Source organism: Anabrus simplex, chromosome 5 (genome assembly GCF_040414725.1).
Source record: "Anabrus simplex isolate iqAnaSimp1 chromosome 5, ASM4041472v1, whole genome shotgun sequence".
Classification (NCBI taxonomy): domain Eukaryota; kingdom Metazoa; phylum Arthropoda; class Insecta; order Orthoptera; family Tettigoniidae; genus Anabrus; species Anabrus simplex.
Window position 1 is genome coordinate 29,924,608 of NC_090269.1, and position 576,716 is coordinate 30,501,323.

Here is a 576,716-nt window from a genome sequence, read left to right on the forward strand (position 1 = left end):
TATGATCACGCACCCTGGAGCAAAGTGAAGGAACTTATAATTTAAAGTTTTGTATTTCTAGGTTTTTGTAACTGATTGATATTCATTTATTTTTGGTTAGCAATATTTCCTTTTTGAATCTGGCCAATGAAAAATTTCTGTAATTAATTTTCAACCTATCACAGGCTTCTTGTTCGATTCTGAGTGTAACTTTGAGATTAACCAATTAAATTGAGAGGGTGTGGCTAGTTTAGTCTTGAATGATCTCAAATCTTCCCTAAGGGTTTATAAACTGCGGCTTTTCACGTTTCTTGGCCAATTGATCGTCGTCTATCTGAGTGTGTGTGCTTAAGCGGGAGGCGGGCGGCCTCTTTAGTCGGCAGCAGAACACCTATAATGTAGTGGCCACATAAACTACGTCTTTCTTGTTGTAGCTACCTCCGCAGATTATTCCAAGGGGAAGGTCCGAATCTTTAGTTATGTAACAAACTTTTGTAAAATGTAAATCTTCTTCCGGCTAATGTAAAAACTTCATAAAGCTTTAACCTTAAATCGGGGATAGAGAGTAAATTACCCTCTCGAGCTCTCCTTCATCTTGGTTTGAGGTGACTACGTTTTGTAACCTATTTTTTCTTCTGTAAGGTGTTAAAGTAATTTCTATACAAGTCACCTCAGTAGTTTGGGAATAGCCCCAGTTTCATCGGCCTAGAGCCCTTTAGGTTTTTAAGTGTTCATTATCTTGGAGCCCAGTGTGCCTCCATTCACCTTGTGTTTGAGCCAGTTATCTAACCTGTTCTTTTTCATGAAGGCCCGGTAGGTTAGGTATTAAATACCCCTGTATTACATTATCTTTCAATTTGTAAGTTGTGCCTTGAGGGGCCAGTGATTGTAATTTTCTGATATTGCCTTGAAGAGGCTAGAAGATACTGAGAGCCTGTTCGCTCTTTTTCAAAGTTTTTATAAGATTAATGAATGCCTCTGGGAGGTTTGATATGATTTATACTCCGTACGGCTCTACTTCTAAATTGACGTTTTAGCAGATTTTGGCTCTGTCTGGTGGTTATGCGCTGAAGCATAGACATCCAACCAATCCCAAGCTGCCATTCATATCGATTTATATCGGCAGAGCACAATCTCGAAACTTAGTTGCCAACTCTAATATTTACATTCGCCACGTGGTTAACCTATCTCGCTCAGCGTGTATGGTATTCGGTACAGTTCACGATCTTTTGCATTTTCCTTCAATATTTAGTGTGTTTTTAATATTGTTGGAAGGTTCCAGTGACTCTGAGATCAGTAGTGTGTTCCCTTTGTAGGCCATAACGTCCTTTCTATGCCAGCTGTTAGTGATGTGTTATTTCCTCATTCTCTTTTATTGTTAATAATATATTCTCTTTTAGTGTCAGATATTGTTAGAAAGTGTAGTTCTTGTGAATTTGTTTTCAATCCATATTCATTCGTTTTTCCGAGTATTGTATTACAATTTAAAAGGGCTGTTTACCGCGGTCATATTGCATCAGCTGTTCTCGCAGGCGTAGCGCGCTGGCAACAGAGGGAAGGCGATGCTCATTTGTTTTGCGAAACTTCAATTTAGAAGTAAGGCCATGCGGAGTATAGGGGCAAGTACTCTTGAACTAAGGGATTTCTGCCCGTAACTAAATAATACCACTTCCATTCGTAAAATTGTAAAACTAGGGGTTTGAAGCCCAGAATCTGTAAAAAATATATCTAATCTTGAACTTTCCTAGTCTTGTGTCAAGATTACTTTTGTATCTGACATGTCGTTACTTGTTGAGTTGAACCTTCCGTTCAATTTTTAAATTAATTTTGATATTGTAGATAGACCCTGGCACCTTCTTTGACCTCTTTCTGCTCCACAGGTAACACCGTAACAAGTGGTAGCAGAGCGTGGTTGAATGGGTATCAATTAAGCCCTTTTTGACGGCTAAACGTAGAATCCGTATCAAACTCTAAGAATTTTCTCAGTGGCTGGAATTTTTTTTCTTCTAAATTTGTAAATTTTCTTTCATCATGTCTGGCCCTCGTTAAGTCCTCCATCCCGGGTACTTGCGCAAGGAGGAATTAATTTATGAATTACTTATTAGAAATGTTCGATCTGGAGGCACGGTTGCGGCAGTTACTGCCAAACTTAAGGAATCCCTAGAATTGCCAATTAGTATCCCAAATTTGGGGGAAAAAGAAATTGATGAGGCTCTATCCACTATCACTGACAATACAACTGAACTAGCATCGGTAGTAAGTTTTTTGAAGTAAGCGATCCATCTCCTAATCACCTTAAGAGAGTTCAGGCTAGACTGTTCAATTTTTATAACAGGGTTAGCGATCTATTGTCTTTAAAGTTAAAAGAATATCATGCTAAGGAGGCGAGTAATTTAGTTGACCATCTATCAAAAATGTCAAATAGAGTCAATCAATTGTTGTCTGGGGCAGCTGCTCCCAAAACCGACCAAGCCCCTGCGATAAACATTGTAAGTGAGGAGGATTCTTCCAAGGGTGTAGAAAGTAGAAAATCTGTGGCAACTCAACAAACATAAAGCCCCATTTGAAAGAGCCTGGTCATCCCAAACAAATTCCACATTTCTTCTTGAATAATGCTGTATCAGAAGCTTCTCAACCCCCTAGGCACTCACCAATTATGTCACCCTGTTTTAGTAGTTTGCCCCATCCACTGGCTATGTTACTTAGGGGCATTTCAAAATTTTCCGTAAACTCCACCAATGACGTCATTCATGTCTAAGATTTTTAGTCGAATTTCAGGATCATGCACTAGTGTTTTCCCTCTCTCACTCTCAAATTCCCCAAATGATGTACCCATATTCGGTAGGCGTCCTGTCGGACAAGATCGTCAAGGCTATAGCTGATAGATCATCCATAGAAGATTTCCACGCCTAGTGGTGGTGGTGGTGGTGATTATTGTTTTAAGAAGAAGTACAACTAGGCAACCATCCTCTATTTAACACTAATCAGAAGGAAAAAAGGAAGGGGTCCGACACTTCAAAAAATGAAGATATCGGCTAAAGGAAGACAAGGGCCACGAAGGCCGTGAAAATGAAAGACTCCCTAGCCCTCGCAAACCTAATAGCGTCGGGGTCGGAAAAGAACAAGAGTTGACCAAGGGAGGTCAGATAGGATAGATGAAAGTGTGGAGCCTGCACCGTACCCAAGACGTAAATACACACATATAACACAAAGGGAGATTCGAGGGCGTGTACTCCGATCAGGAGAGACAGATAACAGCCTCGAACTGAAGGCGTTGATCAATAATAATTCATGATAAGGAAACAAAACTAACTACCAGCAATAAAAATCGAATAAAATTAAATGAGGGTTTATTAAGATAAAAATGAAAATGCAAGAAAAGAAGCCACCAAAGAAAATAAACATTATTACATACGTGCTTTTGTCCTTCAGGTTAGTAGAAGCTAGCATCGTAACCGTTCGAGCACAACATACCATAAATATATGGATAAACAATACCTTACGACGTGCTCACTGCTTAATTGATATTTTCACAACATATTGAAACATCTTATTTTGGTCATTTCTTTCCGCGAAGTAGTTCACATTATATTTACCAAACATTACTCAAGCCTCCATCATTATTACAGCATCAACAATGACCATCACAAGGATAAAAGATCACACAGCCTCTCGGAGTAGAGCGAACAATAGTTACATGAAGGCAATGTAGGTATCGAGATGGCCAGAAGTGCAGCATCTCGGTACCAAAGAGCACACAAAAGGCAAAGAAAATAAAGCGGGTGTGCGCATCACCCGAATGAAATGAAACAAAAATGGCGGCTATAAGAACGAGCAAAATGGTCATAAAACAGACCAAGACAAAATAATAAACACTGCACTCGAAGTGAAAACCAAGTGTACGAGGAATAAATGAAAAGGAACATAAATTAACTGACCGATACGACATCCCTGTAGCCCCTCGCTCGCTCTCACACATACATACAAACATTCAGGCATTGTCGACATCGGGCAACAATAGGGTCAATAACCTCTTTTCAAAACAGATCGCAAACACATGTAGTATGACTCACCTGGCCATAAGTAAGTTCCCACACACGACGTAGAAACGTGCACACAGCAAATATTTTATAAGCAGGACGATATGGACCCATGGCCCACGTACAAGCCCACCAACACACGCACTGGGTACGACGTATCTCCGTGTCGACACTCAGAGCCTACTAACATTTGGTGGCAATAAAGAAGTATAATGTCGTGCACATAATGACAATTCTCGTAGAGACCCAGTTACCTCGTCACCACCACCACAATAATGCCCTCAAACACAAACCCATTCATATCGCGGGGCAAAGACGTATATCAGTCAGTCGCGATTACAAGGCACTTGAAACAGCCACAAAATAAACATAAAATAAGAGTGAAAACACAGCTCACATTACCTGTAGTTAAAACTGATCAATTAAAAATCTGAATATGAATACAGGCAGAGTTTAAACCTTATAAAAACCCATCGATAATTCAAAAATGCTACTCCGATTAGAGGTGACTCCATCTTTCTTTCTGTCCTTCAGGTCATAACAACCACAACAAACATCAAGTCAAGGAGATAAAAGTCAAAGACTCGCAGAAGGAAGGACCATCCGTTTACAAAGCAGGGGCGCTGCCCTCTGCGGTACAGTTTGGGAAATAGTTAATAGTCATTTTAGTTAAGTCAAACGAGAGCTAATGCAAGCTCTTAGCAATCACAGATAAACCTACATGTTATGAACATGCTAAACGAGCACAAGTAAGTAGAAGCAATGCCAGGACTCACCTAAGGGCCCCGTGGTCGCCAACCCACGCTCCAAAGTTCAGAGCCCCTGGGGCCCCTTTTAGTCACCTCTTACGACAGGCAGGAGATACCGTGGGTGTTATTCTACCACCCCCACTCACAGGGGGAATTTCATTCTGGCTAGGGCTATGTCATCTTTAACACAGAAGTACTATTTCAAAGTGCAACGTCTGGACGAAAATCTGGCAGATTACATCCAAGATATCAAATTTTATACCCGAGTGTTCGCCCTGCATTTTTCAGAAGACCAAATAGTGCAAACTATTGTTGAAGCTATCTCACCACCGTATAGATCGTATTCATGTTTTGAGTCTCGTCCCCAGACCTTAGCAGAATTAGAGGCTATGGCTGTCTCAGCCGAAGGGGTGCGCTATGCCGACACCTTAAGAGTCGCTAAGGAGCCCCCTCCGTCTTGTAATAATTTTCGGCCTTCACCTCACCGAACTTTCACCACCCGTAAGTGCTACGCTTGTGGATCTACGGAACATCTACGTAACAAGTGCCGAATGATCAAATCGAGTGGGACAAAGAACGGAGCAGGGTCTTCACAAGGATGTTTCAAATGCGGCTTCTTTACTCATCTAGCCAAGAATTGCCCTAATGCCAATAGCACCCCATCCTGCTCAACTTCTGGTGCGACCTCCGCGAACTCCAATAATGGAAAATGACTAGTGTCATCAGCTGAGTCGGCATGTTCATCTTACAAGTATTATCCTTGATATCTATGCCTAATGTTCATCTTACCAAGGCTCAGCCCCTGTCAAACCCAGCGAAAGCTCGGGTAAGGATAAGGGTTCTTCTAACCCGTCATTTGAATGCCCAAAAAATGCCTCTGAATTGCGGCGGAGATCCCCGCACCTGTACCGTTTCTTAAAGTTGAATTGAACAATGAACCGCTCACGGCTCTATTAGACTCTGGGAGCGTGTGTTCGATAATTTTGGCTGAATGGTACGGTTTGTAAGTTTTCTGATTATTGTTCTTCTTCGGTCCAATGCGTTTCAGTTAATTCCTCTCCATTAGAAATTTTAGAGTTCATCCTTGCCAAAATTCATATTTCTAAATTCACCTGGAAAGTAAAATTGTTTGTGGCCAAATACTTGTGTTGCCCCGTCATATTGGGAGCGGATTTTATGTCTTCCATTGGTCTGGTGCTTGACATTCAGAGCAAGTCATGCACCTTCAAATTTGCTAACAATTGTAAAATTCCTTTGCTTAAGTGTAATTCTGTATCATGTTCATCTGTTTCGCCTACCCAGGATGAGATATTGTTGGACCTTAGACATCTACCTGAGGAGCAGGCTGAAAGTATTCGTAAGTTGTGTCAGTCGTTTCCGGATGTATTTTCCGATTCTCTTTGAGTTACTGACCTTACTGAATACAAGATTGAGGTTACGGATTCGATCCCTGTTAGATTTCCACCCTATAGGGTGTCTCCACCTAAAATGAAGGCTCTTAAGGAAATCAATGATCAAATGCTAAATGACGGTATTATTCGACCCACTAAGTTGGTGTATTCATCGCCCATTTTTCTGGTCCCAAAACCCAAAAGCGGCTTCAGGCCTGTCGTTGATTATAGGGCTTTAAATCGGAAGGTGGTGTTACAATCAGTGCCTCTTCCCGACTTTCACTCTTGTTTTTTTATGGTTTTGCAAAGCTAAGTTCTTTACCATCCTTGATCTCAATCAGGCGTACAATCAGAACCCTCTAGCTGAGGAATCAAAGCATCTAACAGCTTTTGCCACGGATTGGAACTTTTAGGGCTCGCCACGGGGGCAGCTGTTCTCACTAGACTGCTAGATAGGGTCTTCTCCGACATCAAATTTAAATACGTGTATCATTATCTTGATGATGTCGTCGTGTTTTCTGAGACCTTTGAAGAACACCTAGATCATCTGAGGGAAGTACTCAATCGTCTTCATAAAGCTGGGTTACCTTTCAAATTATCCAAGGTGGCCTTTGCTAAGCCTTCTATGTCATTCCTAGGGCATTTTGTGTCGCCCGATGGTGTTTCTATCGATCATTCAAGAACACAGGCCATCCGTGATTTCAAACCTCCTAAGGACATCAAAGGTATTGCCAGGTTCATAGGCATGGTGAATTTCTTCATAAAATTTATTCCCAACTTCGCTAACAGAGCGGCGCCCTTGAACTTATTTCGTAGGAAAGGCGTCAAATTTGTATCGGGACCGTCTCAACAAGCCGCTTTTGAAGATCTGAAATTAGCTCTTTGCAACGCCCCTGTCCTTGCTGTGCCTGATTTTTCAAAATTCATTGTCCAAACCGACGCCTCATCATCGGCGGTGGCTGGCGTCCTTCTTCAGGAAACGGAACTTGGAAGATGACCCAATGCTTATGCGTCAAGGACATTATCGGATCAAGAGTCGAAATATTCCATCTATGAACTTGAGGGTTTGGCAATTTTATTTGCACTAGAGAAGTTTCGACTCTACCTGGAACATGTCAAGTTTGACCTGGAAACAGATAATCAAGCCTTAAGTTGGGTCTTAGCTAGGCCGCGTCATACTGGTTGTATAGCCCGTTGGGCCATCAGGATTTCTGCCTTCCAGTTTGATGTGAGACATATCAGAGGATCTGAAAATGTGGTTGCGGACGGACTAAGCCGCATGTTTTCTCATGATGTGGAGACCACCAAACAGGAAGATAGTTCTTCTCTCCCCATGCCCATACCCTTAGGTATTAATGCCATTCTGACTTGTGCCCCATGTTGTTTAGGGATATTGAAGAATATCAATATGAAAAATATGAAAGTAGTGGTTCCAGCTGTTCTTGTGCCTATGATCTTCAAGTATTATCATGAGACCCCATTAGGGGGCATTTAGGCATCTTCAAAACTTGGGAAAAGATCCGAGAGATGTTAATTTGGAAAGGTATGGACGGCGAAATTCGAGAATTAGTAAAAGCTTGTAAATCTTGTTTGCTTAGTAAACCACCTTGTCCACTATGCTAGGTCTATTATCATCTCACCAAGCACCGCGCCCCATGCAGCGCCTCTATATAGACTACGTCAGACCCTTCCCCCAATCAGAGGGGAACGCCATTAAATTTATTCTAGTGTGTGTAAATGGTTTCACGAGATTTTCCTGGTTATTTCAGACTAAGCTGGCAACCGCTCAGTCCATCATTGCTTGTTTAAATACCACATTTGCTTCTTTTGGCCTCTGTCAATATATTGTTTCCGTTAATGCTAAAGCCTTTACATCGAACCTATCCCGTAAATTCTGTTTTGATCTGTCTATATCACATGTAACTACTTCGGCGTATTATCCTCAACCATCTCTGGCTGAGCGGGTCAATCGTAATCTTAGATCAGCTCTCGTCGCATTTCATCATGAAGATCATTTCAGGTGGGATTCTTCCCTGCATTGGTTGGCCTTTGCTTTAAATTCGGGGGTTCATGAGTCCCATAAGTTTACTCCAGCTTCTCTGATGTTTAAATTTGTTCCTAACACGCCTCTCTCTAACCTTTGGTCACTTAATAAGGTCTTACCAGAGACAATAGATCCCGATAATATTAGAGATCTATGGAAGAAGTCTAAGCACAACTGGAAGGTTTCTCATGAAAAGGTTAGGGAAAGATATGATCGTGGACGGAGGCCCACCAATTTAAAAGTCGGAGATCAAATCATGGTTAGAAACTTTGTTCCCGCGGGCAAGCTTGCCCCCAGATTACATGGGCCGTTCACTATATTAGATTTTTTGATGCCTGTTACATTATTGGTAAGCAATCCAGCCACAGAGAGGATCTTCAGAGTGCACCTCTCCCAGGTGAAACCTGTATAATTGCAGTACCTTTTTGCCAATAAATTTAGCAGGAGTTTTGAAGGTTATATTTTTTTAAAATTTAGGGCCTTCTGCCGTATGGTTTTATTTATTTATGTGTATGACCTGTTATGTACGATCTTCCCCTCTGGTTTTCCTGGTGTCAAATTCCTTGGTGGCCATTACCAAGTCCCCGTCTCCTGCTCTTCACGCACTATTGGCACACAAGGACCTTCCACACCGCCTGCTCCTCTGCATCACCAATAAAGATCGTACTCTCAGGTCTCCAACAACACTTCTTTGTCGCCTAGATCTTACTGTTTCAGTGCCCCTCAACTGTCTGCCATCATACTGTAACATGTTGTGAGGGATATAAGAGAGAAGAAAGGGCCCACTTTGCGCTAGTAAGGCCTCCTTATGAACGGCCCGCCGGAGGGATTGGTAAATGTGGGGAAGATATGGAAGCTAATGGGAATGGGAAGCGTTTGCTGGACTTCTGTGCTAGTATGGGTTTAGCTGTTACGAATACATTCTTCAAGCATAAGGCTATTCACCGCTACACATGGGAGGCTAGGGGTACCAGATCCATAATAGACTATATCTTAACAGACTTTGAATTCAGGAAATCTTTTAGGAATGTACGAATTTTTCGGGGATTTTTCGATGATACAGACCACTATCTGATCTGTAGTGAACTAAGTATCTCTAGGCATAGGGTAGAGAAAGTGAAATCTGTCTGCAAACGAATAAGGGTAGAAAATCTCCAGGACGAGGAAATTAGACAGAAGTACATGGATATGATTAGTGAGAAGTTTCGAACAGTAGACAGTAAGCAGGTTCAGGACATAGAAAGTGAATGGGTGGCATACAGGGATGCTGTAGTAGAAACAGCAAGGGAATGCCTAGGAACAACTGTGTGTAAAGATGGGAAAAGGCGAACATCTTGGTGGAATGATGAAGTGAGAGCAGCCTGTAAACGTAAAAAGAAGGCTTATCAGAAATGGCTCCAAACAAAGGCCGAGGCAGACAGGGATTTGTACGTAGATGAAAGAAACAGAGCGAAACAAATAGTTGTTGAATCCAAAAAGAAATCATGGGAAGATTTTGGTAATAACCTGGAAAGGCTAGGTCAAGCAGCAGGGAAAGGAAACCCTTCTGGACAGTAATAAAGAATCTTAGGAAGGGAGGGAAAAAGGAAATGAACAGTGTTTTGAGTAATTCAGGTGAACTCATAATAGATCCCAGGGAATCACTGGAGAGGTGGAGGGAATATTTTGAACATCTTCTCAATGTAAAAGGAAATCATCATGGTAGTGTTGCAAACAGCCAAGCTCATGGCGAGGAGGAAAATGATGTTGGTGAAATTATGCTTGAGGAAGTGGAAAGGATAGTAAATAAACTCCATTGTCATAAGGCAGCAGGAATAGATGAAATTAGACCTGAAATGGTGAAGTATAGTGGGAAGGCAGGGATGAAATGGCTTCATAGAGTAGTAAAATTAGCGTGGAGTGTTGGTAAGGTACCTTCAGATTGGACAAAAGCAGTAATTGCACCTATCTATAAGCAAGGGAACAGGAAGGATTGCAATAACTATCGAGGTATCTCATTGATTAGTATACCAGGCAAAGTATTCACTGGCATCTTGGAAGGGAGGGTGCGATCAGTCGTTGAGAGGAAGTTGGATGAAAACCAGTGTGGTTTCAGACCACAAAGAGGCTGTCAGGATCAGATTTTCAGTATGCGCCAGGTAATTGAAAAATGCTACGAGAGGAATAGGCAGTTGTGTTTATGTTTCGTAGATCTAGAGAAAGCATATGACAGGGTACCGAGGGAAAAGATGTTCGCTATACTGGGGGACTATGGAATTAAAGGTAGATTATTAAAATCAATCAAAGGCATTTATGTTGACAATTGGGCTTCAGTGAGAATTGATGGTAGAATGAGTTCTTGGTTCAGGGTACTTACAGGAGTTAGACAAGGCTGTAATCTTTCACCTTTGCTGTTTGTAGTTTACATGGATCATCTGCTGAAAGGTATAAAATGGCAGGGAGGGATTCAGTTAGGTGGAAATGTAGTAAATAGTTTGGCCTATGCTGACGACTTGGTCTTAATGGCAGACTGTGCCGAAAGCCTGCAGTCTAACATCTTAGAACTTGAAAATAGGTGCAATGAGTATAGTATGAAAATTAGCCTCTCGAAGACTAAATTGATGTCAGTAGGTAAGAAATTCAACAGAATTTAATGTCAGATTGGTGATACAAAGCTAGAACAGGTCGATAATTTCAAGTATTTAGGTTGTGTTTTTTCCCAGGATGGTAATGTAGTAAGCGAGATTGAATAAAGGTGTAGTAAAGCTATTGCAGTGAGCTCGCAGTTGCGATCAGCAGTATTCTGTAAGAAGGAAGTCCGCTCCCAGACGAAACTATCTTTACATCGGTCTGTTTTCAGACCAATTTGCTTTACGGGAGCGAAAGCTGGGTGGACTCAGGATATCTTATTCATAAGTTAGAAGTAACAGACATGAAAGTAGAAAGAATGATTGCTGATACAAACAGGTGGGAACAATGGCAGGATGGTACTCGGAATGAGGAGATAAAGGCTAATTTAGGAATGAACTCGATGGATGAAGCTGTACGCATAAACCGGCTTCGGTGGTGGGGTCATGTGAGGCGAATGGAGGAGGATAGGTTACCTAGGAGAATAATGGACTCTATTATGGAGGGTAAGAGAAGTAGAGGGAGACCAAGACGACTATGGTTAGACTCGGTTTCTAACGATTTAAAGATAAGAGGTATAGAACTAAATGAGGCCACAGCACTAGTTGCAAATCGAGGATTGTGGCGACATTTAGTCAATTCTCAGAGGCTTGCAGACTGAACGCTGAAAGGCATAACAGTCTATAATGATAATGTATGTATGTTATTATTATTATTAAATGCTTATATTTAATCCCTCTTACTAGATTGACGGCTTTAATTTATTTTTAAATCCTGATTATTATAAATCACTGATTATCTATAGTTATTTATGAAGAAAATTACTAGCATTCAAATACTAAGATAGTTCTACTCCATCACTATACTCTTTAACCAACACCAAACTAGAATCAGAAAAGGAATCAATTCTAGTTCTAAATTCAGAAAAATATCTACTTAATTAGAAGAAACAGTACTTTTATCTAGGAAATAAAATAAATAAATTACAAAATGGTACTTATATTTAGATGATTGAGCTGGATTCCCTCTGCTTAGATCAGGGCCTCTCAGAATGCTTGCACGATTTTGCTTGGTTGACCAAAGTGCTGGCCCCCACTCCTCGATTTAGAGCAATAGCGCTGTCTGTCTCTTTCCCCACGCCTGTCTCGCTCACTCCACCTGTCTCCCTCTTCCTCACTTGCTCCGTAGCGCTCCAAATCCGAGTCAAGCTTAGCTGAGAGACGAAGCGTTGGTCCGAGCCGAGCCGAATGGGACCGATGCACTGTGCATAGCAACTCTGCGCCTCAATTTGCACGCGTGAGATTTTGGGCGTTTGAGAGGCCCTGGCTTAGATGATTAAGTTGGCAGATGACCTCCTCCTTGTGTTTGGAGAGATTGGTTCATTGCACGGGCTGCGCAATGTCAGATTTAACTGCACATGATGATTGTGATGTCCCTCACTGAATGTTCTTGATGATGCTCCGTTGCTGGTTGGGTTGTTTATATCCCTCATAGTTTGTTCATGATGATATTCGCCTCGATTTGTTGTTACTGAAAACTAACACACAAATTTTAGAATAATGCACTCCAGAATTGATTTCACTTACAGTTTCTGGTAAATGAACACTTAAATTTGCTTTTTCTTAGGTTATTATGTTGCACTGAATTTTTACGTAATACTACACTGTACACACAGACTTCCAGGATACTTTTAGCTATTAAATGGGGCAAAGTAGAATCTACAAAATTCTCTGTCTTGGCTGTCTTCGCTGTAGCTTGTGAATCAAGCATGGCTGGGTTCCTTTGGTGCCTTGTTGAGTTAAGTATCGCTCTTGCCTGACAATCTCCTTTCAACATGTGAAAAGACTTCCAACTCATAGATGAATTATAGAATACTTGTACCGAAGATTATGGACAATAATTACAATTGTAAATAATTACTCCTTCAAATTATACGTTGATCTGAATGTTCATAAAATCAGAGTACCTTCACTAAAATGTTCTTAGAATAAGAGAAAGAGAATAGTAGTAAGAGTTATAGTAAGAGCATAATAGAAAGAGAGTTTGGACAGCAATTTACACATCTTATAATAACTGCACTTCGTGGGTGTTTCCTTGAATTACCACTTCTTATTGGCTCATATTTCAATTTTAAAAATTTGTTGGTACACTTTCCAGCATTGTGGATAATTCTAGAATTCTTGTTCTTAATAATGAAGTGTGCACATGGGCTGTCGCCTCTCCTTGTCACGTGCTTGATATCCGCAGCTAGCACTGACTGGCAGCAAAAATAGAGGAGTAAGACCTCCCTACCTTTTGTTTACGCGTGCAGCTTGCCTCCCTGTGGCTCAAGGACTCGCTACAGCTGTTTGACTGGGTCACCTCAAACGTAGCTCAGGTTCAGTGTACTTGCAAATAAAATAATGATTGCTCCCGGTTAATTAAGACCATTTTAGATGGGTACAGTATTGACAGTTATCAATTACAGAAGAACTTTTAAAAAATAAGGTTCCTAGAAGGAAACCCTAATTTAATTTCATTGATTGAAAATGTTAAAACATTTAAGCTGTTTAAGTCTTTACCACTGCTACACTGGGGTGAAACACCGGTAATTTCACGATTGAAAAAGCCTAAAGACGCAAAGAGTTTAAATGTTTTTACAAAAAACTTTGTTAGGTCAGCCTATTAAATATAAATTTTCAAGGTACCGTAACATGAAATTCCGTACCCGAAGAGGAATATTAGGATGCTATATACACTGACTGACAGAGCAAATGCAACACCAAGAAGGAGTGGTTCGAAAGGGATGAAAGTTGGGGAAAAAACAGACGGCACGGACGAATAATTGATGTTTATTTCAAACCGATATGCAGGTTACACAATGCGCACGGCATCGACTCAGTAGGATGTAGGACCACCGCGAGCGGCGATGCACGCAGAAACACGTCGAGGTACAGAGTCAATAAGAGTGCGGATGGTGTCCTGAGGGATGGTTCTCCATTCTCTGTCAACCATTTGCCACAGTTGGTCGTCCGTACGAGGCTGGGGCAGAGTTTGCAAACGGCGTCCAATGAGATCCCACACGTGTTCGATTGGTGAGAGATCCGGAGAGTACGCTGGCCACGGAAGCATCTGTATACCTCGTAGAGCCTGTTGGGAGATGCGAGCAGTGTGTGGGCGGGCATTATCCTGCTGAAACAGAGCATTGGGCAGCCCCTGAAGGTACGGGAGTGCCACCGGGCGCAGCACATGCTGCACGTAGCGGTGGGCATTTAACGTGCCTTGAATACGCACTAGAGGTGACGTGGAATCATACGCAATATCGCCCCAAACCATGATGCCGCGTTATCTAGCGGTAGGGCGCTCCACAGTTACTGCCGGATTTGACCTTTTGCCACGCCGACGCCACACTCGTCTGCGGTGACTATCACTGACAGAACAGAAGCGTGACTCATCGGAGAACACAACGTTCTGCCATTCCCTCATCCAAGTCGCTCTAGCCCGGCACCATGCCAGGCGTGCACGTCTATGCTGTGGAGTCAATGGTAGTCTTCTGAGCGGACGCCGGGAGTGCAGGCCTCCTTCAACCAATCGATGGGAAATTGTTCTGGTCGATATTGGAACAGCCAGGGTGTCTTGCACATGCTGAAGAATGGCGGTTGACGTGGAGTGTGGGGCTGCCACCGCTTGGTGGCGGATGCGCCAATCCTCGCGTGCTGACGTCACTCGGGCTGCGCCTGGACCCCTCGCACGTGCCACATGTCCCTGCGCCAACCATCTTCGCCACAGGTGCTGCACCGTGGACACATCCCTATGGGTATCAGCTGCGATTTGACGAAGCGACCAACCTGCCCTTCTCAGCCCGATCACCATACCTCTCGTAAAGTCGTCTGTCTGCTGGAAATGCCTCCGTTGACGGCGGCCTGGCATTCTTAGCTATACACGTGTCCTGTGGCACACGACAACACGTTCTACAATGACTGTCGGCTGAGAAATCACGGTACGAAGTGGGCCATTCGCCAACGCCGTGCCCCATTTATCGTTCGCTACGTGCGCAGCACAGCAGTGCATTTCACATCATGAGCATACCTCAGTGACGTCAGTCTACCCTGCAATTGGCATAAAGTTCTGACCACTCCTTCTTTGTGTTGCATTTGCTCTGTCAGTCAGTGTAAAATAAACAACATTTTTTGCAATTTACAGTTTGGATGTATTTTCCTGGAGACAAGGCATGATCTTGTACATTCTTCTGCCTTATATTACTGGTGTCTATCTTAGTTGTGATGTTATCCTTTAATTGCTTGAGCCTGGAATTTCCACTTGGACAAAATTATACTTTGTAAAACCTTTCAAGGTAGCCTACACTTTGTGATTTTTTTCTAAAACGAGCATTGATCTTGCTAGTTTCAACATTCACCTCCTGTGGCTGGGGGCAGTAGGATAACATCCATGGTATCATCTGCCTGTCGTAAGAAGCGACTAAAATGGGGTCCAGAGGCTCTTAATTTGGAAGCTTGGGTTGATGACCACGGTTCTCCTAGCTTAGTCTGGCATTTTGTCTTCATCTTTCCTATCCGACCTTCCTTGGTCAACTCGTGTTCTTTTCCAGTTCCGACCACAGTAGGTTTTCGAGGTCTAGGGATGGTCTTTCATTTTCACGCCCTTTGTGGCCCTTTCCTCTTTTGCTGATAACTTCATGTTTCAAAGTTTTAGACATCTTCCATATTTTCTCTCTGATTAGTGTCAATAGAGGATGCGTAATTACCACCAACCACCACTTTCCAACATTCATATTTTTTATAACAATATTTATGTCATGAATGTTCAAAGCTCTCATTAGGCTTTTTTTCTTTATGGAATTCCTCTATCTCTTCAGCATTTTGTGTGTAGACCTGACTTAGATTGATGTCTTTGGGGTGCCCTTTTAACTGTAGGAACATATGATGATTTGAGTACAGGACAAAGTTGAAAATGTACTCAACCAAGCACCAAGATGCTAGGGTGGCTACATTGTTTTGATGATTGGAATCAATTTCAGAGCTACCAGAATAATATATCATTGTTCCTTCCAATCTACACTTTCAGTGACCTGTTCTGGTAGGTAAGATTATGGGATCACATGGCCTGAAGCTGAGGAATGAAAGGGCTAATAGATGGCTTCAATTCAGCCTAAACAAGGAACTAATTATCACAAATATATGGTTCCAAGTACCTCTTCTCTGAGTACACCTGGCAATTTGTACTTGAATGTTCCTAAGCGATAGTCTGATATCAGATTGACTACATCTTCATAAATAACTAGAGGACCCGCGCTGCTCCGCAGCATTCATTACAAATAGGTCAGGTAACTTGTCTTGATATGCCTGTCGTAGTCATATTGTTTTGGCTGATCTCTTCAATGGTTTTATGAACATGTATTAAGAAGCGCATTATGCTATGCTGCAGTTTGTAGTCAGAATTCATCCATTCTGACACCATCATGCCATCTGTTTGGTAAAAATCTATCCATATATTCACTTTTTTATCCTACAGTTCTTGATGTAAAGCTTGGAATTCCCCACTGTCAGCAGCCCTAAAGATGGTTTTCTGTGGTTTCTTTATTTGCTATTTGTTTAACGTCGTACTGACACAGATGGGTCTATGGTGACGATGGGACAGAAAGGCCTAGGAATGGAAAAGAAGCGGTCGTGGCCTTAATTAAGGTACAGCCCCAGCATTTGCCTGGTGTGAAAATGGGAAACCACAGCCCTTACCATTTGACGGTGACAAAGTGCACACGATTCTACTTCAATATTTTCAAATATCTTTTCACACAATTAACTCTACGTTTCTTGCTTCCTTTTGCAGATTCCACTATTATATGCCTTTTCAACTAGAATATCTACAAACTCACAATTTGCAACATTTGAACATTACTTCAAATTTTGAGAGGGTCCATAGAGATCCTATTTGAAACTGTTCTTCAACTTCTATTCTACAACTTCATATCCTCAACGTGTCCTACAACTTCACCATATGCCTCTGACTTTCGTCTTTTATCTTCAAGATCATGATTAACTTTGGATCTCTCGACTAACCTTTGACTTTTATTCTCTCTTCTTTACTTTGATTATATACGATTTTTCGCCATCGTCTAATTATAACTGCCAGACTATCAACTTTATTTTTATGCAATCTTACTACTTGTTGTATAACAATCTGTTGTTTTATCCATTGCACTTATTTTAGCAGCCTTCTAATGTTAATTTTGTTAATACTTCCAGTATTATACCTCATCACATTGTATTTTTTAAACCATCATTGTTATTTTTAATGTTATTTACTTCAAATCTCTTCAAGATTTTAAAATTCATTTCATTATTACATGTTATTTAGACGCTTATTTTTAATTTAAGGTTAAGACTATGGCTGATGATGCCTTCAGGGAAGGCGAAACATGTACCACTATTAGTTAACAAATTTATGTAAATCATCCAAGACTAGATTTTGTATTGATTAGGTGGTCTAATAAATAACTTACCGTTATTATTTTAATCAGTGTTCCCTTTGTCGGCTTTTGTTATTATTAAGTCATTGTGTTTGACTTTTTTCTTTAATTTGTGGACTTAAGCTATGTGTTCTGTGTTGGGTTTAGTGGTTTGTGGTTGATTAAGAATAGAAGCTTGCGTTTGACTTTATATGGGACCTCTTCTTGTATGCTTATGGGTAATTTATTAATGGATAATTCCGATTCAGCTATGGAGGAAATTAAATTATCACGGTTAATTTAAATTATCATAGTTTTGCTCTCCTTGATAGCTTTGTTTTCTAATCATTAGATGATATCGCAAAAGCCTCAATTCAGTTCCAAATCTCTACACAGTGGTCATATGGAGTGAGGGCATTTGCCACTGATGATGGTGATTCATCTGTCGTCTGTGGACTTTTGAGTCTTGAGTAGAACTCTTGATGTTATTCAATAGGAATAGGCTTTGTGCTGACACTGGTTTTCACCCTCTCCCTACCTCAGTATGATAATCATCAGCATCATCCCATGTACCATATCTGAAGTACTTATTTGATTATTGTTTGGTCGGAGGAGCTATACCAGATGAATGGAGAGTTGCTATAGTAGCCCCTGTGTATAAAGGAAAGGGTGATAGACATAAAGCTGAAAATTACAGGCCAGTAAGTTTGACATGCATTGTATGTAAGCTTTGGGAAGGCATTCTTTCTGATTATATTAGACATGTTTGTGAAATTAATAACTGGTTCGATAGAAGGCAATTCGGTTTTAGGAAAGGTTATTCCACTGAAGCTCAACTTGTAGGATTCCAGCAAGATATAGCAGATATCTTGGATTCTGGAGGTCATATGGACTGTATCGCGATTGACCTGTCTAAAGCATTTGATAGGGTGGATCATGGGAGACTACTGGCAAAAACGAGTGCAATTGGACTAGACAAAAGAGTGACTGAATGGGTTGCTATATTTCTAGAAAATATATCTCAGAGAATTAGGGTAGGTGAAGCTTTATCTGACCCTGTAATAATTAAGAGGGGAATTCCTCAAGGCAGTATTATCGGACCTTTATGTTTTCTTATATATATAAATGATATGAGTAAAGGAGTGGAATCGGAGGTAAGGCTTTTTGCGGATGATGTTATTCTCTATAGAGTGATAAATAAGTTACAAGATTGTGAGCAACTGCAGCGTGACATCGAAAATGTTGTGAGATGGACAGCAGGCAATGGTATGATGATAAACGGGGTTAAAACTCAGGTTGTGAGTTTCACAAATAGGAAAAGTCCTCTCAGTTTTAATTACTGCGTTGATGGGGTGAAAGTTCCTTTTGGGGATCATTGTAAGTATCTAGGTGTTAATATAAGGAAAGATCTTCATTGGGGTAATCACATAAATGGGATTGTAAATAAAGGGTACAGATCTCTGCACATGGTTATGAGAGTGTTTAGGGGTTGTAGTAAGGATGTAAAGGAGAGGGCATATAAGTCTCTGGTAAGACCCCAACTAGAGTATGGTTCCAGTGTATGGGACCATCACCAGGATTACCTGATTCAAGAACTGGAAAAAATCCAAAGAAAAGCAGCTTGATTTGTTCTGGGTGATTTCCGACAAAAGAGTAGCGTTACAAAAATGTTGCAATGTTTGGGTTGGGAAGAATTGAGAGAAAGAAGAAGAGCCACTCGACTAAGTGGTACATTCCGAGCTGTCAGCGGAGAGTTGGCGTGGAATGACATTAGTAGATGAATAAGTTTGAATGGCGTTTATAAAAGTAGGAAAGATCACAATATGAAGATAAAGTTGGAATTCAAGAGGACAAACTGGGGCAAATATTCATTTATAGGAAGAGGAGTTAGGGATTGGAATAACTTACCAAGGGAGACGTTCAATAAATTTCCAATTTCTTTGAAATCATTTAGGAAAAGGCTAGGAAAGCAACAGATAGGGAATCTGCCACCTGGGCGACTGCCCTAAATGCAGATCAGTATTGATTGATTGATTGATTGATTGATTGATTTATTTGATGATGACATTCAGGTCACCATGGGCGTTAAATAGAAAGACCTGCACCAAGGTAGCTGAACGTCACCTCAGACACTCCGAGCACTAAATGTCTTACAATAAATAAATATATACCAAAACATAAAGGTCTAACAGTACTGCCTCCTTCATGCAAACAGCAATAAAATTTCCTGGTAAGTTCCTTCAATCTCTCCTTACTTCCACAACCATTCCTAACTCTATTTCTTTTTATCCTGCACCTCATTCTTTATCTCTCTACTATAATATAGTGGGTCTTTAACATTCCTGAGCAGCTTTAAAGGTACACACTTGGTTTCACACTCCTCAACAATTGCTTTGAACCCATCCCATAGGATGTGCATTATATTTAGAGCAAAACGAAGACAGTTGGCTTGGTGATGAGTAGAAACTCTCCAACTGTTCATCTAAGAATTGGAGATGAGGAGATGGATATTGTAGACAACTTCCAGTATTTAGGTAGTGTTCTGTCATCAGACAATACCATACATCAAGAGATTAGTAACAGCATACAGAAAGCTTCCAAATTCCATCACGCTGTACGTCAAATACTTTGGGATGATACATTTCTGTTAGTTTCCGAGATCAGCTTGTACAAAATATATCTAGTACCTATATTGACGTATGGTCTGGAAGCAGCAGCACTTACTGGACCAACAAAGAGTTGTCAACTGGTTAAAGCATTGTTGGCAGTAGTGGATAGTAACTTTGTAACTGAGTATAAAATGAAAATTCAATGGACCAGACAAGGGTACTAGTGGTAAGCAGGCACCATACCAAAGCTGAAATAACTCTGCGTGGGAAACTGTGAATAATGTTGAAGTGTTTACTTACTTAGGAAGTAAGTAGATGTAAAACAGATCTGGTTAGGAGAATATATCAAGCTCATATAGCTTTCAATAAGAAATTTGAGGTCCTTATGTCTAACAATATTAACTTTAAGAAAAAGGACAAGTCAAGACTAGGGTTGCCATAAGGTTCAGGATGAAATTCAGGACACAAACATCGACAAGTTCCAAACATAGGCACTGACTCCACGGGAGCACTATGTGCAGGTAGGGTAGCATCCTTCTTCACGAATTTACCAAGCTCAGTACATTTTAAGCAAGCCTCGGACCTATGGGAGTAACGGAGTCCCACTCCCATTTGACAGGCGAGGGACTCCTTGGAAACAACTTGGCGAACGAAATGGAATTCAGTGGGGAGCTATCAATATTAATGGGGCTTATGGAAGAAGGAAGGTAGAACTGGCTGAGTCAGCAAAGAGGATGCATCAGGATGTGCTAGGAGTAAATGATATTCGGGTAAGGGGAGATAATGAGGAAGAGATAGGAGATTATAAAGTGTACTCGACGGGTGTTAGAAAGGGAAGGGCAGAGTTTGGGGTAGGGCTCTTTATCAGGAATACCATTGCACGCAACATAGATTCTATTAGGTACGTAAATGAATGAATGAGACTAGAATTGTCTCCGTGTATTCACCATGTAAGGGTGCAGATGAGGATGAAGTTGACAAGTTTTATGAAGCATTGAGCAACATCGTGGTCAGGGTCAACAGCAAGGATAGAATGGTGCTCATGGGCGATTTCAATGCGAGAGTTGGGAATAGAACTGAAGGATACGAAAGGGTGATTGGTAAATGTGGGGAAGATATGGAAGCTAATGGGAATGGGAAGCGTTTGCTGGACTTCTGTGCTAGTATGGGTTTAGCAGTTACGAATACATTCTTCAAGCATAAGGCTATTCACCGCTACACATGGGAGGCTATAGGTACCAGATCCATAATAGACTATATCTTAACCAACTTCGAATTCAGGAAATCTGTTAGGAATGTACGAGTTTTCCGGGGATTTTTCGATGATACAGACCACTATCTGATCTGTAGTGAACTGAGTATCTGAGTATCTCTAGGCCTAGGGTAGAAATCTGTCTGCTAACGAATAAGGGGGAAAATCTCCAGGACGAGGAAATTAGACAGAAGTACATGGATATGATTAGTGAGAATTTTCAAACAGTGGACAGTAAGCAGGTTCAGGATATAGAAAGTGAATGGGTGGCATACAGGGATCCTGTAGTAGAAACAGCAAGGGAATGCCTAGGAACAACTGTGTGTAAAGATGGGAAAAGGCGAACATCTTGGTGGAATGATGAAGTGAGAGCAGCTTGTAAACTTAAAAAGAAGGCTTATCAGAAATGGCTCCAATCAAGGGCCGAGGCAGACAGGGATTTGTTCGTAGATGAAAGAAACAAATAGTTGTTGAATCCAAAAAGAAGTCGTGGGAAGATTTTGGTAATAACCTGGAAAGGCTAGGTCAAGCAGCAGGGAAAGGAAACCCTTCTGGACAGTAATAAAGAATCTTAGGAAGGGAGGGAAAAAGGAAATGAACAGTGTTTTGAGTAATTCAGGTGAACTCATAATAGATCCCAGGGAATCACTGGAGAGGTGGAGGGAATATTTTGTACATCTTCTCAATGTAAAAGGAAATCATCCTGGTGGTGTTGCGAACAGCCAAGCTCATGGGGAGGAGGGAAATGATGATGGTGAAATTATGCTTGAGGAAGTGGAAAGGATAGTAAATAAACTCCATTGTCATAAAGCAGCAGGAATAGATGAAATTAGACCTGAAATGGTGAAGTATAGTGGGAAGGCGGAGATGAAATGGCTTCATAGAGTAGTAAAGTTAGCATGGAGTGTTGGTAAGGTACCTTCAGATTGGACAAAAGCAGTAATTGCACCTATCTATAAGCAAGGGAACAGGAAGGATTGCAACAACTATCGAGGTATCTCATTGATTAGTATACCAGGCAAAGAATTCACTGACATCTTGGAAGGGAGGGTGCGATCAGTCGTTGAGATGAAGTTGGATGAAAACCAGTATGGTTTTAGACCACAGAGGGCTGTCAGGATCAGATTTTCAGTATGGGCCGGGTCATTGAAAAATGCTACGAGAGGAATAGGCAGTTGTGTTTATGTTTCGTAGGTCTAGAGAAAGCATATGACAGGGTACCGAGGGAAAAGATGTTTGCTATACTGGGGGACTATGGAATTAAAGGTAGATTATTAAAATCAATCAAAGGCATTTATGTTGACAATTGGACTTCAGTGAGAATGGATGGCAGAATGAGTTCTTGGTTCAGGGAACTTACAGGGGTTAGACAAGGCTGTAATCTTTCACCTTTGCTGTTCGTAGTTTACATGGATCATCTGCTGAAAGATATAAAATGGCAGGGAGAGATTCAGTTAGGTGGAAATGTAGTAAGCAGTCTGGTCTATGCTGATGACTTGGTCTTAATGGCAGATTGTGCCGAAAGCCTGCAGTCTAATATCTTGGAACTTGAAAATAGGTGCAATGAGTATAGTATGAAAATTAGCCTCTCGAAGACTAAATTGATGTCAGAAGGTAAGAAATTCAACAGAATTGAATGTGAGATTGGTGATACAAAGCTAGAACAGGTCGATAATTTCAAGTATTTAGGTTGTGTATTCTCCCAGGATGGTTATATAGAAGTGAGATTGAATCAAGGTGTCGTAAAGCTAATGCAGTGAGCTCGCAGTTGCGATCAACAGTATTCTGTAAGAAGGAAGTCAGCTCCCAGACGAAACTATCTTTACATCGGTCTGTTTTCAGACCAACTTTGCTTTACGGGAGCGAAAGCTGGGGGGACTCAGGATATATTATTCATTAGTTAGAAGTAACAGACATGAAAGTAGGAAGAATGATTGCTGGTACAAACAGGTGGGAACAATGACCGGAGGGTACTCGGAATGAACTCAATGGATGAAGCTGTACGCATAAACCAGCTTCGGTGCTGGGGCCATGTGAGACGAATGGAGGAGGATAGGTTACCTAGGAGAATAATGGAGTCTGTTATGGAGGGTAAGAGAAGTAGAAGTAGACCAAGACGACGATGGTTAGACTCGGTTTCTAATGATTTAAACATAAAATGTATAGAACTGAATGAGGCCACAACACTAGTTGCAAATCGAGGATTGTGGCGATGTTTAGTAAATTCACAGAGGCTTGCAGACTGCTGAAAGGCATAACAGTCTATAATGATAATGTATGTATGTATGTAAGGTATTTTTAAAAATTTAGTCAGGTCGTCGGGATAAATGCTCAAATTCAGGACAATCCCGCTTTTTCAGGACGTATGGCAACCTTAGTCAAGACATGTGGAGTGTGTCTCTCAATGAAAGGGGCATGTGGACACAAATCCAGTAGGCGTGACAGAGAGAAGAAGAGTTATAGTGTTACAGAAGAATGCCGAAGGTATCCTGGACAGACAGAGTTAGCAACCAAGAAGAATCTGAGAGATGCCATGCTTGACAAATTATTTTAAGAAAAGAAGGAACTTCTGGATTGGATTAAGCTGCAAAAGGAGTAGTACTTTTATCATCTAGACCTTTGAATGTACTTGCTACAGATATTTGTTCTCAGCTACATTGAACCATCTTGGCATCCTGGGAGTCATAGAGGCTAAGTATCCAAATTCCTGACAAGCTGCTGCTGTGTGGTGTTACTCTTTCCGGCCTTCCTCGGAAAGATCGCATAGTTTTATGTGGGCTGATCTTAGGTAATAGATGATTTACGTACTGTTAGCTGCTAAGCTGCGAAGACCGCCAATTTGTTTGTGTGGCCCACATCCTCACAGAGTGCCCTGATCTTTCTGGCCTTAGATGGAACCTCGGTCTGCAGGGAACACTCGAACTCCTACTAGCCAATGACAAAAATACCGCTGATCTTACCATTTGCTTTGTGCGTGAGTGGATTATAGTATTCAACCACATACTGTATAAATTTCAAGTGTGCTATTAGGGAACTTACATTCCCGTTTGATTTTTCCTTAATAAAAGATGTTTTGTTCTTTTTTCTTTGCTGTTTCTTTTTTCAAATTCGTTTGTTCAATAAATCATTTTATTTTGTTTCCACTTTATTTGTTCAGAGAAGATGGCTGTCTAGGTATACTTTATCTTGAAACAAAAATTACTTCCACTATCTGGTTTGGATATATAATCAGGCAAGGTCACTATCTTGGTGGGTTCTGTAGAGAGTAGAAATTGTAGAAGAAGAAACTTTGTGTAATATACTGGTATACTGGATTTCGAATGTGATTAATGTTTATCTCCTGAATACGATCCTAATTGACATTCTTATAACCATCGTTGTAGGCTTTCATTTATAGCTGTTATATTGCATGTTCTGCTGCTTGGTTAACTACAGAACAAGAGAAGAACCGGGCGAGTTATCCGTGCGGTCAGGGGCACGCAGCTGTGAGCTTGCATCCGGAAGATAGTGGGTTTGAATCCCACTGTCGGCAGCCCTGAAGATGGTGGTGGTGGTGATTACTGTTTTAAGAGGAAGTACAACTGGGCAACCATCCTCTATATAACACCAATCAGAGAGAAAATATTGAAGGGGTCCGACACGTCGAAAAATGAAGGTATCGGCCAAAGGAAGACAAGGGCCACGAAGGGCGTGAAAAATGAAAGACTCCCTAGGCCCCCGTACGTAATACCGTCGGGGTTGGAAAAGAACAAGTGTTGACCAAGGGAGTTCGGATAGGATAGATGGAAGTGAGGAGCCAGGCACAAGTAAGTGGAAGGAATGTCAGGACCCAGCTCAGGGCCCCGTGGTCGCCAATCCAAGCTCCATAGTTCAGAGACCCTGGGGCCCCTTTTAGTCGCCTCTTACAATAGGCAGGGGATACTGTGGGTGTTATTCTATCGTCCCCGTCCACAGGGGGATTCTGAAGATGGTTTTCCGTGGTTTCCCATTTTCACACCAGGCAAATGCTGGGGCTGTACCTTAATTAAGGCCACGGCCGCTTCCTTCCAACTCCTAGGCCTTTCCTAACCCGTCGTCGCCATAAGACCTATCTGTGTCGGTGCGACGTAAAGACACTACAAAAAAAAATTAGAAGAAATAGGTGATTATATAAACCTATGTAGGAGAAACTAATCAATATGCATCAAAAGAGTTATAATCGACAGCAGATAGGTACAAGATAATTTTATTGTAGGTACTGCTCTTGCTCAACTGGCTTCTCTCATAGTATTTTATCCCATTATTAGTTCTAATGAGCAGGGAGGGGTGTGATTAGCTCAGTGGCTTCACGGAGGGTTCAGGTTCGGATCCTGGGTTGAGATTTTCATCTCAAAAATCACTTTACTTCGGGAAGAGAATCCGGCCTTAAAAGCCCTTGCCACAACCAAATTGAGCCTGGGTGGCTCCAATGACCCCAGAAAACTGGGTAAGCTGAAAGTAGGTTTTTATTCTTCCCGTTTTCCCGTGGGCTGATAACCTAACACACTATACAACAAATGTCAAAACAATAATCACCACCATCACCACGACATTATTTCCGTACTTTTCAGAGAATCTGACGAGAACTTTGGGTGATCGGTTTTATTTATCACTTTTACAATGCCTATTATCATCACTCTATTACCTATGATTAACTTTCATTTCACTATTCGAAAGAAATGCGTGGCATCCCTTTAAAAGTAAATCTCCTTCCCATACCGGAATCCAAGCGACTGATCTAATAAAAACATCCTTGAGAAGAAACCAGCAATAAAAATAAAGTTTCATAGTGTACGGAATTATATGTTAATATCATTAAATTTGCCATTGTTCACATCCGAAAAATGAAATACCACGCTGATTTATGACCAAAAGAACGCAGAAACTATGTTGTTTTGGCAACTTTGGCACGTAAAAAGGAAGCCGTGTCATATACCCGTGTTAGGCAGGTATTTTATTTAAAGTTAGAAAAGGGGAAGGCTAGTTAGTATGAGTAAGAATGTAATGGATGCGCATTGAAAGAAATTGTAATTAGACTATTATTGTTATACTTTATACTACTATATATAAAGCATCTCCAAATTCCTGTAAAATAAAGCTTATTGGCTATCCAGTCTCACTACTGGGATGATTGAATCTTATAAAATCTTGTTTACGTTAGTAAGGTTGGTAGTTTGTGTTTCATCGGGGGGAAAAAAAAGGTGAAAAAGAAACAAACGCTGAAGCCGGCAGTATTTATAAAAGAGCCGTATTTATTATTAATTATCGACCATCATCCAAGCATAGGTAATGCAATTTTGGAAAGTATTTCTTCATTGATTAACATTACGCCGTAAGTACCTTAAAATAAAAGTTAGAGCCTTATGATATGGAATTATTGCTGCTCATCTCGGAATAATTAATTCACGTAATGTTTTGTTAATTTGTCGTTATAATGACTGATTTAAGTTCTTAAAACGTTTTTTCATTTCTTCAGTTTAATTCTGGAAAGGTTTCGGTATTTTTAGACTCGCTACCAGAAGAGTTGTATGATGTGTTTTAGGTTAGGGATGGCATTTGGTTTGAGGCTATCCTACCGTGGGACGCCGGATCGCAAAGGATACCTGTTCGGCTTGTCAGTGCTATACTGCGGGTTTGATTTCTTCTGAAGTTTAAGGATTGTATCGTTTATTGAAGTCGCTTAAGTATGTTCTCAGAGTAATTTTTCAGGTGGAATAGAAGTTTTATCGTGAATTTGTAGGCTAAATATTGAAATGCAAATGCCTACATCATCTGTCATGTGCTATTTAAAAAGAACTCCCTACACGGTCACTGGCTCTATCGGCATAGCCTTTGAAAACGCTTTACCCCTGCTGAAGTCCAAGGAATTATTTATTTTCACTGTCTGTTAGAATCGCGTTTTGGTCCCAGGGACTGACGTTCTGTTTTAATTTTTCTCATCCATGAAAATTTTATTATTATTTAGAAAATGAAAGTAATCCTTATATGTGAGGTATATTCAGGCCTAAGTGCACACACTAGAATTATTTCTGTTCATGGTAAATGTGGTCTGTGTTGTCAATGCTGCTGTAGGATAATTTGTAAACAATAGACTAGTGTTCACTAGTAATGCCTAGTCCTTACCAAGGTTTATAAACAATGTTACAAAACAAAATAAACAATGTTAATGTAAACATTTCTCAACATAGTTGATAAACTTTTGGTAACAAACTTCAACATTCTGTCCACACCAAAAAATCTGTTTGTGAGTTTACAATGGATAAGGAGAGGTAGATGAAAATACACCTGGAACTTTCATTATTTTAGTGACTACAGGTACAATTATGCAAAAGCGCAGAAGCAAAGTGTGACAAAGGAAAATATTGGAAAGCCGTTTTAATTAAGTTTGGAGAGAACACTTACGTCAGAAGTTTAAATTCATGATTTAGCAGGCTTTCAACATTTTCTCAGAAGTCTTCATGACTTTCATTTCTTTTCTTTTTTGGACAGTAATGGGGCCTGAAATTGCAAGATATGATACAAATTATCAGAAAGCCATCTCCAGTTAATGACATGCTAGATTTAAGTTTAAAGATTCTGGTGACTCCTATACTTCACTTGTATATTTGTCTAGAGTATCAAAACAAGCAATTTCGGTTATTGTGCCAGAAGTGAAACATTTGGGTTCTCTAATTGCGTTTTTGTGCATGTGCAAACCCAAATGTTAGAGAAAACACGGAAAGTTAATGAAAAATTTCATTCACAAAAGTTAGATAGGCCTGTTTTATTTATAAACATTGCTGAATGGTTTACAAACATGTTATTTTATTTATTAACGCTGGGCTGAGTGGATCAGACGGTTGAGGCACTGGCTTTCTGACCCCAACTTGGCAGGTTCGATCCTGGCTCAGTCCAGTGGTATTTGAAGGTGCACAAATACGCTAGTCTCGTGTCTGTAGATTTACTTTCATTTACAAGAACTCCTGCGGGACAAAATTTTGGCACCTCAGCGCCTGCAAAAACAGTAAAAAGTAGTTAGCAGGACGTAAAAACCAATAAAATTAATATTTATTTATTAATAATAAAACATGTTTAAGAACACTGTTGGTTAACCGTGTTTATTAACAAAGTAGAAGGAAACATCTTAGTATGGATGCATCTTAAGACGAGTTCAAGTTAATAAATCACATTCTTCGGAGACTAATGTTTCAAATTGTTATTTTTGAGGAAGTAAATATTATATATTTAGTACCGGTACCATAAGATGTAAGCGCCATTAGAATATTATTTATTAACTACTGTTTCTGTTTAGCTTCTGTTGGTCAGTTGACCACAGTTATGGATGTTTTATTTTAAAATTATTTACAACTGGTCTGCATTTAGGGTTGTTACCCAGGCGACAGATTACTTATAAGTATTTTTAAAAGATTGATGCTTTCACGTCCTGTAATTGTAGACATGATAATAAGCTTACGGGCTTCTTTTCTGACATGACAAATTATTCTAGTCCCTAATTCCTCTTGCTACAAAAGAATACTTGACCCAATTAGTCCTCTTGAATTCCAATTTTATCTGCATACTAGCTGCAGTACCCATCGTCATTGGGACAATAATATAGCACTTGCAAAGTTATCTAACTCCCTAGCTACTTTCCGCCAATATTCAGGCAAGCTGTTTTACTCGGGACACAGCAGTAATCCCATCTATTGGAGATGAGTGGCAGCAGAAGAAACAAATCGCATCACAACAATGGTCAATGTAATGTTATTGTTGATCAATTTTTTGAGTTTTTGATATTGTAGACCTTCACATTTAGTTTTCTTCCAGCTTTGTGATATTAGAATATCTATCGTAAGGCAGTCTTTCCTTCTTTCATGACTCCCTCTTGTCTTATTCTTCAAGCGATCGTTCCTTTACCATTGTTTGTAATAATCTTAATATTTTTCCTTGTTGATACAGACCGATGACCACGCGGTTTTACTCCTTAACCCATTAACTGGGGAGCGCGCGATATAATAGCTCCGTTCTGGTGCGGACGAATTTTTGTAACTCGTAAAATAATCAAATAAATTCAAGAAACCTTCCAAATTTTGAAATACTTGATAATAAAATGCTATGTATACCTTAATTCTGATAAAGAAAGTGATATTTCGCCTATTTATTTATATTTGTGAGTGTTTTAGTTTTGGAGCAAAAACGACCTAAATCTCATACTAACTTATGTATATTTATTTATTTAATAGCCCACAAATGTGCATTAATAGAAAAATACATTAATCTTTCGCATATTCTAGTAAAGATTTTGTTCTCTTCTTGCACTTGCTGAAATGATAGCGATCGCAATGTTTATCACACAACATGCACACACAATGTAGGGACGCTTCATGAAAACCTGATCGCCGGCATAGACGATGGTGAAACCCATGTACCGCCAGCCTATTCAAAGCACTTCTCGTGTCATTATTTGGACTGGTCCAGCTGCAGTCAATCATAGCATCACTTGAGTAAAAGTCCAGGCTGATTTCTGCCTGTTTTCTCTTTCTCTCTTGTAGAACGTCGTCTTCTTGCTGCATATGTGGAAGTTGCATTCTTATTTTCAAATCTTCCAGTAAAAAAGTTTCTTTGGATAATTCATACGCAAGTCGTGATAGTGACATCTTGGAGATGCCCAGTGTTCATTTCAGAAATCTGGCCTTTACATTTTCAATAGTCTGGAGGTCAGACACCGTTAGTCTTTCCCAAATACCATATGTGAGAACTGGGAGGACCTTAGCGTAAAATAAGGCCATGGACGTGCCTAGCGATAGTCTAGTCTGGTATATAATGTCGTATATGCTTCTGATGGCTGCTAAAGGTCTTTCTCTTACGTGAATTTAAATGAGGTGACCGTAGGTTGTTAAGTGACACCCAAATATGAGAACGAATTCACTATGTCTAGGTCTACCCCCGCACACTGTATTCTGTCACTAGCTGCGATTCTCCCCCCCTTTCTGGAAAACCATCTGAACTGTTATTTTTATTTATCACAAGGGTGTTGTTGGCTGCGTATTCTTCAAGTTTTTCCATTGATCTTTGTAGCTCTTCCCTGTTACTCGAACCTATAATAATATTGTCTGCATAGAGATAAAGTACAACTGAACTATTATCAATGACCTGCATGATATCTGCTAAGGTTATGTTGAAGAGGAGGGGACTTAAAGGGTCACCCTGCAATACTCAGTTTCCCTGAGTTATGGTGTTCAATGATGATTTCCCATCTTGCACTGTGATCTGATTGAAGGTTAGGATATTGTTGTCTGCTGTGGTTAGTGGATTATCTTGTCCAATCATATTGGCCAATTTTGGAATTAGAATTTTTCTGTCAAGTAGATCAAATGCCTTTTTTAAGTCAACAAAGACTGCGAAGAATTTGCTATTTGGATGTCTGATTGTGCAATGTATGCTGTCAGTGAGGTTCGCTACTGCATGTAGAGTTCCTCTTCCTTTCATAAAGCTGAACTGCTGTACTGGAATCATTGTGTCAGTCTCTGCGGCAAGCCTGTTCTCTAAAATCCTTGAGTACACTTTGTAGATATTATTTTCTAGAGCAATTCCTCTATAGCTTTCTTACCCTTTGAGCTGAGTATTACTTCTTTAACTTCATCCTGTGTTATTGGCTCGGACACTGCTTCCGTGTTCTCGTGAAGTGGGAGAGCTATTTGAAATTTTTTTGCATTTAGAGTCTTATAGAAATGTTGTTCCCATGATGCTATTGGGAAGTCGGGGGTGAGAAAATCCTTTCTTTTCTTTAAAGCGATGAAGGGGTCTGTCTGAGCATCCCTAGCTTGCATAAGAGCCTGGTTTTCGAAGAATAGTGCTTTTTTCTTCCTGATTGTTATTTTATATTCTTTTCTTTTCGCCGCATATTCTGCCAGTTCGTAATTACTATCTGATTGTCTTGCTTTTTGGAAAGGTTCTAAAGTGTCTTTTCTAAGGTCGTAGCATTCCTTATCGAACCATATCTTTGCAGTTTTGGGACGTCTTTTGAGTAGTGGTTCCTTAATGAGATTCAGCGTCATGTCCAGCGCTAGGTCGGTGAGGCCCTCCTCAACCATATCTGGGATTTTCTCCAGACTGTTCTTCTTCTTTCTTTCAAGGGCTTTAAGATCTGTTTTCCTTGTGGTAAGCATTTGAAAACTATTCTTAAAATTTCCTCTTGTTTTTCCAAAGTCAATAGATAACTGAAATTGGAATGTGTTTTCTGAATGTGGCCACTGGGTCTTGGTACATAACTTCTCGAGCAAGTATTTTATAGCATTTGCCTTTTATAAAAGATAGGTCAATGGGACTAACGTAGGTAACTTCTTCTGTTCTATTAATCAATGTGTATCCTTCATCATATAGAAGGTCAAGGATAAGTTTGGATTTGTGATCGAGCCTATCCATTCTACAGTTGATATCACTGCCCAGGACCATGTTTTGGTCTTCTTTCGATAATGTAATAGGGATGTAGGCAGAGAAAGTTCGCGCGAGATAGCGCTTGTATAGTACTGGGTAAGCGCAAGGCAATCGTCTTATGTTTCTCCCAGTCAGCAGCGAGTGATGTAAAGAATGTGATCGAGTTTTCTGAGCTAAAGCCGATTGCATATTCTCTCATTTTACTCCAAGACTATATTAATTAATTGTATAGTTATATTCCCTAGTATATTACGGACAATTTTCAGCGTTTAAGCATTAAATAACTGCTAAATGAGCTTCGGACCAGAGACGCAAAAACTAACGGAAGGAAGGAAGAATTAGTACAGCGGTAATTAGAAAATTCTAACATGGCTTATTATCCAAATAATGAACAGGAGTCTTTTCCTAAAGATTGCAATTACTTGAGTGTTGTACATTGATACATATATAAATATACCTCCGCAAGACTTAAATCATAAATAAAGATTTAAATATGCACTTGCTCACCTTGCTTATAGACTTTGATTCATGTATTTTTTTTAAGGTTGATGGCTTACATGAAACTGCAGATACAGCCTTGTCCACCACCAAAGGCATGTGAATTTCTTGAGTTTCTCAGTGCTGGTTCCTTTGAAGATTTGACCATCAGCCATAAGGTGAAGATCACTATCACAAATTAGCTATTGATGGATTATTTCATATTTAGAAAATCGGAAATAGATGGAGCACTATCCGTTATGCTGGATACGGACTTTTCAGTGAAAAGTTTGTTTTGTTTATAAAATTTTAATTTCAATCGGGTGAAATTCTAAAATGCAGTGCTGTGAAATCCGAGTACACAAAATATAAAACCTATAATGTGAAACTTATTTTAGGAGTACCTGGTGACATTATAGGAGGGGAATGTGAATGTTTTGCTGGAGCAGGCCCCAAGGCATGTTGTAAGCATATTGCAGCTGTAAGCTGTGCATTAGAGCACTTCCCCAAGACTGGTATTATTCAGTGTTCAGAAGCATGCAGCCAGAATTTATAAACTTTTCAGCATCCCCCTACCAAACGTTTGAGGCCAGTTGGCCCTCTGAAAGTGGAATGCTTACCCTTGGAACAAGTTTTGCTATTATAATCTCAGTTGCACCAGTTATAACTATAGTCGAGGGGCATTTCTGTCTAAAAGCAAGGGGGGGTGTTTTCAAGGATATTTTCTCTATCAGGCCAAATGTTCAACTCTTTAAATTGGCAGTACCTGAAATTAATCCAAACATTAAATATTCTCCCAACCATAGTTTTATGGATTCCGAAGTTAAGGCATAGTTTCTCGGTCCGTAGCTTCACAACTGTCAAGAAGAAACACAGTCTGGGTTCAAGAGGGAATATCTGTAAATTGTATCTGTTTTCTCCCAGAACAGCAAACACCAAATTACAATGTTAGACGTCTACAAACCCTGTATAAAGCAATACGGCATCAGGATCACGCATTGTTTGCTCAACAACCAAATTACCTGTAGTATTTGTTTGAGTACTGATGTCTTTGAAAATGAGAGTCACAAATGTTACATTCACTTCTTCGGGTATATTCATGATTTCTTCCCGTACTTTAAAGGAGGTGATTTCTGCATATTCCGATATTGTAGGCGTATCGTGGTAATCTGGCAATTTTCTGGTGTATGGCCTCTTCCTTGTTTTTGTTGTGTCCGTGGTCCATGGAAAAAGCACTGGAACAGCGCCCGGTTTGAATCGTGGTCTCAGCTTTAAATACAAACGCATAAATTCGGTGGTTGTTATCGAAATGCCCGATCAGTTTATAGGTATAAAATACGAATTATTTCCCTTCGTAAATCGCACTTACCCAACAAAGTTTTCGTGAAGTCACGGGGTTGAAAATAATAGGAACTCACTTTAATATTTTCGGTCAGATTTTTCTCACCGAAATTTTTCCTTCTAATAGCATTCCTTTATTTTGTGAAAACTGGTGAAACGAAAATGGGATTCCCTAATTTTTTCAAAGAGGAACACTGCAATAGCTTGGCATAGTCACGAAAATAACAACTTAAACAACTTAAATTTGTGGATATTTAGTGGCATGAGTACACAGGAGACAAATGAAGAGCGCATTGCGCTTACCCAGTACAACAGCAGTGCGCTCTATCGGTGCTAGTTCTATACATCCCTATTGCTTTCACTATATGTTCAATTTACATCATCTACCTTTCTAGCCGGGCTTATGTAGAGACCTATAACAGTAATTTTGTTTGTTCTGATAAGTATCATGTTTTCTTCTGTGTGTACTTCCTTTACAGCACCTATACTGTTTTTGTGGAATATGCTGACTCATCCTTCCAGTCTTCCTCTTTTTTTTTTGAAGCGGCTAGGGCATGTTTGCTGTACAGATGTGGTAGGGGGAGAGGTGATACTTCCACGTGGCGCGTCCCAGGTAGCGGATAGGGGGGTCATAACTGGCTTGCCGGCGGACTTGAGGGAAATAAAATACCTCTCGCGGACCAAATACACACCCTCTGTGGGTGGGGGAGGCAGATGAAGAATTCACCCGGGGTTTCCCCTGCCTGTCGTAAGAGGCGACTAAAAGGGGCGACCAAGGGATGGTCCAATTACAACCATGAAACTACTTGTAATTAGTACCATCACGCAGGGTACACCATGGGTCGCATTTACTTGCGCGTAGTATCACTATGTTAGGTACGCAATAGGTTTGTGATTAGTAGTGTCAGTGTGTGAATCAGGAGGTGGGTCCTACAGTACCTGTGATTTGTACCCCTGTATGAGCGACACCATGGGATTAGCGACACCATGGTTCTGCCTTACCTATGCTTAGTTCCCACTCTGTGAGGCATTCCACAGGATAGTACGAGTCCCTGTGGTTAGTCCACTTATGTGAGGGACGCCATAGGTTTGCGTTGCCTGCAAACAGCGCCGCAATGTGCGAAACACCATAGGTCTGTGTTACGTGTGTGCATTACACTACCTGTGAATAGTACCATAATGTGTGGAATACCGCAAGTCTCCGCTACTTCTGATTAGTACCGCAACATTACACATAGCATGGTTCTACTTTCCTAGCGATAAATTATGAGGGGCCGATGACCTGGATTTTGGACCCGTTTCGACTATAAGCGTAATAGATTCAGCATCGTGCTATAGAAGCAGTCCCTTGGTCAGTAATACTGTTGTTTTGTGCCAGCTTCCGTGCATGTGCGGCACTGTGAGTCGGATCCACTGATTGTTTTAAATTCATATCCGTCCATCCATTCATTCTTCATCCTCATGCTTTGAATTCTGGTCAGTGGAGGATTTTGGACTTTAAAGTTGTCATTTCATTATGTCTCATTTCGTACCATTAGGGACCGATGACCTCGGATGTTGGGCCCCTTTAAACAACAAACATCAATAAATAATCAGTTGCTATGATTATATTGAACTGGCACCAAAAGCTCTCTGGAATTAACGAGATAAGTGACTTAAGTTCTTTATTATTCCAAATAAGAATGTCCAAATGAAGTTCTTCTTCCAAAGATTTTCTTGGAATTAATGTTGTTTTAAGGCCTTCAGTATCCTACGATATTATATTTTGTTGATCGATTCTTTACATTTTGTTCGTCGTCTTTTTATTCGAGGTTGACTCCACTGTATTGTTGTCTTCTCCAAAAAAATGAACTGTCGTATTATGACTCCTTTTGGCCAGAACTCTTGGCCTTTCAATTTCTTCTAATATCTGGAATTGGATTCCTAACTTAAATGCTTTGTTGCTACCAAGTGTCTTTAGTTCTTTACATTTGATTTTGCAATCGAAACCCTTTTTCTTTATATATGACTTCTGTATATATCAAATATACATTTCTTTTCGGAATATCTTTATTTTCATATTAATTTCAGGAAAATTAAAAACATATTCACTTTATCATTAACTAATCTACAATTTCTGAAATAAATACTGCAGTTGAGAAAAATACATTTTATTTCAGGTTTGCAATCGCAGTAGTAAGTTGAGAGTAAGTACTTACAATGGTAGCCTGGTTCTAATCTTCTTCTCACAATAATTACTTCTTTATCGCAATGAATTTACACATCAGGACTGATTTCACTAATTATATTATTTGCACTATTCACACAGTTTGCATCTCACTGTTTTTACACATCCTATATGTGATAAGCACGGAAACACGGAGCTGCACAGAGAGCGACATCGCAGTGGCTGCACCTGTAGATTGTTTCACGTCTCTCTCTCTTTTCGCCAGACACACCACACACATCTTCACACCATGCTGCCTTTTTCCCGATGGTGGATTCACATCAGGAAAATGCCTACCGCTGAATCTTTCTGTGGGAGCAGCGCGAAGTGGCCTAACTGGAAGGACAGGCATTGCTTCAGCAGGGGTTGAACCTGTGTACTTTCCGAGGATTTTATCGATGAGGTGAATTCTGGATTGCAGGTGATTGAATTTTCCCCCATGTTGTTGGAAAATGATGTATGAATTGAATACCACGAGGTCCAGAAGATGCCAGAAAATTTTCTGGTAATATTTCTTCACCCGCTTCCTTGCTGTGGAGTACGTAATGATGTACTGATCGGAAAGATCAACTCCTCCCATGGAATCATTGTAGTCGATGCAAACTACAGCTTTCTCTTTTGGTTTCGTCCTTTCCTCCGATAGGGACAGTTCACATTTCAGCATCGTGGATACTACTGAGCATGCAAACGTCTCTCTTGTCCTTCCATTTCAGAACCATGAGTTTCTTTTGATAAGCAGCTGTTACCTCTCCTTTCTTCAGCTTTTTACTTATAAGTTCCTTAGGGAGATTTTTCCGGTTGGTTCTTACTGTACCCACTGCGTCAGTATCAAGGTCATTTAATAGGTCGTATAATTCAGGGCTGCTATAATAGTTGTCCATTCCTATCAGGTATCCTTGTTTCAGTAGATTATCTGCCAGAGCACACACAATTTTCGTCAGCTTGGAAGACTGACAGATCAATGCCATGGACTTCATTGTTGAGTTCTGTTGATTTTTCAGTGTACTACAATATATTCCACATGTAACGTGTTTTCTCTTCGCAAATTTTGTAAGATTCCATTCCGAACCAAGACCTTTTATTTGGAATGTATACCTTCCAACCAAGGCGACCTGTCCATAGAAGGCGGCTTTCGTCTATGGATAGCTGGTCATTCGGGATGTAAGCCTGTTGAAACATTTTCACAAAGTGATCGAAGACTGGGTTTACCTTGTATAGTTTAGGAGATATCTGCCCATCGTATGCCTCATTGTCAGACAAATGGAGAAATTTCAAGAGAAAGAAAAATCTCTTTTCCGTCATGATCTCGTAAAATATGGGGGTCGCCAGTAACTTGTTACAAAAAAATAATGCCCCATCGTAGGTTTGTGGATAATCCCTTGATGAATCAAAAGTCCAAATAAAAGTTTTATTTCATCCTTATTTGTAGGAATCCAGTCTTTTTCCCTACTCCTCTGTTTCATTTTGTTCACCAGTGTTTTCCCACAAATTTTCTGTTGAGCATAAATATTAGTTTGCTCAGCAATATACTGACAGATAGTATCGTCCACAAACAGTTCATAAATATCCTATGGAGTTTTTACATCCAAGAACTGTCCTTTTACTCCAGGAATGAATTTTGCTGGAAATCTACTACTTTTCTGTCCATCTTCTACCCACGTAATAGGCCCTGACATATCACTGCAGTTTGAGCCTGTCTGCATCTCTTCATTGTCACTGTCGTCACCCGAGGTGTCACTTTAGAACCCGCGACCATTCGCTGTGATTGCACCAGAATGTTGTCGTGTACCACTTGTGCTTCTTTCTCCAGAGAACGAACTATCTGAATGGAAGTCACTGAAGTTTTCGTCCTCGTCGCTAAACTCCAGCATTTCATGTACAAGTGAACGCAAGCTGTCATCGTGTAATTCTTCAACTCAATGTCGTTTAGAAGACATAATTATGACTGAAAAGTACTCTCATGAAAGAACAGAAGTGCAACTCATCTGTCAGTTCAACTTCACTCCTTCCCGTAGTTACTCCTTTTCACACTGATATACTATACAGTTCCCAGTCTCATAAAACACTAAAGCATTCAAGCTGATTAGCCTGGTTCCCGCGCAAGGCAAACACATAGCATGCTTTTGCACGGAAGCGAATTTTGTTGAATGACATACAGCTGTGTCTGCTCTGTTTATCTCAAGCGGTAGTACTTACTAAAAATATCACTTGATGACAGGGGCATGCAGATAACGAGGACTGAATTTCATAATTCTGGCTAGGCTCAGAGTCGAGGAAAAAATAAAACAGCAGCGTATGACTGAAGTCGCTCTCCCCACCTGGCTGGTTATTTCCTCGAGCGACTTAAGTCGCGCTCCCCAGTATATGGGTTAAGATAATCGTGACGAAAACCATCCTCGGATGACACGATTAAACAGCATTTCATTACAAGATATTGAATCATTCCATATTGCCGGTTTTCACTTTACAAAGGAAATTTAATATTTTCTCCTATTCAATACATTCATTTCCTTTGTAAAGTAAACAATTTTTCAATGTGCACAAAGCTTGGTGTTGATATGGACTAAGGAACAAAAGTCTAAATTTGTTATTCTATTATTCTAGTTGGTATGGTAAAACTATATAAGATATAGGCCTAAATGATTGGAACTTTTGTTACGATATGTAATATTTTTTGATAGGACCAATAACAAAGGTACTTAACAGATTACATTTTAGGCACCTTCCCCTTAACTACCATTTCATCCAGTGTGAATAACAATTATTTATATCGTAGACTGTATCACCTTTTTCCCAGATTTTATATACCAATTTTCATTAAATTCTTCACCCCTTTTGTCGTAGTAGCAACAAAAATTGAAATTGACGAATATCTCCTTTCTCAAAGCCGGTATAGTAAATGTACAACATTTAAAGCAACGGGAAAGTACCTCGCTCCTCATTTCCCTAGCACTCCTCTTCGGTGACGCCTAGACTATATATGACAGCTGTTGGCAGAGCTGCAGAGGATCAAACCTGCCTTCGGGCTGAATACCCAATATACATACATAGTTATGTAGTATTTATTGATAGGACTTGAGAATTAAATTTTATGCCTTCCCCTAAACTAGCATTTCCCTCAGCGTGAATAAAATTATTTCTAGTTTAGATTGTAGTGTATCATTCCCCAACTTTACATATCGATTTTCATTAAATTCTCTTCAGGCATTTTCTCGTGATGCTGGTACATACAGACAGAAATTACAGAAAATTAAAAAGTGCATTTCCTTGTTTCTGTGGACACGACTCGAGTTGAAGAACTTTAAACAAATTAATGTTGAAATGCCGAGACAATGCGGAAATGATTTTGAAGAGGTTAAGACGAAGAATTTTAGGCCTACCCGGAAACATGTTGCATTTAAAGATACTGTGAATAATAGTTTAGTGACACAAAACAGTTTTCAGATATTAGAATCAAATGATGAAGAGGTAAACGTAGAATATGACTCGGCTGCAGTGTCGAAAAGACCAAAAAAAAAAAAAAAAAATCCTGTCGACGACTGGAACATAAACAAGCACGTACAGTAATAGTGGGAGACTGGATGATAAGAAATGTTGGACCCGAAGTTGAAGAGGGTATTGCATACTGCTATCCATACTTACGAGTGGGTCAACTTGCAGAACATGTGAACCGTGATAGTATTAAAGAAAATCCCAGAAATATTTTGCAACATTGAGATCTCACCAACACCATAATTTTCCAGATCAATTCCTGTTGGCCATGCAAGGGTATCAAATAAGGTTGTGCACTTATCTACGGTTCCTTGAACCAAAATTCTCCACATTAAGTATCTGTTTTGGAGGAGTGGAAAGGGCACTGGAATAACTCTCCCAACGTGCCCCTGCATAACATCTTCAGAGGGGAAAATATTGCAAATCGATCCCAACTACCACGTGCAATTTGGTCCAGACTGAACAGGATCAGGACAGGTCATGGAAGGTGCAGGGATTCTCTCTACAAGTGGAACTTTGTACCATCTGCAGAATGTGACTGTGGAGCCCCTCGCCAGACTATTCCTCACATTGTAAGCGAGTGTCAACTGCGGGCTTATCCAGGTTTTGGAAGACTTCCTATATCCAACAGCGGAAGCACTACAGTGGATTGAAAAGTTGGACATTCAGGTATAACACTAACGCCTGAAGTGAATCAGTGTTTTTGTTATTATGTATATATTGTATATTATGTATATAATTTCCTTGCCATACGCTAATAATAATAGTTCTGAATTCTTCCACCAAAGGTTCTGCTGCCGTGCAAAGAGGACCATCTGCATTATGCGTATAGCTGAGACGGGCAACGCGAACCCAGCGGCATTCAAACAGTTTGGCAAACGTTTGAACTCCCTGGCCACTCGCTTGCCTAGCAGGGGGTGATTTATGACGGCAGTGGGCTTTAAACCGGACGTTTGCATTCCCCTTCAGAAATCCTTGCAGCTCTGTTGCCAATGCACCTCTTGTTAAATAGACGTCAGTCTCTTTTTTCAGCTCAGATAATTCACACTTGCTTTGTTCGCTGTTTGAAAGTTTGGGATTATTTCTTTGCTTCGTTAATTAATATTCGTGAACTATGTTGCTTTTCACTTCGCTTCATGCAGTAATGTGGAGGCCGTGGGAATCACACCTGGAAATTATCGCATCAGAAAATCCTGAATTAAATCTGCCAGTGCGTGCAAACGATCTTCAACCGAGCACCAGTAGCAGTGATATTCGACCGAGTAGTGCTGGTTCTGTGTCCACGAGTGATACTCAGCCGGGTAGCAGTGGTTCCGCGCCCGCGAGCGATACTCAGCCAGGTAGTAGTCGTTCCGCGGAGAAAAAGGAAGGCGACTAAAACTTTAAGTAAGCAAAGTCAACGGCTGGTATGTAACGCATACGTATACGTTATGAAGAACAACGTTCACGAGGGTTATATTTCTGAGACAACTAAAATATTGAAACTTAACAGGAAAACTGTAAGTAAAATAGTAAAAAGGAGACCTACAACTCCAAAAAAGTGTGGTAATAATAGGGTTATCTATATATATATAAAATAAGAGTTTTGTCTGTACATTGCTCAGAATTTGAAAAGAATGGTATTTCTGTACTGGTCATGTCCACAGTAACAAGAAAATGAACTTCTTACTTTTCCTTGTGTGTCTGTCTGTCTGTATGTATGTATGTACACGCATCACTAGAAAACGGCTAAAGAGAACTTAATGAGAATAAGTATGCAAAGTTGGGGAATAAGTCGCTGCAATCTACGCTATAAATAATTTTATTCACGCTGATTGAAATGGTAGTTTAGGGGAAGGCCTAAAATGTAATTTTCAAATATTTATGTTATTAGTGGTCCTATCTTGATAAAAACTGGTATACAAAGTCGGGGAATAAGTCGCTACTGTCTAGGCTATAAATAATTTTATTATTTTTTTATTCACTCTGAGTGAAAATGTAGTTTAGGGGAAGGCCTAAAATTTAATTCTTAAATATTTGCATTATTAGTGGTCCTATCTCATTGAAAATTGGTATGCGAAGTCGGAGAATGAGCCACTACAATATAGGCTGTAAATCATTTAATTAACGCCGAGCGAAATGGTAGTTTAGTGGGAGGCCTAAAATTTAATTCTCAAATTTTTATATTCAGTGTGGTCGTATCGATAAATACTGCATAACCAAAGTTATATAAAATTTAATTTCCGACCATTTATGTCTTGTACATTTTTACCGTACTGGCTATGATAATTTATAAGTTAAAAACTTTCTTTTAAGACTCACCACCCTGTTGAGCTGAGACTAATTCGAAGATCAACCTTCTTCAATCGTCCAACATCAGGGTCCCGGCCTCGACAAAATCGTTTTGTTTGTATTGCTATATAACATCGGACCTGGACTTTTGTGCCTGAATTGAACATCAGAAGAGTGGACTATTTTACTACTTTGTTTTTACCACATCGTTTTATCATCATATTCAGACTTTTATGTTCAAAGCACCAGTTTAATTTTATGCACAATACTTACCCATCAAACTACTATGCTTTTATGTTACAAGATATTATGTCTGTCTGTATGTATGTATGTATGTGTCACATCACATCATCATATTTTACTTAAGTTCTTCTAGCTTTTAAGAAAAAGCAGCCTACCATTTGTATTCAGCCATGCAAGAGTTATTAATGCAATTTTTATGACATGTACTTTGCCCATTGTGATTTTTGTAGCTGATGATGACGCAATGAGCGTCGAAACCGGTTCTAACTATTTAATAAATATTATGTTGTGAACATCTTATGCAACACGTTTTGTATTGAAAAGGTTGAACCTTCCTTGATATTTTAATTGTGAATCTGGCTATGATAACACAGTCACGAATTTGTATTTTTGTTGCTAAGTCCATATCAACGCCGAGCCACGAGAAAATAGGTAAACAGAATTTAATGAAAATCGGTATATAGAGCCGTGGAATAAGAAACTATAGTCTAAACTATAAACAATTGTATTCACCCTGCATGAAATTGTAGTTTAGGGGAAGGCGCCTAAAATGTAGTTTTTAAATATCTATATTATTGGTCCTATCGAAAAGTACTACATAACAAAAGTCATAGAAAATACAATTTCCGGTCATTTATGTTTTATTCAGTTTTAACGTACCGACTATGATAAGAGTGGTATTTCAGATTCGGAAGAAAACTGAATGTGAAGGCCTACAATATCGAATGCGCATAACATTGATCAACAATAACATTACATTGACCATTGTGTGTTGTGATGTACTTTGTCTCTTATGCTGCCTCTCAACTCCGATAGATGGGATTACTGCTGCGTAATGAGTATAACAGCCTGACTGAATACTGGAGCGAAATAGCCAGGGAGTTAGAAAACTTTGTTCTTTAGCATGCCATTCCTCTGGTTCATACATTTTTTGATACAGCTGGTACGTAACACACAGTGGTACATCATAGTATTCTAGCTATTCGATCCGTACTCTGACGCGCTGTCTTGATGGAGCAGTGGGCATACTTAAGGCAAAGGCTCACTTAGTAGAGTAGTAGTAGTAATATGGCATGGTCTAGAACAACAGTTAGGGCTATTCCAAATTATAGAAACACAAGTCACTAAATAACTCAAAATTCAACCCTGAAAATAGCCTTTTCTTAAGAAAAGCTTCTTCCTCTTCAGTTTTATTAAATTCTACATTCATTTTATTCCAAATTATTGGTTTCTCCTCTGGCTTGGAGGAAAAATTTGCCTCCAAGTCAGATAGATTTTTCCGCCGCCAGTGTAGTGAAGTGATACTTTCCGTCTCATCGGTACTCCTAGGAAACAGATTAGTAAAAGGGCATAGTTTTTGCCCTGGGAGTCGCCACTATTCGACCCCCTCCCCACCGAAAAGGAACGAAGAGTGTTCACGGCCCACGGCAGTCCGTGCCTTGGTCATTCCAGCTCTAGAACTTTGGATTGTTAGATCGGCAGCGCAGTCCTGTTCGTTAACAGTGAGAAAATATGTGGTTTTCCATTTGATCGAGTATTTCATATGAAAGCATTGCTTTTAATCGCGCCATTCCTACTAACGTCATTGTAATGATCTATGTTCATTCCAGTTGGGAAAACCACTAAGACAGTCTTTCTGAGGATGTGAAAAGGCAGGTGGAGAGTGAGTGTCTACCATTATGATGAAAGCTCCCCAACCTGACTGTGACTGATGGTATGCATGCGGGTCTACCATTACAGTGAAAATTCCCTAACTCAGTCTTCATATGAGAAACGATGTTTGGTGACTTCCCCATCGCGTTTCTAGGCTGACGTTAAGAGCTATGCAATTTCGTTCAATCTTGCTCACAACGTGTACACTACCTAACCTAGAATTCTGTATACACTGTAGAATTCCGTAGCGAAGCACGGGTACATCGGCTAGTCTTTAATAAAATTGATGATTTTTGCTGTGACTTGGGGAGACACGAGGTATATACATTCTTTACTAAAGGTAAGTCATCAACTGTACAGGAACTGTTAAAACATTTGAAAAATGTGTGTGGCTTTCCTTATGAAAAAACTACTCTACAACAGCTGTTGATAAAACTTGGGTTTTGTTTCCGTATTCTGAGGAAAAAACAGATTGTAATGTAATCTGCTAGAATAGTAGCTTGGCGAGATAAATTCATAGACCGTCTCCGGAAATTGCGTTCCGAGGGGTGCAGAGTTGTCTATCTAGATGAAACTTGGTACGATACTCATGACATTGTAAAGAAAGGGTGGGATGATGGAACTTGTAATTGCATACTGAAAGCACCAACATCGCGAGGCAAGCGTATTATGGTATTGCATGCTGGAGGCAATGAGGGCTGGGTTGAGAATTGCCTTTATTTATCGGCTAAAACATTGGAGACTGTAAAGGTGATAGCCATGACGAAATGACAGTTCAAGTTTTCGAAAACTGGTTTAGGTCTCATCTTCTAGAGAACCTACCACGTGACCGAAAATGTGTAATTGTGATGGACAACGCAAGCTATCATTCGCGGCAGCTGGTTAGGTTTCCTGCCATGAACACTAATATCAAGGACATTATTAAGTTTATGGAGTACAATAACATTCCCGTGCCAAAACCTGTACCCATCAAGGCAGTTATGTTGCAGGAAATCAAATCAGCCAATATCAGTAAAAGGTACGCTATAGAGGAGATCGAAGCCTCATGTGGACACGATGTTTTGTGACTCCCTCCATATCACTGTATTTTAAACCCCATAGAAATGATCTGGTCTCGGCTGAAGGCGTATGGTAGGAAAAATAATGTTATGCCAACTTTGAGTGCTAGTGTGTGTCAACTTCTGCGTGAAGGAGCTGGAACGATCAGAGCTGAGAGGTGGTCCGCTTGTGTTCGAAGCACCAAAAAGAAGTACATGAAACACGACACGGATAGCGACCAAGATAGATTTGTAATTCACCTTGCAGACAATGACGAGGACGAGGAATAGAGGTAAGGTAAATACTGCATTGTCCGACTCATTGGCTGAATGGTCAGCATACTGGCCTTCTGTTCAGAGGGTCCCGGGTTCGATTCCCGGCCGGGTCGGGGATTTTAACCTTCATTGGTTAATTCCAACGGTCTGGGGGCTGGGTGTTTGTGCTGTCCCCAATATTCCTGCAACTCACACACCACACATAACACAATCCTCCACCACAATAACACGCAGTTACCTACCAATGGCTGATGCCGCCCACCCTCATCGGAGGGTCTGCCTTACATGGGCTGCACTCGGCTAATAATAGCCACATGAAATTAAAAAATTAAATACTGCGTTTGTTTTAAAAGTAGCTAAGTTTGCTGGCTATTTTTGTCCGAACTACATACTCCGATATTATTTATTATTATTATTATTATTATCATCATCATCTTTCTTTCTTAATCTGCTTACCTTCCAGGGTTGGTTTTTCCCTCTGACTCAGTGATGGATACCACCTCTACCGCCTCAAGGCCAGTGTCCTGGAGCGTGAGACATTGGGTCGGGGGTTACAACTGGGGAGAATGATCAGTGCCTCGCCCAGGCGGCCTCACCTGCTATGCTGAAAAGGGGCGTTGGTGGGGGATGGGAAGATTGGAAGGATAGGCAAGGAAGAGGGAAGGAAGCGGCCGTGACCTTATGTAAGGTACCATACCGGCATTTGGCTGGAGGAGAAGTGGGAAACCACGGAAAACCACTTCCAGGATGGCTGAGGTGGGAATCGAACCCACCTCTACTCAGTTCACCTCCCGAGGCTGAGTGGACCCCGTTCCAGCTCTCGTACCACTTTTCAAATTTTGTGGCAGAGCCGGGAATCGAACCCAGGCCTCCGGGGGTGGCAGCTAATTACACTAACCAGTACACCACAGAGGCGGACAATTATTATTATTATTATTATTATTATTATTATTATCCCAGTCCCTAGTTCGTGATTTTACTTTTCCTTTGCCATGCGAGTTGGCCATGCGGTTAGGGGCGCGTAGCTGTGAGCTTGCATCGGGGAGATAATGCGTTCAAGCCCCACTGTCGGCAGTTCTGAAGATGGTTCACCGTGGTTTTCCATTTTCACACCAGGCAAATGTTGGGAAAGTACCTTTATTAAGGCCACGGGCACTTCCTTCCTACTCCTAGAGCTTTCCTAGCCCATCGTCGCCATAACACCTATCTGTGTCGGTGCGACATGAAACAAATTGTAAAAAATTGTTTTACTTTTCCTTTCTTTACTGAAAGCGAGACACTGATATGAGCAGCATAAAATTAGTTTTTTAATAGGCCTACTTTGGTATCTGTTACCGAGTTTTTGTGGTAGTTATGCGTGAAAGAAGGTGCGGGGTGGTGAACAGGTCTCAAGCTACTAAAGTAAAATTAATTTAAACTTTAACAAGGTTATATTTTCTTTTTTAAAACAAAGAAATAACAAGCATGGCAGGTACAAAGTAGCAAGTCCAAAGGGTAGTTACAATATTTACAAGATTTGGGCTTCGCGCCCTGACTCCACAATGCTAGGGCAGTCAGCCCAGTTTTACCCCAAACACAAGTTTCAACAGAGGGGCAGAAAACCCCATTCATGCCTAGGAGCCCTTGCTCCAAATTACACAGAAAAGCCTCCACGAGGCGTACAACACTCAATTTTCAAAAGAGCCACTCGCTCTCAAATTTAAGCCTCTCCCAGGCCACACCAAACTCCACCTTCAAGTTGTCCTCAACGGACCTAAACACAGGGGTAGAATACCCAATCTACTGAGGTCTATAAAATGAAAAGAAGGTTAATTAAATGACCTCTAAGGTAACAATTTGAGAGGAGGCGAACTTGCACTCCTAATACACTTTGATTAAGACCTACTTGGCACTAGGCCGTTAATACAAGGGCTAATCCCATACTAAAGAGGTGACTTAAGAAGAGAACAATTTGTTTTACGTTAACGAAGAATAGGTTGAGAAAAATAAGTTCACCTCAAAACAATATGAGTGGGAGCTCGAGAGGGTTAGCACTCTCTATCCCAGTATGTAGCTTTAAAAGAGAATATATGAAAGAGTAGTTACATTTAGGAAAAGGTTACATGGTGGAAGGCTTAGAACCCGCCCCGAGAGTTAAACTGCTGAGCTAGCCAAGAAAAAAAAGTTATTAATTGGCCATTACCTTGTTGTTGACCGCTGCCGAGGAAAGAGGCGCTTCCCGCCTCCTGCTATGTACTTTATACACTGAAAGATGGAACAGAAGTGGCCCGGAGACCCTAAAATCAGCAGTTTAAATACTCTCGCGGAAGGTTCTAGGCATTAGGGGAATGAAAACACCCTCCCACGAGGATTTTATTGGTTGATCAATAAACCCCCTACACAATACTAAGAAGAAACACATAATTGGTGGAAAATTAATTTAAGAAATTCGGGATAGGCTAGATTAAAAACAAGGGGAAAGAAGGGGTTAATATTGCCAACTTAACCAATGACTGAAAAAAATTTAGCAAAGAACAAACATTTGAAATAAAAATTTCTCCAACAAAATAGTTCTTTGACTTCGCACTAGGGTGCACTATTGTTGATCTTCAGTAGTGTCCTCTAGAAGAGAAAGTTCACACTTCTTACTTCAAGCGAAACAAAAACACATCAAAAATGACACAGTTCAAAAACTCAAAATTTTCCACGTGGTGACATCTTCTGAGAAAGTAGAGAATTAATAGCGTAGATAAAGTTCAGACTTCCTCCAGCAGAGGAGTTTCAACTGGCACAAATTTTAAATTAGCGGCGTGGAGGTGTACCGCCCGGTACAGTATCAATTTAAGTTTAGTTTTTGTCGAGTTTATTTGCCAATTCCTTCTTCCTGTTTTTTCTTTCTTTCTTTCAACATCTGCGACCACCGCACGGGTTAAGCACGAAACAAATTATTCTGCGATATTGGTTTGTGCTGTGGTTCATGATCAGGTTTTTATATTTATATTTTGACTTTAGAATAAATTAAATGTTAACATGTTTAAATAATTGACGCAAAATATGACAACCTTGCATTTGACAGCGCTCACTTGCCTTTTAAACGACTCGCGCCCCTTGAGTCCAGAGGAAAGGAGCCGACTGTCAACCCTCATTATCACTAGGGTGGACAGCCTGACAACCGTCATTATTACCAGGGTGGGCCAAGTTTTGAGATCAGAAGATACCGCGTGGGTATGCATTGAGCGTCAGGACTATATCAACTATCCACTATCGATAGTTTCCTGTTCATCAATATACATCAGCAGTCCCGTGCAAAGAAAATTATCAGTATTCTCTTTGCTCTCGCGGTTCTGCTTCTTTTTTTTTTTTTTTAGAAGATCATGGCATAGTTTTATGCTTTTTCCGAGGTGTCATAGCTGCCTCTGTAGATCAGTGGTAGTATGTTGGCCTCTGGATCCCAAGATAGCAGGTTCAAACCCGGCAAAGGTAGTCGGATTTTTTAAGGGCGGAAAAAAGTCCATTCGACGCTCCATGTTGTATGATGTTGGCATGTAAAAGCTCTCTGGTTTTACATTTGGTGTTTACTCGATTAAAATTTATTAAATCTCAACCACAGACACCCAAGAGAGATTCGGTTTACTCTATCTGTCATCTAGTGGGCCTAGAGCAAATCGGAATATCAAAATTGATGAGCAGGCAGCTAGATGGCATCGAATTAGAATGTCTGCATGTGGTAGCTGACGCCATACGATTATTATTATTATTATTATTATTATTATTATTATTATTATTATTATTATTATTATTATTATTATTGGCGTCATATGTCATGGGGCTTTTGTTGCAGATTGATTTGTAAGAAAAGAAAGATAGCATAAAAAACAGAAAACTGTTTTTTTTGGGGGGGGGGGGGTGAAACTTAGGTGCCAGTAGCAAAAATGCAGTCAACACGGCGACCAGGCGCCCAGTATTTTTGCACACGTGGTTGAAGAGCAGATCCTGGGCAGAATCTTCCAAGCCAGAGAAGTATTGCTTTGGCTGCATGTTGGATAGAGAGTCTGCCTATGATTGAGTCCGTAGAATTCGGGGAAAGTACTTTCAGGCACAGCTGTGAAAAGATCAAAGTCTATCCAGGATGGTCCACTACCTAAGTCCCCTTGTGGCACAACTCTGTACAAACATAAGCAGTATGAAAAATTGGATCCAGCTTCCCTGGGTTCCTGGTTGCTATCAACTAGTAAAATCTATCCTGTTCAATAAAGAACGTGTGCAATGGTAGTTTGCAGCTTCAGATACTCACAGCTGAGGCTGATAATTTGCTCAAGTGCGATCACTGTGGTGAAATCCGTACCGTATTGGAAGAGCACAAATCTCTGAATCTAATTGTAGGCTGATAGCTGATGGAAGACTTGAAGAACCGTGGCATAACACCCGTCAAGCACAGTACGTACAAAGTCATTGGCAATGCTGCCACCATTGCTTCATTGTCTCTTTTAAGTTGTCAGTGCTACCAGAGAAAGTCTAGGTATTAACACATTATTTCAATTTGAGTCCAGAAATCCTGCCTCCCTTTCAGTGGTATAATGGCCAAAGGTTCAGACACATGGCATTTCCTTCTTCGATTCAGTCTGTGTAGTACTTGTGAAAAAGAAGCACATGGTGTAGAACAGTGCACTCCTCCAATTAGGTGCACTAACTGTCCTGGTCTTCATTCTCCTCAAAATGTGAACTGTTCTGTCTATCTCAATGAGAAGAAGATTCAGGAGTTAAAGATTCTGGATGGTGTTTAAGGAACTGTGACATTTGACAGGCATCTTACTGAGCTGTACGAGCTAATCAATCATTTCATGGCGAGTATTGTCTGCTTTCAAGAAACAAATCGCAGACCAAATCGTCGTGCGGTGTTGAGAAATTTTAGACTTTAACTCGTAAGAAGAGGATAGTGCCGACTGGGCTTGCAATAATTAGTATCTTCACTCGTTCCAGTGTTACAATGAACCTGTTCTTACCCCACTGTCGGCAGTCCTGAAGATGGTTTTCCGTGGTTTCATACCAGGCAAATGCTGGGGCTGTACCCTAATTAAGGCCACAGCCGCTTCCTTTCCACTCCTAGCCCTTTCCTATACCATCATCACTATAAGACCTATCTGGGTTTGTGCAACGTTCAGCAAAATTGTAAAAAAATTAAAGTTAAAAAGTAATAAGATTGGCTTGGAATTTTAGTAAGGTTCCGTCTGATTTGGATGAATGCAGTAATTGCAGCTATCTATAAGCAAGGGAACAGGAATGATTGCAATAACTATCGACCTTAGATTTACCAACAATTCTTAACTGGAGCTAGTACTTGTATCTTAACATGTATTCATTTTTATTAAATGCTGTTTATTTGTATGTAACAAAAAATAATGTCATCGACATATGCATTTCCTCTGATTAAAGCATAGACTAGTTAGAAATGTGATGTATTAAAGTCTGCAGTCCTGGCGGAAGAACTTTAGCAGCAGATGCTGGAGGGGCGTTGTGCGGTGGTTAACGAAGGTCATGGGAAGTGACTGTGCGACATTTTAACTACAAGATTAAGATTATGAGACGCACACCTCTTCATGGAATACAGTTGCTTTCCACAAAAACGCGTTAAAATAATGCCGGAGATGTGTGCATTTCCTGTTGTTATCGAAGTACAGGTGCATTAGAAATATAATGCATTACTCAACATTGTTGGCAGCTGGATATTGTCTGGAAATATGAGAGGGGTGCAGTGGTGTATCAAAGGTCATGGAGAGCAGCCGCGGAGCATATAAAACCAAGGTAGAAAGATTACGAGGCGCGTGTTCAGGACATAGGACGCTCTTCTGTTTTAACTGTAAGCAAGATATGAAAACTAGACACATTAAAATAATGCCAACAGCTGACATTTGTTATATTCAGTAATAAAAACTGCATTTCTACCAGTAGAAATTGTATATTGTCATTTGGCCATGGAGAACAGAAAGAGGAAAATTCACGTGCTGGACAAGAAAGTAAAATTTATACAAGATGGTTCAAGCAAAATTAAGTTCAGGGTGAAAAGTTCCAATTAACATTAGAACTAAAAGTTAGCAGTGACCATGATATTTCATTGTCAATGTATTCATTAATAATAATAAAAACCTGATATATTAAAAAAAAATCATTAGTACAAATTACGTTGTTAACTTACATCTCTGAAATAATCTCTTATTATAGAAAATAGAGAAAATTATTGTAATAATTATATGACATAATATCTAAATCTGGGGCGAGTTGGCCGTGCGCGTAGAGGCGCGCGGCTGTGAGCTTGCATCCGGGAGATAGTAGGTTCGAATCCCACTATCGGCAGCCCTGAAAATGGTTTTCCGTGGTTTCCCATTTTCCCACCAGGCAAATGCTGGGGCTGTACCTTAATTAAGGCCACGGCCGCTTCCTTCCAACTCCTAGGCCTTTCCTATCCCATCGTCGCCATAAGACCTATCTGTGTTGGTGCGACGTAAAGCCCCTAGCAAAAAAAAAAAAAAAAAAAGATTTGTAAGTAATTCTTAGTTATACCTAAAATTTGCTCCTCAGTGCGATATATGCATCTACTTTGGTATCCATATACTTATTTTTTTCTTGCCTATGTTTATTCAATTGTATTGTTACTAAAAATTCCTGTTACAGCTTTTAAATGGCAGAGACAGAAGACCTGGGACTGAGTACTGAGGATCATTTGGAAGCTTTGGATGCAATGGAAAATGGACAAGAAGTCGATGCAACTGATGGAGGGGATGGGGATGTTGGAGGTGTGGGAGGTGGTGGAGTAGACGATCCCGTGAGTTTTATTGCAGCATAAAGATTTCACGTCACTTTAATACAGATTATTTCCATTCAGTATTTTACAGTCTTTTATTTCAATTCTGAGTAGATGTGTCAAGATGAGAAATATTTGACATTCACGTGTGACATAAGGGCTGTCATTTTGGCTGTATTGTTTAACCTGAATTACATTTATAGACATGAATACATTGCCAACTTTCGTCTCTGAAATAACCTGTCTTTACTCTTATTCCTGAAAGTAGAGAACATTAAGTTACTTTAATAATTAAATAACATTATCATCAATTTACTAATGGTAAAAATTAAGGCATTTAGTGTCACAATGATTGAGCCTCTGTAGCTCATGTGGCCTCTCATCGCTGAGTTCCCTGGTTCAAATCCGGGTCACTCCATGTGAGATTTGTGCTGGACAAAGCGGAGGCGAGACAGGTTTTTCTCTGGGTACTCCGGTTTTCTGTGTCATAATTCATTCCAGCAACACTCCAATATCATTTAATTTCATGTTATCTGTCATTCATTAATCATTGCCCCAGAGGAGTGCGACAGGCTCTGGCAGCCGGCACAATTCCTATCCTCATTGCTAGATGGGGGCTTCGTTTGTTCCATTCCTGACCCGGTCAAACGACTGGAAACAAGCTGTGGATTTTCAGTCAGTCTAATGGAAACAAGAGAGGTCCACCTATTCAATACCATAAAATATTATATGAAAAATTATAACATTTTATTATACTCGGTACCGGTTTCGATGCTGTTGTGCACCATCATCAGCCAAAAATAAGAAAAATATACATAGACAAGGCTACAATAAACAATGCATAAAGTACATACAAATTTTACAAAACTTACAAGACCTAATTAAAAAACGGGATCCATAAACATTATTAACCTATGACTTAAACTTAAAAAATAGCACCAACTGTCTTGCAACTATGAATATACATCCTCTTGATAAAAGTCCTCTGAATCTAAAAACATTAAACCATGTGCGAGCAGATTAAATTTGAGGACAAAAACCAATGCTTCACTATCATAAAAGTCCAAGAGCATAATTTTAATTTTGTAAGAACATATGTATAAACGGTTTTCTTGCTAAACATTCACTGAGTATTAGAGTAACCGGTGCAAGAATTAAGAAACAATTTTTCTATTGGTTAAAAATGGCTGTCATTAAAATAACATAACCAGTCGAAAGACGTAACAACTTCATTCAGTGTCACAATGTCTTTTACATATTGTCATGATAGAATAGAAACAGAATTTTAATGCAGTGTTCTGTAGGTCTCGTACTTCGTATTTAAATACGTATTGCATTAGTTGGTTTGCTGAACGGATCCCTGTACAGGGTGCGGCAGAATTAGCTGACAAATTTCAAACGTAAATAACTCAGCAATGCAAGAAGTCGTTCACAAATTTATTGTGCAGTTTAAAAGAATAGTGTTTGCCATTTATGTCAGATACAGTAGATTAGAGCGAACTAACACCTGTATTGGTCACAGCTCATAAACGGGTTATTGCCGCGGCGCGTGCGCGGCCTTAGCCTTGGAGAACACGTGCATTGTATTGTCTGGGCTAGTCACTCGCTAACATGGAGTGGAATGGTGAGCATCGAGGTTGTGTGATTGAGACTTATTTAAAAAATTATGACTCTGTTACCACAACACAGCATTTATTTCGTAGGCATTTTGGATTAGGTCGACATGGGAAAGTTCTGAGCTGGAGTACCCTTCTGTTATGGGTGAATAGTTTGAAAAAAAGTGGTTAGAGTGTTAAAACGAAGTCGCCTGGTAGGCCTCGTAGCGTCTGAACACCAGAGACCGTCTGTGCAGTGGGACAGGCCGTTACATAATCTCCTCAACTTTCGGTCCATAGGCATGGAAGTGCTATGGGACTCTCGGATCTCACCGTAAGGAGGATTTTACACGCAGAGATGAAGTTCCAAATGGTGGGTGTGCAGAAACAACTGCAGAGCATGTTGTAAGACTATCCTGGAAGCTGTGACAGCTGACACCAGTGTCCTGGCAAGTGATGAAGCGTACTTTCATTTGTCACGCTACGTTAAAAAACAAAATTTTTGAGACTGGTCCACAACCAATCCTCCATAGATCCATGAGCGACCTCTCCGCAGCGAACGTGTTAGTGTTCGGTGCGCTGTTGCTGATTTTGGAATTGTAGGCCCTTACTTTTTTGAAGAGGACAGAACTGTGACAGTAACATCTGATCGTTACATACAGCTGTCATGCAACTTCCTGTAGCCAACACTGAATGACTTAAGGGAGTCCTGCTGCGTGGTTCCAACAAGATGGTGCCACTGCACTCACAGCCAGGGCATTGATGGGCATCCTCAAGTAAATGTTTCCAGGACGTGTGATCTCTTTACTGAGTGACATTCCCTGGCCAGGTCGTTCACCTGATCTCGCCCCTTGCCATTTCTTTCTCTTGGGATACCTGAAGGATCATGTCTTCCAACGTAAGCCGCAAACACTACACGATCTGAAAGCTGTCATCTGTGAAGAAATCGAGGCATTACCACAAGACATATTCAAGCGAGTCATGCGGAACTTCAGGGAGAGGCTTCAAGATGCATCGAAAAGGACTGTCGGCATTTGGATGGCATTTTCAAAACCTGGTATATATGTGGATGTGACATAAATGGCAAACACTACTCTTTTAATACGTTCAATGCGGATCACGCGCTGGGCGCGTGACGCTATTTTATAAGCAGGTGCAGAGCACGCAACTAGCACGTCATGGGACGGTTGCTAGGAAATGTAAATCACAGGTTTCCCGAATGGTAAGAAAGACTCTAATTATCATCCCGCACATCGTGTAAGTCCAGTCTACTAGCAGATTCATCTGTAGCCATATTTGCGCATGCGTATTCCGTTTCCTGCGTATTTCCTCTCCAGAGTTGTCGTCATACGTCATCATTCATTTATGTGATCTTTGAGCAGCAAGGCCACTTCAATGCGACCTAAGACACTGCATTTTCTGTTTATTAATTCTTCAGGAGAATTACGAGTGGTTCCGCTTTGAAATAAATAAATTCCACTACTGCAATATGTTCAGTAAAAGAACTGAACTTGTAATTGTCGTTTATTCTTGCATCATATATGTGTAACACGAAAGAACTTCTAATTGTTATTTATTCCTCATCACAAGTATAAGTAACTTGAAAGAACGTGCAGTAATCATTTTTGACTGCATCTTGATGCTTATGTTATCATTTTTTAAATATTTTTTTCTGATGGCTGACAATGTGGTTCCTTCAACATCACGAGACCCACCCAATTAGCCAAAGTATTTCATTTTTGTTTGTCAAATTCTGTAATAGAGAAGTGTAAATATGAATATATTTATGTCTGTAACATACTTTATGTATTTGTTTGCTATCCGCGGTAAATAATGCACAGTAATCTACCAACATGCGTGGCGTGTGATCCGTCTGGTGACCAGTATTACTTCTCGATTTCAACCACCATGCGGGTCACGCACCAGGCGCGTGAGTGGGATAAGTCCACGAGTTCTATCGAACTCGTCCTACCAACGTACAAAACTTCGATATTTACAACTTTTAAAGAGTCCCACACAAATATTTTGCTCAGGTTGGCGGGTATGTCATGCTCTGCTAATACGCAGTGAACGTGTTAAACTGTGCAATAAATTTGTGAATGGTTTGTTGCGTTGTCTACGTTTGCCCTCTACATGAAGTTTCAGTGCAGTCAAAAGGCAATATCTGCACTGTTCAATTTTTTTTATTAAGAAGAAAGCCATACTTTCCATTGTCGACTGAGTTAAATGTAAATATTTCACTACAACATACCTGGAAAAAAAAAAAAAAAAAAAACCCACATTATTAAACAGGGAAAAGTGCAGTGCACACTATTAAACAGAGAATGACATTTTTTGTTCGTGATAGAACATCACATTGTATCAAATCACACTCAAATGTTTAGAATATTTATGTTTTAATAGTGTGTATTTATTCCTTTTTTAATAATGTGGGTTTTTTTTTTTACAGGCATGTTATAGTGTAATCCTGTATTTACGCAAATAATCCCCGCACCCAAACTTTAGGAAGGTTGATTATTGAAAAGAAAAAAAAAAAAGAAATAATTTGCCAACATTGACACAAATAAAACCCACACCCCAATTTCGTGCCTCAATTTTTTTACAAAAATGTGCAGGTATTATTGGTGTACATACGGTATTTATATTTAACTTTTGTGTTCAACAGACTGGAAATGTTTTAAGTTACTTTTTCAATTTAAACAACGAAGTTTGAGTGAGGATTTGCAAAGTGACTTTACTTCTTTTATAAGATGCTACTTTTGTACATTACTTTCTGTTGACATACAAGTATATTGAACCCTTTTGGTCCATATTGAGGGATACCTACCTTTCTTACCTATCAGCAAAGTTCATGAGATCTGTCTCTTGGGTCGTATCGGGTTCTTCGTCACTTGCTGAGGTAAAGGTATGGTTCAGTAATTCAAATCTATCTACTGGAATGAAAGGTCTGTTTAAAAGATTCCTATTTATTCAGGAAAATTCTGAAGCAATCTGATATGTCAACGGTATCATAGAAGTCAATTGTGTCCACTGGACACCACAATCATTTTACATAAAGGTCAGAACACTGGTGTGAGACTTTAACGTAACTGCCTGATGGGCATTCTTACTATAAACCATTGTCTCAATTATTAATCATTTAAGAAAGGAAAGTCTGGAAATCCTTAAATTCGGCTTCCATGTGAGACCACATGTACCATCATAGTGATTCGTTATGGTCCAGCCCTCGTAACACGAACTCTGGACTCTTGGGTATAATTAAGGCAGTTCAATTGGTGTGTGCCACACAGTGGTTCTACGGCATGGACCCTTAATTGAATCGATGTGACCTGCGTCTATGTCATGGACCGGCATCTAATCTTCTAAGTTACTTTAAAGTCATTGTGGATGATGACCACAAGGAAATGAGGCTACAATGGCATACGGCCCTAATCTAAGTCACTGAGGTTGATGACCCCCTGACCATCCAAGTTTCTAGGCTGAAGGCTAAACACAATTAAGTTACATCGGTTGATGACCAAAGTTTCCACTTTACTATCCCAGCACATTCACTGTTCAATCAATCAAAGTTCAATAATTACAACAAGAGCAATGCTCACAAACTTTGTGGCAGTAAAATCCATTTCCTTCGGATATGTCCCCTTAATCGTTACTTTATTTTTTAATATTCCCCAGAAAACAAACTAAAATTTCCAGAATGCATCTCCAAGTTATTCGCTTGATTAAAGTTATTTCAAAATGCGGTTTCACTGAATTTAATAATTAAATAAATTTAAATGATTTAACGAAATGTTAAAGAACAGTAAATTTTATCTCCGCGGACTCTGGTTTCTTCACAAATTCCTACGCAGCTGTGATGTGAATTCAATCTTGTGATGTTTGTCTGGCTGGAAAAGAATTGTTACATAATTCATGTCCAGTTATATATCTTGTCTCATGATTTCACACTTTAAAATCTAATCTAGTCCTAACCGTTATTAACACTTGGATATCCTCTACGTATAAACCAAACAACTCGCCATATAATTACGATGTCATATCTTGTCATACCAATTATGAATTTTGCACACCCCTCACAGACAAACCGATCATCACAACCATCGCTCTATATTTTGGACAACCCTGAATTTGGTTACTCTGTTCCTTATACTCAAAGTTCGTGATTTCAGATGTTCATTACGTCCCCAATTAAACAAATTTTACAGTATTTCACAATACTCAGATCATTACCGGCTATGAATTTCAACTAAATCCAGCATTTTAACGTTTTCCCTGGCCCGAGAACTACAATCTCAATTCCACGCGTGTCCCGTTATATCCCCGCTGTTTTCTCCCTATCAGCTGAGGCCTCTCGTCCCCAAGTTCGCTTGTCAGTGATGTGAAACACCCGGTCCGTTCTACCTGACTGACTTCTCAAAATGCTCCCTTTTAAACTCCGCCGACATAATTAAACAAATACGATATTCTAACCAACAAAATGCACAGATATGCTTCAAGATGCCCACACTAATTATACGCGTCGCCAATTAATACCGCTATGGATTTCTATGTATTTCTTTCCATTCCCAACATTATAAAATATACCTCGGGCTATCGTGTCCCGGCTTCAATGACAGGACTCTAACCTGATTCGCACATCTCATCTCAACTCATATAAAACATCCCTCGGGCTTCCATGTCCCGGCTTCAATGACAGGTCCAACCTGATTCACAAATCTCATATCAACAAAACTAACCTCTGTTTCCCAGCTCCACAATTATCATCGACAAAGAACTGGAATAAAATCCTTACTAGAAATCTCAACGTCTAATATCGCACAATGCATTAATCATGAATAACTTCGCATAAAGGATATCGTATTTAATAACTTGATTTTTACGAGAAAATGACTGAAACATTCTACTAGAACTTTTATTGTCAGTCAGACACAGTTTAAAATGGGCCTAGAAAAACGTTTCTCTCCGTGACCAAATTCATCACCCTAGGTTCTCACCCGACAGCGCGCTTCCACTCGATTGAAAATGAGTAACCATGGATTTCTACATTATTAACGTCAAATTGCAGACAGAAAAATTTTACGTCGAATGAACATCTTAATTTGACATCACAAAATATAGGCAGTACACTCACACGGATGACGATCTACATTGAACGTGATATCACTTCGAAACCCTATTCAATAACTTTTTACAACATTATACGGCACTCGCAAGACTTCAAAAATTTATCCAAGTGGAAAATGAAACAAATGACTCTTTTAGTCGTATTCTCACATTTACAAAACTTAGTAGGGGTGACCACTGCGTCGTATATCCCCCTTCAAATACACTTTTAGAGATCATGAGACAAGATATAAGAGTATGGAAAGTCACCTACCTCATGTAGTCACACCATTGTTCGTCATAGGGCTCACCTGCGACCCTGGCATTTTATTTAGCCATTTTTACATTCATGGCTGTACAGCTCATTATGTTTCTTCAGGTTTCCTGGAATAAAGCATTAAAAAAAAATACCCTTCACTTGTTTGCTGAGCGCACACGATGGACTATAATTATTTCCGCACACGAATTACTTAATCACATTAGAATTTATTCAGTACTTTGACCGTCCTATCTGGTACAATTATTTCACTCAAGAAAACTATCTCCTCATGGAGACAAGACCTAGCCACATTGGCTAAAATCTGCAGTTGAACTCAGTCTACTTTCGTTGGTTTGATTTTGCAGAGCAGCTCAACAATTTTTCGTCTGCTTTGTATCACAAATGCCGGAGAAGGAGACTTCGTCATGGCGTCCCTTCATATTTATAGCTGTTACCCCCTCTCTTCGGATATCTCCCTTTGCCGCCAAGAAAATTTCTATAAATTTACTGACTTAACTAAACTGTAATTTCAAGAGTTTTGAAAGTGACTACATGCTTGCTACATTTCTGGCGGTAGTGTTCATGGACATTTAAAATTTTTACGGGTTCGATTTGTGAGATGATTGACCTCCTTTGATAGGCACTATATATTTTTTTTGACTTGGCTTGGATCATGCCATGTACACGCGCTTTGAAATAGTTCACAAAAATGACTTGAGATTCTTCCGCCGACGACACGTGTGGCTGACGTCACGTATCCCAGAGCGTGGGACCGAAGGTAATCACCCCCTCGTCACGTGTCAAATCCATGCTATCAAGAATCCAACTTTTAAATGATTGTCGATTTATGCATAATGTTCTTAGGGCACAAAGGTCATGGGTTCAATATGTACAACCAAATGCTTTTTTTGCCACATAATTGATAGTAGTATCTTGAAATTAATGGTGGATTTTTATGTACAGTATTAACTCGTTTATAATCTGCATTCAACCTTTTAAAAAAAAAAAAATATCGAAAGCAATTCGTGAGTTGCATATACTGTTTCCACCATAATTATATGTTAATTTTTTTCTCTTTTTGTTATGTAATATTCAATCTACTTTAACTATCATAAAGTTTCTTAATAGGTAAAAGATGTGTATTTTTATAATGCAGTGCTATCTATTTTCTAATGCGCACCATACTTTTTGCCATCTATCTTTTCCCCTATATAGCCAATGTGTTTTTCTTAGTCACTTATGCTCTAAATTGTGATTTCCACTTCAAAATAAAAATTGCTTTAAGGGTTGTTGATTTTGTTTGTTCCTTAGTCATGGCACAGTGTATGTGTTATTTTGATTTATGTTTTTATGACTGTTCATGCAACTGCCTCTGTATCTTGCACCTTCTTGTGTTCAATGATGCCAGTTGTACTGTTACACATTACAAATGGCAGTGTTAATGTGAACCATACTGTCCCATTTTGTTGGCAACTTTGAAGCTTTCTTGAGGTACAGTGCTTTGTCTATTGCAATTCAGAGGGTAGGTGGATGTAAATTTGTGGTATGCAGTATGATGTCGGCATGTAAAAGATCTCAAGTATTATTACAATATTATAAGTCCACCTGTTCAATACAATGAGAATAGTCACTTGTAACATGTAAAAGATCTGTCGTGACATATTTGGTGTTTATCCAACAAAATTGATATTAGTATTTTGAAACTAATGGTGGCTTTTTATGTACAGTATTTACTCGTGTATAATCTGTACCACCATTGAATAAGATGTGTACTGTAGTTGTCTTATATCCATCTGTAAAGAAGAACTGTGCTTCGTTTATGGTTTCCAGAGGGTATTTGTGATTTTATTTTGGGTGCTAAGTTTGTGTTAGTGTTATTTCGTGAGTCCACGATTGTTTAATAGTGTTTTAGGGTCATATTTATTATCAATTTTGTGCCCTAAATATCTGCCATCTTGTTAATTGCTACAATCATTCCACAGATATCACTACTTACAGGGTAACTTGTTACATTTATTTTAAAAATTTTGCTCTAACTGGCACCCATTTTGTTTTGTTTGCCATCACTGCCATGGAAACCACGAAGATGATGTTCACTCGACTCTCTTTTCACGCGGTTGCCTAGGTCACAGAGCCTGCCCATACTGTTGGCCATCTTAAGACAGGTAAAAATCTGGTATGACGTGTAGAATACCTCGTAATGGTGTACCCTGGGCAACGGATTGCTGAAGCAGGATGGCTGATAGCCTACACAACAGGCGACCTAACTAGATCCTGGATCTCTCATGGTCAACCTAAGCAACACCAGAAGATTGAACATCCAAAAATGAAATCTAACAACTGCACTTATCAGAGCCAGCTGACTGGAATGCTTGGACCCAGTGCTCACATTCTACAAATAAGTGCAGAAGGCTTGTCAAAGGACAAATGTGATTACCTCAGCAAACTAGCTACTGACCTCAAAATCAACATCATAATAGTTCAAGAATCACATCTGACTGAAGAAAATCTACAAAGCAGAGGCAAGATCGCGGGATACGAAATGATTGTGAGAATTCTTTCTCCTGTCCATGGATCAGTTATATATGCCAAAAATAGCCTCTGTAGCATTTCAGAAGTGAACTGTGAAAAAGGTAATTATATAGAAATCATCACTGCCAAACTTAACAACATAACTGTTGCATCAGTTTACAAACCACCTCACTCCAGTTGGTCAACTCCACCACTGCCTCCACTACCCACACCTTGTATATGTAGAAGACTTCAATAACCATCGTCATACATCTTGGAGCTACTCAAACAATGATCAAGACGGAGAGAAACTTGCTATGTGGCGTGAAAGTCAAGACCTGTATCTGAGCTTTGATGCTAAAGAAAACGAACATTCCACTCTGCCAGATAGCAATCTGACACCAACCCTGACCTGGTCTTAGTTTCCACAGTTAATTAACGACTCCCCCTCGACCACTCAAGGAAACTGCTTCAAAACTTCCCAAAAAGCTAATACAGACCTGCACTGATCAGTATTGGTCTTGAAATTTCACTCCTCAGATCTATTCACAAGCCTAAGTGGAACTTCGAGAAGGCAAACTGGGCTTAATTACAGCTCAGAGGTAGACAATAATCTACATTGGATACCCCCAAAAGCAGAAAACTAAGAGAGATTTATTGGTGTTATCATTGGTGCAGCTAAGCGAACCATCCCCCGGGATTTCAGAAACAATATATACCATGATGGGATAAATCTATCCAATCCGTGTATGAAAATTATAAATAAAAAAACTGGAAACCCTGAAACAAGGAAAAGGATACCAGAAGAACTGAATGAAGGCAGCAAAAAGAAATGGAAGGATCTTACGTCTCAGCTGAGCTTAACTCATTTTAGTGGGAAAGCCTGGTCACTCCTTCGAAAACTAGTTGCTGCTTCTAACACCTGCAAAGCTTAACCAGGAATAACTCCAATGGAAATGGCACTACATATCAAATCAAGAGCGGATAAAATCCCAATTGATCCTACCATAAAGAAACAGGCAGAGAGAGAGAGAGAGAGAGAAAGTGCTAAGAGATATGAACAACCACCTTCAAACTAACCCCGCACTATCCGATTCATTCAGCCACAAAGAAATTGAAAAAGCCATCAAAATGTTAAAAATGAGAAAGGCTGCAGGTTTAGATGGTATTTTTCCAGAATTCATTCAATATCTTGGAAAACATGGAAGAACATGGCTCAAGAACTTCTTCAGAGATATCCTAATAACTGGGATCATTCCCCCAGAATTCAAAATAGCCCATACCTTGGCAATCCTCAAACAAGGACAACCAGCAGATGACCCTTCGAGTTATGAGCCAATAACACTACTCGGTATCTGTTGCAAGCTCTTGGAACATCTTCTCCTTAACCAAATCCAGGGAATAATAAACAATGTAACACCAACATACCAGCCAGGTTTTAGAATCAAACAGGTCTGCTGTGAACAAGTATTAGCATTAACATTGCACATTGAGGCAGGATTCCAGATGAAGTTAAAGACATCAGTTTTTCTTGTCGACCTAACTGAAGCATATGATATAGTTTGGCTGGATAGACTTCTACTTAAACTTAAAAAACACATATCGTGTCCAAAACTTACATCACTATTGAAGAACATGTTGACAAACTGGTATTTCAAGATCACCATGGGACAAGAGACTAGTAAATCCTTCACAATAAAAAACGGACTACCTCATGGGTCAGTACTAGCTCCACTGCTTTTCAGCATGCTTGAAACCATCAGCGAAAAATTCTGCTATGCTGATGACTCGGCTATCACTGTTCAAACTACCACACTGGAAGAAGGAGAGAGCATCCTCTCCAGTGACTTTGAAAACCTTAAATGAATACTACGTGAAATGGAGACATTGCCCAAATCCAGCAAAGACACAAGTATGCACAATCCATCTGAGAAACAGAATGGCACACCAGCAGCTCAACGTGAACTTTTAAAACACAATTTCCACCCCAAGTATCTTGGCATCACCTTAGACCATTCCTTGACGTTCAAAAAACATCTTGAAAATACAAGTCAGAAACTCAGGACACGATACATCATTATCAAGAAGCTAGCTGGCACTTCATGGGGAGCTGATGCAACATCATTAAGCACAACTGCCCTCACCATAGTTTATCCCCTGGCTGAAAATTGTACTCCAGTGTGGTAGCGTAGCACTCACACAAAAAAGATCGATGTTCACCTGAATGAATGCATCTAATGATGGAGATATTAAATATCCTTTGTAAAGTGAAAACCGTCAATACGGAATGATCCTAATATCTTAATGAATGTATGAGAATCGTAACTGGCACATTAAAATACATACATTATCATACTGTTATACCTTTCAGCGTTCAGTCTGCAAGCCTCTGTGAATTTACTAAACGTTGCCACAATCCTCTATTTGCAACTAGTGCTTTGGCCTCATTTAGTTCTATACCTTCGATAGCTGCAGTTGCTTAAGTGCGGCCAGTATTCGGGAGATGGTAGGTTCGAACCCCACTGTCGGCAGCCCTGAAAATGGTTTTCCGTGCTTTCCCATTTCCACACCAGGCAAATGTTTGGGCTGTACCTTAATTAAGGCCACGGCCGCTTCCTTCCCACTCCTAGCCCTTCCGTCCCATTGTCGCCACAAGACCTATCTGTGTCGGTGCGACGTAAAGCAACTAGCAAAAAAAGGTTCTAAACCTCTTACCTTTAAATTATTAGAAACTGAGTCCTACCATCATCGCCTTGATCTCCCTCTACTTCTCTTACCCTCGTTAACAGAGTCCATTATTTTGCTTGGTAACTTATCCTCCATTCGTCTTGCATGACCCCACCACTGAAGCCGGTTTATGCGTACAGCTTCGAGTTCATTCCTAAATTAGCCTTTATCTCTTCATTCCGACTATCCTCCTGCAATTGTTCCCACCTCTTTGTACCAGCAATCATTCTCGCTAATTTCATGTCTGTTACTTCTAACTTATGAATACAATATCGTGAGTCCACCCAGCTTTCTCACCTGTAAAGCAAAGTTGGTCCGAAAACAGACCGATGTAAAGATAGTTTCGTCTGGGAGCTGACTTCCTTCTTACAGAATACTGTTGATCGCAACTGCGAGCTCACTGTATTACCTTTACGACACCTTGATTCAATCTCGCTTCTATATAACCATCCTGGGAGAACACACAACTTACATACTTGAAATTATCTACCTGTTTTAGCTTTGTATCAACAATCTGACATTCATTTCGGTTGAATTTCTTACTTACTGACATCAATTTAGTCTTCGAAAAGCTAATTTTCATACCATACTCATTGCACCTGTTTTCAAGTATCAAGATATTAGACTGCAGACTTTTGGCACAATCTGCCATTAAGACCAAGTTGTCAGCATAGCCCTGACTGCTTACTACATATCCACCTAACTGAATCCCTCCCTGCCATTTTATATCTTTCAGCAGATGATCCATGTAAACTACGAACAGCAAAGGTGAAAGATTACAGCCTTGTCTAACCTCTGTTTGTACTCTGAACCAAGAATTCATTCTGCCATCAATTCTCACTGAAGCCCAATGGTTAACAAAAATGCCTTTGATTGATTCTTATAATACCCTTAATTCCATAGTCCCCCGGTATGGTGAACATCTTTTCCCTCGGTACCCTGTCATATGCTTTCTCTAGATCTACAAAACATAAACACAACTGCCTATTCCTCTTGTAGAATTTTTCAATGACCTGGCGCATACTGAAAATCTGATCCTGACAGCCCTCTGTGGTCTGAAACCACACTGGTTTTCATCCAACTTCCTCTCAACTACTGATCGCACCCTCCCTTCCAAGATGCCAGTGAATACTTTGCCTGGTATACTAATCAATGAGATACCTCGAAAGTTGTTGCAATCCTTCCTGTTCCCTTGCTTATAGATAGGTGCAATTACTGCTTTTGTCCAATCTGAAGGTACCTTACCAACACTCCATGCTAATCTTACTACTCTATGAAGCCATATCATCCCTGCATTCCCACTATACTTCACCATTTTAGGTCTAATTTCATCTATTCCTTCTGCTTTATGACAATGGAGTTTATTTACTATCCTTTCCACTTCCTTGAGCATAATTATACCAACATCAACACAACCAGGAAGATTTCCTTTAATGTTGAGATGATGTTCAAAATATTCCCTCCACCTCTCCAGTGATTCCCTGGGATTTATTAAGAGTTCACCTGAATTACTCAAAACACTGTTCATTTCCCTTCTCCCTCCCTGCTGTTTGACCTAGCCTTTCCAGGTTATTACCAAAATCTTCCCACGACTTCTTTTTGGATTCAACAACTATTTGTTTCGCTCTGTTTCTTTCATCTACATACAATTCCCTGTCTGCCTCGACCCTCGTTTTGAGCCATTTTTGATAAGCCTTCTTTTTATGTTTACAAGCTGCTCTCACTTCATCATTCCACCAAGATGTTCGCCTTTTCCGATCATTACTCACAGTTGTTCCTAGGCATTTCCTTGTTGTTTCTGCTTTGGCATCCCTGTATGCCACCAATTCTCTTTCTATATCCTGAACCTGTTTACTGTCTACTGTTCGAAACTTCTCACTAATCATATCCATGTACTTCTGTCTAAATTCCTCATCCTGGAGATTTTCTACCCATATTCGTTTGCAGACAGATTTCACTTTCTCTATCCTAGGCCTAGAGATACCTACTTTACTACAGATCAGATAGTGGTCTGTATCATCGAAAAATTCCTGGAAAACTCGTACATTCCTAACAGATTTCTGTTGTTTTCATGGTTACAATGATTGCAAAAGTGGACAAAAATATCGGCACTAATAACATGAGTGATCCTACTACTCCATAATTTGATAGAAAATAGTTTAAACTATTAAAAGGCAACAGACTCCGCAAAATACTGAAACCTGAGCCAGTACATAAAAATGGAGACCCGTCGGCAACCGCTGGTCACTGTACTACGGAGATCTCCGAGGCTGTTATTTTTACACTTCACTCCCTTTCCACAACAAGAGTTGTTACACAACTGTTTATTTTTTCCGGATAATAAGTCATGTGTATCAATTTTGGTTGGCGGCTATGCCCAAACGTACATGCATAATCTAGCTGCTGTAGAATCCTGGAGCTGACGTTGCCATGGTTACGGCCGTTCGTTTCTTTATCCGATTCCTAGAGCAGGGTTATTGTGGTACCAAGCGTTTACCGAGTTTTGTTCTTTGCGTCTAGGGGCTTAAAATGAGCTTTGTCTCGTCCTTGTGCGACAAATTTTCTTTCGCCTGTCACTATCACTATCAGCCATATTCAATCGTTTTTACGATGTGGCCTCTTTAAGTCCGAAGCAAGGTAGGTTTTCATGAGGTCTCTCCATCTATTATTTTAATATTTTTGTATCTCCCCCCCTCGAATTGCTTTGAAAATAAAATACAGCCCATGTTACTCACTGACAATGTAGCTTTCTATAGGTGAAGTAATTTTTAAAATGGGCTCGGTAGTTTTTGAGTCTATCCGTTACAAACAAATAAACATTATATTATGAGTATAGAAGTATATATTACATCCCTACACATACGGTTGCCGTCAGGAAGGGCATCCAGTCGTAAAACAGGGTCAAATCCACATGTGTGACACAGTTCGCACCCGCAACCCCACAGGTGTGGGTAAAGCGTTTGTAGTAGAAGAAGAAGAAGTTACTCATTTTGAAAATACACCCGCTGTTTTAATTCTTTCCACCCCCGTAAGTGGATTTTCCAAAAGGAGTGTGTTCATTTTTTAAGGAGATTCCAAGTACCAGTTTTAAAGTCTGTAACATCTTCATTTTTCAGATATATGTATCCTCATATAAATAATTCAACTCCTTCCTCACTTGTTTTCACACCCCCGCCCCCTTAAGTTGATTTTCAGAGAACGAATATGTGTGTTCTTTTATTTTTAAAGGGGATTGTAAGTATCAATTTTCATGTCTGTAACATGTTAGGTTTTTGTGATTTATTGTAGATAATATCACTGCTGTAGAATCCTGGAGCTGACGTTGCCTTGGTTACGGCAGTTCATTACTTTATCCGATCCTAGAGCAGGGGTAGTGTGGTGCCAATATCGCCGTAACGGTTGGTTTTAGAACCTTAAAACATGGTTTTCGGGCCCATAGGGCTTACCGAGTTTTGTTCTTTGCGTCAAGAGGATTAAATTGAGCTTTGTCTCGTCCTTATACGACAAATTTGACATTTTGCCTATAGTAGCCTATTATTTTTATATCTCGCCCCCCGTGCCCCCCACCTCAAATTGTTTTGAAAATAAAATACAGCCCATGTTACTCACTGGCAATGTAGCTTTCTATAGGTGAAGTAATTTTTAAAATCGGTTCAGTATTTTTTGAGTCTATTCGTTACAAACAAACATACAAATTTTTCCTCTTTATAATAGGGAGGCTAGGGGTACCAGATCCATAATCTCCTACTACGTCTTAGTATTGATTATGGATCTGGTACCCCTAGCCTCCCATGTGTACCGGTGAATAGCCTTATGCTTGAAGAATGTATTTGTAACTGCTAAACCCATACTAGGACAGAAGTCCAGCAAACGCTTCCCATTCGTATTAGCTTCCATATCATCATCATCATCATCATCGTTGACCAATTCCAGTTTCCCAGGTGTGGTATAACCCCTTCCATTTTGTTCGGTCCATGAACTATTCTTCGTTCACAATCCGCTCCCAATCCTGACCTCTCTCCTCTACATCCTTCTTCACTAATTCTGTCCATTTTGTTCTAGGTCTGCCCACTGGTCTCTTTCCTCTTATTTCTATTTCATACTCCTTTCTTGCAGACTTGTTGGCACTCATTCTTTTCACATGACCAAACCACTTCAGTCTTGCCTTTTGGATCTTCTAGAGTAAGGAGTCTTCTAGTCCTATGTCTTTGACTTTTTCATTCCTGATTTTATACCTCCTGGTCTTCTGGATCATTGTGCGTTTGGAATTTCATTTCTGCTGCTTGAAGTTTCGAGCTGTCCTTTCTTGTTAATGTAGTGGTTTCCAGGCTGTATGTGAGGGTAGGGGTGTAGTATGATTTATACAGTGTCATCTTGGTGCCATTTAGCATTATTTCTGGCTGATTGTCATCCTTCTGTACCTTCAACCCCACCGTTTTAGCCTTGTTGATGTTTAATCCATATCTCTCAAACTTCTGACTCTATCCCTGCAGTCTCTCTTCCACATCTTTCTCTGAGTTATCCCAAATTACTACAAAATCTGCAAATGCAAATGCTTTTAAGTCTTGTTGCCCCTTTTCTCTTAGCGCCTTTAATATGGTATCCATTACAATGATAAATAATAGGGGCGACAAAGCACTACCTTGTTTTACTCTCGTTTTTGTCTCAAACCAGTCTGACAGTCTAGAACCGACTTGTACACAGCTTTTGGTTTTCTCGTAAAGCACCTTAACTTTTGAAGTTAGACTGTCTCGAACCTTGAGCTTTCTCAGGCACTACAAAATAAGCTTAGGCCTTTTCGATATCAAGGAACAGTAGATATAAAGGCTTCTCTTTTTCCCAATGTTTTTCCATTAGCATCCTGACAGCAAATATAAGATCTGTCGTTGATCTTCCAGGCCTAAAGCCATTCCTCTTCTAAAAGTGGTTCTACCATTTCTTGTAATCCATCCTCTATAATTTTTTCCATAATTTTTAGCCCATGAGAGAGTAGAGTGATGCCACGGTAGTTGGTACATTTCCGTCTGCTGCCTTTCTTAAATATAGGTACAATTATACCTTTCTTCCAGTCTTCTGGGATGGTATTTTGCTGCCTTACTACATTTAGGAGTCTATATAGCCATTGGATTGCTGGAATTCCTCCTACTCTTAACATGTCCACACATAACTCATCTATTCCTGCAGCTTTCCCTTTCTTCATACTTTTAAGGCTCTTCTCTATCTTCAGCCATGTGATTGGTGGCTCCATATTTTTACTGGGCTCTTCACTTTTTCCAGATTCTTCTCTGTTTTGAATTACATTTGATACCTCTCCATTCAGGAGTTTGTCAAAGAAGGTCTTGAATTCTCTCCTGATTCCATCTTCCTCTCGTACTACTGATCCATTGTCCTGCTCTATTACCTTGATATCTTCTAGGGTATTTCGCTTGTTTTTTATTACTCTGTGAAGAAGTTTCTTGTTTCCCCTGCTGTCCTCTTCCAACTTTTCCACAAACTCATTCCATTTTCATACCTGCCAGCTTTCCTGATTTAGGCAGGAAACTCCCGATTTTCGGCAGTTTTTCCCGCCTCCCGATTATTCTAATATTTCTCCCGATTGTAGCTTACTTTTTGGTGAACTTCAAACATTTGTTTTCTTATCCTGCCATTTCAACTTTTTTATGCCAGTGGCCGGAAGTCCTTTGCTCATTGGCCGCTTTCAAACGAAATATCAACATTTATTAATGCGAGAAATGCGCGTGAACGTGCAATGTTTATTGAAACCTGTATATCGTGATGTGTATATCGATTGTAAACTTTTTTTGTAATGTAGTGACAGAATTTCAATGATAATGACTAGTGACTTTTCTACAGATTTTAGGAGCCATTTGGAGACAATTCTGCCTAATTTTAATTTATCTCAATATAAATAAAATAAGAGTTTTGCCTGTACATTGCACAGAATTAAAAAAGAATGGTATTTCCGTACCGCTCATGACCACGTTAACAAGGGGAAATGAACGTTTAAGTTTTCCATAATTTCTGTCTGTCTGTATGAATGTATGCTCGTGACAAGAAAACGGCTGAAAAGAATTTAACGAAAATCGGTATAGGGAAAATTAGTCGGGGAATAAGTCGCTACAATCTAGGCCACAAATAATTTTATTCACGCTGAGTGAAATGGTAGTTCAGGAGAAGGCCTAAAATTTAATTCTCAAATATTTATGTTATTATTGGCCCTATCAATAAATACTACATAAGTTATATATTGCAACCATACCACCCACGCCATTCCCCCATAGAATCATACGACAGCACCATTGTCCCCATAATTTCGGGCTACCGCCATATAGCACCATATGCCAAGGCACTCGATGGTATAGGACCTTTTAAGTCTAGAGTCAAATGCCACCTCATCTAGAAAGCGAAGAAAATAAACTTCAAAATGATGGGTGAACAAAAGCTCTTTCGACCGTGCAAGGATCAACTGCACTCCTCCGTTCCATAGATTCAAACCAATGGCCTCCCAGGGCATTAGATATAAAACAACACTAAACTAACTGAAAGGCATAAATGAACAGAGGAAAATTTAGGATGCATTCCTTTTCCGGCAAAATGACAAGGAAAGAAAAGTTTTAAAAACCTATTTATTATTCCTTGATAAAATCACGATTAATTGAAATCAACCCTAAATAATTCTACAATAATAAAAACAAAATATATAATGTCCGATGGACTAAATACAAATTTGGAGATGTCACTCCTTTCATTGAGATATTTTTAATTATTCCTATTTGACCATTATCAGTTGAAATACTGTAGTTAATCGTTCCATTCCTTTTTGACATGACAGTGAGTACACCTATATCATTATTAGTTTGAATCCTTGTTAAGAACAGAAAAATTCTTGTAAATGCGACCGTTCTCATTACAAGCTTTCTTCGCTATTAGAAAAAACACATTATCAATGCTAAAATTGGAGACAACTTGGAGTGGTCACATAACTAATCAATTATACTACTAAAGGAATAAACAAATGTATAAGCTAACACTAGTGGGCAAAATCACAACCATCAAACTAAAATTAGGCAAATTCGGGTCCAGAAATCAAATCCACATCGCAATGAATCCGATGACAAAGAACGAGACAGAACCCGTTTTTGGTGTTCAAACAAAAACATTAAACACATCTCAAAGAGCATATTCAGAAATTATGTACACATATTTTAAAACAAAGTATTAGCAATTTACACATGCAACTGGCTGTACAACACACACAAAAAAAAAACTTGTTTGTAACGAAAAATCCATGGTCTGCCTTGGATTTCAAACCAGTGGTCTTCAGGATGCCACCGACAAACGAGTCTCTAAAAATTCCCTATCTCAATTGTTCATCAGGTCAACATATCAATACTGGCGTTCCAGTTATTTAATTTATTTACAGAAATAAACATGAACGAGTTAAAAAGAAATCTTTTAAATGTAATCGGGTTTATGCGAACTCCAAGCATTCAGTCTTGGTGGACAGGCTTGAACAATACTATTGGCAGTGACCCTTCTAACAAGGGAGTGCTAACACACCCTTTCTAAAAATCATAAATCACACAACTCAGAACCACACCTAATAATGGGTGGCCGGAGCTCATTCCTCGTCAACAAACTCAAGGCGAGACGAACCGTCTCCCTGGAAAACCATCATGGTAAATAATATAATTTCGACTGATATACTCTTAGCATATTCCATAGCTCCACTAGCTTATTAATTCTCTGCCTGCTTACAATTCTTTAATTCAATATCAAGCCACTATTCATCTTTTCAATTTCACATACATAGACTCGGAATATCCAGGTTCACATCCATCTGACTACATAAAAAATTTCAGCCTATGTTTTCCTACTGTTTGAACACAGACAAAAATCAAATATGGATTTAAAAGTATCCATAATTTTATTCTAATATTAAAGAAAAGCGTATGCTTGTTGACATAAAAGAAAAACATTATCTAAAATTGGGAGGGTGTTCGTTCGTGTCCAGGCTTGTCAAAATATGCACAAATAATGAATACAGCCATCTACCTATTCCCTTCATGCACAATTACAGTAAAACAAGAGTGCCTTTCTATCTCCATGATTAGTATGCCAATTCTGGCATTTTGAAGACACTATCGCCATGCATTACCAAAAATAAGTTGAATATTCCATAAATCAAAAATATACATATTACGGTGAAATCATCAATAATACAAATCTGTATTTTGCCCTCCTAATCTAAAGCACTCTCGACCTTTCTGATATTTCATCGTTAAATCACGCACATGGATTACATTACATTGTGTTTTATAGGCCCGAAATTTTAGCACATATAAAATAGAATTTCCATTCCCATTGTGCCCGTTCGCATCTCGTAGACCATTTACAAAATGGCGGCGTAGGAAGGTATGGCCCATGCGATCTATTAAGGCAATGAACTTCTCATTAATACGGCATATAGGAGACCATGCACGTCACGGAACGGACTCATTTGGAAGACACTGCAGGACAGTAGAGGATCAGTTGAATTGTTTTATAAAAAAATATAGCAGCGGACTAATTGTTAAAAATATACTCTCTAAAAAAATTTCAACGGCAGAAGAAAGACGCAAGCACAAGCTAAGCTTTACATCTGAAGATTATCCTAAACTTCTGAAGAAGATATTGACTATTTTATGATCGACGATCACATCTGACAAAATAATTCACCGGCGTACATTATAAAAGAGACGAGATATTATAAAAATAAGTAAATCGCGGTGAGATACATCTGACTTGGATCCGGTGAGCAACCACTCTGCGATGGAAGAAGAAGGACTCACTATATCGGAGGACCGATAATTTTGTATGGGAAGAAAGTTACCCCTGTTGTTATAAACTTAATACATATATATACATATATACGGAGAACTTATCCCAACCGAAGAAAATTTCGTCGTTAAGAATAAGCAGTAGAACTATGGAATATATCGTGACTGATTGCTCCGCAAAAGGAATTTTCTACGCTGTCTGCAGATTTGGAATGATGACTGCTTGCTAAATCTACATGATGGACTGAACTGGGGATAGGCACCGGCCAGCCAGAGGACCAGCCGATGAGGATGGGCACCGGCCAGCCAGAGGACCAGCCGACAAGGATTGGATCAGCCAGCCATATGACCAGCCGATGATCGGGAAGACGTTGTCCAACCGGAGATCCAGATCCTAACAGAGGGTCTAACCACAACCAAGGAATGGAGCGACAACCAGACCAAACGTAGCATCTGACGAGCTAAGTCCATACATTTTTTAGTAGAGTAGTTTCTTGCAATCTACACCCTCACTCTAACTTCGGCATGTGCTGATTAATTGGTGATATTTATGAATTAATTAAGAACGTGTGTGAATCATAAAGTGAAGTGTGAGATATTTAAGGCTATAAGATAAGATGGCAGTGTAGAATTAGAATTCTATTATATCATATACATGCTACCGCACTTGCATACATACAGTAGAAACTAGCATGAGTAAATGAAAGAAGTGTTACTTGTGAAGATCTAATAGCAATGAGTGTATACAACTAGTGAAACTTCGATTCATCTCGTTTTACTTGTACAATGATTACGTCACGAATTTACCTGCACGACACAGATGAATATGGTTTAGTTACGTATTCCTTTCTTTATAGAAAGAGGGCATTGAACTCCAACTGCTGTTTAAAGATAAGAGGTTATTAAAATGCGTTTATTATAAGGCAATTCTAAAATGTTTTGGCATATAGCTTTGGGTGTAATCGGCTATATGCGTACGGCAATATGTATGCCAGTGGTATGATAATGTATATTGGAATGGTGTTAAAATATGGTTATTTTTTGGAGTATGTTAAGGAATATTTGAAATGCAGATGTTTGTTTATGTTCTGCGGTATGAGAAAGAATTGCTATTCGCCGAGGAAACGTTGCGTTAGATTAACATGAGGTGAGTTTGTGTCATATGGAAGGAATATGTCAAATGAGTGAATATCGCGCAGATGACCCATTTTAAGGTAAGATTGACATGTATTATGATAGAATTGTGAATCGTGACAGTTTTTATCTGACATTGGTAAATGGTATGTAGCGAATACAAGAGAGAGAGTTCTTTAACGTACGGTTTAACTAGGCTCATGACTAAGTACACATGTGATATTCTTTGGTGCGGTGACATTTCATTATAATACGTATTAATTTCATTCTGTACTGACCAACGAGTTGAGTAGCTCGTACACATGAGAGATATTGAGTAATAGGAGATAGCTAAAGCACATTGAGCCGTTGGTTGAGGAGTGTGTCGATTGGAAACTACCTAAACAGTTAGATAGATGTTCATTTCTTTTCATGCAGATATGATTTGAGATGAAGTGTTTAAAATATAAAGAATAGGATAATGGTTAGTTAGGAGCCATATATCGTAGGCTCTAGGGAGGTATTGTCTTAGCCCGTAAGTTGTTATTTATGCGTATTCAAGATGAAGGACCAAATAATCAGAGTTCAGATTTATGAATGGAAAATTTGGAGAGCAGTTTTACGATTTCATACTCACGCAAGAGTTTGTTTGGGAGATGCATATGCAAAGATATGATCAGATTTACATTCGCAATCTGACTTTATCCCATTTAATTTTTATTACGTTTCAATTTAGCAAACCATCCATTTTTATCACAGTGAACTGACTTAAATGGGGTGAGAATAATTAATATAATTATCGTGACAGTATTCACATCGAGTATTTATATGGAGACCGTGATTGCTCAGTGATCTTTTAATATAATTAAAGTAAATCAAATACACTTCGGAACATGGCTACGAATATAGAAGTAAATAACTAATATGAACTTGAACATTGAATGAGAATGAGTGTAAATAATTTAAAATCTTAATTATTTTACTTTTATTTAAGCCAGCGCTGACTCTAATCCTTTATACATAAATGTTATTAAGATAATACTACCCAGAATTCACATTAACTTTACATTGAACATGATTTATTCAATAAATTTTCTTATACTTTTCTTTTAGAAAGTGCCTGTGTTATGAATTCCTTTTGGGTAACGGCTAGTTTGTAAGTTACCTAATAAGTTTAGTAGATGTAAGTAACTGATGAGTTTGACAAAAGAGAGAGATTGTTTTTGAGGTTTTCGGCCGCAGGTCTTTACTTGAGCGAATAGGTTTCCCCATGATGTGTGTCTCAGCAGACCGAGTCTCTTCCGAAACCACGTAAAAAACAAACACATATAAAATCTCAGATTTTATGAGCGATAGATAGAATACCCTGAGAAGAAATCGAGTTACCGGGAGAACTTTGCACTGACCGCTCGACTGGTGGGTGCACCATCTAGATGAATATATTTTAAACAATATGAAGACCACTTACAAGTCCCTCCCTAATTCAAAAATACATGCAATTTACATTACTAACCTAATTTATGTGGTCCACATATTACATAACCGTGCATTTTACTCAGATTTAATTTTATGTACTTATCATCATGTCAAGAAATCCATGGTTCGGGCCTCGGGAAGGCCCTTATCGTCGTTTAGCTTCTCATGTCACTGACGTGGATCACAGGTTCGAATCCTCTTCTAGTCCTCCTGAGCACGTTCATAATCCCAGGGTCCTCTTCACTGTAACAAGTCTAATGGCGTTGAAATAAGTTACGTCATTCACAAACACAATTTTTCAAAACTGTAACACAGTTCGTGCGCTCACGTTATTTAAATAGTTTCAATACTATCACTTGGACAAAGTTTTTCACACCGCATATTTGCAAAATGTATATACAGGTAAGGCCAGAATACTAGCGGACCGTGTGTCTGCCTTCAATCTTTCACGTAAAGTGAATGTTTTCTCAACATGGCTGCCCCTTATATCATTTTTTCCCTCCATGAACAATAGACAGCAATCAGTCCCCACCACATTTTGCATATTAGTGATTCTACGGGTTGTATGACATCAGCAATGTGCTCAAATGTGTGACTCAGACTTTTAAGTAATCTAGTTATGTGCAGAAAACGCATCAATCGACGGTTTATTTAAAATTTATTATCAAAATGATGCCTTTACGGGGATTCCCATCCGGAGTCTGCATACTTAGTTGGCGTGGGTACGCGACCGGTGCTTATATAATCTTATGATGGCATAATTGTCCACGCATTTAAATTTTATAAACAACTCGAATTTTGGCAGAGGTCTATTATGAAAACATATGACATGCCAAGGTTTTCCTTACTGATTATTATGCATATCTCGAAATCTTACAATACAATACAAATGTTGCCATGTTTTCGTGGAGCAGAAAGAGCTGAAAGAAGGTGCTGGGTGGAATGGGTCTATCTACTATATCAAAGATTAACTTAAAACTTTAAAAATGAAGGTTATATTTCTTTTCAAATTTCAAATTTAACAACCTTCTTCACTAGGTGAAGGAAAGAAAGATCAGGTACAATAACAATCTTGGTACAGAAATTGGAAAACCCAAGAATAGGGAATTTAACCGATTTGGGCTTCAAGCCCCTAATTTCCAACGTTATGATATCGCTAATTAGCGTTTATATAGACCAGGAGAAATATCCCAAAACAAGAGCACCTTACTCCAAATGTTAAAAATACACCCTTTAAAAGGCTCCCTCAATATTACAGCAATCTCAGAAAAGAGCTTACATGCTCTCCAACATTAACCAAGGAGACTGCGCTCCTAATTTCTTACAAAAATCTTACAAACTTCTGGCCTCTCTAGGCCCTGCAATTTTATAATTTAGTCCACACGGATAACTAGTACCCAAACTACTGGGCCTTCATGGAAAAGAAAAACAGGTTAAATTACTGGCCTGAACACAAAATGAATGGAGCCGTACACTTGCGCTCCTAGAAAATTACACATAAAACCCTAATTGGGCTCTCGGCCCGATGTTGCAGAGGCTAATCCCAAGCTGCTGAGGTGACTAGAATGAAGGTTACTAAAACGCTTTACAGAAAAGAGAAACAGTAACCAACTCATAGTCACCTCAAACTACTGTAAGTTGGAGGGGAACTAGAGAGGGTAACGCACTCTCTATCCCCGATTTACAGTTTAAGACTATATGAAATCTTACATTAGCCAAAAGAAAATTTACATTTTAGAAAGCAGGTGGTTACGTAGTTAGAAATTTGAACCTTCCCCGCATATAAGCCTGCGGAGTTAGCTACAGAGGGATATGACTGGTAGCCATTACCTTGGCTGATGAACTGCCTGGCGAAGAATAAGCTGTCTTAACGCACACACTCACACACTCTTAGAAATTCGGCGATCAAGAGACAAGGTAGCCTGAAAAGGTCACAGCTTATATACCCGAGGGGACAGTTCGAGAGGATTCTGGACTAAATCTGGACACACCCTCTTATTTTTATTGGGTAAACCAAAAACCTACAAGAAGCCAGTGATTGGCCAGTTTCAAAAACTGGTGGGATGGGAAAAAAGTGTTGCAAACCTTGAAATAACAGAATAAATGAAAGTTAATTTAGTTGAGAAAACATAATAACACACAACTTCTTTAAATCATTAATTCTTTTACCTTGCACCAGAGTGCATTACCTCAGTTTTTGTAACGGCATCTATGGAAAAAAGTTCAAACTTCTTGACATAAATCATAACAAAACCAATAAATACAGACAGTTTAGGCAACTTCACAATAACACAATTACTCCATAATTCAATGGTGACGTCTTCTGGTCAATGTCCCAACTTCGTGCCATAGCTGTTTCAGGATTTGTATGAGAGATAGCCTTCTTTAAAGCGCTTCTTTTAAATGTGCGGGGTTGAGGTGTACCTCCCGGTACAAAAACATAGGATGTGCCGAGTTTTCCCTTACTAATTATGCATATCTCGAAATCTTACAATACAAATCAAGCTTGCACGTTGGCATTCCGTGTTTCGGCCATTTTTATTGGGCGGAGTTATTAGTATAGATTTTCTTTCCTTGTCATTTTTCATAGCTCGTTCTCTTTCTGGGGATTCTTCCAGCTATGACGGACGTGTGTTTACACCACCAAGTCGGAGATGTTGTGCAAATTGATGCAACCTAGTGCAACTTTACTGTAATATGGACAAGGGAGCTTGACAGAAGTTTTCACTGCCTAAATTAATTATTAAATAAATATTGATATGACCGATAAGGTCACAATATTATTAAATTTCCTATCGTTTATTTCTTATATTTTTACTGTACCGGCTATGATAAGAGAGATATTAATGAATTTGCATTTTTGTTATCAAGTCTGTATCACCACCGAGGTACGAGAAAATGGGTGAACAGAATTTAGTGAAAATCGGTATGTAAAGTCGGAGAATAAGGATCTACAGTACATGCTATAAATAATTTTATTCACCCTGTTCGAAATAGTAGTTTAGGGGAAGGTGTCGAAAATTTAATTTTGAATTACCTATCTTATTGGTCATATCGAAAAGTACTGTATAACAAAAGTTATAGAGAATACAAGTTCCGATTATTTATGTCTTGTTCAGTTTTACCGTATCGACTATAATAATATTATTGGTGATGAAATTGTGAAGATTGTCATAAAAATGAGAAAGTCGTGACGGAACGATCGCTTGAATAACAACACAAGAGGGAGTCATGAAAGAAAGGATGACTCACTTTACATTAGATGCTCTAATATCACAGAGTTGGAGGAATACTAAATATGAACGCCTGCAATGTAGAAAGCTTATAAAATTGATCAACAATAACATTACATTGACCGTTGTTACTTTGTTGTGATGTGCTTTGTGTATTCTGCTGCCATTTATCTCAGATAGATGGGATTACTGCTGCGTATCAAGTATAACAACCTGCCTGGATATTGGCACGAAGTAGCGCAAGGATACTTTTCCTAAGCTCTTGAGTTGAATTTCAGTATAGTTGGGACAGACTTGGTTATGAGGAAATCATTGGATCACATGGGTTTGAGAACGGAAATGTGGAAGGTGAACAACTGCTTGATTTGTGCAGAAGAAATAGATTGATCATCAAAAATACCTTCTTCTAAAAACAAGACAGCCACAAGATAACAAGATATAGCTGGGATGGAAAACATAAGGCTATCATCACTAACAAAGGAGGGAAATATATAACGGATGTCAAAGTTATCCCCAGTGAGAGTATGGATAGTGATCATAGATTATTGATTACAGACTTAAATCATGTGGCTAACACAACCCCAAAGAAAAGAAAAAGAAAACAAGGTGAAAACTTGGAAGTTAGAAGAAGCCAAGCTAAAGAATATAAAATAAGGATACAGAGACACTTACCAAAAGGGGAAATGAATACAGTAGAAGAAGAATAGAAATTTTTTAAAGATACTTTGGTGGGTGAAGCTAAAGACCTATGTGGAGTAACAGGATCCACCATGCAAGAAAAAGAGACACCTCGGTGGAATGATAGAGTCAGATTGACTATAAAAGAGAGAAAATGGGCATAAAAGATGCTAGACAAAGAAAAGTAAAGAGAGTGACAAGATCCAGGTGGCCAAGAAATGACCGAACTACAGGAACTCTACAAGGCAAAAAAACTAACAGCTAAGAGGATAGTAAGAGAAGAAAAAGAGAAAAAATGCCACCTGCCTACTTTACAAAACAAAAAAAATCAGATTTTAATATGAAAATCAGGAGAAATCAGGAGATACAATTGGTCAAAACTGCTTATTCTTATTGTACATGTCTTGCGCAATACAGTACTATGATATATTTATAACACTTATTGTCTCAAAGCCCGACTGTTGCTATATGAGGCTACAAGGCTAAAAATTACACATCTCTATTCCCTCACAGAAGTATGTGAGTGAGATGATCGGTAAGCCTTCCGAAAATAGTATGAACTCATGCTCCACATATGTGAATCAGTCATGCACTTAGATGCCACTGGTTAGCAAATGCACAGATTAATATATTGCATCAAGTGCCCGCGCGATTATGCAAAGCGCAATGCTATTACAAATAACTAGCTGATGTACCCGTGCTTCACTATGGAATTCTCAGAAAGACTGTCCGTATAGTTTTCCCAACTGAAGTCAACATAGGTCATTACAATGATGTCAGTACAAAAGTAGCGATTAAAAGCAACGCTGTCATATGAAATGGTCAATAAAATGAAAAACAGCACATTTTCTCACTTTTAACAAAAAGTACTATGGTGCCAATCTAACAGTTCAAAGTTCCAGAGCTAGAATGACCTGGCTGCAGACAGCTGCAAACACTCCTGCGTAATTATTCAGTTTAAGCGTGCACACTGCTCATTACAATCACTGCCTCAGAATAGCGATCGAATAGCTGGAATACTATGATGATCCAGTGTGCTTCATACCAGTAGTATCAGAAAATTTATGAACCAGAGGAATAGCATGCTAAAGAAGAGAGAGATATCTAACTTTCCAGCTACTTCGCATGTGAACACTTCCCCTGTTCCCCCTTCCCGTCACCATTCTCATTCTCCGCCACAACCAGCTTAACATTAACGCCGTGCGTCTATCTGACAAGTACTTCATTCTGAAATGGTGAAGCATCAAACGAAATCACTTCCTTTCACATAGCTGTACTTCGATTTCGTACCATACCTATTTATTGCTTTATTGACAATGTAAAACCTACTGACCTTACTGACGAATACCGAGGCAAGAGAAACAAGGTTTATTTTCATTTCATAATACAATTTGTGTGAGGCACATGGAGACTTACAACATAAGTATACGATTCTGCTCTCATGCAACGACTGTGAGTGGCGGTTTATCACGGTTCAAAAAGCTGAAAAACCCACCCGTGAGTGGGATTGCAAAATACAATGTTTCCAGGAATGTTGTAAATATTGTAGTCTCATCATTCGGAGGGTAAAAACGAACTAATGATCCCCTCATGACAACATTTCTGCAGGTAGAGGGCGGTTACGAATGTAAAGTACAAATTATTATTATTATTATTATTATTATTATTATCATTATCGAATACGCCAAGGATCCTATTTCCATACCGTGTTACAGCCCTTCCTGTTTTATTTATGGCGAGTGCATAGTTTGAACTGAGCTGACACATCGAGCTTTCGCTGAAGACTTGGATTTTCCGTGGAGTTTAAATTCCAAGCGAGCGGCGTAAACACTGTACACAGAAACGCCGGTCAGCTGCGCTGTCTTTTTCCCGTCTTCCACAGTTAGCAGCAGATTCTAATCTTGTTGGCTACTGTAAACATTTAAAACAATGAGGTTTAGATTTCCTACTTAATTTTTCTTCACTTTTGTTAGCTTTAAAGTATTTCACAGGGGACTCAAGCGTCACAGCATCACATACGTCTTACTCACAGCTGGCAGCCATTATGAATACTGAACAAGTCAACATGCTGTTGCAGCCAGTACAGCCAACAGTTTTCTTGGATCCATCATCAACGTCGCACATATTATGCGAACTTATCAGCAACGGAATGAACTCGAACAAAGCTTACTAAGTTCACAGTGCAATACGATATCAATATCATATTAAATTATTATTATTTTGCTATATACATCACTGAGAACAATAAATATTCATAGGCATCTACGTATGAAATATTCGAGTTGGTAACGAACCCGAATAACATACAACTTGCGATATATTTTCCAGATTTATGCAGGGCAAAATTTTTAATTTGTCAAGTCAGTTCACTAGAATATCTAACCAAACTGAAGAAAGCTCCTGACTTCAGGAACAAGTAACAAACCTAGGGAACTATTTGGTGCTGCGGAAGCCTTTTCACCGACCAGAAGTCAGACTAACATCAAAGGGTCCGCTAAGATCTTGAGTTGACTCTCAGTATAGTGCATTTAAGTCCCCAATGATGACATTTTCTTCATCAATTATATCTTCTAGATCTTGACAGAATTGTTCCTTCTCTTGAGCACTACATCCAACCTGTGATGCATATACCTGCATTACCGTGTAATTTATGAACTCCAGCTGCATAGATAATTTAATGATCCTATCATTCTTATAGGATACTTCACTAATGGCGTCCATGTCTTTTGTTATCAGGAAAGCTACACCATTTCTGGCCTCTTCCTCGCGTCCACTCCATACTAATTTCTAGCCATCTCTGAGAATCTTGCTACCTGCCGTTCTCCATTTTGTTTCAGTCCTTCCCAATATAGATAGATTTTTCCTCTTCATCATATCGATAAGTTCTTCAGTTTTTCCAGTCAGGGTCAAAATATTCATAGTCCCAATTCTTACATTATTCTTCGGACATATCTGTCGTTCATCGGAGCCATGTTGGCCATCATACCTGCCAGATCTGCTCGAAGACTTTGTCAATTTCGGTATTGTCTTTTATCTCCATCTAAGGCTCGTTTGATTGTTGAAAGCAATTCGAAGGCGCTACCACCGGCTTGCTAGGCCTACCATGGATCTTCGCGTCGATACTTTGTTATGTACTAGATGGTCGCGGCCTGACACGCATTTCCTCATGTCAGTTAAGTCTATGGTTTACCTGCCAATATCTTCCCCATATTTACCAATCACCGTTTCGTATTCTTCAGTTCTATTTCCAACTCTCGCATTGAAATCGCCCATTGACAGTATCCTATCCTTGCTGTTGACCCTGACCACGATGTCACTCAATGCTTGTCAACTTCATCCTCATCTACACCCTCACATGGTGAATACACTGAGACAATTCTCGTCCTAATTCCTCCAACTGCCAAATCTACCCACATCATTCGCTCATTTACCTGCCTAACAGAAACTATGTTACGTGCAGTGGTATTCCTGGTAAACAGCCCTACCCCCCATACTCTTCCCTTGCCTTTCTAACACCCGTCAAGTACACTTTATAATCTCTTCTCTCTTCCTCGTTATCTCCCCTTACCCGAATATCACTTACTCCTAGCACGTCAAGATGCATCTTTGCTGACTCAGCCAGTTCTACTTTCTTTCTTCCATAAGCCCCATTAATATTGATAGCTCCCCATCGAATTCCATTTCGTTCGCCAAGTTGTTTCCAAGGAGTCCCTCGCCTGTCAAATGGGAGTGGGACTCCGTTACTCCCATAGGTCTGAGGCTTACTTAAAATGTTCTGAGCTCGGTAAATTCATGAAGCAGGATGCTACCCTACTTATACATAGTTCCAGTCAGGATCTCTCCTCTAATGGGTCATGGACCACCGGTGTATTGTATAGTCCTAGCCGCCTGAGCACAAGGAAGGCCATGACCCAGAATATGTCCAAGATGCCCCCTCCCATTCCATAGCAACTGGTATCCCGACTGCCAACCCTTAAAGCTTATCCGTAAAATTTACGGAAATTGCAGCATTTTACGATTTAACGGATAGACAGTGTCATTTTACGACTTTACGGACAAAAATTTGAAACAACACTCAATAATCTCTCCACTTCCGTACAATCGGTTGTTTGCGTGGGTCGAAGCACGTTCTCTCTTGGTCGAAGGCAAGTCCACGATAGATGACAACTCATTCTTTGATATGATCGGTATTTTTAACCGTGTGATGTTTGTGTCATTATTGGAATTGAATTTAAAGCCGGGATAACAGTTCTTCCGTGTGAATCTTAGGAGTTGACAGGCTCTGCTCTGCAAATTATTTGTTCCGCTCCATTCGCTTGTTGTGATTTAACCTATATTCTTTGACCACGCGAGTGTTGTTTTTTGTTTACGAACAGTACTTCCAGATAAATTACTGGATTAAAGCCACTATACTTATTTAATGAAGTCGAGCTTTCAGCCAAATTGCATTGGCCTTGATCAGGGCATGTTAAGTTCTGCTTCCGACAGTGAGCAAAGAAATTCCAAGAAACGTGGAAGTCATGACCGTTCTATCCATGGTCTACCCCACTAATTAGACTCAAGGATCATACATTATTCAGTACTTCCAGATATTTAAAGAATCATATTCTGTTGATTTTCCGTGCATGGCCTTTTAAGGTTATATATTTTATGAAGTGTTCGAGTTTTTGTGTTTCGCAGTTTCCAGTATTTGTTGGACTAATTACATTCGTTCCAGGTTCGGACCTGCCTTCGGGCAGAATACACCCTTACCTTACCCTCCCAAAATATACAAGATTAATCCAGTATTTGATGCCCTGTTAGCAAAATTTTCGGAAGCTTATACCCCTGATGGCAAAGGGTTAATTGATGAGAACCTGTTACATTGGAAAGGGTGGCTAGGGTGGAAGTTTACATATCAATAAAACGATCGTGTTTCGGAATGGAATCATATAAATTATGCGACGCCGAGACAGGTTATATAACATGATCGGCTTCTGTGTGTATCATAATGAACAGCTGTAAAAGACATAACACTGTGAAGACTGTAAATATTACGTGTATTGTAGTGTAATATAGTCAGTGTGTGTCACTTATGAATTGTAGGTAGGCCATATAAACTTGATCCCTCAAAAGCGCTAACAAACATAACAGAAAATTTCGTGAGTATTATAATTTATTCCATTGTAAATCTTTTAAGAACATGTGAACTATGTAAATCTGCAATTTACATATACAGAAATATTTATTTACAGGCAGAGATTGTTAGTAAACTGCCTAAAATATTCAGGTAAAAGTTACTGTATATATAATAAAACCAGAGCTTTGCTATTAGGAAGTAGTAACCTTGATATCACAGTGTGAAAGCACTTAGTACGTTCTTGCACAAAGTATTGAAAAATTAAAATAGTATAATTTTCCAACAGTTAAATACATTATATTCAAGTAAATATTTCCCTTAGGGCCCTTCAATAGTTCATTATAGTCTAAGATTGTTTTTAATCAAGTAATTAAATATTTTCTTCAATCAGGGAAATTGCTCCCCACCTGTGAGTGAGCCGGTATGTACCGAGCTCCCCACTTAAGGGGTTAATATTGCACATGGTGGACGCAATGATTTGGGTGATGGTGAGTTAGTTATTAGCATTTGGACTTCCAACATAGTGGATGATCTCCAAAATACAGATAAATCCCTTTTCATTTCATCTGTGAGAAACTATACTTTTGTACTGCCTGTGACTACATCATCAGCAAGTTTCCACTCAAGATTGATGTGTTAAAGCATGCTGAAGTTTCTAGGTTAGACAAAATTTAAGATGCACAGTTTTCTTCCATTCGTTTTATTCTTGGAAAGGTTTCCTATCATGTTATGCAAGGAAGAGAATGAAACTACAGATGAGGTGGTGAATGAGTTCAGGTTGACGACACTTTGGTTGAAAATCACGATGCTGTAAGTGATTCCAGTTGGGCACAAATATTAAGAATTCTTGAAGCCTATGGACTTCTTAAGTATAACCAAATTTCTAGAATAATGCTGTCTATTCTCACCATACCCCATAGCGATGCAGAATGTGAACCTGATTTCAGCTTGTGAAGGAAAATAGAACAGAGTTCAGATCATCTATGTCCAATGAATCTCTGGAGTCTTTCTGTTTAGAAGACCAGGAGTTTTGGTCCTTGGTATGACAAAACATTTTCTCAGGACTTTTTGCAGGAAGCTAAAAAGGCCACAACTATGGCTTTCAAGTTGAACTAGCGTTTGATTTGCAGTGTGTATTATTTCTTGCCTGTGTTACGTTAAACAAGTTTTATTGTGTAAAGCCTTTTTCAATTATCGCATATGTGCTTAATTTATCAAGGAAGTCCTGTTATGTATGCTCCAAACTAATATTCACCACGCCTGCTGCTGTTTAAACATGGATTTCTTCTTGATTGTTATGTTCATCTACAAATCATTGGCCTATGATATAAGTAGATATGTTTTCTTTGAAGTATCCTGTTTAAAGCATGAATTCTTGTATTTTGTAGCCCAGAAGTATTATTATTTTCGTCAAGCCGGGGTGTGTCGAAAATCGTTAGATTTTTTGTCGCGAATGAGTTTTACTGATAGCCCTTTTCAAAAGTTGGCAGGTATGCGACTCCGAGGACCACTTACTAGGCCACTCAGCCGTTGCCCTTGGTACACAAACTAGTTTGTACAGTAACCCACACCATGAACCATACTTCAGTATCAAAGGAAAATTGTGTGAAAGCTGGAATTCTGCACCTATAGAACATCAAATGGTCAAAGACCCTACTACTGCCCTACCAGGATTCCATCTAAAAAGACATCAGTGGGTTAAACTAAACCACTTAAGAACATACTATGCCAGAGTAAACACCATGTTACATAAGTGGGGACTTCGGAATTCTCCTGCCTGTGACTGTGGAGCTCTTTCCCAGACTGTGAAGCACATCGTGAAGGAATGTCTTGTAAGGAAGTACGATGGACCATTCCAGGATATTGACGCTGTACCTCCTTTCCTAGTTTGCCTGGATCAGTTGAACATTGCTCTGTGGAGCTGGAGACAATAGCAGTCACAGAATCAAAACCATATATAATACTTGAACCCTACAGAACGAAAGTTAATCCCACTATACCGATGAAAATATGGGAGGAGCATTTTTCAGGTATATATCTAAGGACCCAAATGGCTGACATACAGACTCGAACCAAGCATCAGGATCCAATCATGCCAATCACAGTGAAAGAAGTATGGAATGCATTGCGAAGATGTAAACAAGGAAAAGCACTAGGTCCGGACAACCTCACAAATGAGCTTCTAAAAGAATCAGTTTCTCTCAGCAATATTCTATGAATGCATCGTACAAAGGAAAATGCCTAGGAGTTGGAGGGAATCTACTATCCAGGTGCTATATAAAGGAAAAGGGCCAAAGGACTCACCAGATTCTTATCGTGGGATAGCCCTCGATTAAAGTATTTACCTTAATATTAGATCGCATCCTACCACAAGCCATGATGTACATACCAGAAGAACAATATGGATTTACTGCCGGTAGATCAATAATCCAAGCAATTGAGAGGGTACTTAGCATCATATGGGATGCTACAAGCGTAACTGGAGGCTTCGTTTATACTATCTTCGTGGATTATACTAAAGGAAACTATCTTTTATCTTAGGACCAGGGAATCCACTGTTGCAATTATTGGAAGATATACTAAGTTCTAACTGGCTTACGGTTAGTGATAAAGTAGGCCGGTCTGGACTTATAACCCAGACTAATGGCGTACTCCAAGGGGACCCTCTCAGCCCAATGATTTTTAATCTGTTGACTCACGATGTCATCAGTGAGGTAGCCTCGGAAGATATTGCAATGTTCCTGAACGCTGATGACGTGATATTGCTATCAAAAAACAGAAAATCCCTGCAACAAGGACCCAATAAGCTAAAGAATGGTCTCTGAGAAATGATCTAGAGATAATTACCAGCAAAACAAAAGTTATGAAATTTAGGCGAGGAGGAAATATCTCCACAGAAGATGTCTTTGAGTGCGGCAATAACAAACTAGAGCTGGTAAACTCGTATCATTTAGGCTTAACCTTGCAAGTAACTGGGAAGACATTTACTAAACACATAGAGGAACGATGCACTGCAGCGATCAAATCCATATTTGAAATAAAGAGCATTGAGAAACTATCAGTAAGAACCACCCTCATCCTCCTTAGTATTAAGATAGTACCAATAGCCTGCTATGCTATCAGCAAAATATGGACGCACCTCACTATGGCCAACCTGAGGAGACTGGAAGCTGTGAAAGCCACCTACTTGAAAAGAGCATTACTGCTACTCAGAACAGTTCGGACATTGTTAGTGTACAAACTGGCAGACACGGACTTCTTCATCAGAGAGATAATGATAAGTAATAATCTAGAATCCACCCCAGCATATGAGGCCCATATCGATCAAAGACAGCAAAAGCTTGCAGCAATAGATCCAGACTTCTACGAAACTCCTGCAATGAACACAGATGAATGGAAAGAGCCCAACTTTGAACTCCGACATGCCTTCATGCGGACTACAGTGCACGGCTTTCACCACAGAATTTGTTACCAATGAGGTTACCATCATGCTTCAACCCAGTGTTCCTGAACGCTCTGCGGCTTGTATTGTCCACAGTACCACTTGATTGATTGTAACGAGAGGATAAATTCCCTGAATTTCTATGCAAACGATAAAATATTTCAAGGGACCTTATAACCATTCTTTGTTAAAAGTAGACAGTGTGTTTAATAAATCTATATCATATCTCATTGTTGTACCCGAAAATTTGTTTTTCACTTAGCAAATTGTTTTGTAAAAATTTAACATCTGAAAAGAAACCAAAAGATAGCAGAGAAAGAAGTATAGCTCTAATTTTAAAGTTTTAAATTAATCTTCTGACTGTCTTATATCGACCCATTCATGCCTGCACCTCCTTTCTCCTTGTCCACCACAGTATCTCCGTAACAATTTTCAAAATCTTACTGAATAATGATCAAACTGAATAATTGTAGAGGCGCGTGTCTGTGAGCTTGCATCCGGGAGATCGTGGGTTCGAATCCCACTGCCAGCAGCCCTGAAAATGGTTTTCTGTGGTTTCCCATTTTCACACCAGGCAAATGCCGGGGCTGTACACTAATTAAGGCTACGGCCGCTTCCTTCCAACTCCTAGGCCTTTCCTATCCTATCGTCACCATAAGACCTATCTGTGTCGGTGCGACGTAAAGTCCCTAGGAAAAAAAAAAAATGTATAGATAGTGATGTAAATGCCTGGTTGCAGAATGATGGAAATGCTGGTTATGGCATGATGATCAATGACAAAATTGTCACCGCGTGTGATACAGAAGAGGGCAGTAATGGTGAATTGAAAAAGTAAAGTAACTTTTTAGGGGAAGAAGAAATGCCTCATGCGAAGGCAACAGCACAACTGGAAAAACAAATGGTTTATCTGGAGTGTCGGACGGAAACAACTGCAGCTAAACTGATGTTGGTAAAACGTCTACATGATCGTGCTGCTGTTAATCGCCACATAAATTTGAAACAAAAGAAACTTCACTATTTCATTAAATAGAAGTGAGTACAGTATGTACTGTATTGAGTTTATGTGCCAAAAAGTGCTTTTTTTTTTTTTTTTATTCATGTTAGTGTCAAAATAAAGGTTTGTATAGATTAGTAGCTTATATTCATTTATTAGTTTGTTTCCAGATCACCTGAATTACTTGTGATCCCACCTAGTCTGGATAAATGAGGTTCTTGTGTAAATGTATATGTTTTTATCTTCCAATCTACTCTTCATTACAACTTATAAATTTCATATTAGGTTGTGTATTGATATTAACATTATGAAAAAAATTAATTCTTAAAAAAGACTATTATAAATGTTCCACCTAGGTGGAACTTACTCTTCTATATGCGTTGCTTCCTTGCTGTGGTGTGTCTCTATCTGCCCTTTCCGTGCCTAGTTTTTATGTTGCTTGTATTCTACATTTGTTTGTCCATGTTAAAACTGTTCCCATTGCTACTGTAATATGCACGTAGGATTAAACAAATGAGTTTCATGTGCACTTAATTCCTGTTCCTTTTAATGTCTTATTCCTGATATGCTCCTTTTGTAAACTTTTTATGCTAACTGTCAACTGGTTGGTTTTAAAAATGTTTGGTTACTGACTTCATTAGTGTAGTTATTTTTCTTTTTGAGGAATTGGAAGCAATAAAGGCCAGAGTGAGAGAAATGGAGGAAGAAGCTGAAAAACTAAAGCAGTTACAATCAGAAGTAGACAAGCAGATGAATCTCGGTAGTCCTCCTGGGATAAGTGAGTTTTAATTATTTTTTTGCATGTATTTTTAGAGTATGTAGTGCTTAAGATAATGTCAAGTCATTACAAACAGGATGCCGTAAAATTCATTATGAAAATATATCCTTGCAAACAGTAAGCAATGGGCAAACATTACTTCCAAATAATTATTAATCTGAAAGTCATATTTAAACTTTCGTAAAGTTCGTGATATTACTGCTTATACTGTCCCATTATTGAGATGTCTTGGCCATCAATGTATGTTTTGTAACTTCAGTTTGTGTCCAATTTCATGCCAGTTTCCAATACTCTGCACACAAATGGAAATGTAACGCTTCATTGAAGTTTTCACTGCACTTATACCTAGAAAATAATTATTATAACATGAAGGTTTCACACCACACACTTTTTAAATTTCACCATAATAAAAAAAGAAGAATGAACGAAAAGACATACCTGCACTTCGAACAGTCAACCAATTTTGGCTTTTTTTTTTGCTGCAATAGGTTTTCCACTCCTGTTGGTATATGCTTCACCACTGACTCTCAATTTTTTCACTATGGAGCATTTCCAAGCACATCTATTTGCTTTTTTGCACATTTTTCTTGCTTGATTTTTCAAATTATTTTGCTCATTGTCATTTTGTTTATCTGATTCTGTAAAAAAAAAAAGCCTAGAAGCCTACATTATTTCTTGGTTATTCAAATTAAATCAAATTTATAATTATAATAATTATATAATAATTATAATTATTGAAGTCATCCTCTACAGTGGATGAATCGGAACTTGTTGAGTTTGGAACATACACGTCACTGGAACCTGAACTAAAATCTGAGATTGAAGTGTGTTCCTCTTCAGATAATTGCTGAAGTGCTAGCTCTGCTGGGGAACCAGAAAAATAGTTTCTGTTACTTCTTTAATCATTATTATCCATTATTAAATAATAGATTAATTAAATAATAAATAATAGATGTTCCTTGTGCAGATGTAGAGGCTTGGTTATTTGTAGCTAACACCATTTCAACTAGCTTCCTTACTGCGTGAATTCATTCTACCGACACACATGCACAACACCAGTAATCCAAAAATGTACAGAAAACAACACGGTTCAACCCGGAAAATAAACTTAATAATTCTACACACTGTGGAAGCTTTACCTCTAAGCTAATAAAAAATATTACTGGAAACAGACATTTAGAACTCTTTTTAACAATGACCAACAATACCACCAAAACAATGCAACATCTAATAATACAAATGTATGGATGTATGGCTCTATCACCTTAGAAGCACAGATGTTGTAAGTGCTCACTTAACACCTTTGTCTACTAGCTCTTATATGCATCCAGCCCCGCGGTGTAGAGGGCAATGTGCCCGCCTATCACCCGGCGGCCCCGGGTTCGATTCCCGGCCGGGTCAGGGGTTTTTAATTGTAATGATTAATATCCCTGGCCTGGGGACTGGGTTTGTGCCATTTTTAATCTTCCTCTCCTCATGCACAACATTCCACACTACCACCATTCCAATTACACGCAGTTTCATACAATATGGTGCCAGTAGGGGCAAAAGATCCACATGGGTCAACGCCCCGAACAAATAACATTCAAAATAAAGGCTGTTATGCACAAAAGAGGTAAGTGCGCATTTCACATATGTGCAGATGGCCAGAGTAATTACAACATTTGTCATCTCTAAAACTTAGATAACACACTGTATTTCACTCACCACATTTGTGCACAATGAACATATGCCTCCCACAATTCATATAGTGCACTTAACACATCTTACCCCAAAAGTGTACTTATCATATTTGCACTAAGCCATCGACATCCTGACATTAATTTAGTCTTCGAAAGGCTAATTTTCATACCATACTCATTGCACCTATTTTCATGTTCCAAGAATATTAGACTGCATTTCCTCCTAATTGAATCCCTCCCTGCCACTTCAGTGTTCTGCCCAGACATTTTCGTCAGCCGGGTGTCAAGAATGAGTAGACGGGAGAGAAGCACTACATAAAAATTGAATATGATAAAGTTTCAATTTAATACTCCCAGGGCATTAACAATAATATCAGACGGGTAAATATTAACTGCAAAACTGAACTATTTTAGTGTTGTTCTGCTCATTGATAATCAAATAACACCGGGGCTTACCTGTTGGTTTCTGTGGAGTACCATACAGTATGAGTTTTGATTGATTGATTGATTGATTGATTGATTGATTGATTGATTGATTGATTGATTGATTGATTGATTGATTGATTGAGAAACTTACCGATTTCTTGGCAATCATTTAAGAAAAGGCTAGGAAAACAATTGATAGGGAATCTGCCACCTGGGCGACTGCCCTAAATGCAGATCAGTAGTGATTGATTGGTCATGCAGAATCAAATTGAATTTAAATAAACAGTTTTGTAGTATTTACGATCTAATTTGAGCACCCGATGACTCAAATGTATATTAATATTATGTAACTAGCACATATATAGGTTTGTTAGTTGAGCTTTCTGTAAAAACTGCATTAGAAAGGTCCTAGGGAGAAAACTGCACACCTTTCAGCAGATGATCCATGTAAACTACAAACAAGAAAGGTGAAAGTTTACAGCCGTGTCTAACCCCTGTAAGTTTCTTGAACCAAGAACTCATTCTACCATCAATTCTCACTGTAACCCAATTGTCAACATGAATGCCTTTAATTGATTTTAATAATCTACACTAAATCCTGTAGTCCCCCAGTATGGCGAATATTTTTTCCCTCGGTACCCTGTCATATGCTTTCCTAGGTCTACGAAACATAAACACAACTGTCTATTCCCCTCGTAGCATTTTTCAATTACCTGGCGCATACTGAAAATCTGATCCTGACAAGCCCCTCTGTGGTATGAAACCACATTCTTTTCATCCAACTTCTCAACAACCACTGATCGCACCCTCCCTTTCAAGATGCCCATGAATACTTTGCCTGCTATACTAATCAATGAGAGATCTCTATAGTTGTGTCAGTCCTTAATGTCCCTTGCGTATAGATAGGTGCAGTTACTGCTTTCGTCCAATCTGAAGGTACCTCACCAACACTCCACGCCAATCTTAATACTCTAATTTCATCCCTGCCTTCCCACTATACTTTACCATTTCAGATCTAATTTCATCTATTCCTGCTGCTTTATGACAATGGAGTTTATTTACCATCTTTTCCACTTCCTCAAGTGTAATTTCACCAACATCATTTTCCTCCTTCCCATGAGCTCAGTTGTTTGCAACACCACCAGGAAGATTTCCTTTTACGTTGAAAAGATTTTTCAAGATATTCTCTCCACCTTACCAGTGATTCTGTGGGATCTATTATGAGTTCACGTGAATTACCCAAAACACTGTTTATTACCTTTTTCCCTCCCTTCCTAAGAGTCCTTATTACTGTCCAGAAGGGTTTCCCTAATGCTCGACGTAGCCTTTCCTGGTTATTGCCAAAACCTTCCCACGACTTCTTTTTGGATTCAACAACTATTTGTTTCGCTCTGTTTCTTTCATCTATGTACAATTCTCTGTTTGCATCAGCCCTTGTTTGGAGCCATTTCTGGTAAGCCTTATTTTTAGATTTACAAGCTGCTCTCACTTCATCATTCCACTAAGGTGTTCGCTTTTTCCCATCTTACACACAGTTGTTTCTAGACATTCCCTTGCTTTTTCTTCTACAGCATCCCTGTATGCCACCCATTCTCTTCATATATATCCTGAATCTGCTTACTGTCCACTGTTTGGAACTTCTCACTAATCATATCCATATACCTTTATCTAATTTCCTCCTCCTGGAGATTTTCTGCCCTTATTCGTTTGCAGACAGATTTCACTTTCTCTATCCTAGGCCTAGAGATACTTACAGACCACTGTCTGATCTGTAGTGAAGTATCATCGAAAAATCCACAAAAGAACAGAACATTCCTAACAGATTTTCTGAATTCAAAGTCAGTTAAGATATAGTCTATTATGGATCTGGTACCCCTACCCTCCCATGTGTAGTGGTGAATAGCCTTATGCTTGAAGAATATATTCGTAACTGCTAAATCCATACTAGCACAGAAATCCAGCAAACGCTTTCCATCCTATTAGCTTCCATATCTTCCCCACATTTACCAATCACCCTTTCATATCCTTCAGTTCTATTTCCAACTCTCGCATTGAAATCGCCCATTAACACTATCTTATCCGTTCTGTTGACCCTGACTATGATGTCACTCAATGCTTCCATCATCATCATCTGCATTTTCCAGCTGTTGGCCGGGTCTGCTTTCAATGCTTCATAAAACTTGTCAATTTCATCCTCATTTGCACCCACACGTGGTGAATACACTGAGCCAATTCTCGTCCTAATTCCTCCAACTGCAAAATTCTACCAACATCATTCGCTTATTTACATGCCTAACAGAAACTTAGTTGCGTGCAGTAGTATTTCTGATTAACAGCCCTACCTTACACTCTGTCCTTCCCTTTTTTAACACCCGTCAAGTACACTTTATAATCTCCTATCTCTTCCTTGTTATCTCCATGTACCCGAATATCACTTACTCCTAGCTCATCCAGATGCATCCTCTTTGCTGACTCAGCCTGTTCTACTTTCTTTCTCCCATAAGCCCCATTAATATTGAAAGCTTCCCATCAAATTCTATTTCGTTCGCCAAGTTTTTTCCAAGGAGTCCCTTGCCTGTCAAATGGGAGTGGGACTCGTTACTCCCATTGGTCCGAGGCTTACATAAAATGTTCTGAGCTCGGTAAATTCATGATAGTCCAAGTTATGATCTCCCCTGTAACGGATTAGGGACCATGGTGGATTGTATAGTCCTAGCTGCCTGAGCACAAGAAGGGCCATGGCTCAGAATATGTCCGAGATGCACACTCCCATTTTGTAGCAACTGGCATCCCGACACTCAGTACCACTTACTAGACCACTCAGTCGTTGCCCATGGTTCACGAACTAGGATGTGACTAGAGTAACCCACACCATGAATCACGGTCATGTCTTGTTTAAAAGATTCTGAGTAATAGTATATATATATATAAAGAAAACTGGTGGCGTTTACAGTGAAATTTGATACCACTTGTGACAATAATGTTCGGTGATTAGTCCTGTACTATCAACATAGATGAACAATGTACAACAGTGACCTCACTGTCCTTCGAAATAGTCCCCTCCCATAACTATGCACTGCTGAGATCGGTGATACATGTCGTGGAAACTTCTCAAGAAGGTTTCCTTTTGGGTGGTGTTCAAAAGCCTCGTCACGTTTCGTTGGATGTCAGGAATATCGTCAAATCTCTTTCCTTTCAAAGCGAGTTTGAGTTGTAATAGGAAGAAGTCGGGAGGATAGAGATCTGGCGAGTATGGGGGATGTTTAAGTTGCACCACCCGCTTTTTTTGCCATGAACTGTTTGTCGATATTGGCTGTTTGTGGGCGAGCGTTGTTATGGACAAAAAAAACCATGAACCTTGTTGTGCGTACTGGAGTCGTACCCTGCGTAGACGTTTCATGGAACGGGTCAAAATTTCAATGTACCCTGTAGCATTCAGCGTCGTTCCCTCGGGTAGAAATTCCTTATGGATAATGCCTTGACTATCGAAAATGGTGATGAGCATTGTTTTGATGCATGACTTTTTGGCTCTGACCTTTTTCCGACGAGGGGATCCCGGATAACGCCATTCCATGCTTTGCCTTTTCATTTCCTGGTCATACCTGTGACACCAGATTTTATCCTCGGTGACAATACAGTTCAGAAAATTTGGTGTCGCATCCGCCTTTTCGACAAAATCCTGTGAAGCCTCTAAACGTGCCTGCTTCTGATCGTCAGTCAAATATGTGGCACAAGCCAAGAACACGTTTTCCCCTTCCCTAACTTTTCTGGGTAACGATTTGTCGCACGGATTCATGGTTAATCTGCAGTTCATCTGCTATCTTGCGCATAGTTAATCGCCGATCGTTCGTGATTAATGTCCTCACTTTCTGAATGTTTCGTCACTGACGGCGGTCGCCGGTCTTCCGGTAGGGGAGTTGTCAGAAACAGTTTCCTGGTCTCTCCGAAGACGGGCGAACCACTCGTACACTCACTTCAAGGACAGTGCTTGATCTTCATAAACATGTACCAGCATCATATGCGTTTCTTTCGGTGTTTTGCCAAGCTTAAAACAAAACTATACATTGATCTTTTGGTCGTTCATGTTCCTGTCCACAGTTCAGAACCAACACACTAACCACGCACTGTGTCAAACAGGTCTTACACAGCACACATGATGCTCAACCGAACAACATTGGGAGCAGATGGTCAGAACCAGCTGCTATGCAGGTGCAGCGTTGTGTGTCACCAGTGTTGCCGGATCGACCATTCTGACTTCATTCACCGAACTTCATTGTCACAGGTTGTTCTTCATTGAAGAAAAGAGTATGAATGTCTTGCATTTGACTGTGCTTAATAGGTGATTGGTGGTTTGCAAGTCGATCTGTAAGTGGAAAAAGGAAAATAGGAACGTAAGTGTATAATTTAGCCCCTGATAAAAAAAATAAAGCTCTTTAGATCTTTGTAGACTTACCCTAATATTGGGAGTATTACTCTTGCCTCACATTTCTCGGGAGTAGTCTCCCAGCGGTTGCTTCGGCTCTCCGTCTGGTGTCATACAGGTGTGTGTGTAAGTTGGAACATGTTCACTAGTGCAGCGAGGTGGGGAGGTAAGGGGAAGGGGCCATGTCCTCAACCTCCATGTTGCTTAGTGTTTCCTGATGAGAGGGGGATTTCGACTGAGAATTAGGGGATCCAAGTTTATTTATGCTGATCTTTGGAATGTCATGTTTCTTTCCTAATATCTTCAGTTAAATTCAGATGTGCTCTTAAAGAGTTTTCTTATGTTGGAAGGCGTTCAGATTTTTATCCTTCTTAACGAGCTGGTCTAAATAAATATGGATGTTTTCAAGATTGTTCATTAGTTTAGCTTTGTCCAAACTACTTATGATTGTAAGGTCTTGTTCAATATTGGTAAAACAGTGGCCTATCATGCCATAGAGTTAGTAAATAATACATTAGAAGTAGCAGCAGCACCACCGCCTCCGAGAGCATCGCTCTAGTGTGCAGAGCATGTTGAAATGGCAGCTGTTTGGCATAAAGCTCCCTTCACTGTACCCATTAATTTAAATAGAGGCCTTTTAAAACTCTATGGATGTTGATGTGGTAAATGAAATGAAATGGCGTATGGCTTTTAGTGCCGGGAGTGTCCAAGGACATGTTCAGCTCGCTAGCCTCAGGTCTTTTGATTTGACTCCCGTAGGCGACGTGCACATCATGAGGAGGATGAAATGATGATGAAGACGACGCATACACCCAGCCCCCATGCCAGCAAAATTAACCAATGATGGTTAAAATTCCCGACCCTGCCGGGAATCGAACCCGGGACCCCTCTGTCCAAAGGCATGGAGACGGACATTGATGTGATTTAAAATTCTTACATGTAAACATTCTCAGAGACTGCAGTATAGTTGTTTTGCTTCTCTCCTGCAAAAAGAAAGCCCCAAAAGCATAAATACAGGCGAAATCTATACTAATATATAAGGAGGTAAAGTTTGTTTGAATGTAATGGCTAATCTCGGGAACTACTGGACCGATTCTAAAAACTATTTCACTAATAGAAAGATACATTATCCCTGAGTGCTATAGGCTATATTTTATTTTCAAAACAATTCGAGAGAGGGGACGACATGGGGAGATATAAAAATACTAGGCTGCCATAGGCGAAATACCGAAGTTATCGTACAACGACGAGACAAAGCTAATTAAGCCCTTTGACGCAAAGAACAAAACTCGGTAAGCCCTATGAGCCCGTAAACCATGTTTTAAGGCCCTAAAACCAGCTGTTATTGAGTTGTTGGCACCACATTACCCCTGCACTGTGAATCGGATAAAGAAATGAAATATGGATGTTTTCAAGATTGTTCATTAGTTTAAATGGCAACGTCAGCTCCAATATTCTTACAGCAGCAAGATTATCTACAATATATCACAATAACCTAGACATGAAAATTTTGTAACTGGAATCTCTTTTAAAAGTAAAATAACACAAATTTTTATTTTCAGAAAATTCACTTAAGGACGAGGGGGGGGGGGGGGTGAAAAGAAGTGTCCAAAGAGTTAAATTCTTTATATGAGAATAAATATATATCAGAAACTGTAGATGTTACAGACATTAAAACCGGTACTTGGAATCTCTTTCAAAAAATAAATGAACTCATTGATGAACTTAAGGGGGTGAAATAAAAAAAACCACAAACCCTCATAATTTTTACAACGCATACTTGGCAACACGGCTCTTATCTGCTAGGCTTTTCGTGCCACGTTGCTGACATACTGAGTAGCTTCCTTCAATACTGGGAGCTTCGTCAGTGTGTGTGCATTGTTAGAGTGAGTTTGTTGATTTCAAATTAAAGACTGTTGCGTTGTAAAATTTACGACGATTTGTTACTATGTATGCTAAACTTAGCAAGGTAAGTTCTGTAACAAAGTTACATTACAGCACTATTCTGAATGAAATAAGTATTTAGAACCACAGAACTTGTCATACACATAGTGGTAAGTAACGCGTGCCATTATTGTTGTTGCAGATGAGTATTATACGAGGAGATGACCCGAATTTCGGAGAAATAGTTGTGTCAATGATTTTTGAAAAAGAGGAAGAGTGTGGTTCGTGTAATGATTCTAGTTCTGATGAGGAGGTTGATAATGTACAGACTGATGACATAACGCTGACAGATACAGATGAAGAAGATATACCAGCATGGAATACGGAAATAATCCTAAGCAGTCATGATGACTCCCCTGTCACTGTGCAACGAGGCGCAGAAGACTTGAATCTGAGAAGTCCATGAGTTCAACATCTGAAAATGAAGACTACCGAAATGTTTACTCCCCACTGAGAAATGTAAATATCATGATTGCCCATAGGAAGATTCTAAAAGGAAGGAATAATCATCACTGGTCTGCAAAACCTTCCAGTCATTCACGAAGTCACACTCCAATAAGAAACATAATACACTTTGTTTAGACCCCTATTGGAAACGCTAAGGAAGCAACGACTCTTCAGGATTCATTTTCTTCGTTCTTCACAGATGGTATGATAAACACAGTAGTAGTCAATACAAATGAAGAAATAATTAGAAAGAGGTTGAAGTACAAGTCACCTACACACACACAAAACCATACTTGCGTGGAAGAAGTAAAGGCACTCCTTGGAATCTTTGTACTAACTGCAGTTTTGAAAAATAATCACCTGTCAGTCCAAGAAATGTTCAATACAGATTTGTGTGGTATTAGGTACAAAGCCACCATGAGTTCGGAAAGGTTTGAATCCCTAGTATCGTGCTTGCGGTTTGACGACAAGGAAATTCGTCAGGTAAGGAGGGAAAGTGATTATTTTGCACCAATACGTGACATTGGGGAACAGTTTGTTCACAATTGCCGAACGTGCTATAAAGCAGGTCCATTTGTAACAGTGCATGAGCAACTGTTGGTTTTTTTTTTGTGGAAGATGCCCTTTCCACATGTATATCCCGAGTAAGCCCAACAAATACGGCATCAAAATAGTAATGGCCTGTGACACAAAGACCAAGTACGTGATAGATGCTATGCCTTACCTAGGCAAATGTACAAAGACAGATGGAATGACTCTCGGGGAATTCTATGTCAAGGAACTGACCAAGACTACGAGGATCAAATAGAAATGTCACAGTAGATAACTGGTTTACTTCAGTAAAGCTTGCAGATGATCATTTAAAGGACAAACTGACGTTAATTGGTACTATTCGCACCAATAAACCTGATATACCACCGGAACTACTGTCGACAAGAAACAGAAATGTTGGCACATACATGTTTTGCTTTGAAGGTGAAAAAACTCTGGTTTCGTTCAAAGTAAAACCAAATAAGGTAGTTGTTTCATTGTCCACTGCTCATGACGAACCTACTATCAGTGACACTAGTCATAAACCGCACATTGTAGGGGATTACAATGCAACTAAGTATGGAGTGGATGCTCAGATCAAATGTGCAATTGCTATTGTTGTAGCCGGAAAACCAGGCGGTGGCCACTGTGTGTATTTTATGGAATGCTAAATACCACGTGTGGATTCATGGGTTATCTACTGTAACAATAATGAGCGTCAAGGTGGCCGTAAGTTGCAGAGAAAAGACTTTCTCATACGTCTAAGTGAAGAACTCGCCAAACCATGGATGCCGAAGACTGGAAACACCGAGCTTACAAACACATCTACCAGATATTATACAGGGTGCTCTAAGTGATAGTTCATCTACCCAATGTAAAGGATTGGTTATTACTGGCAAGAGAACTATTTGTCACATCTGTCCTCCTCAGAAAAGGCGAATGACGACAACATACTGCAGCAAATGTCACTGCGCGTATTGCAAGGAACATAGAGCAAATCTTTGCACTAACAGCTTCATTCATTCATTCATTCATTCATTTATTTATTTATTTATTTATTTATTTATTTATTTATTTATTTATTTATTTATTTATTTATTTATCTATCGTATGGCATATACATGAACAGTGCAATACAGATTTATATCTACATTATTTACATAGGTAATTGCCTGTGGCGTCGCCAGGAAAAATTCACTTGTTTCTTCATTGAAACGTCTCAGTGGGCATTCTTGTGTGATATGCTTCACAGTTTGCCTCTCAGCACCGCAGTCTCAGCAGGATGATGACTTTTTCCACCATTTATACAGCAGATCTGCACACACACCATGGTTGGTCCGGATCCGGTTTATCTTGGACCATACTTTCTGAGGTTGTTCAGAGCCAGGTACCTTCTGTGTAATGCATGACATTTCTAAGGTTGCTGCTGGAGCAAATTGTCTCCATTCATTAGACCATCTCTCAGTCAGGTGGAAATTATTGGCTTTAAGGTTCTCCGCCGTGCAGATGGGTGGACGTCTTGACTTAAATATGTCTATGTGTAGGTGGAGGATATCCTCATGAATGGGCAATCTTTGATTATTCTGGATCTTGTTGTATTCATTCATCAGAGCAATGCATCTACGGAGGTGGAGTGGAGGAATATGGCTTAGTACCGGCAACCATTTAATTGGAGTTGATCTGATCGTGCCCGTGATCATTCTCATTGTATCATTTAACTTAACATCTATTCTCTTCACATGAGGACTGTTCATCCAGACGGGGGCACAATACTCTGCAGTTGAGTAAACCAGACTTAGAGCTGAGCAGCGCAGAGTAGTTGCACTTGCACCCCAAGAAGAACCGCACAGTTTTCGAATTATGTTGTTACGTGTCTGAATCTTGGCGGTGCTCTTTCTCAGATGTTCTTGGAATGACGGTGTTTTATCTAGTGTAATACCTAGATATCTCGGGTGTCTATTATGGCAGAGGAGAGTGTTATCAAAGTATATTTTGAGGTCCCTTGAAGCCATTCGGTTGTTGAGATGAAAACAAGAAACTTCTGTTTTACTCATACTTGGTTGGAGTCTCCATTTTCGAAAGTATTTTCCTAAAGCAGCTGCAAATGAGACACCAGGGACTTGAAAAACTAGGGCCCGGTTTTTTCAACTGTATGTTAAATTTTACGTAACGAATGTTAACTAACAATTGTTATTAATTTAACATTTTGTTTAAAAGAACCCTGTTTCACGAACGCATTTTCAACATTTGTTACGAAACAATTGTTAAAGACAAATTAACACATTTCAGTGAGATTTCTGAACGCGTTGGCCAGTGAGCGTCTTTTGTTTCTTTACATAAAACGCTCCTAGTGGTGTGTTGAAATAGTATTTTGTCACACAGACACATGGTTGACATTATTATAGGTTATGGTTAGTAGAGACCGGTAAGACGTAAACATGTTAAGTAAGAGGAACAAAAGTGTTATGATGAATGAGAGTTTTTATTTCATTTAATTCTTCTTCTTCTCCTTCTTAATCTGTTTACCCTCCAGGTTCGGTTTTCCCCTCCGACTCAGCGAGAGATCCCACCTCTACCGCCTCAAGGGCAGTGTCCTGGAGCTTCAGACTTTGGGTCGGGGGATACAACTGGGGAGAATGACCAGTATCTCACCCAGGCGGCCTCACCTGCTATGCAGAACAGGGGCCTTGTGGGGGGGATGGGAAGATTGGATGGGACAGGCAAGGAAGAGGGAAGGAAGCGGCCATGGTCTTAAGTTAGGTACCATCCCGGCATTTGCATGGAGGAGAAGTGGGAAACCACGGAAAACCACTTCCAGGATGGCTGAGGTGGGAATCGAACCCACCTCTACTCAGTTGACTTCCCAAGGGTGAGTGAACCCCTTTCCAGCCCTCGTACCACTTTTCAAATTTCGTGGCAAAGCCGGGAATCGAACCCGGACCTCTGGGGGTAGCAGCTAATCACACTAACCACTACACCACAGAGGCGGTATTTCATTTAATTATAGTTAAAAATTATGCGAATGTGCTTAAAAATGAAAGAACGGATTGTTATATCACAACATTCGATACAGTCTATTCTTATATTCTTATCAACTGGAAAATGTGTTAATTGATGGGTTTTGCATGGTTTTCTGGCATTATTTTATTGCGGGGAAAATAATGTAATGGCTTGTTAATGCTGCAGTGGCAGCAGGAATTCTTTGCAGGATTCTACACACTTTTTCTTGCACTTGTGAACATAGTCGTCTACAATTACACGAAAAGTGTCTCAAGCATAATATCTAACAAGTAGAGGTCAGACCCTGCGGTCAACCGATTTCACCGAGCTTCAGTGTACCTATGGGGAGACACTAAACGGTAACTCGTGTATAAGGGTTTAAGTGAACACGCTTTCGTTTTCGATGTCATTACACAGAATCCGCTTCGGGGTCGATTCCCGGCTCTGCTACGAAATTTGAAAAGAGGTGCGAGGGCTGGAACGGGGTCCATTCAGCCTCGGGAGGTCAACTGATAAGAGGTGGGTTCGATTCCCACCTCAGCCATCCTGGAAGTGGTTTTCCGTGGTTTCCCACTTCTCCTCCTAACTTAAGCCTCGGCCGCTTCCTTCGCTCATCCTTGTCTATCCCTTCCAATCTTCCGATCCCCCAGCAAGGTCCCTGTTCAGCATAGCAGGTGAGGCCGCCTGGACGAGGTACTGGTCATCCTCCCCAGTTGTATCCCCGACCCAGAGTCTGAAGCTCCAGGACACTGCCCTTAAGGCAGTATCCCTCACTGAGTCCGAAGGAAAACCGACCCTGGAGGGTAAACATATGAAGAAGAGGAAGAAGATTAAATTAATATTTGAGGGACGTCAAGATCAAAATTGGATCAAATGTATCACCGTACGCAAATTGCAGTACAGTTTATTTTCTGCCTGAAATTAATATAGGCCTAAACGTTCTCAAAGTTACTGCTGGATCTCTTTCTATATATATATATATATTAATTTGAGGTAGAAAATAAAGTTCCACTTCAATTTGATTATTCATTTTATTCGCATTTTACCTTCACATTCCCTGAAACAATGATTTAATGTGTATGAAAATGTATGTCTATGGCGGGAGTTGAACCCAAGTTGTCGCGGTTCGGAGACCAGCACGATGACCACTCGGCCACTGCTCCACTTGTCGAGGTTTCAACTCTTCAAGTATATAGGTGTTGCATTAGAATCGGGGAATTCATAAATTTTTCAGTAATTATTAGGTGGCAGACCTGACAAGTCTGAGTAAAATGTGTTCGCATTTTAGTGTTCTATCACCTCCATGTGGTTCGAAGCGGATCCTGCCTCATGATATTAGTCCTCAATGTTGGAAACTCTAACCAATTTTCAATATCGTCAAGTATTTGTTCATTATAGCTTTGGTAATTAGAAATATATCTTCTGACAACTCTAGAAAGTAATTATTTCTTAGTATGGGTCGTCCTTTGCCTTCTTCAGTTTATAAATAGTCTTCATACAGCAATAAAGCTTCAAACTTGCGTCTTCTACATGCATCCATTTTGAAATTTTAGCAGTTGTTAAGAGGTTTAACACAGGGCTGTTGCCTGATTAATTTAACACAAGTATTAACAATTTGTTAAGAGTTAACAATCCTTGATGAGACGACCATTTTGTTACATTGTGTGTTAAGTCTCCTTAACAGCAGACTTAACACTTAACATTCGTTAAAGAAACCGGGCCTAGGAGTTAACACTCTGTAATATAAGAAGCGTGTTAATACATGCTTCTTATATTACATTTTGTGTGCAATTACATTTTATCATCATGGATATAAATAGTCGTAAATTTTACTAGGGTTTGTGTTTATGTACTACCAAACTAGGGTTTGTGTTCTAGGATTAAAATGAGTATCTTCTTTTTCTACCACTTTTCCCACACCTGTTGGGTCGCCGGTGCGAACTGTATCGCACATGTGGATTTGACCCGGTTTTATGGCTGGATGCCCTTCCTGACGCCAACCCCGTGATTATGGATGTAATTACTATTGCGTGTTCCTGATGTTGTTGGTAATATGGTGTGTTGAGTGAATATGAAGTGGTGAGTGTTGGGACAAACACAAACAACCTGTCCCTGAGCCCGTTGAATTAATCACATGTGATTAAAATCTCCGACCCAGCCTGGAATCGAACCCGGGACCCTGTGAACCAAAGGCCTCAATGCTGACCACTCAGCCAAGGAGTGGAGCAGTTTTTAAAATGAGTATATCTGCAGTATATCTCATAAACTTAACATGTTACAGACTGTAATCCCCTTTAAAAATAAAGTAACATGTACCTTTTGTTTTTGGAAAATCAACTTAAACTGGAGATCAAAAATAAGTGAAGAAGGAACTGAATTCTCTCTGAGGATACTTATATCTCAAAAACTAAGTTGTGAAATTCGGTATTTGAATCTCCTTTAGGAATAAATAAACCCTTCCCCACCCGACTTAAGAGGACTGTTTTTCACATGTAGAGTTCCATGTCACATGTTCCCGATCTAGCTCTGCCAGTAGCCTGCGTCATCATAGGCCTAAAAGGCAATGCCACAAATGTGGTTTACAAAGAGGTTCTGGGCTAAATGAAATGCAAATTTTTGGTGAGATTTCATACTTAAAAAAGGATTTTCAGATAATATCTTAGTGCAGCACTAACAACTCATTTTTATCAACTTACCAAATCCTCGCGACCGAAGCCGTGGGTAACAGCTAGTGTATTATAAAAGGGGATGGTGTTCAATTGTGATTAAGTAACACAAAATCAATGTACTGTTCAGTTTACATCTTCATTATACTTCAAGATATATATAGTGTATATTACACTATTTTTTGTGTAAATGGCCAGCACTTTCTGCATAATTCTATCCAAAGACCGAAAACATTCTCTCTAGTACAAAGCAAATAGGAAAGCTTTTAGGCCTAAAAGCATTGGCGAGATTTTGGGGAGAACCATACAAAATATTATCGCTGATTTTTAAACTTCATTAGAATTGGAAATATGACACCCAGTTCTGTTTTCAGTCTATTATGAAGAATATATTTAGCTTTTCCCAAAATGTTTGATTTGTTTTAAGATTTTGATTTGTAAACTGACTTCCTTTAACCCTCGGGACGTCGCGCGAGACAGTATAACGTTGGTCGTCGCGTGGGGTGGAAAAGACCGCGCAGGAATTCCATATCGTTTTTGTATTTCAATTTGGTATTTATTTTTGTTATGTTGCTATATTTTTGTTTACTCTCTATTTTCATCATTAAAAATACAAATATTATTTATTTACATTTAAATAGTGCTTTAAAATAATACAATAACTAATGTTAGGTTCTACCTAACATACATAAAAAAACAGTGAAATGGGAAGAAGATAAGATTTACAGAATTCACAAAAATAAACCGGTAAAAGAAGTATAGTGCAATCTATGAGAAATTTACAGCTATCATTAAAAATGTGTACAAAACAAAGTTACAGCAATATAAGTAAGGTATACTGTCCAATGGTAAGAGCAAGGCTACAACAGATAGAAGGGTAACAGCAATTACAGGTTTACTGTTCACTGCAGACAATTTATTTGTCATTCTTCATTATATTTGTGAGCTGATTGTGTCCTTAGATAATAAAACGGTCATCTTCATTTTCTTCATCTTCACCTGCTGTCCCCATACTGCAGGCTTGACAGGTGAAGACAGTGTGTTCCCGGCATATGCACAGAGAGCAGGTAGCACACAAAGTCTTCGTCTTTCTGTTTTTTTTTTGTTTTTTTTTTTCCACACCATCAATCAATTTGTTTATCCTATCAACTTCTTTGGAACCCATTTTCACTCACAACACAAGTAAACAGTCAAACAATTCATGTATACGAACAGTTGCACGTCCGTTCAACAAACGCAGTAGTCGCCCGCGTTCGAAAGCACCGCACACTTACATAAATATCCACAGCGACAAAAGAAGAGCAATTAGGGAGCACTACCTGGCTATAAACACTAGAGGAAGGTTGCGGGGTAGATATGGTGGAGGGAGAAATCTGTGCTGTAACAATCGTAGACAGAGTAACAAAAGAAGGATGCGTGCGGTCGAAAAGACTGCAGCGCGACGTCCCGAGGGCTAATGGAAATGGAATGGAAAAAGCAAATGATCAGTTATATGATTAAAAAAACTGAAAATGATTTATAATAACTTGTGTTTAAATGTAGTCCTGAATGACATTTAAAGGTATAATAATAATAATAATAATGAAAATAAGGGACCCAGATTTTCATATGGTGTTGCACATGTAGTCTCGGAATTATACTGTATCTGGTAATGTATGAATGAGGGCTTCTACACATATTGTATGAAGGGGACTGCATATACATAAAATATACTCAATAGCTGTTACTACTATAAATACACTTGAGAATGTAAAACGTAACACTATGTACAATTCCAGACTATAATTACAACCACCATCTCATGGCCTCAGTTGTCTGGTACAAACATAAACGCCGGCTGCTTGCTCATCAGTGTCGATGGCAGGGTAAACCGAATATCTCTTGGATGTCTATGGCTGAGTTTTAAAATAATGTCATGTAAACCTGAAATGTGTCGCCAGAGATCTTTTACATGCTGACATCGTACAACGTGGAGTATCAAATGGACTTTTTTCTGCTCTTCAAAAATCCGACTACCTCTGCTGGAGTGGAACCCGCTATCTTCGGATCCAGAATTCTGGATACTCCACTACTGACCCACAGTCTTACCATGCACATCAATGGAATTACAAAGAAAACTAATATTTGTAATTTAATCCTAAAAAACGGAATATTCATGGCCGTCGGCAACCAGTTTCATTATTATTATTATTATTATTATTATTATTATTATTATTATTATTATTATTATTGTTATTATTTAATCAGTTTACCCTCCAGGGTTGGTTTTTCCCCTCGGACTCGGTGGGGGATCTCGCCTATACCGCCTCAAGGGCAGTGTCCTGGAACGTGACACATTTGGTCGGGGATACATCTGGGCAGTAGGACTCATCTGCTGTGCTCAACAGGGGCCTTGAGGGAGATGGAAAGATTGGAAGGGAAAGTAAGAGGGAAGGAAGCGGCGCTGGCCTTAATTTTGTTAGCTACCATCACAGCATTTGCCTGGTGAAGAAATTGTAAACCACGGAAATCACTATGAGGATAGCCGAAGTGGGAATCGAACCCCTGCCCTCTACTCAGTTGACCTCCCAAGGCTGAATGAACCTGTTCCAGTTGCATTATTTTTCAAATTTTGTATCAGAGTTGGGAGTCGTACCCGGGCCTCTGGAGATGGCAGCTAATCGCACTAATCACTACACCACGGAGGCGGGCCAATTACATTATACCCGTCAATATCAGTAATGAAAGAATATGTTGAGAAATCAACACAACCTTCTGCTTATAATGAAGAATAACAGTGTACCGGTATCAACCTATTGGTTACGAAACAAAATGGTCTCTGTTAGCCTACTTCTAACATTGGGATCTTGCATATATGACCTGTCGATACTTGTATATGCTTTCACAGTCAGCTTGACCATTAAGTGAAAGAGAAATGCCATCCGTTAAATTTTGTAAAACGTTGGTTTTAGTCCTTGAGGTAAGGTCAAAAAGTCACACTCATGCCGATAGGGGAAAAAACCTGAAATCTGCGTGAGTAGGCCAATTCACATGACAAGTGTCAGGCAAAATATTATTTTATACGCATGAAAATGAACTTCGACGATACGTACAGTTCATTGATAATGCCAGTCCCCTTTATGAACATACCTTTGCAGCCATAGATACTGGCATTTTCTATCAGAGAAGTACCTACTTCAATTTATCAGGAAGCTCCAATAATGAAAGCGCTAAACAGGCTAGCTTTTGTCAGACAGCGAGCTTGGTCAAATTCGCATTCGACTGCAGCACTAGTGCTGCCTCTAGGGCATGACATCTGACCCACGGGGAGTGGCTGGAGTAGTATCGTGGGTTGGGCGGAATGCTTCCTTACCAGGGCGATACTAGACCGGCCAGTTTTTCTGTTAAGTAGTTGTAGGTAGTAAAATAGTTAGCATGTTAGAAGCACCTCAGTAGATTTAGCGAAGTAGTAAGTAGTTTTTCTTTTTTTCTTTTTCTTCCTTTTGCTGAGAGAGAGAATAATTTTGTTTGTTTATATAGTGGGTGCCCGAACGTGGTCAGGATATCCGCCTTTGTTAGGGGCAGCTCAGTAGGCTTAATGATGTAGTTAGGTAGTTTTTAAGAGAGTTATAGTAGATATTGTAAGTTTGCCTTTGTGTTTTTGTGTTTCTTCCTTTTGATTCACTCTGTCTTTATTGCCTGTAAGCCGAAGGTGTAAACTAGGGTGGGCAATAAAGAAATGTTCTATTCTATTCTATTCTATTCTATTCTAGTGCTGCCTCTAGTGTATATTTTACTAGCTCAATGTTTCATACCCATATGGCCCCCCATGGCCTATATAGGACAATACGGATGAACTTTTAATATCAGATACCAGGAGCATGTCAACACCGAAAGACCCAAAAGATTCTCAGCCTTGGGAGCCCACATGGGCACGACAGGCTAAGGTTTTACCAATATCGAATAAGACCTTTACAATCATACATAGATTGAACAAATCTAAACTAATGGACAATCTTGAAAACATCCATATTTATTTAGACCTGCTTATTAAGAAGGATAAAAACCTGAAAGATGCCTTCGAACATAAGAGTCCTCTTTAGGAGCAGATCTTAATTTATCTGAACATATTAGGAAGGAAACGGAACATTCTAAAGATGAGTGTAAATGAATTTGGATCACTGATTCCCAGTTGAAATCTCCCTTACCTCCCTTCCTCACTACACTAGTGAACATGTTCCAACTTGCACACATCAGTACAACAGCAGACAGAGAATCAAAGCAACGGCTGGGAGACTACGCCCAAGAAATGTGAGGCAGGAGTGACACTTCCAGTATTAGGCGTAGTCTACAAAGATCTAAAGAGCTTTAAAAAAATTTATGGCGGCCTAAATTATACACTTACGTTCCTGTTCTCCTTTTTCTGGTTACAGATCGAGTTGCAAACTACCAATTGCCTAATAAGCAAAGTCAAATGCAAGATATCCATACTCTTTTCTCCAATGAAATGTTAAATTTCACTCCAAACATCACCAGGTTTCTATCATATGTAAATTGCTCAGAATCTTTTAAACAAGGCACGACTCTACAAGAAGATGGGAATATTTTCTTCTTTTTCTCAGTAAATGTGAGATCGCATGTTAATACGAAGACTATATTTTAAAAAAATATTTGGTTCTGTTATTACAAGTGTTCTAAACAATAAGTTTTTAATCTAAGACTAGGTAACCCCATCCTTCCCTCGTACCCTTCAAGGCTTGACAAAGTCAAAGTTTTTATGATGTTGTGAATGTTTTATGACTAATATGAGAAGAATATGTTTCTATACCCTTTAATTAATGATGTTTAGTTACTAAATGAAACGTGTACTGTTGAAATGTAAATTTGCCTAATGCATGCAATATATTGTACCGATTAGGTGAATTCATTAGTTTACTTCATTCTGTTGTATCACCACTTCTACTCGGCCTCTCCTGTTCCCTCTCCTCTCCTACTTTCCTTGTGGAGCCAGTGTGTTATTTCAATTCTAAACTACAAGCCGCAGAAATGAAATTCCTACGAACTATGGTACAGAAGACAAAAAGGGACAGGGTAAGGAATGAAAGAATAAGGGAGCAAGCTGGTGTGTACCCATCCCTGAATGAAAAAGTGACAAGGACCCGTTTGAAATGGTTTGGTCATGTCAAACGAATGGACGATGGAAGGACAGCAAAACAATGGCTACACACAGTCGTGGCCGGAAAACGACCGGTAGGAAGACCTAGGAAGAGGTGGCTGGACCAAGTGAAAGAGGACATAGAAACAAGAGGAATCAGCTGGGATGTCGTCTTGAGAGAAGAGTGGTTCATGGACAGACAGAAGTGGAGAGTGCTCGTAAACCACACCCGGGCAACTGGAGTGGAAAACTGATGATGATGATGATGATGAAATTATACCAGTACCTATTTTTTTGGGTGTCTAATTGGATTTCATGATCCATAACCTTCCAAATGTACTGTAATTGCCCTAATTTTAAAGCACATGTAGTCTTAAAGTTCAAGCCACATTAAAATTAAATACTCCTAAAAAGAATATCCAGCTGCACAAGGAACAGTGAATTATACCACAGTTTCCACAGACAAACCAAACCTAAATCAGTGACAAAGAAACTGTTCCACAGTCACAAAGGGTATTCTTTAATGGCTAGCTCATGCGCAAGTTGGGGTATAGATTGATGGCTTTTTAGGGCTGTTGAAATTATTGGGGTCAACTATTTTGTAGTGTGTGATATGTTTAACTGTTTTGTTTATGCTGTTAATATTTTTTTAAGAACTGGTACCATCAGATAGAAAAATAACTATAAAATTCATTTTTGAATATGAAAGGGCTTAATGAAGTAAACCACTGGCAGTTCTCTTGGCTAAATATTGAGATAAGGAATATGACAGTTGCTAAGTAATGCCAAAACACAGTCACCAGATGAACAGGTTATCAGAGATTTTTTGTACCCTAAATAGTAGGGTTGTTGGCAGTGATGCGCCAACAGTAAAGTACTGATGTTTTTTTAATGTAATTACTACATCAAAATGAATGCTTGTTATGATGTTTTGTAATGTTAGCTTATTTTTTATGCGATGCCTTGTATGCATTGAAGGAACTCATGCCTTCATCATTCTTACCATTTCAATTCTCAACTTGTTTTTCTCCTTCCTTTTCAGCTAGTCCTTTAAATATGTCCTTAGAAGAGAAAATGGAGGTGGATAATCGCTCAATATACGTTGGAAATGTAAGAATTTATCAATTATATCTTATTTGTAAATTAGCAAGTCGGATATTTTAATGAATATTGAATAAACAAAATGTACAGTAAAATTCAGGATTATGTGCATGTTTTTTTGTTATTTACAATACATAGTCTAGTCATATTATGATTCAATGAGGAAGAGAGAAGAGTTATCTACAACACCTTACAAGTTCAAAATTGTATTTAAAAATTACGTATGTTTCACCTCTTATAGTGAAGTTCATATTAATGGTAGATATCAGTATATTTTCTTGAATTCTGTTAATAATTGAATGTCAAACACATCAGTATAAATTATTTTGTTAATTACTCATTTTATGTGAACAGTGGGGTTTTATTAAATGTCTCAGGCAAACATTAAATTGAAAATGAATGTGGGTGCCAGAAAGACAGCCTTTCATATAAATTGAATGAAGATTCAGAATTTAAATTAGATACTGTGATGTGAAAATGCAAGTCCAATAGTTCGAGTGTCCAATTGCAGTGGTGGGCTGTACCTTAGCCACCCATATAAATAGGAAAGCACGACTGAAATATTTTATCTTATTATACAAATGCATTCCAGAAATCCACTGTAAGTTATTTTTTCAGAGTACAAAATGTTGCCCCTCTCTGCCTCTTCCTCTGAAGTTATTTCTTGACTCTCATCCTTCTTTGTCATTGTCCAAGTTTCTGCTCCGTAAGTTGTTATGAGTACATAACACATCTTGTACATAGTTTCCTTTGCTTCCATTGGCACATCTTTGTCCCATAACATGTTTCTTACACTATGATAGAAACAGCTTCCAGCTTGAATCCTCTTACTGATTTCAGCATCCAGTCTAGCATTCTCCATTAATTCACTCTCCAGGTATTTGAACATCTCCACTACTTCCAGGAGCTTGTCTGCAAGTCTAATCTTACCTTTCCCTTCTTTCTCCCCTCTAGTCATAACAAGAGTTTTACTTTTTCTACACTTATTTTCAATCCACATACTTCGATCTTCCCATTCACCACATCCAACTGTTCTTGAACATTCATGTCGTCTTCTCCCCAAATCATAGTATTATCTCAAATAACATTTTCATTTCTCTTCCTCCATATGCTTTTCTCATGATGTCATCCTTTACTATTGTAAACAGGATTGATGATAGAACACTTCCCTGTCTCAGCCCACTAGTGATTTTGAATCAACTTGTCCTGCCAACTTGTGTTTGCACGCAACAACATTCCTTGTACATTGCCATGATCATTTTCCTTACTTTCTGTCCAATTCCTTTTTGCAACAGACTGTCCCAAACTTTAGTCCTGGGGACACTGTCATATGCCTTTTCAGTGTCAATGAATGTCATAACCATATCATTCCCATACTCCCATTGCTTTTCCATTGGTTGTCTTGTAATGAAAATGGGCTCTATTGTTGATCTTCCACTTTTGAAACCAAACTGATTTTCTTGTATCTGATTTTCAACCCTCAACCTTATCCTGCTTTCCAGTATCCTCTCCATTATCTTAGCAACATGAGAGATCAGAGTAATTCCCCTGTAGTTCTTGATTCCTTTTTGCCAATCCTCAGGGACCTCCGTATTCTCCCATACAATCCTGAGAACCCGATATGTCCACTGCCGGCCTACAGGTCCAGCTGCCTTTATCATCTCCACTGAAATTTCATCTATTCCAGCAGTTTTTTCATTCTTCATCAACTAATTGCCTTCTCTGGTGGTCCATTGAATGACTGTCATTATTTCTCATGTTCAGCAACTTCTGAAAATACTCTCTCCATCTGTTTCTTATTTCTTCTGGCTTTGTTAATATTGTGCCGCCTTCATCCTTCATGAAATAATCTGGTGTTCACTTGATCTCTCTTTTTGTTTCTTAAGATACCATACAGTAATTTCTTGCTGCTCTGCATATCATTTCTCAGTTTCTGTGTGAATGAAGTCCAGCTTTTCTTCCTCCACAACTTTCTTGGCCAAATTCTTTGCCTCCACATATTTTCTTCTGCAGTCTTAGATGTCTTCTATGCTTTCCATGCCATTTTCTTTTCCTTCACTTTACTCTTTACCCAATCATTCCACCAGTGTGTCTCTTTGTCTTTCACATTTCCTGATGTTCTACCACATAACTTTTCTGCATATCCAACCAGTGCTTCCTTAAATCTTTTCCATTCATCTTCAACATTCCCTATCTCCGTCCTGGGTACCAAGGGTATTTTCTCCCTTTGAAATTCTTCTTGTGTGTTTTTCTCCTTCAACTTCCATACTTTAATAATTCTTCTCTCTCTTTTTAATGAGGGTTTTTCAATTTTTCCCACTTTCAGTTTTCCTATCACAACTCTATGATCTCCACCAAAGGCTTCTTCAGGCATGGCTGTAACATCTATACTCCGCACGGCTCTACTTCTAAATTGACGTTTTTTGCAGATTTTGGCGCTGTCTGGTGGTTATGCGCTGAAGCATAGACATCCTACCAATCCCAATCTGCCATTCATATCGATTTATATCGGCAGAGCACGATCTCGAAACCCAGTTGCCAACTCTAATATTTACATTTGCCACGTGGTTAACCTATCTCGCTCAGCGTGTATGGTATTCGGTACACTTCGTGATCTTTTGCATTTTCCTTTGGTAATTAGTGTATTTTTCATATTGTTAGAGGGTTCTAGTGACTGACATCAGTGGAGTGTTCCCTTTGTAGGCCATAACCTCCTTCCTGTGCCAGCCAGTAGCGGTGAGTGATGTTTTATTTCCTTATTCTCTTTTATTCTTAATAATATATTCTTTTATTAGTATCAGATGTTGTTAGTAAGTGTAGTTTTTGAGAATTTGTTTTCAGTCCCGATTCATTAGTTTTTCTGAGTACGGTATAACATTTTACAAGGGCTGTTTACCGCAGTTGTATTGCATCAGCTGTTCTCGCGGGCGTAGCGCGCTGGCAACAGAGGAAAGGCGATGCTCATTTGTTTTGCGAAACTTCAATTTAGAAGTAAGGCCGTGCGGAGTATAAAAGGTTCTTTTGGTATTCTTTCTCGATGATTATGTAATCAGTCATGGTCGTTGTTCGTCTGTCTTCCCAACCATACCTTGTAATCTTCTGACTGTTCTTCTTCCTAAACCAGGTGTTTCCAACAATCATTTGGTTCCTCATGCAAAAATGCACCAACAACTCTCCTTCTGGATTTACATTTCCATATCCAAAGGTCCCTACAACATCTTCCTTTCCTTGTCTTTCCATTCCAACTCGTGCATTTAGATCTCCCATCAATAGCACTTCCAGCCCGAAGTTTACACCATTTTCATAACACTACTCTTTTGTCGGAAATCTCCCAGAACAAATCGTGCTGCTTTCTTTTGGATCTTTACCAGTTGTTGTATCAAGTATTCTTAGTTTGATTCCTATACACTGGAACCATACTCTAATTGGAATCTTACCAGAGATTTATACGCCCTCTCCTTTACATCCTTACTAGAACCCGTGCGGAGAGATCTGTAACCTTTCTTTACAACCTCGTTAATGTGATTACCCCAATGAATATCATCCCTTATATTAACACATAGATGACGGGCCCCGAGAAATCTCGATTTTATTCACGACATCGTTTTCGGTCTCCTTATGACGCTTATGAATTGACGCTGAAGATGGTTTTATAAGACAGATCCACCAAGATACTTAGAGTTCTCATACCAACTTTAAAGATAAAATCTTGACATAATTTAATTTTTATGTACATTTTTTATAATCATGTGTACTGATACTCTAGTATGCTTAGAAAAATGTCCAGTCCACAGGGTATGTGACAAGCTCAAGCATCCAGTCAGCAATGTGTTAACATCTAGGTACTTAAGAGTGATCCCCTTGAGGTACTATCACCCAGGACCTGGGCTGAGGTTAATGGCGCTCTGGACAAGACTGAACTCAGGTGCCCCCACCCACCACCACCCTCTCTAGAATTTGAGGTGGTGATGTATGTATGTATGTATGTATGTATGTATATAGATAGATAGAAATGTCTTTATTGGCGTAGTTAAGGCCATTGGGCCTTCTCTTACACTAAACCAATTAGTATACATTAGTCATAAGTAATACTACCGTAATTAATACTAGAAGACACAATTAAAACACAATCAAAATGCAACTGAAATAAAATTCCACCACAGTAGGACATACATACAACAGCAATAATAATAATAATAATAATAATAATAATAATAATAATAATAATAGCTAGTAATTATATTGTAGTAGCACGATCACTGAAAGGCCAGAAATTCACAGGTCACTCGCATCCTGTTGCACCTCTTAACGCTCTTTTAAATGACACTGTAGTTGGTATTCCTCTGACGTCGTCCAGTAAACGATTCCATTCTCGTGCGGCAAACACCGAGAATGAGCTGTTATATGTGGCAGTTCGATGGTGAGGGATGATGAGCAGGTTGGATGTTTAGTCTTTGTATGTCTGTCATAAACATTTGAGAAGTAATAGAAATGCGAAGAAAGGTAAGATGGGGAAGATGTATTAAGAACTCGATGGAGGAGAGAGAAGGTATGATGGTTACGACTAACATGGAGTCGCGACCACTCTAATTTTAGGAAAGATGGTGACTTGTGGTCATATTTTCTTAAATTGCATATATGTGGTCATATTTTCTTAAATTGCATGTATATCTCACACATGCATTTTGAGCGCGCTGTAGCCTTAGGGAAAATTGCGGCCTGACGTCATTGAAAACAACATCACAATAGTCCAAATGTGTCATTACAAGGGTTGCAATTAATTTCTTTTTAAGCTTTATTGGAAATACATGTTCATATTTATATAAAGAATGTAAAGCTGAGTAAACATTTCGACAGATATGTAAGACGTGCAGAAAGTCATGCGTTCGTCCATGATAACACCGAGATTCTTCACTTGTGATACAAAAGGAATTAGAACATTCTGCAGGATTATTCTTGGCAACGGACGTTTAGTTATACTTGTTATTTGACTTTGATGGCCAAGAAGGATTACTTGTGACCTTGTAGGGTTCAATTTCAGGCTGTGTGCAGCAGACCAATCACTAACAGACTGTAAGTCGATATTTTCCTGGAGGTCTCGTGCTGTAGAGTCTGTGTAGAGTTGAAGATCGTCAGCGTACATATGGTATTTGCAGTGTCCTAAATTGGATGATATATCATTCACAAAGAGTGCAAAAAGAAGAGGACCAACTACAGAGTCTTGAGGGACTCCTCTCTTCATGTGGCGCCATGAGTAAACGATTCCATTATTACCTTTCACACATTGTTGACGTCCGTGAAGATAAGAGTGTATCCAAGCAATTGTACTCTGAGAAAAATGTAGAGCCTTCAGTTTTACAAGTAAAATGTCAATGTCTACGCTGTTGAAAGCTTTACTGTAATGTAGTAGTACCATAACTGTGAATTGTCCTCTGTCTATTGCTTGTCTAACATTCTCAGTCACTTTAGGTAAGGCTTTAGTTGTACTATGTCCTTGTCGGAAACCGGACTGGAGAGGATTAAGGAGATAGTGCGTTTGAAGGTACTCAGACATTTGTGTATGGACTACATATTCTAAGATATTAGATAAAGCTGATAAAATACAGATTGGACGATAGTCTCCCTCGTTCGAAGGCGTTTGACTTTTCGGATGAGGTAGCACAATAGCCTTCTTTCAGAGAGTTGGATATGTGGAGTATAGAAGAGAGAAATTGATTATATGAGTTGAGGTTGGTAATATACAATCAAGAATTAGTTTGACCATGTCAGTCCCAATGTCATGTATTCCTTTTGCTTTCATGCTTATTCTGAGGACTGCTTTTCTGGCTTGGTGGGGCGTCACATGACTGAAATTGAATTTCTCTCTGTCAGGAGTAGGGTATCTACCATAATAATTCATAAGTCTCTGTTTGTCGTCATGTCGTACTGCGGAGCATTTAGCTGTAAAGTACTCGTTAAGAGTCTCGAGAGGTACTGTAATTTCTTCTCTGGTCTTGTTCTTCGTAAGTCCAAGCTTATTAATAGATTTCCAAAATGTCGTCGCTATTCTACCGTCAGGCGTAATTAAGCTGTAAGCGTGTCACAATTTAGCATTTCGTATTTGTTGTGTTGTCTTATTTCGTAACTTCCTGTATTCGTCAAAGTTTTGTACGGTAGGGTCATTTTTGTACTGTCAGTGTACTGTTTCATTAGTTGTCTAATTTTGTCATTTAACCTCGGGGAGGGTCCTTTCGATATTCTCGCTCGCCGCTTTGGGGCATGCTTGTCAAGTAGTTCCGTTACTTTGCTATTAAAGAAGTCAACTTTGTCATCTAGATTGTTATAGTTCGTTATGTCGTGCCAGGGTATTTTGCCTGCGTCCTCTAAGAGTCTATCTTTATTTATATTTTTCAATGGTCGATAGGTGATAAATTTCTGGGAGGGTTTCGGTGGCCGGAGGTTATACGAGATGAATATTGCGTCATGTGCAGATATACCAGGTACGGAGGTTTGACCAACATTGAGAACTCTGTCCGAGTTGCTGGTAACTATAAGATCTAATAGTGTGTGCGAATGAGATGTATGGTGATTCGGAGAAGTAAGATTTCCATATTATAGGCTTCAAACAACATTTTGAGTCGTGTGGATTCGGAAGAAGTTGCGTCAGTTAAGTCCGTATTGAAATCTCGCATAATTATTGTGTGAGGGTAGTCTGGCAGCAATTTAGTTAAGTCAGCTTCAAAATCCTGTAAGTGACCTTTATTCAGTGGTTTGTAAACTACTCCTACAAGGGCTTTAATCCCGTTCATTATTTCTACGAACATGTATTCTGGTTTTCTCTCATACGTGCCTGGTGAATGACTGAACAGCTTAGGTTTGAGGCTAGTTAGGAAATAGTCACATACCCCTCCACCCCGTTTGTGAGTGCGGTCATTTCTCAGAAGCGAGTAGCCTTCAAGATGACACAAATAAGACTGGCTATTATCTGTTAACCATGACTCAGACACTAGCAGGACATGGAAAACAGATGGAGTGAATATTTCTACAATCTCGTCCATTCGGTTGGCTGCTAATGTACTTTGCGCGTTTATATGACAGACGTGTAAGGCTCTGGGATGTTGCGAGACGAAATTCTTGAGGATAGTAGCGCTAGAGGGTGAGGGGAGTGGGGACAGCGGAAGGACGGGAGAGGGTAGCTGGTCTGAGGCGACATACGGTAGCTGTTGAAATCGACTAGTGACGTTGGAGGAATTTGTTTTGTCACTTGTAACTCTTGCCAACTTGGAACGATGAAAGTTAACAAAATGTATAGATAAACACAAAGAGCTAAGAGGAATTTAACGTTAACTGAAGTAGTGAGGTGCAGGAATATAATCAACTGTGCCTAGAATTACCTATTACTTTAAAGCGTGACTAAATTAAGGGTGTTGTGTCTAAATTAATAAAACAAAAATTAAAAGTATTAAAAGTTATTAAATTAATCGTAAGGAAATAACAAAGTAAATGCAATTATTTAGTAAAATATATAGAAAAATAGTTGCAAAAAGAAATTTTAACTAAGCTAAACGAAAATAAATGATAATTCACTAAACTATTCTAGGATAAAATTTAACGATCTTGAGAGAAATAAATGTGGACTAATCTAGGAATATAAACACTCAGTTCGGTGTACTCAGTTCAGTGAATTGTTACATTCAACTGCTGTCACTGTCCTTAGGAATGTCACTCAGCCGGTTAATTCTAATTTTACTGCCATCTGGTTTCTTAATAATGATGTCTCCACTTGAGGTCCAACAATTGCTCTGATTAAAGCGGAGAATAGCTGCCTTAAGAATTGACAACCTGGTGGAGGTTAGATCCTCGCGAATAGTTACTGGGGTGCCTTTCAATTTTCGCTTGTTGCGAAACACTTCCTGCCTTGTTTGATATGATGTGAGTTTGACAATGATTAGCTGAGGTTTCCCTGGAGATTTAGGTACGACTCGGTGACTCCTATCAATGTCTTGCAAATTCACATTCGCATCTATCTCCCTAAAAACATTTATTGCAAGTTCGTCCATATTTTCACTTACACTTTCCTGTACCCCAAAAATTCTAACGTTAGCTCTTCTACTGTATTGTTCCAGTGAGTCACATCTTGCAGCAAAGTCTTCCCTCATCTCACGGATTTCTTTATCTCTGCTCTCGAGTTTTGCATTCAATTCTGCCACAATTTCAGAATTGAACTGGAGAGATTTTTTTCTAATTCCTTTATGACGAGTTCTGTCACACGCTCTGATATGGCGGCTACTATCTTTTCAAGGAACTTACCAGAGCTGATGGTTTCATTTAGTATCCTGGTGACTGCCTCTTCAACAGGGTTGGCACTGCTGCGGTTGGCACTACTGCTCGGATCACTGGTGTTGCACTTGCTACGGCTCATATTGCCTGAGAAATCACTACTTAATATTGGTGAACTGATTGTTACAATGACTGATACTCGCTGGTTTGGTTCAACACTGTATCACACACTCGTGTACCACTTATTATATAGCTCCCTTTAGAATAGCACCTTCTAATTCACTGAAACTGAGGAGCCGGTCTTACGCACGTCCGTCGCCCATGAGAAACTAGGTAAGAGGCCTCTAAGAAACAACTTCTAACCATTAAGAAGAAAAGAAAAACATCCTATTTTTTTACTCATTTTTCATTTAATTCCTTTAATGATATATGATATCAGTAGCCAGAGACAACAAACTGTCATATGCCTTCAAATATTAATAAAATAAAAAAAAAGAAGAAAATTAGGTTGTAGATTTTTCATAAAATTCAGCTTAGCAAATCTATTTAGTTTAATTATGTATCATTACAACAGCTGAAAGAAACAATCAACATGCTAGTATCACATCTTCCCGATATTTAAGAAATAAAAACTTTTAAAATGATCAGATTTTTTCCTCCTAGCTTTCCAGCTTAGCAAATCTATTAATGATTTGTTAAAAATTTGTTTTTAAGGTATCTCTCCCTCACAGCACATCAGTACTGAAGCGTTTAACTTTCTGTCTGAAAGGGTAGACATTTTCACATTCTTCACCCTTGTTAGTGTAGGGCAATGCAGTTCACAATTGTTAAGGTGAGATAAATTCTTAAGACTATTTCCAAGTTAAGAAATGTGATACGCACATTGTTCTGTTCATTGTATCTCTTAATCCTGGCTTGAAGTCCAGTGTAGGAGCCTAACATATTAGATGCATTGTCATAGCTTTGCCTCCTGCAGTTTTTAATTTCGAAACACAATTCTGCCAGGCACTTCAGTGCTACTACTTCTAGTTGTGATATCCGTACTAACTGTTCCAAATCACTATAAGCCTTGAAGTGACATCGTTCATTAGGGAAATACCTATTAATGTCTCCATCATAAAACCGAGTCAACTTTTTAGCCAGTTTTTGTATCCCTTCATTGGAAGAGTCTGATAACAGAAGTGTCAATACTTAAAATCGATCTACCAAAGCATCATATAATTCTCTCCTCCTACCACGTTGCTTGTAGGGAATCAGTTGTATATTAACCCTTAATTCAGTCCTTCCATCAAAGTCGCCTTCGACTAGAACTCCGCGTTAAAAATTAAATAACTGGAGGTTCAACCTATTCAATACTCAAAAGAAAGAAACGTAGCAATCACATTTCTATTTAAATGGGACCGGTTTCGACCTTAGTCTAGGTCATCATCAGCCATAAAAAACATGTAAAATGTTTAAGAATGTTGGAGGTCAGTTTTTCACTGTTAGGCACAAAGACACGACATCACATTCTGTTCTGCACAAAGTCACAACATTAACAATCAACTTGCGAAGATCAAAAAGGCTTGAATTCGCAGACGAACAGATCTGTAGATGAAAGCCGCCAGCTCCCGGTGACTACGTGGCACACTCAAGGTCACGCGCTGCGGCCAAACACCAAAGCAGAGTGGAGAACGTTTCGAAGGTCCAGAACCTGTCACGGCTGCGGGAAGCCAAGTACGTATATAAAAATGTACGATGCCAATTAGTATAACCGAATGAGCACCCGTACTCCAGCTAAGATCTTGGTAAACAGTTGATTTGAAAAAACAATTGTAGAGAGAAGAAAAAATGTAGTAAAAAGCGCGGTTTTGTTTAGCCGGTACTGTCCTTTGAGCTAGTACAATTACAAGACAAGGTTAAATAAATTAACAAAAGCGGAAACGCTAGGCACATACAACACACCAAATAAAGATATAGGCAAGATTTTTTTTTTTTTTTTTTTTTTTTTTTTTTTTTTTTTTTTTTTTTGCTAGTTGCTTTACGTCGCACCAACACACAGATAGGTCTTACGGCGAAGATGGAATAGGAAAGGCCTAGGAATGGGACGAAAGCGGCCGTGGCCTTAATTAAGGTACAGCCCCAGCATTTGCTTGGTGTGAAAATTGGGAAACCATGGAAAACCATCTTCAGGGCTGCCAATAGTGGGGTTCGAACCCACTATCTCCCGGATGCGAGCTCACAGCTGTACGCTCCTAACTGCACGGCAATAGAGCAATAAGACACCTCGAATACACTTGATGTTACCGCTGAGACGAAGCTGGTACGGTATGAAACTGATTAACGTTAGTTGAAAGATAAACAAACCAGTTTCTAGATTAAGTGAGTTTTTTGCTGAGAAATGGAGTAATGATCTTAGATTAGGTTTAATGAATCATAAAACATAATTAGAGCTCATTAACTTTCATTAAAAGCTTATTTAACACATTGAATGCCACGTCATCCATATATGAATGATACTTAACTTCCCGCTACTGCAGTGTCATCCATATATGCAGATCAGGCTTAGTCATTCGCATACGAATGACGTTACTGTAAAATCAAATGGTAGCCTTAAAGTGTGGCCCAAGGGTTACTTTTTGGTGTGCTTGGTTTGGCCATACCTGTAATGGAATTGGGTATACCATACTGAATGTAAACATAATGTGCACGAATAAATTTGTTATTTATTCCAGTTGAAAACAAAATAAATATTTGATCAAACACACTTGTTCTGAATTATTATCTGAATTATTGGCTGCCATTTCTTGATGGATACAGTACTTTTGTATCCATCTCTTGGCACAGGCCAGAGTAAAATGTAGCTTCCACCGAAGTCGCAGTCTCATCCATGGCTGTAACAATATGGAAGCTGCTGGGGTATGGGTGGTGCTGAGTAATGACATTCAGAGCACGACTAGTGCATCTGAGTGCTATGAAAGGTGTTGCTCATAGGGTCAGTCGTGCTGCGATAGCACTTGCTGACCCAGTGAGGAAAGCATAGGCGAACTACCTCACTCCTCGTCTTGCCTAGTACGCCTCATTTTGGTGCTGCCATTGGTTTTTGCGGTTTCCTTATAACCGCATAACCTTTGGTGGTGCTATTTGAGGATCCAAACAGCCTCTGGGCTGATGACCTAACAGACATACAGAAACGTATTCTAAATATCCTATAATATGTAATGATACCAGTAATGACCAGTGGCGGCACCAGACTTACAATTTTACAATTTTAAAATTATTATTCAAACTGTGGGCACATAGGCTGAGCTAGAAGTGTCTCTGGTAATGGTTTATTTTCATGTTTGTAGTATTTGAATTTGCCCTGTGCCTTACTAAAAAAAATTATAAAGAGTAGTTATCTAAAACAACCTGAATAAAAAGTTTGCAGTACAGAAATCACTGGTGCACAGAATTGAAACAGTCTAGACACAGTTGAGGCATGCCACGACATGTCTTGCAATAGGCGAAAACCATCTTTGGATGTTTTCTCGCCTCAATCCTACCTCAGATAGCCTTTCTCTCTTACTCATTTTTAACAAATTTTAATCAATTCTGAAAAGATAATAAGAAAAGAACATTAAAAAGTGTCATTCATATATGAATGCCATGGCCACCATATGTAAAAGAATGCCTCCAAATTAACACAGGGCCATGTCATTCATATGTGCATGACAGTGAAAATCATGAAAATTAGACCGTATAACTGTTGAAGATGAAAATAAAATTCAAGGTAGCAGTCCACATGCGCAAAATAATACAAATCACTTAAAAAATACATTTGGCCCCAGGGAAAGTTTTACGACCTAGACCTTGGCATTCAGTGTGTTAAATTAAGAGCTTATTAAAATTAATTTGGGTCGGCCGCCCTAAACCAATAAACAGGGATACATTAAAATTACGATTTCCTTAAGTCAATTGAGTACAGCCTGCATCTATACCTTAAGTGAACCTCGTTCATGAGCTTTGCCTTACAATATTTAGAAGGTTATTCTTCACTAAATTAAGTACACTTCCATAGGGTGAAAATTAGTGCTGTGAGTTCCCTCAAGTGTCATATCAAAACACGATTCAAAGATGCGTGAATAATAGGTTTAAGAACACCACATCAAAGAAAGGATAAAAATAAACAGAGATAATGGGAAAAAGGTTTTTAAAAAAAAAAGTAAATATGTACACATGAACTATTGCACAAAATTCCAAATCCTTACCAGGGAAATCATTTTCACCTCTTAAGGTCATTCAACAATCAACAATCCACATATTCAGTAAACATTACCATTGCAACTGATGCAGCCAAAAATTGCAAGAAGCAACCAATCCAAACAAATCTCTCAGTAATAGAAAACACGGATGAACAAAAGAGAAGCTAGAGTAACGAAAACCTCAGGTAACAAGATGAAATAAAACTTAAGGATAACCCAAGAATGAATTACAGAAAGGGTTCGAATCCTAGTAAACTAACCCTTGTGAAAACTCATGCGGGCGTTAAACAATCCAATTAACAGATTTATTTAGGGTCATTATAATACAACAACGTTACTCCCTAAAACGTTAAATATTTATATTAAATAATAATAACCAAGTCATGGGAGTAAGTAGATTCAATAATACATAAAAGAGAAACCCATTTGTTCTACAAAACACAAAGAGACCAAAGTGGTTTTTTGTTTGTTTATTTTTTTCTAGACAGTTAACTATTAAGTTCAAAGGAACTGACCAGTTTCAAACGGACCACTCCGAGCACCCAAATTAAATCGAAGTAGTAGAATTTTCACTAAGGCTCCGAACCATAGAGGCTTGAGACTTACAGTTCAGATGACGCTTCCATGTTGGGGTAACATGTTGTTACATACTCACAAGGTTGTACTTCAATGAGACGTACTCAATCCACCGGAGAGAAGGAAAAAAGTAGTACATAAAACGTAAAAATTGATTGGATCTTCTGAGGATGAAAACCATCCTCACACAAGGATATTTAGCCATTATTCATAACTAGGCCGAAAGCTAGCACAGAGCTTCGGTAAAACACACTTCCTACCGCCATCGTGGCAGACAAGCAAATCGTGGCTGCCTCTGACCAGACCAAGAAGAAAGATGCGTAATAATATGAACGAGCTCTGATTGGCCAGAGAGAGATAGGGCCAAGAAGTTACGCTAACCTCCGCAGAAGGCAGCACCAGACATGAACAGCGCTGACACGCACTGAATAGTGGAAACACAATATGCAGTCTCCTTTCAAAAATAAGCACTGGCATTTGAGGCGAAGGAGATATAATAAATTAGAGATATGGCGTCCAGTCACGTAGGAAATAGCAAGCGGAAACAAGCAGTAAATTAACACTAAGTGATACAGATTTCAACGGCATTTTGCCAGATCAAACGTTACTTCGATACAGTCTGCAAATGTTTAAATACTTTCTATCTTCTAATCCTGTTGTAAGGGAGTGTTCTGCATTCTAAAATGCCCATAGCAGTTTTTTCATACATGTGAAACTCTTCTCTTTCATCCAAATTTCCAATGTTTGTAGCTATTTGGCTAATGCTACAAGATAAAGAGTGTGCTTTTGGAAGTTCTAGTTACATTTATCAAAGCATTCCTAAATGTCTTTCCAATAAATAAAAAGTGATAAGAAAGTGGTTTGGAAATTTTGGAATTTCAATTCAATCTGGACTAGGTCTTCAGAATGTGGACTAGGTGTTCAGATGTTTCTTTAACCCTTTTAGGGCCGGGTATATTCAAGGAGGGCCCGCCTAAGAAGACCAGCTGTTTAGCATGTGGTATGGTGAAAAAGACCCAGGCATTCGAAGCATATTTTTCACATCTCCTTTCGGAAACCTATAACTTAGTCTGTAACAAAGGTTTCTTCACGATTCTTTTTTAAAAACCTTGAGAATACAACACTTTTTCTTATGACATGTAAACAGAGGCAGTTTGAATAAAATTAATATTTTAGCAATATTTTACATATACACTAAATGTGTTTTTTAAAATTTTGAAATGAATCTGTAGCTTCCAAACTAAGCAAAATTTATCCGTGGCAAATGTATTATTTACGTTTGATACTTCATTTTCTGTATTATCACAAATTTTTTTGGAGTTCGGATAAAAAAAAAAGTACAGCAGTAAGCACACATTGTTTGCCTACACTTTGTAGATACAAATACAGAACCTCTGAATAACACCAATACACACCTACAATATAACACACTGAAACTGACCCAATAATGTTTTTAAATGTTTCCAGTTGTTTTCCATGCTTACAAAAACTTATTTAGAAATATGTTTTGCAATGCACACACCATGGCATCCTTCTTGGCATTTGGTACACGCAGTTCTTGATCTTTTCCTAACTCCTTCTGTCTGACTGCACGACCAACATGTTATTTCCTTTCTTCCTGGGAGTTTAGGAAGCTCTATAGGTCCTCAAAAATCATCATTTGAAGGGCAAGCGGATGCTCATCAGTTATTGAGACAAGAAACTGGTACCTTGGCATGACTCTGAAACCATGTTTAGTATTGTTTTCTTGATATGAACTGTACGCATTCAATGTCATTCTGGAATGCCACTTTCTTCCAATATTACATCGTACACCGCTCGTCGAGATAACTGAACAGCATCATATCATTCTTGTCAATCTCTCCCATAAACCTGTTGTCACAGATCATTTTTTGTTTCATTATCACAGTGTCTTGCCCATGCTTGCTTTTTCATCTTCTTGATCGTTTATTTCTGTGTTTGTAGACAGTAAAATTACAGGGAATTTCTGGAATTTTTTTTCCCTGTAAGCCTAACCGACAATGTTGCCTTTCCTCGTGTATATCTTCTTTCTTACCTCTAGTTTGTGTCAATTCTGCTGGAATACCTTTCCTATTACACCTCAGAGTGCCAGTAAAAAAATGTACCTTCACTGTAAAGGTACCCAACAAGAGGGACACTTGAAAAAAATGTCTGTGAATATGTCGTAACCTTTGTTTAGAAGACTGCACAAATTTTAACACTTTCACTATCACAGTGTAACCTGAGCCTTTTTCTTTAACTTTTGTGTTTGTTTGTCCAACCCTTGTCCCGTTTCCCTACGGGGCCGGGTATCAGGTGAGACGAATCTGTCATGGCAGGTTTTTATGACCGGATGCCCTTCCTGATGTCAACCTCATCAGAGGAGTTAATGAGATGAAATGACGTGAAACCTGGTGCCGGCACATAGCCTACTCCTGTCGAATAGCACCAAGGGGTCTCCTCAAGGCTCAACATTGCCATGCGACGGGCGAATCACCATCAACAGCGTCATATGCCCTCACTCCATATGAGCACTGCGGAGAGGTTTGGAATTTAATCCAGGCTTTTGGCACGCAATCTAGTGTTCAGAAATTGTATACCACCACCTCCCTTACCCTGCCGGCCAACATTCTGATGGTGACAATTTTTTCGACCAACGGGACTCGAACTGGCTAATCTAGGCGTCAGACCGTTTAGACTTCAGCGCCTTAACGATCATGGCCACCAGGCGGGCTCTTTAACTTCTTGTTCATCTTCTGTAATTTTTGCTCCTTTATAACAATGGAAATTCATAAAGTAGTTTGAAACTGAATCACAGAGAACCCAAAGTTTGATAGCCCACTTGTGGTGGTGTTTGTTTGGAATATATTGCAACAGTCGAGTTTGACTTTTGCTACCTTTAAAGCTTTTGTCAACTGATACTTGCTGGTGAGGTGTGTAAACGTTTTAAAAAAGATTGTTCACTGGATTTGCTAAGGGTTGAAATTTACCGCATGGATCATAATTCGGTTCATTGTTCTTGGCGAACTTACTATTGTCAACTAAATGGAAGAAGCTGAGTATTGATTCAAATCTAGTTCCAGTTAACATTTGCTAAAACCAGGGAGAACTTTACGAAGAATTGGCACACGCATATGACTTGATTGTTGGTTTCCTTTTCAAGCCCATATTCAACAGAATGATAATAAAGGCCCTCATCTCTGTCATTGTCACAGGAATCCAGGAGTGAAGTCTACTTGATGGAGAAAGATTGTTTTTCCAGGATGCAATAAAGTTCTTTGCATACCTATTTGTCTCTGTAACAATAAATCGAAAGAGGCTAGCTGTAAAAACCAAATTAAAATCACTGGTTTTGAATCAGGTGAAGGGCATTGTTTAGGTCCTGGGGATTCCATGAAGGAAAAACTGTGAGAGAACTGTGGCTTACTATCTTCAGATATCTTCGCCCAGTTAGCATGGTCATTACTTTCATCTGAACTTGAACTGTCTGAGTCACTCAGCACCCGTCTGTCAGCGTTATTAGTCATGCAAGAATGTAACTTCAGCACTACTGTCACTGTCTTGGTACTCACTGCAAGCAGCATTCTTGTGTTGTAATCCGGAGTTTGAAGGCTGATTTGGACCAAAACATGGTTCTAAATCACTGTTAGCATCAGATAAATTTGATGAGTCATCTAACAAGTTATCGTCAGAGCTCGTGTAGAGTTCTGCCTTCAGTTCGCTACTTGTCATATGTTTACGAGAAATACTCATTATTTACAACGGCCATGTTTGTATCACTCGAAACGGAAATAAACACTCAAAATAATTATCCACATGGAAAGGAGATACTGTAAACAAGCAAACAAACAATAAACTGAGAAGAGTGCACTAGGTTACTTGCTGCCACACGTGGTTTATGTTGAAACAGCAACAGCAGACTGCACAGCTGGGCAATAATGTTAGCGCGGACTGGTGCTAAGCATTAGATGTGTTGCACTCTACTTGTTTGTGTTGATTTCGTGCTTTGACTCTTTTTTTGCTTTACGTTGCACCAACACAGATAGGTCTTAACGCGACAATGGGAGAGGAAAGGCCTAGGAATGGGAAGGAAGCGGCCATGGCCTCAATTAAGTTACAGCCCTAGCATTTGCCTGGTGTGAAAATCGGAAACCACGGAAAACCATCTACAGGTTTGCTGACAGTGGGGTTCGAACCCATTATCTCCTGGACGCGATCTCACAGCTGCGCGCTCCTAACCGCATGGCCAACTCGCCTGGTAAATTTTGATCTAACAGTTCCAAAAGATCTTCAGGACACTTAATATAGCGTCATATTAATCACGTATTAAAATATTTGGCCTACAGATATCCTTTTATTCCATTGATGAAATATCGCCAGCTGGTCTTTTTAGCCAGTGTGACCATTGACGATATATCGTCAGTTGTCTTTCTCGCAAGGATTGTCACTGACGATGTATCGTCAGCTGGTCCTATAAGGGTTAAGTCAACCTTATATTCCTTTGTAGCCTTTCACTAGTGATTTTACTGCATTCGCTCTTTCAGACCAATGAGTAACAAAGATTTGCAAAGAGGAGAAGAACTCCACCTAATCAATACTTGTTTATTATTGTTATTAAAAATACAGGATCGGTTTCGACCTTAACGGGTCATCCTCAGCTGGATATACACATACATATAACACATCGTGCAATTGCAAACATTACCATATCTAAAAAGGAATATCATGTGACGGTAACATGTCAGGTTGTACTCATGAGTAAAGCATTCATCAAATTGGAAGCTCATTAATTACGATAACAAAGATTTTCTCAAGAAGCATTTTCAAAAGCTTTCATCTGTATGTAGATACCAAGAGAAAGTTGTTGAGTTTTTGTACAAAAAAATATCACTATTTCTGTAGTGGTGGTGGTTTAAATAAATTAGGAACCCACGGTAGGAGTTTAAATACGTGTTCTTTAGGTCTACTATCAAAGATATGTATTGAAGGACTATTGCTAATTGATCCTTGACAACCGTCTGGAGTCGAATTGACAATGAGGGAGTAGTACTTGCCAAATTTTAGTTCTTTTATAATTGTCTCTGAGACACAGGTTGCCATAAAGTGAATTAATTAGTCACAAGATTGGGCTGATAAGTAAACCTCATGGCCTGAACCTGTATTAGCGTGAAAATGCTGTGAAAGTGAAGGTCATATTCACTAATTAATTCCTAACACCCCAGATACAGGCTTTTTGAGATAGATCCAATAGTTGACCGTTTCCCTGAAAAGGCAAGCCTCGTGCTGAAATGCCAGTATATTACTTCTTCATGCTGATTTCATAGAGAAGTTCTTGTTCTCATGGAATTCTCTTGTATTATCAAAACTAGAATATTAACCTGTGGTGAGGCAACTGCTCATGTTGTTTGATCAACTCTGTGCCGTGTTTTCAATTGTTAAAACTGGAAGAAAATTGTGTTTTTACATATTTTATTGAAATACGCTTCAAGGGACACAACATAGCTGCCGTGTAAACTGGGAGTACATCAGTCAGGTTTCCCTATTAATAAGTATGCCTTGTAAACTAATTAGTTGACAAATTGCGCTTCAACTCATTTTTCTAAATGCACTCAGACCCTGAAAAATATGCATTTACGTCTTGTTTGGGAGAATTTTCTAACGTGCTCGACAGCAACAGACATTCACATCGTATAGAATAATTGTTTAGGTAGTTGGCCTAGGGGATCGGAACTCCTCTCAGATGAATCCGACTACCGTTTATTCACATCAGCATTTGCTGGATACTTAGGCTCGACATTAACATCTGTGGCGTTATTCATCAAAATTGTAACTGGTTTATTTGAGCCTGCCTCATCATGGTCTTCCTCATCGTGCTTTAAATGATTGGTTAGGAATACTTGCTTTTTATTAGTGGATGTTGGTCCATTTTCATCTAAGCGAACAGTGTCTGAGCTTGTATTCGGCTGAGTTGAGATGTCCGTAGAGACGTAGCTTAATGGAGCTTTCTCCATAAAAGCAAATTTAGGGGTAAGCCCGTATTACAGTAAATGCTCAGCCTTTTCGTGTTTATTTTCAAAGCACGTTTCCTATTCTCAGCACCAGTTAGCTTTTTACTCATTTTGTGTTTTAACGACACCAAAATTCCTAATAACAAACAATATTTTATAAATATTTTTAAATATTTAAATAAAATAGTAAATGTTCAAGTTAGAAAATATTTGTAAAATAATTCTTGGTATTAGGGATACCTTATCTCCAAGTGCTAAACACGACGAAGTTTAGGTGCATGTACACTTAAGTTAATTTTTTAAAATAGTTTTTAAAGAACACTGCTAATAACATGTCAAATTATTAACGGATTTTTATTTTTACTGGCAAATAAGAGCAATGTGATTGTAGGGTACATAAGAAAACACACACAAATACTAAGCACAGTCCACTTCGTCGATCACGACCACAAAGCAAATTACTGAGCCAACAGCTTGCTCTTGACTGATGGGCATGACAGCCGACATTACAGAAATACGTCTTGTGGCATGAATACAAAGCAAAGGTTATGAGTGAAAGTGTGGCAGGGGAAGTAAGAAGACGACACAATCACATTCCAACGTAGTTCAGTTCATTCCTAGAATGTTGCAACAAATAGGCCTGAGTTACTCAAAACAAATTATTCAGCAGCTCCTATATCACTTTTGACAACAGACTTTTGTAAATAGCAGGAATTAACTATATCTGTTCTTTAAAAAACAATATCCTGATAATGATATTTTCTTACTGCATGTTGTTTTTTGGGGGGGGGCATTTTCCCAGTCTGCCCATTTAAAACCTGGTGTTTGCTATTATTACCCCATCAACGCAGTAATTAAAACTGAAAACTGAGAGGACTTTTCCTCTGGGTGAAGCCTACAACCTGACCTTTCATCCCACTTACCATTGTACCATTGCTGCCCATTTCACAACACTATATAGGTCTTCAGTTTTTTTTTTTTTTCATTCCAGTTAAATATAAGATAGTGTCTTATGTTAAATAATTGCTGGGTGTCTTTCATCAGTTGTTTGCTAATGTACGGTATGTGCCAGTACAGAATCTGGCCACAGTAAGGCATTTCCCCTATATTTTCTAAACTTAATTGGAAATGAGGTGCATCCTGTTGTGGCCTTAAAGAAAATCACATCTTTGAACGTGGTATACATTCTGGTATACTGCTCTTATTGATTGGAAGATTTTATTTATTTATTTATTTATTTATTTTTTATTTATTTATTTATTTATTTATTTATTTATTTATTTATTTATTTATTTATTTATTTATTTATTTATTTATTTATTTATTAGTGCAAGAAGTGTCCGAGGACATATTTGGCCTCCTGGTGCAGGTCTTTCTATTTGGTGCACATGGGCGACCTGCCCTTTTGGGTGTGTGATGATGTGTAGGGAGAGAGTGACCCATGGTATCGACACACAGCCTACTCTTGTCGAATAAAAACAAGGGGTCTGCTCAAGACTTAACGTATCCATCCGACGGACGAATCACTATCAACAGTATTATATGCCCTCATTTCACATGAACAGTGCGGAGAGGTTTGGAATTGAATCCAAGCGTATAGCACACAATCTAGTGAATAGAAATAGTATACCACCACCTCTCCTGGTCTGTTGGCCAACATTCTCATGGTGAAATTTAAGGACCATGGCCAACAGGCGGGCAGGAGATCATTTAAAAGAAAGAACTACAGATGGCCTACATCTTGAATAAATAGTGCTTTACTTCCTCTCCGTATTGTTGTACCTTGTAAGACCAGTGACCAAGGTTTTAGTAAGCTAGCTTTCTTTGTAGTGTGCAACATTCCTTGTATGAGAAGAGGGCAAGATGGTACAAATTTTGTTAATGTCATTTCTGGCTAATTATGAACAAACAGCAGTGTTCAAAGAAATATGCAGTGTTGCAGAAAAATGGCCTAACCCTAAAAATCTGTTATTGAAGAAATGGAGATTAATATGTAGGTCATAATAATTACAAATTCTTTGCACACTATTTGATGTAGTTAAACTCTCACTTTAGTTTAGAGGCTTTCTTTGAATGAGAGTTTTCAAAATATAATATAAAATATTTCCAAACTTTGGCTTGATAACATTAAATCTGATGCAAAGGTTCTCTCTTATTGTTCCCTCAGTTCTGAGGGTTCTGGTCTCTGAGGAGTCTATTGTACAATCTTCTCCATCTCTTGCAGTCCTTGGCCAGACGTGTTGCACTAAAGGGGTTCACTGACGTGCCAACTCTCCTGATTTAAGTGGGAGACTCCCGATTTTCCATCCTTCCTCCCTCCTGATTGTTGAGACCATATCCTGACTTTGCGAGGAGGTATAGTATTCTTGTATTGCTTTACATCCCGACCTTTCTGCGTGTCTATCTATAGGTGAAGATAATGAAGTTTTAATTACTGTGTTGGTAGGGTGATAGTACCTCACTGTAAGTACTTAGGTGTTAATATAAGGAAAGATCTTAATTGGGGTAATCGCATTAACAAGGTCATAAATAAAGGTTTCAGACCTCTTCGTATAATTATGAGGGTATTTAGGGGTTGTACCAAGGATGTAAAGGAGGGTGTGTGTAAGTCTGGTAAGATTCCAGTAGAGAGTATGGTTCCAGTGTATGGGACCCATACCAGGATTACTTGATACGTGAACTGGAAAAGATCCAAAGGAAACCAGTCCAATTTGTTTTGGGCAATTTCTGACAAAAGAGTAGTGTTAAGAAAATGTTGCAAACTTTGAACTGGGAAGACTTGGGAATAAGGAGAAGAGCTGCCTGACTAAGCGGTATGTTAAGATCTAATATTAGGTTTAATGATACACCCAGTCAATACACTTCACTTTACACTTTACAAGTGAGAACACACTTAATCTTAAAATATTTTATGCCTCCTTTGGTACATGTTCTGTCTTTTATTTGACTTCTTCAGCCATAGCGTCTCAAAAATTATTTTATCTGATTAAAATACAAAATTATTACCGTCAATAATTTAAAATTGATGAACCCATGTCCTTTCTAGAATGTTCAAAAAACACACTAAAATCAATACACTTTGTTTTTCTGTTTTTCTATAATACTGTCCACCAGTTTCTTAGAAAATTCTTTTACATGTTAAAATTTGATCCATAGCATTATCTTCCAATTGTTGCTTGAGGTTTCACATAGCTTAAGTGTACTGAATGATGTATAACTTTAAGCTTTGGCCTCGGAAATGGGAGAATAAGACCTTATCATTTCTTAATTCGTCAGCTGGAGAATACTGAAACTTTCGATCTGATAAAATTCAAGAGACAAGGTCTGGAAAGAAAAAGATATGTATGTATATATATAAAGTTCAATTGAACTTTTGGAGATAAGAAAAGTGAGTTTTTGTGACCATTGCACAACACGGAAACTTCCCCTCAAATTGATGTTCCTCCTTACGGCCGGTTCCCATCCAAGCCTAGCTCTGACCAGTTTCTCATCACACTGTTGCGCGTTATAATTATGTTTCCTTTCGCCTGGTGGAACTTGCCTGAGGGCAGGAGGAGGAGGAGCGCTGTTAGTAGAGGAAGGGGGAACTTCTCCATCCATATGTAGAACGAAAGAAGGGGGGGGTGTTATTATTATTATTATTATTATTATTATTATTATTATTATTATTATTATTATTATTATAGAAAACCTAAAATTAATCAGTTAATGGTTCAAGACCAGTTGCGTTCAGTCAGAAACCTCTCTGAAGTGTATTTCACAGACAAAGAATTAGACACTCTTAGTATAGGACCTACATTTACAGTAATTGGCCAAGTTTTAATAGAGATGATGATATCATTACATTACAACTATTTCCACAGCTGAATCTAATATCCAAAAACTCCCTATGGACTCTCTGGGTGATCTTTGGTTTTTTTTTTTTTTTTTTTTTTTTTTTTGCTATGGGCTTTACGTCGCACCGACACAGATAGGTCTTATGGCGACGATGGGATAGGAAAGGCCTAGGAGTTGGAAGGAAGCGGCCGTGGCCTTAATTAAGGTACAGCCCCAGCATTTGCCTGGTGTGAAAATGGGAAACCACGGAAAACCATCTTCAGGGCTGCCGATAGTGGGATTCGAACCTACTATCTCCCGGATGCAAGCTCACAGCCACTCGCCTCTACGCGCACGGCCAACTCGCCCGGTGATCTTTGGTTTGAAGTAAAGAAAAGACTCTCTCACTTCATTAATCAACTCAAAACCAATATTCAATTAGACAAAGTTAAATGCAACACAGGTCTTCGGGGGCTATAAAAAAAGGACACCTACCTTATCGTAACTAAGGCTGATAAGGACAATTGTACTGTCATATAGAAAAGATGATGTTGAAAAGACAGAATGGGTTTTTTCTGACGAGTCATTTTCCAGAGTTAATAAGTACCCGAAAGCTAGGATGCAGAAAGGCTTAAAATCGTTATCGAAAAATTCTAAGTTTATCATCAATGTACAGGAAATTCAGAAGATGATAAATACAAACCCTGGGTTAGAGCGGTGACTAAAACTCAAAAAGTAGGAATACCAGTCAGACCTGTCATTATTTGCAAGAACAGTCCTACATATAAAATCTCCAAATTTATACACTTTCTTTCTACCAACTATAAGTATCATAATAAATAAATAATAAAGAACTCAGTAGAATTTTGGAATAGTTTTGAAAGCTTCAAACTTGTGCCACATTATCACTTATGTTCATATGACATAAATAATATGTATGTGAATATTCTGGTCATTAAAACAATAGATATTATAAGAATGAATTTAACTAGTCAAAGTCGACTGGGGAAATTAGAAATAGAACAATTCATGAACATTTTGGAGTTCGTTACAAAAACTAATTATTTTACATTCAACAACACGATTTATAGTCCAGAGGGATTACCAATGGGATCCTGGCCAATATTTAATTGGGCCATTTAGAACGCCACAAAATAAATTTATAATGTCCAATAACTGACCATTTATATTGGTATTATAAATTTACTCATTCGGAACAAATATTTCAGATTCCCTATGGGAATCAGCATCTATATCATCTGATGGCCAAGCAAGCATCAATTTTGATAATGAGACAAAGTCTCTCATAGTGCATTGGCACTGCCGGTGGCTACAATTAGTCTACGCAGTGGTCTCCACGGTATGCACTGGCCAGCGTCTTGGTAGGTGTGCTAGGTACCAACTGATGAGGCCAGCCTAGCACACGAAGGCGAAATGCTGGCAACCAGGAATGAGTTAGCTGGAAAATTTATAATGTCCAATAACGGACCATTTATATTGGTATTGGAATTTTGGACACGATTCGTGAATGATGCCTTTGTAATAATAGGTAAACGTCAGAATAATGGTAACATTACTTTACAGTTTTTAAATTCATTAGATGGGAGAATCAAATTTACAGTTGAAGAAGGGAAGGATAGTTCTTTAAATTTCTTGGATGTGACCGTGAAGAGGGAACCTATTAAGTTCTCTTATAAAGTGTATAGAAAGGATACATTTACTCCAATAACCATTAAAAATGATTCATTACATCCAGAGAGTTATTTGGTATGGTTTATCACTTTATCTTGCACGGAAAGAAAGAAATAATTACGCTTTATACAGAAGATAGCAATTATGAATGGGTTAAGTGTTAATACTATTAATAAAATTATAAGTAAAGTAAAGAGAAGGAACAGCATCAGACTAACACCAGAGATACGTAAGAATTTTAATTGCGCTACTTTTACAAACTAAGGGATTTTCCAAATCACAAAATTATTTAAAAAACACATCTATCAGGTTTCATTTTCAACCAAGGACAATAATGGTCATTTCTTTTACAACTATAATAGTGTAAATCGCAGCAAGGAAGATTACTTAGATTCAGGAATTTACAAACTTGAGTGCGATCAATGTTTTGTCACGTACGTCGGTCAGACAGGTAGGAGCTTTCATACTAGATATCAGGAACACGTTAATGCTAATAGACACGGGAAGTACTCCACCATGAGTGTCCATATGAGAGATGTGGATCACCAGTATATCAATCTAAATCGGGACTTGACCATATTAAAAAGAAGTGAGCAAAGGGGCATATATGAAAATACAATATAGCCTTTTACCAGATTTATAATACGAACAGTAATTTGAATGACTTACAAGAGAATAAGAATCCGTTATACGAACAGATACCGTCACTTTTAACATCGCACAAAATGAATACGGTAGAACTCAGCTATAGCGAGTACAGCATATAACGTGAACCCCGTTGTAACATTTTTTGTCTGTCCCTTCAAAATTCCTATAACAAACTCTGTATAATCCTTCGGTTACAGCAAGAGCCTTATCACTGATGGATCCGTCATTATGAGCAATTGAGCGTGCGCGATTTTTCCATTACCGATATTTATGCACCCTTGCGATTATGTTGCATGCAATCAATCATCTTCGGTATTGTTTCCTCGCTATGTCCACTAGCGAGCTCTCTCGTCGGCATTCGAAGTCGATTATTAATACCCGTCGACTGCTGTTGCAGAAAGAAAATTTGAAATGAAAGAGATTATGTTTTCATAATAGGCAAATAACTTGTCCAGTGGCAGTAGTTAACTTGTTAAAAATAAAGGCTGAATAAACAATCCCTTAATTTTAATGCCAAATACTTCAATTAAGTAAGAATGGGATACATCTCCAGATTTGGCAGAGTGCATCATTGATGTCAGAGGTTAGTTTATATTTTATCGTGTCTGGTTACATTTCGAAAAGGCTATTATCATGTAAATTTATAGCGAGAAGATTATCATTTCTCTGCTGGTGCTTAGAGTGTGTTTTCATCATACATATAGTACGGCTAAGTTAGGTGACGCTGTTTGAATAAGAAAACGGAAACGTTTGCCACAAAGTACGATCAGAACATCTTCAGTATCGTTTTCTCGCTATGTACACTTGTGTGCTCGCTCGTCTACATTCGAAGACGATATCGGAGTCGATTAGTAATACCTATAGACTGCTGTTCTCTAAAGAAAATTCATAATGAAAGAGGATAACACCTTTTTGTAATAGATATGTAAATAACGTGACCGATAGCAGTTGTTAACTCGTTAGAAATAAAAGCTGAAGTAAACGATCGCCTAATTTTAATACTATACACTGAAATTAAGTAAGAATGTAATACGCCTCTGGATATGGCAGAGTAAATGAAAAATCTTCATTATTGTCAGCATAATTGCACGAGTTACATCGGAGTTCAAATGTTTAGCTTATCATGTATTGTCATGCATGAGCGGTGTATGGATTACCGTGGAATCGCATGCGAGCACTCGATTCCGAGGGACATAACAAACCCGTCTGGCACACCACAGCAACCGAGTGATTATGATCGAGCAGTAGAAAACTAGAAGTTTAAAATGCTCTGTCTTCTGTGTGACAACACTAAAGTAGTTCAATTTTGCAGTTAATGTTTACCTGTCTAATATAATTGTCAGTGCGCTGAGGGGAATAAATTGAAATTTATCATATTCATTTTTTACATTGTATTCTCTGCCCAGCTACTCATTCCTGACACCCAGTTGACGAAAATTTCTGGGGAGAACACTCCAGTACTGACTGTAAACTGCAATAAGCGGTATGTTCTGAGCTGTCGGTGTAGAGATGGATTGGAATGGCATTAGTAGACGAATAAGCATGAGTGGAGTTTTTAAAGATAGTAAAGATCATAATATGAAGATGACATTGGAATTCAAGGGGACAAGTTTGGGCAAATATTCATTGAGGAAGATGAATTAGGGATTGGGATAATTGAGGGTCGTTTTCACAAAAAATCTACAAAAAACTTGCTTTTCAGGTCAGCTGGATTTTTTAATACACCCATATAATGATGAATTTTTAAAAATAATATATGACATATATGTATGTAATGACTTATTTGAATCTTAGAATGGAATAGACGAATGTATTTTGGGATTTTTTTTTTTACATAATATCAGTGTGTTTGTGCTAAAATTAGTGCTATTAATTAATTAAATTAATACAATTTCCCCATGGTGAGGCTACCACAAGGACAAAGTATACAATTACAAAATACTGTTTGTCTTCAAAGTCATTGGTGATTCATTAGAATGTAATAGATGAAACGTAGGGTATAATTAATGGAAACTTAATGATAAATGCAGATAGAGAGTTTTGTACAGATCCTAGAAATTTATTAATATATTCTACATGAAAATTAAATTAGTATTTTTTTTAACATTTTGAACATTTTAAAAGAGAATTAATTTAATTAACATTTATTTCATTAAAGTTATTTATGAAGAATAATGATTTTGTCATAGTACTCTGGATCCGTATCTTTCAGAATCTTATTTTAAACTTATTCTGCCATTAGAAAAATATGTTCAGATTCTTGGGAAACAATCACAAATCAATACTTATTTCCACAGCATAACACAAACACAGAATTATGAAATTTCAAGAACTAGTATGGATATTCTGCTTGATATTCTGCTTCAGTGTTGTCGTTGTCGTCGTTCTGTGCATACTTGTTGAACACGCCGTGGTAAAACATCTTGGCTTCCTCTGATGCTCTGTCAAAATATTCCATCAACTTCTTAATATCAGCATTTTTCTTTTGGCTGACGTGCTTTCTCAGTTTAATCTTCAATGTGTTCTCCATATTTTTCAGTGTTCTTACTCCTTTTTTCAATGTTTCCACCTGAATCACAGATCCTGTATATGTCGTCTTCACGTGAACTTCCATCTTTGAGAAGCCAAAGCACACGTATCTCACCGAGTTAAATGGCAGCTTATTCTTGAGTTGAAGATGTGGTTTTCTAGTTAAGTTTTCCAATGAAATGGTGTATGGCTTTTAGTGCCGGGAGTGTCCGAGGACAAGTTCAGCTCGCCAGATGCAGGTCTTTTGATTTGATGCCCGTAGGCGACCTGCACGTCGTGATGAGGATGAAATGATGATAGAGACAACACACACACCCAGCCCCTGTGCCAGCGAAATTAACCAATGGACCCCTGTGACCAAAGGCCAGCACGCTAAACCATTTAGCCATAGAGCCAGGCAGTCTTCCAATCTTAGCTAGGGACTAAATTTGCCATATTTTCCAAGAATGTCGGTATACTGAGAAAGTACAGTTATTGTATCTAAGCATCTATACTCCTTTTCAGTATTCCCAAAGATCTGGTGTTAAATAACTGTGACCTCTGATGAGAAAATACTGTAGTATGTTCCTAGAAGTCTTCGACTTCTCAATTATCCTCATTAATGTGGCCACCATTGCAGAATTTTTATTTTGTGAGAAGCTGGAATCAGAGAAGAGTCAAATATATTCTTCTTTTCCATACGTAACTTTGTTTCTTAATCCATAATGTAGTGTATGAGAGCTGATGCTCTGGAGCTTCCAGAGTGTTTCCAACCACGTTTATTGGGAAACATTTTCACACTGTAGTTGTAGCACTGTAAATTATACAGCCACACCCAGTGTTGCCAACACTAACATGAATAAAGCTACAAAACACACTCACAAAAAACATTGAATTGAACATAAAACCCACTGATTTTTTTTTTCTCACTCGCTGTACCCCTTAATATCATTTATATTTATAGCGTAAGGCCCCACAGAGCTGTTACAGCAGAGAAAAAATCATTGAACACGTACCAGAACTAAACAATGAATACTTCTGCACATCCATCTTCGTTTTCTGAATGGCTATAGATGTTGAAGCTCCTGCAGATGTTCCTTTGTAGCCTTGTACTGTCCCGATTTGTTTCAACACTTGTTGGCGCAGTTTTAAATCATGACAACATTTACTAAGCCATCTTAATCCAGCTCTAACCACCAAGATTGACTGCAATAAGTCAGTCCCCATCCTATTTCTAATTTTGATTTTTACTACGTTCATTTGACTGAACAACCATTCCATCTCTGCATTTGACCAGGGCAAAGATAGCATTGATAATGCAAACTCTGCTAGTCCTTTAATTCGTCTCAATATTACGTTCATGTTCGTCTGAACCAACCTGACAAATCGGCAATGGCTGAGCACGCTCTGCCGTCGGGTCATGATGTCATGTTCCAAGATTTTCGAGCTCTTACCCACACTAGACACTACAGGTCCAGGATTATACGGGAAGCTGTGGAAATACGTATAAATCCTAACATTTTCAACACGGACACCAGCTATCAATTAAGTAATACTTGGTTGCCAGCCATTAAGAATTTACGCAGGAAGTTCCCTTCCCTGCCCCTTCACTATTGTTATTTCGTCTCAGTGGTTTTTTTTTCCAAATTCGTATGTTCCTCGTTGCCAGATGTTTCATTCCAGGCTTTTGTCTATGTCTTACACCTGTCATATGTTATGCAAACACGTTATGTGAACCGCTTAGTCTGATTGTGACCAAGCTCGATAGCTGCACTCGCTTAAGTGCGGCCAGTATCCGGTATTTGGGAGATTGTGGGTTCGAGCCCCACTATCGGCAGCCCTGAAGATGGTTTCCCATTTTCACGCCAGGCAAATGCTGGGACTGTACCTTAATTAAGGCCACGGCCGTTTCCTTCCCAGTCCAAGCCCTTTCCTGACCCATCGTTGCCATAAGACCCATCTGTGTCGGTGCGACGTAAAGCCAATAGTAAAAAGAAAAAAAATTAGTCTGATTGTGATAGTTCGGTCAGCTTCCGCTTCGAACGCTAGCGTTGTGCCACATCCTGGGGGCCATCTGGTGGTGAATGAATGTACCATTTCCACTTCTACTTCTATTATAACGTTCCAAATTCAAAAGTGTGTCATTGTTTAAGAAGCCTTTTTCGTGGACAGTCGAGAATTCTTCTGAGGACGCAGAGCATAGTTTCTGCGAAACGTTAAGAAGTTCACTTTATTTTCTTGACACGGCACAAGACGAAAAGCCTATACAATATGATGTCTAGGAGTAGGCTATGTTTCACCCTCTCTCTCCCTTGTTTTTTGTAGTAATTTCTCATCCAGACACGCAGGTTGCCCATGGGTGTCAAATGAAAAGACTTGCATTAGGCAAGCCTAACATGTCTTCAGACACTCCTGGCGCTAAAAGCCATGTGCTACATAAAAAATTAATATATAATTAATAAATAACAAGAAAATTGTAATAGAGTAGAAGGTATTAACCCATTGGACTGCAATTTTTCTTGAAATTAAAATACATTGATTGCGATTTAATCTGGCTTCAAAGAGAACACTTTTGCTACAGCAAGTCAACACGCTGAAACACAGTTCACATTCTAACAATAGTTCAACACAGTGTGGTAGATTTAAAACACTCATATACATGCATTGCCACCTTACACTTATTACATTCATAGCGGGATTCACCCCTGTTCTTTCCCTTGGGATCTTTTCCTCTGCAGTCATAGCAAACCTCGCAAGAAAAGCCACAGTGAGAAGATGAAGAGATTTTGGGAGAAGGAAAAGGCAACGACATCAACTAAATGAGTTTAATTGCGCTCATTAGTTAGGAATAATAATAATAATAATAATAATAATAAATACAAGACTGACAAACCGCATCAATACCTTCTTTCAGCAGAAGAAAAACTATTGGTACATTGTCTGTTTGTGTACACTTTCAGTCTTGTAGGTTATGCACACGCCCACCTGCATCCCCATCTTCATTTACTTCAATAATGGCATCTAATTTTTCAGAATTACTAATGCTAACGTCACTCGAAGGTAATTCAGTATCACTTTCATCGGAAAAACAGTCACTGACATCGCTTTCCTCCAAAAACGTTATATTCGAGCTTCATCCAACTCGGCCATGACGTTGACTTTACCTTCACTAAAGGTTTACGTGGCAATTTTCTCGATCATATTTAGACTCTTTGGCGGCGAAATACGTAGCTGAAGGGCAAAGATAGCTGAAATAAGATTACCAACATCTCGTAGACATGTTGGGATTGCAAAGATATATCAATGTGTATCCTTGGAAACCTCAACAAAGCAATAAAGAGAGTGGACGGAAATTTCCGTCATTGCATTTATGGGAACCCGCGGAAAATGACTGCAATTTCTATCATTGCAAGGCAGTGGGTTAAATATTGTTACCGGGCGAGTTGGCCGTGCGCGTAGAGGCGCCCGGCTGTGAGCTTGCATCCGGGAGATAGTAGGTTCGAATCCCACTATCGGCAGCCCTGAAAATGGTTTTCCGTGGTTTCCCATTTTCACACCAGGCAAGTGCTGGGGCTGTACCTTAATTAAGGCCACGGCTGCTTCCTTCCAACTCCTAGGCCTTTCCTATCCCATCGTCGCCATAAGACCTATCTGTGTCGGCGCGACGTAAAGCCCCTAGCAAAAAAAAATAAATTGTTGAACTGGTCTCTATATGTGTCTTTAGTGATGCGTAATAACTAGGGCCCAGATGTTGATGCCTTAAAAAAGTTTTTAAAATGCACTTAAAATTTTCTAAATGACTTTCATAAATGACCTAAAAATTTGAAAAATGCACTTTAAAATGGAGAAAATGATCTTATAATAATAAAGTCACCAACATTTCAAAAATGAAATCTCAAGCTCAAACTGAAAAGTCAATCAAATAGATATCTAGCACTTAACAAAAGGTTTATGTTCACTTTAGTCTGAGTTGCACTGCACTACAAATGACATTCTGATGTTGCCAAATGTAAATGATCTGCGTTTATCAGTCAACAAGTTTTTGTATCTCGAAAAGCTGCGTTCAGCATCAACCGATGTGATCAGAGCGTACTTGAAGTGAGGAAGGTTGTTTGCTGCTAAATTCTCCTCATTCCAAACCATGCAGTAGTTTTCACCAGAAGCATGTCTGAGGTTGTGTATAATATTTTATACCCGGTGTTTTTGTCCAACACTTTTTTCAGTTTTGATGCAATATCCGCAGCAATTACACCACGATTGTTGCTAAGACTAGTTTCCACCCGGTTGATTAACGAAATGGAATCAACCATTTCTTCGCCTATTTTCTCCAACAATGTGATTGTTGCTGTTGATAAGGCGAAATTCGATTTTATGAATGCCAAACTACTTTCAATGTTTGGTTCAGATAGCATGTCCTAGGAAATTTTTATTGCTGCAGCTTCTTCACTGTTAAAACTCCGCACTATTTCCTTCACAACTTGTAGTGTTCGCAATAATACATACGTTTATCCATGTGCCCCAGCATGTTATGGTAGGTTGTGGAGGTAATGCAATGTCTGGAGCTTCAGCTCTGAAATGTGCGACTCACGAGGTTGTTTTTAAGAAAACTTTCTTAACGTTCGCTATAAGCCTGTCTACACTGGGGTAAAGAGCCCTTACTTCTTCAGACTCTGTGCAATCCATGGGCAGGGCATGTAACATGGACCATTTTAGAATAGAGTGCCTTCAATGAATTAGATGCTCATATCATATACGGCGCAGCATCAGTTCAAAATAAAACTACATCGTCATGTTTGATGCCCTCCGGCCACAGGAGAAACATAGCACTATCAAACAATTTTATATGGTAGAATATTTGGTCTTTTCTAACACTTCGGTAGTCAATAAAAATATTTCACCTGGTGTACGCACGTCTAAAGTTCCGATCACAACGTTGGCTATATAACGCCCCATAGCATCTGAAGTTTCGTCGATTGACACCCATATCTTCTTCCCGCAAGTTTCCGATTTGTTTAATATGTCTTCGTAATACTGTGGCAAGTAATTCTTGCATAAAGTTGATTCGTCTGGTATTTCTTGATTCGTATGTTTTTCCAAAAATCCACGTCATTTCGGGCTGTTGGGTTTATACAGCGGAATGTTTGCAGATACAAAAACAACACACAATTCTTTACTGAACTGTGAGGACTTGCCAGAAGTCAAAGTAACCAAAGGCAGTAAGCGCTGAGTTGCAGGTTTATTTGAAACTCGCTGAAGAGAACTGAGGCAAGATTATCCACCCCTACCCCTTTCTACCCCGCCACAGCTGACCTTGGTCAACAGAGCAGGTAACATTCCATTCCGCTAATTACTGGTTTGCGACAAAAACTATGCCCTTTTACTAATCTGTTTGCTAGGAGTACCTGATGAGTCGGAAAATATTAATTCACTACACTGGCGGCGGAAAAATCTATCTGACTTGGAGGCAAATTTTTCCTCCAAACCAGAGGAGAAACCCCTCTTCACTGATAATTTGGAATAAAATGAATGTAGAATTCAATAAAAGTGAAGAGGAAGAGGCTTTTCAGCATGGACAGTAGCCATAACTAAATTTACAAATTTTGTAAATTTTAAATTCAAAACCTTATACGTTTAGACTTGTTGTACTGGACATATGCCTCTGAACTTCATTAGACTTTCATTTAGAGCAGTGTCTTGTGAAGATAAATATAATTCAGAAAATTTGAAACAGAAATGTTGTATTATAGGTCTAATCTTCCTCAGTTTGTCACTACTTTCGACTCATTTGCCGTCAACAAAATGGAAAAGGTCATGAAATGATAATGAGTCTTCCTTTGCTCGTCGTTTCATGATAAATATTAGTGTCTATACACTTGTTTATACTCCAGTATAACTGAATTCTTGATTTTCACATCTGTGACATTAGTATAACTAAACACAAGATATGGCCGAATTTCGTCAGGTGTAGTCTTAAACCCTTTGTCATCGTCTTTCACCCTTTTTTTGTCAGGATTGCTCAGCTGTCTTGCTGCATACGCATTTGTCTTGTCAGATATTTTTTCAAACAAAAGGTTCATGTATTCACAAAAAAGTGAGAGTTCAGGTGGTGGCTGTGTATCAGGCTTTTTCAATACATCGGCTGTAACTCTGAGTATATATAACTTCTTCCTGCGTAAGGTGAGCAGATCATCTGAGTTTATGAATGTGTTTGCACTGATTAAACAGCCCAATTATGGCATAAAACATACGCCCACACAAATCACACTGAATGGATGCAGGAGGACGGGGTTGTAACTGACAGAGCTTTCTTTCTTGAAGACTTTTTCAATAAGTTATCACTAATTACGCTGTATTTGCTAAACTTGTGTACAACAGGGTTATTGTCACTTATGGTCCAGTTCCAGTCAGTCAAGTTAGTCTGTGCCAAGGTACGAACTTGTGGCCCACCGTCATTATTTGTATCACTTTTCGTGTCATCAGCACTATTATACGCATCACTAAAACTTGAACTAAGACTTCAGGGTCTATTTCGTCGTTGCAAACATCCCTGCCTTCAATATCACTCTCTAAAACACTGTTAGCGTTCTTATTCCATCTTCATCAACACCAACACATCTGCTTGACGAGCTGGCCTTCTGACTTTAATTTGGCAGGTTTGATCTTGGCTCAGTCCAGTGGTATTTGAAGGTGCTCAGATATGTCAGCCTTGTGTCTGTAGATTTACTGGCATCTAAAAGAACTCCTGTGGGACAACATTCTGGCACTTCAGCATCTCCTCAAATAATAAAAAGTTAAAAAAGTTAACATCTTGGAATTTTTCAGTTGTTTACAGGCTAAAAGCTATTATTTCGCCAAATTTCAATTTTCCAGCTCATCTGACAGATTGTGCCACCATCTTGATTTGGGGGGGGGGGGGGATGAGGGGGATAAAACTTAGGACTTTCAGGAAACTTTTAAGTCCATGAAACTTATATGTTGTCATCTTGGATAAATATATCCGACTGAGTTATTATGCTGAGCCCCAAATTTGAATCCTCCCCGAGCGTGGACCTCTCAGGGAATATTGAGATTTTTTAATTTTTCTAGGCATCCAGAGGTCATCAGATTATCTGGTACCAAGTTTTAAGTTTTTAAGATGCCTGGGAATGCCTCATTAATTCACATCTATTTTCATGTTTATACCTTTATTTATTTATATTTTATATATTTTTTTTATTCTATTGAATAGGTGGCTATTTAATAAACAGTTATAATTTTAATGAGAATATGACCGTTCTTGCACCAGATCTAATGATACTTCACTTTTCCTTATGGCAGCCTCAGCACTTTGTTTCCATGTTGTCTCAGGACGTCCGGCTACATTGTTTGAACTCTTGTTAAAACAAAATTTGTGTGGTAGCACTTCACTTTCGAATTAGAAGGGACTTTCAGTTCAAGTATGCCGAAATACTGTTGCTGTTATGTGAACAGGTCAACACGGACCTGCATGTCGATGATGTTATTTATTAACAATTGTTGAACATATACAAGCAGAGCTGCAGCCAATAACTAGTAATGTATAAAAACAGCAAAAACACAAACACCATTATCTTTTCAAAATTGACAACTGTTGCATAAATCATTGTGTGTGATCCAGTGTTAACAATAACAAAACACACACAAATTTATGTCTGTAATTTATGTGCATGCATGAATGCTCTGTTTGTTATCCGTGCTTTCTGTGAAGGGAAAATATAAGGAATATTATGCCTTGGCTTATGTATTTCAAGCTGCTGAACTGCTATGAATTCATTATTCAAAATTGTTTTGCTTTTCAGGTTGATTATGGTGCAACTGCTGAAGAGCTGGAACAGCATTTTCATGGCTGTGGTTCAATAAATCGTGTAACAATTCTTTGTAACAAATACGATGGACATCCTAAAGGGTTTGCATACATTGAATTTGCTGAAAGGGAATCTGTGCAAACAGCAATGGCTATGGACGAGTCTCTCTTCAGGGGGCGACAAATAAAGGTTTGTAGAAATTTATATTCCGTTGTGGCAGTAGTTACAAGTGCAGTGCATTACCCATTTTCAAGTTCTATCTTAATACCTTTAATTTCGTTATACAGTGTATTTTTGTGTTTATAAGTAAAATTTTCTGGTTTAATGTAACTGTACATTTTATGCCTATTTTTTTAAATGTTTCAAAGTTTTAATATTTCATGCCTACATGGCACATTTGTCAGATATGCAAGCCCTTGTCCTCACTTCTTCTGCTTGAATTTGATGTTCTTTACCAGCATGTCAAACATGAAAATAAAATAACAGACAGCTGTACTGAAAATACAATATGGAAATTCCTGTCAATTAGCAATTCTAGTACTCAGCAATCAAACATCTTCTGCAGGTTTGGTGACTTGAGTTTGTATGAGGTTGCCGCATGTGGTGGTAAACTCCTTATTGCATGAGCTACATAGGGCTCTGTAAGTATTTTTTTACATGTGCATGTCAGAGAACAGAAGAAGAGTACGGTGGTTGGGTGTGTTGAGAACAGAGACAAAGATGATCGCTAATTAATTTTAATTCTGAATGCACTGTTAACTAGGACATATAGCTAAAGCAATTTATTGAAATAGTTGGTGAGAACGTTTGCATAGCGAATTTGAATATGGCTTGATATCAGTAGATGGTAAAATACTGCTTTGTAGATCGTGTGAAGAATATGTGGCAAGTGTGAACATATCCCAACTGTTTCAGTTCATACACCCAGAAAAATCATGAGAAGCATTTAACATATTCATGTACTGTAAAAAGGCTGTACGTAAGCAATTGGTGGAATTTTAAGAGACGCAAGTGGGATATATGCAGATCATTTTTATTGCTTTTCTTATATGGTGGGGCTCAGGGTATGAAGCGTACTGTTATGCCAAATCATATTATATAACACCGTTATACAATTTATAGAATAATGTAAATCATTAGTTAAACATCATCACTAAAATTAATTTACTTAGCGTCTATAATGTTGTATTCTTATTGATTATTAAGAACTAAATATTAGTTTTGTTATGCTAGTGATATCTGTACTTTCTACAGGTTTTGAGTCCCACATTAAACATTTCCCTTTAAGCATTCTCGGCTTGCTTGTGCCGCTTAATTTCAGCTGGAATTTAGTTCCAAGAACGTATGGTTGTAGGTATAAATGAGTTGTTATATGCGCTACTGTTGATGAATGGGAATGAACAAGAGGGATTGTGTGGATGACGTTGTGGGAACTCTACTTAAAGGGGAGAGTTATCTAAAGTCTATTCTGAGATAGTCTGGTTTGCTTGTTTGCAGAACACTGTGGAAGAAGGAAATAGCATAGTTTTTACATTGTTCGGTCAGTCTTAGCCATGACAGCTGAGAGAAGAAAGGGCTGATTTGGGTTTGGACTGGGATATTTAATACGAATCGAGCAAAGCACTGTACGCTCTCTGTAGTAGACATGAAAGCGTTTTGCTCATACTATTATAAACATCTCTATAGTAAAAAATATTGGAAATATTAGACCCTGAACTAATAATTTTCTTGTGTTTCCTGAAAGGAAGTCTCTCATCGTTTGTATAAAATGTAATGAAAAGAATACTCTTGGACAAATTTTTGTGACTTGTTACGACCATCTTAAATATTTATTAAATTATGTTATATCTCAAATATACAGAAATAAGCTTGCAATTTGGTTGTGTGTCTGTAAGTAGAAGTTGAAGTAGCTGATTATGAGGGTTATTTCATTGTACATATTATAGTCAATTAAGTGAGGAAGAAGGGACCAAGTATCTTAACTCACCTAAGTTACATTTAAATCTGTGTTCAGGACCTTTAAATTACTGTTGAAAGTCTGAAGAAACAGTGAGGGAGATAAGTTGATTGATTTTTGTCAGAGAAATGGAATGATTGTAACACTTGATTTAGGAAGAATGTGGATTGAAAATAAGTGTAGAAAAGAGTAAAACTCTTGTTATGACTAGAGGGGAGAAAGAAGGGAAAGGTCAGATTAGACTTGCAGACAAGCCCCTGGAAGTAGTGGAAACATTTAAATACCTGGGGAGTGAATTAATGGAGAATGCTCGACTGGATGCTGAGATTAGTAAAAGGATTCAAGCTGGAAGTTGTTTCTATCATAGTGTAAGAAACATGTTATGGGACAAAGATGTGCCAACAGAAGCAAAGGATACTATGTACAAGATGTATTACGTACCCATAACAACTTACGGAGCAGAAACTTGGACAGTGACAAAGAAGGATGAGAGTCGAATACAGGCAGCCGAAATGAAGTTCTTGAGGAGTATGATACAGAAGAGTAGTAGAGACAAAATAAGAAATGAGAAAATCCGGGAAGAAATTGGAGTGGAAAAAATGAATGATAGAATAGAGAAGAGCCGACTAAGAAGATGGTTTGGGCACATAAAGCGAATGAGCGACGAAAGAATGCCAAAAAAGGTGATGGAAATGCAAATCCAAGGAAGGAGAGGCCATGGACGACCACGATTGAGATGGAAGGATACCATCCAACGCAGCATTATAGAAAGAAACCTGGACTGGGACACAGTGTTGGAGGAGGAGTGGTGGAAAGACCAAAGAAAGTGGAGAGGAACCATATTTGCCCCTACCCGGCTACAGCTGGATAAAGGGAAATGATGATGATGATGATGATGATGAATAGTAGGAAAATCACTAGATATGGCACCGGGTTAGTTGGCCGTGCGGTTAGGGGTGCACAGCTGTGAGCTTTCATCCGGGAGATAGTGGGTTCGGATCCCTCTATCAGTAGCCCTGAAGATGGTTTTCTCTGGTTTCCCATTTTCACACCAGTCAAATGCTTGGGCTGTAACTTAATTAAGGCTACGGCCGCTTCCTTCCCATTCCTAGGCCTTTCCTATCCCATTGTTGCCATAAGACCTATCTGTGTCAGTGCGACGTAAAGCAAATAGCAAAACACTAGATATGGCTGGGGTGAAAGGAGGACAAAAACAGTTATTGATATTTTTTGGTGGAGAAAATAAATCTTAAAGAGCTCATGGATGTAACAGCACTACAAAGTGAGGGATTTAATGTATAGAAATTAAAAGATAAAAGACCTAAGGAGAAATTAAAACAGCACATCCCCATATCAGAAATAGGAAGTGCAGAAGAAGAATGGACCAAATTTAAAAACACATTTGTAAGCTGTGCAGAGAAGATTGTGGAAGAACTTCAGCGATAGTGAAGGTAAAGGAGATACCTTGGTGGAATGAAAAGGTGAAGAAGGTTGTTAAACAAAAGAAGAAAGCATGGCAAGAATGGAATAAAGATATGAAAGAAGGAAGTAAGATTAAGTATCTGGAAATTAAAAATATGTGTAACGAAGTGGTAAATGAGGAAAGAAGAAATTGTTGGGAGAGATTCACACTAGAGCTAGAAAAAGATGTAAATGGTGGAAAAAGGATGTTGTATGGATTTATAAAAGGTAAGAGAAAAGAAAAGATCTACACAAATCAAGTGAAGGAAGAAAGTGGAAATGTAACAACAGACCCTGAGGAGGTAAAAAATATGTGGGAAGATTATTTCGATAAACTCCTGAATGTGAGAAATGATGCAGAATAAAGTGTAGTGGTAAATGAGGATGATCCAGAAATGGAGAGCGGTATTGCAATGGCAGAGGTGGAAATGGCTGTTAAATGAAAACAGGAAAGGCAGCAGGGATGGATGAAATGTGTGGAAATGATAGTCAGCAGGACCTATTGGTCTACATTGGTTATATAGGCTGGAGGAAAAAGCAAGTACCTAATGATTGGTGTAAAGGTGTAATAGTACCAGTATTTAAGAAAGGTGACAACCGAAGCAGAAGGGGATAAACTTGGTCTCAAAATTAACACCGACAACCAAGGTGATGGCCGTTTGCAGAACTCATAACACACACATTCTTATATTCCTAGACCATTTCTTGGGAATCAGTTGAACAAATGCAGAAGTTTCGAGTACCTTGGCAGCTGGATTACTGAGAACTTATAGACCCAGATTGAGATCCGTGTACGAATAGAAATGGTTCACTGTGTACGAATAGAAATGGTCGTGCTAGCTTTCTGAAAGTGAGGAATCTGCTGTGTGACAGAAACCTCAGCTTGGAGACAAGTCACAACTTCATCAGGTGCTATGTATATTCAGTGCTTCTGGACGGCACTAAGACATGGACTCTGAAATGTAACACCATTATTAAGAATATAAATGCCTTAGAGATGTGAGTGTTCCGAAGGATGTTACAGATCCGTGGTCTGAGGAGGGAACGAGTGTTGATGTGTACATGAAGAAAAGAAAGTCAGCCTACCATGGGCATATTATGAGGAATGAAAAATACAACCTACTTAAATTGATCATGCAGGGTGAAATTGATGGACGTAGGGGTCGCGGTCGAAGGAAACATTCTTGGCTGAGGAACTTGCGTGATTGGACAGGACTAGATTCTTGTAGACTGATGAGGACAGCCGATCATCATACATACTTCACTGTGAGTGTGGCCAAACTTCACTATTGGAGAAGGCACTACAAGAAGGAGAAGAAGAAGACAGAAAGGACCGTGAAAATTATCAAGGAATTACACTGTCACAGGTAGCCTAAATATTGGAATAATAGAAAGGAGGATGAGAAGAAGTGGAAAGAAATTTAGAAGAGCAGTATGGATTTCGACAGGGCAGATCAACGATATACCCTATATTTATCTTGAGATTACTGATGGAAAAATAGTGGCAATATGGAGACGATCTGGTGATGATATTCCTTAATCCAGAGAAGGCATAGGATTGTGTTCATAGAGAAAAGGTGTGGGGAAACCCTGGAAAGAGGAGGATGTGGAAAGCAATCAAGGAATTTAGTGAAAGCAATGTATAAGATTTGTTCTTGTTGTGTCCAGACTTCGGTGGGGAGAACAAATTGGTTTAGAAACTAAACTGGATTAAGACAGGGAAGTGTATTGTCTCCACTTACCTTTATAGTGGTTATGGATGAAATTCTAAAGGAAACAAAAGGCAAGGTATGGAGGGGATATGAAAATATTGTTTGCAAATGACATAGTGATATGGGGAGTCAACAATACAGAAGTGCAAATCCAACTAGTGGCTTTAAATGACAATATTGATAAATGAAAATCCACTGCCTGTTACCAGTCATTCAACCGGGTCAGGAATGGAATGAAGCTCCCATCTAGCGGTGAGGATAGGAAATGTGCCGGCTGCCGAAACCTGTGTCACTCCTCTGGGGAAATGATAAATGACTGACAGATGAAATGAAATGTTGATGGAGAGTGTTGCTGGAATGAAAGATGACAGGGAAAACTGGAGTATCCAGAGAAAAACCTGTCTCGCCTCAGTTTTGTCCAGCACAAATCTCAGATGAAATTGAGAAATATGGTATGAAAATCAGTGTGGAGAAGAGCAAAACAGGGGTGATGATAAGAGGAGAAAGAGAATGATTCGTTAGTATCAGGGGACAAAACCTTGAGGTTGTTGAATATTTCAAATATTTGGGAAGTGAAATAATGCAAGATACAAGGTTTGATAAGGAGATCAGCAGAAGGGTGGGTACAAGTGGCAAATGTGTTGGACCAGAATGTAAGGAACCTGGTGTGGAACAGAGAAGTACTTATGAAATGTAGAGATATTTTATATGATATACTATACCCCTATACAGTAGAACATCGATTATACATTCCCGGAAACTACGTTTTCCTGTATTATTCGTTCAAATCTAATTAAATCACGTTGTAAAAATCCCACATTATCTGTTCCTTGAAGAAACGATTTCCCGGATCAACCGTCCAGAAATTTCAGTCCCATAAACGCTAAATCCTCAATCACGCATTTTTCATGAAACTGAATCTTACGAAAGGACGGTTACAGCATATTTACGGATCTTGATGTTGACGCCCCGGCATTGCGGTAATTTGAGGAAGTACTATACTGGAAAAGCGATCGGCTGTGAACTTGCATAAGGGATCATCTTAGCATCGTATTCGGGTGGTATTGTTCAGAGAATCCTCGGAAATCATAAAGCAGAAAGTGCCCGCAAGAATTGATAGGAGACAAAGTGCATTTCGACAGCTCTATTTGAAGACGGAACGAGTTTTGTCAAATATTCGTACTTGCAATACGTGTACATTATATCCAGGATTAGATGTTTATGTTTTACTCTTTTCAAGTGCATCGCCGAACATATTTTCGGCATTTCCCTCAGGGCACTGTATAGTCACTGGGCTTTCAGGCAGGAATGGAAACTGCTCCTTCTTAAGTAACACAAATTTAGCGTTTTAATATTATTGTATAAGATTGTTATCGAGACCAGAACTGATGTTGTACCTTACATGCGTAAAACCATGGGAGGTTTGGGGATTGTCTATTACTGTTTTCGTCCTAATATAAGACTGGGAATTTCACGTTTTTGTGTTAAAATGTTATAAAAACGGGCGCACGTTACATTTAAAAACTTTGTATCATTTCGCACACATACCGACTTTTACAGCGAGCACGCTTTCCAGCTGAGCTCAAGGTTGCAAATAATCGTAATTTCGTAAGTGTTAATGATATTTTTTCTTTTTCCAATTTGATTGAAATTAGTGACGGGCAGAATTGAATATAATGCATTCGAGAACTTGAGGATTGATATTTACATTCAAAACCATATTCTCGAGTTCAACATCACCTTTAAAAGTCAATGTATGGTAGGCCTAATTTATGCGGTACAAGATTTCAATAAACTGACTAGGAACAGTATACCGGTGACCAAATTACAATGGAAGATTAAAAAAAAAAAAAAAAGGATTATGCCAACATGTTGGGCGCTTTTTATCTAATGTACTTTATTTTATGAGATTAGAGAATTAAAAACTACTTGTTGTCGATTGTTGTTTGGCTTGGCGTTACGGGTATTAGATTTTTCGAAGAGTTTGGCTGATCACAGTTGCTGAACTGAAAGAAGTTTTCAAAGGAATTTGACGAAGTTTTCAGAGGAAACTGACGAAGTTTGCCCGGTAAAACTAAATGTAAAGTTTCGAGATTTTTAAGTTATGTACCGGTTATTAATGTTTGAAGCCAGCCCCACGGTCTAACTTGTCTGCCTCTCACCCGAAGGGCCCGGGTTCGATTACCGGCCAGACCAGGCATTTTACCTGGACATGAGGGCTGGTTCCAGGTTCACCCATTCTATGATTACCTTTAATTGAGGAGCTATTTAATAGTGAGATGGCAACCCCGGTCTAGAGAGCCGGGAATAACGGCAGAGAGGATTCGTCACACTGACCCTGCATCGCCTCTTAATCTGCAGGCATTTGGACGGAGGGCAGTCTTTTGGTAGGCAGAAGGCCCATTGGGGCTGTAGTTTGGTTTGATTTAAGGGCGTTTGTAAGATTATAAGTAGACATATTTTATTTTTGTAATGTTAGGCCAAATTGTTGATGCTTCATTCGTTCCCGGAATTTCTGTTTTCCCGTGTTGAATGTTTTTTCTCTCTTTTTTTTCCCCCCCTCTTTGGTCCCTCCAGAAACGGAAAATCTAGGTTCCACTGTACTAACTTATGCATCAGAGGCTTGGACTTTTTTGACAACAAGAAATGAGAGTAAAATTCAGGCTAGTGAGATGAAGTTCCTGAGGAGTATGGAAGTGAAGACAAGGCAAGACAGAGTAAGAAATGTTGAAGTAAGTAAGGAGTTAGGGGTAGAAAAACCAAGCGATAATATAGAGAACAATAAATTGAGATGGTTTGGACATATTATGAGGATGGAGGAAGGAAGGATACCAAAACAAGTGTTGGAGGCTAAGATAGAAGGAAAGGGGGCAAGAGGGAGGCCTAGAGCAAGATGATGGACTCTTATCAAGAACAGTATAAGAAAAAGAAGACTGTACAGCAATACAATTACTGAGGAGGAGTGGTAGAAGGAGAGGCAATGATGGAGAAGTGCCATTAACACCCCAACCTAGCAAAAGCTGGATAAGGAGAAATAAAAATGATGATGAGAAAGATTGGGAGGGGGGGACAACAGCAATAGGATTGAGGACATCTAACCTATGGACGAGGTAAGCATCCTCATGTCTATGGAATGTTCATTCAACCAGTCAGCCACATTTCGGAAGCCATGGGCTGATGTATTACTGTATCTTGCTACAGATAAAGGTTTCCTGTTGGGTGTTGGAGGTAAACGAATGGGTGGCGTATACCGGTGAGGGCCGTTGGCAGATGAACCAGAGGTCCCACATGAACAGTCCTCATAAGAGGATACTGCCACCACCGGCTGAGCTGTACATACTGGCAAGAGGGACCCATTGTCTCGTGTTGGGTGACACACTCATACCCTGCCATTGTCATGTACCAACTAGTATCTTGATTTCTCTGGCAAAGTGACATTTTTTCCATACTTTGAATATCCAAATACGTGTTCCTTTGCTCATGTCAGTCCTTATGACATCTGACATGCATTGAGCTGAGGTAACCATGCGGGATGGTGACTCCTGTACTCTATTGCATGGAGATGGTTTTGGATTGAATAGTTGCTCAAATTTCATTGTTGTCCAGCTTTGAATTTGCTAGTGATCTGCTGCTTAGGCCCGTCTATCACCTCTGACATTCCAAGGTAGCCAGCCGACTGTGACCTTTATCAACAACACATTGTACTCTTGTAGAACACACATTGGGTCATGGAAAGCCCAATCAATACTGGCACAACTTCGGATATTGAATGACCCATACACCGGACACTGATAATCTGGCCACAATCAAATGCACAGAGATCTTGTCTTTCCCATCCTGTGATCAGCTGTTACTCACATGGCAGTCACATGCAATGCTGTACTACTAAATTTACGAGACCGACCACAGTGCCATTGTGCCAGAACGGCAGTCATCTTTAATTCAGTTGCTCATCAGTTTATATATTCTTTCCAACTATCACACACCATTTCACTTTTAAAAAAGTATTATCTCTTCCTTTTTCTTTACAATATTACTTGTAGTTCTTTGCTCGTACAAAAGTGATCTTATTTTGGAATATGCTTATCTACTTTTCCAATCTTCAGATTAGTTTAATTTTCCTCACAAACTTTTTTCATCCAGTTGTCTTTTTCTATACAAAATTTTACAATTCAGTAGGTCCGTTATTTCGTTGTATTGCTAAAAAAATTTATATCTCAGTTTATTCCTTTTTTTTTCTATGAGATCTATGAGACGTCATCCACGATTTCTTTGGTTCTAATTTCCTCTTCCCTAAGATTTCTGTTGCACCTGTCACTAAACCATTTTTCACATCATCCCATGTTTTCACTACTCAACTGAACAGTTGCTACTTTAAATTTCAATGCCAATTCAATGTCCTGTCAGTTTCTTAAGCACCATTTCTTTTGAGCTGTAGTGTTACGCTTCTAAAATCTAATGTGGCATTTTGCATGTATGGGGCTCTTATGTAATGGGACAAATTTTGGAGAGAACTAAAGCGTGACAACCTCGTAAGCCAACGTTCAGTTTGACTAGTTTTAGGATCATTATTGAGGAGACCAAAAAGGGCTTGATTGTCCATTTTGACGGTAAATTATTTATGTTCTAAATATTTTGCAGTATGTCCTTGGGCCAGCGCTTCATATTTAAGGACAGAATAATTTCTTTTGGTAGGTGAAAGTAAATAACTGTAGTGAGCTATAGGTCAGGCATTCTCAACCTGAGCATCAGTGTGCTTGTTGCTTTAAAGAGGGAGATCAGTTTAACTCTGTAGAAAAGTAAGCACCAGCAGATCTTAATCAAGCATTCCATGCATTTGCACTCCATTGATATCAGTGAGGTGGGATGTTAGTTTATGGTATTATCTTCCTGAAATATGGGCATGAATTTAGCTTCCGTCCTCCAATTAGCAGCAGTCCCGGAGCTTATGGAAAGATTAAAGTAGTGTATGGAGATAGAGAGCAGCAGACAAATAGCATCACACTAGATCTGGTTGCTGCCTTCCGAGAAGTATATGTTATTAAAGGAAGGACGGAGTAATTTCCTGTTAGCAGCAGGCCACTGGTTGCTAGAAAAGGATTCATTGCCAGTCGGTATCGTCTTTTGTTTAAACAGAAAATGCATAAATTTGTGGGATGGAAACCTAGTGAGGATAGGTCGTTTCCTTCTTCGTCATTGCTAGGTTCCAGTAAAAGGCGCGAGCTGAAAAGAAGAAGAACATAATGTTTCCAAGGTGAGAGGGAAGAAAAATTTCTAGCTGTGAAACATTGTGATAATACATGAGTAACTTGTATTTTGTGTCATGTGTTTTTATCACGTATAACTCTTCACGGGCGGAAACATACATATATGGTCAACTTTTCTTATGCTCCGGGTGGAAACACATATATATGTTCCGTTCGAAAATCGCGGGTTATTAGCCGAGGAGGTACCCAAATATGTATTTCATCAATCAATCAATCAGTCACTACTGATCTGCATTTAGGGCAGTCACCCAGGTGGCAGATTCCCTGTCTGTTGTTTTCCTAACCTTTTCTTAAATAATCGCAAAGAAATTGGAAAATTATTGAACATTTCCCTTTGTAAGTTATTCCAGTCCCTAACTCCCCTTCCTATAAATGAATATTTGCCCCAATTTGTCCTCTTGAATTCCAACTTTATCTTCACATTGTGATCTTTCCTACTTTTAAAGACACCACTCAAACTTATTCGTCTACTAATGTCCTCCCACGCCACCTCTCCTCTGACAGCTCGGGACATACCATTTGTATGTGTATGTTTAGTCCTCAGCCCGAAGGCTGGTTGGATCCTCAACAGCTCCGCCATCAGCTGTCATAAATGGCCTAGGCATCACTGAAGAGGTGTACTAGGGATATGAGGGGTGAGGTAGTTTCCCGTTGCTTTCCTCACTGAGCCAAAAGTTGCTACTACATATCAGTCTGCCAAGCCCACTGAAATGCATGCACCAACTGACCCTATGAGCAACATTTTCACACCATTCATAGCAGGGACTGGCTGCATAAGGAATGGCATTACTAGCATCACTCATACCTCAGTCACTTTCATTTTGTCAAAGCCAAGGATTAAGCTGAGACAGATCAATGAAAGTAACAATATTGCTCTAGCCCGTACCAGAAGACATAGTGCACTGTAAACACTACGTCCTGCCAGCAAAGGCATACATACCATTTATGAACATTAAAACAAGAATAATAGTTAACACCACCTTTCCAATACTTATCTTTCCTATATTTAGGAAATGAACATTACAACAGGTGTTGTAAGATGGGACATGTTTCGCTTAACAGTCGTAAGCATCATCAGCCAAAAATAAATCTTAGCCTAAAGTTAGATCAGGGCCCTGAACCTAGTGTCCTTAACATATATGGCACCCTAAGAATCAACATTTATATTTATAAAATGAAAATAGGCTTAAAACTAGTGTGAAAAAGCATGGAATGTTACAACATTGACTTTTCTTAAAGAATCAAAAACTAAATCCGTCAAATCTTTCAAAACCACGGGAACACCCTCTCCTCAAATCAAAGTTGTTCCAGACACTGTAAATTTATCCAACACTAACTTTTCAAACAGTGAAATGGATCATTTGAACAAGTGTTTCAAATTCAATTGGCCCAACCCCAATAAAATTGACGATCTGGTGACCAACATTGCCGAAATCGAGTCAAATATTTCAAAACTTCCTATAGAACACCGTAATGACGTTAAATACGAAATTAAAAAGAAGCTCACGTTACTAACCAGTGAAATAAATTCCAAGCCTTCTTTAAATCTTAACAAGCAAATAATTGAAGTAAAGAACAAAATCAGGAACAATAATGTAATAGTCACAAAAGCCGACAAAGGCTCTACTACTGTATCATTGAACAAAAATGAATATATTAGTAAAACTGAAGATTTCTTTTCCGCCAATAACTACAAACTAATTGACAAGGATCCCACTTTAAAAATCCAGCGTGGTTTAAAGAACTTGCTGAAAAATTCATCTTTTCTCTTTCAAGAGCATGAACAACAAAAACTCACCATCATGAATCCCAGGTTACCTACTGCTAAAGCCTTACCAGAAATACATTAAAAAAAAAAAAAAAAAGATGTGCCAATGCGCCCTATTATAAACTGTCGAAATAGTCCCACCTACAAGGTTTCTAAAACTTTACACCATTTTTTAAATAGCCATTATAAGTTCAATAATGAAGCCTATGTCAAAAATCCAGTTGATTTTTGTAATAAACTTTCTAAATTCAAGTTACATGACAATCACGTCATGGTTTCGTATGATGTCACCAATATGTATACTAGTATACCAGTAAAAGAAACCATTAGTTTAATAGAAACTAACCTTTTGAAACATAACACTATAAGCAAATGTGAAATAGATGAACTGATCAACTTGCTAAAATTTGTAGTGAACAATAACTTCTTTACATTCAATAACAAAATTTACCAACAGGAGGGACTAGCGATGGGCGACCCAATATCTGGAATCCTTTCTAACATTTTTATGGATCACCTCGAGACTAACAAGATAATCAATAAAATCAATAGTCTACAGCTTTGGCTAAGATACATCGATGACACATTTGCCATCATTGACACACATCGCAATAATAGTGATAACATTTTAAAGACCCTTAATGACCTTGACCACAATATCAGGTTCACTAAGGAAGACGAAGTCAACAGGTCTTTAAACTTCCTGGACTTAACCTTGACCAGAGCCAGTGATAATTTTATTTTCCAAATTTACAGAAAGCCCTCCGCTGCTCCTTTGACAATAAAGAATGAGTCGTTACACCCTCAATCTCGTAAACAAGCAACTTTCTACAGTTTAGTTCATCGAGCATTAAATATTCCACTATCCCCTTCTAACCGAAAAAAAGAGTTTGAATATATAAAAGAACTTGCAAAACTTAATGGCTATAAACCTAACCTGATCGATAAGATTATTGGTAAAATAAAATCAAAAAATACTACAAATTTAATTCCAGATAAGCCCAAAAGAATAAACACTGCCATTTTCACCTTCACTAACCCCGCCATACATAGCATTACTAACCCGTTTAAGAAGCATAACATCAGAATTGCCTACCGAACTCGCAACACTAATTGGAATATATTCTTTAATTCCAACTTGGTAAATACTTCTCAAGACAAATTTTCAAACTCTGGTATTTACAGACTCAAATTCCCCCAGTGTGAATTTTCTTATATCGGACAAACTGGCTGCAGTTTTAGAACTAGATACTTGGAACATTATAATGCCTTAAAGCATAAAAAGTACTCTGCCATGAGCAACCACATGAGGGATTCCGGCCACAATTATTCTACAATTGATCAGGACCTCCACATTATAAAATATGTAAATAAAAGCAGCTTAATGACTGAATTGGAAAATACATACATTTTCTTGGATCAATATTTTAATAATAATAATAATAATAATAATAATAATAATAATAATAATAATTTGAATGATGTCCCTGAGAACAACAGCCCATTAATTGAACAAGTTCCCAATTTACTCACTAATCTTAATATAAATAATAACAATTTCACAAAAATCTTCATTTATAAACCTTTAAATACCCTTCCAGTCGTCACAACAGATTCCACCTTACCCCCTCCCCATAATACAGCTCCGCCGCCAGCTTCCAGCACTCTCATTGTTGCGCCTACCCCTCCCGTCCCAACTTACTCTCTGCCTAGGCAAGCACACAGATACAGCACACGCAGCAACGGGCATAAATTTAACAGACCCCCTTGAACGGCTAGTGTCTCCGCTCCACGCTCATCCAACATAAGAGGTAAGCGATCTTAGTCTCCCATTCTGAACACCTTATTTTCAAGGCCCCAGTACATCTTTTTCCTTTTTTCACTTTCAGATTTCAGTGCACGCACTTGGCATCTTATTTTTTCCGTTTTGGTTTTGAACTCCCAGCAAAAATGAAGCGGCTTCAGGCGTGATCAATCCTGTTTGAAGTGTTACTACTCCATGTCTGCTACAACATATGATTTCTCTCGCCCGTTCTCACGTATCTATACAAGAGTGGGATTTAATTATTTCTTCACTTAAAAGAATATAACCATCTTGTTTTGTTATATATGAACATTCTTATTAACTGACTGGCAGCCATGAGTTTGATATTACACTGCCAGCTCTGTGTTGTACCTTTATGTTTTTAACCTCTGGCAACACGATTACGTGTTTTTTCTAACTCAGCCATGATGAACACTCTTATATATTTTCACTCTTGTTTTTATGTTTGAACATTCTGATTGACTGACTGGTAACAATGATATCCTAATGATTTTAATTATTTCACTACCAGCTCTGTATTGTAGCCTACTTCCTGATCTTATCCTCTGTCTCAACTCGATTGTGTTTTTTCTCTTAGCCATGTTGTAACATTCCATGTTTTTTCACACTAGTTTTAAGCCTATTTTCATTTTATAAATATAAATGTTGATTCTTAGGGTGCCATATATGTTAAGGACACTAGGTTCAGGGCCCTGACCTAACTTTAGGCTAAGATTTATTTTTGGCTGATGATGCTTACGACTGTTAAGCGATACATGTCCCATCTTACAACGCCTGTTGTAATGTTTATTTCCTAAATATAGGAAAGATAAGTATTGGAAAGGTGGTGTTAACTATTATTCTTGTTTTAATGTTCATATCTGATGTCCAATACGGTCTACAATGAGATTTATTACTTGTAACATACCATTTAATCGAGCAGCTCGACTCCTTTCTCCCAAATCTTCCCAACCCAAACTTTGCAACATTTTTCTAACGCTACTCTTTTGTTGGAAATCACCCAGAAGAAATCCAGCTGCTTTTCTTTGGATTTTTTCCAGTTCTTGAATCAAGTAATCCTGGTGAGGGTCCCATACACTGGAACCATACTCTAGTTGGGGTCTTACCAGAGACTTGCATGCCCTCTCCTTTACATCCTTACTACAACCCCTAAATACCCTCATAACCATGTGCAGAGATCTGTACCCTTTATTAACAATCATATTTATGTGATTACCCCAATGAAGGTCTTTTCTTATATTAACACCTAGGTACTTACAATGATCCCCAAAAGGAACATGGGGGCATCAGTTAGAATGGCATTTACACCAGAGGGTATGGACTCGGTAAGTGAAGAACTGTCTTCCTGTTCAGAGGTCTCTACGTCATTAGAAAACATACGGCTTAGTCCGTCCGCCACAACATTTTCAGACCCTGTAATATGCCTGACATCAAATTGGAAGGCAGAAAGTCTGATGGCCCAGCGGGCTATACGACCCGTACGACGCGGCCTAGCTAAGACCCGGCTTAAGGCTTGGTTATCCGTTTCCAAGTCGAACTTGACATGTTCCAAATAGAGGTGGAACTTCTCTAGCGCAAATAAGACTGCCAAACCTTCAAGTTCATAGCTGGAATACTTGGCTTCTTGAGCCGATAGAGTCCTAGATGCATAGGCGATGGGCGCCTCCCGAGTTCAGTCTCTTGAAGGACTGCAGCCACCGCCGATGACGACGCGTCGGTTTGGGCGATGAATTTTTTCGAGTAATCAGGCATAGCAAGGACAGGGGCGTTACACAGAGCTAATTTGAGGTCTTCAAAAGCGGCCCCCACTCGAATTTGACGCCTTTCCTACGAAGTAAGTTCAAGTGCGCCACTCTGTTAGCAAGGTTAGGAATAAATTTCCTGAAGAAATTCACCATGCCAATGAATCTGGCAATACCTTTGTGATGTCCTTGGGAGGTTTGAAATCACGGATCGCCTGTGTTCTAGAATGATCCACTGCGACACCATCGGGCGACACAATATGCCTTAGAAATGACATGGAAGGCATAGCGAAAGCAACCGTAGACAACTTCACAGTTAACCCTGCCTTATGCAGGCGATTAAGGACCTCGTTCAGATGATCTAGATGTTCTTCAAAGGTCTCAGAAAATACGACGACATCATCAAGATAATGGTATAAGTGCTCTAAATTGATGTCGGAAAAGACCCTGTCTAGCAGTCTCGTAAGCACAGCTGCTCCCGTGGGGAGCCCAAAAGGCATGCGGTTGTACTCGTACAAGTTCCAATCCGTGGCAAAAGCTGTAGGACGTTTGGATTCTTCAGCTAGAGGGATTTGGTTATACACCTGATTAAGGTCTAAGATTGCGAAGAACTTAGCTTTTCGAAAGCATGAAAAACAAGAGTGAAGGTCAGGAAGGGACACAGATTGTAACACCACCTTCCGATTTAAAGCCCTATAGTCAGTCACAGGCCTGAATCCACCTTAGGGTTTCGGGACTAAGAAAATAGGCGATGAATATGCCGACTTAGAGGGCCGAATTATACCGTCTTTCAGCATCTGATCTATGATCTCCTTCAGAGCCTTCATTTTAGGTGGAGATAACCTATAAGGTGGAAATCGAACTGGAATTGAATCCGTAACTTCAATCTTGTATTCGATGAGGTCAGTAACGCCAAGAGTATAGGAGAAAACATCTGGAAACGACTGACACAGCTTACGAATACTCTCAGCCTGCTCCTCAGGTAGATACCTAAGGTCTAACATCATCTCATCCTGGGTAGGCGAGACAGATGGACACGACACAGAATTACATTTTAATAAGGTGATTTTACAATTATTGGCAAACTTGAAGGTGCACAACTTGCTCTGAATGTCGAGCACTAAACCGGTATGAGACATGAAGTCTGCTTCTAATATAATGGGGCAAGACAAGTGCTTAGCCACAAACAGCTTTACTTTCTAAGTGAATTTCGAAATGCAAATTTTGGCAAAGATAAAACCTAAAATTTCTAATGGAGAAAGGTTGGCCGAAATGCATTGAACCGAAGACAAACAATAATCAGAAAATTTACAGATAGACTTTAATTTGGAATACCATTCGGCGGAAATAATGGAACACACACTCCCTGAGTCTAATAGAGCAGTAATCGGTTCATTATTCAGCTCAATTTTCAGGAAGGGTACCGGAGCGGGGGACTCCGCCGCAATCTTGACATTCTTTAGGGCATTCAAATGTGGGGTTGGAAGACTTTCTACCATGTTCCGAGCCTGAGATTTCGGATGGTTTACTTGGGGCTGAGCCTTGAAAAGATAGATTTGCCGACTCAGCCAAAGGCACTAGTCACTTTTGATTATTTGCATTGGTGGAAGTTGCACCAGAAGTTGAGCAGGAGGGGGTGCTATTAGTGTTAGGGCAATTCTTGGCTATATGGGAAAACGAGCCGCATTTAAAGCAGCCTTGGGATGACCCTGCTCCATTCCTTGTTCCCCTAGATTTAATCAATGGACACTTGTTCCGAAGATGATCAGGCGACTCACAAGCATAACATTTGCGGGGTGTGAAGGTTCGGCGAGGTGGAGGCCGAAAATTACTTGACGAAGGAGGGGGCTCCTTCGCGACGCCTGAGGTGTCGGCATATCTAACTCCTTCGGCTGAGACCGCCATAGCCTCTAACTCGGCAAAAGTTTGCGGACGTGATGCGAAACACAAATATGACCTGTAGGATGGTGAAATTCCTTCCACAATGGCGTGAACAATTTGATCTTCTGGGAAATGAAGAGCAAATACCCTAGCATAGAATTTAATGTCTTGGATGAAGTCGGCAAGATTTTCATCCAGACGCTGTACTCTGTAATAATACTTCTGTATTAGAGAGGACCTTGCCCTAGCCGGAATGAAATTAGCTAACAGGTGGGCGTGGAAGTTTTCTATAGATGATTGATCAGCTATGGCTCTTACTATTTTGTCTGAGAGGATACCTATGGAGTAGGGGTAAATAATTGGAAAAATTTGACACTGGGAAAGAGAAAAGACAAGAGCGTGATCTTGGAATTCAACTAGAAACCTTAAGAATGCAATGACATCATTAGTAGAATTAACGGAAAACTTGGAAATACCCCTAAGCAACATCGCTAAAGGATGAGCCAAACTACTGAACCCGGGTAACATAGTAGGTAAAGGCCTAGGGGGCGGAGAAGCTGTTTCAGAGAGTGCATTATTCAAAACAAAAAGGGTGGAATGGATGTACGACGACCGGACTCGGTTTGTAATGGGGCAGATGTTTGTTGGACTCTTACGGATTTCCTACTTCCCCCTAGGAAAAATCCTCCTCATTAGCTATGTTTGCAACCGTGGCTGATCGGTCTTGGGAGGAACTGTCCCATTTAACAACTGACTAACTTTATTGGACATTTTAGAAAGGTGTTCTACAAGATTACTAGGCTCCTTACCCTGAAGTTCATTTAAGAGACAATAGATCGCTCACCCTATTATAAAAATGGTATAGTCTAGCCTGTACTCTTTTAAGTTGATTTGGAGATGGATCACCTACTTCAAAAAAACTAACTACGGATGCTAGCTCGGTAGTGTTGTCAGTGATCGTGGAGAGAGCCTCATCGATATCTTTCTCTCCCAAGGTTGGGTTACTAATCAGCAAGTCAAGGGAATCCTTAAGTTTGGTGGTATCGGCCGCAACTGTGCCTCCAGATTGAGCATTTCTAATGGTTAATTCGTAAATCAATTCCTCCTTGCGCAAATAGCCTGGGTGGAGGACTTCGCGAGGGCCGGACATGATGACAGAAGGTTGACAAATTTAGAAAAATAGGAAGGATTGTTAGAGTTCAAATTAAATGCAATGTTTAGCCGACGACAGGGGCTTAAATGAGACCCATTCAACCACGCTCTGCTACCACTTGTTACGGGGATACCCATGAAATGCAGAGGTGAAATAAGGTGCGGGCCGGAATGGGTCTGACTACAAGGCCGAGATACGAATTAAAATTGCATTAAAAGTTATATTTTCGAAAATAGCAAAACTTAACAATTTTCACATAAAATTTCAAGTTTTAACAAATAACAAGAAGTCAGATCAGGTACAAGGCCAGGAAAGCCAAGATTTAGAGACAATTTAACAATCTGGGCCTCAAGCCCTAATTTTTTACAATTTCTGAGCTCTCAGCTCAACTTTACCAAGGTACATTCATGTCCAAAGGGCAGAAAACCCCTTCATTCAAGGAGCCTTTGCTCCAAAAACCATATCAGGCCTCCTAGAGGCACTTTTGCCACATATAAAAGAGCTGACCCGCTCTCAATTTTCTGAGCCTATCAAAGGCCATAACAAACTTTACCATTAACTGCCCTCAAGGCACACTTACAAAGAAACAGGGCTATCTTGTACCCAACCTACTGGGCCTTAGTAGAAAAATAACAGGTTAAGTTGATGGCCCAAAATGCAAAATGAATGGAGGCGTGAACTTGCACTCCTAAACCCACATTTTAAAACCTAAAAGGCACTAGGCCAATGAAACAGGGGCTATTCCCAAGCTATGGAGGTGACTCGTATACAGAATGAATTTAACACATTAAGGAAGAGTAGAAAAACGGTTACGAAAACGTAGTCACCCCAAATCCAAAATGAAGGGGAGCTCGAGAGGGTAAAGCACTCTCTATCCCCGATTTACAGTTAAAGATATATGAGGTTTTTACAGAATTCTACATGTATAAGAGATAGGTTACATGGTAAAGGTTTCGGACCTTCCCCGCGGGTTAAACTACTGAGTTAGCAAGAAATAAAGATGTTAAGCGGCCATTACCTTACTAAAGATCTGCTGCCTGAAGAAAGAGGCGCTTCCCGCCTTCCGTTATACGTCCATACACTAACTTAAATGTTGATGATGTGGCCGAGAGACAAGAAAATCAGCAGTTTTTATACCCTCGAGGAAAATTCGAGACCTTTCATGAATAAAACAGCCACACCCACAAGCTTTTATTGGCTAGCTATAAGTTACACATCAAAATCGAAGAAGAAAGACACGATTGGTCAAAAATTAATTGCAGAAATTCTGGATTGGCTCAATTCAAAACTGGCGGAAAGAAAAGATTAATATTGCCAACCCACAAATGAATGAACGAAATTTAGTAAAGAGAAAACTTGTGAATACAAAATTTCTTCAAGAAAGTTACTTCACTTCGCACCAGGGTGCATGATCATAGTTCTTTAGTAGAGACATCTATAAGAGAATGTCCACACTTCTTGATCAATGGAAAATAAAACAAGTTGAAATCCTCACAGTATTGACAACTTCATAATCACAAAATTTTCGGTAGTAACATCTTCTGAGAAACTTATGAGTTGATCCAGTTTTTAAAGTTCAGAGTTTCTCCTGTAGAGGAGGATTTATTGGCGCAAGATTTAAAACTGAGGCGTAGGGGTGTACCGCCCGGTACAGATACAATAGAAACACAGTTAGAGGAAGAACAATATGGCTTTAGACTGAATAGATCAACAATAGACTTGATATTTACAGTATGAACGATAATGGAAAAACATCTGGAAAGGAACAAGGAAATCATCTTCACATTTTTGGAAAAAGCTTATGATATAGTTAAGAGAAAACATGTATGGAAATGCCTACTGAAAAGGAATACACCAAAATAATTAATTGACAAGATAAAAATGTTGTATCATGAGATTAAAAGCAGTGTACAAATGGGGAGTGGTGATTCTTGGAACATTTTATACAAAAAAAAAAAAGGTCCCAAGCAGGGAAGTACACTGTTGCCATTATTGTTTATTATATTGATGGATGAAATCATAAAACTTGTAAAACAGAGTATCAGTAGCGATGGAGTGAATGTTTTGGTATTTGCAGATGATGTGGTGATTTGGGGAAAGAGAGAAAAGGAAGTACAAAGGAGACTGGACATTTGGAATGAAAATCTGAAGGAGTTTGGAATGGCATTTAGTAAAAAAGAAAACTAGTCGTGTACTGTGGAAAAGAGAAAAAGAGAAGCCAAGTGAGCATAGATGGTGAATGGTTAGAGAATGTAGAACAGTTTACATATCTGGGTAGCATTATTAATGGAAGTAATGAAGTCAACCCTGAAATTAATACTGGTAACGGGCTAAGTAAAGGTACAATATTTTATCATCAAGTTAGAGAACTTTCATGGGATGACAAAGTACTCAAGAGGACAAAATTAACATTATATAAACAGTACTTCATACCAATTGTAACATACAGAATAGAAACACTGGTAACTAATAAGAGACAAGATAGTAAGATCCAAGAAGTAGAAATGAGATTTTTAAGAACGTCGGTTAAAAAGACAAAAAGATAGAATTCAAAATAGTAAAATCAGAGAAGAGCTAAATATAGAACTGTTAGTACAGCACATACAGAAAGCAAGACAGATGGTTTGGACATGTAAAAAGAATGGGAGAGGAACGGGTAGCAAGAAGGGAATTGGAAAGAGAAGTTAAGGGAAACAGCCAGTTAGAAGACCGAGAAGAAGGTGGAAGGACATTAGAGAAGCTGGATTTGATGTGGCGGAAGTAATGGAGCAGGAAAAGTGGAAGGACAGAAAGGAGTGGAAGATGCTTGTTAACCACACCCGGGCGACTGGAGTGGGACTATTGATTATGCATGGATGTCGGACGCCACTCATCATCATCATCAAGGGCAGTATGACTGGTACATAATATCAGAACAGAATCCTTGGGCCGATATTCAACAGTATTGACAACATTTTTAGAGACTGATTCATTCTGCAATATCACAAAGCGCACCTGCACGGCTCCAGTCTTGTGAATCTCTTCCTCAAGGAGGCTCTCATCCGTTGGATGGTCTGGTGTCTTCGGACATGAATCTCATTGAACATTCCTGGGATATGCTGAAACAGCAGCGCAATGATGTTTGAATCCACTTTTCACCTGGCCAAAGGGCTGCTGTCAGAGTGTGGGACAGGATTGACCAGGACAGCCTCAACCGGCTTGTGAACAGCATGCAGTGACAGGTCCAATCATGCTTCATTGCACAGGGTGGGTTAACATCATACTGAGAGGTAGAATCAGATTCCTTGTTCGAGAGATGGATGCACGTTGCCGAAGAATGGTGTTTGTGTTGTGCCTTCCATTGCCTTTTCTTTACACCAATCATGTTATGCTTGACATAAAGTATGTGTTTGGATGCCATGCATTCCCTGGGGTCATCAGCAACCTAGAAACCCAGAACACCAGGTGATGCAAAAGGTCTTTTGAGGTGTGTATTATTATAATGTAAGTTTTGTTTAATCAGAACAAAACAGTTACAAATTGAACATTAAATTTTACTATCAAAGTGAAGACCTGGAATTAGCTTATCATTACAGTGCATTGTAAGCCATACCATTCTTAATTAATGCAATACTAGATACGTCGCATGCATCGTGTACAGCTACCTTTGAGCAGTTAGTGCAAGTATGTCTATCTTTTCCATTCACTCCCCTTCACTACTACACGCGCTCGCTCTATCAGTCACTATTTTTCTCTCAAAGTACCACGTGCTGCGTATGACTTGCATAGCGCCTACAGATCAGTCTCGTCCAGTCACTTTGTTTGGGTCCAGTCCTAGATTGAAAGCTGAATTTTGATGTGTTTTCCCTGTATATTTTCTGCATTTTTAGTTCCCTGTGCTCTCCTTTTTTCCCCTATTTTTCCAGAAAATGGATACTCTGTTCTTGCTTTGTAATACCTTGCTGCAGGATGTTTAGGTCCAGGAAGCATATCAGTCGCATCTGCAAGAAATTGAACAAATGCTTCACTTTTGATATTAAAAATTTCCGCATTCGTTATATTATTGAATACTTTTTACCGTCTTTCTAAGGCTATGGTAAATTCATTGTTGTCTTCTTTGTGAGACTTCCTAGGTAGATTTTCTCTCTTGTTTTTGCTGTCTCTTCCTAATTTACTATCTTTGGATTGGTATACCAATAGCATTTTTTCTCTGTATTCTTGAGGATGATATTTACCAATATGCTGGTTTAGTCCTACAAAGGTTTTTCCACAAATGTAGCAAGTTTCTTTTTAACAGACGTACAAGGTTTTGCTTCAGTACTGTGGGTGTCGTAGGGTATACCAATATCAGTAAATACTGAGTCTCTTCATTTAAGGCGCGGCTTGCTCTCAAATCATTGCGATTTTTATGAACCAGTCTTATATGGGTTCGTAAATCTATTCTTTTAAATTCTTTGTTACATGTATGACACTTTATTACATTTGTAGATGTAGACTGAAATTGCTCAGTACATACAGAGTGATCCAACAGCCCCTTGCAATCCAGTTTTATGCATCTCTTCACATTTACTACAATTCTGAAAGACATCGGTCCCTGTCCCTAAACCGGGGTAATGTAACGAGATGTGTGTTTACGGGCTAGAAGACGGTAGGAATCATGAACACCACTATTAATTCATTATGGGTACTTATAAGATATACATTTCATTTTTGCTCCGTATTGAAGTGCAATTATAAGAATAAATTGACAAGTGGGTTCACCTTTTCAATACAATATATCAAGTAAATGTTATTACATACAGTAAGTCTTGAGACTAGTTTCAGCCACCCGGCCATCTTCAGCCAAATAAAAATTAAACAGAGTATGTGATAACTAAAACACATGTATAGCAGACAAAGACAATGTTGCAGAAAGAAGTACACCTTTGCCTGAGGTCCTAAGTGAACTTTGATATAATATCATGATAAGATCATAACCATAAATTTGTTGTTATATGTAATTTAATGTTATAATTATTTTCTTGCAACATTGCCTTTGTCTGTTATACATATGTTTTAGTTATCACATACTCTGTTTAATTTTTATTTGGCTGAAGATGGTCACTAAGTGGCTGAAACTAGTCCAAAGACTTATGAAATATCACTTACTTGATATATTGTATTGAGTATTGTATCGAATGAACCTGTAAAACGAGTACACATACGCAGAACACGTACTTCAAAACAGGAGGTGGATGCACAGACCGGGAGCACAGTACTGTACAGGTTGGGAAGTGGGCGCCTAGGATCAAGTGTCATAGTAGCTCGCATGCAATCAAGCGGGAGATATGTGATAGTAGACAGTGCTCGAAGTAGGAGGTTCAAATCCCACATAAGATTATTTTTTAACAGCCAGTTGCCTGGGATGTCTCAAGGTTGCATTCTTGATAGCTTCCAAGGACTGATTTGTTTAATTGACCCTGTAAAAGACAGTATGCATTTGGTATGGTACTGGGTTGGACGAGGATGAGGAGAGGATGGTCTGTGGCCAGTTAGCTACATTGTACATGTTCCAAACTTTGTAGACTGCAGGTAGGGCAAAGTTTGCCCCATTGAAACAATAACAACATGTGATGGCAGGTAGAAATTCATCTAAAAATTGTCGAGGTGAGGTTTGTGGCGTGTTTGAAAATTGAGCAAGAGGAGGCTCTAAAAGGTTAATAGCTTGACAAGATTCAGAAGGGGATGAATAAGATGTATGACCTTGGAGGAGTAGATTCTGATTGAAGTGTACTTGGACTGCTTCTCTTTGTTACCTATATTAATATCTTGACACGGCTAAGACACTGTAAATATCACTTGAATGCTGACGATCTACAAATCTATTATCACTCCAAAATTTCAGACATCAATCAAGCAGTAGGTTATATAAACTCTAACTTATATAATATCTGTGCATATGCTCATGAAAACTATATTTTAATCAATCCATCAATATCTAAAGCTATTGTTGGGCAGATGAAACAAATCAGTGCAGCAAAAAACAAAAACATTCCTCCACGAACTTTATCTGGTAAAATTATTCCGTATGAAGATTCTGTAAGAAATCTTTGTGTAATTATAAACAAGAATCATAACTCGGGAGAACACATTACATATAAGATGGCGGCGAGTGAGAGTAACTGTGTGTTTTTCCTCTGTGTTCTTTTAGGAGTTTTAGTGTCAAAACAAGTAGTGTGCGCAAAAGAATATAGTGATGTTCATCTAGATGATCCAGCCAGTGATTCCATGTGTTGTGAAATGCTCGGAAGTAAGTCTGTTCAATATAAACGGCTTTGTTTTTATTCCACATGCTACGGCGGCTGCTGGCGTACCCAAGCCTCCCTTGCCGGAAGTATACGACTCGCCGTCTCAAGACTGAATATACCTCAGGTTGGAAACTGGTTGACTGCCGTTCGTCAGTTTCATTTTCCTTCACTGCCGACTGCAAACCTCCCTTGCATTCTTGTAGCACCAGCTTCGATTCCAGCCTCCAGTAAATTATCTCGGTTTTCTACTCGGTCTACTTTAAGTTTGTTGTTGACATTCCTACTGTTAGCTGGTGATGTGGAGATAAACCCGGGACCCGCGGTGGATAGTGCGATCTCAGTTTGCCATCAGAATATCTGCTCTCTTAAAAACAAAATTACTGACTGTGAGCTCTACCTACAAGAACTATCTTCTTTTGATATTGTCGCCTTCTCTGAAAGTTGGTTAACTGACTTTGTTTCAGACACGGAAATCCCTCTTTCCAAAGAGTTTTCCATTTTCAGAACGGACCGTGGATCTCGGGGCGGGGGAGTTCTCCTGGCCGTTAAATCCAAATGGCATGCTAACCAACGTACTGATTTAAGTAGTGACTGCGAAGCCATTTGGGTAGAAGTGAAATTTCAACATTCCAAATATCTATTTGCTTGTTTTTACAGGCCACCTCGATCAACCCTCAATTATTCTGAAAATTTTCTCTCTTCTGTAATGAAAGCCATTAATCTGAATCCTAATGTAATTATATTAGGCGACTTTAACCTCTCTATTTCTTGGAATTCCCCTGCTCATGGTGTCCCTTCTAATAGCCTTGACAAGTGGTATCTCGACCATTATATTACGGGCCTAGGCCTCCAACAGTACGTCCTTGAGAACACCTGCGGGGATAGTCTTCTTGACTACCTGCTCTGCTCCATTGAGCCTTCCGTTATTTCTGTGGGACGAAATATTTTTAAATCGAACCACAAGTCTGTAGAGGCAACATTCTCTGTTGCCCCTCCCCGCCCCCCCGAAATGTCATCGACCCTTTACCAGGAACTGTGTACCCTTGTGGCGGAAGGTTGATTGGCAGGCTGTCAATCACACCCTCTCTCTTCTACCCTGGCACTTGCTGCAAGTGGGTGAAGTGCAAGAAGCAGTGGACCTGTTCTATGACTGGACTCGTGCTGTGATCCGTGACCTTGTTCCTACTCGTAAAACATCCGCCAGATGCCCACCTTGGAAGAAAAGTGACACCAAAATTGCAGAAATTAATAAAACAAAAGCCTGGAAAGACTGGAAAAAGGTCACCTTCTGAAGCCAGCTATAAAACTTTTTCTGACCTTCGCAAACACCATAAACAGGTTCTAAAATGGGATTACCAGGACTACATAAACTCTGCCTGCCTAGAAGTGAGAAGTAATAGTAAAAGATTCTGGTCTCTGATAAACAGCAGGAAAAATACAAAGTGTGTGCCAGACACAGTGACTTGGGGTGATAATTTAGCCAGTGGTAGTAATAGACCGGAAATTTTCAACGATTACTTTGCGTCTAATTTTGTTGCACCTGTTCAGTTCCCTGATTTTCCGTCTATTGATTCTGTTCCTTCTCATAGTCTCAGTAATCTTTCCACCTCTGAGTCAGAAGTCTATTCGTTACTTTCCTCCCTGCCAGAAAATAAACCTACTGGTCCGGATGGTCTCAGTCCTGTCTTCCTTAAGAATACCGCTACGACTCTTGCCCATCCTATTGCTGTTATATTTAACCGTTGCTTCTTAGCCGGCTACTTTCCTGACGACTGGAAAATCGCTAACATCACTCCGGTTTTTAAAAGTGGAAAGACCGAGCTCGATAGCTGCAGTCGCTTAAATGCGGCCAGTATCCAGTATTCGGGAGATAGTAGGTTCGAACCCCACTGTCGGCAGCCCTGAAAATGGTTTTCCGTGGTTTCCCATTTTCACACCAGGCAAATGCTGGGGCTGTACCTTAATTAAGGCCACGGCCGCTTCCTTCCCACTCCTATCCCTTCCCTGTCCCATCGTCGCCATAAGACCTATCTATGTCGGTGCGACGTAAAGCAACTAGCAAAAAAAAAAAAAAAAAAAAACTGGAAAGAGGTCTGATGTCAGAAACTATCGTCCGATTTCTATATTACCCACTCTGTCACTCATCTGTGAAAAGATTATCCACCAGCGTCTTCTTCCTTTCACACTTCCTTATATATCGTCCCAGCAGCATGGTTTTCTTCCTGGTAGCTCCTGCCTAACTAATTTGGCTGTTCTTCTCCATCGTGCAACATGTGCTCTTAACGCCGGTTCTCAACTGGACGTGTGCTACATTGATATTGCTAAGGCTTTTGATACCGTAGACCACGCACTTCTTTCCTATAAACTCTCAGAGCGTTTTAATATCCATGGTCGCTTGCTAACTCTCCTGCAGAGCTTCCTCAATACCAGAGCTCAGCGTGTGGTTCTTGATGGGTTCAGTTCGACTCTTGTTATGGTACATTCTGGCGTCCCACAGGGCAGTATCCTAGGTCCGCTTCTTTTTGTCTTATTTATTGATGATCTCATTAATTCTATATCCTCCGTTTCTTGTGAAATTCTACTATTTGCAGATGACTGTAAAATATTCAAACAAATCGATTCCTTATCTGACGTAAACTCCTTACAGAGTGGGCTTAATTCACTCTCTGAATGGTGCTCCACATGGCGTCTTAAGCCTAATCCTGCCAAGTGTTCCTCTATTTCGATCACGCTTCGTAAATCCCCTATTCTCAGTAAATACTCCCTCCTCAGTAACCCGTTCCCAACTCTAACAGAACAAAATGACTTAGGAGTGTTGTTTGACAGTAAATTGTTATTTGTCCCCCATATACAAAAGATAACCGCGCAAGCAATGTCACCTCTCGGTTTGTTGTATAGATTTTCTGACATCACCGATATCCACGCCCTCCGAGCCTACTATGTATCTTGCATCCTACTGATTATTGAATTCGCGTCTCCCATTTGGTCCACCTCTTCACCCACTAATCTGAATCATATTGACCGCGTGCAGTCATTCTTCTGTGCCATTGTTAGAGCCAGAGTATCTGATTGTCGAAACTTGAGCAGTAATCAGATACTAGACAAGTTAAACCTTCACCCGTTATCTAGTCGCAGGAATGTAGCCGACCTTAGATTCCTATATAACGCTGTTAACGGTTTATTTCGTTTTCCTGAACCTGCATCCTTCTTTTCCTTACATGTTCCAACTCGCAAAACCAGGATTAATCCGCCCCTTCATATTCCGTATTCCCACCTCTCTCTCATTCAAAGAAGTTTATTTATCTGCATACCAACCCTCCTTAACTCTTTATCTTCTGACAGGAACTTGGACGTTTTTTCTTCGTATGCCTCCTTTAATCGATTCTTCCTTAACTTAACCTAGTTCATTTTCTTCATATTCCTTTTTTCTCTTCTCATTGCTGTTCTCTCTTTTGTACACAATATAATATTTATTTATTTTTTACTGTACTATACCATTACTGTTATATCTGTATTTATCTTACTGTGACTAGCTATAAGTTCTTCTCTTCGTTTTACGTTCAACTATTTTTCTCGTTTCTTTAGCCTTTATTTTTTGTTTTTATATGTTGTGTCTCTAATTTTGTTAGTTCTTAATTTTTTCCTCTATTTTTATCGTTAGATGTTTTTTCGTCATTATTCTTCCACTTTTCTTTATGCTTGCCTTGTGCTACTCTATTGTAAATATGTATTTCATTGCGGAACTCTGTAATTCGGCTTCTCGCTGTTTTTGGTCTTCCAAATAAATAAATAAATAAATAAATATATGTGTACAAAAGTGTATGCCTCCCTTCAACCACTAAAATATCATCAAAACTGCCGCTAAACATGAGAATTAGGCTTATAAATACTCTTATCCTCCCTATGTTTTCCTACTTTGACGTAGTACTAATTGATGCCATGAAAGAACAACTAAACCGTTTACAACGTGCTATGAACTTGTGTATTAGATTTATCTTTTTTTTTTTTTTTTTGCTAGGGGCTTTACGTCGCACAGGCACAGATAAGTCTTATGGCGACGATGGGATAGGAAAGGCCTAGGAGTTGGAAGGAAGTGGCCGTGGCCTTAATTAAGGTACAGCCCCAGCATTTGCCTGGTGTGAAAATGGGAAACCATGGAAAACCATCTTCAGGGCTGCCGACAGTGGGGTTCGAACTCATTATCTCCCCGGATGCAAGCTCACAGCCGTGCGCCTCTACCCGCACGGCCAACTCGCCCGGTAGATAGATTTATCTTCTCCTTACGCTATGAGGTTCATGTTACCCCTTATTATTGTCAACTTTCCCTTCTAAAATTTGAACAGTATAGAATCCTTCACACGGCAATATTAATCTTTCAAGCATTAAACGAGAATATTCCGTACTACTTATCTTCACAACTCAATTTCCTATCCTCTTTCCACAGCATAACACACACTCCGGCAGTACACTTGCTATCTCTCTCAGCAGGCAGCAGCACATAGCCGTTCCTTTGTTGCAAATGGAGCTAGAATATGAAATTCTCTCCCCATAACATTAGAGTCATAAAAATCTTAAATTCCTTTAAGTCGTCTTGCTGCGAGCATCTCCTCGATGTGTGTCGCCAGGCTGAATTAATCTTGTAGGGTGCGTGCGGGTATGCGTACGTATGTTTGCTTTGCTTATTTTATATTGTGTCATTCAACTTTTAATTTTTAATGATAGTTTTAAGAAATGACTAAGAATATTTATAGTGCTTATATTATGTTATTTTGTTTCTAGTTTGTAATGGTAGTTTTAAGATAAAGAGAGGACCATGAATCCTTACTTCGCCACTATAAATAAAGGCAAATATAATTATAATATTATAATGTAGAGGTGGGTAGCAGGTAAATAAATACATTAATGTTTACTCTTAATATTTATTAACTAACTCTTATAACACACACAACTACTCAGTTCGTGCTCTCTCTCTTTTCTCATTGTTCAGTCACACTAATTATTCAATATAACATCCAAAAGTTCAGGTTCTCTCTCTCTCTCTCTCTCTAGGAGACAGAGCAAAGAATCCTGCTTTCCACTAAACTACTCCTAAGTAATAAGGTTAGTGAAGGGGGAAGCAATCAAAAGCTTATATTGTTCATTCGAGGGAAGGCTATATCAGGAGCCCCAAGTATTAGTGGAACTAATCAATTTCCAAAACCCCCCATTAGAATAGGCATTACCATGAAGAAAATTATTACAAATGCGTGGGCAGTGACAATTACATTATAAATTTGGTCATCACCAATCAAATAACCTGGTTGTCCTAATTCTGCTCGAATTAATAAGCTAAGAGTTGTACCCACCATTCCTGCTCAAAGACCAAAAATGAAGTATAGTGTTCCAATATCCTTATGATTAGTTGAAAAAAGTCATGCACAATAAAACTGAAATCTATAAAAAAGAGCATGAAATTAGACACACCTTCTCCACAATTAAAAGAAAAGAAAGAAGAAAACTATTTTTAAAGTAGGCTAATATAAATGCAGAGGGGTCCCAAAAAAGGTAGACCCACGTTGATAGTCAATATTAATTAAACAAAATGACATACCGTTACAATTCTTGCACGGGGAAAAGGTTATTTTGTGTGTACAAAGTGATCCCCCCCCCTCCTTAGCAGCCAAACAACGTCGATGCCGCTGGACTGCTGACCAAAGTACGGCTGTCAGTGTTGCCGGTGTGATAGCCACACAGGAATCCTCGATTTTTTTTTCTTATAGCTCATTCAGTGTAGCTGGCTTCATTTTTCAAGTTACCCCATAGGTAGAAGTCAAAAGCTGTAAGGTCTGGAGACCGTTGTGGGTACTCAACAGCTCTTCTTCGACCTATCCATTGTCCAGGTAGATTTTCATCCAAGTGGGGTCTGACATCTCTGTGGTAGTAAGGTAGAGTGCCATTTTGATGTAGGTAATAAAATAAAAAATGGTGTTTGTTCGTGGCGTCGACCTCTGCATATCTTTTGCCACTACTTTCACCATTTGAGAGGAACCTGCATGTAAGTGGAATTGCGGAAGTGTAGAGTGTTGAATGTGAGGAAAGGAATGTTAAGGACGACACAAACACCCATTCCCCAGACCAGGGATATTAATCATTTACAATTAAAAACCCCTGACCCGGCCGGGAATCGTACCCGGGGCCACCAGGGACAGGCAAACGCGTTGCCCCCTACACCGCGGGGCCAGACTTGTTTTGGGTAAAATCTTTCATTTCCGTACACCTCGTGGATGGCAGGTAAAATCGATGTTTGCAGCATATGAAGATATACCTCACCAGTTGCTACCTTCTAAGAAGAATGAGCCAATCAAACCGTGCAATGACAGACCACACCACACATGAACATGAGGATTTTCAGGAGCCCAGTACACACAATTGTGGCAGTTTACAGTACCGTTCATTTTAAATTGCACTTCATCAGACCAGGTAACCGTCCTTGCAAACTGTTTATCCTCGCGAAGCATGCCTTCAAACCACTCGCAGTACTCCATCCTTCGATCCACGTCATCCTCATTCATAGTGTGCAGCAATCTTGGAATGTACACTTTCCACTTTGCAGTCTTCAGAATTTGTCGTACAGTTGATCAACTTACCCCGCTTTCGCGTGCACCCTGATTGACAGATTTTTTAGGTGACCTAGTAAAATATTGTAACACTGCAGCACTGGAAGCTGGGCTTGTTGATGTTTTTGATTGGCCAGACCTTTTGTTATGCACATCCTGAATCGTACTATCGGCTCCAAATTTATCCCGAATACGATGAATTGTTGTACGTGTTGATGGCTGTGTTCCATACACATTACGCCATTGCCATTGTACTTCCATCATGTTTCTTACTTCCAGTACCACTTCAGTACAGCCTTGCGTTGCTCAAACAACGATCTTACATTCATTGCTGCATTGTCATCTGCTGGTAAACGTGCGCCATTCACGTGACCATCATCTATTGAGAAAACAATGGACTACGCTACTGCACAAAAATTGCAACGATATGTCATTTTGTCGATATAGATGTTGATTCCCATGGGGAATTATTATTATTATGTCATTTTGTTCCAAAGATATTAACTAACAAATAGTGTCTACATTTTTCTGGACCCCTCTGTAGTAGAGCATACAGAAGTTTATTATAAGTTTATTATATGCACTAGCCTTGCGTCTTGGGTGGTGTGCTAAGTCCCAACTGACGAGCCTAACTTAGCACACGAGGGCGAAACGCAGGCAACCAAGAATGAGTTAGCTGGAAAATTTATAATGTCCAATAACGGACCATAATATTGGTATTATAAATTTACTCATTCAGGACAAATATTTTAGGTTTCCTATGGGAATCAACACCTACATCATTATAACAATGTATATCTGGGACAATTTAATCCCAAGAATTACACAGATTGACGTGGGGCCTTCCGGCTTACGTCAATGTTTACTCAAGCAGCAGATAAGAAATTGTTTGGTTAGTTGGATTATGTACTCATTTTGGTTGTCATGTAGGATGCCAGGAATACATTCTCTCCGTTTCTCAGTAATAGACATTCTGTATAACGTGGAAAAAAGGCCCCAAATTCTGCAAACCAACATTCCTAAAAGGCACTATCATGCAATTTAGCATTATATATGCGCCAAAGTCACAAGAAAAGTCATATTATGCAATATTAAACGTCCAAAAATTCGCTATTAAATCCAAAATCTTCAAAATATGCATTATGCATGAATTTTGTCCTAAAAAGGCCAAAACATGCAAACATGCACGGAAAAAGAACAGCTATTTGGAATTGTTAAGCCATAACACGAATATTTGCAAAGTTTGAGAATTGTAACCAGCTTATTTTAAACATGCATTTGCATGGAAATCCGGCTCTAGAGATGACCCTTTGGATCACTGTAAAATCTTTTGTTTTAAAGTCCACAGCACTTTTAATTTGGGTGTGACTGGAGCAGGGGAAAAAAGGCCACATTAAATTTAAAAAATAATGTTAATAAAATTATTACAGTTCCTGTTGTTCTTTTTTAATATGACCAGCACATATCCATAAGAAGATTGAGAAATAAAGCAGTTGCATTATAAAATTAATTCTTATGTATGAGACACTGTACATGTCCCATTGCTGCCATGAAAGGACTCCTTTGATGAATGAAATGGTAAGTTTCCACCAGCAAACCACAATGTCCTCTCCTGGAAGCGCTGATTAACAAGACATTGTACGATAAAAATTTCATTATGATCTGTATTGACAGGAGTTACAGTTGGTAGTTGGATTAACAAGATGGTGAGTAATCGTGCAGTTGGAGGTAGATAAAACTGATGATGCAAAAATGACATAACCACTCCCGTACGCATGTTACACATCAGAGGTCACAAACCCACGCTACTTGCGTGATAGGAAACGTGATGATGGAGGTATAATATGATTTTGGCTTTTTAGCTTTCGGCAGTACTGAAGACCCTCATTGAACACAATTTTGTAGGGAGCAGATTGGAATCTCTGTCCAGCGAGGTAATAATGCTGGACATATTTCCATTTACCGTTCCACTGAATGAAATTTTCTGTCTTCTGACACTTTTGCAGCCAGAGTGAAGCATTATGGACAGCAGCAGGAATTTTCTATGATTGTTGTTTTAATGTTCGTATTTCACAATCACCCTGTATAGGTAAACTTGTTAACTAGATTAAAAAACAGTATTGATATGAAAACGGTAAATTTACTTCTGCCATAACTTGACACTTCTTGTCTGTTGTTTTATTGTGTGTGTGGTCTGTTATTAGTTGGCATTCCACACTACAGTTGTAGTAGGCTTTCTCACAACAGGAGCATGAATTGTCTTCATGATATCTAAAGGTCATGAACAATGGCGGACCAGATGAAAACACGGATTGAGAACGCTCTCAAAACGATAGTTAATATTACAAAAACAAGTAGTTACCATAAGAATGAGAAGAAAGAAGACATACTAAAAGCGGTAAGCAGAGAAACTGCTTTGATATAATAACTAATGTAGTGAAGGACAAGAACAACGAATTGATTGATTCTGAAAGCGAGGTTATACAATACCAAAGAGAAGACGTATCAGAGGGAGAAGACAATTTGATTCCAAGACAACTAGCGCCATCTGATGGCCACAGCCAAGAACCTGCAAGTAACTCCAACTGGCAGCAACTCCCATCTAGCGGCCACACCCAAGCAGGAGAAGGTAGCTCGACCTCGGAACAAATAGCTTCATCTCCTGGGCCCAGACAGCATCTGCACAGAACACCTGAAAGACTCTCTACCTGTCATGCTAGACTACTGGGTAGCACTATTCAACACATGCATGCACACTGGGGAAATTCCAGAACAGTGGAGATTGTCAACAATCAAAATGATGTTTAAGAAAGGAGAAGCTGACAATCCTGATTCATATCGAGGTATAGCCCTCGAAAATACATCATTGAAAATCTTCATGAAAATCTTAACAACCAGGCTTGCAGAAGAAATAGACTCCCAGATACCAGAAAATCAATTTGGCTTCCAAAAGGGGAAAAAGCCCACTACATGCCGTAAAATGCCTAATAGAACAATTCCAAAATACATTGAGGCATCCAGGAAAGAAATATTTTGTAGTCTTCATAGACTATCATAAGGCTTTTGACCTTGTTGATAGAGCAACACTTGACCGGAAACTCAATTACCTAATAGGGGCCACACATCTGATAGCAATCATAATCTCGAATATCCTCAAATATAACTTTGTCCAAATATCAGACAACATAACCCTATCCAAAAAAGTAACCCCAACAAACGGAGTCCTACAAGGTGACCCAATCAGCCCAATTTTATTCAACATCATGACAGCAGACATCACAGAAATAATCATAGATACCTCAGTATTGCTTATACTTTACGCAGATGATATGGCAATAGGCTCGGAAAACATAGAAGAGCTCCAAGAGGTCCTCAACAGGCTCACATCATGGGCTGAAAGAAACGGTTTGCAAATAAACCACAACAAAACTAAACAAATGACCTTTAGGAAAGGAGGAAAACGTGCACCTAAAAATACAATAACCATGCACAACAAACCTCTAGAAGTAGTGCCGAAATTCAAGTACCTTGGAGTTACCCTCCAAACTACTCTAACATCCTACAATATCCACGTCAAAGAGGGAGCAGCCGCAGCAATAAAAGTCATCTACAACATTCAACAACCTCAACAAATATCATTGGGTACAGCAAGGCTACTGTTCAAGACAGCCATATCACCAATAGCAACCTATGGAATTAGCATCACCTGGGCAGAACTCATACTTAGCGACCTGATGACAATAGAAATAGTCAAGGCCCGATATCTCAAGAGAATTCTAGGCATTGGGAAGTCAGCCCCTTAAAGGTTAACATATGTTATAACCAAACCTACTTCATTGATGATATCAAAACACAATTTTGTCTACTAAACACCAAGCCCTACGAGAATGCGCGCCGAACCTTGAACGAGAAACAAAATTCTGTTTGGTCCGACTTCTACTCCTCGGACGCCATTATGACGGAAGAGTAGAAGCAAGCAAATTACAAGCTACGGCATGTAATCACACGTAACGCCACTCATGGATTTCACCACAGATTCTGCCAAACCAAAAACTCCCGCCAGCCGAACGAAGACTGTATATGTAACCTCTGAAATGATCATTGTGAAAGATACCATGCACAAAACTGCAAAATTAGGACAACCTCAGTAATAAGAATAGCATTAGCATAATTGACCATCTGTACAAAATTGTTTTTGCACATTGTGCACTTTGTATTTAATAATAATGAAGGTAATGAAAATTATTATTTGTTGTATGTATGTATGTTGAATTTGATAACACTCTAGAATTTATTATAAATATGTTTTATCCTCTCTAGGTTATGCCCAAAAGAACTAATCGACCCGGCTTAAGCATGACGAACCGTCCGCCCAGAGGTAGGGGATATCGGGGAGGCAGAGGAGGTAGAGGAGCTTCTTATTACGGTTACAGAGGAAGAAGACCAAGGTATTGTGAAAATAGAATTTTGCATACAAATCTGTAGATTCTTTAAGGAGTAAAACTGCCAGTGCAACTTAATGAAGGCTTGCATGTTAAAAAACATTTAAAAAATTTATCATGTTGATGCGAATGCATTGGGACAGTGAAGTAGGCTTTCAGAAATAAGATCGGTACCGTAATATGATCCTCTCTCATACTGAAGTATTACATGTTTAAATTATTATTCCACTCATCCATGCTAGGTACTACTGCTTGTGTACATCCAGCTCTGTCGACAGGTACAGTAATATACTAAATCTATGACTGGTCAGTTAGTCGCTCCTTGGCAATACAGTGGTATCTTTCGCTCTAATGGTCAGCATACATTCCATGTTGAATTTACCTTTTTATCTCCCCCCCTGCATTTGTAATTCTCAACAAATACTTCTCTAAAATCCGTCTCTTATGACTACTGTTCTCATTCCAGTGACATGCCTGCTGCTTACCCCACTTTCATCTATGCACTACAATGAAGAAACACTAGTACCTGCTTAACCCTAGTGCAGTTGTATTTTGAATAAGTATTACCAAAACAAATAGACAATGTAGCTGACAAAGGTACTATATCCAGTCCATATGTGATTTCAACAGATACCAAAATACTGTGTATAAAGGAAAGAATTATAAAGAATCCTACCAAAAGACGAGCCATGACACTTTGGTCCAGGATGTTGAAATACATGTAGTAGATGGCTAGTTCGTGGGATGCCCATCTGGTGGCCATGATCATTATAGTTGAGGACAAAACATGACGACCTCAGTTCCTAGAAGCGAGCTGTAAATCCCACCCTGCACCCTGCTGAGTTAATGAGCTCTAAGTGATCCTTGTTTGTTTTGGAGAGGCTGCCGAACCACTTTCTTCCTCACTTTCTGTAGCATTTACCCTTTCTTCGTGTAGAGTGCAGTAGCCGATTTGGCATCTATGGCTGCAGCAGAGGTAGTAAATCCTATTAGTCACTAATAGACACCGAGCTGCCGCTGGAAAGTAGTGGTGTGAGGGGAGGTCGTTATGATTTGTCCCCAACTATAAGATGTGAAGTTTATAAATGATCTGATTCAGCGGTTAGCCGGTTTGAGTCTCGTTGGCAAGAAAAAATTTCACCATCAGGATGTGTGTGTGTGTGTGCGTGTGCGTGTGCGTGCATGCAATTTCTAATCACTAGATTGCATGCCAAATGCATGGATTAAATTCCAAACCTCTCCGCAGTTTCATACAAATGAGGGCATATGACGCTGTTGATGGTGATTTGTCCGTCAGATGGGGACGTAAACCCTTGAGCAATTGCTTTGGTACTATTCGACGGGAGTAGGCTATGTACGGGCACTGGGTTTCACCCTGCCCCTTCCTGTTACGATATATTATGTCATTCATTTCATCTCATTAACTCCTCTGATGAGGTTGATAACAGGAAGGGAATTCGGTCGTAAAAACTCTCTGGAAAGACTCATCTCATTTCATACCTGACCCATAGAGAAAAGTTCATGGGATATACTGTCAAATTAAAGGGATCTTCTTCTTACAAAGTTTGCTTTTCTTACAGAATATTATGTATTTAATTGTGCCTTTATAAAGTGGTAGAGTTACGACTCTTGTCTCTCTCTTACACTTAACTATATATTAGACTTTGTTGATATTTTAAAGATGTTTGATCATCTCTTGTTTGATAGCCCATGTCAAGATGAAATGATCTGGACTGGGTGGGTGCACAGACTCTTATTGCAGTGAGAAGGCTAGGTGGTGGAGGTCGTGCCACTATCAAATTGCTTCTTTCTCAGATTGGTGTTTTCAGGACTTGTGCAGTGTGACACAGTGCACCCATTCTTCCGTCATTGCGAGTTGCACTTGCCAAACTCTTTCAATGCGTACAATCTTCTTTGTTGGTTGTCATCTTTCATGATATCCACAGTTTCTCAGTAGAGATGGCATATAAGATTGCAGTTTCCTCAAATTTAATGTCGCAATTGAGGAATAAACAGCACTGCCAATATTTCACGTTGAATATAGCAACAATGACATTTGTGCTCTTTCAGTCTGGTCTTAATGCTGCGTTTGGTGATCCCAGCATAAACATTTCTACACAAATGGGGAATACATTACACGCTTGCCTTTGCAAGACAGTATCAAAGGGTAGAGAAAGGTCCACCTATTCAATACCATTAGATTAATATATCATACATAATTGGTACTAGTTTCGACTTGCTACATTAGGTCATCTTCAGCCATGATTAAATTGAAAATACATGCATACATATTACCACCAATAAAAAATATACAAATTGGTAGCCTATGTCTTAAGTAAAATCCATATCTAAAAGAGTGATGAAACGTCAGACTTCATGTTTAAGATTGAAACTAAAATGACACATTAAAACTGTTGTGACTGGTACTGGGCTGTGCCAAAGTCCTTATAATCAAGTATTCTTGAGTCTTGAATTGAACTTGGAGCTGATATTCATTGTTTGTGAAGTGGACCCATTTGATCTACAAATTATGCCTTGTTGATTAGAATGTATGAATAACAGTTTTGTATACCTGAAGGGGACATTCAAAACTTGAATAAGTGGCCTTTCCATCAGATGTAATGATCTATTGTTTTGATTCAGTGTGAAGTGAATGTCTGAAAAAAAAGAAAAACTTTGAAGTTAATTTTGAGAAAAGAAGGGAAGCTAAATGATGATTAACATACAGCTATATTACACCTTCAAAATGAATTGATTGTTATATGATCAGTAGCTAAAACAAATAGGTATAATGTACAATTTATCAATAAGATCATCAATACAACTAAAAGATGTCAAATTTCTACTTTAACCAGAGAATCAACAGACAGAAAAAAAAAACATTCTTCCTTTACATTCAATAGTGCAAATATATACCAAATCTATATATTGTAAACTAGTCCCCATTCGGATCTCCGGGTGGGGACTACACGAGAGGGGGCAATCATCAGGAAGATGAATACTGACATTCTGCGAGTCGGAGCATGGAATGTTAGAAGTTTGAATTGTTGTGGTAGGTTAGAGAATCTGAAAAGGGAGATGGATAGACTAAAGTTAGATGTAGTTTGTATAAGTGAAGTACGTTGGCAGGAAGAACAGGATTTTTGGTCAGGCGACTACCGAATTATCAACACAAAATCAAACTGGGAAATGCAGGAGTTGGTTTAATAATGAGTAAGAAAATAGGGCAACGGGTAAGGAACTATGACCAGCATACTGAAAGAATTATTATCGTCAAGATAGACACCAAACCAATGCCCACCACAATAGTGCAGGTCTATATGCCTACTAGTTCAGCGGATGATAAGGAAATCGAAAGAATATATGAAGAGATAGAAGATTTAATACAATATGTAAAAGGTGACGAGAATCTAATTGTGATGGGAGACTGTAATGCAGTTGTGGGCCAATGAAGAGAAGGTAGTACAGTAGGAGAATTTGGATTGGGAAAAAGGAACGAAAGAGGAAGTCAGTTGGTTGAATTCTGCACTGATCATAATTTAATCCTTGCCAATACTTGGTCCAAACACCACGAACGACGGCTGCATACGTGGATGAGACCTGGAGACACTGGAAGGTATCAAATAGACTTCATTATGATTAGGCAGAGATTCAGAAACCAGGTGTTGGATTGCAAAACTTTCCACGGAGCAGACGTGGACTCTGACCACAACTTGTTGGTCATGAAATGCCATCTGAAGTTGGAGAAATTGAAGAAAAGAAAGAATGCAAAAAGATGGGATCTAAGCAAGTTGAAAGAAAAGAGTGTGAGGGATTCTTTCAAGGAACATGTTGCACAAGGGCTAAATGAAAAGGCTGAAGGAAACACAATAGTGGAAGAGTGGATAATCATGAAAAATGAAGTCAGTAGAGCTGCTGAAGAAATGTTAGGAAGGAAGAAAAGATCAGCAAAGAATCAGTGGATAACTCAGGAGATACTAGACCTGATTGATGAACGACGAAAATACAAGAATGGTAGAAATGAAGAGGGCAGAAAAGAATACAGGCGTTTAAAGAATCAAATTTATAGAAAGTGCAAGGTAGCTAAGGAAGAATGGCTGAAGGAGAAGTGCAAGGATGTCAAAGGTTGTATGGTTCTGGGAAAGGTAGATGCTGCATACAGGAAAATCAAGGAAACCTTTTTGAGAAAGGAAATCTAGGTGTATGAATATTAAGAACTTGGATGGAAAGCCACTTCTAGGGAAAGGAGACAAAGCAGAAAGATGGCAGGAACATATCCAACAGTTGTATCAAGGTAAAGGTGTAGATAATTTGGTTCCGGAACAAGAAGAGGCTGTTGACGCTGATGAAATGGGAGACCCAATTTTGAGGTCAGAGTTTGATAGAGCTGTGAGTGACCTAAATAGGAACAAGGCACCTGGAATTGATGACATTCCCTCTGAATTACTGACTTCCTTAGGAGAAACCAGCATGGCAAGGTTATTTCATTTAGTGTGTAAGATGTATGAGACAGGAGAAGTCCCATCCGATTATCAGCAGAATATTGTTATACCTATTTCCAAGAAAGCCGGTGCTGACTAGTGTGAAAACTACCGTACCATTAGTTTAGTATCTCATGCCTGCAAAATTTTAACACGTATTATTTACAGAAGAATGGAAAAACAAGTTGAAGCTGAGTTGGGAGAATATCAATTTGGCTTCAGAAGAAATGTAGGAACACGTGAAGCAATCCTGACTTTACGTCTGATTTTAGAGGATCGAATCAAGAAGGACAAACCCACGTACATGGCATTTGTAGATCTAGAAAAGGCATTCGATAATGTTGATTGGACCAAGCTATTTAAGATTCTGAAGATGATTGGGATCAGATACCGAGAACGAAGAATTATCTGCAATCTGTATAAAAATCAGTCTGCAGTGATAAGAATCGAGGGCTTTGAAAAAGAAGCAGCAGTCCAGAAAGGAGTGAGGCAAGGCTGCAGTTTGTCCTCCCTCCTTTTCAGTGTTTACATAGAACAGGCAGTAAAGGAAATCAGAGAGGAATTTGGAAAGGGAATCACAATCCACAGAGAGGAAATCAAAACCTTGTGATTTGCCGATGATATTGTTATTTTATCTGAGACTGCAGAAGATGTTGAGAAGCTGCTGAATGGTATGGACGAAGTCTTGGGTAAGGAGTACAAGATGAAAATAAATAAGTCCAAAACAAAAGTAATGGAGTGCAGTCGAATGAAGTCAGGTGATGCAGGAAATATTAGATTAGGAAATGAAGTCTTAAAGGAAGTAAATGAATATTGTTACTTGGGTAGCAAAATAACTAATGATGGCAGAAGTAAGGAGGACATAAAATGCAGACTAGCACAAGCAAGGAAGAGCTTTCTTTTGTGTGTGTGTGTGTGTGTGTGCGTGTGCGCGTGCGCGTGATATTCTCACCAGGTTCACCATTAGCTGTCATAGATGGCCTAGGTGTCACTGAAGAGGCGTAATAGGGAAATGAGGAGTGAGGTAGTTTCCCGTTGCTTTCCTCACTGAGCCAGAAGTTGCTATTGCACATCAGTCTGGCAAGCCCACTGAAATGCATGCACCACCCGACCCTATGAGTGACATTTTCACACCATTCATAGCAGGGACTGGCTGCATAAGGAATGGCATTACTGGCGTCACTCATACCTCAGCCACTTTCATATTGTCAAAGCCAGGTATAAGACAGAGACAGGTCAATGAAAGTAACAATTTTATTCTAGCCCTTACCAGAAGACATAGTGCACTGTAAACACAACTTGCTAGCAAAGGCCTAGAGCTTTCTTAAGAAGAGAAATTTGCTTACTTCAAACATTGATATAGGAATTAGAAAGATGTTTTTGAAGACTTTCGTGTGGAGTGTGGCATTGTATGGAAGTGAAACATGGACGATAACTAGCTCAGAAAGAAAGAGAATGGAAGGTTTTGAAATGTGGTGTTACGGAAGAATCTTGAAGGTGAGATGGACAAACCGAATCACGAATGAAGAGATACTGAATCAAATTGGGGAGAGGAGATTGATTTGGCTAAATTTGACAAGAAGAAGAGATAAAATGATAGGACACATCTTAAGACATCCAGGACTTCTTCAGTTGGTTTTTTAAGGAAGTGTAGGTGGTAATAACGGTAGGGGTACCGGTAGACCTAGGTATGAGTATCACAAGCAGATTAGAGCAGATGTAGGATGCAATGGTTACGTACAAATGAAAAGGTTAGCACAGGATAGGGTGGCATGGAGAGCTGCATCAAACCAGTCTATGGACTGATGACTCAAACAACAACAACATAACATGATGACGTGGTTAAAATTCGGATCAGACATTCCACTCTGGAGATAACGAAATAGAAGCAATGGAATGTTCAATCGTTACGTCACTTGGCCTTGGCTGGTTCCCCACAACGAGCGATCACCTTCCTCGCTGTCACATCCGCTGCCGGAGTGCTCAGCGGTCTTTTTAAATCATAGTAGATGAGTGTTAGCGCGAGTTGCATAAGAAATACTTAGACGGAAGTCGCGGAATGAATTACTACAATCCAGGCTATAAATAATTTTATTCTCGCTGAGTGAAATGGTAGTTTAGGCGAAGGCCTAAAATTTAATTCTCACATATTTGTTATTAGTGGTCCTGTCGATAAATACTACATAACTAAAGTTGTATAGAATTAAATTTCCAATCATCTATATCTTCTACATTTTTACTGTACCGGCTATGATAACGGAGATATTAATGAACTTGTATTTTTGTTGCCAAGTCCGTATAAACGCCTAGCCAAAAGAAAATGGGTAAACAGAATTTAACGAAAATCGGTATGTAGAATCGGAGAATATGAAACCACAGTCTAGGCTATAAATAATTTTATTCACCCTGAATAAAAATGGTAGTTTTGGGAAGGCACCTAAAATTTAATTTTTAAATACCTATGTTATTGGTCCTGTTGAAAAGTACTACATAACAAAAGTTACAGAGAATACAATTTCCAATCATTTATATTTTATTTAGTTTTACTGTACCGATTATTATAAGTGTGTATTTCACAGGCTGAAGAAAACTAAATGTGAAGGCCTACAATATAGAAAGCTCATAAAATTGATCAACAATAACATAACATTGAGCATTGTTTGTTGTGGTGTTCTTCGCCTTTATGGTGCCAATCGTCTCCGATGGGTGGGATTACTGTTGCATACCGAGGCTAACAGCCTACCTAAATATTGGCAGGAAATACCTGGCAAAATTGGATAATGTTTTTCTTTAGCATGCTATTCCTCTGTCTCACACATTTTCCGATATTGCTGGTACGTAACACACCAGTTCATCATAGTATTCCAGCTGTTCGATCCCTACTCTGAGGCGCTGATTAGAATGAGCAGTGTGCCCACTTAATGAAATAATGCTAGGGAGGAATGAAAACATTTAGTAGTAGTAGTAGTAGTAGTAGTAGTAGTAGTAGTAGTAGAATGTTCACGCTGTCTGCGGTCTGTTCACTCCCGCTCTGGAACTGTACACTGTTAAATCGGCAGTGCAGTACTATTGCAAGTGACTAATCTCATGTTTTAATCCGTATTGAAATCTGTTGATATACAATAATAATGTTTTATTATGAATCCACCTGTTCAATACATTATAATGTTATTACATTTAAAATAACTTCATTAGTTAAAAAGTTATATATGGGACATGTTTCGCTCCCTTATAGAGCATCATCAGCCAAATCTGAATCTCAAATAATTGTTATTTACGTAAATAAAGACTTAAGAACTATTAGAACATTTTTGACAAACTTAAAACTTATTCTATTAGAAAATCATAAAATATAAAATCTTTGTATACATGGCTTAATTACATGTGCTTAATAGGAAGATACATTAAAATTATGGAAGAGACAGTACTAAAATATAAAATAAATAATATATATATCATGTCCAAAATCCTAGAAAGACGTGAAGATCAATCTTAGGACCTAAATTTGAGGATTTACTTAGCAATGAGATCTGGTAAAAAAGTTATTTATCCCTTGTGGATAAGAGTCTATAAAGATTCAAAATTTATTGTCAATTTGATGATTGAACTTATAACAGGATAAATGTTGGTCTTCAAGAAATTTAAATGCTTGTTGTCATGTGACCTCGGCGAATGCTGTTGAAAAGATATGTTCTTATAGATGTCAATGACCGTTCGTTGAACTAATGGATTTGATAAGGATGATTGAAAGGGACGTAAATCAACGTTTGTATTGAAAGCTGCTGCTTGGTTTATCTTGGTTTACCAACATGTATCCAAATATACCGGTTAAAGAAACCATCAATATCATCAAACACAATCTCCTTACATACAGTAAATTAAGTAGATGTGAAATAGATGAATTCGTAAACCTACTGAAATTTGTATTAAACAATAATTACTTCACATTTAATAAAAAGATTTACCATCAAACATGCCTAGCAATGGGAGACCCCACGTCGGGCATACTGGCAGACATATATATGGATCATTTGGAGCAAAACAAAATAAACACAAAAATAAATGGACTTTGCCTTTGGATCAGATATGTAGACGACACCTTTGTCATAATAGATAGCCAAAAAAAAAATGATAGTGAAAAAATCCTAAGTTTCTTAAATAATATTGACCCAAATATAAAATTCACGAAAGAAGATGAAACTAACAACTCAATAAACTTCCTGGATATTAATGTAACACGAATAAGAGATAGATTTGAATTTCAAATATTTAGAAAACCATCATACGCTCCTCTAACGATAAAAAATGATTCTCTTCACCCAAAATCACATAAACAGGTGGCTTTTTACAGTTTAGTTTATAGAGCTTTCAAAATCCCCCTTTCAGAGAGTAACTTAAAAAAGGAACTCGATTTTATAAAAGATCTGGCCTCAATTAATGGATATGAAATAAATATAGTCAATCGGATCATCAATAAAGTAAAACAAATGTTAGTAACTAATCTTACTCCCGAAAAAACTAAGCAGTCCAAATTCGCAACGTTTACATTCACCAATCCAGCCATTTTTCAAATAATTAATCCCATCAAAAAACGAGATGTGAATGTAGCATTCAAAACACAAAATACAAACAGAAACATTTTTTTCAACCACAATAGTATAAATTCCAACAAGAACCCTTATCTAAGTTCTGGCATCTATAGATTAACATGTGTAGAATGTAAATGTTCATATGTTGGCCAAACTGGCCGTAACTTTCTCACAAGATACTTAGAACATGTTAATGCTACAGAGCACAACAAACATTCTGCGATGAGTGCCCACATGAGAGAGTCAGGCCACCAATTTACAACCATAGAGAAAGACCTAAAAATTATAAAGAAGATAGAAAAAGGTAAACTAATGACAGAATTAGAAAATATTTATATCCACATTAGACCAGTATTTCAATAAGGAAAAAAAATTAAATGACGAAATTGAAATAAGAAATCCGTAACACGAACAATTACCGAAACTCTTAAAGACGCTTAATCTAGAATAAAGTAATTTTGCCAAAGTTTTCATTCCCAAAACAACTAATAATCATCCAACATTCAAGAACTCAACCCCTCCCTGCGCTCCTACTAGATATTCCCCTTCCAAAACCACACCCACAAACATTTCTCCTCCTACCCCTACTCCCTCCCCTCAACCCCCACCACCTCACTCTTACAACACAAGGAGTAGACTCAGAACAGACAGTCACTACATATCCTCGGACAACACCAAACCGACAAACAGCAATTGGAGGGGTAAGTGAAGTTTCTAGAAGCACACTCTTAACTAGCAACACAAATTCCGATTACTTACAAGATTCCTTTCTTGTTACAGACATTCAACAAGATAAACCAAGCAGCAGCTTTCAATACAAACGTTTCAATCATCCTTATCAAATCCATTAGTTCAACGAACGGTCATTGACATCTATAAGAACATATCTTTTCAACAGCATTCGCCGAGGTCACATGACAACAAGCATTTAAATTTCTTGAAGACCAACATTTATCCTGTTATAAGTTCAGTCATCAAATTGACGATAAATTTTGAATCTTTATAGACTCTTATCCACAAGGGATAAATAACTTTTTTACCAGATATCATTGCTAAGAAAATCCTCAAATTTAGGTCCTAAGATTGATCTTCACGTCTTTCTAGGATTTTGGACATGATATATATATTATTTATTTTATATTTTAGTACTCTCTCTTCCATAATTTTAATGTATCTTCCTATTAAGCACATGTAATTAAGCCATGTATACAAAGATTTTATATTTTATGATTTTCTAATAGAATAAGTTTTAAGTTTGTCAAAAATGTTCTAATAGTTTTTAAGTCTTTATTTACGTAAATAACAATTATTTGAGATTCAGATTTGGCTGATGATGCTCTATAAGGGAGCGAAACATGTCCCATATATAACTTTTTAACTAATGAAGTTATTTTAAATGTAATAACATTATAATGTATTGAACAGGTGGATTCATAATAAAACTTTATTATTGTATAGTGCAGTACTATTCGTTAAAAGTGAGAAAATGTGTGGTTTTTCATTTGATTGAGTATTTCATATGATGGCATTGTTTTTAATCGTAACTGACGTTGTTGTAATGTCCTATGTGGATTGCAGTTGAAAACCACTGAGACAGTCTGTCTGAGGATCTAAAACGCAGGTGGAGAGTGAGTGTCTGCCAGTACAATGAAAACACCCCAACTTGATTGTGACTGGTCGGCAAGAGGGCCTACCATTACAATGAAAATTCCGTAACCTAGTCTTCACATAACAAAAGATGGATGGCAACTTGCCCGTCGCGTTTCTGTGGTAAAGCTAAGAGCTATGGAATTTAATACAATCTTATTCACAACGTGTACACTACCTAACCTAGAATTCTGTATGCATTGTAGAGTTCCGTAGCAAAGCATGGATACATCAGCTAGTTACTAATATTTTCAAGATAAACAACCAACAAATAGCTTTTAAAACAAATAATAACAATTTTTCCAATTTCTATAATATGTGTACCATTAATCAAACTAATACATTTTCTCAATCAGGTGTGTACAAACTACAAGGCAATAGCTTTAAAATTACATACATAGGACAAACAGGAAGTAATTTTCCAATAAGATACATGGAACACGTTAATGCTTCAAGATACAATTGGGTCTCTGCCATGGCACAGCATGTGGCAGACTTTAAGCATAGTTTTACATCAATTGACCAATATTTATGTAGGCCTATATTGAAAGTGGATAAGAAGGGTACCATGCTCAACATATTGGAGACTGTTACATTCATTTAGAACAGAACTTTAACCCTAACTATAATATTAACGAAATCAATGAAAAAACCTAATATTCTGTTTGACATAATCATTCCTATATACACAAAGTATAAATGTCCGACTCGTTGGCTGAATGGTTAGCGTACTGGCCTTCGGTTCAGAGGGTCCCGGGTTCGATTCCCGGCCGGGTCGGGAATTTGGTTAATTCAAATGGCTCGGGGGCTGGGTGTTTGTGCTGTCCCTAACGTCCCTGCAACTCGCGCACCAAACATAACACTATCCTCCACCACAATAACACGCAGTTACCTGCATATGGCAGATGCTGCCCACCCTCACCGGAGGGTCTGCTTTACAAGGGCTGCACCAGGCTAGAAATAGCCACACGAAATAAATATACAAAGTATAAATGTAAAAAAGACACGTCAAGTCCAGCAATCTGCTCATTCCCACCTATCCACCCCTGGCTATATTGAATCAAGACCTTGGATTTGCGGCCTGTACCTTATCATATATATTATTTCAGTAGTATAGATCCCTTTTGTGGCACTCACATGTAACCGATTGTAACAAATAGGCATTCAAAAGAAAGAGAATAGACATTAAGAGTGACAAATAGCACTCTCATTTCATAAAAATCAATTTCTTTTAAAAATGAGTTAAGAAAAATTGTACAAAGTGTGCGATTTGCAAATGCTGTTGCTGTAGGAAAATATGCACTATCATTGCTGTGCACTTCACATGGCCACTGGGTCGCCTGTTTGATGCCATTATAATATGCTGTCATAGTAACGATTTAATAATCATCATCATCATCATCATCATCATTTCCCTTTATCCAGCTGTAGCCGGTTAGGGGCAAATATGGTTCCTCTCCACTTTCTTCGGTCTTTCCACCACTCCTCCTCCAACACTGTGTCCCAGTCCAGGTTTCTTTCTATGATGCTGCGTTGGATGGTATCCTTCCATCTCAATCGTGGTTGTCCACGGCCTCTCCTTCCTTGGATTTGCATTTCCATCACCTTTTTTTTTTGGCATTCTTTCGTCGCTCATTCGCTTTATGTGCCCAAACCATCTTAGCCGCCTCTTCTCTATTCTATCGTTCATTTTTTCCACTTCAATTTCTTCCCGGATTTTCTCATTCCTTATTTTGTCTCTTCTACTCTTCTGTATCATACTCCTCAAAAACTTCATTTCGGCTGCCTGTATTCGACTCTCATCCTTCTTTGTCATTGTCCAAGTTTCTGCTCCGTAAGTTGTTATGGGTACGTAATACATCTTGTACATAGTATCCTTTGCTTCCATTGGCATATCTTTGTCCCATAACATATTTCTTACACTATGATAGAAACAACTTCCAGCTTGAATCCTTTTACTAATCTCAGCATCCAGTCGAGCATTCTCCATTAATTCACTCCCCAGGTATTTAAACGTTTCCACTACTTCCAGGGGCTTGTCTGCAAGTCTAATCTGACCTTTCCCTTCTTTCTCCCCTCTAGCCATAACAAGAGTTTTACTCTTTTCTACACTTATTTTCAATCCACATTCTTCGATCTTCCCATTCACCACATTCAACTGTGCTTGAACCTTCCTGTTGTCTTCTCCCCAAATCACAATATCATCTGCAAATAACATCATGTTCATTTCTCTTCCTCCATATGCTGCTTTTGCTGTTCTCATGATGTCATCCATTACTATTGTAAACAGGATTGGTGATAGAACACTTCCCTGTATTAGCCCACTAGTTATTTTGAACCAACTTGTCCTGCCAACTTGTGTTTGCACGTAACAACAACATTCCTTATACAATGCCATGATCATTTTTATTAATCCCTGTCCAGTTCCTTTTTGCACCAGACTGTCCCAAACTTTCGTCCTGGGGACTCTGTCATATGCCTTTTCAATGTCAATGAAAGTCATCACCATATCATTCCCGTACTCTCAGTGCTTTTCCATTAGTTGTCTCAATGAAAATGGGCTCTATTGTTGACCTTCCACTTCTGAAACCAAACTGATTTTCCTGCATCTGATTCTCAACCCTCAACCTTATTCTACTTTCCAGTATCCTTTCCATTATCTTAGCAACATGGGATATTAGAGTAATTCCCCTGTAGTTCTTCAAAACTTTCTTATCACCTTTCTTGAAAATTGGGATGATTTTTCCTTTTTGCCAATCCTCAGGGACCTACTTATTCTCCCAGACATTCCTGAGAACCTGATATGTCCACTGCAGGCCTACAGCTCCAGCTGCCTTTATCATCTCCACTGAAATTTCATCTATTCCAGCAGTTTTTCCATTCTTTGTCTTTCTTACTGCCATTTCAATTTCATTCATTGTAATTTCTTTATCCATTTCTTCATCAACTAATTACCTTTCCTGGTCGTCCATTGAATGACTGTCATCCGTTCCTATGTTCAGCAGCTTCTGAAAATACTCTCTCCATCTATTTCTTATTTCTTCTGGCTGTGTTAAAATTATACCACTTTCATCCTTCACAAATCTGGTGTTTACTTGATCTCTCTTTTTGTTTCTTAAGATACCATACAGTAATTTCTTGCTGCCCTGCATATCATCTCTCAATTTCTGTGTGAATAAGGCCCAGCTTTTCCTCTTTTCTTCCTCCACTACTTTCTTGGCCAAATTCTTTGCCTCCACATATTTTCTTCTACTTTCTTCAGTCTTAGATGTTTTCCATGCTTTCCATGCCATTTTCTTTTCCTTCACTTTAATCTTTACCCTATCATTCCACCAGTGTGTTTCTTTGTCTATCACATTTCCTGATGTTCTACCACACACCTTTTCTGCACATCCAACCAGTGCTTCCTTAAATCTTTTTCATTCCTCTTCAACATTCCCCACTTCTGTCCTGGGTACTAAGGCTATTATTTCCCTTTGAAATTCTTCTTGTATGCTTTTCTCCTTCAACTTCCATACTTTAATTCTTTTCTCTCTTCTTAATTGGGGTTTTTCAATCTTTCCAACTTTCAATTTTCCTATCAGAACTCTATGATCTCCACCAAAGGCTTCTTCAGGCATGGCTGTTACATCTACAAGGTTCTTCCGGTGTTCTTTCTCTATGATTATATAATCAATCATGGTCTTTGTTCGTCTGTCTCCCCAACCATACCTGGTAATCTTCTGACTGTTCTTCTTCCTAAACCAGGTGTTTCCAACAATCATTTGATTCCTCATGCAAAAATCCACCAACAACTCGCCTTCTGGATTTACATTTCCATATCCAAAGGGCCCTACAACTTCTTCCTTTCCTCGCCTTTCCATTCCAACTTGTGCATTTAGATCTCCCATCAATAGTACTTCCTTATCTTCTAACGATTTGATAGTGAATTTAAATTCCGAGGGTAAACTCCTGCGCAAAAAGAAAATTTATATTTGAAATAGAGTTAAAGTCCAAAAAACAAGAAAGAATAGCGCTTACCCCGAGGCGGGCATCCCATCAAGGGACGGAAGCAGGAGCATTTCCGCCCTCTAGGGTGGGCAGAAGGGAAAGACAGACTCCCACGAAGGAGCGAGAAGTCTCAAATGGTGCCACTCCCGAGGTGACCAATCAGGCAATAGAATTTTACTCTGACTTTCACATTCACCAATTACATTTGTTTTTATTCCTACCAATTAGAGTTCTCTTCATATCTGGTAATTAATGTTCGAAAAAATCTTGCATGCAACACCCATTGCGCCACTGCAGACACGTGGCAGTGTCTGTTTCACAAGTAAAATATTAAAGCTTGCAGATATCAGTTACAACAAAAATTTCACATATTAATAATAATATTGTACAATCCAAAAACATTTTTAAAATATAGTTATTCTTCATTATAGTTCAAAATTTCTTTTCTTCATAGATACCAAAATAATATACAACATTATAAGCAAAATCTTCCAAACAATATGTCCTACGTTGCCATTGATTGGCAATAAGTCCTATGTTCATTTCCTCGAAGGAGATATTTTATACAGCATTATAAGCAAGATAAATTTTGAAACAACAAATAAATTTTCCGTCTTTTTCCCACAGCTGTCCCAACTCTGGCCACATCTTTCCCCCACTTAAAATTGAGCCAAGGCTCGATTTTTAAAAGACTAAATTTTGGGGAGCAAGGAGTATATGACACAACACTTAATATCTTGATGCCGTTCTCAACTGGAACATCCATTATGCATTGTAGCATTTTCCATCGTGACCTGTAGTTTCGCTGACTTACGTAGCTGATGACACCGGCCGGCTGCCAACAAACTCCCATACACTTCCAGTCCACCCATGGCAACCTGGTAACCTTCAGCCCAGCTCACCCATCTAGTGAACTGACTGAAAACAGACAGTGATGTATCGTGCAGTATGGCGTAACTGCCGCAAGCTGGAACATTCCAACAACTCGGTCCCTGTGTCAGACCGTTGCGACCAAGTAGTTTAGTGCGGCATCCAAACAGGCACAGCAATTTGTCCACCAGATGGACCGAAGTTTTTGCAGCAACTGCAACATAAACGGATACACAACAGTAAAGGGGAATAGATGAAGCAAGACCAGTGCCCAACCATTCTGAAGTGCATTGGTGAAAGTCATGCGAGAATGGTCTAAGAAATGTCAGCCAAACATCAGGATTGGCAAAAATATCAAACTCAATTGTGTAGCATTTGCAGATGACCTTGCGGTACTTGCAAGTAGTGTGGAAGAGGCCAAACTCCAAATTGAAGAATTAGAACAAATAGCAGCAAAAATTAGATTACAAATCTCCCTTGAAAAAACGAAAACGATGCCATCCTTCAAAGTGGAAACATCACCTATCACACTGACTAATAACAAACAAATTAAGGTTGTTAATAAATTTATATATCTTGGAGAGATTATAACTTGGAACTTAAAAGAGAAAATAACAGTTGAAAATAGAATTACCAAATTAAAATAAGCACACAATACCGAGCTCGATAGCTGCAGTCGCTTAAGTGCGGCCAGTATCCAGTATTCGGGAGATAGTAGATTCGAACCCCACTGTCGGCAGCCCTGAAAATGGTTTTCCGTGGTTTTCCATTTTCACACCAGGCAAATGCTGGGGCTGTACCTTAATTAAGGCCACGGCCGCTTCCTTCCCAATCCTAGCCCTTTCCTGTCCCACCGTCGCCATAAGACATATCTCTGTCGGTGCGACGTAAAGCCAATAGCAAAAAAAAAAAAAAAAATAAGCACAACACATTACTTGGCCAACCTGCAAGAAAAAAATCTCTCTCGATAAATGCAAAATTTAAACACTACAACTTCTTTATTAAGCCTGAAGCAACCTATGCTAGTGAAACCTTATTCAATTTGAATACAAAATCAGCTACAGATAAATTACAGAAAATAGATAGACGAATCATTGGAACAATTCTAAACAATAAACACGAAGTAGATGGACAATGGCAATTACTACCTAATGAAGTTGTATACCAGGAGACTGAGTCTATATTAGATACAATGCAGAAAAGAAGAGTTGCTTTTTTCTGTCACATATCACAACTACCAGAGACTAGGATACTCAAACATTTATTCAATTACTTTTGGAAAAGTAAAACTAAAAATCACTGGTTCAAAGAAGTCCAAGGAGATTTAAATGAATTAGGCTTGACAATTCAACAAATTGAAAACAGAGAAGAGAAAAGGATCGTGAGAAATAATGATTTGAGACTTAAAACTGAAGACCTATACACGCAAACAGTACAACATAACTGACAAAGAATGGGCAGCCAAGTCAGAGAGAATGAAACATTTCTGGGAACAAAAGAAGAAACATCAACCAAATTTGTAACCAATATTCATAAAACTTAACTGTATATAGATTGATTGATTGATTTGCTCCAATGTGGGTGTATTAGAAATAAAAAAATATAAAAATTAGCATCACCGAACCAGTGGCTCAAATAAAGCTCCATCAGGAGACCCCTTCTCACACTCGGGAATTGGGATACCATGAACCCAGGGCAAGCAATATTCATTAATATTAAGAAAGGAGCAAAGGTAAAAATGAAAACCTATATAGGGTGTCTCAATAGTTGCAGTGGTTGGTTCTTGATGTTAAAATATATTCTGATTTTTATCTTTATTGTAATATCTTTGAACCAACCACATATGTCATAATCCTCAATTAATTGTCATGTTTTTAGACTCAAATATTAACACAAATATTTTATATTGTAATAGTTGTTTAACGATCTCTAATCCATTTTACAAGACATAGTTTTTAACAGCATTCCTAAGTCATTTCCAGTCAGGCACCTGATCTATTCTTAAGGTAAAAAATATGGCTGATGATGCCTACTATTGATAGGCGAAACATTTACCATCCAGTGTATTAATTTTATGTTAACAATTTTAATAAGGACAAAGTCCTAATTTTTAAGATTGTATTGTATTGAACAATAAAAACATACTAGTGTTAGTTTAAATTCTGTCACTCAGAAGGGTCAAATGGATATGGCTGTTAGATTTTGGGATGGAAACTTAGTTCAAACAAAATATCTTACATCTGCATTTTTAGGTCGTATTACTGCTGAGGACCTTCTGATGACATTTTTACAAAACTTGAAAGACACTGGTTTGGATGCAAAAAAGATCCTGCAAGTATCAATATAAACCTGAATTTTTATTTTTTTTATTTATTTATTTATTTATTTATTTATTTATTTATATTTTTTTTATTTTTTTTTTATTTTTTTGCCTTTACGCTGCACTGACACAGATAGGTCTTATGGCGACGATGGAACAGGAAAGGGCTGGAAAAGAAGCGACCATGGCCTTAATTAAAGTACAGCCCCAGCATTTGCCTGGTGTTAAAATGGGAAACCACGGAAAACCATCTTCAACGCTGCCAACATTGCGGTTCGAACCCACTATCTCCCGAATACTGGATACTGGCCGCACGTAAGCAACTGCAGCTATCGAGCTCGGTCCTGAAATTTTTTAAAGATATAAAAAAGTACTTAGGTGATTCAACTTCAGATCTGGAGCTGTTGGATTTTGGTACCTGCTCCTTGCATACTATTCATGGTGCGTATAAAATGGCACAAAACAACTCTGAATGGAACATTCACAGATTTTTTGCACCTCTCTATATTACTTCTTCAAGGACTTTCCAGGTACATGCACAGATCACAAACGAATAACAGGATCACATCTCTTTCCTCTGAAGTTCTACTCTATCAGATGGGTCAAAAACTCAAAAGTTATTGAAAGAGCTGTGGAAATACTGCCACATATTAAAAAGTATGTTGATGCTTTTGAGGAAAACCTCCTGCATCAGAAAAGTTGGGAATTATAAAACGTTTTGTAGGAAATTACCTGCTCCCAGCATAGTTGGGATTCATGCGTTCTGTTTCCCTTGAACTGGAACAGTATCTCTCTCAGTATCAGAGTAATGATCTTCTTTTGCCTTTTATGTTCTATGATCGTAGTACTATGCTTGAATACTTGTTGGAAGAAGTGTAAATAACCAGATTTTAGTCAGCAAATACTGGTAAGAAACTTCTTTCAATTGATTTGAAGAAAACAGAAAGCTTCAAGCCGTTCCATGCTGTTGACATTGGATTTGCAGCCTCAGAAGCTTTAAAAGGTAAGGGAATAAAAGATGTGATAGTTCTTCAGTTCTGTGGAGACTGCAGAAAATTTCTTGTTGATACTTGTATAAAGATTTTTGTCAAAATATCTTTTGCTTTCAAGTTTAAGAGGTGCCATATTCTTCAATCCTGCAATTATGACCAATTCGTCTATTAGGATCTGCAGGGTAACTGCTGCATTAGAAGTTCTTGTTGAGACAAAACAATTGTCTCCTATGGAAGCTGATATTGGAAAACAAGACTACGTAGATTTCTCATCAAAGAAGAAGTAGTGAAGTATCTCAAGAAATTTGATCCCAAAACCGATCGATTGGACGATTTTCTTAGAACCGCCTATTTTCAACCCAGTGTTTCAAAAGAGCTGATCCACTTAACACAAAAAATGCTTGTTTTGTTTCACAGCAACATTACTGTAGAAAGAGGTTTTCCAATAAACAAAGAATGCCTAGTAGAGAATCTTCATGAAAATAGCTTGATTGCACAGCATCTGGTGTATGATGCAGTATCTGCAACTGGTGGAGTATTAGCTGTCAGTATTTTGAAAAAGATGATCCCTACAGCCAAAAATGCATCAACATTGTGAAATGAAGCTTTAGAAAAGTATAAAGAGAATACAGATAACATCGCAGCCAAAAGAAAGCAGCAGAAGAAATAAAACATATAGAATTGAAGAAACAATGTGTAATGCAGAGTGCTAAGGAAGAGACAAAATTGGAGAAAGAGGTGAAAATACTGACAAAATTACAGTTTTGTGTGTGTTTTTTGTATAATGTATAGACATTTTGAATTGATAATTAAATACATATGATAATAATTCACAAATGTTATAAAATGTATAAACTATATAGCATAGCACACAACTTTCTGTACATTACACACACACACACACACACACATATATATATAAGGGATTGATTTAATATATAATTATGTATTTCTTGTGACTTATTATGTAGAACAAGTTTTAATTTGGAATAAGCCTGGTACAGAATCTTTTCAAGAACAGCTTACTTCCGCAGTGTGTTATGTGATACTGTTTCTTTGGCTGTGTTTGTTGGATGTATTAACAAAGTGATCCAAACAGCCAAAAGTGCATTGTCACTTATAAACAGTGATGTTAGATAAGACTTTTCCAGTATATATATATATATATATATATATATATATATATAGAGAGAGAGAGAGAGAGAGAGAGAGAGAGAGAGAGATACACAGCATTCTAAATTGAAAACGAACAGTTATATAGTATGAAGCTATAAATGCAATTTTTTTTTCATTTATATAAAACTGGCAATTTGTCAACTTTTTGTCTTGTAATTAATTGTCTTAATAGTCTTACAAATAAATTTGTATTCATTGCGATAGTAATTCTTTTTCCAAAGCAAGAGTGTGTATAAATTTTCTAATTAAAGATTTAAAAGCAATAGATGGAGTGGAGGGTTGTGAGGGGAGTAGGGAGGCCCTGTAAAAAAATGTTAAAAGATTGTTTGTAGTAAAAAAATTAAGGCTAACTGAATTTACTAAAAACAAAATATGCATTTGTTGGCAAAAAATTATAAACCTGAAATCGTCAAGAGTGTAATTCTTCCTAAAGAACTTCAAAAAAATTCATAGCATTAGGTACTGAAATGTTTTTAGTTATACTGAATATACTGGAAATATACTGAAATTTTGAAAATGGAACTCAGTAGACACCCTGCTGTAGGAGTTTACCCTAGACCCGCAAGATCACAGTATAAAAACAGAATCTTACATAACACAAAATTTAAATAAATTCATTTACCAGAAAAAACATATGCTAATGAGGATATAGTACAAATGCATTACGATTCACAAAAATACCTTTATACATAATTTACTACCAAACAGTTGGAGCACAGCAGGTATGAGAGGTCGGCACAAAAGAGAAAACATCCTCCAGGTAAAGAAAATTACCCAAACTAGACCTTCATTACAAACTGAAGTGCTACACACATAAAACTTTATAATTTAGGGCAATTTAATGTATTAACCATATCCTCGTTTAATATTCAAATTCATCTTGAAGTTACCAGCCTTAGGTACATTCTTAATTTTCAGAAAAGTAAACGAATGGGGATGTTAAATTTTGAGAAATGAATGGGGATGTTAAATTTTGAATGTTGCAAATGAATCCAAACCAGGGGGACAATTAGATTTTAGTACAATAGCTTGCAACATTGCTCACATGACAAATCACAAAATTGAGGTTATTAAGTCACTATCCACTTCATCATGTATATTAATTTTAAAATGTAATACTGATAAAAGTCGCATTACGTAGCACGTTTTACCACACCAAACAAGAAAATGCAATTTAATCCAGAATGCTGAATTGAGGATCATATTAAATTAGCAGTCAAGAGCCAAATGAAAATAAAAATAGTACAAGAGTGCACATACCAAAATCTGACTGATATAGAAAATAAAAAGGCACAAATAACACCTTCATACCAGAAAATATCAGATCACAGCATGACACACAAAGGTCACCATGCCTATCTATCCTCCAGCATACAATAATACAAGGACACAGTACACACAAACACACCAGTGCGATGACCCCAAATCAAGAAGTACCAACAGAAGGAAAGGCAAAACATAACCTTCAATACTACTTGATTTCATCACACGACATGAGACTACCTTAGGACCAGTATCTTACTCCCAGGAGGGCGATAAACCCTCAGCACCTTAAGTCCTAAGTCTCAGTTCACCTACCTTCCCAAGGCACCCAAGACAAACACAAATGACATCACCATATTTACAATATTTACAAAATATTGGTGGACTGACATGACAAGGCCCGAAACCAAATTTACAAATCTTACTCAGCCCCCTGGACCCCATAATCGAACAAACTGAGTAAATTAATTTTGAAGACACATTGATTCCGAAACTGATTAAAATAAACATAGGTGAAAATTAAAATTAAAACAGAAAAATTAAGGGTTATTGAAGATATTTTACTGAACAGTAACACCTGCAATTTACCATAAAATTTTACAAGCACAGCTGTGAGCTCACATCCGGGAGATAGTGGGTTCGAACCCCACTGTTGACAGCCCTGAAGATGGTTTTCCGTGGTTTCCCATTTTCACACCAGGCAAATGCTGGGGCTGTACCTTAAGGCCACTGCTGCTTCCTCCCCATCCCTAGGCCTTTCCTGTCCCATCATCGCCATAAGACCTATCTGTGTTGGTGCGACGTAAAGCAAATAGCAAAAGAAAAATTTTACTGCGAATTTAGGATAACTGAGGAACAAATCTTAATGACCTGCAATGCAACAAAAGAGATTTAACTGAAATGAACAGCTCAGGATAAAGAAACCCAAACTTTTGAAGAAAATTCTCCTAGCACATAGTTCACAATACTTAATGGACAATATCCTACGTCTAACCATCTAATACCAAGAAAAAGATTGCAAAAGAATCTCATATCAGATGAACGCCAGACCTCAAATATGTCATAAGCACAGGTGCACATCCATAACCCGTCAAATTTGGCCATAAAGGCCTCAGCATTACGTAGTCTAGTAGTATGGTGAGCACTGTTTCACCCTGTAAGACCATCCAAGTCCTCATAGAACCCTCCCTAGCAAATATAGGGATTCACAGGATAATAGAAAAAATAAATGACAAGAAAATAGAAAATTGCATAATCAAAAAACTCAGATGATTTAGGAAATTTTTCGGACAGGTTCAGAGACCCCATAATCTCCTACCTGATTTAACAATTTAGGAACTGACTAGAGGAATGCCCAAAGTAATCCCATACTTACTCAGAATCGAACCCAGGTACAGTAGAAGCCCAAAATACAACACAACATTACAGAAAATATTAAATGAACACACACGAACAATAATGCCAAACGAAATGTACTTACACTGCAGGTAACTAGAAATGAAATTTGAAATCCGCAAAATAATTTACTGAAACACCAAATTTACGAAACAGATTAACCTTCAAAAAAATCGTTGAAAGAATTACGAAGTTTGTTACTCAAAATTTTCCAAAATATATTTTTGAAAAATCCAGTGAAACTCCATGCTGAAGACTTATTAACACGTACATGATAACCAGTACGACAATTGAATTTAAAATTACGTCATCTGGAAGAAGAACAAGAAGAATATGAAGAGTTAGTTTTGAAGATGGAATAGGGTGCTCATACTCAAAGTAGGTCAAGCAATCAGCTGTCTTCAACAAATACGTACATCAGCTGTTCGAAAGGTAAAGTGCGAAGTCACACGAGGAAGTACAGTACCTAGTACGACTTGATTACATATCCTTAAGCAACAGCTGATTACACAGACGTTACAATCGAAACACATGGATCGAGAAAACTTTAAATTAATGAACGCATATTGAAATTTATCAAAGAAGACTCTCAGAACATGGCACATGCAATGTGATGATATAGCTTTAAAATATTCATTCGGTTAGCAGAAGGATTACCGTAGGCAATACTTTTAAACGCAAAATTGACAACAGACTGACATAAAATATCATGGACCGTGACTTACTATTTCCTCCAACATGCAGGTAATTACAGGTTGAAAACAGCAAAACACGGATTCCACATCGCAGACAGAATGCCACACACATTCAGCTGCCTTATATGGAGATAATAGGCGACTGCCTTGGGATGTGAATATTGAGTGGAAGGAACCATCATGAAAAAAAAAAAAAAAAAAAACAGAGATTAGCAATGCTCACACAGTAATTACCCTTTAAAAGGAAAAATGACATCAATTAAATTACACTTTTCGCAGTTACAGCAATGTGACCGAAACGAATTGAGACCATTAAAGGTAGCGAGAATTTACAAGATTAAAAGTTAAGTTAAATTTATTAAGGTTAGCTCGGGGGTCAATTACCGTGTACCAATCCTTCATTCGCAACACACGCTCTGTTACCAAAATGTGACCTCGTTGCAGGTTACACCCAGAAAAAATTAAAACATAATAATAATAATAATAATAATAATAATGAATCTGATGAAGTTAAAAAAGTGTAAAAGACAATAAAAGCAGTTACAACACTCGCAAAGTTCACAGACTCAAATCTGTGTGAAACAAACAAACAGGTTGACAAACGTGACAACTATAAAGGACGTGAGAAGCAGTATAGAACCCTAAAAGGTAGGTGGTACGTGTTTGTTCTATGGAATAAGTGGTAAACGGTAATCGCCCTCAAGCTCTTAATTTAATGAACTAACAAAACCAAGATTAAAAGGGATGAACAAAATCAAAACAAAACAAGAATAATGGAAATAAACTCATTTACAAATGAAGGTAATTTTGGACTGCATCCACAGGTATGTGTACAGCTGATGGCAATTTCAAATTACATTTAAGAAAGGAAAATAGAAGGCACATTATAAGGTTTGTAAAAGGCCTGATCCCTTATAACAAAATGAGATAAAAGAAAGGAGCATGTAAAAATATTAACACAGTAAAAGAAAGGGGGGGAGATTTACAATCTTAACCTTGAGTCCAAATAAGTTGCTATCTATCAATCAATACTGATCTGCATTTAGGCCAGTCACCCAAGTGGCAGATTCCCTATCTGTTGTTTTCCTAGCCTTTTCTGAAATGATTTCAGAGAAATTGGAAGTTTATTGAACATCTCCCTTGGGAAGTAATTCCAATCCTAACTCCCCTTTTTATAAATTAATATTTGTCCCAATTTGTCCTCTCGAATTCTAACTTTATCTTCATATTGTGATCTTTCCTACTTTTAAAGTCTCCACTCAAACTTACTCAGCTACTAATGTCATTCCACGCCATCTCTCCGCTGACAGCTCGGAACATACCACTTATATCACTAAGTTTACACAAGGAGTCATTTATAATACCACCTATTCAATACAATTTATTCCACAATTGTGTGGTGAAATGTACATAGAAATTACCAGAATTTTAAAGGTACATGTTTTGCCCACTTTTTATTGGTCATCCTCAGCCTTCTTCAATCTTAAAACGCACTTTGGTCTGAGGAATCTTATCATATTACATAAATCGTATTGATGAACTCTTAATGTGGTTATGTAGTAATAACAGTACAAACATATTGAATAAAATATGTACGCATACTAAAATCACTTTGAAAAATGAAAACATTCATCTAAAAGTAATTGTGTCACATTGTATTTTAAAAATAATCCATGTCCGACACTGAAATGGATCTTCTTGACAAAAAGCTTGAACAATATATATCACGCCTGCGGAACAGATTATCAAACCCAAGGCTTCACTGGATAGGAATAGTATGAATAAAAGATACAGTATATGATGAAGTTCAAGTCTGTTATTTAAAATTGGGACGAAAATATGTAGTGGAATTGGAGGCAATGACGTAAGTTTAACACAACACATTTTACAAGCTTCGCGGCGGTGATTTTGAAAATATACCAGAAGTACCTAGGAATAGTTTAATACAATTAAGAAAAGTAACACATGTTTGCACATGATGCCTACATGTTAAGACATAATAATAATTGTTACCGTGTTTTCGTGGATCACAGAGAGGTGAAAGAAGGTGTGGGCTTGAATGGGTCTATCTACAATATCAAAGATTCTTTGAAAACTTTGAAATAAAGGTTATATTTCTTTTCAGAATCTCAAACTAAAACTTTTCACTTAGTGAAATAACAAAATTACAGGTACGATTATAATGTTCATTACAAGACTAGAAAACCCACAGATTGGTACTTTACAAGGTTTGAGCTTTGAGCTCTAAAATTACAAGTTTACAATGGCTCTAATATGGGTTTTAGATAGAAAAAGGAGTGAAAACCCCCAAGACACAAATTATCCACAGCACTTTGCTCCAACCGTTACAATTTAAGGCCTTCCAAAGGCACCTCTCATAGATATCATCTAGATATCTAGTACCCATACCACTGGGCCTACATGAAAAGAAGAACAAGATAATATTACTGGCCCAAACTCAAAATGTGTGGAGACGTACACTTGCGCTCCTTGAAAACCGAGTATAAAACCCTACTTGGGCTTGTGGCCCAATGATGCAGAGGCTAATCCCAAGCTACTGAGGTGACTAGAAAGAGAGGTTAATTAAGGCTTTACAGGAAGAGAAACAGTTACAAAATCGTAGTCACCTCAAAATAAATTGAAAGGGTACTCGAGAGGATAACGCACTCTCTATCCCCAATTTACAGTTTAAGACTTTATGAAATTTTACATTAGCCAAAAGAACGTTTACATTTTAGAAAACCGGTGGTTGCATAGTTAAAGAGTAGTACCTTCCCCTTGGATAAGTTTGTGGAGATAGCTACAGAGATAGAAAACTGGGGACCATTACCTGGGCTGATTTTCTGCCTGCCAAAGAATGAGGCACCCCCGCCTCCTGTCTTAACACACACTCTCTCAGAAATTCGGCGATCTATAAGACAAGGTAGCTTGAAAAAGCCGCAGCTTTTATACCTGAGGGGAAGTTTTGAGAAGGTTCTGGACTAAATCCGGACACACCCTCTCATTTTTATTGGCCGAATAAAAAGCTACAAGAAGCCTGTGATAGGCTGAAAAATAAATACAAAAATTTCTCATTGGCCAGATTCAAAAGCTGGTGGTATGAAAAGGAAGTGTTGCAAACCTTGAAATATCATAATAAATGAAAGTTGATTTAGTTATGAAAACCTATAAACACAAAACTTCTTTAAATCACTTTTCCACCTTGCACCAGAGTGCATGATCTCGGTTTTTGTAAGGACATCTATGGAGAAAAGTTCAGACTACTTGTTGTACACCAAAACAAAAGAAATAAATCCAGTCAGTTTAGGAAACTTTAAAATAACACATTACTCTGTTATTTATGAGTGACATCTTCTGAATAACGTCCCAACTTCATGCAGTAGCTGTTTCACGTTTTGTTTGATAGATAGAATTCCTTAAGGCGCTTCTTTTAAATGTGCAGGCTTGAGGTGTACCTCCCGGTACAATAATAATAATAATAATAATAATAATGGTGATGATGATGATGATGATGATGATGATGATTGTACTGGGAGGTACACCTCAACTCCGCTCATTCAAAATAAGCGCCTTAATAAACTCCTCTATCGACCAAAAGGTGAAATTGATACCATAAGAAGTTGGAACATTAATCGGAAGATGTCACCACTGAGATATTAAGTAATTGTGTTATTGTGAAGTTTCCTAAACTGATTGAATTTCTCCTTGTTTTGTTTTGCTATACATCAAGAAGTTTGGAAATTGATCGCCGTCTTTAAGTGTGTGTGTTAAGGCAGGAGGCTGGGCGCCTCTTTCTTCGGCCAGCAGAACATCTACAAGGTAATGGCCACATAAATTCTCTTTTCTGCAGCTACCTCCGCAGCTTTATCCGAGGGGAAGGTCCGAACCTTTAGTTATGTAATAAACTGTTCTAAAATGTAAATCTTCTTTCGGCTAACGTAAAAATTTCATAAAATCTTTAACTATAAATCGGGGATAGAGGGGTGAGTTACCCTCTCGAGCTCCCCTTCATCTTGGTTTGAGGTGACTCCGTTTTCGCAACCTTTCTTTCCTGTAATGAATTAAAGTTAATTCCATCCGAGCCACCTCAGTAGTTTGGGACTAGCCCCAGTGTCATCGGCCAAGAGCCCTGTAGGATTTTGTATTTCATTATCCGGAGCGCAGTGTTCGCCTCCATTCAGTTTGTGTTCGGGCCGTTTATTTATCTTCTCTTTTTTTGCAAAGGCCTTGTAGGTTGGGTACTAGATACCTCAGTGTAATACTTTTTCTGTTTGTAATTCGTGCCTTGAGAGGCCAGAGAATGTTAGATTTTGATGTAATGTTGCCTCGTGTAGTCTGGAAGAAACTGAGAGCCTGTTTGCTCTTTTGAAGGTTTTGTAATAATGAAGAGTGTCTCTGGAAGGCTAGATATTGTAATTTAGGGAGCATGTGCTTTTGAATTAGGGGATTTCTGCCCTTGACTAAAGTATTCCTCATTTTGAATTGTAAATTTGAGCTGGGAGTGCAGGAATTGTAAAACCAGGGGCTTGAAGTCCAAAATTGTTAAAGTTCTGAATCTTGGTTTATACCAAGTCTTGTTTCAAGATTGCTAATTGTACCTGTCATGTTGTTATTTGTTAATTTTTGAGAAATTCTAAAGAAATATAACCTTTGTTAAAGTTTTAATTCAATTCTTGATGTTGTAGTTAGACCCATTCATGCCCGCACCTTCTTTTACCTCTCTCTGCGTTCCACAAATACCCCGGAACAATAATAATAAAAGTAACACATGTTCACAAATGATGCCTACATATAAGGACATGATAACAATGGAAAAGTAATACATGATGAAAGAAATAAAAGGTAAAAATAATAAACATCTAAACACAGAGCCTTTCCAGGAAGCAGCCTTTCCTAAAACACGAGAAGGAGCTTGTGCCGAATGAGAATATATTAAGAGGAAACTGAGTTACGAGAAGCACACAGTGGGGAAAATAAAAATTTGTAAAATTACAACCAAAGAAAAGAGAAATGAAATCTTACGTATAAAACATTTTATGAAACCAAAAGAAAAGAAAAGTGCCTCTAATACAAAATGAATATGACTAACTACGCGGGCTAAGTAATGCGAAATTAAATTTGGCGAACGGGAGAAATTTCGGGCAAACTCCGGAGGTAAGGAAAATTAAATTAAAGCTACATTTGAAACTTCAAAATCCGAAATAAGAAGGAGATCGTGCTTACCTTGTGAGGGCTGAGGACCCATCAGGTGCGGTAGACAGCTTCACCCATTGCCGAGTGGCCAGAGCCGGAAGTGGTGAAATTGTGAAACAACCAACGAGGGCACATGCATTTCTAGCATTCGCCAATAGCAAATGGTTTGATTATGGCCAATGAGGGCCCAGAAAAGACTGCTGACAAAATACCGCGCGTAGCTTCAGGAAATTTCCATACTGATGCAACCGGAAATTCCTCGAAGCATCCTACAAACCTTACACGTGCAAGTACACCATGTCTAAAAAGTTATCAAAACCCTTGATTTATATATAAAATCGCCGAAAAACAAATAATTGAAATTTTTTCTTTAAAACATACATACCAAAAAGACAAAGCAAGTCATTTTTCATTTTAACGCACATGAAAAAAAACACCTTTTAAAATATTACACTTTGAAGTACAACAAATAAACAGATGAACATACAAAGATAACTTACGGTACTTCTTTTCTTTTCACTGTCCAATTTTTCCTAAAGTTCGACATCTTTCTTACCATAAAAATTTTTATTTACCGTTTTCCACCGATCATAGTTATTTTTTAGAAACTGCCTCACGCCTGCTTTATTAGCCATGTGGTACTGCCTAATAATCCTACTATTAAGACTTTCCTTTCTATCACATTTATTTTTAACTATGACAAAAACAGCTTCATGATCACCAATACCATCTATTACTTTGGTTTTTCTATAGAGCTCATCTGGTTTTACCGGCACCACATCCAGGATATTTTTCCCTCTAGTTGGTTCCATCACTTTTTGAATTAGCTATCCTTCCCATATTAACTTGTTTGCCATTTGTTGGTCATGCTTCCTGTCGTTCGCATTTCCTTCCCAATAGGCATCTAAAAACACTTCTGAAAAGGAGCATAGCTTTAACTGGGGTGAGTTAAGTGAATTAGCACAACGGGAGGCAAATCCAAGGGAAATTACATGTTAGTTACGATTATCTTAAACAAAAGAAAGGAGAATTGTCTCAAAAATTTTAAAATGTAATGAGCTTAGCTAAAGGCCAAGTCATTGTAACGATTTAATGGTGAATTTAAATTCTGGAGGTAAACTCCTACGCAGAAAGAAAATTTATATTTGAAATAAAGTTAAAGTCTGAAAAACAAGAAAGAATGGTGCTTACCCCGATACCGGCATCCCATCACGGGGCGGAAGCAGGAGCGCGTCCGCCCTCTTGGCTGGTCAGAAGGGAAAGACACAGATACAGGCTTCGCTCCCATGAAGGAGCCGGAAGCTGGAAATGGTGCAAGTCTCGAGATGACCAATCAGGCCATAGAATTTTACTTCCGACTTTCACATTCACCAATTAAATTTGTTTTTATTCCTACCGAGTTCTCTTCAAATCCGGTAATTAATGTTTGAAAAAATTCTCTTATGCAACACCCATTGCACCACTAACGGCACGTGGCAGTATAGTCTGTTTCACAAGTAAAATATTAAAGCTTGCAGATACCAGTTACAACAAAATTTCACACATTATTAATAGTAATAATTTTGTACAACCGAAGATAAAAATTTAAAAAAAGATTTTAATATATTCTTCAATAAAGTTCATAATTTCTTTTCTTCATAGATCCAAAAATAATATCTTATACAACATTGTAAGCAAAATCTTCCAAACAATAAGTCCTATGTTCATTTCCTTGAAGGAGATATTTCATATGGCATTATAAGCAAAATACATCTTTTGAAACAAATGAACTTTTCCGTCTTTTCCCCACAGCTGTCCCAACTCCGGCCACAATTATCAATTTGTGTTATCAGTGTGCTCATTATATGATCATAAAACATTTTAAAGCTACATTTTGTATAATCTCATGTTGCATATCTGGAAAGTCTGTGAGATGTCAGTAGAAAGTACATTCACCTGTAATATGTCTGAGTGAACTTAAGAGTGAGTTATGTGATTAAAGTAGCCGTATAACTAGTGTTAATTAATGCCTCCACAATCCTTTATTTATAATTAGTTGTACTGCTTCGTTTAGGTCCATACTTCTTAAATCATTAGCAATTGAGTCTAACCATCATTTTATTGGTCTCCCTCTACCTCTCTCACATGACCTCACTACCGAAGCCAGTTTTATCTCCTCAATCAGAGTACCGTCCTGCCATTTTTCCCACCTGTTTGTACCAGCAATCATTCTCACTACTTTCATGTCTGTTACTTCTAACTTATGAAGAAGATATCCCAACTCCACCCACCTTTCCCTTACAAAAAGCAAGGTTGTTCATAAAACAGAACAATGTAAAGATAGTTTCGTCCAGAAGCTGACTTCTTTCTTGCAAGATACTGGTGATCGCAACTGCGAGTTCATTGCATTAATGTTGATGCACCTTGATTCAATCTCGCTTATCGTATACTACCATTCGGGGAGAATACATATCATCTTTTTCTTGTAGTGCCTTCTCAATTACTGAAGGTTGGCCACAATCACAACGAAGTCTGCATGATGTTGTGATGTTGGAATGTCCTCATCACTCTACTCGAATCTTTCCTGTCCAATCCTATAAGTTCCTCAGCCAAGAGAGCTTTTTACCTGCACGATCAATTTTAGTAGGTTGTACTTATCATTCCTAATAGTATGCCCAAGGTAGTCTGCCTTTCTTTTCTTGATGGTACATACCAACATTCATACCCTCCTCTTGCGCCTGAGTACGACGGCATTGGAGACGTGGCCAGTACACGAGATCTGTAACATTCTTCTGAAAATCCACACCTCGTAGATATTTATTCTCCTAATGGTGTTAAATTCCAGGGTCCATGTCTCAGCTCCATACAGAAACACAGAATATACATAGCATCCGACGATATGATGTGTCTCCAAGCTGAAGCTGCTGTTACACAGTAAATTCCTCATTTTGAAAAAGCTAGCACGAGCCATTTCTATTCATACACGTATTTCTAAATCTGGGTCAAAGTCCTCGGTAATCCAGCTGCCAAGGTACTTAAATTTCCACGCTTGTTCAACTTCTTCTCTATAAATGTTCATAAGAATGTGCGTGTTATGAGTTCTGGTAACGGCTATCACCTTAATCTTGTCGGTGTGAATTTTTAATTAAGTTTATCCCCTTCTGCTATGATTCTATATTACCAGATGCTGAAGACCTTCAGTACTGTCAGCCAAGATGACAATGTCATCTATGTACCTCAGATTGTTGGTCAGCCTACCGTTAATTTTTACGCCATCTTCTGCTGTATCATAAATACTTGAAATGATCTACCTGTTTCAGCTTGGTATACCCAACCTGACATTTAGTCTTCTTATATTTCTTCCCTACTAACGTTACTTTAGTCTTGGAAAGCCTAATTTTCATATCATACTCTTTGTTCCTATTTTCAAGTTCCAAGATAATAGATTGCAAGCTTTCAACACAGTCTGCCTTTAATACCCAGTCATCAGCATAGGCCAAACTGCTTGTTACATTTTCACCTAACTAAATCCCTCCCTGCCACTTAATGCCTTTCAGTACATGATTCGTGTAAACTATGAACATCAAAGATAAAAGATTATGCTTTGTCTAACCCCTGTTCTGTCATGAAAGACAAATGTGCATCAAAAGATGGAATTAAAAATTGGTTGTGTGTGTCCTCTGGAAACACTGGGGTGATCTATTTTGAGATTCATGGCCAGAAATAAAATATTTCATTACAATCTCAGGCTTTCTGTCATGGTGGTTTTCTCACTTGTTATGCAGTAAAAAATTCCCATCTAAAGAACTTGAAAAGACAGTACGAATAGAACTTCAAAAATTTTAAAGCATTTAGAAAAGTTTGACCCTTTCTCTGGGAGTCCTGTGGAAGAACTGTTAGAAGTATTCATATGTCTCTCTGAATTTACACAGGAGCATCTGCCTTTAAAGAACATTAGTAATCCATTTAAAAGTTGGCAGGTATATCCGTCATGACTAAAGTTATCCTAGAGTATTAGATTTATAGTACTCTTTCATACCTATTTTAATTTTTGTGATTTCCCAGGACCAGGTATGGCATAATTGTCTAACTGCAATTCCCTCCCTGGATGGTGCGTTGGGGGTTCTTCTTCACACCCGTATATAGAGGCCATGGTTCTACCCTGAAAATTAGGAGGAGAATGTTCAGTGAAATTGCATTGAGCCTGAAGACGTCAGTATAAAAATTATGAAAAATTTTCCCCTAATATTTTATATATTGTTTGTAAAGGCAAATTTCCATTTTGATTAAATAAAGCATTTTATAGTAGTTATTATGAAGAAAAAACTCTGCTGTTTTAATCGTAGGACTGATGAAAATAGTAGGTATGTCTTGTTGTTTTTTTACATTCTTTTCTGTGAAATAATTTTATGTTAGGTGATTGGAAGAGCAAATAAAGGTTGTGTTAGTTGACTTTCCTATTTTTTATTTCAGAAATTGATTTTGTTAGAACTTAAATGACTGGAATTTTGCTAGATATTCAGTGATTTGAGTTCACTTGTAATTGAATATAGTTTATTATTATTATTATTATTATTATTATTATTATCAAATTATTTAAGTGACTATTGAGGAGATTTTTTATTGAAAATCTATCTAAATATTTCTTCCTTTGAAGACTAAATGTTGCTCGTGCTCTTCCTTCAGGGAGTTTTTTGCTTTTAAATGTTGAAATTTTATTCTTATAATTTCCCTAGGTTATATGTTCCTGGGAATAGTCTTCGTGCTGTTTAAGTTCTGCTGGAAATTCTCTTCATTTACAGTGTTATTTGAGTTCTGCTGCAACATTCTCTCCGTTTACATATTCTTTGAATTCATATTGTGTGTTCATGAGAACTGTCAATAAATTAAGATCAATCATGGAAAAAGAGGTCAGTTAACTACATTCAGTATGGTTCCCTTAAGTTAAATGTAATGTGTTTCTTACATGGCGTAACTATTTGATCTAACTTCATAAAACAGGTAATTCTGTTACTAATGTGACTTATACACAGTAACTGTAATTTAGCTGAATTAACTGAAGCATTACTGCAGTGTTCCAGGGAGGAAATATCACAGGTTGAACAAAAGAATGCAGCCCACATAGAATAGTTGGAAATAAACTTAATTTAACAAAATAAAGTGAGTGGTGGTAAGATAATACAAATAGAAAATTTGACATGGCAAGATTTCAACAAAATCTGAATAATGGAACATTTAAATTGAAGAGAAAAAAAAAAAATTGGTAGTAAAGCAATGAAATGAAAAATGTAATAAACCGGGAAACCTATTCCAGCTTGGTACAACTAGAATGAAAGGGTATGGCCATCCCATGGTATTATCATATAGTTATTTATGTTAAATAAACTTAGGTTTATAATTTACAGACTTTCAAAAATAGTTCCATAATACATTACATAGTAATATCCATATACTATTAAAGTGATGAATATTCAGTAAGTTAAAATGAACCCTGAAGTTTCTGAAAGGAATCCAGGAGGAAAAAAATAAATTACACAATATAGGAAATGTAACAATAAGGAAAAATAAATCTGAGATAAACTATTGAGTAATTAACAAGATATAACACCAAGAAAAGTTAAAATAATCAATGCAATAAAATATTTAATTAAATCAGAGGGAATTCAAAAGAAACATTTAAAATCAGTCTTTTAAAACTTAAAATTGATTACTGTGACCAATGTTTCACATAAGATAATGTCACTTCAAGACAGTATCTTTTCACCGAACTGCGGTTAAGTCACACGACACTAAGATGCTTCTATCAAACACATCCACACACTTGCGAGAACCAAAAGCAACTAACATTTAACAATAGGATGGTGTTATCTTATCTCTAATAGGCAAGGCAACAGTGAAACAAAGGACTACGTGATGTAATAATAAAACAAAGCAATGTATGTGATGCAAACCATAAAGGCAAAAGTTTAGAACGTTATTAACGTTTGTATACTATACTATACTATACTAATACTACACTATACTATACTATATATGGTTAAAAAGGTCCCAAACCTTCACCTAAAGGTTGTCTACAGGCTGAAGATGCCCAAATAATGGGTGAAACATGTACCTGACCTGATAAGTACATAAATTTATGTAGATTCAAACCATATTAAAAGTTGAAATTATTGAATAGGTGGTTTTATTATATTGTCCTTGAGATTCTGTGCCTAAAAGTTTAGAAACCGTCAAACAGCAAGGCATAAATTTAACAAGGCAAAATGTGGATTGGTTATATTAACTATTTATTTATCATAAGTCTGTACAGAGTTCTCCATTTTCACAGATACTATACATAGGTGTACAAAAATGCATGAATGAGTTTTTTTTTTTTTAATGATTCCATGACCGAATTAAATTGTCATGCATGCATGAATAAATGAATGAACACTTCTCTTACATTAACTAGAAACCTTTGGTTTCCGTTAAAATTTTTAAATGGAATGGAATGTCGTATGGCTTTTAGTGCCGGGATATCCCAGGACGGGTTCGGCTCGCCAGGTGCAGGTCTTTCTATTTGACTCCCGTAGGCGAACTGCGCGTCGTGATGAGGATGAAATGATGATGAAGACAACACATACACCCAGCCCCCGTGCCATTGGAATTAACCAATTAAGGTTAAAATCCCCAACCCGGCCGGGAATCGAACCCGGGACCCTCTGAACCGAAGGCCAGGACGCTGACCGTTCAGCCAACGAGTCGGACAAAATATTAAATGAAAAGTTACATTACATAAAATAAATTTCATCGTAAAGTCCCGTATTGTCGTACGTATACTTTTAGGTTAAGTCAATATTCCACCTTTACAATACCATAAGTTTATTGTCTATTTATTTAAACAACATTGTTAACTATGACGGGACATTTATTTTAATGTGTTGTTCTGTCCTTGTCTTTTTTGTGCTTTTTCTTAAATATCTTACGGCTGATGACGTCTACAAGTTAGACGAAACATGTCCCATCATAGTTAATAATGTTGTTTAAATAAATAGACAATAAACTTATGGTATTGTAAAGGTGGAATATTGACTTAACCTAAAAGAAAAGTTACATAGCGTTCAAACTCGCATCTAATAGAGTATGATTCTTCTTTTCACAATGCACAATATGTGTACCAATGTACAACAATGTTCACTTTAGGCCCTGTCTGTGTAATGACCATGTACTACTTCATGACAAGCGTCATAATTCAAAGTTACACCCGAAGAAAATTTTATGAACAAGAAACGATACCTTGAAACAATAAACAAATTATCCAAACAACTTATACAAGATTAGATACTAGAACAAATATCGTAACATTTAAAATCCAGTAAATTAATCATTGGCTCAAAGCCATTAACAGCCTGCTGTCCTTTTTTGATGGATACAGATGCTTTTGTGTCCATCTCTTGGCACAGGCTACAGCAAAGTATAGCTTCCACCGAAGTCCCAGCCTCATCCATGGGCTGTGACAACATGGAAGCTGGGGTTGGTGATGAGTAATGACATTCAGAGCACGACCAGTGCGCCTGAGTGTTTTGAAAGGTGTTGCTCATAGGGTTAGTCGTGCTACAGTTGCACTGTCTACCCAGTGAGGAAAGCAATGGCGAATTACCTCACTCCTCATCTTGTCTAGTACACCTCATTTTGATGCTGCCATTGATTTTTGTGGTTTCCCTATAACTGCATAGCCTCTGGGCTGATGACCTAATTGACAAACAATATGTTTGAAAACATTTTTAGAAAACACATATGGGCAAATATAACCCAACACAAAATATGAAAGGGAAAAAAAAAAAAAACCTCTACACCAAGATATGACATAGTCATTATGTGTTTTACCCAAATATATTCGCCATTACAATTTGGATTTCGATCAGGGAGGGGTACTAGGGAAGCAATTCTGGCATTACGTTTAATTCTGGAGAGAAGAATTGAGATGAATAGAAAAGTATCCGTGACCTTTGTCGACTTGGAGAAAGCTTTTGATCGAGTAGACTGGGAACAACTTTTCCTTACCGTGAAAAAAGCAGGAATTGATTGGAAGGATAGACGCCTCATACTAAATTTATACAGAATGCAGAACACTGATTTAGAAATCAGTGGGACAAAGAAAAATGCCAAAATAAGAAGAGGAGTTAGGCAAGGATGTCCACGGTCACCTTATCTCTTCAATATGTTCATCGAAGAAGCCATCGCAGTCATGAAGGAGAAAACAACGGGGATCAAAATTAATGGCAAACAAGTACACTCTATAAGATTTGCTGATGATATTGCCATACTAGCAGAAACAGGTAAAAGTATGCAGAGAATGATCAACATATTAGCAGAAACTTTAGGCAAATGGAACCTCAAAATTAATACAAGGAAAACAAAAACCATGACAATATGTAAAGACAAGAAAACACCTATAACACGTTTCAAAATTGGCCCTGATAAAGTAGAACAAGTGAAACAGTTTTGCTACCTAGGAGCCCTGATCACGAGTGATAATCGGAGCATATCAGAAGTCACAAAGAGGATAGCCATGGCAAAGAGAGCCTTCCAAGATAAAAAGGATTTGGTGGCCAACAAACATATAGATATTCAAACTCGGAAGGCCTTTGCAGAAACCTTTGTATGGAGCGTGCTTCTGTATGGTTGCGAAAACTGGACGTTAGGAATGCAAGAAAAGAAAAAACTAGAGACAATTGAAATGTGGATCTGGAGAAGAATGCAGAGGATAAGTTGGACTGAAATGAAGAGCAGTACCAAAGTCCTTAGAGAGATAGGAGAAGAAAGGAATCTGATAACTGAAACTGAGAAACGGAAAATAAAATTTATTGGTCACATTCTGCGACATGAGGAGTTCCTTTGTAATATCACTGAAGGAAGAATTGCTGGAAAAAGAGGAAGAGGGCGACCCAGAGTGTCTTACTTCAAGAATCTGCTTCTGAGGATGAAGTGCAAGACCTAAGCTGAGTTGAAAAGACTGGCTCGAGTTAGACAATTGTGGCTGCAGTGACAAGGCTTAGCCTTTAGAATATGATGATGATTACAATTTCATTATGTATTCAGTCAGGAATCTTAAAAATGTACTTCAATTACTTTAAAGCAGAAAATTTATAAAATATGAAGGTTCTTGTGGTGAATTTACAGTTGGACATCTTAAAATAACTGATCAAACGAATTCCAGTCACGACAAACACGAAGTTAATTTAGATGTGGAGGAAAAATTCCAGGATGATGTTGACTTACCGAAGCAGTGCAGTGGTACATGAATCCGTTTGTTAACTTGCGAGATGCAGTATAATCCAAATATGCCTTCTTCCATGGGGAGTTTGTAGATTACCACTTGAGGTAAGACATTGAGTCACGTTGCACAATATGAAGGATTTTAAAATGTTTTAAAATTTCACCGCCACTTATACCAAAATTGTACATTTAGTGCAGACACTAGTCCTTAGAACCCCTCTGAGGAGGTTTGAAATAACAGTTTAGCCTGAAGCGGCTATTGTAGCACAAGGAGAATCGGGTGTCATCATGCCTAAGTCACAGTCCCAGCAAGAATGTGAAGTTCCACACTCGCTGACAGAGCACATCAGGTAAAGAAAAAAAACGAAGATCGCTTCATGCAACGTCCAATTAAAACGTGGCAGCCCACAATAATTAGGTGGTGACAACCAAACCATGAATAATGAAATAATGAATTAAGCCAATCAGAAGTCCACTGCTCGTCTGACATTATGCTACGGGATATGTAATAATAATAATAATAATAATAATTTTCCAATAAATTGTAATGCCACAATTACAACTATCTTTATGTACCTGGAATAAACCAGAACTCCCATAATCTATAATATTTATGCATATCTTTATATGAGTTTTATGCCATTTAAGTTCAGAACAACTTTCTTTAATATTTCTAATTATTGAACGTAAAAAGTACTTGAAGATTATCATTTAAATAACTGAAAAGAAAAGTATAGAAATTGGTGAAGAAACAAGAGAGTTTTTTTATGCATGTGTATTCATTAAGATAAGGGATTTTTCTATTTGATGTGGATTTCTATTGCCTCTGACTTTTGATGTTTGTTCTCATAGTGTAGAACAGAGGTGCTCACGCTGGGCATTTCATCCCGTAGGCGCCTAGCAGTGTTAAGTGGGCAGGCTGGTAGGCATTAAGAGTGTGCTATTCAACCACAGTGACGTTGTGGCTACGTCGCACAGGCCGTAAAGGTTGGGCAAAGTTCTCCCAGTCACTCGATCACAGTCTCTCTGCGGCGATACCAGAAAATGAAATGGAGGCAGAAAGTAATTTAAGAAAGAGGGCAGAAATCCACGTCATTTTCAGTAACGTTGTAAGAAATAAGTTATTTATGTTCATTGTAGTTTATGGATTTTGACCGGATACAATAAAGAGTTAGAGCTACAACCTCAAATATTTTTATAATATACGTAATGAATTAAAATTTTCAGTATTGCATTTTAACTCTCCAAGAATCCAATCATGCTTACCAGGAATAAAATTAGTGAGGATATTTATTCAAAGGCATGCTGTACTTCTATCTGGTAGATATATTTACATTGTTGTTGTACTTTAATCTTGGATAGTAAATATTTGTGCGCTCACTCATGATGAAACCCCTCTTGCAATTTAGAGGCTGGCTATTATCGCCAGACACCTGTTAAATTTTAAGTACTATTTTCAGAAATTCAGTGTACAGGGAAAGTCGCACAACACTACAACACTGTGCAAAATGAATAACAGGAGTTTTACATTTTTAAAAAAAATTGAAATACTGTCATTCCCATCCAAGGAATTGTAAATTGTACCTTGTACACTTTGTAGATTGTAACACAAAAATTATAACATGTCAGTTTTCTTCGAATGAATAAATATAAGAAAATAAAACAGACTGTTTTTATCGAGTGCGTTATAAATCAAACTGGAATATCTTGAAAGGGTTAGGTTTTTTGTTGCGATTATAAAGTTTCATTTTTAACAGTCAACCTTTTGCTAACTAGTGGAGGAGAGCTTCCTAATCACAGTTGAACATCAGTGCTCCCTCACTTCCCTGCAAAGTGTGTCTGGTCTCTCGTTTCATTGTGACATGTGCTTCCTACGTAAGCTGCCCGCATTCACGTCACGCCAGCCCGGCCGTGCTGGGCTAGCCTAAACGGGCACCCAGCTGAGCACCTCTGGTCTACATCTATTATCTAGTAAATTTTCAGAGGGCTAATCCCATTATATCTCTAAGGATAGATAAGTAACTGTGATGGGGATTGTAAAAGGACATGGTAATGGCTCTTTTCAAGACCATATTAAACCTCATAAATCAGTGATCCTTTAAAAATATATACAGTGCCTCAAAAATGTATTGGTCTGCCTGCAGTGGTGGTGTGAATGGAACCGCATAGTACAAATAATGGTGCATGTAATGAAATTTCACTGTGTGGATATGTAGGATAGTCAAGTACATCAGTAGGTTGAATATGGAGCCAAGGAGATTTACACAGTTTGCAAACGGACCAGTAATACAATGGCGTGCATCATTACACGCCAAACAAGTATTGGTCTAGTAAACCATATCGTGATATTGTGCTGTCTGCCGCAACTCGGGCTCATTGTGTCTGTGCTGACACGTTGGAAGGTAATATTCAGCACTATTTCCATGTTCAGCTAACAATGGGAAGGAAAATGAAAGAAACAACCGTGGAAGAAAGGAGGATTTTAGAGCGACTGTTTCAAAAAGGTAAACCATTCAAGGTTATAAATGAAATTATTTAAGAGCTGTTACAACTATTAAAAATACTGTGTACAGGTACAAAAGAACAAAGACAATAGGAAATAGACTAATAAATGGCCGCTCCTTAAAGTCGTATAAGACAAACAGCAAATTGTGCGTTAAGTGGCCCAAAATCCTCAGCTAAGTGCGTCAAAGATAGCAGCTGTGTTACAAGATGTAGGAGTGAAAGTATCATCTGAAACCATCCAAAATGTGCTACGCGAAAGAGGATATGCAAGCAGAACAGCCCGTAGAAAGCATTACATCAGTAAGGCTAACAGGAAGAAGAGACTTGCATATACTGGAGAGCACAGAAATGACAGCTATGAGGAATGGAAGACAGGCGTTTTAACCGATGAGATTAAATTGACCCTCTTAGGTCAGACAGATGAGTGACTGTGTGGGGGATGACGAATTCTGAAGTTAAAGAGAAGAACCTGAAGCTACTGTGAAACATGGAGGTGCTTCTCTGATGATGTGGGGTTGCATGAGTGCAAATGTTGTAGGTGAATTAGCCTTTATTAAAGGGACTATGGATCACAAAGCATACAATGACATCCTCAAGACACTTCTTCCATCAAGTGTACAAAAAATGAGACTCTGAGCAAAGTATACATTTACGCTCGATAACGACCGCAAACACACAGCCCATCTGTTATATAATACACCCCGTTGGATGGAAAGTCCAACACAGTCTCCCGACATCAACCCCATAGAGAATTTGTGGCACAAAACGCAAGAAAACATGTAATATCAAACAACATTGACCAGAAAGAAGCCCTATGCATTGAATAGAATAAGATACCAAAGTAAACTATGGAAACTTTGGTATGATCGATGCCAAAAATGTTTCTGAGATTATAAAGAGGAAAGGAGGACCTACCAAGTACTGAAACCATCATGAAGGATCAAGAAACTGCGTTATATTAATTCAGACCAATAATTTTTTGGTGGCAAGTGAAAATGATTGTTTTAAGTTATGGTTTTTTTTAGTTATATGGACATGGAAGAATTAGTTTTTATTACAATGCACATCTTACACAAGATGATAAATAATCAAGGATTCTAATATATGTCAATTTTTATCATCATTCCGTTCGATTCCTCGTCCTCACGTGTAGCATATCTCGACAGACCAATACTTTTTTGAGCCACTGTATATATATATACAGTAGAACCTGCTTTATACGTAACTCTGTTCTACGTCATTCGTATTTGTACGTAATTTCCTTTATGTCCCGGCAAAATATAATATAAAAGCATGTTAATTAAACCTTATTTATACGTAATCCGTTTACACGTAATTCGCTGTTATACGTATTAAGTGTCAGTGTAATATAACTGAGTTTTGAGTAATGGCAATGAGAATGTACTTCTTAAAAAGAAACTACTGTACTTTCGAAGTTTCCTCTTTGTTGGCGTAGGCGGAAGTAGAGCGATCGGGTTTCGGTGCTGAAACAGAACACAAAGAGTTTCGCCGAGTGACATTGTTGACCCTTACTTACTGGCGGCTTAACAGAGGCAAGTCACCTTCGCTCCTCCACTATCTTCATCGTTATTGACGCGCCGCCAAAGATTCAGATACATTATAAGCAAAGTGGGCAGTTTTGTTGCGGAAACAAACGAAAATACAGTAAATTTGTTTGAATATGTGAATGTCTTTCGTGGGAACAACAGAGAAGTAAAATGTCTACGATGCCGGTATCTGGTGTTTACTGTTGAACAGTAGTTTTGTCATCAGTTGCTTTTGATTAGCCATGGAGAACAGAAAAAGGAAAAGTTATACGAGAAGTGGATGCTAATCCACACCAAAAAAACTGAAATTGCTTCAGACTTAGGGATTGGTTCTACAATGCTATGTACAGTCATCAGTAAAAGAAACACTGTTTTGGATGAGTTCTTAAAACTGGGTTCCAAATCAGCAAAGCGCAGCCGTCAGCAAGAAGGAAGGTACGTAGATTTGGAGAAAGCACTTTTCACATGGTTCCAGCAAAAGTGGGCTGCAGCTCTACCAATTAGTGGAGACATGCTGAAGGCAAAGGCGATAGATTTAGCTAAAATGATGAGAATCACTGCTGTTTTCAAGGCTTCATCAGGATGGTTGCAAGGATTTAAAGATCGTCATGGAATAACAGGGAGAACAATTTGCGGTGACTCAAAATCTGTAGAAGACGTCGCGGTGCAACACTGGAAAGAAGAAGTTCTGCCGGGTATCGTAAGCAATTATCAGCCTCCAGACATCTACAACTGTGATGAGACCGGCCTATTTTACAATCTCCTTCAAAATAAAACATTAGCTGAAAAAGGTGACTCGTGCCATGGAGGGAAGAAAAGTGAAATTCGTGTAACTGTACTTCTCGCCACCAGTGCAGATGGATCTGACAAACTTCCTCCACTTGTGATAGGAAAATCGAAGAATCCGAGGTGTTTTAAGGATGCGAAAACAAAACCTACGGAATATAAATCCAATGGAACAATGGTTGAAAAAACTGGACATCAAAATGGAAAGGAAACAGAAGATCCTTCTTCTTATGGATCGATGTGCAGCACATTCACCTCAAGTCCTTCTGGGTAATGTCCGAGTGGAATTTTTCCCATGTACAGTACCAGTATTCTACAACAGCTCGATTTGGGCATCATTGAAAATTTCAAAGTGCATTATAGAAAATTGCTGGTTCAACATTTAATAACACTGAGTGATGCAGGAAATGAACCTCTCTCCATTAATTTGCTACAAGCCATGGATTTTGTTTCGGCTGCCTAGAAGCAGGTGTCATCCTCCCCAATCAGCAACTGTTTTCGCAAACCTGCTGTCTTACTAGAAGAGGCTGCATCTAATGATGATTATCGGGACAAAGTTTTGTCTGGCAATGAGCTAGCACTACCGGACGATGTAGAATTCTATACTTTTGTGCATTTCGATGATAATCTGGATAATGTGGAGAACTACCGGATGAAGAGATTATTGCTGATCTATGCCAACAACGCGGCGGTGATGGTGGTAGACCAGCTACAAGTGATAGTGATATTGGAGATGGTGATAACGACTTGAATCTTGACACCTGAACTGAGTGAAGTGTTAAGTGCAATCGAAGTGTGTAGGCGTTACATCAGTGCGAAAAGTTGTAGTGAAAATGCTTTGAATTCATTACTAAGTTTGCTAAAGGAGATTTTGGTCTTAATACAAGAAAAGTGAAACAAGCCAAACTATCTGATTTCTTTAAGGCTGGACTAAGTTCAAAATAATATTATCTGTCTTAATGTATTTATTATTTGCAAGGATTTACACATGTAGGCCTATTACCTTGGTTTTTCGGTAAATATGTGAAGCATTGCGTGTCTGATTTTTAAGTAATTCTGAGTTACAAGTGGTTTTTTCCCTTCTCCTTGATATGCGTATAAGTAAGGTTCAACTATATATATAAATTGGTGAAGAAACAAGAGAGCTTTTTTGTACATATGTATTCATTAAGATATGGGTTTTTTCTATGGTTCATGTTTGTGGGTTACTATAGTCACGTCCTAGTTCGTGAACCATGGGCAACGGCTGAGTGGCCTAGTAAATGGTCCTGAAAGTCGGGATACCAGTTTCTATGGAATGGGAGTGGGCATCTCGGACATATTCTGAGTGCTCAGGTGGCTAGGACAATACAATTCACCAGTGGTCCATAACCCGTTAGAGGAGATATCCTCACTTGGACTATGTGCAAGTAGGGTAGCATCCTGCTTCATGAATTTACCGAGCTCAGAACATTTTAAGCAAGCCTCGGACCTATGGGAGTAACGGAGTCCCACTCCCATTTGACAGGCGAGGGACTCCTTGGAAAGAACTTGGCGAACGAAATGGAATTCGATGGGGAGCTATCAATATTAATGGGGCTTATGGAAGAAAGAAAGTAGAACTGGCTGAGTCAGCAAAGAGGATGCATCTGGATGTGCTAGGAGTAAGTGATATTTGGGTAAGGGGAGATAACGAGGAAGAGATAGGAGATTATAAAGTGTACGTGACGGGTATTAGAAAGGGAAGGGCAGAGTCTGGGGTAGGGCTCTTTATCAGGAATACCATTGCACGCAACATAGTTTCTGTTAGGCACGTAAATGAGCGAATGATGTGCATAGATTTGTCAGTTGGAGGAATTAGGACTAGAATTGTATCCGTGTATTCACCATGTGAGGGTGTAGATGAAGATGAAGTTGACAAGTTTTATGAAACATTGAGTGACATCGTGGTCAGTGTCAACAGCAAGGATAGAATAGTGCTAATGGGCGATTTCAATGCAAGAGTTGGGAATAGAACTGAAGGATACGAAAGGGTGATTGGTAAATGTGCGGATGATATGGAAGCTAATGGGAATGGGAAGCGTTTGCTGGACTTCTGTGCTAGTATGGATTTAGCAGTTACGAATATATTCTTCAAGCATAAGGCTATTCACCACTACACTTGGGAGGGTAGGGGTACCAGATCCATAATAGACTATATCTTAACCTACTTTGAATTCATAAAATCTGTTAGGAATGTACCGTTCTTTTGTGGATTTTTCGATGATACTTCACTACAGATCAGACAGTGGTCTGTAAGTATCTCTAGGCCTAGGATAGAGAAAATGAAATCTGTCTGCAAACGAATAAGGGCAGAAAATCTCCAGGAGGAGGAATTTAAAGGTATATGGATATGATTAGTGAGAAGTTCCGAACAGTGGACAGTAAGCAGATTCAGGATATATATGAAGAGAATCGGTGGCATACAAGGATGCTGTAGTAAAAACACCAAGGGAATGCCTAGGTACAACTGTTTGTAAAGATGGGAAAAGGCGAACATCTTGGTGGAATGATGAAGTGAGAGCAGCTTCTAAACGTAAAAAGAAGGCTTCTCAGAAATGGCTCCAAACAAGGGACGAGACAGACAGGGATTTGTACGTAGATGAAAGAAACAGAGCGAAACAAATAGTTGTTGAATCCAAAAAGAAGTCATGGGAAGATTTTGGTAACAACCTGGAAAGGCTATGTCAAGCAGCAGGGAAACCTTTCTGGACAGTAATAAAGAATCTTAGGAAGGGAGGGAAAAAGGAAATGAACAGTGTTATCCCAGGGAATCACTGGAGAGGAGGGAATATATTGAACATCATCTCAATGTAAAAGGAAATCCTCCTGGTGGTGTTGCAAACAGCCAAGCTCATGGGGAGGAGGAAAATGATGTTGGTGAAATTATGCTTGGGGAAGTGGAAAGGATGGTAAATAAACTCCATTGTCATAAAGCAGCAGGAATAGATGAAATTAGACCTGAAATGGTGAAGTATAGTGGGAAGGCAGGGATAAAATGGCTTCATAGAGTAGTAAAATTAGCATGGAATGTTGGTAAGGTACCTTCAGATTGGACAAAAGCAGTAATTGCACCTATCTATAAGCAAGGGAGCAGGAAAGATTGCAACAACTATCGAGGTATCTCATTGATTAGTATTCCAGGCAAAGTATTCACTGGCATCTTGGAAGGGAGGGTGCGATCAGTGGTTGAGAGGAAGTTGGATGAAAACCAGTGTGGTTTCAGACCACAGAGAGGCTGTCAGGATCAGATTTTCAGTATGCGCCAGGTAATTGAAAAATGCTACGAGAGGAATAGGCAGTTGTGTTTATGTTTCATAGATCTAGAGAAAGCATATGACAGGGTACGGAAGGAAAAGATGTTCACTATACTGGGGGACTATGGATTTAAAGGTAGATTATTAAAATCAATCAAAGGCATTTATGTTGACAATTGGGCTTCAGTGAGAATTGATGGTAGAATGAGTTCTTGGTTCGGGGTACTTTTAGGCTGCAATCTTTCACCTTTTCTGTTCGTAGTTTACATGGAAAGGTATAAAATGGCGCGAGGGACTCAGTTAGGTGGAAATGTAGTTAGCAGTCTGGCCTATGCTGATGACTTGGTCTTAATGGCAGATTGTGCTGAAACCCTGCAGTCTAATATCTTGGAAATTGAAAATAGGTGCATTAAGTATGGTATGAAAATTAGCCACGAACCTACTACGATGGTGTAGCAGGGGGAGAGGTGATACTCCCACGTGGCGTGTCCCAGGTTGCGGAAAGGGGGGGGGGTCCTAACCGGCTTGCCGGCTGACTGGAGAGAAACAAAATACCTTTCGCGGACCAAACACACAATCCCCTGTGGGTAGGGGACGCAGACGAAGAATACACCCATGGTATCCCCTGCCTGTCATAAGAGGCGACTAAAAGGGGTGACCAAGGGATGATTTGATTAGAACCACGAAACTACTTGTGATTAGTACCACCATGCGGGGAACACCATGGGTCGCTGTTACTTGCGCGTAGTACCACTATGTTGGGTACCAAATAGGTTTGTGATTAGTAGCAATCAGGAGCACCGTGCGGTCAGGCTTTTACGGTACCTGTGATTAGTAGCACTATATGAGCGACACCAGGGTTCTTTCTTGCCTATGATTAGTACCCACTATATAAGGAACACCACGGGATAGTACGAGTCCTTGTGGTTAGTACACTTAGGTGATGAAAACCATAGGTTTGCGTTGCCTGTAAATGGCGCCGCTATGTGTGAAACACCATAGGTCTCTATTACATGTGCGATTTTCACTACCTGTGAGTAGTACCATAATGTGTGGAATACTGCGAGTCTACGATACTTTTGATTAGTACCACGCCATGTCAAATACCATGGTTCTACTGTCCAAGCGATAAGTACCATTATGAGAGGCCGATGACCTATATTTTGGACCCCTTTAGCTTGCAAGCATCCTGGATTCAATATTGAGCTATAAAAGCAGTCCCTTGGTCAGTATTACTATTGTTTTCCGTCAGTTTCTGAGACCGAGACATTGCGGGTCGGCTCCACTGATTGTTTTAACTTCATATCCATCCGTTCATTTTTCGTCCTCACGCTTTGAATTCTGGTCAGTGGAGGATTTTGGATTTTTATTTTGTCATTGCATTTCGTCTCATTACGTACCATCAGGGGCCGATGACCTCGATGTTAGGCTCCTTAAAACAACAAGCATCATCATCGTCACAAAAATTAGCCTCTCGACTAAATTGATGTCAGTAAGTAAGACATTCAACAGAATTGAATGTCATATTGGTGATACAAAGCTAGAACAGGTCGATAAATTGAAGTATTTAGGTTGTGTGTTCTCCCAGGATGGTAATATAGTAAGTGAGATTGAATCAAGGTGTAGTAAAGCTAATGCAGTGAGCTCGCAGTTGCGATTAACAGTATTCCGTAAGAAGGAAGTCAGCTCCCAGACGAAACTATCTTTACATCGTTCTGTTTTCAGACCAATTTTGCTTTACGGGAGCGAAAGCTGGGTGGACTCAGGATATCTTAAGTTAGAAGTAACAGACTTGAAAGTAGCAAGAATGATTCCTGGTACAAACAGGTGGGAACAATGGCAGGAGGGTGCTCGGAATGAGGAGATAAAGGCTAATTTATGAATGAACTCGATGGATGAAGCTGTACGCATAAACCGGCTTTGGTGGTGGGGTCATGTGAGGTGAATGGAGGAGGATAGGTTACCTAGGAGAATAGTGGACTCTGCTATGGAGGGTAAGAGAAGTAGAGGTAGACCAAGACGATGATGGTCAGACTCGGTTTCTAACGATTTAAAGATAAGAGGTATAGAACTAAATGAGGCCGCAACACTAGTTGCAAATTGAGGATTGTGGCGACATTTAGTAAATTCATAGAGGATTGCAGACTGAACGCTGAAAGGCATAACAGTCTATAATGATAATGTATGTATGTATGTATGTATGTATGTATGTATGTATGTATGTATGGTCTTTTTAAAAAAAATGCGGATTTCTATTGACTCTTTGACTTTTGATGTTTGTTTTCATAGTGTAGAATTTACTGAAAAATAAAATATACAGGATAATGAATCTGTTTAAACAAGGGGGATTAAAAGTATTGATCATAACCACTAGCATGCTTCACAAACATGTGTCTAACTGCAGTTTATCAAAATAAGATCTTTATTTGCTACCAGGAGTTTGCATACTAAGCTGGCAGTAGCAGAACTCCAATGAGAACTATAATGGGCAAAATGGTAGAAACCTCTGAACAGGTATAAACAGCACAACAACAATTCAGCATTTCAACATCACATACACAATAATGAGATGAGTGAGTTGGGTTTGTGGTTTGGGTCACTCAGTTGTCAGATGCCGCAAAGTCTGTACATTAAGAGGCGGCCGGAGCTGGAACGGCCGGCCACCAGCTCAGTAGTTGTTGTAACATGGGTCAAAAGTTTGTAAGAGTTTTTATAAGGAAACGGAACAAGGTAAAATTATTTTGTTTTTATAGCGCCCGGTAGTCTGTGATACACTTTTCATTAGTGCAAAAATATTTCAAAAAGAAATGCAAATATAGTTATAAAATGGTAATTAAAATAACGAATCTCCATATGAAATTGAGCTCTGAACCGCGGTTTTCCTAAACTTGTTTTAAGTCAAGATGGTGTCCAAATTGGAAGCAAACTATACCGTAGCGAAGTTTATATTTTTCTCTAAGGGGCTACTTTAACATACTTCAAAATTAGGGATTCTTTATATATTTAATCGTGATTTTAATAAAGCTCTGCTTATTGACTTACGAGTGTCGGCCGAATTCTAGTGCTGGTAGTTCAGCCAGTTTCCGTCAGATGCCGCAGTGCCTTGTCCTTGAAGAGGGATGATGACAGATTAGCTCTTACGCATGCAGGGATGTGGTGAGCGATATCTTCAGCTGCTATCAGTCGCTTCCTCACCCTTGCTTCATAACAAGCGGCAGTGGACACGCTGACAATACTTTGTTACTCGCTAGTTGTGGTATGACTTTTCAATAGCATGTTATATTTTGTCGTGTTTTATTATGCCGTATCTTTTTACCGAGTGCAATGGAATGGCAAAATGCTTGATTTGTAATAAGACATTAAACTTTATTAAAAATGTTAACACTGGGCGAGCTGGCCGTGCGGTTAGAGGCGCGCGGCTCTGAGCTTGCATCCCGGAGATAGTGGGTTCGAATCCCACTGTCGTCAGCCCTGAAGATGGTTTTACGTTGTTTCCCATTTTCACACCAGGCAAATGCTGGGGCTGTACCTTAATTAAGGCCGCGGCCGCTTCCTTCCAACTTATAGGCCTTTCCTATCCCATCGTCACCATAAGACATATCTGTGTCGGTGCGACGTAAAACCACTAGCAAAAAAAATTAACATTCATCGACATTATTCTTTAAAACACGCCGAAGAATATGACGTGTTGGTGAAGAACACCATAAAATTGCGTATGAACTTAGAACAGCTGCCTTATCTGAGGTAGGTGTTATCCGACTTTATTGAATTGTCTTTGTTATATTAGTGACGCAATGACGTTTACTATTCAAACTAAGACAATTAACTTATTTTTATTGGTAATTGTAGGTCGGAGGTGAATCGTCAGTTCGAATAAGCTACAACATATCTCACTAAAAGAATGGCTAAATGGCGTAACGTTACAGAAAGATATGTAGTAATAGTTGAGAATCCGCATACTGAATAGTAGTTGCTACTAATGTTTCTGTATTTTCTCTGTGTGTATACATTTATAAAACTATTTTAAGGTTTAGTAGAATAAGAATAAATTGCTATAAATATATGTTGTTCCTCTTTCAGTTGTAGCCTATTACAGTATGGGCAGTGGCGGTTTTAAATACTTAAAACCCGAACTCGATAGCTGCAGTCGCTAAGGTGCGGCCAGTATTCGGGAGATAGCAGGTTCAAACCCCATTGTCGGCAGCCCTGGGTTATCCAACGTAACTGGAATAACTCACAGGTCAGATAGGTCATTCCGGTGAGCAGCGTTGCTATTGGCTAAAACGCATGACGTCACCGAGAGCGAGAATGAAGTATATTTTTGAGCTTAGTAGTTACTCTAATTACACTCCACTCAAGTCATGAAATGCAGAACTAATGGATATTTAGATGCTGTAACATTTATTATTTAAAACTTATACGAAAACATACGACCTCAAATCCGTCTTTGTAAAGACAAAGAGACTCTCACAACAGCTCGGGAACGCAGGCTTTCTGCCCCTTGGCAGGTTCGATCCTGGCTCAGGGCGGTGGTATTGGAAGGTCGACACGTTAAAGAACTCTTGCGGGACAACATTCCTGCACCTCTGTGTCTCCGAAAACAAGTTATTTGATCGAATTCAAATTTTAACACAATATGCAATGGGATGTTTTATACATTGTTTATATATTTCAGAACTGTTTGTTTCCAAGAGGAAAAAAACTGTTATAAATTTGTAAGGCTCTTTTTTACTCAGGGTTGTTGGAAAATTCCGTTCTTGGTCGCGTTACAATATTTATCGCATGTCCAAAGTATCACTGTGTGACTAAAAAATTCGTAAATGAATTAACTTCTGTTATATCAGTTTGTATTTTCATTGGATAGAATGATACAAATTATGTATCACTGACTGGCCGGTACAGGGAAAGACGTGAGGCGGGGACGGGATTGATGCTTTACTTCATTTCAACATCTGAAACAGTGTCCGGCGTGCTGGCCTTTGGTCACAGGGGTCCCGGGTTCGATTCCCGGCAGGGTTGGGAATTTTAACCATAATTGGTTAATTTCTCTAGCATGGGGGCTGGGTGTATGTATCGTCTCCATCATTTCAACCTCATCACGATGCGCAGGTCGCCTACGGGAGTCAAATCAAAAGACCTGCATCTGGCGAGCCGAACTTGTCTTCGGACACTCCTGGCACTAAAAGCCATACGCCATTTCATTTATATTTGTCGGAAACAGTACCTATTTTGACTGTTTTGCTCAGCACTAACCCATGTTCAATAATTTCCTGGAATGTTTCGCATTCCGTACAAATGTCAACACCATCAGCTCCGTGCAAGTTGTCTACCGTATCACAACTTCCTGGTGACAGACTATGTGACGCTGGAGGGTGAGAGGGGAATCGCTCGCTCGGCCTTGGCCTGTCTTACTGACATCTATGTACCCGCGATGTAACTATCAGTGGAGTTAGCTGTCGACAGCAACGAGACTAGTGGCGATATTTTGAAATAAAATGTGAATCTAGAACTGACTCCGGCCGCCTCTTAACCGCTTAGCCGTGTTAAATGCTTACACTATTGCATGTAATGAACTTCATTTTCAACATATCCATATTTACATAATACTCAAATCAAACTGAGAAGATGCGACCATTTTTAGAATATTGTATTATCTTTTTAAAAGATACACTTATATCTAATCTGAAGTAAAAGTACATGTTTTGTCCCTTGTTGGGGACATCTTTTTATTTTTTTACATCGCACCTACACAGGTCTTATGGCAACGATGGGACAGGAAGGGACTAGGAGTTAGAAGGAAGTGACCGTGGCCTTAATTAAGGTACAGCCCCAGCATTTGCTTGGTGTGAAAATGGGAAACCATCTTCAGGGTTGCCGACAGTGGGGTTCGAACCCACTAATACTGGATGTTAGCTGCACTTAAGTGACGCAGCTATCGAGCTTGGTTGGGGACATCATCATCTTGTAGAAGATACAAAGGTATTCTAAAATAATGGCAAATAATTAATAAACACTCTAAAATTAATTTAAAATGTAATGGGACACAGCTTATTATAACACTATTGTCTTCTTTTTTAATGTACCGTAGTATATTACGTCTTGTGGCGATTGTATTTGAGATTGTAATTGATGATATTCTGGTGACTTTTAAAATTTGATGAGTTAAAATCTCTCCTGGAAGCTGACTAATGTGTACATGATTTTGTGATGTAATTGTTATTGTTATCCTGGCTGCATTTTCACACTCATCATTGTAATAAATCTACAAGTTCTACATTATGAAATTAAAAGGTTTTTTTGATCATGTAAGAAAAAAGGACCATTTACCTTTGTATTGTGTAGGTAAACAATCTATTTAACCTTTATATTATGAAAATACATTAAAGAAAACTTACCAGTTTATGTGGTTTCATATGGTCTCGATATCCTTTTTTGTGGATTTTTTTACAATCCCCATTGCAGTCCTTAGATTTACCCATAGTCATGTGTCAATTATGTTAATTAAATTTATCTTTCCTGGCCATAAGTGCACCTTTGATCAGCCACTCCCAGTTATTTGGGATCAGCACTACATGTAGATTTAGCCCAGTTTTACAGTCAGATGCGCTCTGATGCCAGCCCTTGGTGGAGAAATGTATTACGAAGGCGGATCAGATATAAGCGGGAATTTGAGTGTACCGCTCCTCTTAGATACAATTCTGAGGCGGGGCTTTGCCAGAATGTTGGTGGGGGTGTCTGGAGGAGGGGTTTGCACATGCGAACGGTGGAGAGCTGGGCTGCTTCAGTATGCCATGAGTGAGCAAGAGGTGCACACGTCTGTTGTGCAACACATCATTATCAAATTTCTCACAAAAGAGGGCACCAAACCTTACAAAATTTTGAGATGGTTCCACGCACAGTTTGGGGAAGAAACACTTTGCAGACTCAAGTGTATGATTGGGCTAAAAAATTTGTGGCAGGAAGAAAAGCTGTGGAAAATGAACCTCAATGAAAGGAGATCGTAGACAAGTATCACTGCAGACGACATTGTTGGCATTCGTGACATTATTGGTGAAGATTGGCAAATACAAATTTCGCGAATTGTTTTAGCCGTAGGAATAAGTTACGGGAGTGTTCAAACCATCATCCGAGATGAACTCCATTTCAAAAAGTTGTTCCCCAGGTGGGCTCCTCGTTTCCTCAACCAGGAACAAGAAACTTTATAATAGGAAGTTTGTCAGGGACTCTTGCATAGCTACAAGGAGGAAGGAGAGGATTTCTTGCGTCGTATTGTGACTGGTGATGAAACTTGGGTGCATCATTACATCCCAGAGTCAAAACAAGCAAGCATGGGGTGGGCGGCAAAGACACAAAGCAGCTTAGGTCAGGGGCAAAACATGCCCATCTGATGGAAAGGTGCTTGCAACTGTTTTCTGGGACTCTGTGGGCGTTTCAGTGGTGGATTTTCTTCACAAACAAAGGACAGTTAATGCAGCCTATTACTGTTGCATTTTCGATTAAGCAAAAATTTATTGCAATAAGCGACGCCAGCAACCGATCCAAAACATCCTTCTCCATGACAATGCAAGGCTGCATACTGCCACTTTAACGCAGGAAAAACTGGATGAAATTCACTGGACACCTCTGGAACACCCTCTGTACCGTCCAGATTTTTCGCCCTGCAATTTCTATTTATTTTGACCACTCGGAAACAAGTGTAAAAGAGTTTGTGCAAAACTGACTACACACACATCCCTCTTCTTCCTATCTGGATGGCATCAGAATCTTACCAATCCAATGGAGAAAATGTGTATCGAAGGCAGGATACTATGTAGAAAAGTGATCTCTAAATGTGTGTGTGGGTTTTTTTTTTTTTTTTTTTGGTTGATGCAATAAATTTTAAAAAGTAATTGCCACCCTCGTATTTAACTTGTATATGTTTCTGTAGCAGTTGGTAGTATGGTATATTTTGTGTAAATGTGGAGATGTGCATTAGGACCAACACTGACTCCCAATTCCCTAACCTGAGTTATTAATCACAGACAACTACACTGACTGAGCAAATGTCGTGGGATAGTGGAGCACTGATGCGCAGGTATGGTGGTCGGTGCCTGAAGGATGGGAAGTGCGATTTCGGAAGTGTTGCGGGAATTCGGCTTCACACGATCAACCGTGTCCAGGGTGTATCGTGAATGGTTGAATGCGGGTGTCACCGTCCACAACAGATGAACGACCGGCCATCCAGCCACCCTCAATGACCATGGCCGGCGACATCTGAGACGGATTGTCAGTAGTGACAGACGGGCAACTGTGCAACAAATCACGGCTCAGTTCAACACAGGCCATGCTAGACACATCTCCCAGTGGACAGTCCATAGGAACAAGGGTTCTATGGGGTATGGGAGCCGGCGCTGCATACGGGTGCCACTGTTAACCCAACGTCATCAAGCACAACGATGCGCATTTGTCGCCAGTCACCAGGGATGGACACTGGAACTGTGGCGTAATGTGATATGGTCTGACGAATCACGATTTCAGCTGCACCATGCCGATGGGAGGCACCATGTATGGCGCAGACCACATGAAGCGAAGGATCCCGCCTGCCTCGAAGGTGTGGTCCAGGGCGCTGGTGTCTCTGTTATGATCTGGGGTGCATTTTCCTGATATGGAATGGGCCCCCTAGTTGTTCTGGAAGAGACTTTGAATGGTACGCGGTATGTGGACCTGCTCGGAGACCATATCCACCCATTTTTGGCCTTCCAGCGCCCAGATGGTTCTGCGGTGTTTCAAGATGATAACGCACCGCCACATTGCTCCCACGTCGCCTGGGAATGGTTCCAGGAACATGCAGCGGAGGTCCAATGACTGCCATGGCCATCTAGGAGCCCCGATACGAACCCTATCGAGCATATCTGGGATGTCCTGGGCAGGCTCCGTGCCATGGATCCTGCACCCACGAACAGACCAGCATTGGCGGTCGCTCTGCAAACGATTTGGTGTCAGCTGCATCCGGAGGACTACCAGGGACTTGTCGACTCACTTCCACGGCGCCTCACTGCAGTTCGCAGGGCCAGAGGAGGCCCCACATGCTATTAGGTGACTACCAGTATCCCATGACATTTGCTAAGTCAGTGTAAAATGCCTATGCAGTAATTGAACTCGGGACATCTGAACTGAAGGCTGACCCTTCATCCATGGAACTAGACCTTTATAATAAATAAATTGATTTTACAATGCATTGCAATGCATTGTAAAATCTTGAGTCAATACGGACAAAAAATGAAGTTTTTAATACTAAATAAATTGATCACAACATTTTAATGTACAAGACTATAGAACAAGGAATCTGTCCATTCATATTGTTAGGCCTAGCCAGTAGTTGTAGCAGCAGTGGCATTCCCATCATTTCCAGTTTTCACTATATGCATATCAAGGAAGCTTTAAATACACCAAGGTGGTTTTTTTTTTTTTTCATAAAATATACTCTGCCCCCTTCTGATTTTCACATTTTTTTCAATTTGACATTGCAAGGATCATTATTATATTGTTTGCTGAAGTACTGGAGTATTTAAGTCTATAATTGATGAAGAATCAAGTTTTGTAGTGGTAAGCACAAAAGGTAAACTCACAAAGCAGCAGTGGAAAGGCCTTTAAAATGGAATAATAGATCCTCAGTTGTGTGTGATTCAAAATCCCAAGCTGACAGCTTTGCTCAGGACTGAAGTTATTTTTGAAGGACAGAAATCTTAGCATTCTAATTGTTAGCATGTTAAAGACCTCTTAACCAAGCTTTCACCAGAAGATTAACTTAGTTTTAGAAATTGTGGTTAATTGTGTGGGTTCCTACAGTTGCATCCTAATTTTTGAACCATGATGATGAACAGTTGAATGGTTTAAATAGTCCTTAGAGTTTGGGTCGCAGCAGTGAACACTATTGAGGAAATAGTGGGTTCAAATCCCACTGTCAGCAGCCCTGAAGATGGGCCCCCGTTTTAGTAGTTTTTCTTCAGATGATTTTAGATTTGGGTTCGAACCCTACTGTCGGCGGCCCTGAAGATGGTTTTCCATGGTTTCCCATTTTCACACCGGGCAAATGCTGGGGCTGTACCTTAATTAAGGCCACAGCCGCTTCCCTCCCATTCCCAGGCCTTTCCTATCCCATCGTCACCATAAGACATATCTGTGTCGGTGCGACGTGAAGAAAATAGCAAAAAAAAAATTTAGACTGTCGACTTTTCTTCTGAACTCCGTTCCATTGTGGATCATCTCTAGTGTAATTCCAACTTCTTTTGCATCCCTCATGACCTCTTCTACCCACTTGGAGGTGGACTGTAATTCCATGATGTATCTGAAGATCTTGTTGGTCAGTCGTTTGTCATCCTTTTGTCTTGGTGACAGTAGAATTTCAGCAGTTTCCGCATTGTGTCCGTGATCTTTTCAGTGTACTTGTAGATCTCCTCATTTCTCCTTTTCTTCCGAGTGCCATCAGTAGTCTGCTGCAGTCCCAGAATGTTCCTCAGAATCTTCCTTTCCTTCTCGAGTTCTTGCAGCTTTTTAAAAAAAATTTAACATAAGATATTCCGAAGCATACAACCTAATGGTTTTATTGCTGAATTATGTTTGATTTTGGCCTTGCAAGGTATTGTCCATTATACCTGTTATGTGTTAGCTTGTTGGCCAGATCTGATTTTCTCTCTCTTACCTTGTTTGCCTCTTTTTGCCTCGTATGGCTCTTTATGCGGTCCCAAACGGATCATTTACGAAGAGAAGGGAAGAGAAGAGAAGAGAAAGATGAAAAGTGAAAGAATGAAGAGGTTTTGTGAAAAGAAGAGAAGAAAGGAATTTGAACTTCTCTGTCCTTTTAATCTTCCCATGTTTTACCTCCATATACCTCTTCACTTTGGTTCTTGTACTCCATAAATTCAGTCTTTTCATAAGAGACTTTAAGATCAGCTGTTTTTGCGATTTCGTGCAAGCTCTCCAGCATTTTTTGAGTGTCTTCTCGGTTTTTGGTTAAGACTGCAAGGTTATTTGCAAAAGCTGAACGTTTGATTTCTAGGTTCTGTTCTTTCTTCCCCAGGTTTATTCTACTTATTGCTTCCAATTTCAGAGCTTCTTCTCAGGTTTTCATTATTTTCTCCAGTATGATGTTGAACAGGATCAGGAATAATCCGTCTCCTTGTCTGACCCCTGTCGTTATTTTAAATGGAGCAGAGATTTCTCCTAAGAACTTTACTTTTGAGATGGTGCCCGTCAGTGTTAGTTCTATTATTTCCCTTGTTTTCTTGTCAATTCCAAACTCCTCTAAGACGCTAACTAAGGTTTATCTATCAATCGAGCCGTATGCTGGTGTTCAGGTTCTTGTTGTCGGAGTGCTTTTAAAAGTTGAATATCTGTTCCGCACGCAACCTCCCTTTTCAGAAACCAGCTTGGGATTCTTCAGTGAGGTGATGGGCGTTATCTTCAACTCCGTTCAGTAGGGCTTTAGAGAGTATGTTATAGGCGATTGAATGTAGAGATCTCTCCGTAGTTGTTTGGATCTGTTCGGTTACATTTCTTATGGTGCGGATATATGAGGGCACATTTCCAGTCATTTGGGATCTTTGCAGTTTTCCATATGTTTTCAAGAAGGTAGTGGATTCCTCCTACAGCGATTTCTCCTCCGATCAGCTCCGATCTTCATTTCTGCCACAATGCCATCTTCACATGGTGCTTTATTATCTTTGAGCTCCTTTATTATCTGCTTGATCTCATCAAGGCTTGTTGGTGTAGAATCTGTATTGTCGTGGATTTGTTTCTGGGAATCTAGTCTTTCTAGAGGTTCTTAGCAATTCATCAGCGCTCTAAAATAGTCTTGCAGAGCTGGCATTTTTCTTTAAGGTTAGTAACTAAACTTCCATCTTTTCGCTTGAAGCAAAGACTTGGTGGTTGGTATCCCTGTACCTCCTCTTTGAAGGTTCTGTAAGGACTACCTGGTGGTGTCCTTTCTAAACTCTTCTTCCACCTTTTCCACCCTATTTCTGTCATATTTTCTCTTCTTGGCTCTTATGATCGTGGCTGTTCCCTTCCTTTCATTTCTGAAGTCTTCAGAGTGCTTTGTCACACTTTTCATTCCACCACCTTTGCTTTTGTTTTCTTGGAGGATTTCTCAAACTTTTGGATGCTTTGATCAAGGATTCTCTGATCTCTTCCCAGCACTTCATCTCCATGTTAGGTTTTCAAGATAATTATCTTTATTCAGTTTCATTGTGTCTGTTAATCCTGAGCTGCTTGCTTGCTCTCAGTTTGGGTCTGTCTGGCTGGAATTTGACTTTGACCTCTGAGAGGTAGGAGTCTGACTTGATGTTGGCGCTCTTTCTTATTTTGACGTTTAGAATTTATTTTCAATTTTGGGCTATTATTGCAACATGGTCGATCTGGAACTCCCCTAGCATCTTGTTAGGAGAAACCCGAGTACTTGTTATGTCATTGCAGAAGATTGTACTCGCTGGCACACAACCGCATCAGCTGCTGTTGCACAAGTTGAACATGAACATCAAAGAGAGGAAGAAGAGAAACGTCAGAGACTTAAAAAATTACGCCCGTCCCAGCCACGTCCTCCACCTTCCATCAGTGAATATCAGTGTGGCCACGTTTCATGCTAGTATTGATCTGCTAAACCGCTTGATGCTGGCGCATCCAGAGCATGCACATAATGAGAGAATTCAGGAAGATAATGAATATCCGGATATGAAAGCAGTCACCACTTCAGAAGGCACTTGCCTTGGCAAATCATATGACCCTTCAACCAATAGCATGCAGTAAAAAAAAAAAAACACCTCGATAGCTGCAGTCGCTTAAGTGCGGCCAGTATTCGGGAGATAGTAGGTTCGAACCCCACTGTCGGCAGCCCTGAAAATGGTTTTCCGTGGTTTCCCATTTTCACACCAGGCAAATGCTGGGGCTGTACCTTAATTAAGGCCACGGCCGCTTCCTTCCCACTCCTAGCCCTTTCCTGTCCCATCGTCGCCGTATGACCTATCTGTGTCGGTGCGACGTAAAACAACTAGCCAATAAAAAAAGTGGTAAATAATAAAAACTTATCTTCAGACCAAAGTACAGCAAAATGAATGCCAACACATACAAGGACTAGTTTGAGAGTATGTTCTTGCCATTTATATTAAACCAAACTTTGTAATAGTGATGGACAATGCGAGTTATCACTCCAGGGTACTATGATTATTATTATTATTATTATTATTATTATTATTATTGAAGTTGTCCTTAACAAGACACACGTTGGGCATTTGCCTGTAGTAGGTTGGGACATAGAATGTTCACCGAAACTCAGCGTTGACTGAGTTAAAAAACCATGATGTGTACTAAACACGCATGGTTACTACACTACCAAGCTTTTCTGTCTTTTTTTATTTGTCAATAAGTTTAAGCATTTCAGCAGAGTAGTGAATACCTCCGGACAGCACAATAGACGTTGTCGTCTCTCTCTCTCTCTCTCTCTCTCTCTCTCTCTCTCTCTCTCTCTCTCTCTCTCTCTCTCTCTCTCTCTCTTTCTGCCAACAGCGACACCTGTTTTGGATGTTGAAGATATACACTTGTGATAAACGTGATTAATGTATTCCACTAATGGGGCAGTTCCCAGTTACATAAGATTTTTGCATGAATTTTTGAACTCATTACATACATAGGCTTAAAATTAGGGATCTTGAAAGCCTAGAAATAAAAGGTGAGCATCCTACTTAACAGAAATTTATAGAGCATGCTCACAATGTTTTAACCCTAGTATTGCTGCAGGAGTTTGCCTCAAGTGCTGAATTACAGAAGCACATTGAAATTTTTTTGGGAGTCACAAATAAAGCATAATACACAATATGTATTATATATAATTTTAAAGCATAGAAATAGCACTTTAATGTGGCGAATGAAACGAAAAAGATTAAATTAATAACAGTGAGTAATATTGTGCAAAATATTCAAACAGTTGTAAACTATTACAAAATATCTAGCTGTGACTGAAAACATTGTCTATGTGATTTGTACATTATAATCTTATGCTGTAAATCCAGAACATTAGTACTAGAGAACTAGTTCTTTTTTATCCTTAAATAGAAGTTTTATCTCATCGTATTTCTGGTTCCTCAGTGGCAGACAGTAAATGAGACATTCATTCCAGACAAATAATTTTCTGGAGGTTCCACATCACACCAATTCACATTAATCTACATTTCCAGATGCCTGAACACCTGTTGTAGAGCCTAGGGACTCGCCGACATAACTTTCACTTTCATCATTTGATGAAATCTCCACATTATACTCCACACAATAATAATAATAACCATCATTATAATCACTATCTCTATCCTCACAACTGAGCCTTTCAATTTCATTATCGTCAAAATAATACAATACCTAGGAAGTGTAAAGATAAAATAACATCTTCCTTCTAAACAAATACTAGTAGTGATTCACAGATACTTTAAAAAGAAAGGTAAACCTTCCAGGTAGCTGCTAAACATATTACTCCTGCCATCTGTCAAGTATCTTAAGATCTATCACTATTTTCCCAACCGTCTGCCAGACAGACTACAGCTCTTGAGAGGTTATAAGATCTTTTTGAATAGGTGTTAAGAGGGAAAGGGCAGTGTATGAGGGTGAAATCGTTCATCTGCGAAACCATAGTACGCAACATGGTTTCCGTTAGATATGTAAATGATCGAATGACGTGCACAGATTTGACCATCACAGAAATTAGAACAAGAATCGTCTCTGTGTATTCTCCGTGAGAGGGAGCATGTGAGAATGAGGTAGAAAAGTTTTCTGAAGCACTGAATAATGTAGTCGTGGTCAGTAGCATAATTAATGGGTGATTTCAATGTAAGAATTGGAAAGACATGGGGTATATTTTAAGACTTCATAGCAGGTTAACGAGGCATAAGAGCGCAGGGAAACAGTGACAGTAAGCGCAGTGCCCACAATGGTGAGTGGATGTAGTCATCTCAAAGAAGCGGCATGATTATGCCTATAGCAACTAAATAAAATTGAACTCACCAGCTATATATCTGCCCCCCCCCCCCCCCCCCGGTGAATAAGCGGATAAGTCATAAAATGAACTTATCTGGTTAAACACATAATCAGATACCTCAAAATGTGGATATGTGCTTATATAGATTCTCGTATGCGACAAGGAGAAGTGTCAGTGCTTACTAGTTCATGCATAAATGTAGAGGATACATAGGAGAATAAATTGGTGTAGATATCTCGTCTTTGCTAATGTGGGATCAGCTTATTCACTGGGGCTAGAGGTTTACGTGCTCAGGACAAATAAATAAATAAATAAACTAGTAAATCAAACTCAACTCGCCAGTATTTACAAAAAATGTTGAAAGTGATCTTGAGCTGCGATGCGAGTTTTACATCTTGAAATGAGATTACGAAACACACTTTGCAGTTCTGGACAATTTTGATTTTTAATTCTTCCCAGTGTGAGAATTATTCCTGTAAACCTTTCCTTTGAGATTTCCCAATAGATAAAAGTTGTATGTGCTGAAATCAGGCAGGCGAGGGGGACGTGGGCCTGTACTGATGATCTGAACACCCCCTGTGGGTGGGGGACGACGAAGAATACATCCACGGTATCCCCTGCCTGTCGTAAGAGGCGACTAAAAGGGGTGACCAGAGGGAAGATTGTCTTGGAACCATGAAACTACTTGTGATTAGTACTACCACGCGGAGAGCATCATGGGTCGCTTTTACTTGCGCGTAGTACCACTATATTATGTACCAAATAGGTTTGTGATTAGTAGCACACAGGAGCACTGCGGTCGGCTTTTGCAGTACCTGTGATTAGTACCACCATATGAGCAGGACCCTGGGATGATAGCTACCATGGTTCTCCCTTGCCTGTGATTAGTACCCACTATATGAGGAACACCATAGGTTTGCGTTGCCTGTAAATGGCACCACAAAGTGAGAAAAACATAGGTCTGTATTATATGTCGAATTTCATAACCTCTGAGTAGTACAATAATGTGTGGAATACCGCAAGTCTCTGCTACTTTTGATTAGTACCGCAACAGGACAAATACCATGGTTCTACTTTCCTAGCGATCAGTACTGTTATGAGGGGCCGATAACTTGGGTTTTGGACTCCCTTTAGACTGCAACCATCATCGTTTCAGTGTTATGCTATAGCAGCAGTCCCTTGGTCAGTAATCCTATTCTTTTACGTCAGTTTGTGTGAATGTAAAGCATTGTGGGTCGCATCCACTGATAGTTTTAAATTCATGTCCGTCCATTCATTCTTCGTTCTCACACTTTGAATTCTGGTCAGTGGAGAATTTTAGACTTTTAATTTGTCATTCCATTTCGTCTCATTTCGTACCATTAGGGGCCGATGACCTTGATGTTAGACCCCTTTAAACCACAATCATCATCATCACGATCTGATCAACAACACTTCCTGCAACTGTCTCATAGAGTTACATGCCGCATGGGCCATCACACCATCCTGCTGGAAATAGCTGTACTTTGTTTTGTTCTTCAGTCAGTTCAGAAAAAATGTTCTAAGAATATTGTGAATATAATGATTGGAAGTAATCATATCCTGAAAAAATATCGGACCGATAATTCGTTGGGCACTAATAGCTCGTACACCCACTTTCACATCGTGCAGAGGAGTCAGCTGGAAAATGTGCGGGTTCTCTGTATTTCAGATCTTATTTGAGTTTCTCTACTCAAATGAAACCGTGCTTCAACACTCATAAAAAGAAAGTTTGAATCCATGATACCATCACGGACACTATTCATTAAACAAAAATCCCATGGCACTACAGCCCTGACAGGTCTCGGCCTACCAAGCAACCGCTACTCAGTCTGAAGGCCTGCAGATTATGAGGTGACGCATGGCTAGTGCAACGAATCCTCTCAGTTGTTATTCTTGATTTTCTAGACCGTGGTTGCCTTCTTACCATCAGATAGCTCCTCATTTGTAATTACGTATGAGTGGACCTTGAACCAACCTTCAGGACGAAGTCAAAATCCCTGACCTCGCCGCAAATCAAGCCCGGGGCCTCCGGGGTAGAGTCAGGCACGCTACCTGTAGATCGCAGGGTCGGACACTATTCATGGGCCAATTGTAAAATCTTATTCTTGCAATGAAATGTCTGGGCTGTATGTTATGGATTGAATGAGTCTGGTAAGATCGTAAATGTAATCATTTTGTTGGATTACATGCTGACGAATGTGAAATACCAGTTTCCTGAGCTACTCTCCAAAGCGACTTATGTGGACTGACTTGCAGTCTTGCTGGTATATCTTCTAACCGCTCTGGTGTGAAAGCTGTTCTCCTTTGCTGTTTTCTTATTTGCTCATCATCATCATCATCATCATCATCATCATTTCCCTTTATCCAGCTGTAGCCGGGTAGGGGCAAATATAGTTCCTCTCCACTTTCTTCGGTCTTTCCACCACTCCTCCTCCAACACTGTGTCGCAGTCCAGGTTTCTTTCTACAATGCTGCATTAGATGGTATCCTTCCATCTCAATCGTGGTCGTCCACGGCCTCTCCTTCCTTGGATTTGCATTTCCATCACCTTTTTTGGCATTATTTCGTCGCTCATTCGCTTTATGTGCCCAAACCATCTTAGTCGGCTCTTCTCTATTCTATCATTCATTTTTTCCACTCCAATTTCTTCCCGGATTTTCTCATTCCTTATTTTGTCTCTTCTACTCTTCTGTATCATACTCCTCAAGAATTTCATTTCGGCTGCCTGTATTCGACTCTCATCCTTCTTTGTCATTGTCCAAGTTTCTGCTCCATAAGTTGTTATGGGTACGTAATACATCTTGTACATAGTATCCTTTGCTTCCATTGGCACATCTTTGTCCCATAACATATTTCTTACACTATGATAGAAACAACTTCCAGCTTGAATCCTTTTACTAATCTCAGCATCCAGTCGAGCATTCTCCATTAATTCACTCCCCAGGTATTTAAACGTTTCCACTACTTCCAGGGGCTTGTCTGCAAGTCTAATCTGACCTTTCCCTTCTTTCTCCCCTCTAGTCATAACAAGAGTTTTACTCTTTACTCTTATTTGCTATGGAACCAATACTACGCCACTTGTGAACGAGTTGATGCACGTAACATTTTGATGGTACTCTAGAACTCAGAAACTCTACGGAATTTTCAAAGTCACCTTTTAACTGGTTTCTTCTTGTGCAAAAACACTTGATCAAAAATATTCTCTGTGTTGCAGTGTACTTAACCCTAAAAAGTCCAACCGTTACAAGCGAACTGAGCAACAGACCTAAGCATCTGCTGTCTCAGTTGTCAACACTTCTTATCATGCCAGCCTTGACACAAGCCATATGGTACTCGCTCAGGGATTCCCGCAGCTTTTGAGCAGAAGTGTAGAACTGAAGGTTCTGTCTTCTGCTGTTGCTTTTCATTTACTTTAGTGGGGCTGCGGATGCAAACATTGTGCACATGGGCTTGGCTTTGTTTTACAGCTGGTTACCCTGTCATGGATGCCGCAATCAACAGAATAGTCTAGAACATTCCTCAAACCTGGGCCTGATGTATATTTACTGAAATGTCCTAACATTGTGTGACCAACAGGCTCAACCTTTGCCCTGAGTCCAGAGGGGATGCGCACACACACACACACTACTATTGAACTTCACAGGACCGTGTTGACACCTGTACCTCACTGAAACATACAATCAACTTTTGAAATTAGTGGAATCATGACTCAGTGGACCACATTACATGTTGCCAGCTTTCCAGGATAAAACTACTACGAAACTCCATGGGACCATGCTGATAACTAAGATCTGTTGTCATACAGAATCTATGCCACACTGAAACAATGAGCTTGAAATGACTGGTACCATGACTCATAGGACCACACTAAATATTGCCAGGTTTCCAGGGTTCATTTACTGACATGAAGATCCCAGGGTAGGTATAGTCCTGATATTTAGTATCGTGGAGTTAACGCAGGTTCCTATGCTGTTAAAACATTGTAATGATCTGCTGATTTCAACAATGGTCCCCACATGCTTTTTTGCATGTGTTTAACCATCACACTAACTCGGATAGATTTTTGGCAACAACAGCATAGAAAAGGGCTAAGAAAGGAAGCAGCCGTAGCCTTAATTCAAATACAGTCTGGTGTTACAATGGGAACCAGAGAAAACCATCTTCAGGACTGCTGATGTTGAAGAAGTCCATCATCTCCCAAATGCAAGCTAACAGATGTGTGTAGCCAGCATGCTGGGTTGCAGCTTTATTGATAAAATATCCTGTCTATTCAGGCAGGCACTATTATATCCCCTTCAGATATTATTTCACGTCACTCTGTTGTGAACAGACTGGTTGGTGTTTAAACTCGCCTCAACTGATACAGCTCTGAACACAATCATGCGACAGCTCCACATACCTTTCTTACATAATGTTATACCACCATAGAGTTACTAAATAATACACTAGAAGTAGCATTAGCGCTGCAGTCACATCAGCGAGCGCGCTGTTTGGCAAAAGCTGGATTGTTTAGTACTGTCACTACTGGAGTTTCTCAATAAATTGAAATATATACTTCTCTGAAGGAATATGCCAGTCTCCTCGGCAGCTTATGGCTGCTTAGAGAGATTTGTAAAGGGCAATGGTATATCATTTCACAGGTATGTTTCCTTGAAATTCATTTCCGTGTGCAATCTTTTGTGTGACACTTATTGTCATGTAAATTGGCCTACTTGGGCTGACTTTGCGACTGATTCCCCTGTCGGCATAAATTAGATTCTTTGGATCGTACCTTGAACACTGAAATTAATATTTAGGAAATATAAGGGATGACATCTTTCTTTCACTGAATGGCCATGTCTTTGAAAGTGAATATCCAGAAGAATCATGTGCATGATACCAAGCAAGTGGCTGCAGGCTTTAGGTCACGTAGCTGTTGGCTGCCCTGAGATGGTTTCCAATTTTCACATCAGGCAAATGCTGGGGCTGTACCTTAATCAAGGCCACAGTCGTTTCCTTCCCACTCCTAGCCCTCTCCTGTCCCACAGTCGCCGTAAGATCTGTGTGTGTCGGTGTGACGTAAAGCAAATTGGTACAAAAAAGAAAATAAGAAAATACGTGCATGAGAGCCTGGAATTGTACTAGGTTTTTCAATTTTTGTGTGTATTTATAGTATTAAAAGCTATTGAATATTTTTTCTGTATATACAGTTTGTTGCTTTCCCTTCGTACAATATGTGTAGCAGTGCCCATTCATACCTCACCAGATTTTACAATTTAGAGACTAGATGTGCAACACCATGTGAACATATGAGTCCTTTACTTCCGTTAATATTCTTATTGCTTTAAATGTCATATAGGACTATATACAAGTATAATCAATTATTGACCGACCGAATTGGCTTTGTGGTTAGGGCCGCGCCGCTGTAAGCTTGCTTTCGGGAAATAGTGGGTTTAAACCTGACTGTCGGCAGCCCCGAAGATGGTTTTCCATGATTTCCCATTTTCACATCAGGCACCTGAATTAAGCCCAGGGGTGCTCCCTTCCCACTCCTGATCCTTTCCTATCCCATCATCTCCATAAGGCCTATCTGTGTCGGTGTGATGTAAAGCAAATTGTAATAAATATTGTAAGTATTTTTTCAGTTCTCTTCAATCATATAATTTACCACTCTCCCTTTACATTAACAGGAATCATTATAATAAAAATCTTCCGGGCTGTTATGCCGTGGTCCACTCCTCTCGCTTCTCCCAGACGTTTCAGCTACTGCTGCGGTAGTCATCTTCTGTGGCGTCGTGTAGATACGCTCTCCCGTATCCCGCTGGCGACTGCGAAAGTTGTTTGGGAAGCAGCTGTATTTATATGTAAGTGTGTGGCCTCCAATTGGTTCACGCTGTGCAATCTGACATCTGATTGACTAACTAAAAGCACGACCTCCAATTGCGTCGCGCCGAGCAACCTGACGTTTGGTTGGCTATCTGAGGAGCACACGACCTCTGATTGGTTCGCGCCGGGCATGGATTCTGACTGGGTCGCTCCGAGAAGTCTGTCGTCTGATTGGATCTCGGAGTGCACGACCTCCGATTGGGTCGTGCCGAGCAATGGATCCTCCGGTTGGTTGACTATAATGTCCCTGATCTTAGTAAACTTCAGCCAAAGGGGTGTACCAGGCCTTGCTGAGTTTGTCCTTCCTCCTTTCTATTAAAGTTATCCGGATGTTTATGTATTTCGATTGCTTCCCTGTAGAGACGGGCGTGAAAGTGGGATGTTGTGGCCAGTATGTCAGTATCCTCATAACGGATCTCATGCTTTCCGTCAAGCAGTGCATGCTCCGCTACTGCTGATTTGTCGTATTGCCCCAAGCGACAATTCCTTTTGTGCTCTGTCAGGCGAGTATTGACACTTCTGCCAGTCGTGCCAATATAAACAGCTCCACAGCTGCACGGTATCCTATATACCCCAGTAGATGTTAGAGGGTCACATGGATCTTTGGCAGAACGTAACATGTTTCTTAGCTGTTGGGTCGGCTGAAAAATGGTTTTAACTTCGTGACGTTCAAGGAGCCTTCCAGTACGATCCATGATATCCCGTATATATGGCAAATAAGCAATACCATTCTTCCTGGGTTCTTCTCGCTTACTATTCGCTGGCTGTCTTCTGGGGTGGAGTGGTCTCCTGACCTCTTGTACCGTGTAGCCATTGGTTTGTAAGGCTAGATCAAGATGCCGTAGTTCCTTCTCGATGTACTCTGGTTCACAGGCACGAAGGGCGCGATCCACCAAAGTCTTCATCATGGCACGCTTCTGGCCAGGATGGTGATTCGAATTTTTGTTTAAGTATCGGTCTGTGTGTGTTGGTTTTCGGTATACTTGATGCCCTAAGGATCCATCATTCTTCCTCTTCACCAGCACGTCCAGGAAAGCTAATTCTCCATCCTTTTCCTTCTCCACAGTGAATTGTATACAAGGATGAACACTGTTCAGATGTGTAAGAAAACCGTCAAGTGCCTCCTCTCCATGTCCCCATATTACAAAAGTGTCATCCACAAAGCGGAACCAACAGCTGGGTTTATTTACAGCAGTCTGCAGGGCTTCCTCTTCAAAGAACTCCATATAAAAATTAGCAATAACAGGGCTAAGTGGGCTTCCCATGGAACACCATCTGTCTGTTCATAAAATTCATGTTTCCATTGGAAAAATGTCGTAAGTACATGTTCAAATAAAACTATTGTCTCCTCTGTAAAGAGATGTTGAATATGTTCAAGAGTATCCTTGATTGGTACCATAGTGAACAGTGAGACAACGTCAAAACTAACGAGTATATCCCCCGGTTGTACTCGCAGGTGTCGCAATCTGTTTATGAAATGGGCCGAGTCTCTGATGTGTGAGTCCTTAGTCCCTAAGTAAGGTTTCAGTAAATTGCTTAAATATTTTGCGACTTCATAAGTTGGAGAGCCAATGGTACTAACGATGGGACGAAGAGGGACGTCTGACTTATGGACCTTAGGAAGACCATATAGTCTTGGACACAAGGCTTCTGATTTCTTCAGCTTCTTCTGTTCTTTTGGTGAAATGGAAGATTTCTTAATCAGAGTATTGGTCTTGCGCAGGATACTCATAGTCGGATCTCGGGGAAGTTTTTTGTAGATCGATATATCAAGAAGTTCTTTGATCTTATGTTCATAATCCACAGTGTTCAAGATAACAGTAGCATTACCTTTGTCAGCTGCTAATATGATAATACTTTCGTTGGCTTTTAAATTCTTTAGCGCAAGCCCCTCCTTCTTGCTAAGATTACGTTTTGGTAACTTGGCCTTGCAGAGTATCTTGGAACAGTCGTGACGTATTTCCTAGGAAACCTCTGGTGGCAACTGACGTACTCCTGATTCTGTGTTGGAAATGATATCTTCTATTGGGATGGTCGCCGGTGTAACAGCAAAATTGCCTCCTTTTGCAAGAACAGTAGTTTCATCTTCTGTTAAACAACGGTTAGATAAATTAACGACTGTCCGGGCAGTATCCACTCTGTCGATCGGATCCCTCGTCCTCATATTGCCACTTACGCGTTCGTACTCTTTCTTCTGCCGTAGCGTATCCTTCTTCTCCTGATGTTCCATGGTGTTGTAAGTAATCCTCTCAATTTGGTCCCAGTCACTCCAGTGCATCGAGTTGCCTGTCGTCAAATGTAGTGATAAAAGCCGTTCATCATTGAGGGGCAGTTCTTTATGAGTAAAATTAATACGTTCCCTAAGAAGAGCTTGTTCCGTCCTGTTATAAATTCTGTGTGCCGAAGGAGTTGAAAAAAGTCTCTTCTGTCGAAGAAATTGTGGAATAACACAGGTGTCGCGGCAGTAGATGTAGAGAGCACAGTAGATGGGATTTCTTCTTGCGAAGCATTTCAGATTGACGACTTAAACGATAAATATCCTCCCCATAGAGGTGGGTCATTAAAGTATGAAGGCTTTCACGGCCGGTGTCAATATAATAAAAATCTTCCGGAAGATTTTTATTATATTGACACCGGCCATGAAAGCCTTCATACTTCAATATTAACAGGAATCATTTTACAAGTTAAAATATTAAAGCAAATCATACATTTCAAGAAAAGCTAACTAACTACTGCATAATAGGAGTAGTAATGATATTGGCTTTATGTCCTACTAAGTACATACGGTACACGGTTTTCAGAGTCGCTGAGGTGTCAGAATTTTTTCCCACGGGAGTTCTTTCATGTGCCGGTAAATCTATCTACAAGAGGCTGATATATTTGAGAACCTTCAAGTATCATCGGACTGAGCCAGGCTCGAACCTGCCAACTTGGGCTCAGAAAGCTAAGGTCTAAACCGGCGATGATAATATTTTGTCTACTTTACCCCAAAATCTCACGAACATTTTTAGGCCTAAAAGCTTGCTCATCCACTTCGTACAAGAGAGGAAATTTTCGGTCGTTGGGCAGAATTATACCAAATTCTTGGTCATTTACACAAAAATTAGCAAAATATATGTGCCCTCTTTCCAAACGTATGTTGTTAGAAGACTTAATATGAGCAGTAAATTGATTTTGTGTTACTTAACTGCACCTGAACACCGTCCACTTATCCCGCATTTAGTCCTGTATTTATGCCTTTTAGGTTTTCTTTCTTACTGGAGAGAAGCATCGCAAGTATACTGTAGGAACTGAGAATGTTTACATCTAAGAATTTTAAACCTTATCTATATCCACACAGTTTTAAAATTTTAAACCTTATCTATATCCACACAGTTTTAAAAGTCCCCTATTTACATTGATGAGTACAGCAGAGTGAGCTTTTTGATGTATACCACTGCTGTTAATACTTAAGTACCAGGCGAGTTGGCCTGCGGTTAGGGGCGCGCAGCTGTGAGCTCGTATCCAGGAGGTAGTGGATTCAAACCCCACTGTCAGCAGCTCTGAAGATGGTTTTCCATGGTTTCCCATTTTTACACCAGGCAAATGCTGGGGCTATACCTTAATTAAGGCCACAGCTGCTTCCTTCCCATTTCTAGGCCTTTCCAGTCCCATCGTCGCCATAAGACCTGTCTGTGTTGGTGCGATGTAAAGCAAATAGCAAAAAAAGAAAATAATACTTGAGTATTTATTCCATTGTGTAACGTGAGAGTACAGTAACATAGAAATATTGAAAATTAAACCAAAAAGTTAGAAGATATTGCCCTATGCGTGCATTAATGAAGAAAGCATGTTAACCAAAACTGGTGCCCCATTCATGCAGATTATCGGACCTCACATACTTTAAATGCATCATTGTCATTGATTCGGTCTAGAAAGCCAAGAATAACAGGTAAGAAGATTCATCGTGACAATCACACGACACCTTGTAATCTGCCAGCGCTTGGGCTGAGCACCAGTCCCTTACTAGGCCAAGGTCCTTCAAATGTTGTGCACCATGCGGTGTGGTTAGATTTGGTCTGATCATTGACCATTATGTGACAGAACCCGAAGTGAATCAACAAGTACAGCTAGAAACAAAAAAGAAGGCTGCAGCACCAAACCCAGTTAAGGAACTTAAGGCAGACGGCATAATGACATAACCCCATAATAATAAGCAGCAATGCAACTTGGCTAGGAATGAACTTTTGATGGATAATAGGTAAGATTTTAACCAACACATGCCTTCAAATGTGAAGTACAACCCATCAAATAACAATTTCTCAAAATGTAATTGTCAAATCTCGAGGTCTCCTAGATATTCTTATGAAATATCTTCTTCCCAGGATCCTTGACTGATGCTTTCAGTGTCCCATACTCGTTAACATTTTAAATTTCATTCTAATTGCCAACCTGGTCAGGAATAAAACCAGGGCCTTCTGAATCAAAGATCAGTACACTGAGCATACAGCCAGTGAGCCTGATGTTCCGTAATATCTACATAGAGCTAATACATACACACATCTTCACTATAGACTGTTATGCCTGTCAGTATTCAGTCTGCAAGCTTCTGTGAATTTACTAAACACTGCTACAATCCTCTTTTTGTAACTAATTCTAGGGTCTCGTTTAGTTTTAGGCCTTTTTATTTCAAATCATTACAAATCTAGTCTAACCGTTGTCGTCCTGATCTCTCCGCTTCATTTACCATCCATGACCAAGTCCATTATTCTCTTAGGTAACCTATCCTCCTCCATTCGCCTCACATGACCCCACCACCAAGCTGGTTTATGCGTACAGCTTCATCAGTCATGTGTATTCCTAACTTAGCCTTTTATCTCCTCATTTCGGGTACCCTCTTGTTTGTACCAGTGATCATTCTTGGTACTTTCATGTCTGTTACTTCTTATTTATAAATAAGATATCTTAAGTCCACCTCACATAGTTAGCAAAGTTAGTCTGAAAACAGACTACAGTAAAAGTAGTTTTGTCTGGGCACTGATTTCCTTCTTACAGAATACTGTTGAACGCAACTGCAAAATCATTTCATTAGCTTTGCTGCACCTTCATTCAATCTTAAATATACTACCATCCTAGGAGAATACACATTCTAAATACTTGAAATTTCAGCCTTGTATTCCCAATCTGATATTCATTTCTCATATATTTCTTACCTACTGCCATCATTTTAGTCTTGGAAAGACTAATTTTTATTTCATATTCATTGCACCTATTTTCAAGATCCAATCTAATAGACTGCAGGCTTTCAACACAATCCGCCATTAAGACCATGTCGTCCACATAGGCCAAACTGCTTGCTACATTTCCACCTAACTGAATCCCTCCCTGCCACTTTATACCTGTCAGTAGATGATCCATGTGAACTATGAACAACGAAGGTGAAAGATGACGGCCTTGTCCAACCTCTTAGTAAGTTCCTTGAACCAAGAACTTATTCTACCATCAATTCTCACCGCAACCCAATTATAAATTCCTCTGATAATATTAATCCCATAGTCACCCAGTATGGGGAACGACTTTTCCTTCGGTAGTCTGGCATATGCTTTCTCTAGGTCTATGAAACATAAACTTAACTGTCTATTACTCTCATAGCATTTTTCAGTTACCTGGCGTGTATTGAAAATCTGATCCTGGCAGCCTCTCTGTGGTCTATAACCACTCTGGTTTTCATCCAACTTACTCTTAACCACTAATTGGACTCTCCCTTCCAAAATGCCAATTGAACTCCTCTCAGCACTATGGTACCACGTTGTCTCACGGCTGTTGGCAGCCCCTGAAGTTCTGTTGAGACTCAAACCCAGGAGTCTGACATCTGATGATGTCAGCGTGCAGCATGGAATAATGAATTGAGACTTTATTCCACTGAGATCCCATGAAGGGAGTAAAGAAGTGTGTAGAGTTCGCACAGAATGTCAGTGGGATCTGCTACAACACGATACATATAATCTACAAGTTCCACAGTTAGTAAGGTTCAACGCAAATAATATGTTAGTCATTCGATGTACTTATTGAAGAAAGTCAGATTAATGTAGTATCACAGTTTATGATGAAAAGAAAGATTAGCACAGTTCAAAAATATGAAATAATTGACTTATCATACCAATCAGAATTAGATATACCAGCAAAAATTAATCAATTCACAAGAACTACAAGAATAATAAACAGCATCATGAAACCATCACTTGTTCAGAAACATACTCAATTGCGCCTTTATAATACCCTAGCTAAACCAACCCTTTGCTATGAATGTGAGGCATGGTCGTTAAGATCTCAGGACTTGTCTTGAATTACAGCACGAGAAATGGCATTCATGCATCGTACAGCAGGGTATACAAAATGGGACCATAAACGGAATGAAGAGGTGATAAAAGAACTAAAAGTACAACCGATAACTGACTACATCTACAGTCATCAGGAAAGCTGTAAATGTCATTTACTATGCAGCTTCAAACACTGCACTCTATAGCAGCTAAAGCAGGCCTCATGATCAACATTGGAAAGACCGAGTTTATGACCAACATCAAAGATGCCCCTACAACAATGGGAGTCAGTGACACAAAACACATCAAGAGAGCTAAAAATGTGAAGTACCTTGGAGAGTGGATATCGGAGGACCTAAGTGAAACGATGACTCTTGAACAAAGGAGAATCAAATTAGACAAGGCCTTCCATGCCTGCAGAAAACTGTATGCCTCAAAGCATTTATCAAAGAATGTAAAACTGAGACACTATAATGCAGTAGTCAGACCATCAGTCCTCTACGCAGCAGAATGCCTATCCCTAACTAACAAAACCCACTGAGAGCCCTGGAAGTGCAAGAACGGAAATTCCTGAGAAGAATAATAGGGCCAAGGATCCTACCAGATGGAAGGCGATGGTACAAACCCAACAATGAGCTCTACCAGCATCAAGAAAACCTCAGAGATGCCATCAGGAGAAAACGTCTGACTTTCTATGGACACCTATACAGAATGGATCCTAATAGATTATCCCATATGATCTTCAAGGTTGCTAACAAAGGCAAAGCTACTGGATTCCCCTGGACCAAACAAGTGGACAAAGATCTTGCAGAGCTTAAGATTAATCAAGCCGCCATTACTGACAGAAATGCATACCGTTTAATGGTCAAAACTAAACCTTTCCTAACATCCCTTACATCAGCTAGCCACAAAGGAGCCGGGAATTGGTCAGAGGAGCGCAGGAAAGAATTCAGCGAGAAAATGAAGGAATACTGGGCCAACAGGAAGGCTCAAGAGGCCACTAAGAACACAATCCAGTATGCTAAAAGGGGCAGACGACGACAAAAACACAGCTAGAACACAAGCACCGTGGTCCACAGATGGCCTAAACGCAAAGAAAGAAAAAAAAAAAGGATGGAACCTGGTAGATTGCCAAAAGGGATTCTTCAGTACCAACCCAGAGGAAAAATGTCTGTAGGACATCCGATGAAGAGATGGAGGGAAAATGCAAGACCGTAACGGGACACATGGCCCAATACAAGGAAGGTGGTGGTGATGATGATGATGATGAAATAATTGTCGTCTGATACACTCGTCGATGAAATTTAAGTTAATGGGGTAACACAATTTACAAAGTCTGGAACCTTCTCTGACACTAAGGCTCAGTCTTACGAAATGAATTGAACACTTACTTTGGCACAGTCTAAAGAAAAGAAGTAAATTATATCACTTAGACACAGTCTTACATAATACTTGAAAACACAGTAAATGCTGTAACAAAGGCACAGTCTTTTGAATAGAAGTTTAAGCACAGCTTGAGAAATGAATACTGTTGCGAAGACACAGTCTTACGAAAAGGAATTGAGTTCTTTCATGAAGGCACAGTCTTATGAAATATTCTAAAGCACAGTCTTATGAGAATAATTTAAGCACAGTTTTACAAATAAATTCTGTTACGAAGGCACAGTCTTTACAAACTGAAATTAATTATGCAAGTCACTTCGTGATTTTCTGCTTGTAGAGAGAATGTCACCAAGCTTGATAGCTGCAGTCGCTTAAGTGCGGCCAGTATCCAGTATTCGGGTGATAGTAGGTTCAAACCCCACTCTCGGCGGCCCTGAAAATGGTTTTCCGTGGTTTCCCATTTTCACACCAGGCAAATGATGGGGTTGTACCTTAATTAAGGCCACAGCCGCTTCCTTCCCAGTCCTAGCCCTTTCCGTCCCGTCGTCGCCATCAGTGTGACGTAAAGCCAATAGAAAAAAAAAGATAGAGAGAATGTCAATTATTTAAGCCCTTTCAGTTCCACGCTTTACAAAACGAATTCTATTACTCTTGTGTCAGAGTTTATACAAGTCAATCACTATTAACAACTTGAGGTAATTTATCACCTCCTATCTCACACGAAGTTAGAGTCCTAGGTTCGCACCTCTGACACTTAGAAATTGAAACTGGAACACTCGTACTTTGTAATACGTCTGTCATTGGCACTCAGCCAGGCGGGGTAACGACCTTGAATATAACTTTCCACAGCTGGCCCACACGTGGCAGCTGGGAATACACAAAGACATTAATTTCTATTTGCCCAGTGGGCTCCTTTTTATATCTGTAGGCTGGACCGTGTGGTTTCAAATTCAGGAATCTTCCACCTTTAATTACTTGGCTATCCTTACGCCAATTTCCATTCTTGAGATATTGAAATGGAATGGAAAGTTCGATAGCGACGTCACCTGGCCTTGGCTGGCTCTCTGCAGCGAGCGGTTGCATGCCTCGCTGTAACTTCCACTGCCTGTGTGCACAGCAGTCTTTTAAAACTTCTTCAGATGAGTGTTAGAACGAGTTACGTTAGAAATACTTTGACGGAGAATGTCGTAGTGGCATTACCATTTCAGGACACACCTTTCAGTATCAGCCACTGCTGATGAGACTTACAGGTGTGATGCAAAATTCTTCTTATGTATAGAGAGCGTGATAGGTAGGTAGCATTGCTACTGGCTTCTCACGTAGGCAGTTTAAGTTTGAATCCCAGCACTTGAAACTTTTTTAATTAAGTCACGTCATTGTGATGAATTTCCTGGTAAAAAAAATAGAGGCCCTGTGGCTATGATCATGTCATGTAAAACAGCAAAAATTTCCCTTTTGTCTGTGTTGTTTTCCATCATGCCAGGGCTTGATAGCAGCTCCTTTTTTGCTCCCAAATGCTGAATTCTTTCATCTAGTAAGTTCTTGATCTATTACAGGCTGTTAGAATTAGTACTGTCCGTGTTATACAGGTAACTATTTCCAAGATTTCACCACCCATTTTTAGAATGTTTTCACATGACTACCTACTACATTATTATATTTGAAGAATCTCATAAATACTGACCTGGTTTGGAGAAGTATTTGATTTTGAGGCATTTCTTTCTGTCTTCAGGTAGCGTGTTACTTGCATCATTCAAAAGTTAGATTTTGTATTCTACTTCCTACCTCATTCCATTTTTAGAATAAGTAATTCAGAACATCCCTCCTCAACATCATTACTATCATCTGCTATCACAGTTATTAAAATCTGCTTCTGCTATACATGCAATTATTACTCTTGTGTTGATGTTGATTAGATGCAAATATAGGCTAATGGACAATTGGACTGAATTTCCATCTTTTATAAATTTAATATGTGTTGCTATATTCATTTGCAGAGGATATCGTGGGAGAGCAGCGTACTACATGCCTTACTAATTTGGACTACCAGAAGAAGGAAGGGCTGTGCATCATTTCACTGCAGATTTCCTCTTTTAAAATAATTTCAAGGGTCATCTAAGTTCAAGGAAACTTGTAGTTAATGTATGTATGTCTTATAGTTAATCTCCATGGAAGAAATTCGTAGAAAGCTCATTGTTTTGTACTGAATGTTGTGAGATTGCATGTGGGAGTGGAAGTTTACATTTTACACACACAGATTTTGTAAGTAACATATTCTGTGAGAAACAAGTTCAAATTTATTTTACGTGTTTGGAGTTTTTGAGATGTGTGACTGCCTAGTGCGTTGTTACGAATGATAGTTCAGATATCAAGATCTAGCTAGCTCTTGAATGTTGATGTATGTTTTATAAAAGTGTACTCTTTTGAATTGTAAAACAAAAGAAAGAAACCCGTTAGAGTACATCAAGATTTTATTTAAAACAAACAAAAATGAGAACAATTTAAAGTTAATTACACTGAAGACCAGTTTTCAGCTTTATTTTCTTCTTTTAAAAAATGATCTATTTTTATTAATCTCTTATCCGGGCAAAAACATTATTGATTTTTCTGTTTTCCATTCAGCATGATCGTACTGCATCATGGAAGAAACAACATGGTGATACATCTGTACTGAACACCAGTTACACTAAAACATTTGTTATGACAAATTGTAATGGCTGTGAGTTTTATATCCAGTTCATACTTAATTATTGTTAACAGAATCCAAATTTTGTACATTGTTTGCTGATATATTCAGACTTTTTATTCGTATTATTACACCTTGGTTAAATTTATATGTTGTAAAATGTTGACATATCCCTTTTATTATCCCTTCCTCGGCCTTTTGTCATCCTTTATTTTGTCAAAAGGAAGTTAGTGTACCTTAACAAGGATGATAAATAATAATCTTGCCAAATTAAGTAGCCCAGATAGTCGGAAATCTCTTGTACAAATGAGACAATTACCTCTGAAGTCAGGTCATATATACATTGTTTGTGTGGGGTTGGGATATTATGAATATAAAGCATAAGATATATAAAAGAAGTAATTGAAAATACAAAATAATTGACATTAAAGCTTGGTTTGAATGTCTGCTCTTGAGCAGTTGTATGATCTCTTTCACCTATATTAATAACTCCTGTGCTCTGGTTTGAAGCTAGAAAAACGATTGGCTTATGAATGGTATGTAAGTTTACTCCTAACTATCGTGTTTCCATTTTCTTTCCTCTATTTGGAGAAAGGACTGTTCTATCTGTAATACGGATACTCGTGTGATTTATTTTTAAATCCAGGAAATTTGGTAAAACCATGAAGACAGTTTCATTTGCATATTGAAGTGTATTTAATCCTGGCACTTGATGCAATGTGTTCAAAAGTCATGAATATAAATGGTAAATGATATTTTAAGAAATTATTCCATATCTATTATAGTTCCTTTACAATTTTATACCTAGAGTAAGGCAATAATTTATATTTTTTGCAGAAATGATTGTTTTTTCTCCTAATTATTTGGCCCAAAAGAAAGTAAATTATTACTAAACTATGTACCTGCTGATGAACCTTTGCCATGTACATACCCATGAATGAGGCAGAGTTAGAAAGTAGCGTACTTAAAAGTGACAAGCACAGGCTGCATCAGTACATCACAAAAGCAGCATTACCTCTAATGCAAAACCTTCAAAGTGAATAAATGGTTGTAAATCAAATTTGTGCTCATCATATTATATGTTCCCTTTTGATGCACATCCACTTGCATGCTGTGCATTATTGGGATTATAATGTATTAGTCTTGCATTTCGTAGGTTGTCGCACAGTTACTATTGATTTCTGGAGTTGGCACAAATGTTGCTCAAGAGGTGTATGCAATTTTTGCATTGTTATAAGAGTAGTTGTTCTTAATGATATTGAGAAGTTTGTTGCTCGTAAGTTAGAAATGTGTTATTTTCTCAACTGACAGTCACCACCACCACTACCATCATCATCATCATAATAATAATCATCACCATCATCAAGGCTGCTCACAGAGAAGCAACTTGATTTTGTTTCCAAAGAAAGAGTTTGTCTCATTTTCCTGAAATTCTGTATATGATTAACATACAAAAGTAATTAGGTATTGATGCATATTTTTCTGTGATATGAGTACAGTACTGGATCTAGTAAATTTGCTAAACTAAAATCAGAAAGAGTTTGGTTTTTAAAAGAATTATCCATAAAATGTGAATTTGTGTCCTCATCCTGAGGTGGTGCAGCTTTTTCAGGCACAGCTCCAATGTAGGTGAGCCGCATGTACCTTTTTAACCACATACCAACCCTCGTGCCTGTCTTGAATCTCTGACAGTACAGCGAATCGAGCCCAGGCCCAATGGCAGCTAATAGTGCTAACCATTACACCATAGAGGTGGACATTCCATAAAAGAAAGAAGATTGCAGTATTCAACAAAAGAAGGTTGATAAAGGAATGCAGTAACTTCTGTTTATTTTATTATTGTATTTGTTATGAACTATTTGTACAGTGCAACTGCTCAGTTCTGGAACCTAAATTGATATTCTCTTCCGTATAAGGGCTTCACTTTTAGTAGAAATGGCAGTCTGTGTTTTCTAAATTTGTTTTCACTTCTGTGAAGTGCGCATGCTATAAACGGTTAAGAAAATAGCCGACTGATGATAATAAATGCCTTTGATGGTGTAGATGCATGGTTTTATATATTAATAATATTTGGTTTTACATATTAATGTTTGAACAGTATATGGCTGTTACCATGACATACAGAGCAGTTACATTTGATATACAGAATTACAGGCTTACTTACAAGATTCATACTTGACCATCAGCTCAACATTATTGACGTGGAATTTTACTTTGTTAGGAGATGGAGAGAAATGTCAAAAGCAGGTAAGCTAACCTTTGTTAATTTTAGTAATGAACTTCATTTTCATTGACAGATAAATCATCTATTACTGCTGCTACTTGTAGTAGTATACAGAGCTATCTATTTACATTTTCAAATAGTAGACTGAGTGACTTGGTTAAGTGCTGGCTTTCAGTACCCATGATATTAAATTCAGTGCTGTTTCATTCTGAATATAATGAAGGGTATGCAGTTGTGATAAAGATATATGTCGATACATTTATCAGCATTTTAAAGAACTCTTGAGATAAAAATCTAGCACCCAAAAGCTTTTAAGATATTAAACTCTTGCTAATTCAGAATTAAAATACATGAAATGGCATGAAAAATAATGAAATCAAGCCACTTGGAAGTGAAATTTAATATTAAACTGAGTGAATGAATTATGTTCATTAGAAAATAATTAAGTGAGCTATAGCTCATTCCATGTTAAGAATGCTCTTATGACAACAAGGTTGCCATATCGAACGGCTCTGCTCAGCAGCATCATGGGAAAACCGTGGCATATATATTGGTGAAACTCGGTACTTAAGTTCAAAATAAAGGGAAGAACGTAAGCTGCAAATTACTTTCTTGAAATCTAGGGTATAGGGGTTTTAGGGTGGGGGTGGGGTCTTATTTTGGCATTTTCAGCAACATGGATAAACTACTGCACATACAAAACCTCAGTATTGAAGTTCAAGGTAAACTGGGTGAAAATGTACAACAGATAATTTTAATAGGCTCAAGGTGGGGGATGCAATTTAAAGCATTTAATAAATTTGCCCAGGCAATGCTGGGTACTCTTGTGCCATCATATCACCCCACGAAAAAAATAGTGACAATTAAATTTGGTTAAGAAACAAAAGCTAACTAACAAAACCAAGTACAGATAAACATCATTACAAATTTTTGTTTGAGTACAAGTAGTCATGCTGTGATGTATCGATGTACACCACAGCATCAAAATCTTCAACAACTGCTGTACAGTACAAGAATATTAGAACACACACAAATAAATAGCTGACTTCTCTTCAACAGTGATAAGCTGCTGGCGATTCACAGCATAACGGATTACATGTTACATGTACGTTACCAGAGCAACTCAGAAGGAAAGTTAAAGAAGGCAACAAAGCGATGGCTGTTCCCACCGTTGTGCTTCCTCCCATGTATTTATTAAATAGAGAATGCTAAGTAATTATTTTAATAACTCACAGGCAAAAACATGCCTCATCCATTTTCTTTCTTTCAAAATACAATATATAAAGTAAATGATAATATTCCTTAATCACGAGGAATTATGAGTGTCTGAGAGGGAGTGTGTTCACTCGTTGTAGGTCCATGAGAGCAATATTGTTTTCTTAACATTGAATGAGCTATAGAACTATAGAAAGTGGGTTGTGAGGTTTCAGTGTTAGCAACGTTTGTTTGAAATTGTTCGCATTAGACTAGGATACTTCCAAGTTTGAATGTGTTAATTCCTTTGAGTTATAATCAACATAATCCAGCTCCTGCCAGATGAGTTATAATATGGATGATAAATTGTCCTGTTATGTAAGAGACTATATCCTTTTCTGATCCGAAAACTTTTTTGTTGAATAGTTTTCTTTTAAAATATATTTTTGAAATGAGTACACGACCTGGAACAGAGAAAAAAAATACTAAAATAATTTTTATTGTACATGTTCTGGAAAGGTACTGAAAGAATGATTAAAAAACATTTTTGGCTCATAAATAATTGTTTAGGGAGAAATATTCTCTGTGAGACCTGCACTCCTTATTTTGCTATGCAGAAGCATAGTAATGGTTTCTTCCTATCCAGGAAGATGCCTGTAATAACAATTTGAAAACTCAGAAAGTAAACACAATTACATTTCACAGTTATCAAATCTGAAATGTAAAGCAGTTTGGAACAAGGGTAGTAGAATAGTGAGTTACAGCATCCTGATAATTTGTAAACTAGTTTCTATTCATGCTGTTTTAAAATAAAGAAGAGTACTTTTTTCCCCCTCTTTATCTGCTTCATATGCTTCTCGGTGAACAGGAAATGTTTCTGGTATGTATAGGTTTATTTGGATGGCTTGGGTCAAGAGATCTTCAAAATTTCTTACCATTTGCAGCCTAGTTTACTCATTCCTTCACCTCTCCACTCTTCTCAACTTACTTGTTAGATAGGACATTTGGAAGCTAGTGGCTGAAATATCACAGTCTTGCGTAGCACAGTATCTACTTGGAAAAAAATTATATTTTTTTAAGCATACTGTGTTCATTGCCTACTTAGAGCTTATGCAAAAATGAATTGTGAATAGTTTGGTGAAAAGAACCCATTCTGCAGAACAACTCAGGAAATGGCTAGTTAAACAATTAAAGAGATATATTTCCAATTTAAATAATAACTCAGATTCAAAGGTGTGTTTTTTTTTTTTTCCTTAGAAGATGTAATATATTGTACCAGTTAGATTTATCCAATTAGTATATTGGTTCTCTGTTTTTTTAAGAGTATAAATATAAGCCTCTAATGTATATTAAACCATACATGTGCTAATTTATAATTATATATACATTAAAAAGATAAATAGGTCTGTGTTATCCTGAAAGATGAACAAATTTAGTATTGTAGGCCTATTGATCTAGCTTTGAAAGGAAATAATAGCATAATCCTTCTGTTAAGAGTTGCGATAATCATATAAAGGAACATTTGGGCCAATCCCAGTCTTAAATGGGCTTTGTAAAACATCTAAAATGGCTTGTTTTGACTATACTGTATGTTGAAAGTAGGCTCTGATACTCATTATTTCCCCTGGTCCAGCTCCTGCCAGGTAGGGGTATTGATGGCACTTCTCCACCATTGCCTTTCCTTCCACCACCCCTCTTCAGTCATCTTTTTCTTATACTGTTCTTCACAGAGTCCATCCATCTTGCTCCAGGCCTTCCTCTTGCCGTCTTTCCTTTACCTTAGCCTCCAACACTTGTTTTGGTATCCTTCCCTCCTCCTTTTTCATAACATGTCCAAACCATCTCAGTTTATTCTTCTCCATCCTATCACTTAAGTTTTTTCTACCCCTATTTATTTTCTGACCTCAACATTTCTTACTCTGTCTCTCCTTGTTTTCCCTACCATGCTCCTCAGGAATTTCATCTCACTGGCCTGAATTTTACTCTCATTTCTTGCTGACAAAGTCCAAATCTCAGATGCATACGGTTATATAGGGATATAGTACCTCTTGTTATAATCTCTTTACATTTCATAGGAACTTCTTTGTTCCATACCAGGTTCCTTACATTCTGGTCTGAGACCTTGGAGCCAATTGAGACGCTGTCTCAGCAATGACGCAGGTATTCTGAGGTGCCTGTATCACAGCAGACCAATCGGTACGTTTACATGAAGGATTCAGATCGGTTCGAGTACACTTCCCATATTGAAAACGCCATGTAAACGGGGACTCGGTTCGGATTGAGTCTCAAGGTCGATACGGTAAAATCTGGGATTGTATCGTACTCAGTTCGAATTGAGTTCCATGTAAACGCGGATCGTACTGAGATCGTATTGAAAACGATTGCGCACACACTCCATGTTTGTTCTGACAAAATCATCATCATTAAAGTTCTGTCGAAATAAAAAATATAATAAACCAGTAAATATATTTACCTGTATAAATGATCAGCAACTGCAGTCATATTATAAGACGGCCAGCCCTGGCAATTAAGAAAATCACGATAACCTTTTGTTGGGGGTAAAATTGGAATGTGAGTTCTATCTGTTGCACCAATTACATTTGGAATACCACACATACTTTCAAAACTGAAAGTTACCTCCTGGGCTTCTACTTCATTTGGCATTTTTAAGTTCTAAGAGGCGAAATCGATTTTACTACAATTCTGCATCGTCTGTATACGTCGATGTTGCCTGGCGGATTCAATACGATACTCAAATGCTACATGTAAACAGGGATCGTATTCAATACGGTAAGTGTACTCAAATCAATCTCAATCCCCATGTAAACATACTAAGTGTTTGAACTGAACTAAGCTCTGAAACTACAGTAGAAAAAAATATTAAAGAAACAGATTTAATTGCAATCTTAGCAGATGAAATAAGACACGTTTCAACAATCATTTCAGATGTTGATAAGTTTTGTATGATAATTGATAGGTTTTATGGACTCTTATGTGGGCAGACTATTGACGTGATTTCTGAAATCTGCTTCCGAAGTAAACTGAACAAAATTATCACCCGGTGTTAGGGAACTTCCATGCTAAATGCGATTTTATAACAAGAATTCAAACAAATATCCTGGACAACATACATTGCTATGCACATCCGCTGCATTAAATCTTTTAAATGGTACATTTGTTAGATTAATCGTCCTTCCCCATTTTCTTTTCAAGGTGATCATAATGCCAAAATGGCCTGAACAGTAAAAAACAAAACCTATTTTTCTCAGTGTATGTTGAATTAGATTACAGAATTAATGGATCTTGTTTACTGTTTAGGATGAAGCGTAATAGAAAAACATTTAAGCAACAGAATTATTTAAGGAACTCATTTTCATTGGTGCAGGGTTGTGACTTTCAAAAGCATTTCTCTGAAAGGGAATTTTCAGTCTAATCAGAAAAAGAAAATAGCTGCCAAATGAGGGCAGGGGGTTTGTTTTACGAGAGAGAGTATTTCAGAAACACAGTTAATGATGTTCCACTACTTCCTTGTGTTATCTGTTAACTTGCACAAAACATTCTCTGCAAGGATGTGTTAGCCAAGTGACATCATTGCCTGCTTCTAACCAAGCTGGCTGTATTTTGAATTCTGATCAGTGCATTTGGCATGTATTTTGGATTCAATGTAAAACTAAAGGTCCCGTGATATTTATAGTTAGATAGAACTTTTGTCAATTCTTCTTTTAAAATGGTCTATTAAAAGCAAAAACAAACCAAAACCTGTAGCACAAGAACCCATTGAGAGCCTTGGAATTCTCAGCGAGAGGACATCCTCAGCTGAATTACTTGGCTTTCATGACCTGGTTGCTACCTCTCATATCAACAGTTCCTCAGTTGGTCTTGTGAGATGGAGAGAACCCCATTCCTGCCCTCTGGGTTAATCAACCATGCTACCAGTACCCCTACACCATGGGGTTGGTCCATATGAAAGCCAAAGTGTCATTGTATTAAATACAAAGTATTAAAATTGACTTCATTTTTTCAATAGTTCTCAGAATTATGTGAGATATTTAATTGCAAAATTGACATATAGATCCAGAAGTTAGTAATTTGTCAGTATAAAAAATGCAAACTTATTACAATTTTTTAAATTGGAAACTCCAGGGAAAGACTAGGAATATAAAACTGATCCTGCCATAGCATTATCAGTATTTTTCGTATGATTGGAATGACACCATAATCATGCATGTCAACATTTGAGTAATTGGGGACTCATAAAATTCTCTGTTACTTCACAATTAAGTGAAATGTCAGAAAGATTAGTGAATGCATGTTTTGTAGAATTTTCTATGCATTATATTTTCTGTGTTCTTGGATGTGAATACTACAGTTTGCATATTTATTTATCATTTATCTTGAGCCGTAAATTATACTAACTGTTTATTTTAAGAAATGTGGTTCTTGATAGGTGTATAACTTTTAAAGAATTATACTTTAAATTGTAATATTTAAATTCTTATTTGAGAATTGTTGTTAAGCAGAAAAGAAGTGTTTTATGGTGCATTTATTTGAATGTATAGGCTTAGCATAGAAAGCTTGTACCTATGATTCTGTTGCATAATTTTATTATTAATGCTTTGTTAGAAGAGTTCATGTTTTGTAATTGATATTTATATCATTCATTACATGTAACTTCAAGGGTAAACTTATCCTGGGTTGTAATTTGAAGTTTTTCTTGGTCTACCAGAAGAGTTATTACGTTACTGTTACTTGGAAGAAGCTGAAAAGTACATCTTGAAGATGGTATTGTTCTTAGACATTAGTTTAACTGGGAAGGTAAATGATAAAATATGTTCAGTAGTTTATTAAAGAGTATTTTTTCATTTCATTTATAGAAAGTATGATTGGTAAAGCTTCAAGTTTCTATGATCATTTTAAATGGCAAAAGAATGTGAGATATCTAATTGTAAAATTGACGTCTAGGTCCAGAAGTTAGTACTGTATACAAGGCATTAGTAATGAATTTGACCATCAAGCTTGATGTCATTAACCATACAACATGAATAATAAAGTGAGTTTCCAAGTTCTGCATTTCCTAGCTGCAAAATATTAATAGGAGTTTGATAATACTTTTTGTTAGCTCTCTTACCAAATATATCTACCACTGTCATTAACTGTTATAGGTAGAATTCCATGAGTTTTTATGAAGTTGAATATGAAATGCAGTATCTCAATTATACTGTACATCAGTACTCTTTACTTTTCTTCTGAAATATAAGTATGTTTGTGAGCATTGAATAAAAATCAATGACATTTTTTAATATGTCTATAAATGTCTCTCAAATTGACCATGACATATTACATGTAGATATTCCAATATAATCAGATTGATTTGCTATTAAGTGTTGTTTTTTCCATTGATACAGCATTGTGATATACTGAATGAGAGTATTAATTCTAGGAGCTCACTATTGGGGCAGAGTAATGTTTTCTTAAGATGTCTGTGAAGAAAACTAGTGGATTTTTTTAAGCTGAGTGTGTTATTTTGAGGTACTTTTACAGTATCTAAATGTATTATTCCAGTCATTCTGAAATAATGAGTAAACTTACAAGTTCCCTTGTGTACTGCAAGCCTAGTCCTCCCTTGAATATTTTGCTATTTATATGTTACTACGATCTACTTCTGTTCTTGCACATGGAGTGATCTTGAAAGTTACATCTTTAGTTCTATGGTATCATTTTGAGTTTTGTATGATTGATCGGTGCTTCTGTCCAGGTTTCATAATTATGTCTTCTATCTTCTAAATTATTAGCAGGAAATAATTGTCAAGTGCTTCCCCCCTTCATCTTTATACCATCAGTTTGAAGCAGCTCTTCTGGTGAACTAAGTGTACTGGCATGAATTTGCATACATAGACTCCATGAATATTGCTTGCTTGAAGCAATACTATATCATAGATCTGTGGATATCACTATACTGATTTGTATATGCTAGAACTATTTAACATGTATATTGTCAAGAATTACAGTTTCTTTAGTAATGATTTATTTTACTGAATAATTGCTATGTTATAGTCATAATTATACTGATAATACTGCACTGTTAGAGATAATTTTATTCAGTGCAGCAATTTGTAATCTCTCATTTTAATTAAGATCTGCTAGTGAAGTAATCTGTGTATTTCTCTGATTAATGTTCTAGCAAATTGCTTCCGAACTATCTGGCTTTTGATAAATTTGTTGTCATTTTTTAAGTTGGACATTGGCATTTTGTTGTTCTGAAGGTCACTGGTACTAAGGAGGTACCGTCCTTCATCATTATTTGTGACACAATTCAAAGCAATTGCTGCAGGTGTTTATTACCGAACATTTCATAGTGATCATTCTTCACTTCTTGAGAGCTTAAAAGATTGTGGATATCGAAGTTTAATTACACAGTTTTTGCCTTACTTTTTTCCCCCTCCCAGTATATGTTCTTTGGAAAAATAACATAAAACAGTTATCATAGAAGACATGAAATGTTTTATTTTCAACTTAACTATGCTCAAAACGACAAGAAGTTGTAAAGCAAATACAGTCAAAAGAAAACGCTATAAGGAATGAGCCATGACATGTCTTTACATTATTCACTAATACTTTGTCACTGAACTTTTTCCTTCTAAACAGAGTGGCATGCTTTCTATGCATATTTTTTTCAATTTATTTTATCTGTGATGATTTGTTTCAAATTCTCTTCAGCTCTTCAACAAGCTGTTACATGTCACTGATGACTCTTTTTGACAAATCTTGTTTAGCATGCTCCCACAGGTTATCGATGGGATTCAGATCTGGTGAGTTGCTGGGCGGGGGGGAAACTGTCATATTTTGTTTCTTTAAACCTCAGATATACATTTGCTGTATGACGGTGCAGAATCCTACCACCGAAACCTCCTCCTCCATTTATGAACCATATGTTGAGCTGTGTTAACCCGGAATTACTCGCTAGGTCTTTATGTGCACCCTTACTTGCTAGTGAGCGAAGTACTCACCTGTATGTTTAAAGGCGATAATGTACCCATATAAAGATGGAGGTATTTTTAATACATCAATTTGAGATAGTTATTTACAAATACGAGCAAGTGGAGTGGTTGCACGTGTTAATGTGCTACAGAGCCAAGCTTTGCATTCGGGGGACGCGTGGGTTTGAACCCCACCGTCCAGCTGTCCTAAGAATGGTTTTATATGATTTACACTTCCAGGCAAATGCTGTGACTGTTCCTATTCATAGGCCACAGCTGATTTCTTCCACCACCTTACCCAGTCTCATTCACCATCATTCATTTCATCTTCATTAACTCCTCAACAGAGGTTGGAATCAGAAAAGGCATCCGACCATAAAACATGCAATATAAATTCATCTCACCTCATCCCCAACTCTGTATCAAGAAACGGGACTAAAGGATGAATAAACAGGTTATTTGGGAAGACGAATGCTTAAATTTAAACAAATACTGGTAGTTATTTATTTAGAAACACGAATACTTCCAACAAATTTGGTAAGACCACCCTTTCTTAAAAAGAATGGAATACAGCCTTCAATCAACAAAAGTGCCTTTTCTTCCTCAGAACTTGCAGACACTCTGTTTCAAAGTTATGGTCACATTCGTGTAAATCTCATCTATATCATTACCATCACTTCCGGTGTTCAAGTCCACTTCTTCCATCGTTTAATCCAAGAACTTGCAGACACTCTGTTTCAAAGTTATGGTCACATTCGTGTAAATCTCATCTATATCATTACCATCACTTCCGGTGTTCAAGTCCACTTCTTCCATCGTTTAATCCAACCACTAAAACATCTGTCAGTGGATGCCATTATAACTTACATAATTCACTAACAACAGATTCACAATTAAGTATTTAATTTATTTTCCACCTAGTCGATACAATGATTGCTTAAGGCAATTTTTAATGGTCAAAAGTGGTACATGTTTCGTATATTATCAACATCTTCAGCCACATAACACTGTTTAGATGAAAAATATATAAAATTGACAAAGTAATGCTTTAGAGGAAGTGTCCTTAAAATTAACATAAGATTGACAAGATTAAAACAAACAAATAACTCAAGAGAAAATATATAAATTATTTCTACAGTAGAAAGCAGTCGTCAAGGAAACACTTGTACAATATTCCATAGAGAAATTGTCCTAATAAATATTCTTTTCTTAATAATTCATGAAAAAAGATCAATTTATAAATTAAAAATTATACAATTTATAAGTAATTATCGAAACGAAGAAATCCTGATATCACAGTGCGGCTCTTATTATTAATGTAGATGAAAATATAACTAATTCCTAGTTGTCAAATCTTATTAATAATAAGAGCCGCACTGTGATATCAGGATTTCTTCGTTTCGATAATTACTTATAAATTGTATAATTTTTAATTTATAAATTGATCTTTTTTCATGAATTATTAAGAAAAGAATATTTATTAGGACAATTTCTCTATGGAATATTGTACAAGTGTTTCCTTGACGACTGCTTTCTATTGTAGAAATAATTTATATATTTTCTCTTGAGTTATTTGTTTGTTTTAATCTTGTCAATCTTATGTTAATTTTAAGGACACTTCCTCTAAAGCATTACTTTGTCAATTTTATATATTTTTCATCTAAACAGTGTTATGTGGCTGAAGATGTTGATAATATACGAAACATGTACCACTTTTGACCATTAAAAATTGCCTTAAGCAATCATTGTATCGACTAGGTGGAAAATAAATTAAATACTTAATTGTGAATCTATTGAAGTGCGATACGGACCATGAAGCTGATTTTATGTAATCACTAACAACAGTCGAAATATAAACATTTTTCATCAAACATAAGCGCAAGACAAACTTTTACTTATTACAATGCACAAAATATGAGTAGCACCTACTCACTACTGAGCGCACCACTCACCAAACATGCACTGTTGCACCTAATAATGGATTGAGGGTCTTGGTTTTCAAAGATAATGGAAATTATGAACACATCCCCTTCCTAACAATCTGTTTGAAAGGTATATGGAGTTTCAAAGGTAGAGGTGTTGTAATATTCCAACAGCAAGCATTATGCTACAGAGGTGAGTGCAGTGCTCACCATGTGAGTAGCCACAGGTTGAGAGAGTTCTTAACAAGACTTTTTGGCTTGTTCATGTTTCCTTTTTCAATATAGAGTTCATCAACTCCCCTAGGACTTGCCACAAATCCTACCTTGATTTTATCAGGATATTTCACCCTTTCAACAACACAATTGGATGATATTTTTCCTCTGGTCATTGCCACATGAAAGATGACTTGCCCATTAAAATTTCAAAGCTTTATTCATCCTATAAACAAACATGGGAAAAAGGAAAAAAAAACCTTTAAAAATCACTGAAATGAAGATACAGACTAATCCTTTATGAATAGATTGTAATAAAAACTGCATACATACTTGTCCCCAATCCTCAGATGTCATGTGGAAATGTTCACGACTCCAGTCCAGACATCTCATTTTCCTTTTGTCTTTCACACCTGGCTTTTTAGCAGGTCTGCTTCCAACCAAGCCATCTTTGGATGAATGCCTCTGAAGAGTTCCTTTCAAAATAGCTGTTTCTATGTTCTATAGCATTTTCCTTTATAATTCAGCACTTTCCTTCCTGTTCACCAAGCAAATTGCTTTGATCTTCTGGTCTGTGTAGGTGTTGTCTTCCTCTTTCTTCCAAGTCTTTTATAGTGATAGTTTGTTTTCAGCAAGTTTCATTTTGATTCTGTTTACAGCAGACTTAGGAACTTATAAAATTGATGCTATTTATTTCTGGGAATGGATGGTGTTATGCAAAAGTGTCTAGATTTCTGTTAGTTTTTCTTGGAATGTGGTCCGATGTCTTGCCTGTGTTGTGCTGCTCTGCAAAGGAAATTACAGCAAATATTACTGACAGTAGTCAATTATTCATTAAATAAATATCAAAATGGAATAAAATACCCAATATTTACCTTTAGTAGAGCAAACAGTCTTCTAGTTTCCACTTTGAAGCATCAATAGCACAGAGCACACAAAATATGCAGAACAACAATCCTTGCACTGAAATGCTCATTGTTAGCTTCAATAAAGTAGGTCCTTATTTCCATGGCCATTATTGCTTACTAGAAAGACAAGCCACTCTCTCCTGTACAGAACTTTATACTTGAAAATAAAACTCAGTCCCTAATAATTTGGAAACCCACTGGACAGAATCCTCCTTAGCCCATTAGTAAAATCCTCTTTCATTTACTCACAGATTCTGAACAAAAAATTATTGTGCCTCAGGTCTCCTGCATACATTTGTAAAATTGTCACTTAACATACTATAGCAAAGAACTGAAAAGGATTGTATTCTTTAATCTTGTAATAATCTTTCTGTATAGATGATTGTATGTATTGACATAAATGTTATTTTTATTATCTACAGAGGGTAAGAAAACATTTTGAAGAAATCATGAGAAAAGAACAAATATTCTGAAAAACATGAACTTGTTTGAGAATTATTGTCTGTTATTTTTCCCTTGTATAAATTAAAATGAACGCTAACTAGATCAAGATCCATGTAGTACAAATAGGTTTTAAGGACTTGTTTTTGTGCTCTAATATCTTCCTTAACCACTTTCTGTTTTTTTCCCATCAATTCATGCAATAAGAATGTTAACGAGCGTGCATGAGATGTTTGAGTGGTTAGTAGGAAACATGATAATGGTTATGTTTGTTTTGACATGGAGAATTGTATTTATTGTTTTGTTCTCATCTTTCCACAATTTAAAATTATGTTCCCCTTCATCTCCGTATTCTACCGTTACTTTCCATTATTCCTGCTCAGCCCTCCTTCCACCTTGTAGTGTGCTGTGTTTTTCAGGAACCACCTGGGGAATCAAGTACTTGGAAAGCTCCTGTATACTTTCAGTGTTGAAAGTATTAACAATAAGCTACAGGAAAAAAAATTGCTAAAATTAAAAAAAGACCAGAGGAAAAAAAAATGTCATAAAAAAAATGTAACTTTGATTTGGTGTAAGATGAAATATCTCAATAAAGGTAAACGATAAGTGTAGCTGTAGGTTATTTTCATTGCTTTTATTGCTTACCTGGAGTACTTTGTGCAATAGATGTGTATTATGGACAGCAGACAGAAATTTTTGTGCTCACAGTTCTGAAATTGAAACACCAACAGTTCTATGTCCATAATCAGTTTTGTTTATTTTATATGCTTTTGTTATCCAGCCTGCCTGGTGGCCATGATCATTATGGCATCAAGTCTATATGGCCTTCATGTCCTGTTGGTTGAAAAAATGTTTCGCCATCAGAATGTTGGCCGGCAGGGTAGGAGAGGTGGTGTTAAACAATTTCTAATTAAAGATTGCATGCGAAAAAACTTGATTCAATTCCAAACTCGTCTGCAATGTTCATGTGGAGTGAAGGCATGTGGAATGTTGCTGGCAATTTGTCCGGCAGATAGAAACGTTAAGCATTGAGCAGACCACGTGCTGCTGTTAAACAACCTCTCTCTTCCTGCTATCATATATCACGTCATTCATTTCATCTCATTAATTCTGAGGTAGTTGATGTCAGGAAGGGCATCCAGTGATAAAAATCTGCTGCAATGATTCATCTTGCTTCCTACCTGATTCTGTAGAGCAACAGTACAAGTGTTGGTCATACATGCTTTTCTTATTACAAGTAATAAATTTCATACTTGGCTCCGTATTGACTTTAAAAAAATTAAAATACAATTCTTAGAAAAGAATATACCAATTTTGGTCTACCTGTTCAATACAAATCTGATGCACACCACTTAAACAAAATGGTTTATATAAAACTAACATTTAGAGGACATGTTTTGACCTCATATGTCATCTTCAGCTAATAATCATAGGGAACAAGACAATCAAATTATTCATAATACAAAAATATGAATAAAGGTGGCAGGAAAGAAAAACTCATTTTGACATATTAAAAGTTTAAAACATCATGTGTTGTTGTTGGTCTTCTGTGAAACGTAAATAGAATTGTACAAGATGTACTATACCCCTTTATTAATGTATGCATCAGAGACTGAACTTTGACAGCAAGAAATGAGAGTAAAATTCAGGCCAGTGAGATGAACTTCCTGAGGAGTATGGTAGATAAGGCAAGGAGAGACAGAGTAAGAAATGTTGAGATCAGAAAAGGATACAGTTAGAAAAACTGAGTGATGGGATGGAGAAGACTAAATTGAGATGGTTTGGACATGTTATGAGGATGGAGGAGGAAAGGATACCAAAACAGGTTTTGGAGGCTAAGATAGAAGGCTAGAGGAAGGCCCAGAGGTAGATGGATGGACTCTGTCAAGAACAATGTAAGAAAACAAAGACTGGACTGGATACAATTACTGAAGAGGAGTGGTGGAAGGTGAATAAACGGTGGAGAACTGCCGTCAACACTCCAACCTGGCAGGAGCTGGACAACGGGAAATGAAAATTATGATTAAAACTTAAAATTGTTGCAGTCCAATGTTAATTAAAATGAATAAAATGTGCCCAGGCGGAAAAAGTTTCTTATGTTCGTGGACCATGTTCAAACGAAACATATGGTAAAAATTGGCCATCAATATTGAAACTGAGTATGAATTTATACACTCTGATAATGTTATTATTCATGAATTTATGCTCCCCAATGTTTTTCCTCTTCTATAAAATTCATACTCATCTTGTATATTGATGGCTGATTTTCTCCAGCAGGTCACATTTTAATTATTATTGGACTGCAACCATCCAGTCAGACAGTTACCAATTGTCAATTTAACAAGACTAACATATGTCAAACTGAACTTTTCTATCATATTTATATATGTACGAGTTTTGTCTACAATGTTCAGAATTGATATAGAAGTTGATTCCCATAGGAAACTTGAAATATTTGTCCCGAATGAGTAAATTTATAATACCAATATAAATGGTCCGTGTTGGACATACAAATTTTCCAACTAACTCATTCCTGGTTGCCAGCAATTGCCCCAGTGTGCTAAGTTGGGCTCATCAGTTGATAAATAGCACACCCACCAAGACGCATGGCTTGTGCCTACCGTGGAAGCCACTGCGTAGGCTACTTGGCGTCACCGGCAGTGCCAATGCACTATGAGAGACTGTCTCGTTACCAACAATTGATGCCTGCCTGGCCATCAGGTGATATAGATGTTGATTCCTATAGGAAACTTGATATATTTGTCCCGAATGAGTAAATTGACAAGCCGGTCCCGTGGTGTAGGGGTAGCATGCCTGCCCCGGCTTCGGTTCCCGGCCAGGTCAGGGATTTTTACCTGGACCTGAGGGCTGGTTTGAGGTCCATTCAGCCTACGTGATTAGAATTGAGTAGTTACTGACGGTGAGATAGCGGCCCTGGTCTAGAAAACCAAGAATAACGGCCGAGAGAATTCGTCGTGCTGACCACACGACACCTCGTAATCTGCAGGCCTTCGGGCTGAGCAGTGGTTGCTTGGTAGGCCAAGGCCCTTCAAGGGCTGTAGTGCCATGGGAGGTGGTGGTGGTGTTGAGTAAATTTATAATACCAGTATAAATGGTCCGTTATTGGGCATTATAAACTGGGGCGAAACGCGGGAAGAAACGTGTGCCGCCGTCGCTCAATCAGTTGAGCAGTCTCCATTGAAATCCATTCGCAAAAGAGCAGCTGAACTTCAAGTACCGCGGTCAACAATGCATGACCACGTTAAGAGATTTGAAAATGAAAGGATTTAGGCCGATGCATGTGAATTAATTATCTGACAATGACATGGAGCAACGTGTGCTTTGTTGGCACAATTCCCAACTGCCGTGTCTCCCTCAAGAGTGTTATTTTCTGATGAATGTGCAATATATCGCAGTTGACATAGGAGGAATGTGGTTTTCTGGTCTAAGGTGGTTCACCAACATCTCCAGCCCCGTTGAAATGGCCACCACGAAGCCTGGACCTTACCACGCCAGACAACTCATTATGGGGAATAATCAAGTCCCATGTGGCTCACCGTCGGTACACGACTAATGAAGAATTGCGCCAAAGTATGGAGGAAGCCTTTCGTTCCATAACTCCTGAGATGCTCCGCAAGATGTCAGTGAGGACTTGGAGACGGATATAACTCTGTGTAAGGCATGATGGTGCACATACAGAATCCCTGAATTCATAGTGTATATATGGAAGTACTCCACTATAATATGAAGCGTATGAAACTAGCGGCAAATACAGTAGAGACAATACGCGACACTTACGGATTTAGCCTTGTTAAAATGGGAGACAATTCGACGGTGGCGCTCCTAGTGACTTGACCTGAAAAGTCGTGCTAAATTCAAATATCAATGGAAATGCATAAACGAAAATGGATAAATAAATTACGTCTAGAAAGAAAGTATTAATGAGATATTAACTTCGAAGTTGCTAAAGCAACTCTGGATAAATGAATGAAGAATTATTTAAAGACAAATTAGACATATAAACAAGACGTGAAATGGCTTCATCTTTCATTTATGAATTACTTTCTTGTTTAAGCATTCCTGCCTGAACTTTTACGGTTAGATTTGTCTTTTTTCTCATTTAAAAAAACGTATCACATTAAGACACTTGTCAATAAAAATATAGGCACATTTCTTACACACACGATGCAATGAATTAACATATAAAAGCTGGACAATCTTCCTCTTAACATGAAGCCTACTAACAGAAAGAAAATCTATAAAATCCCGACTATAATCTGAGAAGGAGGATAAAAGAAAGAAAAGTGTGAAAATGTCGTCGATAGTGATGCTTTGAGGAATATTTACGTACAATTAGAGTAAAAATGTAACATACCCTTGGCTCTATAGTTGAGGATTTCTTAAGTCGCTGGCCTGGAAATTATCTGAACAGATCTTATAATTCTTATATAAGCGTAACATCCCTTCTTTCTTGTACACCTTATCCAAATCACTTCTGTGACATTTCAGAACTCACAGATCACACCTACTACACCACCTCGGTATTGAAGGTTAATTCCTGCACTATACAATGAAATATGCGTATTATATCTTAAGCCAGTTAAAATATGGGTCGAGCGGGTCAGAGGATTATGAAGTACTATAAAAATCTCTTTGTCATTGGAAGAATATATATGCAAACACAATATTACTTACATTTTCTTGTCTCGAGAGAAGCGAAAGAAAGACCGCGCATTCTTCTCTACTTCTCTACACAGCACATACCTTTCCGCTCATGTTGAGAGGAGATATCAAGGAATGACACACGCTACTATTTAATTATGTCAACTCTCTGAAAACACATAAATAACACCAAAAACTTCACACACAAATACACGTGCTCTTATGACAGAATCAGTAGTTCTCAGGTCTACCCGCTAGAGAGAGACCTAATAGCTGTCCCTCGATGTGTCGCGTATTGTCTCTACTGCATTTGCTAGGGGTAAGGGGACTTATCGGACACCCGGTACAAAAACGGCGGCTGATGTTTTGGCGCCATTTTTTGGTTCAGGAAAACTTTAGTTAGTGAGCTAATTTCAGAGGCTGAAACGGTGTGTTAGGATTAAATACATTCGGTGATATTCTTTGAACTACTTCTGAAATTTCTAGAAGATTCTTATGAATACACTGCTCTTTTTTTTTTTTTTTTTTAAGGACTTGTACCGGTACCATATAACCTGAAAGTGGGGTGAATGGGGACAATGGAAAAAAAAGTATAAGGAAGACCCTCATTCAAAAACTCATGTACCTGTGGATGCTGAAATAGTGTAAAAGGCAGTTTTGAAAGTGAAAAGTGGCATGCCAATACTTTCAGCAAAATCTGTTGCTAACACAGATGGAGCTGTAGTGTCTTTGAAGAAGAAAGGTGGGCAGACAATCTTATCACATGATTTCGAGGAGGAATTGGTAGAGTGTATTCTGACATGTTGTAGAACAAGGAATAGGGGAAGGAAGCTGGGTGAAAGTAAAGTTTTTATATGATCGAGGTGTGGAAAAGGTCTTTGTAGGAAAGGTACTGAAAGTGATAAACCCAGGAGGGAATTACCTTGGAACATTTCTCAGGCAGTCTACGAAAGTGTCTGGTATTTATCTGTTCCCAAATGTAACTGATGAGTTTGAGTTCTAGCAGTCACAGGTGATAACATTCTGAAGCCTGAATTGTAAAGATTTCTGTTTGTTTGTTGTGCCAAACATGTGAATTCTGCACCCATAATAAATACATAGTACATTAAAAGCTGTTTAGAAACATACATTGTGTCCAATCAACCCAAACACCGGTTAGAATAGGGACATCCATTTAAAATACCATCACTGGGGTCAATAGGGACAGCCCTTTAAAATAATATATACAGTTCTACCTCTACACGAGAATATTCTGTGTGCACAAAATATAAACACGCGAGTTCCTTTTTAATAGAGAAAATAGCCCCATTAAAGTTAACCAATTCCTTCAAAAGTTACTTAGCAAAAACTGAAAAAAAACTGTCCCTATTCACCCCTATTTTACGGTCTTTAAATTTTTTTTTTTTGCTATTTGTTTTCCGTCGCACCGACACAGGTCTTGTGGCCTTAATTGAGGTACAGCCTGATGTGAAAATGGGAAACCACGGAAAACCATCTTCAGGGCTGCCGACAGTGGCGTTCGAACACACTATCTCCCGGGTGTAAGCTCACAGCTGCGCGCCCCTAACCGCACGTCCAACTCGCCCGGTATTTAAAATTATAGTGGTAAGGTAAGAATGAAATGTAATCTGAAAGTAAATATATTGAAATTAAAATTTAAACATGTTTGAGTCAAAATATTTATGTTATCCATACAACAAATATAGAAAAAGTAAGACTTTTATGTTTTGTCCAGCCCCCTTCCTGAGAACATCTCTTGAAGAATCTTAACTGTAATTGAACAATGACTCTTAAACGTCAGAAGCAGTGCTGGATGAAGGTGTTTGGGGGCCCTGGGCTGTTTAAAAATGTGGGGCCCCTTCTTCGTAACATCACGTAAGATTAGCATACTGAAGTCGTTATAGAACTACTTGCACTTAAATTAATGAATACGGAAGTATTGAAATATACTACAATTTTTCTCTATTTTTCATGTTAATATTTCATAATGCTAAAACATATTTTACATTTGTCTCATCATCACTATCAAATCGACATACAAAACAGAACTTGCATTTTTTGGCACCACTAGGATATTTTCTATCCATTTTACAAAAACATTACAGTTGTAACTTATGAATGGTTCAATAATGAGAGGTGAACTGGAAGTTATCTTCGTTATGCAAAGATATAGTATAGCATGCGCATTACACCGTGCTTCCCCTGCCCCCTCTCGCACACATCCTAGACCTCTTCACCATCTTCCCCCTCTGCCTGTACTTGCAACCTGCCAGATTTAAATTTTCGTCAACAATAACCTTTACAATAATTACAATGCGTAAGTAGCGAGGATTCGTAAACTTGATTCTAGCAGTGATGAAATACTAAAGAAAACAACTGATAAGAAGGAAGGAAGAGTGCGGGGGCGGGGCCCGGGGCTGCAGCCCCTTTAGCCCCCCCTCTTAATCCGGCCCTGGTCAGAAGACAATAGTATTGTGGTAAGTTCTGCTATGTATCTAAATGCCATGATAATAAGTCATTGCTATTATTCCTCACAGTTAAGGAACGTCAGTTGGACTACTCCATCTCTGCAGTTTCATTTCACGACATTATTTTGGCAAATTTCAAGGAAAGTAACGTTTGGGATTAATCTTTTTAACGGTATTAACCTATGTAACATTCTCCTTAATTCTAAATTAATATATATATTTTTTTTGCTACTTGCTTTACGTCGCACCGACACAGATAGGTCTTATGGCGACGATGGGACAGGAAAGGGCTAGGAGTGGGAAGGAAGCGGCTGTGGCCTTAATTAAGGTACAGCCCCAGCATTTGCCTGGTGTGAAAATGGGAAACCACAGAAAACCATTTTCAGGGCTGCCGACATTGGGGTTCGAACCTACTATTTACTGGATACTGCCCGCACTTAAGCGACTGCAGCTATCGAGCTCGGTAAATTACTATTACTATAAATCGGCAATCAAAGTCAATATCTTTTCCATAAAGAAGTATGCATTTCTACCGCAAGTAGGCCGCCAGCGCCACGTGTCGAACTGTGTAACTACTCCGATTGCAGTGCGTGGACCCGATTGTCAAGGTCGGTAAGGAGCTAGCTAGATCGACGCATCAAGTCGCCCGTGATCCAACCAATCCCAAGCACTTGTGTCTCGGGAACGCAGCGTGTGGAGCTGCTCGGAACATTTCGGCTCTCTTCGGTTCCACGAACTATACACCGTGTACGTCACGCAGCGCGTGGAGCGACTCCAATTGTTTCGTCTCTCTTCGATTGACGAAGAAGGCTGGACTTGGCTAGCATAAGGCGCCATTGGGAAGTAACGCGCGGGAGAATGTTTACTGTTTGGATGTGTTTGTGTTCATGTTTTCTGGGCTTTTTAAAGTTTTCCTGTGATTGGGAGTGTCGTAGTGAGTTTGAAGGGGTGGATAGACGTAATTCATATCGACTTATATCGGCAGAGTGCGATAGTGATGGGCAACGCTCGAGAATCTCGAGACTGACGTCGCCGATCTCGAGACTCTCTAGAGAATCTCAAGACCGATCCTCCTGTAGTGCAAGCTGTGCGACGTACCAGCAACTACGACTGTAAACTTGATAGTATTATTGCATGAAATAACGTTCTCATATGAAAACGTGTGAACCAATAAATTTTGTCAAAAGCCCGGAAAAGTACTGCATGTTGAACTATGAACCCCTTAATACCATTAAAGAAAGTGAAAACAGAATGTCAGTATCTTAAACTACTCACGACTTATTTGGGGTAGACATCTTAGCTGAATAACCCTGCATAAGTTGTGAATAACTGTAGATAGGATGCACACCTACTTGGATACTAGAGGCGTGCATTATTCGAAGTTGAGACGGGGAAATATGTGCTTTGCTACATATGCAACCACCATTACACAAGCGTAGAACGTGTAATCTAACATACCCGAGTTTGCTCCAGTTCTTTCGACACGGGTGATGGCCAACGCTCTCGAGACCGATTCTCGTGCGCTGCGAGCTGTGTGACGTCCCCGAAACTACGAACGTAGGCTTCATAGTATATCATGAGCAGTTCTCATATGGAAACGTGTATGACGATAACTTTTACCAAAAGCCTAGGAAAGCACTGCATGTTGAACTATCTGCTCCTTAATATTATTAACGAACGTAAAAACAGAATGTCAGTATCTTAAACTGTTCAAGAGTTATTTCAGGTGGACTTCTTAGCTGAATAACCCATATAATTTGTTAATAACTGTAGATAGGATGTACATCTACCTGGATACCTCGCAATCGTTGTCGACATGGTAGCTTCTTGTGATGCAGATCGGGCCGGAGGTGTTTTGTGACGATACCTCATCATTGATATGCGTTTTTAAGTGCCGGATCATCCAGAAGCATTTCTGCCGACGTATTTTACTTATTTTGAACAAGCAACACAGCGGGTTTTGCTATGTGACATCTCTTCAAAATAACCGTCATCCATGACTTACGTTGCGTTTCGGACACCGTTTTCAAGTTGTCGCGTACAACTAGACACAATTACATATTGCACAGTCATATATCGAAGTACCTAATTATGACGCGAATGATCTAGAACATTGTAAGGAATTATTTCCTTCGTCGCCAAAATATCGATAAACACAAGCAGTGATCATATGTTACTGAATGTGGGGTCTGATAACGATGTACACCTACCTGTCGAAAGAATTGGAGCAAACTGAATCATTTTAGATTACACATTTCACTCATGCGTAATGGTGGTTGCATACGCAGCAAGGCGCATCTTGCCTCGTCTCGAGTTCGAACAATGCACGCCTCTAGTATCTAGGTACGTGTACCTACAGTAGCCGTCAGGTTCTGAACTTAAACCACTCATTCGTGTACCTACCAGTGCATACAATGCCAGAATGCGTATCCTTTGTAATTATGTTATACTGCGTCAAAGTAGACCTCGGTAGAAATGAACGCCCTAGTCGCTTGTTGACACGTATTTACGAAATGGAGAAGGCTCGTGGTTGGCTCTTCGGATACTAATGGAGAAGGCTCGTGGTTGGCTATTCGGATACTCGGCACAAACAATATTCCGCTCCGACTACCTGTAGGCGTACGACACGCTGCTCGCCGCACAATGCGAGGACAACGCTCTCGAGATCTCTCGAAATTTCTCGCGAGAAATAGTGCTTGTGCTAGTCTCGAGGAATCTCGAGACCTCGTCTCAGACTGCCCATCACTAGACTGCGATCTCGAAACCTAGTTGCCAACTCTAATATTTACATTCACCACGTGGTTAACCTATCTCGCCCAGCGTGTATTTTATTCGGTACGATTTGCGACCTTTTTCATTTTTCTTCCGTAATTAGTATTTTTCATATTAGTCTATCTCTAGTATAGCACCGTGTAGCGTAGTTTACAGTTTAGCATAGCATAAGTTACTACAATACAGGTTTAATTCTTCAGTGTATAAAAATACCTGTAGTATTATTTACGTCCATGTGTTCGTTGGTGTACTTAATTCGTGCGTGTTTAGAATGTCTCAGTGTAGTTCGAGAAAGACAAGTGGCAAGAAAGTGACTCTGAGATCAGTGAAGTGTTTCTTTTGTGGGCCATAACCTTCTTCCTGTCCCAGCCGTGAGCGATGTGGTATTTCCTCATTCTATTTTATTCTTATTAATGTATTCTCTTATTAGTGTCGGGTGTTGTAAGTGTAGTTTTTGTAAATTTGTTTTCAATCCCGATTCATTAGATTTTCTGAGTACGGTATTACATTTTACGAGGGCTGTTTACCGCGGCCGTATCGTATCAGCTGTTCGCGCGGCAGTAGTGAGCTGGCAACAGAAGTAAGGCGATGCTCATTTAGTTTGCGAAACGTCAATTTGGAAGCATGGGCGCCTGCAGGATCTTTTCCAGCGAGGGGGGGGGGCACATTAACAATTTTCTTGAATATAAAAACCAATACAACGTCAGCAACATTAAATTGTTTACAGAAACTTCCAGTTATAACATATGCTAGATGACTGCCAGTAATTTCAGTTTATGAAATAATCTGGTATGACAATAAACAATTGAACATCAACATCTTTAGAATTCCAGGGGGGGGGGCAAGTGCCCCCTCTTGCCCCCCCACCCCTTGCGGGCGCCCATTTTTAGGTTAATTTTAGACCATCGTGTGGATTTTACACTCTGTCATGTCAACGCATATATGTAAGGATGAAGCTTTCAAGGGAAGAAAGCCCTTCGGGCGCGGTACGTACTCCAATAAAGAGCCAGGCCTGAGAAATGATTTGCAATGTTGAATATTTCGAGAAGGAGAAAGATAACTGCGCGCCTCTCTTGCCTGTTGCGAGAGCAGTTTAGAGAACAGCTGATGCGACCAAGATTAACAGAAGCACAGTTATAAGCATAGGGAAGGAGAAGTAATTTGCCGAGGAACAGACACGGGGCCATCCAATCTTGAAACGCCAGGCAAGAAGAGGGGGGGGGGGGGGGAGGTTGTATTCTGTACGAACCTCCGCAGAGGTGTGCGTGAGCCGGAGTTTACGTACGGTAGGGTGGCTAGTTCCTTTCCGCTCCTCCATTCCCTTACCCCCACCAACAGCGCGTGGCAACCCATCCAAATCTTGACCACGCCTAGTGTTGCTTAGCTTCGGAGGTCTCGCGGGATCCGGTGTTTCAACACGGCTACAGCCGTTGGCGGAAGAAGAGGAATAAGCCTAAATCGGTAACGGAATTATAATCTTTTCAACAAGATGTAATTCGTCGGCATATTTACGCCTATCACCACAGAAAAGAACACCCTAGGCCCTACTCTTGAAAATTGCTTCGTTCTCTCGACTACAGCGACCTCTTCATTGGGAGCAAATCTTCCCACAGAAAAGTGGTTAAAAATCTTTGTTTTAGGCACGGGAAGGTTAACGGCGAAGAGTGCTGATGGGGCCATGTGATATTGTGATGTGGCGTTGCAGATTTCTGAGAGAGATTGTTGACGAATTTTGATTCTATTGTATGTTTGAACGAAACTTGCGTTAATGCGTCTCATTCCTGGGGCAAAGGCTGGACAGATGATTCAATAGAAGGCATTATGCAGAGTACCTATTGGGAAGGGGGGCAGAATCATAGTGATTCACGCCAGTACTTCGCAAGGTTTTGTGCCAAACTACTTGTATGTGTTGCGGTCTAAGAAAAAAAACGGAGATAATCACGGGGAAATGAATAGTGGAACATTCCATAAATGGTTTGAGGAAAGACTGCTGAGCAACTTGCTTGAAAAGAGCATAATAATCATGGACAATGCTCCTTACCACTCCGTCATTCTTGACAAAGCACGAACAATGGCGGATAGAAAGAATGAGTCGAGTGAAGGCCCGCTCCCACCTAGTGGAATGGAATGGAATGGAATCGAACCGAACAGAATTTGTTTTTAACATGTGTCTAAATGGGAGATGGCGATCGCCACGAGTCGAATCGAACCGAACGGAACAGGATTCCCTGGCAAGAATATTTTTCGACTAGCGGAGCGGAATCGAACAGAATTATCAAGATTCGTGCAACTTCGTAAACGGTCGGGCCAACATCTTTCGGACGATTAGAGATGGGCACTATCGACTGAAAACCACTATCGACTAGTCGGGCGATAGTCCCTTCAAACTATCGACTGAATAGTCGAATGTTTTCAGTCGAACAAAATTATTCATTACTTCCGGTTGAGAAGACTGAACAGTCGAATGATTTCAGTCGAAAGAAAGTATTCATATAACGCAAGTAGTCAGTCCATGAAAAACATTCGAATGTTTCCAGTCGAAACTCTCCGTATCAAAAGTGGAGAGTCGTACTTTTACGAATTCGACTGATTTTAACGCAATTTACCAATAATTATAAATCACTTGTATAGACACCCATTAGAACAAAATTAATGTTAAATTGAGTGACTTACAAATTTATTCAAAGGGACCTACGTTCGCAGCCGAGGAGTCCACACCACTCCACATTAGGAATAAGAAGCTGCACCACCTGGATATCCCAGGTCCGTATTCCATTCGCTGTCAGCGGATACTATATCCTTAATGCAGTTTTCCATGAGGTTTTCTACATTCATTCCTGGCAAATGCTACAATAGTACTGTACCTTGTGCGCATACCCCAATCACAGACTTTTATAATCACACTATCGAAGAATTCACAATTGCGCAGATTAAAATCCGATTTACGCACTCGTCAGTACACGGCGCTAATAAATAGGGAGATGCCCTTAATACGAATAAGCATCATAGGAATGGTCTTTCTTGGTGCTAAATGGACAGTGAAACGTAGAAAGACAACAAATGAGGCTCTATTCCCGAACAGTGCTAACAATAATAATATGTAAAATTTGTTGCTGTAGTACACAATCGAGATATATATATGAGACTAGCCAAACACACTACTACTGTATCTTCTAGATTTTTATTGTAGTTATGCAATTTTTATAGTTATGCCTTATTTATGAATAACGTAATTAATATAAACAAATATGCAACGAAATAAAGAGCACATAAACGACAAGAGAAAATCGCCACATTAAGTATGTATCTATAAAGTTAACATATTATATATTACATATCCGAAATGACCATAAACCGATAGTTCCATTCGCTTCCGCGTCGTTGGGAACATGCATCATTTTCAAAAATATTTTTTTTTTGAAAAGTACACCAATGAAATAGTATGTAAACGTATTACGTTGTGGTATGTTGCCTTGTTTTCTACCATTAAAAAAATATTTAATAGTGCCTTTCCGCAAGGCGAGTGAAACGGCCTCTGACGTAAGCGGCGCGCTGTGACGTCACGATCCAGTACCGCATGGAGCTCTACCAGCCGTTGTGCATCGGCCGTTGCTAAAAGCCGATTGTTTATTATTCATGATCGCGAATAACTTCAACATGACAGAAGGAAGGTTCAAAACAGCACAATCAGACAATCTATCATGTGTAGATGTCATCATTCTTGAAAAATAGTGACTTTTGTGGCCTCAGAATTTCGCGGATAAAAAACAAGTTTGTAAGTGGCATATTTTATATACGTGCAATGTACTGTAACCCATAGTATTAGGATAACAACTGAACCTGGATAGATATCACATCACTTTCAACATTTCCTTCTAGACGGATTCCCCTATTAAAGAATAACATTACATTTTCGGGCTTTCAGCATTAGTAAAGTAAGAAATCGGATTTCAGCACTAACATAAACATATAGGTAGCATTATAGTACTAGTCCGCTTCTGTGGTGTAGTGGTTAATGAGTGCCACTCCCGGAGGCCCGGTTTCGATTCCCGGCTCTGCCATGAAAGTTGAAAACAAATAGTACGAGGACTGGAACGGGGTCTACTCAGCCTCGGGAGGTCAACTGAGTAGGAGGTAATGGCCTTCCTCACCAGTTTCATCACCATACTCAAAGTCTCACGTTCCAGGACACTGCCCTTGAAGTGGTAGAGGTGAAATCCCTCGCTGAGTCCGAGAGAAAACCAACCCTGAAGGATAAACTGATTAAGAAAGAAAGAAAGAAGGAAAGAAAGAAAGATCATAGTACTATAGGGCTATAATCTATCATTCCCCAAAAAATATATATTTATGGTTGGGACAACTGGCCTACCACTTCCGGGGCCCATGAAAGAGAATTAAATATATTTGTGGAGGGAAAAAGTTAAACATGATAAAGGTAAATATGACTTCATCTAGTTTTCACAAGTCGGACTGAGTGGTTCAGACTGTTGAGGTGCTGGCCTTCTGACCTCAACTTGGCAGGTTCGATCCTGGTTCAGTCCGGTGGTAGTTGAAGGTGCTCAAATACGTCAGCCTCGTGTCGGTAGATTTACTGGCACGTAAAATAACTCCTGCAGGACTAAATTCCTGCACATCGGCGTCTCCGAAAATCGTAGAAGTAGTTAGCGGGGCGTGAAGCCAGTAACATTAGACTAATTACATTTGGCTTTTAACAAGCTGAGCATATCAGGAAAGAAAAGTGTCCTGGTGACATTTTAGTCGCTCAATACAGGAATGTCTTTGGGTGCTGTGACTTTAATTTTTTTTTTTTTTTTTTGCTGTTTGCTTTACGTCACACCGTCACATAATGGCGACGATGGGACAGGAAAGGCCTAGGAATGGGAACAAAGCGGCCGTGGCCTTAGGTACAGCCTCAGCATTTGCCTGGTGTGAAAATGGGAAACCACGGAAAACCATCTTCAGGGCTGCCGGCAGTGGGGTTCAAAACCCACTATCTCCCGGATGCGAGCTCGCAGCTGCGCACTCCTAACCGCACGGCCAACTCGCGCGGTATTTTTACCCTTCGGTTTATTGACTTGGCTTGTATAACCTAAAACTTAGGCTAAGTTGGATTATATTTTAAACACCTACATCACTATTTTCACCTGTGTGCAATTATGTTATTTCTTTCATTAATATTATGATAATTATTATAATTGAGCATTGTTAACTTATAAGACTCCAACAGACAAGCATTGGTTTTGTGAAGAGTTATACATTTGTTAAATTCACGTCGTTTCCTTTCATGATGTATACGCCTATTCTTTGTTACGTTATAGGGTATTTAGATATAGCCTAAATTTCTTTACCAATTAAGCTCTTCAATAAAGACATACATAACTGTCCCATGCCAAGATATATTGGTAGAATTAGAGCTGTCAAAATGGTTCATAACCCCTTTGATTTATTATCTTGACATGGATCACCCCAAACATAGGTTAGGTTTGGAGAATACTTTAGTAATCAGCATTATTTAATGCACCGTTTATTACTTTCATATTCCAAGATGTAATTGAAGCATTTAAATAAAGCATCATACATTAAAATTTAAAGTTTTACCACTAGAACAGCTGACATGGAAAAGTGATTTGAAAATTCAAACAAATTCATCTTACGTTAAAATCTTCAAAAAAATAAACTGTAGACTTTTCCGATATATCACCAGCATTTCTCCAGCTCGCCAAAATCCATTTCTCCCTAGTTTTAGCGTCTCTGGAACGTTTATAAACAATTTGTTTGGGATGGTATGCGATGTGCTATTGCACATCGGAACTCTACACCATTTATAAGTTTTCTGCCCCACTGTCTGCGCAGGATTCATTTTAAGTCTAAAATATACCACTCAGATTATTATCCAATGTATAGACCTCGAATTTAACCATACTAGACACTAACGTAAAGTAGAAATACGCGAAGTGTATCCTGCTTCTCACAGCACACTACGTGTTATTTCGTCTGCTAATTCAGTCAACCTGTACGATGACGTCAGGCCAATGAGATCGCGTACTTGCGTGACATGACATTTTCGTAGATTTTTATCATGTTTGGAGTTATTATTTGTACATTCTGATCACATTTTTGAATTCTGCATGCAATTTTGTATCAGATTAGCATATTTTTAATTAAAAACCCGGATCATGCATGTTCCCTATTCAGTCGACTTGTTTTGTGCTGACTGGAGAGCAAAGCGTGGAGAGATCCGTGACGGGGACTGCGACTGAATTCAGTCGACTTGTTTTTTAAAGTAGTCGACTGTCACGATAGTTTCAACTATCGACTAGTTCGATAGTTATCAGTCGATAGTGCCCATCTCTACGGACGATCATTTAGCGGCAAATGTGTATCAAAGTCAGCTGTTTCTTGGATACGGTCAGGAACGTTCTGTTTTGTGATAGTTTATTTAATTTATTAATACTAGACACGGAAATACTTATCAGTTTTGTTCAAAAATATAATTTCCTCTACTACAAGACCCACGAACATTACTGCAACAATGTAAAAAGTAAGGAAATGGCAAGGCTATGAAAAACCAAACTTACAGTAAATTCAATTTTGTGGTAGGTTGCTGTAGTCTATATACAATTTATTTTACAACTACCTGATGTATCCGTGCTGCGCTACGGAATTCTACATTGTATACAGAATTCTAGGTTAGGTGGTGTACACGTTGTGAGCAAGACTATTAAATTGCATAGCACTTAGTTTCCCTAGAAACGCGACGGGGAAGTCACCAAACGTCTTTTCTCATATGAAGACTGTGTTAGGGTATTTTCATTGTAATGGTGCTTACTATCAGTCACAATCAGGTTGGGGAGTTTTCATTATAATGGCAGACACCCACTCTCCATCTGCCTTTTTACATCCTCAGAAATACAATCTTGGTAGTTTTCCCAACTGAAATGAATGTAGGTCATCACAATGACGTTAGTAGGAATGGCGCAATTAAAAGCATTGCTTTCATATGAAATACTCGATCAAATGAAAAACCGCACATTTTCTCACTTTCAACGAACAGTACTACGCTGCCGATCTAACAGTCCAAAGTTCTACAGCTGGAATGGCCAAACCAGCCGTGATCCGCGAACACTCTTCTTTTTTCAGCGGAGTAGGGGGGAAGTCGAATAGTGGAGAGTGCCAGGGTGAAAACTATGCCCTTTTACTAATCTGTTTCCTAGGAGTACGCGATGAGTCGGAAAATCTCAATTCACTACACTGGCGTCGGAAAAGTCTGAGTTGGAGCCAAATTTTTCCTCCAAGCGAGAGGAGAAACCCCCTCTTCACTGCTAATTTGGAACCGAGCTCGATAGCTGCAGTCGCTTAAGTGCGGCCAGTATCCAGTATTCGGGAGATAGTTGGTTCGAATCCCACTGTCGGCAGCCCTGAAAATGGTTTTCCGTGGTTTCCCATTTTCACACCAGGCAAATGCTGCGGCTGTACCTTAATTAAGGCCACGGCCGCTTCCTTCCCACTCCTAGCCCTTCCCTGTCCCATGTCGCCATAAGACCTATCTGTGTCGGTGCGACGTAAAGCAAGTAGCTAATTTGGAATAAAATGAATGTAGAATTTAATCAAAATGAAGAGGAAGAAGCTTTTCTTAAGAAACTGCTCTTTTCAGTGTTGAATTTCGAGTTATTTAGTGAAGGTGCTATAATTTGGAATTGGCCTAAATTGTAATTCTAGACCAGGTCATTCTACTACTACTGTACTACTACTAAGTGATCCTCTGCCGTAAGTATGCACACTGCTCATTCAAACCAGCGCGTCAGAGTAGGGATCGAATAGCTGGAATACTGTGATGAACCAGTCTGCTACGTACCGGCAGTATCAGAAAATGTATGAACCAGACGAATGGCAGACTAAAGAAGAAAGTTTTGTAACTTCCCAGCTATTTCCCGCCAATATTCAGTCAGGCTGTTATATTCGGTACGCATCAGTAAAATGAAATGGCGTATGGCTTTTAGTGCCGGGAGTGTGCGAGGACAAGTTCAGCTCGCCAGATGCAGGTCTTTCGATTTAACTCCCGTAGGCGACCCGCGCGTCGTGATGAGGATGCAATGATGATAAAGACGACACACCCAGCTCCCGTGTCAGCGAAATTAACCAATTAAGGTTAAATTCCCGACCCTGTCGGGAATCAAACCCGGGGCCCCTGTGACCAAAGGCCAGCACACTAACCATTTAGCCATGGAGCCGCACGACAATGGAGAAAATGGTCATTATGGAACCCCCAATTTTACACCTTGACTCACAATTACCATTCATAACATACAGATCATAAAAGATATGAAGTTCACAGAGAAATGTACTTCCCAGAATTTCATGTCACCATTTCCCCATGCAGTCAATGCACCACATAGGTCGGCAGTAACAGTTAATGCAGGATTCTTCACCAAGTGTTAAATCTACACATAATTTCCGTAACTTCACATTTGATGTGGTCTGCATACAACCAATGCACAAGCCTTATTCCTCATTTGTGGTACCGGTATACTCCGGATATTCTCGAAATACTTCCAGAAAACGATCATTAAGAGTCTGATGGAATGTTGTTTTCTGGAGTACTGTTATCGTCGACTAACTTTAATCCCAGCCAAATACTTTAATACACTAATACCGGACAGCTCTATCTCAACAGCATTGAGTGGAGTGCGAACAGCGACGGTGGTGACATCTAGCGTATTGGTGTGAAATGCATACTTGTCTGTGCTACAGTAGGGAGGAATGTACTACACTCATTGGAAATATTTTTGTTAAAATAATTGAATAATCATAATAATTAAGAATGAAATTTTAAAATATGAAATGCCTCCTTCATAAACCTCCTAACGAGCATTATGTTAGCCTTGCCTTTCGCTATGTCTTAAATATATAAAGCAGAATTTGTTTGAGGGTCCACCCAGCCACTGGGGGAAATATTTAACAACTACTCTCTCGTCTTCTTTCTAGCCTAGTGCAGGATTTTGTATGAACCTAGCCTAGTTTTCGGGTCGGATGTCTTTCCTAACAGCAATTATATGTGGAAGGATATATATCATACCCACTCAGTATTGCGTGTTTCTGTAGTTGTTTTTCGTATGATGTGTTGTATATACTTGAAGATGCGTATGAATACGAACACAAATCCGTAGCCCTCGATCTACAGAAATTAACAGCGCGATTAAAATCTCCGACTCAGACGGGAATCGTACCAGGGCCCTCTGAACCGAAGGCCAGTACACTGACCATTCCGTGTTGGTGATCATTTTATGATGAAGTACAACTGGCCAGCCATCCTCTATTAACACTAATCAGAAGGGAAATGGAAGAGGCCTAACACTCCGAAGAATTGGTACCATAAAAGTGGGGGAGGGGCACGAAGCACTAACCATTCAGCCAAAACGCCAGAGGGGGCAAATAACTTAATAACATCCATTATTTAATAAGATTTTGGGAAAGAGAAGCTGTAATTAAGGAACAGGCGTTTTGGTCTATTATTTTGACTTTTCTTCTTCTTCCTCCTCTTCTTCTTCTTCTTCTTCTTCTTCTTCTTCTTCTTCTTCTTCTCCTTCTTCGGTACGGCCAATCTTCCGAACTCTACAGCGGAACTCACCTCACGCTGCTATCTCGCTTTTGCTGTAGGCTACTTTGAATTTTCTGTTTTACCTCTGAAGACAGAAATACATAATAGGCCTATATAATATATAATCAATGTTGGGGTTACGTGAGTGAACCACGATGTTCATGACAAGGAAGAAGTGTTCAGAATTTCCTAAAGTCTCTTTCACAAATTTATGCATGAAGAATTACCATACGCACTATTAAATTAGGCGGACTGGTGCTCAAACCTATGCCAATAATACACTGAAATAATTTTCTTCCGCAGGGCTGAGTGGTTCAGACGGTTGATGCGATGGCCTTCTGATCCAAATTTGGCAGGTTCGATCCTGGCTCATATACGTCAGCCTCGTGTAGGTAGATTTACTGGCATCTAAAATAATTCCTGCGGGGCTATATTCCGGCACCTCGGCGTCTCCGAAAACCGTAAAGTACTTAGTGGGACGTAAAGAAAATTATTATTATTATTATTATTATTATTATTATTATTATTATTATTATTATTACCGGGCGAGTTGGCCGTGCGGTTAGGGGCGCGCAGCTGTGACCTTGCATCCGGGAGATGGTGAATTCGAACCCCACTGTCGGCAGCCATGAAGATGGTTTTCCGTGATTTCTCATTTTCACACCACAGGCAAATGCTGGGGCTGTACCTTAATTAAGGCCACGGCCGCTTCCTTTCCTATCCCATCATCGCCATAAGACCTATCTGTGTCGGTGCGACGTAAAACAAATAGCAAAAGAAGTTATTTTCTTACCGCAAAAAAAAAGTGACTGGATTCGAAACTCATGACATTCAATTTTCAATTTTAAGACTACAGCGATAACCATTACGCTACAGGCCCACAAGTTTTCGACTGTGAAATTTATGGTACTGTTTAACAATGTGGACCCTCAAATTTGAGTATACTAGAATTCCACATTTGTTAATATTATTAGGTTTACGTCCCACTAACATTTCAGTAGAGTATTTGATTGATGTTCTTAATATAAGGGGGATAGAATGTAACCTCAACGCAGATGCGAGATCATTACTTTTTTTAATACTTGCGATACTTATCGGTTATCGGTTCCCATGCCCTTTATCATGCTGGGTAATTTATTCAGCGCATAACCTTTTCTTGGAATATAACTCAACTAGCAAGGTACCCGTGCTTCGCTACGGTATTATACTGAAATTTATAAATGAATGCTTATTGTTTTAGATATATAATCCGCCGATAATTCGCGATCTGACTCGTTTTCTAATAGATTACGGCAAGTTTCCTCCCATTTTTCAATCGATTTCGTACTTCCCGGGCTAGGTCCAGGTATTCCACCCGGTCAGTTGAGTCCCTAAATCTTTGCCATCTTTTCCTATAAGCATTTTTAATATGGATGAAACCCTTCAGGAGATCCGGCGTGGTATCGTCTTGGGTGCCTTGACGGTTCTGAACCCGCAGCCGGACTGCATTCTTAGTCATTACCCGTCCAGGACCCGTTTCCAGTGCGGTCCACACATTTTACAACGGTCCAGAATATTATTACACTGACTGACAGAGCAAATGCAACACCAAGAAGGAGTGGTTCGAAAGGGATGAAAGTTGGGGAAAAAACAGAGACGGCACGGACGAATAATTGATGTTTATTTCAAACCGATATGCAGGTTACACAATGCACACGGCATCGACTCAGTAGGATGTAGGACCACCGCGAGCGGCGATGCACGCAGAAACACGTCGAGGTACAGAGTCAATAAGAGTGCGGATGGTGTCCTGAGGGATGGTTCTCCATTCTCTGTCAACCATTTGCCACAGTTGGTCGTCCGTACGAGGCTGGGGTAGAGTTTGCAAACGGCGTCCAATGAGATCCCACACGTGTTCGATTGGTGAGAGATCCGGAGAGTACGCTGGCCACGGAAGCATCTGTACACCTCGTAGAGCCTGTTGGGAGATGCGAGCAGTGTGTGGGCGGGCATTATCCTGCTGAAACAGAGCATTGGGCAGCCCCTGAAGGTACGGGAGTGCCACCGGCCGCAGCACATGCTGCACGTAGCGGTGGGCATTTAACGTGCCTTGAATACGCACTAGAGGTGACGTGGAATCATACGCAATAGCGCCCCAAACCATGATGCCGCGTTGTCTAGCGGTAGGGCGCTCCACAGTTACTGCCGGATTTGACCTTTCTCCACGCCGACGCCACACTCGTCTGCGGTGACTATCACTGACAGAACAGACGCGTGACTCATCGGAGAACACGACGTTCCGCCATTCCTTCATCCAAGTCGCTCTAGCCCGGCACCATGCCAGGCGTGCACGTCTATGCTGTGGAGTCAATGGTAGTCTTCTGAGCGGACGCCGGGAGTGCAGGCCTCCTTCAACCAATCGACGGGAAATTGTTCTGGTCGATATTGGAACAGCCAGGGTGTCTTGGTGTCTTGCACATGCTGAAGAATGGCGGTTGACGTGGCGTGCGGGGCTGCCACCCCTTGGCGGCGGATGCGCCGATCCTCGCGTGCTGACGTCACTCGGGCTGCGCCTGGACCCCTCGCACGTGCCACATGTCCCTGCGCCAACCATCTTCGCCACAGGCGCTGCACCGTGGACACATCCCTATGGGTATCGGCTGCGATTTGACGAAGCGACCAACCTGCCCTTCTCAGCCCGATCACCATACCCCTCGTAAAGTCGTCTGTCTGCTGGAAATGCCTCCGTTGACGGCGGCCTGGCATTCTTAGCTATACACGTGTCCTGTGGCACACGACAACACGTTCTACAATGACTGTCGGCTGAGAAATCACGGTACGAAGTGGGCCATTCGCCAACGCCGTGTCCCATTTATCGTTCGCTACGTGCGCAGCAGCGGCTCATTTCACATCATGAGCATACCTCAGTGACGTCAGTCTACCCTGCAATTGGCATAAAGTTCTGACCACTCCTTCTTGGTGTTGCATTTGTTCTGTCAGTCAGTGTATTATTATTATAGATGTTCGGGGCCCAACAGCAAGATGCAAGACCGCTACTTGGCGGTAAATTACATCAGCTGCCATTGTCATTGTTGAGAATGTGACCAGCACCATTGTCGCGCGTAGGCAAGTGTGGGGGATTTCTTGCCATACGAATGACATACTTCCGTGCATTATTGACCTTATTATAGAGGTGAAAAACTGGACGGTCAATCTCATTCCTCCCGTTTATTTCAAATGTGTTTAAATTTTTATTTATATGCCAGGAGAAGGTACTGTAATCTAAGAACGTTCTCCGAAGGGAAAGATGGCTCTTGAAAACGAACCCAGGAAAGATTAAAAATGATCGGTTTATGATCAGAATAAGTACATCGAATATCTACAGCCTGTTTCCAGTCATTCGATAGGGTCAGGAATGGAATGAATAAAGCCCCCATCTAGCGGCGACAATAGGAATTGTGCCGGCAGCCGAAACCTGTCGCACTCCTCTGGGGCAATGATTAATGGATGACAAATGAAATGAAATTATATTGGACAGTGTTGCTGGAATGAATGATGACAGGGAAAACCGGAGTATCCGGAGAAAAACGTGTCCCACCTCCGTTTTGTCCTGCACGAATGTCACATGGAGAGACCGGGATTTGAACCACGGAATCCAGCTGTGAGAGGCCGCCGCGCTGCCGCCTGAGCAACGGAGGCTCCTTATAAATACATTATGAACAGTAAAATCAATTGGTCTCAACTCCTTTTACACCCCACCGCCGTTAAGTTTATTCCCCCCCCCCCCCCAAAAAAAACCTAAAAGAAGGCGTGTTTCTTTATGTTTAAAGGAGATTCCAAACACCATTGTTTACGTCTATTACCTTCAGTTTTCAGATTAAAATAATTCACTTTTTTTTTTTACTTTCACACTACTCCACCACCCTCAAAAGTGAATTTTCCGGCAAAAAAATACTTGTTTCCTTAATAGTAAAGGATCTTCTAAATACCAATTATCACGACTGTAACTTCTTCAGTTTTTGATTTATGTGTCCTCATGAAAGAAATTCAACTCCTTTTCACTCACGCCTCCCAAGATGATCCCCCCCCCCACAAAACGGGCTTTTCTTTGTCCTTAAAGGAGATCCAAATACCAATTTTCACGTCTGTAGGCCCTAACAACTTTAGTTTTTAGTAAGTATTCTCATACAATTAAGTCAATTAATTTTTCAATTCTTTCACCTCCCCCTCCTCATTCATTGGATTTTCCGAGAATTCGTGCTTCTTTACTTTTAAAGAAGATTTCAAATATCAAATTTCACGTCTGTAACATCTTCATTTTTGAGATAACAGTAGCCTAATTAAAAGAATTCAACACCATTTTCAGTCACTTTTACCCCCCCCCCTCCACCCAAGTGCTATATCCGAAAACTAAAAAATACACGTTTCCTTACTTTTTATAGAGATAAAAATACCATTTTTCACTTCTGTCGCATGTTAAGTTTCTTGAGATATACTGTATAAATTCTCATTTTAAAATTTAACCCCCTTTTTAGTTCCCCTTAAGAGAAGTTTCCAAAAACAAATCGCCTATGTTTCTTTACATTTACAGGAGATTCCAAATATCACTTTTTACGTCTGTAACATTCCACGTTTCTCAGATATTCTGTAGATACTGTCTTTCAAAAAATTCTCCCAAATATGTCACTCCTGTTTAACCGCCATTAATTGGATTTTCCAAAAACAAAAAATATGTGTTTCTTTATTTTTAAAGGAGATCCCATATACAAATTTTCAGTTCTGTAATATCTTCAGTTTTTGAGATATATGAATCCTCATTAAAGGCATTCAACCCATTATTCACCCTTTTACACCCCTCCTATTAGGATTTTCCGAAAACAAAAAATACATGTTTCTTTACTTTTAAAGGAGATTCAAAATACGAATTTTCACATCTGTAAGCGTTTAAAATTTTAGGATGTAGATACACTCATTTTAAAAATTCACTCCCCTTTTTCACCCCCCATTATTTGGATTTTCCAAAAACGAAAAATACCTGTTTCTTTATTATTTTAAAGTAGATCCCAAATACCAATTTTCAGGTCTGTAATATCTTCAGGTTCTGAAATATAATTAGCCTCATTAAAGGCATTCAACATATTTTCACCCTTTTCCACCCTTCCTATTGGGATTTTCCGAAAACAAAAATATACGTGTTTCTTTATTTTTAAGGGAGATTCTAAATACTAATTTTTTACATCTATAAACTTTAAAAGTTTTGTGATATAGATACACTCATTTTAAAAATTCACCCCTCTCAACCCCCATTAATTGGATTTTCCAAAAACAAATAATACGTGTTTCTTTATTTTTAAAGGAGATCCAAAACACCAATTTTCAGGTCTGTAATATATTCAGTTTCTGAGATATAACTATCCTCATTAAATGCATTCAACCCATTTTACACCTCTTTCCACCTTTCCTATTGGGATTTTCCGAAAACAAAAAAATACGTTTTTCTTTATTTTTAATGAAGATTCTAAATACCAATTCTTACATCTGTAAACTTTTGAAGTTTTGAGATATAGATTCACTCATTTTAAAATTTCACCCCCCCTTTTTACCCCCTTAGCGACGGGATATCCAAAAATCCTCTCTTATCGAGCACCTACATCTTAATATGAATGTATCCCCAAAATTTCATTTCGTTATGTCCAGTAGTTTTGGCTCGGCGATGATGAATCAGTCAGTCAGTCAGTCAGTCAGTCAGTCAGTCAGTCAGTCAGTCAGTCAGGACAAGCTATTTTATCTTAACTCAATGTACGATTATTTAGTGAAAAACACTGATGCATTATAAACACGGCAGTGCGCCAAGAATCATACACATGGCAATATGTTATTGAAGAGTTAGTCACACCAAGCCATGCAGGTAGCAGCACTATCGACTTTCTCGCTGAAAACAGCAAACTGTCCGGTATTGTCATATTAAAGTATTTGTCCCAGCTATCTGAGTTGAGCGGCAGCATAAGGGACAAAGAACATCACAGCAAACAATGGGCAATGCAATGTTATTGTTGATCAATGGTATGCGCTTTCAATATTTTAGGCCTTCACATTTAGTTTTCTTCCGACTCTGAAATACCACTGTTATCATAGTCGGTACGGTAAAACTGAATAAAACATAAATGGTCGGAAATTGTATTCTCTATAACTTTTGTTATATAATACTTTACGATAGGACCAAAAAGCATAATATTTTAGGCGCCTTTCCCTAAACTACAATTTCACCCAGGGTGAATGAAATTGTTTATAACTTAGACTGCAGTTTCTTATTCCCCGACTCGATATACCGACTTTCATTAAATTCTGTTTAACTCATTTTCTCGTGGCTCGGCGTTGATATGAACTTGGCAACAAAAGTACAAATTCATCAATATCTGTGTTATCAAAGCCGATACGGTAACAATGTATGACATAAATGATCGGAAATTTAATTCTATATAACTTTCGTTATGTAGTATTTATGGATAGGACCACTAATAATATACATATTTGAGAATTCAATTTTAGGCCTTCCCGTAAACTACCATTTCACTCAGCGTGAGTAAAATTATTTATAGCCTAGATTGTAGTGGTTCATCTCCCGACTTCACATAACGATTTTCATTAAATTCTCTTCAGCCTTTTTCTCGTGATGCGTGTGCATACATACAGACAGGCAGAAATTACGGAAAGGTAAAAAAAAAAAAAAAAAAAAAAAAAAAAAGCATTTCATTTTACTACCGACATGACCGATACAGAATTACCATTCTTTTCAAATTCTGATCAATGTACAACCAAACAAAAATAAATTATATATATAGATTTTTGTTGACTTCCATCACAATATCATGTTATGTTGGAGTCCACCAACGAGCTAGAAAGAGGACTATAGAGTGGCTAACATGGCTGCTGCAGCGCTCTGGGTGGTGCCAAGGCGAAATAGCGACTCCATAGTTTAAGCGCCATTCATATAATTTCTCCGCATACGGTGTGATACTTCTAATAGATTAGATCGAAGAAAATATGCTCTCTACGTGTGTGGCATGCAATTGCATAAATTGTAGAGAAAACACGAAGAATAAATATCATATTTTAGATAAGATTCTTTTTTTTACTAAAGTACACAGTTTTGGGCGATTAGCAGAATTACGTTGCCTGTGTAGCACAATCCAGCACGTGTACATTAGGCCTACTTTTATTTTCTTGTATTTGGTATTTGAAGGTGCTCAGATAGGTTACCTTTGTGTCAGTAGATTTACCGGCCCGTAAGGGAACTCCACCGGGGCAAATCTCCGGCACTTCAGCTTCTCCGAAAACCGTACTAAGTAGTCGGTAGGACGAAAAACCAATACCACTATTTATTATTACATTGTATCCTACAGAGCACATTTCCCCAGCATTTTGAAAATAAACATAAAGTGAACAACGATGTTACAAGACGCCTGCTGTCCAACGCCACACCTACAATATTTAGAATTTCCTAGTCACCTCATCCCCTTTGCCAACGATACGGAGTAATATGAGGACTTTCAGTCCTACATCACCACTACTACTGAGCGAGTTGGCTACGTGGTTCGCGGTATATAGCTCTTAGCTTGCATTCGGGATATAGTGAGTTCTAATCCCACTGCCGACAGCACTGATAGCTGGTTTTCCGTGGTTCCCATTTTCACATCAGGCAAATACGGGGGGCTGCTGTGCCTTAATGCCACTGACACTTCCTTTGCAGTCCTAGCCTTTCCCTATCCCATCGTAGTTATAAGGCGTGTCTGAGTGGGTGCTACATAAGGCAAATAAAAAATCGGCGTTACCATAATCTTCTTCCAAAGATAATCGAAGTGAATTATTCAGGAAAGTTAACTTATGTGATTTAAGATCATTATCACAAGAAGAACTGTTCTCTTTTTTAGCAATTATTTGAAATTGTTTATCCTACAAATTCTTGTTCTTATTTTGTTATTATTATTATTATTATTATTATTATTATTATTATTATTATTATTATTATTATTATTATTAAAGTTATATGGATTATTTCTCGATGTTGTTATATTGCTTTGCTCAAGGTTTTCTGTTCTATATTTTCATTCCCTGTAAGTGGGTCTAAATTTTTGGCAATGTCTTGTGATTTGTTTTGTAATTCGGACTAGTGGAAATGCGCTAATTTTCTTTCTTTATACAATATGTAAGTACGTAGCCTGTATCTTGTATTTTTTAATGTCCTTTTAAACAGACATTGCGCATCTTTGAGTGCTTCCCTAATAAAGAAAACTGTGAAACGGTATTTATTCCCGCAGCCTCTGTACTTGCTTCATCACAAGCCCACTCGATTTGGTCGCTTACAATATGGCGGACGTGACTTTCAAGTAGATTCAAATATGGCGGTCCAATAACCACTCTATAGTCCTCTTTCTAGCTCGTTGGAGTCCACATACAGTATATCAGCACAATAATTGACATCTCATCTTACATGGGATGTATTTTTAAGTGTTTATTATATTTACAGTGAATGGTTTCGTAAGTGGCATTCCCTAAGTTTCAAACTGCCGTATACAGTATGTGTTCCTAACAAATAGTTGGCTACTGTATACGAAATTGCTCTGCTGTGGGTGAGGGACGCAGATGAAGTATACGCCCACGGTATCCCCTGCCTGTCGTAAGGGATGTCCAAGGTATGATCAAATTAGAACCATGATACTACTTGTAATATTAGTACCACCACGCAGGGAGCACCATGGGTCGCTTTTACTTGCGCGTATTACCACTATGATAGGTACACAAGAGGTCTGTGATTCGTTGCGACAGTGTGTGCTCAGGATGCATTTTACAGTACCTGTGATTCGTAACACCATATGAGCGACACCATGGTTCCGCCTTGCCTATGATTAGTACCCACTATGTGAGGAACACCACGGGATAGTGCGAGTCCCTGTGGTTAGTACCGACTATGTGAGGAACACCACGGGATAGTTCGAGTCCCTGTGGTTAGTCCACTTATGTGAAGAACACCTAAGGTTTGCGTTGCCTGTAAATAGCGAAACACCGTAGGTCTGTGTTACATATATGCATTACATTACCTGTGAGTAGTACCGGTACCACAATGTGTGGAGTACCGCGAGTCTACTCTAATTTTGATTAATACCGCAACATGACAAATACCATGGTTCTACTTTCCTAGCGATAAGTACCAATTTGAGGGGCCGATGACCTGGATTTTGGACCCGTTTAGACTACAAGCATCATCGATTCAGTATTGTGCTATAGAAGCAGTTCCTTGCTCAATAATACTAATGTTTAACGCTAGTATCTGGGCAGGTAGGGCATTGCGGGTCGGATCCAATGATAGTTTTAACTTCACATCCATCCATCCATCCATCCATCCATCCATCCATCCATCCATCCATCCATCCATCCATCCATCCATCCATCCATCCATCCATCCATCCATCCATCCATCCCATCCCATCCCATCCCATCCCATCCCATCCCATCCCATCCATCCATCCATCCATCCATCCATCCATCCATCCATCCATCCATCCATCCATCCATCCATCCATCCATCCATCCGTCCGTCCGTCCGTCCATCCATCCGTCCATCCATCCATCCATCCATCCATCCATCCATCCATCCATCCATCCATCCATCCATCCATCCATCCATCCATCCATCCATCCATCCATCCATTCTCATTTCGTGCCATTAGGGTGGCCGATGACCTAGATGTTAGGGCCCTGTAAACAATAAGCATCATCATCATCATCACTTCACGGTCTTTAATTAATGTTACAGAGAGTTAGCCGTGCGGTTAGGGTCGCATAGATGTGAGTCTTTATTCGGAAGATAGTGGGTTCGAATTCCACTGTCGGCAGCCCTGAACGTGGTTTCCATATTTTCAGACCAGACACATGCTTTGCCTGTACATGAAATGAGGCCACGGTCCTAACCCTTTCCCATCCCTTCGTCGGCAGAAGACCTATCTGTGTCGGTGCGTCGTAAAGTAAATTGTTAAAGATAACAAAATAATGTTGAGGCTACCTCTATTAATGATTGTATCCGGCCTTGGGACGCAATTCACTGCATTAAAGAAGTTTTAAATATGATCACGGACTCCCAAACATCTGAGGTAGCATTTCCTCCTGTAAAATTAAACTTTTCTGTTAAATTCTACTATCTGAAATAGTTGTTCAAATTGCAATACAATAACTCTGAAGAAGACCTACCGTCGAGAAGTCATCGCGCATTAAGCATTCAAATAAGTTTGAATCCTCTCCGTTTGGCTCTCTTGTTAATTTTATGCTCCTAGAAACTTCTCCGATCTCTCGTAATTTTCTGCCTCACGCCTATCAGACCGTCCATTGCAAGCCTGAAGTTTCCCGTAGAATTCCGTTCGATTCTGGTCCGCTAGATGTGAGCGGTCGCGTGGAAATTTCGACGGTTCGGTTCGTTTCGATTCCACTAGGTGGAAGCGAGCCTTGAATGGTTGAAGGAGCCCGATTCGCGATGACGTGAGCAAGGGGTATCTCATGCATCTTGTGAAACAAAACACGCCCCTGTGCTTAGTTTATGTGGTGGATGAAATAGGCATGGACATACAAGTAGTTCGCTTTTCACCATACCATTGCCATTTTTACGCCATAGAACTGATTTGGGCCCAAGTGAAGGTTTATGCAGCTGCGAATAACAGACTATTCACAGTTTCGGAAGTTGCAAGACTTCTTTTAGAAGCCGTAAGCCGTGTAAGTGCGGAAGACTGGAGCAACATTGTGAGACACGCGAAATCCGAAATAAAAAGAGAACCGAAAGCGTCGTATGTCGTTTACTCGAAGAGTTACATTATCCAGATCAGGGACGGTGCGTGGTACTGTTGCATTGTTGCACAACTCCCAGTAATTTTACACTTCATTTGTCGTCTTTTCGTCTAATGTTTTAGTTTAATAAACCTAACATTTATTCTAAAACATATTAAAATCACCCATCTTTGGTCGTTCGCTGTACTAATGATTCGTAAGAGACCAATAAACGCTGTCGGCTTCGAATCAAACTCAGGGGGTTTGCTTTTCTACAGCAACTCCCTAGCGGACAGTGCAGTATACCTCAGCAGGAACGAGCCTAAGGCTGTATAACATCAGGTAGTTTGCTCGCCAGTATCGGTCTTAGGGAGTCGCACGAGACTAGCAAGTCCCCTATCGAGAAACAGTTCCAAGTGTCCCCGTAAGATTGCGCCACACTGCGGAGATTACTTGGTTCCTACTTTCTCTCCTATCGCAAAGGTAATTTCACTTCCACTTTTTTAATTTACAATTTTTGCTTGACGTTGCACCGACGCAGATAGGTCTTTGGGCGACGATGGAATAGGAAGGGGCTAGGAGTTGGAAGGAAGCGACCGTAGCTTTAATTAAGGCACAGCCACAGCATTTGTCTGTATGAAAATGGGAAACCGCGGAAAACCATTTTCAGGGCTTCCGGGAGTGGTGTTCGGTAGTGATGGGCAACGCTCTCGCTCGAGACTCTCGAGACTGACGTCACAGATCTCGAGACTCTCGCGAGAATCTCGAGACCGATTATCCTGTATTGCGAGCTGTGCGTCGTAGCAGTAACTACGAGTGTAAGCTTGATAATATATCATCAGCAGTTCTCATATGGGAATATGTGTGCCAATAAATGTTACTAAAAGCCTGGGAGTGTACTGCGTTTTGAACTGTGAGCCCCTTAATACCATTTACGAAAGTGAAAATTGAATGTCAGTACAGTATCTTAAATTGTTCACAACTTATTTGAGGTGGACATCTTAGCTGAATAACCCTGTATAATTTATGAATAACTGTAGGTAGGATGTACACCTACTTGGATACTAAAGGCGTGCATTATTCGAACTGGAGACGAGGAAAGATATGCTTTGCTACATATGCAACCACCATTACGCGTAATCTAAAAATGCCTGAGTATGTTCCAATTCTTTCGAGAGGGGTGATGAGCATCGCTCTCGAGACCGATTCTCCTATGCTGCAAGCTTTGTGATGTCCCAGTAACTGCGAGTGTAAGCTTGATAGTATATCACCAGTTCGCATATGGAAACGTGTGTGCCAATACATTTTGTCAAAAGCCTAGGAAAGCACTGCGTTTAACTATGAGCTCCTTAATACCATTAACGAAAGTGAAAACAGAATGTCAGTATCTTAAACTGTTCACGACCGATTTCAGGTGGACTTCTTAGCTGAATAATCCGTGTAATTTGTTAATAGCTCTATATAGGGTGTACACCTACCTGGATACCTCGCAGTTGTTGTCGTCGACTGGGTAGCTTCTTGTGATGCAGACCGGCCCGGAGGTGTTTTGTGACGATTCCTCTTCAGCGACAGTATGCGGGCTGTGTTATGTGACATATCTTCAAAATAACCGACATCCACGACTTACGTTGCGTTTCGGACATAGGCTTCAAGTTGTCGCGTACAGCTGGACACAATTACACATTCCACCGCCATATACCGAAATACCTAATTATGACGCGAATACTATATAGCATTGTAAGGAATTACTTCTTTTGTCACCAAAATATCGGTAAACACAAGCAGTGGTCATATGATGTTGAATGTAGGGTCCGATAACGATGCACACCTACCTGTCGAAAGAATTGGAGCATACTCAAGCATTTTAGATTACACTCGTGCGTAATGGTGGTTGCATGTGCAGCAAGGCGCATCTTGCCTCGTCTCGAATTCGAATATGCACGCCTCTAGTATCCAGGTAAGTGTACCTACATTACATGTCAGTTTCTGTTCTTAGCCTATTCATTCGCATACTTGCGCTACATGTAATGTGAGAATTAGTGGCGGGCAACGCTCTCGCTCGAGACGCTCGAGAATGACGTCACAGATCTCGAGACCGATCCTCCTGTAGTGCAAGCTGTGCGACGTACCAGTAACTACGGCTGTAAACTTGATAGTATATCATTGGCAGTTATTGCGTGGAATAACGTTCTCATATGAAAACGTATGAGTCAATACATTTTGTCAAAAGCTTGGAAAAGTACTGCATGTTCAACTCTGAACCTCTTAATACCATTAACGGAAGTGAAAAACGAATGTCAGTATCTTAAACTGTTTACGACATATTTGGAGTGGCCATCTTAGCTGAATATCCCTGCATAATTTGTGAATAACTGTACATAGGATACTAGAGGCGTGCAATGTTCGAACTTGAGATGGGGAAGATGTGTTTTGCTACATATGCAACCCCCATTACATATGAGGGGAACGTGTAATCTAAAATGCCCGATTTTGCTCCAATTCTTTCAGCAGGGGTGATGGGCAACGCTCTCGAGACCGATTCTCGTGTGCTGTGAGCTGTGCGACGTCCCAGTAACTACGAGTGTAAGCTTGACAGTTATCATTAACAGTTCTCATATGGAAACGTGTGTGACGATAAATTTTGTCAAAAGCCTAGGAAAGCACTGCATGTTGAACTATGAGCTCCTTAATACCATTAATGAAGACAGAATGCCAGTATCTTAAACTGTTCACGAGTTATTTCAAGTGAACTTCTTATCTGAATAACTGGTATAATGTGTTAATAACTGTTATTAGGATGTAAACCTACCTGGATGCCTCACAATCGTCGGCAGGGTACCTTCTTGTGATTCAGACCGGGCCAGAGGTGTTCTGTGACTATTCCTCCTCATGTGTTTTTAAGTGGCGGACCATCCCAGAAGTTTTTCTGCAGACGTATTTTACTTCTTTTGAATATAAAATACAGCGGACTGTGCTATGTGGCATCTCTTCAAAATAACCGACATCCACGACTTACGTTGCATTTGGGACATCGTCTTCAAGTTGTCGCGTACAACTAGACACAATTACACGTCATATACCGAAGTACCGAATTATTATTATTATTAATAACAAATGCATCACAAATGGGACATATCCCGGTGGCGATTGTCACTAACCAGCATACTGACGTGGGCAAGTTTTCCTTCGTAAACAGGACCATAAGGGATTGGAATAACTTACCTGCAGCAGTCTTTGATAGATTCTCTTCCGGTATCAAATCCTTTAAGATGATGATTAATGCTAGTGTAAAGTGAAAAAATTAAAAGCTGTAAATGACGGACACTAAATTTGTAATTTTCTTCTGGATTTAGAATGTTAAACCAGTAGTATTTCTTCTAATATTTTCTCTTCATGGAATTGCTTGTTGTGCTCTTGTTGTTGTGTAGTTTTCTTTTAACTTTAATATCACTTGTAGTGTTAAGCTAGTAGTACATTCAACCTATAGTATTTTAAGCCATAGTGTTAAGTAATGGAAATACTTAAGCTGATGCTGGATTTAGAAAGTTAAACTCGTGGTATTTCTTGCCATATTTTCTTTCGTTGTTGTAGTTATAGTTGTAGGGTAATGATGGTTTAACTTCACTTTATTATCACTTGTAATGTTAAGCTAGTAGAAAGCTCAACCTGTAGTATTGTAAACGGTAATGTTAAGCACTGGAAATACTGAATTTGTGTATGACGATGCTGGATTTAGAATGTTAAATTAGTAGTACTTCTTGTAATATTTCCTTTCCATGGAATTGCTTGTTGTACTCTTGTTGTTGTTGTTGTTGTTGGGTAATTATGTTAACTTTACATATGACGCGAATACTCTATAACATTGTAAGGAATTATTTCCTTCGTCACCAAAATATCGGTAAACACAAGCAGTGGTCATAATATGATATTGAATGTGGAGTCTGATAACAATGTACACCTACCTGTCAAAATAATTGGAGCAAACTCAAGCATTTTAGATTACACATTCCACTCATGCGTAATGGTGGTTGCATATGCAGCAAGGTGCATCTTGTCTCGTTTCGAGTTCGAATACTGCACGCCTCTAGCATCCAGGTACGTGTACCTACAGTAGCCGTCAGGTTCTGTACTTAAACTACTCATTCGTGTACCTACCAGCGCATACAATGCCAGAATGCGTATCCTTTATAATTGTTATACTGCGTTAAAATAGACCTCGGTAGAAATGAACGCCTTAGTCGCTTGTTAATACGTATTTGCGAAATGGAGAAGGCTCGTGGTTGGCTATTCGCATACTCAGCACAAACAACGTTCTACTCCGACACCTGCTCGCCGCACAATGCGGGGACAACGCTCTCGAGATCTCTCGAAATTTCTCGCGAGAAATTGTGCCTGCGCTAGTCTCGAGAAATCTCGAGACCTAGTTTCAGACTGCCCATCACTAGTGTTCGGCACCCACTATCTTCCGAATTCAAGCTCACAGCTACGCGACCGTAACCGCACGGTGATTTCTTATCCACGCCCCGTATCAGACCACCCACAATATTATCAACATCTTGCTTCAATGAAAAACAGGAAGGCAAATTTTCAATTCAGGTGTGGCGAGAGTAACTGTGCCAGGCTGAGTGGCTCAGATCGTTGAGGCGCTGGCCTTCCGGTGGTATTTGAATGTGCTCAAATACGTCAGCCTCGTGTCAGTAGATTTACTGGTTTGTAAAAGACCTGTGGGACTAAATTCCGGCACCTCGGCTTCTTCGAAAACCATAAAAAAGTAGCTAGCCGGACGTAAAGCCAATGGCATTATTATTAAGAATAACTGAATTTACAGTGTGTCACTTTCCTATTCATACACAACCCATTTCGTTATAAAGCGTTCCATGTGCCTTTATAGTTATGGAAATTAATCTATAGTTGTGTGCCGTGAATGTAATAAGACGTAAACACTCAATGAACGATTTTTGTGAGTGCAAATAATTTTTGTTTACACAAATAAAAACTGCATACACTCCAAAACGTCTAGTCACTTTGTTATTCATACATTAGTAGGCTATAGATGGCATCATCCGACAACATTGAACGGGGCATACGTAAGTAGGTGTGGTACGAGGAGAGGTATTGCTGGTTGTGTTCGTCTTAGACCTCTGTGGGTGCTGGTAGAAATGGGCAAGGGTAAAGTGCTTGGGTATAAGCTGAAACAGACAATTGTCATTCTAGCACTTAGAGGGTACTCCCTGCCAAAAATGGGACTCATGGTGAAGAAAAGTCATGCCACTGTTCAGTATGTCGTGAATAAGTTTAAGTACGAAGAGTCAGTGAAGAATGTACCAAGAAAACCTAAACAAAAGAAACTAAGTCCAGGAGCAGAAAGATTTCTTGTGAGGCGAGTGAAATCCAACCCTCTCATAATGGCTCCAAAGCTGCGGGCAGAGCTGGAAGCTGCTACTGGGAAGAAAATTTGTACTCAGACGGTCCGGCGAGTTTTACATCTACTCGGTAACCATGGCCGTGTACCAAGGAAGAGGCCCTATGTTACGAACCACTGTGCTGCAAGACTGCTCTTGGCGAAAGAACACGTAAACAAGGGCCAGGAGTTTTGGAATAATGTCATCTGGTGCGATAAAACTAAAATTGACCTGTCTGGTACCGATGGTGCCCGCAGGGTACGGAGAAAGACCAATACGGACAACGATGTGATCAATACAATTCCCACAGTGAAATACGGAGGTGGATCGGTTATGATGTAGGGGTGTATGTCGGCATAAGGTGTAGGAAATATTCAATTTATTGAAGGCACGATGGAAAAAGTAGTGTACAATAATATTCTTAAAAACAACGTTAAACAAAGTGCTGAAAAATTGAGAATGCTACCGACCTAAATGTTTCAATAGGATAACGCCCCCAAACATACCACTGCCCTGAACAAGGAGTGGTTAATTTGAAACATTCCAAAAAAATTAAAAACACCTGCCCAGTCTGCTGACTTTAACCTTATTGAACATTTAAGGGCGTTTTTGAAGTATTTTTCTTTTTCAAATGCTATTTGTTTGGGGCGTCGACCCATCTGGAACTTTTGCCCCTACTAGCACCATATTGTATGAACCTGTGTGTAATTGGAATGGCGGTAGTGTGGAATGTTGTATGTGAGGAAAGGAAGATTAAGGACGTCACAAACACCCAGTCCCCAGGCCAGGGATATTAATCATTACAATTAAAAAACAATGACCCGGCCGGGAATGGAACCCGAGGTCGCCGGGTGACAGGCGGACGCGTTGCCCTCTACACCGCGGGGTCGGAATTTTTAAAGTTTAGGGTTCACAGTAGAACGGTTTCATGCAAAGATGAGTTAAAACGAGTGCTGACCCAAGAATGGTACAGTATGAGCCATGAAACGTGGGCGAGGCTGGTAAATTCCATGCAGCGTAGGCGTGAAGATGTCATCAAAGTCAAGGATTACTCCTCAAAGTACAGGGATTGGTATTATGGTTAATTTCATCCATATGTTTAGTTGAAGAAGAACTGGCAACCGTATGAATAACAATGTGACGTAGGAAAAGGTCATGTTTTGTTATATTCTTGAGTATTTTGTACTATATGTCGTTATAAATATTATTTTTGTATGGCATTGTAAATGAATCTACGAGAAATAAATTCCTTAAAAGACAATTACTATAGCATCCATTTGAATGTCGAAAATATGCTGCTCTTTTCACAGTATGAAACTGCATGAATAAGAAAGTGACAAACTGTATAGTGTCATATCTTGTGTTGTAATTGCTAGATATATTTCAGTTTTAGTAGGAATTACTGAACGATAATAGACCTTCGTGTTATTTCTGTAAGATTCTTAGATAAAATGTGACACTGAAAACTTTGGTGCAACACCCAGCTTTAGATATCACCAGCTGCCACTGATACATATGCAAGCTTGAATACACTAATGCCTTCATGAAGCACTGATGAAAGTAAGGAAAACATAGACAACAACATTAGCCCATTTATGTCCAACGGGTCGTTTGCGACCCACCGAAAGAAGAAATTCTGCCGAGCGTAATTTTTGTTGTTTCGCGTTGGTAACGCATTTAGTGTGTGTAGTTAGGTTGCCCGCACTTCCGTGTCTTGGTGGGAGCAGCTTTCCCGCCACAACGCAGATGTTAGTTGAATCATGGTGGAACCTGCATCGCGCTCTCGCCGTTATTGGTAAGTAGAGTGGTTAAAAGTTTTAAAATGTAGTGTTCAGTTGAGTCCGGTGTGAGCTTTGGCAGAGAGCGGTTCGCTGTACTCTGCCTTCCTTGCGTGTGAAGTTGGTGCGTTAATATTTTTCAGTAAAGTACAGTACAGTGACAATGGCAACCAATAGCATTAGGCGAAATACAATAAAATGTGCATTTACCGACAAGACAAATAAACCGGGGCCAGCAGAAATTCATGAGTGGATTCAGCAAACCTTAAAACTTACCGTGGATCAACTGGAAGCCATTCAACTCGATAATCTGGAAACCGCTGTTTACATCAAGCTAACCAGCAAACTACTGATGGAGAAGATATTACTCACTACAAACGGAAAATCACATGTACGAAAATTTAATGGTTCCTTCTCTGATGTTATTACATGTGCAGATGTTGATAGTAAGTTGGTCCGAATAATGAACCTACCAATAGAAATGCCGAACGAGAAAATAATGTCATTTTTTAACAAGAATGGGAAAGTCAGGGAAATTAGAAATGAAAGATGGTCTTCAACTTACATCTATAACATTTATCGGTACAGTGGTATCAGAGCTATGCGAATAGAACTTAAAACTGCCATACCACCCATCGTGGCCATAGAGGGATATAAAGCGCAGGCAATATATGAAGTGCAACCTAAATCTTGCTTTTACTGCAACGCTACAGATCACTTTCGACAAGATTGCCCTATACGGCGAGGTGGGAACGACAACAAAACAGGGCCAAGGTTACTCAGTGATATCGTTGCGGAAAGGGAACATCACACTGATTCACCAGCTGTGTTAGAGGTGGATACTATACCCACAAGCATACCTCCCACGGACAAACCTGCCCTAGTACAAACACAGGATGCAGACCAACACGCAGTTGATGAGTCACTTACTCACTCCAATGCCTTATCGCCAACACAAGTCAGCCAGGCAGCTTCACCAGACGACATATCCACACCGCAACAAATACAGCTATCAGCACAAGACGAACAAGAGCAACAACAAACATCCGATAGTAGTCAACACAAGAATGAAGGTCATGTCGGAACAGAACTTGCTCTCATACACAACCACGAACAGGAAATTGTAAACACACTTGTCAACATTGAAGCGGAGAATACAATAAATGCTAGGACACTAGAGAAACCAGGAGAGAGGGACATAGGTATTCAACTACTGAACAAGAGCGTTATTCTAGACACTACGACTAATAGCATGCAATGGGCTGATGAGATCGAAGCGGAAACCTCGAATCTTATGGAAATAGAAGAGACGAGGTCAGGGAATCAAGACAGCTTGAAGACAAACGAAACATCAACCCACGAAGTTGCACTTTCGAAAAGCAAAACAAAGGTAAAAACACATAGACCCTCGAGGGAGGAAACACAGAAGCCATACAACAGCAGAGACCCGCGGCTACAGGGGAGTAGAGTAGGAGATAGACGATAGAGTCCCTCCCCCCATCCAACCTTATGGAGAAACCGCCCCTGATATTAAAAACAGATATAGAAAAAGATGGCAATTGTACCGTGACCCTGCTGACCGGGCGGAATACCACGAACTCGCCCGGGAAGTCCGCAAAAGATTGCTGTAGCGCAAGATTGAAAAATGGGTAGAATTTTGCCGCTTCCTGACAGAACACGAGTCAGATCGCAACTTCTGGAGAACCACCCACTGTCTGACTCGAACCCGGGAACCCAGCCGTGCTATTCACGGCACCAGGGGTCTGGTATTCTCCCCTTATGATAAAGCTGGGGCCTTCGCAGATTCAATTGAGAATCAGTGTGTGACACATGATGATATTAACAATGACGCTGACGAACTACGGACCCGTGCCGCACGAAGAAAGGTCTCAACCTTCATAAGACAATGGACTCCCGATAATGACATTGAGAAAGTGACGCCTACAGAGGTCTACAAAATTATTAAGGGCCTAAATTATTAAGGCGATGACAAGATTTCCAATAAAGAAATTAAATTCCTGCCGTATAAAGCAGTTCTGTTTTTAGCGTCCATTTTTTCGGCCTGTCTTACCACGGGATACTTTCCAAAGCTCTGGAAAACAGCAAAAATTGTTGTTCTTCCCAAGCCTGGAAAGGACAGATTGTTCTCGCAAAATTACCGTCCTATAAGTTTGTTATCGCACATATCTAAAATCTTCGAGAGACTTATTTTCAAAAGACTCGATGGACACCTTCGTCTACATAGTATAATGAGACCGGAACAGTTCGGATTCCGGTCGAGGCGGAGTGTCCCTCTTGCGGCGCTCCGCCTTACCCAGTATGCTAGTATGTCGTGTAATTTACGCCGTACAGTACCTGCAGTTTTCTTCGTTGTTGAAGAGGCCTTCGATACAGTGCGGTATAATTTAATCTCCAAACTTATTAGTAAATATCACGTTCCTTCCTATCTAGTCAAAATTATACACCCCTACCTTTATAATAGAAAATTCTATGTTTTTGCGACGGTGAGAAATCCACCTCTCGGTCTCTAAAAGCCGGAGTACCACAGGGTGGAACACTTTCCCCAACGCTGTACGGCCTCTATGTAAACGACCTACCTATAGTTCCGGGAGTAGAGATACAGCAGTACGCTCACGATATTGCCGTCTATACTACGAAACGACGTAGATGTGATGCCATTCGGCTACTGCAGTCCTGGATTAATCGTTTTAGGGACTGGTGAAAAATTAATAAAGTCAAAATTAACGCTGACAAAACTCAGGCAATACCATTTACTAGGAGGATACCTAGACTTAACCATCTTAGAATTGGCAACACTGTCCTACCCTGGGCTCGTGTTGTCAAATTTATCGTCCTCAGTCTCGATAGAAAATTAACGTGGCGCAACAATGTGAACCAGGACCTAGAGCGAGCATCAGCGTGGGTGGCCTGTCTTAAACCACTGCTTTCAAATAAATATATATCTCTCCCACCATAAAGAGAAATATTTATTTAGCGTGTGTGAGACCCATCCTCCTGCACGGCTGCGAGGCCTGGGGCTACAATGCCAAAACTCACGTGCGCAGAATACAAACACTCCAAAATAAAACTCTACGTAGAATGATTAAGCCTCCCTGGTACATTTCCAATAAGAAGATCAGACACGACTTGCGTATCCCAACAATACGCTTCCAAATTAACAAAATTACTAGAATAGCCAAGTCTAGAATACTCTCGACTCAGTCAAGTGATCCAGGAATCTCTTTGTTGAAACGGATGATAAAGACCAAGAAGCCGTATACCCGGTTCAAATTTAGAGGCCCTTGGCTCGTTTCTAATCCACAATAACTTTCGGCCTTTTCCAAATTTATATACATACATACATACATACATACATACATACATACATACATACATACATACATACATACATACATACATACATACATACATACATACATACATACATACATACATACATACATTATAATTATAGACTGTTATGCCTTTCAGCGTTCAGTCTGCAAGCCTCTGAGAATTTACTAAACGTCGCCACAATCCTCGATTTGCAACTAGTGTTGAGGCCTCATTTAGTTCTATACCTCTTAAATCGTTAGAAACCGAGTCTAACCATCGTCGTCTTGGTCTACCTCTACTTCTTCTACCCTCCATAGCAGAGTCCATTATTCTCCTAGGTAACCTATCCTCCTCCATTCGCCTCACATGACCCCACCACCGAAGCCGGTTTATGCGTACAGCTTCATCCATCGAGTTCATTCCTAAATTAGCCTTTATCTCCTCATTCCGAGTACCCTCCTGCCATTGTTCCCACCTGTTTGTCCCAGCAATCATTCTTGCTACTTTCATGTCTGTTACTTCTAACTTATGAATAAGGTATCCTGAGTCCACCCAGCTTTCGCTCCCGTAAAGCAAAGTAGGTCTGAAAACAGACCGATGTAAAGATAGTTTCGTCTGGGAGCTGACTTCCTTCTTACAGAATACTGCTGATCGCAACTGCGAGCTCACTGCATTAGCTTTACTACACCTTGATTCAATCTCACTTACTATATTACCATCCTGGGAGAATACACAACCTAAATACTTGAAATTATCGACCTGTTCTAGCTTTGTATCACCAATCTGGCATTCGATTCTGGGCCGGTTCTACCACCTACTGGTAAAGTAGCGCGTAATTTGCCCTCCGCGTAAAAGGATGTTTCCGTCAGACCACTCCCAGGTAGCGCTATCGGCAGCATAAATCGTCGTTACCCGGCGCGTAATTTCTCGGCCACTTCGAGGGCCCGATAAGACTTTACCTGCCGGGCAAGTTCTGAGAGCTGAACATTATTAGCTGTATTTCTGGTGATATGCAACTCAAATTAGCTTAGTATACTGAAAAAAACAGTATACTGTAACAGTGATCGATATTGTATTGCAGGATTTTGAACATTAATGCTTCCCTTTAGTTGCAACGGTCACACCAGCCTCTCGCATCGGTAGCGCAGGGAACACATTTTATACGTCAAGCTTTCGTAAAGAAACTCTAAAAGGATGTAAAATCAAAATCTATTTGGAAATCATTTCAAATGGGCTCTAATATTCTACTTTTTCAGTTTTCCGTCACGAGATATATATTACTGTATGTATCCCACCTAACCCAAGCGTTCGAGTCTTTATTATGACGAATCTTTTTTATTTCCATTATTAGCGTTCTGTTAATCTGTATGCCTCTTTTCATACGTTCTTATCATAATATTATGTCTACTAGGAAAATTGCTTTATATGTATGCTACCTATAGCAAGTGATGTTATGATTAACAGCACATAGGACTGTCGCCCAGGTAGCAGATTCCCTATTAGTTGTTTACATAGGCTTGTAAATTATTTCGAAGAAATTGGAAACTATTCCATTCCCGAATGAATTCCCTATGAATGGATATTTATCCCGATTTGTTCTTTACATTTACAGTACCTTCTTCATAAAGTTCATCATCATCATCTGTTTACCCTCCAGGTTCGGTTTTTCCCTCGGACTTAGCGAGGGATCCCACCTCTACCGCCTCAGGGGCAGTGTCCTGGAGCTTCAGACTCTTGGGGATACAACTGGGGAGTATGACCAGTACCTCGCCCAGGCGGCCTCACCTGCTATGCTGAACAGGGGCCTTGTGGAGGGATGGGAAGATTGGAAGGGATAGGCAAGGAAGAGGGAAGGAAGCGGCCGTGGCCTTAAGTTAGGTACCATCCCGGCATTCGCCTGGAGGAGAAGTGGGAAACCACGGAAAACCACTTCCAGGATGGCTGAGGTGGGAATCGAACCCACCTCTACTCAGTTGACCTCCCGAGGCTGAGTGGACCCCGTTCCAGCCCTCGTACCACTTTTCAAATTTCGTGGCAGAGCCGGGAATCGAACCCGGACCTCCGGGGGTGGCAGCTAATCACGCTAACCACTACACCACAGAGGCGGCTTCTTCATCTATTAAGTGGCGTAATATATATTGAGTGCATGCCATACAAACGTTCAGTAGCGAGTTAAGATGGGATCGAGCCGGGACTTCTTTATGTTCGGGAATTTTCTCTGACTACTCAGCTATCATTAATATGATTCCCTAATTATTGTTTTAGTGTTCACTGGACCTCCAAAAAGAATACCTTCATCTTCATAAAGTTAAAAATTAAAATGAAATGCTTTATCTGGAACTAAACGAGGTCACAGAACTAGTTGCAAATAGAGCATCGCGGAGATACTTAATCAATTCACAGAAGCCTGCAGATAGAATGCTCAAAGGCAATAAGTCCGTAAAGAAGATGTGTGTATATACGTATATGGAAGCGCGTAAAAGAGAGTTAAGAACAACGGCAGGGAACGAAAATACACTTTAAAATGTAAATTAGAAATACCATGAAAACCTGCGTACCTTCTATTACGGAGCGAGCGACTTGACCAGTCTACTACGAGAATACCTTTCAAAAGCGCTGCCTTGCATGACAGGTTACAACTGGCGTAAGAAAATGTAATCTCGAGATTTTAATCCCAATTAGGTATTGATATTGAAGATCATAGATTAAAATCACGAAAGCTTGACATGAATCGTTGTCCATAACTCTTAAGACTTCCCTTATTAGGCTTTTTGGTGATAATCAGCAGACGCAAGCACAGGGAAATAAGACAATCGAAATGGGTTTCATGCATCTGACGATAGATAGCACCACACTCGAAAGCGAGAAATCGCTGAAAATCAGTCTAGCCAACTTCGTATATCGGTGTCTAGCTCCGGGTAGCTACCTAGCGCTTGCGCGGAGGTGGTTGGACGCAAGCCAAAGTACCAGCCGATTTACACCTCCAGGTAGTTTACCTTCCGGGCAGCTGCCAGCCACTTTACCAGCAGATGGTAGAACCGGAATTTTATTATATTCATATTTTTCTCTTAAAATTAGTGTTATTTACAGTTCTTGAAGTTAACCAGTGTCATTGTATTAACAAATAATAATATATGTGTGGTTAAGTGTAAGAAGAGGCCAAGAGCCCTAACTTCGCCACAGAAAATAAAGGCTTTTATCTATCTATCTATCTAGGGATTAGTACGTAGATGAAAGAAACAGAGCGAAACAAATAGTTGTTGAATCCAAAAAGAAGTCATGGGAAGATTTTGGTAATAACCGGGAAAGGCTAGGTCAAGCAGCAGGGAAACCTTTCTGGACAGTAATAAAGAATCTTAGGAAGGGAGGGAAAAAGGAAATGAACAGTGTTTTGAGTAATTCAGGTGAACTCATAATAGATCCCAGGGAATCACTGGAGAGGTGGAGGGAATATTTTGAACATCTTCTCAATGTAAAAGGAAATCATCATGGTGGTGTTGCAAACAGCCAAGCTCATGGGGAGGAGGAAAAGGATGTTGGTGAAATTATGCTTGAGGAAGTGGAAAGGATAGTAAATAAACTCCATTGTCATAAGGCAGCAGGAATAGATGAAATTAGACCTGAAATGGTGAAGTACAGTGGGAAGGCAGGGATGAAATGGCTCCATAGAGTAGTAAAATTAGCGTGGAGTGTTGGTAAGGTACCTTCAGATTGGACAAAAGCAGTAATTGCACCTATCTACAAGCAAGGGAACAGGAAGGATTGCAACAACTATCGAGGTATCTCCTTGATTTGTATACCAGGCAAAGTATTCGCTGGCATCCTGGAAGGGAGAGTGCGATCAGTCGTTGAGAGGAAGTTGGATGAAAACCAGTGTGGTTTCAGACCACAGAGAGGCTGTCAGGATCAGATTTTCAGTATGCGCCAGGTAACTGAAAAATGCTACGAGAGGAATATGCAGTTGTGTTTATGTTTCGTAGATCTAGAGAAAGCATATGACAGGGTACCGAAGGAAAAGATGTTCGCCATACTGGGGGACTATGGAATTAAGGGTAGATTATTAAAATCAATCAAAGGCATTTATGTTGACAATTTGGCTTCAGTGAGAATTGATGGTAGAATGAGTTCTTGGTTCAGGGTACTTACAGGAGTTAGACAAGGCTGTAATATTTCACCTTTGCTCTTTGTAGTTTACATGGATCATCTGCTGAAAGGTATAAAATGGCAGGGAGGGATTTAGTTAGGTGGAAATGTAGTAAGCAGTTTGGCCTATGCTGATGACTTGGTCTTAATGGCAGACTGTGCCGAAAGCCTGCAGTCTAATATCTTGGAACTTGAAAATAGGTGCAATGAGTATGGTATGAAAATTAGCTTCTCGAAGACTAAATTGATGTCAGTAGGTAAGAAATTCAACAGAACTGAAAGTCAGATTGGTGATACAAAGCTAGAACAGATCGATAATTTCAAGTATTTAGGTTGTGTGTTCTCCCGGGATGGTAATATGGTAAGTGAGATTGAATCAAGGTGTCGTAAAGCTAATGTAGCAACGAGCTAGAATAACATAGAGGGGCTGTATACCTGACATCAGCGCTCCCTGCTTGAAGCAAGTTGATAAGAGGCAGCCATGTTAACGGTTGTCAAAACAAAGCGAATTGGCGCGAGAGCATATGTTGAGGTGACAGGGAGATCGTGCATGCCAATTTAATTCCCTAAGTTTTAAGAAGTGAAAAGATAGATTCTCGCTTTCAAGAATGCCAGCCGTAAGCTCAGCGTATGGTTGTACTAATCGGAGTAATAAAACCAAGGAGATATCGTACTTTAAGTAAGTATTACTGAATTATAGCCGAGATTCCTTTTTGTAATTTCTGTTTGTAATTAAATCCATTTTATTGTTTACTTAGCGAAAGTACGGATAGCCACGGTAATTATTTGTCGAATTTTGTTTCAGATTTCGTTTAAAGAACAAGGAATTAACTGAACAATGCGTCGTGAGGGCGAAAAGAGATAAATGGTATCCCACTCAATTCAGTTGCTTATGCTCTGTACATTTCCCGCCCTATTTAATTTTCATTCACATTTACAAGTAAAGGAAATGGAACGCCCACCACCAAGAAAACGTAACCACAAAAAATCACTTATTTCGTTCAAACGTACACCAAGTATGATAAATACAGCATTTTACTGCTATTTTTGAAATGTATACAGCCTTTATTGTAGATGTCTGTTGCCTTGGTTTTAAAAACTATGCCACACTTCATAATGGACAACTTTCAAGCTAGTAATTCCAGTATGATATGGTAATGGGAGAAACATGATATCCCCCCTACATTATAATAAATAATTACACTAAACGATTATTGTGGTAAAGTATTCATGGGCCGCCTCTGTGGTGCACTGGTTAGCGTGAGCAGCTGCCACCCCTGGAAGCCCGGGTTCGATTCCCAGCTCCGCCACGAAATTTGAAAAGGGGCACGAGGGCTGTAACGGGATTCTATCAGCCTGGGGAGGTCAACTGAGTAGAAGTGGGTTCGACTCCCATCTCAGCCATCCTCGAAGTGATTTTCCGTGGTTTCCCACTTCTCCTCCAGGCAGATGCCGGGATGGTACCTAACTTAAGGCCACGGCCGCTTCCTTCCCCCCCCCCCACAAGGCCCCTGTTCAGCATAGCAGGTGCAGCCCTCCCTCAGTTGTATCCCCCGACCCAATGTCTCACGCTCCAGAACACTGTCCTTGAAGTGGTAGAGGTGGGATCCGTCGCTGAGTCCGTGGGAAAACCAACCCGGGAGGGTAAACAGATTAAGAAAGGAACACAGTACTCATGAGGATGCAATAATTTTAAAAATATTAACAGAATGAGGTTGTAACCTATTATAGGTCCCTATGATTTTAAGGTTTCCTGTCACAAATATTTATGTCCATCGTTTTTATTCTAATTTACGCTTAACCACAACAGCCAAGCAGGGTAACGCTCTTGTTCCGATTTCGAGGCCTATTCGATGATTTCGAACTACCCTACAATCAACTGATTGTGATGTTGGCCTCGTGCCGCAATATGATGAAGTGGCGGTATTCGCTTTCATGCTTCAAGCTTTCGGCAACGGACGTTAATTCTCCCCCAGCGATTCTAAAATGCGCCTTTTCTACACTTTTCGTCATTTAAAGGCCATGCCCCCTTGCTTGTGTGACAACAGGAAACATGGCGGACGTTCGTTCTATTAGGTTCACCCAGGCAGCGCTTCCGCCTCTCTATGTTATTCCAGCTCGTTGTAATGTAGTCAGCTCGCAGTTGCGATCAACAGTATTCTGTAAGAAGGAAGTCAGCTCCCGGACGAAACTATCTTTACATCGGTCTGTTTTCAGACCTACTTTGCTTTACGGTCTCGGGTTGCACGCGCTAGCCCATAACGTGACCTCGCGAGAAATTTTCGTTCAGCTGCAGTGTTCATTTTGCGATCGCCCGACATTTTCTCGGGTATTGTAGTATCTTTGGAAAAATGTTTTGCAGCATTCTCAACAGATGGCAGAAGAGTCTTCAGGTGCTTTCATGAAGTCTTTGGCCTAAAATGTGCCTTATCTTTTCTCGCCTACATACAGTCTCTGACAACATATAAATCTCATTTTTTGTCCCTTATTGGCATCAACTAAACTAAGGTTAGGTTGAATGGAGAATCCCACCTTCCAAAATGCTAGTCTTTCTGCCAGCACTGAAGTCGCAGGTATGCAGAGATACTTAAATGCACACCTATGAATTGGAAAGCACTCCTCAGTCCTCACCAGTTAACTGCAAAAAGCTGTACGAAAAATATGCCAATGAGGCAAAAAACTATCGTTGACTATCGATAATAGGCAACTGACTATCGATGTATGACGATAATGGTCGCTATCGATAACTATCGATAGTGCTATCGATAGTTTTCCACCCCTATTCTGGGGAGTATCTTATTTGATTATAGGGAGCTCTAACTGTTCCAGGACTAATTTTATTTTACTAGTTCTCTCTTTACTAAATTCACAGTCTAACTCAATTACATTTTTCACAAGCTTCATCAAAAAAGAAAATGTATCAGTGAGGCCAATATTATCATCAGAAGAACTTGTGAGGTGACTTACCGAAGTGTCAAATTGTGTCCAGCCATTACACTTCATGACTTCACAACCGTCAGATTCCCATATGAACCTAAAATGCTCTGTAGGCAAACACATATTTTTGTGAAACACTTGAACTCTAAAAGAACTAGAAACCTTAAAACTCACTGAAACGGATGGAACGTTAGTAAATTAGTCATCATCCACCTTCACAAACAACACGATATCTTCCTTTAATACTACAGTGAATGGTTTAACACATTTTTTCTGATTTTCACAGATGAATGGGTTAAAATCAGTAATTTTGTCATTTTCGCACCACTTATTGAAATTATCCTCATCTCTCCTAATAAGCCCTTGAACCCTGTCTTCGGGATTTGTCCTTTCTTTTGAAACACTAACAGTGTGGTAAGAGGGCTGATTGGGAAATATAGTGGAGTATGCATCACGAGTCAGTTGAGATTTTTCTGGGCACTCTAATGGGACCACCGTTTAGCACATGAAAGACATATTCGCTTAAAATAAACTTAATGTCAAAATGTTTAATGCGTGCCGAAGTATTACCAGTCACTTCAAAATGTTCACGATGAATATTCCTAAGCCATTTTCTCGTAAAACTTTGTCCTTATGAAACTTAAAGTTGCAGTATTGTAAGATCCATAATTTGATCGACAACCAGGTACAGAATATTTTTGACCCATTTTACCGGTACTTATCTAACACATTTATGCAGTCCACCAGACCAAATTCCGTGAAGCACCAGCAAATAATATACGGCACTAATAACATCTAAAATACTAAAACTAATTACACTCCACCAGACCAAACTCACTGAAGCACCAACACATTATATACGGCACTAATAGCCTCTAAATACAACAACTAAAAACATCACTAGCATTTTAAAGAAACTAGATAACATGTAAAAGGACACTGAAACACTGAGTCAAAAACACACTCGGTGGATAATTATCTAGCTAATTCCTGTAGCAAGATAACCTCAACCAGCTAGACCCGTGCTAAGCCAAAGCCTACTAGATACTAGAAGGCCTGGACAGAGAGCCAATTTCTTGCATTAAAAGCGGGTTAATAGCTTTTCCTTTTCCACCGCTAGGTTCGCGTTTATGTCCTGTTATTTGGCGCGAATTCTATGATTACGTGTGTTTTACAGCAACATGTTTTATGAGAAGAAATAACATATTAAACTTTGTTTTATAAGGAATGGCCTTATCTAACATGAAATATGAAGAGTTTTGTCATTTTCTAATTTATTTGGTCTCACGATTTGCAATATATGGATGGTTGCTGAGATGCACTTAACATTTGTCTAGTTATGTGCTTGCAAATTACCGTGAAGTTGGTGGTGGTGGTGATGATTGTTTTAAGAGGAAGTACAACTAGGCAACCACCTCTATATAACACTAATCAGAGAAAGAAACTGGAAGGGACCAGACACTTCGAGAAATGAAAGTATCGGCTAGAGGAAGACAAGGACCAAAAAGGGCGTGAAAATGAAAGACTCCTTAGTTCTCGGAAACCTAATAGCGTCGGGGTCGGCAAAGAAGCAGAGTTGACCAAGGACTGTCGGATAGGATAGACGAAAGTGAGGAGCCCAGCATAAGTAAGTGGAAGAAATACCAGGACTCAGCTTAGGGCCCCGTTGTCGCCAACCCACGATCCAAATTTCAGAGCCCCTGGGTCCAATTGTCGTCCAGTTTCTCTTTCCATTCTGTGGGTTAAGGTGGTTTATTGTTGCGTGCCTAACTGCACATCTGACACGGCGAAGAAGTATACACAAATATAAATTTTCTTCTTTTTCCTAAATATCCGAGTTTAGGGGACAAATGGAGGCTTGCTATTTCTCGACAGGGCATCAGAAAAGGATCTCTTTGGGCTCCTAATGATAACTCCAGAATATGTAGCTTGCACTTTGTCGAATCAGATTACAGTGTAAGTACAGTGAGGGGAATTCTGCTCACCCGACAAAATGCCGGCGCAAATTCGTCTTCTTCTTAAAAATGTATTAATATTTACAACGCGGGCGTTAGGATATGTAGGAAAATGTAACGTTGTCCGAAAGCTGAAATTCCTCACCGCTCCAAAGTTTAAAGAGACGTTTCAGTGCCGTGACTGCGATCAAGCACACATCACATACGTTATACTTACAAAATTTTTCAGGCCTGTACTTGTTACTAATGCAAAGAAAGAGACTAAAGTGTGATTTATAAAACAAATTCAAGAGCAAGCCTCCGAGCAGAAAAGTGTTGAAATTATAGAAATAGGGAAAAATCTTGTGAGTACTTCTCTTTAGGCCTATTTCACTATCCTTTATTCTTGTGTGATAATCAAGTGCTAAATGAAAGAAATATATGAAGTGTAGTGTGTTCTAAGTTGTTTTATATATTTATATCTGATTCACACCGGGCATAATGATAATAAAATGTATTATTTCGCGTTATTGTATAAATCACACATCACATACCGGTACGTTATACTTACAAAATTTTTCAGGCTTGTTCTTGTTACTAATGCAAAGAAAGAGAATAAAGACTGTGATTTATAAAACAAATTCAAGATATCAAAACTTTCACTAGAATAGTTTGTCATTATTTGAGATAATATATTTGAAATTAGTTTGAGGTAACAACTAAAATCTGTATTTATTTCTTTATTTCTGCGTTCTCCTTAATATTACTCTCCTATATGTCAGGCTCCCTTCCAAACCATCAGCACTCTGCGTTCTTCCTATTTATGTTTTGCAGGAAGTGAGGGTTTTCTACAGCATGTAATGCATCCAGATTCTGATGCTCAAACAGGTTGTGATTCTCAGGGCAAAAGGCACCTTTAGATTTTTTTTTAACTTAAACTGAAATAAGTTAATATTCTCTAGGTCAAACTCCATTACACTGTGAAAAGATACCACTGAACTTCATCATTCACTTTACCAGGCACTGCAGTTCAACTATCTGTAACATTGTTTTGTTTGCCAATTTGTTTATCTTCACACATACTAGACTGTATGTCTTACATTTTCCAAGTAAATAATTCAGTTATATTTTTTTCAATATTCTTATGTATACACTCTTCCTTTCATTGGTTATTTATTCAATTTTAGGTTATCTCCACATCACTTTTGTATCCTATGGAGAACGCAAGTTATACCTTTGGCGACTAATCGGTTTCAAGCATAAGAAATACAGTCTTCTGTTCTATGTTGTTATGTAGTTTCGTTTGTTATAGTTTTGAAGATGGTGTTGAATTGTATGAATAAATTGTGTTAAAGTAAATTATTTGTTATTGTGAAGAATATTTGGCGACCGTGACAGGACAACAGGCAATTTCAACATCAATATAAATTAGAAGAACGATGACCGAACGACGAGTATTACGCGGGGCGTTTACTCGCGAAGTGAATAAGCTTGAAGAACTACTGAATCTTGCCGATTGTGACCACATAGAAATTCGTAGCAGGTATGCTTCACTTGTGGAAAGATACGAGAAGTTGAAACGTATTGATGATGTAGTCTACAATGAACTGCTGCAAAGAGAAAATCTAGGAGACATCGTGCTTGAAACAGAGATCGACAATTGCAGTGAGTACGAATTGAAATTTTTTAAGGTTAGAGAGAAGGTGCAGGCCTTACAAGTTGCAGATCAAGATGTTTCGGAAGTCAATAGTAACTGTTCACGTTCTTCCAATCAGAAATTATTAAGACTGCCGAAACTAGAGCTCAAAATGTTTGATGGGAATGTGAAAGGTTGGATTGGGTTTTGGGCGCAATTTACTAAAATACATGAAGATGGCAGCCTTAGAGATGAAGACAAATTTGTTTATTTGATTCAATGTATGGAACCTGGTTCTCCTGCTCAGAAACTGGTAGAAAATTTTCCTCCTTCCAAGGAAAACTATAAAAAAAGGCTATAGATTTGTTGAAGTCTAGGTATGGGAAGGATGAGTTACTTATTGAATACTATGTTAGGGAACTTTTATCCTTGGTGTTAAAGAAAGACAGCTTAAGATCCATAGCACAACTGTATGACAGTCTGGAAGGACAGTTGAGGGCGCTTGACTCATTAGGAGTGACAAAGGAGAAATACGCAGCAATGTTATTTCGCCTTGTGGAGAGTGCCTTACCAGAGGTTATGTTTAAAACCTGGGACAGGTACCGTGTATCGAAAGAAACGTCTACCAAGGAACCTGACTGTTGCTTGACAGAACTGTTAGCCTTCTTAAAGACTGAGGTTGAAGGGGATGAACGACTTAAGCTAAGGCAAGGTTCTTTTGAAGCTAATAAGAGGGTAGATCGTGTTAAGCAAGATGATAAAATCAAGATTAAGAAGAAGGAAATGCCTTCAGCAGCTGCTTTAGTTCAGTAGAGGATGTTTCCGTTAGTAAGGGAAGTAAGAACAACAAAGAACTAGCATGCGTGTTTTATAGCAGAACCACACATCCCAAGACTGTGCTGTAGCTATCGATTGTTCTCTAGAAGAACGCCAAGGGACGTTAAAGAAAAAGGGAGCTTGTTTTAGGTGTCTACGACAGGGACATGTCAGTGCTAAATGTAAGATGTTCGTGAAGTGCCCGTTTTGCAGAGGGAAACATTACGCTTTGATGTGTGCGAAGACAGCCTCAGATGAACCTAAAGATGATTCAGTTTCAAATACAGTTAGCATGATAGCAGGTAGTAACGAAAGACAAGTGACCTATCTGCAGACTTTAGTTGCTAAGGTAGTTGTTGGTGGGTCCACTCACAGAGTGAGAGTTCTTTGCGACAGTGGATCGCAGAAAAGCTACATCAAGAAGTCTTGTGCTAAGTCAAGAATTATTTGGAGGTAGGAAAACAGCACCTGTTAGCTTCGAGTCCTATCAGATAACCCTGTTGGGTATGAACGAGGAAAGGAGATGTGAGGTTACTGTGTTAGGTTCTGATTGTATTTGTGGTAGTGCTTCCCTAGTTGACGCTGACTTGTTTAATTTACTGAAGGATAAGGGAGTTGAACTTACTGATGTTAGACAGTGTGATAATAACAATGCTAGTGAAATACAGGTATTGTTAGGAGCTGATGTCTGGGCTCAGATAATCACGCCAGACTTTGTGCATGTATACAAGAATCTGGTGGCTGTGAGAACTTGTTTGGGGTGGACACTTATGGGCCCTTCTGAGACCACCTCACCAACTGCCTCGTCTTACACTTAACTTACATTGACTCAATCAACAAGACTAGCGGATTTATGGGAAATTGAAGCTATGGGTATAAAAGATCCTGGCGAGCAGATAAAAAAGGAAGAGAGGGAACAACAGGTCAAGATGTTCTTCGATAAGACTGTGAAGAGAGAAGAAGCATCTGGACGCTACATTGTTAAACTGCCTTGGAGTGACGGTTGTGCTTCTCTGGAATCAAATCGTGAAGTTACTGAGAAACGATTGTTGAACACTTCAAGAAAGTTACGAGGAATGCAGAAATTTCAGGATTATGATGAAGTGCTTCAAGAATGGGAAAGTAAGGGGATCATTGAAGGCGTTGCAAACGAGGTTTCGGATGGACCTAAGCATTATCTGCCTCACCGATCTGTGCTGAAAGACAGTGGTTCTACAAAGATTAGGCCAGTGTTTGATGCTTCCAACAAGGACAGAAATGGTAATTCTTTAAATAAGTGCCTCGAACCTGGACCAAACCTCATTGACCTTGTTCCATCCGTACTCACCAATTTCCGATCCTACCCTATAGGTCTAATTGCTGATATAGAGAAGGCCTTCCTGCAGATTATAATTGATCCTGAAGATAGAGATATGCTTCGTTTTCTTTGGTGGGATAAGGGAAAGGTCGCCACTTTTAGACATTGTAGGGTGGTTTTTGGGGTCTGTTCCAGTCCCTTTTTATTGGTTTCAGTACTGAACCACCTTCTGGATGGTGCCCCAACTCATTTGAAGGAAGTAGCTAATAAATTAAAACATGCATTTTATGTGGACAACTGTCTTACTGGAGTTGTTTCAAAAGAAGAGATTGGGCCATTTATTTTAAAGGAACAAGAGTTGATGTCCTCTGCAGGTTTCAATTTGAGGGGATGGGTGAATTCCTCAGATTGTAATGTTGGCACAACTGAAAATGTCTTAGGACTTCGATGGTATTGTGACGTAGATGAACTTGGATGCAACTTCAACCCAACTACAGGTTTGGTAACCCGAAGGGTTGTACTCTCCAGTGTGCAGAAAATATTTGATCCGGTTGGATTTTCGGCCCCAGTAACCCTTATTCAAAAACTCATTCTACAGAAGACTTGGCAAAAGAAGATAGGATGGGATGAGGTTTTACCAGAAGATATTTGTGAAGAATTCCATCAGTGGAACCAGCAGCTACAATACCTACATGACTGCCGGATACCTTGAAGGATTTTCCAGAATGACAACAGCTCATTGCATGTATTTGTTGACGCCAGCAAACGGGCGTTTGGTTGTTGTATATTTCTGGGAACAGAAGATGAAAATGAAATCAAACTGAGCCTTCTGATGGCTAAATAGAGAGTGGCACCTCTCAAGGAACTAACACTACCTCGTCTCGAACTTATGGGTGCGCTCCTTGGAGTTAGGATGTCTCGGTTGAGCCTGCGATGCCTACATAGGGATAGTATACACACAGTGTTTTGGTCCGATTCAACAGTAGTCTTATCCTGGATAGAAAACAAAGGACATTGGTCTGTGTTTGTAGAGAATCGGGTAGAGGAGAATCTCGAGTACAGTAAGGCTGATTCATGGAGGCGCGTTCCGGGCGGTCTCAACCCAGCAGACCTGCTGCCTAGAGGATGTTCACCTGCACAACTTTGGAGATCCCGATGGTGGGAGGGCCACTCTTGGCTTAAAAGTAAAGAGGAAGAATGGGTCCCTAACCGTCCTGAACCAGTATGGGAGGAAGTCAACAGGGAAAGAAGAAAAACAGTTGTAACTGCGAAGATCACTGTTGTGAGAACGATCTTACTGCAACTAAGCTCACGATTCTCTGGATACACTAAAATCGTTAGAACTATTGCTTGGATTTTGAGATTCAGGCAGTGTAATCATAGGGATCATGTATCTAAAGAAATTGGTAGTGAAGAATTTCTCTGTGCTGAGAATAAGCTGTTCTTCCTTATCCAGAGTGAAACTCTTTATGAAGATGAAAGAAAGGAGCAATTGAAGAATCTGCAGGTGTTCACAGATAACGAAGGAATTCTTCGCATGAAATCTAGAGTTGTTGATTCTGACGACACTCCAGAATATACCTATCCAATTGTACTTCCATCAAGACATGTAATGGTAGAAAGGATGATTGAACAGTTTCATTATTTTCATAATCATGCTGGGACACATACGCTACTTGTTTTGTTGCGCCAAAGGTTTTGGATTCTTAGAGGAAGAAGAACGGTGGCAGCAGTTGTTCGGAGATGTGTAATCTGTCGTCGTACCGCTGCTAAAGCTTTGGAAGTACCTTTCCCTCCATTACCAGAGGATCAAATTAAAGCATCGAGTACTTTCCAGATTACTGGTACAGACCTAGCAGGCCCTGTATTTCTACGAGGTGCAGAAAAGGGATGGATTGTCATTTTCACTTGTGCGGTTTATGGGGCTATGCATCTAGAGTTGATCACTTCACTTAGTACGGTAGCTTATGTCAAAGCTCTACGCAGATTTGTGGCAAGAAGAGGAAGAGTGAATACCATTTATTCTGACAATGGGACGAATTTCACAGGACTGCGTAAGGCGCTGGAACAATTGAACTGGACTGAAATAGAGAAGACATGTGGTCTTCTGAAAATTACCTGGAAGCTGAACCCTCCCACGGCAGCCTGGTGGGGAGGATTCTGGGAAAGACTAATTCGGATTTTAAAGGATTTGCTACGCCGTAATTTGGGCAAGGCTTGTCTAAATTATGAAGAAATGTGCACTCTTTTGTGCGATTGTGAGAATTTGATGAACAACCGACCTCTAACTTATGTTTCTGAAGAAGATGAACTGAAGCCACTACGCCCTTCCATGTTCCTACAGAATCTAGAAGGTAATGATGTAACCGACTTGGACCAAGGTCAATCTTGCAGTTTGAATGACAGATGGCGTTATCTACAAGCTGTTCGAGAGAGCCTTAGAAAGCGCTTCAAAAAAGAATACTTGGGATTTCTTCAATCACGGAGCCAAAAGCAACGGGGATCCCTCCAAGTTGGAGACATCGTGTTGGTGGAGAGCAACGACAAGAAGCGAATCAACTGGTCCTTAGGAAGAGTGGTGGAGCTGTTATCTGGAAGAGACAATGTGACTCGTCTGGGCAGGATTAAGACAGCAACTTGTGTCTTGCTTCGTCCAGTACAAAGACTTTATCCTCTAGAGATAAACTGTCTTGAGAAGAAAGATTTTACCAATGCTTCACAATACCGAACAGGAGAAACAGTAAACAACGAAGATGTTGCCAGTAGTGACTCCAGGAGTGAAAACAGGAGTGAATTCAAGACTCGCTGTGGTAGAGCTGTTCGACCACTCAACAAACTAGACTTATAGTGGTTCACATCTATGAGTGAAGTGTAAGAGTATAATTTTCAGTTGTCGATGTGTTGCAAAACTGCTTTTCCAAGGTGGGAGAATATGAAGAACGCAAGTTATACCTTTGGCGACTAATCGATTTCAAGCATAAGAAAGACAGTCTTTTGTTCTATGTTGTTATGTAGTTTCCTTGCTTATAGTATTGAAGATGGTGTTGAATTGTATGAATAAATTGTGTTAAAGTAAATTATTTGTTATTGTGAAGAATAGTATCCTGTTACTGTTATGTAATTATGAAAGGATACTCTCTCCTTCAAAACCAGTAATATTCATAACTATTTTTGATGTTAAATTAAAGTTTCTTTTGATCTGAATGAAGTCCTTATCATGTTGTGTATTTTATTATGTTGAGATAGCACACAAGAGAGAAGGTCATGTTTGCTGATTTCGAACTGCACATTTGCAGTGGAGAGGATGCAATCAATGAGAATAGATGAACACTTACTCTGAAGAAACATACAGAGAAATTATTTCACATAAGCAGTAAGGGACTTTTTATCTTCAGAATAGTGGTTAAGTACGTCCTGTCAGCACTGCAAGAGTGATCTATTTCCCCACAACGTATGGCACAGAATTATGAGGTTATACTTCCCAGCAGAATTTTTATAAATTTTGCAGAAACTAACCACTAAGTTGGATACCTAGCAAAATTCAAATAAAGTGAACCGTGCAAACACCTACACATTCAAAACAATGTACTCTCAAGAGTGATTTTTGTCATGCAATCATCTGGCGTGAAATATGAACGAGGTATCTACCTGCTATAAGCAGCATTATGCAGGGATCTGCAACACATCTGTTGTACCAGGGTGTCAATCTGCAAAATTACATCTGCCTTTTAAGGGGTGCAGTGGGTCCCACGTTCCTACCGATGGATGGCAATGCACAACTACATTGGGCTGCGATCAACCATGAAACAGAAGATACCCTACCAGATGTATGGCCTGGCCTACCCATTCCCATATTCTAAACCTCATCGAGCGTGCCTGAAATGCTCTCTGTCGATGTGTGGGTGCATGTTTTCCCCTCCCACAAATCTTCTGGAGCTATGACAGGCACTGGTGCAAGAATGAGAGACCATCTCCCAACAGCTGCTCGACAACCTGGACCACAATACATCTACCCATTGTACTGTATGTACAGTATCTATGTGCACGGTCATCACATACCACACTGAAACCTGTGTATATGCTCAAAAGAATAGTTATGCATCACATGTGTGCATTGGTTCTTTCTTGCATGTTTGACTGTACCGGTATCTATTCTGTCAGCACTAGTTTAGTACAAAGTCATGCCCGTGGTACCAAAAGCTCATATTATCCTTAATTTATGAGCAAGAGCATGTTTTAAAACTCAAAATATCAGCAATTCTGGAACAGTCAACGAGATTCCTTACTGATACAGTTTATTACTTGGTTAATGAATATCTGGAGAATTATAACTTTTACTCTATCCAGTCATGCATGCATTTGCATTTTTGTCCAAGTTGTTTCTTGTATTACAGATTATCTTTGTTTGTTAATCACAAAGAAACACAAACTATCATTAAGATCCATTATTAGAAAATATTTAATGTATATACTGTATACTGAAAATAGAAACATCGGAAGTTATTTTCCATGAAAATACTATAAGTTACTGAAATATATATATTTTTTACAAGTTGCTTTACGTCGCACCGACACAGACAGGTCTTATAGCGACGATGGGACAGGAAGGGGCTAGGAGTGGAAGGAAGCGGCCGTGACCTTAATTAAGGTACAGCACCAGCATTTGCCTGGTGTAAAAATGGGAAACCGCGGAAAACCACCTTCAGGGCTGCTAACAGTACGGTTCGAACCCACTATCTCCCAAATACTGGACACTGGCCGCACTTAAGCGACTGCAGCTATCGAGGTCGGTACTGAAAAATAGAGCTCCATTCTCTCCAAATGTGATCATTATGGAAATAAACCACAACAATATTAAAATCTAAGAATTCAGTGCAGCCAGGCAATACATGCTAAGGTACATGATTATTATAGGCCTAAAGTTTTAAAAATGTATATTCAGCATAAATTTAAAATATGGACTTCCCTACATATTTTTATCTTGCAAACTATATAATATAAAAAATAAGACTCATGTAGGCTAGTTGTTAGATGTTCCATGTGCAGCACAGGCATCTCTCTGCAACATACTGTCTTGTTGCTAGTGAGATGCTCCACATGCAGCACTCACATCGGCTTACTTGCAATGAACTATTGCCAGTTGCACAACTCCAGAAGTTGTGTGAGGGAGAAACAGGTAACGGTGTATGGGACATAGACTGTCTTTCAACAAATAGGGCTACAGCTTCCCTTTTTTGGTTTGTGGCCAGTGACAAAAATCGATTTTTGTCTAACACTGATTTTGTTTCTGTCATTAGCCTATATCGTTTAGGACTTCTTTATTATTAGTCAATGTATGTATTGGATAGTGACAAAAACATTGATCTGACATGCCAGGGGTGTTCATCAAACAGCCCTCAGAGGGAATGGGTGGCTGTAAAAGACTTTATTGTACAGTAACTTGGTTAGAAAGGAAATCTCTCTCTTTTTGCTTCTGGGAAGATTTCCATTGTTTACATTTTGCTATAATGTAATTTACACTTCAGAGGGCCTTATTAACCAATCTACCCCTGATCCTTTTGTAGTCATTGACAAGTAGGCTAATGTAGATAGGTACATATATTTTACAACCTAAATTATGCAAAGTTTATTTATACTTGCCTCAACATTGGAAGTATCCTCAGAACTTCCTTCAAACAGCTGATACTGGCCATCGCTATCACAGGGATTGGTTAACGGTGCAAAATGGGAGTTTAGCCTGGATACCAGTCTCTCCCATCTGCATCCAAGCTTTTTCTGAATGACTCGCCACCAGTTTTGTAGAGTTCAGCCTGGAAAGGTGATAAGGGAATTGATGAAGTAATGTTTCAATTGCTCATTATGTTTTCCAAGTTTCTATTTATAGTACAGATTTCATTTTTTAAAATCTGAAGTGGTTTATTCTTCGTTAAATATATAAATCTAATTGCACATTTCAGTCACTGAAATGTTAAATGTACAAGGTGTAATTATCTTATAAGGAGTTATGTAATGTTCTGTTATCCATAGTCAATAATCTAACATAACCTCAACTTCTACCGGTTTTGGACTTAGAACAACTCAGATTTTAACAAATTATCGCAAATGAAATTCCTTGAAATAAGTATTGGTACTTATTTGTGGTATATTAAACTTCTGTACACTCAAAATTTGAATTAATTAACCAACAACATGATAAAACTTAAACTTACCTTATCATCTGCAGCCTGTTTCTTTGCTCTTCTTTTAAAATTTTCATACGCAATTTTCAGCTGCTGTGGTGTCCTGGAACATTCGCAACTGGCTTCATTTAAATCAGAAGTAATTTCCTTACAAGCCGTCTCTTTTTGTTTTGCCCACACAGCATCTGTTTTTTATTTTCGATGATATGCATGTATCTCTCAACTATATGAAATAAGAGGGCTCTATCATTTCAGAGGGGTCTCTTCCCGCATCGCGCTCACTTGTTTCTCTCCCTGTCCGCCTTCTGCGTGACGTCATGAGATATGAGACAGCGGTTGCCCGTCCTGCTGACACGTATTACCACTACAGTCTAAAATGGTCATAACGTCTGAACCATTCATGCAAATAATGTGCTGACAAGGTTATTGTAATCCTTATAAAATACTGGAGGAAGCCAAGCAATTTATTTTGATGAGGAACTCGAGGATAATATCGAAATATTTAATTTTAAGGAGTTATATTTTTTTACCGCGGACTATGGCATAAAATCGCTTCTAAAGGGCAGCCGGTTGGAAATAGGTATGTGCCATCGCGGACTTTTTTGTAGAGGATTCTATGCTCTACATTTCTTACACTTACACTTGGGGTCTATCGTTGATGGTTCACGCAGCGTAAGCCAAGAAAGCAAGTGACCGACCGACCGACTGACATTTTATTTTTGTCTCTTTCTACGTATTTACTGTATATCGGACCACGGATACAGAATAATTTTATAGTGGTTCCTACGTGAACAGTGTTCGTGTTGTCAGTATCTGAAGTAGAACAACTGTACTGATTAAAATGCAGTCAACATATTATGGAAACGTGTGTGGCGCTATAAATTGTCGACACGTAAAAGAACTCCCGTGGGACAAAATTACGGCACCTCGAGTCTCAGAAAACCGTAAATGTTAGTGAGACGTAACACAAATAACATTATTATTACTTCGCATATTATAAAGACAATAACGACAACAACCATCATAGCCAGTTAGTTTGCTACTGTGATGGCATAACAATACTTCCTCGTCAGCAATGCTTGAAACACTTTGTAATAAACTCTTGAATATCTCCATTATTACACTCGTACGGTAAAAAGGTGTCAGATATAAATGACTGAATTAAAATAGTATTTTCTATAATTATTGTTATGTGCTAATAGCCGGGCTGAGTAGCAACTCAAATGGTAGATCGCTGGCTTTCTTAGGCCAACTTGGCAGGTTCGATCCTGTCTCAGTCCGGTGGTGAAGGTGCTCAAAAACATAGTTAGTGGGACGTAAAATCCAATAACATTAACATTATTATGCGCTAATAACTTATATTTCTGAATATATTTCGAAGCTCGTGAAATATTACACTATCCGTGATCCGAAATACAGTAAATACGAAGAAAGATACAAAAATGTCGTGCGAGAAGACACCTGTTACTGGATCTCGGTTATTTCAAAAGGGGGCCTCACACATCCCAGTCATGAGTGGTTAAAATATATAGCCCAGTTCAAAATTTCATTTGGTGTGTTTCACGGTAAGACTGTATCCAGATTCAAAAACGTGAAAACTCTTATTTCTATTATTAAGTCAAAATTTCCAGTATTCTATGACAAAATAATTTGTCTCTACGTAAGGACCAGGACATTTATTAGGATATGGCATTTTAATGAAAAGAGTAAGGAGCTAGCACTTAGAAAATATGCCAATAAGAAGGCTATGCTTTGGGCTGGTTCATCAAGTAATTAAGTCTCCTGACAGGTACGTTTTAATAATTTAATATAATTCCATAAAGATGTCGATATGATGCATATTTTCCTTTGTCATTTAATCTAAATATTTACTTCATCAGGAAATAAATTAATTATTTATTTCTTATCGTATTGTATGTCATGTATTTGATAGTTGATGTTCTACCTGCTCAGCATGTGACGAAATTGAACGCATTTTCACGTTTTTAACTCTATTGGAAGTGCCGTTACTTATCGAATCGGACTAAACCAGACTATTATTTGATGAAACATAGAGAAGATGTTTCACAGGCTTGCTGTACTGCGACTGTATACCTTACTCGCTATCGTTCATACCGCGTGATGGTTGTGGTGCTGGTGATTATTGTTTTAAGAGGAAGTACAACTGTGCAACCATCCTCTATATAACACTAATCAGAGAGAAACAATGGAAGGGGTCCGACACTTCGAAAAATGAAGGTATCGGCCAAAGGAAGACAAGGGCCACGAAGGGCGTGAAAATGAAAGATTCCCTAGCCCTCGCAAACCTAATAGCGTCGGGGTCGGAAAAGAACAAGAGTTGACCAAGAGAGGTCGGATAGGATAGATGAAAGTGAGGAGCCTGACATAAGTAAGTGGAAGCAATGTCAGGACTCGGCTAAGGGCCCCGTGGTCGCCAACCCACGCTCCAAGTTCAGAGCCCCTGGGGCCATACCGCGTGACGTCAAAGCGCTCCAGCCAATGGAAACTTCAATCGCCGGAGTAGCCTACCTTATATTCTAGTTACCTTGCTATCATTGTAAGGAAAAATTTGGCCCTCTCACGTTTTTAGTGGGGATATCACTCATTTTAAGTCGAAAACTAATTAAATCGCCTCAACCCGCTTTTTCAACTTTTCCAAATACGATCTGGATCAGCTGTTCCCTTATTCACTGCCACTTTCATGTCTCTGCTACACAGCATCCTTAACGAATCAACACTAGTCACTAGTTGCGCTGTGTCCAGATATATTTTCAACTCAGATTTTCAATCAGTAACTTGGAGAAACCTGTTCGGGGTTTAGGTTTCCTGCAACGCACTCTGAAATTAAAGTTGATGGGCAATCAGCTGACCTCCCATCAAGGACTGGTTTGATGGACAACCGGCCAATCGACTGCTAAACAGACTCGTTAGAGCGCATCTGACTGAAGCTCAGTGAACTACGGCCGCCATGACAGTTGCAGGCAAGAAAACTTGACACTTCGATACTGGGCAGGCCACATGTCACTTTAGCTCAGCCGTATTATCAGTTCATGAATAGATGTGGTTATTTTTTGTTGCAAATTATTTAAAATGAGCAAGTTCAGACGTTGTTTGAAATCGCTGTTACAATTAATAATCATAGGATTTTTAATAAAAGAAACGCGGCCGTTTGGTTTGGAAGAGATGAACAGTGTTCATTTGTAATAATACGCGTTTGACTTTATCAATCGCCATCAGAAAGGGGTTAACGTTACATTTCACAAGTAGGCCTTATGTATGGACAATTATTTGCGAGTTGTTTTAGTATAGGCCTAAACCCATTTTCATATCCTCTAATTATGACACATTATTTTTCTTCAAGGTTTCCCTTGAACTCTCCGTGTGGTTTGTGGCGGTAGAATAACATACACGGTATCCACTGCCTGTCGTATGAGGCGACTAAATGGGGCCCCAAAAGTCTCTTAACTTGGGAGCGTCGGTTGGTGACCACGTGACCCTTATTTGATTCGTAGTATTGCTTCCACTTACATGTTATTTGTTATGTCCTGACCTCGGCGACATTAGAGCATTAGAGATATTAGAGAATTCTTCAATTTCACGCCCTTCGTGGCCCTTGTCTATCTTTGGCCGATACGTTCATTTTTCGAAGTGTCGGATCCCTTCCATTTTTTCTCTCTGATTAGTGTTATATAGACGTTGGTTGCCTAGTTGCCCTTCTTCTTAAAGCAATAATCATCACCACCACTGGACTAGAAAGGAGAGAGAAGGATGTAATATTGTACTATTACAATACAATGCACCTTATGAATCCACTTCTAGTTGAAGTGTTATATTAGGGGTACCCATTTTTCTTTGAGTATTTAACTTTATTTCAGTAAATATTATTGTTTGATAGGAATTCGGAGCTACCTTTCAGCCAGCACAGTCTATTGCCATATAACCGCAAACGAATTATTCACATTGGTTAAACTCTATCACATAACTTCTACGGTACTGTTAATACATGAATTAAACTTTGTTATCATAATCATCGTCATAATCATGATTAAGGCCGGTTTTATAGCATGAAACATAAAGAATAACGAATTTAACTTGTACGTCTGTAAAAGTACAGCATCTCTGGCATGTCACTTGTCGTTTGTTTTGCCGTCAAGTGTAATGGCTGCCAGCAGTTCAAGTAGATTCAAAGATGGTCGGCAGGTAGCAGTCTATATCTTTTATCAAATACAGTATTTGCTTTTATGTCGTTGAATGTCTCAATGCATAATTGGCTGTTTTCTTGTTATTATTATAGCCCAATGCGTCGGTCATTTTGTGATGTATCGATATGTGCATTCAGTTCTGATGTTATTTCAGTTTGTCTTGTCCACAGCCGTCTCGATCGTCTTATATCGAGACGGCGGTGGTCTTGTCATAAAGCATTAAGGAACGTTTATTATATGGTATTTCTTCAATTAGCCAATCTTATTCATTTAAGTTTCTAATCTGTCTAATAATACATTACTTTTTGTTAATTAACCAAATACAGTATTGTATCTACTGTATTTGCCACAGGTATCAAAACTTCTTTGATTCTTTGTCGGAGGCAAATTTATTTCTCTCATATTGGTAGTGATCGTGTCAGTTGAGGCGCGCTGTTACTGAGTGTATGGTTTAAATGGATTTGTATGCAGTGCTTTTTTAGAACGTTTAGTGATTTGTAGTGCTTACTCTAGAATCTTAGAACGTATATGCTGATTCGGGTAATGGTTTATTCTCCACGGTCGTAACATAAACAGGACCTATTTCGAATATTCTCATAATTTTTCACCAGTGTGTATTCGAGCCCCCTTGAACTCGGTGAATTATATATTATATTCTTGTAGAAAAATGTTGTATAACATTATGGAAAGTGATATTAATCTGACCGAAAGTATGAATTTTACGGAGAAAACCGCTCGTAGTGATATAGTTGACAGTAGACCTTCTGACAGTGATATTTGTGATCAGTCTCAAATTTCAGATTGTGGTAATTCAACGTGTCATAATTTTGTGTTGGATACAAAATTAACTATGTTGAATGATGATCTGAATCAGAGTTCAGTAACTTCATTCAGAAATGAAAATATAACTAACATCTACCATCCAGTGAACAATTTGTCGTCTGAGTCGTGCTTCATGCATGTATCTAGTGAATCAGGTTACTCTGGAAACTTCAGTACTCCTGAAAGTGGTGCTCCAGTATATTCAGTGTCCGCTGGTAGTAAACCATTATCTTTGATTCTTAAACGATGTTCGACACCGTTAAATGATGATGGGGTTGATAATTCTGTTTTTGGACACGGGGTGGATGTCTTTTTGAAAAAAGATGAACTATGTGAAAATGGTTCTGGTGAACTTTCTTTGGAATTTCAACCAAATTTTACCAATACTTCTTTGTACATTTCAGAAACAGGAATGAACAAATCAGCATTTAATTCAAATGATGAAGATTCTTGGTGTGATAAAGAAGATGCAAAGGAAACCACTCCTAAAATCACCTGTCCATCTCCTAAGAAAGACACCACGGAAAGTAATATTTCCAGTGCTGGTGAAAATGAAAAAATCAATTTATTTCCTGGAGATAAAGACAGTAATATAGATCTCCAAGATGTAGAAGATAGCAAGCTAGAAAATGTTGAAAAGCAGTCTGCAGAATCCCTGTTTACGTTGTCAGAAGGTCCAGAAATTGAAAGCATAATACTAAAAGATTCAGATGACGCCTCAGAAGCAACTGATGTTCACTTAAGAAACTCAATCAGAATAAATATTGATGGTGCATATGAGAATGAGTACATAATGGAAACCAGTACCGACAGTGGTACTGTATTCATGACACGACACTCATCTGATAAATTATTACCAGGTCCTAATTTAACATGTAATTTTTATGAGGATGATTGTTCAGGTGTGCCTTGTACTCAGCCATTGTTTTCACCACCAAGTGACAGTTTTGGTGTGAAATTGGCAGATAACTGTGATATCAAAGTAACAGAGAACTATGGTGTTTTATTGTCTGCAGATAAAGCAAGAGGTTCTTCATCAGTTGTATCACCACTTGGGAGTATGTACCCTAGAGCTAAATCTACGTACAATTCAGATAGATCTCCAGTTTTTGTGAATACAAATGATGATTCTGAAGATAGTGAAATAGAAGTGGATGTTGTAAATAGTGTAAATGATATGTCAGAAATCTCTAATTCTTGCGTGGATGGGGAAGTTTTTGATGATAGCAAAAATACTCATAAATCAGAGGTAATGCTGGTAACCAATGATGTTTTGCCAGATTTATCTCTGAAAAGTGATTCATCGATTGGATTACATAGTGAAAGAATGATTTTGTCAGTTAAAAGTGAAGATGTTATGGTTTCAGGTGGCTCTGATACTAAATCTTTTGCCCCTACTGGGCCTGTGTCTTCAAGTGTAGACTGCACAGTGGAATTCTTTGCAAAAGACAGCCTACTAGAACCAAAATCGGAGAATGAAATGAGGATAAGTGCTGCTGATGAAGGAAAAATGTGCATGATGAAAACCCCAATTACAGGAAATGCATTCTTTGACCAGGCTGGAAGAATTTGTGCATCGTATGAAACTACAGTGAAAACAGGTTCCAGTATTGTTCATGAATGTAGTCCTTCTGCTGTACATGATGAATCACAGAATAAATTCATTGCTGCTAACATAGCTGAGGCTATTGTTTCTGAAAATGCTCTAGATAGTTCTGCATTTGACAGAAAAGTTTCCAAAGAATTGAATGAAGTCTCCAAGTTTAACATGAAATGTAGAACTGATATTGAAAATACAGCATGTACTGGAAACTCTGAAACTGTGGATGAGCATGTTCCACTGTATAATGCAGACTATTGTGTGAACTCACCTCTTTTATTTGCATCAGATGATGATGGTGATGATTATGATGAGTCCATAAATGGAGGTATGTATTCCCATTTTACTATCCTGTAGATCATTATGTTACCGTACATTTGTATGAAGTATTTGTACATTGTATTAGTGCATTATATTATCTTTTTATCTGCCTCTCTTGTAGTTTAGCATAGTCCTATGATAAAAATCTACCTGTTGCAACTAGGTTTAATTCTGTTGGTTCTCTCTATTATTTATCCTTTCATTTATATATTGTCTGTTTAGTATTTTTTTTCTACTGTAAGGGCCGATTGTATAAACTGTTTGATCTTAGATCAGAGACGAAATTGATCTCGGTTCACGCACAACTCGTACATTTGTATTGTATAAACGTTATTCTGGGATCAATTCGCACTGAACTATGATCAACTTTGACTAGAGAAATTTCTCCGATCAAACTCTTTGATCTTAGTTCAAGGAGTTGTTTTCTACTTGGGATACAAGAACAGCTGATTGTTAATAAAATATTACCTGTGTTTTTACGATAAATGGTAAAAAAATACGCTGAAGTCTAACCTCATACATTGCTAGCTATAGTTGTCTGTATATAGGCAATATTACGCTTAACTTTTACTGCAGTGTAATGTAATAATTCTATAACATAACCTCAATAAATTGCTTACGTTATTATATAGCCTATCTCGTTCGTATTTTACAGATGTCTGATTACTGTGATTTCTCGGATATATATTCTGATGATGAAAATGATTAATTTTGTCGGGCTCCTCGTGTGTTCTGTGAATGAGGAAATCCAATGAGAGAATTGAGTGATAAGTTAAAACTGAGGGATCACTTGGGAAAAGATACCGTGGAACAGCTAGAACTCAGGTTGCGTGATATTCTACTTAAAACCTATCAACTCAAATGCACATGTTATTACTAACTTTGAGATTCTTTGCCACGGGAACGGGAAGTTTTCAGTTAGTCGTTGGTGATTTACTGCATGTAGACGCAGCGACAGTCTGCAGAGCCGTTCATCGCGTATCTAATCTCATTGCTGCACTGAAACACGAGTTTATCAAAATGCCCTCCGAACAAAATGACGTGAGGAAAATCATGCTTCGATGTAAAACACTTCCCTGGTGTTATAGGCGCTATAGATTGTACCCACATACCTATAATATCTCCTGGGGGCGATAACGCAGAAGTTTATATGAATCGTCATGGGTAGTTTTCGTTAAATATTCAAGTTATTTGTGATGCTAGGCTCAGGTCCCTAAATATCGTAGCTTATAATCGAGCCCATAAAGCAACCAGGTCAGCAATAGAAAGAACATTTGGAGTTGTGAAAAGACGGTTCCCTTGTCTCAGTATGGGGCTAAGAGTGAAGTTAGCTCGTGTTCCAGTAATCATAGTTGCAGCATTCGTCTTGCACAATATCGCTGTAAATGCAGTAGATGAGGTCCCTGAAAGAGATGAGGCTGTGTTCGTTGCAAGAAGAGCGTTCGAAGAAATTTCAGTACCTGCTGCAAATGACGTTCATGGAAGAGAAAACACTGCTATAAGGGCAGCAATTATTAATACCGTAGTGTATTTAGGTAACAATATTTACAAAAAAATTACAGTTGGCTATTACGAAAAGTGGTTCAAACTAAATTATACAAACAGTTTATCTGCAACAAAAATAGCCAAAAACATAATGTACTTTACAACTATATGCGTCTAATAACACCACTGTACTATGCAATTAAACCCAGTCTTCCTTATTGTCCAGGCCTAACTTTCTCCTGTTCATTAAAATTTCCATGTTTTAAATTTCATCATCATGTTTTAAGGTCTCAGTTTCATTTTATGCCAGGCGACTATGACTTCGTGAGCACATCAGCTGTTTTTGAGGTCGAGGTGTGGAGATCAGCTGATTTGGAAGCAGAGGCCTGCAATAGAAGAAATAAAGAAGTGTAGGCCTATTGCTTGGAGACAAATTTAACAAACATAATACAGGATTAATGTATGATTTCCCTACTTACTTGTTCAATACAAATATTTCAGTAATGTTTCTTTATTTCTTTATTTCGCTCGGCACACAGAATACGAATACGAATGAAAACATTCACACTGCTCAATTGCGACTCGTGACACTCGACTGTTTTTGCGCTGTTGCCAAGCGCTCACAAATGAACTGGGATCAAAATTGAACTTCGAATAGTTGATCGTAGGTCAGTGTTATACAACATGACACCGGTCTGATCTCAGGTCATTTTCTGAACTTAGACTAAAACTGATCTCCAGTCAGTGAGGTTTATACAATCGGCCCTAAATGTTCTGGAGGTAAAAGAGATCTGAATAGTCATGAAAGTGTAGGTGGAATGAAAGTTGCATTAATATGTAAATTGTGACACCATTACTGCTAATATCTGTTCGCTTGTTTGCAGACCTCCAGAAGGGAGTACTAGCAAATATTCATAAATATAGGAAAATAACTCCACCTTGACCTTTGGCCATAGTCGAGATGAGGGTTGGGCAGCATTTTATGTTGTTTGCTGTGCTTTGTGGGGGTAGAATAATGTAAATCAACGTGGTACTGCAGTACTATTTTTCAACTGGCGTTCATATTATGCAAGAGAGACATACAGGAAATGATGTAGGCCTAGTTTCGAGTTCAGTGTGGAAACAGTTGTATTTCAGGAATTTGAAGAATGTAGTAAAATCATACAAATTTTTAGCCTACTTAAGTGAATGTATTGACAAGGCAGGAACATGTTCTAAAAATTAAAAAAATCAATTTAGTCTTCGAGAGGCTAATTTCATACCAAACTCATTTTCAAGTTCCAAGATATTAGACTGCAGGTTTTCAGCACAATCTGCCATTAAGACCAAGTTGTCAGCATAGGCCAGACTGCTTACTACATTTCCACCTAAATGAAGCCCTCCCTGCTACTTTATACCTTTCAGCAGATGATCCATGTAAACTACGAACAGCAAAGATGGAAGATTACAGCCTTTTCTAAGCCCTGTAAGTACCGTGAACCAAGAACTCATTCTACCATCAATTCTTACTGCAGCCCAATTGTCAACATAAATGCCTTTGATTTTAATTATCTACCCTTAATTCCATAGTCTCCCAGGATGGCAAACATCTTTTCCCTTGGTACCCTGTCATATGCTTTCTCTAGATCGACGACATATTCACAGCTGTCTATTCCTCTCGTAACATTTTTCAATTACGTGGCGCATACTGAAAATCTGATCCTGAGAGCCCTTCTGTGGTCTGAAACCACACTGTGGTTTTCATCCATCTTCCTCTCAACCACTGATCACACTCTCCCTTCCATGATGCCAGCGAATACTTTGCCTGGTATACTAATCAATAAGATACCTCCATAGTTGTTGCAATCCTTCCTGTTCCCTTGCTTATAGTTAAGTGCAATTACTGCTTTTGTCCAATCTGAAGGTAACTTACCAACACTCCATGCTAATCTAACTACTCTAAAGCCATTTCATCCCTGCCTTCCCACTATACTTCACCATTTCAGGTCTAATTTCATCTGTTCTTGCTGCTTTATGATATTGGAGTTTATTTTACTATCCATTCTACTTCCTCAAGCGTAATTTCACCAACATAAATTTTTTCGTGCCCATGAGCTTGGTTGTTTACGGCACCACCAGAAAACTTTCCTTTTACGTTGAGATGATTTCTAAAATATTCCCTCCACCTGTCCAGTTATTCCAAGGGATTTATTCAGAGTTCACCTGAATTATTCAAAACACTGTTCATTTCCTTTTTCCCCCCCTTCCTAAGATTCTTTATTACTATCCAGAAAGGTTTCCCTGCTGCCTGACCAAGCCTTTCCATGATATTACCAAAATCTTCCCACAACTTCTTTTTGGATTCAACAACTATTTGTTTCGCTCTGTTTCTTTCATCTACGTACAATTCTCTTTCTCCATCGGCCTTTGTTTGGAGCCATTTCTGATAAGCCTTTTTATGTTTACATTCTGGGGTCACTTCATCATTCCACCAAGATGTTCGCTTTTTCCCGTCTTTACACACAGACGTTCCTAGGCATTCCCTTGCTGTTTCTACTACAACTTCCCTGTATGCCACCCATTCTCTTTCTATATCCTGAACCAGCTTACTGTCCACTGTTCAAAACTTCTCACTAATCATATCCATGTACTTTTGTCTAATTTCCTCATCCTGGAGATTTTCTACCCTTATTCGTTTGCAGACAGATTTCACTTTCTCTATCCTAGGTCTAGAGATACAGTACTTAGTTCACTACAGATCAGATAGTGGTCTGTATCATCGAAAAATGACTGAAAAACCCATACATTCCTAACAGACTTCCTGAATTCGGCTAAGATATAGTCTATTATGGACCTGGTACCCCTAGCCTCCCATGTGTAGCGGTAATAGCCTTATGCTTGAAGAATGTATTCGTAACTGCGAAACCCATGCTAGCACAGAAGTCTAGCAAATGATTCCTATTCCTGTTTACTTCCATATCTTCCCCACATTTACCAATCACCCTTTCATATCCTTCAGTTCTATTTCCAACTCTCGCATTGAAATCGTCCCCTAGCACTATCCTATCCTTGCTGTTGACTCTGACTACGATGTCACTCAATACTTCATAAAACTTATCAACTTCATCCTCATCTGCACCTTCACATGGTGAATACACTGAGACAATTTTCGTCCTAATTCCTCCAACTGCCAAATCTACACACATCATTCGCTCATTTACGTGCCTAACAGAAACTATGTTGCGTGCAGTAGTATTCCTGATAAACAGCCCTACCCCAGACTCTGTCCTTCCCTTTTTAACACCCGTCAGGAACACTTTATAATCTCCTATCTCTTCTTCGTTACCTCCCGTTACCCAAATATCACTTACTTCTAGTACATCCAGTTGCATCCTCTTTACTGACTCAGCCAGTTCTACTTTCTTCCATAAGCCTCATTAATATTGATAGGTTCCCATCAAATTCCATTTTGTTCGCGAAGTTGTTTCCAAGGAGTCCCTCGCGTGTCAAATGAGAGTGGGACTCTGTTATTACCATAGGTCCGAGGCTTGCTTAAAGTGTTCTGAGCTCGGTAAATTCATGAAGCAGGATGCTACCCTGCTTACACATAGACCAAGTGAGGATCTCTCCTCTAACGGGTTAGGGACCATCGGTGGATTTTATAGTCCTGACCGCCTGAGCACAAGGAGGGGCCACGACTCAGAATATGTCCGAGATGCCCACTCTCATTCCATAGCAACTGGTATCCCGACTCTCAGGACCACTAACTAGGCTACTCAGCCATTGCCCATGGTTCATGAATTAGGACGCGACTACAGTATCCCACACCATGCACCATATGTTCTATAATGAAACTAAAATAATTAACTTCGCATAATGTTGTTTATATAAGGAGACCTTTCCTTCCTTGGAATGTGATCAAGCAAAGGGTTTCTAGTGGTTGTTAGGTCTCTAGCATTCAGTAGGGCGATTGGACAGTGGGGTAAAGTTGAATTAATTTATAATTTGGGTTAGTGACAAAGCCATTGGTCTGGATGGTAAGGTCCGGCTAGTGACATAATCATTGATCTGGATTGGTTAGGTCCGGCTAGTGAGTAAACCATTAGTCTAGATTGGTTAGGAACGGCTAGTGACAAAACCGTTGAACTGTGATCAAGCAAAGTGGGTCTAGGGGCGCAAGTCCCCAGGTTAAGGCCGCATAGTGGCTGTTACGTCTCTAGCATTCTGTAGGCAGTAGCAATGCATTCTATGTTGGACAGTAGTAAAAAGCTGCCAGCAGTCTGTTGGATATGTGTAACTAATGACAAACGAATGATTTGTTATTATTTAGTTGCATATTGCATTTAGTTGTGCTGTTATTGTGTGTGGGTTGCTAATGGAATCCATTTGATGTGATTGGTGGGAATGATGTCGTATCCGATTGTATCTCGGCCAGTGGAAATGCTGCTGTGTACTTGAGCAACATGGAGAATGGAGTGTGCTAAATTACATTAGGTTACAAAAGTAAATGTACTTCTATTGGCTGGTGAGTGAGTCCCTGTCTGTCACAGTGAATATATCTCTCCTCTACAAGGTATTCCACATAAGATTTGTAGTATTTCAAATCTGTTATGCTATAGGCCTAGCCTAAAACTTAGGGTGCAGTTACAGAATTTCTAGCAAATAAACAAAATACCACAGTATGTTAATTATAAAATCATCCGCTGTCCAGTGGCAATGATTTTGTGCCCGCCTTATCCACTGCTTTCAGTGAAGTGCAGTCAGCATTGGGATACAACTGGTCGTCAATTCAGTGAGGTGGCGGAAGATATCCTGGGATATCTGGTGCCGCAAGCTGCAGTGTTTGATGAACCGTTTGCTGGGAAACACGGCCTGGTCATCACTGTTGTTCCTGGTGGTGATTTCTCGAACTGTGACCCCACGTTTTTTTCAACAATGCGTGACCGCCTCTGGCATCAATGTGTAGCTGGACAACAAATCATTGTGTGGCCATCATTGCACCACTTTCAATACATCCTTACAACAGCATTACAAGAGCAGCCCACAAATTGTGCTGTTTCAGAGTTGCTGAGCCATCACAATTTGCCCTCTAACAAATACAGAGGGGGCGGCCGATTTTCACATTCTGATGCTGGAGACACTACTAACAGTAAGCATGTAGAATTGCTGTATATACCATACTACCAGCATGTCACGTGTTAGTTCCTGGTTTAGGCGCACTAAATGTTCCCGTGTCAGGATTGTCATAATGCAATGGTTCATCAGTGTATAGTTGTTCCAAAAACAAAATAATAATAATTAAAATATATATATATAAATAAATGAGCGCATGGTATTGCATGATCCTCGCATTTATTTTATCAGACTTAATTTTAATCACCTATCAGAATATAGTTCATCTCCCATTTAAGATACAAACCCTGTGGATACTCGACAAGAAATGTTGCATCTATAGGTTCAATTGTTTCTAAGTAAAGTGTACCTGCAATGAATTTATACAATACCATGGTGAGCAACTGTACAAATAACTGATCCTTTATTGATGATCTTTTCAGTCATCAGTCACCACTGATCTGCTTTTAGGGCTGTCACCCAGGTGACAGATTACAGTGTTTTCCCCAGAAATTTTCATCAGCCAGGTGGCAGGAATGAGCCGGGCTGGGAATACTACGTAAAAATTGAATATGAAACATTTTCAATTTATTCCCCTCGGGGCATTAACAATAATATCAGACAGGTAAATATTAACTGCAAAATTTTACTATTTAGTGTTATCACAAACAAGGCATAAACAGAGTATTTTGAATTTCTAGTGTTCTACTGCTCCTTCGTAATCGTTTAACAGCGGGCTTAGGTCTGGAGTGCCATACAGGTTTGCAACATTATGTGGAATAGAGTGCTCGGATGTGATTCCACGTTAATCCAGACACCGCTCGCGCACAGCACAACGTGATTTATTATTTAAATAAACAGTTTTACAGTAATTACATTTTAATTTGGAGCACCCTACGACTCAAATATGTATTAACATTATGCAAATAGCACATATCTAGGTTATAGTCCTAGGGAGAACACTGGATTACCTATCAGTTGTTTACCTGGTCTTTTCTTAAATAATTCTGAAGAAGTTGGAAATTTATCGAACATATCCCTTGGTAAAGTTTTCCAATCCCTAATGTAGAGAGTCCGCCAGAAAAATGTGTATACTCCTTACAGAATGAAAACTATTTATTTATTATTATTCAGCGAGCTAGAATATAATAGAGTGGCTATAGCAGCTTCATTAGCACTCTGGGCAGAGTCTAGCAACACTATAGCTGCCGTGATATAAATGTACCAGCCGACAAGAGCTGCCTGGAGCAAAATAGCTTAGTATGATATTAAGCTATTTGCTGCAGTTGCCCGAGTATGTGTAATGTCGCATGTGTCAAGTTCATCATTGATAGAAATTGTTTATAATTGGGCTTTATTTATTGAAGTGTGAATATGCCTGCATTCTGTTTCGCATGCTTTTGTTGGAGCAAAACAAACTGTGTATCTTACTTATTTCAGGGAAGTACATTTCTTTTCTATTAGCCTGTAAGAAGGCTACATATCGTCGGCTTACTTCTAAAACCACGTAAGTCAGTTTTAGCAAACTTTTCAGGAGAGGGAAAAAATGTTATAAATCTCACAGAAATTTTTCAGCCATTGTAATTTTTTAGTTTCCACATTGTTTAGCGTTAATATTGCTGTTGAATAGCATAAATAAGCATGTCAAGTAAGTGTTCATACATTCGGTAGACTTATGCGGTTTTAAGAAATAAAATTCTAACCTTATCTGGACATACAAGGTTTTAAGGTTTGATTTTTGTAACATGATTAATGTTGTTATACTAGTTTTGATGTGGATCAGCTTAGAAATCACATGCATAAATACAGAACAGTAAATGTTCAACTTACTTGAAAATGCTATAAACTTTTTCCACAGTTCTTGTGTGTGGTACCATAACAAGTAGAACAACAATTCTTACAATGACAAACTTAGAACTGTTGTCTGCGTACAGCTCTGAATGTTAAATAATGTTAAGTATCTTAGAATTGTTATCAACATAAAACTTTGTATAATATAATTTAAACATTTCAGGTGTTATCTAGAAATTTTCGTTTTTGCTTCCTTTTTAACCAAGAATTTTAGCCCCTTTTATTCAAGAATTTTGGCTCTGTCTAATCATATTGTAGGTTATCAAAAAGTATGGTAATCTTGAGGTATCAGCTGTTTCAGTTGCTGGAGATTCAGATATTTGTCCTTTATTTTTAAAGGTGCACCGTAAAGATTATTCACTGTCTCCAATGAGCAACTTCCACTGCTCTTTCGTTGTATTCAAGGAAGTTCTTCCCAGGCACCTGAAAATAATAGCAGAAATTTATAATGGAGAGAATCTGAAACACACGTAAATTAATATTATTTTGCCATGAATGAAACGCATCTTTGAGATCCGTCTTGATCCTTACTTTCAAGTCTGGGTGGTAACGGATGCAGCAGAGGTCAGTAACTGTAGGGTCCCCTTTTTTGTGGCCTGGTTGATTGGAAGAAACGATCTTCATGCAACTGTAGTCCTTAAAGAAGGAATGTTGTATGGTTTGGGTTTCAGTCTTGCAGACTTACATGCTGACAGATATTCCGCAGGCACGTAGACTCTTTATGCCTCAGTTTTCTTTCTATTGTAGAGTGCATTGAATCACACTCCATTTGTGTATGCCCTTTAGCGAGAAACTTCTGAGTGATGATGTTCTTTTCTTTAGCTAATAACAGAAACGCATTTGCTAGTATACTATTTCTGTTTTGGTAGCCACAGCCATCGCTGTAAAGTATGATCTCCTGATTCATAAGCAACATTTTTCAGTATGAAGTCACACATGATGCTCGCGAAGTCATTTGCAGTTAGTCCTTCACCTTCATGCCATAAGTAGCCGTATCCTTCGTGAGTCTTGAGATCGTATACCGTTAAGTTATGTACTTTGAGTTCATTTTGTAATAGATGGCTGATGCTTGTAGATACGAACAGAGTAAAACAGACTGCAAATCCACAGTGAACACATGCTTGGCATTGTCTTTATCGAAGGCCTTTTCCTCTCCGGCTGATTCTCTTTTGAGCCTGTGTTATATAGTCCTCTTCTGACACATTTCCTGCTTTGTGCCTACAGCATGTATCACATCTGTCTTTCTTGGGACAAAAGAGACCTAGATTCATTTCATCAAATACCTCATGAAATGTCTTTATAGACAGAGCTTGAACATTGTCTTTCACAGTATAGCTGATATTCTCTATGCAGGGCAGCTTTTGAAGTACATATGGGTTCAATATATTTTTTGATGTAGTTGCTGGCAGTAGTGTGATTCTAACTTCAGAATCTCGAAGAATGCAACCAAATGAGCTTTGTGTTCTGCGCTCTCCGTTTTGTTCAGATGGCATTCTGGTCCTATTCTTCTTGGACGTATCAGGGATTCCTTAACCAAAGCATGTTCATCCCCGTTCCTATCACCTCCTTCATTTCGGTGTTCTTTCACTCAGTTATGCACTGACCATTCGCCAATACACAGGGTATTTAGAAACAATTTTTACATACCCTTTCCTGACCCATTTTGTTTTAGATGGAAGTAGAGGCTGTTTGATCTTTGAGGCTCATCATTCTTCTGATGTTCCACGAACCTGCTACGCTGGTGTAGCAGGGGGAGAGGTGATACTCCCACGTGATGCGTACCAGGTGGCGGATAGGAGTTACCTAACTAGCTTACTGGTGGACTTGAGGGAAATAAAATACCTCTCGCAGACCAAACATACAGGAAGTATAGCGGAAGCAGTCGGCTCATACTGTTCGGGCAACCCCACTCGTCATCAACCGTCCACACTCAGCACGAACAGAGCACGTGCTCACTTTGAGGTACCGACAACATTCGGATCGGGCTGAGGCATGCGAATCCAATCTGTTCGCCCTGTACTCATCTGAGCAAAACTGGGCAAACACATGCTCATTCGGGGCGAATGCTCAAGTGTATACGCGGCTTAATACGTGTGCGAATTTCATTACCTTTGAGTAGTACCATAATGTGTGGAATACCGGGAGTCTACGCTACTTTTGATTAGTACCGCAACATGACAAATACCATGGTTCTACTTTTCTAGCGATAAGTACCATTATGAGGGGCCGCTGACTTGGATTTTGGACTCCTTCAGACTACAAGCATCATCGATTCAGTATTGTGCTATAGAAGCAGTCCCTTGGTCAGTGATACTATCGTTTTACGCCAGCTTCTGTGCGTGTGGGTCACTGTGGTTCGGTTCCTCTTATCGTTTTAAATTCATATCCATCCATCCATTCAGTCTTCGTCCTCACGTTTTGAATTCTGGTCAGTGGAGGATTTTATACTTTTAATTTGTCATTCCATTTAGTTTTATTTTGTACTATTAGGGGCCGATAACCTCGATGTTAGGTTCCTTAAAACAACAATCATCATCATCATCATCATCTTCTGATGTTTCTTGTCCTTCGGAGCTTGTATATCTACAAGGCATCTTACCATCCCCTTCTTTTCTTTCCACGAGCAATCTTTCCAGAACTCGTCGAAGATCTGCTCTGTCACCTTCCATGAAACTCCTGCAATGCACATTGGCTGACTTTGTACTCAAAATACAATTGCAGTGTGGTTTCATTTCCCATGGCAGTCTTTCCACGTCGTATTCCCAGCTCCTGTCCGTGGATTTCCGTGTTCCCTTGTATGAATTCCCATGCATTCTATTAGTTTTATTTGCCACAGATGTCCACTCAGGGTCCTTTGATGATCATTTCCTTTTTCTTCCATGGCGCGGCATGCACTGTTCCCATTACTGTTTACACTGAGATCTTCATGGGTTTCATTTGGGAGTTTTGAGGAATTCGTAGGGCTAAACGTTTGGTCCAATACTGTTAAAGTGGTTTGTAATCTATTTTCTTCCCTTCTTTGAGTCTCAATTACACCTTCAGGGCATCGTCTTCCTTCAGCTCTATTTCCTGTAGGAGGAGAACCAGAAATTGGAAGGGTTTGGTCTGATGTTTCTTCACCGGCTGTTGTTTTCCTCTGCAGACTCATTTATGGCTTGAAGACAACTAGCATTATCAACCACAAACTCTCCCAAAGATATCTCACTGTTTTGAATAACATCGAAATCCGTATACAATTCGATTGCCTGAGTTTGTGAATACAATTCTTTTTCTTCAGTGTCATAAGAAACCGTCTTGTCTTCATAGTTGGGTCAGTTTCTTCGTAGTCTTTCCTGTCATCTGTTTCTTTTACGTAATTTGCATGTGCCGTTATTGCACGCTCCACATCAATATCCAACATACCCAGCATTCTCATACTTCTCCAACTCATTTTCTCTGAAATGAAAAGACAACAATGGAATGTTTACCACCAACTCGAAGGTCATACGCCAATGAGAAAATTATCCGTACGAGAGAGCCTAGGGAACACTGCTGATTTATGAAAAATATGTTAAATTATTTCTTTGACCATCTGACTGCTTTACAATTTTTCCACGGGCACCTTACTTATAGATAGGTACTTTCCGTATATGTGTAAATGCAGGTGGCGAACGACAGCTCACATTCGCAGAATAACCACTGACGTTACATAGCTTTGCTAGCAATAGGCACTAATGAGACTCATCAATTAATACTTCACGTGTATTGTAACACCACACTAACCTTAGCACGGTACTATTTGAGTTGATTAAACAGGCGTTTACTTACCATTCCCGCGAGTACAACAGAGGTCAAATGTTGTTTAATTCGTTGTTAGAAGTGGCGGACAAACGGGCAGCTCTATTAAGAGCAAAGTTACGTGGTGTTAGGTAAATTTCATGCCATCACCTGAGTTATAAAAAAATGTATGTCACACCAGGAGACTTACGAGGTTTTATAGTAACATTCTAAGGTCAAGAATGATACAAGGTTTAATTTATTTTAAATAACTCTTTAAAAATCCAAGAAAGTCATATGAGGTTTCATCCAGCAGAAAGAGCGAACATAAATCTATATAATGCACTCCAAACCTAAAAATCATGAAAAATCGGACTTACGAGGTTTTAGAAGTAAGCCAATGTTATATTAAAAGATCATCTTAATTTTCGCCGCTGTAAAGCACAAATTCTCATCACAGATTTTCACTAAAAGACAAATAGACTAGGCAGTGGATAAATAACATGAAGACAGACAAATGATACCCCAAGCAGTAAAGTACTCTCTGTTCATAACATTTTGAAGAGCACTATATGTTCAACCCTTGTTGCATTTCTCTATGGGGTCAGTTATTTAGTTAATGACAGGAGACGTTTGCTGCCCAAGGCATTACTGATAATTTAGAATTGCTCTTCTTATCCATACGCAAGAGGGGAAGAAACAGAAATAATCCCAATGCAGAGCAATAGAGATCAACATACACAAAGTGTTTACTTGGACAGATTGACTCATCGACCACTGCAAATTGTAAAGTGATGTGCTCTTCTTATCTATGTACCATAGTTCATTCTGAAGATGGTATCTCTACTGATCATTACCTTTTACCACTGTGCTACAAATTATGAGTCACTTACCTAGTACTCTGGAAATGTTGACTACATAGCAGGAAATGTCATCTGTGAGGTGGGAAAGAAAAATGCCATGATTGTCCGAAGGTTATGTTTATTCAACATTCCGAAGAGAAGAAAGGACTTATTGCATAGAAAGATGTAAAATATAGTCTCTTCATACAGCTCATGATGTGAAATTGGCACTTGGCTGAAAAACTATTCGGAAAAATAGTCACCGTTGCGAAGATAACATGAACTTCATGTTAAAGTAACAGGCTGACGTTCTCTCGTCACTTGCAGGGCAGTTGTTTTACAGTAACAAACCTGTAATGCTACTGAGTTCTGTGAAGAATCCCATCATGGCAGCACGACAAAACTTCTCTTAAAGCAGTATTTTAAATTAGACTGTACCTCAGATACAGAGCTATTATGCAAGAACTAAAAAGAGAAACCATAAGGCAGATGTACACAAAATAAATATTTTTCATGTGACAATGAAGCAGAACTAGAAAATGTGTTGGTTTACAAGAATGAGAGAGCTGTTTCAAATTGAGAAATGTGACTAGTAACAGATCAATGTAAAATTCAATTTGTTTATTGTACATGTTATTTTCAGTCTATTGTATAAAAATGTTTATGCAGAAAGCTTGCCTTTGGAATGTACAATAATTCATTAAGGTGTGTTTAATTTTCTTGTCTGTTTGTATACGCATCCTAATCCGTAATCTTGTACTGTAGGCTTAAACTCTTCTGTATGTTGATAATAATGTTATTGGCTTTATGTCCCACTAAATACTTTTACGGTTTTCGGATACGCCGAGGTGCCAGAATTTAGTTCCGCAGGAGTTTTTTTTACGTGCTAGTAAATTTACTGATACGAGGCTGATGTTTTTGAGCACTTTCAAATCACCGGACTGAGCCAAGATCGAACCTGCTAAGGTGGGGTAAGAAAGCCAGCACCTCAACCATCTGAGCCACTCACCCCGGGGAAAATATCGGGGAGGTATGAATTTCTCCACATTTTTGTGATTAAACAATAATTGATTTAATCATTTTCAACAATACATTTCTTCAAGAAAAAACAAAACTGTTTCATATTTTGTTTCTTCTATTTTAAGTTACAGAATATTACAATTCTGTAGGGAACCTCTCCTTAAGGAAAACTTATACGGATCAAATAGTTACACTTTCCATTCAATATCTTAATCAACTCCAATAATCTCTTAACTGTTGTACCTAATGAATAAGATGTGTGAAAATCTCATTTTCCCACTCTGTTCTGCACTTGCTTGCATAGCGCTCCATCTAATGAGGTACATGTAAGACATGGCGATAGCCAGTTCAACTTTCTTGAAAGGTGACAGCTATGTATTATATTCTAGCTCATTGTTATTATTTATTTGAAATATTGGTTACACGTCTAGTACTGTCTTCAGTTAAGCATATGATTATATTAGCTGTTCAAAATGTTCACCATTGGCTGCCAGACACATAGCAGAACAAACGGTCAGTGCAACTACATCGGTCAGCATTGCAATGGAGTTCGCTGCGCATACTGCGATAATCTCTTGGTGAAGGGCCTCCAGCGTACGTGGCTTACGTCGATAGACCTGATCTTTCACAATTCCCCACAAGTAAGTCAAGTCCATAGGAGTAAGATCTGGCGACCGTGGACTCATTGGGCCATCTCCGTTCAATCTAATGTCCCTGCAGATTGCCGTCCATAAAAGTTCATAGTGTGGTAGCACCCCATCCTGTTGGTAGAAGACCTCATCATCAGCTCAATAAAGCACACGTACAGCTGGTAAAATTAATGTGCGTTACATTTCCAAGTACACATCTCCAGTGACAGCAACATCAAAGAAAAAGGGTTTTAATAAGCCCCTAGATGACAGTCCACACTAGACATTAACCTGTGGTAGATTGACTGCCTTGTCCACATGAACATGCAGATTTTCCGGTGCCCCAGTAGACACAGTTATGTTGATTCACTGTTCAATTAAGTTTAAACTGTGTCTCATCAGACTACATTACCTTCATCAGAAAGTGTTCATCTTGACTTTCCATTTGTTGATACCATTCGCAAATTGCAGTCGATCAGGATCGTCGTCATTAAGAGCTTGCAGTAATTGTAGGATGTAAACTTTCCACTTAGGGGTTTTCAAAATTCATCATAGACTTGTACTGCTAATCCCCACTTCCGGTGCACATTGCATAGCAGCCTTCTGTGGAGAAGTAGCAAACCTTTCCAACACGAGAGCCGACGAAGCAGGACTAGTAGTTGCGCACGTTCTTGCTGATCTTCTTTTGTGAATATCACAAATCGTTCCATGCGTCTCAAACTTATCAGTAATGTGTTCGTTAGGCATGTTGGAGGTTCCGTTTCAAACTCCCTCCTCCACTGACATTATACTTCAATGATCAAATCTGATAAACCCCTTCAGAATGCATTTTCCTGCTCAAATGTCAAGTGTGCTTGAACCATTTTGTTTTCCTACTAGGCTATCGTGATGCAAGTATCAACATCTGTTGGGCGAAACATACTGGTACTTCAAAACAATTGACAGTGTCAATATCCTGAAACAGTCTGACAAGGAGTGTGTACATTTTTCGTACAGACTCTATGTATCCTCTTCCTATAAACAAATGTTTGCCCCAATTTGTTCTCTTTAAATTCTAACTTTATCTTCATATCTTTCCTTTGGAAGCAGTGCTATAACCCAGACCATATATTTGTGAGTGAGATGGTTGCTCCTAAGTGTGTAATGTCGATTTGGATGTCTATTCTCAACACACAGTATCGTCCTGTAATGTGGCAGATATTAGCTATCAACCGTAGGTTGTCCATTTTAGAAGGAGGTACATGTGTAAAAAGGCAAACTGGGAACATTTCACTGCTTTACTAGCCCACAAGATCACTACAATCAACCCTATGCTTTAGACATATGACCAGTTTATTGACATCAATAGAATATGTTCCAAAGCAACTATTCCCAGAGAGTACAGAACTATTACTTCTAAAGCATAACATCTGAGACATCTGCTCTGCTGACAAACTGTTTCAGCCTATTTGAATGGGATCCCTTTAGTGATGGAAGCATTGTGAGTTCTCTCATCTGTATCAAAAATAAAGCAAGAACAGTGTTTAAAGTTGGCAAAAGGAATCAACATTGGAAGGAGTTGTTAAAAGGCCGGAAGGTTGCTCAGGCGCCTCTAATGATCCAAATAAAACCTTGCCTCATTCTAATGTACTGGTATCTGCAGGCCTAAACCAAATTGCTCCCAACTTCTCCAGTATGGTAAGTCCATGAAACCTGGCCAAGAACTTAAAGTGGAGTTGAAGAGAGAGTACCAGGAAGAGACTAACACGTCTAATCCCTTCACTTTGTCGGAAGTGAATGGGGCAATAAATAACTGCAAGAATGGAAAGGCAGCCGGTTTAGATGAAATATCTATTGAACAAATCAAAAACATTTTGTCCTGTCGCTAGAGAATGGTTGCTAAATTCACTTGAATGTATCTAATACCTGAAAAATATCGAAGATGTGGAGAAAAAGCAAAGTCATAGCAGTCCTCAAACACGATAATTTAAATGGAGAGAATTTCTCCTCGTGATGAAACTTACAACCTGACATTTCACCCTGTGTATCATCATGTCGTCCCTGGAAAGGCAAAGTATCGTAAGCATCAAAATATAAATTTTACAGATGATAAAAACAATTAGCAAGTCAAATACTTACAGTTTAGGCAGTTTAGGTTTTTATTGTATTCCAGAAATGAATTTTTCACCTTGTCATATTAGGTTATGTATTTATTCAGCCATAGCAAAAAGGAACTTTTAAAGTTATGAATGTCTGTTACGATTGTTTTCCCGTTGTTGTCAAGCGCATCTTTTAACAAAGTGGTCCTCTTACGGTAGCTTTTGTACCGCTTACAATATTTTGGAGGGATTGGTTTGAAGGAATGTGTAAGGCATGAGAATAATAAGAGATTTTCTTAAATTATTGTATTAAGAAATGTAGATAAAAACAATAGGAAAATTGACTTTCTACACTACAATATTTAGAAGGAAACATTTTTATCAGTCCTCTTCATCTGTTTGTGGTAATAGATGACTGTGTTTGGAGTCATAGATAAGATTGATACTCGTGAAACATTGTAGGTATAATTTTTTTAGTGCAATAAATGATTGTATTTAGTGTCCTCACTTACCTCAGCAGCCTGTTTTGTCTCGCCTTCTAATCTCCTTGTTGGATATCACCCATAAGTCGTCATAAGTACACTCAGTTTCTGCAGCAACTTGCTCACAGATTTATTCACAAGATAACTAGTCATGTCATGGCATGTGGTCTCCGTAGAGGCCTGGTGCAGGTCCTTCGAGTTGACGTTGTATAGGCGACCTCGATTTAAACCCTTTTATTATTCCTAATCTTCTTCCAGTTAAAGCCTAACTCTTTTACAGTACTTCCCAAACTGATACAACCTCCTTGAAAACCAACCGTGTTTTTCCTGATGTACCAAATTAAGTTTCTTCAGTCTCATGCTGTCTCTTTTCTACTAATATTTTTTGCTACTTGTTTAACGTCACACTAATTTAGATGCCAAACAATGTTCATTAATTTTCTTTTCTCCTTCTCTGTCATGACTATGGGTACAAGCAAGGTCAGGTATATCACCAGAATCAGCATACCTGGAGGCTTCACGGCGTATGTTCTTTAACTTCTACGCTTCTTACATCCTTTTTGAACTTCTTGGATTGGTGAGACACATTCACTCATTTCTTTGCTTTGCTATTTTTCAGTGTTACTCAGATTTATAAGTCTGCAGAATGTTGAAATAATGGTCTTCTCAAACAATGTAAACTATTCCAACAATAAAATATAACTTAATCAGTGCAGCTGGAATGAATGTCTGTTGGGAAACCTCCATGACACGATCACTTCGCACTTCCACACAGAGTTGGTCCTCGCATGCTACTGAGCACCTCCTACCATTCACTTTAACAGTATTTCATTGTCTGCGCTCTCCGGAGGTCAGCTTTCTTTCTTCCCAATAGAAAGCTCGCCAGCATAATCTGCAATTGTAAAATGGGGATAATTCTGCCTAATCAATACTGCTTATTAAAAGTACAATGTGTTTATGCTTAAAAATATTCTATTTGCAGTACTGGTTTTGATCTGTATCGATCATCCTTAACTGCATTAAGAACATGAGATAAAACATGTACAAATCATTGGACATTACTTACTTTAAGAATGTGATTTAAAACCTTGATGAACAAACATTAATGACAAGTTAAAATCAATAAAATTTGAACTGTGGAGTTATACCCATTTTACAATCGTGAACTTTATCAGTATGGACATCAAAATAATAAAACGTTAATAAACTATAACACTAACACATTGAAGGTTTTTGGCAACGGAGGGAGGGGAAAGGGCTAGAATTGGGAAGGTAGTGGCTGTGGCCTTATTAAGGTACAGCCCCAGCATTTACCTGGTGTGAAAATGGGAAAACATGGAAGACCATCTTTAGGGTTGCTGATGGTGGGATTTGAACCCTCTACCTCCTGAGTGTAAGCTTACAGCTGTGCGACTACAACCGCATGAACAACTTGCTTGGTTAAAATTATTTTGACCGTCCTCTACAACACTTTTGTTGCATCTGCTTTTGTTTTGTTTTACTTTCAACAACTCCCTTCTATTCTGTTCATGTGTTTCATTCTTTCTGTCCTCAGCATCCTTATTCATAAAACTATGAGCTCTAAACAATCTCTCGCATTTTTCCTCTTATTGTCGCAAACTTCAGTTTAGAATTTTCAGCAGTATAATTCACTTTATGCACGAACAGTAGGAACATGTACTGACAATGAAACATTTTGTTTAGCTACTGACTGTACTTGCTCAGTCAAGTCTGTCACAAGAAGCAGTCCCTACTTTTCCCTTCCCGCCCCTCTTTTGCATTCCACTAGTATACTAGCTATCAATCAACATGCGATAGGTCCGCCTGTAGGCTTTGCCTTGTGTTTCAAGTGCCAAATTGATTTGAGGCAGTTATAAAACATGTACTATAACAGTCATGAACAATGAAACTGTTGCATTTCACGTTCCCCCCAACATTAAAATTTGTCGCTTAAGATAATCTGCCACAAAATATTAATTTCATGTTTCCATATTGACAGCTAAACTAATGATCTTTAAATCACTATAACAATGATTTATTATTAAACAGTATCCTCCTTGTTAGTCCGGCCTTGCGGTGTAGGGGGCAATGCGTCCGCCTGTCACCCGGGGGCCCCGGTTCGATTCCCGGCCGGGTCAGGGTTTTTAAATTGAAATGATTAATATCCCTGGTCTGGGGACTAGGTGTTTGTGACGTCCTTAATCTTCCTTTCCTCACACACAACATTCCACACTACCGCCATTCCAATTACATGCAGGTTCATACAATATGGTGCCAGTAGGGGCAAAAGATCCACATGGGTCGACGCCCTGAACAAATAGCATTAAAAGAAATCTTTGTTCAATACATTGTGGTATAATGTGAATTTAAAAAACTTAAATATCACATTTGTCACATCTATACATGTTTCGATCCCAATTGGATCATCTTCAGTAGATTGCTAAAAATTGACATATACATATTGCTGTTCCAGTGCAAGACTACGATAAGTGCACATTTTTCAATTAAAAAAAAAAAAAAAGTAATTGATATATTTTAGTGTGATCTTCAATGTAAAAGTGCAAACAGGTATAAATTGATGTAATTGGTTCCTACAAGTAAAATAAATTTGTTTTACATTTGAGTGTTTTTTTTATAAAGATGCTCAGTGCAGAACAGTGTCCTATCCTTACCAGGAGATTTTTTTGGAAGTCTGGTATGTTACAGTACTTTTGTTGCAATTGGTACCAGTGGCCTTATTGCATACTTTGTCCGACTCGTTGGCTGAATGGTCAGCGTGCTGACCTTCGGTTCAGAGGGTCCCGGGTTCGATTCCCGGCCGGGTCGGGGATTTTAACCTTCATTGGTTAATTCCAGTGGCCCGGGGGCTGGGTGTTTGTGCTGCCCCCAATATCCCTGCAACTCGCACACCACACATAACACTATCCTCCACCACAATAACACGCAGTTACCTACACATGGCAGATGCTGCCCACCCTGATCAGAGGGTCTGCCTTACAAGGGCTGCACTCGGCTAGAAATAGCCACTCAAAATTAATTAATTAATTAATTGCATACTTTATGTATTCAAAGCAGGAAACTGTCTCGACAGTCTTAGCCCTGAACTGCAATGCCATGCCAGGAGACCCCTCAAAGCTAAGTGAATACCTGTGCTTCAGGGTTTTGTAGTGACGTAAACACACTGAAGTTCTCATTTGCCAAGTTTAGATTTCTTCAAGCTTGTACAATGAGACATCTTAACAATACACAAATCACAAAAGGGTGGACATTTTGTCATGTTTCCAAATACTTCAGTTTCTCCCCATCTGTAATTTATCAGTTACGGAATTTATATGAGGAGACAAGTTAATTCACCAGACAAGGTCATTGACGCACCATAACCCAAAATGACAACTGATATCTAATCCTTTCTATATTGGATCACACTGCACAGTGTTCTCCCCAGAAATTTTCGTCAGCTGGGTGGCAGGAATAAGAAGCCGGGGGAGGGGGGGCATACTACGTAAAAAATGAACACGATAAAATTTCAATTTATTCCCCTCAGGACATTAACAATAATATCAGACAGGTGAACATTACTGCAATATTGGACTATTTTAGTTTTATCACCACAAACAAGATATAACAGATTATTTTGATCTTCTAGTGGTCTACTGCTCGTTCATAATCATGTAACACGGGAGCTTACTACTCGGTTGTTGTGGAGTGCCTTACGGGTTTGTGATGTCCCATGGAATCGACACTGCTTGCGCACGGTACTATGTCATAGTCAAGCTAAACATTTAAACTCCGATGCAGTTGATCCAATTATGCTGACAATAATGATTTGTCACTTAAATGAACAGTTTTACAGTATTTACATTTTAATTTGGAGCACCCAATGACTCAAATATATATTACTATTATGTAACTAACACATATCTAGGTTAACCAGGCAGTCTGTAGAAACGACGGGGCGGTGTGCCCATTAAAAAGTCTTAGGGAGAACACTGCCACCACTTCCAGAGAACTGAAACAAGACCTCAGAAGGGTAACAGGAGGCACAGTATCTGATCAAACTCTAAGGAACAAGTTTCACTAAAGGAACTTACAACCCAGATGATCTGCATGAGTGTCTAACTTAACAAGGCGACATCAAATAGCTCACCTTCTGTTTGCCCGTAATCACGTCAATTGACAACTTTGCCATTGAAGGGCTGTGTTGTTTACAGACTAGTCACAATTTGCCCTGACTAAAAGTGATGGTGATGTATGTGTATGGAGAGGCCCTGGTGAGCATTACTTGCCAAATGTACAGCAAGTAGGCAGATTTGGATAAGGTTCTGTGATTGTGTGGGGTGGCATTAGTGACAACAGCCATACAGATCTCGTTGTCTATGGCTGCCTTACTGCCAGGGAATACTTCGACCAAATCTTGTTAGACCATGTTGTGGTTGCTGCATACGGTGTTGGACCTGAATTCCTTCCAATACACAGAAATGCCAGGGTGCATTTTGCTGGTGATACCAGGGATGTCTTGAGAAGGCTTCACATTCAAGTGATGCAAAGGCCGGCGGCAAGTCCTGACCTGAAAGCCATTTAGCTCGTGTGGGATATGCTTGATAGACGTGTTTGTGGTTGGCCTGTTGCACCACAGACCCTCTAGGAACTTTCACAAGCTCTCATTGAAGAATGGGAACGGTTACTTCAGAGTGACTTTCTGTAGACTTGTATGGAGTATGCTCCATAGGTGTCAGGTTGTAATAAATGCTTACAGACGGCTTACATGGTACTAAAATGCTCAAACTTGGATTAAAACCAAACTGGATGACCAGATGAATGGCTATTCACACTTGGATTTTGACACTCTTCGGACATTAAAGTTTGTTTTGTAAAAATGAATGAGAATCAAATGGTGTTTTGTTGTGTAATTTATCTGCTAAGAATACATGTATATTTAGTACCACTGCTAGTTGTCAGGTTTTTTTTGTGCATTTTGGCATATGTTCAGAATTCTTTTGGACAGTGTATGTTTGTTGACAGTATGTGCCTTCTCCAGGTCAAGCTTTATGACAGTCTAAATGTTGACTTGGATGTTGTAAGATGATGTTAAAGATTCAGGCAAGGTTTTTCCTGGCATTCAAATGAGAAGTCTACCCCTATCACAGAAATCTCTATAAGTACAGTATGTTTTTGAAATGTATTTACCCTTCATTACAGCCATTTTTCCATCTGAGGCTCGTCCTTAGATTGAAGGAAAACATAACACTTCTGCTGACCTGCTAAGCCTAATGCATCAGAGGATTTTCTTTCAGGGTTTACTCCCTTAGCCTTTGAGGATCCCTCCTCTTCCCACAAAGCAGTGGGGTCCCAGATGGACGGGTTGCCTCTTCCACCAGTTCAGCTGTATTGAAAATTTTCATTTTATGCCTTTTCTGCCGTTAAGGTCTTCACACATATCGCTGTGCACAGGGCCTATGTTATACCCCATGGGACTGGGTCCCTACCAGAACTTGGCCTCTACCGTGGCTTTGACTACAGTACCGTTACCCACCCCAGCAGCGTGGACGCGCCTGAGAGGATTTATCCATGGGAACATAGATCATCTCTGACATCTCATAGACCAGGTTAAGGAGGTGTTCCGGGATGAAGACCAATTGGACGCCCTAGAAAAAGGTGGTTAGATCAGATAAGAGAATACCTAGAAAAGGAGGAGAAACATGGGATGCCCTAGAGAGAAAAGAAGCATACCAGGACCGTAATAAATGGAGCACATTGTTCTTAAACATCCTACTTGGCTTGCTGGAAGGAATACATGATGATGGATGATGATAGTGTAAGACAAAAGCTAAAGGTTGCGTTGTGCTTGTTGGCATCTTGAAGGACTGATTGCTCGTTTCCGCCTCGCTGGGGTGGCTCCATTAAAGCGACTCTGAAGATTTTATTGAAGTATTTTAGTGCGATTCTGCGTCGCGTTTTGGGAAGTGTGATGGATTGGGCTTATGTTTCTTCGAGACTATTTTATTTTTAAGTTGTTGTTCTTTTTAATCCACGTTACTTTATTAGTGAGCGGACCGGTTTGCATATGTTTTTATTTGGGATTTATGACTCGCAAGTCTCGGACTTGTGGAGGGTATGGACTTTGAGACGGTATAGTCGTTGCACGGTTTTGGCTTGTTAGTATGGTTTTGGGTTGTGTTCAATTTGACGTGGATGAACTTGTGTGATTGCCGGTTTTTCCAGGAACCTGTGGCGTTGTGCCGTCTCGCCTTGTGGAGGAATAACAGTATTCTTTTCCTGGTAGTAATGAGCGTCTTTGTTATTTCTCTCCCCTTTTCACTCCCATAAATGGAGGAGCGGGCACTTTGTTTGATTTTTACTGAGATGAACCGCTTAACTAGCCATGCTTTCCGCTATGGAAAATGTCCATTTTTATTGTACTTATAATCTTTCTGGCTCCATGTCCATCTGAATGTTCCTGCAGGTGTGGCAGTATTTCACCAGCGAGCATCAGTTTCCCAATACTTATTTCAGTATTCCAATATCCTGTCAATCCAAATCACATCATGATGAGACAGCCAATTCCGCACGGGTACTCTATATCAGACGAACTTGCAAACTATGCACCCCCATTTTCATATCCGATTTTTATTCTTTATTTACCTGTAAAACTCACAAAACAAAGTTGAAAAGCAGCTAGAAGGTAGGAAAAGGAAATGTAGAGTAGAGGATAGGAAAAGACTGGTGGAACAGGGTCATGGGAAGGCTGATGATGGCGCGGGTGGGCGTCGAGACTGGTTCTGGTTGGGATGTGTGTTGTGATTTCATCTAGACAGCAGTTTTTGTGTGTTGAGTGGGGTGGATCCAATTTATAATAAGAGTTGTAATCTTGGTTCAATACGGACAAACAATGAATTTTATTAATTTAACTATATGCCCATAGGCGAGGGAAAATTTATTTTGTCATTTCTCAGAATCTCCCTTACTCCTACTTCCACACATCTCAGCAACAGTTCCCTGTCCCTCATCTTCCCTCTGTTGTTCTACCTGGAGTGACTCGTACCGATTTCGCACAGGCACCTGTCCTGAATTCTGATCCTGAACAACGCAAAAGTAAACTAAATCACAGAAAGATTACAACATACGCCTACAAAATCCCTACGACTACGTGAACAAGTAGCCAGGGTATCGAAGAGCTTAGCAGGGCGAGCTACGAAAATGTTAAAATGCCAGAAATGTGCGGAGGCAGGAGGAGAACATTTCCAACATCTCCTGTCATAAGGTACGAACTTATTTTTTAAATTTTAATTGTTATCTCATGTCATACACAGATAAAGTGAGTGAAGTGCTGTCCTTGTTGCTGTGCCGCAGAGCGGGGAGTAATGAGTCAACAGAAGGCAACGCTCCCAGCTCAACGCGGACCCAAAACAATAGGAATGCAACTGAAGAGGCAATATACAAAATCACATCTTACAACGCAAACGCTCCCACGTGACCCACCCCAAAAGATCGCCGTCCATGCGAAGCACAACGAAGCCCAGCGAGCAGTGCTGCGACAGCAATCAAGCGTCCAAGGTTGGTCGGGACCGAAGGGGGGAAACGGGAAAGTGGGAGGAGCAACTGAGGAGCGGCAACCCGCTGGAGCCCCGGAGGGCATGGTTGCAAAAAGCAGCCAGCAAAGCTACCACGCGCAACACGAAACACGGTCTTATTGACCGGGATATGTATCCTTCCAAAAAACTCAATAAGGAAATCGAAAAGAATACTCGACCCTTCAGAAATTTCATTGTTAATTGTTGTTATATTTATTTTGTACCCACATTATATTATTATATCAGTGTGATAAAAAGGTGGCTTTTAATATAGTCAGTTTCTCTCATCAGTTGGCCGGCAGTCGCGCCCAGCTTATCTGCTACCTATTCAATACTGTTTGTTGAAAAACTTAAAGTTACATGTATTTGTTGAAACTAGTTTCGATCTTACCAGGGACCATCAGTCAAAATCAAAGTTAAGGCAAGACATTGAATTTCATGCTTGCTTCATAAATTTTATCTATATTCATGTCTTAACCTTAACTTTGAATTTGACTGATAATGGTCTCTGGTAAGACTGAAACTAGTTTCAACAAATATATGTAAATTTTTAAGGTTACAACAAACAGTACTGAATAGATAGAAACCTTTAGCTTTTGTTTTACACTATATTGCTCATCAATACAGATTAATATGAAATGTATTACCTGTGGTGGTGGTGGTGGTGGTGGTGGTGGTGGTGGTGGTGGTGGTGATGATAGAGCCATTTTTATTGTTCTTCACTTTGCCTCTTAAAGGGGGCAATCATCACTGTCACATTGCTTCTAACCAGGTGAGGGTTTTATTGAATATAGAATCATAATGATATAGCAGTATATTTCTTTATGTTCGATTTTGAATACTCTACATTTGTAATTTGTACTGTGTTGAGGATCAGACCAGTCTTTGGTTTGAATAATCGTGTAAGAATGCGTAAGTGGGAAAGACTCCAGATTTACTGGTATAATTTTTTATTCTTTACAGAGCAATGTTCTGGAACTCTTTAAAAGCATCTTTTGGTAGTATTGATAGTTAAAGATGATATAAATTGAGTATAAATATATGTTTGTATCATTCTTTTCAGAAATTGATGGGCAACGAGAAGAGTTTCCTAGTGTTTCTGCAGACATAGTCAAAGTGGCCACATTTGAACGTTTAAGGTTGAATCGTCTTCGTGAGTTATTGACTGGTGTTCTACCTCCTCCTTCTGTAACAGTGCCCCAACACAAGGTATCAGATATGCTTCATCTTGTGAAAGAGAACCATATATTGATGTCACCATTACCAGGGTTCAAAGATGCAAATGCAGGTAATAATAATATAGAAAAACTGTTTTCTAATGGGTATCAGGCAGATTTGGTATTTTTCCTATCCACTCTAAGAACACTGATACTTTGGAAATCTGTGGGCAGCTTAATTGGTCATTGATTCCTAGGCTATGCCAGCTAGGGGGTCTCTCATGCTGGTGTGGTCTCTGCGTGGAGTCATACTTATCAAGGTGTCCCTTGAGGTGCCTAAGAAGTTTCTTTGCTCTTCAACTTCATTTTCTATTCCACCGTAATCCAGTCTGCCTGCTTTGTGTGTCTGCATACAAATAGTCTTCCCTCAGTCACAACTTCTGTGTTGTGATGAAGTGGTTCATGACTAGTTGTAAGCAGGGTTGCCTGGTTTTAACCACAAACCTTATTTTAAGTGACGGGTTAACATCTTCAGTGGCACGTCCGAGACATTCTCGGGCTGCACGGGCTTGCCCATAATGTGGCCGCCCGAGAAATTCTTGTTCAGTTGCAGTGTTCATTTTGCGATCGCCCGACATTTTCTTGGGTATTGTAATATTTTTGACCGAGCTCGATAGCTGCAGTTGCTTAAGTGCAGCCAGTATCCAGTAATCGGGAGATACTGGGCTCGAGCCCCACTGTCGGCAGCCCTGAAGATGGTTTTCCATGGTTTCCCATTTTCACACCAGGCAAATGCCGGGGCTGAACCTTAATTAAGGCCACGGCCGCTTCTTTCCAATTCCTAGGCCTTTCCTATCCCATCGTCGCCATAAGACATATCTGTGTCGGTGCGACGTAAAGCAAATAGCAAAAAAAAAAGTCTTTGGAAAAATGTTCTACAGCATTCTCAACAGCTGCTGGGAGAGTTTTCAGTTGTTTTCATTAAGTCTTTGACCTAAAATGTGCCTTATCTTTTCTCGCCAACATGCAATCTCTGACAACTTGTAAATCTCATTTTTCGTCCCGTATTGGTACCAACTCAACTAAGGTTAGGTTGAATGGAGAATCCCATCTTCCAATATGCTAAACAAGTCTTTCTGGCGACACTGAAGTCGCAGGTACACAGAGATACTTAAATGCACACCTTTGAATTGGAACAAACTCCTCACCAGTTAATTGCAAACAGCAGTACAATTTCTGTTAGAGTATAAAATAGCCAATGAGGGGGAGAAAAGACCTATCGTTGACTATCGATAATAGGCAACTGACTATCGATATCAGACGATAGTGGTTGCTATCGATAACTATCGATAGCACTATCGATAGTTTTCCGTCTCTACAAGGATCCCTTCCAACTCCGGCGCCATGTTTGAGAGAGTTTACTGGACTCTATTCCTTGCGTCATTTCAGTTAGAGGCCTTTTGCTGATTTACACCATTACAAGATATTAGAATCATTCCGTATTGACGGTTTTCACTTTACAATGGCGATAAATGAAAGTATCCTCCTATTCAATACATCATATATTCCGTCATTAGACGGAGTAAACAAGTTCAGACATGTTTCGGCTCGTTTGAGCCATCTTCAGTGAAAAAATTAGGGGGGTTGGAATAATTTACATAATATGAGTTGGAAAAATGCTAAAAAACATAATGAAAGCGTAAATGAAAAAACAAACAAAAGAGAGCCTAGACGGAAACAAAATAGCACAAATATACAATATTTACATCAATATGCAGAGCAAAAAACAACTTATTGTGACAAAATTCAGTGAAACAGGTGTTAATTTGAAATAATAATTGATACTAAAAACTGCATTAACCTAAGAAACAAGGGAATGAGAAAACAAATGATGCACATGGTGAGGTTGTGGACCTCATAGTTTACAAATTATTAGTTTATAAAAACGACAAAACAGTTTGAAGTCGCTGTCAAAATCCTAGTGGAAACCCATCACATCAAATGGTCAGGAGGAGAGCGGGAGCAAACATTTTGAGAGAAACCAAGCCTGAATTAACCTGCAGGCGAAAAGCCTGTGATAAGGAGAAAAAAACACCTTAAATATCAGGCTTCAGAAATAGCAGCATTCTTAATATCTTCTCAATCTAGCGGTCCCTTTCTTCATTATTGTTTCATAATGTTGGCTGGTGTTTTGCCTTATTATAGAGGGGTCGGAAGGGCCGCATATAAAAATATGAGAAGCTGTGTTAGGGGAAAACGGCACAATTGTACACTGCTAACAGAATTTCTGATGTTTTTTCTGAAAAAGCTAAATCACAGTACAGTAGTCTTTGTTGTGAATCACACATTACATTTGAACAACATTTCAAAACTTATTTAGGAAATGCAAGTTCATCTGCAAGACTTGACTTTTATTCAGGCTTTTTGATGGGGAACATATAATATCAGGAACTGTGGCAAGTTATTAAACTTGGTCTAATCTTTTCTCATGGAAATGCTACTGCTGAGTGGTTTTTCAATAAATAAAAATTTACTCGTTGAAAATCTACATGAACACAGCTTAGTTGTGTGCAACGTATGGTTCAAAATGCAATAAGATTCTATGAAAGCATCTGGAAAATATCATTAACCCAAGCACTCTTGAACAATGACAGAGGTGCCCACAGAAAATATGAGGGAAGCTTCCAACAGTCAAAAAAAAAAAAAAAGAAAAAAACAGAGAAAAATGAAAGATATCCTTGGAAATTAAGAAACTTGAAGATATTAGAAAAGCAAAGAAACTTGGTTTTGATAGGAGAAGAAAACATTGCATAAAAAATACTATTGTTGGGGAAGGCCAAACAAGCATAGCCTTGTTGATTTTCTTGTATTTTAATGGAGAAAATCGACATTTGACCATTTTGACGTCCAACCAATGACAGTGTCCAAAAAAGTCAGTTTTTAGTGTTACCTGAAAACTATTTCAATTTACTAAGAGGTGCGGTGGTACAAAATTTACATATTTATGTTATGGCATACTGTATTAATTTTTAGCATACCTTAAAATGTTTTTATCATTAATGTTGTAGAATTGCTTGCTTTAAAGCACTCGACAGAGTATGACATTGTATTCAATTTGACAAGTTTTATTATGTAATCAAAGAGTATTGTAAGAATAAAAAGGTGAGCAATGGATGGCTTTGGGGATGGGGAGGCCAATTAAAAAAAAGAAAAGGATTAACATCCTTCATGACATTTAACGAGTTGAGAGTCAGGGAAATATTGTCTTTTCAGTAATGGAAAGTCAGGAAATCAGTACCAAAATAAAAGTGTTAGCCATGACTTTGCTTCTTATCGAGTAAAGGACCAGTTCTTCTCAATTTGTTTAAGAGTTTCTGCACGGTCTCTGTATGTAGCGGTGTACACCTGGAAATTATGTTACAAATCGCCTAAAGACTTCCCTGCAAGACTCTGTTTTCACATGATTATCGTACATAAATTCCCTTTTCTCTACCATATACACATGTGGAGGCATTATGAGAATTATACCCTGAAGTAACACTTCACAACTTGAGAACAATTGGAGCAACAGATCAACACTTAATACAGGTTCTAAGCACGGATCTGAAGTGCGGGCATTGCTGTACTGTCACTGCGCTGGGTGACTGGTGGCAGGTAAGCCAACTGATGAGAGAAACTCACTGTATATTTCATGGTAAAATAATGTGAATTTTTACATTGAATATCTAAAAAAAAAAAAATAACTGAATGGAGTGGCTGCACTTGTTAATGCGCTACGGCTGTCTAACCTTGCTCTGCATTTGGGAGATGATTGGGTTTGAACCCCACTGTCAGCAGTTCTGAGAGTGTGGGGACAGTTACCATTCATAGGCCACAGCTCCATATTCAATTTCATTCTCTATAATTCATATTCATTAGCTCCTTGACTGAGGTTGGCATCAGGAAGGGCATATGGCCATAAAAACATGCCGTGTAATTTCATCTCGCCTCATCCCCAACCCCATATCAGAAAACTGTACTAAGGGGTGGATTAACATGCATCTAATGAAGTAAATGTGTATGATCAAAAATGTTGCTGATGGGAAAAGGTTATTATTCTATGGTTAATTGAACTAAAAGACAATCTTAGGTGAAGGAGAAAGAAATTGTCATACTTTTACCTTCTAAAGTAAGCCTGCCTGGTGGCCATGATAGTAAGGGTGTAAAGTCCAACACCGTGGTTAGCTAGTTTAAGCTCTGTTGGTGAAAAAAAAAAAATTCAGAATGTTGACAAGCAGGGGCCTGTTCCATGAACGAACTTCGCAACTTTTCAATTTTGCACTTCTCACTTTTCAATTCTTGCAGAGTGCAAAGTCTTTCTGTTCCACCATGATCTAGGTTGTTGTTCTCAATTTCTTCGCGAAGTGAAAAGTCTTTGCTAATGAGTGATCCAATCGAGTTTATTCCATGAGCAAACTGTATAGACCTAATACTCTACGATTGTAATGCTTTACTTTTCACGGCGAACTTGACGGTATAATTGTGGTACCGTATAAGTTTTTATCATGGGAAAGAAAGGTTAGTATTACAAGAAGCTGGCTGTGCAGGAAGTTGTCAAGGAAAAACGTGACATCCTTTTTGACAACTTTGAAGATAACCTCTCAAATGATGACACACATCAATGTTAACAAGAGTACTGTCAACACATCTACACACAGAAGGAAATTCACCCTTCATTAGAAATCCCGTCGCTATATTATGTGGATTATCAGGCCAACCTACTGTTAGGAAATATTACATTTACTATAACATCTACGACTTTGGTAACAGTTCTGCAAATAATTGATTTTGATGTCCCATGCATTGCTGCTACACCGTGCAGCTTTGCACCATTTACTAACCAATGTACGCATATAAGTATTTGTTCTTTTTTGGAAAGGAATTGACTTCATTTTGTTGCATGTTTCTATAAATGACCGATCATTTCAAGAATATAGTCGGCCTGTGTTGGGGTAAAACGAAATCCCTCGCGAAAGTCCGAAGTGAGGTTATGAAAAATTAATCTCGTCTTTGTATGTTCTCTTATTGTATTCTTCATCACTGTCCTCACTTGATGCTAACAAAAGCTCACGTCATAACGTGTTTATATCACTAAACAAAATTCTATGCCGAGAAGCTAGTGTACCGGTACATACTTATTAACAGATGAAAAGGGAATCATCTCTTTGCAAGATTTATGATTTTCACCTCATTTCTTTACACTTTGCATTTCTGTACCAATGGAGGAACATAACAGGCTTGAAAAGTGATGGTGGAACAAAATCGGAACTGAAAAGTGCAAAGTTACAAAGTTCGTTCGTGGAACAGGCCCCAGGATAGGAGAGATGGTGCTATACAATTTCTAATCATTAGATAGCGTGCCAAAGGCCTGGATTCAATTCCTAACCTCTGCAAAGTGTTCATGTGGATTGAGGGCATACGATGCTCTTGATGGTGACTTATCCATTGGATGGAGACGTTAAGCCTTAAGTAAACCCCTTGGTGTTATTTGACAGCATTAGGCTATGTGCTGATACAGCTTTGTAAGTTTCATTTTGAGGGAGCCTAGGAAACAGTGTGCATGCCACATTCAGTGAAATACCTTACCAATTACTAGGAAATTTCTGAATTCTAGAATGAAATTTAATGCTGTTCTCAGTAGCACTGCTGCTTTGCTTCTGGTATCGACCACTGTTAGTGGACTGATTTGCTCAACTGTGGTATGTGGATAAACTTTGTTCTCAGAATGGTCAATATATCTGTTGGATGTTGATGCACTCTAGGAATTTAGGAAACCATGAACAATCTCCTCTGATATTGAGGAAATGGGTTTGATGTTGGCACTTGTACCTTACATTTATTAGATATTTACATGTTTGCTCATAATGCTTGTGGATGTTATTTGTTCATGCATACTTTGATTAATTTAAAGATAGTAGCCAAGCTATAAATCTCGCTATGAATCAAATGTTTGAAATTCAGTTCTTTTCTAAGGTGAATTGAGGATTTGAATAATTTAAAGACCTGTTACAGTGTTGCATCGCTTGAAACCAAACATTCAAGATGTACATTATAAGATAAACCACTAGCAACAAAAAATTGTAATATTGTTTTATGCAAGTGTGATAAACAGATATAACTTGAAAACAATATCGAGCTCGAATTATTATTATTATTATTATTATTATTATTATTATTATTTACGTAGTCGAATGATCGTTTTTGTGTGTGAGGTTATGTCATGAAACATGTGCTGTACATAAATATTTATAGGAGTTCAGTTAATGTAAATACCTGCAAATTAATATTATATAATTTATTCTTACAAGTACATATAATTTATAATCTGCTACGGTATTTTGAAACACACTGTAACTTCCAGAAAGACACTAGATGATGATAGAATATTCTGTACAATATAATGTATGTATTAGGCACTCTAGAATTTTCGAGAACGTATCATTTTATAATGTAGCTTTCTAGCAGCCTGGCCAGGCACATATATAAGGAGGTGGTCTTGATGGTAACGACGAGTTATTGTTTAGTAGAGTTATGGTGTAGTAAGAGTTTCACTGGTAAACACGTGCTAACTGACATGCCGAGTAGGCAGTCGGTAGTCATCTGTTTCAACTGTGTTTCGAGGTTGTAATCTCTATGTGCTGTGATACGCAATTGTTAAAATGGCGGCTGTTGATGTTCTGAGTGAAGTGTTTTGTTCGTGATGCAGTGATTAAGGTTATGTGTTTAATTTGTAAAGAGATGTGAATAAATAACTGTACCAACTGACAGCATTTTGTGTGCGTTTTTGTGGATACGTTAACTGGCGAACGTGACAGGATGTAACAATTTACGAGTGAACACTAGTGTAGTAGATCAAAATGCAAGTAATACTAGAGAACATGTCGCTGAAACAGTTCAAAGAAGAAATTACCATGAGGAATCTCCTAATGAACAGGAAGAAGAAATCGTTACAGGCGTGGCTACGGGAAGATCTCGTGGAAAAAGGAGAAGATCCCGGAAAGTTTTTCATCGAAGTCAACGGAGATGCTGACGAAACATCAGAAGATTAGGTAAATATTCCCGAAATGTGTTCTAACCTAATGACAATGAGGGGTGTATTCTGCCCGAAGGCAGGTCCAAACCTCCGCAGAGGTGTGCCTGAGCCAGAGTTTACATGTGGTAGGTTGGCCAGTTCCTTTCCGCTCCTCCATTCCCTTACCCCCCACCAACAGCACGTGGCAACCCATCCAAATCTTGACCACGCCCAATGTTGCTTAACTTCGGAGATCTCATGGGATCCGGTGTTTCAACACGGCTACGGCCGTTGGTAAATGCCCATGATGCAGGCACTAAATAAGAAAATTTCAGATGCAAATGACAAACTTTCAGGCAAAATCTCTCAAGCTAAGTTTTAACTGGACAGATAGCACAGTGTGCACACAGGTTTACAATGTAGAACAGGGCCTAGAATCAAAAATTTCATCTGTAAATGTCTGAATTTCATCGCAAATTAGTGACGTCTCCAGTCAACGCAGCAGGTATCGGATATCAGGTCAAAACTGGGACAGGTTGGCCAGATCAGTAGTAAAGTAAGCTAGCTGGAAGGGGATATCTTGGACCTCAAGGAGGGGGTGAAAATCCAGGTTTCCGGCATAAAACAACAGGTTGAGGGGAGGATTTCTAACTTCGAGTGAAATTTTGAAAGCTGTGCTTGTGCCGTCGAGGGAAATCTTGGGAGCCGTATTTCTGCTGTTGAAGGAAAGTTTGAAAAACTGGTTTTTGACCATCGAGGGAGATACGCAGAATATAAGGGAAAACATCCTTTACGCAGTAGAAGATAGATTAACACAAACATGATGTATCACCACACCTCTAATCCCCCTCAAACCTGATCAGCAATACAGCACCCCTAGACCCGGAGGTGATCATAGAGAGCCTTCCAGATTACCACAGGCGACTGGAGGAGAACCCTACTAGCTTCGTCGAGGGATCGGTCAGCCTATTAGGAAGGGCTAATTTACTAGAGGACATCATTTATAAATTTCTGTATTGAATGGTGGAAAAACACATTTCTTATCTATACCTAGAGGACATCTTCGTGCAACTCATCACATCACGATTAAAGGGGCAAGCTGCTAGTTGGTGGAACAACTTGAAGGGTTTAAATCTAAGCTGGACGGATTTCAAGAGGGAATTCCTCACTAGGTTTAATTCCGAAAGGGTGAAGACCTCCGTGAAAACAAGGCTGCTGATCGAGGCACAACCCACTTGCATGAGAGCTAGCACCTTCATCCTACAGAAGTACCAATTTTTCAAGCGTCTGCACCTGGAAGGAAGCGAAAACTAGATCTTACCAGATATCACAGAGCTACTCCACGATAAGATTCAATCCCTAGTGAAAGTATCACAACCCAGATCCTTTGATGATCTGCGCAGAATCATCGCCCAGCTGAAGGAGGAACACGAGCAAAGCTACAGAAGAGACCAGCGCAGTCAGGAAGTGCTACCAGTGTGGAAGAGTGAGACACCTGAAGAACATGTGGCCAGCATTGACGCCGGAAAACTAGGTCCGGCCCATTCTGGATTAAGGGGGGATGGGGCCGGGAACAGGAATGCGCCTCAAGACCTGACAGATAAGCAACCCTGGTCAAGTAGGAGAGGGATTGGTCAGATGGTGAGTAGAATAGGCCAACCCCGCCCAGGTATCATCTTAAGGATTGGCAACGAGAATTTTTCAGCCATACTCGACAGCCAAGAAAGCCATTCATTTGTCAACGGGACTCGCCTATGAAGTCTCACCACCTTGGAAGGGTAGTGGAAGCAGCAGATGGGGTAACCTATTCCATCCAAGTACAGACTAACCTAACTGCTAAACGTATGTGCATGCCTATTGTAATTGACGTTGCAGAGATTCAGAACCTGATATCTGACATCATATTAGGTCATAATTTTCTGGTGGAATACAGGTACAAGGTGATCCTAGACTATGCAGCTCATGAAGTCTTTTTGGGAAAAGACAGACGTTTGAGGGTTGCATGGCACGATGTAAATCTCCGGACTCTCAAGGATACGGAAGTCGATGTAGACCTGGGAGATATCCAATTAACGCAACCTTCGACCGAGTGAAGAAGAGGAGATGAGACACATCTTAAAGGACTTTCCAGAAGTCATCACCAATAAAATAGGACGGACTACCACGTAACGCACACCATTGAATGCAGCTCTTCCTCACCCATCAAGCAAAGTCCATATGCGATCTATCCAGATAAGTGCAACTTCGTCATCCAGAAGATTCAAGAGATGGAAGGGCAAGGTCTCATCGAACCCTCTACATCCTGTTGGGCTTAACCTATCATCCTACCAAAGAAGAAGAAGAATGGGAGTATTGACTGTGTGTGAACTTCCGCAGGTTGAACGAGAAGACCGTTAGTGATGCCTACCCCATGCCTGACCTGAAAGACTCGCTGAAACAATTAAGTGGGTCTGGGATTTTTAGCACACTGGATCTCAACTCCGGATACTAGCAAGCTCGAGGACCTTCTAGACCACTGGCCACCTTCATGACACTGAGAGGATTGTACCAGTTTGCAGTAATGCCCTTTGGATTGAAGAATGCTCCTGCCACCTTCATGCGACTGATGGATAAGGTATTATCAGGATCTGTTGGAGATTTTTGCCAAAAGTATCTTGGTGACATTTTAATTGACAGCAAGAATTTTCAAGAACACCGTGTACTGGAACGACTGAAGATTCATGGACTGACGTGCCAACTGGAGAAGTGCCACTTCGCCCAGTCCCGCGTAGAATATCTTGGCCATGTCCTAACCTCTGAAGGCTTAGAAAGGCAACCAGAGAAGAATCGAGCTATTGAAGAAGCTGAACGCCCGTGGACCAAGCAACAAGTACGCCTGACATTGTCAATAGAGTTAATAGAAAACTTAGAGATTCCTCTAAGCAACATAGCCAAAGGATGAGGCAAACTACTGAACCAGGTGAAGGGGGTGAAGAGGCTTCAACACAGCATTATTTAAAAAGAAAGGTGGAATGGATGTACGACGATCAGGCTCATTTCCTAATGGGGTGGATGTTTGTTGCGCTGCTACAGATATTCTGTTTTCTTCACCCTTGGAAGAATCTTCCTCACTTACGACGTTTACCACAGTGGCTTGGTCGGTTTTGTGAGTAGCTGTAACAATTGACTAGCTTTATTAGACATCTTTGATAGATGATCAACTAAATTACTCGCTTCCTTAGCATGATCTTCTTTTAAATTGAGAGACAATAGGTCCCTAACTCTATTGTAAAAGTGAAACAATCTTGCCTGTACTCTTTTTAGTTGGTTAGGAGATGGATCATTCACTTCAAAAAAACTTACTACAGAAGCTAGCTTGGTGGTGTTGTCCGTGATAGTGGATAGGGCCTCATCAATATCCTTCTCTCCCAAAGTTGGGATACTAATAGGCAACTCTAGGGACTGCTTCAGTTTGGTTGTATCTGCCGCAACCGTGCCTCCAGATTGAACATTTCCAATAAGTAATTCGTAAATCAATTCCTCCTTGCGCAAGTAGCTGGGATGGAGGACTTCGCAGGGCCAGACATGATGAAAGCAATTTACAAATTTAGAAAAGGAAAAAAATTCCAGCGACTGAGTTCGGAGTGTATTCAATGTTTAGCCGTCAAAAGGGGCTTAATTGAGACCCATTCAACCACGCTCTACTACCACTTGTTCCGGGGTATTTGTGGATCGCAGAGGTGAAAGAAGGTGCCGGGATGAATGGGTCTAACTACAATGTGAAGAATAGAATTTAAAACTTAAAGTGAAGGTTATATTTTTAGACACAAAAATTGACAATTTTTACAAGTAGCAAACATTAAATAAGATTGGAAAAAAAATTCAAGATTCAGAATCTTAGCACCTTGGGCTTAGGGCCCCTAGCTTTACATTTGCTGAAGTACACGCTCAAGTTTACAAAAATGGCAAACTTACTCAAGGGCAGAAATCGCACTAATTCATGGAGCACTTGCTCCCAAAATTACAACACCTAGCTTTCCAGAGGCATTCCGAAATCTTACTTTGAAAAAGAGCTAACAGGCTCTCAGTTTCTTCTAGCCTATTCAAGGCAATATCAGAAAATTACAATCACTCGCCATCAAGGCACAACTTACAAATTTGAAACAGGGGTATCTTGTACCCAACCTATTGGGCCTTTGCGGAAAAGAACAGGTTAAGTAAATGGCCCGAAACACAAATTGAATGGAGGTGTGTACTTGCACTCCTAGATATGAACTCTTAAAACCTAAAGGGCACTAGGCCGATGAAACAGGGGCTATTCCCAAACTACTGAGGCGACTCGTATAAGGGTAAATTAATACATTACGGAAAGGAAGAAGAACAGTTACAAACGTAGTCACCTCAAACCAAGATGAAGGGGAGCTCGATAGGGTACTTCACTCTCAATCCCCGATTTACAGTTAAAGATTTTATGAAGTGATTATATTAGCCGGCAGAAGTTACATTTTCAGAAAAGTAGGTTACATAGTTGATGATTCGGACCTTTCCCTCGGGTTAAACTGCGGAGCTAGCAAGAAAGAAAGAAATATGTTATGTGGCCATTACCTTGTAGAAAATCTAGCATCTGACGAAGAGGCCTCCTGCTTGACATGCACACTCGGTAAGATGACGATCAATTGGCCAAGAGACATGAAAATTTTTAAGATTCTTTGTTGAATTTCAAGATCACGCTCTAGTGTTTTCCCTTCCTCACTCTCAAATTCTTCAAATAATTTACCCTTACTCCATCGGCGTCCTCACGGACAAAATAGTCAACGTAATAGCTGAGCAATCTTCAATAGAAAGCTTCCATGCACATCTCTTAGGTAACTTCATTCCGGCTCGGGCAATGTCATCATTAATTCAATGGTACTATTTCAGAGTACAGCGACTGGATGAAAACCTGGCAGACTTCATCCAAGACATTAAGTTCTACACAAGGGTATTCGCTCTTCATTTCCCGGAATATCAAATCGTGCAGACCATTGTGGAAGGCATCTCTCCACCCTATAGGTCATATATCTGTTTCGCGTCACGTCCTCAAAGCTTTGCTGAATTGGAGGCTATGGAGGTATCAGCCGAAGGAGTTAGGTATGCCGACACCTTACGAGTTGCTAAGGAGCCCCCTCCATCTTTGAGTAACTTTCGGCCTCAATCTCGCCGAACTGTCACCTCCCGCAAATATTATGCTTGTAGGTTGGCAGATCATCTTCGTAACAAGTGCACAGTTATAAAATCGAGTGGGACAAAGAATGGAGCAGGGTCATCACAAGAATGTTTTAAATGTGGCTCGTTTTCTCATATCGCCAAGAATTGCCCTAACGCCAACAGCACCCCCTCCTGTTCAACTTCTGGTGCAACCTCCGAGGACTCTAATAATAGGAAATGACTAGTGTCATCGGCTGAGTCGGCTTGTCCATCTTTTCCAGGCTCAGCCCCTGTTAAACCCAGCAAATGCTCGGGTACGGATCAGGGTTCATTTAATTAATCATTCAAAGGTCCTAAAGAATGCCTTAAGATTGCAGCGGAGTCCCCCGCACTGGTACCATTTCTCAAAATTGAGTTGAACCATGAACAGGTCACTGCCCTGTTCCTCTGGGAGTGTTTGTTCCATTATAATAATAATAATAATAATAATAATAATAATAATAATAATAATAATAATAATAATCGTATGGCCTCAGCTACCGTGTGCAGACATTTTCAATTTGACGCCATCTGGCTGCCTGCTCGTCAATTTTGACGTTCCGTTTTACTCTAGGTCCACTAGATGGCAGACAGAGTAAACCGGATCTCTCTTGGGCGTCTATGGCTGAGATTTAATTAATTTTGTCGGGTAAATACCAAATGTATCACCAGAGATCTTTTACATGCCGACGTCGTACGACATGGAATGTTGAATGGACTTTTTTCCGCCCTTCAAAAATCCATTATTTCGGCTAAATGGTATTCAAAATTAAAGTCTGTCTGTAAATTTGCTGATTATGGTTCGACTTCAATATGTATCGGCTAATTCCTCTCCGTTAGAAATTTTAGGGTTTATCTTTGCCAAAATTCGGATTTCGAAATTTACTTGGAAAATTAAATTGTTTGTCGCTAAGCACTTGTCTTGCCCCATAATATTAGGAGCAGACTTCATGTCTCATACTTGCCTAGTGCTTGACATTCAGAGCAAGTTGTGCACTTTCAAATATGCTAATAACTGTAAGATTCCTTTGTTTAAGTATAATTCTGCATCATGTTCATCTGGTTCGCCTACCCAGGATGAGATGTCGTTAGACCTTAGATATCTACCTGAGGAGCAGGCTGATATTATTCGTAAGTTGTGTCTGTCATTTCCGGATGTATTTTCCGATACTCTTCGCGTTACTGACCTTATTGAATACAAGATTGAGGTTACTGATTCGATCCGGTTAGGTTTCCACCTTATAGGCTATCTGCTCCTAAAATGAAGCCTCTTAAAGAGATCATCGACCAGATTTTAAAGGATGGTATTATTCGACCTTCCAAGTCGAAGTATTTATCGCCCATTTTTCTGGTTCCGAAACCCCAAGGTGGCTTCAGGCCTGTTATTGACTATAGGGCTTTAAATCGGACGGTGGTGTTACAATCTGTGCCTCTTCCCAACCTTCACTCTTGTTTTTCATGGTTTCGGAAAGCTAAGTTCTTCACCATCTTAGACCTTAATCAGGCGTACAATCAGATTACTATAGCTGAAGAATCAAAACATCTAACAGCTTTCGCCACGGATTGGAACTTGTATGAGTACAACCGTGTGCCTTTCAGGCTCCCCACAGGGGCAGCTGTGTTAACGCGACTGCTAGATAGGGTCTTACTTGTACCATTATCTTGATGATGTCATCGTATTTTCAGAGACCTTTGAAGAACATCTAGATCATCTGAAAGAGGTCCTGAATCGCCTTCGTAAGGCAGGCCTAACCATGAAGTTATCAAAGGTAGCTTTCGCTAAGCCTTTGTCATTTCTTGGGCATATCGTGTCGCCCGATGGTGTTTTGATCGATCATTCTAGGATACTGGCCATCGGTGGTTTCGAACTACCTAAGGACATCAAAGGTATTGCCAGGTTCATAGGCATGGTGAATTTCTTCAGGAAATTTATTCCTAACTTCGCTAACAGAGCGGTGCCCTTGAACTTACTTCTTAGGAAAGGTGTCAAATTTGAGTGGGGGCCGTCTCAACAAGCCGCTTTCGAAGATCTGAAATTAGCTCTTTGTAATGCCCCTGTCCTTGCTATGCCTGATTTCTCGAAGAAATTCATTGTTCAAACCAACGGTTTGGCGGTGGTGGCTGCTGTGCTTCTTCAAGAAACTGAACTCGGAAGGCGACCCATCGCCTATGCATCTAGGACATTATCGGCTCAAGAAGCCAAGTACTCCATCTATGGACTTGAGGGTTTGGCAGTCTTATTTGCGTTAGAGAAGTTCCGCCTCTATCTGGAACACGTCAAGTTCGACCTGGAAACAGATAACCAAGCCTTAAGTTGGGTCTTAGCTAGGCCGCGTCGTACTGGTCGTATAGCCCGATGGGCCATCAGGATTTCGGCCTTCCTGTTTGATGTTCGGCATATCAGAGGATCTGAAAATGTTGTTGCGGGTGGACTAAGCCGCATGTTTGCTCAGGAGGTGGAGACCTCTGGACAGGAAGATAGTTCTTCTCTTCCCACACCCATACCTTAGAGTTTAAATGCCATTCTAACTGATGCCCCCATGTTGTTTAGGGATATTGTGAAATATCAACGTGAAGATCCTGTGCTGGTCCCTATTATGGAAACCCTTTCTTCTGGAGAACATGTCATCCCTTATGTGTTGAGGAACAGGGTTTTGTGTTGCCCGTCGAGGCATGACCGAAAGATGAACGTGGTGGTTCCAGCCGTGCTTGTACCTATGATCTTCAAGTACTATCATGAGACCCCGTTAGGGGGGCATTTAAGCATGTTCAGAACTTAAGAAAAGATCCGAGAGATGTTTATTTGGAAAAGTATGGACGGTGAAATTAGAGAATTGGTAAAAGCTTGTAAACCTTGCTTGCTTAGTAAGCCCACCTTGTCCACTAAGCTAAGTCTACTATATTCCCATCATGCGTCGTGCCCCATGGAACGCCTCTATATAGACTACGTCGGACCCTTCTCCCAATCAAAGGGGAACACCAACAAATTCATTCTCGTGTGTGTAGATGGTTTCACTAGGTTTTCCTGGTTATTTCCGACTAAGCTGGCTAGTGCTCAGTCCACCATTTCTTGTTTAAATACCATCTTTGCTTCTTTTGGTCCGTGTCAATATATAGTTTCTGATAATGCTAAGGCATTTACATTTAACCTCTTCCGCAAATTCTGTTTTCATCTGTCTATATCACATGTAACTACATCAGCGTATTATCCTCAACCATCTCTGGCTGAGCAGGTCAATCGTAATCTGAGATCGGCTCTTATTGCATATCATCATGATGATCATTCCAGGTGGGACACATCCCTACATTGGTTGGCCTTCGCTTTGAATTCGGCAGTTCATAGATCTCATAAGTTCATTCCAGCTTCTCTGATGTTTAAATTTGTGCCTAACACGCCACTCTCTAACCTTTGGTCACTTAATGATATTCTACCAGAGACAATAGATCCCGATAATATTAGAGATCTATGGAAAAAGGCTAAGCACAACCTGAATGTTTCTCGTGAAAAGGTTAGGGAAAGATCTGATCGTGGACGAAGGCCCACCAATTTAAAAGTCAGAGATCAAGTCATGGTTAGGAATTTTGTTCCCGCGGGCAAGCTTGCCCCCAGATATCATGGGCCGTGCATCATATTGGATTTCCTGACACCCGTTACATAATTAGTGAGCAATCCAGCCACAGAGAGGATCTTTAGAGTCCACCTCTCTCAAATTAAACCTGTATAATTAGTTTTTTTCTTGGATATTCATTGCCGCTAATATTTAGCAGGAGTTTGATAGTTACCTTTTTAGTTAAATAATCTCTCGAGGCATTCTGCCCTGATTATCGTATTATATTTTGTATATGTTCGATCTTCCCCTCTGGTTTTCCTGCTGTCAATTCCCTTGTGACCATTACCAAGTCCCCGTCTCCTGCATATCCACACTATTGGCAGTAAAGCACTCTCCAAGCCGCCCGCCCCTCAGCATCACCAACAAAGATCGTACGCTCTAATCTCAAGTCTACAACAGCACCTTTCTCTCGCCAAGATCTTACTGTTTCAGTGCCCCCTCAGCTGGCCGCCGCCGTATTTTATCGTGTGAGGGAAACCAGGGAGAAGAAAGGGCCTTTTTCGCTCTAGTAAGGCCTCTTTCTGAACGGCGCGCCGGAGTGCATCTTCCCGGCAATGGCTGAAGTGTGGCGCCCCTACTGCCAACTCATCTGGGGACTGTATATATGCTTCTAATCTGCGGCGTCCATCACCTCAAGTACCCCTCTCATAGTAGCGGGAGAGATATATCTGTGGGTACTTGAAGGGTCCGGGCGACCTCAACTTGATATTGGCAGTGGTGGCAGGACTTGCCGTCAAAAATATTCACATGTATTTTACCTTCTATGACTACAAGGACACTCTAAAACTGGAGTTTAACAAGTTTCTACCTATCAACAAAAACAAAACTTAGAAAATTTCTTTAACTGGGTATAATTTTTTTTCAAAATTCTTCTGTGTCACCCTTAGGAAGGACATTTGGGGAGGGGAGGTCTGTACCAGGAGGTACACCCCAACCCCAATCTAGCGTCTATAAGAACTCCTCTACTGGTGAAACAGTGAAATTTAAACTAGTCCAACGTATAAATTTACTCAGAAGATGTCACCAATAAAATATGATATAATTTTGTATTGTGAAGTTTCCTGAACTGACTGTATGTCTACTTGTTTTGTTTGTCATTCATCAAGAAGTTTGGACATTCTTCCATAGATATCACTGCTAAAAACTATGATCATTACCCAATAAAATGAGAGGGTGTGGTTAGTTTAATCTTGAATGGTCCCGAACTTTCCCCGGGGGTTTATAAACTGCCGATTTTCACGTCTCTTGGCCAATTGATCGTCATCTTACTGAGTGTGTGCGTCAAGTAGGATGCGGGAGGGCTCTTCATCAGGTGCTAGATCTTCTACAAGGTAATGGCCACATAACATCTTTCTTTCTTTCTTGCTAGCTCCACAGTTTAATCCGAGGGAAAGGTCCGAATCATCAACTATGTAACCTACTTTTCTGAAAATGTAACTTCTGCCGGCTAATGTAATAACTTCATAAAATCTTTAACTGTAAATCGGGGATAGAGAGTGAAGTACCCTATCGAGCTCCCCTTCATCTTGGTTTGAGGTGACTACGTTTGTAACTGTTCTTCTTCCTTTCCGTAATGTATTAATTTACCCTTATACGAGTCGCCTCAGTAGTTTGGGAATAGCCCCTGTCTCATCGCCCTAGTGTCCTTTAGGTTTTAAGAGTTCATATCTAGGAGTGCAAGTACACGCCTCCATTCAATTTGTGTTTCGGGCCATTTACTTAACCTGTTCTTTTCCGCAAAGGCCCAATAGGTTGGGTACAAGATACCCCTGTTTCAAATTTGTAAGTTGTGCCTTGATGGCGAGTGATTGTAATTTTCTGATATTGCCTTGAATAGGCTAGAAGAAACTGAGAGCCTGTTAGCTCTTTTTCAAAGTAAGATTTCGGAATGCCTCTGGAAAGCTAGGTGTTGTAATTTTGGGAGCAGGTGCTCCATGAATTAGTGCGATTTCTGCCCTTGAGTAAGTTTGCGATTTTTGTAAACTTGAGCGTGTACTTCAGCAAATGTAAAGCTAGGGGCCCTAAGCCCAAGGTGCTAAGATTCTGAATCTTGAATTTTTTTCCAATCTTATTTAAAGTTTGCTACTTGTAAAAATTGTCAATTTTGGTGTCTAAAAATATAACCTTCACTTTAAGTTTTAAATTCTATTCTTCACATTGTAGTTAGACCCATTCATCCCGGCACCTCCTTTCACCTCTGCGATCCACAAATACGCCGGAACACTTCCTACCAGGCCAACAAGTACTGCGACGTAACTACTGAGTCAGTAATAAGATTGGAGAGTTTCACGCAGGTCTCGCACCTAAGTGGGTGGTCCCATCGAGCTGGATAAACAGCCGGACCATGGGGTCTACTTACTAAAGACCAACCCTCCAGTCAAGGTTCACGCATCAGAGTTGTGGCGAGTCACCCAACCACTGCGCTTACAGAGTAAACCTGGAGGAAAGGCTACTAATGACACAGCACCATCTGGTCATCGTGAGGAGAACACATCGACTATCATCGAGGAAAAGGCTGCCAGCGAAGCAACCCCGCTTCCCGACATGGCACAAGCTGGTCAAGAGGAGGAGAGCACATCCAGCGACATTGGGGAAGAAAGAAGATACAGTTCACATCCAAGGCAAAGTCGACGAGTGTGACAAAGTGTGGAAATTGTTTCAAGTTATAGGGGGATATTGAAGCAAGTGTGATAAACAGATGTAACTTGAAAAAATATTCTCTCACCCATGGGTAAATAATACAAATATCAAGCTCAAATTATTATTATTATTATTTTTATTACGACTTGTGATGAACATCCATTTAGTATTAGTATTATTATTATTTACATAGGAATTTAACACTACATTTCTTATTTATTTGTATTGAATAGGTTGAACTATGTTATTTGTTATTTCAATTTAATTGTAATACAGTTCAATATGATACATCATAAAATTTTTGACCTTAAATGTGAGGTTATGTCATGAAACATATGCTGTACATAAATAATTATGAGTTCAGTTAATGTAAATACCTGTAAATTACATACATACATACATACATACATTATGATTATAGACTATTATGCCTTTCAGCATTCAGTGTGCAAGCCTCTGTGAATTTACTAAACGTTGCCACAATCCTCTATTTGCAACTAGTGCTGTGGCCTCATTTAGTTCTATACCTCTTATCCTTAAATCGTTAGAAACTGAATCTAACCATCATTGTCTTGGTCTCCCTCTACTTCTCTTATCCTCCATAAGAGTCCATTATTCTCCTAGGTAACCTATCCTCCATTCGCCTCACATGACCCCAACACCGAAGCCGGTTTAGGCTTACAGCTTCATCCATCGAATTCATTACTAAATTAGCCTTCATCTCCTCATTCAGAGTACCCTCCTGCCATTGTTCACATCTGTTTGTACCAGCAATCATTCTCGCTGTTACTTATGAATATCCTGAGTCCACCCAGCTTTTGCTCCCGTAAAGCAAAGTTCGTATGAAAACAGACTGATGTAAAGATAGTTTCGCCTGGGAACTGACTTCCTTCTTACAGAATACTGTTGATTGCAACTGCGAGCTCACTGCATTAGCTTTACTACACCTTGATTCAATCTCACTATATTACCATCCTGGGAGAACACACAACCTAAATACTTGAAATTATCGACCTGTTTTAGCTTTGTATCACCAATCTGACATTCAGTTCTGTTGAATTTCTTACCTTCTGACATCAATTTAGTCTTCGATAGGCTAATTTTCATACGATACTCATTGCACCTATTTTCAAGTTCCAAGATATTAGACTACAGGCTTTTGGCACAGTCTGCCATTAAGACCAAGTCATCAGCATAGGCCAGACTGCGTACTACATTTCCACCTAACTGAATCCCTCCCTGCCATTTTATACCTTTCAGCAGATGATCCATGTAAACTACGAACAGCAAAGGTGAAAGATTACAGCCTTGTCTAACCCCTGTAAGTACCCTGAACCACGAACTCGTGCTACCAACAATTCTCACTGAAGCCCAATTGTCAACATAAATTTCTTTGATAGATTTTAATAATCTACCTTTAATTCAATAGTCTCCCAGTAAAGTAATGTTACATAATTTATTCTTACCTGTACATATAATTTTAATCCACTGCTGTATTTTAAACACACTGTAATTTCCAGATGGTAGAATATGGTAGAATGATGGTAGAATATTCTGTACATTATAATCTATGTATTAGGCGCTGTAGAATTTTCGAGAAGGTTTTTTTGTAATATAGCTTTCTAGAAGCCTGGCCAGGCACACATATAAGGAGGTGGTCTTGATGGTAACGACGAGTTATGGTGTAATGCGAGTTTCACTGGTGAACACGTGTTAACTGACATGCCGAGAAGCCAGTCGGTAGTCATCTGTTTCAACTGTGTTTCAAGGTTGTAATCTCTATGTGCTGTGATACGCAGTTGTTAAAATGGCGGCTGTTGATGTTCTCTGAGTGAAGTGTTTTGTTTGTGATACAGAGATTAAGGTTATGTGTTTTTAATTTGTAAATGGATGTGAATAAGTAACTGTACCAACTGACAGCATTTTGTGTGCATCTTTGTGGATACGTTATGTTGCGTAGTTACTCAAGGGGAATTATTGTTATGCCAGGTAAAAACAGGCCTTGAAGATTGATCTCACTTCGTACCTGACCCTGTAGATAAATGGGACAAGGGTTGGACACACAAACATACACACACACACATAACAATATGTACTGAATTGTCATAATTATGTGATTTACTGAATACGAAAACTTCGTGGCAAGTGTAATACAACCCTTTAAGATAATCCTACGTTTATAAACCTACTTCCTTCCTAATCTTCTCAATATCCTAAATGTAAGGTAGTTACGGACAGATAATGCTCTTCTTTTAACAAGAATGTTCTGTACACTTTCGGTAGCAAGTTCTTGAATATCTTGTGTTATGAGGCAAGTTAGCTGTTTGCTGTAAGGCACTTTTTCAACCACCATTCTGATTAATATTGTAAGTAGGTATGATAGAGAAATTTGTTGATTTCTGTTTTCCATTTCTGCCTTGTCCTACTGCAGCCTGCTAGAATATGCTGAAGGACTCAGTAATATCTGCAGCAGTTGAATTTTTGATGGTTGGTGATGAAGTTCTCGCCTCTAGTTGCCTTCCACGTCTACTACTTTTAGTTACATGGAATGAAGCATCGCTGCTTGTTTCAGCATCACTCACACCAGACTGGGCATAATGATGGTTTCGTAGGATGCTACCAGTTCACAATATCCCCTGCTGCAAATTATTTCATTGTTTTGCTTCTTTCAAGATAAACTCCTGTGGACAAGTAAGTGATACCTGTACACACCTCCTTCCCTAGCATGGTAAACAGACACCAACTAAAACACTGCCTAATGTGGTAACTTACACATTTGGACTTTGATTTCTCTCATGCTGCAGAAGTTTTTCTGTCAGAGTTTTTTCTCTTAGCCTTCAGTAGTTTCCTATCAAACTTGCAAGACAGCAGGAACAGAGTACAGTGTATCTCCTAGTCTGGCCCATCAACTTTGACTTGTCCAGCTTGGTTAGCCCTGGCAAGAGCTTAAGGTCCTGCGGTATAGCTCTCGGATCACTTGTGCACACAATCCCCCCCATCTGCATGCAGAACATTTGTCAAGGTGAAATTAGTATTTCAGTTGATAAGAGCCAAATCTGTTGTTTAACTCTTGTCCTTCAAGATGGTCAATCTCACTGTACTTTTTTTCCTTTCTCTTTATTACTTATCCATGCCAGGTATATAAGATCTGAGGAATGTTTCCCAGCCTCATTCTAAGATAGGCAATTGCTCTCACTTTTGTAGACAGTGTACAGTATACTCCACACACATACACACACTTATCAATGTCTTAGGAGAGCATCTGGAACACGAGCTACGTTTACATGGAAACCATTAGAAAATAAGTGTGATCATTACTATTTTAATTACAAGTTCATTATATTTTCCATTAATGAGCCTGCATTTCATGATATATTTATTTTATAACTTTTTCGTCTTGTTGCAGGAAATGATTGTAATGTCAGCAACTTGAAGTCAGGTTCAATGGTTCAAGAGATAATCTCTTGTGAATGGCCTCGAGTAAGAACATGCCAATATTTTGACGTTCAGTAAGTTATCAGCTTCCATTACCAATATAGATTTTATATTATATTTACAGAAGGTTTGTGTTGTTGTTGATGACTAGGGGGTGGATGTTGTTGAAATGTCATCCATTTTCCCTTTTGCATTGGGATGTTGGTCTTTAGTATAGAAATTCATTCTGCAATATAACGAAGTATAACAACACTTTTATTTTGCATTTTTTGCTGATTTGGATGATATGTCATTATTTCAATTTTCTAGAAGGTTTCAGGTCAATATATAGCATTTTGAAGAAAGTTTGGATCATTTTTAATGTTTTTTCAATGTATGCATTTTTATGGTAACAAAAAATTATACATTTTTCTTACATATGGTTAAATTTGCTAAATATCTTTCATGACCAAGTAACCTGACAGCAGTTGTTGGTGAAAAAGAAAGGGTAAGAAAAGTTTCTTTTATCTATGAATCTTGCGTCTCCAATATATGTGCAGGAATACAATACATAACTGATAATTAGGAAAAAGTATTTCCTAAAGTAGATGAATATGTGCACAAGGAATGCACCAGCCATTGCCCCCACCCCTACAACCAGTCATTCGTCCCCGCATACCTCAAGGCCAATAACAAATGGAAACGAAAAAGAATTGGAAACAACAGTTACATAACTTTATGCTTCAGTACAGAATTATCCTCCCAAGTAGTTCCGTGCGAGAAAAATGCCAAAAGTGAAACAATCACAAAGTGTTCTTTATTTTGCAGTTTGCTTTACGTCGCACAGACACAAATAGGTCTTGTGGCAACGATGGGATAGGAAAGGCCTAGGAATGGGAAGGAAGCTACGCAAGCTCAAAGGTGTGCGACTCAAACAGGGCACTCACTTGCTCAGTATCACAAAGTTTATTTTTAAATCAGCTAGTGAATAAATCTGGGAAAAAACATGTGTATAAGAGATGGATGTGTTTTATTTTATAAGTTCTGCAGTGTTACAGTGAGTGCGGAAAAGAAATTTGTTGTACAACAGCACATGAAGTGAAAAAACATCTGAAGGCTGTAATGAGTGCGAAGAACAAGTGTTCCCAGGTTCTTCAGGGGGCAGATTATACATCCTGCAAATCATATATATATATATATATATATATATATATATATATATATATATATATATATGTGTGCATAAATAACATGTCCTGGCTGATTCACCAACGCCGAGCCAAAACTACCGAGCATAAAGAAATTGGGGATACGTTTATATTACGATCTAGGTGCTCGAAGAGAGGATTTTTGGATATTCGATCGCTAACGGCGTGAAAAGCAGGGTACATTTTTAAAATGAGTATATCTATATTTCAAAAGTTAGCAGCTTAAAGACATGAACATCGGTATTTGGAGTCTCCTTTAAAAATAAAGAACCGCAATTTTTTGTTTTCGAAAAATCCACTTATGATGGGTAAAAATAAATGAAAAATGGGGTTGAATCATTTTAATAAGGGTACTCGTTTCTCAAAAACTGAAAATGGCTTAGACGTGAAAATTGCTACTGGAATAAACAGTTGCATTTTTTCCTTCGGAAGAAACACTTGGGTGGGGAGGGGGGGGGTGTTTTAAAGGACTGAAAGAGGGTTGAATCCATTAATGGGAATACTTATATCTCAAAAACTGCAAATGTTAAACGTGAAAATTGGTATTTGGAAAGATTTTTAAAATTACAGGATCATATATTATTTTGTTTTCGGAAAAGCTACTTAATGGGATGAAAAGAAGTGAAAAAGTAATTAAATTCTTTTTATGAGGATACATAAATCTCAAGATATTGCAGACATGAAAATTGTTATTTCAAATCTCCTTTGGAATATCCACTTAGGTAGGATTGGGGGGGTGAAGGAATGATAAAGGGATTGAATTATTTTTATGGGGAGACATATATCTCTAAAGCTGAAGATATTACAGACATGAAAACAGGTATTAGGGATTTCCTTTAAAAATAAGGAACTTTTTTTTTTTTTCTTCGATTTGGGAGAGGACTGTTGCTCACATTTACACTTCTGCGTGGTTTACAAAGAGTTTCTGGGGTAAATGACACTCAATTTTTCTGTGAGTGATTATAATTTAGGGATTTCAAGATAGTCTTAATGTTGTACTGATGAATGATTACTTTAATCAGATTATGAAATCCCTGTGAGCGAAGCCGCGGTTGACACCTAGTTATGTATATAAAGTAGAAGTCTGCTGTAGCGAGTACGGCATATAACAAGAACCCCGTTATAACACCAATTTTTTGCTGCCCCTTCAAAATTCCTATATTAAACTGTGTATTATCCTCTGGTTACAGCGAGAGCCCTATCACTGACCCATCCATTAATACGAGTGCTTAAGTGCGCGCAATTTTTTCCCATTACCATTTAAACTACCCCTCCTTCATTTCCCTATCTTATCTTTCCTCATTACCATCTAACTTCAATTTCTTTTATTCTTTCTCTTATTTCACTATCACTCTTCCTCGTTTAATTTATTCTCCTCTTTCAAAAATTTTTGTCTTGCGCCAACTTCGACTACTTCAATCATAACCTAAAAATTTTTTCTTTTTAAAAATAGCGCACTGTGCATATAAGTTTTCATTTGTTTTCCGATATTGCGCTTTTTACTACATTTTTTCCTTCTCTCTACAATTGTTTTTTCAAGTCAACTGTTTACCAAGAACTTAACTGGAGTACGGGTGCTCATTCGGTTGTACTAATTGGCGTCGTATATTTTTATATACGTACTTGGCTTCCCGCAGCCGTGACAGGTTCTGGACCTTCGAAACGTTCTCCACTCTACTTTGGTGTTTGGCCGCAGCGCGTGACCTTGAGTGTGCCGCGCTGGTCACCGGGAGCTGGCGGCTTTCTACTACAGATCTGTTCATCTGCGAATTCAAGCCTTTTTGATCTTCGCATGTTGATTGGTAGTGTTGTGACTTTGTGCAGGACAGAATGTGGTGTCGTGTCTTTGTGCCTAACAGAGAGTGAAACTGACCTCCAACATTCATAAACATTTTACATGTTTTTTATGGCTGATGATGACCTAGACTAAGGTCGAAACCGGTCCCATTTAAATAGAAATGTGATTGATACGTTTCTTTCTTTTGAGTATTGAATAGGTTGAACCTCCTTTCCAGTTATTTAATTTTTAACACCATGGCTTGTAGCAAATTAATGGAGAGAGGTTCATTTCCTGCATCACTCAGTGTTATTAAATGTTGAACCAGCATTTTGCTATAATGCACTTTGTAATTTGCAATGATGCGCAAATCAAGCGGTTGTAGAACAATGGTACAGTTAAAAGGAAAAAATTCCACTCGGACATTCTCCAGAACGATTTGAGGTTGATGTGCTGCACATCGATCCATGAGAAGAAGGTTCTTCTTCTGTTTCTTTTTCATTTTAATGTTCAGCTTTTTCAACCACTGCTCCATTAGAAGCGTAAAATCCATAATTTCTGTTGGATTCATATTCAGTAGGTTTTGTTTTCGCACTCTTAAAACACCTCGGTTTCTTCGATTTTCCTATCACAAGTGGAGGAAGTTTGTCAGATCCATCTGCATTGGTGGCGAGGAGTACTGTTACACGAATTTTACTTTTCTTCCCTCCATGGCAAGAGTCACCTTATTCAGCTAATGTTTTATTAGGAAGGAGATTGTAGAATAGGCCGGTCTCATCACAATTGTAGTTTTTTGGAGGGTGACAATCGCTTACGATATCTGGCAGAACCTCTTCTTTCCAGTGTTGCACTGTGACATCGTCCACAGCTTTTGAGTCACCGCAAATTGTTCTCCCTGTGATTCCATGACGATCTTTAAATCCTTGCAACCATCCTGATGAAACTTGAAATCGGCAGTGATACTCATCATTTTAGCTAAATCTATCGCCTTTGCCTTCAGCATGTCACCACTAATTGGTAGAGCTGCAGCCCGCTTTTGCTGGAACAACGTGAAAAATGCCTTCTCCAAATCTACGTACCTTACGTGGTATAAGGAATCCCTAAGTCTGAAGCAATTTCAGTTATTGTTTGGTGTGGATTAGCGTCCACTTCTCGTATACATTTTCCTTTTTCATCTAGGGTATAACTTTTACTTTTTCTGTTCTCCATGGCTAATCAAAAGCAACTGAATTACAAAACGACTGTTCAACAGTAAACACCAGATATCAACACTATGGACATTTCACTTCTCCGTTGTTCCCACAAAATAAATTCTCATATTCAAACAAATTTACTGTATTTTCTTTTTTCTCCGCACCGAAACCGCCCACTTTGCTTGTAATGTATCTTAATCTTCGGCGGCATTGTGAAGGTCGAAAACGACAAAGGTAGAAGAGGAGCGAGATAAAGAGCGAAGAAGACTCGCTCGGTTGGCCTTTGTTAAGCCGCCAGTAAGTAAGGGTCAACAATGTCACTCGGCGAAAGTCTTTGTGTTCTGTTACAGTACCGAAACCCGACCGCTCTACTTCCGCCTACGCCGACAAAGAGGCAACTTCGCAAATATGGTAGTTTCTTTTAAAAAAGCACTTGCTCATTACAATTATGCAAAACTAAGTTATATTTCACCGACACTTAATACGTATAACAGCGAATTACGTATAAACGGATTACGTATAAATAAGGTTAAATTAACACGCTTTTAAATTACATTTTGCCGGGACCTAAATGAAATTACGTACAAATACAAATTACGCAGAACTGAGTTACGTATAAAGCAGGTTCAACTGTATATTTTATTGAATAGGAGGACGTAATAAATCTTTTTTCCTTTGTTGAGAGAAAACCATCAATATGGAATAATTTTGATATCTTGTAATTAAATTAATAATGTAGTCAAAACAAATCTTAAAGAAGGACAATTTAGTACGAGTTGTATGGTCGATAAGCTGCATCTACCAATGAACGAATGTCTACCTCCAGATCTGTTGTTGCTAATCTCAAAAGATGCGGCAAGGAAGAATCTGAAAGTTGACTTCTGTATTGATTTTTAATGAATTTCATAGAAGAAATACTTTCACATATGTATATGTTCCCAAACATTGAAGTCATTATTAGTCCAAATCGTGTTAACTTTGGGTATTTTTTGCTGGATAGCAGTTTAAAAAAAATGTAATCTCTTCTCTTGTCTGGTCTGTAGGAACATATCGGCTTGTAGATCACACAGCTCAAGTTGTGGATGTGGTTCTTGTTCCTCGATTATGGCACCAAGAGGACTCGGGTAAAGTTGTATACTGCTTTTCAGAATTAGTTTCCTTGAATCTTTTGTTGAATTCTTCAGTTATCTCTTGAATGTGTCAACTGAAGTCTGAAAAATCTGTAGTTCTCTGGTCTTTCTCTGCTGCTAATTGTTGACTTTGTCTTCTAAGGAACATTTGAAAATTTTTAACTTGTTTTGAAATCCATTCACAGTTCCCACCATATCTGACACCTCCTAGTTTCTTCCTTGAAGATTCAGGTTGAAGGTGTTAAGGTGATTTGTCATGTCTGTTATGAAAGCTAATTGCTTCAAAAACTCCAGGCTTTGAATTTCTTCTCTAGTTCTGGAGTATCAGACGAGATGAAGTTAAGGAATTCAGGTATTTCCTTGCAAATTGCAAAAATACGTAGCTCAAGGTACTTACCTGCACTCAGTCATGTTACAAGGTTGTACAGCAGCAAGTCTCCATATACTGCCTCAGTTTCCAGCAAAAACTGTTTGAGTTGTCTATGCAAAAGGACTAGATTTCCACCTTTTAACATACTAATAATTTTAACCACAAGTTCAAAAACTTCAGTTTTCTTAATTGATTTTCCATACAGCGCTCCATGGTAAATGAGACAGTGGATCATTGGACATGTTATGCCGTTTTCTATTAGCAGTCTTATCAGTCCTGTCTTCACCCCTGTCATTTCAGGTGGTCCATATGTCACAATAGATGAACTTTTACTGGAGCATGTCCTTTTAAATTCTGTTTTCATTTTTAGTTTTCCGTTTCACTGAGCTTCCGCTCTATTTTATTCACGTAAAAGACTCGAACAATGGTACACTTTACACTCAACACAAAACAAAGGCTCCAGAATGGACAGTAACTTGCAAAAGTTCACACTACACATCAAGCAATTGCGACAGCCTGTGTGGATGATAAAGATGTTGATTCCCATAGGGAACCTGAAATATTTGTTCCGAATGAGTAAATTTATAATACCAGTATAGTTGGTCCGTTATTGGACATTATAAATTTTCCAGCTAACTCCTTCCTCGTTGCCAGCGTTTCGCCCCAGTGTGCTAAGTTAGGCTCGTCAGTTGGTAAATAGCACACCTACAAAGACGCATGGCTAGTGCATACCGTGGAGACCACTGTGTAGGCTACTTGGAGCCACCGGCAGTGCCAATGCACTATGAGAGACTCTCATTTTCAAAAACTGATGCCTGCCTGGCTATCAGATGATCAAGATGTTGATTCCATAGGGAACCTGAAATATTTGTTCCGAACGAGTACATTTATAATACCAGTATAATTGGTCCGTGATTGGATTGATTTTCCAGCTAACTCATTCCTGGTTGTCAGCGTTTCGCCCCCGTGTGCTTAGTTGGGCTCATCATTCGGTAAAAAGCACACCTACCGAGACGCATAGTGCATTGGCACTGCCGGTGGCTCCAAGTAGCCTATGCAGTGTCCTCCATGGTATGCACTAGCCATGCGTCTTCATAGGTGTGCTATTTACCAACTGATCAGCCGAACTTAGCACACTGGGGCGAAACACTGGCAACCAGGAATGAGTTAGCTGGAAAATTTATAATGTCCTATAACGGACCAACTATATTGGTATTAGCCTGTGTGGAGATGGGAGGAATAGCCAGCAAAGCCTTGCCGGACGAGTTTGTTACTGCGTGAGTGAAGGGGGTGGAGGTCAATGGAGAGACCCACGTCTGCTCTTGCCTGATCCTGCACTGTGCATTGCTGCGTGTTGCTCCTAGAATGGCTGCCTCATTTTTTTTTTCTATATCCCTTACAGACCAATCACTCGCAGTTCTGAGTGTCTTTTATACGTTTCATTAACATTTTCAACCAGAGTTCAGTTGGTGTGGAGTTGGGACCATTTTTACCTGAATGTGAGGATTCTGTGTATCACGTAGGCAGTGCATCTCTGTGAAAACACTTTGTGCAGTGGTTGGCAATTATGAAACAGTTGAATGTTGCGCATCGTATATGTCTGCATGACAATTCACACATTTTTGTGTCATCATTAAGATATGTGTGGTAATATTCAAAGGTAAGTTATTGAAATATATTCTTAAATGTTTAAATATTGATATTATAGTACTGTGATTGTGGCAAGATTACACACAACTGAAAATGATATCCATACAAAAGGATATGCCCTCACAAGACAGTGTATGGTTTGAATTCAGGTCGATTTAATTTTAGTTTAAGGCTGACCAATAAACATTTCTGAGATGAAAAAGTGGGACTTGGCAAATGAACTTGACCGCATATTGCAGGTAATTGAAGGGGATTCTTGAGACCTTGGCGTGAGTGATATCGATGATGATCAGGCTGAAACAACGGTAAATACCGATATTGATGAAAGCAACAAATTGGATGTAAATGATGAAGGCAGCAAAAAGCACAGCATCACCAATGGCTCAATGCAAGGTAGAATCCCTTTCCAATCCAAAGATGTTCTTTGTGAATGGAACAATGATATACAGTTGTAAGAGCGTAAAATCCCAGCAACATACTTCCAGGAATACTTCGCTGAAAATTTCTTCGAGTGTGCATCACTGTGTACCGGCCAATTCTACCAGCAAGAACAAAGGCTTGAAACTGCTTCTTACAGCAATGGAAATTTCTTGATGTCCATTACATGCCATGATGCATAAGATGTCCACAGTGAGGTTGGCATGGAATTCAAGATTTGGTATGGATCCCATAGCCATTTTTATAATGGTTAAGACGTAGCACCGGTATTTGCAAGGCCTCATTTTCCCCTGAAGTTTGTATTTTTAATTCTTAAAAATCAAAAATAATCTATTCAGATCAAATTGATACTTATAAACAGGAAATAATATTAAAGAGTAAATTAGTTCTAACTTTGTATGAGCTATGAAATATTTTTTGTTTATTTTCTTCACATTTCTTAAAATACGAGGGTAATCCCAAAAATAAGGTCTCGTACTTTTTTTAATAAATACAGAACTCTGTTCGTGTGGCTGTTGGTCACAATATTGTAAATAGTGTTTCCCGCGCTCTCATGTAAACATGCGCTCTCCTTTCTGAGGCACTCAGTCTTGGCTTGACAGCCGTTGAGAATGGAGCTCCCGTTGGATGTTACCACCAAGTGTGAAGTTTTTCAGTTATTCAGTTTTTGAAAGCAAAAGGTACTGAACTGATTGAAATCCATCGCCAATTGACGGAAGTGTATGGTGAGTCGTGCATAGATGTCAAAAATGTTCGTAAGTGGTGTAGAGAGTTTGCAGCCAGTCGGACTGAAATTCACGACAAACGAACAAAGGAGTGGGAGACCGTCAATTACAGGTCATTATCCTCATGGTTGTTCTGTATTGAATGATGTTATTCACAGCAATATAATAAGTAGTATTTCTTGACCACCTATTCAATACAAATCACCTTTACTGGTGTTTACAATTTCATACAATTAATTTTTCTAAGGGACATGTTTCGCTCATATAAAGAGCATCTTCAGCCTTAATTTTTTATCTTAAAATAATGTTCATGAACAGTCGTAAACATATTAAAAAGACTATAGTCAAAATTAAAATTACAGTAGTCTAAAAAGTTTCAGACAAGGTTTTGAATTGACATCGTGATAATTATAATTGTTTGTTATCATGCTTTTAGAAGTGCTTTTATGTTATTTTTTAGATGTAATGTAATTTGGTGTTTAGACTACTGTAATTTTAATTTTGACTATAGTATTTTTAATATCTTTAAGACTGTTCATGAACATTATTTTAAGATTAAAATTAAGGCTGAAGATGCTCTTTATATGAGCGAAAAATGTCCCTTAGAAAAATTAATTGTATGAAATTGTAAACACCAGTAAAGGTGATTCATATTAAATAGGTGGTCAAGAAATATACTTATTATATTGCTGTAAAAGACCGTCAATTTCTGTCAAGACAGTCGTGAAGGTTGAGCAAATCATGCGTGAAGATCAGCAGATCACCCTGGATGATCTCTGCACTTTGGTTTTAAGGTTTCCCAAAACGCCACTCACAACTTCTTGAACAGCATGGCAACGAGCTAGTATGACTGGGCAAACGTTTACAAAACTGCATCGACCGAAATGGTGATTATGTAGAAAAATAGCTAAATGTTCAAGCTGTAAAATGATGAAAACCATTGTATAAATAAACAGGTCCATGTATACATACATACATACATACATAATCATTATAGACTGTTATGCCTTTCAGCGTTCAGTGTGCAAGCATCTGCAAATTTACTAAATGTCGCCACAATTGTCAATTTGCAACTAGTGTTGTGGCCTCATTTAGTTCTATTCCTCTTATCTTTAAATCGTTAGAAACTGAGCCTAACCATCGTTGTCTTGGTCTACCTCTACATCTCTTACCCTCCATAGCAGAGTCCATTATTCTCCTAGGTAACCTATCCTCCATTCGCCTCACATGACCCCACCACCAAAACCGGTTCATGCGTACAGCTTCATCCATCGAGTTCATTCCTATGTTAGCCTTTATCTCCTCATTTCAAGTACCCTCCTGCCATTGTTCCCACCTGTTTGTACCAGCAATCATTCTTGCTACTTTCATGTCTGTTACCTCTAACTTATGAATAAGATATCCTGAATCCACCCAGTTTTCGCTTACGTAAAGCAAAGTTGGTCTGAAAACAGACCGATGTAAAGATAGTTTCGTCTGGGAGCTGACTTCCTTCTTACAGAATACTGTTGATCGCAACTGCGAGCTCACTGCATTAGCTTTACGACACCTTGATTCGATCTTATTTACTATATTACCATCCTGGGAGAACACACAACCTAAATACTTGAAATTATCGACCTGTTCTAGCTTTGTATCACCGATCTGACATTCAATTCTGTTGAATTTCTTACCTTCTGACATCAGTTTAGTCTTCGAGAGGCTAATTTTCATACAATACTCATTGCACCTATTTTCAAGTTCCAAGTCGGTGGTATTTGAAGGTGCTCAAGTACGTCAGCCTCGTGTCAGTAGATTTACTGGCACGTAAAAGAACTCCTGCGGGACTAAATTCTGGCACCTCAGCGTCTCCGAAAACTGTAAAAGAGTAGTTAGTGGGACGTAAATCAAATAACATTATTGTTATGCGAATACACGGACACAGTTCTAGTCCTAATTCCTCCAACTGACAAATCTACCCATATCATTCGCTCATTTACGTGCCTAATGGAAACTATGTTGCGTGCAATGGTATTCCTGATAATAAGCCCTACCCCAGACTCTGCCCTTCCATTTCTAACACGCGTCAAGTACCCTTTATAATCTCCTATATCTTCCTCGTTATCTCCCCTTACCTGAATATCACTTACTCCTAGCACATCCAGATGCATCCTCTTTGCTGACTCAGCCAGTTCTACTTTCTTTCTTCCATAAGCCCCATTAATATCGATAGCTCCCCATCAAATTCCATTTCGTTCGCCAAGTTCTTTCCAAGGACTCCCTCGCCTGTCAAATGGGAGTGGGACTACGTTACTCCCATAGGTCCGAGGCTTGCTTAAAATGTTCTGAGCTCGGTAAATTCATGAAGCAGGATGCTACCCTACTTGCACATACTCCAAGTGAGGATCTCTCCTCTAACGGGTTATGGACCACAGGTGAATTGTATAGTCCTAGCTGCCTGAGCACAAGGAGGGCCATGACTCAGAATATGTCCGATATGCCCACTCCCATTCCAATGCAACTATTATCCTGACTCTCAGGACCACTTACTAGTCCACTTAGCCGTTGCCCATGGTTGACGAACTAGGACGTGACTACAGTAACCCACAACATGAACCATAGGTTGTAAAATGAATAGGAGACCTTATTTTTGGGATTACCTTCATACATTTTTAAAAAGCTCTCATGGGCCAAAAAAAAAAACCGCTTTGCGGGTTGCCATTTGGGAACCCCTGTGGTTGATTATATCAGCGATAGAATAAAAATTATACTGAGAATGACTGACAAAGTGAAGTACTTCATACAAATGTATGCACCACAGACAGGGATCAAAGAGAAGGACAGTGATGAATTCCTGGAGAAACTAGAAAAGGAGATAGCTGATGTGGAAGTGATTATACTGGGAGACTTAAATGCATAGATGGGAGACGAAAGACAAGGAAAGGAGGAGTAAGTGGACCATATGGATATAGGAAAAGGAATAAAGAGGGAGAGAAATTAGTTGAGTTTTTGAAAGGAATGGAATGATTGTGGGCAACACATAGTTTTTAAAAAAAACAGTAGAAAAATTACAAGATAAGGCTGGGGTAACAGAAGAATAAAATCAGTAATTGTTTACTTTCTGGTGGAAAGGTCAAATTGTAGACAGTTGATGAATGTAACAGCTTTACCAGGAGAGGTATTTGATGGAGACCATTGAATTGTGATAGCAAAAATAAGAGTGGGAAGAATGGAAAAATTATGGGAGATAAAAAATAGTAAAATAAAAATGTGGAAACTAAAAGATACTAAAAGATAAGAAGGTAGAGTTTCTGGGAAGACTGAAACAACAAATTCCAGTCACTGAAGTAGGAAATGTGGAAGTTCAATGGTCCAACAAAATGGCCATTGATAAGTGGGGCAGAGAGTGCCTGTGGTAGAACATCGACTTGATTGGAAGAAAAAGGAGACACCATAGTGGAATGAGAATTTAAGAAGCAGTGAAAGAAAAGAAGAAAGCATGGCAAGAATGGAATAGGGATAAATAAATAAGAAAGCAAAAGGAAGTATTGTTATAATAAAAAAGGAAATGTAAAAAATAGGTTAAAGAAGAAACGTAGGGAAGAATTTACACAAAAGATGGAAATGGAGTGTGCTTGCAGTAAAAGAATGTTGTATGGAATTATACAAAGTAATCAGAAAGAAAGAGTTTACACATCCAGAAGAAATAAAGAGAACCTGGAAGGAATATTTTGATAAACTGCCGAATGTGAGAAATTGTGCAGAGGAGTAATACAGGGTGGTCACTCAGCAGTAGATGATACAACTTTAGGGGTGCAATTAGCAGTCCATAAAATGAAAATGGGAAGGCACCAGGGATGGATGAAATTAGTGTGGAAATTATAAAAGGCAGTTGACCTGTTAGACTACAACATATATACTGAAACGGGAATGCCCTGTGAGGATTCGCGTTCATGTATTTCTTGAGGAGAACACGCTAATACCCGACTGCATGGATTCAAAACAAGCGCTGAGCATGCGGGCATCATGGGGGACAACATGCAAGCGAGCGCTGCTACGGAGCGCCAGCCAAGGCCAAGTGACATCACACCGAAAGTTCCATTCGATTCAATGGCATTTCATCACAAACAGAAGGTCAGATCATAATTTTGAGAACGTCACCTTGTAGGCCTGGACAACAAATGCTACTGCCCAAAATTTGGTGAAAATCGGCAGAAGGATGGCCGAGATATCAATTTTTTAAGAAGCTCATATTTCCAGTCTCGCCGTCCGACTTTGAGCAACATAAGGGGGTCGCCAGCCTCGAGGTGGTCAGTGTGCCGCTGTGTGTGAGTGAGTACTTCGTCGTGAACCAGCCGTCTCGCTGTTCGGGCCAGCTGATGTGATACAGTTCGTTACTCAGTCCAGCTAAGGACCGGCGGTTGAAAGTACGTGATACGAGTGTTGAAAGCCTTGTTAGTGGACTCTAACTTTGCAGAAACTTATAATATCGGTCTGTTGAGCCGAGTAACATTATTCCGTTTTGTGAATTTTGAATTGAAGAGACTGTACAGTAACCGCTTGATATTTTGAAATTGTGTTTAAAGGTCTTAGGGCATAAAGATTGTGCTTTAGTTGTTTCCTCTCCAAGAGACTGTGTTGGGTTATTTTGTGAAATTGTGCCCTAGTGAAAGTACAATTCTTTTATGGACAGTGTCAATTTGTTTCATAAAGGGCAGTGCCAACCTTTCTTTCAAAGACTATGTCAGTTCACTCCGTGAGGAAAACAGTGTCCACGTTTTCTTTTCATAAGACTGTACCAGCCTTCATTTTCAAAAGACTGTGTTAATTCGCTTTGCAGAACCGTGTTAATATTTTCTTTCATAAGACTGTGCCGATATTTCCTTTCAAAGACTGTGCTGAATCGCTTCGTGAAATACAGTACCTTTATTTCTTTTCAACGGACTATGTTAATTCCCCTCATAAAAGAGTGTCTACATTTACGTGTAAAACTATGCCTCAGTGAAAATTTATCTCTGAGAAACTACGCAATTTTTTTTGTTAAGGCTTGTCGTAATAGAACTTGGTTCTGTCTTCGCAGAAACTTTAATTTATTTCTACGTGTGCGTGTGCTAGAACGTTGCATGTGCTCATTACAAATAGTACAAAAACTGTGTCCGTAGGACTTAATTTATTTTCTTTTCGCACTGAGATTACATGAAGTGGTAAACAATTGTATCTCAGAAAGTTCCAGATTATTTTCATTGCCTATCACTTCGAGTTCGACAGTGACTATTGCAGGAACAATATTAATTATTTTCACAGAACTGTGAATTTGAATTCATCTCTTTTTCCAAAAGTAATGTGCGTCCAACACCATTCACAGTGGAACTAGTTCGTCCAGTAAACAGTGTCTCGCTACAATCTGCAGTGCAGTGCGGTAGAGAAGTGTCGTATCAGATTCTATTGACATTCTGTGCGAAAGTTTTACATTTTTCTACTCCCTTCATGGGACTTAGTGGAATACAAAACTAAACTACTATTCCACGCTGCACTATCATCAGACGACCGCCCCAGGTTCGAGTCTCCTTCAACATCAAGGGCTAACAACCGCAGTGGGACGACACCTTCTCCACATCTTTGAGGGCCTTTAAACTATTCATCTGTAAAAGGTGGTATCATTTCTATGCATTTTTTTTAATAAACTGCAAGTTCCACTTTAAAAATGAACTCATTTCACTAACCTTCTCTCATTCTCTCCAAAGCATGAACCGTACACGCCTTGGCGTTAATCCATGCTCTCCACAAAGCTGAAGTACGGGCGTTCCTGTTTCAATACATTCCCATTTATTTAGAAACAACCTCTTGTATTTACAGACTGCTGCTAAAAATAAGTTAAACGTATCAGATTTTATCTATACAGTTCTATTAATTGAAGAAAACTCTAAATTATAAAGAAACAGTATAATTAGTGTGGCATTTCAGTGCTGTAGAGGTAGTATCTCAAGATTTTGACGGAGCCTCGGAGGACGAGAGTCACAATTTCGCGGATGAGATTCACTGTAAGTTGGAAGCGCTTCCACATAGCAACAAAGTGACACAGTACAGTACCACGAGCTCTATTATCCCTATTATTTCAATTTCCTGAAGGTGGTATTTAGATTTGTAGTACAGGGAAGTGGGTTTGTAATTTTTAATCTTGCTAAAGTATATTTTGAAACCTGAAATGTGTGCTAGAAGACTAGGAAAAGGGAATAATACCAAGTCTTCAAGAAGGGGGACATAAGTGTGATAACTATAGAGGAATCACACTCTCATCGCAAGTGGCAAAAATGCTGGAAAGGATTTGAGATAGGAGAATGAAAAGAAAGGTAGAGCGTGAGTTGCATGTGGAACAGTATGGTTTTTAATAATAATGTTATTTGGTTTACGTCCCACTAACTACTTTTACGGTTTTCGGAGACGCCGAGGTGCCGGAATTTAGTCCCGCAGGAGTTCTTTTATGTGCCAGTAAATCTACCGACATGAGGCTGACGTATTTGAGCACCTTCAAATACCATCTAACTGAGCCAGGATCGAACCTGCCAAGTTGGGGTCAGAAGGCCAGCGCCTCAACCGTCTGAGCCACTCAGCCCGGCAGTATGGTTTTTGAAATGGAAGATCTACAGTGGACCCAATCTTCAGCATAATGCAGATAATGGAAAAGAATCGGAAATATGGAAAAGATCTAGTCATGACATTCATAGATCTAACAAAGGCATGCGATAGGTGTTCCCAAGGAGAAGGTTTGGGAATCCATGGTCAAAAAGAGACTGTACACAAACTGTACAAATGGTGCAAGCAATGCACAACTGCGTCAGCAGTGTATAGACTCCGGTTGGAAAGATGGCATGGTTTAGAAATTAAACTGGGCTAAGACAGGACAGTGTACTTTCACTTTTTTGTTTCTAATGGTTATTGAGGGAATAGTAAAGGAGACGAAAGCAGCATATGGGAATAGGGAGATGAAGTTACAACTATTTTCAGATATTGTGATTTGAGGAACAAACAGCAAAGAAGTACAAGAACAATTTGATGAACTGAATGAGAAAATTGAAAAGTATGATATAAAAATTAGCAAGATATCAAGAGAAGAAAGACAAGAGAAAGGCAATGTGAAAAATAAATTTTTGACAGGTTCAAATACCTAGGGAGTGAATGCAGAATACACAGCTGGATATGGAGATAAACAAGAGTGTGCAACAGGGCAATGCATTCTACCAGAGTGTAAGAAACCTTGTCTGGAATAAGGAGGTACCAAAAAAGTGTAAAGAGATAATATACGAAACGTATTATCCCGTATTGACTCATGTAGCTGAGACCTGGACACTGACAGATAGGGTGGAGAATGGCATTCAAGCCAGCAAAATGAAATACCTAGGAAGTATGATAGGAAAGACAAAGAAAGACAGATTGAGAAATGAAGATGTGAGAAAAGAGGTGGAATGAAAAACCTAAACAAGAGAATTGATAGGAGTAAAATAAGATGGTTTGGATATGTAAAGAGGATGGAGGAGAAAAGAATACCTAAACATATGCTGGCGATGTTCGAGTTAGAGATCGAGTGGGAGACCTAGAACAAGGTGAATAGATTCAATACAGAGGAGTGAAAGAAGAAGAAACCTGGACTGAGACAAAATGATGGAAGAGGAATGGTGGTAGAAGAGAGGAAAGTGGTGAAGTGCCATAAATGCCCCGATCCAGCAGGAGCTAGATAAGGGGAAAAGAGGAGGTACACTCTCTCTCTCTCTCTCTCTCTCTCTCTCTCTCTCTCTCTCTCTCTCTCGCACATCCCCTTTACAGATGTTACGGGAATAATTGCAACACTGTACAGAAAGCGAATTGTGTGTGGATGGGGGTGGGGGGCGGGTCAGCACAACTTAGTCTGCATCAGGTGATCTCTGTTTACTAGTATCATTGCATATTGTAATCCATCTAATTTTAAGATTTTAAGTATTGGTAAGGCACATTTTGTTGAAAAATGCATCTATGAAGTGAAATTTTTTTTTTCCAAAATTTTAAGAGGTGGGGTGGAGTATATCCATTACTATCTGCATCTCACGAGAAGTTACGGCAGATTGTAGGTACGGCAGGAGTAACAGATACTACGCTCTTAGCTCCAACATCATTTGTGCCAGACAATGCGAGCTCTCTGAATCAATGTATATTCCTTAACAAACTGTTCATTATGCGGTACATGCAGTAAATGTGTAACGAAGGCACAATTGCTCTACCACTTTGAAAATTCACGACAGCACCTCAGTTCGCAAGAGTCAGTAAGGAAGGAACAGGTGTTTATAATCAGGCCTTGAGATTTGAGATGGTCACATGCGCGGCAGTCATGTTTGCCGCTCGCATCTCTTACCCCACATTCACGCGACTTCTCGTCAGGCAACCATAGAATGTAGTGGTGTACATTACATGAATAAATAGAGTAGGCTCTTGTTTCCTGAATAAATTTATTGTGCTGTTTTCCCCATCATTTACTCCCAACATATCCTGATGTAATGTTTATAATCCCAATACATTTTTTCTTACTTAATACCATACAGAAAATGTTGGTGCTCTCTTATTATAGATCTTGTTCTTCACACTTATATAGTTCATTCTTGGAGCTATGCTTTCACACTCAAAGTAGGATGATGCGGAAATGTTTTGTCAGTACAGTATTTTCTTCATTGTGAGCACACAGGTAGTCTAGCAGGAAATAATACAATACTCCAAAAACTGTAAAGTAGTTAGTGCGAAAACTGTAAAGTAATTAGTGGGACGTAAAGCCAGTAACATTAACAATAATACAGTAGGAGAGCTTGTGCTTCAACATATGTTGAATCCTCAGGCCAAAGGCTGGCTGGATCTCCCATCAGCTGTCATGGACATCCTAAGAGTCGCTGAAGAGGTGTACTAGGGAAATGAGAAGCGAGGTAGTTTCTTGTTGCTTTCCTCACCGAACCAGGAGCTATTACATACCTGTCCGACAAGCCCACCGAAACGCGCGCACACACACCAACTGACCATTTGAGCAACACTTTAATACAGTTAATTTAACACCGAAGTTATAAATATACTTCCACACCATTCATATCAGGGGCTGGCTACATAAGCAATGTTATTACTAGCCTTGCTCATACTGTCATTTTCGTATTGTCAAAGACGAGAATGAGACTGAAACAGGTCACTGTTGAAAATAAAAATCTTCATCTCACTGGCCTGAATTTTACTATCATCCCTTGCTGTCGTTGTCCAAGTCTCTGATGCATTCAATAAATAAGGGTAAGTTAGTACTTTTTGACAATACGGGCTCAAATATGACATTTACTAGGGGGGATCAAATATAAACAGGATTTTATTTTTTGTTTAAATTCATTTATTTAAAAACACGAGGCAATTACAATTTATTTTTCCACATAGTTTCCTTCTTTGGAAATGCATTTATTCCAGCGTATGAGCAGCTTTTTGATGCCCTCATCATAAAAAGAATGGGCTCTTGTCACCAGCCAGTTGCTCACCGTCTTCCACACACTCGTCATCTTCAAATCGTTGGCCTCCTAGAGCTGCTTTAAGCTGTCTGAACAAATGGAAATCACAGGGCGATAAGTCCAGGCTGTAAGGAGGATGATGATGTGTAGTTCAGTGCATTTCCTGTAGCTTGGAGACAGAGCTGCAGTATGGGGCCGCACATTGTCATGGATGAGGATGACCTGTCAAATTGGTTGGTCTCGTCTTTTGCGGCGATGTGCAACTCTCGCCTTGTTCAACAGCTCGCAATAGTAAGCAGCATTGATTGTGCGTTGCTCATGCAAAAAAATCAATCGGCAAAATGCCTCGCTGATCAAAAAAACCGGTTGCAAGGAACTTGCCAGCTGACATTTGGGTCTTGGCTTTCGCTGGTGCTGCCTTCCCCTTCATCTGCCACTCCTTACTGGCTTGTTTGGATTCGGGAGTGTAGTGGTGGACCCGACTCAAAAAAATGAATCAGCTTCTTCCCCAAACCTTACTGTAAGCTTCTGACAGACCTCCAAACATCTCAACTTCAGATTTTCGGTCAGAAGGCAAGGGACCCATCTGGAACACACTTTACAGAACTGTAGGTTGTTTATGATGATTGCTTGACAGCTCCCATAACTGATTCCGACTTGTTCTGCAATTTCTGATTCTCTCGCCCGTCGCCCGTCATCAATATTTTTAACTGCACGGATGTTTTCGTTTGTAATGCTGGTCTGAGGACAGCGATCATGTTGATTGATTTTGCACACATTATCATCCATCTTTGAACTTTTTATGCCAGGGTAACATACTCGTCCTTGACAGTGTTTGATCACCGAACTGTGCAGTCAATCTCTGGCAAATTTCCGCTGCTGTAACTCCTTCACGAGCAAGAAATTTTATAATTATGCGTTGCGCAGTGTAGGGGTGCACCTGTTGTTCCAACATCGTGAGTGTTGCTGACAAAACAGTTGGGAATATCTAACAGCATGCTCTCCCCACTCCTAACAGTCCCGCCTAAGCATAGTAGAAGCATGGGGCCAGTCCTACTAACTGTTGATGTTCAGGAACAAAAATCTAGTTTATATTTGATCGACCTTTGTATCACATGCAAAGTATCTTAATCAATCATGAAGATTTTGTGACTGATGATGCTCAGAGGAGCTAAAACATGTACCAGTATCCATTTAACTTAATCTAAGGAGATTATTAAATTATAAAAGTATTGAATAGGTGGACACATACTGTAGATACTTCTTTTCATGGTAATAGTCAATACGAAACCTGAATATGAATTTCATTAGTTGTAATTTCACCAGGTGCCTCATTATTCATGAGTTTGTTGGGTGACTCTCGTAATTTCAAGTATATGACTTCTCATCTTTGAACAGTGGAATTGGTTGTTTACTTTCCTTGCGACAAAAATAAGAGTTTCTTGGTGCAGATCTCCAGGCTCGCTGGCTCCATCCTTTCTGCTAGCATATGAATACTGGCCACTGATAACGAAACATATATATGCCCCATTATAATAACTTAAATATACACTGCTGTGCAAAACTTAAGGATGAAAGTAACTTTTGCATGTTGTGTCACTGCCAAGTAACATAGCTTGATGAAACTTGAAATATACATAGGAAGAAGTGCTGTGGTATGGTACAGTAGACAACTGAAAGGAATGTCCGATGAGACAAACAGAAATGACACTTTTATACAGAAACAATAAATTACACGTAACTGGTCCCCTGGACAATGCAAAAAGAAAAAAAAAAAGACATGATTCTTCAAAGGGTGTGTGATTGCCATAGACTGCGATGCATGCTCTGCAACATGTTCCCACATTGGCCACAAGACTGGTAAGGAGTTCTTGTGGTAGGGCGTCCCATTCCTCCACCAGCACGATTGACAACTGCTGGATGCTTGTTGGTGCATGTGGACGTGCTGCAATAAGTCTGCCCAAAATGTCCCACACGTGTTTGATGGGATTTGAATGGGGGGAACAGGCAGGTCAGTCCATTCATTGAACATCCTCTTATTCCAAGAGCTCCTCCACCTGCACTGTTCGATGCGGTTGTGCATTGTAAGTCAAGTTAAGTCAAGGCCGAATGCACCCCTGAAAAGGCGCGTATAGGGAAGGAGTACACTGTCACAATAACGTTGACCGGTAAGTGTACCTCGTTCAAAGATTTGGGGGTTGGTATGCCCGTGCAGCATTATGCCTCCCCACACCATAACACTTGGACCACCAAATTGAGCATGTTCAACAATGTTCCTGCATGCATTACAGTTCCCACCTCTCGCCAGACGAGGGTATGTCTAGAATCAGTACTCGGACTGAATCTGCTCTCATCTGACCCCTCGTCAGTCCAGACCTGATGCTGTTGGCACCATCGCAATTGGTGCTGCCAACGTACAGGTGTCAACGGAACACAACATAATGGTTGTCGGGCAAACAGACCACCCTGATGCAGTCGCTGTGCCATTGTGGAGTGTGAGATTGGGAACCTAGCAGTCCTGTTAAATGTGGTTGCAATTGCACCCGCTGTTTGACTTGAGTCTCTTCTGCCTGTTGCACAGTGTAGAGGTCATCTGTTGCTCCTCTCCTTCGGGCAGCAGTGCCTGTGGTTGGGAATGCTCTCCATGCATGTGAAACTGTTGTGAACAATACCACACTCCTGGGCTACACTCGTCACACTTTTCTGATGATTCTTCCCCGTGTGAAGTCATCCAAATGTTGTCCCTCGGCCATGTTGTAATGAATAACACCACCACAGTGCACCGTAAGAGCTTGCTGATTGATTCACACTGTCTTGTCCCGTTCCTTCAACTGCCTCGCTTAAGCCAGTTACCGGAGAGAGCAGCAATCCGGATGGTATAGATATAGAGGGTATAGATCGTTCCCAGAAAACATTCGGGGAAACAAATAACATGAGGACATCTCTCGGCCGCATAAATGAAAGTGCAACTGAGAATCAGAATAGCACACCATCTGCCGATGACGAGGAAAACCACCAAGGAAGAATACAACATGCAGCAAATTCTACATTTCCAATAACACAAGGCAAGAAACGTAATAGTCAAGCAGACGGCAAATGTCGAAACCGTAAATGAGAAATTAGAAAACATAATGGAATTCCTGGAAAACAAGCTAGATCAAACAATTGATAAAAAAGTTAACCAAAGATTTAAAAGCAAAACTACATCAGAAATAAACCACACGGTCAGGACAGCACAAAATGCATTCGATCAAACAAGCACCAGTACATGCGAAGAAAAGAATCAAAATCGCCAGAGAGACACAATAAGGGAAACGAGAAACAAATGGAATAACATATCGCCCTTAACCAACTAAAAAACAAAAGGATGACGGTGAACTAGAAGCGGCAGAAAAAATGGCATGGTTGCACGTAGGTCGGCTTAAACAGAGCACCACTGCAACAAATATAAGAAAATTCTTGGATAGGAATGGCATTATAGGAGACACAGAATGTGAAGAACTTCATACACTGGGAGACAGAAAAGCTTTTAAGGTCGTTTTCCCATATATCTATCTGGAAGATGCACAGAGCGCGGATTTCTGGCCACAGGGAATAAAAGTCAGAAGATTTCGCTTTCGGAGATATGATAGGAGACCGGAGGAAGAACGAGGGGTGGAACTTCAGTAAACATCTCGCCCAATTGCCAAAGAAGAAGGAACCTTGGTCGAGCATGGAAATAAGTGTATTATTATGAAATATAGAAGGAATAAGGAACGTAATACTCTACATATCACAGAAGACAATAGACGACACAGTTGTTATGATACTGACAGAGACATTCCTCACGGAACCTATAGACTTGCAAGGTTACTATGGTATACACACGCTAGCGACCCCAACGGAAGGAAGACCGGCAGGGGTAATCACAATCTTCATAAAAGGGAAACTGGGAGATATCAAACGAATCAAAGAGGAAAACATGGTCACAATAATCACATCAGAAATTACGATAACAGGAATTTATGTTCAGCCAAATACACCTATAGAAAACATAATGGATAAAATATCTATAGCCATAGAACAAACGAAAGCAGTAAGGAACGTAATACTTGTCGGAGATTTTAACTGGAGGATAGACAAAGAAAATACCAAAACTTGCATCCTTCTTGAGACACTGGAAGAAGAAGGCTTCAGAATAGCGAACAAAAAAGAAACATCAACCTACTTTGCACAGAACGGTCATAGCGCCATCGACCTACTATTTTTTTAGAGGAGTACAACTACAATTGTGTAAACTCATCAACAGCACCAATAAGGAAACGCATACCTATAATGACACGCCTACTAATAGAAATCCAACAAAAGAGGAAGCAAAAAGACCAAGTATATATACCAGAAAAATCCAGTGGGAAACAATAGAAGAAAGCGAGGAAAGCGTCGGGACAGCGAGAAACCTAATAGAAGAATAAAGACTAGAAGAAGCCCTAGAAACAGCCACCAGAGTAATAACGAAAGCTATAATAGTAAAGGAAAGAAGACACGCACAAGCTTGGTTTGATCAAGAGTGTTACAAGGAAAGAAAAGCAACTCTAAAGACCCTGAATGCAGCAAAATTATACAGACGCCCAGAAGACCTAACAGCATATGCAGAGAAAAGGAAAAAATATAAAGAACTAATAAAAAAGAAAAAAGAAGAATATACAGAGAAACTAGGAAGGAAACAAGCCGAGGAAGCAAAATCAGACCCATACATAGCACTAAAAAAGAAGACGTCAATCGTAACAGGAGAAATTCATATGGAGAACTGGGAACATCATTTCTCGAACATACTGAATAAGAAAGGGCTGAAGCAAGCATATGACATAGAAACAGCAAAACCCAGACCTGCTCTGGAGCCAATAACAATGTATGAAATTAGGAAAGCAATACAAGGAGGGAGAAACAAGAAATCCACAGGACCAGACAAAATTTACATGGAACACTTAAAAGAGTCACTTGGCGAGATGGAAGAACTGTGGAAAGACATAATGAACAAATGTATACAGATTGGGAAAATACCAGAGGGATGGAACACAGCGACTATAAAGATACTGTTCTAAGGAAAAGGGAGCAGAACATCACTAGACTCATTTAGAGGAGTAGCACTAGAAAATGCATCCTTTAAAGTTTTCACGAAGATACTAAATGAAAGATTACTGGAAGCCTTCAGTGGGTACATTCCAGAAAATCAATACGGTTTTATGAAAGGCAGGAGTACGGTCCAGGTAGTGAAATACCTAATAAATCAGGTAGAAGAAGCCTTAAGACACAGTCTTTGTTGATTTCAAGAAGGCATTCGACTCAATCGACAGGCGAAAGCTAATCAAGAAAATGAAATTGACAATCAGCGAGAGAGATCCACTAGCGAGAATAGTTGAAGCATGTCTACAGAGGAACATAATCTGAATAAACAACAACGTAGAAATTTCTGAAGATATAATACAGACGAACGGAGTTGTGCAAGGGGATCCCCTGAGTCCCACACTTTTGAACATTTATACAGCAGATGTGAACCGCATAGTAGAGGAAGGGTCAAAAGCAGAGCTGATCCTATACGCAGATGACATGCTGATCGGAGCGAAAGAAAAGGAGGAGGTGCAAAGGGTAGTCCGCAGACTAGAGACCCGGGCGGAGGAAAACAGCCGACAGTACAAATGCCCGTCAGAAAAGGTGGGAAATCAATGCCCAAAGACAACATTAAACCAAAAGCCATTACAAAAGGTATGAAATTACAAATATTTTGGAATAACGCTACAGATAACGGTGGCGTCCTTTGGTATACATATTCAAGAAAGAACAGCAGCAACAATCGGAGCCTCATACAGCATCCAAAACATTTCAAACCTATCAATCAGCATGGCAATGAGACTTTTCAAGGGGACAGTAGCGCCGTGATAACATATGGAATTGAGATTGTGTGGGAAAAGCTGAAGATCGGAGACCTGATGAGAATGGAAAGAATAAAAGCAATGTTCATGAAGAGGATTACCCGAGTTTTAAAGACAGTGCCATCCCGGATGGTATACGAAATTATGTGGAAGACATATTTCATAGAAGACATACGATCACAATTCTACCTACAGTCAACAGAAGCAAACAGGGCACTAGTAAATATCAGGGAAAGGAAGAAGAGTGAAATCGACCTCGACTTCAATGCTCACCAGCGATGACGGACGATAGATGGACTAGAGAGTGCAATACACAGAGCCGCGGGATAACACGACTCTCCACACATGGGTTTCACCACAAGATATGCGTAAACCAGAAGTTCCATGAGCCAGACGAAGATTGTAAGTGCACTTTGTGTGGACAGAAGTGTAGTAGATATCGCATCATAACATGCATGAAAAGAACCAGGAAAATTACAGACTATAGCAAAGACTGAGATGTGAAATTTATTTAATGCTCAAACTTGAGTGTACATTTCTCTATTAATTAATTTGTGGGGCCAGACCCATTTGGCGCTATAGTCACACTGACCTCACACCAAGTTTCTGTGCACGTGTGGGAGACATCTGGCAACATGTTACCGCACTTTTATTCATTTCCCCCAAGTAGTGGATATGTTATGTTGCTGTATCTATCTTGTCCTTAGGTTTTACACAGCAGTGTAGTTTGATATCCACGAGCATGTGGCCTCACCAGAATGGTTTCAATAGGGATGAAGTAGATGTACAACGCTGGACAGTTCTTGCTTTGGTGTTAGGAGTATGATGATAAACCAATACTTGTGGTCTTTGAGGTGGGGGGGTCTTAATGTTATAAATTAAGTGGAAATAATTGTATTCTAATTGATATCAGAGCTGTTTGGTAAGCAGGGAAGAAGAGAAGGTATAGAAACCCTGGCAGGAGAAGTGTTTATCATGTGTTCACCAGACTAGAACTGGATGTCTAATGGTTTGAAAATGACATATGGGAAATTGACAGGAGTGGTTGTAGTTTGAATGATACGGGTAGTTAAATTATAGGTAAATTTAGGACTTAATTATCCTGTACTCCTTTTATGGTACATTGCACAGAGATAACATTGTAGATGTGCAGTGCTAGTGGATACTTGAAGGAAAATCTTAAATTGATAGTAGTCACTGCACAGGATTGGGTTTTCCCACTTTTTGGTTATATGTATCAATGTAAGATAATATTTGCTGAGCAAGATTATTTTCACTTTCTTCTGTTGGGAGTTTGAATTTCATCCTTCCGTATTGTTAATTGCTATTCATTTTCACCTTTTTTAATTCCTTCTTGTTTCTTATAGACTTGAGATTTTATTAACCTTTTATTTTGTTTTCAGGTATAATAATGGTACAGTTTCAGAAGAATATGAATATCTTTGTCAAAAGCTTCAGCAACGCTATGTAGGATGTGAAACAGCTTCATCGTGTAATCTCTGGTTCTCTTCATCAAGTGAGAGTAGCAGTGGCAATGCACGTAAAAGAAAATCTGTTGGACATTCCCCAGGACGAAGGCTTAGTCACCTGGCACGTCGAAGACGGGCATTCTCTAGTTCCAGTTTGCAGAATAATGTTGCAGGAAAGCTGACGGGTAATTTACAAAGCCAAGCCCCTGAACGTCGTATGATCATGGTTGAGATTAAGTAAGTGTTATTGATATGAATTATTAAACAAATTATTGTTGGTGTTTTGATTCTCAATTGTACAATTTTCATTTTTAAAGTGTTTTTTTAATTTTTATATGTATTGTACTTTGATATGGTTCAGAGATTATTGCTAGATTCTTGTTGTGTAACTTTAAAGCTTTTCAGTCTGTCGAAAACACTCGTTTTAACATGGGCTTATTTCACTTCTGCCACTATAATTATAATTTTTAATTGATTAGCAACTCTCAACGGAACTCAATTAACATATAGCCCATCTTTACTTCGAGTATTAGAGTTTATATTTCTTTTCACCATCTGTGGTCTAACAGGGGTAGTATTGGCTAATTTCTCAATTGATATCATCTTAAATGACACATGTTATCCTATAACATGTCTGTAAAAGGAACTCGGAGATTCTATCAAATCACTTTAAACCAAGCATATATACAATATTGTTTATGGTTGTTATAGTGTTATATGTGTTATAATTAGTGTTTTTGACTGACTGAAAAGCTTTAAAATTATATTAACTCTATCGACACTGGAAAGTACGGCTCCCTTTTAACAATAAAGATACTGATAGCAACGTACAAATTTGATAAAGACTTATATTACTCATATTCACATTTACTTTTACTAAAATGTTTACTTTCTTTATTTTGAATTTTCTGCCCTCTTTTTAAATATATAAATCTCAGTTTATTACTTTTTATGGCAGTTTCATTGAGATCAGAAAATACTGTAGTTTCAAAATTTAAGTTATTGTTGCTCTGTAGGTTTTACATATTCATTGAAACGTTCAAGTGTAGTACTCTTTCATTTGTAAACTATCAACCTTTGTGGTCCATACCTATGTATTATGCAACAAAGTGAAGTAAACCAAAGAATCCACCTAATCAATACAATATATTTTTTTCCTTAGGGAAATTTACATTTCAGTTGTACATGTTTTGTTTAGTATCTAAACATCATCACTCATCAGCTACAGCTTGTTTAGGTGACATAATTAAAGGGTATAAAAACATATTCTACTCATATTAGTCCTTAAACATTCAAAACACCATAAAAACTTTGACTATGTTAAGCCTTGAAGAGGATGAGGGGGTGGGGGTTTGGAGGTAAACAAAATAAACTATATCTGGTCTTAACTTATTGCCTAAAATACTTGTATAACATATCCAAATATTTAAAAAAATATTGTCCTCATGTTAACAAGTGATCTCAGATCTACTGAGGAAAATATCTTCTAAAAAGCAGTCAAATGCAAGACATCATACTCTTTTCTCTAATGAAGTATCAAATTTCACTGCAAACATCACCAGTTTTCTTTATATGTACATTACTCAGAATCTCTTAAACAAGACACGATACTACAAGAAGGTGGGAATTTTTTTCTTTTTTGGGACAAAGAAGAATTTGTCTAAAATTATTCTTTTTGAACTCTACTCTGAAAAGAAGACATGATTTTATATTAAAATTACAGAAATAGATCTGTTTCCTACTAAATAAAAATCAGATAATTTATTATGCCTGTTACTTATGGTATGTGACTATTATTTATTTATACACATTATTAGGGGCCGTATTTTTTTTGTAATAGCTATACACGTGAAATTTGTTTATCCCCTTTCTTGTGAATACATGACCTTCAAGGAAGGAACTGTATTTTAACAAAATGTTTTCATGAAATATTGCAAAATATGATTTATTGTGTAAATTGTGTGAATAACCATGAAATATAGCCCATCTTTTACAAAAAATGCAAAATATAATAAAAAATCCCCCCTGTGGGGATTTACCAGTTACCTCCATCGGGCGCGTCCCATTGGAATTGGGGAAGCTCGCTGGCTCTGCCGCCAGCAGATTCAGAGGATAGTAGGGAAATAACATACCACCGTGAGAAAAAAAATGGTTCCTTGCCAGGGTTATGGCGAAGACTGGTAAATGATCAGAAGCCAGAAAACATCTTGAGGCAACCTCTAGGGCTAACAACCCTAGCTGTAAAAGGATGGGTACCCGTCCAAAACAAAGTCAAGTCAAGAAGCATGATGTCACAACGTTTCAAGAAACATACCCCAGGGGTAAATCTTCGGATAAATCCCTCGTTGTGAACGCCACTGCTCACGAGTCTCGTTCGCATTCTGGGGGAGACTCGACATCATGCAAGAGACGAGTCGGAGCTTCTCGGTGTACCCCGAAGAGTCAAAAACTCAGACGAAAATCCAAAACCTTTCTGGCAACTTTCAACATAAATTCACTTACACAAACTGGCGAGCTGAAAACCCTCACCAAAGCTCTTCACGAAAATCAGATATCCATAACGGCCTTACAAGAAACAAGGTACCCAGATGAAGAGATTTTTGAATCCAAAGGCTACCGATTTTTCAAGAGCAAAGCGTAAAAGGGAATCCTCATTGGAGCTGTGATCCTTGGAATTGCGTTTGCTGTTAGAACCAAGATCCTTAAATCGGTTGCAAATTTCGAACCTGTGAATGACAGGTTGTCTACACTATCAATTAAATGTGCGAACAAAACCTATGCCCTAGTTAACGCACATGCTCCTACAAACGATAAGAACAAGTCTGATCCAGACGAAGTTGATAATTTCTGGGACCTACTGGATGAAAAATTAAACAAAATCCCCAAACACAATGTCAAGCTTCTTTTGGGTGACTTCAATGCCCAACTAGGTCGTGAACAGAAGTACAAGAAAGTTACAGGAAATTACTCTGCTCACAAAAAAACCAATCCCAACGGCAAAAGACTGGTGTCCATTTGCGAAAATCACAACCTGCAGGTTATGTCGACCCACTTTCGCCATCTACCCAGAAAGCAAATGACTTGGCGTTCTCCCGTCCAAACTCTCGGAGAGTTCCAAAATGATCATGTTGCAATCTCCAGAAGAAACAGCCCTGAGATTATGAATGTCAAGGTAAAGAAACGCATCAATGTGGCCTCAGATCACTATATGTCTCTTATCAAATTCAAACCAATTCCCGCAAACACAAGGAAGACAACCAAACAGATCACACGCTTCGACAATGATAAACTTCGGCAAAGGGTCAAGGAGTTCCAGGAGAAGGCTAGACCAAATGACTGTGACTTTAACAACGCCAAAAGTCTCCTTGTTGAGGCCGCCAAAGACGTTGCAGAAATCAAGAAGCAAAAAGCATGCCTGGTGGAATAGTACCTGCGAATCAGTCCTCAAAGAAAGACTCAATGCGTGGAAACAGTACTACTCTACGAAATCAGAAAATGATTGGGAAACCTACAAAACCCAACGTGCCCAAGCAGCTAGGGTGTTCAGAACTGAGAAACGTAAATACGAAAAATCTCTCATTGAAAAGATAGAACAAAACTTTACAAAGAATGAAAGCAGAGAGTACTACAGAGCCTTCAAACACAAACTCACTGGCTATAAACCACCATCTCTATGCTTTGAGCGAAAGGATGGCACACTGGCGATGTCAAATGAAGAAAATTGCAGCATTCTGGCAGATTACTTCAAGAATTTACTTAATTGCTCTAAACTGCAAAGCGCCATTGAGACCAAGGAACCCTTACTCAGGTACCCAGATTCCAGACCACCCGACAGAGATGAAATCAAGCGCCACATTGCCCGTCTCAAAAATAACAAAGCACCGACGGAAGACTCAGTAGAAGCAGAACTATGGAAATATGCCCCAGAGGAATCGCTTGATATCTTGCAAAAGCAAATAGAAGAAATTTGGAACAAGGAGACCCTACTCGAAAATTGGAAAATAGCTTTGATTCATCCATTACACAAAAAAGGCAGCATGAAGAATATCAACAACTACAGAGGAATATCTTTGCTACCCGTGACTTACAAAATTCTATCACTTGCCGTCCTGGAGCGTTTGGAAGCAGAAGTCGAACATCAAATAGGTGAATACCAAGGAGGGTTCAGAAAAGGTCGCTCAACAGCCGAACAGATCCAAAATCTCAGAACGATCATCAGATATTGTACACTAAGGTCCAAGCAGTATGTGTCTGTCTTTGTGGACTTCAAGAAAGTGTACGACTCCATTGACCGGGAAGTCCTGCTAAACATCTTAAATGAATTTGAGTTGATTTGAAACTGCTGGCATTAATTAGAGCCACCCTGACCGTTACAAAATCCAAGGTGAAGTTCCACGGATGTCTCTCGCATTCCTTTGACATCAAAACAGGAGCCCGACAAGGTGATGGGCTATCCCCGATACTCTTCAACTGTGTTCTTGAAAAGATCATCAGAACCTGGCGGGTGATATTACAGGAAACCAACTACAGTCCATTAAGAATAGGAACCAAATCGTAATCTATAATTTTCATTTCCGTATTGACAATTGCACAATTAAAAATAGGAGAGGATTTCCACCAATCAATACTTATTTATTGTATATATTAAATTACAGGACCGGTTTCGACCTCATATTCAAGGTCATCTTCAGCTGAACCATACATACATATTTATATAATGAAGCTTTGATTAACACATTGCGGACCGGTCCCGAGAAAACTCGTGTTTGCCTAGCCGAGCGTTGCGGACCGGTCCCGAGTTATCTCGTGTTAGCAGCAGACCCAGCAGACTGAACTTTAGTGCTATCTTTTGAGATATACGGGAACTATTTGGAGGTCAAGGATGATAGAACTCTGTTACGTATGGTTCTACACAATCGATAGTCGCATTTGTTTTCGAGTATTCTTCATATCGTAGATTTTCTTTGCATTTCTTGACAACATGTTTACAAAGTTCGAAGAGCCATGCAAGATGGCAGCGCCTAGCGATCGCACGTGTTTACACAAAGATGAAATTATTCGCGAATTATGTGCTGATACAGGCTCCGAATATTAAGTGATGCTGAGTATTTAGAGTTCGACGATGAAATATCTTCTAACGGAAATGTTTCAAGTGATGACGAGGCAAGGTGTGGAACTCACGTAGCGCAGAACGAGTCGTATATTTGTGTTACGGGTGTAAATATTCTAAATATTGTAAATAATGCAGTGTTTTCTGACGACTGGGTTATGGACAACAGTGAACCTAGGTTAGAGGATTTTGAAGGTGCTCCTGGTATAAAGGTATGGCCTAATGAATCTGGAAACATAGGACAAGTAGCAGGACTTATGTTTGGTGAGGAATGTTTTCAGTATGTAGCTGAAAAGACAAACTTACACTATGAGCAGAAATCACATTCTCATAACTTATCCCCTAAAACACTAAAGTGGACTGATGTCACTAGCAGGGAAATTAAAAAAATAATCCTCTGTGTATATTGATACGGCAGGTGAAGAAATCATGTCTGAAAGATTACTGGCCAACCGATCCCCTAATAAAAAGACCAATATTTCCGAAAACTATGAGCCGAAATAGATTTCAAGAAATACCTTGCATTTCAACAACTATTCAGGAAGGCCAATAGAAAAATACACAATAGTCCTTCAAAAGCTATTGAAGTTCTGACAGTTTATTTGTATGCATGCACTCCAGCTTAGAGGTAGTTAGAAAGTGGCCGGGAACAGGGCTGTGCATGGGGCGAACGGCACCCGGTCCGCAATGTGTTAAGATTGTGGTGTTGAAGGAATGCCATATGATGATGATGTACATTTAGTTACATACAAATGGGGCACGTCTTAGCGTGAACTGGCGTATATGTCATTCTGTACAATATTGCAACTGTATGTCTAAAATGTTGAAGGTCTTAAAACTAGTGTATAAAACACGTCTTTTCCTAAACTAACTTATATATATGTACAAGATAAAAACAATATATAAAAACACTTCATGCATATGAACATTCGTTCTTGCTTGGTGGTCAATACATCGACTAACTTCCGTATTTAAGTCTTATTCACAGTTGTGCACTTCAGCTGCTATTCTTAGAGTTTGTAAAATTGCATGGATAAAAGTTTTGTCTTCCTGTGCGTATGTGAGGTAAAACACTTTCAATTTAAAATAGGTGCCAAATGTATGGATGAAATTCAAGTAAAATATGTTCAGCTCTGCTGTGTGTGTTGCCCTTTTATTAGAACCAATTCATGTTGTCTTTTTGGCGTCCGTAAATTTGGATGACATTGGTTTCAAAGTAGTGGCTCCTTTCCCATTTGTAGCTGTGCAATGATGTTATGTTTATTGTTGTTGGTGTAGCTGAGTTGTGTTTGACGTGCGAGCTTGGTAAGCCATATGATGATGATGTACATTTAGTTACATACAAATGGGGCACGTCTTAGCGTGAACTGGCGTATATGTCATTCTGTACAATATTGCAACTGTATGTCTAAAATGTTGAAGGTCTTAAAACTAGTGGTAAGCTCGCACGTCAAACACAACTCAGCTACACCAACAACAATAAACATAACATCATTGCACAGCTACAAATGGGAAAGGAGCCACTACTTTGAAACCAATGTCATCCAAATTTACGGACGCCAAAAAGACAACATGAATTGGTTCTAATAAAAGGGCAACACACACAGCAGAGCTGAACATATTTTACTTGAATTTCATCCATACATTTGGCACCTATTTTAAATTGAAAGTGTTTTACCTCACATACGCACAGGAAGACAAAACTTTTATCCATGCAATTTTACAAACTCTAAGAATAGCAGCTGAAGTGCACAACTGTGAATAAGACTTAAATACGGAAGTTAGTCGATGTATTGACCACCAAGCAAGAACGAATGTTCATATGCATGAAGTGTTTTTATATATTGTTTTTATCTTGTACATATATATAAGTTAGTTTAGGAAAAGACGTGTTTTATACACTAGTTTTAAGACCTTCAACATTTTAGACATACAGTTGCAATATTGTACAGAATGACATATACGCCAGTTCACGCTAAGACGTGCCCCATTTGTATGTAACTAAATGTACATCATCATCATATGGCATTCCTTCAACACCACAATCTTAATCAAAGCTTCATTATATAAATATGTATGTATGGTTCAGCTGAAGATGACCTTGAATATGAGGTCGAAACCGGTCCTGTAATTTAATATATACAATAAATAAGTATTGATTGGTGGAAATCCTCTCCTATTTTTAATAGGAACCAAATCCAAGGGGATCACAACTGACTGCTTAGCATTTGCTGATGATATTGCTGTTCTCTCAAACGACATAGAAACCGCTAGAGCTCAAGTTGAAATTTTAAAGGAAATTCCCGAACAAACTGGTTTGCAGATATCGTTTGAGAAAACAGAAGTAATGACTAACATCAAAGAGGCTCCACCAAAACTCCATACGAAATACGGGGATATCACCCGAGTAGACAAGTCAAGTGCCTGGGTGAAATCATCATGAAAAATGGACTGGACAAAGAAGCACTTCAGGAGCGAGTACGCAAACTGGAAATAGCCTACCAAACATCCTGTACAATCTACATCAAAAAATGCCTTTCCCAAAAGACCAAGATACGTCACTATGAAACAGTTCTGAAGCCAGTAGTTCTATATGCAGCCGAAACCCTGTCTCTAAATGCCAACAAAGGACTCAGTGATGAACTGGAGAAAAAAGAGCGCAAAATTGTGAGAGGACTCTTGGGATCAAAGTACAGAAATGGAATCCATCAAAAGAGATCCAACGAGAAAGTCTACAGCAAAATAGAGAAAATTACCAACACAATCAGAAAAAGACGGACACGATTTTTACGGTCATCTGAAAAGAATGGACGGAAGAAGGTTAACTAAAGAAATCTTTCACTCTTTTGATTCAAACCCCAAAACCACAATTCCCTGGTTTAGAAATACCAACGAAGACCTGCAAATGCTACATATCTCAGTTGAAGACACCCTTAACAGAGATCGCTTCGCAAGAAAATATTGATGAACGTGCTAAACCGAGATGAGCAACCAAAGAGAAGACACGGTGCCCCTTGGACAGAGGAGCGTAAGCAGGCCCACTCACAAAGAATGAGGTAAATTTTGGCTCTAAAGAAGGCCAAGTTCAGTGTCAAATGCAACAAGACTTAACGTGGTCCTTGATGGCCCCAGCGAGTTTTATATATATATATAAAAATCCTCACCATAAGGGCCGATTGCAGAAACGATTACTATAAACGATGTCTAAGTAATGCACTATGTTCCATTGCATAAACAGTGCTCACCCGATGTTTAGCAAGACTTCGTTTAAGTTTTAATGTTGGATTGAAAATGGAAGTAGAAGTATCTTCCACGCAACTCTTTGCCTGTCGCAGCTAATGAAACTCATTGGTGCGTGCGAGAAATGTTAGTCAGCTGACAACATTTCTTTCTGTGGACATGAAAGCTCATATTATCAAAAGTAAAGGGCACGCCATCGTACGAGGAAGTGTAGCTATGTAATAGTAAACCTTTATTTTCCTCCCGATCTTACAGTTTACACAACCTAATCGATCTTAATGGAGAAAAATAACAATCCTCAATTGGGAAAAAAAGAAAAAGACCATGCAAAACTATGACAATTACAGCAAAAAAAAAAAAAAAAAAAACCAGGAAACCTAGACGTCATACACAAAACATTATAAAGATACTATGATACCCCACACTGGTGGGCATAACAGCACAAAATAAAGAACACAAGGGAAAATTAGTCCACTGGCCTCTCTGCCAGCTGAATTAAAAATAAAATTAAAAGGGCAATTAAAAATAAATTTAAAAGGGCAAAGTACGGCAACCCCACGTTAAAACCACCTCACTTCCTGGATACGTGATGGCATGTGTCACCCGCCTGAACTAGCATCTATTTCATATGCTAGTAAGTCTCTCTGTGGTGACACATGCCAGCACCTCCCCTCCCCCTTCCCCGCTACTAGTCAGCAGCTAGGAAGGTCGACAAATCCACTGTGCTGATTCAGTACATTGCTTGTGTCATGACAAACCACTACACTAACTTCCTTCTCCTGGCACAACTGAGACTTTGCCTTTAAGGCTACTGAGCATATGTTTCTGATTCTTGTAAAAAACTTACACAAATTTCCAGCACTTTTCCATTCTGCCACAAACCACCTCAAAAGCTTGTCTTCATTGCACGGATGAGAAATCCACTCCAACTGTTGTTCATTAAACGGCCATCTCTCTTCCAGCGTTTCTTTACATTCTGTCAGCAAATGAGTCTTTCCTTTCTTCACCACATAATACACACAACGTATTTACTTTTAACTTAGTCCAACCCTTATTAACATATACACCTAACAACCACCAGATTAGCCCTCTTCTCACCTCCCTATTTATATTTGCCACTCTCAGATTTAGCATCTGATTAACTCTCAGAAACATTTTTAGGGTAGCCTTCTCCCGGCATTCGGCCTCCAATTCTTGTTCAACAATATCTCTCACCCTCTTAATCACGTGTTTCCAATGCATTCCCTTACTCCCGCCCCATTTAACGTTATAAAACTCGCCCAACCCCAGTCTATCTAAGGTGTTTTTCACCTTGTCCACCCAGTAGTCACCATAATTATCCTCCATTTGACTATGGTAGGCCGACTGTAGGATCTGGCCCCCTGCCCCTTCTCTTAATCTACACCAGTAACCAAGCACTCTTTTTAAAATATCTACCTTAATATACTCGTTACATAACATCTTCGCACCTGCACTCGCGGTGCACAAGGATAGGCCTGTAACAATCTTGCAGAACCTACTCTCTACCTGTTCCAATATCACACACTCTTTTTCTACACCCCAAACCTCCGAAGCATATAGCATTTTACCCTTCACCACCATGTTAAATACCATGCTTTGATAGCATAGCTTGCACCCCTGAATTTATTTTCCAATATCCTATTTACTGAGAGGGCTGCTTGGCCTCTCCATTTGATATGCTTAATCTGCTCCATCCAGCTGCCATTTCTACTTACAGTAGTATCACCCCCAGGTACTCCATCATTTCCACCACCTCAATCTCTTTCCCGTTTATTACCCACTTTACTCTCAGTTTCTTTTTATTCCCTTTTCTGTATACCATCACCTTAGACTTCTTACCATTAATCTTCAATGACCATTTCTCCACAAAGCTCCCTACTTTATTCAAACTTTTTTGCAAACCTCCAGCTGTCAACGACAGCAACAACACATCATCCGCAAAGATTAATCCTGGAATTTCTTGTTTGGCTAGCATCGGGTAAGCCCATTTTCTCTCTACATGGCCACCTAGTAGGTCGTTTATAAACAATAGGAAAAGGATTGTCGACAATTTACATCCCTGTTTCAACCCAACTTTCGACTCAATCACTCCACTCACCACCCCATCTTCCACCCTGATGCTACAATAAACTTTCTCATATATACTTCTGATCGCTCTTCTCATCTTCTCTCCCACCCCAACCCTCCCCAATCTTTCAAACAGGGCCTCCCTACTCACTGTATCGAGCGCCTTCTGGAAGTCAATTGTGCCAATAAATACTTTGGCACCTGCTTTTCTCACATATTTATCAATTATGGTTCTCACGATCATTAAATTATCAGCCGTCATCCTCCCCTTCCTAAATCCATTTTGAAAGCACGATAGAATTGAGTAATCCTCTGCCCACTTCCTCAATCTGTTTGCTAGAATACCCATGTACACCTTGCTCAGGAAGTCCAGCAGGGTTATACCTCTATAATTGCTGGGATTAGTCCTGTCCCCTTTATTTTTATAAATAGGACATATAATCCCCTTCTGCCATTCTTTAGGGAATTTTGCCCCTTCAAATGTCTTGTTTAAGAATGTTACCAAACACTCTATCATCTGCTTATTTTCTGCTACTTCCTTCCAATACACATTAGTTATCCCACTTTCCCCACCTGCAGTCCTGGTCTTCAATTTCTTTATCACTCCCATCACCTCTTCACCTGTTATTTCTTTTCTTTCCTCACCCTGCAAAATTTTTCCCTTAACCGCTTCTCACCATGTTTTCTGAACTCAGTCAACGGTCTCAACACTGCCTTCCTTTTTGCCTTACATTCCTTATTGAACCAACCCTCTCCCACCTCTCTTTTCTTATTCCTGTATGATTTCTCCTCCGCTATTTTCATCCCCGGATACTCCAAAGGCTCTACCACTCTGTCTATTTTATTACCTTTAACTGCTATCTCAGTCCCCACCCTGATCTGAAATTCTTCCTCCTCCAGGTATTTGCTTAACATTGCTCTCCCCTCCTTTGGCCAGATATACTTAGGAACTCTGCGACCTCTCACACTCCGCTATCTTCCTGAACCGTTCTCCTCAGCACCCTCATCCCTATTTATGATTATATATACCGGGGAGTGGTGGGATTTCACCCAGTCAACCACTTCCATCCTATTAATTCTGTCCAGTATATCATCCGAACTCATAATCAGATCAATAACACTGCCTCCTTCGTATGTAATATAAGCCATTTTCCCTTCCCTCTCGCCCTGCCACCATCCGTTTAGAACATACAAGTCACACGCCCCACATACTTCTAACAACTTCTGACCGTAAACATTTCTCACTTTATCTTCACTTTTTCTATCTCCCATCTTTACTCTCCTTTCCTCTTTACCATACTCTGGGCAAGAGCATCTTATTCTTGCATTTAAGTCCCCTAACAAAATCAGTCCATTCTCTTCGTACTATCCACTAATAATATTTATTTCCTCTATAAGGCCATCAAAGAAGTAATCATTCGCATATATTGATCCCCTTGGAGGGTTGTATATAAAACCCAAACACACATTCTTTCTCCTCCCCCATTTTAAACCTAAACCTCTTCTAGCTCATTTTCTATATCTGTTACTTGATCACTTAGTTCCTCTTTAACTAATAATTAAATTCCGCCCGATGTTCTCCCCTTCTTTCCCTGCTTTTTCTTCATTTTGTTCCTTATCACGAAGCCCTTCCAGGTTAGATTCGTCTCTTCTTTTAGCCATGTCTCTAGGAGGGCCAGTATATCAAAACTCTCCACCATCTTACAAACCTCCTCATTCCCCAACTTACTACCCACCCCTCCAATATTTATCACGCCTATCTTCCACCCTAGCTACCTATTATCCTCCCCTACCCCTTTCTTATCGCCCTTATTTTTATTTACCTCAGCAACGTTATTTAACTTACTTCTAGTTCTACGAAGCCCTTCTGTTTCCTCTCTGCTCTCTCTCTCTTCTTAACCGCCTTTACAGACTCCTTGTTCCCCCTCTCCTCCTGTCCTTTTTTCTCTTCTTCCATAGATCTTTCAGACTTACACTTCTAGTCCTGGTCGTTACCTCTCTCCGGGTATTTGCTGCCTCTTCCACTCCAGCACTTTCCGGTGGTGCACGACTGTTTACGTCCTGCTCCACACTCTGGTCGTCCTCTTCTTCTTCCCGGCCATCTTCCCTCTTGCCTCCTCTTCTTTCTTCACACTGGTCCTCACTCCCCCTCTCGCCAACCACCGTTTCTCCCTCCTCCACCACCGAACTCTCCTCTCCTCGTCACGCTTATCGCTCTCTTTTCTGTAATCATCTGTAAATAATTTTGGTCCATATGTTGCAGCTTTCCATTAACCATTCTCTTATCCAGCGGCCATTTCCCACCACCAACTTGTTTTCCCTAATGAAAGCTCTCATTCCTTGTTTCCTCACACGCCACATGTGTCTTCTTAGCACTTTCAACTCTCTGCTCGCTTCACTACCTATGTCCTGTCTCAACCATACCTTCTCTTCCTTTAAATTCCCTGCGTTCTTTAGGATAATGTCCGCCATCAGGGTAGACATCAGCGTGAGCTTAATTGGTGTCACACCTCCACCTTTCACCCTTCCCACTCTCTGAGCCTCATCAATATCTACTTCACTAAAATTTATCTTCATTCTGTTCCGTATCAAGTTCGCTATCTTATAAACTAAAGCCACCTTATCGTCTTTCGCTGTTTCTTCAACTCCGTATATTAAAATGTTTTTCTTCATTCGTGCCTGGATCCCATTTTCCATTTCTCTCTTAAGTTTCGCCACCTCCCCTTCCAGCACCTGGACTTTCACTCGCATTTTCTCTATCTCCGCCTCATTCCTCCCCACCTTCTCCTTCAGCTCATCCACCTCGCTTTTAACGCACTGCCGCAAGTTCTTTAGCTCCTTGGAATGGTCAAGTATTATCTCCTTCAGTTGGTCTATCTGACACGCCTCTTTCACCACTTCTTTTAGCGCCTCTATCTCTTCCCACCCTAGGGCAACAATTGGGCCTGGCCCTGGGTTTAACTCCACTCCGCCTATTATAAGCAGCGCTGATAGCACCACAGCCACCAGCAGCCCTGCCAACACCCCTACTTCCTCACCCTTCATCCTCTTGCACAATTCAGTTTTCTTCTTCCTCCTGCATTGCCAACTCCCAATCCTCACTCGATAGAGCTCTAGCGCTATCCCCATACTTCAGCACACACTTAGCACATCCGTCCTCACTGCTTACTCGATTGAGACTGAAGTGTAACTATGATTATAGTGTTGTCACTACGGAGAGTGTAGTCTAAATAGCAGCAGCTGCACTACCCTATAACCAACGAGGTGGCTGCGTAGTACAAAGAAAGTAGATGTAGGCTTGCATTCTGGAGATCGTGGGTTTGAACAACACCAATAGCAGCGTTGAAGATGATTATCCTTAGTTTTCCTATTTTCGCACCAGGCAAATACTGGGGCTGTTATTAACTTCATTGGCATGCCCGATAAATTCTCGTTTGGCTGCAGTGTTCATTTCGTAATCACCCGATAATTTATCAGGTATTGTAATCACCGTGGAAAATGTTTTCCAGCATTCTCAACAGATGGCTGGAATATTTCCACCTGCATTCATGATATCTTGGCATAAAATATATCTTATCTCCTCTCCTTTACATGCAAGCTCTGCTCAGCTGACAAGGTAAATAGAAATGAACACAAAATGAAAGAGATGTTTACGGGACTACATTGAAGATAGAATCTCTGAGTGATAATAGTATTTCTGCTAGTAGTGATAATGATTCGAATAATTGTTCGGATGATGATCTTGTTGGTATTTCTAGTGAAATTGTGAAAGATAGTATGTTGGAAGCGATGGTGATGGTAGGATATGTAGAACATAGTTTTGTGTGGAAAATATGTGAGCCTGGAAATACAGCATGATCTAATATAATTCAGTTTACTGGAAATCCTAGTGTAAGGGTTGAGTTATTACCAGCGCTGAGTGCGTTTGACTGTTTCGAACTCTAACAGATGATTTTGATGATGATGATTGTTATTAATGTTATTTGTTTTACGTCCCACTAACTACTTTGTGAGGTCTTCGGAGATGATTGTTATTATGATGATGTGAGTTTGGTAGTGATCAGAACCAATTCTTATGCTAAAAAGTGCATTGAAAAACTTTTAAAATAAATCTCCGCATACAATAGCATAGTTTTGGAAAGAAACTCTTTTGAAATTTGTCAGTTTATTGAGTTAGTTTTTGTTCATGGAAATAATTAAAAAGCCAGAGATAAATATGTAATGGTTACAGGACAGTACTCACAAAATACTAATAAAGCCCCAAAAGAAAAACGAAGAAGTGTCAATAAATTGTAAAGTAAGCTTTTAATAACATAAATGTGTTAATTCATTTTCCCTTCATAACTGCCATTAATTTCTTGCTTCGTACAAATACAGTATATTATTTCCTCTGAAAAAACCTCACCTTTCTGGCATAAGAACTCTGAGGACTATTGGGACACGTTATTCTGAAACGGATGTAGTAGATGGAACCTATTATTATCCCAAGAAAAATAAAATTTATATGTTGCCAAGAATTGTAGTCAGGTTCTGGACTGGGACTCCTGTCATGTTGAAGAAAGAAGTCCCTAATATTAGGCCATCTCTTGAAAAGTGAAATCGCATTTTAAACTGTACCTCCGTGAACATTTCAAATGAATAGCAGCGATCTCGCAGGAGACGAGATACATAAGGCAGTCGGGCCAAACTTTCTCTTTGAATTGTGACAGATCCCTCTGAGAATATTCGTGCAGTGTATAGAGATGTTCGAAGCCTCTACACAGGCCTACGTACTTTCTCTACGGTTTGCAAGACCATGCTTGGTTCGTACTTTTGAGACAAGTAATTCCAGTGTTCTCCCTAGCACCTTATTAATGGGTACACCGCCCTGCTGTTTTTACATACTGCCTGGCTAACATAACCTAATAATAATAATAATAATAATAATAATATGGCCTCAGCTACCATGTGCAGACATTTCAATTTGATGCCAGTCTGCTCATCAATTTTGACATTATCGTCGCCATAAGACATATCTGTGTCGGTGCGTCGTAAAGCAAATAGCAAAAAAAAAAAAAAAAAAAATTAAAACAAAAAAAACAAAAAAAAAACAATAACATTTGACATTCTGTATTTCTCTAGGTGCAATAGATAGCAGACCGAGTAAACCGAAACTCTCTTGGGCGTCTGTGGCTCCAATTTAATGGATTTTGTCGGGTCAACACCAAATGTTTTTACATGCCGACATCATACAACATGGAGTGTCGAATGGACTTTTTTCCGCCCTTCAAAAATCCAGCTACCTCTGCCGGGTTTGAACCCGCTATCTTGGAATCCGGAGGCCAACACTCTACCACTGATCCACAGATGCAGCTAACATAATCTAGTCACATGTTAGTTACATAATATTAATACATATTTGAGCCATTGGGTGTTCTAAATTAAAACGTAAATACTGTAAAACTGTTAATTTAAATGATAAATCTTCATTATTGTCAGCATAATTGCTTCAGTTACATCGGAGTTTAAATGTTTAGCTTGACTGTCATTTAGTGTCGTGTGTGAGTGGTGTTTGCATTAGCATGGAATCGCATGCGAGCACTCTTATTTTGCATGACATCGCAAACTTATTGGAATTTAACCTATGGGTGGGTGTGGTAGAATAATACCCATTGGTGTCCTCTGCTTGTCGTAAGAGGTGACTAAAAGGGACCCCAGGCGCTCTTCACTTGGGAGCCTGGGTTGGGGCTCTTAACTGAGTCCTGGCATTGCTTCCACTTCCTTGTGCCAGGCTCCTCACTTCCATTTATTTTATCCAGCTTTCCTTGGTAAACCCTTGTTTGTTTTAGACCCCGACGGTATTAGGTCACGAGGCCTTGAAAGTCTTTCATTTTCACGTCCTGCGTCGCCCTTCTCTTTCTTTGGCCGATGCCTTCATTTTTCGATCATTTTTCTCACTCTCATTTATGTTAGAGGATGACTGCCTAGTTGTATTACCTCCTAAAACAATAATCACTACCACCATACTCCATAGCAACAGAGTGGTAAGCCCGGGTGTTACATGATTACGAACGAGCAGTAGAACAAGATAAATTCAAAATAATCTTATGTCCTGTTTGTGATAACACTAAAATAGTTCCATTTTGCAGTTAATGTTTACTGTCCAGTATTATTGTTAAGACCTTGAAGGGAATACATTGAAATTTTATCAATTTCATTTTTACGTAGTATTCCCTGCCCAGCTACTCATTCCTCCCACCCGGCTGACGAGAATGGCTGTGGAGAACACTGAATTTGAAATTTGAAGTATGTACTTTATGAATTCATATCAAAGGGCAGACTTGCCTAACTTTGTTTCGAGTTATCAGTGATTTATATCTTCATTTTTAATTAGCTACTATTGTTTTTATAATGTTTTGTATTTTTGGTTGTTCCAAGATTTAATAACTAGGATACATTACACAGACATGCCAACTCCCCCGATTTAAGCGGAGACTCTCTGGTTTTGGTCCTTCCTCCCTCTCTCCTGATCACAGAAACTTATCTTCCAATTTTAAGAGCAGATTTAGTTTTCACATGCATTTTGAAAATCCCAGGTTTTTCCTCATTCTAGCTGAAATTTTATCATTGGCACATAGAAATCCAAACTGAAAGACTATTTTTAGCATATTTACAAGGACAAGAACTCAGTTCAGATCAAAGCTTTCCGTAAAACCCAGTCAACTAGGCCAGTGCTTTGAACATAAATCTAGTTCAGAAATTTAGGAAGAGGCCCAAGGCAGTTACAATGAAGAGTCATGTGTTCTAAAGCTCAGATACATGCAGTATTTCAGTATTTATAAAATACTTGCAATATTTCAGCATTTATAAATTAATTAATAAGAGAAATTACAAAATTGAGTAGAATAATGTGTTAAATAAAGATGGAAAAATAGCGCATAACAATAAGGAAAACGCAGAAATCGTGGAGGAAGCATTTAACAAGCTCTTGAACAGTGATGATCCTGAAAAGCTCTTATTGATACACATACCGCGATAAAAACAAAACCAGAAAATATAAACCCACCTACAGCAAAAGAAGTTCAAACAGTTCTTAAAGAAATGAAGAACTACAAAGCGTGTGGAGAAGACCAGGTTTTTGGAAAAATGTGGAAATATGCTGGCATTGCAACTCATACATCCCTCCATATGATATTACAGAAGATTAGGGTATCAAAAAAATTCCTGGAAGAATGAACAACAGCTATAATTAATCCAATTCATAAGAAAGGTGAAACAAGTAATCCAGACAATTGTAGAGGTATTTCCATCCTTGACTGCACGTATAAAATTTTCTCTTACTATATAATCTAATTAAAGAACAACTTGATCAAGAGTTAGGTGAATACCAGGGAAGCTTCAGACCTTGGAGAAGCTGCTCTGAACAAATAATAACTTTGAAGCTAGTCATGGCATATTACAGAAAACAAAACAAGCCCCTTTCAGTAACAATAACAAGAAAGCTTACGACTCCATCCATAGACCATCATTATTAAAAATTTTAAGGCATTTCGGACCTCACCCAAAGCTAATCAAATTGATTGAACTTACTCTAACTAATAGAATTTCTAAAATTAAGTTCAGAGGAGAACTTTCTGAACCATTCTTGGTAAAGACTGGTTTAAGACAGGGTGACAGTCTTCTTTTTAACTGTGCACTAGAGTACGTTATGAGGGAATGGTACAAGAACAACTCGAAAAATATAAAAATTGGAACCCAGAAGGATAACATACATTTGAACTATCTAGGATTTGCTGATGATCTAGCTCTTTTGGCCACTGATATTCAGGAAACAAAACAACAAATAAAATCTTTACAGGAAATAGCTCAAAATATGCCATTTGAAAAACTTCTGCTTGCAAACAAAATTAAGCTGGGAGACCAAGAAATAAAAATTGTAGAAACATTTAAATATTTAGGTGAAATAATCACGTATAACCTGAACGAGAAATCAGCATTTCAAAGTAGAATAGATAAACTGGTTACAACACAGCATGTTCCCAAGAATACATATAATAAAACGTGTCTCTCAATAGCAACCAAATTGAAACACTACAAAACAGTCACCCTGCCACAAATTACATATGCAAGTGAAACATTATTCAAAACAACAAACACAGTTGCAATAGATAGTCCTCAAGTTAGAAAGGAGAATAGTGAGGACCTGTTTTAATAAAAATTATCAAGTAAACGGAGTCTGGAGACTAGCTTCCAATGAGACAGTTTATAAAGAAATAAAACCTGGCACAATGAAAAAGAAACAAATATCATTCTTAGGCCATCTAATACGGTCACCTGAAATTAGAATCAGCAGAAAAATAATAGAAAAATTATGAAAGAGTAAGAGTAAAAATATTAGATGGATCATAGAACTTAAAGAAGACATGAGAGAGTTGCATATTACAATAGAAGATTTAAAATACAAAACCAATACACTCAAAATATTGAAACATAAACACACTAGACTACAGACAAAAATCAACAAGTAGAGAATAGGACGAGTGATTCCAGAAGCAGAAAGAAAATTACGTTCAGAAAGGATGAAACAATATTGGGCTGACAAAAAGAAGAAAAACCTCCTTAAACCTGACTAAGTAATACTATTGGCTAAAAAATAAATAAATGTGTTTAATATTCTTCAGAACGTTACGTCATCAATGATGTGTCGTAACCCACGAACCTGGCGTAGCAGGGGGAGAAGTGATACTCTCACGTGGCGCGTCCCAGATGGTGGATAGGGAGGTCCTAACCAGCTTGCCGGCGGACTTGAGGGAAATAAAATACCTCTCACGGACCAAACGCACTACTCCCTGCGGGTAGGGGACGCACTGTAGAAACTTGGGAGTGTGGATTGGCGACCACGGGGCCCTTACCAGAGTCTTGGCATAGCTTCCACTTAATTATGCCAGGCTCTTCACTTTCGTCTATCCTGCCCGACCTCCCTTGGTGAACTCTTGTTCTTTTCCGAACCCGACGGTATTAGAGCATTCGAGGCCTACGGAGTCTTTCATTTTCACGCCCCTCGTGGCCCTTGCCTTTCTTCGTCCGTTACTTCATCTTTTGAAGTGACAGACCCCTTCTTCTTCTTTTCTCTCTCTCTCTTTACCCCCTGTGCGTGGGGGACTCAGAAGAATAATACACCCATGGTATCCCCTGCCTGTCATGAGAGGCGACTAAAAAGGGCGACCAAGGGATGATTGAATTAGAACCATGAAACTACTTTTGATTCGTACCATCACGCGGAGAACACCCTGGGTTGCCTGTACTTGCGAGTAGTACCACTATACTAGGTACGAAATAGGTTTGTGATTAGTAGCAGCAAAGAAGCTGGTCTGTGGATTTCCAGTACCCATGCGTCGTACCCATGTGAGCAACACCGCGGGTCTGGGCGTTGCCTGTGAGTTGTACCACTATATGAGCGACACCGTGGGTCTGCGTTGCCTGTGATTAGTACCCACTATGTGAGGAACACCGCAGGAATACCGGCACCCGTGACTAGTACACCTAGGTGTGGAACCTCACCGGTTTGCGTTGGCTATGAGTTAATATTTAGAAATTTCATGACCCGTATTGAAGTGGGATTACAATAATTGAAATTAAGAGGGTTCCTCCTATTCAGTACAAAGATATTTATTAACGTGAATGAATCGCATATCGTTCACATGAGGTACTAGTTTCAGCACCAAACTCTAATCATAAGTTTACTGATATAGAACATGATTTTGAGATACTTCAAATAGCAAACAAAGGGCCAATTATGAACATTGTCGAAAATTGTTTCATCCATTGCGATCAATATTTCAACCCTAACTATAATTTAAATGAAATTTCCGAGAAATCTGATATTCTTTATGATCTCTTAATTAAATGGTTAAGAAATATTAGACCACCTAAAAACAATTCGATCTTTCAAACCATACGCAGTATACATCCACATCACTTACCCCCACTACCACATCCTTCCGCTCCACCTTAGCTCCGTGACAAATGCTCCGCCTCTACCCCTCCCCTCTCCTCCCTTCCACCTCGCCCCTTAACCTTATGCTTGCATTCATCAGTCCAGCTCCGTCTGTCGATCACTCAGGCTGCTCAAGGTGAGTTCGCTTCTAGTATTCTCTCGGTTTTTCTAGACTTTTCTTTTTAATCTTTACTTTCGATCTTTTGCCTAATTCGACTTTTAATTTCTTCTCCAGGTTCCAAAACCCATATTGAAGTGGGAATTAATTCTTTGGATTTAATCAAGTCCCACGTTTATGTTTATTTTTCGGAACCAAACTACAGAACACGCATAGTGTCAACTTCATATGACATTAAACTCCGCAGCATAACTCAACAGTTTACAAAAACTAAAGACATATACAAGCTGGGCAAACCGCCATGGGTATACAACAACTGAGTCATCGTCATTTTAACAGATTTTAAACTGAAATGCAACATCATCATGTACCATATTTTATTTCATATTCATCTGTGGAAGTGTTATAGTGTGTTTTAAAGTTGTTTTTAAGGTTATATTTCGTATTCATCCATGCAGGTGTTATAGTGTATTTAAAGTTGTTTTAAGGTTATGTAGTGTTTGCCCGATTTGACTTGTTGGCTGATGATGGCACATAGTTTGGTGCCGAAACTAGTACCTCGTGTGAACGATATGTGATTCATTGACGTTAATAAATATCTTTGTATTGAATAGGAGGAACTCTCTTAATTTCAATTATTGGCTATGAGTGGTGCCATTGTGTGAGAAACACCATAGGTCTGTGTTACCTGTACGGAGTACAATACTTGTGAGTAGTACCATCTTGTGTGGAACACCGTGAGTCTTCGCTACTTTTGATTAGTACCCCAACATGACAAATACCATGGTTCTACTTTACTCACAACATGTACCATTCTGAGGGTCCTTAGACCTGGATTTTGGACCCCTTTAGACATCAAGCATCCTTGATTCAGGATTGTGCTTTATAAGTGGTCCCTTGCTCAGTCATACTATTATTTGATATTTTTTGAGTCGAATCCACTGTTTTTTTTGTTTGCTTGTTTTTTTTGGGGGGGGGGGGGCTGGTTCATGTCCATCCATTCATTCTTCATGACATTTTTTAAAAATTTTGGTCAGTGGATGATTTTGAACTTTGTGTTGTCATTTCATTTCGTACCATTAAACTACAAGCATCATCATCACCACGATTTTTTACTTTTGAAAGTTGACATGTCTGATTATAATTTGAGTTCTCTTTAAAACCCCTTATGAAATTAGGAAGATTTCACAAGAAACATAGATCAGTATGACAGTTTACTTTATTAAATATCCACCAAAATAGTTTGTTTTAACACCGAAATAAACCATTTTATTTTACCGAAATATAAGGCCCCTACTAATTATGTCCTTTCTGTTTTCAGTGCAGTGGGTTTGTATTTATATAATTCATTTTTTTCATTATGTATCTTGGATTTCAGGAAAAATGAAAGCAGAAAATCTAGGCATCTGTTGATAAATAAAGATGCCATCAACCATAAAGTTTCACATTCGAAAGTACTCTCTTCAAAACGTGCATTATTCCAGAGCCCTACAGAAATGAAGAAACCTGTTTCTTCAGCCTCCCAGTCCATAACTAAATGTAAAAGTGAAATAGACAGACCAAAAATCAGGCATTCGAGACGTGCCTTGTTTTCAGATGGCTCTTGTTTGAATACCGATACAAATGACACAGTTGTCAATTTGAATGGCAAGAGACTTAGAAGTGAAGATGATATAACAAGTTCATGCAGACTTTTACCTAATGGTGTAAGATGTGAAGGTAGTTGGAAATCTGTTGATGTAAAGAACCAAAGCGGTCACACTTCTTCACATATCAGTGGTTCGGTGCATAGCAGTCTTAATCATCAGACCACCGCATCCTGCAAACGAGGCAGTAAAGACCTAAGTGCCAATCATAAGAAGGTAAATATGACTTTTCTTTTTCCTATTTGCTAAATGCATTACAGTTTATTTTACTTACAGTTTGTGTAAGAGATAATTGTAACCTTTTAAGTGCTGAGTTTTTTCATTCGTATGGAAAAAAATTGTAGAAGCCTCAATTTTTAACTTACCAGTGAGGTTATTAGCTTAAAATGTTTATAAATATTGGTTTGTTATAAATCTAAATGCAAATGGAAAATCCTACACTTTTGTTCAATGCTAGCTTCGCCCACGTTGATTAATTCGACCATTAGATGTTGTAAACCATTTATTGTAAAGCAAAATAGAAAGTAAAAATATTTATTAACACATGTCATTTTTACATAAATTGCATAAAATACATTCTTTTATTTTTGTACAGTCGACAATGGGAGAAGCACCATTTTCGAATATGGACTCGTACAACTTTAAGCGATTGTCCTTGTCTCTGTTTGATGCACATGGCAAAACTGAAATGGTATATCTAAAGGGATGATTTGAATCCGAGGAATGAATACTACTTTGCCTGCGGCGTGTCCAATCTTTAGGGTGACCCGAATGATATTCGGTATCGGTTTCTTGAGAAGGATAATCTGTGCCACAATTGTCCGCTTCAAGATATTCAAGGGTACTCCAGTTGACTCAAGGTTATTCAAAAGCTCTGTCTTGTAGTTGACAGCCCCATCTTTATTACATGTCGTGTTGATAGACGTGTAAATTTTTAGAACACCGAATAACTCTTGTGAATGTTGCTTGTTGATGTCGTTGATAGCTTCATTTCTTAGAGCAAGAATTGCTCTTTGACACAGCCATGCTTGATCGATGAAATGCTGTATCTAACTGGTTCAGTGAAAAATTAACACATGTAGAGAAAGATACAACTGCCTTTTAAATTGTGCTATAATTTGTAAATTTTCTTCTTGCTGTAGTTTCTTAGGTGTAATGTTTTTCGTTACTTATGGTTGTAATTTTTGTTGCCTTCTGAGAGTACCAGTACCTGTGAAACAAATAGAAGATACACCCGTTGGTTGAGGCATAGGATATGTCTACGGAATCCCTTACTTCTCGTAAGAGGACACTAAAAGAGGTAACCCTAGGCTCTAAATTTGAGACCGCGGGACTCCTACCCATGTCTGACATTGCTTCCATGCACTTTTACTAACTTCACCACTTTCATCGTATTGGGCCTCACTTAGTCAACCCTTGTAGTTTTCCAATCCCAACAGTATTTGTGTTGCGAGACCTAGCCCACATGAATACATGCATGATATCCCCAACTCTTGCTGTGATCTGAGCCCAACGTTGGTAGGTTTGCGAGACCTAGGGAGTGGACTTGGTCTGGTTTTACGACGGAATGTACTTCTTGACACCACCGCTGTGTAGAAAATATTCAATAATTGCGTGTTTCTGCAATGGTTGGCAGTGTGCTGTGCTGTGTGTAATTTGAAGATATGACACAGAACGCTATGACCTAAATAATACTATTATTGATTTTATATATCAATAACTACTTTTAAAGTTTTTGGAGATACTGTCGTGGCTCAATTTTGTCCAGTACAGTTGTTTTACGTGCCAGTAAATCTACCGCCTTGAGGCTTCGTGCTTGACCACACTGCAATAACGCTTCTACTGTCTGAGATAACCAGCTCGACACACAGCTAGAGGTCCCCTATGGGAATCAACATCTATAACACAGCTAGAGGCTGTCAAGCTGGTTACTCGGTCATAAAGTGCCCATCTCTACGGTATTTTTTAATTTTCTATCTATTTATTATTATTATTATTATTATTATTATTATTATTATTATTATTATTATTATTATTATTATTATTATTATTATTATTACGGAGTTACCCGTGGAAGGCAGAGGTGAAAGAAGGTGTGGGCTGGAATGGGTCTAACTACAAGGCCGAAAGATAAATTAAAATTTCAATAAAGGTTATATTTTCATAAGTAGAAAAACTTAACAAATTCTACATAGAATTTAAACAGATAACAACTCAACCACTATCCACTAATCAGGTACGAGGTATAATTTTACAAACGAAAGCCCGAGTTTCGGGGTCCTTAAAAGTTCTGGACTTTGAGCCCCAATTACACAATCCTTGAGCTACTAGCCCAACTTTACCAAGGTACACTCATTTGTTCAAAGGCCAGAAAACCCCTTCATTCAAGGAGCATAAGCTCCAAAAAATCATGTCAGGCCTCCTAGAGGCACTTTTACCACAAATAAAAGAGCTAACCCGCTCTCAATTTTTCAAGCTTATAAGGGTAATACCTGACTTACAATCACTTGCCATCAAGGCACAACTTACAAGAATTAAACAGGGGTATCTCGTACCCGGCCTACAGAGCCTTAAAAGAAAAAAGAAAAATTAATAGGTTAATTTAAATGGCCGTAAATGCAAGAAAGGAAAGGAGGCGTGAATTAGCACTCCTAAATACACATTTTAAAACCTAAGAGGCACTAGGCCAATGACACAGGGGCTATTCCCAAGCTAGGGAGGTGACTCATATGAGAAAACTTTAAGATATTACAGAAGGGAAGAAACAACTACAAAACATAGTCACCTCAAACCAAAAATGAAGGGGAGCTCAAGAGGCTAAAGCACTCTCTACCCCCGATTTACAGTTAAAGATAGATAAAGTTTTTACAAAAGCGATGGCAAATTGCATCTTACAAGATAGGTTACATAGTAAAGGTTTCGGACCTTCCCCACAGTTTAGACTGCTGAGCTAGCGAGAAATAAAGAAGTTAAGTGGTCATTACCTTGGTGAAGAGCTGCTGCCGGATGAAAGAGGCACTTCCGCCTCCTGCTACACTTCCATACACTAGGCTAGATGTTGTTCGAGTGGCCAGGAGCCGTGAAAATCGGCAGTTTTTATACACTCCGGGAAGATTCGAGACCTTTCATGAATAATTAAGACACACCCACTCAACTTGGCTGGCTAAAAGTTACACATCAAAATAGAAGAAACCTAGGATTGGTTGGAAATTAATTGCAGAAATTACTGATTGGCTAAGTACAAAACTGGCGGAAAGAAAGATTAATATTGCCAACCCACAAATGAAAGAACAATATTTAGTTAAGACAAAAACTTCTGAATACAAAATTTCTTCAAGGAAGTTCATTCACTTCGCACCAGGGTGCATGATCCCAGTTTTACAGTAGAGACATATATGAGAGAATGTCCACATTTCTTGATCAATAGAAAACAAAATACATTGAAATCCACACAGTACTGACAACTTCGTAATCACAAAATTTCCGGTAGTGACATCTTCTGAGAAACTTATAAATTGATACAGTTGTTAAAGTTCAGAGTTTCTCCTGTAGAGGAGTACTTTAAGGCGGAAAATTCAAATGTGTGGCATAGAGGTGTACCGACCAGTACAGTTACTATTGTTATTATTATTATTATTATTATTATTATTATTATTATTATTATTATTATTATTATTATTATTATTTTATATATATATAAAATTCGCTGGGGCCATCAAGGACCACGTTAAGTCTTGTTGCATTTGACACTGAACTTGGCCTTCTTTAGAGCCCAAATTTCCCACATTCTTTGTGAGTGGGCCTGCTTACGCTCCTCTGTCTTCTCTTCGGTTGCTCGTCTCGGTAAGGCCCGTTTGTTAATATTTTCTTGAGGAAGAGATCTCTGTTAAGGGTGTCTTCAGCTGAGATATGTAGCATTTGCAGGTCTTCTTTTGTTTTTTTAAACCAGGGAATTGTGGTTTTGGGGTTTGAATCAAAAAAATGAAAGATTTCTTTAGTTAACTTTCTTCCGTCCATTCTTGTCAGATGACCGTAAAATCGTGTCCGTCTTTTTCAGATTGTGTTGGTAATTTTCTCTATTTTGCTGTAGACTTTCTCGTTGGATCTCTTTTGATGGATTCCATTTCTGTACTTTGATCCCAAGAGTCCTCTCACAATTTTGCGCTCTTTTTTCTCCAGTTCATCAAGGAGTCCTTTGTTGGCATTTAGAGACAGGGTTTCAGCTGCATATAGAACTACTGGCTTCAGAACCGTTTCATAGTGACATATCTTGGTGTTTTGGGAAAGGCATTTTTTGATGTAGATTATACAGGATGTTTGGTAGGCTATTTCCAGTTTGTGTACTCGCTCCTGAAGTGCTTCTTTGTCATCTCACCAAGGTATTTGAATCTGTCTACTCGGGTGATGTCCCCGTATTTTGTATGGAGTTTTGGTGCAGCCTCTTTGATGTTAGTCATTACTTCTGTTTTCTCAAACGATATCTGCAAACCAGTTTGTTCGACAATTTCCTTTAAAATTTCAACTTGAGCTCTAGTGGTTCCTGTGTCGTTTGAGAGAACAGCAATATCATCGGCAAATGCTAAGCAGTCTGTTACGATCCCCTTGGATTTGGTTCCTATTCTCAATGGACTGTAGTTGTTTTCCTTGTAATCTCACCCGCCCGGTTCTGATGATCTTTTCAAGAACACAGTTGAAGAGTATCGGGGATAGCCCATCACCTTGTCGGACTCCTGTTTTGATGTCAAAGGAATGCGAGAGACACGCGGAACTTCACCTTGGATTTTGTATCGGTCAGGGTGGCTCTAATTAATGCCAGCAGTTTCAAATCAACTCCAAATTCATTTAAGATGTTTTGCAAGACTTCCCGGTCAATGGAGTCGTACACTTTCTTGAAGTCCACAAAGACAGACACATACTGCTTGGACCTTAGTGTACAATATCTGATGATCGTTCTGAGATTTTGGATCTGTTCGGCTGTTGAGCGACCTTTTCTGAACCCTCCTTGGTATTCACCTATTTGATGGTCATTTACCAGTCTTCGCCATAACCCTGGCAAGGGACCAGTTTTTTTTTTCACGGTGGTATGTTATTTCCCTACTACCCTCTGACTCTGCTGGCAGGAAGTGCTGGAAACCATGATTTCGATGCACCAATCGGTTGCTGTCACATGTCTGCGCATGCACATCTCCCACATGTTCTGTCCCGACTATGTCGCCCGTATGCACCAGAAAATCCCCATCAATTTGTCAAAAAGCCATTGCCTAATCTCAAGATTGGTGTGTGGTGCTCAATATCTGGTGTCTGCATCATAACACCATAGAGTTAAAGAAGGGTGGTATTTTAATTTGTTTATTATTTTTTCTATAAACTGTGTAATTTTTTAAAATACTATTTGTTCAGGGTGTCGACCTATAGAGATCTTTTGCCCCTACTTGCACCATATGATATGAACCTGCGTGTAATTGGAATTGTGGAAGTGTAGAGTGTTGAATGTGAGGAGGAACGTTAAGGACAACACAAACACCCAGTCCCCAGGCAAGGGATATTAATCATTTACAGTTAAAAACCCCTGACTCAGCCGGGAATCGAACCCGGGCCCGCTGGGCGACAGGCGGACGCATTGCCCCCTACACCGCGGGGCCGGACTATAAATTGTGTATTATATCCATTATTCTTGGCAGTTTTTTTGCAAATTTATTTTAAAAATTCTTTTGTGAGATCTTTGTTGGATAAAGGATTGGTAAAGGCTCTATTAACCATGCTGTAGTAAGCAGCTTTTTTGTGAGATTGAGGGTGCAAAGAATTTCATGGAATAGTGTTAGCTGTTTGGGTGGGTTTTATTTATTTGTTTATTTATTTATTTATTTATTTATTTATTTATTTATTTATTTATTTATTTATTTATTTATTTATTTATTTAATTATTTATTTATTTATTTATTTATTTATTTATATATTTATTTATATAATTATTTATTTAATTATTTATTTATTTATTTATTTATTGCGAAGTTAGGGCTCACAGCCCTGAATAAGGTCTGGTAATAGTTAAGTCTAAGAAATTAAGAGACTGGTGGCAGTCAGATTCTAAGGTAAACCAAATGTGCGAATTGCAGGCATTTAAATGGGACAATGTTCAGGGCTTATCATTGGTGCTTTCATCTAATATGACAAAAAATATCATATACATATCTAGTCCAAAAACAAATGTTAAAACTGTGTTGTTAAAGATTTTTGTGTGTTCTAAATTATCTATGTAAATTTCTGCAGAGATCCCCAAAGCCAGCGAACCCATGGATAACCCATTTTGTTGATAGTGTGTGTTGTCAAAACAAAAGTAGTTAGGTTAAGACAAGTTTTAAGATGGTCATTAATTCTTGAACTTCTTGCTGGTTCACTTTACTGTAGTTCTTTAAATTATTGTTAGTAATTTCACAGGTTTCAAAACGGGGATGCTTGGTTACATATTCCTTTTATTAAAAGAATGTATAGAATGGCAGGGTTGAATCTTGATGTCTTTAATTCTGTTAACAAATTTTGTAGTACAGTATTTCTTATAGATCTTTTAGGTAGAAATCTGTGAATGAATTGAGAAACCTTGTGTAGAGGGCTTGGTCTGAAATGAATAATAGGTCTCATTGGAATGCCAGCTTTGTAGATCTGCGGTAGTGCTTTAGCTTCGCAAGTGATAAAATTCATTGTTGTCCATATTGAAGATACTGAATGTAGGATGCTAAATGGTTTATTTTGTCACCTATTCAATACATATAAATTTTACTTTAGGAAATTATTAATTCCGCTTGAGACATATTTCGCCCTTCATTGAGGGCATCATCAGTCAAATTACCTCCTCAAGGCAAAAATCAGGTACCTGATTAGTATTTAACATGCACAAATTAATACACATTACAATGGGAAAATTAAGTACGAGAAACTCTTGTACAATGGTGATGGTTAAATAATATACTGTAAGTTTAAAGAATAAGAAGTCGGCACCAATGCTTAAAATTACTGGGTAATTATAGCAGAGTTCAGCAGTGGTGCACTGAAGAATAATTGACGCACTCATAGGAAATTATAAAGTTTATAAAATTATTTACAGTATAACAGTCAGGGGGAAAGGCTATAGTGCTCGGCATCAATGTTTGTAACAAAAATTACTGTCAATGGTTGGTAACTATACAGTAAATTTACATTATCCAATTGAACAGTTGAAAATTTAGTTTATATACATATTTACAAGAGAGCAGCTTGGTGAGCAAGGATATAAAAAAAGTCTAGTACCAAGTGCGTCCCGTTGTTTTAATCGTTGGAAGATGATTGTAGCATTGACATATCACAAATATGCAGAATGGTTTAATCTTAGTTTATAATCACAGGGGGCAGGGAAAATATTCCATAGCCAAATGAGGTTCTATAGGCATCAAACAGAAAGTTGTCTGGTTGAAGCACCGGGTTCGGTACGGTGAACTGGTCAGCGTGGACGGAGACTCAATGGGTGTCATTGAGTAAACGGTGCATTTGAATGGCAACAATGATGGCAGTTATTTGTAGGTAATTGTATTACTGGGAATATGTTCCGGGTTGAATCCTTCGCTTTTTCTTAGTTGACTTCTTGTAGCTTAGAATGATGTGTGAAAACATCGGTGTGAGATGCCATTGAGGCTTAAATTGATATTATTTTGACTGATAATGCCCTCAATGAAGGGCGAAACATGTCTCAAGCGGAATTAATAATAAATTCCTAAAGTAAAATTTATATGTATTGAATAGGTGACAAAATAAACCATTTAGCATCCTACATAGTGCTTTAGCTTTCGGTAATCCAGGATTCATGTTAATAAGCTTTAATTGTTGCACTCGTTTTCTTTGGTTTATCCCCTTGGTACACTGGGCTGAGTAGCTTAGACAGTAGAACACTAGTTTTGTGAGCTCAAGTTGGTGGGTTCAATACAGGCTCGGTCTTATGGTATTTAAAGGTGCTCAATTACTCCATGTATGTAGATTGACAAGTAAAAGAACTCCTGTGGGACAAAATTCTGGCACCTTAATATCTCTGATAACTGTAAAAGTAGTTAGTAGAGTGTAAAACCAATAACGCTACATTCCCCTTTGTCAACTTGCAATGTTTTCAATTTGGTATCTAAAGATCGTTCTCTTTTAAATTTGTTGTGTGATACCTGATTTGTGTGATTTTTTTATTTCACCAATCCCTTCTTCATAGTTTCAGTTTTTGTTTTTATTATTATTATTATTATTATTATTATTATTGTTACGGAGTTATCCATGGAAGGCAGAGGTGAAAGGAGGTGTGGGCTGGAATGGGTCTAAATACAAAGCTGAAAGATGAATTTAAAATTTCAATAAAGGTTATATTTTCAATAGTAGAAAGCTTAACAATTTTCACATAGAATTTAAACAAATAACAACTCGGCCACTATCCACTTTTTTTTTTTTTTTTTTGCTAGGGGCTTTACGTCGCACCGACACAGATAGGTCTTATGGCGACGATGGGATAGGAAAGGCCTAGGAGTTGGAAGGAAGCGGCCATGGCCTTAAGGTACAGCCCCAGCATTTGCCTGGTGTGAAAATGGGAAACCACGGAAAACCATTTTCAGGGCTGCCGATAGTGGGATTCGAACCTACTATCTCCCGGATGCAAGCTCACAGCCGCCACTATCCACTAATCAGGTACAAGGTATAATTTTACAAACGAACGCCCGAGTTTTGGGGTCTTTACAAGTTCTGGGCTTTGAGCCCCAATTACACAATCCTTGAGCTACTAGCCCAACTTTACCAAGGGACACTCATTTGATTAAAAGGGCAGAAAACCCCTTCATTCAAGGAGCACTTGCTCCCACCTAGTAATGTTAAGCCTCCTAGAGGCACCTTTCAAAACACCAGAGAGAGCTGACCTGCTCTCAATCTTTCGAGCCTATTCAAGGCAATACCATACCTTACAATCACTTGCCACCAAGGCACAACTTAACAAGAATTAAACAGGGGTATCTCGTACCCGGCCTACAGGGCCTTAAAAGAAAAGAACAGAATAATTAAATGGCCCAAAATACAAAGATGAATGGAGGCATTGCTTGCACTCCTACATGAATCCTTATAAAACCTAAGGGGCACTAGACACAGGGGCTATTCCCAAACTAGGGAGGTGACTCGTATAAGAAAAAAAAATTAACACATTAAGAAGAGAAGAAAATCGCTTATGAAAACATAGTCACCTCAAAACAAAAATGAAGGGGAGCTCGAGAGGGTAAAGCACTCTCTATCCCCGATTGACAGTTAAAGGAAGAAGAAAATTTTACATAAGCCCACACTAAGTTACATTTTTTTTTAGACAGGTAGGTTACATTGAAAAGGTTTCGGCATAGAGGTGTACCAACCGGTACATTTATTATTATTTTTACGGGGTTACCCGTGGAATGTAGAGGTGAAAGAAGGTGCGCGCTGGAATGGGTCTAACTACAAAGCTGAGATATTGATTAAAATGTCATTAAAGGTTATATTTTCAAAAATAGCAAAACAATTTTCACATAAAACTTCAGATTTTAACAAGTAACAACAAGTCAAATCAGGTACAATACCAGTAACAAAATTTTAGTCTAGGAACGACAAGATTGATGGTATAACAGAACTTCGGCTTCAAGCCTTAACTTTACATTTTCTGAGCTCTCAGCTCCCAAACACATACTTACCAAAGGGCAGAAAACCCCTAATAAGATGGAGCACTTGCTCCCACCTTCGAATATCCAGCCTCTCTGAGGCGCTTTTACCACAAATAAGAGCCGACCCGCTCTCAATTTTCTGAGCCTATCAAAGGCCACCACAGACTTTACTATTAACTGTCCTCAAGGCACACTTACAAAGAAACAGGGGTATCTTGTACCCAACCTAATGGGCCTTAGTAGGAAAATAATAGATTAAGTTAATGGCCCAAAATGCAAAACTGAATGGAGGCGTGAATATGCACTCCTACATTAAACTTCTTAAAATCTAAGAGACACTAGGCCGATGAAGCAGGGGCTATTCCCAAACTATGGAGGTGACTCGTATACAGAATAAATTTAATACATTACGGAAGAGTAGAAGAACGGTTACGAAAACTTAGTCACCTTAAATTCAAAATGAACGGGAGCTCGAGAGGGTAAAGCACACTCTATCCCCGATTTACAGTTAAAGTTATATGAAAATTTTACATCAAAACGGCAAAAGTTACATTTTTGGACAGATAGGTTACATCAAAAAGGTTTCGGACCTTCCCCAAGGGTTAAACTGCTTAGCAAGCAAGAAAATAAAGATGTTAAATGGCCATTACCTTTGTGAAGAGCTGCTGCCCGAAGGAAGAGGCGCTACCCGCCCGCTGCTACACGTCCATACACTAAGCTAGATGTTGATCGAGTGGCAAAGAGATAGGAAAAACAACAGTTTTTATACTCTCGGGGAAGATTCGAGACCTTTCATGAATAATTAAGACACACCCACAGGCGTTTATTGGGTAGCTTACAGTTACACATCAAAATCGAAGAAGAAAGACACGATTGGTCAAAAATTAATTACAGAAATTCTGGATTGGCCAGGTTCAAAACCGGCAGAAAGAAAAGGTTTATATTGTCAACCCACAAATGAAAGAACGAAATTTAGTAAAGAACAAACTTATGAATACAAAATTTCTTCAAATAAAGTTCTTCCCCTTCGCACCAGGGTGCATGGTCATAGTTTTTTTGTAGAGACATCTATCAGAGAATGTCCACACTTCTTGATCAATAGAAAACAAAACAAGTTGAACTCCACACAGTACTGACAACTTCGTAATCACAAAATTTATGGTAGTGACATCTTCTGAGAAAACTTATGAGTTGATACAGTAGTTAAAGTTTAGAGTTTCTCCTGTAGAGGAGTACTTTAAAGCGGAAAATTCAAATGTGCGGCATAGAGGTGTACCAGCCAGTACAATTATTATTATTATTATTATTATTATTATTATTATTATTATTATTATTATTATTATTATTATTATTATTATTATTATTGTGGTTACCATGTTTTGGTTGTTTGCAGAAGTGTAAGAAGGTGATTGGGTGGACAGAGAAAGATCAAAGCCTAATTTAAAATACTAAATTCTCAAATTTTATTTCTTTTCTTTGTTTTTTTCTTACTTTAAAATTTAATAGATAATCTGAATAAGTAACATTAATAATTCAGGAGCTCATCAGCTCTTATAATAAGGTAGGACTATAAGTCCTTATTAGGTATAACAAAGAAAATAATTTTCACAGGGCGAGTTGGCCTTGCAGTTAGGGGCACACAACTGAGAGCTTGCATTCGGGAGATAGTGGGTTCGAACCCCACTGTCGTCAGCCCTGAAGATGGTTTTCTGTGGTTTCCCATTTTCACACCAGGCAAATGCTGGGACTGTACCTTAATTAAGGCCACGGCCACTTCCTTTCTTCTCTTAGCCCTTTCCTATCCCATCGTCGCCATAAGACCTATCTGTGTCTGTGCAACGTAAAGCAAATTGTAAATAAATAATTAGCACAACAGTTTACAAGGAATGAGCATTGTAGCTCTAAAGGGTACACTATATCAAAGAACATAATTGCTCCATTCAGTTACACCTTAGGAGACTGAGCTCAAAAATTTACAACAGTCCAGCCTCTCAAAGGCACAAGTTTCTTATCCAAATTTTACATTAGATCACTTTGAAAACAGTGTTTACTCTCATTTCTGCACAACAGTCTGATCCACAATTGTCTACAAATAACTAGAATTTAAACAGGGGCAATAAGTGCCCATACTAAAGGGTCTAAATGTAAAGAAAGCAAAGGTTTAAGGAAATCGGCCATGAACGAAATGCTAAGAGGCGAAGCGCTTGCACTCCTTTTGATATACACTTTGAAAAACACTTAAAATCCTGCATGGGCCCTAAGCCTATATTACCGGGCGAGTTGGCCGTGTGATTAGGGGCGCGCAGCTGTGAGCTCGCATCCGGGAGATAGTGGGTTCGAACCCCACTGTCGTCAGCCCTGAAGATGGTTTTCCGTGGTTTCCCATTTTCCCACCAGGCAAATGCTGGGGCTGTACCTTAATTAAGGCCACGGCCGCTTCCTTCCCATTCCTAGGCCTTTCCTGTCCCATCGTCGCTATAAGACCTATCTGTGTCAATGCGACGTAAAGCAAATAGAAAGATAAAAAAAGGCCTGTATTACAGAGGGTGACTAGATAGAGAAATATTGAGTTCCAAAATAGAGTTAAAAATTTAGAGTTTTAGAAAATCGTAGTCACTCCCATACCAAGTTGAATGGGAATTAATAGAGGGTGAACATTCTTAATTCCCTAAGTTACATATTTTCCGGCAGGGATTTGAATAGAGTCTTTAAACTTGCCTGTTTATACATTTGAAAGGTGTTGTTAAACTTTAGAAATTTACGTTAAAGAATTTTTGAAACCTTCCCCTCAAGTTAACTTTCTGGAGCTATCAAATATTTAAAAGATGTCTGCCATTACCTTGAGCTGGGGGCCTTCCAACGACAGGCAACACTGCCCCTGCTTCTATTAACACCGTATGCACTCTAGCAATGAAGACAAAATGGCCAAAAAGCGCCCATCTTATATAGCAGAGGGGAAAGTTCCAGAACTCTCTAGGCAGAATGCCTGTACACACACACACACACACACACACACACACACACACACACACACACACACCAATTCTAATTGGTTACAAAAATATATACAAAAATTTCTGATTGGCTAATAATTTAAGGAAGAAGCCAAGTAGTGCTGACAACTTAGCACAAAAAAATAATCTTCAAACGCATAAAGTTAACAAACATATAGAATAGAATTTTCTCTTGAAAATTGTCTGTCTTCCCACCAGAGAGGACACGTAGGTTGATAGTAGAGACATCTGAAAATTAAAGGTCCAAACTTCTTCCAATACATACTGTAGTTTCAGATTGATAACACAGATGGCCTTCTAAAAGGCGCTCAGTTCAAATGCACGGAAAGGATGTACCTCTGGTACAATTATTATTATTATTATTATTATTATTATTATTATTATTATTATTATTATTATTATTATACATATATATATATTTTTTTGCTTTATGTCGCACTGACACAAATAGGTCTTATGGTGACGATAGGATAGTAAAGGGCTAGGAATGGGAAGGAAGCGGCCGCGGCCTTAATTAAGGTACAGCCCCAGGATTTCCCTGGTGTAAAAATGGGAAACCACGGAAAACCTTCTTCAGGGCTGCCGACAATGGGGTTCGAATCCACTATCTCCCGAATGCAAGCTCACAGCTGTGCGGCCCCAATCGCATGGCCACTTGCTCGGTATTACTATTATTATTAAACATCAAAGACAAAAGAACCTACTGAACACCAAATATGGAACAATAAACCGTGCCATAAGTTTAAATACCTTCATGAGTGAATCCAGTCATATGGACTAGATACAGAGGCCTTAACAGCCAGAACAAAAAATATGGAGGTAGTTTCGCAAACCACCCAAAACATATATAACAATAGGTGCTTTTCTATAAATACCAAAATTTATCATTACAGCACTGTCGTCAAGCTGGTATGTCACTATGCGTCAGAATGCCTTATCCTCTGTCAGAAGTGTGCGCTTGCTAAGTTAGAGCAAAAAGAAGGAAAGATTCTCCGCAACATACTTGGCCCAAACTACAAAACGGGATCTACATAAGAAAATCCATACAAGAAATCTACTCTATGATAGAGAAGATCACGGGCACAATGCGCAAACGCAGGGCTTGCTTCCACAGTCACTTACGGTGGGTGGACGACTCTCAATGGACGAAATGCATTTTTAACAATTTTGATTCAAAACCAAAAACAATACCCTGGTACCTTAATGTCAATATAGACCTCGAAGATGTGGGCCTGCGGCCAGGTGACGCACACAAACAAGACCTTTGCAGAATAAATATCGTGACTTTTGGGACTTTCCAGGATGAGAAGTGAGCAATTGGTGCAAAGTGGTTGGATGGATGCCGTGCTCGACACAGCGAGCTAATGAAAACGTACTGGATAACCGAAAATTGAATGGATGCCAGAATGTATAATGAAACTTATAGTGGTCCCTAGTTGGCTGATTAGTGAATAATAATAATAATATTATTATTATTATTATTATTATTATTATTATTATTATTATTATTATTATTATTATTATTATTATTATTATGCGTGAATGGTCCCTTTCGGAACACACGAAGCTTTATTTATGATTTCGTTTGCGGAGGATCCAGGATGCTTTCACCTGTTGAGTAAAGATACTTTTCCTTTCTTCCGTCCACTTGGTACCTGCTCTTTTTGGTACTTCATTCTCTGGAGTAACTTCCCAATTGTCAATTTCTTTCTATATATATTTTGATTCAAAATGTCTTCACCGAGAATTTGTGCGTTTTTCCTGTCCGCTTTTGTTTGTTGTATCCAAGGAAAATTCTTCAGTTTGTCAACTCTTTCAAGAACTTGGTGGGTTAGTCTAGTTTCTGGAAGCCTCTTAACATGTCCATAAAATTTTAGCCTTTTTTTCCTGAGGTTTGCCTCAATATTAGATAATTTTTCTGTGGATTTCCGGGTTTGGAGGCGGTACCCTTCTCCCGTGTGTCTTAGTCCTAAAATTTTCCTCATGATGTTTCGCTCTTCTTTTAGGATATTTTCCAGTTCGCCCTTTCTATGAAGCGTTGGAGTTTCCCCTGCATATAAAGCCTCCGGTTTTATTACAGTATTGTAATGTTTAATCTTAACGTGGAGAGACATACATTTTTTGTTGTAGATTTCTCTTGTTCTCCCATAAGCTCTTCTGAGTTTTTGGACACGGTTGTTTTGGGCTATTTTCTCTTGTCCGGTTGGTTCGAGGATTTCGCCCAGGTATTTGAAGTGAGGGACTCTGTTGATTTGTCCGTATTTTGTATTGAGACTATGGATGTCTAGTTTTGCACGGAAAAATTCAGTATTCTGGAAGGAGATATGAAGTCCGACCTTTCTGGCACATTCTTGGAGAATTTCAACTTGCTTTACTGCTGTGACTTCATCGCTGGACAAAAGGGCCAGGTCATCCGCGAAGGCTAAGCATGGAATTTCAAGCTTGTTTTTTCGTGTCCCGATGTTTACTGGGTTCCAGCTATTTTGTGCTTTCAGTTCGTTTTCCCATTCCCTCATCACCTTATCTAGTACGAGGTTGAAGAGGAGGGGTGATAGTCCATCTCCTTGCCGGACACCAGTTTTTATCAGGAATTTGTCTGAGATTTCTCCCATGAATTTCACTCTTGACTTCGTGTCAGTGAGGGTCTGTTTGGTCAAGTTTAGCGTTTTGGAGTCTAGTCCCTGTTCTTTCAGGATACTGAACAGAGATTGACGATCAACTGAATCATAAGCCTTCTTGAAATCTACGAAGGTACAGATGATTGGAAGGTTTCTGAGGGCCCTGAATTTTAGAGCGGTTTTAAGGTTGAAGATCTGTTCAGTGCATGATCTGTGAGGGCGGAACCCAGCTTGATATTCACCGATTTTATGCTCTAGTTGTTCTTGTATTCTTTTCAACAGGCATGCAGAGAAAATTTTGTAGCCGACTTCAAGGAGGGAGATTCCCCTAAAGTTGTTCACATCAGTTTTGTCTCCTTTTTTGTGAAGTGGGTGAATCAAGGCACATTTCCAGTCTTCTGGGAGTTTTTCATTTTTCCAGATTTTCTGTATGATTTCTGTAAGTTCCTTGAGTGAATTTGGACCAAGATTCTTAAGGAATTCTGCAACAATCCCGTCTCTTCCTGAGGTTCTGTTGTTCTTTAGTCGTTTAATGTGGCTCTGAATTTCTTCCTGGTTTGGTGGAGGTGATTCTGGGTGAGTGAAACTGGATGCTTCTTCAAGAAATCTTTCAGTGGGTTCGGGGCAGTTAAGAAGTTCTGAGAAGTACCGTGCAAGTTCTTGGCAGTTTTCTTTATTAGTAAGCGCCAATTTTCCGTCTTGTTTCCTAAAACATAAGTTCTGCGGAATGTATCCTCGGATTTTTTCTGTGAATGTTCTGTAGAAATCCCTTGTGTTGTGGTTTCTAAAGTTTTCTTCAATTGACTCCAGTTGTTCTTTCAGGTGCTTTCTTTACTCTTGCCTGATGGTTTCGGATACTTGTTTTCTGGTCTCATAAAATTCTCGTTGAGTTTTCTGGGATTTTCTACTGTTGTATTTTTGAAACGCAGATTTTCTTATCTCTAGGGCTTGGTTGCATGTTGAGTTCCACCAGGGGTGTTTTGCATTCCTTTTTAAGGGTACCATTTCTCGTGCCTTCTGTATGATTTTGGTGTGGAATTCTTCCCATGTTTTCACTGGTTGATTTTCCCATGCTTCTTTTAGATCCGTAACAGGAATCTGTTTTATGTCAAATTTCTGTTGTTGGATTTTCTTGGGGTGGTATTTTCTTGGAGTAAATTTTACTTTAACTCTTGTGAGATAGTGATCAGAGTCGATGTTTGCTCCTCTTCTCACTTGTACATCATGTACCTCTTTCTGTAGCTGATACGAGATAGCTACATGATAAATCTGAAATTCTCCCATGGATTCCATGGGGGACCTCCAGGTTTTTTGTTTCTTGGGATGCTTCCTGAGGGATGTGGACATGATTTTAAGGTTGCACTGTTGACATAGTTCAATGAGCCTTGAGCTGTTTTTGTTCGTAAATTTGTGCGCCGGGTAGAGTCTGACAGTTTTCCTGTGTTCCTTTTCTCGGCCGATTTGTGCATTGAAATCGCCTAAGAGGATTTTGACGTCATCCTTTGGAATTTTTGACATCACTTTTTCAAGTCTGTTCCAAAATTTGTCCATGTTTTGGGGATTCTTCTTGTTTATATTTGTAGGGGTGTGTGCATTTATTAATGTATATTTTTTATTGGCACACTGAATCCTCATGGTCATTAGGCGATTGCTGATGGAATTAACTTCTTGGATTGAGTTCAGTATACTTTTATGTACTACGAAGCTCATGCCAAATAAAGGGGTCCTATTTAGAATCATTTGGTCTGTTTTGCTTTTGAATATACGGTAATTTCCTTAATCCAAGGTGGCATCATCAGTAAATAGAGTTTCCTGCAGGGCAAGGATAAGAATTTTTTGCCGATCAAGTTCTGTGACTAAATGTAGTAATTTTCTTGGTTGTATCAAAGTGTTGATATTGAATGTACCAATGTACGTGGGGGTTTTGTGGGATAGTTTACCAGAGAGCTCCGATTCTCTCCCATGTTTTCGTGGTTGTCCAGGCTCCCCAGAATCCAAAAGCCTGGTTGCCGTCTCAATGCGACGGGTGGATTGGATACAACCTGGGGTAATGTTGTTAGTACGCTCACAAATCATGTTTGGCTTGTAATAGGAAATCCAGCAGTGCTGGGTGCTTAGAACCAGGGATTGTTAGTTCTTGCAGCTTGGTATTGCCACCGCACCTACAAGGTGACAGATGCGGACCAGGAAGCCGGTGGATACCACTCAGACGCACTTGGATTTTAAACAGGCTTTTTATTACTATCCCAAAAAGCAAGGGTGCCTCATCCGCCAGTTCGCCGTACCAATGATCTTCATCTCCGCCTTCACTGCCGTTGAGGTCTTCACTCGTAACCCTGAGCTGGGACCCTTACCAGATGATACACACTGGGTCAGTGTGCTCTGGGACTCACATAGGCAGGGGCGCCTCTCCCTGGGCAGGGCTGCCTCCGAAGAGGGTCCCTACCTGCTACCTTTTTATTATTATTATTATTATTATTATTATTATTACTATTATTATTATTATTATTATTATTATTATTATTATTTATTGTGATTTACTGAAAGCAAATCATTTATTGATGAACACTTAAATTTGAGTCTGTAGATAAAAGATGTATGTAATCTTATTACTACTAAGTAAAAAACAATCTTTACTCATTGCTATATTCTCGGGAGAAATGTAATCAGCTTGTATTTTTAAGAGAGTGGCATTAGTAACTGAAAGGTTCTGTTTATTTTTACAGAAATTATTGTGGGCTGTCGCTGAAGCACTCAAGAAGGAAGGTATTGGTATCACTCACCCTTCATTTCGTCATTGTGCCTCTTCATTAGCAAGCTTGTGTCGTCGGCATTTGTTAGATCTTCTTGAACCACGTAGTGTTCATCAAGACCGTGGTAGCACAAGTGATCGTATGTTAAAACTAGCTACTGAATTTGTAACGAATGTTGTTAGTCGATTCACCCTAAAGGAAAATGTTTCTTGATTCTGTCATTCTGTGATGACATAAATGTGTATGTGTGTTTAGTGTTTATAGTTCCTGTTGAGAGAAGGATGTATTTCAGAGCTTTGTTTTGACTTGTCACTGATGAAAATGTGATGAGCAATTCATATTTCTCTGTTTAGATCCATTCTGAGAGTGCATTCTGATAATTCAGTTTCTTATCCAGGAAACAATATTTTTTATTATTTAGTGACATATGGAAGATAATATTTTTGTTGTTCATATATCTTTTGACATTTTTTGCTGTATAAAAGAAATTGCAAGTAAAAAGCAGTTTACTTAGGCCAGCCCTGCTTATCTCAGGAAATCAATGCCTCTTGAAGTGCTGCTCAGTTGATGTAAATAAATTTCACATGTATAATATATGACTGTATTAAACAACAAAACAAAGCCATTTTTACCTCATGTGTTTTCATGAAATCAATGAAATTTTGCAAGTCTTCTGTAATATAATTTTTAACACATTTATATATTTGTTGATTGTTCATTCAGAGATGGTTAATAGAAGTTATTTGCATTATATATATTCTTCTAGAAAAGGTATTTCAGGATGGTTTGTAATGTTAAATTTACTGGTCAGATATATTGAATGACTGTCAAATTAGTGACTGTTACCAGTACTTATCAGTACTAGTTTCACATTAACAAATGTTGTTTTTATTTATTAGTACCGGTATATCAGTATTTTTAAGTAAATTTGTAACACAATTTTTTTTTTTTTTTTTTTTTTTTTTTTTTTACAGTCAACATTGTTTGTAATGGAATAATTCTGTTTAAAAGTACATGTTTCATAAACCCTATGTCAGTTGGGCTTTATTGCAAACAATGAATTATGTACCGTTTAAATATTTTAAATATTCTTAAAATGTGCCTGTACAAATTCTGAAGATATAAGAGGCCTTATTTTTATAATACAAAGACAATGTGTACATTCTCTAAAAAACTTATACTTTTAATATGTATTTTGAAAGTACAACAATCCTATCATTAATTACCCAGTGGGTTAATATTTTTGTAATAATAAAGTAGATTGAATGGTCGACAAATGTTGTGAATTTACTATAACATTAAATGAAAAAATAGTATTCACAAAGAGTATGTCTATCCTTAGTCCTTTTTCTTGATACTGGGTTGGGGATGAGGTGAGAAAATTATCATCATCATTATTGTACCGTTCCAGTTTCCCGGGTACTGTTAATGAGCCTCGTTCACTTCTTCCTGTCCATATACAACTTGTCACGGAGAACATCATTCACTGTCCATCCTCGGGTAACTAGATCAACCTTGATCATGTCCATCCATCGGGTTTTAGGTCTTCTGCAGGTCTTTTAGCTGGCGTTCTATGCAATAAAAAGATACCTGAAAGCTAAAATTAACAAGTCAGTGGTGGTAAAAAAGCAATTGGGATGAATTACTGTCACCTGAAGAACATTTTACTCAGTTACACATTACTTGAAAGTAATCAATCATCATCTAACCATCTCCCGTTTCCCAGGTGTGGTGTAAGAGCGCTTTCCATTTCCATCTGCACAGGTTCATTTCTTCCTCTTCAACTTCACACCATTGTATGCCTCTTCCTTGCAAATCTTTTATTTGGGATATTGATCTTGTCCTTGGCCTGCCTCTAGGTCACTTGCCCTCCAGGTCCCTTTCAAGCCATTCTCTTGCTGCTCTCTTTGAATCCATTCTTAAAGTAGCCAAACCATTTCAATCTTGTTGTTGCTAGAATTGCCGAAAGTTGTTCCATTTGGACATCTTTTCAGATCATTTCATTTCTGACCTTATTGTGTCTTATATTCTGAAGCATTGATTTCAAAAATTTCATTTGTGCAGCCTGGAGTCTGCTGTTATCCCTTCTGTTGGTGATGCATGTTTTCAGTTCCATATGTTGTTATTGGTATGTGGTAGGCCTGATACAGAGTCTTCTTATATATCAAAGGCTCTTGACTGTCCCAAAGGAGGTTCAGTCAGTTATCATCAATTCTCCACTGCAGCAAGTAGGTGCGGGTGTTTACAAGCCTCTTCCAGTTCGTCCTGTCCATCCACAGCTGAAGTTCTACTTTTTGCTGCCAGTTTAAATCACGATTTGCATGTCTTTGAAAATCTGCACACCTATCAAGATGCGTAGCTAGTGCATATAGTGGAGGCCACGGCGTAGGCTGCTTGGAGCCGCAGGCAGTGCCAATGCACTATGAGAGACTTGGTCTCTTCTACAAAAATTGAAGCCTGCTAGGCTATCATGATATAGATTTTTGATTCCATTGTGGAGATTTATCTCCTGTATGCAGTTATCAGACTGTGCCTCTTATAAGGTCTGATAAGTTCACCTGCATACACCCCAGCGTCAGTGGGTAGGGTCTGACACATCCCACTCTGATGAGTCTAGTGTGAGACCTAAGACGAAACGCTGGTTAATAGAGCAAACGCCTGAAAAGCCTTACATATGATATGTTTTTGACATTCCTGTAGGGAACCTGAAATATTTGCCCCAATGTGCCAAACTGGCAATAATGGACCATTTTTATTGGAATTATGAAATTACTCATTCAGGACAAAGTGATGGCAATCAAGAATGAGTTAACTGGAAAAAATAATAGTATTAATTTCTGATAATAGACCATTTATATTGGAATCATAGTGAATAGAAAGAGGAAGTGAGAACACTTCGACTCGCTTCCCATTACAGCAATGGAGAAACTAGTGGCTACAGTGTGGAGATTTACCACCGCAGTGCAACGATCCCTTTGGGTGAACAGATGGCATTGTTTATACTGGGTGCACACGTTTTTACTTGTAGAGGGAGTGATTTTTTTAGTGTAATAACTATATTTTGGAATATAGTGAGTGTGAAAATGCCATTGTGCTTTGTGCCGGGGTGTCGATCTGCTTATAGGTCAGGTGAAGGTAAACATTTCTTTTTTTGCTATGGGCTTTACGTCACACCGACACAGATAGGTCTTATGGTGATGATGTTATAGGAAAGGCCTAGGAGTTGGAAGGAAGTAGCCGTGGCCTGGTGTGAAAATGTGAAACCACAGAAAACCATATTCAGGGCTGCCGACAGTGGGATTCGAACCCACTATCCCCCGGATGCAAGCTCACAGCCGCACGCCCCTAACTGCACGGCCAACTCGCCCGGTGTAAACATTTCTTCTCTCCATCTGAAAATGGGAAGCATTCTTCTCAGTGATTGTCATTTTTCGGAAGATTTTATCGTAAAGGTAGACATGTTTATTATTGATGAAGAAAAAGTTGAAATTCCGAGAATAAAGTGGAGCTTAAAGCCAGGAAGTGTCCCTCACACATTTCCTAACTTACCATCCTATTTAAGCAAGTCCCTGAAAATTTGAAAACTCCCATAAAAACGAGAGTTACTCAAAGAACGTGTTGGCAATGACAATATGAACAGTAGTAGCTTAGAAGGTAACGATAACGTTCTTTTGCTGTATAAAGGCAAAGAGGTGAATTACAACTTTTATAGACAGTTATATCAAATTGATACTTCTCCTGAGTTCGCTGGTCTTCGAAGTTGTCTCACATAGAACCAACCTCATTTCAGAGGATGAACGCCGGGTTAGCTTTTCAGTTATTCAGTAATAGTGTAGCTGATGCAATTAAGCTGTTTAGAGAAATGAGGCCTAATGAATTCAGTGATAGTGAGCGCACAGAAATTTTCACACGAGAAATCAGTAATCTTGCAGATGCCCTTAACTCCATATTGCCCATAAAAGGGCTGCATAAAGGTTCTCCATCACACAAAATATTGCTTGAATTTTTAGAATACATCACATCTCAGAAAAACACATTTGTATCTTCATGAACTTTGGAATCATTAAGAGTAACCTTGAAAAGTACTCTGGAAATGGCAGACTACTTGTGGAGCAAAGGATTTAGGTATGTCCTGATGGCAAAATTTAATCAAGATCCTTTGGAGCGCCATTTTGGTATTTTGCATTCCCTTAGTTGTGACGATCACCCTTCCACTGTGGACTTTTTACATTTACACATGCTACAGTCTGTGTATATACCTACCAAACTCAAATTTGACCGCAAATTGCGAGTCAATGACAGATTCCCCTCTCACTTCATTTGTTAGTTATATCCGTGCAATGGCTAAAGAAAGTGAACGTAAGAATAAAGAAATTAAAAGATTCAGCAGAGATCAAAATTAAAGAAAAAATAGTACTCACGGTCTGGGAAAATAAAATAACTCTTCCTTATGAGGGAAACATTAAAACAAAAAAGAAGCTCGTTGAATCTCTAGTCTTCTCAGTCTTCTTGTATGGCGCAGAGATGTGGACCATCCTCAAACGTGATCGTGAACGGATAGAAAGCTTTGAAATGTGGTGCTGGAGGAAAATGTTAAGGATTCCTTGGACAGCTCATCGCACGAACACATCAATCCTGAACCAACTTAAGATAAAAGTTTGTCTATCGTGTAAGGTCTCTCAACGAATTGTATGCTACTTTGGACATATAATGCGCCGAGATGGTAGTCTACAAAAGCTGATTGTTGAGGGCAAAGTCCAGGGAACCAGACAACGAGGACGAATACCAACGCGATGGATTTACATGGTGAACGGCCCCCTACAGTGTTCTCTCAGAGTAACCACATTGAAAGCTTTAGATAGGGAAGAATGGCGGAGTATGGTTCATCGGCTAGAGGGCTGAACATTATGATAGTCACGACGCCTCAGTCATGAGGCAAAACGACGAAGAAGTATGAGGGAAACCTCACAAAACAGAGTGTTTCACTTGGCAGGCTACATAGTAAGAAAGAGTGACAAATATGTTGACTGCTTAAATTGTGCTCGCACTCTTCGTAGTGAACAGCCACCTGAGCTTCCACTGGCAACATTTACCCTCATTAAAGATTATGGCACAAAGAAAGGCTTGCGATGCTTGACATATCCTTCACCGTGTGTGTTTAGGTTGATACTGCAAGTAGAAGAGGTTGTCTCAGAAAAATTGTGAGCAGAACAAAATATATGGGGTGATATACAGGTTGTAACTAAGTATGTGGGAAAGCTCTGGGGATTCGATAGAGGACTTGACAACAATCAGAACATGTCCTGTAAACATAGGGTTTATTTGCTTTCATTTCCGTGTTACAGGCATTATTTGTGGTGTACATAACACAGACCACTTTACTATGCAGGTTGGTCATTTGTGTTGATAAATTGTAATGTACTACTTATGTTCTCTACAGAAGGTGCTCAAAGTAGCTACCATGACCTGTAATGCACCGCATCATTGACTGTCTCACTCATTCCCATATTCCAGGCGTCTGTCGTATCTGCTGACACCCTTGCTCTATTCGCTGATGCAGCATTTCCACGTTATGAATAGGTGTGGCATACCCAATGACCTTGAAATGACCCCATAAATAGAAGTCTAATGGATTGAGATCGGGAGAACGAGCAGGCCGCGGTGTCGGTCCCTGACGCCCTATCCATTTGTTTGGGAATCGCTGATGTAAAATTTGCTCTAGCAGCAAGAGCAAAATGAGGCGGTGCTCCATCATGCATGAAACACATGCGCTGAATTAAATCCAGTGGAACGTCTTCCAACAAACCATGTAAATCATTTGTTAAAAAGGCGCAGTATGGCGGTCTTGTCAATGTTCCTGGTAAAATGAAAGGAGCAATAATGTGTGCATTTTAAGCACCTTCTATAGAGAACTGCAAGTAGTAAATTACATTTTATCAACACAAATGACCAACCTGCATAGTGAAGTGGCGTGTGTTATATACACCACAAACAATGCCTGTAACATGGAAACGAAAGCAAATAAACCACATGTTTACCGGACATGTTCTGCTTATTGTCAGGTCCTCTATCGAATCCCCGGAGCTTTCCCACATATTTAGTTACACCCTGTATTTTTTTGCATGTTTGGACAGCATAGACTCGATAGTTGTCCGACCCATCACAGATATGACCTTGTGGGAAAATTAGTTTTTCATAACATTAAGTGCCGATTCTTCTTCCGTATGAAGAAAATAAGGAAAGAGCTGCTAACGTCCAAATCAGCGAAATCGTCCTGGAAGTTCTGAAAGGTTTCGGACAACTTGACACGAGCGATAACAGTTATAATTTGAAAACAATATTCTCTCACCCATGGGTAACTATAATGCAGATATCGAGCTTGAATTATTATGGTTATTATTATTTTACAATCATTATTATTATTATTATTATTATTATTTATATTTATTTGTATGTATAGCTATGAAGTGTACATCCATTTAGTATTTGTATTGTTATTATTTGCATAGTTGAATGATCATATTGTATGTGAGGTTATGTCATGAACGTGTGTTGTACATAGACATTGACATCAGTTCCGTTAATGTGAATACCTGTGAATATTAAAAATTGTAATCCATAATTGTGAAACATATTGTAACTTCCAGAATGGTATAGGCATGAGAACAGTGGAGAATATTCTGTACATTGTATTCTGTGTATTCATGCACTCTAGAATTTTCATGAAGATATTTTTTGTAATGTAGCTTTCTAGAAGTCTAGCCAGACACGTATATAAGGGGACGATCTTGACGGTAAAAGTTAGTTGTGGCTCGGAGGTTATTGGAAGAGAGTTATTGTTTAGTAGCACGTGGCTGACATGCCAAGCCAGGCAGTCTCCATGTTGAATTGATCAGTAGTCATCTGTTTTCAACTGTGTTTCAAAGTGTAATAACCTCTGTGGTATTCGGTGTCAGTTGTCAACTGTTTAAAGATGGCGGCTTTGTTGATATCCTACAAGTGAAGTGATACGGTGATTAAGGTTATGTCTGTATTAATTTGTGAATATGTGTAAATAAAAGTATTGTACCAACTTACAGCATCTCGTGTGCGTCTGTGTGGCTATGTTAAACTAACGCTTTCAAGGGTGAGTTATAACTTTTTGTATATGTCTTCGATAATGTGAAATGCATAATAGTTTCAACTATATCTCCGTACTTTGTAAGTCATTTCAGAATTACTGATGTTCGAATCTTTTGAGATGATAACATTAAGCCATTAAATTAGTGTGTTTAACAACTTCCTCTGTTCAAATATTCCTGGACTGTACACACATGGCACATAAAAGGGAATAATTCAAAGGTCATTCTTGCAATTGGAAGCTTAAAGAATTTATTTTGTGTACGTTTTGTATAGTGACGCGCCCACTTATTGTATTAACGCGAGCAGCGCTGTTCACCCATAGCTACACTAGCGCAGTCTGCCGCCACCGCCTATTAACTACGAGAGAGCACTCTCTTCCTCTTTAAATATGCTTGGAATTAAGAATGTACTCATTCAGGACAAATATTTCAGGTTCCCTATGGGAATTGTAATCTGTATCATCATCACTGTCAGAATAAATATGGTACCTTGGGAGTTTAATTTAACTTTTAATTTTACTAATTTTCTTCCCAACTCTGGAAAAGACCATTTACTTTCTGTGCAGTAGAATGCTGCCCTTTGATGAAGTAATATGAATAGATCCTCCACGCCATGGAGATAATATTGCGATGGTCACCAAGACCGACTCTATTGAACTATGTTTGAAATGATGCGAGACATAGATTTGGTGTCGCTCCAAACGTAGAGAAAACAAGAAGTGCTCAACTTTGGTGGTATGGTCGTGCCATGTGAAACAACAATAATTCTGTAATAAAAATGGTCCTCAGACTTGACCCAGGAGGCTGCCGATCATGAGGGAGACCACTGAAGCAGTGGATTAACGTCAAGAAAGACATGAGTGCTGTCGACCTCAACCCTCAAGATGTCCTAGACCGGGCCAAATGGTAAAAGTTTAGCTAAACAGCAGACCCCATGTGATGGGAAAAACACTAGGAAAGAGAAAGTATGTGGCCGGGTCTCATGGTCTTCCAAGCTTGAACTCTCTCCTTCAAATAGCCCCTGCTTCTTGAGGTTCAGTTTAATACCATTCTGACAGTATACACTGACTGACAGAGCAAATGCAACACCAAGAAGGAGTGGTTCGAAAGGGATGAATGTTGGGGAAAAAACAGAGATGGCACGGACGAATAATTGATGTTTATTTCAAACCGATATGCAGGTTACACAATGCGCATGGCATCGACTCAGTAGGATGTAGGACCACCGCGAGCGGCGATGCACGCAGAAACACGTCGAGGTACAGAGTCAATAAGAGTGCGGATGGTGTCCTGAGGGATGGTTCTCCATTCTCTGTCAACCATTTGCCACAGTTGGTCGTCCGTACGAGGCTGGGGCAGAGTTTGCAAACGGCATCCAATGAGATCCCACACGTGTTCGATTGGTGAGAGATCCGGAGAGTACGCTGGCCACGGAAGCATCTGTACACCTCGTAGAGCCTGTTGGGAGATGCGTGCAGTGTGTGGGCGGGCATTATCCTGCTGAAACAGAGCATTGGGCAGCCCCTGAAGGTACGGGAGTGCCACCGGCCGCAGCACATGCTGCACGTAGAGATGGGCATTTAACGTGCCTTGAATACGCACTAGAGGTGACGTGGAATCATACGCAATAGCGCCCCAAACCATGATGCCGCGTTGTCTAGCGGTAGGGCGCTCCACAGTTATGGCCGGATTTGACCTTTCTCCATGCCGACGCCACACGCGTCTGCGGTGACTATCACTGACAGAACAGAAGCGTGACTCATCGGAGAACACGACGTTCCGCCATTCCCTCATCCAAGTCGCTCTAGCCCGGCACCATGCCAGGCGTGCACGTCTATGCTGTGGAGTCAATGCTAGTCTTCTGAGCGGACGCCGAGAGTGCAGGCCTCCTTCAACCAATCGACGGGAAATTGTTCTGGTCGATATTGGAACAGCCAGGGTGTCTTGCACATGCTGAAGAATGGCGGTTGACATGGTGTGCTGGGCTGCCACCGGTTGGCGGCGGATGCGCCGATCCTCGCGTGCTGACGTCACTCGGGCTGCGCCTGGACCCCTCGCACGTGCCACATGTCCCTGCGCCAACCATCTTCGCCACAGGCGCTGCACCGTGGACACATCCCTATGGGTATCGGCTGCGATTTGACGAAGCGACCAACCTGCCCTTCTCAGGCCGATCACCATACCCCTCGTAAAGTCGTCGTGTCTGCTGGAAATGCCTCCGTTGACGGCGGCCTGGCATTCTTAGCTATACACGTGTCCTGTGGCACACGACAACACGTTCTACAATGACTGTCGGCTGAGAAATCACGGTACGAAGTGGGCCATTCGCCAACGCCGTGTCCCATTTATCGTTCGCTACGTGCGCAGCACAGCGGCGCATTTCACATCATGAGCATACCTCAGTGACGTCAGTCTACCCTGCAATTGGCATAAAGTTCTGACGACTCCTTCTTGGTGTTGCATTTGCTCTGTCAGTCAGTGTATTTAGAAGGCATATTATACAGAAAGTTTGTTAATTTGTTTGAAAAATCTTGTGACCATCAACAGAAAGAAAAATATCACAAGAGAGAGAGGAAGAAATCAAGATCAATAAATAAGATGAAAAGAAGCACCTGGACACTACTCCGTGGAATGTTACGAGACATGAGCAGAAGAGCTGTGCCCATCCAGAACTACGTTAAGTTCTTCCTTTGGTGAAGTCTTTAATGAAAACCAGAGAACATCCACATTCACTTCAACATTCCAAGAGTTTGTGATAATGAAACATATGGTCCATTGTATATTTATAAAGGGGTACAGGAAAATGTAAAAACTCTTTGATAGTTAATAATATATTTGGAACAGAATGACATATTGTTGCAATTCTTGCACGGTAGCATAGTCCATTGTTTTCTCAACAGATGATGAAGGTAACGTGAATGATGCAACAATCACACCGGCAACACTGACAGCCTTAGTTTGGTCAGCAGTTCAGTGGCATCAAGGCGTCATGTACTTCTAGTACCACTTCAATATGGCGTTGCTCAAATGACAATCTTACGTCATTCATTACTGCACTGTCATCTATGACCACATCATCGTGTGATCTCTGCGATGCTCCTCGTGTTTTATTTCAGTGATTAAAATTCAGGGATATGGGAATTAATGACAAATTAGATTATGTAAAACGGCATAAGCTTTGTTACAATTGCTTGAAGAGTGGTCATCAAACCAGCCACTGTTCCTCTCAAAACTGCAAATTGTGCGACAAAAAGCATCATACATTACTACACAAGGGTACTGGTAACATTTCCCAACAACAATCATATTGTTCTTTAAAGGGAAATTACCACACCTGTGAAGTGTTGCTATCAATTGCAGTCATTAAGCAGACTCTACACGATCAGTAATACTGAGTCAATAATACTGACAGTACTCATCAATAGTGTAGCAACCTTACATGATCATAATTACTGTCAATATTTTGGTCAGTACCAGTGCACTAGCTTACTATTGCGGCATTCTCACTTTACAAATAAAAAATCAATACGGAATGAGATTTATAACATACAATTGCAGTATTCTATCGAAATGGATTGTAAAAGATGGGAATTGTGTAGCTATCATATTAGCACTATGCACGAAACGCAGTGTTAAACGTAAACAGTGGGTTAAAGATTGGCTTAGGAAAAGAGAAGCGTATTCTCATATGAAGTGTTGAGGGAAACACAATATATTGAAGCAGAAGATTATCAGAACTATCTCTGACTGAGTGAGGGTACTTTTGCGAAATTACCGGGTGAGTTGGCCATGCGGTCAGGGGTACATGGCTGTGAGCTTGCATCCAGGAGATAGTGGGTTCGAATCGCACTGTCGGCAGCCCTGAAGATGGTTTTCCATGGTTTCCCATTTTCATACCAGGCAAATGCTGGGGCTGTACCTTAATTAAGGCCACAGCCGCTTTCTTCCAACTCCTAGGCCTTTCCCATCCCTCATCGCCATAAGACGTATGTATGTCGGTGCGACGTGAAGCAACTAGAGAAAAAAACTTTTGCAAAATTACTACGAATAATAGAGCCTTTTCTAATAAGGCAAAATACAAACATGCTGTTTATCGGTGGCGGTGACATTGAGGTATCGTGCAACTGGTACAAATTTTGAAGATTTAACGTTTTCCGCTATAATGTCAACAGTTTCCATCAGTACAGCAGTTGTGGAAACGTGAAGTATTGTGTTACGCTTATTCTGGCAGCATTTCATATAGCTCAATAAATTTTTGCAATAGGCCTATTTGGCGATTTCACAAGCACCTCTACTTGGCTTTGGTGAGAAACGCATTTGTTGTCTTCCATTGCTGCTCCGTTAATACTGACAGAAATAATGACGAGCGTACTCACATAGTCAGTATAACTGTCAGTATCTCCATCACTCTACAGTACTGATGCTTGCAGATCAGGAAATCCGGATCTGCTTCAGTACTGGCCTTCGTTCCATCATTCCAGTCCACACTCGATCAGTATTACTGTCAATATTTTTCGGTACTGACAGTTTTGTTGATCGTGTAGGGTCTGCTTTAGGGTTATTGACAGCCAAGGTCGCACTCATGACTGTCGCACTCTTCTGGATAGTGCCTCAGGGATGAACTTCATGTCGAAAAAACTTGCTGATAGATTAGGATTAGCTCTGTCAACTCCACATTCCTATTCAAGGAATTAGTAACTCCAGAGCTATTGTCATCACACATTTGCCAAATTCACATTTCATGTAGGATGCATGATTACAACCGCCATATTGTTTGTTTAGTTTTTCCTACAATTACTGGATAGCTTCCTTCTTCTCACATCGACTGTACCATACAGATTGGCATTTACCCTCTGACATTAGCTTGGCAGATCCAAGATTCAACGAACCTGGAGAAATGGACCTACTGCTAGGAGAGAGTGTATTTCTTGAAGTTTTGCATCCAGGCCAGTTCATCCAGGAAGGACATCCTAGCATCCAGAATACAGTATTTGGTTGGGTGCTGGCATTGTTGCATACATACTACAATCATAAGTCAGAAAAAGTCTGCTGCCGTAAGTTGTGTAGCAACTCATGACTCTCTTCATACTAAGATGGAACATTTCTGGGAACAAGAAGAGTTTCAAGGTCCTCCACCCTCTCAGGAGGAGAAACTTCGTGAAGAAGATTTTATGAAACACACAACTCAAAACGAAACGCAAAGATATAAGGTGAAATTGTCTTTTTGAATCCAGCCAGAGCAACTTGGAGATTCCTTCAACGATGCCATGCATTGTTTCGGAAATATAGAAAGGAGATGAAGCCTCAGTCATCCATGAGGAAATCCTAGGGATGAGTATGCTGCATTAGGTCACATGGAACCCGTTGAAGAAATTTGGCCAAGTGATCAAGGAAGATAGTGCCACCATAGAACTTTGTGTGGTATTCAGTACATGAGCAAAATCTACTAATTCCCTCTCATTAAATGACATTCTGATAGTGGATCCAACAGTACAAGAAGACCTGTTTTCTATTATTTTAAGATTTAGAATGCATAGATATGCTCTCACTGCATACATTGAAAAAATGTTCCGAGGAATAAAGGTGCATCCAGAAGATCAAGATCTGCACAGAATAATTTGGTGAAGCTCATATCAAGAACCTATCAAAATCTATAAATTGAACATTGTGACATATGGTACTGCAGCAGCTCCTTTTCTGGCAACAAGGTGTTTTGTGCAGCTGGCTCATGACAAACAAGAAGTATATCCTTGGGCTGCAGAAATCCTGAAGAGAGACTTTTACATGGATGACCTATTTACAGGAGCGGACACAATTCAAAACACAGTTGAGCTGCAAAAGGAGTTGGTAAGATTGCTTCACAGTGGGGGTTTCACACTTAGAAAATGGTGCACCAACCACCCCAAGATCATTGAAGCCATCCCTAAGGAATTTCAAGAAACTAGACTTCCATGCAGTCTTGACAGTAAGGAAGAACCCATAAAAACCCTTGGTTCATTATGGCACCCTTCGAGTGATCTAATCCAATTTGTCGCCTCTAAGCATACACAAAAAACAACTTGGACAAAACAGAAAATACTCGCCAGTGTAGCCACAATATATGACCCACTTGGCTTACTGGGTCCTGTCATAGTAAGATGCAAAATAATTCTTCAACATTTGTGGGAATTACAAGTAAACTGGGATGAAATATTATGTGATGAGCTCCAAGAACAGTGGCAGCAAATACTCAACACATTTTCATCTCTTAATGATATACATATTTCTCATTATGTTCTCGGAAGTAGTAATAGCACCCGTACAGAGCTTCATGGATTTTCAGATGCTTCAGAGCAAGCCTATGGTGCTTGCATTTACTTGCAGTGTGTACACACCAAAGGAAACGCAATTGTTTCATTTGTTAACTGCAAAATCTCGAGTAGCACCATTGAGAAAAATATCCTTGCCGCGTCTTGAGCTGTGTGGTGCCTTACTCCTAGCTAGGCTAATGAAGAAAGTGAGGACTGCTATCAAAGACAGAGCAGAATGTGAATTCTATTGGACTGATCCTAATATTGTCTTAGCTTGGATAGCTGGATCACCTAACTCATGAAAGACATACGTGGGAAATCGTGTTTCTGAAATACAAGAGCTGTCTGTTACAAAGAATTGGAGACATGTTCCTACTCAAGATAACCCTGCTGACATCATTTCAAGAGGAGTTGATCCTCAAAATTTGAAGCTAACTCGGCTGTGGTGGGTGGGACCTTCATGGCTTAACCCCTTCAGTGGCGGGTTTTGGCAGACCTCCTGTGCCAAAAAAGTGAGGTTTTTTGGAGGAAATTATTTATTTTTAGGAAGCAAGGAATGAGTAACAATTATTAAGGGAACACATTAATGTATTATTCAAGGTTAATAAAAAATTTTACTTCACAATCTATTTACACTCTTCAGGCTTTTGTATTATTCCCATCAACAATACTAATGCAATACATTACCAAAATATGTAAGAATTTTCTTCAGAACTGTGCCCTGGCGTGCGGAGATTTATTTACAAGTTTTTCAATGCACTTTTAGCATAGGGCCAATGAATTTTTTCGTTCACTGTCAAATTTACAACTTCATCCGTTATACATTATAACCAGTTCAAAACAGTCAATCACACTCGCCTCTGGTAATAATCCAACCCTCACACCAGGATTTCCCGTAAATGGAATTATATTAGGTCGCACACTATCTCTAGGTTTACACTTTTTCCACACGAATGTATATGCAACATCTACCATCACCTTAGATTCTGACGTAATATCTTCTTCACTTTCCCTAGAATTACTAAGAAGGTCATCATCTGAAGAATCAATAGAATTAGTATCACTAGTATCAGAAATACTAATGTTAATTAGATGTACTTTCTTATTTTGTCTTCAGACAAACTTCTTTACCATTTTGCGCTCGCCATTTGTGTTTACCTTGTCAGCTGGCCAGAGATTGTATATGTAAAAGTAGAGAAGATGAGGCTTATTTTAGGCGAGAAGCTTCATGAATACAGCTGGAAATCCTTCCGCCATCTGTTGAGAATGCTGGAAAACATTTTCCTAAGAGATTACAGTACCCGAGAAATTATTGGGCGATCGCGAAATGAACACTGCAGCTAAACGAGAATTTCTCGGGCGGTGACGTTATGGGCAGGCATGCGATACCCGAGAAATTCTCGGGCGTGCCACTGAAGAGGTTAAGGAACCTCAAACCACCTTGCCAGAATTACAAAAAAATGAAGCGAAGGAAGTACCAGAAAGAAAACATGCTAGTATCAGTCCACTTTACATACATTTGCCTTGGGAATACTTGAATCATTTCTCCTTACGGTCAAGGTTATTGCGAAGCTTGGGATATGTTCTAAGATTGTATATAAATCTCAAATGCAGTGATATGAGACAACGCCTGTCTGGAAGTCATTGTCCATAATGTTCAGCTAAGTACTTATCATGAAATCAAAACACTGAAACAAGGTTGGTCAGTTCCCATTGATAGCAAGTTAAAATCTCTGCATCTTTTCCTGGATGCCAATTATGTATTCAGGGTGGGAAGTACGTTAGAGAACTTATCAGCACCTTACGGTCAGAGACATCCACTGATAAATGCCTCCAAAGCAGCATGTAACAAAACTGTTAATATTGTATGAACATCAAAGGTTATTACATGCTGGCCCTCAATTGCTTCTTGCATCTCTAAGACAATGTTTTTGGATACCCAGCTGGCGATCTGACATCTGAAAGACCATCCGTAAATGTCTTCGTTGTTTCAGACTGAAGGCTACTACAACAGAGCAGCTCATGGGTCAGTTGCCTCCTGCAAGAGGCAAACCAGGTAAGCCATTCTTTAATTGTGGTATAGACTATGGTGGACCATTGTACATCAAGCAAGGCACGGTACGCAGCAAGGGGAAGGTAAAATGTTATATTGCCTTATTTGTATGCTTGGCTATTAAAGCAATTCACTTTGAGTTTGTGAGTAGTCTTACTACAGAGGTGTTTATGGCTGCATTACGAAGATTTTTAGCATGGAGAGGTAGATGTAGTAACATTTACAGTGACAATGCCACATGCTTTGTGGATGCAAGAAATGAACTCAAGGAATTGAGTGGCATTTTGTCCCCCCCTCAAGCACCACACTTTGGTGGATTGTGGGAAGCTGGGATAATCAACATCAATCAATCACTACTGTTCTGCATTTAGGGCAGTCGCCCAGGTGGCAGATTCCCTATCTGTTGTTTTCCTAGCCTTTTCTTAAATGATAGCAAAGAAATTGCAAATTTATTGAACATCTCCCTTGGTAAGTTATTCCAATCCCTAACTCCCCTTCCTATAAACGAATATTTGCCCCAATTTGTCCTCTCGAATTCCAACTTTATCTTCATATTGTGATCTTTCCTACTTTTAAAGACACCATCCAAACTTATTCGTCTACTGATGTCCTCCCATGCCATCTCTCCACTGACAGCTCGGAACATACCACTTATTACAAGTAACAACTCTCATTATTGTTCCGTATTGAAGATGACGTTAGGCATAGATATCAAGGATAATTTAATAAAAAGCACCTATTCAATACTTTCCACGTTTAATGTGGTTATTATCTACATGATTTTATGTAGACTTATTTAGGTCAGGTACATGTTTCACCCATTATTTTGGGCATCTTCAGCCTGTGTACAACCTTTAGGTCAAGGTTTGGGACCTTTTTAACCAATATAAACATACCAATATATACACTATATACAATATATACATTATATACAAACATTAATGAACTCTTAAGATGGGTAACATAAGTTAATACATTTAAGTTTTCGGTCCTAATCTATCTAATATGAAAAATGTCCAAAACTAAAATGGATCTTCTTTTTGGTAAAGAGGATTACATATCGGGGTTTATGTGACCCCTATATCATATCATATATTCTTGACCTACCGTGTCTGTTGACAGGATGTGTCGTCAACAGTAAGTGGAGATTTGAACTGATTGTTGATTGTAGGTTGGTCAAGATTGAAAATATAAATTTAAATTAAATGTGTTTTAACATGGCAGTTCTATTCTGGTTAACTTAAAATGTTCAAAAATGAAATGGATCTTCTTTTTTATCATAATTCTTGAGAAAGGGTGATATTAAAACTGGGGCTTATTTGACCCACGATTTTCATTTTCGTGTTCTTGACGTAACTAATATTTAAATGTGTTGTCATGCACAAATGGAGATTTTAAAAACAGATTGTTGTAGGTAGACTGGTCAAGAACGTTGTGAATGAAACTGTTAGCTTCTTGACTTTGGGTCTCATGTAACGTCAAGGAATTGACAAGAGTACAATAATAAGCTGTTTCATAGTTTTAGGCTGCTGCTTAATTGAGAAGGAACATCCTAGACACTTGATACAGTCTTGTATGAATATTGTTCCCGTTGATGTGTTGCTTGGTCTTTGGGAGGGATCTTAAGAATATCTGTAATGAAGTAGAAAAGTAATATTGAATTAAAAATTTAGAGCACGCGTTGTGATAAAATGTATTAAATTAACACCTCTTAACTGTAAAATGACTTACTTGTTCAATTAATACTAGATGGATCTGTCTGTTCCGGCAGAGCCTGTCTTATCAACATTTGTACTCCTGGTGTTGTACTGGTGCGGTAATGGAGGGGCGGGGTATGGAGGGAGAGTGGGGGTAGGCTGGTCTATGGGCGTGTGTGCTATTGCTGGAGGGGAGTTTCTAGAAGCGATATGGGCGGGTTTAACTTTTGGCATGGTGGATGAAGCATTTGAGTGTGGAGATTTAAATAATTGAGGGATTTTGTTTTGATCTGAATTCACAATATTAATTAATCTAGGTGTTAATTCGTACAAAGGATTTTTAATTTCATTGACGTCGTTGAGATTTTTATTTTTATTGTAGGTTTGGTCTAAAAAGATGTGTAGATTTTCCAGTTCATTCATTAATTTCCCTTTACCTATGCTTCTAATGATGGTAAGATCTTTCTCTATGGATGTAAAGTGATGGCCTCTTTCATATGTTGGCTCATCGCTGAGTACTTATTGTGTTTTTGAGCGTTATAATGTTCCAGATATCTTGTGTTAAAGCTCCGGCGAGTTTGTCCGATATAAGAAAAATCACTTTGTGTACATGTTAGTTTATATATGCCGGACCTTGAATAATGGTTGCTATTGTGATTGACCTTGTTGTGGTTAAAAAATATGTTTCAATTGGAGTTAACTGTCCTGAAGGCTATATTAATATTGTGCTATTGTGCTTCTTTAAAGTATTTGTGATCTGATGGATGGCTGGGTTGTTACATGTAAATGTGGCGAAACTAGATTTTTTAGGTTTTTCTGGGACGAGATTAGTGGACAATTTAATTTTGATTTTATTTATCAAACGGTTGACCATATCTATTTTAAACCCGTTGAGTTGAGCAAGATTCCTTATGTACTTCAGTTCAATTTTTAAATTGTTGAGAGAAAGAGGAATCTTAAAAGCTCTATAAATTAAATTATAGAAATCTTAAAAGCTCTATAAATTAAATTATAGAAAGAGGCTTGTTTTTGGGACTTGGGGTGTAGGGATGAATTCATAATAGTTAAGGGAGAGTGTGTAGGTTTCCTGTATATTCGAAAATCGAAGGTATTATGTCTGCGTGTAATAGTTAAGTCCAAAAAGTTTAATGAGTTCCTAACCTCATCCTCTTTAGTAAACTTAACACTGGGATCAATTTTGTTTAGGGACTCCAAGATCTCGTCACTATTAGTGACATTTTTGTCGAAAATTACGAAAGTATCGTCTACAAATCTGAGCCATAAACATACGCCTTTTATTTGTGTTATAATTTTTGTGTGTTCTATTGTGTCTATATAAATGTCTGCTAAGATGCCAGAAAGAGGGTCGCCCATCGCTAAGCCTTTTTGTTGGTAAAACTTTCCAATGAAAGAGGAAAAGTTGTTGCTTAAGACAAAATTTAATATCTTCGTGAATTCTTCAATTTCCATCTTACTAAGGCTGCTGTGTTTATTGATATTATCATTGATGATTCTTACAGTTTCTTTGGTAGGGATGTTTGGGTACATATTTATGACGTCATAGGAGCACATTGAGTGATTGGGTCGCAGCTTAAACTTGTTTAGAATTTCGCAAAAAGTGACTGAATTTTGTAAAGGATGTTTATTATTGAATACGTAATGTTTTTTTAGGACACGTCACACTAGTCCCAAGGATTTCAAACTCCAATTGTGCCATAATCTGCTCCATTCATCTACGGATTGCTAGAATTCTCCCTATATTCAAGATCGTACTTACTCTTTAACGAGTCCATCATTGGTGTTCTATGTTGCATATGATTTTAATTTTACTGCTAGCGCGCGAATGTGGACTAGTTGTATTTCCTTCTGGCATTGTGATAGTCTCTCCTACTGAATTTGCAATTACTGGAGATCACGTCATATTAACCTTAGTTACGTCGTCATGCGCCTTTTGACTGGTTCAATTTGACTCGTACTATTCAATGAACTCTATTTCAACTTTTGTTTTTGCACAATTGACAGAAACCCATCGTCAATAATTAATCCACGCTTCACGCATTGACGTATATTTTAATGTCCACAATATCTATTTTTTACTTTAACAACCCCATGATTGTTTTTAACTTCACAGACTGCCATCGTTCAATGTATTTCACCACAAATTCTCGCTGTTGATCTGTACATATTGTTACAATTTAAGTCTAATGTCATCATATTACTTTTTATTATGACATTGTTATTTTTTTAACAATTTTGATCATTTAAGCTCAGGGCCCTGACCTAGTCTTTGTACACTGACTGACAGAGCAAATGCAACACCAAGAAGGAGTGGTCAGAACTTTATGCCAATTGCAGGGTAGACTGACGTCACTGAGGTATGCTCATGATGTGAAATGCACCGCTGTGCTGCGCACGTAGCGAACGATAAATGGGACATGGCGTTGGCGAATGGCCCACTTCGTACCGTGATTTCTCAGCCGACAGTCATTGTAGAACGTGTTGTCGTGTGCCACAGGACACGTGTATAGCTAAGAATGCCAGGCCGCCATCAACGGAGGCATTTCCAGCAGACAGACGACTTTACGAGGGGTATGGTGATCGGGCTGAGAAGGGCAGGTTGGTCGCTTCGTCAAATCGCAGCCGATACCCATAGGGATGTGTCCACAGTGCAGCGCCTGTGGTGAAGATGTTTGGCGCAGGGACATGTGGCACGTGCGAGGGGTCCAGGCGCAGCCCGAGTGACGTCAGCACGCGAGGATCGGCGCATCCGCCGCCAAGCGGTGGCAGCCCCGCACGCCACGTCAACCGCCATTCTTCAGCATGTGCAAGACACCCTGGCTGTTCCAATATCGACCAGAACAATTTCCCGTCAATTGGTTGAAGGAGGCCTGCACTCCCGGCGTCCGCTCAGAAGACTACCATTGACTCCACAGCATAGACGTGCACGCCTGGCATGGTGCCGGGCTAGAGCGACTTGGATGAGGGAATGGCGGAACGTCGTGTTCTCCGATGAGTCACGCTTCTGTTCTGTCAGTGATAGTCACCGCAGACGATTGTGGCGTCGGCGTGGAGAAAGGTCAAATCCGGCAGTAACTGTGGAGCGCCCTACCGCTAGACAACGCGGCATCATGGTTTGGGGTGCTATTGCGTATGATTCCACGTCACCTCTAGTGCGTATTCAAGGCATGTTAAATGCCCATCGCTACGTGCAGCATGTGCTGCGGCCGGTGGCACTCCCGTACCTTCAGGGGCTGCCCAATGCTCTGTTTCAGCAGGATAATGCCCGCCCACACACTGCTCGCATCTCCCAACAGGCTCTACGAGGTGTACAGATGCTTCCGTGGCCAGCGTACTCTCCGGATCTCTCACCAATCGAACACGTGTGGGATCTCATTGGATGCCGTTTGCAAACTCTGCCCCAGCCTCGTACGGACGACCAACTGTGGCAAATGGTTGACAGAGAATGGAGAACCATCCCTCAGGACACCATCCGCACTCTTATTGACTCTGTACCTCGATGTGTTTCTGCGTGCATCGCCGCTCGCGGTGGTCCTACATCCTACTGAGTCGATGTCGTGCGCATTGTGTAACCTGCATATCGGTTTGAAATAAACATCAATTATTCGTCCGTGCCGTCTCTGTTTTTTCCCCAACTTTCATCCCTTTCGAACCACTCCTTCTTGGTGTTGCATTTGCTCTGTCAGTCAGTGCACATTAACGGCTGATAATGTTCACTATGCCGAACGAAACATGTTCCATTATTTAAGACACCTCATGATTATTTTATAATTCAATGAGTGTATTGTATTGTATTGAGTAAGTGGTTGTTAATAAAAGGATTTTATAATTCTAATACATCTGGGAGAAGCGAGAGGAGTGGACCACGGCATAATGGCCCAGAAGATTTTTATTATATAGTATCTTGCTTGCTTTTTCTGTTCACAAGTAGTGAATATTATTATTATTATTATTATTATTATTATTATTATTATTATTATTATTATTATTATTATTATTATTATTATCATCTGTCTATATGTACACGTATGTTGTGTAGCTGCACATTTCTATTGTAAGTGTATTATTCCTAGTATTTTATCATTAGGACACATCTAAGTAGAATAATTGTAGTGTAGTTATTTTATCAGTTGTTTTGGTGCTTACATTAGTGTCGTGAAATCATTTTGTAGTATACATTATTTCCTTCCTCTGACATATATACTTCTAATCATAGGATATGCTACTTTATTTCTGTTGATATTTCCGTATTATTTCATTTTACTTTGAAGAGATAAAAGAATGGATGAGAGAGGCAGGTGTAAGGACTGTGGATGTGAGTGGGAACTAAGGAAATTGAGGGAAGAGATGACGAGTTTGAGGGAGATAATTAAGACTTGTAATGGATGACAGGAATGAACATGGGTCTATCTCAATGAAGGTACAGTTAAGCATATGGTAGGTAGGCAAGAGTTAGTGGGCTAATTTAAGGGGAATGTAAATGAGGGCTAAAGTTTTTTCTCAGGGAGTGTGCACAGGAGAGGTATCGGTGAGGAATCAATATGAGTAGATCAGCAGAGAGAAGATGGAGATGAGGGAAATGTTACAAAGGAAGGGTGGGTCAAGGGAAAAGGGAACAGAAGGAAAGGAAAACATAGAGTAGAGGATAGGAAGAAGGAGGTGAAATAGGGTAGTGACAGGGAGAGATGGGAGGAGTAAGTAGGTTTCTCGGGCATCAGGGAAGTTAAGGAAGACCAAAAGTTAAGTGTATGTAATGAGGAGAGTGGTGGTGATCATTGTTTAAAAGGAAGTACAACTAGTCAACCATCCTTGGGGGTTGAGGCTCTGGTCATGGGTGACTAAATTGTTAGGCATGTGGGGAAAGTTTGTGAAGGAAAAGGAATCAAGATAGAATGTTATCCAAGAAGTAGATTAAGGTAGATGTTAAGAAAAATAGAAGGAAGGGAGGAGGGTAAGGAGAAGGTGGTACTTTTCCATGTTGGTACCAATAATGTAAAGCAAGTAGGAATAGGTATTAATATAGTTAGGGATGGGTGGGATCTGTTATGGCAGCATGGAAGATGCTTACGAAGCAAAGATTGTTATCAGTGGGATACTGACTGGTGGGTGATTAGGGCTTTAAATGAGACTGTGGAATGGATATATGGGAAATTGGGATTGAGATTTGTAGATCTTAATGGGTGGGTAGGAGATAAGGATATGTTCAGATGGCCTTCACTTGAACCACAATGGAATGTGTAAGTTAGGGGGTTTGTTTAAAAGAGCTATAGGGAGGTACATTCAGGGAAACAAGATGGACTTAGGGAGCGGTGATGAAAGTGTAGGAAGCATAAAGTCAAGTATGACATAAAATTGTTAAACTCTAGAAGTTTTGTAAATAAAGGAATAGAATATATATATATATACCAGATATTGTAATAGGAATTGAATCATGGCTGAGAAGTGATATGATGAATGCAGAAATTTTCTTACAGAACTAGATTGTTTATATAAAGAATGTTACAAGAGTTAAAAAAAAAAAAAATTTATTGCTAATTGCTTTACGTCGCACCGACACAGATTGGTCTTATGGTGATGATGGTACAGAAAAAGTCTAGGAATAGGAAGAAAGCGACCATGGCCTTAATTAAGGTACAGCCCCAGCATTTGCCTCGTGTGAAAATGGGAAACCACGAAAAACCATCTTCAGGGCTGTCGACAGTGGGGTTCGAACCCACTATCTCCCGGATGCAAGCTCACAGCTGCGCGCCCCTAACCGGACAGCCAACTCGCCCGGTGGATTATTTATTGAACCACCTATTCAATACATTCCACAATTTAAGTGGTTAGGTTTTGTTTTTACATAGTAGGCCTATTGCAGAGTTCTAAGGTACATGTTTCGCCCTTTGTTTAATGGGCATCATCAGCCTAACTCAATCTTAAAACAGTTAGTTGTGGAGCCTATGTATTCTTACAATGTGGTACTAAACTGTTAGTGTTGTAACACTGTGGTGTCTTAAAACTAGCAATACATAACATCTAAAAACATATAGAGACACTGAACCTGTTTAAAAGTTTTGGTAAATAACAATCTAAATCACTTAGCCAGTCTTAAAAATATATGTGTCTGAAACTATAATAGATCTTCTTCATTTTTTAGATAATAAAATTTATGTGGCCTTCAGTACTCGAAGTCCAAAATGTCCGAGGAAACATTCGACCCGCAAGCAAACTAACACTCTTATAAAGTGAAAGACCAAGGAGTTGTTGTGCTGTGATGTATTACCGCTAATGTTGTCAGCAAGTTGTAGACTAGTGGAGCTATAGTTGACTTAAGTGAAATTTATGTGGTTGGATATTATTTGGAACTGCTGCTAAATATTCATTTAAAAAAAACTAAATTTACTAAATTTTTTACTATGTAAAAAACCTAACCACTTAAATTGTGCAATGTATTGAATAGGTGGTTCAATGAATATTCCTGTAACATTCTTGATATAAAGTCACTTTCAATTCGGATCAGTTATGAGAATAATAACTTGTAACTGGAGTCTTTATCATAGAGACAGGTTAGGAACAATAGGAAGGGGAGTATTTATACTGGTGAAAGAAGAATTTGTAAACTATGAAAAGTGAAGGATAAGGAACATGAAATTCTAGGTGTAAGACTAATCTCTAAAGACAATAGGCAACTCAATGTTTTTGGGGTGTACAGTACAGACGTGGCAAGGCTGGTGCCGCTGCTGATGCAGAATTATTTGATAAGATAATCAGCTGTGAGGGAAATGACACAGAATGGAATGTATTGTAGTAGGTGATCTGAATTTGCCAAATGTTAACTGGGAAGGGAATGCGAATGAAAGAAAGAATGATCAACAAATGGTGAATAAGTTATTATGGGAAGGACAGCTGAATCAGAAAGTGGTGGACCCAACTAGAGGGAAAAATATTCTAGACATGGTGCTGATAAAACCAGATGAGCTCTATAGGGAAAATGAAGTGATAGAGGGTATAAGTGATCATGAATATATCTTTTTCAGAGTTAAAAATAAATGTGTTAGAAAGGAATGTCATAAAATTAGGGCTATCAGGCAATACCATATGGCTGATAAGAGGGGAATGGGGAAATTTTTTAAAAGCAGTTTTGATCAATGTAGAAAGGTAAGTAAAAACATAAACAGCTTATGGGATGGGTTTAAAGCAATTATTGAGGAGTGTGAAAAAAACAGATATGTACCTTTAAAAGTGGTACGGAATAAATAGTTAGGAGCTATTATATTTTAACAGGGAAGTAAAAAGATTAAGAAGCAAGTGCAGATTAGAAAGAAATAGAGTTAAGAATGGTTGCGGGAGTAAGGAGAGATTGAAGGAGCTGACTAGGAATTGAATTCAGCAAAAATGTAATTGGCAGCCATATGAATTTTAGGGAGCAATGGAAGGCTATGTATAGATACTTTAAGGCAGAAACCCGTTCCAGGCATCATTAATGAACAAGGAGAGTGTAATTGTGAGGACTTACAGAAGGCAAAAGTATTCAGTCAGCAGTATGTCAAGGTAGCTTGATGTAAGGATAATGTCCAGACAGAGAAGGTGACTTATACTGGCGAATTATTGAAATTTACCTACAATAATGAAAACATTTACAAAAAGATACGAAAGTTGAAAGCGAGAAAAGCAGCTGGGATGAATAAGATTTCTCGGTATATATTAAAGGCTATGGGTTGGGGTATAGTGCCATACCTGAAACACTTATTTGATTACTGTTTGCATGAATGAGCAGTACAAAATGAATTGAGAGTTGCAATAGTAGCCCTAGTGTACAAAGGAAAGGATGATAAACATAAAGAGCAGATAATAACAGGCCAGTCAGCTTGACATGAGTTGTTTATAAGCTCTGAGAAAGCATTCTTTCTGATTATATTAGATACATTTGCAAAATTACTAACTGGTATGATAGAAGACAGTTCAAGTTTAGTAAATGTTATTTCAGTGAGGGTTAACTTGTAGAATTCCAGCAAGATATAACAGATATTTTAGTTTCAGGAGGTCAAAAGCGATACAGTCCTTTTGACCTATCCAAGGCTTTTGATAGGGTGGATCATGGGAGATTACTGACGAAAGTGAGGGTTATCAGACTAGACAAAAGAGTGGTTGAATGGGTGGCTAAATTTCTAGAAAATAAACAAATTTCTTTCTTTCTTTCTTTCTTTCAAAATACCTGCACCAAGCCTCCGCAGAGGCCACACACCAGTAATATATTAACTGTAAGTACTTAGGTGTTTATATGCAGAAAAGAATAATGTTATTGATTTTACATTCCACTGATTACCGGTTTTGGAGATTCTGAGGGGCTAGAATTTTGTCCATCAGAAGTAAATCTACAGACACAAGGTTGACATATTTGAGAATACCACTGGACTGAGCCAGGATCGAACCTGCGTAGTTGGGCTCAGAAGATCAGCGCTGGCCGAGCGAGTTGGGCTTGCATTCAGGAGATAGATGGTTCGAACCCCTGTCGGCAGCCCTGAAGATGGTTTTCCGTGGTTTTCCATTTTCACACCTGGCTGGGGCTGTTCCTTAATTGGGACCACATCTGCTTCTCACTCCTAGCCCTTTCCTATCCCATTGTTGCCATAAGACCTATCTGTGTCAGTGTGACATGAAGCAACTTGTAAATTTTTTTTAAAAAATAACACCAGCACTCTACCATCTGAGCTACTCAGCCCAGCATAAGGGAAGATCTTCATTGCAGTAATCACATTAATGAGGTAAATAAAGTTTTAAGATCTTTTCATGAGGGTATATAAGGATTAAGTAAGGATGTAAAGGAGAGGTCATATAAGTCTACGGGCTACGAATCTACTACGCTGGTATAGCAGGGGGAGAGGTGATACTCCCACGTGGTGCATCCCAGGTGGCGGATAGGGGGTCCTAACCGTCTTGCCGGCGGACTTGAGGGAAATAAAATACCTCTCGTGTACCAAACTCAGAACTCCATGTGGGTGGGGGACGTAGATGAAGAATTCACCCACGGTATCCCCTGCCTTTCGTAACAGGTGACTAAAAGGGGCGACCAAGGGATCATCAAATTAGAACTATGAAACTACTTGTGATTAGTACCACCACGTGGGGAACACCATGGGTCGCTTTTACTTGCGTGTAGCACCACTATGTTGGGTACCAAATAGGTTTGTGATTAGTAGCAAACAAGAGCGCGACGGCTTTTACAGTACCTGTGATTAATAGCTCTATATGAGCGACACCATGGGATGAGGGAACTCATGGTTCTGGCTTGCCTATGATTAGTACCTTTACAAAAGAAAGTGATAACCGTCAATACGGAATGAGATTCATAACTTGCTATGATTAGTACCCACTATATGAGGAACACCACAGGATAGTACGAGTCCCTGTGGTTAGTACCCTTATGTGATGAACACCATAGGTTTGTGTTGCCTGAAAATGGCGCTGCAATGTGCGAAACAGTGTAGGTCTGTAATACATGTGCGAATTTCATTACCTGTGAGTAGTACCATAATGTGTGGAATACCACGAGTCTACGTTACTCTTGAATAGTACCACAACATACCATGGTCCTACTTTCCTAGCGATAAGTATCATTGTGAGGGGCCGCTGACTTGGATTTTGGACCCCTTTCGACTACAAGTATCATTGATTCATTATTGTGCTATAGAAGCAGTCCCTTGGTCAGTAATACTATTGTTCTACACCAGCTTCTGTGCATGTGAGGCACTGTGGGTCGGTTCCACTGATCGTTTTAAATTCATATCTATCCATCCATTCATTCTTTGTCCTCATGTTTTGAATTGTGGTCAGTGGATGTTTTTGGGCTTTTAATTTGTCATTTCATTTCATCTCATTTTGTACCATTAGGGGCTGATGACCTATATGTTAGGCTCCTTTAAACAACAAGCATCATCATCATCATCAGGAAATTGCTGTGACAGTGAGAAGAAAAATATATTCTTATTAATTGTTATTATTAAAAGCGTCTTTATTGTGGCGAAGTTAGGGCTCCTGGCCCTTTCTTACACTTAACCACTTCATGTATATACAATGTAATGTACAATTGTGTTTGTTTTAAATTTTTTTCCCCCCTGCAATTTGCTTTATGTCGCACCTATACAGATAGGTTTAATAACGATGAAGGGATATGAAAGGGCTAGGTGTGGGAAGGAGTGACCATGACCATACAGCCTGGTGTAATAATGGGAAACCACAGAAAACCATCTTCAGGGTTACTGACAGTGGGGTTCGAACCCCTTATCTTCCGAATGCAAGCTGACAGCTAGTTGATCCAAACTGCACAGCCAGCTGCTCAGTTAATTGTGTTTTGTTCCATCCAAATCTAGAAGAATGTAGAACATGAAGTAAAATTTCAATTCAGTTGAGTAAACATACAAATATAGAAGAAAGAAAAATTATGAACCTTGAGAGAATATCCCACTCAATCTATGAATTGCATGCCTTGTATCTGAGTATTCAATAAGCGATTGTACCTCATGTTTTAAGTGTATTGTGAGATACTGTTTTATAAATTAATTTTGTGTATGTAATTATCTGTTGTTTTATCTCCCCCCAGTGTATGTCTTACAGTTCTGTATGTTTATACTTTTCCTGCATGTGTTAAGCAATTCACTTTGTTTGCCTTTGTTCATTTTGTCTAATCTTTTATCTTATCAGCAAATGAGTGATCTTCTGTAGGTAACATAGCTACATTATTATGTGTTGTTTCATGCTCTGATAAATATCAGATATTCACTTTCACTGCCTGATCTTTCTTTGTGTTTGGTTCAGTAAGTACAGTATATTGAGTGCAGTGCCTATGATACAAATGACCTGCTGATTGTGTTGTTAGCTGTTACCATATTCTTTATATTTCTCTTATTATGTTGATAGCTTTATTCTCCACTGGGTTTTCTCTTTATCCTTCGATTTTTCATCATGGGACTGGGAAGTTCTGTTGACTTGAAGGATGAATACATAGAAGATTACTTGCAGTTGCTGTATCTTAATAGAACAGAAATATTACAGTAAGATATTACTTTTGGGCCAAGCTATAATACAAAGTTATTTTTGCTGGTGTACACCTTAGAGAATGTAGTTTCTTTTTGCATTTTATATTTCTTTTTGTATGTGCTATATCTGACATTGTTAACCAAGGTGATTTATTTTTAATTTGCTTCTTGTATATGCAGACTTCTGAAAAGATTCAAAGCAATTGGACCAGATGAAGTCAATAGGAATATTCACCACAGATTCCATGCATCTCGGATATTAGAAGCCTTTCCCGAGTTTAAGGTCAGTATACTTTTCACAGTCAGAAAATGAGATTACCTAAATCATTTCATGGACCAAAAAATACAAGTTGTCATAATAATGGCAATGAATGTGGGCTGTGCGGTTAGGGGCGCGTAGCTGTGAGTTTGCAATTGGGAGATGGTGGGTTTTAATCTCTCCATCGGCAGCTCTCAAGATGGTTTTCCATGGTTTCCCATTTCCATACCAGGCAAATCTTCCCATTCCTAGCCCTTTCCCATCCTTACATTGTCGAAAACCTTCATTGTGTTAGTGCAATGTTAAACCACTATTTAAAAAAAAATGAATGAGCCCTTAATTGTCATTTAATAGATTTATTAAACACAATATGTACAGTATTGATTGAAAAAAGTTTGACTGTCATTGCTAGTTATCGTCTTTAACATAATGGGAGATTGGCAGGGTTCTTAGTGGCCACTTGAATAGGTGGTATAATGAGCAGCGTAGTTCACAGATTTTGCACATGCATTCACTGGACACTTGATGGTAACCTTTCTTTTTACAGATGCGATAGTGAAAACCATGTATACTCCTCATGTGTAGAGGTATCGCAACTCTTGGTTGACTGTTTTCCATTCCTTGCTGATATGGCTGAGGTGCAGAAAAACTCTGGATCTATTTTTGCTGTTTTCTGTTGTTACTCTTCTAGGAACTTTTTACTGTTATGAGAGAATGATCATATTTGACTGTGAATTAATGTCATGGTAACAACATTTGTAATGGGTAACCCAGCAACTCGATCTAAATACATAATAGCTTTTCATGACATTAACTTGAAACCAGTCCTTTACTTCTGCTATCCTCCTTATTTTGCTTATTAACTAAGAATGTTTTAAATAATCTGCACAGCATGAGTAAATATATTATAGCTGAATGATTGATGATATATAAGATCAAAGGGCACAATTATGATGTCACAAGTTTCAATTTTAATAATACTTATATCTATACATGACTTTTGACAATGGCAGTAAGAATTGTGTTTTCACATACTCAAAATCTTTATTGTATTTTGTGAGTTTTCTTTTTTTTTTTTACAAGTTGCTTTATGTCGTACCGACACAGATAGGTCTTATGGCGACGATAAGATAAGAAAGGGCTAGGAGTGTTGGAACAAAGGGGCCATGGCCTGAATGAAGGTACAGCCCCAGCATTTGCCTAGTGTGAAAATGGGAAACCACGGAAAACCATCTTCAGGGCTGCCAACCGTGAGGTTCGAACCCACTATCTCCTGAATGCAAGCTCTCAGCTGTGCATCCCTAACCACACAGCCAACTCACTTGGTGTGACGTCTTCTAACAGCTTTCATTTTTCAAATAGGCTTTCAGCTGTTAGATGTGTTGAATTCACATAGTACAATCCAAAGTGGTTGTAATTATAAAGCAAAAAATGCCAACCAGTCTCTGTTGAGACCCCAACAAACTCACAATGCCCTTACCATTTCTGCTTTGCTGGCTAAGATCTTAGCTACAGTTCTGACACTGCTGTCAGTGTAAGAGAGGGCCTTGAACCTTAACTTTGCCACTGAAAAAGGCACTAATAAATAACTGTGGGCTGTTGTAATAAAACATTTAGTTTTCAAAACCGCATTTTGCTTCCAATAGGCTTTCAGCTATTAGGCTGTGTTGAGTGAAGTGCAATGGAATTGAGGCGGTCAATGCAAAAAGGGCACATAGACCTATGGCCCCATTTTGCACAGAATATATAGGTTTGTACGCCATTTTCTCTAGTCAACAATAGTGAAAGATTCAGCGGGATATGTTGAAAATTGATGTTGTTACACCTGTTTAAATTTAGCCATGCAACATTTCCCAGTTCGTGGTCACAGCTTCTCACAGTGAGATACAAAAATTGGGCTTATCAGACAGTACATTAACCAGAAAGAAGTAATTGGGGATACCAAGCCTTATCTTTGTGCAATGGTATTGTGCCGCAGAAACCCTTCTCCATTTTTCAAGTTACAATGGATGTGGACCAGACTGGGATAAGTTTTTATCTCCATTCCTTTTTAAAAAGCTAGTATCCAGGTATAATGTCCCATTCACAATAATGCAGTATGTGATCATAAGCACAATGAGAGGTGGTTCTTTTTTGTGTTTTCACACCTTCACTACAAATTTCAACCCTTTTCACATTTGGAAATGTTCTTTCACATGAAATTAGTTCTTTCCATACACTATCAGTCACTAATGATCTGCATTTAGGGCAGTCACCCAGGTGACAGATTCCCTATTTGTTGTTTTCGTAGCCTTTTCTTAAATGATTCCAAATAAATTGGAAATTTATTGAACGTCTCCCTCCCTTGGTAAGTTATTCCAGTCCCTAATTCCCTTTCCTACAAATGAATATTTGCCCCAATTTGTCCTCTTGAATTCCAACTTTATTCTCATATTGTGATCTTTCCTACTTTTAAAGACACCACTCAAACTTATTCGTCTACTGATGTCATTCCATGCCATCTCTCCACTGACAGATCAGAACATACCACTTAGTCAAGCAGCTCGTCTTCTTTCTCCCAAGTCTTCCCAGCCCAAACTTCGCAACATTTTTGTAACGCCACTCCTTTGTTGAAAATCACCCAGAACAAATTGAACTGCTTTTCTGTGGATTTTTTCAGTTCTTGAATAAAGTAATCCTTATGAGGGTCTCATACACTGGAACCATACTCTAGTTGGGGTCTTACCAGAGACTTTTATGCCCTCTCCTTTACAGTAAAACCATCATGCGGTGAAATGTTTGAACTTGAAGACTCTCATGCGACAAGTCCTTGAACAGCATTACGGGTAATCAGGATTATCATGCATATTAAATGGATTGGAAGACAAGCCACTTTTGTCATAATGATATCTCAATTGGTTCTAAAACCAATGACAGTAGGGGTGCTTACTGTGGCCACAATAACGTGAAGACAACAAATGTGACACAGCAAATAAAAATAATTCATTGTGAAATTACACAATTGTATAATTTTATACGACTGTTGATATCATGATCATAGCCACTGGACTCCAGTTTAACATGGACTCTGAACCACAAGGACATTATTTTTTTATTTCAGAAATCCTACATATATTGGTCAGGATTTGAAACATGACCACTTTGATGAGAAGCCAAAGACAGTGCACTTGGTAAACATACCTCCTAATGATTCCAGTAAAATCTCGATTATTTTAAAAGCAATGTACAGTCGCTCCAAAACTGAATGAGCGTACTCTTGATGTCAATAATAATGTTATTGGTTTTACGTCCCACTAACCACTTTGACGGTTTTTGGAGATGCCGAGGTGCTGAAATGTTGTCTCGCAGGAGTTCTTTTACGTGCCAGTAAATTTACCGTTAAATCTACCGATACAAGGCTGATGTATTTGAGCACCTTCAAATACCACCGGACTGAGCTAGGATCGAACCTGCCAAGTTGGGGTCACAAGGCCATCGCCTCAACCATCTGAGCCACTCAGCAAGGTATCTTGATACAGTATTCTGTTTGGAGCGACTATACATTGACTCTCCAACTCCTGAGTCCACGATCATAAGATAAGTTGTAGGAGAGTGCAGAAAAAAAAAAAAAAAAAGGAATGGATTTTTTTTAAACAGCTTAAATGACACCAGGTAAATTAATTATTTATGGTCTGCTGGTAATTTAAGTGAATATTTTGTATGTATTGTTGTAACTTTGACTACTTTTTGGTTTTAAAGAGGGTTTAATGCACTGCATTTTAAGATTATACGGTATGTATTTTATGTACTTTAATGTCCATTAAAATTAGTAGTATGGATTATCCAGATTTTTTAAATTAACCATTCGTACCTTCCGAGGCATTAGAATGGATAATCAAGGTTTTACTGTATATAATAATGTGTTAGTTCTAGGAGCAAAATTCCTCTAACTCTATTTTTTGTTTATTTGTTATACATCATATTCCATATTATCACACTCACTTTTTTTTTTTTCAGATATGAGAGATTCATACAACTGAATAAGTGTGTTTTGTATTTTTTTTTGCTGTAAGTCGCACCAACACAGACAGGCATTATAGCAACAATGGGACAGGAAAGAGGTACGATTGGGAAGAATGTGATTGTGGTCTTAATTAAGGTACAGTCCCAGCAGTTATCTGGTGTGAAACTGGGAAACCACAGGAAAATCATCTTCTGGACTGCAGACAGTGGGGTTTGAATTCACTTTATCCCAAAAGTGAGCTCATAGCTATATGACCCGAACCGCATAGTTAAATTGTTCGGTATATGAAAGTCTGTAATTGTGTGGACTGTTTTTAGTTTTTTTTTTTTAAAGTTGTGATAAGTTCACTGCACACAGTGTATTATCACGATGGTGGTTCTTCTACCAACACAAACAGTTTTCCCTCATCCTTTCAATAATTGAGTCTGTGGGTTATGAAGACGAATTGACGGTTGTTCCGTAATAAAATTAATAAAGTACTTACTTTCTATTTTTATAGTACTGTATAGTGTATATATAGTACATTGTATTTTTTCCTGCTGTATCTTACAAAATGTATTTTTGCTTGTTTTCAGGTCAATCCCTTTCAAGATCGCTTATTCAAGGTTTTCTCTTCACATCATGATGGATGTTTTTCTTTCGAAGATATTCTGGATTTGTATTCTGCGTTATCAGAAAATTGTCCTACAAGAGTGAAAGCAATGTGGGCTTTTAAAATATTTGGTACATTCATAATACTGAACTTCATTTCTAGTTATATATAAGTTTCTCATAATAGACTATTATCTCCTGAATTCCTGAGTTCTTGAACTGTCACACATAAAGAATAAACACAATAATAGACTATTAAGTGCAGAGTGAGCAATAGAAGTAGGAGAAAAAGACAAACATGGAAACAAAAGGATCAGGACAACCTCTACATTTTCACACAGTAGTTGGACTCCATTACCCTAATTCTTCTATCTTCTCAGCACCCCTCACGTCCATTTCTGCTCCTTATCAATCAATGAATCAATCAATCAATCAATCAATACTGATCTGCATTTAGGGCAGTCGCCCAGGTGGCAGATTCCCTATCTGTTGTTTTCTTAGCCTTTTCCTAAATGATTTCAAAGAAATTGGAAATTTATTGAACGTCTCCCTTGGTAAGTTATTCCAATCCCTAACTCCCCTTCTATAAATGAATATTTTCCCCAGTTTGTCCTCTTGAATTCCAACTTTATCTTCATATTGTGATCTTTCCTACTTTTATAAACGCCACTCAAACTTATTCGTCTACTAATGTCATTCCACACCACCTCTCCGCTGACAGCTCGGAACATACCACTTATAATACCAATATAATGGTCCGTTATTGGACATTATAAATTTTCCAGCTAACTCATTCTTGGTTGCCTGCGTTTTGCCCTCGTGTGCTAAGTTAGGCTCGTCATTTGGGACTTAGCACACTACCCAAGACTCAAGGCTAGTGCATACCGTGGAGGCCACTGCATAGGCTATTTGAAGCCACCAGCAGTGCCAATGCACTATGAGAGCTATGTCTCATTTCCAAAAATAGATGAAAATAGATGACTGCCTGGCCATTTCTTAACTAACGGCATGACATGTGCGCAGGAAACTGTGTTTCGAAGACATCGCGTGGTAGGCGGAAGTATGTGCAGAACCGGCCTGCCCTGTCTGTCAACTTGCGATGGTGCAATGATTTGTGTGGATTACAAAAATCTGCTCTGCGCTGCACTACTTTAGCTGCTTTGCCTGCGTCTCAATGTGCCTTATGCTCTCTGCACTTCGAATTCCTTCCCTCTCAACTTCCATTTACTTTCTTCAATATCTCGAAAATTTCCCTCAACACTTTCTCGGGGATTGATGTTAAAAATTAATTTGGACTTTAAGGAAACTTTTAAGTCCAAGAAAAATACGGGTCATCGCTTTAGAATTAAAGATATAACTGGATGAAAAAATGTTGACACTCCAACACAGGGCGGCACACAGCCGGTATCGACAGGCAGACACAGCCAAAGCCAACTAATCTATCTAGTGCGGCCTTGGCACAGCACGTTCGGTTCAGGCACATCCAGCTGAAGCGGAGCATGTCCTGTTGCCTCTCAAAGTTCTCTCTAGGACGCAGTTACAGTCCTGTGTCCCGTGTCTCGGCACTGTGTACCGAAACACTCCGCCTCACGTTCCTAATGTTGCGGAACAAGTGAATGTTCCGGTCTGCCCAACCCTAGTGAGTAGTTTATTTGGTTCCAATTACAGTCTTTTCGCTTTATTTTTCCTTCTTTTCCTTTCAGTTTCCTCTCTTATGTTTGATGGACCATCACCTAATTTTCATATTCAAGCTTCAGATTTGGTTCCTTCATATTTATTGCTACAATAAGATCTTCAAGTATATTGCCATTCAATATCACTCTTTGTGAGGTGTTCCCCAGCATATTTGACCCTGCCAATCATCAGTATGTATATTCACAAGTGCTTCAAGTGGTAGTATTGTAATATCTATTGATGATCTCAAGACATTAATTGAACATTCTATCTTTGGAGTTTATTTCTCTTCTCTTTTAACATGTATCAGATGACAAAGATAGTTTTTCATTTCTACATTGTGTTAATTTATGGTGGTGATTATTGTTATAAGAGGATGTACAACTAGGCAACCATCCTCTATATATAACACTAATTAGAGAGAAAAAATGGAAGGGGTCTGACACTTCAAAAAATGAAGATATTGGCCAAAGAAAGACAAGGGCCACGAAGGGCATGAAAATGAAAGACTCCCTAGGATTCGCAAAGCTAATATCGTCAGGCTTAGAAAAGAACAAGAGTTGACCAAGGAAGGTCAGATAGGATAGATGAAAGTGAGGAGCCTAGCACAAGTAAGTGGAAGCACTGCCAGGACTGAGCTGAGGGCCCCATGGCCGCCAACCCAAACTCTAAATTTCAGAGCCCCTGGGGCCCATTTTAGTCATCTCATACGACAGGCAGGGTATACTGTGGGTATTATTCTACTGCCCCCATCCACAGGGGGATGTGTTCATTTAGAACACTGGTGGAGAATTACAGTTTTTAAAATCTTATTTTAGTGCAACATAGTGTACTTTTTAATATGCACATTTTCTTTATTGGAATTTACATAATAAGTTCAATGTAGCAGAAGATGACCCAAACAGGAATGAAACATGTCCTAAATTTTTAAAAAAAAGTTTGTGCATTTTCAGTGATTTGATAAATCATAATTTGTATTGAAAAGGTGGAATTATTACATCTCTAAAAGAATGGTTATTCAACATCAATATGAGTGTGACAGGCTTCGGCAGCCGGCACAATTCCTATCCTCGCCGCCAGATGGGGCTTCATTCATTCCATTCCTGACCCAGTCAAATGACTGGAAACAGGCTGTCGATTTTCATGTTTCACAAATCTAATATGAAATTTATCACATGCAAAGCCCAAGAAATTGGGGAGTCAGGAATAACAATGAAAATAAAAAGTTGTAATCATATGGCCTCAGCTACTGTGTGCAGGCATTTTGATTTGATGCCATCTAGGTTGCCTGTGCATCAATTTTGATGGTCTATTTTACTCTACCAGATCTCTCTTGGTCCATCTATGGCTGAATTTATAATGAATTTTGTCAGATAGACTCCAAAGTTGTCACCAGAGATCTTTTTCCACGCCAACAGCACATAACATGGGAGTATCAAATGGACTTTCTGATGCTCTTCAGTAAACCAACTACCTACCTCTGCCAGGTTTGAACTCACGATCTTGGGATCAGGCGGGCAACACTACCACTGATCCACAATTGAATGATGATCAACATTTTCCAACTTCAGTTTCTTGAGTGTAATGTACAACTGCTCGCCATCTCCTCCTATCTTCATACATCTTCTTTTTCAGGACATCTTCCCATCTGAGAATTCTCTCCTCCACATCTGATTTTATTGTCTCTATCCATCATTTCCCTGGCCTTCCCCTTGGTCTTTTCCCTCAAACAGTAATGTCAAAGTATTTTTTGTTAGATCTTTCACTGTTCATTCCCGTAATGTGCCCATACCACTGAAGTCTTTGCTTCTGTATTACACTGGTAATATGAACCTTCCTACTTACTTCATTCCTGATTTTGATCTTTCAAGTAGTTTGATTCGTAGTTCTCATGAATCTGAATTCTGTTATCGTCATCGTGGAGTACATGCCTCTATAGCATATGTGAGAATTGTATGAAGTCTGTATAGTACCTCGTCGTTTTTTTTCTTTTTTGTGGTATTTTGCAGTCCCAGAGTAAGTTTCTGACTTGTTTGTAAAAGTTTGATGCTTTCTGTATCCTGCTGAATATTTTCTGCATGACAGTGTTGTCTTTCGAGATTGCGCTTCCGAGGTACATGAAGCGAGAAACTGCTTCTAATTTCATTCTTTCTAAAAGGAGGTTTGAGTTTTTTCATTCCGTTTTGATGGTCATTTTTATGGTCTTCGTTTTACTCATCTTCAACTCAAAGTTATTGAACATATTGTTTCATTAAGTCAGTTTTTACTGTATTTCAGCTTCTGTCTTTCCCCATAACAGCACATCATCAGGAAATCCAGGGCATTCAGTCTATTGTCCATTTTCTTGATAAACTTTTATGATCCTGTCCATTACTCTTAATGGTATGAATAAGACTGGTGATAGGGCACTTTCTTGTTGGACACCTCTCTTTGTCTCAAACCATTTTGATCATCCACTGCCTATCTGAACACAGCTGTAACAATTCTGATATAGCATATTTACTTTGTCAAATGGTACTTTGGCACCTTGAGAGCTTCCAGACATCCCCAGATCTCGTTCCGAGGGACGCTGTTATAGTCCTTTTCAGTATACAAAAATATTATCACAAGATTCTTTCATGTTCCTAATTCTTTTCTGTAAGCATTGTTGTGGCAAAAATGAAATCCATAGTACTTCGATCTTTACTGAATCTGTGATGTCCTTCCTCAAGCAAAGGTTCCACAAATCTTCCTAAGTCTCACTTTGATGATGTTTTCCAACAGCTTCAGGGTGTTTAGATGACAGCATCATGCAATTTAATGATGTATAAAATTAATGAATGTTAACATTTCAGTATATGAATAAGTATCAGTTATACTGGAAATAAAAATTATAGCTGATAAACAATAACATTTATAACATTAAACTGCAAACATGAAAGAATAAGTGCTTCTAATAATAAAATACTGTAATTAAAATATAGTCATGAGAGTAAGCTGAAATAAGCCGGCCCCATGGTGTAGGGGTAGCGTACGTGCCTCTTACCCGGAGGCCCCGGGTTCGATTCCCGGCCAGGTCAGGGATTTTTACCTGGACCTGAGGGCTGGTTCGAGGTCCACTCAACCTACGTGATTAGAATTGAGGAGCTATCTGACGGTGAGATGGCAGCCCCGGTCTAGAAAGCCAAGAATAACGGCCGAGAGGATTCGTCGTGCTGATCACACGATACCTCGTAATCTGCAGGCCTTCGGGCTGAGCAGCGGTCGCTTGGTAGGCCAAGGCCCTTCAAGGGCTATAGTGCCATGGGGTTTGGTTTGGTAAGCTGAAATAAATATTGATGTGAGAATAAGTAAAACAAGGTATCCTCTTTTTTTTTTTTGCTATTTGCTTTACGTCGCACCGACACAGATAGGTCTTATGGCAACGATGGGAAAGGAAAGGCCTAGGAAGTGGAACGAAGCGGCCGTGGCCTTAATTAAGGTACAACCCCGGCATTTGTCTGGTGTAAAAATGGGAAACCATGGAAAACTATCTTCAGGGCTGCCGACAGTGGGGCTCGAACCCACTATCTCCCGATTACTGGATACTGGCCGCACTTAAGCGACTGCAGCTATCGAGCTCGGTAAACAAGGTATCAAATTGTATGCTATCGTAGTTCATAAATCACTTGAGAACTCAGTCTTACCTTGAAAAGTATTGGCAATATCCACTGAGAGCCTCTTTTAAGCAGGTATCCCCATCGAAGTGCTCTCTGTATTAAGAGATTCCAATTCATGGCCAAGAAGGTCATAGAAGGTCGTGTGGTGTCTAAGAGATGCCATTTCGTTTCTCTGAGGCAATTATGCTATCCTAAGTTCTGTATGGTGATTTAAATTAATTTTAGGGCATTTTTGAAAGGATGAAAAGAAATTACTGAATCTGTTTTATTGATATGAAGGCAACCAACGATGGACATTAGGCAATATGTAGGAACCTAAAATATTCCTCTGACATAATCAAGTGGCACAGCTCTTCACCCATCTAATTGCTAGTCCAAATGTCCTTGGTATTTGTGTGGTTATCTTTTTCCTTGCAGCACATAAGTACAGTATGCCATTTGGAGTCTTTATCTGATATATGTCAGTATATTGAGCATCCCTTCCTCTGCTTTAGTTCCTTTGAAACTCTTCAATTTTCCCTTTTGTGCACTCAACTATAGTAGATAGCATTGTCATCAGAGAATAGTTCCCAGCATTCTTTAGGTGTTTTAACAAGTTTTGCAACACCTTTCACACAAGGTAAATGCATAATGATATTTTGTCACTCGATTTGAACATTTCTAGGACGATTAGCTTTACGCCCCTTACAAATTCCATTTTGTCCTAGGAAATAATCACTGTCATTTTCTCCTGCTTTGTCACTACTGTCTACATCTTGTTCAGTGTGTATACTTTTCCTTCTGGTTTTTAGAACATCTTCCTCCTCACCACTATACAATTCACGTTCTTCATCATCGTCATCATCTTCAAGCAAACTCTGCACTATCCTTTTGTTGTCAAGGTGATCAAGGTCATATCTCCTCTTTGTCCCACTCATTTTCAGCAGTAAAGATATGAGAAATTTAAGTTTTAGCAAGAAACAATGGAATCTGAAACAATCTGAAGAATAACTGTTGAATTAATATTGAAGATAATACTTCAAAATGGGAACTTACTTTGTTTTAAAATTCACTAGAAAATTTATGATCTTATTATTCTAAATTTTCCACAGAAGTTATTAACAAAATTTGTTTCATTCTAGATTTGGATGACGATAATTTTATAACTGAAGAGGATGTGATGCGTACAGTAGAAAGACTGACAAATAGTAATGCAAGATTTATTACAGAAGATGAGAAGAGACTCATTGCAAATTCTGTAAGTATGAAATGTGGCTTGTAATTGTATAGATCTGCAGAACTTGAGAATCCACTGAGAGCCTCTTTTAAGCAGGTATCACCATCGAAGTGCTCTCTGTATTAAGAGATTCCAATTCATGGCCAAGAAGGTCATAGAAGGTCGTGCAGTGTCTGAGAGACGCCATTTCGGTTCTCTGAGGCAAGTATGCTATTCTAAGTTCTGTATAGTGATTTAAATTAATTTTAGGTCATTTTTGGAAGGATGAAAAGAACGATGGACATATTGCCTAATGTCCATCGTTGGTTGCCTTCATATCAATAAAATAGATTCAGTAATTCAATCAATCAATGCAGATCAGTATTGATTGATTGATTGATTGATTGATTGAATTACTGAATCTATTTTATTGATATGAAGGCAACCAACGATGGACATTAGGCAATATGTAGGAACCTAAAATATTCCTCTGACATAATTAAGTGGCACATCTTTCTCCACATCACTATACAATTCACCTTCTTCATCATCTTCAAACATTTCATAGAGTTTTGTATACAGTTTGTGTTGTAACCAAGGTTGAAGTTTACAGAACACAACTTTTATTTGCTTCACTTTATGATATTTACACAAATAACTGAAATTTATTTTGAAGCAAAAAGGAATATTGAATCTTGAGAAAAGTCTGTCTTTATACAATATGTACAGGTTTACAGTCTTTATATACACTTCTATCTTGAAAAGATAGTCTTTGTGAACTGACACGTTGATAGTCGAGAACTATCTGGCACACTAACATAAATGTCTTTGAGAGTCCTTGTTTGTTGAAGTGCCTGAATTCCTAAAAAGCAAGTTCAATTGATTGAAGAAATTCCACCTAGCGAAACTAAGGGAGCTTGCATAAATTAGGGAATGAAAATGGCTTGTAAAAGAATTACGGAACATAGGCAGTGGAAACAGGAAAGGGAGCGGTGACCAGAGGTGAAACCTCGTACTGCCAGAAATTCAGTCCACCTGGTCGAAACACATTTTCAAGAGGAGTAGCCTCCGTGCTCGACGTAGGGTGTATTCTGGAGCTGGACACCGGGGCAAGTGGGCCATTGAGCAGGCAGGGAGCTCCTATTTATAGTACACTCGATGGTCAGGCACGCGCACTGAGGGCTGCGCGTCGAAGCTAGCAGAATGATACACAGGCGCGCGTGCAGCTGGCTGGTGGAGCGAGAAAGGGAGCGCCGGACATACAACACCCTCCCCTCCTAAATACGCCGGTACGGCGTGAAACGGCGGCGGCGCTGGCGGCGACTGCGATGCTGGGGCGGAGCTGCTGATTTCTCTGTTGTATTGTCCGGAGCTGGAACTGGGCGGAGTGGCGCTGTCTCGTCCTGAAAGGAACCCATTGTTATTAAATGATCTAAAGCTCGTTCAGCAATAGATTTATTTGGTTTAGCAATAGCATCAATAGCTGGACAGGGGCGGTAGCGCAGACGTATCTGATCTTGATGGCGGCAGATACGTTTCTCCGTAGTCTGTATCTCGTATAGACGATGACCCAAAGATCTGCAGATGACTCCAGGTATCCAGAGTGGGTTGGATTTGAATGTCCTGGTGTAGACCTTGTCGTTGAGGGAGAACTTCGTTGGTGAGGTCTTATGCTGGGCCGGAAGAGGCTGTAACAGAGAAAGTAAAGTTCTGTGAGGTCGTCCATGGAGCTTCTGTGCAGGAGTGATATTATCAGCGCCGGGTAGAGTTCTGGAGTTGTTTAAGAGTTGGAGCAAGGCTTGGTCTTTAGTTAAGCCTGAAGAGACAGCTTTCTTCATACTTCTTTTAAATGTTTGTACGAAGCGTTCAGCTTCACCATTAGATTGAGGGTGAAAAGGTGGTGCTAGGATATGACGAATGCCATTATGTGTACAAAAGTTCTGAAAAGCAGTAGCTGTAAATTGAGGTCCGTTGTCCGAAATGAGTACTTGCGGTAAACCTTCTGTAGTAAAGATTTTCTGGAGAGCACGAATGGTAGCTTCGGTGGTAGTAGTCGAATGCATATCCACGACATATGGAAAGTTTGACAGTGAATCGATGACTATTAACCACATGGAATTGAGGAAAGGACCTGCGAAATCGATGTGAACTCGTTCCCATGGAGTAGTAGCAGGAGGCCATGAAGCAAGATCAGAAGACGGGGCGTTCTGATTCGTTTGACATTGCTCACAATGACGTATTAGCTTTTCGATGGCGGCATCAATACCGGGCCAGTAGCAGTGTTGACGGGCGAGTTGCTTTGTTCTGGAGATACCCCAATGGCTTTGGTGTAATAATCCGAGAACTTGTTTCTGTAGGCTAAGTGGGATAACCACTCGGAAGATGGTGCCTGCTTCTAGTAATACAACTCCGGCACGAGTCGTTAGCCGATGCTGCATACGATGATAAGGTGCCAGGTGGGCAGGAAGTGTGCTCTGAAGAGGCCAACCGTTGCGGATGTAAGTACGTACAGTAGCAAGTGTACTGTCCTTATCCGTAGCTTTAGCTATGCAGGTAGCATCAATAGGAAAACTGGATACAGTATCTTCAAGTTCTATGTCCAACTGAAGACATTCAGATTCTTGAGAATCGAAGGCAGTATCAGGACCAACGGGTAAGCGGGAGAGGGCATCAGCATTACAATGCTGGGATGTGGCTCGATATACAATCTGATAGGAATAATCAGAAAGGAACATGGACCATCTTTGAAGCTTTCTGAGGGAATTCTCTGGGATCTTATTACCAGGATGGAATAAGTGTACGAGAGGCTTATGATCGGTAATGATCAGGAAATGGTTGCCATAGAGATATTCATTGAAACGGCGAATACCAAAGATGATGGCTAAAGCTTCTTTCTCTATCTGTGAGTATCGACGTTGATGGTCATTAAGTGTTTTCGAAGCGAAGGCGATGGGGCGTTCTTGTCCATGACGATCCTTCTGGGAGAGAACGGCACCGACACCGTAGTCTGAAGCGTCAGTAGCTAGCGTGATGATCTTGTCGGGCTGAAAATGAGTGAGGTGCATAGCTTGAATTAAGGCGTTGTTGATTGTTTTCCATGCCTGTTGGCATTGCGGAGTCCATTGAAACTTAACACCTTTTTTACGTAGAGCGTTTAATGGAGCTGCCACTGTAGCGAAGCGTGGAATGAACTTATTATAATAGTTCGCTTTGCCTATGAAGGACTGAAGCTGCTTGAGGTTCTGAGGTGCTGGCATGTTTACTATCGCTGAGACATTCTGTGTACTAGGACGAATTCCATTCTTATCAAGTATATGTCCTAGGTAGTGAACTTGAGGCTGAAAGAAGGTACATTTAGCTAGATTCGCTCGTAGGCCATTGTCTTTCAATTTCTGGAGAAGGAGACGTAGATTGGTTAGATGTTCCTGATGATCTTTTCCAGTAACAATAATATCATCCAGGTAGTTAGCACAACCGGGAATGGAGGCGGTGAGTTGAGCCAAATAGCGCTGAAAAATAGCCGCTGAGGATGAAACACCGAAGGGGAGCCGCTGGAGCTGGAGCAGTCCGAGAGGAGTGTTGAGTGTGAGAAATTTCTTAGATTCTTCGTCTAAAAGTAGCTGGAGATATGCTTCTTTAAGATCAACTCGAGAGAAGAATTGTCCACCAGAGAGACGACGGAATAAGTCTTCTGGACGTGGAATAGGAAAGATATCTGTGTCAAGTTGTGAGTTGACTGTAGATCGAAAATCGCCACAAAGTCGAACATTACCATCAGGTTTCTTGATTACCACGAGTGGAGTAGCCCATTGACTAGAAGTAACTGGTACAACAATTCCAGTTTGTATCCATCTTTCTAATTCTTTCGTGACCTGGTCTTGAAGTTCTAGGGGTACTGGACTTGAAGCGAGGCTTAGTTCCGGATTTCAGCTGTATGTGAGCTGTATAGTCTTTGGCTGTTCCGAGCTGAGAGTCGAAGACTTCAGGAAACTGCGCTAGGAGAGCGGTAACGTCAGAAGTAGGATGCAATGTAGATACGACGTTAATGTTGTCATGTATTTGGAAACCAAATAAGTTAAATAGATCCATGCCCATAATGTTTGATGCAGTGTAGTTGTTAACTACGAGAAGAGGAATGGCCTTCTGAATTCCTTTATAACTAGCCTGAAGCGTGATTTGACCTTTGATGTCAATTTTCTTCTTGTTAAATGTCACGAGCTGGATGTCAGCTGGAGAGCATGAAGGTGAACCTAAGTTGTGGTAGGTAGTCAGGTTAATAATAGAGACAGGTGATCCAGTGTCTAATTGAAAATCGACAGATCGATCAGAGAATGAGAGAGGAATGATGATTTTGTGAGAATCCTTTGTGGGAAGAATAAGATTGATTTGATCAACTTCCATGTCTTGGCGGGGCTGTATATGTTTCCGGCGTGCTGCAGTAGTCTTAGCAGGGCGGAGCGAACTTTGACAGACAGTCTTAATGTGTCCAAGTTTATTACATCGTTCACAAGTAGCTTTGAAAAAACGACAATCACGACGTTCATGATGCTTGAAACAACCTCGGCAGGAAGGCAGGAGTTTCGAGGTGCTTTTAGAATTGGGCTTCCATGTAGCATTACGAGAGGGAACCTGGCGAGAATGCTTGGTGGAGAGCGCCTGATCCGTACGGTTCACTGTAGCAGAGGACTTGCGGGCCTGAGGCGAGACGTGTGCAACTTCGTGTGGAGAAGCTATGACTGCGGCAGTCTTGGTAGTAAGCTCATAAACCGTAGCAATACGCTGGACGTCTTCTAAAGAAGGGTTACTCTGCTTGACAGCGTCAAAACGTATTTTGTCTTCAGGAGTATGTAAAATTATCATGTCCCGAATGAGAGAATCAGTGTAGGATGAACCACAACCGTCCTTGGAGCAGATGAACTGGCAGGGTTTAGCGAGACCACGCAATTCAGTTATCCATTCAGTATGTGTCTGATGGGGTTGCTTTCTGCTCTGAAAAAATTTATAGCGAGCAGCCACTATGTGAGGAGCTTTGGCATAGTGTGCCGTGAGACGGGCCAAGAGCTGCGTGAAGGGTACCTCAGATAAGTGTTCTTCCGGACTTAATTTACGTAGTAATTCACACGTAGCATTGCCAACCGAACTAAGAAATAGTGCGCGGCGGCGTTGATCATCTGTGACAGAATGGCAGATGAAATGCTGTTGTAAACGGGCTAAATAAACTGACCATTCTTCCTTAGCTGGATCAAAAGCAGAGAACGGAGGAATAGCTGATGGCTGTGTAGAGACAGAAATAGCTTGAATAGCCTGAATTAATGCTGCCTGTTGTTGTTGCATAAACTGTTGTTGTTGCTGCTGTAAGGCTTGGAAGACCGTAGCGAGTTGTTCCGCAGTAGCCATTGCGAGATGCGTGCAAGAAAGAGTAAGGTAAGCTGTGTGTCAGAACTGGTTGGAGTGTCGTTGTTGTTTAGCACTTCGCCGTAGAGTTGACAACTGGGCCTGTTGAATTGTAGTGTCGTGTTTACCTCGTTGCTATAGAGTTGGCGATTGGGGCTGATGACGTGTAGTTTGTTGCTTTTTTACCTCGTCGCTATAGAGTTGGCAACTGGTGTCGAAGAATTGTAGGTTGTTTTTTACCTCGTCGCCATAGAGTTGTGTTGTAACCAAGGTTGAAGTTTACAGAACACAACTTTTATTTGCTTCACTTTATGATATTTACACAAATAACTGAAATTTATTTTGAAGCAAAAAGGAATATTGAATCTTGAGAAAAGTCTGTCTTTATACAATATGTACAGGTTTACAGTCTTTATATACACTTCTATCTTGAAAAGATAGTCTTTGTGAACTGACACGTTGATAGTCGAGAACTATCTGGCACACTAACATAAATGTCTTTGAGAGTCCTTGTTTGTTGAAGTGCCTGAATTCCTAAAAAGCAAGTTCAATTGATTGAAGAAATTCCACCTAGCGAAACTAAGGGAGCTTGCATAAATTAGGGAATGAAAATGGCTTGTAAAAGAATTACGGAACATAGGCAGTGGAAACAGGAAAGGGAGCGGTGACCAGAGGTGAAACCTCGTACTGCCAGAAATTCAGTCCACCTGGTCGAAACACATTTTCAAGAGGAGTAGCCTCCGTGCTCGACGTAGGGTGTATTCTGGAGCTGGACACCGGGGCAAGTGGGCCATTGAGCAGGCAGGGAGCTCCTATTTATAGTACACTCGATGGTCAGGCACGCGCACTGAGGGCTGAGCGTCGAAGCTAGCAGAATGATACACAGGCGCGCGTGCAGCTGGCTGGTGGAGCGAGAAAGGGAGCGCCGGACATACAACAGTTTGTTCTTCCTGTTATAAGAGACTCAACTTTGAAATCATTAGTCTAGTGATCATATACTGGGGTATGGTTGTCTAATTCTTAAAACGTTAATTATCATGCAAGTCATATATTGGGTAGTACTCTGACGAAGTAGATGACAAGCATTGCTATTGATTTAAATCTAACAGGTGCTCAATTTTTCTACATTTATGTAGTCAAGATGCTCACAATTACAATCACTAAATTTTCTGAACAAAACAATTGGGACCAGAATTTCTCATGGGTGCCTGTACTGGCCCTCTAATTGTAACAGAACTATTACTGAATGCATTTCAAGCATAAAGTTCATTGCTATACTTTGGAGGATAGAAATACCATATTGTTAATAGACTATATCATAAATGACTTTAGGAAGGTTTAAATGGGTATTCTGTAGTTATTTTGATGATAAGAACCACTATATGATCTGTAGTGCTAAGGAAATGAAACTTATCTTCATGTGAGTGAAAGTGAAAATGTTTCAGGGTCAGGATTAGACAAGAGTACACGGATATTATCAGTGATAAATTCTAAATAGCCAAGTGGTTTCATTACTGGAATTTAAAAAATGTAAAGTCATATTCCTGTGGTTGGGATTCCATGTAAAACTGGATGTCCTGTGACTATGGTCACAATATCAACGGTCACATCAATCCATGAAGGCGGATCAAATATAAAGGGGAATAATTTTTTAAGATTTATTGCATCATCAAAAAAAAAAAAATATATATAGAGATCACTTTTCTACATAGTGTCCTGCTTTCGATACACATTCTCTCCCTTGGATTGGTTAGTTTTTGATGCCGTCCTGATAGAAAGAGGAGGGATGTGTGCGGAACCAGTTGCACACGAACTCTTCTACACTTGCATCATCATCGAACCGCTGTCCTCCTATGTCTTGTTTGAGTGGTCCAAACAAACGGTAGTAACAGGGCGATAAATCTGGACTGTATGGAGTGTGTTCCAGAGGTGTCCAGTGAATTTCCTCCAGTTTTTCCCGCGTTAAAGTGTCAGTATGTGGCCTTGCATTGTCATGGAGAAGAATGACGTTCCAGGTCGGTTGCCGGCATTGCTTGTTGCGATACGCAGCTTTTGCTTCATCAAAAAGGTGACTAATAGGCTGCATTAATTGTCCTTTGTTTGTGAAGAAAATGATTGCAAGCCCCTTTCCAGCAGATGGGTGTGTTTTGGCCTTGCCTGTTCGCTGCCACTCCATGCTTGCTTGCTTTGACTCTGGGGTGTAATGATGCACCCAAGTTTCATTACAAGTCACAATACGATGCAAGAAATCCTCTTCTTCCTCCACGTAATGACGTAGGAGTCTTTGACAAACTTCCTGGCTTAAAGTTTTTTGTTCCTGGTTGAGGAGACAAGGAACACACCTGGCAGACAATTTTCTGAAATGGAGTTTATCTCGGATGATGATTTGAACACTTTTTTAACTTATTCCTATGGATAAAACAATTTGTGAAATTTTTATTCTCCGATCTTCACCAATAACGCCACGAATGCCAACAATGTTGTCTGCAGTGATGCTTGTCTACGATCTCCTTTCATGAGGTTCATTTTTCACAGCTTCCCTTCCTGCCACAAATTTTTTAGCCCACTCATACACTTGAGTCAGCAAAAGTGTTTCTTCCCCAAACTGTGTGCGGAGCCACCTCAAAATTCCAGAAGGTTTGGTGCCCTCTTTTGTGAGAAATTTGATAATGATGTGTTGCGCAACAGATGTGTGCACCTCTTGTTCACTCATGGCGTACTGAAGCAGCCCAGTTCTACACCATCGTTCGCGCACGCAAACCTGTTCTCCAGACATCCCCACCAACATCCTGGCAAAGCCCTGCTTCAGAATTATTACTAACAGCAGCAGTATATTCAAATTCCTGTTTATATTTGATCTGCCCTCGTACAAGCTTGCTTGTATAAATTCTATAGAATAAGGAGGAACAAGATATTATATAGATATGAGTATGCATTACTTAAAAAAAAAAAAAAGTAAGAATGAAATCTTTGAACAACAGTGAGTAAATATAGGAAGACACATAAATTATAGTTCAACAACATAATCAGTTCAGTATAAACTGTAAACTGAAAAGGAAAGAATATGCAATGGCTTCATATAAAAGATGCTGATAAGCAGTGTTATATTGAGGAAGAAAATAGTGCATAAACAAACAGTTCTAAAAACCAAAAAGAAGAATCATAGAAAATTGTAGGTCAGGCAACAGTTAAGCCTTTCTGAAATGGAAATGAGAATCTCAGAAATGAAGGAAGTTGGGACTTAAACAGCGTTTTTAATGTCAGATGAACTCATTGTAGGTCCCAAGGAAGCATAGGTCTTATGAATTAATGTTTTAGAAATCTACTCTATATGAAAGGAAACTTCTGATTTTTGATCACTGAAAATAAAATTATAGTTGAGGAACTGGGAGAGAATAGAAAGTACCCGTAAACTTCAGTATCATAAAACAGTAAGACTGAATGAAATTTGGCTAGTGTGGCAAAGCATTAACAGTTATCACAACAGAGTACAGTCTCTGGTAGAATATACTATTAGGTAGAAGGAAAACCATTGAGGTTTTAGTCCACAGATGGGTTGTCAAGACCAGTTTTACAGTGTTCTAAGTAACTTAGAATTGCTATAAGAGAAATCAGCAATTTTGTCTACAGTATGTTTTATAGATGTAGGGAAGTAATGCAGCAGGGTGCCGAGGAAAAATTGCCATTTATTTTGAAATATTCTGGTAAATTATTGTAAGCAAAGGTATTTATTTAGGCAATCAGGTAATCAAGGGAATTGATGGTAGAATGAGTTCTTGATTCAATCCACTTTTATTAATATTATTATTTAACATCTAATTGCTGACAATCTTAAACAGGTATTGTAATGGGGACTTACAAAGCTGTAACCTTTCATCCATTCTATTTAAAAGGCTGTTAATTACCTTACCATATTAATTATGAAGATTTTCACATGCATGGACAACAATCTGCCATAGCTACCAAGTCTAAGGAGCAATTCAATAGCCAAGTGGTATCATCAGTTGCTTCTCACTAATGTAGCCTAGGTTTGAACCCCAGCCAATGCATGTTGAATTTTTGAAATGAAAACTCATATTCCTGTGGATCAGATTCCATGTAAAAATGGATGTCCTGTAAATCTGCAATGAAAGAGCTGAGAATGTAACTGCTCTCAGGACTTGAACCAAAATTCCCTGCTCTCCAGGCTGCTCTTTGATGTGAACAGGTTGTCTTTGAAAACATCTACTGGGTAACGACTGTATTAATATAAAACCACCAGACTATGCACACTATTAGAAATTGACTACATTTTTGAAACTTAGAAATAGTTTTAGACAATAGCTTCTATTAAAGCAGTTGATTTCCAGGACAAAAGAGCTGAAAATGTGATTGACCTTGGGACTTGAACCAGAATCACATGCTCCCTGGAAAGGTTTCAACAGAAAAATTGTGCCAAAATGCAAAGCTGTTATGTGTAGTTGTTGAAAGAGGACTGGAAGATATTTTTGTGGATGAACTTGGTCCATTCAGAAGCTATGTTACTTCCAATTCAGAACTTTCAGGTCATGTACAGTAGCCTATTTGAGGAAATCAGGACTGGGAGATACATTTCAGAATGCTAATAGAGAATCGGGTCTTCTGTGTATTGAAAATAATACCGGGTGTCCACAATTAAAGTTATGGTATTCTGCACGGTACAGCATGGGCAGTAATGATCGTAGGAGTCTGAAATTCATAGATGTGCTAACTAAGCAATGCGCTCGCGAATTATGCCACAAAAGTTATTAGTTTCAAGTTTTGCCACCAGGCAAAAAAGTGGCGCTGTAAGTGGTCAGAACGTGTAATATTCCATTACTCTGACATCAAAATGTTCTTCCAGTAGAATTGCATTGTGTCAGTTCCTAGGTTGTTGCTTGTTGACGCATGTTGATTCCTTTTGTGAAGTGAATCTTCGTTGTAACGTAAGAAAGTTGAACTTTTCCATGTGAAACTTTATACCTATTGGGAAGAGAGATTGTGCAGTTGAAGTTGTTTTATCAGAATGGCAGCAATAGCAACACTGCATTTCGGGAATATTGCCGACAGAAACAGCAGAGAAGAGTTCCCATGACAAGTAATGGGCTGTAGAAAATGATTAAAAAATTCGAGGAAACAGGTAAATTAGGTGTCACACCAGAGAGAGGATGGCGGCCCATCCCCGTGGATGTTGTTGATGAAGTTTCTGTAGCTGTAGCAGACCGTGCAGCACATTCTCCCATTTCTGTAACCAGTGCTCGAGCTGTGTCATGTGAATTGTCGCTACCCCAGTCAACAGTTCACAAGATTTCGTGGTGCATTTTACACTGGTATCCCTACAAACTTCATACTGTCCACAAATTGAAACCCCAAGATGTTGCAGAACGCCGTGACTTTACCCTTTGGTTTCTGGCGCGCGTGGAAGTGGAGAACGTGTGGCCGGGGAACATTCTGTGGACTGACGAGGCGTATTTTACTCTGGAGGGTGCAGTGAATGCACAGAACTGTTGTATATGGGGTTCGACTCCTCCGAACGTTGTGCAGGAACAACCATTGTATTCAGCTTACGTGACTGTTTGATGTGCTTTTACAAGCTTCTTCATTCTCGGTCTGTTGTTCTTTGAGGAGATGACCCCTCGTGGGCCTGTTAGGTGTACAATGACATCTGCATGTTATAGAGACCTCCTTCTATGACATGTGATTCCAGCTTTGCAGGAATGTAACTGTGACCACACCGTTATTTTCATGCAAGATGGGGCAATACCACATATCGCTTGCCAGGTAAAAGAATTGCGTCGAAAAAAACCTTCAGTAACGACTGCATTATCTGTAGGCATTTTGCAGATGCGTGGCCTTCGAGATCTTCCAACCTAAATCCATGTGACTTCTGGTTGTGGGGATATCTGAAATATCATGTCTATCACGGACATGTCTGGTCTCTATCTGATCTAAAGGCTAGCATACAAAGACATGTCGCTCTGATTTCACCCGATATGTTACAGGCAACTGTCGACCATATCATGTTATGGATACAGCATGTTGCTGAGTTCTCAGGCCATATTGAACAGTGCTTGTAACCATAAATGCTAATAAACCTCCCAGAACCCCTGTTATCATGTGTTTGATCTTTCCTGCTTTTTCTCTGTGACCCCTCCCTTTGCTTACAGCGCCATATTTTTTGCATGGTGGCAGAACTTGGAACTAATAATTTTTGTGGCATAATTCGTGAATGCATTGCTTAGGTAGCATATCTACAACATTTCAGACTCCTACGATCGTTACAGCACATGCTGTACTGCGGTGAATACCTTAACTTTAAATGTAGACACCCAGTATAAGCAGAACTCTGGACATTGAGGATGTAAATGATAAATTTTCTGAAGCATTGTTTTTGTTACTACTATTGTTGTTCTTAGTAATCATAGTTTTGTGGTTTCATTCTGTCTACTAGCCTGAGTGGTTCAGACAATAGAGTGACAGTTTTCTGAGGCCAAATTGACAGGCTCAGTCTTGTGGTATTTGAATGTGTTCAAATATGCCAACTTATGTCAATAGATTTACCAGCCCAAGAAAGGACTTCTGTAAGACAAAATTCTAGCACATCAACCTCTCTGAAAACCTTAAAAGTAGTTAGTGGGACATAAAACGTTACTGTGTTATCATTCTGTCTGCTCATAAGATATGTTTAAACAAGGTAAGAGAGTTTTTGAAAGTTAAAAGAAAGGGCCTCATAAGATTATGTTCCTGGTCTTGGAAACTGTAACTCAGACCCTGCTACTAGTACTCATATCGTACTTATGGATCAAATGGAATAGATGCTTCTTTCTGGCATAGAACTTTAAGAAATTAAATACTTTACATACTGTATACTAATATGCAGTTATATTACATTTGGAAAAGGGTTATAATGTGGAATGCTTTATCAAAACATAAGAGAAAACAGTAACACTACAAGGTTAAAGGAATATGAATTTAATAATACAATAAAGAAAATACTGTATTTTCAAAAATTACCATAATCTCTTGAATATAGTATGTTCTATTTGTTTAAGCAAGCTAACATTCTCAGTGACTAGTCCTGTTGTCCTGTTGTTCATAGTAAACATCTATGTGCGTTGTATATGTATTTGTTGCTACAAATTCTTGAAAGTCCAAACTGTTTTCAGATTATTGGTGAAGTGGACTTGGCCAAAACAGGAGGTATCACTCCACTAGAATTTGTCCATGCTGTACTGAAGATGCCCGAATTTTCCAACTGCTTCAGATGTAAACCATAAATGTTTCCTCACAAGGAAGAACTATTTATTTATTATTTAATTTAATATCAGACCAGTGCCTTTTGTACAGAAAAACTGTCAGAGGTTTTAAGTTTCACTTCATGTAACTATTAATTTACATGCAAATATGGAGGTAACATATGCTTTCTCCTCTTTTACTCTTCCCACATTAATCTGTCATTGTATTTATCCTGTTAAGTGTTCCCTTCCATGTTCCTATATGAGTGGCCCATTTCCAAAATCCATTACTTCCACTTTGAATAACTGTGAGGAAATCATGAAAAACTGCAATGTCTAATGTACAGGTAATAAATGACTGATTCTTGTTGCAAAAATTGACATAAATTCCCAAAACTACACCTGAAAATGTTGTAAAATATGGGGTCTAGAGAATAGTTTTTTTCCTAAGTTTAATCCAGGAATTAATGGTTTTGTCATTGAACAGTACTTTTAACATGTTGAGGAAGGTGATGGTCCGTCGGTGAAAATAATCCAGCACCAGAACCCGTCATATTTTAGGGTTGGGATTTTTTATGAATGCTCAATCTGTATTGTTGTATTTAATTTTTTGTATTATTCCTTTCAAGAAACATAAAACATCACGTGTGAAAAAAAAATGGGGAAAAAATACATCAGAAAGAACATTGCACTACACTCCTACAAAAAATCCGGAGATGCTTTATGGAAAATGACATATGCCACAAAACATTTTACAAATTATTCAAAATAAATATTGCCACGGCATTTTCAAAACTCCTTTGTGTATAAATTAGTGGACATAAACATCAACATCATCACTTAAATCAGTGTCATCCATCAATGGATCATGGTGAATCGTGGTCTTGATCACACACTTGAACTGGAAACACTTGAGTTTATAAGGAAAGATTTTGATTCACATGCTATTACTCTCCATAATGCTGCATGAGAAGATGTTGCACATCCATAAGTTTTGGATTCTTCACAATCACATCCTTTCTCAGCAGCACAACTCTTTTGCAAACTGATTTTGACACTCCTACCTCAAAATTGTAAAACGGTTCACCTTGATCCAGCACATTCTTTATTCTACACTTCAGAACATTCTTCCTGGCTTTTGGAAATTGAAAATGGCAAGCACAACGTGACTTCACTTTTGTCTTCAGCAGCCGATTTCCAATCCCTACTTGACAATCAGAATCAGAATCCAAATGAATTCACCAGAAACTTGCAGGTATTCAGCTGGGTTCATAATCACACTTTCTGCTTTGAACTTCGTTCAAGATTCCAGTGATCAGGTAGTATGAAAGTGTGTTCAACAACAGGAAAGAAAGTAATCTGCTGCATTTTTGGACGAGATTCATTTAGGAGCCGATGTTGTAGCATAAACATAATTATTAATTTTTTGCCTCCGTATCCATTAGAAAAGAAATGGGTGCTGAACATACCCTGAAGGTATAGAACAAATCAACTTGTGGTACAACACAGAGGCAATATGTATAGAAGATTGTGCGTATTCATCTTTTGTCCAAACATGACAAAAAGTGCTCTGTTTGTTTTGATCCGTTGTTACACTCCCTCACAAATGATAAAATTGTAGAGGTACAGTTGATGGTGATAGTAAGCTTCTTGATCAGGGACTTTTGGTAGCATTAAGTTCTTCTGGCAGTCGTAGCTAATGATTACTTCACTATCCTTAACTTCACATGACTTTTCATAAAATGTACCAGTTTTTTTTAATGCATCCTTATTTCTGTTTCCATTTTTTGTTGTTCTCTTCAGCAACTTTTGTTTCTAAACACATACAAGTTGAGCATCTGACTGTGTATAGTGCATCGAAACTTATGTTGAGGTTTGACTTTACAACATTCCTGAAAAATTCGTACTTAACATGAAGTTTACAACCCTCTGGACATTATTATTTAAGGCACATTTTTCCATATTCTTTTCACTGACAAATTTCTGTCCAGGTGCTGCATTACTTTGAATTTTTCACAACGATAATGATTCTCTGTAAGCATGAAAGTTTTAATGAAGTCTCTGGTACATTACTTTTTGTGCTTGTACTTTGTTGCTTTATTTCAGGAGTTTCAGGAGGAGTCACACTTCCCTCTAAAAAATTTATCACAGTACTTCACTCTGTCTCTACTTTTTTGAATATTCTTAAACACACAGCATGACATACTTTTCCAAGACAATGTACTACTTATCATTCTTTGTTGTGAACCCCTATTCGTTTTTTGGAGTACGAACAGTGAGGTGTTGGAGGATGAACTATTTTTTTGTTTCCAAGGAGGTGTCTTTATAGTAGATCTGGTGAATTTTTCTGACATCTTGCAGTGCTCTTGAATTTATTTATTTCATTTTGCAAATCTTTTAGTTCAATATCTGCAAGACAGATAAATAAATAAATAAAATATGGGAAATGAGCAAGTGAAAGTAAACTCAAATCTATTTTAATTTTACAAAATAATCTTAATTTGCCTTGCTTTCTTCGATGTTTTTTTTTTCTGCAAGAAGGGGTTGTATGCAACATTTTCTCGACTTCTTCAGCGGCATTCCTAACCAAACCTCCTCACTACAACCAACAGCAGACTTGCTAACAGCATTTTCCATAACAGATAGTGGTATACTGTGAAATTCACGGTATAAACATGCAATATTACTCTCCACCTCTTGAAACTGTAGGCAGCTTCATAGCCACAAGTGGAGTCCATTTAAACTTTGAAATGCCTCAACACTATCAGAACATGATACAGCAGGATATAGTCATTAAGCCTGCAAAAACCGCTGAAATATTTCAGCTTAGAACTTTGGTCGGTAAGCTTCTGTCATTTAAGATTCAATATTGTACAAAGAATTCTTGTTTTTGATTATAAATGTGCTGCGGGTCAGTATTTCTCCCATGTCATCATCACATGGTGGTTTTCGCAGGTGCAACAACAATATTAACATTGACCTGAAAAGTGAATTAAAAGGGTAAAAATATCACAGTATATCAACACTGGTCACTACTTAACTACAGGGTAGTTCAAAAAAGTGTTCTCACTGTTTGTAATTTAATAATTTTGTAAAAAAAAGAACTTACTAATCTCATGCGTAAGTATAATGTAACGGTTACGTTTGTCATGGGTAGGTGACACTGGCAATTTGCTGTGCATGCGCGAGTGGTGGTAGCCAGAACAGCGGATGACAGTCAAGTAGCGACAATGGCCACGGTAAGGTTGTCACTTGCTGAACGCAAGGCTGTGTTAAAGTGGTATTGGAAGTACGAGAACACTCAGGAGGTACAAAGCCAGAGGCAGGAGGAGTTTGGAACACCTCCACCAACATGTCGTACAATTACCCGTATTCGTGATAAGATTGACGCTGACGGAATGGTGCATGACATACACAAGGCAAGATCTGGTTGACCACGAACAGCTACAAGCCCAGCATCCAGTGTTGCACTGTTGTAACTTTATACACCTCAAAAATCAACATACCAGGGTGCACGCAAAAGTGGGGCAAGCCATTCGAATGTAAGACGCATTCTTGAGGATGTAAAGCGGAAAGTATACGTTCCATAATTGCTACACTCGATGAACGAAGATGACCCGGAATTAAGGATTGAATACTGCGATTGGTTTGAGCGCACGGTTCGCGAGGATAAGGATTTTGCTGGGAAATCTGTGTGGTCTGACGAGGCGCATTTCAAACTTTACAGTACAATAAACCATCACAATTCTGTCCACTGGGCCCCTGTAAATCCTTACGTTCTTGTGGACTACCAGGACTTACTGTTTGGTGCAGCCTGTTATCGTTTGGTTTGATTGGTCCCTTCTTCTTTGAGGCTACCGTGTATTTTTTGTGTATTATAAAAGCAAATTCTTTCTTTACCTTTGAAGAATATTGTACTGTCTATTTATTCCATTGAAAAAAATAAAATCCACAGCCTGTTTCGAGTCATTCGACCGGGTCAGGAATGGAATGAATGAAGCTCCCATCTAGCAGCGAGGATACGAAATGTGCCGGCTGCCGAAGTCTGTCGCATTCCTCTGGGGCAATGATTAATGAAATGAAATTATATTGGGGAGTGTTGCTGAAATGAAAGATGACAGGGAAAACCGGAGTACCCGGAGAAAAACCTGTCCTGCCTCCACTTTGTCCAGCACAAATCTCACATGGAGTGACCGGGATTTGAACCACGGTATCCAGCGGTGAGAGGTCAGCGTGTTGCGGGGAGCCATGAAGGCTTCTTATTTATTCCATTATTTTTACAAATTCAGTATTCCAGAGAAGAAAACTCAATACATTCAATTTATCTGAATACTTCATGTCAACATCATAACTTCCCCTTATTCAAATGCAGGTGTGCCCTTTCCTGCTAGAGCTATGTTCTCTCTCTCTCTCTCTCTCTCTCTCTCTCTCTCATATATACTGTAAATGACTTTCTAATCTTTATATTGGTAATGGACAAAAGACATACCTTCCATTCCTGAAAAGTCAGTATTCCAGAGAAGAAAACTCAATACATTCAATTTATCTGAATACTTCATGTCAACATCATAACTTCCCCTTATTCAAATGCAGGTGTGCCCTTTCCTGCTGGAGCTATGTTCTCTCTCTCTCTCTCCCATACTGTAAATGACTTTCTAATCTTTATATTGGTAATGGACAAAAGACATACCTTCCATTCCTGAAAAGTCAACTACTGAGGATGGCCATTCATAACAGTTGCAAGGCAGGGGTATACTCTAAAGCTGAACTTCTCATATGGCTGTACCCAACTTAAGTTTATACTAGAAATTTATGTCAACCTCAGGATACTAATCGGCCCTGCAGTGTTGAGGTAGCCTGCCTGCCTCTTACCCAGAGGACCCGTGTTTGATTCCCAGCCAGATGAGCGATTTGTACCTGGATCTGAGAATGGGTTTGAGGTCCACTCAGTCTACATGATTATAATATTGACGACCTATCTAATGGTGCGATAGAGGGTCCGGTCTAAAAAGCTAAGAATAATGGTGGTTGGATTTGTTGTCGTACCGACCACATCACCCCTCATAATCTGTAGGTTTTCGGACTGAGCAGTGGTCGCTTTGGGGCTGTTGCACCATTGAGTTCAGTTTGGTTCAGGTTCCTGCAACTTGAATACTAATTACAACAGAGCCTTAGGAAATTTTCTCATTACATCGTTTAACAGGTTCCGTTCGGTTTAGGTCTCTCACATCTCACATCCCTTGATCAACTCTTGGTGACTCCCAATCCTGATGATCATGGGGGGGGGGAGTCCTTGGAGGTCCAGACTACCCTCCCGCTGAAATTTTCTACCACCCTATTTTACTTTCTTAAAAAATTGCAGTATTGTGACCTGACACACTCTATTTCTTCCTATGCATATTTTACTACTAAATAATATAAGTATGTCAAATCGGCATACGTATAAAATACGGTAGCCACTTTCCCCCCCCCTAATCTGTATTGGCAGATGAAATTCTGTTTGTACAATGTACATCCCTTGCTCCAGGTATATAGATGTGACAAGTTGTGACAAACAGTGCAAAAAAAAAAGAACGCTTGCATTTCTGAGTATCGGCTTCTTCTGATAGTTCCGAGACAACATGAAATAGCTGTGAAAATAATAACTTGTTTCCTCATTAGACAAGCATTCTTTCTGTTGTGAAAATGATGTCTAGTGAAGTAAAAAATGTATGCTGAATTTCTTGTAATTTTATTTAGAATGTCTAAGTTTTAGTTACTAATTTAATTATATTGTGGTTGTGAAACTGAACTGGAACATGAAAATTGATATTTTTTTCAAACTACAAAATAAAGTAGCAAAAATCATGAATAATATGCTTTCTTTATCTCTATAGACTAGTTCTGGTGATGCTATTTTAGAACCTAAAAGTGATCATGTGATGTGGTAGAAGACAGTTCCTCTAGTTCTTCAAAGCATTCACAACTACCTACATCAGTTTCTTTGTGGAGGAAAAATGTGTTAACATCTCTAGAGATTTTAAGACACAAAATGTTGAAACATTATTGTAGGCTGATAGATTGTATGTGCTTCCTATACATCTTCATGGGTCTAGAAGTCTTACTTTTCAGCATCAGTGGCTGGACAGGTGATGATGGCAATTATTGTTTTAAGAGGAAGTACAACTAGGTAACCATCCCATATACAGTATAACACTAATCAGAAGGAAAAAAATGGAAGGGATCCAACACATAGAAAAATGAAGATATCGGCCAAAGAAGGATAAGGGCCATGAAGGGCGTGAAAATGAAATAGGCCTTGAATGCTCTAATACCGTTGAGGTTGGAAAAGAAAGAGTTGACCAAGGGAGGTTGAATAGGATAGATAAAAGTGAGGAGCCTGAGACAAATAAGTGGAAGCAATGCCAGGACTTAGCTAAGGGTCCCATGGTCACCAACCCACACTCTTTTAAGTCAAGAGCCCCTGGGGTCTCTTTTAATTGCCTCTTACAATAGACAGGGGATACCGTGGGTGTTATTCTACTGCCCCCACCCACAGGGGGTAGTGGCTGGACAGGTAGGGGTGGCTAACATATTCAGAAGTGCAGGATGGTGCATAATGTCAATATTGTGTGCTCTTTTATAAACATGGTATGGGTCAAGGTACTCATCAGAATGTAGGATGTTTGGTGACAAAGCCATTCTGTATGTGGAAGGATGCATTAGAAGCATTTAACACTCACCAGAAGACAACTTATCATAAAGCCAGTGTCATGTCTGCCAAAACCTTTATGGTCATTGAGCATGGCTACATAGAAAAAGTAGCATGGGGAGGCAAAGGCAGAGAGAAATTACTTCCTTGTCTTCTATGTATATCTCCACTTCTTCAAGGAATTGTTCTCTATTATCTTCTTTATTTCCTGTTTGTGGAGCATATAATTGGAACAGATCTCGTGTTCCTGCCTGAAACTGTATCCTTGCTATATGATCATTCCTAGTCCGTTTACTGCATCCTGCCCTCCACTGTATAGCAGTTTTCTTTCCCTTCATCATCTCCATATTGTTTCACTAAGACCAAGGATGGCTATGTCTTTCTTTTTCATGAACTCTTATCAGCTCATCGGTCTTGTTTGTTAGGGTTAGGATGTTGACTGTCCAGATATGGATATATTATGCTACTTCTCACAGCTTCCCCAGTATTTGAAGAACTGCTCATCACCTGCAGGGGAACATCTTAGCATTTTCCAAGGCCGCACCGTATTTGCACTCATTTTTAGGCTGTTATTATGATGGGTTCGCCACTCCCAAAAGCATTTTATATCTGCTGCCAGCAGGTCATGAGTAGTTAAGTTCTTGAAACTCAAAGAATTTGGCAGTGTTTTAGTCTTTTCAGAGGAATCTGTCCTTTAATCAATAGTACACATTGTTTTAGTCTTTTCAGTGGAATCTGTCCTGTAATCAATAGTATATTGTATTAGTTTTGTTTTCAGTTTGTATACTGCCATCATTAATTTTTTTTAGAATGGTCATTTTCTGTACCAAAATAATTTTAAAAATTTTTCAACTTTCTCTCATGATACTAATCAACTACAAATAAATCAATTTATTCTAGTTCTATACTAAAACTAAAAATTTTAAGTTATTTCAAGTAATTACTTCAACGCTAGGCTGTTCCAAACATGGAGTGCAGATGCCTTCCGCAGCTGCCTCTAAACTGGAGACAGTTGCCGCTTGATGTGTTCCAGTGTCATTTCCTACATTGATGGGGCCATCACCCTACCTAAGAGAACTCATTCATCTGAAGCCGTTGGTCCTCTTAGGGGTTGAGTTATTTCTCACCACCTGACATTAGACACAGAGTCACTGGCTGTACGGTGAAACATAATTATTATGAACATTCTATTTCAGACTTTGTTATTGGTATCAAATAAGTGTCTGTGTGTCCTTTGGTCCTTCTGTGTACTTGAAAATCTATTACAGTCACCTGTGGTATTTGTGACACGCTTATGTGAAGGTAAGCATTCCAATATCTGGGACTACATATCTTAAGGAACGTGACAACACTATCTAGCTCTGTGCACTGGTACTGTGAGAGCGATAACTCTTGTAAGTGATCGGATCTTCCGGTGCGAACTATGCTAGTTAACATTTCATTAAAATGTGAACTACTATGCCATCTAGCCCTGAACTTTGAAATTGTGACACTGCGCTCTCTGTTTACTCCCGCTCTATTGTATAACAGCTCCTAACTCTTTCGGCATCTGTCTGTCTTGGGAGTTGGTAGCAACAAGATGTGTTGGTGAGGTGTGTCGACAGTGGCACGCCGCTCAGGCTTCAAGATGAAAGGAAGCCCAGATTTGGTTCATCAGTCTGGAACTGGATGAAATAAATCTATGAGGTACACCATCGGCTCGACATAATCTTCCAAACAATAAAAACTGGAGACGATGGATACTTGCATGTGGTGACTTTGTTGAATTCTACTTAACTTGAAACCAGCCTGGAATTTTTTTCTTTCTAAATCATCATTATGTAAGAACAGAAATATTTAATTATATCCCAGGAAGTATTCATGTGGTTATGAAATTTTAGTGAATTTTTGGTGTTATTAATTTATACTTACCAAGATTTGTTACACTATGCTCATGTCTGCCTCCATAGCATAACGGTTAGTGTTATTAGCTGCTGCCCTCAGGGGCCTGGGTTCAATTCCCGGCACTGCCAGAAATTTAAGAATGGCAGGAGGGCTGGTATGTGGTTGAAATGGTACATGCAGCTCACCTCCATTAGGGGTGTGCCTGTAAAGAGCAGCACCACCTCGGGATGAGGACTCGAGTTTACTTTACATTCTGGTCATGGTGTTAGACCATTGGCATGCTGAACCCACGTGGGCTGACATTTTGGATATGTGTTCATACCTATAGAAAAAATTGTCTATTAATGAAAGGAGAACATTTTTGGTGTGTTAAATGATCATTGTAATATAAAAAAGTTTTGGGTTACTTAATTAATGTACTAGATGAAGTGTGGGCCACATTATTATGCTAGTAGTATGCATTACTGGTTTGTTACCTTACCCTTTTGGGGGTGTTTGATTTATTACTCACTATTCTAAATTGTACCTTCAAACTGGTGATCTGTAATAATTTGGAAAAACTATTTATGAAAGTGTGGTTTAAAAGACTAATGTAAATTCTACTCTTAATAAGGTATTTAATCATGTACTCATGTTACCTTACTACTGTTCGACTCGTTGGCTGAATGATCAGTGTACTGACCTTTGGTTCAGAAAGTTCCGTGTTCGATTCCTGGCTGGGTCGGGGATTTTAACCTTCAGTGGTTGATTCCAATGGGCAATAACATGCAGTTACCTACACATTACAGATACCGACCACCCTCATCGGAGGGTCTGCCTTACAAGGGTTGCACTCGGCTAGAAATACCCGCACAAAATTATTATTATTATTCCCTTACTACTCATTGACCAGACCCTCTTGCATTGTATTTTATTGTCGAGATCACGAAGTTCATGCGTAATGTGTTCTATATCCCATTTAATTTTTCTTACATTCCTGTAATCATTTTTATTACCAGTGCAGTAAAGAATTTCCTTAAATAATGTGCTCTTGGGACAAGTTAGTTATCACAGATTGTAAATGAATTAATATTTGCATGGCTTTCTGGTGGGACTTGATTGGCTGGGATTTATGGTTCGGCATTTTATTCATTGTTGACCGTTACTTCCATCTTTTGTTTTTCTTTATGTGGGAGTTTCCTGTTTTGCCCTGGTCCCCTGTAATGTACCTATTGTTCAGTCAAGCTTAAGCAAGCAGAGACGGCAGATGTACTGAGCGGCTAGTGTCGAGACATGGGCATTGCAGTGGAACAATATCGAGCTGTAATTGGTAGATGGCAGAGGAGCATGAAGAGAAAAGTGATAAGGAGAATGCAGAGTAAGGGTGATATGAAAAGTATGAGGGAAGTGGCACTGGTGGCAGCAGTGGTGGCAGTTCTATTAATCATTGGAGGCGTGGAAATGAATCCAGGCCTTGGACCCGGTGGCGCCATTGGATGGGTTGAAATCAAAGCGATTAAGGAGGTGGTTAAAGAGGCTTGCCAAATGGACCAAGTTAAGGAAAGGATAAGGGACCAGTCAGAGGAGATAAATGATATGAAGAGGTGATCACAAGAAAAAATGTGAGAGATGACGTTGAAAGTGGAAAGTAATGCAGAAGAACTAGTTAGTACTATTGAGAAAGAAGGTGAAAAATCTAGAGGAGGAGTTGTGTAGAGAGATGAAGCAAATAGTAGTCAGGAACGTACGAGGAGAAGCATCTTTATTTATGTTGTTCAAGAGGGAGCAAAAGAGAATAAAGTGGATTTAGTGTATAAGGTGGTGGAGGTGATCCAAAATAAAATGAGGATTAACTTCAGTGAAGTGGACATTGACGATGAGGAAAGAGTAGGAAAAGTGAAAGGGAAAGGACATAGGCCAATAAAGGCCAAGTTATTATCCACCTTGATGGCATATATTGTGATGAGAAATACAGGGAATTTACAAGGTGAGAAAGTGTGGGTGAAAAGAGACATGGGGAGTGAAGGAAGTAAAAACATTAGAATTTAAGAAAGCTCCTAGTGATAGCTAGGAGGCAAGGAGTGAGAGCATACATCAGGAGCCAAGAACTGGTGGTGGGGAATGGAAGATGGACTAGAACATGGTCAGTGGCTAAGTTACAGGAAACAGATGAAAAACATAAACAGGAAGGTTGTCTGGTGACGAGTCACAGTGATAGGAAGGTGGCAGAGAGGACGGATGGCTATGACAAAGATGGAAGTGGCAGCACGGGAGAGGATAATGTCCAGGACAGCGCAAGTGCAGATACTAGAGGTCAGCAGTCACAGGTGGAAGGGGAAAGTGATGAGTCGGCGAGTGTTGTTGGCAGCGTGCAGGCACATGGAAGAGGAGAGGGAGAACGAGAAAGAAGAAGAAGCGAGGTATTGGGTAGAGGAAGAATTTTGAGTTTAAAAGATCTGTAGGGAAAGAAAAATAAAGGTCAAGAGGAAAAGACGGATAAAGAGTGTCCTAAAATGTCCAAAAATGATGGAATGGAAGTGGAAAGGGAGAGTGCAATAATAAGAAGGTCGATCAAATATAAACGGGATTTTTGTTCCTGAACATCAACAGTTGGTAGGGCTGGCCCCGCGCTTCTGCTGTGCTTAGGCAGGACCGTTAGGGGTGGGGAGAGCATGCCGTTGGATATTTCCCGCTGTTTCTTCAGTAACGCTCATGATGTCGGAGCACAGGTGCACCCCTCCAGTGCGCAACACATAATTATAAAATTTCTTGCTTGTGAAGGAGTTACAGCGGTGGAAATTTTCCAGAGATTGACTGCACAGTTCGGTGATCAAACATTGTCAAGGTCGCGTGTGTTTGCGTGACATAAAAAGTTCAAGGAAGGACGAGAACGTGTGGAAAATCAGCAACACGATCGCCGTCCTGGTACCAGCATAAGAGACGAAAAAATTTGTGCGGTTAAAGACATTATTGACGACAGGCAACAGTATCAGAAATTGCAGAACAAGTCAGAATCAGTTACGGGAGCTGTCAAGCAATCATCACAAATGACCTACAGTTCTGTAAAGTGTGTACCAGATGGGTCCCTCGCCTTTTGACCGAAAATCTGAAGTTGAGATGTTTGGAGGTCTGTCAGAGGCTTATAGCAAGGTTTGCGGAAGAAGGTGATGCATTTTTGATCAACGAAACATGGGCCCACCTCTACACCCCCAAATCCAAACAAGCCAGTGAGGAGTGGCAGAGGAAAGGGGAGGCATCACCAATAAAAGCCAAGACTCGACTGTCAGCTGGCAAGGTTCCTGCAACTGTATTTTTTTTTATCAGCGAAGCTTTTTACTGATTGATTTTTGCATGAGCGATGCACAATCAATGCTGCTTACTACTGTGAGCTGTTGAACAAGGCGACGGTTGCATATTGCTGCAGAAGATGAGACCAACCCATTCGACAGGTCATCTTCCCTCACGATAATGCGCGGCCCCATACTGCAGCTCTAACTGTCTCCAAACTACAGGCAATGCACTGGACTACACTTGATCATCGTCCTTACAGTCCAGAATTATCGCCCTGCGATTTCCATTTGTTTGGACGGCTTCAAGAAGCTTTAGGAGGGCAACGATTTGACGATAATGTGGAAGACTTCATGCGCAACTGGCTGGTGACACGACTCTGTTCATTTTATGATGAGGGCATCAAAAAGCTGCCCATACGCTGGGACAAATGCATTTCCCCAGCAGGAAACTATGTGGAAAAATGAATTGAAATTGTCTTGTTTTTTCAATAAGTAAATTTAAATTTAAAAATCCTGTTTATATTTGATCCCCCTTCGTAACAAAAAGTAAATCAAGCAATGTGGCAGAGGGAGGTAAAAATAAGGGAGGAAAGGGAGAAGCACATGAGAGAACTAAATAACTAGATTGGAAGATAGGTTTTGTAAATATAGAAGGCTTTTTAAGTAAGATGGGGAGTGAGGAAGTGATGAAATTAGTAGGGAGTTTCGATATTGTGGTCCAGTTTAGAGACTTGGTTAGAAATAGGGAATGTGTTAATGTGAAGGGGGTTTGTGGTTAATAATAGAACAAAAAGAAGGGAAGGGATGAGGGATAGGAATCCAGGGGTTATAGTGGTTTTAATAAAGGAAGGAATTAGTTAATTAATTGGTAATATTGAAAATGAGATGGAGGATGTGGTTTGGTATGGGGAGGGAGAAAGAGGTAGAGAATAAGGTATGCATGGCTTTCCTATACAATCATACAAAAGGATCGCCAAACACTAATAGAATTTTTTTGGAACTATTATTGAAAATAGGTGTGATTGATGTGGAAATATGAAGACAGGATGATTTTGTTCTTCTTTTTGAGGTGCCTTCTCCTAGCGGAGGTCGGCGGTCCACATAGCCATCTCCAGACGTGATGTTGCAGCATAGAAAGCATCTTCTGAAGTGCAGTTGTGCCATCTTCAGATCTCCTTCAGCCATGAATTCCTCCTCCTGCCAACAGACCTTTTCCCCTGTATCTTACTTCAATGATGAGTTGTAATAGCTGGTACTTCTCGCCTCTCATAATGTGCCCTACATATTGGGTCTTCCTTTTTTTACAGTAAGTATTAGTTCTTTTTGTTTCTTCATGCGATGAAGGACTTCGTCATTTGAAATTTTTTAGCACCGAAGGTATTCGGAGTAGGCGGCGATAGAGATACATTTCAAAAGCATCGATTCTTTTTTTCTAGATGTTGGTCAAGGGTCCAGCTTTCACATCCAAAGAGAAAAATGAAGAACACATAGCACCGAATCATTTGCATTCTCAATTGCACACGTAGATCCGATTTTGTAAATAGCTGTTTCATGCTAAAAAATTGTCTCCTGGCCTGTTCTATTCTAGATTTTATCTCTCTCTTGGAGTCACATTCCTCATCTAGCACAGTACCCAAGTATTTGAAGGAGGGTACTTGTTCAATCTTACTGCCTTTTATTGACAGGGTTGCTTGGAATTTTCTTTTAGAAAAGACTATAACTTTGGTCTTGGAAGCGTTGACAAACAGGCCAAACTCTTCACTGCGCTGGACCAATTTCTCTATCATGTGTTGGAGCGCAGGTAATTCATTTTCTATGACAACAGTATCATCTGCGTACCTGATATTGTTAATTGTCTGTCATTTATAACTATTCGGCTGTTTTCTTCCAGCAACACTTCACTAAATATTGCTTCAGAATAAATGTTGAACAAGAGAGGTGATAGCAAACATCCCTGACGAACACCTGTCATGATTGTAGTCGCTTCTGATTTTCTTTGGTTGATTTTGATATCTGCGGTTTGATTCCAGTACAGTGCATTGATAATGCATAAATCGCATTGGTCCATACCAGTCGATCTTAATATCTCTACCATCTTTTCATGTTTCACACAGTCAAAGGCTTTTTTGTAGTCAATGAAACAAATATATACATCGACATTCATGTCGGTGCACCTCTGTATTTGTATATTTAAAAGAAAAGAATGCTTCACGTGTGTCGACCCCATTTCGGAAGCCAAACTGGGTCTGATCCGTGTGAGATTCACATTTCTTGTAAATCCGGGTGTGTATGATTCGCAGAAATATTTTGAGTACATGGGACATCAAAATAATCATACGGTAATCATCACACTGGGAGGAGTTCTGCTTCTTCAGTATTGGTATGAAAGTTGATCTCAGCTGGTCAGAAGGTATCTTTCCTGATGTATAGATGATGTTGAACAACAATGTTAGTAGACTGAGGCCACTTGAGTCCTGTTCAGCTATAACTTTAACAACTTCAGCGTAAATTCTATCTGGACCAGTGACTTTACCATTCTTCTGAAGTTTAATGGCATTCAATACTTCACTCTTTCTTATTTCAGGACTGGTTTCATTGATTCTTTCGTCAGATGGTGGAGGATCATCTCTGTCATCTTTGAAGAGATATTTGACGTATTCTTTCCATCTTTTAAGTTTCTCTTCAACTCCTAAAATAATCTCATTGTTTGCGTTCCTTAATATTTGTCCGCATAGTTTCCTTTGTAGGCCACTCGGCTCTTTCACCTTTTTATGTAGGTTAAAGTGATCATGTTTCTCGTGAAGTTCCTCGATTTCCTTGCATTTGTCAGACATCCAGAATTCCTTTGCTTCTCTGCATTTTCTATGTATCTCTTTGTGTAGATTTTTGTATTTTACGGGGTCTTTATCTTTATATTTCCTTCTTTCATTCATAAGCTCCAGGATTTCATCAGTCATCCAGTTTTGCTTTTTGCTGCTGTTGACGTATCCAATGTTATTTTCCTGGACTTGAGTTATGCTATCTCTTATGGAGTTCCATGTGGATTCTACTTCTGTATGTTGAGACTCTTTTATTGCTTCCATCTTTTCTTCTAGAGCATCACCAACACTAGTTCTGACATCAGAACTGTCCAATTTTCTGATGTCTATGCATTTTTATATTTTAACACACCCTGTAGCATTTCTAAAGCGTTGCATTTTAAAGTCCATTACTACTGGGTTGTGGTCAATGTTAATGTCGGCACCAAGATAGGTTTTTACCGATTTTACGAATTTCTTCAGTTCTTGTTTCACTAGAATAAAATCGATCTGATTTTTGACAGTCTTTTCTTCATTAGAAGTCCATGTGTATAGCCTCCTAGGGTGAAGTTTGAAAAAGGTATTAGAAACGAAAACTTCATGTTCTGTGCAAAACTGCACCGATCTGTCTCCCCTTGCATTTCGTTCACCAACACCATAGCTCCCTACAATATCACTTTCAGCACCAAGGCCAATCTTTGAGTTGAAATCACCCATGACCAACATTATCTCTTCTTTCTTTGTAAGTTTCAGTACGGTACTTCATTTAAGGTATCATAGAATGATTCTATCTCTTCATCATCTTTGTCAGAAGTTGGTGCATGAACCTGGATAATATTCATAGGTCGGTGTGATGTTTGCAACCTTACTAACATTACTCAATCACTAATTGGAACGAAATCTAAAACTGATTTTGCAATCATTGGTGACACAATAATGCCAACTCCATACCTGTGGTTAATATCATTTTCCTCTAAAAAGTACAAGGATCCTTTCTTCATAATCTGAATCCCTGATCCAGTTCATCTTACTTCACTTAACGTAAGAATACCAATTCTCAGCCTGCATCTTTCTGCTTCCATGTTTGCAAGCTTTCCAGACATATATGAGCTGCGAACAATGAGCAATTCGAACTTTGTTGTCATACACTTTGATCTTTCCAAAACTGTCGGGCTTTCTAGTCATACCTAAAGTAGCAGCGTTCAAAGCATTTCCCCCGGAGATCCGAAAGGGGAAGTAGAAACCTCAGATAATAATTTTATGTTAAACATAGCCATGCCATATGAACTCAAAGGGATATCCTTCAGGAAATTTAATGCAGTGGTTACCCGTTGCCTTCCGCATCCTAATGCCGTTGACCAGTTGTAGGTTCTTCCACCTTTTGGGACCATTTCCTGCCCTAAGGACAATAGAGTGCCCTAACGTCTACCCGCTCATCCCCCCTCAAGGAGACTGTTGGCACTTGGTAGAGGGTATCTTCTTATACCGGAAGATATTTGGTCGTTTTCACACTATCCTATTCAATTTCCTTTTCTCTTGCGGCTGGTATCATTTAGGTACCACAAGCTCAAGTTTCCTAGTCAATTTTCTAATTTAGTTTTTCTTTGCTAAGACTAAACAGAGGCATTAACTTAAAATACAATAGTACAATTTCAGCTACACAGCAGTATTCTAAATCAGGGGTTTCCAATTAGTAAGAACTCAAGGGCCACATTGGAAACCTGAAGCATGACCGCGGGCTGCACTTTAATAATAGGCCAATTTTCTTAAAATTCCGCAAATAGGACAGAGGTACCAGTATGCAAAATAATATGAAATTGAAAGCAAGGTTTAATAACTTTAATTGCTTAAAACACTTTACAATTGAATAAAAGAGTGAAATTAAGAATAATCACTATTATACCCAGAACGATTGAATTTGGAAAAAGAGCACCCAGCAATGTCAGTTCATTTGAATAAATATTTGACAAATGAAAAAAAGTAAAACGAAAGTCAAACTAAAATTAATAATGTAGTTAAAACAAAAAGGACAATTTAGTAGGAGTAGTGTGAAGAGCCTAAAATCCCAACAATGTACTTCCAGGAGTACCTCCCTGAAAATTTTCGCTGTGTACCAGCCAATACTGCCAATGAGAGAAGAACGAAGAAAGGAAACCGCTTCTTATACCAATGGCTTTTAAAGTATTTCTTGGTATGTGTTACATGGTACGTTCAACAAAAAGGCCACAGTGAGGCTGGCATGTAGTTCAAGAATTGGTGTGGATCCCATATCCATTTTTTTAATACCAGTAGTTAAGATCTAGAACTGGTATTTGTGAGGGTTCATTTTCCAGCGAAGCTTGGATTTTCATTTTACTAAATCAAAGAATTTATTCAGCACAAGTGAATACTAAAAAACAGAAGATAATATTAAAGAATTAATTAATTCTGACTTTGATCTATACAGGATATAAAAACGAATGAAGTTTTGGACGAGTTACCAAATATTTTTCGTAATTTTTCTTCATATTTCTTAAAATACATTTTTTAAGTCCTCGCGGGCGCAAGAAATAGCTTCGTGGGCCACATGCGGCCCGCGGGCCGCTTTTTGGAAACCCTGTTCTAAATAATTCGAGAATCCCACAGCTTAATTTTAAAGATAATCATTGTTATTTTGAGAGCATATATTGGCAATGAATAACTGCAAACTTATCAACTTTCATTCTCAGATTTAAGATTTTTTGACTAAATTGCTTTGCCTGTAAATATTTTAAAGAACAATTAGTGATGAAAACCTCATCACAAATTGAAACTGAGCTGATTTTCTACCTTCTTAAACTACAAAACCAAGTCTCGAGTGTATGCCGTAGCTTCTTTTAGGTCATAGAATATGTTAAAGCTGCACACGATAGTTAATTTAGTAGCCAATCAAATAAACGTTCACAGGATTACGACTTTACAACCCGCTTCACTAAAACACTAATGTTAATAACACACTTGCATAAGTTCCAAGCTAATCGCATTTTCCTCAGTCGTAAATAAGGCTCCTTTCTCTTTAGTGAACCAGGACTCCCTAATGTTTCAGATGCAGTGGTGTTGTACCTACAACTTAATGGAGTGAGGTTATTTCATAATATAAAGTCACTAGTAGTTTCAGTCCCCGATCAGGGATAGCGCCACAGTGCACATTTTGTGCAATGCCTTATTGCTATTATCAGCAGATAGCGCAGTGACGCACATCCTTTTACAAGGTCAGTATAGGAAGGTCTGGTCACGCTACCACAATCCTTTGCGGTGACGGCCATATTGGGTCTTAGGCATCGTTATGATGAGGGCGGATCCGACGTGATAATATGAAATATATTTGCATTTTTAAGGAAAATGGGATACTGCACTACACCAAATTGTCAGAATAAGACAACTGACAGGATTTTAGTGTTTCGCTTTCCAGTGAATAGCAATGGAGAGCTCAGTGGATACGATAAAAAATACAGGCGTGATAAATGGCAACCCACTTATAATTCCGTCTTGTTCGAGGTTAGTAAAATATTACTTATTACAATGAAATTATTATTGAATAATCATTTGTTTATATGAACGATTTTTGTATTTATGGGTTCCATTATGTATTTTCTTCTGATATCATTTCGATGAACCGCAATTTGAACAGAAGAGTATAGATGGGTGGTAACACTCAAGTGTTTCTAATCTACCGAAGTCTTTAAAATGTTATGCGAAAGCTTCTAAACAAAGATGTTTTCTTAAAGAAGCAGCAAATGTAATATCAGCTGTATAATAATATTATTCGTGTTTTCTTTTTTTCGAGTTGTCTACACAAGGGAGGTCGTTTAGGAAAAAAATGAAGTATGGAGCCTAGCATAAGTCAGCTAAGTGACAGAAAAAAAAGCCAGGACTCAGATAACGGCCCCGTAGTCGCCAATCCGGGCTTCCTAGTTAAGAGACCATGGGGCCTCTTTTAGTCACCTCATACGACATGCAAGGGGATAGCGTGGGTGTTATTCTACCACCCCCACCCACGGGGGGAGGGTTAAGGTTATGAAAACCTATACAAACAGGTTCGCACTTATCTACCGCAAGTGCTATACCACTCCTACAACAGTGATACATGTGATTCGAATGAGGTGGTGGTGGTGATTATTGTTTTAAGAGGAAGTACAACTAGGCAACCATCCTCTACATAACACTAATCAGAGGAAAAAACAGAAGGGATCCGACACTTCGAAAAATGAAGATATCTGTCAAAGAAAGACAAGGGCCACGAAGGGCGTGAAAATGAAAGACTCCCTAAGGGTCGGTTTCATCAACACATGTTAAATATATACTAACAAGTAGTTAGTTAATACGGAGTTAGAAATTTAACATCTTGTTAGGTTTCTTGCGTTTCATCAAACTTTTCTTGTGAAATGTTAACTAATCGACTGTTAACTCTCCCAATATTGCGAACTGGTGCGAATCAAGGAGGCAGTGGTACGAACATGCTGTTTTACAGCGCGCTCCGATGCGCTTTTGTTTGAGCACAGCTGTAAAATATGGCGCGTGAAGTGAAACGGAATCGTAGTTCTAATTTTTCCTTCTTCGAAAAAGAGTTGTTAATTGAATTAGTAAATATATATAAGTTGTTGAGTGCAAGCGCACAAATGGCTTGACGATAAAAGGAAAGGACGAGGCGCGGGAAAAGTCCGCGAGGATTTTCAATGGGGGTAAACAAATACTTTTTTTAGCGGGTATCCGCTGTCACCTGACAAAATCACTTCGTTAATTGTCCCACTTCAAACTGTGCTCCGAAATGGGAGTTATTAAATATTGTATTGTCGTGTGCAGAACCAGACCACCTAGCAAGTATATCCCTGATTTGGAGGTTAGGCTCGCTAATCACCTGAACATTAACAGAGAAATATACCTTTGATTACGATATATTTCGGCCCAATTGCCTCCAGGTGATTGGATTCTTACATGTGTGCAATCTATTGCACGTAGAACAAACACCAGGAAAACGGCTTATTTCATAGAAGTCGCGGATAATTTGCTGACGCTCTTCTACTGAAGGGAATGTTATATACTATACCTCCTTCTCATGGATGCTATTGCTGTAGACACTCGAAAAACAACTCTATTAACAGTGGCTTTAGAAATTCCAGCATTGTCTCCGGCCATTATGTGAAAATAACCAGTAGCAAAAACTCGTAATATTATCAATACCTGCAACATTGGAGAAAGAGGTTTCTCTTCGTAGGATATTCTAACCTAACTTGAATTTCGTCAACAACCTTAGCAACGACTGTTTTCGATAACCTGTATCTATGAAGATATTTCGGATCCGTCAAATTTTCAAAGTCATTACCTCGTTGAACACTTCTTCGATCAGGATTGTTTTGTAAAAGATCGAAATAGAGCAATTCCGCCTCGAAAGCGAGATTCACAGCAGTCATTTTGGAACAGGTTGCTAAATGCTAATGTTAGCCATTTAACATTGGAAATGGCTGATGTTAACTTTAATACGCAGTTTAACATTTGTTAATGTTAACATTTGTTGATGAAACGCAAATTTTCTTAAATCGTATGTTAAAATGATTTAACACCTTGTTAAGTACTAACATGTGTTGATGAAACCGGGCCTAACCCTCTCAAACCTAATAGCGTCGGGGTCGGAAAAGAACAAGAGTTGACCAAGGGAGTTCGGATAGGATAGATGAAAGTGAGGAGCCTGGTACAAGTAAGTGGAAGCAATGCCAGGACTCAGGTAAGGGCCCCGTGGTCGCCAACCCACGCTCCAAATTTCAGAGCCCCTGGGGCCCTTTTAGTCGCCTCTTACGACAGGCAGGAGATACCGTGGGTGTTATTCTACCGCCCCCACCCACAGGGGGCCGATTCGAATGATAAGTGTAGCCCAATAATCACGTAATGCTTAAGTATTCTTTTTTACAATATGGTTGACGTCGCACCCACACACACATAGGTCTTATGGTGACGATGGGATAGGAAAGGGCTAGCAGTGGGAAGGAAGCGACCATGGCCTCGTAATTAAGGAACGGCCCCGGCATTTGTCTGGTGTGAACAATGGGGAAACCACGGAAAGTCATCTTCAGGGTTGCCAACAGTGGAGTTCGAACACATTATCTCCCGAATGCAAGTTGATAGATACGTGACCGAAACCGCACAGCCACTGGCTCGGTCTTCTTCTTCTTCTTCTTCTGATGATGATGATGAGGAGGAGGAGGAGTATTACCTCGATTTTTTTACCAAAAGCCATTGAAGACTGTAGCCCTACAAATACATTATTATCACCGGTTTTCAAATTATGTTGACAGAAACGTAATACAGATGTCGGGTTTGAACCATTTTGTGGGGACAGTAGAATACATCCAGGGTATCCCCTTCCTGCCGTAAGAGGCGACTAAAGGGAGCCCCAAAGACTCTTAACTTGAGAGCGTGGGTTTGTGACCACGGGGCCCTTAGCTGAGTCTTGACATTCTTTCTACTTACTTTTTTGCTATTGGCTTTACGTCGCACCGACACAGTAGGTCTTATGGCGGCAATGGGACAGCAAAGGGCTAGGAGTGGGAAGGAATAGGCCATGGCCTTAATTAAGGTACAGCCCCAGCATTTGCCTGGTGTGAAAATGGGAAACCACGGAAAACCATCTTCAGGGCTGCCGACAGTGGGGTCCGAACCCACTATCTCCCGAATACTGGATACTGGCCGCATTTAAGCGACTGCAGTTATCGAGCTCGGTCTTTCTACTTACTTGTGCCAGACTCTTCACTTTTTCTGTCGTATTCGACCTTCCTTGATCAACTCTTGTTTTTTCCGACACCGGCGGTATTAGAACAGTCGAAACTTTGGGAGTCTTTCATTTTCACGAACTTCGTGGCCTTTGTCTTTCTTTGGCCAATATCACAATTTTTCGAAGTGTCGGATGTTTCAAAATTTCCCCTCTGATTAGTGTTAAAAAAGTGGACGGTTGCCCAATAGTACTTCCTCTTAAAACAATAATCACCACCACCACTTTGTACTACTCAGCTGCACGGGTTATCCATAAACTAGTTAGAGAGAAGAGTATTTTTGCCCCAGAACCCAAATAATTTACTATCTCAATGGATAATAACAGCGTGCGGCCAGTATACATTATTCGGGAAATAGTTTGTTCGAACCCCAGTGTCAGCAGCCCTGAAAATGGTTTTCCATGGTTTTCCATTTTCACAGCAGTTAAATGCTGGGGCTGTATCTTAATTAAGACCACGACCGCTTCCTTCCAACTCCTAGCCCTTTCCTGTCGCACCGTTGCCATAAGACCTATCCATCTGTGTCGGTGCGACGTAAAACAACTAGCAAAAAGAAAAAAGGAAAAGATAACAGCGAACACAATTTAATGCACTCAACTCAAGTGGCATTCAGTCTTTGTCAACATGCTGAAGTAACCTCTTAGAAACGCAGTACCCGTTACTACTTACTTAATAAAGGAAATTCTCAAGGAAATGTACTACAATTGTCTTTAAATACTTTTAAGTTCAATATTTCATCTATTCATGATATAACAGAGCCACTTTACAGATTTCTATGTTTCTGTTATTGAGATTACGTAATTTGAGAGACGATATTGATTAGAAACACTGGAAGATAAAGTAATATAGTCGTGAAAGAGTATACATGAGCACTTTTCCTGATTCTTGTTTCTCAAAAGAATGAAATTTAAATTCTATTAATTATCTTCCTATTCAAATAGCTGTGAATGCATTCATGTCATTTACGAGATGTACAGTTATATTAACATGAACAATAGATGCCCAGTTAAATTCTGCATGAGAAATAGTTGTTCGGTTTTTTGTTGTTCAATATTTGCTGCCTAAATCCTCTAAATTGGAATACCCTTGCCTTTGGTTACATTCACTTAAAGACCCAATATGGCGGCTCCATAAGTAGCATTCGTGACTTGACCTCCCTAGACAGACCTTGTCCTGTTATACTTACAGCTCTTCCCCTGCCCCTCGCCAAGCCCTTTGTCGATAATAATGCAGTTCTACTACTTCCATGCCCAATACATTGTAATTCATATATTGTTATTCCCAAGTACTTACTATGTTGTAAATAATGATCTGATATCCCTAGTTCTTATTGCATACTATGTTACTGAGACCATAACCGCACATCTCAAAGCAGCTTTAACTTCAAATGAATGATTGACACATTAACACAAAGTTGATATTATAACAAATAAGTCTATGGTATTCCTTGACTACTTGCAACCTTATGATTGAATTTATGAAGTGATACAGCCTAAATATAACCTGTTACCAAAATTGTTGAGACTACCTTGGAGAATTTTACTTATTTCTTAGGGAATATTTTGAATATATCTAGTCATGTTTAATTATAATATTTTTTATGTATTATGGTAGGTATGCCTTTGCTGGCAGGACCTAGTGTTTAAGGTGCACTATGTCTTCTGGTATAGGCTAGAGCAATTTTGTTACCGTACTTTCATAGATCTGTCTCTGTCTTATCCTTGGCTTTGACAATATGAAAGTGACTGAGGTATGAGCGATGCTAGTAATGCCAATCCTTATGTAGCCAGTCCCTGCTATGAATGGTGTGAAAATGTTGCTCATAGGGTCGGTTGGTGTATGCATTTCAGCGGGGGCAGACATATGTAAAAGCAACTCTGGCTCGGTAAGGAAAACAACGGGAAACTACCTCTCTCCTTATTTCCCTAGTACGCCTTTTCAGTTATGCCTAGGCCATCTATGACAGCTGATGGCAGAGCTATTGAGGATCCCACCAGCGGAATCGCTGACGGACTGAACATACATATATTATGGTAGGTAGCCATTGAAAGGTACAGAAGTGAAACATTTCTTATTCTCCGTATGTTTAATAATAAATTTAGCCGATGACAGATGAAAATTTTTCCCGTAAAGGAACATTCTTGGATTCTATTGTTTAATTCATGGATTATGTTTAATTCTTGTATTTTGATGTTTAATTCTTGGATATTTTTAACGTTAAAACTTGATACTATATAAAAGCTTGACGCTGTATTAAAACTAGATAGGCTACTCTGTCAGGACTTGATATTCTGCCAGAACTTGGCAATCTGTTAGAATCTGAAACTTCGAGAGAATTTGGTAATTCTAAAGATTATGTTCGCACAATAATTTGATTATATTATATTCTTATTATATCATTCCTATGATTTCAAGTTAGATAATTGAATTAATTATTTCCTTAATGTCAGCATAAAGAATTATGCAAATTTTCATTTTTCAATAAGAGGCTGAAAAGATAAGGCATATAAATTATGCCAGGACAGGATCATTTTCATTCAATAATTTCAATCCACATAAAGTTATAAGAGAGGAATTATTTTTATCTACAGAGATAAGACCTTGGACTATGATAAAATATTTGATGATTGCTGATGTGGACCAAAAGTTATGATAAAGACATTGACTTCAAAACCACTTTTACGATGAAATACCATTGTATATAGCAGAAAAAGTTACAAATAGATTTAACTTATCTGGAAATACTATATCATTTTGAAGAAATGTTACTAATTAAGAATTTAATTAGTTATTATTATGTATATATTATAGGATTAATTGAAGATAATCTCTTAATTGATGGTGATTAAATGAATTTACAGTCGGTTCTGAATGACATAATGGTCAAGTAGATTTACATATAGAGAAGGATAGGAAAGGTAATTCTCAGTCGGATTCACGTAAAAAAAAATTGGTATAACATAATTCCTGAGATGTTCTCGTTTGTTAGCTGCGGATTTTCTTGAACGCCGGCGTGGGTTGAGTGGCAGAAGAGAATTAGGATACCCGATAGCCACGAGTAGGCACAAGAAAAGAATCGCCAAAACGGTTCAAGGAAAGTAGTTGTCACTCAACGTGGTCACAAAACGAAAGATGGGCACCAGAGCATGGCGCAGGAAAAACTGGTCGCCTAATACGGTTCATGACACATTTGCAAAAGATTTTCAATCTGTCTAGCACAGAAGTTAAATATAGGCTAAATATTACATTATAATATACCTGTAAAAGAACAAATTTTTAAACAAAGAATGACATGCTTCATTCTTAAAGGAACATATGATTCTCTCAAGTCACATTCAATATTTTTAAATATTTGTTTACTTTGTCCAAACACCTATAAATCTGAAATTTTGAACTTACCTTAATAAAGTCATGCCTTCACCAACTACACCACACATTGTTAGGTGTTTGCATAATTGTTACTCCTTCATTGGCTCGAATCCCAACTGCTGCAAGTCCTCTGCCCTTTATTACATCAGTCCCCGAACCTGGTCAGGACAATGACATGCTGCACTCCTTCAGGTGCTTTATCTCTACCGGTAGTGTGTTCTTAGTAATACTATTCATTGTAGTTGCTATCAGTATTATTTCTCATATTATAATTATTTTTTTAAACTACGTAAGGTTAATTAATGAGCATTTAATGGTCTGCCTATTATAACGGAACATTTTAAATTAGAGAGTCCTTGTAAGTTGTTATTTTAGTGATAATTGATAATGAATTCAAGGATCATCTCGAGTGGCAAGGACGGTGCGTAAGTTCAGAGAACCTATTACAGACAAGAATATTCTAACCCACATTCCAGACGTTTAAGTCAGAGATTACCTCCTATGGGATTCATAAAGCGCTAATGTAATAAGTGTGTACTAGTCAGTACTGGAAAATAGGGCTTCCTTCTTAACAAATTAAACTGACACGTTATCTATCGAAGAGGATCATTTACTGCTAAGTTTCAACAATTTGCGTCGCTTTGCTTTTTGCCTTGGTTCTGCATTTGCAGAATCACAGGTACTTCTCTTGAAGTTTTTAGATTGAAGTTTCTTTGCCAGTTCCTTTGAGACACTTTTTTCCTCAAGGTCTTTACCATAAGTATTGATGAAAACATTTGCTATCTCATTAATGCACTTTTTAATTATTGTCTTCAACTTCATACCACACTGACACTCAACATCAAGGTTCCATACACTACTCTCAATTAACTGAAATTCTAACACACCAGTGCCTATCTTTGATTGTGTAACTTAAGGAATTCTGGTTCGTAACTGTCACTAATTAATGGTTGGAAAAGTCTGGAAATATTACAACACAAGGACATGACCATAGACGATAGATACTTCAAACTACTTCTGTTCACTAGATTAAAATGCATCATCACTTCCCTGTCACTATCCACAAGCAATTCATTTTCACCCTGCAACATTTTAATATAGTCATCACACTTTTTACATAATATTTCAAGCACTTGCAAACCAAAATCCGCAGGGGAACCGTGATATGAACTACGTCTTCTAATGCAGACTCCAATGCATCTAATTTATCAATAATTGCATCGTGGCTATAGTTATGGACATTACGAGCAAAGCCTTTCAAATAAAATTCACGAAGTTTTGTAGACTTCATCTTCAATACACCTAACACTTTGAGCTTTCTTTCAGACTCAAGAATTTGTTCCACAGAAACATTATAAGTGCAACCACTCAATCATCTGTTGGCACCAAATCTTCCCTCTAAACTGCCTCTCTGCAGTTTGGCAGTAAGCATATAAGACCAGTGGTACTTCCTGAAAATATACAGGGTGGACAAAAAATGCCGCACGTGGAGGTCGGCATGCGGTTTCACGTCGAAATTCACGACAAAAGTTTATCTTGCAAAACCTAGTCCATCAATAGATTTAATAAAAATTCGAGTTAAGAAACGGGGCCCTGGCCACGCTGTAACGGCGTGCAGCGTGACCAAGCACAGGTCGCATGAACTCGTCGCTCTGCCGGAGCTGTCTCATTAGCTCAGTGAGACGAGGTAATGCCATAAATGCCGGTTGTACGGACGCGCCGTTGTTGGAGTCGCGTTTGCGCCATTTTTTCAGTTAATGCATCAAATTGTATCCATTGTACACCTCCACTGTGCAATACACTATGTTCTGTCCTACCGTTACAGTTACCTTTATTTAAAGATTCAAACATAACATGAACTTCTTACAGACGCAAACGACCACTTTGTTTCGTCCATGGCACAAATAAAGCTAATACATAGGAAATAATAGTGGATACAGTAACATCGTCACTATCCGATGCGTTACAAGGAAACACAATGCAGTACAGTAGGTAGGCTACACTGGACTGCCCATTATGCTACGCAAAATAATAAATTCCATAGTGTACGTGTGACGTCCAGTCTTATCTTCACAGAGCCGGTACGTACACTTACGAGCAACGTTCACTTCACAGCAGATGTTCAAAGCGACCACCTTGCATTTACAAACACTTCGCCACTCGCCGGAGCATACTTTGCCGGACCCAACGCAACACACTTGCATCCACCATTGCCGATGCAGCATGCAGGCGTGCTATTAGGTCTTGTACATGCATGGGTGGAGTACTATAAATATGTTCCTTTAAGTGTCCCCCACAAATAAAAATCTAGTGGATAAAGGTCCGGGGAACGTGAAGGCCAGAACATTGGACGACCAATCCATTTTCCTGGAAACGCTTCATTTAACCAGTCATTCCATCATGCTGCAACCATAGCTGTCGCCGAACACCAAGTGGAAAGTTTTCTAGAGCGTCAGGCAACGTATTGCTCAGAAACGTACGATAGCGGGGCGCATTCAAGTTGTCCGGTAATAAGTAAGGCCCTAAAAGCACTCCTCCCACGATTCCAGCCCACAGATTTATGACAGAGCTTGCCTGAAATCCACGTTCACGGGTGACATGTGGGTTGTGGTCAGACAAAAAAAAAAGGCTGTTGTGATGGTTGAAAATACCTTCCCGAGTGAAGCTACATTCGTCACTCCATATCACATTCTTTATATGATGTTCGTTATCTTCAACTTGTTGCAAGAGCAATTCACAGAACTGTACTCGTCGAATGGGGTCTTCTGGCCGCTGGTGTTGAGTTAACGTGTAATGATATGGATGCAGTTTTTCGCCGTGCAACACGTCGACAACCAGTGTTTGATATACCTGGATCTGCCTTGCAATATCACAGGTACCTCGCCGAGGTGATTGGTGAACGGCTTCAGGAATGTCGTCCTCTGTTTGTGGAGTACGTCTAATCTTTGGACGACCTCTGTCCACTACTTGTGGACGAAGTTTACCGGTTTCCCGCGGACGTTGCTCAAGGCGACAAAAAGCATTCTTATCTTAGCGGGATGGCGCCTTTGAGGGTACCGTGCTGCATACTCACGAGCAGCAGCAGAAGCTTGGTTATCGGATGCACCCAACACTAAAGGCATATCGACGTATTCGCCGTTTGTGTACTGCATCAGGAAGCCGCCCTACCTGCAGTTGACAGGACCAGTTATGGTTGTGCACTGCGTGATTTCCATGGCTAAATGGTTAGCGTGCAGGCCTTTGATCACAGGGGTTCCGGGTTCGATTCCCGGCAGGGTCGGAATTTTAACTTTAATTGGTTAATTTCTCTGTCGTCTTCGTCATTATTTCATCCTCATCACGACGCGCAGGTCGCCTACGGGAGTCAAATCGAAAGACCTGCACCTGGCGAGCCGAACATGTCCTCAGACACACCCGGCACTAAAAGTCATTGGCCATTTTCATTTCTGCGTGATTAGTCGACTCATGCATTCAGTTGAATGGATTACACTGTCATGTGTTCGACTATTGCCATGTGACAACAGGATATCATGCTTACAAATGCAGTTGCACGACGGGATCTAGGAACTTGGCGTCACACAAACAAAAGAAAAAACTTGACGTAGATTCGAGCCGTCGCTCCGTCCTGCATGTGGGTTTGATAACCCACCTGTCTGCTCATTGAGCTGCCACGGCGGGTACGGTAGAGCAGGATGATGCACGTTTATCTATTACATTCCGATGCGCTGCAGCACGTGACAGTGTTGCCAGCTTCTCGTTTACAACTTGTTTTGCAACAGCACCAGACCGATTTGGCTATATAAACTTTTGTCTTGCAATGGGATGAGGAATCGCATGCCGACATCCAGGTGCGGCATTTTTTTGTTCACCCTGTATTTACACATTTATACCACTGTGGTAAGAGTGTGTGTCAAACCATTATATGTTTCACTTGTTAATCTTCCTTCTGTTTGTGTCATGTGCCATATGTCTATGTATGTTTTTAAACATATAAGGAATGAAAATTTCTTGTCATCAGGGCCAGTAATTGGACTAGCCTCTTCATTCCTGGTATATTTACATTTCATGGGATGCTGTACATTACAGTTTGACCACCACTTTTGAATTAATTTTAGAAACTGGATTGTGTCATCAGAAACATCCACACCTTGAAATTTAAGCAATTCCAAACCAGCAATATTCTTAGGATCAAATATTTTTACTACCAACGATACATATTGTCTCTCTATTGGTGTTGAATACAGAGCCTTTCTAGATACATTTGGAGCCATTTTTAACAACAATCTCTTTTCTGAGTGAAATAACTCTTTGAGGTCTAACAATTTGGCCTCAGTAGTTGTAAATTTACAGACTGACTCTGTACCAACAGCAACATTGACCACTTCACTTAAAACAGCAAATGTCTCATCAACGTTTGGTATAATGAAGGTTTCATCTAATCTGTTCAACCAATCATTTCTAATGCAATTAAGAATATGCACACTGTCAGACAGAAGAAACAGGGACTTACATGGATCTGCTGGATTTTGAATATAGGGTTTCAAGTAACTACTGCCACATAAAAGGTGCTATGATTATCAGCAATCAAGCCGGCAACATCAAAACCTAATTCACTCACGAGTTCTAAAACCTTAAGTGTGAGATCACGTAGTGTTTCCGAGTTCATATTCTTCACTGGAAGAAGACCAATCACATCTTTTTTTACCACAATGCAATGATGAAGCCATAAATACTTGCATGGTAGATGCTGCATCATATTCTGAACTATTTTCAGCCATTCCTACTAATTTAAAAGCTTTATATGAGATTTTTGAGTTTACACGAACCTCATCAAGCATTACTACGACAACTTTTTCATTCTCTTTTAAAAGTTTGCTTTTTCTCTTGAAAAAGCTACCTGTGTAGGACCTATGCCTTGACTGCTGGTGCCTATTTTCGATAAAAAAAATGTCTCAAATATACATAATGAGGCAATGTCATTACATTTGATTTACGTAAAAATTGTATGCACCAGGGTACGAATAAGGGAAAGTCGCAGCCCATATCAGTATTTCTGTGGAGTATCTTATTTGATTGGCTGTAGAGGGCTCCAACTGTTCCAGGACAAATTTTATTTTACTAGTTCTCTCTTTACTAAACGCACAGTCTAACTCAAGTGCATTTTTCACAAGCTTCATCAAAGAGGAAAGTTTATCAGTGAGACCATTATTATCATCAGAATAACTTGTGAGATGACTTACCAAAGTGTCAAACTTTGTCCATCTGTCACACTTCAGATCTTCACAAGCGTCAGATTCCAATATAAGCCTAAAATGCTCTGTCGGCAAAGATACATTTTTGTGAAACACTTGAACTCTAAAAGAACTGGAAACCTTAAAACTCAAAACGGATGGAACGTTAGTAAATGACTCATCATCCACCTTCACAAACAACACATAATCTTCCTACGCTATTGCAGTAAATGGTTTAACACATTTTTTCTGAACTTCATAGATGAATGTGGTAAATTCAATAATTTTGTCATTTTCCCACCACTTACTGAAATTCTTCTCATCTCTCCTAATAAGCTCTTGAACCCTGCCTTCGGGATTTGTCATTTGTTTTGAAACACTAACAGTGTGGTAAGAGGGCTTATTAGGAAATGTAGTGGGGTATGCATCAGGAGTCAGTTTTGGGATTTTTCTGGGCACTCTAATGGGATCACTGTTTGGCACAGGAAAACATCTTCGCTTATAATGAACTTAATGCATTCCGAAGTATTATCAGTCACTTCAAAATGGTCACGATGAATATTCCTAACTCATTTGTCTCGTAAAACTTTGTTCTTAGGAAACCTAAAAGTTGTAGTATTAGAAGGTCCATAATTTGATCGACAACCAGACACAGAACATTTGCGAACTATTGTACTTATCTAACACATTTATGCAATCCACTAGACCAAACTCACCGAAGCAGCAGCAAATAATATACGGCACGAATAACCTCTAAATTTGAGATATACAAGTATAGTTAACCTGAACTCCACCAGATCAAACGCACAGAAGCACTAGCAAATAATATACGGCAATAATAACCTCTAAAATACTAAAACTAATTACACTTCACCAGACCAAGCTCACTGAATCACCAACACATTACATGCGGCACTGAATACTCTGAATACTACAACTAAAACATCACTAGCACTTTAAAAATAACCAGATAACAAAAAAGGACACTGAAACACTATTTAACACACAAACATATTCGGTGGATAATTAACTGCGAATTCCAGCACCAAGATATCCTCAACGAACTAGACACGTGCTTAGCATACACCAAACTGAATGTAAACATGGCCCCACATACTGGATACACATAGCCCAATGCGGCGGCCATTTTGTGACGTATCAATATGTTCAATCAGGTCTGATAATATTGTAGTTGGTCTTGGCTAGTTATATGGACACTGATAATGAGAATTCACAGACATAGCACTCAGATTCGTCAGTGCTAGCCCTGGACTTCAAGAAAGAAACAAAAGGCGGGACGAGCTGCGAAATACAACGTAAAGGAATCCTGTCTACAGCCCGTAAGTGCTATTACATATTTCTCTAGATTTTTCTCTAGTAATTGACGGCATTTCTTAATTTACCGCAAATTTTCCACTTTATTTGTGTAAAAGCAATTATTATTGTTCCATTTGGGACAAATATTACAGTGGCATTTCGTAGATATCTTTGGTCTACATAACCTGTGTGTGGAATTAGGTGGTAGAAAGACAAAGTCAATGCCATTTCTTTCACAGAAATCAGACAGCTCGGGAAAGGTGGGAATTTAATTTGACGCCAATTATAACCTTTCTACCGACAAGACAACAATAGTATGGTACCACTATCACTTTAAAACAGACCAGGAAGCACCGGCCATCCATCCATCCTGATTTACTCCTGTTGTATCTGGTCCCCGCAGGGCCTCCTTCACTCCATAGATCATAGATTATATATTACGTTAGGTGGCAACAATGTGCCATCGGCTGTGGCAGTAAATATCACACATATATTGGATTGTGTGTGATTTATGTTCCTCTCAGGGTATTTGCAGCCTCTCTTTTACAAAAGCTTTCGTCGTCCAGGATCACTGGACAAATTTGTTTCGTCATAATTTAAAATGTTCTGTGGAAGGACTCAGTCAATAGTAAGATTTAGCTCTTCAAAATAACGTTTAATATGTTGCGGTGTCACACTAGTCCTGTTCTGTGAATATTTTGACATATTCGAGGAGCAAGTATAACTTTGTGTCTATTTATGAATGTCTGAACTCAATCTGGGCCTGGAAGATTATTCTTGAATCGTTTCATTACTTTCTCTTCTCCATCCACATGGTACTTCACAAAACACTGCAGATCAAAGGTAATTAACGGATAGCCCCATTTTGAACAAGCAACAACACTTTGCACAATCTTCTATTCACATTGTTTGTCAAGAGCTGTTTGGTCACCTTTGTTTATTCTGTTTTGAAATTGCACAGGGGACACTGCACTGTACCTTTGAAAAGCAGATTTCGACATTTGAAACTTTTGTACAGCAGTTCCGAGTGAAATCCCTCTTCTTATAGCCTGCAGAGCATTTTCCAGGTTTATGGAGACGTCCTCTAGGATCACTTTTATAGTTCCGAACCATGTTGTCCCATTTCCCCCCTTAATGTAAAAGAAAATGTCATCATAAGATAGAATGTTTGATAACTTGTATTAACCCCACAACTTTGCTATGGATATATGCCCATATATCTTAGAAATAGTAAGAGTAATTACCTGTCAGTTTTAAAAATGTATATGTTTACGAGTTACGGATGGTCGAAAGAAGATTTTGCGCCAACACCACTGATCTCTATACATGAATCGCTGACGGCAGCTCTCCGCTGCAGGAGAAAGTACGCCAAGATGAGCGCGCGGTCCGCCATGTTGGTGTACCCATCCTAGAGCTCTCCTTATGGAGAAGCAATGATAATATAATCGATTTTAAATCGCAATTAATGGCGTATTGGAATAATTCAAAATATAAGGACATGTTCACTCAAAGCATAAGGACATTGGGAACACCGACACGTCATTGCGAGATCAGTAAATCTCCGGGATAGCGATGAAAATGAGTGTATAATAACGACCGACAAATATTAAATTAGGTGCTGAATACATGCAGTTAGCGGTCGGTAATATACAACGAGTGAAAAACAGTTTCTGGAAATATCGCTGTAAATTTTATACATGTATGCCAAGAAAATATGCATTCTTCAGGGGAGGTATGACTGAATTTTTCGTATTTTGAGCCAAAATATCGATTTACCTTTTTATCCATACAAAAATAGACCTATTCTTCCTCTTTCAGTAAATGTTTTTGTTTTAGTAATACCGGTTTGTATAAAGTTTGTAGAAGCCTTTTAATATGAGCCCGCAGGACATTTAAAAGCCCAGAACCACACCCACTTCTCCTGTAACGGCATAATGATAGTTTATTGTGTTTTTCGCTGGATATTCACGTATTTCGTGGCGAATTTGCCGTATAAGTACACTTCGGCATGCTGACAGTCACTTGTTTACTACGTAATCAATACAATTACATTATGTTAGGAAAAATTGTAATTTGAACTGACGGAGAGAATGTTGTACCTCTTCCAAGTAGTACTAATTTGATATCTGCCACACATTTTTACTTTGATAGTTTAAATATATTATGTATTTGTATTATTTACATTTAGGAATTCGTATTTGTGTTAATCGTAGTAGTACAAGCATGGCTCCCTTGTTTGTTTATATTTTATTAACATGCAGAAGTAACATGTGGTTTCAATTCAGCGAGTGAAATATCTAAACTAGTGATTTTTCATTGATGTATTTCATCTTAATTCCTTTGTAAATGTGTGGGGTAGCGCAATAAAACAGCACAGAACACCCGTGGAACTACAATCAGTAGACCTGGCGTCGCTGATCTAAGCTTAAACAAAGCAAGCGCACTCCTCGTGTTCTACGTCACCGTGCGCTCGCTGCCATCTTACTACGCCAGTCATCTTCTATTCGGCTTACTGCTTCCCAAGCTACCAGCCATCCATGTATAGAGATCAGTGGCCAACACGAACTTGTAACCAGCTAATCAATATCGCAGGTGCGCCAACTTTGGAACAAATTGCAAAGAGTATCTATATTAAGCAATTAGGTTGTGAAAAGCAACTCACCAGAATTCTAAAACAGCAAATGTCGCTAGTATAGCTTAATTACTTTCGTGTTAGTGTCAAATAAATACTTTTTCGGAACTGCTGTCCCTATTCACCCCATGTTTACGGTAGCTATTTGTGAATCACAAATTGTCTTCAGTGACTCCAAAGCGGTCTCTTCAAAATCCTATATCAGCGACTGGCTTCCAGGAAGCACCAAACGTTTATAAGCATCAGGGCTGCCACTGCAAGATTCTATTGCTGTCATAAATGATGCTATTGAAAAACTAAGTGCTGTATATGGGGAAACTGGTGCAAGTGTATTGAGTAAATTGCAAAAAGCTTTGAAGAGAATTCCTGGTTATTCAACATTTCATAGCGCTTGCTGAATTCTAAATGGAGATTATGTTGATCCACCCGAGGAAATTTCTCCAGCAAAAATTCCTCTCCTATAATTTGCCCCTGTTACATCATGGGACATATAAAAATACTTGATTGTTCACTGTGCTACAAAATTTGTATAAATATGCTTCGGTTGTTATAACTAAAAAAACTTTGTATAGAATGTGAATGATATATTGGAACATTATGACCCCAAAGAAGATTTTAAAATATATAATAATTGTTCACTGTGCAACAAAATTTATATAAAGTGTTTTTTCGTATTGTAACTGACAGAATGGTAAGCTTATATTAAATATGTGATACTACTTTTTTACTCGGTCTACATATATTACTACCGTACATATTTTAGTGCTTTGTGTTACATACAGTATTTATGTACAGTACATATTCTGACACTTGATACTACACAAAAATCCCAGCTTTGATGGTAATATACTAAACAAAACACTATATACAATATCTTATGTTCATTTTATTAGTAATTTACATAACCTAATCAATACACCTTATAAGAAAAATAATATGATACCGGTACATTTAAAAAACTCATTGACGCACAGATATTATCTTTTATATGCATAATCGCTGTGTTTGTAGCGTCGCCCAGCTAATGAACGCCCAGGCAAAGGAGGACATGGGAAAGTCCGGGCCAGTGTTTTAGGCAACACTAGTGGATCGCGGTACTTCACATAGTACTGGGGGCACTTCATATAAATCCTATAACAGAAAGAAAGTTTAAAATATTTGTGTTCCTAATGTTTTTAGAACATTGTCTGGATCTAAGATAGGTATTTTCTCTGTTATAATTTAGGCCTATTTAAAGCTAGGATAAACATATTGCAAATATAATAGAAGCTTGCTTGCTTGTTGTTTAAAGGGGCCTAATATCTAGGTTATCGGCACTATAATAGAACCTTGATTAACTATTCTGCGGATTATCGGTGTCCAAGAAATATTAATCTTGATTTTTCAAAACAATGTTCAGACGCTTCAAGAAAAAAAGGTGAACACACTCTTGATATCATGAGTGACAAGTTTTGCCTCTCAAGAAGACATCTTCAGACCAGGAGCATTAAACATATTAATAAATAGACACAATAACTCCTAAATATTGATATCAAGATTGCGCTCATTCTTCTTCTCTTCTACCGGGAGAGTTAGCCGTGCGGTTAGGAGCGCGCAGGTATGAGCTTGCACCCGGGAGATAGTGGATCATGTGCAGATTGGAAATAACAGAATTGGGAAAGAAGTGATTTGGTTCTCTTGATTATGGAAAAGGAAACAGCGATGAATATAATGATAATAATAACAACAATAATGCACTTGTCTTTTGTGAAAATGGGAAACCACGGAAAACCATCTTCAGGTCTGCCGACAGTGGGGTTCGAACCCACTATCTCCCGGATACAAGCTCACAGCTGTGCACTCCTAACTTCACGGTCAACACGCCCGGTAGTCTGTAAAATGGCAGGTTGATGCGCCCATTTAAAAGGTCGTAGGTAAAATGCTGATCTAGTATCTTGGAAACTGAAAATAGTTGCAATGAGTATGATATAAAAATTAGCCTTTTCAAGACTTAAGTTATGTCAATAGGCCTACAGAGGAAACTTAAGAGAAATGAATATAAGTTTGGGAAGAGAAATCTGGAACCGGTATATCACTTCAAGAATTTAGGTTGCCTATTCTCCCAGGATGGTAGTATAGTGAGATGAATCAAGGTGCAGCAAAGCTAAAGCAGTCAGTTCGCCGTGGGGATCAACAGTTTTCTGTAAGAAAGAAGTCACCTCCCGGAATTAGTCTAGTCTGTTTCCAGACTAATATTTTCTTTTGATATACCGGTATCTAACATTTTCCTAGCACTTTTTTGGCATAGTTTCAGACATTCTCAAAGTCTGATTACATACTGCTAGCTGACATTTCCTCATTCGTCCTTTTGTAGATAGTTGCTATTTGTGCTAACTAACCATCCTTTATCGCCATGAAAGTTCCTCTGCTTAATGTGTTCAGTTTTATCAACTTGCACCTTAACTGGTTCTAGCAATTCGAACGCAGTTACCAAAAGTCTATTTTTTAAGGTAAGTGATTCTATAGTAATTACGTTGCAAAGTTGGAAGTGTTAGGCAATGAATGTTTGATCGTACATAGTCAATTTGTGACATGCATTTAGAGCATTTACAAACTCAATAAATAGGTATATCATATGTTCATAGCCAGCGGCCATTGATCAAGTTCATGGTTCCCTGCTTTGATTTTTGAGCTTTTAACATTATTGTGAAATGCTCTTGTACTTGATAATGTCATTTAAGATTTGGAGACATATTGCTGATTGAATTCTCCTAACCAAATTACCCAAACAATATATCCTGAAGTTGCCTACACTGTTTTTATACGCCATAAAACACACTACAGCAGGTTATTATAAAAATAAGAATTCCTATTGTAACAAGGATCAGAAACCATAATTTGTTTCTTTAATGTCATATATCATTTTTTCTTTACTCATGAAAGGTAATTACATCTGTAGGCTACTCGTTCAACAAAATGTGGCACGGCTTCCCTTTCTCAATGCGAGAAATTCAGAGGACATCCCTATGCTATATTTCTTTAGCAGTGAAAAGGAGGAGTGTGGTGGTTTCTTAACAGAGCCAGGATAAATATTTTTTAACTTAAGGAAAAGCATTCCTTTACGTAAACAACAGGAATTGTTTGCAGGTCAGCATACTATAGAATTTTAGAAATTTATACTCTCTATATCAAATAGCTCATTGAAAAGAAAAACTGCCCTTGATACCACTATACCAGTAACATGACAAAATATGTTTAGAAACTCATACTCACTTCATGAAATCAGGTGGACACTTCCACATTAATTCTGCATTTTTGAAGTAAACTAGTGGATGTAATTTTCCTGTATGGTCTTTGTACTGATCTCTGTGTAACTGAGCTGCCTGTAATCATAGGTGAACATACATTTATAACCTTGTGTTAGTTACACCTTTCCTGACACACTAATGGTTACGTAGGGTAAATATCTCTCCAAAACGAAAACATTTTCCTTGCTAAAAATTACTCAATTCAGTTGTATGTATGTTTGTTTAATACTTGTCCTATTTCTTTATAGTATCGGGTATGCAGTGAGATGGATATTTGCTATTGTAGACAAATTTGTTTTAATCATGATACTAGTTTTGGCCTTTTTGATATTAGGCCTTCATAAGCCATAGTATCTTATAACACTTAAAAACTGATTGGCCAAACATATAACAAAATAGTTCTGATCTAATTCAATATCCACTAGAATAAGTCACTGTCTTGAGGATATAACACAACACTTGGAAATTCTTATAATCAGTCGGTATACTACAATAAATATAAATCACTCTTTTGAAGTCCGGCTCCATGGTTAAATGGTTAGCGTGCTGGCTTTTGTTCTGTACTTAACATCTCTTCAACACGTACTACATGTACGTAACACGATTAATACGTTGAAAGCAACGAGCTAGAATAACATAGAGGGGCTGTATACCTGACATCAGCGCTCCCTGCTTGAATCAAGTTGATAAGGGGCAGCCATGTTAACGGTTGTCAAAACAAAGCGAATTGGCGCGAGAGCATATGTTGAGGTGACAGGGAGATCGCGCATGCCAATTTAATTCCCTAAGTTTTAAGAAGTGAAAACATAGATTCTCGCTTTCAAGAATGACAGCCGTAAGCTCAGCGTATGGTTGTACTAATCGGAGTAATAAAACCAATGATATATCGTACTTTAAGTAAGTATTACTGAATTATAGCCGAGATTCCTTTTTGTAATTTCTGTTTGTAATTAAATCCATTTTATTGTTTACTTAGCGAAAGTACGGATAGCCACGGTAATTATTTGTCGAATTTTGTTTCAGATTTCGTTTAAAGAACACGGAATTAACCGAACAATGCGTTGTTCTGTACATTTCCAGCCCTATTTAATTTTCATTCACATTTACAAATAAAGGAAATGGAGCGCCCACCATCAAGAAAACGTAACCACAAAAAACACTTATTTCGTTCAAACGTACACCAAGTATGATAAATACTTTTACTGCTATTTTTGAAATGTATACAGCCTTTATTGTAGATGTCTGTTGCCTTGGTTTTTAAAACTATGCCACACTTCATAATGGACAACTTTCAAACTTACCTTTCAGCTAGTAATCCCAGTATGATATGGTAATGGGAGAAACATGATATCCCTCCTACATTATAATAAATAATTACACTAAACGATTATTGTGTTAAAGTATTCATGGGCCGCCTCTGTGGTGCACTGGTTAGTGTGAGCAGCTGCCACCCCTGGAAGCCCGGGGTCGATTCCCAGCTCCGCCACTAAAATTTGAAAAGGGGCACGAGGGCTGTAACGGGGTTCTATCAGCCTGGGGAGGTCAACTGAGTAGAAGTGGGTTCGACTCCCACCTCAGCCATCCTCGACGTGATTTTCCGTGGTTTCTCACTTCTCCTCCAGGCAAATGCTGGGATGGTACCTAACTTAAGGCCACGGCCGCTTCCTTCTCCCCCCCACAAGGCCCCTGTTCAGCATAGCAGGTGCAGGCCTCCTTCACAGTTGTATCCCCCGACCCAATGTCTCACGCTCCAGAACACTGTCCCTGAGGTGGTAGAGGTGGGATCCGTCACTGAGTCCGTGGGAAAAACCAACCCGGTAGGGTAAACAGATTAAGAAAGGAACACAGCACTCATGAGGATGCAATAATTTTAAAAATATGAACAGAATGAGGTTGTAACTTAGTAGGTCCCTATGATTTTAAGGTTTCCTGTCATAAATATTTATGTCCAAGCAGGGTAACGCTCTTGTTCCGATTTCGAGGCCTATTCGTATGTCACTGTGCGATGATTTCGAACTACCCTACAATCAACCGATCGTGATGTTGGCCTCGTGCCGCAATATGATGAAGTGGCGGTATTCGCTTTCATGCTTCAAGCTTTGGGCAACGGTCTTTAATTCTCCCGCAGCGATTCTAAAATGTGCATTTTCTACACTTTTCGTCATTTAAAGGCCATGCCCCCTTGCTTGTGTGACCACAGGAAACACGGCGGACGTTCGTTCAATTAGGTTCATCCAGGCAGCGCTTCCGCCTCTCTATGTTATTCTAGCTCGTTGGTGAAAGTCTGTTTCGATTATAATGCGGTCGTGAAAATTCAATATTCATTGACATGCCCCACAACGGGCGACTTAAACGCACTCTACAGTGTGCTAGCAGCAGTGCCAGACCTGTAGCTCAGATCCTTTCAAACAGAACAAAGATGGCCTAGGCCACCATAACTCAACTGGTAGAGCAACCGACGCGAAATCAGGAGGTTGTGGGTTCGGATCCCACAGTTGTCCGGCTGCCCATTTTTGTTCTGTACTTAACATCTCTTCAACACGTACTACATGTACGTAACACGACCTAATACGTTAAAAGTCTGTTTCGATTGTAATAATATGTTTCTGTTTTGCTATAAGTGCTCTTTGTTTCCTACATTTCCTACTATTCTTTTCAGTTTCAAACCTAATTTAGTGCAGTATAGTTTGTGTTTAATAGAACACTGTGTGGCTGTGGTTTTATATAATGGTTCACTGATAAGTACATGTGGAGGGTAATTCTCGTCACTGGCTGTAGATGTGCTTGGTTCCACATGAAGTTCAATTTTCTTGTAGGGTTTAGCTTCATTTCCCACTTCTAAAGCCTTCCTCTTAAGTGGTCTTCCTGTATGTGATTGTGTTTGTTTGTGTCCTTGAAAGTCTTGAAATACGGATGGAACGACGTTCGGAAGTAGGATTTTTAGTGCTGTGCTCACACTGTAATCTGAGTCCTTAAGATGCCTAATGCAAACAGTGGCATGTACACTAGCTTTCCACAGAGATCCCAGTCTGTTTCCCTGATGAGAATTTGCCCACCATTTAGTTTTAAGTTCCTCGTCTTTCGGAAATCTATAAAATGAAATTAATGTACTGTTCACTGGCGCAATCTCTTAGTGAAACCGGAAAAAACTTATGCATGCACCTGGTATTTCTTATTAGATTCAGCGCTTTCTCAAATAGCCTAGTCTAAATCTACATCAGTAATTCCTTTCGCTTGAAGAATAGTTTTAGAACGTTGCGAAGATTTGCTGGCACAGCATTTTCTGTGGCAAGTTTAGTGAATTATTTATCTAATACTCTATTCATTTCCTTTTTAATGTAGTAATTCAGTCTATTCTGAAAATGAAACCTAAAACCTTTTATATATACAATTGTATTTTAATTAATTATAATATATAGCACGTCACACAGTCTTATAATATATGTCTACCCGTTAGATCTGTTTCCCGATACGACGTTGGGGATGAGGTGAGATGAAATGATATGGCATGTTTTTACCATTGGATGCCCTTCCTGTTGCCAATCTCAGTAGAGGAGCTAAATAAAGACGGTGAATTTTGTTTTATTTAAAATGTTATTTTCCACTTAATTTGTTCAGATAGTATGATTACTTAGTTGTACTTCCTCCTAAAACAAAAATCATCACCCCACCATACTCAGGAAAACCGACGGTGGGATTCGACCACACTCATTCCCGGATTGCTTGGCTTCATTGCCGTTGTGAGTTAACTCATGCGACCAATCCACTTGGACTTGGGGTCTAATATTTTACAAAATTTAAATTACTTACAAATAACTAGTGGGCGAATTTGGTACTATTTCTTCAATGGAATAGATATTTAGCCTAACTTTCAAGAAAATAAGAAGCATAGTATGTCGTCAATTCTATCCCAGATAAATTAAAAGGAGCATGTTGTTAATGTCCCCCGTGAGTGGGGGCGGCAGACTACATTCACGGTACCCCTGCCTGTCGTAAGAGGTGACTAAAAGGGGCCCGAGGGGTGAGGGATAGCGATTACGGGGCAAATATCTGAGTCCGAGCATTTTTTCAATTAATTGTGCCAGAATCTTCACTTTTATCTATTCTATTCGACCTCCCTTGGCCAACTCTTGTTCTTTTCCGACCCCGACGGTGTTATGTATCGAGGCATAGGAGTCTTTCATGTTCACACCCTTCGTGACCCTTGCCTTTCTTTGGACGATACCTTCATTTTGAAGTGTTGGACCCCTTCGAAATTCCCCTCGGATTAGTATTAATAGAGAATGGTTGCTCAGTTGTGTTTTCTCTTAAAGCCATGATAACCACTACCAGCATGTAGTTCAAATGCTTTGTATCAAATTTATAACACGGAAAGCAGAATAATATTTTTTGTGTTGAGTGAGTGTAATTGTTTTAACGTATGTAGTCGTGACCCTGGGTTGTAGCAAAATAAAACCAGGAAGCTATGGTGCTAGTAAGACATACGCACTAACAAGGAACGAAACTGATACTTCATATTTCTTGTCGGTTTCTTGCATTAAACATGGTTCAGAGCTTTACCTTCATTAAATTTACTATGTACGGTAATAATTTAAAATGTTATGATTATTTGCAAACATTGCTCTTCATATATTTCATAAAGCATAATATAAACTTCAATTTACGCTGGAAGAATTGAATGGCGTATGGCTTTTAGTGGCGTGAATGTCCGAGGACATTTTCGGATTGCCAGGTGCAGGTCTTTTTGATTTGACGCCCACAGGCCATCTCCGCATCGTAATGAGGATGAAGTGATGATGAAGACGACACACAAATCCTGTCCCCGTGCCAGGGGCATTAATAAATTATGGATAAAACTCCCGACGCTGTCGGGAATCGAACTCGGGATCCTTGTGACAAAAAGCCAGCACGCTCACCATTTAGCCATGAAGACAGCTGTGAGACTAACAGTGTGACGTCACACAAGAATACGTTTCACGTGCCATAGGCAGTCTTTCTCCTCAGCCATGTGCATGGCCGGCTCCAATCCTACTCTCCCGATCGTTCAGAGATGGCGAATCGTGTAGACGGGCATGCTGGAAACGTGGGTTTGTTGTTCTCGTATGCAGTCAGTTCAGTATCATGTAGGTTGATGATACATATTAGTTTCTTTGTAGAATGTAATTGTTCGGGTATATTTATATAAGTCAGTGGACACTTAGAATCAGTAATTATATGCAATAATGTGATCATGTGTTTGTTTTGATCGTGTTGTGAACTGGGTTTAAGTCTAACTACGGCAATGCTTCTCATAAGAGTATACCTGAGTTTCCTAAGGAATAAAACGCCAAGAGAGAGGTGGATTAGGAATATACATCATGATTATTTTGAAGTCGATGACGAAACAGTAGCGTACATACATCATTTTGAGAATAATTCTGAGGTTAGGAAAGATTTTTCTAATTCTAAATGGTGAATATATTCGTATTCATTGAAAACATATTCATTGATAATTCGTATGGTCATATTCCGTCAGTGTCTATGAGCTTCGAAGTGTCGAGTGATTTAGATGCAACTGTATTTTACAAGAATCTGCGCTTGTCTGCGGAAATGTTTGATTGGATCTTGGAGTATAACATAATCTATAAGTGTGAGAGATGGAGCAATCTGTATATTGTTACACAGAAGAAATGATGACTTGGAGGGATTATCTGGGTTTGTAACGCAGGGTTTTACAGAACCAACACATTCCGTGTCTTGCAGGGGTTATCAGTTATCAAGCAGACTACACCAAATTGAAGATCGTTCATGTAGGTTAAAGATCAATGTTTAGGTTAAATAGAATTTTTTGCACTCGTGTTCTTCAATTATATCTTTATCATCTGAACGTTCCATTACTAAGTTTAACATCATTTTGTGATACTGCTATGCCGTATGACAACGTTATGTTGTTCATTGAGTTCGCATAAACATTTCGAGTGTATTTATCCGCACACTTTATCTTGGTGCATTTGTGTACGGGGTTGTGGAGTAAGGATGGAGCTGTCCCGGTATCGATAGTGCTGTCTGGTGCTGCCAACTGAATGAAAATGAAATCTGAATTGAATCCAGAATATGATCGATCGATATGAAATTTCTAAACCGTTATCATCTTAAGCCAACAACTATGTCACATACACATTATATAACATTATAAAACATTTCTCGATGCGAATCTTGTTCCTAGCATGAATTCTATACTTTGGCTTTGTTGTGTAATCAACAACAGTACTAGTACGTAAAGTGTACGCCAGATGTCGCACAACGATGCTTAAGCGATTCATAGTTTGTGTTTCAAAGGTTGCCATTAGGAATCTCGAAGATCGCCGAGGTCGACCGATTCAGCACTAGGGTGTAAATGCACCAAGATAAAGTGTGCGGATGATACTTCCCTTTCATTGGGTCCTGAACATTAGATTGGCCACTACTTCAAAATTAAGGCAAAAATTTATGTTTCATTGTTCTCATGGGAGTGAATAAATTGAGGAATTTCGCACCTGAATTGACTTTTAAACATTAAGAATGGTGTTGAAAATATAATTTTAGCAGTTTTATTATGCACTTCCATCTATCCAGCGAAATGAAATCTAGGAGAAAATGTATTTGACGAAGAGAAATTTCTAAATAATCAGCTTGATGTTTTCTTTTGCTATGGGGCTGTCCATTTATTCTAGTAAAATATATGTGATGGGTAGTTGTTCGCGAAGCGTCTTCGTATGCGCATCAGTGATTTTCCCTATGATATTACATTTATCATGTTAAATTACCGCCGTTGGTATAATAGTACGTGATATTTTCGTGTTAGGCAGTACCAGAAGACCGGCTAATTCAGCCGACATGTCTTTTTAATATTACGGTCTTGTCTGATCTCGTGCAAAATGATCCAATATATATAAACCTTGTGGAAGGGAAAGATGTAGTTTTTCCATGAACCGTATACCCTCAGTTTCACACAGTTCACGGAGTACTGTACCTCTTTGAAAACGCCTAAAATTAAACTTCACGTGTCAGTTCATGTTTAAAAAAATAGTAGCCACTTTTGGCGATAGTGTGTCTTCTACTGATGGAAGCAAAACCAACCAAAACTCATGGCGCTAAAAGTCCCGAAGGGCCGTGGCATGCTAAGCGACCGCGGCTCAGAGCTAAGGCTTGCACATAACGAGGTGTCGTGTAGTTGACAAGACGAAGACTTACGACCATTATTCTTGGCTTAGCTCATAGCTCAACGTAAGATAACTCCTCAATTGTAATCACGTAGGCTGAGTGGACCTCGAACCAGCTCTCATGTCCAGTTAAAAATCCCTCACCTGGCCAGGAATCGACCCCGGGTCCTTTGGGTAAGGAGGGTACGCTACTCGTACACCGCGGGGCTGGCAAACAGATGGAAGCATAGAGTACGGCTAATGACGGGAAGAATGTATATGCTCTTGAGGTTCATCAAAGAAAACTGCAGTCGAGTACAACACTACCTAAACTACCTATTATTGCTTCGACATACAAACAAGTCTTTACAATTCAGTGAAGAATTGTGTGACGTTTTAGTGTCAGCAAATGTTTCACTTTTTAAACCCTCTAATCCAACTTTTTTTGCATTTTGAAGAAAACGCGCAAACCAGAAAATTCCAGCCGAGTCAACTTTACGAAAGAATTATTTACCACAGTGTTACCAAGAAACATTAAATAAATGAAGGTGCGGTACCTGTGGGAAGAAGCCATGGGTTTTTATCGATGAGACCACTGATGATGTGGGGCGCTATGTGGCCAAAGTTGTGACTGGAAATATTGAATTTGATGGACCAGGAGAAATATTTTTATTGACCACCGAATTATTAGGGAAGGTCATTAGACCTACCCGCAGGGAGTCGTAAAACTTAAGAAACGAGATTTCCACTTCCGCAGGTGCATATGGCCCTGAGGTTCACTCAGCCTACACCAGAAATGAGTACCAGGTTAATTTCTGTGGGCAAAGGTGGCCGGGCGTAGAGCTAAACACTCTACCCCTATCATGTGCCAAGGTTAAGGATAGTAGAAGACTTTACCTTCCTCCCTTCCAAGGGCCTTTATGGCCTGTACGGAGATGACTTTGCTTTGCTATTATACCTACCCGACGATATTAATATTGTTTGACAGTGATACGTTACTTCTGTGACCTGAGGTCATAAAACATAATACATTAATTTTAAGTGACGTAGCCCCATATGTAGTACGAGCAGGTGATTTTATCTAAAATGACACATGCCACATGTCTAGTGCATGGCCTGAATGAGGTTTGTGGAGAAGCCCGAGCAAATTATCCGCTGTAGACAAGTCTAAAGAACCCTTAGTCTCACACAATTCAACACAGAATCTCTGGACATCGCGTTATCACAGCAACCTACAATCACACGCTTCAGCGCCTGCTTAAATGCGTCATTTTTAATGTAAACATTTTCAGGCAGTGAAAACAAATGTATAGGTCTTGACTGTGGAGAAGCTGCTTCAGTACTTATTTCTCATAACATGCTCTCTGGACCAAACATGGAGGGCAGTTTGGCATTTATGAAGTCGTATGTATCATTAATGTCGACAGATCACAGGAAAAAATTCGAGGCAGTTAGATTACATTTCACTAATTAAACAGCTGGAGTCTGTTGTTAACAACGATCGTGGTGAAATAGCTGCAGCTATTGCACTGGACAAAATACCGGATATAAAACATTGTCATTTATCAAACATATTCTGTGGCAAATACTATTCCACTATTCCCCAGTTTAAGGTTTGTCCCATATATCAGCTGATATAGTACGCAATTTTATGTTGTATAAAAAACTTGTTTGCAGATCGCAGATCCTTCACTTTCGGTAACCTAAGAATGCCATTTCTAGTCCGATGCAACTCAGACTAAGGAGAATTAAAATAATATACAGTTGAGTATTACAGGCCTATACTGAGACCAACTCCAATCTTCAGACCTTAATGCTACTCTCGATCGTTCCAAGATGGTAAATAAAATAACCGGGAATTTTGGAAACGTGCGTTTGTTATTTGTTTGTTGTTTTCGCACGCAGCCGGTGTTATTTCAAGAAAGTTGACGATAAATATTAATTTCTTTATATAATTTTAGTGTGTGAGTGTATTGATATGAGTCAGCGGACATTTATGATGTTATCATTAGGTCCCCGATTGAAGAGGTAAGGATTGAATTCAAGAGAATGTGGTTTTAAGGTCAATCTCCGTCTCCGTTTACTTCAGTGTTATGTATTTTCTGCCTTACTTTATGGTGCCGATATATTCGTGTTAGCCTATATCAGCAGTCCGGCTACTTCAGCCGCCTCTTTTTTTAATGTTAGGGTGAGTATTGGAGTCAGTGTTGCCCATACTATGTGATTTATAAGTTTGTGGCAAATCTGTTATTTTCTGAAGGATTATAAAAATCATTATATCATTTTAAACATTTATTATGCAATTCATTCAATTTTAGCTCATTTAATAAAGTCATGTTTAGCGTTTTCAAGTTAAATGTATAATATACTTTACGCCTTCAAAGTTCGCGCATTAATGATGGCTAATATAAACTATTGCTTCTCCATCAACCTCACAGAATGATGTGAAGGAGTTGTTTCAATTTGATGCAACAGCTTTCTGATGAGGCAAGCTATCATTTGAATGAAAGCATTGTTTCACGGAGAATTGTGTATGCATTTCAAGGAGCTTGAACTCTAAAATCAGTACTGAATAAATGGATGTTCGCCGGCCCTGCCTTCTAGGGGCAGGCCTAGTGACCGTGTATTTTACCCGTAGGCTTGGTCAGATTAGGGATTTCTACCTGAACCTGAATCTGAGTGCTGGCTTAAGTTCAACACAGCTTGTACGAGAACATCTGAGGACATACCCCAAGGTGAGATAGCGGGCCCATCCTAGAAAGCTAAGAATAACGGCCGAGAGGATTCCTCGCGCAGACTATGCCTTCCAGCTGAAATATGTATGTATAGTTGGCCAGTGCCCATCATATCTAGAGTGCCGTCGGATTTTAGGAAGAGCGTGAGCTTCCAGTTTCACATCAAATGTGTGGTTGGGACTTTACTGAAAATCATAAGTCAGTGTCATTTACTCCATACAGCAAAGCAGTAGATCTGGAATGTAGATGTTATTTTAACGACCTTAAAACATTAGGTACTAATATGAATCAAGTAGCAGGGAATCTAGTCTAACATCGATGTAGGAAATGTCATGTGCATATCCTAGTTAAACCACAAATTTACTCTGTACTTACAAATATTACAGTATATAATCACATACCAAATAGAAATCGTCGACTTCCTGTCGTCGAACAGGATCAGTTACAATCAGCGAAAGTGGCATCTGGCGCTTTTGTAGCATTCGTCTCGTATTGACGAGCTTCTCAACAGCCACAAGATCTGGGCGAGGAGTGTAAGGTGTATTCGATACTCCCCATTCAGTTGATCCCTGCATTATGTAGCAAATACGAATTATAATTATATTCAGATGCTGGCGAATTTATAAACTTATAGTAGTATACATGTGTATAGATACAGCCATACCTAAATATCAACAACAAATTATGGTCTTCTCTGATACATTACAGTACTTCCGAAGTGGTGCCGTTTAGTTGGTTTGCGTACCAACTCTGGCGATCTAGTTACTCTCCTAAGTAGCAGAAAAGGAGGAACACGTACAGACGATTTTAAAAGTTGATATCTTTATTTCGTTGGATGTATACTGAGTGTGCCACCACAGGTCTTTAACATGCAGTGATTGAAACATATATTGCCAACAGATTGTTGCCTGCCGATCAAATATCGGTTAACTCAGTTGGACTGTACCCAGGTTATGGTGTCACGCCTTCTGAGGGGACGTTAGTTTACCGGACATGATGAACGAATTCCTCATACTCTACTGGTTATAGTATGCTAGATTTAGGTTTCATGTGGAGTTATGGAGTGCTCAATTCTGAAAACATACGTCCAATGATGTACCAATAAAAACCACTACTTCCGATGTCTACTCGTACACATTTTCACTAAACAAATATGCTATATCTTTACACATTGAAATACTGTATATACAGATTAATACTTAATTGACAATTAATCCCTCGAGCGTTGCGCTGAGACGCTAATGTCAACAAGACACCAACATCACACCTGTAATACAACAACACACTACTGTACACAACGACACACTACTATCATTAAGATTCGACGACACTAATATACATACTGGCTATGAATCTGTAAAATACTGGTTACGCAAAACGTAATGTTTGTACCGGAGGTACACCTACTCCGTACATTTAAACAGAAAGCATTTTAGAAGGCCATCTGTAATACCTCTGTGTTCCACGGTATCCCAATAAAAATATCAATACAGGATACTTGGAAAGTTTTACAATTAACAGTACGGCTCCATGGGTAAATGGTTAGCGTGCTGGCCTTTGGTCACGGGGGTCCCGGGTTCGATTCACGGCAGGGTCGGGAATTTTAACCATCATTGGTTAATTTCGCTGACACGGGGACTGGGTATATGTGTTGTCTTCATCATCATTTCATCCTCATCACGACGCGCAGGTCTCCTACGGGAGTCAAATCAAAAGACCTGCACCTAGAATTATTATACAGATGTCTTTAGGACATCAAGGCTCCAGAATTCACTGAAGGCAACACAGATACAATTATAAGCTTCCTGAGCATCTTGGAGCACACGAAAGATTATTTACAAGTGGTGTTAATAACCTAACCTTAATACCTGAACTATATAGACACGATTGAATCTCAATACGTAAACTAGCCTATAACACACGAGTAATGGTTTTCCTATATATGTCTTGCTCAACTTGTTTCACTGCTGATATAGTGCAGCATGCTAGTTCATGCTGTTTGCAGACAGAGCAAAATTGACTACAATATATCAGACTACCTTATGTACCCGTGCTTCGCTATGGAATTCTACAATATATACATAATTCTAGGTTAGGTAGTGTGCACGTTGTGAGTAAGATTGTATTAAATTGCATAACTCTTAACGTTACCTTATAAACGCGACGGGGAAGTCACCAAACGTACATTCTTATGTGAAGACTGGCTTTGGGAATTTTCATTTCCTACCATCAGTCACGATTAGGTTGGGGAGTTTTCATTATAATTGCAGACTCTCAGTCTCCACCTGCCTTTTTACATCCTCAGAAAAACGGTCTTAGTGGTTTTACCAACTGAAATCAACATAGGCATCTACAATGACGCCAGTAGGAATGTCGTGATTTAAAGCAATGCTATCATATTATATACTCGGTCAAATGAAAAACCACACATTTTCTCACTTTAAACGCACCGTAGTACACAGCCGATCGAACAGTCCAAAGTTCCAGAGCTGGAATGACCAGGCCGCACACAGTCGTGAGCCGTGAACACTCCTACTCAATTGGTCTGTGTTTCCTCCACTGTGCCCCTTCCCCGATGGTGGGGAACATAGCGAGATGTAATGCCATACCCGGTGCGTCTAAGCGCTCCTCTTACGACGGTGGTAGTTATTAACAATTCTGAGGCCGGCTTTTTAACAACCTGCACCTCAGATGATTAAATATGTTTTCGTTAGACGTGTTCTGAGAATAAGAAATTTACCGCTATTATTCCGTTAAGTGCGGACGCTGTCTCACTCCAATCAGCGCCTCAGAGTAGTGATCGAATAACAGGAATACTATGATGAACCAATGTGTTACGTACCAGCAGTATCAGAAAATATATGAACCAGAGGAATTCCATGCAAAAGAAGAAAGGTATGTAATTCTCCAGCTATTTCCCGCCAATATTCAGTCAGGTTGTTATACTCGGTACACAATAGTAATCCCACCCATCTATCGGAGATGAGTGGCAGCAATAGAGACAAAGAATATCACAACAAACAATGGTCAATATAATGTTATTGTTGATCAGTTTTATGAGCTTTCGATATTGTAGGCCTTCATATTTAGTTTTCTTCCGACTCTGAAATACCTCTCTTATCACAGTCGGTATGGCAAAACTGAATAAAACATAAACGATCGGATATTGTATTCTCTATAACTTTTGTTATGTAGAACGTTTCGATAAGACCAATAACAGGAATTTAAATATTAAATTTTAGGCGCCTTCCTCTAAACTACTATTCTTTTCAGGGTGAATAAAATTGTTTATAGCTTAGACTGTAATTTCTTATTCTCCGACTCTATATACAGATTTTCGTTAAATTCTGTTTACCCATTTTCTCGTGGCTCGGCGATGGACTAAGTAACAAAAATACAAATTCATGAATATCTCTGTTATCATAACCGGTACGGTAAAAATGTATAAGACATAAATGATAGGAAATTTAATTGTGTATAACTTTAGTATGTAGTATTTATCGATAGAACCGCTAATAATATATAAATATTTGATAATTAATTTAGGACCTTCCCCTAAACTACCATTTCACTCAGCGGGAATAAAATTATTGATCGCCTAGACTGTAATGGTTCATTCCCGAACTTGGATACCGATCTTCATTAAATTGTCTTCAGCCGTTTCCTCGTGATGCGCGTACATGCGGACAGACAGTCAGACAGATATTACGGAACAATAAAATGTGAATTTCCTCGTTATTGTGGACATGACCGATAGAGAAATACCATTCCTTTTAAATTCTGAGCAATGTATAGGCAAAACTATTATTTTATATATATTCCGGCGTATTCTGTGGAACGCAGAGGTGAAAGAATGTGCTGGTAGGAATTGGTTTATCTACGATAGTCAAAGATGAATTTAAAACTTTCAAATCAAGGTTATATTTCTTTTCAGATATTAAATTTTAACAAAACTATTCACTTGGTGAAAGAACAATATTTCAGGTACAGAGCTAATTTGGTACAAAATCGACAAACAGTAAAACCAAGAATTAGTACGTTACAATTTTGAGCTTCAAGCTCATAATTTACAAAGGACCCAACATCACTAATATTGCTTTTAGTTAGATAGGCAAGGAGACGATTCTCCCAATTTGTTTCACAGGAAATTCGATATTACAATTTAGAAGAGCACTTTGCTCCACTGGTTACAAGATACGGCCTTCCAAAGGCACTGCCCAATGTTACATAAATATCCATTACATTACAAGAAAGGAGCTTCAATACTCCACAATGCTACCCAGGAGACTACGCTCCCCAACACTTACAGCCTACTCAAGGCAACCATTAACTTTTACAATTCAAATAAGAGCGTCTTTGCTCGATAACCTTTACACTTTCAGGCCTCTCTAGGCATAACCTACATTTGACAAGACTATAGCAGTTGTATTTTAAGAAATAATACAGGGGTATCGAGTACGCATTCTACCGAGCTTTCGTGAAAAGGAACGGGTTAAATTACTGGTCCAAACTCAAAAATGTATGGAAGCGTACACTTGTACTCCTAGACAGTGGTTTAGTTGGACCGGAACGGGCCGGAACGCCGTTCCGGAAAACTTTTTCCCGCTTTAGAATGCCGTAACATTTTACATTCAGTAAGAAAATCTTATAATCCATACATAGCGCTGAAACGTCATGGGTGTACTCTAGCGGACTAATATTGAACCTTACGGTTTTATGTTCATAATTATCAGTGATTCAAAGGTACTATACAAAAATAATTGGCCTTCCACTTCTACTTTGGATATCTGCTATGGTGATGAGAGTGTTGGCAACTTTTGTGACTTTTTCCACATGTCAGACAAGAGGAGGTACATTAATGCTTTTAGAAAGTATGTCGAGACCAAGCAAATTCCAGTGGCGCTGATACCTTTAATCAAGAATGTACAGACTATTCCTTCTTTTCAGCAGAAGCCGAAAGAGTTTTCAGTACCATGAATGAGATCCACACCGAAAGAGAAATAGGCTGCTGGTTGTAAGATCAAGCGGAATTATTTTCATAAGCAGCGTTTGACCTCCTGTGCATATATTTAACCCACAACCATATGTCAAGGCATAGCTACGAAAGGGGAGACGTTCATCTGATGAAACGACTTGTCGGAAACATGAGGCCGCAATTTTGACACCCAATACGAGTCCATCTGGAAATTGCTGAATTAATAAGGTGAGTTCCTGTAAATATTTTTTTCCAACTAAATCACTGCTCCTAGAAATCAAGAGGTTAAAACCCTACTTGGGCTTGTGGCCCAATGATGCAGAGGCTAATCCCATACTATTCAGGTGACTAGATGGATACATTAAGTTACAATTTACAAGTGAAAACGGTTACAAAATCATAGTCACCTCAAGATTAATTGAAGGGGCATTTGAGAGGGTAACGCACTCTCTATCCCCGGTTTTTAGTGAAGTACATTTGACTTATTTGAACTTTTACATGAGAAGAAAGAGAAGTTTACATTTTAGGAAATGGTCTGTTACATGGTTTAAGATTGGGACCTTCCCCTCGAGTCGGCTTGCGGTGATAACTACTGAGTTATAACTGGTTGCCATTACCTTAACCGACGTTCTGCCTGCCGGAGTGTGAGTCCCTCGCCTCCTCTCTTAACACACACACTCAATAGCACGACGATCAATGAGACAAGTTAACTCGAAAAGGCTTTTATACCCGAGAGGTAAGTTCGAGAAGGCTCTGGACTAAATCCGGACACACCCTCTCATTTTTATTGGACAGTCGAAAAGTTACAAGAAGCCCAGGATTGGCTGAAAAATAAATACACAAAATTTCTTATTGGCCGGACTCCAAAGCTGGCGGGATGAGTAAGAAGAATTGCAAACCTTGAAGTGTCAAAAATAAGGAAAGTCAATTCATTTCAGAAAACCTATGAACACAAAATTTCTTTAAATTTCCAGTTATTCCACTTTGCAACAGAGTGCATAACATCAGTTCTTTAATAGAGACATCTATGGAGAAAAGTCCAAATTTCATGAAATAGTTGTTGCAAACTCTGATACACACACACACACACACACACACACACACACACACACACACACACACACACACACACACACACACACACACACACACACACACACACACACACACACACACACACACACAAATTCTAGTCAATTTAGGAAACCGTAAACTAGCATATTACTCTATCACTTTAGTAGTGACATCTGTTGATCAACGTCCCAACTTATTGCTCTAGGTATTTCAAGTTTTGTATGTCAGATAGCGTCCTTCAAGGCGCTTCATTTAAATGCACGGGGTTGAGGTGTACATCCCGGTATGTATATATAGATTTTAATATCAGGACCAAAACGGCGGAATTCATAAGGAGTCACGGCGATTGCTTAAGGTTAGGAGTCATAGGGGCTCTTAACATGGGAACGTGTATTGACGAACACGGGGCCCTAAGCTGATTCTTGGCATTTGTTCCACTTACTTGTGTCAGGTTCAGTTTCACCCATCCTTTATCAACTCTTGTTTTTTTTCGACCCCGACGATATTAGAACATTCGATTCTAAGGGGAGTTTTCATTTTCACGACCTTCATGGCCCTTGTCCATCTTTGGCCGATACCACATTTTTTCGTCGTGGCAAAACCCTTCCATTTTCCTCTGTAATTAGTTTTAGAGGATGATCACCTATTTGTACTTCCTCTCAAAGCAATGATCACCACTCCCACCACGGTGGTGGTGGTGATTATTGTTTCAAGAGGAAGTACAACTAGGCAACCATCTTCTATATAACACTAATCTGAGGAAAATTATTGAAGGGATCCGACACTTCGAAAAACGAAGAGATCGGCCAGACGAAGGGTGTGAAAAATGAAAGACTCCCTGGGCCTCGGGAACCTAATACCGTCGGGATCGGAAAAGACAAGAGTTGACCAAGGCAGGTCGGATAGGATAGTTGAAAGTGGGGAGCCCGGCAAAATTAAGTGGAAGCAATGCCGGGACTCAGCTAAGGATCCCGTGGTCGCCATCCCACGCTCCTAAGCTCAGAGCCCCTGGGGCCCTTTTAGTCGCCTCTTACGGCAGGCAGGGATACCATGGGTGTTATTTTACCGCCCCCACCCACAGGGGGACACTCCCACCACCTCTTAACATGACGACATCATCTAATAACTTCTTTTCGTCACGAAGCCTTTGCATATTAAATTGCATTCCACAAGCTACGACAAGAGTAATATTAAAAATACATACTTTGTAGAAAACAATTGATATTATGTGCCATAATCAAAAGGAGCTTTCTGAAGAATTAATTACTTAGGCTAAGGCAATACGTTTACAACATTTAAAACATTTAAAGTACGAATGACTCAATAATATATTGCAGTGAAACACGCAAGCAATAAAATAAATACATAAACCAATAAATTAATTAAGTAATGTAAATACCGCATGTAATAAATATATTTTCTCAAACTAACACCTTAGCGTGAGACCTGCGCTGGCTATTTTAATGATTCACGTAATTCCTGACTATCTGCAATTATCTTGTTATCTATTTCTAGAGACGTACAATTATTGCCCTATTTATTTTTCTTTTATGTACGATTTCATTCGTTATTTTACATGTTTCCTTTCGGTTCTTGTTATGAATTAGGTACCTTTGGTTTTCACTGTACGATAGACACGCCCCACTGAAAACAGTTCAGGTCACTCATCCAGCAGCTCCATGGTTAGACCAATGCATTCGTGACAGAGGCGGTGCGTAACCCTCGCCAAAGTGTTAGCACACTACTTTGTAGAAATATGGACAAAGACAGTTGCGTGTATTAATGCTTAAATAGAAACGTGTAGCGGTATTTTTAAACTTACGCAAATCCATACTCTCTGCATCTGCATATATTAATTCTTGTAACACAGCTGTATTCTGCGATTTTTGGCAGCAAATATGTCAATAATAGAATCCTCGAAACTCGGATTGTTCGTATAGATTTTCAGGAAGTTCTTCTGAATTGAAATTAATGACAATGTTGATAATTATTCTTGTGTTTGCGTATATCTTAAACAAAATATTATCCATTTCATTGCCGACAAAGGTCGTTCGACAGGGGCGCTAGGAACAGAAATTTTCAAAATTTAAAGAATAGAGTTTGTTCATTTTAGGTAATGCCACATTTAGCCATGAACATGTTAAATATGTAGACATTTCCAGTATGCAGGACTTCTTAATCTCTGTTGATGTGTAGATGAAAGACAACCCGGTTTTGGTACCAGGACGCTGAAGTAGCTATCATATGATTTTATCTGAGACTCGAATGGCCGAGCAGGGAAAGATTCGATGTACGTTTCAAACAAGCCAAAACCCAAAAGTGTAAGATATTCCAGCTTATGCAGTTCCAGAAAAACGGTAGATTATATGTCGAACCTTTGCATAAAGTTCTTCACGATACTCTCTGCAGTAAAGATTCTTGTTTGTCAATTTTCACATCACCAATTCGCTGCATCTCGACTTTAACTTAATTTTTACTTGATGAAAATTATGAATGTTTGTCTGTGCACTGCTTCCAAAACAAATAAAAATTTATCACGTTTGTAATTCAGAAATCTCTTTAATTCGTCGACTTTGAGAGCACAATATATTATGTCTTTACTGTGAGTTTGCAAAATGCTGAATTAGATTTTTGCATGGCTCCTAAAAGGCAGCTCTTGTTCCACCAGGAGGAAAACAGAATCTATTAGAAACTAGTTATACACTTGATTGCTTAAGTTTTTCAGTATGTTTGACCCGTTAATTCTGAAGGCAAGTCTTAGGGGTTTCTCTATTCTGGGACAACTGAACTTCAGTAAAGCTGTTTTGGAATGAGCATGGTCTACATACTGTTTATGTCGTTTCTTTAGTACAAAATAACTGTCAACATCACAAACTCCCTTTGTTGTCCAAACATTAGAGTCTCTTGAAATAAAAGGCAAGACCAGTAATATAAAGAACACGATTTCCTTCAGCCACGAATTTGTGTACCAGGAATCATTAAGACGCACTTTGCTAATTCTATCTTTTACCATACCTGATATACTGTGAGTGGGTCTCCAATTGTCTATGACTTGTCTCTTAGCAGCAATAGTTCGGCTAGAGAATGAATGTGTTAATAAGTCCTCAATAACACTGCTTGCAATGTTCAGTGGTGTTAACTTCTCTACTGGGACAAACAGGAGAGACTATTAAGCCGCATGGTCCGCTCTGTGCTATTTTGCTGAGAGCATCGAATGCGCAAGCGCGCCCCGACTGAATTCGAGCTCCTCTTGTTAACCTATGCGTAACGGCAAACAGAGCGCACTGTCGGCACATCGTCATTATTCGACAGATGCGAAGCATTTGTCACTTATAAGAGAATTAGGCTTTATTGTTGTAATAATATATTATAGGGTATTAAATAAATAATTTTTATGCCGTAATATTATATAGTCATTTTCGTTGTTCTTTCGTTATAGATAGTGTTAGTCGGGCTAACGCGGCACACATAGACGCGCTGTTCCTGATTCGTGAACAGGAGACTCAGAAGCATATAAAATCTACCGTAAAGATAGGTCAACTCTAAATTTTGAGTCTTAAAAAAGACTAAGGAACAAAGTAAAAAAATTATCTTCGCCCACTCTCAGCTAAATACCACCGAAATAACTAAACTTTGGACTTCAGTTAAGGATTTAGGTTTAGGCAAGGCTCCTGAAAGCAGCAAACTAATTAATAGCATACATATTGAGGAGATCAACAGCCATTTTCCGACAAGACGGAGCCCGACAGAAGAAAAAAGTAAAAATCAATATTTGAATGAAATTAATTGTGATCAGAAACCAAATACTATACAAACTATATTCCTATCATGTCTCACCCACTCAAATGAGGCAAGCCTTCCTATCGATCAGCTCGCGTGCTACTGGCTGTGATAGTATTTAAGATGTTGAATTATATTCTAGATGTCGTGCTTCCCACCTTGACTCGCGTAGTAAATACATACCTTATGACTGGCATTCATCCTTCACAATGAGAGCAATAATCGTACTTTACTTGAAGATTTACGGCCTGTAAACATATTATCATTTCTGTCAGCAATTCTTGAATAAATAGTTCATAAACAGATTATGACGTATGTAGATGAAATGAAATGAAATGGCGTATGGCTTTTAGTGCCGGGAGTATCCAAGGACAAGTTCGGCTCGCCAAGTGCACGTCTTTTGATTTGACTCCCGTAGGCGACCAGCGCATCGTGATGAGGATGAAAATGATGAGGACGACACATAAACCCAGGCCGCGTGCCAGCGAATTTAACCAATTAAGGTTCAAATTTTCGACCCTGCCGGGAGTCGAACCCGGGACCCCTGTGACCAAAGGCCAGCAAGCTAACCATTTAGCCATGGAGCCGGACGCGTATGTATATGAGAACGATTAACTTAATAAATATCAGTCAGGATTTCGCCCTTTCCATAGTACTGGAGCAGCGCAGGAGGAAGTAATCCATGATACCGAATGTGCTATGGATAGTAGTCAGTTAACAAGTTTAATGCTATTATATCTGATTAATGCCTTCGACTGCGTGGATAAAGATATATTTCTGGCAAAATTAGAATAGTTGAAATTCCCATGCAATGTAATAACGTGGATAAATTATTTTCTGTCCAATCTTAGTCACTATGTTTGAATAGCGGAAAGAACATCCACATGGAAGCACTTCGAGACAGGGACGCCTCAAGGTACTATAATTTCTCCTCTTCTCTTTCCTTTCATATTACGTATTATCCGCACACTTTATCTTGGTGCATTTGTGTACGGGTGTGAGGAGTAAGGAGGGAGCTGTCCCGGTATCGATAGTGCTGCCTGGTGCTGTCAACTGAATGAAAATTAAATCTGAATTGAATCGAGAATATGATCAATCGACATGAAATTTCTAAACCGTTATCATTTTAAGCCAACAACTATGTCACATACACATTATATAACATTATAAAACATTTTTCTATGCGAATCTTGTTCCTAGCATGTATTCTATACTTCGGCTTTGTTGTGTAAACAACAACAGTACTAGTACGTAAAGTGTACGCCAGATGTCGCACAACGATACTTAAGCGATTCATAGTTTGTGTTTCAAAGGTTGCCAGTACGAATCTCGAAGATCGCGCAGGTCGACCGATTCAGCTCTAGGGTGTAAATGCACCAAGATAAAGTGTGCGGATAATAACGATATTTAATTAAATATTGATAACTGTAAATATCATCTATAAGCAGATGATTTGCAGGTCTATGCTCACATGAAAGTAACCGGTATTCATGAAGCTACATATAAAATGAATCAAGATATTGCGCATGTCGAAACGTGGGCCAGACTAAACGGAATAAGAATGAACCCCGTGAAATCTCAAGCTATAAAGAAAGGTACATCTAACACCCATTATCACTTACAAACGTAGAGATCTCACGAATAACGTTAAATGGAATCATTATCCTTTTTGAAAACAAAGTTAGAGATTTAGGATTACTACTGGACAAAAACCTTGACTGGACAGAACCCATAACTGCTACCGGTATATACCAATGGCTATTCTTCTCCCTTCACTCACATAAAAATAAATGATTTACTTCCTATCAAGGTCAGAACTCTGTTGGTTCAACAGCTAACAATGCGTCTGTTTGACTATTGTGACATCGTGCACGGCAGACTAAGTGGCGCAATCTCTGATAGACTTCATAGAGTTCAGAATGCTTGTCTCCGCTTTATAATAAACATTCCATATGAAAATGAAAATCCACAGCATGTTTCCAGTCATTCGACCGGGTAAGGAATGGAATATTTATTTTAAATTTCATCATATAATTGCTGCATTCCATGAGCAAAATTGACTTTAATTAAACCAGCGTCGTAGCTATCATTCATTGTTTTACACCACAAAATAATATACAAGCAGACAGCCTCTAATCTAACAGGTTCTTTCCAGTTACTCTATAGTATTCATAACATCCCGATCAGAGCTGCGACTAAACTAACCCTCAAAATAGTAAACCACAGATCTACACTTCGCAATAATTATTTTGTTGTGAGCATAAGTCGAACATGGAATTCTTTGCCCAGTGACCTAAGGGACACCCTATCTCAACTGGTATTAAGAACGACATGTTGGTACCTGTAGTTGAACGGATCAAGTTAAGTGTAAATACATGAATACTGTTTTCCTCTTTTGTTATTTCATTCTGTGTATCAGTAAGTTTTACAAACATAGTTTTTATTGATGCATTAGGACAATATACTTTATTCTCGAATATTTTATATACGTTTATTTCTTCTTTCCTGTGATGTGTTTTTATAACTGTGTGTATAGTTTAGCATTATCGTGCGCGTGCGCGCGTGTTTGTAATACAGTATGTGCAATATAGTCTTAAGGATCGGAAGAATAAGTGATATCACAGGCGTAGTACGCCTACTCCGCCGCAGCGCAGCGCTGGCTCTGACCTTGGTTTCAAGGTAGCACCAGGGCTTACGAGACTTCTAAACCCTTTCGACCTGTTTTACATGTTAAAACACCGTTAGAGATCCTCTTAGATACTAATAAGTTTGAAATCTCCAATTACTTTATAGTGCCCAATTATAATTTAATACGTCGTCTCCTGTAATAGTCCAGATTCGACAATAGTATATTTGTCAGACACACATGCCAACATACATTCAAGATAAAATCGTCATCTAAATGTAGGCCTAAACACAAAATTATTGGAGCCAGTAAGCAAATATTACCAACTTGAAATATACAGGATAATTACAACGTTCAACAGACTTATAAACATAAGCAGTTGTATATATATTAATTCATTTATGTTGATTAGAGGAAAAATAATGTCGTAATATAGTGCAATAATTCAGGGATAGCATTAAGACTGAATACAGATCTCAACAAATCGGAGAACTTAGATGATGATGATGATATCAACAGTTTCAAATGAATAGTAAATGAAGTTCAACAAGTATCACCCTCTCGTGACCTGAAAACAAAATTTCAAAACTATAGGGCAAGTTTGCTCTTGAGGGAACTGGCTGAGGGAAGAGCTGATGAAATTCACTCGATAAATTAGCACAATAACACAGGCATTCCATTTCATGGGACAAAACAATACTGTTGGGATAAGAATGATGTTAAAACATGCAAGAAATTATAGGAAACTGGATGCTAATCAACAGGACACGAATAAAATACCACACCATAAGTGCGCCCTTCCTGCGTCCAGGTACGACATAAATAAAAATACTCCGACAGCTCGTTAATCTCTCAGGTTAAATCTTCATGAAGTAATTCGGCTTAACGTGAATTCAGAAGAGAAGTTCGACCTCGTGCGAAAATAACTCAATTCCGGATGAACGTCTTCATCCTATCGCATGTTCTACTAACGCAAGTACCATGTGAAATCGCAAAAATCAACTTAAGACTAAGCTATTCTACGACAACTACCTATAAATCACTTGCTCACACATTTAAAAATCTATAATAAGAATTTTTTAAATCTAATTCAATACTGTAGAAAAAATAAAGTAATTTTTTCAAATATTCGTCTAATAAATCATAAAATAAATTTACACTATGCATGCATTTCATTTATGTCAGCGCTGGCTTAAAAAAATTGAATTTCAATCCTGACATGAGCTAACATCTTGTTTCACATTTCCATTTGATATTTAAATATATAGTTTATCAATCACACTATCTATATAATATTCAAATTTTAAAAATAAAATCAATCATATCACTGATTAATATAATACATGATTCTTCTTTGAATGTTTTCTTTTAAGTTACACAATCTAAATTGTTTTATGAATATCGCTTCATCTCCGTTGTTTTCGTTGAATGACATGTTAAGGTTACTAACCCCTATTGCCACTTATAATCTTGGCACCTAACATCCTAGTCTTGCTATGTTTACGTATTTGCAAAATCACCAAGCATCTTTCAAAAATAAAAATAATCTAAACCTCATTACTAACTCTACTAGTTCTTAATTAACCGTAATTACATCCTCTTATTCCATGTTTGACTCAATTTTAATATGATAGCTCAATATTATCTCCGACGTCTGTGTTATTCAACACAGCTTCACACTCATCTCATCTTTCAATTCGTGTATTACCTCTTTATGATATTTGCTTTGGATATTTCCTTACAACACAGCCGTATTTTAATATAACAGAAACCATCTACTCTGATATACGCGTCTGGGTTTGCCATGCCTACCTTGTCTTATGATATTCCCTCGAAGTATTACTCATTCCATGTACATGCTTCTCATAATTGATCCATAATATGAATATTTGCATTTAGCATCCCTCATTACGTCTTCATTGCAGCTATCTTCCTAAAACTTCATTTCAATTCCTTCATATAACTCCATTCACTTCTATATATCGCTCAATTCAATCAATTATAAACATCAACATAACCATTTTTTTCATATCATAACCTCTTCATTTATAACACAATTCCTACGAGCTTAATTGCATCTATATTCACTTCATTGGATCATAATTCATCTCATAGAATAATATTTAACCTCTAGTATTCCATAATACCATTTCATGATGTACGGTACCTCGACAAATAATAACTCATATAATCTATACTCCCTTTGCATATCATTTCATTATGATGCTTAATAAGCACATTCGGCTTCCAAACCCATTTAAGAAATCTAATACATGCAAATACTCTCATTCTGCTGTGTGAAATCTACACTCATTCTCGCAAATAATCATAACTTCATTAGCTATCATAATACACTCAACATATGTATAATCACTTCTTCGAGATACATCGATTTTATCACAGCTTAACCCAGTAAGATATAATTCAAACATTGCACTTCACTGAGTCACTTGTTATCTTAAATACTTCACAATTACTATAAATTTTATAAGATTACTACATCTAACTTAATTAAGAACTATTATTTACCAAACTTAGCTTGTCATTCAGCGAGTATGGCGACTTTGTAGCTCTCAGCGCTACATCTGTAGTCCTTGGCCGGCTGGATACTATGGGTCAGCTGAAGTCCTCTCCTTCATCAGGTTTGGTCGGCTGGCTGTTTACATATTCGCCTCCAGGTCGGTCCACCTTTAAATTAGCAAGTCATAATCATCTCCTTTCTTGAGCTAGTGTTAACGTAAAATAATCCAACGAGTAAAAGTTCATTTCAATGCTTCTTAAAAATCAAATATCTCGTCAGTACTCTTGTATTTCGCTTATTGATCTGACTTTTCCCAAATATGTAACATCGGGTTCAGTCTATCTTCGATTTTATCTTTGCCTTATTTTTATATATAATTTTATATGATAATTCTGCTCTTGAAGGCTTAAGAATCTCTTAATTGGGCTTCTTGGTAATGCTTCTTGGTTGTTTTTCTGTCCTCCAATCTCTTTACATACATACGGGACTATGGCTCTCAACTGGGACAAAAGTGCTTGTAAAACCCTTCGGAGGCGTTATTTAATGGCTTGCGTCTGGCAGAAGAGACAATAAGTGCTCACCTCACATCTCCCTCTGGTTTCTTGAGTGACTTGTATTATGATTGCTTGGAGAACATGGGGAACATTACATTTCAACCTTCAGGCTTGGGGTGAAATGAACAGGTTCATGATGTGGATTACTGTAGTCACGTCCTAGTTCGTGAACCATGGACTACGGCTTAGTTGCCTAGTAAGTGATCCTGAGCGTCGGGGTACCAGTTAATCGAATGGGAGTGGGCATATCGGTTATATTTGGAATCATGGCCCACCATGTGCTCAGACGGCTAGGACTATACAACCCACCGGTGGTCCCTAATCCGTTAGATGAGAGATCCACACTTGGATGAGATTTTGATTCAACACTAGACTATAGAATAAAACTTTTACTAAGAGAACAATATACACATGTATTACAATTAAATAGAAGTACTGTGTGAATATGCAATTAAAAATCACTTAGTATTTGACTACTCACTAAAAAACTAAAGAGACTAAACAGACTGCCAGACGGTCGAATGCGCGTGGTAAGCGGGTGAATCATACCTCAATGCAGTAGCGTATCCAGGATTTCAGTTTTTTGGGAGGGGGTGCATTAAGGCAGTTCTTCATCCAGAATTTTATTTTGATAGGTGGACAGACTTCTAGAGTTTAGATGGTATAGAATACCTAAAAAGGAAATGAATGTCCTTGGATCCAAGTAAATGTAGTGGATTCGTGTGGACTCCAGAGGCTAATAATAATGTACAGTATATATAAAAGGCTTAATAAAAGTACATTAGTTAAAACTCCTGGGGTGTCTGGACTCCTTGGACGAGCATCTGTTATTCCCATCCCAACATAACTGCAGAATTTCACTTATTCCGAGTATAAGTGAAATGAATGCAAGAATAAATAGTTTGAGTAAAGATGCAATATTCTGGTTTAGAATAAATACGGCAATAGCAGAGTGCAAACCTTGTAAGGCATACACTCCGATGAGGGTGGGTAGCATCTGTCATGTGTAGGTAACTGCGTGTTGTTGTGGTGGAGGATAGTGTTATGTGTGGTACGTGCGTTGCAGGAATAATGGGGACAGCACAAATACCCAGCCACCGGGCTATTGGTATTAACTATTGAAGGTTAAAATTGCCGACCCGGCCGGGAATCGAGCCCGGGACCCTCTGAACCGAAGACCAGTACGCTGACCATTCAGCCAACGAGTCGGACAGTAAATACGTTAATTTTATTATAATAATGATCATGTAATAAGCTATAAAGAAGTGATATTTTATACAAATAATGCGGTAAAAAAATAAACACACACAGCATAATATATTGTACCAGGAACTGTGTTAGCCAGGTACATTATTTAAAAGTCGCCGGAATATTTGGAAAAGGACGGCAGTGATATGTGTTCATGCGCCCGACATGTGATGTGAGCTGGATACGAAGTTCCTCGTGGCAAGTAGGACACGTCACGAGCGATGAACCTGCGGGAGACGTCAGTTCCACATGTTGTATGCATTTCTCTAGAATGTACTGGAAAGAAAATTTTCTAACATTTTAACCGATGAAGATACAGAAATGAGACATACCTCATCGTGTAGCTAGTGTTCTGAAGGCAAACAAATGCCAATCTCAACAAATTCTATCAAGGCATTCAAGAGATATAAGCGAGAAAGAAACCACATTTCTCCCCGTGACGTGGCGTGCAACCTTGGCCTTACGGAATATAAGCCGCGGACCATACCGAAGCAAGCCAGTTCAAATCCTTCACAGCTGGCTCGCCTGTCACGCTGCTCGCGACAAGTGAAGTCGAACTCAGTGTTCATTCTGCGGGAACGTCGCAATACTAGTATAAATTCCGATAGCAAGTTGACACTTAGTTTATGTTTTGTTAGGAATGAAGCCATATTTTCCCAACGTTCTCAGCTACGTTAATAATAACAAATACAAGGTAGCTAATATTTTCAAGAAACAAGGTTTAAAAGTAGCCTTTAGAACGAATAACACACTACAGAGACACATTAGCAAGTGCAACCTAAACAAAAATGACCCATTCTCAAAGTCAGGAGTAAATGAACTCAAGTGTCAAGAACCTAACTGCAATGCCACATATATAGATCAAACGAAACGTAATTTCCACACTAAATACAAATAACACAAACACGCGCAGTGATCGTTGTACGATACACTACCTTAGTTGTGTGAGTCAGTGGTCTGCGGTAGTGGTAATCAATTGTGTTTTGCTTAAGTGTGGTGAAGGAGTGAGAGGTTATGGAGACCGACAGTGGCGGAACGTTGAAAGTGGCCGGGCATAACCTACGAGTGGAACGTGAGATTGTCGCACCCATGGATGAAGAATCCGTAACTGATTCACCTAGTAATACGACACAACAGCAAGGTTCTCAGTCATCTGAGACTAATGTACAGAGGCGTAGTACGGAAGTGGCAGACCGTTCTAATCCAGAATAACTTAACAATCAATCCGAGGTGTCCCCAGTAGCTTCTCCCCCGGAATATTATAATCGCTTTCATAATGGACACTTCTTTGTATTCGTTGAATCTATTAACGATCAAAACATAGGCAGTTTACACCCTATGGCATTTGGTCGCCGATTCTATGAAACTAAGCTCAACGTCAAATCTATCCAACGTAAGGGACGCAATAGACTACAAGTCACTTTCCATACGGCTTCACAAGCCAATAAGCCTTTTTGAGTAACCCTATTCTTGAAACCCTAAAAATTAAAGCTTATATTCCATCTTCACAAGTGTTACGAGTAGGAATTATTCGTGGAGTTGAAAAAGGCCTATCGAATGATGAAATCTTACAGTATCTGGAATCTGAGCGTGCAACGTCTTAATCGTCGTGCAATTCAAGATGGAGAAACCCAATACCTTCCTACGGGTTCTATAAAAATAGTTTTCAGGGCTCAAACGCTCCCATCCCATGTAGCCTTATATAAGGTGTATATGGCAGTTGAAACTTACATCTTTTCACCTCTTCGCTGTCGCAAATGCCAGCGCCATGGACATACAATTCGGCAATGTCAAGCCAAAAACGCACGTTGTGGGAAATGTTCGCAGCAGCATGAAACCCAGGCTTGTACTGAGCAATTTACGCAATGCGCCTACTGTAAGAAATATCATGTTACGGGTTCTTCAACTTGTCCTGAACACAAGTATCAAGTTAACATTAAAAGGTTAATGAGTACTGAATACCTGTCTTTTCCCAAGCTAAAGCTCGAATTGTCCTTCCAATTTACCATTCCGAACAACAAGAACATCAGTTCCCTCCTCTACCATCGAATCCCTCATCTCCTCCGACACCAAACCCTCGTAAACGTAAGTTTAATCAAGTCATCATGCAATCTCCCCCTCCTACACCCGAGCCCGGCTTTGATAGGCAAGGATACGTGGCCATCCTGCGAAATGAGCCTTCGGTTCCAGTAAATTCATTCCCGTCAACGAGTGCCATGCAACAACCTCTGCACTTATCATACCCATCAAGTTCGTCACCATCTAATGGGCAGCAACCTTCTGCAGCCCCCAAGACATAAGCTATCCTCCTGCCAAGGAACGACTTCAACAAGAAATCCAGCAATTGCTGGTAATGTTAATCCAAAGTATGAGCCACGAGCCTCAGATTCACCATGTATTATATAAACTACGAGATTCTATCATGAACATTCTTGCATGATTACATTACTCCAATGAAATTGTCGAAGTGCCACCTCTAAACGACATGAGTTACAACTATTAATAAACGAAACGCAAGCTAATATTATTTGCTTACAAGAAACGTGGTTTCAACCACAATTCATTTTCAGATTAAGAGGTTATCAAGGATTCCGATACGATGGTAACGGTTTTGATGGAGTCGCCACATGTGTACAAACGTCATTACCCTTTACACAATTACCTTTGCAATATTTCATCCCACACACTTATGCAGTAGGGATATTACACCATAATACTTGTTTTATAAATATCTATTGCCCCCCCCCCACATTTACATTACTCAGAATCAATGGACGCAATTTTTCCAACAATTTGCAACATTCCAACACCTTTTCATTCTCGGTGATTTCAATTGCCATCACACTGAATGGGGGTGTATCATAGATACAATAAAAGGCTCCAATTTACTTGCTACCTCAAATCATCAGAATCTGTTTATTTTAAACGATGGTTCCCCGACCCGTTTAACTCCGCCTGGATCTCCACCCAGTGCCGTAGACCTTACATTATGTCGTCCAACCATGGTCCCTGTCACCACCTGGCACACATTATCTGATACCTACACCAGTGACCACTTCCCCATCATCATAACATATGGTAATCGCCCAATAATTTCCCAGTTTAAGACACCTTCATGTATAAGTAATGTCCGATCTTATAAAAATTTCAATATTTCAAACTATCAAACATATCTCAATCATATCTTGCAGCAGGAACACGAGTCACCTATTACCTTTCCAACCTTGCTCCCTTATTTAACCCAACATTTAAATATGTTTCATCCGTGTCGACCGCTTAAAGTGTCGATCCACCCACAGGAATACGAAATAAAATGGTGGTATAAAGAATGTCACGATCTCATTCATCAGCGAAAACAATTATTTAAACAATACCGCCAATCAATGACTCAGCAGCATTATTTCCAATTGCAAAATCATATTGCAAAAACAAAGCTTGTCTTTAATGCAAAAAATCGAAAAGCTTGGCAGTCTTTTCTTTCTACATTAACTCCTCAATTACCAGCAGCGAAATTCTGGAACGTGATCCGCATGATAACGCGAACATTCCAATACCAAACTTATTCTTCCTATCCGCTACAAGTTTTAGAAGACTTTTTATATACCCTCGCCCCAGTATCAGTAAATCCGCCATTTCTACCCACCTCACAGGACAATTCTCGTTCTTTTACTTCGTTATTAAAGCCAATTACATATAACGAACTACAATCTGTATTATGTACTGTTAATAGCTCGTCCCCAGGACCTGATGCAATTACTTATCTCATGCTCAGGGCCCTACCCCCTCACGCCCAAATTTATTTACTACAATATTATAATAGTATTCTTGAGACATTACACGTACCAACAACATGGAACGATTTTTTCATAACTCCTATTTTGAAACCAACAAAACGACCTACCGAACCTGAAAATTTTCGTGGCATAGTTTTGGGATCATGTATGCGGAAAGTCTTTTGTAAAATCCTCATGAAACGAATGGCGTGGTTATTGGAATATCACTCGCTATTACCTAAGTATCAGTTCGCTTTTAGACGTGGTAATAGTACACAGGAACCTATCATTATTTTCCTACTCGACATCTTATTGGCAAAATGACGGAAACAATCTACCGTGGCAGTCTTTTTGGATATTAAAGGTGCCTATGATGCTGTGTTATTGCATATTCTCTGGGAGAAATTATTTATTTCTGGATTTCCCATTAAATTTCTTTCTATTTTAAATCAACTATTTACCAATCGCCGGTTACCCATTAAATCAACTCAACACACAATTGAAAGCCGCTATACATCACAAGGATTACCAAAGTGTTCGATACTAAGTGGAATTTTGTTTGCCCTTTATATGAAAGATCTCGAATCTATTGTGACTCCACACGCTCGAATTCTAGCTTACGTGGATGATTATGTTATTTATTGTTCTCACCCCAACATTGACCATTGTACAGCCACAATATCTCGCGTTTTAAGTTTAGTCCTTCGGTGGCTAACAACCCATGGACTTTCACTTTCAATCGCTAAATGTGCAGCGATGATCTTTACAAATAAACGGAGCTTTGATAAAACCCCTATTACCTTTGATACCTATAGCATCCCCTTTGTCACACAACACTTATATTTAGGCATATATATCGACCCAGTGAATGGTGATTATTTCCGAAACAGTTATAATCAGTTCTAACAGCACAAATCAAATGGTGCTCGTTTCAACAAAGTGCACTCTATCAGTGGCCTAATCAGATGGATTTTCTCGTGTTAAAGCCACTCTTTTATTAACATGAGAAATCCTGACTGAAGACGGCGGAGCTCGATGACGGAGAACGACGAAGGTCGACGGAGAACGACGTAGATCGACGGAGATTTGATACAGATCAACGCGGAACATGGACTTGGTACTACGAGGGACAGTTCCTGGGACGTGGTTCTACGGAATATCGTGGTGCTTGCTGTTAGATGAGTTCCAGATTGCTGCTTGCAGAGCAGTATTCAATAGTTCGAGGTCAACAAGAAGATATATTTCAGGTGATATAAGTGTCTTTTCATTCAGAAACATAATTCTGACTTTCAACAAAACTCTCATAGACAGAGCCATTGCTGACAAAGAACATTCACTCAATTCAAAAGCTGACTTACTTAATATTTTTATAAACTTGGAAAATTAGCGCTTTACAGTACTTAAAAGTAAAGACAGGCTTTTAGAAGACAGTGTGCTCTCATAGTATCTTATGTTCTCCCTTGTTGGAACTTTAGTATTTCAATTCAGTGCTTCATTTATAGTGAAAGCGTACCATAAACTGTGAATTTGCAATCTTCCCATAACGTGTATAATAAGTTACGTAAAAGAGGACAATACATAGAAATTTATTCCAGCAGATCGGATTTAATTTCAAGTGTTTTATATTTGAGTGTAAATAGTTTGATGTGTCCACAAGAAGAAATTACAAAATTTACTTCATTTAATTTACGTAGAAAATATACTCTGAAATCACAAGTGATAATAGAAAGGACTTTAGGATTTCTTGCTTACTTACAACATGCTTTATTAATTTACATCAAGAAGGTCATGATGGACATAACTGGTTGAAAAGAACATTATTCAGTTTGATATTATACGATCAACGTAATTTTTTCGATATTTTGATGTTGGAATTGGGGTATATTTTCCAATAAATATCTGTGATCACTACAATTCAGCGGTATGATAGGGTCACTTTTCATAGATCGAACCAATGGAGGAAATTTATAATATCTATTATTTCGCCTTGCGATCCTCCCTCTCTGTACCTTCTCCTAAGGACTAGGCACCCCTCAGAATAATCTCATGCTCTTTGAAATCAATTTATCGTGTTAAAATATATAACGAGCGAAAGCGAGTTATATATATATAATGTAAGGGGTATGGGTATAGATATTTTGTTAGTTGGTAAAGAAAAATACGTCCGCCTCTGTGGTGTAGTAGTCAGTGTGATTAGCTACCACCCCCGGAGGCCCGGGTTCTCTGCCACGAAAATTGAAAAGTGGTACGAGGGCTGGAACTGGGTCCACTCAGCCTCGGAAGGTCAACTGAGTAAAGGTGGGTTCCATTCCCTCCTCAGCAATTCTGGAAGTGGTTTTCCGTGGTTTCCCACTTCTCCTCCATATAAATGCCGTGATGGTACCTAACTTAAGTCCACGACCGCTTCCTTCCCTCTTCCGTGTCTATCCCTTCCAATCTCCCCATCCCCCCGCAAGGACCCTGTTCAGTATAGCAAGTGAGACCGCCTGGGTGAGTTACTGGTCATCCTCCCCAGTTGTATCCCCCGACACAGAGTCTGAAGCTCCAGGACACTGCCCTTGAGGTGGTAGAGGTGAGATCCCTCTTTGTGTCCGAGGGAAAAATCGACCCTGGATGGTAAATACATAAAGAAGAAGAAGGTAAAAAAATACACATCACAACATATGCTAGGTAGGGTTTATCTTATCCTATTAGTTTCCCTCGCAAGCCTGGGATACAGAATATAGTAGTATAAAGTTACAGTTTTGTGACGCTAATGTTCGTATGTATAATTTTTATTAACGTACCAGAAACCAACGACATGGAGCTGTTGCTAGTTCAACAGCGTTTTAAGGACCAACGACCCAAACTGGGATTTGAAACTGAGAACTCGGACTCAGAGAAGGACAGCGACTCAACCGAGCCACATGAAAACGAGGTGTTTGTGATTATTGTTATAAATAGATGCAGTTAGTATTTTTACAAAGGTTTTATGAGGAGCATTTATTAAGGCGTGCGTTTTCCATCTGCCCGAAAGGCACGAGACCGGACCGAAGAACTAGCTGGAAACTATAGAGCCTTGCAAGGATGTCACTTCCTTCTCTGTTTACTTTTCCAAACCAAACTCCACGTTGTAACAGCCCCGAAGTGCCATCGCCTACCAAGTGACCGCTGCTCAGGCCGAAGGCCTGCAGATTACGAGGTGTCGTATGGTCAGCTCGACGAATCCTCTCCAGAATTATTCTTGGCTTCCTAGACCGGGGCCACCATCTCACCGTCAGATTGCTCCTCAATTATAAGCACGTGGCCTGAGTGTACCTCGAACCAGCCCTCAGATCCAGGTAAAATTCCCTGACCTGTCCGGGAATCGAACCCGGGGCCTCCGGTAAGAGGCAGGCACGCTACCCCTACACCGCGGAGCCGACCGTTTACTTTTATGTCTCCTT

At 39.2% G+C, this 576,716-nt stretch overlaps 3 protein-coding genes across 6 annotated transcripts; all 3 read left to right on the forward strand.

Annotated features, from left to right (window-relative positions):
* The first annotated feature begins 26,285 nt into the window (after positions 1-26,285).
* Pabp2 (poly(A) binding protein nuclear 1) lies at positions 26,286-260,876 on the forward strand. 4 transcript variants are annotated; one of them, XM_067147926.2, is made up of 8 exons: positions 26,368-26,420; positions 32,095-32,206; positions 51,195-51,345; positions 89,057-89,171; positions 110,467-110,534; positions 146,073-146,267; positions 182,027-182,154; positions 258,673-260,876. In XM_067147926.2, the coding sequence occupies exons 3-8, from the start codon at positions 51,202-51,204 to the stop codon at positions 258,710-258,712; spliced, it is 690 nt and encodes a 229-aa protein (XP_067004027.1). In that variant the 5' UTR covers positions 26,368-26,420; positions 32,095-32,206; positions 51,195-51,201; the 3' UTR covers positions 258,713-260,876. The 4 variants fall into 4 exon arrangements, with proteins under 4 accessions (XP_067004025.1, XP_067004028.1, XP_067004026.1 ...); XM_067147924.2 differs by lacking the exon at positions 32,095-32,206 and having other exon boundaries at positions 26,286-26,420; XM_067147927.2 differs by lacking the exons at positions 32,095-32,206; positions 258,673-260,876 and adding an exon at positions 214,804-215,090 and having other exon boundaries at positions 26,286-26,420.
* A 78,356-nt stretch (positions 260,877-339,232) lies between these two features.
* mi (minus) lies at positions 339,233-454,329 on the forward strand. The gene is made up of 6 exons (XM_067147928.2): positions 339,233-339,941; positions 365,803-366,027; positions 387,810-387,912; positions 413,097-413,399; positions 435,073-435,556; positions 453,376-454,329. The coding sequence occupies exons 1-6, from the start codon at positions 339,266-339,268 to the stop codon at positions 453,613-453,615; spliced, it is 2,031 nt and encodes a 676-aa protein (XP_067004029.2). The 5' UTR covers positions 339,233-339,265; the 3' UTR covers positions 453,616-454,329.
* A 26,947-nt stretch (positions 454,330-481,276) lies between these two features.
* Positions 481,277-511,159, forward strand: LOC136873696 (calcium and integrin-binding family member 2). Its single transcript, XM_067146825.2, has 6 exons — positions 481,277-481,377; positions 481,481-481,614; positions 481,780-481,882; positions 486,437-486,584; positions 492,886-493,001; positions 505,517-511,159. Exons 2-6 carry the CDS (start codon positions 481,526-481,528, stop codon positions 505,625-505,627), a joined length of 567 nt encoding a protein of 188 aa, XP_067002926.1. The 5' UTR covers positions 481,277-481,377; positions 481,481-481,525; the 3' UTR covers positions 505,628-511,159.
* Positions 511,160-576,716: the final 65,557 nt, after the last annotated feature.

Bases quoted from the DNA above. Each gene is read 5' to 3' on its own strand.
- Pabp2 (XM_067147924.2), top strand. From the start codon at position 51,202: ATGGCAGAGACAGAAGACCTGGGACTGAGTACTGAGGATCATTTGGAA. The intron at 110,535-146,072 runs GTAAGAATTTAT...TTTGCTTTTCAG, and splicing joins GCTCAATATACGTTGGAAAT to GTTGATTATGGTGCAACTGC. The intron at 182,155-258,672 runs GTATTGTGAAAA...ATTCATTTGCAG, and splicing joins TACAGAGGAAGAAGACCAAG to AGGATATCGTGGGAGAGCAG.
- mi (XM_067147928.2), top strand. From the start codon at position 339,266: ATGCTGGTAACCAATGATGTTTTGCCAGATTTATCTCTGAAAAGTGAT. The intron at 366,028-387,809 runs GTAATAATAATA...GTCTTGTTGCAG, and splicing joins GTTCAAAGATGCAAATGCAG to GAAATGATTGTAATGTCAGC. The intron at 435,557-453,375 runs GTAAATATGACT...TTATTTTTACAG, and splicing joins TAAGTGCCAATCATAAGAAG to AAATTATTGTGGGCTGTCGC.
- LOC136873696 (XM_067146825.2), top strand. From the start codon at position 481,526: ATGGGACTGGGAAGTTCTGTTGACTTGAAGGATGAATACATAGAAGAT. The intron at 481,883-486,436 runs GTCAGTATACTT...GCTTGTTTTCAG, and splicing joins AAGCCTTTCCCGAGTTTAAG to GTCAATCCCTTTCAAGATCG. The intron at 486,585-492,885 runs GTACATTCATAA...GTTTCATTCTAG, and splicing joins GTGGGCTTTTAAAATATTTG to ATTTGGATGACGATAATTTT.